This window comes from Phocoena phocoena, chromosome 5 (assembly GCF_963924675.1).
Source record: "Phocoena phocoena chromosome 5, mPhoPho1.1, whole genome shotgun sequence".
NCBI classification, from domain to species: domain Eukaryota; kingdom Metazoa; phylum Chordata; class Mammalia; order Artiodactyla; family Phocoenidae; genus Phocoena; species Phocoena phocoena.
Window position 1 is genome coordinate 68,149,109 of NC_089223.1, and position 515,417 is coordinate 68,664,525.

The following is a 515,417-nucleotide window of genomic DNA, read 5'->3' on the forward strand; positions in this document are numbered from 1 at the left end:
TTGGAATGGGAAAAGTGCATGAAGGAAGTGTGAGAGCTAGTAAGAGAAGGTGCATTCGAGATAAAACAAATGAGTCATTCCAAAGAGGTGAAGTGTTTGTGTTGTGTGTGATTCATTGGGGGAAGAACTATTTTATAATGGCCAGCTCTATGATGTTTTATGAGGTCACCAGGAGTTAAGTTGGCAGGAGGAAGAAAGGTTATTAGAATTATTGTTTCAACTCTTTTGTTTAATTCATTGAATCATTTAAGAGAGTTTCAAATAACAAGCAATCCATGATGAAATGAATATCCCATAGCTGTATGTGGGAGCAAGTTCCTAATCTTGTCATCTTGTTTTATTTTTAGGTATATTTGTTTCAGTTACATCTTTCGTGTATGAGGTAAGACTAGAAAAAGATTGCTCTAAATAGCGCTAGTGTACTTCCTAACCATAAAATGTATTTTCTTTCTTTCTGTTTTTTTTTTTTTGGCTACACCACGTGGCTTGTGGGATCTTAGTTCCCCAACCAGGGATCGAACCCGGGCCCTCAGCAGTGAAAGCACAGAGTCTTCACCACTGGACCACCAGGGAATTTCCAAGAAAATGTATTTTCAACTTTTAAAAGAAAACATGCAAATTTATGACAGTAAACTAATTATTGTAAAATAAAGCTTAACTCTGCTATTTGTCTTTTAAAAATTATGGTAATAGTCACTTATCAAGTGTTTACCATGCTTTAGGAAGTGTAATAAATTCTTCATATTACTATATCTCATTTTAATCCTCTGAACAGATCTGCAAGATATTATCATGTCCATTCCATGGCGACTGAAACTGAGGCCCAGGAGGTTCACTACCATGCTCCAAGTCCCAGAGCTAGGGAACGATGGGGCTGGGTTCAAACCTGGCCTGTGACTCCAAAACCTCTTCATATAAACCTAGCATGGTGTCACAGAAACCACTCCACTGAAAGGTAGGTGGCCATAGTTGGTGTAAGAGAGGCAGAGGTAAAGTGAACATTGAGTTTAAGAACAAAAGGGTTGGGCTTCCCTGGTGGCACAGTGGTTGACGAGTCCGCCTGCTGACGCAAGGGACACAGGTTCGTGCCCTGGTCTGGGAGGATCCCACGTGCCACGGAGCTGCTGGGCCCGTGAGCCGTGGCCGCTGAGTCTGCGCGTCTGGAGCCTGTGCTCCGCAACGGGAGAGGCCACAACAGTGAAAGGCCCGCGTACCGCAGAAAAAAAGAACAAAAGGGCCTTTCATTTTAGATAACAAGTATAATTTTCTGAAAGCCCTTACTTCCAGGAAGTAATATCTAACTCTGTATATTAAGGAGGTCCACAGAGGGTCTGAGTACTTTCATGAATGATAGATACCAATTAGGTGATTAAGGAGCATTTAAAATATTTCAAGGAGAAAAGTTCTTAGATGTGAAGGACATAATATGAAAGGTAATAATAAAAACTATCAGTTTTGAGCACTTATGTGCAAGTAATGTGCTAAAAGGTTTACAGGTGTGACCAACTTATAAATGAGAAATTGAATCAGTGGGTGAGAAACAACAGTGTTTCTCATGTATAGTGCTCTTTGCTGTTGCTGTTACAGACATGTTGCTAAAATGGGTGGCTTGACCTGATTTTTCATGTTCTTAGCTTCCAGATCACTAAGGCAGTGTGGTGCCCTGTGGTTAGATAGGCCTTGGTTTAGGGTTGCTGGATAAAAAACCAGAACACCCAGTTAGATTTGAATTTCAAACGAACGTCAAATAATTTTTTAGTATAAGCTTGTCTTGTGCAATATTTGGGACACACTTATATTGTATTTTTATTTGCTAAATCTGGCAACCCTATCTGGGTGTGAACCACAGCTAACTGACGCTATACTAGCCACTGTGACCTTCAGTAAATGACTTCATGTCCCACCCTTCATTTCCTCCTCTATAAAATGAAATAGATACTGTATTACGGTTTTGGGGTTTAAATCGTTTATTTAGCATTGAGCAAAATTAAATTCCTTCCTGTCTTGAGAATTTCTCTTTGTCTGTCTATTCATCACTTATTTTCCTTTACACCTGTGATTTTAACATTTATCACCATTTTGTGCTTTTTGAAATATTTACAAGTAATTTCATAGAGGTGGGTTTAAGGTCCAGCAATATTACTCAGAGCAAGTGGCTTATTTACCTAAGCAGATTATGTAACTCTGCTTAAAGAGGAGCATAATATAATGAGACTGACACAATAACATTTTAGCATAAAGGTAAATTGTGACACAAGTGGCCACATTGGTTAGTTTGGAGGAAGTTTACAATGAGTTGATTTATCAAAAAAACACACACTAGCAGCTTAAAGGGTTGTGTTTAACTACAACATTGCAAAAAACTAAGTCAAAATGGTGTATTTGGTAAAATATTGATTGATGAGTGAAAAATTGAAAGAAGTCAACAAATTACAAGTGAATTACACTTATTTAACTTTATAAAGTCAAACAGGTTAACACAGATTTCTGGAAATTATATTGGCAATACAAATTTAAAGTAATAAGAATGATAATACACTTTAACCTAGTAATCTCATTTCTAAGAAAATAGTAAATAATCACAGGTGTACATAACAATTTAAGAATAAGAACATTGGGGCTCCCTTGGTGGCGCAGCGGTTGAGAATCTGTCTGCTAATGCAGGGGACACGGGTTTGAGCCCTGGTCTGGGAGGATCCCACATGCCGCGGAGCAACTATGCCCGTGAGCCACAACTACTGAGCCTGCGCGTCTGGAGCCTGTGCTCCGCAATAAGAGAGGCTGCAATAGTGAGAGGCCCATGCACCGCGATGAAGAGTGGCCCCCGCTTGCCGCAACTAGAGAAAGCCCTCGCACAGAAACGAAAACCCAACACAGCCAAAAATTAAATAAATAAATAAATATTTAAAAAAAAAAAAAAAAAAGAATAAGAACATTCATTTTGAAATGAACCAGAGGAAATATCCAATGACAAGAAAATCAATCAATAAATCATGGAATAATGGAATATGATAGAATATTATGCAGTCTTAAAAAGGATGCTTTAGATTGATATTTAGTAATATAAAAATGATAAATGAAATCAGAATTACTTTATTTAAAAATTATATGGGTACAGTTATATTTATACATGTATAAACCAAAATGTTAATATTGATTATCTCAGAATGGTAAGAATATATGTTTTATTTTCTTCCTTTCTGTATTGTCCAAATTTTATGAAGCATGCTTTATTTTATAACTAGAAATAAAATATTATTTTTAAAATTCTGGAACCAAAAGCCAATTTTCTGAAATTACTCAGTACTCTGCTAATTTTCTTTGCCAGGAGTCTTGGGTATCTCCTCTTTTAAGAGCTTACTAGCCCCACTGGAATCTGAAGCCGTTTAACTGAGGCAGTAAACGTTACTGGGTTGTTCGGTGGCTAATAAATCAGAAAAAAAAGTTTTGTGAGTATATACACTGTCAAATATTTCATTAAAAATTCGGAGGGAAATTTACTTTTAGGTCATTAGAATAACATTTAGACACGGACTGGCATATCTTAATGTTTTTTGCACATCTAAAGTGTGACTTATTCTTTCAGGGAAGCTCAGACTCATCCTATTTTATTTCTGACCAGATATGTTTCAGACATGCAGTTCTTCCACAAAACACACAATAAACAGACCAATGAATAAATAAGTGCACCCTATTTATATTTCAGTAGTTTTTATTGTGATGGCACTGTATTTAAAAATTTAGCCACACTTTGTAAAAACCTAGATAATTCTTTCCAGATTGTAACGCTGGGTGAATTGAAAATATAACTTCAATAAAATTCATCAGTCAACATTACCTTTGGTTAAGTTTATTTGCAAATTTTCTAAGAGGTGTAGTTCTGAGAAAACCCCTTTTATCCCTAACTCTCATACATATTAATAAGCTTGGGCTGTAGCCAAGGATAACGGTGATTTGCTGTTATTTTCATCTGTATATAAATCCGCAAATCCAATACTGACTCATGAAAATCCTCCTTTGTCACTGCCACAGAACTGTTTCTTTCCTTGGGAATGATTAAGAAAACTAGCCATTTGTACATCTTTAAAGAAAGGAAAAAGATCAGCATATTTATTATTTTAAAAAATTAGGACCTCGATTTTGACAATGTTCAGATTTACACTATATCCCTGTTTGTTTAGGATACACCACTGACTTGCATTTCTAGAAGACACAGATATATTGCTTAAGCAACCAAAGGTAAGAACTCAGTGGTAATTACAATTGTATTTTCACATATGTTTATACCTCTGTTTTGATCTGTTTTATCAGCATTTGCTTTGTTTTTCATGTTACATGCTTTCTAGTTACAACTGATGGTTGTATTTTTATTGATTTCTCTGTATTTTTGACAGATAAATGAATATTCTACTAAATACAGTTTTAGTTAAAGATGCTATTTTAGTTAAAAATAACAATAAATAAGGCCTGGCAATATGGTTCTGCTAATCTGAATATCACAACATAGTAAATACTACCTTTCTGCAAGTTTCAAGTTCATTTTTTGAAAGCTGAAGTATAGTTGATTTACAATGTTTTGTTGATTTACATATGTGTGTGTGTGTGTGTGTGTGTGTGTGTGTGTGTGTATATATATATGTATTCTTGTTCAGATTCTTTTCCATTATGGGCTATTACAAGATATTGAATATAGTTCCATGTACTATACAGTAGGTCCTTGTTGTTTATCTTCACGTTCATTTTTAGAAGTCAAAACAATACCTTTGGCAGATGTGTTTTTCCCCAAAGGAAGTATCATATACTAGGTTTTCTTTCTCTTTAAAATATTTGAAGGTAGAACACTGTCAAATTCATATAAATCTTCACAAAAATTTAACTCCTGAAAATATGAGCTCCAAGCCATTGGAGACACTTAAGAACTTCTCAAGTGTTAGGTACTTTATAAGCATTATTATAACAACCTGCACACCCCCTTTTAGAGATAAGTGGTCTAAGGAGGTTTAATGGCTCCCTCAAGGCAACATATTCGTATTATGTGATGGAGCGAGAATTTAGATCACCTTGCCTTCCTTTATTTCCCCATGATAAGCATGTATATTTTAATTAGATTTTTAAAAACATCAATTACTTGACAGTTTTATTTTTATACATTCAAAAACTACTCTTTATCATTTTTGTTGTAATCCTGTTGGCAGGATTACAGGATTTTAAATATTTGTGATTTCCTTCTATATCAGAGGGTTAGACATTTTTTTTTTTTTTTTTTTTTTTTCCCTTAATATTTTATTGCCAGAGATGTTCTCTTACTACATATTTACTTCTTTTTTTTTTTTTTTTTTTTTTTTTAACATCTTTATTGGGGTATAATTGCTTTACAATGGTGTGTTAGTTTCTGATTTATAACAAAGTGAATCAGCTATACATATACATGTGCTCCCATGTGTCTTCCCTCCTGCATCTCCCTCCCTCCCACTCTCCCCCTCCCACCCCTCCAGGCTGTCCCAAAGCCCCGAGCTAATATCCCTGTGCCTTGCGGTGCTTCCCCCCAGCTATCCACCCCACCACGTTTGTTAGTGTGTATATGTCCATGACTCTCTCTCGCCCTGTCAAAACTCACCCTTCCCCCTCCCCATATCCCCAAGTCCGCTCTCCAGTAGGTCTGCGCCTCCATTCCTGTCTTATCCCTAGGTTCTTCATGACATTTTTTCCCCTCAAATTCCATATATATGTGTTAGCATACGGTATCTGTCTTTGTCTTTCTGACTTACTTCACTCTGTATGACAGACTCTAGGTCTATCCATCTCATTACAAATATCTCAATTTCATTTCTTTTTAAGGCTGAGTAATATTCCATTGTGTATATGTGCCACATCTTCTTTATCCATTCGTCCGATGATGGGCGCTTAGGTTCTTTCCATCTCCGGGCTATTGTAAATAGAGCTGCAATGAACATTTTGGTACATGACTCCTTTTGAATTTTGGTTTTCTCAGGGTATATGCCCAGTAGTGGGATTGCTGGGTCATATGGTAATTCTATTTGTAGTTTTTTAAGGAACCTCCATACTGTTCTCCATAGTGGCTGAACCAATTCACAGGGTTAGACATTATTAAATCAAACTTTTAGAATGTTCCTACTGATAAAGACATATCTTATAATTGGCTTTTCACTATTTGACCTTTTCTGTTTATATATCCCTGAATCAATTTGTTCTACTATATTCATCCTTCCACTTAGCATTCTTTCTATAAACGTTATTCACTCATGTCTTTGTTAGACAAAGCAGGCAGACAAAAGAGAATGAGGGGTGGTGGTAAAGCATCAAGGTGTTAACTGTCAATAAAAAACCTAATAGTTGTTGACTGCACTTTATAGCCCATAGAGAATGCACCCTCTTTACTCTACTCTTGGAGAATTTATAAATATTGATCACAAAAATAATCTCAATAAGGCAAAAAAGTATACAGGCTACGTTCTCTGGTCACAGTCAAATAAAGTTAGAAATTAAAAAGTAAAGTTTAAATTAAGGACCCGACCCCTTAGAAATAAAAAAAAAAAAAATGGTGGGGGGAGAAATATCAAATAACTCTTTAGCTGAAAATAATAGCAAAACAGCTATTGCAAGTCCTTCTCTTTTTCATGGAGGTAATTTTTTAAGCTATGAAGTTTAATAGTGCTGAAAACTTAAAAGTTTGGATGAAATAGATTATTTTCTGCATAAACAGATGTCTAAGTTTAAATTAAAAATTAAATCGATTAAAAATTATGGACATTTTAAAAGGGGGTCCAAAAACTACCTCCAAAAAGCCACTGTAGGGCTTCCCTGGTGGCGCAGTGGTTGAGAGTCCGCCTGCCGATGCAGGGGACACGGGTTCGTGCCCCGATCCGGGAAGATCCCACATGCCGCGGAGCGGCTGGGCCCGTGAGCCATGGCCGCTGAGCCTGCGCGTCCGGAGCCTGTGCTCCGCAACGGGAGAGGCCACAACAGTGAGAGGCCCGCGTACCGCAAAAAAAAAAAAAAAAAAAAAAAAAGCCACTGTACCTTAAATATATTTTACTCGTTAATTTATTCAACAAAGATTTTATTTAGTACCTACTCTGTGCCGGTGATTGTCTTGGACAGAAACTTTGTTTCCTACTGTGTCCCCATCAATAGGTCAAAGGGATAAATCCATATAATGCCAAAGGCTTTCACCTAAGGTAAGAGTGTGTGGGAATTAGGCTGTCGTATTTTAAGTTTTGGCTATGGCGCTAATAAACAGCTGGTACATTCCTACATTCCCTTAAAGGAAAAACAGCATGTACCTTCCCATCAGCAGACAACCACCGTGCCAAGATCTTGAACTATGGTAATATAGAGATACTCTATAGTGTGGAACAAGTGCTTATAATTACACCTAACAGTTCTCAAATGTTACAAATGCTCTGAAGTACGAATCAACTTAACTTTAACGATTTATTTAGCTTTAGCTGATGAAAGGTAACTGGTGAAGTTTAACATATATTCTTGATAAAATAGCAAATTAGTAATAAAAGAAAACTTCCTTAACACAATAAAGAAAATTTAATCTGAAATCAGTGGGCAAAATAGGAGAAATTCTAGAGACTGAAACAAGCGAAGGGTATAATATCTATTATTTAACAGCGTTCTGTAACTTCTACTCAACACAATGAAATAAGAAAAAGAAACAAGATATACAATTTGAAGAGATAAAATTATCATTACCTTGTGGATATATTATTGTTTACCTAGAAAATGCAAAAGGATCAATTTAAAACTATTAAAACTAAAGTTCAATAAGGTGATAGGCTACAAAATAAATATATAAATTAATAGCTCTCCTATAAATTAATAGCAACTAGTTAGACAATATAATAAAAAGATCTTATTTTTAAATACATTGAATACATTTAACTAGAAATGTACATAGCTTATTTAATGAAATTTATAAAGACTTACAAAGTCTACTTACAAAGTAGACTTTAAAAGCCATCAGTAAATGAGGAGACGTCACTTGTCAGATGATTAAATATTTTAATATACTAAGTATGTTGATTCTCCCCAAATTAATCCATAAATCTAATGAAATCTCTTTTTAAAACACATTGTTTTCTTGGGAACTTGATAAACTTATGCTAAAGGCAACTGGGACTAATAAATGTACACATTGTACTGTTGTAGCAATAGCAACTTAAATGTGATCATTAAAATCATGATGGAGTGTAGATGTTTATTTTTTGAGAGTAGTGTTTGTGCAATAAAATAAAAAAATAAAGCAAAACATTTTTGGATGTCTCTTATGAGCCAGGCATTATGTAAGGGGCTGGAAACATAAAAATCAGAGCTCATTGGTTCCTGCTCTCAAGTCTGGTGGGAAAGACACTGATAATTGGATCATGATAAAATAGTGGGTCAGTGCACTCATGATAAGTGCTCCATATTATGTGAGTGCTGAGGGGAAGCCACAAGCACCCAGGCATCCTAATCCCAGCCATTGGAAATATTTGCTTTTTTCTTCATCTCTTACCTTCCTCACATGCTGTTTCTTCTGCTAAGAATGCTCATTTCCCCTACTACCTTAGCAAAGGTAGTACTCATCCTTCAAAACCCAGTTACATATTCCCTGCTTTGGAAAGCTTTTCATGAATCTTCCAACTCCACAGAATTGGGCTTTGAACACATAAAATTGTCATATTGAATTTTTATTACTTACAGTGTTCTCTTGTTAACTTCTTTAGGGCTGGAATTCTGTCTTAGCATTCCATCCTTCCTCTTTTCTTTCTTGCCTTCACACTGCAGCAAGCTACATGACACATAGCACATGCTCAACAAGTACTGAGAAGCAAAAATATTATTTTTTTTAATGGAGAATACAATTTATTCTACTTTTTACTTCAAAGTCACAGAAATGACATCCATATAATTATAACAGCTACTCTACATTTTCAAGTTCTCAATCCAAACATATAGGTTAGGACAGGTCACTTTATTGCTGGCAGCATTCATGGAAGGGCCAGTTTCCTCATCAAAAGACAAAATAGGGCTTCCCTGGTGGCGCAGTGGTTGAGAGTCTGCCTGCCCATGCAGGGGACATGGGTTCGTGCCCTGGTCCGGGAAGATCCCACATGCCGTGGAGCGGCTGGGCCCGTGAGCCATGGCCGCTGAGCCTGCACGTTCGGAGCCTGTGCTCTGCAAAGGGAGAGGCCACAACAGTGAGAGGCCCGCGTACTGCAAAAAAAAACCAAAAAAGGCAAAATAAAGTTGATTGGGAGCCAGGCAGTGCCATACTCACACATCATCAGAATTATGGAAGTAAAGGAGCAGTCCTTTTTTTTTCCTTTTTAGAGTAGCAAAGGAATAATATAAGATAGCCTGACTTGTGAGCAGCCCCACATAAGGGTGCATAAAAATATTAATTAAGTAAAGATTGGATTCTGTTATCTTCAAATTGTTTCAAGTAAAAATATCAACACTTTTAACATGTTCTTTTGGGCATAAGATATAGATTTGTAAGAAAAGCAGGGAAAAAATTATCCTAACTTTCAAATACTCATTGTGACTGACAAAATTTCTGTGTTATTAGAGTCCAGGGGACTTCCAGTGCTGGGTTCTAAGTATTTATTTGTCTTTTTATATGTTTACTCACCTTTACTGTTTCCATCAAAAGTTTGTATTTGCTTTGTCCCAGGGGATATAAAGAGAAAAAGAAAGTTCTCTGCCCTTAGGAAGCTTAGAGAAAAATTGGGAAAGTGGGACATTCATATGCAAACATAGATGTATGTACAAGGAAGTAAATGCTTATGGCTAATGGAATGATTTCAGATATGGTCAGTACATATAATGGATGGTAAAATCACAATAGATTTTGTGGAAGATGGAACCCCAAGTTAGACTTTCCCAAAAGACTTCTTATCAGCATGCATTTCCTGAGAAATTCCATTATGGAACAAATATTTGAGTGAGGTACCCTAACATAAAAGGCAAGGAAACCTTCAGGTAATCAGAATTTATTAATTTTTATGGTCAATTTTTAGAATTCAGAATACTTCTGATTCAGTGAGGAAAGTGGGAAGGATAATGCATTGAGGCTTCCACCCATTGCGGAAAGTCTTCATTCTTACCCTTGATTAGTATAACATATTGATTCTAGAGAAAACTTTCTTCGATGATGTAGGGTCTTGCAATGCCCCAGGGTTATAATATATATGATTTTATTGTTATAATCAATACTTTAAATTTATTTGAAAATTTTTCCTAGTTCTGGTCACTAGGAATGGAGTAGCAATTTTTGCTCTTATGATGCTTACTTTTTCTGGCATTTAAATCACTCTGTTCTATCACCGTGTTTTCTTGTGAAATGTTTTGGCTAAAGAAAGGAGTCTGGAACATATATTTGGTTATTCGATGGTTTTGTTAATCGCCTTTTGATGAACTGAGATTTTGCTTAATGATGGCTGCTTTGTAAATTTTCTGTAGATTGTAAAGGTGATGATAATGGCTATGATAATAATGACCTCCTTAGTGAAATTGTTCTTTCTGAGAAAGTGTTGTGTTTTCTCTGTAAGTTGATAACAATTGGCTTAAGAGCCCAGACCCATCCTTGTGTTTGCTATGGGCACACATAGCAACAGTATTGTGTCAGTTCTATTTTAGTCTTCATGAGAATTACAGTTTGCTTATGATCGTCTAACGATAATAATTAAATAGTTGCTTTGACAGATTTGACTTCTCAAAGTGATAGTTCAAGGAGGGAGGGGTTAAAGGAAGCTGATTTAAAGCATGTTAGCTCTCTTTGTCTCCATAAGAAAGTTGACGGTTGTCTCTCTCTCTCTGAGCTTGGAGGTTGTATAACAACATCATCAACTTGCATCTGTATAAATCTTCACAGCCTTCAATATTGCTTTGTGTATAGTTTTCATTAGCTCCCCATAGAGAATCATTATAGTAGGCAGGGCAGGTATTAGCATCTCCACCTTACGGAAGAGGAAACTGAAGATCTCTGTCAAGGTCTCGCTGGCATTTTGCTGAAGAGCTGGGGCCAGAACCTAAGTGTCTGCCAAACAGGAGATGGTTATTTTCAGGCACTGGCCGCCTCTCGGTTGCAGAGCCAGCAAAGCCTGTTCTGGATGGTTACACAGCTCTGGGAGCATTGTTAAATAGTAAGAAATAACCTTAGCTCTGCCGTTGGATACTGAGATTGGGCAAGGACTGGAAAACTTTATTTTAAAGCAAAAATGCAGACATTAATTATTTTTGCTACTAAACAAAATCCCATTTCAAATACTACCTTTTCTTTCTCATTAAAAAATAAATTAGGAGGGGGCTTCCCTGGTGGCGCAGTGGTTGAGAGTCCGCCTGCCGGTGCAGGGGACACGGGTTCGTGCCCCGGTCTGGGAAGATCCCACATGCCGCGGAGCGGCTGGGCCCGTGAGCCATGGCCACTGAGCCTGCACGTCCGGAGCCTGTGCTCCGCAAAGGGAGAGGCCACAACAGTGAGAGGCCTGCATACTGAAAATAAATAAATAAATAAATAAATAAATAAATAAATAAATTAGGAGAAAATACAGAAGAATACAAAGAAGAATGCAAAAATGATGATTCCCATCACTAAAAACTTACCGTTGAACATTAAAGTGTGTATCCTTTCCATGCACAGATGCACAATTTTTAATAAAACAATATGATGCTATAAATAGTGCTCAACAATCTGCTTTTTCTGCTTAACAGTATATTACAAAGATTTCTAGGAGTAGTTAAATAATGTTCTTTTGAAGAAAAATCACAAAATTTTTCCTTTTATTATAAAATTAATTTGTGTTCATTGTATAAAATTCAAACAATACAGAGATCCAGCCTCCAGAGGTAACTGTTATTTACAGTTTACTGCATATCGTTCTGCACTTTTTTACGAGGCCTGAATTTTACTGGTTGCGTCGGCCGATTAGAGTACCTTCTTTAAAAAAGCTTTGCACTAATGGAGAAGAGAGCATCATTTATCTTAAAAAAAGTACCTATTTACCTATTAGTGTCAATATAACAAATAATGTATAAATACCAAGTATACCATTTATCCAATCTTTTGGGACGTTCACAAAGAATTCTACTCCAGAAAGCACCAATACACAGGAATCCTCATACATGTCGAATCATCTTTGGTTATCTTCAAATAATTAAGTGGTGTGGGTGCTCTGAGCTGTGTAATACACAACTGTCTTTGTTTAAAGATGATGCTTTAAAGTCTGTGAACTCTGCCAGCCTTGCCAACTGGATTCCTCAGTTCAGTTATCAGTTTTATCCAGAAGTAGTTCACTGCTTGGGTGACATAATAAAGTCCATTATGAGTCACAACATAGTTGTGATTATAATTAAATGAGAATATAGAAGTTAGATTGCTTTGTATGCCGTACACTGGTAAACAAATATTTGTTGCTAAATGATTTAAGGGATTTACATGTTAGTAAAGTGCATGAATGGCATTAGTAGATCGCAGAATCTTATGCTTAATTCAGAAAGGTAGAATTAAATTGCAATTAATAGAGGGCCAGGGGTACATATTCCCTTAGAGGTAATAATAATGCCTGACACATAGCAGGCATTAATTATGTGTTGAATGGATGAAAGAACTGAACTGAAAAAAAAAATGGACCAAGAATATGCACTTCTTTTTTAAAAATTAATTAATTAATTAATTAATTTTTGGCTGTGTTGGGTCTTCATTGCTGCACATGGGCTTTCTCTAGTAGCGGTGAGCGGGGGCTACTCTTCATTGCGGTGCACAGGCTTCTCATTGTCGTGGCTTCTCTTGTTGCCAAGCATGGGCTATAGGTGCGCAGGCTTCAGTAGCTGTGGCACGTAGACTCAGTAGTTGTGGCTCGCGGACTCTATAGCTCAAGCTCAGTAGTTGTGGCGCACGGGCTTAGTTGCTCCGCGGCATGTGGGATCTTCCCCGGCCAGGGATTGAACCCGTGTCCCCTGCAATGGCAGGTGGATTCTTAACCACTGCGCCACCAGGGAAGCCTGAGAATATAAACCTCTAATTCACAAAGAAGAAATCCAAATAACTAATAAACACATGAGAGTTTGTCCAACTTCGTTAGTAAATGCAAATCAAAAGCCATAGTGCAAAGAAATTTGTCTCATCAAACTGGGGCAAAAACCCCTAAAATCTGACAATATTAAGGGTCGGTCAAGGTGTGGGGGAAATAATATACCTGTATAGAGCTCACAGAATGTAAAATGATACACAGCCTTGGGCAGCAATTTGGCTGGCTCTGAAACTGAAACTAGAACTAGCAGTTCCACTTCTGGTTGTAGACATAAGGACCACTCTTGTACAAGTGTCTAAGGAGACATGCAAAGGATTTTTATTGCAGCACTGCTCATAATAGCAAAAAAAAAACTGGAAAGAACCAATCTTTCATTAATAGAAAGAGGAAGGACGAATAGAAAAAAGGAACAAAATATGATACATATATGTTACAATGTTAACAAACAATATTATAAAATGAAATGGCTCTATGTATATTAGCATAGATCATTTTCAAAACATAATTTTGAGTGGAAAAGCAAGTTGCAGAATTATACACAGGGGAAGATACTGCTTTACACACTTAAACAGCATGTCCCAAGCTATGCATTGGTTATGGATGCTTATGTAAGTATGTAAAAGGGTGGAATGGGCTGGAAGGATACACATCAAATTTACAGTAGTGGTTGCTTCTGGGTAGAGGGTAGAGGGAAGACAAGGTTGGAACTGGGAAGTGGCAGCTTGATAAAAGGGCTTTAACTTTAGGTATAAAGTTTTATTGTTTTTCACATGCCATCAAAGGTGGGGAAGCAAATTTGACAAAAGACAAAAGTTAACGTATATTCCTGGTGGTAGAAGTATAGATAATATAATTTTTGTACTGTTTTGCATTTTGAAATGGGGGTCACTGTACATATCCACTAAGTCATTAATTTATATCATACAATATTCAGAAAATACAGTATACCCCTTTCTATGCTTAGTGCCCAGTCTCATCCATGTTTTGCCTTCTTCAGAGGCAGGAAATCACTGTTACCACTATCTTCTTGCATCTTTTTCTCTCTCTGCACACACAAACACACATGAATATATATATATATATTTTTTCCTATGTATGGTAATATACTGTATCTTTAAGAACTTTTAATACCTGTTCATCTAGAAGTATTTTTTTATTTTTAATGCCTATATAGTATTTCATCCTGTCTTTTTGGAAGGAATAAATGTGGAGGAAGAAAGTGAGAGGGAGGGAGGAAGGGAGATCGGGCCTCCGTTGCAGAAGAAAGGGTAATAAATTCAGTAGACAATGGGGAAATCTTGAAGGTTCTAGAACAAGAATATGATAGTATATCCTCCTTAAGAAGATTAATTTGGGAGTACTTTGCAGGATAAATTGGAGGGTGGGTGAGGCTGGGGATGAATAAATCAGGTAACAGACTTAGTCAAAGATAAGAGGTAACAAGCACCTAATAAACCTTAGTGATAATTAAATGAAAAAGTGGGAGTGTAGGCGGAGCAATTGCAAAATAAGGTATATTAAGACTCTATGACAGAGTGACTGGGTGGGAAGGAAGGAGTTAAAGATAATGAGCTCCAAGTTTTCAGTGAATTAAGTACATGAAAGAACAATGATTCTACAACCAGAAATGGCCAAGTCAGGAAGAAGAGCTGGTTTGACAGGGAGAGAATTGAAAGTCCATTTTCGGACACACTGGACACAGGGCTCTGAAGTGGCTGCTTCAGAAAGTAAATGAAAGGAGCTTGGCTAATAGGAGGTATTCAAAATGTTTGCAGTGAATTAATGAATGAAATACAGTATAGGAGCCAAGGAAGGGAGTCAGGGCTGCTTCTGTGAAATTGGGAGATACCTGCATCGAAGTGAAGGTAGAACTTTATGGAAGAAAATGGGTGAAAGTACGATCCTGTTTGTTTCTCAGCAGTGCAGGATGTTGAATGTGGGACTGTGCATATTACTAATTTCTGTGTAATATGTGGTCCTACTACTATAAATGGAGGGACACAGCGGAAAAAATTGCTGGGGCACTCTGGCGCTTTGGCAGTCTGGAACTTATTACTGATTGGTGAAAAAGTGAGATCCATATCCATGCCACCTTTCTAGTGGCTGCAGGATCATCAGATTCAAGTGTCCTTACAGTCCTGACTCGCTGCACCAGGGTTTTATGGGTTGGGAGAAAGTGATAAACAGAGGAAGTGGGGAAGGAGACTTTAAAAAAGAGGTTGGAGTAGAAGCAAATCAGAGATGATTTGGATTCGTTTCCTCATCATTTCCATCCCTGCTCCCTTTGACCTGCACTAATTCATTTACTCATTCATTCTTTCCACAAACATAATTGGGTACTTGCTAGGTTCAATGCACTGTTCTTAAAGCTAAGGATATATATGAATGAAACACAAAACAAAAAGTAACCCTTCTCTTAAAGTGGTCAGTCTAGTGAAATTACAGGAAAATCCTTTCTGGTATTTTTCCTAAGGCTAATAGTGGATTCAGAATTTCTACACAGTAAGGGCTTAGGGCAGCCATCTGGTGGGCACTAGGAACTTATTGTAAAGCTATATTTATTTACCAAATCAACTTGTTTTTTTTTTTTTTTTTTTAAGTGTATTATTTGGTGGTGGCTTGGGCTCCTCAAGGATGTCACTGGAAGTTAAAACCCCCAAGGCCACCCTTTTGTTTAAGTCAATGTTTTAAGACATGCTTTTTGAGTTTATATCACTGCATTGTAAATAATTAACTGAATCCAAAAAGCACACTTCTGTGGAGTGTGAAGCCTGCACTGATAGGAATGAAGCAGGGACAAACAAGTGTCACTTGGGGCCATTGGTGACTGAGTTCCTGTGTCATGCCTGTTCTGAGCAGTGCAGGAAAGAGCTTGACCTTTGCAACCTGTTTGTGCATACCAGCGTGGTCACATGACCCTGGGCAAATCCTTTACCCTCTCTGAGCTTCATATCTTCCCCTGTGAAATGGAGAAGATAAAGCCATGCTGCAGATTCTTACGTGAATTAAATCTGCTAACCTGATGTAATGCCTGACCTGGAGCAGGCTCTCCATAGACATTTCTTACCTTTGTCTCTTTGTTTCTGTGGTCTCCAAGTGAGTAACAGAGGCTGAAAGAGGAGAATGGGCAACACATAGAAGTTCTTTCTCACTTGCCTGTTCTCATCCTGCCTAAATCTGTCATACCCAGGTGGGAAGGACTCACGTACACTTCCCAGAGGCGTTCTCCCCGAAGCAATCAGAAATATTTCACTTCAAGTCTGAAGAACTGTTTAGAATTTGGACAGATTCGGATGATGCACAGACTAGGCACACCTGATCCACTTAGAAAGAAGCTGACATTTTCCGACCTCTCAACTGCCTTTTCTAAATCCTTCACTACACGCTTTTCTTTTCCCACTCTCTTCCCACTGGAGCTGGTCTTGGGCATCTGCTGACCTGCCAATTGCTGCTCCACATTCATCAAATAATATGGCACCTACCATTCAGACGTCCCTTTCCTACTGAGTCTCACTGTCATTCGGGGCAGCCTCCACAGCTATGAAATGTGATGCATCCGAGACATCTGAGTCCCTAGCTTCACAAATTCTTTTCTTCCCTTTGCTTCAGCCTCTCCACCGTGGCCACCTGAGTCCTTGAATCCAAGGTGCTTCACCTCCACAACGGTAACCTCTAGTACAGCATCTTATTTCCTGAACACAGCTTCCTCTGTTTCCAGCTCTTACTCTCTGTCTCACTAAACCTGTTCTTCAACCTTACTGAGATATTTGTGCCCTTGATCTTCAACTTCCTAATAAATCCTTCCTTCCTATCATCCTGTCCCTCCTTCAGCTTAAGGTCTGTGTTTTTTTATTTAGATGAGTCTCTCCTTACCTCCTCTGTCCCCTTTGTCCCTCCACCCCAACTGCTGACCCCAATCTCAGATCATTCCAGGTATCTGCCTTTGAGGCTTTTTCCTACCTGAACTACTAGGCATGGTGAGAGATCACAGCACCGTGTGCACTGTTGCATCAGTTGGGACCCAGGGATACCTGTAATCCTTCCACAGTTTCCTACCCCAGCTCTTTTCTGTTGCCTCACGCAATTGGAAAACTGGACAAGGCCCCACTTGGAATCCTCCAGGGACTCCTCATCCTTGTTAAGGTAACAGAGCATCCAATGCAGGTAGTGAATCAACCCCTGCCTTCCTCTCCACCTCTTTTCTTGTCATTTACTCACTGAGCCATATTCTCCATGACTCAATCTGCTGTGGTTTCCTGAAGGCACCCTGCTCTCTCACATGTTTGTTTTCCTGTACTTGCGACTGCTTCTGCCTAGAATGTCACTCCACGTTGTGGTATGCTGGACAGGTACCTGCCCTTTGTCCAAGATCTCTCTAGCCTGGCCTTTTCAGGAAGCTTTATCTCAAGCTCACTGCAGAGGATTTAGTACATCTCCCCTTGGGACCCACAGCACCCCTGGCCTGCCATCTCTGTGTGCTGGATAGCAGCTGTTTGACCCTCCAGATCCCCTTTCACCCTGTATTGGCTTAAAACGACAGAGATTTATTGTCTCCATTCTAGAAGCCGGAAGTACCACATCAAGAAACTGGTGAGGCCATGCTCCCTCCGAAGGCACGAGGGAAGAATCTGTTCCACATCTCTCTTCTAGCTTCTGGTAGCCGCAGGTATTCCTTGGTTTGTGGATGCATCACTCGAGTCCTCCATCCCCACATAGTGTTTTCTTTGTGTATCCGCACAGTCTTCCCTCTGTGTCCAAATTTCCCTTTTTTCAGCTATCAAAATTTTCTCATAACACTATTAAAATAATAATTTTAATATTTCACTAATTTTGAAACAAAGAAAAAATAATCTTCGAAATTGAAGAGGTGACTGACAATTATCAACACTTATTTTAGTTCTTTTATGGGTCCCAAACCTTTTATTCAGTGTGGCACTCTTGTCTTGTTCCCCAGTATTAGTTGTGAGCTCTTTAGGGCCATAATCATATTTGGGCTTCTTTCTGACAGCACCTGGCAGAGAACTTTGTACATAGTATTTATTTCTTGAATTGGACACAGACATTCATTTCTTGGAATGTATATGTTTCATTTAAATTTCATTGTCTAATTCATTGCTAACATACAGAAATAAAATGAACTTTTTTACATTGACTTTTTGTCATGTGACCTTGCTAAGTTCACTTATTTGTTCTAATATTTTTCTATAGATTTTTTAGTGTTGTTTACATATACTATCATTTCATCTGAAAATATAATTTCACTTTTTTCCAATATAGACCCTCATTCATTCTTCCTTCCTTCCCTCCTTCCCTACGTGTCCTTCCTCTCCCCCTCCCCGCTTCCTCCTGCCTTGAAGCCTTTCTTGACCATTATTTTATCTTTCCCACTACTATATTCAGAAATACAGATATGACTGGGGTCGTGCACCAAGGGCCAATAGCATAGAGTAATGTTTCTTTAGGTGTGATACAGGAACTGAAATAGAATTACTTAACGGTGTTTGATAAAACTGTAGATTCCTGGGGCCCATGTCGTTCCTCATTCATACTCTGAGAGCAGGGCCCTGGAATCTGCATTTTAAACAAGCTTCACAGGTATCATTCATACTAAATTTAGAAAACCTCTGCGTCATAATTAATTATGTTTGTATGTGTGGGTTTGTGTGTGTGTGGGTACACAGCATATCTTTCTGCTATTTGATATGGAAAAGATAAAAACTAAGGCTCAGCAAGGTTAAAACGCTCACTTGAATTCATTCAACAAATAAGTGGCAGAGGCAGGTTTTGAACCCAAGTCAGAGCCTGACTGCTTCCTGGGCATTCATAGTTTATGTTCCAAGTTAATTTTGCCTGAATTGTTCATAAGATTTTCCCAATCATTTGCTTTGCTTTAGCTTTGTGAAGTTTTTTTTACAGCCTCACATAAGGGAGAAAGTTTTATGATTCATTTAAAAATGAAATCTGAAACTTACTTTCTAAAAGCAGTTGTTTCCTTTTGATTTGCAAATTTTTATTCAAAGATTCATGTTTGAAAACCAGCAAAGCAATGAATTCTCTAAAAGAAGAATTTTTTGGTTCTTTTCAGATGTCTTGTTAACAATCCTGTGAGACCAAAAGAGTTGAAAAGTATATGAAAAGAATCAACAATTACTATTAAAAATCCTTTCTCAAACTACAAATTTTACCTTTAATACATGAAAAAAATTTTAATGCAAAAATTAAATATTAGCAGCTAGGATTCAATACATATGAAAAGAACTTACCATAATCAGGAAGAGTTTATTCCATAACTATTAAAATAATTTATTAAAGTAGCTCGCCATGTTAATAGGGAAAATTAAAAGGAAAAAAGGATTATTTCTATAAAAGGAAGAGAGCCTTAACAAAGATCAACATTTATTCCAATTTCTAATTTTTAAAAATTGGTAAAATGTGAATAAATGGAGATTTCTCTAACATGAATCAAACATCTCTCTTAAGCTAACAGTCAGCAATATGCTTAAGAGTGAAACTCTAAAACATTGTCATAAAGCCAAGAACCATACTAGGTATCTCTTAAGACAGTTGTCCAGTTGTTAAGACTCTGTGCTTCCATTGCAGGGGGCACGGTTTTGATCCCTGGTTAGGGAACTAGGATCCTGCATGCTGCGTGGGCAAAAAAAAAAAAAAAAAAAAGATTGTTACTTGTTCTGTTCTGGAATTTTTAGTCAAAGTAACTAGACATCAAAGCTAAATACCTCATGAAAAAGAGGAAAGAATAATTTGTGTAAGTACTATGATTGCATTACTGAAAACAGAAATTATGTAAGAAAAACTATTAGAAATAATTTTTGTAAAGCTCAGTTAAGTTGGCTGGTTTCAAGCTAAATAAATAAATAAAATATTTTTATGATATAGCAAAAGCAATGAGTTAAAATATATCAAGGGAAAACTATCTTAACTATCTTAATAGAAACAAAAATACAAAACATCTAGAAATTAATAAAAATGTAGGATTGATATGTAGAAACTTTTTCAAAAACATAGAGGAAAATAATTTCCCAACTTATTTTATAATTTTAATGCAAACTCCATCAAAATCTTTACGGGTGACAAGGCAAATTTAGAATGATGACATTTCAAACCAGTAGGGAAAAGATGGACTATTGGTTATTGATTTAGTGCTATTTATACTATTGACTAGTCATTTAGAAAATATAAAGTTGAATCCCTACCTCACACCTTACACCAAAACAAATTTGATAGATTAAAATCTAAATGTGAAAAAGGAAACCATAAAAGCAGTGGAGAAAATGTGTTGATAAATAATTATACGGTCTGGTGTGGAATTTTGAGTATCTTTATTTTTCTATTTATATTTTCTGTTTTCTTTCTTCCTAGAGTGAATATGTATTAAAAAGTGATTGTGTGATATAAAAAAAAGTTTTTTCCTATGTAGAGCACTTAGGCCAACAAGAAATTATGGGACAAGGGAAGTGATTCTTTTTTTCTTCAGGTCCAAGCAAAGCCCAGGTTTGGTTCATTCTGACATATTGGATAATATTAGTTGTCCTTGTTTAATCTTTTTTACTCAAGTAGTTTTTTCTATGTTGTGATGGATGAAATAATCATATATTCTCCTTTTCCTAATCATAAGGCACGGGGTCTCCCAGAAGGAGTGGTGATTGATGACAATAGGAAGCCAGCATGCTATCAATATAACCAGAATATCCATGCTGTTGCTGAAAAGGAGTCAATGAAACAATTCTCTTCTTAAAGTGGTTGTTTCTTTAAAAGTTACTTTAATTACATTTTAAAATATGTGCACACTTTTATTAACAGACATTACAAAAATTCTCTGTTTACTATTTATTGACTACTGGCTGCTAGTTGTTTTCATTAGTTGTATGACTACTAGGGTGAAATAAAGAGCATTATTTATGGCTATCCTCACTGGAAGATGTAATGTTTTAAAAAATGAAGTGTGCTTTTTACATTTTCCCACATCAAATGATTTTTTTCTTTTTCTTTTTTTGGTTTTTGCTTTTCTATTTTATTCATAACAAAGGCAAGCTTCCCTCCAAAACCCAGAGATCGGTGGTAGAAAAATAACAAAGGAAAAATCCCCAATCCGTATAATAAAAACCTGGGAGTGCAGGTTAGGGGGTGTGTGTTGTGGAGGAGGGGAGGGATGGATGGATAACCAGCCACAGAGGATCAGGTGGAGGTTTGGTACCTGCTGAAGTTGTCCAGGACCCGTCATCCTCTCAGCACGTTGGCCTTCTGTGGGTCTTCGTCAGCAGGACCATAGCAAGTGACATTCAGTACAAGAGCTGGTGTTCTTGGAGCCCATGAACAGATACTGGGGTTTTGTTTTGTCGACTGGAAAAAACGCACAACTTAAAAGTTGAGAATTATATTTTATTCGGGGACATTACTGAGGACTATAGTCCAGGAAGGCAACCTCTCAGATAACTCTGAGGGACTGATCCAAAGAGGTAAGGGAGGAACAAGAATATATAGGAGTTTTTACTGGGAAAAAAGAAAAATCATGTAGTCGAACATCAAAAGATTACTGCTAATCACAAAAAGACTTCTCAAGTTAATGATTTTAGTGCTTTTCTATGTATGGGAAGAGTCAAGAGTCTGGGCTCATTGAAATTATTCCTTTGATATGCATCTTAACTATCAAGGGCCAGTATCCTGTTTTCTCCATCCTGAATTCCCCCAAGGGCGCACCTACCCTGGCGTCTGCAGTGGCTGATGGCTGGATAGTGGACAACATTCATCTGTTGTTTACTGGAATGGTAGACAACATTCTTTGTTTACTGAAACAGCAGCATTTTAAAAAATCCACAGTGTCCTTTTGTTTTTCTGCTGACACCTAGCACTTTATTAGTGGGGAGCCTTGGTCTGGGAGAGGGGAGGCTGGGATGGATACCTAGCACCCATCTAGGCCCATTTTCCTGGACATCAGGTGTTATCTCCATGCAAGTTTGGAGGAAACACCCTTAGAGATGAAATCCCCAGAGGACAGCACTGTGACTGCCAAGCAGCAGGGGTTGGAGGAGCATCCTGGGCACAGCTGGGCCCTTGGGATGACAGGGCTTCAACGCTGGGCTCCGTGTCCATGGTTAGAAAGCAGTGGCTGTACCTGTGCACAGGCACATTGTTGGGGCCCACCAGGAACTTCTCCAAGTTCCAGGCCATGTCACTGCAGCACACTGAAGACCAGGTGAAGTACTTGGGGTCAGTCATGAGTGCAGGGATGTTGTCATTGGACGCCGGCAGAGCCTCAGGAAAGAAGGCAAGCGCGAGTGTGCCCACGTGCCATTCATGTTACCTGAAGCTGGGCTGGAACCTGCTGCCAGGACAGATTTGGAGTTCAGGATCACTTTGTTCTTGGCGTTTTCCTGATGCCTGAAGTGGTTGCCCGGGAAGCTTAGCACTATGTGTATCAGAATAATTTAGGGGGACTTGTTGAAATGTGGATCAGTTGTATCTTTATTCACTCCGAAATTTGAATACCACTTGAGACCCTTTTTTTTTTCCGAATGCCTGTAGAAATTCACAGTTGATTACACCCATTTTGGTATTTTATTTTACTGCTTTTCATTGTTACTTAATTGTTAGATGTGCCTGTGAGGTCCCTATAGTTTTGTTCCACACCTACATTGCCTAAATATTTCAAAGCTGGAGTAAATACAAATTAAAAAAAAAAAAAAAAGAGTTCTACACCTCTGAATTTTAAAAAATACACAAAACCCTTGAATTTAAAAAAATACACAAAAACTTGACTAGTGATCATTAAGTGCTTGGATCATGACTGTATTCTATTAAAAAATAATTCGTACATATAACTGGAAATAAGATTGTTATTTCAGCCTTAGAAGAATGATAGAGCGAAACTTTTGATTACATATGTAAATATATAAAGAGTCTTCCTACTAACAAGACTTTTTTTCTCCCCAGCTATTAAGCTAACCATGAAGAAAATTATCATCAATACACGGCGCTCTTTTGTAAACATTCCCAATGTGATTGTACCAGATATTGAAAAGGAAATAAGAAGGATGGAAAATGGAGCATGCAGGTAAAGGCATGCTTTTTTCTATGTTTTTTTTTTTGTTTTTTTTTTTCTGGCTGTGTTGGATCTTTCTCTAGTGCAGGCTTTCTCTAGTTGCAGCGAGCGGGGGCTACTCTTCGTTGTGGTGCACGGGCTTTTTCACTGTGGTGGCTTCTCTTTGTGTGGAGCACAGGCTCTAGGTGCGCGGGCTTCAGTAGTTGTGGCACACAGGCTCAGTAGTTGTGGCACACAGGCTTAGTTGCTCTGCGGCATGTGGGATCTTCCTGGACCAGGGATCGAACCTGTGCCCCCTTCATTGGCAGGTGGATTCTTAACCACTGCACTACCAGGGACGTCCCTATGTATTTTTAATACTAGCCAAAGTTCTTCAATTTAAATAAGCTTAATTTCAGTTTAACTTTTAATTTGAAACCTTGAACTTTGTACTTTATTTAATTTAGTGAATTTATTTATTCTTTAGGGCAGCCTTACTTATCTAACAAATGAACATAGATATTATTGTGGTGATTCTTTAGATGCACCTTTGCCAAATATTTCCTTAGCCACTGGCAAGACCTTTCCTCATGGGACATTTCACAACTAAAGGGATAACATTACCATAGAGAAATGTGAAAAAATACAAAGTGTGAAATGCTAACGTGTTTTAAAAGTATAATTTAAAGTGGTCACCCTATAAATGAATAGAATTTGTATAAATGTGGTTGAATTTACTTTTAGTGGAAGGCAATGTTATTACAGGTTCAGAAAACTGTATAACATGACCTGAAGTACAGATATCATACTTTCGATTTGATAAATATTAACTAATCAATGCCTCAAACAATACAAATATGGAAGACCTAGAAAGTAGTTTCTTAATTACACGTATTTTACTGGATTGTGCATATACTCTGTCTAATTCTGTGTATTCTGAACAGTTCTCATCTCACTCTTATTAAAAACTATTGTCTGTGTTCGTTTGAGAGAGAAAGAGATGAGAAATGAGACCTGTCCCCCCACAAGGGTTTAAGACACTGATCTAATTAATCTCTGCCTCCTATTGAACCATAGCTCCTTTTCTGATGATGACGACAGTGCCTCTATATTTGAAGAATCAGAGAGTGAAAACACTCATGCAAGGGATTCCTTTAGAAGCAGTAGAGATGGAAGGGGACAGCCATCACAGAGGTGAGCAGTATGAGCTATCCCTCCACGTCAGTTTTTAAACTATTATTTAGATGAAAGAAAGCTGTTCTACTCTTCCCCTCAGTGGGCTTGGCCAACACTCCCTCTACCCAGCTACTCTGCAGGATCTCGGGAGTAAATTGCTACTTCTGCTCCTTACCCTCTTCTTCTCTTGGGAAACTGCCGCTGCCTGATGATAATTTGTGTCCATGGGGCTCCAAGCCATGAACACTCTTGCTGATCATTTTCCCTGAGACCCGTGTCTGTCCCTTAGGAAACCTCATGCCTAAGTCCTCTCTGATTTCCTCCTTCTTTCTGATCCTTCTTCCAAGCAATTATATGAGAGAGGGTTTAGCTGTCATTCTCTAAAATGCTCTCTCCCATTCAATCCTACTTTCAGGGAAGCAGAGCACTAGGGTGAGTAACGAGACGAGAAAAGCTAAAAAATCCTTAGGGAAAAAAGCACTTGTAGAAACTTCAAACGTGTGACCCTGAGAGTGCGGAAGGAGTGCGGTATTGGTGTGGATCAGGGGTTCCCATCCTGTCAAACATATTTACTTCTACTTTGTTTTTTTCCCTCTTTTTTTTCCCCCCTCCTGTTTCTTTTCTCACTGACCACCTTCAGCTTTCATACTGTTTTCATTTGTCTTGTCTTCCCTTCCTATCTTCCCGGACGATCTAAGTCTTAATCGCTTCCTGGGAGTTAGTAACATCCAAACTGGCTTACTCAGGGTGTGGAGGATGGTAATGTGATGCATTGTGAGCATTGATTAATAAACATTTATTAATTACTTTGGTTCATGGCCCTGGTATTCAGCAACTCATGCTTCATGGAGACTCTATATTTTCCAAAATTATCTAGGCACTGGTTAGTAATGGGTAGAACCTGAAAAGCATTTGTTCTTTAAGACTTTTTATTTACTGTGGACATTACACACATGGTGACTATTATGATTTCACTGTGCTTTTTCATTTCCCAGGGAGCAGTACTTGCCTGGAGCCATTGCACTTTTCAATGTTAACAACAGCAGCAATAAAGAGCAGTAAGTACATTGACAATAGTAAACCAAACCTTTGTTTTTAAAGAAAGACAGTAAAAAGGTAGAAATACATCTGAATGTGTTATACTGCAGATATTTATTAGGCAAACTCTATCTAATCCAATGGAAAAGTTTTTCCATTATTTTGTCCTTTGGTTATTTCCTCCTGAAAAATGTAGCTACTCATGTTACAGGTAATACGTATGTACATATGTATGTATTTGAATACGCGTAGAAAAACCATGTCTATAGCATATATGAAATTGCCCCACCATGTGGTTAGGGTTAGGGTGGCTGACAAAATAAATAAAACATCATTAATCCTTCCCATTCTGAGCCAATGTGTCTTAGGTCAAGTTTCCCAGGAGACAGTCTCTGAGAAGGAGCTTTGTATACAGAGCTTTATTGGGAGTGCTCTCAGAAATGATACCTAGAAGGGAGTTAGGGGAGTAGGATTGGGTAGAGGGAGAAGTTGAACTTCAGAGAACAGAGCTGATGTGCCATGTGATGCTATGGGGAGCTCTGGAGAAGGGATGGCCCTTCAGAGTTCTTCCATAGTTAGGCAATAGGACTGGGCTTTGTGCCCATGCACGGTCATTGTATGAGGACTAGGAAGGGGTGCATAATTTTGAGCATGGTGACTTCCTTCGGCCAAGGCCAGCCAAGGGAGAGGGAAACTATGAGCTGGCAGCAACCCAAACTGGATAGTGGCACTGGTCTAAGCCCTGAGGCAAAAAAGCAAATTAGTATCCATAATATATATTGATGCAAGTCAAGATTATTTGATGCCCTTTCCATGGTGTAATTAACTTGCCCTCAAGTGACTGATTGCTTTCCTCAAGTAATGGTGCTCTTTTAGAGTCATAACATTAGTCTTTGTACCTGGAAGACTGGACATTCAGCAATAGCAGCAGTTAGATCGCCTGGGTGAACGGGACCTCATGGGTTGGGCCCATGTATAGTCTCCATCTCTGCCACAGTGGTGGCTCCATTCACATCCACCTTGTGCCAGCACCGGGGATGCCAGTGACAGAGGCTGTCTTTGTCAGCAGACTGATTTATTCTGTCTACTTGGTGGTTCTTTTCTTTTCCATGGCACCTGCTATTTGATGGGCATTAATATGGGATACAAAGGTTTTAAAACCTTGTGCTCATGCCCATAAAGTCCATTCAGTCTGCCTATTCTCCAGAATTATTTTTCCCGATCTTGCAATATTTTTTCATCAGGTCCCTGACCAACCACCCAATGCATTGTGACTGCCCATGAATCCTTGTATATTTTTTTTTAAAAAAAATAATAAATTTATTTATTTATTTTTGGCTGCCGTTGGGTCTTCGTTGCTGCTTGCGGGCTTTCTCTAGTTGCAGAGAGCGGGAGCTACTCTTTGTTGCAGTGCACGGTCTTCTCATTGTGGTGGCTTCTCTCGTGGCAGAGCACGGGATCTAGGCACGCGGGCTTCAGTAGTTGCGGCTTGCAGGCTCTAGAGCGCAGGCTCAGTAGCCGTGGCTCGTGGGCTTAGTTGCTCCGCGGCATGTGGGATCTTCCCAGACCAGGGCTCGAACCCGTGTCCCCTGAATGGGCAGGTGGATTCTTAACCACTGTGCCACCAGGGAAGTCCGTCTTGTATATTCTTAATTTGGGTCATTGCCTTTTCCCCACAAAGTAGATGATTGTACACTGCTTAAAGCTGTGCCATTGGTAAGATTAACTTCACTATCTTTTAAGGCCACCTCTAGGTAAGGCTGTATTGTAGGCAACAGCTCATTTTGGCTTGCATCCAGATGCTAAGCTGACCCACCCACAGATCATGCTCCATCAGTTGTTCCTATAAGCCCAATATATGGCCATGGGTCGGGGGGGAGGAATAGCCTTGATGCAGCAGTGATAGATGACATGGGGCGAGGGTGCCGAGCCACCTGCTCAGTCCCAAGTACATCACTTTATCATGTGATAGGTTGCAATACATCCTTATGACCTGTTAGTTCTGGCAGGATCCAGCTCATGGTCAGCAGTCATTTTCTGTCCCATGGTTAGATAATCCTCTTTCAGGACCCAATTAACATAATGTCATTGATATAGATATAGTGGACAAATGTGATACTCTGAGGAATGTCCAGATGGTCCAGGTCCCTCTAGATTATGTCATGACAGTGGGAGGGAGAGTTAACATAGCCCTGGAAAATAGTGTAAATACATACTGTTTTCCATCCCATGTGAATATGAACTGTTTCTGACCCTCTTCCCCGATAGTGGTTCAAAATAACACATTCACCATGATTGACCCAGAACCTTAGGAATATGGTACTGATTGGGTGAGTGTATTGTTTTTCACATCTGCCACAGTGACTACAATTGGAACTACTATTTGGTTGATTTTGCAGTAGTCTGCTGCCATCCACCAGGATCCATTTGGTTTTTTTGGGGTTTTTGGGTTTTTTTTTTTTGCGGTACGTGGGCCTCTCACTGTTGTGGCCTCTACCGTTGCGGAGCACAGGCTCCGGATGCACAGGCTCAGCGGCCATGGCTCACGGGCACAGCCGCTCCGCGGCATGTGGGATCTTCCCGGACCGGGGCACGAACCCGTGTCCCCTGCATCGGCAGGCGGACTCTCAACCACTGCGCCACCAGGGAAGCCCTCCATTTGGCTTTAATAGGGGCCAGACATTGAATTAAACGGGGGTGTGATGGAGAAGCACCACCCCTGCATGCATTAGGTCTTTAAGGATTGCATTTCCTTTCCTGTCCAGGTTGCAATATTGCTTTTTGCCAGCAGGCAGGAGGCAGCTTTAGGGCTTCCACTTGGTCCTCCCCACTATGTTAGCTCTTATTCCACAAGCCAAGGAACTAGTGGAGATGAGGAGATGATTGTCATTCTGCCAATGACCAAATAAATGCATTCCATGTTTACATGGAGGAACTGGACAAATGACCACAAGGGGGCATCCTTAGACCCAGTGGAGGCCCCACAAATTACTACCAAACCACCATATGTCCCTCGCTTTAATGGGGGTGGGGCATGATGATGCTTTAGTCCCTGGATCTCAATATCAACTTGGGTCCTGTGCGAAAATGGCCTTTAATGTATCTAGGTATTCTTTTTTACCCCCAGTGTACAGTTACTTAAGTAAATGATCATTGGTTTTCTTTGGAGGAAAGACTGGGGAAATCATTACTGAATATACTTGTCATGGTGTTGCAGAGTCCTTCTTCATGGGAACTGGGCTTCTCCTCTGACTGGTGGTTTCATTTCTGAGAGCTAGGTCAGGTTTAGAAACTATTCAAGTGGTGGTGACTTTTTTTGGGGGTACGTTGCCCTTAACCTCCTGAGCGTCCATTCCCAATTTGTTTTTTATTATAAATGTAAAACAGTACCCTAACAAGTCAACAAGGTGCCCATCTATCTAGGAATACGGTATTCTGTTAACCTCTGCCGTAGCACTCTGTGGGTTAAGACCCTGGCTACTATGCTCACCTTACTGATAATTAAAATGATCAGACCTGTTTCTCTTCTGATGGGGAAGCACTGCCACTGGTCTCTGTGATTTCTAGATCCTGTCATCCCTATTGCTCTCAGGGAAGTCTAGTTCTGTACCCAGTTCAGCATCTCTCACTATCAGCCCTGGTCTACAGAGGACAGCACCAGTGAGCTTCTCAGTAATGCTGGTGCCCCTCTCACCAGCACATTCCCTGTCATTTTTATATCCTCTGAGCCCTCTTAGGGAACATAATCAGTTGGTGGGCTATTTTTCTTACTTAGTGTATCCATTTTAGCCTACCACTTCTCTGAATCTTTCTGATACCTTCCTCCACCATGTGCCATGGTATTTTATAATTTATATTTCACTTAGTTTGAGCTGTCACGTTTTCTGAGCTTCTAAGCGCCATCCAAGAAGTGTGCCAGCACCATCTCCCAGGGCCTATGTTAGGGTGTTAAATCTTGTATCATAGGAATGTACTCCCATAGCAAAAAACTCCACCGTATCTAACTTTATGTTCTGTTTCTATTTGTACATGACAACCTTAGGTGCCAAGCCCCATCTCCTTGTCAATTTTATCTCCTATTTCTCCTTAGTAGCAGCTTTCCACTTAGGCTGGGCCATTCCTACCCAGACTAAGTTCATTTGTATATCTGCACCTGAAAACCTCCCTCCCTTTAACATCCTTTCTCTTCTTAACCTCTCCAACTCTTACCCATACTCTGAGGCCTAGGTTTAGACCTACTTCCGTTTAACAGCCTTCTCTGACTATTCCAGTGGTAACGAGATGCCTGATCACTCATGTCTGAATAATACATTTTCCCAAGATATCTGAGCCAACAATGACAGCCTGCTATGACCTTAGCTCTGTCTGACTCCAGAATCCATTCTTCTGCTGATAGAGAAAGCCAACTGCAGAAAGAGCCCGCTAATCCCATATTCCCCACTCAAGAAGAAATTGTAACTCAAGAAGTAACTCTGTTACCACAGAGCTTTTTGTCTGCTCATAAAACATTGCTTCAGTCAGGATTACCCCTCTAAAGAAAATTGATGGCATTTTCTTGAAATTCTCAAAACTCTTATTCAAGTATAAATACAAGTGACATCAAGAAGCTTAAATTATAAGTACCCATTTTTTGGATATACATTGAGACTTTGAAAGTACGCTTTTGGGGACTCTTGTTTCTTAAATTTCCCTCCCTGGGTTTATGCCTTTATCCACCTCCATTTTCTCCAATTTTCCACATGCACTAATTCCCAGGAATTTTATTTGTTTATTGTCGGGGTGCATGTCTATTTCTTGTTGAACCCGCCATTAGGAGATCAGATTTCTGGTCTCTGAGCACAGGGGCAGGTCTTTGAACACAAAGCTCAGAATTCTTGCCCAGTGGAGAGGAAGGTAAACAAGAATGGAGGTGAGAATGTAATTTGATTATGTGATATATTGGTTTTTTTCTATAGAGAACCAAAAGAAAAAAAGAAAAAGAAAAAAGAAAAGAAGAGGTAAGTAAGACTTTGGCATGAATAGCCCCACATTTTTCTATCCATAACATTTTTGTATTTTACCAACTACATCTCTCACTTCTTCAGCAAGCCAGATGATAAAAATAAAAATAAAAAGGACCCAGAAAAGGAAAAGAAGAAAGAAAAGGACAAAGACAAGAAAAAGAAAGAGGAGGAAGGCAAAGACAAGAAAGAAGAGTAAGTATTTTTACTGGCATTGAAATTAGGAAGAAATTTGTGATGGGTTTAGGATGCAGAGATAATTTCCCACAAGTTTATAGTAAAGAGGCCCGGTGTAAAGACTAAATAAATTGTTATCAAATGTGAATTTAATTTTTTTCAAATTTCCTTAAAATTAGCAATGGTAGCCTTAGTTTTCTCATCAAGAATTTTCGGCGTCATGGTTAATTTCCTTCCTTAAGCACTGGTGAAGATAAACTTACCACTGGGACAGATTTAGGATCCAAAGAAAATTGCATTTCTAGGATCTTACCATCAATATTTTTGGCCGAAATAAAAAATTAATAATTTCATTAACATTTTTGAGTCATAAATACTGTATGGCAAATAATCCAAAGTAAAGTAGTCTCATTGCAAAAGCCATGCCTAATTTTGAGAGCAGTATGAATGCTGTCAAAACATTAGCTATTTGAAAGAAACTTTTTAAAACATTTGAGAGTTAGAGTTTCACAAGGATAAGGCTGAGTGATATTTTCAGAGCTATCTTTTTGCTTTTTATTAAAGAAAATATTGTCTTCTAAACGTAAAGAAAACTCTTTACTTATTTGTGCCTGTTAGAAATGTGTTGATGTTGTATAAAAGAAAAAATCCTTAAAAATATAAATTTGATACCAGAAAGTTTTAAAAAATGTCCATTTGATCATATAGTTCCTTCCTTCTTTCTTTTGCCCTCTATTGCCTCTCAATTCCTCATACACACTTAAGAACAAGCACTTTTTATTAGATTGTGTTATATTCTTCTCTCCATACAGATGAGAAAGAAGCCATGAGTTCCCCCTCACAATGTGGTCCCCAGTTGTTTTGTTACCTGGTAGGGAGAGTGGGAAAATCATCACTGTCTCACCAACCATTGCCTACCCAAGGGGTCTGTGGGATATCCAGAGTTCGGCATGATCTATGCCATTGTTCTCTCTCAGTAGCCGGAGTGACAGAAGTGTCTGCAGCATCACAGTAAAACAGGGGCTTTAATAAAAGTCTAAAGTATGGTTTAATGTAAGACTAGTAATTTAACTATCTATCCACCCCTCCCTAACCAGTTTCTTATGACTAATGCACTTATGCCAAGCTAGTCTTCCCACTGTGGAGTGAGCTTCTTCAGCTTATTTCTAATTCATCAGTTGTGGGTGATGGGCATAACCATATTTGATTTTTATTTGAAATAAAATTTTTATTTGAAATAAAAAGATTCTTGTTTCTTGGTAACCTTCCCCTTTATTTCCAATTGCTGCTAGGGAGAAGAAGGAAGTCATGGTTATTGATCCCTCAGGAAGCACATATTACAACTGGCTGTTTTGCATCACCTTACCTGTCATGTACAACTGGACCATGATTATTGCAAGGTGTCTGTATATTTTTGTGGATCTCAAACCACTTCTAGTTTCCAAGTTAACTGACTTAACAGTTTGGCCTAGAGCTCTTTAGGATGTACCTCCTTTCTCCACCACAGGTTGTGAAGAGAGGTTACATCATTCTCAATGTGTTTTCCTAAGAGCAAGAGTAGCTGCTTTGGTTCCTAATATCCTTGGAAATCCAGTACTGGGATGGGGTGGGGTGGGGATACTTTTAAACTTTTGATTGCTCTATCATTTAATTAGAACTTTGGGAGAAACTTTATTTTCTTTGGCCTGCAAGAAAACAATTTTGCCAAGACTGGAAAAAGATCAAGGATCTAGGTTTTATAGAGCAAGATGTGTTTCCCAAGGGATATCTATGGTTCCTTGTCTTGTAGACAGTAAACATCTCAGCCATCCAGGACAAAGCATGATTTCCCAAGGCATTTTGGGTACAAATAGTCAACATGAACCTGGCTATCAATGTGTATCACCCAAAAATACTTTGACGTTAGCTTGAAGTCATTTATTCTCATTTGATGTTTTCACAAAGCTGACTAGCATAATGGAAAGGATGTTGAAATTCAGAAGTGTGAGAAAACTAAATCCAATCCTCAGATTTGGGAATAGATTTGGGAAAGCCATGGTTGATTAAATGGACTCCAAGGACCCCTCCTCGCCTTAGTGTGTTATACTTCTCATCGTGATAAAAATTATACAAAGAGGACTTTTACTTAAATTGGTCCCATTTCATTTTATTTATACAAGTTTTTCTTTTACAGAGCATGTTTTGATGAACTTCAGTCTGATTACCTAGAATATTGGATCATTCTTGATTACTTATCAGATATAGTCTATCTTCTCGATATGTTTGTACGAACAAGGACAGGTAAATATGTTCAGTTTTGGATGTTTTGCAATTTCATGCTTTTATCTCTATGTATAACTTGAAATTTCTTTTTTTTGTGTGTTACGCGGGCCTCTCACTGTTGTGGCCTCTCCCGTTGCGGAGCACAGGCTCCAGACGCACAGGCTCAGAGGCCATGGCTCACAGGCCCAGCCGCTCCGCAGCATGTGGGATCTTCCCGGACCGGGGCACGAACCCGTGTCCCCTGCATCGGCAGGTGGACTCTCAACCACTGCGCCACCAGGAAGCCCAACTTGAAAATTCTTAATTCAAGTATTCTTCAAAAAAAAAAAAAGACTCACAAAAATTTTTTTTAGAGGAAAAAGCACTCTTGAAAGCAAGAGTACCATATACCCACCCACAGGCTTAGGCCACTCCAGCTGATTCAGAAGGATGTTACTAGGCAACCTTCTGGATGTGGATTGATGGCTTTCCTCCATTTTTCTGTTCACTGGGTTTATACCAGGAGAGAGGAATAGAGAGAACAGAAATATTCTGCCAGTTCTGTGGGGAAAGGGTAATTGCTACCTAACAGAGATACCTTGAAGAGGCATGGGGAAAAATGTCATTGTACTCAGCAGAGCTGTACTAGAAATTTTATAAGAAACAGGATGTACATCCTTAATTCAACTTTGTGGTCCATGGTAAGGCATTATTGACCAATAATCTGGGCAGGATCTGATAGCTTCCGACTTTAAGTACTCTTGTTAAGTAGGTATAAGCTCATTTTCTATACTACCACATGCAAAGGTAACCTGTGTATGCAGAGTATTGCTTTTAAGAATCATTATGTAAAATAAAGACATTCTCTAATATCAGTGCACTGGAACAATGCTTCAGTTCAGTTCTATGCACAGCTCTGGTAACCAGGATAGGAAGAGAAACAAATTTTTCCCTAGTGAAATATATCGCGGTACTGAAATTCTGGGTTTAACGCACAAGGTGCATGGTAGCAGCTTAGTAGAAAGGAAAATCCCAGATGTCTAAGGAAGCCTGGGAGGGGCAAGAAAGAGAAGTGAAAGCCTGAAAGTGAAGCCTCAAAGGACATATGCTTCACATTGAAGGGGCAAGGCAAGAATATGCACAATAGTCAAACAGCAAGGAGGTACCCAAGCTTCAAGGGTGGGTCTGGGATTCTGACAAAAGAGTGGCATGAGGAATTAAGCACAGTGCTAGAAAAAGAAAACTTTCCAAGAACACTGTTCATAAAAGGCATAGCTTTACCTGGACAAGATGCTGAATCTAGAGAGGTCTGTATATATACCTTGTATATATACATTGCATATAATCTCTCATTTCTGTGCTTACAAAGTTTTACTTTTTATTTCTGCAAAAGAACATTTTCCACAGCCATATGTTGATCAGTACTCATATCTTATTACATTGCTAAAAGCATATTTATTGGAATGAACTCTTGTTTTGAACTCAATGAAGTTTGTTGAGAGTCACTTTAGAAAAATTTACAGTGGCATGAAAAGGAAAAAACATTACTTTTTTTTTTTTTTCTATTTTAGGTTACCTAGAACAAGGACTACTGGTGAAGGAAGAGCTTAAACTCATAGAGAAATATAAATCAAACTTTCAGTTTAAACTTGATGTTGTATCAGTGATACCAACTGATCTGCTGTATTTTAATCTGGGCTGGAACTATCCAGAAATTAGACTAAACAGACTGTTAAGGATCTCTCGAATGTTTGAGTTCTTCCAGAGAACAGAAACAAGGACAAACTACCCAAACATCTTCAGGATTTCTAACCTTGTTATGTATATTGTCATTATCATCCATTGGAATGCGTGCGTGTACTTCTCTATTTCCAAAGCTGTTGGATTTGGAAATGATACATGGGTCTATCCTGATGTTAATGATCCTGAATTTGGCCGTTTGGCTAGAAAATATGTATACAGTCTTTACTGGTCTACACTGACTTTGACCACCATTGGTGAAACACCACCTCCTGTGAGGGATTCTGAGTACATCTTTGTGGTGGCTGATTTCCTAATTGGAGTGTTAATTTTTGCCACCATTGTTGGTAACATAGGTTCTATGATTTCCAACATGAATGCAGCCAGAGCAGAATTTCAAGCAAGAATTGATGCGATCAAGCAATACATGCATTTTCGAAATGTAAGCAAAGATATGGAAAAGAGAGTTATTAAATGGTTTGACTATCTGTGGACCAACAAAAAAACAGTGGATGAGAAAGAAGTCTTGAAGTATCTACCTGATAAACTAAGAGCGGAGATTGCCATCAACGTTCACTTAGACACGTTAAAAAAGGTGCGCATTTTTGCCGACTGTGAAGCTGGTCTGTTGGTGGAGTTGGTCTTGAAGTTACAGCCCCAAGTCTACAGTCCTGGAGATTACATTTGCAAGAAAGGGGATATTGGACGAGAGATGTACATCATCAAGGAAGGCAAACTCGCCGTGGTGGCAGATGATGGAATCACTCAGTTTGTAGTATTGAGCGATGGCAGCTACTTTGGTGAGATCAGCATCCTTAACATTAAAGGCAGCAAAGCTGGCAATCGAAGAACGGCCAACATTAAAAGTATTGGCTACTCAGATCTGTTCTGTCTCTCAAAAGATGACCTCATGGAAGCTCTAACTGAGTACCCAGATGCCAAATGTATGCTAGAAGAGAAAGGGAAGCAAATCTTGATGAAAGATGGGCTACTGGACATAAACATTGCAAATGCTGGAAGTGATCCTAAAGATCTCGAAGAGAAGGTCACTCGAATGGAGGGGTCAGTAGACCTCCTGCAAACAAAATTTGCCCGGATCCTGGCTGAGTATGAGTCAATGCAGCAGAAACTGAAGCAAAGACTAACCAAGGTTGAGCAATTTCTGAAACCACTTATTGACACAGAATTTTCAGCTATTGAAGGATCTGGAGCTGAAAGCGGGCCCACAGACTCTACACAGGACTGAAAAGCTGGTTATTCATAAGGACATGCCTCAGGATCCTTTTGGTGATGTGATGATGGCACCTGTAAGTTGAAAGAAGAGAATGATTCAGCTGGGAATTTTTCCTTAAGGAAAATATGCTTTGCTGCAGGGCACAAGGCCGTACACTCACTTGTGAGGTACTGTGGCTAAAGAATCATCACACTTAGAATTTTTCACAATGGATAACGTGCAAAGATATAAACCAATTAACTTATCAGTATTTATATCTTCTGATTTTTTCACATATGCTTCTTTTATGTAACACTCTTTATAAAAGTGAACAAGTATCCCTCACTTTCAGGCAATTTATATTGTTAAGGAGCAACTGGGAATTACCTGTACATCATGTTCAGGATACCATTTAAAAAGAATTAGAATGCAATAAAGTAAAATAAAACCTAAAGCTGTAGTGGATATTATTTATTTGATAATTTAGTAGAGAGTTTAGGATATTTTAGAGCTTCTGGGACATTTTAGGGACCTTAATCATTTTACTCTAGGGCTTGGGAAGAATGGTTGAGAAAAACTTCTTACTGATAAAAGCATGACAAATTTTATATATATATATATATATATATATATATATATATATATACATATATATATGAAATTGAAAATCATAAGTTGTTATAGGAATCTTTTATAATAAAATTTTTTAAATTATCTGATTATTAAGGCCTGACAGCAGTGGCTACTATCTTCTTTCTCTGACTGACCAGCAATAAGAAAAAGAGATAAAGGTAATACTCTTGCTTGGTGATGAACAAAGGAAATTGTTGTTAGAAAAGGAGACCTGAAAGTTCTATGGTCCAGCATGGGCATCATGGGAGCTTCTTAGAAATTCAGAATCTCAGGCCCTACCCCAGACCTGCTGTATCAGAATCTGAATTTTAGCAAACCCCTAGGTAATTCATATATTAAAGCTTGAGAAGCACTTAGCTAGAGAACCAGGAAGGAGTTAATGGGAGGATGGTTCTAGAAAAGAAAAGGGAACTATATGACAAGTGTGTGCTCATGGAAGACATTGCTAATCAATTATACAACTTTACTGCTAAGCCCAGATGTGGCTCAATAAATTCTTAACACAGATCACTGGAATTGATATCAGATTTCTATACGTGCCTATAATAATATGACTAAATGTGGCTTCTTGTTAATTTGACATTTCAGATATCTATGTGGACCTCAATCGGTGCATGCCAATGGTAGAATTTATCCTACTCTACCAGTAGAATATTTATTTATTTACTTATCTATTTTTATTTTTTGTGGTACGCGGGCCTCTCACCACCGCGGCCTCTCCCGTTGCGGAGCACAGGCTCCGGACGCGCAGGCTCAGCGGCCATGGCTCATGGTACCAGCCGCTCCACGGCATGTGGGATCCTCCCGGACCGGGGCACGAACCCGTGTGCCCTGCATCGGCAGGCAGACTCTCAACCACTGCGCCACCAGGGAAGCCGTAGAATATTTATTGAATTATACATTGTCTTTGCAGCCTTACGTTTCCCTTCTACATTTTATCTGTCTCTTTTATATCGGCAGGCAAGTACTTCACTACAGAGGAAGTGGCTAGTCCTGGAGTGGGTGGATCGTAAGTAATATATAATATGGTTTCTGCCTGAAACAAGTGCTCCTTTTCCTCTCTTTTCTTTCTTATTCTTATTCCTTCTCCTCCATCTGCATTTTATTCTTGTCTTTGTGTTCTTTCTTGCCTGTTATAAAAACCTCTAGACACTGTAAAAAGCCTGGTTGGCTCTTCATAGCGGGCGGATTCAGTAAGATAGGAGTGAGTGAGGGTTACACACCTGGCTCACGGCTGGCTCCCAAAGTAGAAGCGGCCCCAGTCACAGCATCCAGGTGGGGGGGATTTTGAATCTGACCTGGGCTAGAGATATATCCAAGAGTTCTGATTTGATGACCTCTGATCCAAAGCTCTGTGAACTTACATCAGATAGGTAGCAGATTCTTGGTTCAAAGGCTTGGGCTAAGGAGGGTTTAGCCAATTCCTTTTTCATGACTGTTCGAGGTAGAGGCTATGACAGGTGGTGGTGAAGGCTCCAGTTTTAGACACCTGAAGTGCAAAGCAGAGGTTCACAACTGGGCTTTGGCTTCATGAGGAGATTAAAAAAAAAAAAAAAGACAGGGAACATGCGGCTTTGGTGAGACTGATGGTAAGTGTGCTGACCTGGGTACACGTGGATGTCAAAGCAGGAGCTCACCTTTTAGCAATCCAGAGACCATCTGTTTTCCAGGCTGATCCCACACTCCAGTTTGCTGTCTGGAGCTAGCATCTTAACATGTTAAGACTAAGACAAGCTTGACATAAGGATAAGTGAGGGCTGGCTGAAGTTTGAAGATCTTTAGTAACTGTATCTGAGAGGAAATGAGAGAGAGAATTCTGGGACTTGTAGATGGCACATCAGAGGGAGAGCAGAAACCCCATGACCTAGTCTTGCCAGTATGTCTGATAAGTACTGTATCTCCCTCCCCAACTCTGTTATCAAAATAAGGTAATATTCTCATAGGAAGAGATCACTTCAAAGTTTTGCACATATTTAAAAAAGAAACCAAAATTTCTAACTTGACATATGATGTAAATAAGCTTCTTACCATTAGGAGGCAATGTTGGCCTATAATTATAACCTTCAGAGCCTGAAGCAGTATATTTTTTTCCCCATAGAAATTATAGGTGGTAAAATCAGAGCTCTTTGGTAATAGTAGGCAATTCTTTTCTAACGTGGATATTTCCACAAGATTTTAATATAGGATATATACTAGTCTAAAATGAAAACATGATCAAATAAAGTATAAAATACAAATTTAATGGGTAAAATAACAAGATAAATGGAAGCTTTTCAGTGTTATTTTCAGGAAGTTCATCTAGGCACTAATAATAATGCCATTACAAGAAGCTTTTACTAATGTATAAGATATATATTAGAGGTAAGCAAAAAGGGGAAAAAAGGAGGAAGCAGCATTTATATTGAACTTCAGTTTATATTTTTATTTTTTAAAAAGTCCGTTGCTTTAAAATGTTTGAAAACTACAGATCTGCTTTAAAAGTGTTGGAAGTATGCCTGGCTTGGATGCTGTCAGTTTAGGAGATATTCTTCCTTATGAGTACTGCAATTGTAGTATTGGATATCCTAGTTTACAGACTGTTCAGAATATAAAGTACCAAACAAGAGGCTTATAGACTCAGAAGAAATTGTTTGCTATTTGCTGGACTAGTTTATCTCTAGATGAAGGGAGAAAGTGGGAAATTCAAGGAAAGGGAATCAGAGAACGTAGAAAATGTACAAAGACTCTATAGGGATCAACTAGTTCACCCCTCCTCGTTTCACAAATACAGAAATGATGATCAGGGAACACTAAAATTGATGAGGATGTAGTAATAGGAATTTTGAGTGAGAGTGGGAATTTTTACCATATGTTGGAAAGGAATATGCTAATATCTGCTAGAGCCCAAAGTTGGATTAACCTAAAACCCAGCAATTTCATTTTTCGGTATGTATAGTCACTACAAAAATTGGCCACATTCTTCAACAGTGAGACATGTTGAAGAATGTTTATAATAGTAAAAAATTGTAAACAACTTAAATGTTCATCAAATGGAGACTAGACATATAAATTGGAAGAAATCTAGAAAACGTTTGAACAGTAACAAAATAACACTTACGTAGTTTAGTCTGTGCCAGGCTCTGTCCCCAGTACTTTACAGATGTCAATTCGTTTAATCCTCATGACAACATATAAGGTAAGTCCATTATGTTTCCTGTTTAACAGATGAGGAAATGGAGGCACAGAGAGTTTAATTAGCCTGAGGCACACAGGAAGGAAGGGGCACAACTACTATTTGAATCCAGGCAGTGAGGCTCCAGGGTGCCTGCTCTTAACACTTTCATTTGTGCAGACTCTTGTATGTACACATAATATCATCTATACAAAACTTACAAACATACAGCACAATACTAAGTAGTGCTTATGGACCTGCACCTATGACGTAACAGTTTAATAACAAGCATGGGAATGAGAGTAGAAATCAGAAAAGTGGTTACTTCTGTGTTGGATGGATTGAATGGGATGGGAGGGAGAGTGAGAAATTCATAGGACTTCATCTGTCTGTGCTGTTTTATATCTTTCAAAATAATCTGAAGGAGATAATTCCAAATGTTAAGATTTGACAAATCTATGTACAAATATGTATATATATTCTCTCTTTAATTTTGGTTATATTTGAACTATTTCACATGAAGAAAAAAAGAGGAGTTAAGTATAAATTCACACAGCTAGTTTAGTGGCAAAGCCTGGACTTTTGACCCTTGGTTCAGTGGTTACTTCGCTATGAGGTTGTACTTGATTGCTTTCTACACAGACCAAGTTGAGTGCTTTATGGGGCTCTACTTGGCGATAACATGCTTGTTATCTGTATGTTTCCACTTTCGGTCAGAGTGCATATTAAGTAACTTTGAGACAATACTTTCTAGAATTACATTTCATGTCTGGCTCTTGGTTTCCTGATGAGTTAGAGGTGAAAGAATGCATTTTTCACAAATGCATTCCTTTGAGATTCTGAAAAGAGCAATTTACCACAAAATTATTCACCAGCCTGACAATGTTGGCCCTTAAAAAGAATTGATGTTGGATTTCTTATCAGATTTCCAATTTCTCCTCTTTTCACTTAGGTGCCTTTTTGTTCCATCTGGGCTGAGCTTCAGCCATTTGGACTTGGTCCAAGAAGCTACTTGAGTTAGTTCTTCACAGAGCACGGAGCCTGCTTCCTGGGTTTGTCACAAAGATCCATGATGCTGAGAAGCACAGGTATCCTGGTGGCACCAAAGTCCATGGTGTTCTCTGATATCCCCCAGTGGCCTCATTGCTCACTCTTGGCAGAAAGAGTGACAGAATAACCACCCAAGGCACTCGAAGGATCAACATTTGTCTACCATTATCAGGGGGGCTCCAGGATAGGAATGTAATTTTTTTCCACTCATTTTTGAGTGTAAGAGGTCACTCTCCCTAGTTCCTTAGTTTGCTAAAACTACCGATAATTAATAGATATGCATTACGGGTATTTCCATTACTCCATTCAGATATAATTTCAAAATGCCCAAAGAGCACAAAATATATAAAATTACCAAAGAAGCATACTACAGTAAAGTAACATGAAATTTACCTTGATTATATTCCTTTTATTTTCATGTCTAAAACAATTGGGCATTTGAAATTCATTGGTTAAAAAGTGACAAGACTCTTCAGTGGTAGAAAAATGAGAGTTGTTTTCTAATGAACTGAAATAATGGATGTCTTTTTTTTTTTAAAGAAATTCTTTATTTAGATTTTAGTGCTAAATCTTTTAATATAAACCTCTTGATTTAACACCACTGACCTAGTCTCGTTTCAATTTTTTACCTTGAGATAGGTAGCCTGCTCTGTTGGCCTGAACACCAAACCAGAAAGCCAGTGCTTTTTTGCAGCTCAGAGAGTGTGGCCAAAAATAAATCTCACACACACACACACACACACACACACACAGAGAGAGAGAGAGAGAGAGAGAGAGAGAGAGAGAGAGAGAAATACATAATATACATTAACCATATTTCAAACACTTATTTGCAATCAAATATAGTATGCCATGGATACCGGCAATGCGGATTGAGAATTTGCTCCCTGAACCCAATTAAAATCACTCTTTTTAAATTATGTGAGCCTCTCAAACAGGAATCCATAACTGAATAATCTATTTGAGCTGTAAATAGATTTGTGAACAAAAGGAAATCAGTAAATATCACTTATTTAAACTTTAAAAAAGTTATAACAATGATTAGCATTATTATCTTTTGAGTTGTATGTGAGACTTGGAACAGATATCTTACAATAAACGGTGAGGATAAATAGATTCTCTGGGTATTAACTCTGATGGGACTGGTCACATTTAATATGTTTAATTAAACAAAATCTTAAAACCAGTGGATGAGCTTCAGTAGGGTTAAGTTCTACTGGAGTACATTTGGGGTAAAATAATTAAAATTATAATTTAAAAATGATTGGCTCTAAGCAATCAAATGCAATAAAGGCTTACATAAGGTCTTTTGCAGCTAGTAATGTTCCCAGTGGGGAATTATAAAAAGATCAAAAAAGCCTGGATTTAATTAGGAAGTTTTAAGAAGAAACATATTCTTGCCTTTGTAGAAAATCATGGGGCATCTGAACTTAGAAAATGGTATGCACTTCTGTTTAGTGAACTGAATATATTTTATCAGAGGTGGATGGGGTCTAGAGAATGACCAAAGGGGAGTTAAGAGTTGCCACATGTGAATGAATGGTCCAGAGGTGGGGGGAGCAGATTATGGGACTCCAGTCCAGAAAGACAAAGGCTGAGAGAAATATGCTTAAACAAACAAAGAAATCTAGATGATTATTAAGAGAATGGAAAGACTTCCCATTACCTAATTCACCATGTTTTCTGATACCACCCCCCACTTCCCCTTTGGTAACCATAAGCTTGTTTCTGTCTGTGAGTCTTTCTGTTTGGCAAATAAGTTCACTTGTATCGTATTTTAGATTCCACATATAAGTGATATGGTATTTTTCTTTGTCTTCCTGATTTACTTCACTTAGTATGATAATCTTAGGCCCAGCCATGCTGCTACAAATGGCATTATTTCATTCTTTCCTTATGACTGAGTAATATTCCATTGTATATATATACCATAGCTTCTTTATCCATTCATCTGTTGATGGACATTTAGGTTGCTTCTTAGCTAATGTAAATAGTGCTGCTAAGAACATTGGGGTGCATGTATCTTTTCAAATTAAGAGTTTTCTCTGGATATATGCCCAGGAGTGGGATTGCTAGTTCCCATGGTAACTCTATTTTTAGTTAGGTTTTTTGTTTGTTTGTTTGGTTGGGTTTTTTTGCGGTACGCGGGCCTCTCACTGTTGCGGCCTCTCCGGTTGTGGAGCACAGGCTCCGGACGCGCAGGCTCAGCGGTCGTGGCTCACGGGCCCAGCCGCTCTGCGGCACGTGTGATCTTCCCGGACCGGGGCACGAACCCGTGTCCCCTGCATCGGCAGGAGGACTCTCAACCACTGCGCCACCAGGGAAGCCCTCAGTCACTTTTCTGACTGAACTTCCATCTCTTTTTGTTCCCCTTCTCACTGAATCTTTAAACGCTGAGGTGTCCCACGAAATTCACACCCTAAGTGAACTCATATATCCTCTGGCACTTTATAACATCTGTATGCTGAAGGCTCCCAAATCTCCAGCCTCTGCTCTAAACTCCAGACTTGCATATCCAACTAGAGACCTGATGTCTCTTTGGCGAATGTGATATAATAAGAAATATATATTTTGGTATTTGTCCCTGGCTGCTGGGCTGAACTCCTAAAACCCTTGTAGTTTCCTAAGTGATATGAGCTTTGGGAGCATCTTTTGTTATACTTGGTTTTTGTCACAGACTCCTGAAACAGCTCTGGAGTGAAAAACTTGAAAGGAGTATCTTTTGTTATGCAAACCATGCCTGGGTTCATGTTAATGAGCTGACTTTTGGAAAGTTCCTAAGGGTGAGGGGCTGGTTTCCAGGGGAATCAACTGTGAGATTAGAGAGTTGGAACTTTCAGCCCTACCCCCTGACTTTCTGGGAAGGGAAAAATGGGCTGAAGGTTGAATTAATCACTAATTCCAATGATTTAATCAACGGGTCTATGTAATGAAGCCTCAACAAAAAAACCCTAAGCCAAGGGGTTCAGAGAGCTTCCAGGTTAGTGAACACATTGAGGTACTGGGAGGGTGGTGCTCCCAGAGAAGGCACGGAAGCTCTGTGCCTCTTCCCACATACCTTGTCCTATATATCTCTTCCACTAGGCTGTTCCTGAATTGTATCATTTATAGTAAATCAGTAATAGTAAGTAAAGTGTGTCCCTGGATTCTGTAAGCCATTCTGGCAAATTATTGAACATGAGGAGGGGGTAATGGGGACCTGTGGTTTATAGCTGGTTGGTCAGAAGTACAAGTGGCAACAGTAGGACTTGTGACTGCCATGTGAAGTGAGGAGGGCAGTCTTGTGGAACTGAGCACTTAACCTGTGGGGTCTGCACTCTCCAGGCAGCTAGTGTCAGAACTGGGTTAAGTGTAGGACACTCAGTTGATATCCACAGAGAATTGAATGATCATTTTGTGTGGAAAAACCCACACATCTGGTGTCAGAAGTGTTGTTGTACGTAGAGAGAAACAGGAGAGTTGACTTCTAGTGAAGACTTGATGTACGCTAAGCAGAATTCACGACTTGTTTCTCAAATCTGTTCCTGCTCTAATATTCCCTATTTCAGAAAAGGGCACTGCCATTGACTCCGTTCCTCAGGTGAAAAACTTCGAGTCGTCTTTTCTCGACTCTGAATTTCACACCTGCTATCTAATTTGCCAGTGAATGTTGTCAGCTCAACCTTCAAAATATATCCTGAATCTGGCTATAAGTCACCACATCCAATGCTCATTCAAACCACCATCTTTCACCTGGACTGCGACACACCATGTTAACTGATCTCTAATGCCACTGTTGCTCCCTTTTCCCCAGTAGTCCATTTCCACAGAGCTACCACTGTGATTTTTTTTTTTTTTTGCGGTACGCGGGCCTCTCACTGTTGTGGCCTCTCCTGTTGCGGAGCACAGGCTCCGGACGCACAGGCTCAGCGGCCATGGCTCACGGGCCCAGCTGCTCCGTGGCATGTGGGATCTTCCCGGACAGGGGCACGAACCAGTGTCTCCTGCATCGGCAGGCGGACTCTCAACCACTGCGCCACCAGGGAAGCCCAACCACTCTGATCTTTTAAAAGCAACGTCAGATCATGTCACTTCCTTGCCTCAGCTTGCTTACAATTGAATCCCAAATCCTCACCATAGCCCTATATTAAATGACCCCTGATTACCTCTCTGATTTGGTTTCCTACTGCTCCTCTGCCTCCTCGATCTCATTCAGTTGGCCTCCTTGCTTGTCCTTAAACATGCCAAGTATGCTCCCTTTTCTGGGTCCTTGTAGTTTCCTTTTCCTCTTCCTGGGAAGCTCACCAGTATCCAATGGATGTTGGACATTTATTCAGGTCTCTGCTCAGATGTCACCTTGTTTACCCAATCTAGCTTGAAACCCTCTTTGCCTTATCTCCCTGCACAGATCACTATTTGATATTATATCTTAATTTGTTTACTTGTTTGTCATCTGTCTCCTCCACTCAAATGTAAGTTCCATGTGGACAGGTAATTTATTTCATTTATTGCTCTATTTCCAGTATGTAGAAAATGTCTGGAGCATAAAAGGTACTTTATACATGTCTGTTGAGTGAAGTAGTAAGTGCATTTTCCAACCAATCCTGAGGAGATCAAACTCAGAGTTCAAATTAAGGTGATTGAAAGATGATGATTAATGTGATAATTTGCACATCTGAGTTTGTAAACTGAGAGTCATATCAACTACGATTTAATTCTATGCAACCATTCTCTCACAAGGCCCTTCCCAGCTCAAATTTTCCTATTATTTCTACATTAGTTTTCCTGAAAAATCTTCCTTTTATACTGTCATCTTCCTTCTCTTGAACCTTATAGTGGCTACTTACTGTCAACATTGAAACCAAAATTTTTTACTTCTGTTTTCAAGGTGCTCTCCAGCCCTATTTGTCACCTTTGCCTGGGGATTCAATAGAATTTTCTCCTTCCTGGTTCAAACATGTGCCATGTTTATTTTCACTTCTGAACCTTGACTCATGCTGTCCCTACCACGTGGAGTGCTTCTTTCCATCCCATCCACATCTTACCCTGCCCTTAATAGTTTTCTCAGTTCTCAGCATCTCAGTGAGCCTTTTCATTCCTATCCTGGTTCTTTATTTTTAGTGAACCCTTCCCATCTCTGAGTACAAATATGCAATGCCTGACAGTATTGGATAACTGCCAGACTCAATTATTGATTGATGGAAAGATTATTTAGCTGAATATTTGAAAATAGTTTACATTAAATATGAATAAATGTTTGGTTGATTTTTGTCTCTGACGGTTTTCCTAGGAAAAGTAAGTGATAGCCCAGTTGAAAAAATTATTATTTTATTTTCATGAAATTGACATTATACAATACTATTTTTATCACTCAATTCTGAGTATTAATAAGTAAAGCAAAAAAGAATCAGCCCTCTAAAGTTACTTGCATTTAACCTAGAAAAATCAACCCGCTTATTTAATTTTTCTAATTCTCTTCTGCCCCACATATGGCAGAACATCTTTCTTATTTTAGCTGGTATATTTTGCACTTTATGTTGTATCCTTTATTTCCTTCTTAACACTTTTTCCGTTTATTTCCTTCTTAACATTTTTTTCTTTTCCTTCTTTTTTTTTACTGTCAGTTTGATTGGGTCACATCCAGTATGTCAAGTAAAACTGATATAAAATGTATACGGTGCTTGTATCAGTCTGGGTCCAATCAAGAATAGGAACCACACAGTGGGTTAAGTTTAATATAAAGAATTATCGAGTCCTGATAAAAGAATGACTAGAAGGAAACTGTGTATGGTATTCTAGGGCTCAGGGAGAATACCCAAAGAAGGACAAACTTAGAAGGGTCCCCCTCCCCAAGGCTGGTTCAGATATTATTGGAGAAGGTGTAATTCAGCCCACCGGATAGCAGAGAAGCTTGCTGGTTTGTCCTGGCCACAGCTGTTCTGCAGTCTCCTCTGGAGTGCAGGTGATCAGGAACCAGTGGGGGTGAGTTTGCAGAGGGAATGGGAGCCAAGGCACAGGTGTGCTGTATCTGGGTCTGCACTGGGAGGGTGGCAGGTATTGGGAGGGGGGTGTCAGCTGCAAAGTGAGCAGTGACTCAGGGTACCAGTGTGAGCAGAAGAGCCTGGGGTCAGTTTCCATGTTGAGAGGGCTGCTCGGAAGTTTATCTCCAGGCCAGGCAAAGGCTGCAAGGTTGCTGACTCCACTGTACAGCAGCAGGAAATAACAGGAGATCGTCTTCCCTCCTCCAATGCCTCTCCAGTACTCTCTGCTGAGAAAACTTAACATTGTGCTCTCTGTGGAGATGTTTAAAGGAGTTCTGTCCTCTGTCCCAGAGCATATATCGAAGGGTGACTTGGAGTTGAGGGGCAATATATTGATAACTGGCACCATGTTTACCTAAGTATAGATGTATCTGTCAAAGGTAAATGTTTTTAGGGAGCCATGTATGGATACACTGGCAAAAAGAATCCATATCAGGAAGACATGTCAGACTCTATGTCCATCCACATTTCTATAAATGACCCAATTTTGTTCCTTTTTTATGGCTGAGTAATATTCCATTGTATATATGTACCACATCTTCTTTATCCATTCATCTATCATTGGACATTTAGGTTGTTTCCGTAAATAGTGCTACAATAAATATTGGGGTACTTGTGTCCTTTTGAATTATGGTTTTCTCAGGGTATATGCCCAGTAGTGGGATTGCTGGGTCGTATGGTAGTTCTATTTTTAGCTTTTTAAGGAACCTCCATACTGTTCTCCATAGTGGCTGTATCAATTTACATTCCCACCAACAGTGCAAGAGGGTTCCCTTTTCTCCATATCCTCTCCAGCATTTATTGTTTGTAGATTTTTTGATGATGGTCATTCTGACCAGTGTGAGGTGTAAGGCAGGAATAGGGACGTAGATATAGAGAATGGACATGTGGACACGGCTGGGGGGAAAGGGAGGGTGGGACAAACTGGGAGATCAGGTTTGACATAAATACACTACCATGTGTAAAATAGATAGCTAGTGGGAACCTGCTGTATAACACAGGGAGCTCAGCTTGGTGCTCAGTGATGACCTAGATGGGCAGGTGCAAGGGGAGAAGGGAGGTCCAAGAGGGAGGGGATATAGGTATATATATAGCTGATTCACTTCATTGTACAACAGAAACTAACACAATATTGTAAAGCAATTTTACTCCAATAAAAAAAAAAAAGGAAGACATGTCAGTAATGGACGAATAAATACAATTAAACCACAGTTATTTAAATCACTGGACAATAAAGGTATTCAGATGTCTTATTTTTTCTATGTTTTGTTTCATAATTCTTTTTTTTTTTAACATCTTTATTGGGGTATAATCGCTTTACAATGGTGTGTTAGTTTCTGCTTTATAACAAAGTGAATCAGTTATACATATACATATGTTCCTATATCTCTTCCCTCTTGCGTCTCCCTCCCTCCCACCCTCCCTATCCCACCCCTCCAGGCGGTCACAAAGCACCGAGCCGATATCCCTGTGCCATGCGGCTGCTTCCCACTAGCTATCTACCTTACGTTTGTTAGTGTGTGTATGTCCATGACTCTCTCTCGCCCTGTCACAGCTCACCCTTCCCCCTCCCCATATCCTCAAGTCCGTTCTCCAGTAGGTCTGTGTCTTTATTCCTGTCTTACCCTTAGGTTCTTCATGATATTTTTTTTTCTTTTTAAATTCCATATATATGCGTTAGCATACGGTATTTGTCTTTTTCTTTCTGACTTACTTCACTCTGTATGACAGACTCTAGGTCTATCCACCTCATTACAAATAGCTCAATTTCGTTTCTTTTTATGGCTGAGTAATATTCCATTGTATATATGTGCCACATCTCCTTTATCCATTCATCCGATGATGGGCACTTAGGTTGTTTCCATCTCCGGGCTATTGTAAATAGAGCTGCAATGAACATTTTGGTACATGACTCTTTTTGAATTTTGGTTTTCTCAGGGTATATGCCCAGTAGTGGGATTGCTGGGTCATATGGTAGTTCTATTTGTAGTTTTTTAAGGAACCTCTATACTGTTCTCCATAGTGGCTGAACCAATTCACATTCCCACCAGCAGTGCAAGAATGTTCCCTTTTCTCCACACCCTCTCCAGCATTTATTGTTTCTAGATTTTTTGATGATGGCCATTCTGACTGGTGTGAGATGATATCTCATTGTAGTTTTGATTTGCATTTCTCTAATGATTAATGATGTTGAGCATTCTTTCATGTGTTTGTTGGCAGTCTGTATATCTTCTTTGGAGAAATGTCTATTTAGGTCTTCTGCCCATTTTTGGATGGGGTTGTTTGTTTTTTTGTTATTGAGCTGCATGAGCTGCTTGTAAAGTTTGGAGATTAATCCTTTGTCAGTTGCTTCATTTGCAAATATTTTCTCCCATTCTGAGGGTTGTCTTTTGGTCTTGTTTATGGTTTCCTTTGCTGTGCAAAAGCTTTGAGGTTTCATTAGGTCCCTTTTGTTTATTTTTGTTTTTATTTCCATTACTCTAGGAGGTGGGTCAGAAAGGATCTTGCTGTGATTTATGTCATAGAGTGTTCTGCCTATGTTTTCCTCTAAGAGTTTGGTAGTTTCTGGCCTTACATTTAGGTCTTTAATCCATTTTGAGCTTATTTTTGTGTATGGTGTTAGGGAGTGATCTAATCTCATACTTTTAAATGTATCTGTCCAATTTTCCCAGCACCACTTATTGAACAGGCTGTCCTTTCTCCACTGTACATTCCTGCCTCCTTTATCAAAGATAAGGTGTCCATATGTGCGTGGGTTTATCTCTGGGCTTTCTATCCTGTTCCACTGATCTATCTTTCTGTCTTTGTGCCAGTACCATACTGTCTTGATTACTGTTGCTTTGTAGTATAGTCTGAAGTCAGGGAGCCTGATTCCTCCAGCTCCTTTTTTCGTTCTCAAGATTGCTTTGGCTATTCAGGGTCTTTTGTGTTTCCATACAAATTGTGAAATTTTTTGTTCTAGTTCTGTGAAAAATGCCAGTGGTAGTTTGATAGGGATTGCACTGAATCTATAGATTGCTTTGGGTAGTAGAGTCATTTTCACAATGTTGATTCTTCCAATCCAAGAACATGGTATATCTCTCCATCTATTTGTATTATCTTTAACTTCATAATTCTTTTAAAAAATTGATGTGGGGCTTCCCTGGTGGCACAGTGGTTGACAGTCTGCCTGCCAATGCAGGGGACATGGGTTTGTGCCCCGGTCCAGGAAGATCCCACATGACGCAGAGCAGCTGGGCCCGTGAGCCATGGCCACTTGAGCCTGCACGTCTGGAGCCTGTGCTCCACAACGGGAGAGGCCACGACAGTGAGAGGCCCACGTACCGCAGGAAAAAAAAAAAAAAAAATTGATGTGTATCATTCATACAGTAAATTGCACAAATCATAAATGTATAATTTTTTTGAGTTTTTACATGTGTACACATAAGTGAAACTACTACCTAGATCAAGATAGAATTTTCCACCACTCAGGAGGATACCTTATTGCTCTTCCCAGTTAAAATCCTCCCACCCCTACCAGAAATAGGCACTAATCTGGCTTCTTTTAATTGTTCAGGAACTTCATGAAATTGGATTCACAAGTAGGTATAATAAGTCCCCTACATATGAACAACTTCCTTCCTGAAACCACGTTCAAAGTCCAATTTATTCATAAGCCCAGCAAAGTTAACCTAGGTACCCAACTAACACAGTCCGCTATACAGTACTGTACTGTAATAGGTTTATAATACTTTTCACAAAAATAATACATAAAAAAATACAAAAAATAAAACATTTTAAATCTTACAGTACAGTACCTTGAAAAGTACAGTAGTGCAGTACAACAGCTGGCATACAGGGGGTGACATTGAGTGAACAGGTAAGAAGAGTTACTGACTGGAGGAGGGAGAAGAGGTGGGAGATGGTAGAGCTGAAGGATCATCAGCAATAAGAGACGGAGGGCAAGCTGCAATTTCACTCACGCCTGACGTTGATGGCACAGGTTCTGGTCCCTTGCTGAATTCATTCTATTTACCCTCTTGAAAAAATGATCCAGTGATGTCTGGGTAGTAGCTCTTTTTTTCTCTTCATAGATGACACGGGATTGCATTCTGAAGGGTTGCTGCAACCTTCGTGTACTGTTCTATGTTCTTGTCCTGTGCCTCAAAAACTAAGTGCCTCCTCAAATAAAGAAAATCCCCTTGCCATTTCCTGTGTTGTGAATCTCTTTGGTTCTTCAGTTACTTCTTCTTCTTGTCTCTCTTCGTCCTTTCTCTGGGCCTCCAATTCCTGGCGCTTCTTAGCAGTACAAGCTACATCATCACTGCTTTTACTCTTGCTTCTGGACATTCTGGGCTTGAAATAAAGATACCGTACCACTGTACTCTATACAGTACTGTATAGTAAAGTACACAAAAGCACAACCACTTGTAAACAATGCACACATGTGACAGTGTACACCAGACATGTGAACTAACTTATGTGATCGGACATGCGAACAGACATTTGCATCTTTGAAAGCTTGCAACTTGAAGGTTCATAAGTAGGGGACCTACTGTACTCTGTTGCGTCTGGCCTCTTTTGTTCAACATGATATCTTTTGAGATTCACCCATCTTGCTACACGTATCAGTATTTTTTTTTTTTGGCATAGCATTCCGTTATATGCATATACCACAATTTATTTTTAAATTCTCCTGTTGATAGACATGAGGGTTATTCCTAGTTTTTGGCTATTATGACTAAAGCTGCTATAAACATGAGTTTTTGTGGAGCTATGCACTCATGTCTTTCAGTATATATTCAGAAGTGGAACTGCTTGGTCCCATGCTTTAGTAGTAAGTCCTGTTTAGCTTTAATAGATACTACTGAACATTTTTCGAAAGTGTTTGAACCAATTTCCACTCCCATCAGTATGAGAGTTCCAGTTGCCAACAGTTGTCCAGTCTTTTGTTTTTAGCTATTCTTGAGGGTAGTATTTTTAAGAATTAAGATTAATTAGAACTATACAATTATATTTCTCAATGTTTATAATCTTAATTATATATTTACCAGCTTCATATGTTCCTCATGTTCCCTTTTGGCAAACAGAAAGAACCCTTGTTTTCCTCAAATGTTATCTGAAGTTTCAAAGTGAAAATTACAGAAATGGTAGCTTTTGAAATGTATTCTCAATTTACATATGCTTCCCCATTATGATATACATCAGCTCTCCACTACTAAACTTTACTATAATACTATAATAAATGTTTGCTCATTCAGAGAGCACATAACATTCTTTTTGATGCCACAGTAATTATTATGATTATCAATTATCATTGTATAATATGGCAGGGGAAAAACTGATTATGTGAGTCTTTTTGCCTGATTAGGTCCTCTAAAAGTAACTGGAATTTCTAGGTAAACATTAAATACCTTCTTACAGTAATAATATAGTATGGCGTTTTTAAGAGCATAGTCCAAGATTCACACAGCTCAGTTGCAATCCTGGCTCTGCTAGGATGCTGAATAAGAAAGTTTTCTGTGTCTGTTTCCTAACTTAAAAAATGGAATCGGTAATAATACCTGGCTATAACAAGGACAAGTTACTTAACCTGGCTGTGCTTCAGTGTTCTCAGCTGTAAAATGGGGATAACAGGATTATTGTGAGTACCACATTGTTCATTGTTAATATACATATATATATGTAAAACGCTTTGAATGGTGCCTGGAACTTAATAAATGCTATATAAATATTAGGTACTTATTTTATTTATTTTTTTTTGCGGTATGCGGGCCTCTCACTGTTGTGGCCTCTCCCGTTGCGGAGCACAGGCTCCAGACGCGCAGACTCCGCAGCATGTGGGATCTTCCTGGACCGGGGCACGAACCCGCGTCCCCTGCATCGGCAGGCGGACTCTCAACCACTGCGCCACCAGGGAAGCACAGTACTTATTATTAATGTAGGGGAATTAATTAGGTTGAAGGGTTGTAAAGGACCGTGTAGTCCCAAACAGCGATCAGTGTATTTCTCAATCCCAGATACAGCCCCGAATTTTTGAACTCTCTCCCACTTCCTCCTCTCCCTTTCTTATTGAAAACAGCGAAGTCAGAAGAATCAGGACCAGACCTGGCTCTCGACTACTTTCCTTAATAAAGGCTACTTTAGAGAGCTGTCGTGACGGTGAAAATCGGCCTGCTTCAGGAAAAGTATATTGTTAACTATAAAGGACTATGATAATGCCGTTAGATTTATCCTCTACATTGCTTTTGCAATTCAGAAGTGCACTTTCTCCACTCCAGCCACTTTTCCGCAACACTCCCTCAGCTTTCCCTCCCTCTTCCCCGACCCCGAAGCGTCTTCTTCTTTATAAGTGCCTCTTCCTTTCTGTGAGAAGAGTTCCCTGCCACCAGAAAGCCCGAAGGCGAGGCTAAAGATGGCGGGCAGTCAATTACGACCCCTGAGATAGCCTCCCGATACCGAGCTGGGTTTAGGGGTAGTCGCACCGGAAAAGCGGCATCCTCTAGGTTTTGAACACCTCCGCTCCACCTTGCGCCCTCTCTGTGCGCCCACCCCGTCCGAGCCCCAAAGCACGCCGGGAATTGTAGTTTCCGAAGGCCCGCTTCAGTTAGCGCATGCGTTCCGAGGCCTTGCCCACAGACACGGTCCCGGATGAGGAAGCGGCTAGTGATGCCACGCGTTCTGCGAGCGGTTGGCGGGGTCTTCTGGGAACTGTAGTCGTTGAAAGCGGGCGCCGTCAGTAAGGGGACGTAGCTTTCTTTCCTCCGGCTTCGCTACTGCAGTTGGTTCCTGGCGGCAGCCGCCGGGTCAGTCTGCAGTTCTCCCGTCACGGCGCTCCACCTGAGTCCGAGGAGGCCCTTTCCTCCTCCCCGGTTCTTCTTCTTCGGCGCTGGATGCTCCTTCACTCGCGGTCCATTTCTCTGCCTAGTCCTCTCCCTCTTCGATCCATCTGCAAAGCCCGGGCTCAGCGGGGACTCGTCCTCTGGGAGAGACAGGGCCGCGACCTTTTCAAACCCAGTCCCCACCCCGCGGAGGCCGTCCTCATTCCGCCTCTCACACCGGCTTCCCCCGCTGTCCTTTTTCCCCGCCTTGGTACCACCGTGCTCACGCTCCTTCCACTCTTTTTTTTTTTTTCCTCTGCAGGGATGGAAGCTTCCTGGCGCCAGGTGGCCAGCGGCCGAGGCCGAGCCCGAGGACGGGCCACTGCGGCCCCCTCCTCAGGAAATGGAGTCCATCTTCGCGGCGCCGGGGGAGGGCGAGAGAAGGGGTCGGTGGGCGCTGCTGGCCTTGGCCCCATTCCCAGTGGAGCTGCAACCCCTGCGGCTGCAGGTAGCTCAGCCCGGCGCAGCCCCGCGGGATCTGAAGCGCTGCAGACTTCCTTGGCCAGTGGTGAGAATGGCTCCCGTCCTCGGGCTCACCTGGATGCCTACCTACTAAAGCACTTGCTAGTCAGAACTGCCTTCGCACCCATTTCTTTCCTTCTCCTTCGGGAGTTTATTATTGGCCTCACTTCTCAAACCTTTCAGGCAGCTACTCATTCTAGGCCGATTCCCATCACACCTCTTTCATCCTTACTTTAATTGATATTAGTCAGTGTTACTTCTCTGTCCAGTGTTCTTCCCTTCACTCTTTTTTGCCTACTGAATCCCCCCAGTTGCAGACAGTGGCCCGGGGGGGCTGATTTAGCCTATAGTTTGTTTTGGTTAACACAATGCATTAAATCTGAATTGGTTGCCAGCAGTTTTTTGGTTTTTCTTTTTAAAATCTCATAAAAATCTGGTTAACAATTTTTCTTGTAAGATAAGGTATTGTGGCATTGGTACTTTTGTGCGTGGCAACAGTTGGCTGGACTGAGGCGCAGAAATCTTATTTAGATTGGGTTTAGGCTTTCCACTTGACATTGTGTTTCCTACTTCTGGGGCCAGTTGTCATTTTCCATTTTTATTTGATTGCCTTAGTTTAGTAACTTTAATATCTATGTTCTGTAAACACTTGAGCTTGTGGTACTTTTTTCAACTGCGGTTCCTAGTTACAAATTTCATGTCCTTTCTGGGATGTATCTGGTGTGGCCTTCTCCAGCTTTCAATAATCCTTCATCCAAGGCAGTGTTTTAGTGGAGCCTGGGAGCACACACGCAATTCTAAGTTGTCCATACTAATGAAAGAATTCAGGGGGCTAAGAGAATAATCCCTAAAATCATTTTATTGTTGTATTTGGAATGTATTTTTCAAAATATTTTTTGCGGGGAGGAGCAAATTGAGCTCCTGAATGTCTCCTAAGCTAATTTTAAAGATAAGTGGTATTCTCTTGGTTACTGAGTTTATGATAGTGGTGGTGGTGAGGTGTGCGAGAGGGAGAACTGTGAACAGTTTTGGTAAGCTTTTGTGAATTTTGTGGATAGTAGAAAAGCAAGCATCCTTTAACTGGATAATTGAGATTTGACCGTAAGAAATAATATACGGTAAGGTTGCTTTGTCAGCTTTCTTTGAGATGATCTTATGTAGGTCCATTGATCAGGTTATGAATGTTTTTATTATATCTGTCTAATTCAGCGTTTTAAAAAATGTCTTTTAATTGCTCATTTCTCATAATGACATTTATCATCTTATTGTACATAACGTTTTGAGTCATATATCTTATAGCAATTACTTTTCTCCAAGTACTCAAAGATTCCTATGTGGGCACTGTACATTTTCCTCCAGTTTTACATGAAACACTGAGTAGTCCCCAGCCAAGCTGGCTGCAGTAAGAGAAGGAAAACATTTCACGAGGAAAATAAAAGATAAAACATCATTAAGTACAAATACACCACCTAAACTAAGAAAGTTTGTATTAGTAGTGGCTCATCGGTTTCAAGCGTAAAGTGGCACTAATATGGGCACTAATGAATTAAGATCAGTTCAGTATGTTGTGGCTCCTTTCTTGAGCTATGGTTGCTGTCCGGAAGAGTTTATTAACACTTAATGCTTGCAGAGAATTTTCATGGTCCTTGCTCTTGAGGAGTTTGAAGTCTCATTGGGAAAGTGCTGTGAAGTAATCTAATTCTTTTTGTGTTATTATTTAAGCAAGTAACAAGTAAGAAGTACAGACAGTGCTAAACAGAATAGCAGAAGAACTAATCCAAAACTTACTTAACATTTCTTTTTGGAACGAAGTTGTTGTAAGAAGCATATTTTCCATGTTAGCAATATTTTGTGTGGGATTAATGTTAAATAAATACGTTTTGTGACCACATCTTAATAAGGACACAAAGTCCTTGAGCTTTCTAAGAAGCAGATTGTAAACATAGTGGGTAGACAGTGAATACTGTTTGTGCAAGGTCTTTGGTGGGCCAAGACAGGCTGGGTTATAGTGTGCAAGAGGATGGTTTGAGAAAGCGCCTGCCTCTGCTGATTCTGATGTGCTCCCAGTGGGTATGTTTCCCATGTTTTAAAAATCACTGTGTACCATTCAATTTTTAAACATCTCACTTTAATTTTGTTAATATCCTGTTTTGAGGTTGATCACCAGTTTTTTGATACTTTATCATAGCTTTATAATTTTAAAAATTGATTTGTTAGTCATTCGAGAACAATTAGTTGGCATTTAGCAGAATATTTAACAAAAGTGAAAGTTTGTATTGTGGTATTCTCTTTACTCGTGTGACAAGAAATTTGAAAATACTTTTTTCATGGATGATAGTGAAATAGAATGCGCCAAAGGTGACTTTAAAATCTGTATTTTAATAATGTATTGGTATATCATGCCTTGCTTTTTGAGAGATTGTTTTGCAGAAATGAAACTCATTTTTTTTTTCTTTTAAGCAGAGCTGATGTCTCAAAAGAAATTTGAGGAAATCAAGAAGGCTAATCAAGCTGCAGCCAAAAAACTTGTTGAAGAACACCTTAACTCTTCATCTGAGGAAGAAGGAGATGAGGATTTTGAAGGAAAAAGAGGAAAAATAGTTGCTAATACATTTATAACTTACACTACTCAGACAGGTACTGTATTATGATCTTTTCAATTTTGACATTTTTACATCAATGAAAATACATTCCTGACTTTTTCTGACACCTTTACTCTATGTGGAATAGGTTTTGCATCTTAAGAATGAGCATTTTTGTGTTGTAGAGTTGAATTTTTGTACCTTTTACTATTTGAGTTATACGTTGTATAACGCTAATCTTTCTATAAAGCAAATAGGATGGCAGTGTCTCTTACAGCCTTAGAAGTTCTCTTTTGTGTTTAATTGGCATTTCATTAGAATGCTGGGAGGGGGATGCCAAAGGTCCCTGTGCAATGAGTGGGGTCAGGTTGTTCCTAAGGATGATTTGATTGCACTTGAGGACTTTGAATACTCCTTTAAATCTATCCTTCATTATTCTCTTTGTCATCATGTTGAATGTATCTTGAAGTCAGTTTCATTTCTTGACTTAATTCCTTTATTTTATATCTTACAACTTCTGATTTTTATATGTAAAAAAAAATCTAAGTCTTCTCAGGTCTGAAGTGTTTAATCACATTATATGTTGTATATATCTGGGTTACTCTCAAAGCCACATTTGTTTGTGAGAGAGACGGCCAAAGTGATGTCGCTGTGAAGACTTGGGACTAAGTGTAGAAGTAGATTATTTTAAATGTAAGTCTCTTACACATTCCACATTTTATGCTTACGGTCATTATTAGAAACATTCTTGCATGCATTATCCGTATTAGTTGCCTGAGCATATTGATGGCATCATGAGCATAGGTACACATCATCCAAAAGGTTTCCAAGGAATTTACCATATCTGCTAAGGAATTAAGATTAGGAAGCTTGACTAAGAAGTCTGGTTGAGCCAGGGAAAAATTGATAAAGAGGAACCTTAAGGTTAGGAGGTTTCTTGCTTTTAGAACTTAATAGAAAGTCACCTCAAGTATCCTGCTTCAAGAAGACCTCACTGAAGCCACTCTAGATACAGATTTTATTTTTAAATAGGAAATTCAGTGATATAACTCAGTATTTCTGCCTAGTGTTTAGAAAACGTTTATCATTTGTAAGTTTTATTAATTTTTTGAAAAATTTATTTATTTATTATTGGCTGTGTTGGGTCTTCGTTGCTGCGTGCGGGCTTTCTCTGGTTGCAGTGAGCGGGGGCTACTCTTGTTGCGGTGCGCGGGCTTCTCATTGCGGTGGCTTCTCTTGTTGCAGAGCACGGGCCCTAGGTGCGAGGGCTTCAATAATTGTGGCACGTGGACTTCAGTAGTTGTGGCTCGCGGGCTCTAGAGCGCAGGCTCAGTAGTTGTGGCGCACGGGCTTAGTTGCTCTGCGGCATGTGGGATCTTCGTGTACCAGGGCTCGAACCCTCGTCCCCTGCATTGGCAGGCAGATTCTTAACCACTGCACCACCTGGGAAGTCCCACTTTTATTCATTTTAACGTGGCTTTCATCTTAAAGTGTTAAGGCAATTTTTCTTATACTGTATTATGTCAAATCCATAAATATTTTGATTTTCGTTCCTTTGTGTTCTGTACTTTGCCTCTACCAAAGTAAGGAAATCTGATCACTTAACTTTAGAATGATAAATGCCAGGGTCATGAGATGGTTCCCATCTCACATTAGTGAATTGAATACCAAAACTTTACCAGAGAAGTTCATTCTTTCTGTCTGAGCACAGCCTTTATACTTTTGCGATCTCTTAGATTTCAAACTTGAATGGTCAGCTTCCTGATGGGTATCGCTGTCTTGCTGGCCTATGGAAACACAAACATACGTTGAAAGATAACTTATTTCTTCTCTTGTTCTCTTTATCTCTATTAATACTACAATTTTCCCAGTCACCTACCTAAGCCAGAAATCTGGGAGCAGGGTTGGCATATACACGCATGAGTGTGTTTTATTCGCTACTACTCCTCCCCTCTGCCCGTCAGACAGCTCGTCTAACACAGCACTCTTTCCTTCTGAACATCGACTTTTCAAAGCAACACAATCTAATCGTCACCAAGTCCTGCTGAGTTTTACTTTCTAGATTTCTTAAATTCATCCCACCACTCCCCACATGCTATCGTCACCTTAATTCAGGCCCCTACAGCTGTTTAATGTGTGGATTAAATCCACATAATAACTCTGTGAGGTAGATATTACTATTACTATTGTTAGTATTTTAAAGATGAGAAAACTGGGACAGACGCATTAAATTGCTCGAGGTCATTTTTTGCTTTATCTGCTGTTAACTGCCTCTTAACTTCAGGTACTTCATGTTTCCAGTCTTGGCCTCCCTCACACTCATTTTTCTTCAGTTGCCAGAGTGATCTTTTTATGCATGACTTCAAATGCCATGCTATCCGTCGTGACATCTTGGGCAGTATACTTTATTGTTGCAGCCAAATTTTAACACATTTTTCAAAGAAATCTTACATAAATTTTATAAGATTAGACTTTATTTTATTAAAGCCTGTTCATCTTGTTTTCATATTCTATTTTACATGTTAGCTGTTAAATTAGATGAAATTTTAAAATGTTATACATTTGTTAGAGCCAGCTGTGTCAGAAAGCAAAATAAGTACACAGAATATGATTATTAAGTCTGCCTTTAAGAATCTCTTCAAACTTCGATATTTGTTTAAAATAAAGCAATTGTCTTTAATAAGTTTATAATATTTTATAGTTGGGGAGTAATTTTATGTATATTTTGTATAATATAAATTATACTTGCATTTATATTATGGTAGAGCAAGTTTTTGTGAGTGTTGTGTTTACTTGGATGATCTTAGAAAGTAAAGAATTATCTAAGTGTCCTATTTATTTAATTTTTCTTTTTGGTAACTTAAATTTTGGTTTGTACCATTTTATTGCCATGGGAAGTTCTGTACTTACGATAGTTTATGCTATTAGTGTACTTTTCTTGGAGACTCAGTTAACCTCTATTGAACAATCTTTTTTGTACTAAAGGCCTGTAGGTTTATTTCTCTTACACTGAAGTGACTCAGATTATTGTCCTTTTGTTGTTGTGTGTGCTTTTGGGTAGCTTTTCTGCCTTTCATCGTGCTGTTATTTCTTGGACCTTCCTGTATTCAACCCTTGCTGTGGCATAGCATAGTCATCAAGAGGGCTCATTTTGGAGTCGTACTGAAGTTACTTAAGTGTTCTGTGCCTCAGTTTTCTCATCTGTAAAATGAAAGTAAAAATAGCTTATTTAATCTTACTGAAATATGAATAGTACAGTGCCTAGCAAGTAAATGCTTAATAGTTGCTTAAAGGAAATACAGTCTAGTAATTTTTATCTAAGAAGTCATGCTTTCTTTTTTAGCAGAAATAGCATAATTTAATGAAACAAGGTTATTATACTGTATTGATCTCAGGATCTTTTCATTCAACAGATTTTTACTAAGAAATTGCTATGCGTCAGACACACACACACACATAGACTTTTACACACCTACACATTCATACGCATATGCTTATATTTAGGCTCAATGGCTTTGCTGAGGTTTGACTTTGCAGTTCCTTTCACTTTGCTTTTTGATATGCTTTCCCTTGTTACTTGACATCTTGCTGCTGTTGCCTGTGACTCTGCCCCCGCCAGATTTGTTAAGGACTGTAACAGCAGGTATACTCTGAGAGAAGGTCAAGGTAACTGTTTTTGAATCAAGTACATAAGATGTAATGCATGGACTTTGTGACCTCTTGGCAGTTCACTGGTTGCTTTTTTCTTAAACTTCTCATTTTTTCAGCTATATTTTGAGCAATTGGTATTACTAGACAGTTCTCACATAATGTGGTGCTGTTAGTAAGTTTGTGTTATTTTCAGATGTTGCTTAACCTGAAGTTTTCAATTTTTAAATTTCAAGATGGAGATGTTCGTGAGTTAGAGCGAACAAAACAGTATGTAAATGAAGCTTTTCAAGCAGGGGCTATGACATGCTTAATTTGTATTGCTTCAGTGAAGAGAAACCAAGCAGTAAGTTTTTCTCCTTATCTAAATTATTGTTATCTCCCCCAAATATCTTATTTTGCATTTATAATTTGTAACCATTTATTATTCTTTTTGCTTATTTTTGTTTAAGAATACTTCATTTGAGAATTCTCTTTATGAATTGATACTCAATTTTGGGGAATCTTTAATTAAAAGAAAAATAGCTCTAAATGAGCAATCAATATTTTTAGCACTATTAAAATAAATGAAGCAAATATTTTCAGTGTCAATGCATATGTCAATTTTTTTTTTTTTAAACATCTTTATTGGGGTATAATTGCTTTACAATGGTGTGTTAGTTTCTGTTTTATAACAAAGTGAATCAGCTATACATATACATATGTTCCCATATGTCTTCCCTCTTGCGTCTCCCTCCCTCCCACTCTCCCCATCCCACCCCTCCAGGCTGTCACAAAGCACCGAGCTAATATCCCTGTGCCTTGCGGCTGCTTCCCCCAGCTATCTACCTTACTACGTTTGTTAGTGTGTATATGTCCATGACTCTCTCTCGCCCTGTCAAAACTCACCCTTCCCCCTCCCCATATCCTCAAGTCTGTTCTCCAGTAGGTCTGCGTCTTTATTCCTGTCTTACCCCTAGGTTCTTCATGACATTTTTTTCCCTTAAATTCCATATATATGTGTTAGCATACGGTATTTGTCTTTTTCTTTCTGACTTACTTAACTCTGTATGACAGACTCTAGGTCTATCCATCTCATTACAAATAGCTCAATTTCATTTCTTTTTAAGGCTGAGTAATATTCCATTGTGTATATGTGCCACATCTTCTTTATCCATTCATCCAATGATGGGCGCTTAGGTTGTTTCCATCTCTGGGCTATTGTAAATAGAGCTGCAATGAACATTTTGGTACATGACTCTTTTTGAATTTTGGTTTTCTCAGGGTATATGCCCAGTAGTGGGATTGCTGGGTCATGCATATGTCAATTTGATAAAGCATTTTTAGTATCAGTACTTTAGAGATTCCCATAAATACTGAAATATTAAGTAAACTATATTTCATTACTTTCAGCAGGTTTAAAATAACATAGATATGCTCCCTGCATTCAAGGAAGTAAAACCTAGCAATGACAATTACAGTTTATTAGTGAACTTCTCTTGTGTGGAAAGTGGCTAGGGTTAATGGGGACAGATGGATTCAGAGAAAACTCATGTACGTAGAGACGCTATGGCCTAATGGTGAAGTTATGTATATATACATTTAAAGGGCATTAATAAAGCAATTAAGGGCATGTGATGACTGAATATGATAGACTCACCATTTAGACCTCAGCTTAATCCACTGCTATTATAGCAGCGTTGCCTAGAGAAAGAAAGACAGGTCAGATGTGAAATGGATTGGTCGTGTAGAGTGAATAAGGAATTTAAAATATATTGGGAAGGATAGTGTAGCAGACGCAGGTGCCTTTGGTGCCCTGAGTCACATCTGGTTGTCTTACTCTGATTTCAGCTGCAGTGGAGGAATAGGCTCTCTGCATGCGGATGCAGTTTCACTGTAAACACTTGCTATGTGTGTGAATTTTTTTTTTCCAACCTCAGTGCTTTCTCCTTGAGAACTGACTCAGCCAGGAAATGGGTGTAGTGCAGAGCAGAGTTAATGTCCGTTGGGGCAGCATTCCACCATAGGGAGCTGGGGGATGACTGCCCTAGCCTCCTGTTTGTTAGTGGTTGGGGCTGGGGGTGTCCTAGGCATGTTTTACATGGTTTTTCAGAGCATCCCTAGCAGGACTGAACTTTGGCCCTTAGCGATAGTCAGCTCAGCAATATACAGTTTATTGGTATTTCCTCTTCCCTATCTTGGCCTTTTACTTATGCATCCCAGTTCTTTTCTTAGGCACTGCTTTGGGGGGAACTCAGTCTAAGAAGTTGGCTTTTTTTCAGTACTCCTGCCGGCTTATGCAATATATTCCATGTCTGATTTTATTGAACAGCTGCAAAGTGTTATGATGAAAAGTGAACTGATTTTTGTCAGTTATAGCAAAGTATTGGCTGGTTAAAAAAAATTAATTTCTGTTATTCCTTAAGCTGTTAAATTTTGTATATGTGTGTTTGTTGTGTGTGTGTGTGTGTGTGTATATATATATACACACACTGAAGTTTTTTGCTCACCTAATTTTTAGAATTTAGCATGAAGTGCTAGACTAATAGGTTTTATATAACTGTAGGGCAACATAGAGATTGTATGTACATATTTGTGTTTAAGGATTTTTTTGTGGTGTTATTTATAATTGGAAAAATCTTAAATTTCCAACAACCTGAACTTGGTTAAATTATGGTAAACAAGTCAACATGGTATCTACTGTACAGCTATAAATATATTGTATGAACCTACTTGATAAGAGTAAATGCTTATACTGTGTTAAAAGAAAAGGCTATAAAGTTTTATATCAGTACAGTATGACCTCATTTTTTAAAAGTATGAAATATATACAAAAAAATTGGAGACTGCAGAACGTTAGCAGTAGTTGTTTCTAGCTGAATGAATCAGCATGATTAATACTATTTTTCTTTAAAGTGTTCTACGTGTACATTAGTTTTTATAAAGAACATTTCTTCTGTTATGCCGGAAGGAAAGTTTTTTCCTTAATCCTTATGTAGCTCTTGAAATAGTTTAGTGTGGTGCTTATTTTAAAGTATTGTGGAATTATCAAAGAAAAATCTTTGCATACTTGTTAATTTCTGATACCTTTGTCTTAGGTTTGGAGTTGTTCAGGATGTTTCTGTATATTTCACATGCCCTGTATCCAGAAGTGGGCTAAAGACAGCCAGTTTCTGGTATCTTCTCCTTTGACGGATGATGATTTTGGAAAGAGAGATTATCCCTGGCCTTGGTAACTTTTTCTAATTTAGTTGGAATGTTTAGTTGTAAAATAAATGAAAATTGTAGCTCCTCAGTTGCTTTATTGGCAGTTTCAGTATCCATGCTTGGCCTTCAATTAGTCATTTGGTTTGTGAAGATATGAGACCTGCTAATGGCTCCCCCCGCCACCCCAGTTTATATAACTACTAGTTCCTTTTGCTAACTAATAAATAATTCAGACTCTGTTTTTCTCCTGCAAAACAACTCCTTAGTAATCCTTTTTAAAGAACTTTCATTTCTTTAGAACTAAAATCCATCAAAATTCTGGTACTTCTCTCTGGAGCTCCTTTTAGTATGTATTGGTATCACATTGTACAAGACTGTCCTCTAACATTTTGATCAATGGCTTCCAATTTTATCCTCAAAATCTCTCAAAACTGCAGGTGTAAAGCAATAGCCTCACATTCCTTCAGGACCACTATAATTTGCCTTCTCTGTTTCTTCATACAGAAAACAACACACTTAAGTAAATTGGTATCACTTTAAAGTCACGGTCTGTATCCTTAGCTGGGTTGTAAGTCACTTTCCTTCCTTCCAGCTTGAACTAATGATCCAAACTTTTACCATAATTTAGAAGATTTGCTAGGTAAAAAGAGTTAAATATTTTAAAATGCAGAAACGTCTTTTTATAAAGAAAACATCAAAAATTTCTCTATTCTTCTCTTTCATGTGACTCTCTTCTCAAGTTTCAATTTTCCAAAGACAGAAAGCCAGACTAGTGACGGAATTTTCTTTTACTATAAGTTACTACTAAAACATAACTTTTTTCTCTAATAATCTATATTAAACTTTTACATATACAAAATTACTTTTCCACTCCCACCTCCCATTTTCTTTAGCCTCTTCAATTTCTTTTCCTCTCTCAGTATGAATAATGTCTAAAATTTGTCTGAGCATTTACTCTGTATATTAACAGACATGGAAGGATCTTAATCAGCTCCCCACAGGAAACTTGGAATATGCTTCATATTATATTATTAAGAAACAAGAAGAGAATTTTAATTAATTCCAATTAATTTCATCTATTTAAAAAGATAACCATGGGTAGGCAGAGTTTCCCAAACTGTGTTTTCATTTTTTCTCTCTTCCTTTCTTTTTAATTTTAATGAAAACAAACAAATAAACAAGAAACTGCAGGTGTATATTATCCAATCTTATTAAATTTTCTATATTTATTATGTTAGTTTGGCTTCTAGGACTAAAACTGCTTTATTTTAATCTTGATAGGTAAAAATCTGCTTTAGCAGAGAATGTGCAACAGTATTTCAACTTTTCTTTGACCTAGGTACATTTGAAATATATATATTTTGTATTAGATGTTGAGAAGTACGAAATTCTTTGTTTATTTTCACACATTTTTCCCCGTAATTCTAGATTTTAAGTCATGTTTCTTGCTGCTGTATTACCTACCTATAACCGATGTCTCTATTCTTCTTGCTATTACTAATACATTTTGCTTATTTGTAGACCACCCAACCAAACTTTTAAAACATTGAACTTTATAAAATTGGAATGAATATCTGAAGAATAAAGTTCAGGTTGTTAGTAGAAAGCTAATGTTGCTTCCTTTTGTAGCTGTATTTTAGATATGTGTTGTTTAATATGGTAGCAACTATCCACACATGGTTATTTAAATTCTTAAAAATTATGAAATGGAAAATTGTTTCTTCCTCAGTTGTACGCAATAGCCACATTTCAAGTGCTCACTAGCCATGTGTGGCTAATGGCCACTGTGTTAGACATGACAGGTATAGAACACTTCCATCATCTCAGGAAATTACTGGACAGAGCTCTCCTAGATGGTTGAAATTGATTTTAGTAAAATCTTGTTTCTTTCTCATATAAAGATGGAGCAGAGGTTACATTAACATAAAACTGATTGTGTATACTCTGTTATTAAGTATATTTATATTTCTGCCTCATGTCACTTTTATAATTGAAATTAACTTAAGTAATTTCATTCTTTGTAGTCCAAAATGTAGGTTTGAATACAAACGATCTGACACACCTAGTAGGTACTATTGCTATTGTGGCAAAGTGGAAGATCCACCTTTAGATCCGTGGCTTGTGCCTCATTCATGCGGCCAAGTATGTGAGAGAGATTTTAAACCTCCTTGTGGCCATAAGTGTTTACTCCTCTGCCATCCAGGTGAGTTATATATTATATTTCTAATTGTGAGTGGTTATTTCTTCTCATGTTGAAGTAAAAAAAATTGTGAGAGTTGAACTCAGAACTTAAGTTTACATAAGAAAATATTGGAAGGGATTGCCTTTTAAAGTATCAGTATGGAAAGCTTTAGAAATTACTGATAGGTGTAGGAACTGAAAATTTTTACTTTTAACTTCTGATTTTTTTTTTCCCCCTTTCATTGGATTCTAGGTCCATGCCCTCCTTGTCCTAAGATGGTCACAACTACTTGTTATTGTAAGAAAGCAAAACCTATCCCTCGTCGGTGCAGTGCTAAGGAATGGTCCTGTCACCTGCCATGTGGACGGAAATTGCTTTGTGGACAACATAAATGTGAAAATCCTTGTCATGCAGGTAAAAGGTCATACCTGTTAGGTGTTCTGGCCTTAAGCAGAAGTCAAAGCAGTCTCTGTTGCTTTTATAATGTTCTAGGCTAATTTATCATTTTGATTTTAGGAAGTTGCCCACCCTGTCCAAGAGTTAGTAGGCAAAAGTGTGTCTGTGGCAAACAAGTAGCTGAAAGAAGTTGTGCAAGTCCACTGTGGCACTGTGATCAAGTAAGTGTATATGCATTTTGAGGAGTGGGTGTTAAAGTATACAGAAGCATAAACAATTAGAAATGCTAATGAGGTTTAGTTGGATAAAAGGAGAGGAAGAATAGCAACTCAGATGAATTATATTCATGTTTTAGGAAACTTTTTCAATTTAATATCATTTTAATTACCAGGGGAAATTTTTTTTCAAATTAACAGCTATTTGTTGAATTTTGGATTTAGTACGTATGTACTCTTTCCTCTTTTCCCTCTTCTTGAGTTAATCCAGTTGGCAGTAGTATTGATTCTGTAGATTGTCTTAGAATTGGCATGGTTTTAGTACCATTTGGAAATCTTTGGTGGATGACCATGTGAAACTGCATGTTCTTTTTCCTTTATTACATTTTAAAAATATACTCTCTGGCGCATAAGAAATGTGTATGTATATGCTTATGCATATATACATATAATACTTATGTAAGATATAAAGCATAATAATTTGAGGAATCTAAAGAAGTTGCTTATTTGTGACTGAGAAATGATTATGTCATGTACAAAGTCTTTTGTTAACTTTTAAGTCGTTAGTGCTTATTGCATTTTATTTTAGGTATGTGGGAAAACACTGCCATGTGGTAATCATACGTGTGAGCAAGTTTGCCATGTAGGTGCTTGTGGAGAATGTCCTCGATCTGGGAAAAGGTTCTGTCCCTGTCAGAAGTCAAGTAAGACTTTTTAAAAAACCTTTAATGGGATTATAATTATTTATCATGCTAATTAGAGTACTTTCCTAATTAAATTAGATTTCTCTGGGAGCTCATAATGTAGTTTCAATAATAATACAAATTTGATATTAGATTTCTGTACATTTGGATGAGAGGACAATATAGCATAGTGGATTAAGAACTCAGATTTTGGGCCCAAACTTCCTGAGCCTCTGAAATAGGGGGCTTGTCAATCTCAGACCAACCGCTTTTCAGTCCATCAAAGCACATTGAAGGTGTACCTTTGGTTTCCATCTGTACCCCCTCCCAACTCCCCGGTTCTTTCAACCAGTGAGGAAAAGTCATTTGGGGAAGTAAATGTCAGTAAATTGCTCTGCATGCTGATAAAGAAAGAAACAAACAAACAGACAAAAAAACCCAGAAAGAAACTGAAGTAGAGTGAAAATAATAGGCTGTTTTTCGAGATTCATTATTTTCGATTATCCAAGGGTCACCATTCTGAACAGTGTGCGGACACATGTAAATCTGTTTAAATAAGATTATGATGAATGTAAGTGTTCCAAGATACGTTCCTTTTAGTTCCTCTCCCCTTCTCCCTTTTTTTCCGTCCATGAATAAATCTCTGCTAAAATTTGAAAAAAAAAAATGACTAGGCATATGTGGGTTCAAATCTCACCTTCATGAACTGCAGTTTTCTCAAGTTAAATGGGGACAATAATAGTACCTTCTTCATAAGATACTTGTGAGAATTAAGTGATAAAATGCACGTAAAGTATTTAGTATAGTGGCCAGCACATAAAGGAAACCTAATAATTATAAGCTATTGTTATTGTTGGGTATTAGATTATAGGTGAATTTAGTTTGGGCTACTTTGAGATAAAGGCCTAGAAGGGTTACAGTTCAACTTCACTTTCTTGACTCAGCACCAGTACCAGCGCACATATTTATAAGATTATTGCAAACACTTGTTATAATATGTTTATGTTAAAGGTCAGTTTCATAGTTTTTAAGTCTAGATCTATTTTTTTCTTCCATCCTATGAGGTTGTTTAGAGCAAATTTTTTTTATTGTTCTATATATTGTAGAATTCTTCATAGTGGTTTACATGGGCTTACTCATTTCTTCAGAAAAGTATTTCTGAAGTAGTTAGCTCATAGAAATATGCTTCTTGGGGCTTCCCTGGTGGCGTGGTGGTTGAGAGTCCGCCTGCTGTTGCAGGGGACACGGGTTAATGCCTTGGGCCGGGAGGATCCCACGTGTTGCTGAGCGGCTGGGCACGTGAGCCATGGCCGCCGAGCCTGTGCATCCGGAGCCTGTGCTCCGCAATGGGAGAGGCCACAGCACTGAGAGGCCCGCGTACCTCAAAGAAAGGAAAAAAAAAAAAAAAAATATATATATATATATGCTTCTTGAGAATGGTAACTTGTCATGTATCAAATTCTTTTTAAAAGGCATAAGCTTTACAAATATAGGGGTTATTTTCTTTAAAGTTAACTTTCCAATAAATATGTAGATGCAAAAGTTCATAGTCTGAAAGACCTGTCATTCTCTAGGAATCCAGAAGTACATGGCACGTTATTAGTACTTTATAATAATGTATGTTATTTTTAATATTGATTTTTTTTGTTTGCTTCTAGAGTTTTCTTTGCCTTGTACAGAAGATGTACCAACTTGTGGAGACAGTTGTGACAAAGTACTTGAATGTGGAATCCACAGATGTTCACAGCGTTGTCACCGAGGTCCTTGTGAAACATGTAGACAAGTTAGTCATGTCCTATAATGATTACTTTTAACAGCTATCTGTCATAATATGTCAAGTGGGATTGTTTTGTAATTGTTTTCATAAACATCTGTGTCATGATCTAATATTTATGATGAAGTAGGAGAGTATGCCAGCAATTAAATCTGAAATTACCTTTTTTTTGTTTTGCTTGGTAAAAGTTTGAATGTTGTCATTTTTATAGACTAGTGTGGGGTTGTTTATCCTCAGAAGATATTCAAAGCAGTGATGAATTAGGCCTAGGGATGATAGGGGAAAAAAATGCCTAGATGTCATTCTGGTTTTGACATACTACTAGATAATCCAGTTTTCTTGTTTTCCTGAAACTAGATGTGTAGATGTTATTGTGTAACTAGATATAAGGGATTTTAACATGTGATGTTGTTTTACTATTTAACATCAAATTTTTACTAAATTTAATAATGGAAATTCTGTGAAGCCTTTTTGGAACAAACAAATGTCTTAGGAAATTCTCCTTTATTTTTTAAAAAGTCTTTCATACAAAACACTTTTAAAATTTTCTCTTTCATTTTTTAGTAATTATAGAGATTACAGTGTAAAAATCATGTCAACGAAAGTCAATTTTAATAGCATTTATTTGATTCTTCCAGGAAGTGGAGAAGCATTGTCGTTGTGGAAAGCATACTAAACGAATGCCGTGTCATAAACCGTATCTTTGTGAAACTAAGTGTGTTAAGTTGCGGGACTGTCAGAAGCATCAGTGTAGGAGAAAGGTAATAAGCTTTGAAAACTGATTTTAAAATTCTCTTAAAATTTGGGCCCATGATAAGTGCCATCTTGACTTGTTCCTCAAATACTTAGGCATATTCTTTGCTTTCCATATGAAATATTAATAAATATTCTACATTATTGTTTGTATTAGTGGGAAATCTTACAAGATTGTTAAATAACAAGGGTCTCTTTTTGTCCTATGCATAATTCCTTCTACTTGGTTCTTTGGCTGTTTCTGTTCCCTGACTTTATTATTATTATTTTTTAAAAATAAATTTATTTATTGGCTGCATTGGGTCTTCGTTGCTGCGCGTGGGCTCTCTCTAGTTGCGGCGACTGGGGGCTACTCTTTGTCGCAGTGTGTGGGCTTCTCATTGCAGCAGAGCACAGGCTCTAGGCACACGGGCTGCAGTAGTTGTGGCACGTGGGCTCAGTAGTTGTGGCTCACGGGCTCTAGAGCACAGGCTCAGTAGTTGTGGCACGCAGGCTTAGTTGCTCCGCGGCATGTGGGATCTTCCCAGACCAGGGCTTGAAACTGTGTTGCCTGCATTGGCAGGTGGATTCTTAACCACTGCACCACCAGGGAAGTCCCTGTTCCCTGACTTTAAAACATCATAGCAGTGTTAGTGGTAGTTTGTTTGGCATGTTAGAGGCTTAACTTCTGCTGTTCAGATCTTATTTATAGAATCTTGGTTCAGTATAAGGTCAACTGGAAAATTTTATTGAGTCTGTAGATTTGAAGTTTTTTTGAGTCCCTTTTATTATGAATTATCCCTCTATCTCTGGTAAGATACTTTGTTCTTAAATCTATTAAATATAGTGATTTCAACTTTGTTTTGCTTAGTGTTCATACAGTATATATTTTCCATTCTTTTACTTTGAACTTACTCAAATCTTTATATTTGAAGTGGATTTCTTATAGACAGCAATTAGATAATTGTTTTATTTAGATAATTATTTTATTTTAAATCTTTATCATTTAATTTGGGTGTAGATCATTTACATTTATTGTGATCTTTAATAAAATGGTTGGATTTAAGTCTGTAATTTTGCTATTTATTTTCTATTTTTTCATCTGTTCTTTTCCCTCTTTTTGTGTCTTCTGTTTGAGTGTTGTCTTTCAATAATTCCATTTTACCTCCTTTATTCGATTCTTACACATTTTATACCCATATATTTTATAAACCTCAAATGTGTTGTTTTTATTTTTGCTTTAACAGGTATCTTTTAAAGAGTGTGAAAAAGTAAATAGTCTTTTATATTTATCATCAAACTCATGATTTTTGGTGCTTTTCATCCTTTTATATAGATTCAGGTTTCTATCTGATTTCATTTTCTTTTGTCTGAAGGACTTCCTTTAACATTTCTTGTAGTGCTCGTCATGAATGCTTGCAACTTTTGTGAACTGTCTTTAGCCTTTGTTTGTGAAAAATATTTTTACTGTAGAATTTTAGTTTGACAATTTTTTTCCCATTCTTTAAACACATTGCTCCACTATCTCTGTTATCTTGGTTCCTCTGTATGTAATGTATCTTTTTTCTTTGGCTATTTTTAAAGATTTTTCTCTTTATCATTAGTTTTCAGTAATTTATTTGTGATGTTCCTTTGTATAGCTTTCTTCATGTTTCTTTAGTACAACTTTTGTTGAGCTTCTTGTATGTCTTTATAGTTTTCATCATATTTGTGAAATTTTCAATCTTTATTTCTTCAAATATTTCCCCCACCCATTGCCTACTGAGACTCCAGTGACAGGTATGTCATGCTGCTTGAAGTCCCATAGGTCACTGATGCTACATTTATTATTTAGTCCTTTTAATTTTCACATTTAATGTTATATTGTTTGTCTTCAAGTTCTCTAATTTTCTTCTGCATTGTCTAATCCCATTGTTTATCCCATCCTGTGTTTCTTCGTCTCAGACAGTATTTTTTCATCTCTGAGACTTGGAGTTGTGACTTTTTCTATATCTTCCATGTCTGTCCTTTTCATGCTCATGCTCTCTTCTGTCTTCTTGAATATAAGTGAATAGGTTATACTTCAAATGCCTATTTTAATGTCCTTGTCTACCAATTCTGTCATCTATCATTTCTGGGTCTATTTTTGTTGATTGAGTTTTCTTTTCCTTTTGGGTTATTCTTTACTGCTAGGTGACTTTTGATTGGTTTCCAGACATTATAAACTTCATGCTTTGTGCTACCACTTCTCCACAAATTCTAACCACACTTGCCTCTCTGAACTATGAATTTTGTCTCCTTAACTTGGTAAGACCACTGGATTCTGCTTGTGATCTTTTTCCTTGTGTCCAGGTCTAAGCTTGTGCTATCATAGGACTCACCTTGTTTGTTTCTGTTCTCATAGGGGTTTCTGTCCTGTGCTGCCTAGTTGTCTAATGTCTAAAAACTGCTGTTTCAAATATTTTGTCTGATTTTCTAGCTGTTTAAGGCAGGAGAGTAAATCTGGTCATTATTACTCATCATGGTGAGAAACAAACATCTAAAGGCTTATTCATGTTGTGGACCACATAACCTTCTTTTTTCCCACTGCCACTGGGAAAGTGATAGGCACATAGTATTACTTGGTAAATATTTGCTTAATTGAATGAACTATTTTAACTTTTAATTGCTTTTCAATAATGTGTACTTTGTTTTGAGCTATTTTTATATACTGAAACTTGTTCTGAAGTAGGTTAAAAACCTGTTTCTTTAAGAAAATTGTAGTCTGTATTTCCTTTCCAAAGTTTGTCAAGGAGTTAGAATGGTAAGATGGAACTTTAAGTAGTTGCCTTGTGTTCATGAATGAAAATTGGGACAGGTCATAGACAGCTATATTTCTCACAGATTGGAAATCAGGGAGTAACAAAACAGCACTAGAAGCAATTAGCCTATCTCTCCTTCTTTCCTTTAGTTAGTCTCTGACTCTTTGGTTTGAAAATAACTGCCAAACTAATCTATATATTGAATGGGTTTTATTGTAATTAAATTTTAAAAATAGCCAGATTGTTTGCCTGAATTGACTATAGGGTTTGACCAGATCCATTCCTGTGGTTAGTGTTGTCAATTTCTGTGTAGATAAGTAGAAGAGAAACTATCTTATGGAACTATTTTAAGTCATAGAATAATTAACTAAAGGGCAAGAAAATTTAGCTTGACTTCACTAAATTAGGTCATTGTCTACTTAAACTTATAAGTTCTTAGTACAACGTATTCTACACAAGAATGTTGATATTCTTGAATACTTTTATTCTCATAGTGAAAAGAACTATCTTTTGATTTCCCTAAGTTCTGTGAATAACTAGTAATGACATTCATATTACGTACGGTTTTCAAATTACCTGTTCTTTATGTATTGCTTTCCCTTCAGTGTTGCCCTGGAAACTGTCCACCTTGTGATCAAAACTGTGGACGGACTTTAGGATGTAGAAACCATAAGTGTCCATCTGTCTGCCATAGAGGTAAAATTTAACAACAGCTGTAATTTTATGTTTATATTTACATAGTGCTTTCTCGTTGATAGAGAGCTTTCACATTTATTATCTTACTCTTAGCAATCTTGAGAAGTTAGAGCAGTTGCCACTATCTTTATTTTATGGATGAGGAAATTTAAGCTGAAGAGGATTCAGTGATTTACTTAGGGAAATACCTAGTAAGGCATTATAGCCAAGATTTGAACCCACACCTTTTGAATATAAACTTCTGTTCTTTCAATAATACCATGTTGTTTCCTTACTTCTACCCAACCTTCCCCACATAGTTTTTAAGTTAATTAATAGGTTTTTCAGTAGTATTTTGAATTTTAGACATTGATATGAAATTAAATCTAGTAAAGGATTGTATATATTCTGTCCAGTGGTTCTCAAAATTTTTGGTCTCAAGGACCTTTTACACTCTTTTTGGGCCCAAAGACCTTTAGTTAATGTGGATTTTATCTACTGATATTTATTGTATTTGAAATTAAATTAAAATATAATAATATTTATTATTTTATTGAAAAATAGTACCATAGTACCCATTACATCTTAATACAGTAACTTTTTTGTGAAAAATAGCTACTTTCTAAAAAAAGTTTAGTGAGAAGAATGATACTGTTTTACATTTTTGCAAATGTCTTTAATGTCTAGCTTAATAGAAGATAGCTGGATTCACATATCTGCTTCTGCATTCAATCTCTTGTGATAATCCCTTGTCATATAGCTTCTGGAAAATTCTAATCTATGTACATAAATTCTTGCAGACCACCTGAAAGGGTCTCAGGGGTGCCTAAGTTGTTAGAGATTGAAAACTGAGTTAACTTCACTCATTTGGAGTATGTTGGTATGAAATGGAATCTACTGAAAGATAGTATAAGGTAGTGGAAAGAGCATGGGTTTAAATTAAGAGGTCCTGAGTCAAAAGTGAACGTAGTACTGGGTTGGCCAAAAAGTTTGTTTGGGTGTTTCCATATCTGTGGAAAAACCTGAACAAATTTGGCCAACACAATAACAGCTTTGTGACCTGGGAAAAACTACTGTACTGTTTTTTGTTGTCTTCCTTTGGGATTAGGTGGATACTAGATATCTCCCTTAATGTCTTAATCCTTTTAGGAATCTTGGAAGGTATTAGTGTTGTTTTGTAAAAGGAGGAAGCAGGCAAAGAGACTGTTGGCCCAAGGTCATAGAACTAGTTGCAGGGTCAGGATGTGAACCCAAAGTTTAATAATATTTCAGTTATACCATATTGCCTCCCCATTAGGAAAAATGGCAGATATATTAACCCCATAGGCATTTCCCTGTGGATGTTATCTGATTTGTCAGTGTCTTTATTTTTATTTATTTATTTTTTTAACATCTTTATTGGAGTATAATTGCTTTACAATGGTGTGTTAGTTTCTGCTGTATAACAAAGTGAATCAGCCATACATATACATATATTCCCATTTCTCCTCCCTCCTTCATCTCCCTCCCACCCTCCCTATCCCACCGCTCTAGGTGGACACAAAGTACTAAGCTGATCTCCCTGTGCCATGCAGCTGCTTCCCACTAGCTATCTATTTTACATTTGGTAGTGTATATATGTCCATGCCACTCTCTCACTTTGTCTGAGCTTCCCCTTCCCCTTCCTTGTGTCCTCAAGTTCATTCTCTATGTCTGCATCTTTATTCCTGTCCTGCCCCTAAGTTCTTCAGAACCATTTTTTTTTAGATTCCATATATATGTGTTAGCATACAGTATTTGTTTTTCTCTTTCTTACTTCACTCTGTATGGCAGTCTCTAAGTCCATCCACCTCACTGCAAATAGCTCAACTTTGTTTCTTTTTATGGCTGAGTAATATTCCATTGTATATATGTGCCACATCTTCTTTATCCATTCATCTGTCGATGGACACTTAGGTTGCTTCCATGTCCTGGCTCTTGTAAATAGTGCTGCAATGAACATTGTGGTACATGACTCTTTGAATTATGGTTTTCTCAGGGTATATGCCCAGTAGTGGGATTTCTGGGTCGTATGGTAGTTCTATTTTTAGTTTTTTAAGGAACCTCCATACTGTTCTCCATAGCGGCTGTATCAGTTTACATTCCTACCCACAGTTCCCACCCAAGAAGTTTCCCTTTTCTCCACACCCTCTCCAGCATTTATTGTTTGTAGATTTTTTGATGATGGCCGTTCTGACTGGTGTGAGGTGATACCTCATTGTGGTTTTAATTTGCATTTCTCTAATAATTAGTGATGTTGAGCATCCTTTCATTTGTTTGTTGTCAATCTGTATATCTTCTTTGGAGAAATGTCTATTTAGGCCATATGTGCCAGAGCCACAGCCAGCATTGTTCTCAGTGGTGAAAAGCTGAAACCATTTCCACTAAGATCAGGAAGAAGACAAGGTTGCCCACTCTCACCACTATTATTCAACATAGTTTTGGAAGTTTTAGCCACAGCAATCAGAGAAGAAAAAGAAATAAAATGAATCCAAATCGGAAAAGAAGAAGTAAAACTGACTGTTTGCAGATGACATACTATACATAAAGAATCCTAAAGATGCTACCAGAAAACTACCAGAGCTAATCAATGAATTTGGTAAAGTAGCAGGATACAAAATTAATGCACAGAAATCTCTTGCATTCATATACACTAATGATGAAAAATCTGAAAGAGAAATTAAGGAAACACTCCCATTTACCACTGCAATAAAAAGAAGAAAATACCTAGGAAGAAATCTACCTAGGGAGACAAAAGACCTGTATGCAGAAAACTATAAGACACTGATGAAAGAAATTAATGATACAAATGCAGAGATATACCATGTTCTTGGATTGGAAGAATCAACATTGTGAAAATGACTATACTACCCAAAGCAATCTACAGATTCAGTGCAATCCCTGTCAAACTTTCAATGGCATTTTTCACAGAAGTAGAACAAAAAATTTCACAATTTGTATGGGAACACAAAAGACCCCAAATAGCCAAAGCAATCTTGAGAAAGAAAAACGGAGCTGGAGGAATCAGGTTCCCTGACTACCGACTATATTACAGAGCTACAGTAATCAAGACAGTATGGTACTGGAACAAAAAGAGAAATATAGAGAATTGGAACAGGATAGAAAGCCCCAGGGATAAACCCACGCACATATGGTCACCTTATTTTTGATCAAGGAAGCAAGAATATACAGTGGAGAAAAGACAGCCTCTTCAATAAGTGGTGCTGGGAAAACTGGACAGCTACATGTAAAAAAATGAAATTAGAACACTCCCTAATACCATACACAAAAATTAACTCAAAATGGATTAAAGACTTAAATGTAAGGCCAGACACTATAGAACTCTTAGAGGAAAACATAGGCAGAACACTATGACATAAATCACAGCAAGATCCTTTTTGACCCACCTCCTAGAGAAATAGAAATAAACCAAAAGTAAACAGGACCTAATGACACTTAAAAGCTTTTGCACAGCAAAGGAAACCATAAACAAGACGAAAAGACAAACCTCAGAATGGGAGAAAATACTTGCAAATGAAGCAACTGACAAAGGATTAATCTCCAAAATATACAAGCAACTCAATATCAAAGAAACAAACAACCCAATCCAAAAATGTCAGTGTCTTTATTTATTTATTTTTGCGGGACTCGGGCCTCTCACCGCCGTGGCCTCTGCCATTGCGGAGCACAGGCTCCGGACGCGCAGGCTCAGCGGCCATGGCTCACGGGCCCAGCCGCTCCGCGGCATGTGGGTTCATCCCGGACCGGGGCACGAACCCGTGTCCCCTGCATTGGCAGGTGGACTCTCAACCACTGCGCCACCAGGGAAGCCCAAATGTCTTTAAATTGTAAAGTTTAGAACTGGTTTTTTGGTTCTCATGTAAAAAGATTTTATTTCCTTTTGTAGTCATAATATATCACTGACCCATTAAATTTGAATTTCATTAACATTCTAAAGTTAGTCATTCATTCAATAAGTATTTTTGAGTGTCTACTAAGTACCAGGCACTGGAATTACGAGTGAACAATTTTGACAACGTACCTGCTTTTATGGAGCTTACTTTTTAATTCTCCCTCAATTAGAATACAAGTAAATAATCACATTAATATAGAATATCAGATAGTGACAAGTATAGAAAGAAAATTAGAGTAAAATTGTGATAGTTGGGATGGTATATACTGTTTTATATAGTGTGGTCAGAGTAGGACTCTGAAAGAATGACATGTGTGGGGAATCCTGAGAGAAGTAGGGATCAAGCCCTGGGGAAATGGGGATGGGGTAGTTTGATTACAGAGGCCTTGAGACAGGAACATTTGAAGGAGGACTGAAGTGGTTGCTCAGGGGGACACATGTCAGGAGACGAGGTCAGAGAGATGGTGCAATAAATGATTGCTGGGGAAAGGAGAATATGTATAGGGCCTTGGAGACCACTGTTAAAACATAGCCTTCACTTTAAGTTGCAAACCTGACTAGTTGTATGACCATTAAAGAAATTGGATCAGTAGTTTAGAATTTTCTCACCAAGAAAACACCGGGCCTAGGTGATTTTTACACATGATTTTTAACAAATGAACTTTTAAAGTATGTATAAGTTTAATCTCTTTGTGAACTATTTGATAGTGTATGTAAAAAAGTAATGTGTTCCAGCTCATTATATCATCTTTCAAGGAAAGTAAGGGAAAATTACAGGCCAGTCTTAACTGATGAACATGTTTGTAAAATATTAAAGTTTTTGCCACTCAAATCCAGCTATCTGGTACTACAGTATTAGCTATCCAAAACCTTAATGTATCATAACCAAGTTGGGTTTATTGCAGTAATGTATGGTTGGTTTAAGATTAGTAAATCTAATAACATGTTTCCATCACATTAACAGATTAAAGGAGAAATGAGATCATTTTAGTAAATGTCTGAAAAACAGTTGATAAAATTCAGCATCCATATATGATGAAAACTTAACTAGAAATGGAAGAGAGCATCCTTAACCTGATATAGAGTATCTGCAAAAAGGGCAGAGCACACATCATTCTTAGTGGAGAAATGTTGAAAGCATATCCCCCTCTTGTATTATTTTGAAGCAAATCCCATAAATACTTCAATATGCATCTCTGAAAGATGGATTCTTAAGCTGAAAATAGTTAATGTTTCTTAATATCAGCAAATATCTGGTGTTCACATATCTTTTTGTCTCATAAATGCCTTCATTTTTTACTTCAGTTTGTATGACTGAGAAACCTTAATAAGATTGACATTGTAGTTGGTTGATGTCTCTAAAGTCTATGAATCTGTAATTTCCCTCTTTTTCTATAATTTTCCATCTTTTTATATATTTTCCTTTGTCACTTGTTTAAGAAACTAGGTTGTTTTATTTAGTTTCACAGAGTCTGGATTTTGCAGATTGCATCTCCGCGGTACTATTTGACATTTTCCTCTGTATTTTCTATAAACTGTTAGTGGGGCTAGAGGTTTGATCAGATCCAGGTTCAATTATTATTAATTAGTTTTTGGCAGAATGTTTATTTTTTAGAAAAGAAACTTAGTAGCCCCTAAAAAAAATTTACCTTAATGGAAAGTGTGTGAAGATACCGTTGTGCAACTCTTACCATTTGTTTAATACTCAGTTACATAAGATACATAGAATCATTATTTTATGTCATTTTCCATTATTCTAGATACCTTCATAATCAAGTTGTACTGTAACTCATAGGGAGAGGGTGTTACGTGCATGTTTGCGCTGTGAATATATGAAAGCTTGACTTATAGTTCTTTAAAGCTTAAGGCCTTCTATGGTTATGGTTCTAGAATTACTGGACTTTTGACGCACTAGTCACTGTATTTATACTCTGTATGCTCCTTTTTCATTTAAAAAATATTATCACTGAAGTTACATGAATTTATGTCATGTTGTACAGGTGTCTGTAATGAGTTCATTAGGAAAACTGTTCAGGGAAATTATCCCTTATTCTCAAGATTTAATTTTAAAAAAGGAAAAGTGATGCTGTAGTTTAGGGCGGCAAAAAGGTTATGTTTGATAAGTTTCTCTTTGATTGCTGAAGGTGAATGAAAATTATCATTGTTAAGTATGGAAATTAATATAATGTGCTGAGTAAGAACTGACATAAATGTCACTATTAATTTTTTTTAAAATGTGACATCAAATTTTCTTTTGGAAAGACCAAAATAAAGTTTGATCATGTGAGTCAGGATAACTTGGCTTGCATTACCATCAAGATAATACTTTACTGGATTATAGTTATCAAAACACTGAAGTATAAATTTGATAATTTGTATAATACACGTGTGTTTTTTCCCTGTGGTGCTTTTTACTTTATTTCTTTTTCTGTGATCATTATTTGAATCAAAATTCTTAACCTCTTTTGTTTTAGGGAACTGTTTTGAACTAATAGAGGCTTTTAACCAGACTATTTTTCATCATTAATCTGCTTTTTATCAGGTTAATTGCTATTCAGTATTTTGCTTGGACCTGACACCTAGGCAGCAATTTCTTGAGATACTTACTTCCTAGTTGAAGACTCTTTATTCCTTTCTCTTTTTTTTTGGCGGTACGCGGGCCTCTCACTGTTGTGGCCTCTCCTGTTGCGGAGCACAGGCTCCGGACGCGCAGGCTCAGCGGCCATGGCTCACGGGCCCAGCCGCTCCACGGCATGTGGGATCTTCCCGGACTGGGGCACGAACCCGTGTCCCCTGCATCGGCAGGCGGACTCTCGACCACTGCGCCACCAGGGAAGCCCTTCCTTTCTTACTATTTCATTTCTAATGGGGTAGCCTATTCGGAAAACTAGAGTGGGAAGAAAGCCCTTAGGATGATGTCAAAGCCTTGGAGAGAACTTTATAGCTTGTTTAAAAGATTTCTTTTCAATTGGTCTTTGTGTATTTCTACCCATAACAAAAGAAGGTAAAAAGCTGAAACCCTAAAAATGTTTCCTTTTGAAATGTTGAGAAGAGAAGTATTTGGAATTATAGCCTAAAATGAGATTTTAGAGTCTTTCGCAAAGCATGAGTAATGGAAAATTGACTGTACTTGTTAATAACCTTATGAGAGAAGTCACTCTTATTGGAGAATTTATTTAAAAATAATGTACTTGAGTAGATGTATGTATGAAACTAAGCCAGAAAGATTATTGCTAAATTAGATTTTCCAAAGACTTAGCTCCATTTTGCTGGTGTAGTTTTGAATGAGTAATGTGTTAAATTTGTTATTTAGAACAGAACTTTTAGAAAATTTTAAAGAAAATTCTAAAGCTTTTTATTGAAGTACTGGTGTAGATATAGAAAAGTATACAAATTGCAGGTGTACAGCTTGATGATGTTTCATAAACTGAACATAACCATATAACCAGAACTCAGATTATTAAACAGATCATTACCAGCATTTCCCAAACTTTTTGTGTCCTTTGTAATCATCATCCTGATTTTGAACAGCATAGATTAGTTTTTCCTGTTTATTTTATATAAATGGAATCATATACTGTATATTGATGGTGTCTGATTTCTTTTGCTCAATGTTATATGTGTGAGGTTCATTCATTTATTCTCATCCTAGAGTATCCCATTGTGTGAATATACTAAACTTATTGATTCTACTATTGATGGGAATTTGGGTAGTTAAGGAAATTTCTCTTTAAGTTTCAGACCTTTTTTTCAGGTAGCTGTTATCCCTGCCCAGAAACTGTAGATGTGAAGTGCAATTGTGGTAATACAAAGGTGACAGTACCCTGTGGCCGAGAACGTACCACAAGACCCCCCAAGTGCAAAGAGCAGTGCAGGTTAGTACAAAGCTCTGAACAGACTTATATCTGGTGTCTTACAGATTTAAATTCATACCGATTTTTCATTTTGTTAGTATTTTCAATTTTGCTTTAATGTTCTAAAATATTAATATTCACAGTATGCTCATTCTGTATGGAATTAGAAGGTATATAAATAGATAATTGCACTTTAGATATAATCGTTCAATGATCAAAAGTAATTTTAAAAATTGTACTTTATGATTTAGTCGACCACCAACTTGCCATCATACAAGTCAAGAAAAACATCGCTGTCACTTTGGCTCTTGTCCTCCATGTCATCAACCTTGCCGAAAGGTTTTGGAGAAATGTGGTCACTTGTGTCCTGCTCCATGTCATGATCAAGCATTAATAAAGCAAACTGGCAGGGTAAGGGAACAGTACTATTAAGACATAATGCATTGCTGTGGGTCATATTTTCTTAATTTTACTTAGTCATTTCAACAAGCAATGATGAAGTACTTATTGGGTGTTAAACACTGTGATAGGAGCTGGGGTATAAGGTAAATGATACTTGGTTTTTGTCTTAAGAAATTCACAATATAGAAAAGGAGAAATCAATAAAATGTTTGCAAGTACAGTGTGATGGTCATGTTATAATCATCATACAGATGAGTTTGTCAGTCTTCCTTCATATACTATAGTTTAGGGTTATAAATATCTCCTGGTTTCCTCAAAGATTCATTCACATATTCAGTGAATATTTATTGAATTCTTACTGTGTGTTAAGCATTCTTCTAGGTGCTGGGGAGACAACAGTGAACAAAATAATGGAGATTAAATTCTATTGGTGGAATTTGGATTTTACAATTCTGTGTTTTATTCTTTTGGCTTATGAGAAGTGAAGGAGTCTATACTGCCTTTGTTCTGTCATTTAAAAACTGGAATCTGGCTCAATTTTTAATATAAGCGTGTTAGCGGAGAACAATCTGATAGAATTTAAGGATGGAATAAAATATCTCAATAAGCACAATTTGTTGAGTACTTGAAAAAATTTCAGCCGGCTTGAGCAGAGGATTCGTGGAACTGTTTTTTCTTAGATCCTTAAATCGGCCATATGATTTAACCCCTCTGACTTAAAAATTGTTATTTATTTTACTTGTAGCACCAGCCTTCAGGCCCTTGGGAACAGCCGTCTGAACCAGCGTTTATTCAGACTGCATTGCCTTGTCCTCCGTGTCAAGTGCCTATTCCTATGTAAGTATTAGAATTTTAGCTTTTAAAAAAAATCTTTTGACATAGTTCAAAGTGTATCTTGAGAAACTTCTCCCCTTTTTCTTTCTTCAGTTCATCATTATTTCAGGCCTAGCCTATAAAGTAGTCTCTCTTTCTGTTTCATTCTTTTCCAAATATATTTTGCATACTGCTTAAAACGCTCCTCTAGATGTCTTTTTGAGTCATTTTCCCCAGCTAGAGTTTGATGGGTCAGTATAGCTATTCCTACTCTTTTTGTTACTGTTTGCATGGATAAATGGACAAATTCTTAGAAACACACAAACTACTGAAACTGAATCAAGAAGAAGTAGAAAATCTGAATATACCTAGTAAAAAGACTGAATTAGTAACCAAAAACTTACCACAAAAATAACCTCAGGACCAGTGACTTCACTAGTGAATTCTACCAAACATTTAAAGAATTAACACCAATGCTTCACTAAGCAGGCACATTTCCTGACTTATTCAGTGAGGCTACTATTTCCATGATAATAAACCAGAAAAAGACATCACAGGAAAACTGCAGACCAATATCCCTTTTGAATATAGATGCAAAAATTCTTAACCAGATACTAGCAAACTGAATCCAGCAACATGTAAAAAGATTTATACATCATGACCAAGTTGGGTATATCCCAGAAATATGAAGTTGAATCAACATCAATCATTCATTCATCAATCATTGATTCAAATCAATCACTGTTAATACTTTATCAATAGAATAAAGGACAGCTGATAGATGCAGAAAAACATTTGACAAAATCTGACATGCTTTCTTGAACACTCAACGATCTTGGGATAAAAGAGAACTTCCTCAACCTGATGAAGAGCATCTATGAAAACCCACAGTTAACATCATCACACTTAATGGTGCAAGATTTAAAGCTTTCCCCCTTAAGATCAGGAACAAGACTAGGATGTCTGTTCTGCCACTTCTATTCAATACTATATTAGAGGTGCTAGCTAGAGCAATTAGACTAGAAAATGAAGAAGTAAAACTATTTGTATTTTCAGATGACATGATCATGTATATAGAAAATCCTAAGGAATCTTCACAAAAGTTATTAGAGATATTAAATAAGTTCAGTAAGTTTATAGGAAACATGATGAATATACAAAAGTCAATTTTATTTCTATACACTAACAGTGAACAATCTGAAAATTGAACTAAGGAAACAGTTCCATTTGCAATAACATTAAGAAGAACAAACATTTTGTTTATTTAACAAATTTAATAAAAGAAATCCAAGACTTGTACACTGAGAGCTAGAAAACATTGTTGTAAGAAATTAAAGAAGACCAAAGACTGTAATACTGGCATTCAGATAGACATAAAGATCAAGGGAATAGAACTGACAGTCCAGAAATAAATCCATACACTTATGGTCAATTAATTTTTGACAAGACTGTCAGAATAATTAAATGGGGGAAAGGATGCTTTTCTCAACAAATGGTATTGGTACAACTGGATATTCACATGGAAAAAAATGAACTCAGACCCCTACCTCACAACATATATAAATAGTAACTCAAAATTGATCAGAGGCCTAAAAGTAAGAACTAAAACTATTAAACTCTTAGGAGAAAACATAGGTGTAAATCTTTGTGTCCTTGGATTAGGCATTGGTTGTTAGATATGACACCTAAAGCATAAGCAACAAGAGAAAAGATAAATAAATTGCACTTTATGAAAATTAAGTCAGAGGACATTATCAAGAAATTGTGCTTTAAGGACACTATCAAAAAATTGAAAAGATAACCCACAGAATGGTAGAAAATGTTTGTAAATCATATATCTTGTATATTATCCATAATATATAAAGAATTCTTAGACTGAGAGACCAAAAGACAATCCAATTTAAAAATGGTCAAAGGCTTAGAATAGATATTTCTCCAGAGAAGATCTACAAATGGCTAGTAAACATGTGAAAGGATGCTCAATATCATTAATTAGAAAAATGTAAATTAAAGCCACCAAGAGATACCATTTTACATCCACTAGGAAGGCTAAAATAAAAAAGACATATGATGTATTGGTGAAGATATGGAGAAGTTGGAACCATTATACATTGCTGTTGGGAATGTAAAGTGGTGTAGCTACTTTGGAAAACAGTTTGGTAGTTTCTCAGGAGACTAAACATAGAGTTACTGTATGACCCAGCAGTTTTACTCTTAGGACTATGCCCAAGAGAACTGAAAATATAGATTCATAAAAACTTGTACATGAATGTCCATAGCAACATTATTATTAATAGCCTAAAAAGTGAAAACAATTTTTTTATCAACTGATGAATGGATAAACAAAATGTGGTATAGCCATACAATGGAATATTATTCAGCTATAAAAATCCATGAATTACCGATACATTTACATATTACGTGGATGAACCTTGAAAACATTATTCTAAATGAAAGAAGCCAGACACAAAAGTCCACATGCTGTTTGATTCCATTTATATGAACTGTCCAGAGTAGGCAAATCCACAGAGACAGAAGGTAGAGTAGTGGTTGCAGGGGCTGAGGATAGGAGACTATGGGGAGTGACTTCTAATAGTTTCAGGGTTTCTCTTTGGGTTATGAAAATATTCTAGAATTAAGTAGTGGCGGTGGTTACACAACCTCATGAATATACTAAACTCCTCTGAATTGTACTCTTTAGAAGTATACATTTTATGGTATGTGAATTTCATCTCAGTTTTAAAAAGGAGAAAAACGTATATGAAGATCCTTCTAATTCTGATACGATTTTTCAGTGACATGTCTAACAAAATTATTATTGTAAAGGATATATTAAAAAATATTACTTGTCACATGAACTATCCAGTTAATATAATTTCATATTAGAGTACAGTGTTCCTGTTTTCTTGCCCTCTTGTTTTAAAAATAACATTACATTTAATAATAATTTTGGCCATGTGATAAAAGAATTCTGAACATGTGCATATAACACATATAATATGTGCTGTATCATTTAGGGTGCCTTTTGTTTCAAGTAACAAAAACCCTAAATAAAAAGCGACATTGTAACATTTATGCCTTGCACAGTTAGACTGGAGGTAGAACTGCTGCTTCATGGTTGGTTAATCTGGTTGATTCAGTGATTTATCGTCAAGAGCCTGGATTCTGTCTTTACATTTTATCCTCAGTGTGTCCTTTTTGCTCTCAGGCTACTTGCCCTTCTGATAAACTTCCCATCCAGTTAGTGAGGTTTCCAAAGGGAGAAATGGACACTGTTTAAGCCTTCAACCATCATTTTCTTCTTTATTTAAAGACTGAGGAAACCTTTCCCAGAAGCCCCATAGTAAAACTCTTTTCACATTTCACTGGCCAGAATAGGATCACAAGACAATTGCTAAACCAGTCCCTTTAAAGGGAAATGAAATATTTGTTTTGTTTCTTTAAATAGACTGTTTTTTTTAGGTGACTTTTTTAGGTTTGCAGGAAAATTTCACAGAAAATACAAAGAGTTCCCATATGGTCCTGCCACACACACGCAGTTTCCCTTAATATCTTATATTAGTGTGGAATTGTACTCTTTAAAAGTAAAAACTTTATGGTATGTGAATTTTATCTCAGTTTAAAAACCAAAAACATATGTATAAAGATCCTTCTAACTCTGATATAATGATTTTTCAGTGGCATGTATAACAAAATTATTATTATGAAGTATATGTTGAAAAATATTATTTGTCACATGAACTGTCCAGGTAATACAATTTCTTTCTTAGAGTAGAATTTTTTTACAGTTGAGGAACTGATATTGATACATTATTATTAACGAAAGTCTATAGTTTACCTTGGTAAAGGTTTACTTTTTCAGTTGTACGGTCCATGAGTTTTGATAAATGCATAATCTCATGTATCCACCATTACAGTACCATACAGAATAGTTTCACTGCCCTAAGAACCTCCTGTTCATCCCTCACCTCCCCAGCCCTCAAGCCTCTAGAAACTGTTGGTCTTTTTACTCTCTCTATAGTTCTGTCTTTTTCAAAATGTCCTATAGTTGGAATCCCACAGTATATAGCCTTTTTAGCATATTGCACTTGATAATATGCATTTAGGTTTCCTCCATGTCTTTTTACAGCTTGATAGCTCATTTCTTTTTATTGCTGAGTAATATTCTATTGTATGTATATACCACAGTTTGTTTATTCATTCACCTATTGAAGGGCAGTTTAGTTGTTTCCAAGTTTTAGCAGTTATGAAGAAAGCTGCTGTGAACGTTCATGTTCACAGAACATATGTCCATGTTATTGTGTGGACATATATTTTCAACTCATTTGGGTAAATATTTAGGAGTGCTATTGCTGGATCATACGGTAAGCCTATGTTTACCTATATAAGACACTGCCAGACTAACACGGTGGCTGTACCATTTTGCATTATCACCAGCAATGAATGAGAGTTCCTGTTTCTCTACATCTTTGCCAGCAACTGCTGTTGTCAGTGTTTTGGATTTTAGCCATTCTAATAGGTGTGCAGTGGTATCTCATTTTAATTGGCAGTTCTTTAATGGCATATGATGTTGAGCATCTTTTCATATGCTTATTTGCCATTTGTATATCCTCTTTGGTGAGGTGTCTGTTCTCTGCTCAAATCTTGCCCATTATTTAATTGGCTGTTTAATTTCTTATTATTGAGTTTTTAAGAGTTCTTTTATAGTTTGGATACAAGTTCTTTACCAGATACGTGTTTTCCAAATATTTTCTCCCAGTCTGTGGCTTGTGTTAATGAAAACCAGTTTTTATTTAAGTGTTTTTGGCAGAGCAGATGTTTTTGGTTTAATGAAATCCAACTTAACCATTTTTCTTTCATGGATTGTGTTGTATTTAAAAAGTCATCGCCAAACTCGAGGTCACCTAGATTTTCTCCTATGTTTTATAGTCTTGCATTTCACATTTAGGTCTGTGACCCATTTTGAATTAACTGCTGTGAAATGTATAAAGTCTATTTGTATTTTTTTCCATGTGGATGTTCCTTTGTTCCAGCACCAACCGTTTGTTGAAAAGACTACCCTTTCTCCATTTGATCGCCTTTCTCCTTTGTCAGAGATCAATCGGCTATGTTTGTGTGGGTCTATTTCTGGGCTCTCTGTTTTGTTCCATTGATCTATTTGTCTATTCTTTCACCAGTACTGTACTGTCTTGATCACTGTAGCTTTATAGTAAGGCCTGAAGTTGGGTAGTGTTAGTCCTCTGCCTTTGTTCTTCAGTACTGTGTTGGCTATCCTGGGTTTTTTGTCTTTCTATATAGACCTTAGAATCAGTTTGTTGATATCCACAAAATAACTTCCTGGGATTTTGATTGGAATTGTGTTCAATCTAGATGAAGTTGGGAAGACGTGACATTTTAACAGCATTGCACCTTTCTATAGATGAACATGAAATATCTCTCCATGTATTTAGATCTTTCATCAGTGTTTTGTAGTTTTCTTCATATAAATCTTGTATCTATTTTGTTAGATTTATATCTAAGTATTTCATTTTTGTGTGTGCTAGTATAAATGGTGGTGTGTTTTTAATTTCAAATTCCAGTCGTTCATTGCTGGTATATAGGAAAACAATTGGCTTTTGTATATTAACTTTGTATCCTGCAACCTATGTGCTTATTTTTTATTCTTAACAAAAAAACTAGTAGAGTTAGCATCTTTGCTTTAAAAATATTCTTTTGAAGACTGTATAATGTTTCATTTCATTTTATTTTTGTCTTTCAGGGAATGTCTTGGGAAGCATGAGGTGAGTTACAGGCACAAACTTTAAGTAAAGCTTGTAATCTATGTACCTCTTCTATATGATGGTTGTTAGAAATAACAAAGTCAATGTATTGTCTTTTTAGTGCTCTAAAGAGTACAAGAGTTTGTCTACTAATTTTAAAAATACACAGTGCTTTTATTTGAGAATTAGCCTATGTATATGCATTCACTGCAGAATCATTACATTGAATTTCCCTTTTAGGAATAGAATGTTTTGCTCCTTGGCATTCATTCTTTGGATTTTTTTGGATAGGTTACTTTGATTTTGATAATAACAATTATTAATGAAAATGTATTAGATGAAACTTGTTCTCAAATGATAACAGAGTCATTTTTGAAACATGCTTCCAATAGGTTGTGTGTGCATGTCTGTGTTGCTGATTTTCCTTTTTTTCTTAAATTTTAAGGTGAGCCCACTACCATGCCACACTGTAGGACCCTACTCTTGTAGGAGAGTTTGTGGACGAACCTTAGATTGTCAGAATCATACATGTATGAAAGAGTGCCACAAAGTAACTGAAATTGATTCCTGCACTGACAAAAACAAGGTAATGTCCTTGAGTTGAATGTGTACATGCTTACAGTATGCTTGAAACATTTTTTTCAGTAATTTTGCCATAAATATTTTCCATTTTGCTATAACTTCTCTTTCCTTTTTCTTGCCCTCATCCCTTCTCCTTCCTTGCCTTTCCTCAGACAACCAACTTTAACAACTTGGTGTATATCTCTCTGTATCTTTGTGCTAGTTCATAAGAATATGCCTTTTAATTTGGTACTGTTTACATGCTATACCTGGGTTAATACATAAGGTTTGATTTTATGATAAAAGTACAGAAATTGTGTCTCTTTTTAGATAGTAAGTAGCAGTATCACCTCTACTGCTATCCATTTATATCTCTAAGTTTAGTGTGGAGCATTTGCTGTCAGCTGTTTTTTAAACCGAATACATGGGGTAGATGTTCACAGTTTTAATAAATTCTCAATCTTTTGTTGGAAGTAAATACCATCACAGATACAGGATATGTATAAGTTATGTGAAATTTACTGAAAGCATTTTACAAGCATATGAGAAATCAACCATTCAAAGATGTCTAAAAATTGCCATTTCACAAGGAAAAACAAATGTAGCTAATCAAATTTTAATTAATACTAAATTTTATTTTTAAAATAATGTTTTTTCCTAGGTTTCCATTCTATAGGGAATCATAATAATATTAGCAAGTGTGCTTAATGAGGAATAAGCCAAAGATTTTAAGCTTAATTTTATTATTAAGTAACATTACATTTACAGGTGTTTAAATTATTATTATGAATTGTGTTATTGAAAATTTCACTTGCAATATTAGATATTTTGGTCTTTGATTTGGTAATTGTAATGCATGACAACATAAATGTCTATAGTATCATTCTTCCTCATGTGCAGATATATATGTAAATCGTATTGCTTATAATTTCTTCACTGAGTCATGCCTTGATCCTCAATAAAAATATTCTCATGATAAAATGAAAAAGATATTGGAATTATAAAATCAAACTAACATAATGATTCAAAACCACTTTAACTAGTTAGAGAATAGCTACTGTATGGCTTTCTTCCATTAGACTTCCAGAATATCAGATGAATCAGAAAAAACTCATTTTAAGAAGTGATATGACATGTTTGGGGAATTACCTTGGTTTATCCCAACATGGCTTCCTAGGCATCAGTGCCTGTGGTGAAATATGGGTTATAAGTTATGTGCAATTCTTCTCAATTTAGCTACAAATCCACCCTATCTCCCACTCAGGGAAGGCTACTGCAGTGTAAGTGAGTGGAAATTATATTATTTTGGGGGATAACTTTGCAATCATTCTAATTTATGTATTAAAGGTTAAATAATTCAGAAACTTTAAAAATTAATTCCTTACTGTAACATCTCAATTGAGACCCACTGGAGAAAGGCTCTTAATAGGTCTCTCTTGACCCAAGTGCCCTTGGAATTTTTAATGCAGTTTCTACCTTGAGGTATAGCACAGAGCCTATAACACAGCAGGTATTCAATAAGTGTTTATTGAATTAACTGAAATCAAAGCTCTTTTGCTTCTTACCTCTGTTCTAGTCTCTTTCCTTCCCTTGCCTTACCCTCAGATCTCAGTTCAGTCAATGCCATTCTTATGTGGGATGGCTCTGATTGATACCATTAACAGCAAATATAACCCTAATTCATTGGCTGTAGTGAGTGGGAATGTGGTTAACTGGGGAAAGGTGTGAAGGTGATGGCAATCGCAATGGTGTGTATTTCGCAAGCAAACATGGGCTGAAATACTTTTTGACTGATTGCAAGAAGAATGAGGATATTTTCTCTTTGAGGAAAGTCTGTCATCAAAAACAAATAAAAAAGAAAACATATGTATACGTACATAATCACACATGCATAGATATACACATGCATTTCTTCTATATTATGTATGCTACAGACCCTTGCCACACAGAGTGTTGTCTGCAGACCAGTGGCATTGGCATCACCTGGAATCTTGTTAAAAATGCAAAATCTCAGGCCCCGCCTCAGCATTTTAACAAGATTCCCAAGTGACTTTTTAAAAATTGGTTATGAAAGAGAGATAATTAATTTTCTTTTTTATATTAATTAATTAATTTTATTTTGGCTGCACTGGGTCTTTGTTGCTGTGCGCAGGCTTTCTCTAGTTGTGGCGAGCGGGGTCTACTCTTCGCTGTGGTGTGCAGGCTTCTCACTGTGGTGGCTTCTCTTGTTGTGGAGCATGGGCTGTAGGTGCACGGGCTTCAGTAGTTGTGGCGCACGGGTTTAGTTTCTCCGCGGCATGTGGGATCTTCCCGGACCAGGGCTTGAACCCACGTCCCCTGCATTGGCAGGCGGATTCTTAACCAGTGCGCAACCAGGGAAGCCTGTGTGTTGCTTTTTTAGTTAGGTGATGATCATGCTTCTTGGGTGGAAAATGTTTTTACTCTGTTTTTTTTTTTTCTGCCGCTGACTAAGAAGTAATTTATATTTTAATAGGGATGCTTCATGTAATCACAAGTCCATTTTAAAGGTGAGGTAGTTTGATCAAATGAGGTTTGTAGACATCAAAATCTTTGTGAATAATGGTCCTATTGATGATCTTGCTATTATTCATTTTGAATATTTTTAAAAGAGTGAAAGCATGGCACCATTTTATTAACTGTATTTCTAAGAGCTACAGAAGTACTTTCTTTTAATGGGATATATAAATTTTATAACTTTAACATATATAGAAATGTTAGACTTCTGTATTTAGATGACTTATTTCCTTGGTACTTATCAGGCTGGCCCAGAATGCCTTCAATGTGAAGAAGGGTGCTCTAAATCACGGCCGCCAGGTTGTCCTCATCCGTGTGTTTTGCCATGTCACCCTGGAGAGTGTCCTCCCTGTGTTCAGATGCTTAGAGTAAAATGTCACTGCAAGATCACAAGTCTTTATGTGGAATGTAGGTAAGTGGACTGAAGAAATATTCTTGTTTTACTAAAATCATTTTAACTGGTATATTTTCATAATTCAGAACCCTTTATAGAATACTTCAAGGAATATTTTTCAGTATGGTCCTTAGGGGCTGGTCCTTAGACCTAGATTTTCCAGTAGAGATCTGGAAGAAAGAAGTGTAGACTATTTCATCTTCTAGATACTTTACCTTGATTTCAACCAGGACAGTTCTGCTTTTTTCCACTTGGGGATTCTGTATAAGATTTTGTTAGAAAAAAAATTTGCTTTAAAAAAGTACAGGAGAAGCACTCCTATAGCAGATTTTTCAGATAACAGTGTCAGCCAGAGTTTTGTTGGATCAAAAGTTGACTTGCAGATAGTTACTTAGGCACAGTTTTTAAATCATAGATTTAAAAGGTAGCTTTTGTTTATTACAAATGTTGCTGTTGTAGCATTTATCATACTAGGATATGACCTCTATATTTTCCTTACTTAAAAATGAAATTTTTTCCTTGTGGATTATGCAGAGGGAGAAAAAAATTACATTTTTTTCTGTTTATCATGATCAAATATGTAATTAACCTAACTTGTTGAGCTCCATTTCACTTAAGTCTATAAAGTGGGTTTTTTGTAAGTATATTTTACTCAGAATTAAATTTTTTTATATACATAAATTTTTAAAATTTATTTATTCTTGGCTGCGTTGGGTCTTTGTTGCTGCGCATGGGTTTTCTCTAGTTGCAGCGAGTGGGGGCTGCTCTTCATTGCCGTGCATGGGCTTCTCACTGCAGTGGCTGCTCTTGTTGCGGAGCACAGTCTCTAGGAGCATAGGCTTCAGTAGTTGGCTTGTGGACTCTAGAGCACAGGCTCAGTAGTTGTGGTGCACAGGCTTAGTTGCTCCACAGCATGTGGGATCTTCCCGGACCAGGGCTTGAACCCGCGTCCCCTGCACTGGCAGGCAGATTCTTAACAACTGTGCCACCAGGGAAGCCCTTAGATTAAATTTGAGAATATGAGTTTATGTCTGATTTTTTGAGCATAAATACTTGCAGAAAAATGCCTGTTAATATTATCTTAAATTTGTTTTTGTCTCTTATACTCTGGACTCATGCTTTAAATTGGAAAGTCAAATTTTATTCTTTTTAAATATTAAAATTATTTTGTTGAAATTTTAAAAAATTATAATTTTTACTTTCATAAGTTTTGTAGGGAGAGTTAAGAGGACAATTTTGCTTTATTACTAGGTGAGGACTGATGAGAAGAGGTAGTTTTCTTTTCTTTTGTTTGTTTTGTTTTCTTTTGTTTGGCCGTGCCCCTCCGCATGAGGGATCTTTGTTGCCTGACCAAGAATTGAACCTGTGTCCCCTGCAGTGGAAGCACGGGAGTCTTAACCATTGGTACACAAGGGAAGTCCCAAGAAGTTGTTTTCTTTGGTCTTTCAGGATCCTAAATTTCCCTCTCTTGCTTCTTTTTCCCTTTGTCGTGTCATCTCCAAAGGGCACCTTCCCTTTTTACTGTCTTGTTCCGCAGAGTGTTGCCTTTCCAATATTGGCTCCTTGATTCTTGTGCAGTTTTTAAAGTCTCTTCTCTTTAGTTGGTGCTCTGATCCACCAAGACTTTTTCAGTATTTTTACATTTATGGTGGACTTTGTCTTTCTTGTGTGATGTTAGCTCAGTGCCCCTCTTCTCTTTTCTGCTCAGTTTTTCCAGAACTCTACCAAGCTCTCTGAAAAGACTTGCTATATGGGAGCTTGAGAAATAGCTCTGCTAGGAATTGGTGTTTATTTTTCTACTTACAGGTAATTTGAAGTTTGTAGAAATTTCTGTCTTCTGGCTTTGCTGAGGTCATAGGATTTGAGTGATTTTGTTTGTTATTAATGAACTGAATGATTTTGGGGGGAAATGTGTGGATATATTTGGACTGAGGTGGTTTCCATTACCATAGCTATCCAGAGTTGCTTCTTCTGTTTCTTGAATGCATGTTTAAAGTATATGTTTTTATATAGAATTCTTCAGTCTTAGTATTTGTCCCAATAATTTCATTTACTTTCAGTTCAGTGAATAATTTCATAAGTCATCTTTTCCTTTTGATCCTTTTTTGCTTCATGTAATTTCTTCTATAGAAATTAGATATAAAAGATGCAGGCCTTGAAAAGCTTATTCCTAATGATAGAGTAACAGGAACAAAGTGATATTAGCTCTTAAGAGGTAAGCACCTTACCTGTAAGAATGAAAATATACAACTTTAATAGAGCCAGAGTAAAAACTTTGTTATTATTACGTGCAACTTTGCCGGGAAAATTGCATGTGGTATCTTAGAGTACATTTATAGCCAATTTGAAACAAATACTTAAGATAATAGTTTTGACATTAGTGAGGCTAAACTTATGGTATATTTTGGCAATTATGTCTAGTGAAGGGAACAGGAAAAGAAAATAAAGGAAAGGAGAAGGGAGGTAATGGGGAAGAGTAAAGTGAGACACAGGTGATGGGGATTTTTAGAATGTCACTGTTTACTGACTCATGCAGTGTCTACTATTGAGCTGTTAGGAATTATTATTCATTGGTGTTTGTGACTTTTTCTGAATTACACACTGAAAACATATAAAAGCACAGATTGATCTAAAATGATCTGAATCAATTTCTAACATTAATAGATGGCTTAATCCAAAATCAACTGAAAAAAGTTTTTCTAATAAGCTTACTGCACTTCCCACTGAATAGCCTAAACTCCTCAATTTGAAGTAACATTTTTTTCCCTGTTCTTTAGAAGTAAATCTGAGTGAGCATTTTCTCTCGGTCAATTTTTTAATAAATTTATTTATTTATTTGTTTGTTTACTTATTTATTTATGGCTGAGTTGGGTCTTTGTTACTGCATGCGGGCTTTGTCTAGTTGTGGTGAGCGGGGGCTACTCTTCGTTGCGGTGGCTCCTCTTGATGCGGAGCACAGGCTCTAGGTGCGGGACCTTCAGTAGTTGTGGCACGTGGGCTCAGTAGTTGTAGCTCGCAAGCTCTAGAGCGCAGGCTCAGTAGTTGTGGCGCACAGGCTTAGTTGCTCTGCGGCATGTGGGATCTTCGTGGACCAGGGCTTGAACCCTTGTCCCCTGCATTGGCACGCAGATTCTTAACCACTGTGCCACCAGGGAAGCCCTCAGTCAATTTTTAAGTAACATATTGAACCATTAGTTTGAAATCTTTTATGTAGAAGCTTTACAAAGAATTATAATTATGAATAATGATTGATCTACAGGGAGAGATAACTAGCAGGAACTGTTAAAGAAAGGTCAGGTGTAGATATTTTGTGTGTGTTTTGTACTTCCTTTTTGCAGCAGTTGCCATTTTTGGCATTTGATTTGTTGGTGGAAGATACAGGGCTAGAAGGTTTGAATTATCAAAACAGTTAAGTAAATTGAGGATGTTACAGATGAGATACAATTAAAATATTTCTTTAAAAAATGAAGTAAATAAGTAAGATAATTTTATGGATATGTTTGAAATTGAGTTATTTTTTAGAAAAACCATACTATAAAATGGACTTTTGTTTGAATGTCATCAAAACTTCCTCTCATCTTTTTAGAAAAATAACCACAGCTGATGTAAATGAAAAGAACCTCCTTAGTTGTTGCAAAAATCAGTGTCCTAAAGAGGTAAGATTTAATAGAATCTTTTACGTTGTATTTCTTAGGCATTGTTTCTCTTTTATTGTTTGGTCATCCTATTCCAGGTCTTTTCTGGACCCCTAGAAATGCGGGTACAGAAAGGGAAATGTGATTGATGTCTGTAGAAACGTATGGTTAGGGTAGAAGCACATCTCTTTATGACATTTGGGGATATTAGGACCAGGAATGACTCTGAAGATTTTTTTAAGCAGTTTTAAAGATAGCTTATGTACTTTACACAATAAATATTGACCTAATGTTTACCCACCTTAAAATATAAGTAGATCAAGAACCGTGTGGCTCATGGGCAGTTGGACAGTAAATCCACAGCAGAAAAAAACAGATAATGTGCGTGTGTGTGTGTGTGTGTGTGTGTGTGTAAACATTAAAGCTCATTATTATCTTGAATTAATATAAAGCATTCATATATAAAGTTTTGCTTTTAGAGATTCTGGTGCTTGTATATGCGTTGTATTTAAACTAATTTATTGAAAGTGGTTCAGAGTAAAAAGGTAAAAACTCACTGGTTGGTGATTTAGCCCAGCAATGATTTGAGATACGAAAAGTAGTCTATCTCTGCTTGGCCAACTTAACAGTTAGGCTGTACCTTTTTTGCTGTTGTCGGGGGTAGGGAAGTGATGGCTATTTCATTTGGGTGGACATTTATAAAGGAAATCTTTTGACTTATAGATGTACTAATAGCACCTCTTTTATTTTAATTATTTGTCTTTATATACTTATCTAAGTATTTCTCATCCTATTTAGAATCGGAAGAGATGACAATGAAGTCTTAAATACAGTATTGTCTCTTTGATTAAATAAAAAGAGAAATCAATTCATGATATGCCTTTTTGTTTACAGTATTTCCTTTTAACTAAAACTTTGGACACTTTTTATGGATTACGGTTTTTAACAACTTGGAAATTGCACCTGTGATTTTTAAAAGTTATGTAAGATTACAAAAAGGGAGACATTTCAAGCAATAAATGATTATTTTAATAATCCTGTCTTTGTTATATGAGTGAAACTAGAGGCATGGGATATTTCAAGTTTAATTTTCTGAATTCTTCAAATTCTAAGTTTTCCCTTGTTAAAATAAATTTTCTTCTGTCCAGATTAAAATTCCAGGTAATAAGTAGTTGAGAATGTTTTATTTTTAACCTGACACAGTAACTTGGTATGAGGTTGCAGTTAGAAATAAAATTGAATTCAGGGGTTGCTAATTTGCAATTTAGCATTGCCTTGGCCATGATTCATTTGTGATCCTGTTACGCCATTTGGTGGGACTGGAGATGAGTGGGCAGTATTTATTTAAAAAATTTTTTCTCATGCTCATCATTTTTGGGATCTAGGCCATTCTGGAGCCCCTGGTATTGCTAGTGTCTCCTTGGACTTTCTTGAAAAATGTATTCTTAGGTTGGGAACAATCCAAATGGCTGTTATGGTTTAGAACAGTCTAGGGGTGGACAGGTGAGTATTACTGTGGTTAATAGAGCTCATTCTAGTTTTTGTTCTCTTGACATTGATAAGACTACAGCAGTGTTTTTCAAACTCTAGTGTGCATGAGAATCACTTCAAGGGCTTGTTAAAAAGCTTAATGGGCCCCACCCCAGGGTTTCTGATTTTGTGGGCCTGGAGTGGAGGCCCAGGAATTTGCATTTCTAATATGCTGTTATATAAGGGTGATACTATTGGTCTGGCACCACACTTTGAGAACCAGTAGGCTATGGTATCAACTCATACTCTGGATCAGCCAAGAACTTTGTCTTTTTGAATCTGCCATAGATATCTTAGACTCGGAGTTACGGTATGGGATTATGACAAATTCTGATCCATTGATAAATTCCTGTTTGCTTTCTCCTCCCCTTTCCATACTGTAGATTTCTTGTGGGCAGGAACTGTGTCATGTTTGTCTTTATATCCAGTCTCTGGTTCCCTGGTTGTACATATTAGGTAGTTGGTAAATGTATATTGAGTGTGAGTGTAAGTGTGAACTGTGGGAATGGCATAGGCATGTCCTTCCAGCTCCACCACTTCTTTGATATACACTCTATGTGTCTCTTTGACTGTTCAATTAGGTTTGAATTAAACTAAAAGGAAATGTAAAGATATTAAGAACTGCACCTTTATTTAAATTGTGCCCCACATATACAATTCTACTTTTAAAAATTATTTCTGAATTTGGTTTTATCACTCCTATGCAAGCTTTTCTATTTTTTACTTGGGCAAATTGTTTAATGTCTCTGTATCTCAGATTGCTCATGTGTAAAATGGGGGCAGTAGTAACACTCACTTTAGAGTGCTGAATATTAAGTGAGTTAATAACATGTAAAGGTCTTAGTGTATGGTAAGTGCTATAGATCTGCTGGCTGTGGTGATTATGGTTTGGGTATTTATCCACAAATAATATTGATTTTCAAGCTTTCCTTAATTATTTTTAAAGAGCGCTTTTTAAATTTTTAAATTATTGGGATTAAAATGAAACATTTTGAACTAGACCGTGTTGCTTATTGGTAAGCCATTTGGTATGACTTAACCAAAGCACTAGCAGAATGATACTAAGGGCTGAGTAGAGTAGAAGAAAACCATCTCACTGTGAGTGGAAGGGGTAGGATATCTCATCTTTAAATGAATATCAAGGTTGAATGTTTTAGAAAAACCTCTGTTTTTTGTTGTGAAATCTATAATGAAGATACAGTCACTATATATTATACATTCTAATCAACTTTCTTTGGTACTACTTTTCTGCTCTTTCAGAATATAACCTGGCTTTTGAGATAATACATACTTGCACATCTAACAGGGAAATGGTCATGTGATTTGATTTTTTAAAATAATGAAATTATTACATACTCAACAGTACATAATACATATATGTACAGTTTAACAAATGGTTAAAAAGTGAACACCATGTAACTCCACCTACGTCAAAAAATTTAGCATTGCTGCATCTCAGAAGTCTACCAAAGTTTCTTTCTTAGTGTAGTTCCCACCCTCTATTCTATGTTACCACCATTTGCCTTTTATAATAATTATTTCCTTGCTTTAATTTATAATTTTTACTGTAAATTAAAGTTTTTACTGTGGGTATATCTGGAAGCAATATTGATTGCATAATTTTATATTTAAAGTTCAAAAGTATGAACTTTTGTGACTTGCTTTGTTTGCTCTACATTGTGCTTGTCATTTTTATTACGTGTGGCTGTAGTCCATTTACTCCATTGTGAATCTACTGTAGTTTATTTATTTTACTGTAGGTAGATAGGTAGAGTTATACTGCTATGAATGTTCATGTTTGTACATTCTGGTATTATGTGTATAGATTTCTCTTTGTAGTGCACCTGGTTGGCCATAGGGAATGTGTAATTTCAACTTAAAGTCATACTGAGTTCCAAAATAATTATATGTAACCAGTAAATTTTCCAATTTACCGTCAGGATTTTATAGCTCCTTTTGTTTCATATCCTTACCAATACTTGGTATTGTCAAAATTTAAAAATGTTTGCCAGTCTTATGGCATCTCATGATTTTAGTTTACATTTCCATGATTACTCATGAGTTTGAATACCTTTTCAGGACTAATGGCATTACTTTGCCTTTACAAGGGAAGGTGGATGTGTCACAGTGCTCCACGTATAGAACCAGGGACCCAAGTTAGCAGGGCAGCTCTGCTCTCTTTGAGTCATGGGCCCCACTGTTGCTCTAGATATCCTCATTTCCAGCACATTGGGAGGGAAGAACATGGATGTGTGCTCTTGAGAAGCTTTAAGGCGCAAAAGCACTTACGCTTACATTCCGTTGGCCAGAAATTAGTCACGTGGCTCTAGCCTCAAGAGTGATGTAAGATGTGCTGTTAGAGTGGAACCAGGGAGAATATTGAGCATTTCTGGGAATTAAGGTAATTTATATCCAAAAGAAAAAAGTTGAAAAATCAGCCAATTATCCAGGATTTATTGACCCTATTGGAATGGACTTTTTCTTAAAATAGTTGCTGGGGAAAGGGGAGGTAGAGTATGACTAAAATATAAATATATAATTGTTTTATTTTGGTTTTATTTTAGCTTCCTTGTGGTCATAGATGCAAAGAAATGTGCCATCCTGGTGAATGTCCCTTTAATTGCAACCAAAAGGTGAAACTTAGATGTCCTTGTAAAAGAATTAAAAAGGTATATATTTTAAGTTATTGAAAATTCTTTTCTGTGTACATTTTTGTTGGTTTTGTTGTTTTGTGGGGGTTTTTTTGGCAGGGAGGGGGAGTCTGTATTTTGGTAGTTCTTTGACTTTATTTTTTTGACTTAATTTTAAGGTCTTATTTCTTAGAATCTTTTTATTATTGGCATATCTATTTCTGCAAATGTTTATTTTAAAAATCAGCTTTGTTTGACAATTTAGTTTTCTGCAGTTTAATAGTAAAAGAGGATTATTTTATATTGGAACTGAGTTCAGTGCCCTTTTTTGGATAGAATCAGTGTGTTCTAGATTTGAGGTCTTTGCACAAGATGCACAATGTGAGTAATAAGTAAGTTTCATGATTTAAGAAATGGTCTGGAATTAACCTTTGTTGCTCTTATTTATGACATTTTTTTACCGTCAGTATTATGTTGTGAACGTGTTGCCTTAAAAAGACCTCACATACATGTAGCCTTATAAAATTATACAATAACATTCAAATTTGGAGAGAGTTAATTTTAAGATAAAATACTGGTAATGAAGGCGTAAAAGGGCAAAAGCTAATGATTGGAAAGCTCAGTGGAAGCAAACTACATACCATTTAGCAAAACTTAGGATTGAAGAATCTCACTGAACTCTTAAAGGTCAGTTCTTTTCCTTCACTTTCATGTTGACACTGTTGACTCCTTTGAAGATTTCTTCTTTCTTGACTTCTGATTTTCTCTTTCTCAGTTATAGTTGTAAGGTCTTTTTTTGCCTTCATATTCTTATGGTTGTTCCCTAAAGCTACTCTCCTTTCTGTTTCAGTTCACTCATTTATTCATCCATTCAGCAAATATTTATTGAAAATGTATAGCTTTTATTGAGGACCTTTACTTTTCATTTACTTTTATAGCTCCTACTATATAATTTCGTGGATTCAGGTAACTTCTGAATTTAAATTTATAGGCCTGAGCTTTTCTGGAGTTGGATCCCTAAGTGTTAGATATTTAAATGGACCACCTTTATATGAAAATCAGTACTCAGTCAAATCACTTTTAGTCTGAAATGTTTCTCAAGTTTTCTCTGAAATCTCATCTTACTGTCCGAGTGCAGTTTGCCACCCATTAGAACTCTAGCAGCAGATTATGCTTGGACTTTGAAAACAGCTTCATAACAGATTTCCTTGCCTCTAATTGTAATACTTCCAATCTAAGTTCGTCGTGGTTCTTCATCACTTGGGAAAAAATATGCACTTTACAAGGAAGGTGTACGTATGTAGAGACTTGGCATAAAGGGGGATCTATGATATTACCTTTGCCTTCCTGTCCAGTCTCATCCCCTGGCAGTCATCTCTGTGAATCCATTACTTAAGTGCCCTAACACATCTGCTATGTCCCCTTTAATCTGTGGCCATATATTTGTTTTTTTCCTTTACTGCTCTGCTTTCTAGAATCCTGTTAATACTCAGGGCAACCATTTCCTTGTTTAGGAAGGTTTTTATTCCTCTGCCTCCTTTGGGAAGACTTAGGTGCTCCTTCCTCTTGGCTTTCTTTGTACTTTGTGCTAGGTTCATGACTAAGCGCTTTGTGATTCCAGGGACATGTGTAACCTTGTTTCCTCATCTGTAAAATAGTTTATACATAGGCTTATTGAAAGGAATGAAAGAGATAATGCTTATATAGCATTTAGCACAGTGACTGCTATATTTAATAGTAGCAGCTATTATTAGTTCAGCATTTACCATATTAATTTTTTCCTTGTTGTATCCCCTGTCCCTAATACAGTGCTTTTCATGTAACAGGTACTCTATAAGTACCTTTTGAATGAGAAAAGATATGATGATCCTTCTTCCAGGCTGATAGACTTCATGTCCACAAACATGCAGTATTTATTTGTGTCTCTAATGTTTGTCCATATTATTTTTCCTTTGCCTGGCCTGTCCTTGGATAACAAGACTGTGTTTATCACCAACCTCAGCCAAAATTCTGTGCTATAAAGTGCTTCATTAAAGTATATGTACTTTGCTCAGGATTTGGTGATCTCATTTCCTAACCCTGGTAGATATGAACTAAAAAACTAGTGTCTGAGGGTGTGGTGGGAAAGGAGCAACTGGTACAAATAGGTACACTTAGAGCAAAAGTGACATCTGGCAGCAAAAAATATGGAACGAATAAAAGGCAGATAAAAGATCTCCAAAAGCAAAGTCTAAGACTGTTTAAAATAAGGACCACTTATTTTATTACAGAATAGTACACAAATTGATCGTAGTATTGATGTCACCTCATCAATAAAAGAGTAGATTTGTTTTTTATTATTCCATTAAGGAGACAGTGAAGTACAGATATAAGCTTTAGAATGATTTTCATCTAAACATTTTTTAAAAAGATAAAATGGTTGAGAGAAAATTTTTTAGCTCTCCAGAAAACTGTAGAACTGCACTGAGTGGGTAGCCACCAGCCACATATGGCTATTTAAATTAGAATTTTAATGAATCAGCATTAAATAATATATGACATTCAGTTCCTCGATTTCAGTAGCCATGCTTTGAGTGCTCAGGCACCATGTGTGGTAAGTGCTACCGTTGTGAGTAGTGCACGTTTAGAACATTTCCATCATTTCAGAAAGCTGTGTTGGATGGCACTACTCTAGTACCTCCCTGGAAGCTTTAGAAGAATAACAAGAAAAGATAAAGAAAAATGAAGAATAAAAATGAAATTGAAGCTAAGTTGGTAGTGGTGTTTAATAAATGATTATTAAATGGATGGTTTTAATTTTATGGTATTCACTTTTTTTGCAGTTAAGAGATAGAGAATAATCACTGTTTGAACTAAGACATTTAATGCATGCAACCATGTCATTATTAAATATTAACACGACTTAAATAGTATGCGTAATCCTAAGCTGCTAGAGGAATTCGGCTTTTTTATGGCATACAGTTACAACTTCGAGGGAAAACCTTTTAAAATCAAATTTTTAAAAACTTTATTTGTAGGAATTGCAGTGCAACAAAGTACGTGAAAATCAGATTTCCATAGAATGTGACATAACATGCAAGGAAATGAAGCGGAAAGCATCTGAGGTAATGTCAGGTTAAATGTCATTTTTAATGTGTTAGCAGCCTTTCCCTACTTATTTTGTGCATTAATTTATGTGCTTATTATGAACAACTCGAAATCTCATCCTTTTATGTTTTTGTGATAAAAGCCTAGTTTGTTAGCCTATTCTGAACCCTCAGGTGTGCTTTTTATGGTCTGGTGTGTACTAGATTTTTCCATCCTCTGTACCAGTTAGTGTATGTGCTCTGGAACATAGTTATTCATCTTAATGTTAGTGTAAGCCTCCTGAAAATTATGTTAAAATAACACAAAAATAAGCTTTTGGGATTCTTTGCTGTTTGGGTTACTTCTAGCATCACTGTTTCTGTCCATCAACCCAATCAAGGAGTAGGCTCTTGGTTTTGTTTGAAGCTAAGGATTCCCTTCCAGAGAGGGCATTTTAGGAAAATGGTCAATTTCAACTCTAGGCAAAGAGTGGTATTCAATAATTTATTATAGAGTCTTAGTATGGTAACTTAAGAGAAAAAATCCAGTTTTAAAGTATTTCAGTTTACAGTGTTGTAACTCTTTGAACTGTGATCTAATATCTCTTATAGTTGTTAAGCTGAAATGTTTATATAAGGTATAACAACCTACCTCCCCTTACCCCCTATCTGTTAGATAGTACCTTGGTAACACTTCTCGGTATATAACATTTACGTTTCTTTAAATAATTTTCAATTTAAAGCTCCCAGAAGTTGTTATGGGTTAGTGGAGCCTGGGAGGAAAGATGTTAAAATTCTATGTAAAATTTGATGATTACAATGTTAATTTACTTTTAAATGTCCATAAACAGATAAAAGAAGCAGAAGCCAAAGCTGCTCTTGAAGAGGAAAAACGAAGACAACAGGTAACTGAACAAAAAATACCCAAACTTCTGTCTCTTTGCATCATCGTTAGTTTTTATGCAAATACAAGATATGTGGAAACATACAGATTAGAATCTGGTGAGCTCAGTTCTGGACTGAAAATACAGTTCCTGTAAAACAAAAATTAGCCATTCACTTACTTCAGTCCAGGTATACTGAACCTCTGAAGAAGCACGGGACCTTGTATGTTCACAGATATTTTGTGTATTCCCAATTTACTTGCTTGCCAGTTTCGTCCATTCTCAAGAGATAACTCCTCTTTTGGTTGAGGGGTGAGGGTCAGGGCATGGCAGCATCCATTTTAAGTCATCCTCTGCAGTGCATGTCTTCGCTCACCTAAAATTATTTGAGTTCTGTTTTACTGAGTTATAGGTTATCTGTGACAAATAAGTGCTGTTTACTAACCAATACATTTGTTTTAATAATACATCCCCTTATTTACCGATTAGATTCTTGAATGCAGGATTTTTATCTGTTCTTTATTACCTAGATAACAAGTACATTCCTGATATCCCCTGTTTGCTCAAATACTGTATTTATTGATCATACACTCCAAAGAGTGTCTTAACTTTGTAATAGTGACATGTAATTTTTTGTCAGTTTGTATTTTGAGTTGCTTTATACTTATCAAGCAGTATATATTGTATGCAAACTGTTGCCTTTATGAATGAAGAAATTGAAATTTGCATGACTTGAGAGAGGGCATTAAAAACAACTCATGTAGCAAGGGTGGGATAAAATGACCTCTGGTGTTTTATGGTTCTATAAAGTTGGTTTGCCTAATACCAAAAAATAAGTTATCAGAGCTAATACAGTAAAACATGGATCGACTAAAATCCTGGGAGATTAAATTATTAAGAATAGTTTAGGGTGTCCCTTCCTCCCCTTTTCATAAACAGTTGTGGATAGAAATCTTAAACATATTCTCTATTTACTCACCTTTTAAACAGAGTGTATAGAAAATAATTTAAACCAAGCTTGATGACTGTGAGTCATCATTAAAGCATTAGTTATTTTACTGTGTCAGTAGTTCTCAAGTTTGACTGCTTTTAGTATATTTTGACCTTGTGCTGTATATCAACAACTACTTGAGAATATTCTGACATTTTGGTTCTTTGAAGAATGCCACTTTATATTAAGTATATGTTAAGTCTTCTTCCAGTGTGGTTTATGAGCAAAGTCATGGATATGTTAACTGAAATTTCTATTTCCTTTTAAATACACATTTACAGAATCTTGCATGAATATTACATATATATTTTAGTTAATAAGTATCCGGTTTTAGTTAATAACAATGCACTATAGTGTATCGTGTTATATTATCATTCATTAAAGTTTAATAAGTAAGTTCTTAACAGTAGACTGAAAATCTATACTTTATAATGAGTGTCATCTAGTTATCCTTTTTTTTCTTTTTTTTTTTTTTTTGCGGTACGCGGGCCTCTCACTGTCGTGGCCTCTCCCGTTGTGGAGCACAGGCTCTGGACGCGCAGGCTCAGCGGCCACGGCCCACGGGCCCAGCCGCTCTGCGGCACGTGGGATCCTCTCAGACCGGGTCACGAACCCGCGTCCCCTGCATTGGCAGGCGGACTCTCAACCACTGCGCCACTAGGGAAGCCCGAGTTATCCTTTTTTAGAACGAGTTTTTTCTATAGTTCTACTTTCTAAAAGAGTCATTTTGATTTAAAGCATGAAGCATTTTTCCCCTGAAGAATTTTTACTCTGTGTTTTGAAATGTATTTGACAGAGAGGAATCAATTTCCGGCAGCTTTTTTCTCTTCACTCACTTGAATTTCTTTCATACAAGCCAGTAATGTTTATTATACCAGCATTGTATAAAACTAGAATTATAGGTATCTTTATTCTAATGGGTCATCTGTTAGCACTTACTAGAAGCTGTATATTATAGAGCCCCATTAATTATAGGTTAATGGTGTTGATGTATAAAACTAATGTCTATATTTTAAATCAGATGTTTCTGTATTTAGTATCAAAGACAGGCCTTCAATCTGAAACAATCTCTTTCACTACTCCCTAGTTCCCTTTCTGCTTACCTAAGTTCTGAATTTGTTGAATACAATCAGTAGTGGAGAGATGTTGTTTTAAAAAATCAGATCAATATGTTTATTATATACCATTACTATTAAAACATTTCCCAAATTTATTTTTATCTAAGTGGAAAATTTTAAATCAATGTGTGTATTGAATTTAATAAAAATGATACTGTTTTGATTTAGGCCGAACTGGAGGCTTTTGAAAACAGACTGAAGGGTCGTCGGAAGAAGAACAGGAAGAGAGATGAAGTGGCAGTTGAGCTAACGCTGTGGCAAAAATATAAATATTATCTCTTTCCAGTGTGTGCAGTTGTGGTTTTAGTGTTTGCATGGTACATAGCCCATGGTGTGGATTAAAAAATGTTTGATCTCTTAATATACCTCAGATTAGATTTCGATAAGTTGTTAAATTTGGAATATTAGAAAGTGAATGTTGTAGAACATAATATATATTCACATTCATCTCTCTATTCCAGCGGTTGTTAGAAGGACAGAATGTTAATCTTTATCTTAATTAGCATACTAGAAGTGGCAATAGTAAAAGCATGACTGAAATTGTAAAATATTTCATAAGGCATAGCCAGTGGCAGGGTAACATGTTAGTTGTTCATTGTGCTTCCTTCTATTAACATAACTGTTTCATTTACTATTTAGAGCCATCTTTTTTTTCTTTGGGCAAAATTAAGATGAAACTGAGCCGTATGTGTAGTAAGAGGAATATTTCACAATGTTTTGGTTACTTACTAAAAGGTACTTTTCCTGGTCATGTAACTTTGTACTTTTTAAAATATATATATCCTCTAAAAGACCTCATAAATTATAACATGAAGCTATATAATTAGACTTCAGAAATTGGTTTATTAGTGAGGAATTTTTATCAGTTATTGAAGTAAAATTTTAGGTAGTATGTCACTCAGAGGAAAATATAATTGTTTTCAAAAAATGCCAGGCTAGATTCCTCACATGTGGCTATGTCTTATATAAGAAGCTTTTAACTGAAGTTGACATGTTTTGTAAAACTTGTATGTGTTTTTTTAAAGTAATAATACAAAGTAATAATAAAAGAAAAGTTAATATTTATGAGCAATATATGCTGAGCACAGGCTTACGAGCTTTATGTACTTTATTCTCATTTCTTCTTACCACAATCATATAAGTAGATTTTTTTTCAGCTGGAAATAATAAGTTCTTATGAAAACAAGCTGATAGAGAAATATCAGTAAGCCAAGTCTGTTTGAATTGTAAGTCATTTTAAATGGTTTTGCTATTTAATTTTTGTATAATTAATGTTTTCATTAAAATTTTTCATACCAAATTTTTAATCTAGAATATTTACTATTTAAAATATTCAGGAACCTATAATTTTATCAAGGTATAAAACTCTAATGCTTGATGTAAAACATAGTAATTGATAGGTACTAAAAAGTGGTAAAAGTACAAAGAAGGATTTTAAAATTTTGCTTTCTTTAACTCAGTTTCTTTAATGTTATGTTCCTTAATCAAGTATTAGCTGGTATCTAAAGTGGAAGGGCAGTCATTCCTTTCTTTATGGTATTTTTGTTTTAATTTTAGATTTCTTTTTTACCTTTCCCAATGTTAGCGTTACTGGGTTGGTGTTTCAGAAGCTCTAAACTAGAGCTGTTAACACTCAAGTCATTACCTTACTGTACTCTAAAATGAATGTTAGATGTCCATGTGGTAAGCTCTTTTCATGTATTTCAAAATCTTGGCCTAATAAACAAACCTGAAGCCTAGTTCATGCCTCTTTGTTGGGCTTGTGTTCTTGCTAAGTTTTCTTTCTGATTTGTGTGGAAGAATCTAGTGAGCGGAAGAGGGAGATTGAGTGAATAATAAATGAAGCAGTTTGCTGTTTCTCATTTGCTTGGCTAGTAGCTCAGAGCTTAATTAATTAACCCAAAGTTGCCCAACTATTCATTCATTTATTCAATCAACATACGCCTTTACTGCGTGCCAGGAACCTTCTAGGTACTGGAGATAATGGTGATCCTCTCAGGGACCTGTTAAGGAGTGGAAGAGAGTGGGCAGGAAATAGATACACAATAAAATGGACGTGATTTCATGTATGATAAGTGATGTTAAAAAATGAGAGAAATGTTACAGAAAGTGATGAAAGAGGGGGCTGAAAAGGCACTGGCTAGTTTAGATTGGGAAAGTCTCTCTGAGATGGGGACATTTGAAGATCTGAGGGAAAAGTCTGTGAGGGAGAGAAATCAGCGAGTACGAAGTCACTAAGTTGGGAGATGCTTGGCAGAGCTGAGGAACAGACAGAAGGGCTGGTGTGGCTGGAGCTGAGTGAGTGACGGGGAGAGAGCGCCCAGGGCCAGTTCACAGTGTGCTTGATATACCATGCTGTGGAATGGGGGTTTATTTCTAGCTGCAGTGGGCAGCACTGGAAGGTTTTAAGTGGGGAATAGTTGTTGGCCATCGTTCTTTTAAGATAACTGTCTTCTGGCTGCTGTGTGGAGAGAAGACTCTAAGGAATCAAAGGTAAAAGCAGGGAGGGAGATGAGCGGGAGGCAGCCCAGGGTGGAGGTGCTGGTGGTGCTTCGACTCAGTGATTCGGGCCTGTAGTTCCCTCGGTTCCCCACTGCCCTGAAGGAGTGGCCTGAGGACGCTGCGGAAACTGCTGCACAATGAGTGGAGTGGGGAGGAAATAAATAATTTCTTTAAGGTCAAAATGAAATGAAATTTTGTTTAAATACTTAACATTAATTTGTTCTGAGGGAAATAAAGCGGTACATGTTGACCTTTTTGCTTCAGTCTAAGCCAATTAGAGAAGGAATGGAAGAGTTACCAAATAGCCACTCACAATGACATAGACAAAAATGTGAATGTGATGGCCTTATTTTCCTATTTACTGTGTATCATAAAAGTTTATTAGCTTACTGTTTGAAATTTGTGGAATATTTATATTGAAATCTTTTAGTATTTTTCAGTTTAAACACTTTTAGGGATTGACCAACACCTAAGTGCTTGTATTTCAATTAATTTCATTATTCAAGTCTAAATTAAAATCAAATAATTTCAAATAAATTGGTGTAATCTTTGCTGAAATTGCCAAAGGAACTTTACTGAAGCAAAACATTAAAAATGTTTGCTTTTTGCAAAGAAGTCTGATGCTTGAACTTCACGGCTATGAATGTTAAAATTTTTAAAAAGAGATAAGTATTTGTGTTAGTGTTTATAGATGACCTATAAAAAATTTGGGCTCTTTGTGTTATTTCAGATGACCCAGGGGACTCCTCCGGCGGCTAGGTTTGTCCATCCCTGGGTACTGGGAAGTGAGACAGAAGTCTGAGCTCTGGAGCTAGAGCTGATGTAAGGTAGCTGTATCTCTTTGGTCTGTGGAAGCTGCCTCTTTATTCAGTGACAGTGATTAGACTACTGTCTAAGCCTTAGACCTTAGGGTCTACCTCTGAGGTTAGCCAGCTTCATAGAAGGAGGGAAAAGCAGAGTACTGGTTACTATGTCCTAGAAGAGATGACAATTTGGCAGGAGTGAGTGGAGCTGGGAACCCCTCTGCTTTCCAGAAACTCTTACGGGTGTCCTTTCTGGGAAACCCTTTTCATGTGTTTCAGAATCTTGGTCTGTTGAGCAAGTTTAGGCCTGTTGTTTGCTGATCTGCTCTTCTTGCTAAGTTTTATTTGCAGTTAACGCAAGGGCATGTATTTCAGTGGTGCTGTGAAGAGTTACCCATATACAGCCTAAAATTCCACAATCCAGATTCATTCGGGTTAAAACGCCTCTAGGGAGACATTCCCTAATTACCACCCTCATCTGGTGTTCTCTATCTTCATACAATATTTTTTCCTCATAGCGCTACATAGGACCTATCACTGTATTCTATATTTGTTTATTGTCTGTCTCCTTCACTAGAAGGAAAGCTCCGTGAGGGCGGTGCAGTTTTGTTTACTGCTGTAACTCCAGAGTGGGGAACCATGCTGAGCCACATAGAGCAGATGCTGGTATTAGTTTCCATGGGCTGCCGTGACAAATTATCACAAAGAAAGTGGCTTGAAGCAACAGAAATTTATTCTGTCACAGTTCAGGAGGCCAGATGTCCAAAATCATAATGTCAGCAGGGTTGGTTCCTTCTGGAGACTCAGAGAAGGAGACCGTTCCATGCCTCTCTCTTAGCTTCTGGTTTTGGGCGTCAGTCCTTGGCGTTTCTTGGTTCATAGATACGTCACTCCAGTGTTGCCTCCATTTCCACTTGGCTGCCTTCTCCGTGTCTGTGTGTGTCCTTTTCTGTCTCTGAGGAGAACACACTCTGTAGTTAAGGCCCACCCTACTCCAGTATAATCTCATTTTACCTAATTGCACCTGCAAAGACCCTCTTTCCAAATAAGGAAAGTTACATATTTAGTTTCGGTTGGACATTAATTTTGGGGAGGGACACAATTCAACCCACTGCAGTGCTCAATAACTATTTGATGGATGAATGAGTGAATTCACAGTGTCATTCTAGGCCGTAAACTTTTGGGGCATTTTCCATTACCGTCTTAATAATTGTACAGGAGGTAGGGGTTAAGAGGTCAGTCTAGTTCCAGATTGCTTGGGCTCCAATTCTGGTTCTGCCCTTTTCTAGTTGTGAGATTTAACTTTTGTAAGACGTACTTTCCTCCTCATCTGTAAAATAGAAACCAGGAGAAATAATAGTGTTCAGTAAGTGTTAGCTATTATTATGTGTCTACAACTATTTTAAAGCACTTTTTATATTTACTTAACCCCCATGACAACCTATGCAGCGGAGCTGTTATTATTCTCATTTTACAACAGAGGAAACTAGGTTTGTTTCAAGAATTAAAAACTGAGAAAGTATACACGTCACTTTGTGAAGTGCCTGGCACAGAGTGCTTAGAAATTCTTAGCTATAATAATACAGATAAATGTGACTTAACATCATAACTCCTCTTACAAATTGATTCACAGGTCAAAAAAACAAGTTGTAAACTGAGCACCTTGGTTTTTGCTCACGTGGTCATTGTCATTGAGGGGGTACTATCCCTAGGAACACTAGGCTGGATGTGGGCAGTCAAATGACAGCCCTGGAGGTGAGGGGGAGCTAGCACTAGGTGTGTGAGGGTGCTAGAAATAAAATTCCTTTGAAACTTTTTATGGGCCGGTTCTTATTACTTCTCCCAGTGACTAGTATATTAGAGTAAGAGATTGATGACCCAGAAATATTATATACAGCAAACAGAATGTCTGCACGGCCTACTTTTATCATATACAGAATGTTTCAGTGTGCTGGAATATATTACTTCAGATGTGGGCATGTTGTTTTCCCTTCTTAGTTTAAGTAAACTCTCCTTCCCTGCAATAGGTAATTGTCCAATTCGCCTGTTTCTTGCTCTATTCTTTAATATATATATATATATTTTTTTTTTTTATTTTAAAGGCTTTGCGTCTTTAGATCTCAGCTAAAAACATCACATCCTGACTCCCTGAAATATAGTCCTATATTACTTGTAAGTATGTTTCCATAGTTTACATATTTGGGTTTGTTTAATGTATTTATTTATCTTTAAGTTATTTATTTATTTAGTCTGCACCGGGTCTTTGTTGCGGCATGGGGACTTCTTAGTTACAGCATGCATGTGGGATCTAGTTCCCTGACTAGGGTTTGAACCCAGGTCCCCTGCATTGGGATTGAGGAGTCTTACCCACTGGACCACCAGGGAAGTCCCAGTTTAATGTATTCATTATGCCAGGAAGTTCTGTGAGGGCAGAAACTCAATTTTGTTCATCTGGCAGCTAATAAATCCTAGATGAGTGTTAAGCCGTGGGATAGCATATCTATTTTAGCCACTGCTTTCCTCTTCATATCCTGGGGATGCTGGCTGCTTCTCTAAGATATCTCTTTCTTTTTCTCAAATTGCCATTATTTGTAGTACTAAGCACTGAAATTGGTCTGTACATGAAATGTGACTAAAGGTTAATCTGTAAAATCACCCTTTCCAGAAGTATACTCACTACCTTTAAGTTAATTTTCCCATAAATCTCATTAAGGTTTATGTTCTTTCTTTTAAACCATCTAATTAGTTAGATATATGTTTGAAATACTGGACAATAAAAATTTCAAAAGGCCATAAATGTTTCTTTTTGTAAAATGAAATGTAAGAAACTAGATGATGGTTGTCACTTTAAGTTGAAAAGCAAATGTGGCAAATTTTTTAAAAAGGAATAATTCAAATAGGTCATTGAAGATTACTGTGAGCCCTCTGCATATTCAAATTAGTTCACATATGTTATGAGATTTCTAACATTTGTTATGATTCCTTACATTATAGAAGTCTGTTACAAAGAATATAATAAAAATACCTGTTTGCCCTCATGCAAAGACTACCTCAAATATTTACTCTGATGCCATTGGTGCCTAGAACTGGTTGGGTTTTCTTGCTAAAAGGAAGTTTAAAGAATGCTGTTTCACCAGTGCAATCAGCTTTAGCTCTCTGAAGAACAGTACTGTATAGTAGTGAAAGAGAAGACTTATTTACCCTACCTATCTCAAATTCACTGATTTAGCTACTTAAATTTCACAGTTCCTTTAACACCTCCACTAGAGGGCAGAAAGTGGAAGAGAAAGGAGGTGAATAGCAATTCATACTTGGCGTCAGAATGCCTGTAGAAACCTTGAGGATTGAATCCAACCCTTGTTTTACAGACTGAATTAACTGGCCCAGAAAGACTAGGGGATTTGCTCAAGGTAGAGTTGGCAGACAAATCGCCTAGGCTTTTGATTTTCAGACTGGTGTCCCTGTGGTGATGACAATGACGTGTGATGAGGCAGTATCTTAGAAGAACACAGTCCTGAAATTACATCTCTGCGGAATTCCAGCTCAGCACTTGCTAGCTGTGTAAACTTAAAACTTAGGCTGGTTACTTCAACTCCCTATTTCAACTGTTGTACTATGCACTTACAATATTTTCTTTCTCACTTCATTTCAGAAACAAAATACCGATTTCCCCCCCCCAATTTTACAAGTTATACACCCCTCCCCCAGCTATAATATTCAAGGAACAAGTGCCTGATACATATTTTGTTGACTATGCATAGCCTCTGCCAGGATAATGGAGATGGATTTATTCAATAACCTCGAGTGATTTTTTAAAATTTTCCTTAGATCTTGACTAAAGTTGGATTAAAAAATATGTATTTCTAAGAGAAACTCAAGCGTAGTCGTTTTCTGCCAAACATACAACAACTTGGGCTTCAAATGGTAGTCTCTACCATTGTAAATACCTGCAGTGCCTCCTTCACGCTGCCTGAGGAAGAGGGGCTGCTGGTGAGTGACAGAAAGGCACAGAGCTGTTGGCCCCTAGGATTCAGCCTGTGATTGCTCTCCGCAGGAAATCGCTGCTAGGTTTATGGAAGCAGGCTCAGGTTCCCTCCCGGGTTCCTGCAGCCTCAGCGAAGTCTCAGGCACTCTTGCAAAGCAGTTCCTTCCCTAAACAGAGAAGCTAGTTTCCATTTGCCTAAAGCAAATAATGCTGGCCCTAGAAACCTAAACCTTTGTTGAGATAAAAATCTTGCCCTTTAATTGCCAGTGCCTGCAGTTATTCTGATTTTTTACTTGGCTACGCTCTGGCCAAAAGAGTATGGTCTAGGATGTGATGAGATTTGGGAGAGCCGACAAGTTACTCCTTTGCTCCCAGTTACTCGGTCTCCCACAGCCCAAACGCTCAGGTCTTGTCCTCTTCGTGCTGCCGTCGCGGGGCGTAAGTTTGGGGGTGGGCATGGGTGGCGGGACCCGCAGTCCGCTTGGCTTCCCCTCTGCCCCTGAAGAATAACTTATTTGAATGCAAAGAGGTGGGGTTGTAGAGGATCTGTCATTAAGGGTTCTTATGGGTGGGACCCAGAGACGGTAGTGAAGGGAGGTGGGATCTGTCGAGCAGACAAAATGTGGAGCCCCTGTCCCTTGAAGTTCAACTTGTCTCTTCCTGAGCGAGAGGCAAGGCATCCGTAGTGCCTCTCCCAGGAGCACGCAGAGGAGAGAAAAGTGACCAGGATAAGAGCGGACGGAGGAAAAAGCGAGACATGTTTTCCACGAAACAGTCCCCCGCCCGCGCTCCGGAAGAGCGCTACCGCCCGGCCGGGGCCCCGGAGCAGGTAAGATACACCCAATCGCGCTTTGCCGCCGAACAGGTCGCATGACCTCTCGGTCCGGATGAATTTAGGGTCAATCCCTCCCGTCCCGCCCCCTCCTCCCCTCGGGTGCCACCTTCTTGCCCTGCCGTCGGTGAGCTTCGGCTGTCGCAGCGCCACGCTAAGCGCCCTGTAACCAGTCCTCGGGCGCACGGCCCTCCATCCCGGTCGCCCAGCGTCCGGGACCCTCCCAGGGTCATGGGTAGTGTTTCCTTTAACGCTCGGGTCGGGTCGGTCCGGAGACCACGCTCTCCTTGCCAGGGGCGCCCTCCACGCATCAAGTGGACTCGGCGGCGCCAGTGCGCCTGAGGAGGCTGCTGAAGGAGCCGTCGGAACCAGCCCCTCGGGGGTCCGCGGCTTCTTTTCTGCGCCGACGCCCGGCACCTGGAAGGACCGCGCAGCCTCGCTTGCCCCAGACGTAAGCCTCCCTTCCCGGTCGCGCGCGCCTGGGTCTTCATCCCTCCTATGAGCCCGGACTCGCGTCCGGTTCCCCTGCAACCAGCGGTGTCTGTTATCCCTGGACCATCTGAGCGCTGCCCCTTGCAGGGTGCTGGGAACTCCTGAGTACCCTGCGCGCAAACTTCGTCTGCGGCGAGTACCCGCCCGGGCACACCGGGCGCCGGCCGCCATGGGGGGGCGGGGCTGGGGTAGGGGCTGCGGGTTCGAGCTACTCCGGGTTTGGCGGGCTCCGATCCTGTTCTGAGAAGGGACGACGTTGCCCCTGGTTCGAGAGAGGAAAGGTAGGGAAGAGCACCACGGCAGCTCCTCACTGGCCTGAGCCCCCAGGAACCGGGTCTCTTTTGAGCGCTGCCTTCCTTCTTCGGTGTCAGGAGGGTCCCAGAATCCATTCGCTGCGGCGTGGTCCCAGCTGCGCGGAGCCGGGGATCAGGGACCGCTCTCGGGGCAGGCACGCAGGGCTGCGCTTGTGGGAGGAAGGTGGTGTTGGGTCGGATCCTGCCGGGATTCTTCCCCAGCTCTCGTGGCGAGCTCGCCCCTCCGGGTGCCACCCGCTCGGGGCCGGTGGATGGCGGTGTAGGCGCTTTTTGCTCTGCCTGTCATTCCCGGGACCGAGCCCTGCGCGCTCAGAGCTGCGAGCTCATCAGGGAAGCGTCCCGGCTGGGCGTTCCCAGGGAAGCTGTCCCGGCAATTCGTAAAGTAGAGCTCTCCTTCCGCGGGAGACTTATGAGAAAAATGCACTACAAAGACGAGCTCACTCTTCAATAAGACCGCGACGACTTCTCTGTGTCCATCTGTAGTTTGTAGTCTCTCCTCGCCCCCCCACCCCATTGGTAAAGTATTCAATAATTTACTGATGGAATCAAAACTCTGCAAAGGAATGCCGACTGCTACCAGAAAGGGAGCGAAGTCAGGACTTACTGGTGATCATTTTCCAAAGACACACATTTTGGCTGAAGGTGTTGAAATTAAAGATGTCACAACACATTAATTTTGGAAATAACCATTATAAAATCAGTTTTTGTCACAGCACAACATTCACCAGCTTGTTTGTATTATTTGGTGTCAGTAGTTTTGTTGTGCGGAAATTAGGCTAGAAATCAGTCCCTCGAACCAGGTTCCTGCGGCTTGAGAGGTTAGACTAGCTGTCTGCAGAGACATGTGTGATTGCTGGGCTGAGCAGTCAGGCTTTCCATAGACTTCTTCCCAGGACACCGAGAGTCACACTGGGATGAACTATTTTCACAGTTAGTTGGGTATGGGATGACATAAATCTCAAAACCTGGAAATGCTGTAAAGCTTTATTTTGGGGAAAGGACTCTTCCCAGACCGTTCCTTGCAGGATAGGTGTATAGTACAGTGGTGAAAGACTCAGCTAAACCTTCCAGGAGGTTAAAGAGACAAATAAGAATTGCTTTATTAATCTCATCAAGTATATTTCTGGGCATAGTGAAACTTTTTTAAAAAGATGCAAAATTAGTCCCATTAGAAACCTTCTTCACAACGCTCCAGAAATCTTACTAATAAGAGAACAGCAGGCATCAGTGCCTCCACCACCAACCAGGTGTGATTGTGGTCTGAGTTTGTCTATGGCTGGGGGGAATGGGAGCTCCCTGAGGACCAGAAAACCTGGGTTATAGAATTTTTGCTGAATGTGTCCAAGGAAGAAGGGTTTATTTAACGTGCCACTTTGGCCTTAGTAAGTTAGTCAACAAGCATGCATTCATGCATCCTGTCCTTACCTGATTAAGTGGAGAATGGGGCTGGTTGTCTAGAGGATATTGATTTGTACGGAATACTTGATCCACACTAAGAACTCAGGTAACTCTCAGACTTAACCTGTTCTGCAGAATCTACTCAGACACACATATGTGTACACACACACATGCAGACACACACACTTTTGTGTTTCAGACTGTTCAGAGAGGGTGGATTGAATGGAAAACATCACAAGAGTGAAAGGTGCTATAAATGGAGTGCCTTGGTGGCTAGAGTACGTATTTCGGTGTCAAAGCCAAATTCAAATCTCTGGCTCTAGCCATTAAAAGCTGCAAGGCCCTGGGCAAGTCAAAAAATCTTGCTGAACCTTGATTTCCTCTTCCAGCTGATGGGGATAATACCGCTGAATATCTATAAGGGCCTGGTGAGCATTAAGGAAATAAATATGTCCTAGAAAAACTCTACGTAACAGTTATACATTCTGTGAAGGCTCCCTTACCTGTTTTTATTTGTGGAGCTGGTCCCATCTCACATTTATGAGTCTCTCAGGTTTGTCTCCACAGCCAGCCTTCTGTGATTCTACAGCTGTTCTCTCCAATAGAGTAGCTACTGGCCACATGTGGTTATTTAATTAATGCGGTTACTTAAATTAATCAAAATTAAATTAAAAATTCAGTTTTTCAGTCTCACTAGCCACATTTCAAGTGCTCAATAATCACATGTGACCAGTGGTTACTGTATTAGACAGTGTGGACAGAACATCTCCTTCACCGAGGAATGTTCTCTTAGCTCTAGAGCTTTCTTTTGCTTGAGTGATAATTCTTTTGTGTGTGTGTGTCTTTATTTTTATTATTTTTTTACATCTTTATTGGAGTATAATTGCTTTACAATGGTGTGTTAGTTTCTGCTTTATAACAAAGTGAATCAGTTATACATATACATATGTTCCCATATCTCTTCCCTCTTGCGTCTCCCTCCCTCCCACCCTCCCTATCCCACCCCTCCAGGCGGTCACAAAGCACCGAGCTGATCTCCCTGTGCTATGCGGCTGCTTCCCACTAGCTATCTACCTTACGTTTGGTAGTGTATATACCAAATACCTGTATAGACAGGGCCTCTCTCTCGCCCTGTCACAGCTCACCCTTCCCCCTCCCCATATCCTCAAGTCCATTCTCTAGTAGGTCTGTGTCTTTATTCCTGTCTTACCCCTATGTTCTTCAGACATTTTTTCCCCTGAAATTCCATATATATGTGTTAGCATACGGTATTTGTCTTTCTCTTTCTGACTTACTTCACTCTGTATGACAGACTCTAGGTCTATCCACCTCATTACAAATAGCTCAATTTGCTTGAGTGATAGTTTAATGAGACTCTTGGATGATAAAAGTTTTCCTGCCCAGCACTCCCTTTGCTTCTTTTTCTCTTAAGAGTGGTTTTGCATAGCTGAATCACTGCCAGGGCATTTGTTGAATGGTAAATGACTATTTATGATTTACATAATTTATATAATCACATAATAATTTTTATATTTAACATTTATTATAAATCAGCCAACAAGTGTGTGTATTAGTCACAAAATCCTTAGAAATTCTACCCTTAGCCTTGATGATTTTTGCTAATGAATTGTTCTTTTCCCTTCACAGTGAGCTTTATGGCTGATGGTTTTCCTGGTTTTAGAACAGAAACTCTGATATAATAGAGTGAGGCTCTTCTCTCCCCTACGTACCTTTACGTGTTGTACCATTTTCCCCAAGAATGACAGTACAGATCTACTTTGACTTACAACGGGGTTATGTCCCAATAACCCTTCATAAGTTGAAAATATCATCATAAGTTGAAATGCATTTAATATACTTCACCTACCAAACATCACAGCTTAGCCTAGCCTACTTTAAATATGCTCAGGAAACTTACATTAACCTACAATTAGGCAAAACCATCTAACACAAAGCCTGTTTTATAATAAAGTGTTGAATATCTCAGGTAATTTACTGAATCAGTAAATTTCAGTAATTTACTGAAAGTGAAAAACGGAATGGTCATCTGGGTACAGGACAGTTGTTAGTGCATCAGTTGTTCGCCGTCATGATCGATTGCCTGACTGGGAGCTGCGGCTCGCTACCCCTCCCAGCATCACAAGAGAGTAGCTTACCATATGCCACTAGCCCAGGGAAACATCAAAATCCAAAATTTAAAGCACGGTTTCTACTGAATGCGTATCGCTTTCACACCACCATAAAGCAGAAAAACCGTAAGTCAAGGACTGTCTGTACTAGAATCTTAGGTTCAATGTTTGGATCAGAATCCTCTGAGAATGGTTAATTTATTCAAATTGAAAACGAATACTCCACCTCATGCCATAGGACCCCTTACTGAACTTATCACCATTTGACAGACTATGTATTTTACTTCTTTATTTTGATTATTTTCTGTCTCCTCCTACTCTGAGATATAAGCTTCATGGGGGCAGAGATTTTTCTTTGCTTTTGTTCATTGCTAGAAGAGTGCCTGGGACAGAATTCGTGCAAATTAACTATTTGTGAATGAATGACTATACAGAAATGTATTTGAAGGTAGCTAAAATAGAGAGATGCTGTATTAGTTTCCTGGGGCTGCTGTAACAAGTTACCACAAACCTGGTGACTTAAAAACGCTGAAAATTTATTTGCTAACACTTCTGGAGGCTACAAGTCCAAAATCAAGATGTCTGCAGGGCTATGTCCCTTGAAGGCTCTAGGAAAGGATCCTTCCTCCCCTCTTCCTAGCTACTGGTGATTGCTGGCACTCTTTGGCATTTGGCTTGTAGCTGCATCCCTCTAATCTCTGCCTCTATAGTCACATGGCCTTCTTCCCTGTGTCTCTGTCCTCCCCTTTTATTCTAAGGGCACCAGTCTTGTTGGATTAAGGCTCACCCTAATCCAGTATGATGTCACCGTAACTAATTCCAAAGGCAAAGACCCTATTTCCAGCTAAGGTCCCATTCTGTGGTTCTGGTGGACATGAATTTTTGAGGGACACTGTTCAAGCCAGTACAGATGCATAGACAGGTAATCCTTCCCCTGCCTGGAGTTTATTCTGTTTCTGGGACTTTGCTAAATCTGATTTAGGGCATAGTCTATAATATTTATTATTCTTATAGGCAGACAATCACCGTGCAGGTTGGGAGATTATATGTGCTTTCCATGTGGGTGTGTAGTACATGGGTTGGCTCACTTTTGGGTTACTGAGTCAGCTGCCCTTTCCTGAGCCCGTCACTGTCCCCAGCCCTGTCTCCCATCTCTCCTTCTTTCTCTTTGCTCAGAAAGAGCCGCTGTTGTCCTGGAGCACCAGTGTGTCTGTCTGCCGCATCCCTGGGGGTTCTGCAGCGGTGTTTGCTTGGCTCTGAGCTCTGCTGAAGGATACCCGTAAATTATGTTTTCCTCTCAGCCTGCTGGCGGTTGCCCCCATCAGCTCACCTTACAACAGCTGTTTGAATATTCTCCTGCCGTACATTTCCCTGGGTCCAAACCATCAGAGCTGGTGGTGACAGGTGTAGTGTCAATGCTTGATAGGGCTAGCTGGGGATCCAGGGTGGTCCTGTAGGTGATCCATCTGGCCATCCAGTATCAGTGCTGAAACCTGCAAGCATCTCAAGAGGACATCTGTGGAGAAGGGCCGGTCGGTCAACAGGCCGGCTTAGGAGTAGGTCAGGAAATACAGCGGAGGGTTGTGAAGATCATTTTGGCGCCACGAGTTTGAGCTTAGCCCAGGTCCCCTTTGAGCTTCTGGGCTGAACATTTAAAGAGTACCTTTTGTTTCCAGTATTTGGGAGAGTTGTAAAGAAAAGTCCTTGTGCAGTTATGAAAGTAAACGATGTCAGTCTCTCCAAAGCCAAGAAGGTCATTCTGCTAAAGTGTCACAGCAGCATCTTAAAGGTTGATAGCACCAGGAAATTTTAATCTTGGGCTCCATGAACCCCATGAGTACTGAGCAATCTCTATGAACAGTTCAATGTGAATTTTTCTGGCTAGGGCAACATAACACCCCGAGAGGTTAAGAGCTACGTGCTAGAACAAAATAACATCAACTTACAAGAATTCAACTACGTAGCCTGGACAAAAAGAGGAGTAGATTTATCCATTCATTCAACACACATTTATGTGCCAGGCACAGTACCGGGCACTTGGGATTCACAAATGAACAAAATAGAGATTCGTGCGCATGTGAAGCTTAGCTTCTAATTAAGCAGTAAACACTAAATCAGGAGCGTGGGGAAGAGAGGACTCTTTAAGTAGCATGAGTCACTTTGCCTGTTGTTCTGCTCAGTGCCCTGGAGTGAGAGCAGGGGATAAAAGAAGGGGATCTGCTGTTAATTTCAGAACTCTGTTGCCTTTTATATGTATCCAGCTTGCGGTCTTACGTGTGGTCCTGTGTTTAAAGATCTGTGCCTTTTTGTCCTCTAACCTCAAGCCAATTAATCTGGTACTCAACTGTGGAGCCTGTTCCATCTCTGGAAAAACTGACTGTGTGGGGTTGATTGACAGAAGTTATATTGGTCTCCAATGTGGCATTTTCCTAAGGATTTTCAAGGATTATTTTGACTGTACATGACTTTCAGCTTTGAGTGCCTGTTTCAGAGTCTCAGCCTGCAAGCAAGGTGCCTCTTCTCTGCAGCGTGGTTTGGAAATCGAAGCTGTGTGATTTTACTTAATACTTGTCTGTGATCCTTTAAAGCAATTTTGTCCAAGTTGAAAACGATCAGAAAAGGGAGCTCCAGTCTTTACCTGATACTAAGTTGCTGGGAGACTTTATAGAAAGAAGTCAGTTAACCTGTTTGATCCTGGTTTCCTCACGCGTAAAATGAGGTTGTTAGACTAGACACTGTCCAAGGGCCTTTCTAGATCTAAAGGCTGAGATTTTCATGTTGCAGGGAAAATGAGCAGCACATCGTACCCTTTTCCTTTTTACTTCCCTCCTCCCTTTCCGACAGTCGGGAAGTGCTGCTGGGTAAGGGGCATCCTAGCTGACCTTGACATCTGCTTCCCTCTTTGTGGGGCTTTGCCAGTTCTTCTCACAGCAACCTCTGCCAAAGTGCGACATGGCCTGTTCCACTCCAAGGAAGACTGAGCAGAGGAAATCTGCTCACCAGAGGCCAGGTTTGTCTGGGGATATCTTCTCTGGCTCTAAGTCAGATCTGAGCCTTTCACCTAGGCATGCAGCTTGTGGGTGGTGGAAAGGGTGGGGAGAGACAGTCATTTGTGTTGGGGGCCTTCCAACAGATGGTCCACATCAAGCTGGGGGCCAGGCACGCCTCTATGTTGGCTGTGGGTTTGTCATAAATAGCTTTTGCTATCTTGAGGTATGTTCCCTTTATGCCCACTTTCGTAAGAGTTTTTATCACGAACGGCTGTTGAATTTTGTCACATGCTTTTTCTGTGTCTATTGAGACGATCCTGTGGTTTTTGTCTTTTCTTTTGTTGCTGAGGTGTATCACATTGATTCGTGTATGTTGAACCATCCTTGTGACCCTGCGATGAATTCAGCTTGATTGTGGTGTATGATCTTTTTTATGTGTTGTTGGATTCACTTTGCTAATATTTTGTTGAGAATTTTTGTATCTATATTCATCAAAGATATTGGCATGTAATTTTCTCTTTCGGTGGTGTCTTTGTCTGGTTTCAGTAGCAGGTATGCCTCTAGCTGAGGAGTTCGACACAGGATAAAGTCCTCTTCCTTAAATAGCTAGGTAAGACACACACCCCTCTGCGTTCACAGTTAATAAATAATCACAAAAATGTGTTCAGATTGGCAAAGGAACAAAATTTTCAGGTGAAGAGGGAGAATTCTGGGATCTCTGAAGTTTAGGAAGATTAGATATAAAATAATTCAGGAAGTAGAGTGAGCTTGATTAAATCACTAACCCCAAGCCAAGATAAGCTCAAGGTAGCCCTGGGCACTGTGGCACACAAACGTGGCTTGAGTTCTTATCCATCACTTATTAGATGGGTGCCACTCCAGCAGGTAAATTTCCCTTAGGCTCAGTTTCTTTCTCTGAAGAATGGGACCAATATTCCTCTCACAGGATTGTGATTGAGGATTCAGCAAAATTATGCTTTAAGAAAGTGCTTTGTAAGAATACGAGCTGCTAGGTGATTATTATTTTTTTTGGTTACTGTTATCTAGTGGAGAATTTAGTTGTGTATGTCCCTATATAACATCCCTCTTGATTTGAAATCTCAATTCTGTGCAGTCAGTTGCTCTCCCTAGAGAAGGTTGAAAGAAGACATATTGCTTTCAATGTCTAGGCTCCCTTATAACTATGAGTAAGACACAAATAAAACTATTGAAATTTAATATCACCCTGCTTCCTTTGTGGTCTATAGCAGCGCTGTCCAATAGAAATGTAATGTCGGCCACGTGGGTAATTTTAAATTGTCTACGTTTGAAAAAGCAAAAAGAACAGATTAATTTAATTTTAATATGTCTTATTTAACTCACTATATCCAAGATTTTGCAATTCTAACATGGAATCAATATAAAAATTATGAATGAAATACATTACCTATGTTTTTCATACTAAGTCTTCAAATTTCAATACTCTTACAGCACATCTCAATTCAGATGAATCACATTTCAGGTGCTCCATAATCACATGTGGCCAGTGTCTCTGCCGTATTAGATAGTACAGGGCCACAGGGAGTGTGGTAAGTTGGATAATGGACCCACAAATATATCCATATCCTAATCCTCAGGACCTGTGAATGGCACCTTATAAGGCAAAAGGGGTTTTGCAGCTGTGATTAGATTGTGTGCTAAGATTTTGAGATGGGGAGATTGTCCTGGATTATCTGGGAGGAACTGTTGGGACGACAGTGTCCTTATTAGAGGGAGGCAGGAGGGTCAGTCAGAGGAGAAGGCAATGAGAGGATGGATGTAGAGACTAGAGAGATGTGCTTTGAAGATGCAGGAAGGGCCAGCAGCCAAGGAATATAGACAGGCAGCCACTAACAGCTGAAAAAGGCAAGGAAACAGATCCTCTCCTCAAAGAGGTCAGAAGGAGGCAACCCTGATGACACCTTGACTTTAGGTGGAACTGATTTCAGACGTCTGACCTCCAGAAATGTAACAGAAATAAATTTGTGTTGTTGGAGGCCACGGGTCACATTTGTTACAGCAGCCATAGGAAGCTAATTCATTAGGAATACTCTAATGTTAGTTCCCAGACTCTTTGGAGGAGACGTTCCCCTGGCTACATCATCTTAGACAATTTCAGTTGGCTTCCCTGCAGCCTGCCCGGTGTACCCATTTCTAGGGTTGCTGTGTGGGACTGCCATCCGCCCCGAGCACTGGGGGCTGTTTCTTACTCTGACTCAGTTGCAATCTTTGATAGCAAAACTCAGCTGGGAGAGAAAGGGTAAGGTACACAGGAGAAAAACAAAAGTTTACCAAGAATTATTGGCTCTCTTTACTATCTGCTCAATGTTGTCAATCTAAAAATGTGCTGAAAATAATGTCTATTAATTTAAAACGATGTACTGCCGTGTGGGTTTGATAGGGATAAAGTTTTGTTCTTGTACCTTTATCTAGGGAAGTTTGTGACAGTGTGATTAGGCCAGTAATCCTCCAGGTTTAGCATGCCTGAGAATCACCTGCAGGGCCTGATGCAACACAGATGGCCGGGTCCCACTGCCAGAGTTTCTCACTTAGTAGATGGGGCCCCAAACTTGCATTTCTAAGGAGTTTCAGGTGATGCCAATGCAGCAGGCAGGCAGGTGGGCAGGTGAGCAGATAGGTATTGGGAGAGACCCTGCGAATACGTGGCGTGAAGGCGGGACTTCCGGGCCTCGCCTCCACGGGGAGGGTGTAGCCCCATTGCTAAGAAGACGCCCGGCCGGCTTTCCTCACCCTACCAGAGCACACACAGAATCTTCTTCCAAGGTAAGCTCCGCAGTCGTTGCTAAGAAAATGCAGAGTCGCCCCAGTCCCCTTGCTTAGCTCTGTTTTGTGTCTCCCACCCTGCGGTCTAAAGTAGATGGCACTCCCGAGATATCCAAGTCTCGGCTAAAAATATCTCCTTTGCCACAGGCCAGTTGACTTCTCAGATTTCCCAGCTGAAGAGAATCCCCCTCGCCCCCGGACCTAGGGTTGCCCTGTGGAAAGTCTATAAGCAGAAAATACCAGGTTAAAAAAAGCTCTGGGGAGGCCCCTGAAAGCTCTCACACCCAGCTGCCTACTTGGGGTGGCCAATTGTGGCCACGGGGGCAGAGGTGGGAGACTCACGCCGGGAACGGCGGTGTTTGTCCGGTTTCATTCTGTAGAAGAGTTCTGCCAAACTTTAGAGACCAGCTCCCTTGCTCCCCCTGGTCTTTATGGTTTTTTAATGTAAATTCTAGACTTGGTAACTCTAGTCCTAAACCTGGCCTATCCTGATTTTTATTCTGCCTTTTTCTGAATAACATTACAGCTGAGCTCCCCAACCTTCCCGAAATTAAAGCAGAGATGAGCCTTTCTGAAGGTGTCCTTGGTGACATCTTGGAAGGAGCTGGACTGGTATATGCGCCCAGTTCCGAGGTCTGGGTTCCTGGGGACAACTCCAGCTTGCCTAATAACTCCCTGCCCATGGCACAAACAGTGTTTTTTGTTTGATTTGTTTTCTTTTTCTTTTTAATTGAAGTACAGTTGATTTACAATGTTGTATTAGTTTCAGGTGTACAGCAATGTGATTCAGTTTTACATACATACATATATATTTTTTCAGATTCTTTTCCCTTATAGGTTATTACAAAATATTGAGTATAGTTCCCTGTGCTATACAGTAGGTCCTTGTTGGTTATCTGTTTTATATATAGTAGTGTGTATATGTTAATCACAAACTCCTAATTATCCCTCCCCACTCCTTTGGTAACCATGTTTGTTTTCTATGTTTGTGAGTCTATTTCTATGTTGTAAATAAGTTCATTTGTATCATTTTTTAGATTCCAAATACGATATCATATGATATTTGTTTTCCTCTGTCTGGCTTACTTCACTCAAGTATGATGATATCAAGGTCCATCCATGTTGTTGCAAATGGCATTATTTCATTCTTTTTATGGCTGAGTAATATTCCATTGTATATATGTACCGTATATTCTTTATCCATTCATCTGTCAGTGGGCATTTAGGCTGCTTCCATGTCTTGGCTATTGTGAATAGTGCTGCAATGACATTGAACACCAACAGTTTTGTTTGTAGTGTTTTAACTTTACCTCTGTCAGCTGAATGTCAATGAGAGGAACAAAAATGCTCTCTGGATAAGAAATATATACTCCTAACTAGCAGTATTCTCCAATCATTCTGTGTCAGAAATTCCTACAAGCTGACGACTCTCTCCCCTGCTTCCTTAAAGAAAGCTTTCCCGACAGGTGAGACATATCTTCTCTCCAGAAAAATTATTTATTCTCCCTATGGGAAGTAAACAAAACCCGTAGGATAACTTTTAATTTTTTAAAATAATTAAAACAAACTTTTAATTTATTATTTTTTTAATTTGTAAAAGTGTTTCTTTTTTCCTTTTAAAATGTTTGTTGTTTCTCCACTCACATTTCTCCAAGACCCAGGGAAAATATAACAAATTAACTTGGCCTTTTCCCCTTAATAGGCCTTGTTTCCCCAAGACAAAGGGAAAATGCAACAAATTATCCAACTTGGCCTTTTCTGCATGCTCTGTTGTGAGGCGGGGAAATAGGTCAACTCTGATGGGAAGTAATGAGTACAGAGCTTCTGCGATGGTCTGGCTGCCTTAGCATAAAACATTAAACACACACGACACACATCCTCACAAGCTACTGACTTTAAAGTAGTTGAGGGCTTCCCTGGTGCCGCAGTGGTTGAGAGTCCGCCTGCCGATGCAGGGGACACGGGTTCGTGCCCCGCTCTGGGAAGATCCCACATGCCGTGGAGCGGCTGGGCCCGTGAGCCGTGGCCGCTGAGCCTGCGCGTCCAGAGCCTGTGCTCCGCAACGGGAAAGGCCACAATAGCGAGAGGCCCGCGTACCGCAAAAAAAAAAAAAAAAAAAAAAAAGTAGCTGAGAAGGCTGCAAGAGCTAGATCTTGTCATTTTATTCCTCTTTTATATGTGTTAAAAGTGAGAAAAGAGTGAAAAAAGAATAACATTGATTGCTTTCTATAGACCTCAAACCTTTGCGTGGATTCTCCTTTTCCTCCCCCTTTGCTGAGCAACTGAGCCCGGAATCTGGTCGGGGAGCAGAGCAAGGTGCCTCCGAGGTGCCCTGACGGGTAGTGCAGTGGCTTAGAACCCAAATGTTGAGGACAGCATCGCCGTGGAGGGGTGGCCTGTGGGACGTATAGGAGCCCAGGTTGGATGAAGAGGGTGGGAGGGAGTTCGGCTTAAGGTGGAGGGTCAGAGCTGAGCAGGATGAGGAAGGCGTGGACACGGGGCAGCCAGCGGGGAATGTTGGAGCACTGGGCAGGGTGAGCGCGGCACCTCCGCAGGTGATGTGGTCGGGATAGTGGGAGAGTCCTTACAGACTGGGAGACTGATCAAATAAGCTGAGAACAAGCCAGGTTTTCTGTTGTTGGAAAAAGGAGTTAAAATATAGAAAGGCAGAAAACTAGATTTATAACCCTAATGGGATTGGAATTAGAGACGCGGGTATAAATGTATATGTTTCAACATAAAGGTAGATGTAGAAATAAATATAGATGTGAGCGTCTATATGTATGTGTGTGCACACCTGAGGGCACATGCTGTATAAATACATTTTCCCCTCCAGCTCTGTCTGCTGAGTGAGGCTAGGAACAGCCGCAAGCTAAGAGCCATGAGCACGCCCTGTGAGTTCCAACGGGCCTCCAGATCTTGGTTTCAGATACCATTTTCTGCAAAAAGAAACCAGGCTCCTTGGAGAAATGGCTAATTCCAAGGGCGAGACAAGGAAAGTACAAGATGAGTCCAAAACATCTTGTTCCAGAAAGCAAGAAAGTGCTCAAAGAAGGATGTGGGCAAGTTCAAAGGACACAGAAGCCAGCTTGAATTGGCTCCCACTGGCCAAATGGAGGGCAGTTTGAGCATCAAAGATGGGCCCGTGAGCCATGGCCACTGAGCCTGCACGTCCAGAGCCTGTGCTCCGCAACGGGAGAGGCCACAACAGTGAGAGGCCCGCATACCGCAAAAATAAATAAAATAATATAGAAAATAATAATGATAGTACACGTAATAAAGTATTGAATAAAATAGGAAACCAAGAGCCCAGGCATATGTCAATAAAAGATAAACTGAAAGTTTGAAGGGCTGGGATATTTATATTATTTCAATATTCCACTACAAAATACTTACTGATTACATGGGAGGTGTGGCATACACCATGTGGCAACCATGTGGTTGATGGGATTATCATCAGTAAAGGGACAAATTGATAGGGTGCAATGAGAAGCGTGTAGTATCACTTTTGTGATATTTCTGCTAAAGATGTAATTTAATCCTAAACTACTACTAAGGAACATTCTACACAATAACTGGCCTGTAATTTACAAAAGTGTCAAAGTCATGGAAGTGGAAGAAGACTGAAGGAGACTAAAGAGACATGACAATTAGGTGTAATACGTGATTCTAAGTTAGACCTTTTTGGTTTAAGGGGTATTATTGGGACTTGGCAAGACTGGAATGGGTTCTGAGATTCAGATGGTAGCAGTGTATCAATGGAATTTCCTCTGGTTATGTAGGAGAATGTCCTTGCTTGTAGGAGTAACATATCCTAGAGGGATAGGGCAACCAGTTAGCAACTTAGTGTCAAATGGTTCAGAAAAAAAGCTCTTTGTATTTACTGTGCTTCCAACTTTTCTGTAAATATGTGATTGCTTCAAATTTTTAGAAAAGGGAAAAACAGTAAATGATAATTTCAGGAGATTTTTTTTTAATGTTTTTGTATCTACACTAACAAAGTTTATTTGTAATAGCCGATCTTTTGGCAACCTTTTTTTTTTGAAAGCAGTAAACAATTAGTATACTGTTAATACACAATTTATTCTTATACTTCCAAGAGGAGAATTCTCTAACTTCTACCATTGAAAGCAGGATTATTTATAACCATGTAATTCACAACTGTGATTCTTCATTGCATTTTCTTTGGAAGGGATAAAAGGCAGTACATCAAGATTAGGCACTTTATTAAACATTTAATGACATCTTTCCATTAGTTTAGCCTTTTTAAATTTCAAACCAGAGGTTTGCCTTTTCATAGGCAAATTAGATATATCCATAATATTGTACATATTTTAAAACATTTATCATTTATATGTTTGCTTTCGTTTCAAAGTGCAGACAACTTTAGCACTGGAAAGAAAGTCAAGAGAATTGACTGATGTTATTCTTTGTGAAATACTGCATTGTGATTTTTAAAATGCTTTATTAGTTGGGAATACTAACTGTGGAAAGATGTCAAAACAAAATTAAAAAAATATGATGGATGGACCAATGAGATCTGTACTCTCAAAGCCTTTTTTTTCATCATCTTCCTGCAATTTTAGGAAATGTTAAGTAATTCTTAATCTTTGGGACTCTCGTCATGACTATGAAACTTCTAGCACAGTTTATAATGTATGTATTAACATATTAAAAACATTGGGAACCATCAGTGGAAAGAAGCTGGGAAGGTAAATTATTATGGCTGAAATCATAATTCTAGTAATTCAGTTTTGAGTGCCTATATGTAAACATTCATTAACATCTCTTGTCATTGAAATATTTTCAATATTAGACTGCTCCCTCTTGTAGTTAAGTTGAGCATGTTGAGTTTTTTTTTTTCCTGAGGTATAATTGATGTACAATATTATATAGGTTACAAGTGTACCATATAGTGATTCACGATTTTAAAGTTTATACTCCACTTATAGTTATTGCAATATTTGCTATGTTCCCTGTGTTGTACAGTATATCCTTGTAGCTTGTTTTATACATAATAGTTTGTACCTCTTAATTCCCTACCCCTATACTGCCCCTTCTCTCTTCCCTCTCCCCACTGTTAACCACTAATTTGTGCTCCATATCTGTAAGTTTGCTTCTTTTTTGTTATATTCACTAGTTTGGTGTACCTTTTAGATTCCACATATAAGTGATAACATACGACGTTTGTCTTTCTCTCTGACTCATTTCACTTAGCATAACACCCTCCAGTTCCATCCATGTTGTTGCAAATGGCATTATTTCATTCTGTTTTATGGCTGAGTAGTATTCCATTGTATATATGTACCACAGTTCCAGTTTTAATTTTGGAGAAACCTTCATACTGTTCTCCACAGTGGCTGCACCAGTTTACATTCCCATCAATAGTGTAGGAGGGTCCTCTTTTCTCCACATCCTTGCCAACATTTGTTACTTTTGATGATAGCCATTCTGACAGGCGTGAGATGATATCTCATTGTGGTTTTGATTTGCATTTCCCCGATGATCAACGATGTGGAGCATCTTTTCATGTGCCTCTTGGCCATCTGCATGTCCTCTTTGGAAATTTGTCTATTCAGGTCTTCTCATTTTTTAATCGGGTTGTTTGTTTTTTTGATGTTGAGCTATATGAGCTGTTTATATATTTTGGATAGTAACCCCTTATCGGTCATGTCATTTGCAAAGAACATGTTAAGTTTTAACAAAAAAAGGCAGAAGTGGGTTTTGGATGTTCATTTTTTGCATTACCCCCAATTCTTTACCTGGTGCTTACTCTATATAGCACTCATCGCGATTGGAACTGAGTGAACGTTTGTATAGCTATTTAGTTGGTTTCTTCTCTGGTAAATTGTGTGTTCCATGAGGATGGGAACTATTTACTTGCCCATTTCTCTACCTTCACCTCTTAGCACAACTTGGCAGATCACCTTCTCATGTGTTGTTAATTTTTTTTTATTGTGAGCTCATTTGGGGGGTGGGGAAGGGTTATATGGATATGCAAAGTGGTTTTGGTTTGCTTCTCACGGGCACCTAGTGGAATCACCAGTCTGGGATTTATTTTTATATTAGTTTCACAGCTTGAGAATTCTACACCTTGACTATAGTGTAAATTGGGTGCCCAGGCCTGCTCATGAGACAGGCTTGGAATTTTTTATTTTTCATAAGAGCTTTTAATTTTTTTCACTTTTACAGATGCATTTCTTAGTCCTTTCCTTGGGCTATTTAAGAGGAACATTTTCTAATCCCCCTGTCACTGAGAATGTGATCCTCTGAGCACCCTGGCTTGATTCAAGGCTCTCAGCTCCAACTCTCAGCCTACAGCTTTTCTCAGGTTCCTTCCTTGGCATTGAAACCCAAGACCCACGGTAACTGGGCCTATTTTGGGGTCCAGTAACCCATTCCTCCCCTCACCCCCAATTGCCAGGACTCTCAGTGTCAATTTTCACACTTCCAGCTCTGGATTTCAGCTTCCCTGCCTTTTCCTGCCCCTAAAGATTTCTCTCTCTCTTGTGAATGCAGCTATATAGTTAAATTGACCTAAACAATAGTTGAAGAAACCACATGTGGTTAGATTTGGAAAAGAGAACATGTCAGGAGGGGAGGGAAGTGACACTTGCTAGGATCCCACACTCCTGGCTCCACTTTTGTACTTTGTAGATACCCAGAAAGCATCCTAAGCGAGAGAGACTACCTTCCTGGCCTTGGGGTGGTAATGGCAGTTGCAATCTCCTGGACTGTGTATAAAATTATTGGGAGGTATTCTATATTTAATAGGACTCTATTGGTTATAAGTTATAGAAAACTTAGAACAGGCTAAACCAAAGGGGGTGGGGTTATCTTAGGTTTTCTTCCTGTCTCACAGATGCTAAGGGCAGGAAAGCAGGCCAGAATGATGAATTAGAGGCTGGTGGGATCTGATGAAAGAGAACATGCTCAACTGTGGGTATTCAGTGTCCACAGATAACATACAATGTGCTTCTGGATCAGGACCTTGTGAAACCCTTCACTGGGTAAGGTTGATGGAATCATTTCTCCTCTCCTACCATCTTTCACATTTTTTGAGGACTCTGATTCCCTCCTCGTCCCTCCCTCGCTAGGAATGGTTGTTTCCTCATACTAGAGTCTATATTACTAATTATAAAGATATTTTCTTTTCTAGGCTGTTTCTGTCTCTGTTTGTTCCCTCCTCCTCTAGGGACACCTTGCTGAGTTTGAAAGGCTTCAACCCATTTCTGAGTTTGGTTATTTTCCATTTGGATTCCATGCAGGTCCAGTACTCCTTGCTGAGCTTTGCTTTCAGTCCCTCTTTGCATTCTGGCCATCAATTTTTTTCTAACTGACTCATGTAATCTTCCTCTGCAAGGGCTCCCATAGCCAGAAATATGAAATCAGTGGATCCTGGGTCTACCAAAACCTTCTATGTTCAAATAACCTGTCTACCCTTATCCTCCTGAGTTGGTTAATTTCTATCTAAAAGGTATTCTTCTATCAGGTCTTCATCTAACCTAGGCTTGGATTCAACCTGTTATCGACTGCCCAGCTCCCTTTTAACATAGTTCATCTTTTCCAGATCTTACCCTGTCCAGTATATCTAGATTTTCAATAGCTGCTTAATATAGCTGTCAAGTCTTGAAGGCATGGTTCCCTAATTATTCATGTAATGAACTGTCAGTCTATCTGCAGCTTTAAGACGCTTTCAGTAATTTCACTGGTTCTTGCCCCCTTGGGCGCAGTCAATTCATTCTTTGAGAGCTTGCCCTTCCTCCTCTGTTTGGTTTCTTTGGGTTCCCCCCATACATTATCATCTAGTAACTGCCAAGAACATCTCCCCTTTCTAGTGGTCTAAAAGTATTAGACCTGGGTATGACTCTTCGCCTTTCTATATCTGTCTAGACCTTCAGAGTCACATTTTCTCCTTACTATCTGCTCAGCCTATCAGCTCAAAGCTCAGCCTTTCTCTTAAGGAACTCTGCCTCTTTCTTCAGATTCATCAATTAGTTGGTCTGAAGGTAAGACATGTGTTTTTCAAACCATTCCACATCGCCTTTGACATCCTGAGTTAAACCACTTCTGTAAAGACAGAACATTCAATTGCACAGGCCTTTTGAATTGCTTTTTTAGCTTTGCATTTGCAGAAGTTTTGTTGAGTTGTGTTCTTACTTCACCCCAAGAAGATGGAGTGCACAAAGGTAAAGGCTTGCATTCTTTTTTGTTTGTTTTGTAGCAAAACCAACCACCTTTCTCTGACCGAATCCATGAATTAGGTCTCTAAAATCTACAACCAGCATCAGAGGTTATTTAATTAACAAATTTAGAGGGAATTGGGACCATGTGATGGAGGACCACCAACACCTGTGAACAAGCCCCATGCATCTGAGGTGTTGGTACCTCCACTTGCTGATTTCTTTCCGTCGGCCTGAGTGCAACTTATAACAACATAATAGGGCATGGAATTTGGGGCAGCCTTTCTTCAATACCTTTTCTAAGACGGCACAAATAATCAAAACTAGTTCACATCTACTCCTGGAGAGCTCATGGATCTCAGCTGTTTTGTAGTTTCCAGGCAGCCCATTTTGTTCTGCTCACCTCCAGGAACTACAAAAGTTTGGTACCTCAGCCTTACCTGAATCACTGGGCCAAGCAACACATGTGTAGTTTGGGGCAGAGGCCACAGAGATTGCCCAAAGTCAAAAATCTACATGGGCCACGCTTGGTACAGGTCCACAAAAGCTTAAAGCCCCGTGTCCTGCCTGCCCAGGAAATAATCACTCCATGTATATATTTTTCTCCCCGAATACCACTCCTTACCCTTCCTCAAGATTCCTGGTTCAATGTAGTAGGTGTTAGGTTTTGAAAGACCTAATAAATTATGCCTCTTTGATGTTGATTGATTGATATCGATGTTAAAACTCCGGGTTCTTTTACGTGCCAGGTAGGGTGACAGTCACAATTAAAAGACATAGTTTTTAAAAAAATTTATTTTCTTGAAGTATAGTTGATTTACAGTGTTGCGTTAATTTCAACAAAGTGATTCAGTTATACACATGTATACATTCTTTCTTTCCCATTATGGTTTATCCCAGGATATTGATATAGTTCCCTGTGCTACAGAGTAAGACCTTGTTGTTTATTCTATATGTAATAGTTTGCCAAACTCCCACCCATCCATCCCCCACCCCCTCCCCCTTAGCAACCACAAGTCTCTTCTTTATGTGTGTGGGTCTGTTTCTGTTTCCTTGATAAGTTCATTTGCGCCATATTTTAGGTTCCCTATATAAGTGATATCATATCGTATTTGTCTTTCTCTTTTTGACTCACTTCACTTGGTATGATAATATCTAGATCCATCCATGTTGCTGCAAATGGCAGTATTTCATTCTTTTTTACTGCTGAGTAGTATTCCATTATCTATATGTACCACATCTTCTTTATCCATTCATCTGACATTTAGGTTGTTTCTATGTCTTGGCTATTGTGAATAGTGCTGCTATGAACATAGGGGTGCGTGTATCTTTTTGAATTATAGTTTTTAAAAGACGTAATGTTTGATCTCAAAAAACGTACCATCTTTTTGTGAAGAAAAGGCATACACTCTTAGTCTTCACTTAAAGACCTAATGTAAGTTCATACCTATAGAACATAGGAATAGTTTGCTGACTTAGGAATGGGTCTTGCATCCAGAGCTTAGAGATGACGGCGCAGTCTGTGTTCAGTAGATGGTTGCTGAATGGCCCGGGTGCTTCTCAGCAAGAAAAGGTCCTACCCTCAGGGACATGTGGAAATAACAGAGGACCTATTGTTGGTTAGAGTGCCTGGGCATGGGGACAGTTACTGCTGGCCTTAGGTGTAGCAAAGGTCCTGCAGTATGTGACAGGGTCCTGTCAGTGAAAAACTGTCCTGCTCCAAACGTCAGTGACAGTGCTTCCCCTTGGCCTCCCTCCACCTTCAACCAACATACACATACTTTGAGACCCATGGGAATGAATGCACAAGAAATACTGTTGTTTTATCTTGGGACAAAAGTCAAAATTTGTGTTTCATTTGGAATGTAACAACGTGGATTGAGCATGCCCTGGTTCCCTCTGCCCCGTGGTTGACTTGTAGTCCTTTCTGCATACCTGTGTTACTGTCCTGTCACAGGGTCTTGAAGTTACCCATGAGGTTGTATATGGTGGAAGTAAGCTGTTAACTCCCAGTGGGCAAGGACTGTCTTTCTCATCTCTCTATCCCTATAGCCCAGCTGTGCACAGAATAGGTGCTCAGTAAGCATGAGTGGAATAAACCAAATTACTGAGATTCCTAACATGCAACATAGACATGTTTTGTAATGGAAACCTCAACACAGACTGTCCCTGTATTTTCCAACTAGAATATTCATTAAATACAGCAAAACGTGTGATGAATGTTAAGTTTGGAATCTATCCTTTTGCTCCAGGTATTTGGAAAGAAATTGCTGCTCCGTCTAACACATAAAATCCTTACTTGTACCTTTTTTTTTTTTTTTTTTTTTTTACTGCAGGATTCCTTTCAGCAGGTAGGTTCAGTAGGTTAACTGTTTTCAACATCTGTTTATGTTTTACTTTGCATTGAAATGCCTGAAGTGAATTGTTGTAGAGCATAAAATCCATTTTGTCTTGTATGCATTCCCTGATTGTTTTCAGCTGTAGAAAGTCAGTATTTCAGTCCTCTACTCTGCCAATCTGTTTCAATTTTTAAAAGTCACAACATTTCCATCATTACTGGATCAGTGAGTCAATTAGGTCTCTGATGTGCGCAAATCCAACAGCTTCCTTAGTACTACATGAAAAATAGGTTTAGCTTCCTTTGGAAATCTGTGGGCCTCCTCTGGATTATGCTACAGCTTCCTTAGAAACGAGGCGACTTATAATCAGGATGTGAAATTCAAAACATTTTAATGAGTAAATGTTAAATATTTAATTTCCTGGGGGATGGAGAACCCAACCCTTCTTTTTTTCCCCCTGTAGTCTCCATTGTTTCCCAAAAGACATACTGAAAAGAAGGACCTTTAAGACTCTCCAATATATGCAGAAAGAGTTCTGTTATTGTATCTGCTTAGAAGGAATCTTTGATTGCTTCAAGATTTGTGTCTGCTGTAAAATGATAACATTGACATATTTGAGATTGGGGGCAAAGTCATCTCAGAAAAGGACATAGGGTCTTATTTGTCTACCTTGTCTAGGTGGGGAGTTGCCTGCTGTTTCTTTCCAAGATCATCTTCAGTAACTGTCACAGGAATGTGACCCTCCCACCTGGCTCTGAAGAAAATGGGGTTTACCTTAAAAGGTTCTCCTGTTGCCTTTAAAGATGTCGCCTCATTTGAACAAAGATTATAACTTTCCTCCAGGGAGACTGAATTGAGCAAATTCCACGCTGTGTGCTCAAGAGAGACAGCGACTCTTACAACTTTCTGAAGTTGAAAGAAGCATTGTTATGATCATATTTTTCTTACTTCTGCTTGGCCAATTTCATTTTATCGTTGGAATATTTGTGGTTGGAGCAAGGCGTTTATTTTTTATCCCTTATTTGCAGATATGAAGATACGGTCAGGACCGGGTGATAACTTTATAAGGTCCCCTGGATTTTCAGTAGTGCAGACAATATTGTAGAAACTGCTTCTGAAACATTCCAGTCTTTTCTCTCATGTTTCAGACTGCGACTAAACAATACTACCCTCAAAACCAACGCCGAATTGATATGCTGCCTGGATATTGGACTATTATTACCAGGTCTTCTTGACAGGAAAAATATTTTGTCGGTATTTAGTCTCTGTATTGAACAACAATTCTGGGATATGTGAATAGGAATCTTGAGGGAGGACTGTCTGATGCTGTTGTTATTATGTTAATTTTCAAAGGAGAAAATGTGGGCAGGATTGGCTTGCAGAGACGTTTTCTGCTGTGAATTGAGTAATTTCATTTTGAAAGAGTGCATGAGTTATTTGGACTTTGTATGCTTCAATTAAATGCCGGAAAATGGGATGAAAGGACGTACTGAAAACGAGATGCTTGTTCTTCTATGCCTCTTGGGACATTAAAAACAAACATCACAACAAAAGACATTTGGGATTGGCATAATTTACTGATGGATGATTTTGGAGGCATTTTGCTTCTTGGTAGAGTGGGAGCTAGTATGAGCGAGAACTGACAGATGCCTGGTTTGAGAAGTAGCTAAATCACTGATCTCTTACTCAGTAAATCTACTCTCAATCCATGTAAGGAATGGTTTCACAGTTTATTGAGAACAGAGAGGAAAGCATCTAACAATGGCAGGTTTTCCCCTTCTTAAATAAGGGGGTAACATTAGCTCGTTTTTCCTCAGCGGACAGAGAGAGGAGGGGGGTTGGAGAAGCTCCATCTCTAATACTGAAACAGCGATTCAGATCACATTTTGGACTGATGGTTGTGTGTTGTTTGCAGGACAATGTTCCAAGCTGATTACCTATCAGCCAGTAGAGTCTCAGTGTCTGCCTTTCTTCTGGAATGTACGGATATTAATACATGACAGTGTAACGTCTCCGCAGAGCTTACAGGGAGCTTCGGTGTGCTGTTCAGGCCACACCAGCTGGAGTGACCTTGTCCTTAAGGCAGGCTGTTGCATTGTAGAAACGGCAAAGTGCGAGGGCATTTGCAGTTCACTGCCTTCCTGCCTAAAGAGCTAGGGTGCTCAGTGAGCCTCAAGCCAATACATAATGTTGATTTTGGATGGATCTTTCTTAATTGTTTTTAACACTGTAAGCAAATCTTTTGTGGTACGACAGATGGTCACTGAATTTTGCCATCATTTTGCATACAATCCCATCCATTAAAATATGCACTCTTGGGCTTCCCTGGTGGCGCATTGGTTGAGTCCGCCTACCGATGCAGGGGACACGGGTTCGTGCCCCGGTCCGGGAGGATCCCACATGCTGCGGAGCGGCTGGTCCCATGAGCCATGGCCGCTGAGCCTGCGCGTCCGGAGCCTGTGCTCCGCAATGGGAGAGGCCGCAACAATGAGAGGCCCGCGTACCGCAAAAAAAAAAAAAAAAAAAAAGCACTCTCATTAAGAATATTTTGGTATTTTGACTTGATCATATCATAAACTTCAAAGCAATAAATAGAATTTTACTAACACATGGATTTGGACAACCTTTGGGTAGTAGTAATATTTGTGCACCTGAGGGTCACAGACTTAAGTGTTACCTAACCATCCTGTATTACCCAAGTCTACATAATCTCATAATTGTATTTAAGAATATAATCATTTTGGTATTTCAGAAAATCGATAGTATAGCGTCACATTATAAAGGTAGGATTACCCTTCACGTTTCGAAATACTCTGTTGATCAGAACCAGTTTATATACTACTTAAAGTCTGCCTGATCTTTGGTTGTAATTTAAACCTATCCTATTTGAAATAAAAATATCAATATATCTCTTATGACTGATGCTGTACCTTAAAAGTAGTAAGCTGATGTTAATCTCTTTGTCGATGGTATCATTAGGTGAGTATTGTAACTTACAGAGCTCCTGTAGGCCAAAATGGCATATGTGTACCAAAACTGGTCAAGGAATAGGAGTTTTTTTTGTTGTTGTTAACTAGATTTTTGATATTATTAAATAAAAACTTGGACCTCCTTTCTATTTCAGTCTTTACTGTTGAAGATGAATTTTCTTACACTGTCTTACAGTGTACTAAGCAAATCTTTGAAAACTGATGATTAGGGCCAATATTTGCATGTCATTCTCAGGGCAAAATTTTCTAAGCTATAGAAGTTGTCGAAGAGTCCACATTTTCTGGAATTCCATTTCATTCTCTGGCAATATTTTATAAATTCTTGATAATTTGCTTATTTTCTTATCATTTTCCACGTCTCTGAAAGATAGAGTAGAAAACTTCTGTAATTAAAGATTCCAGGTAATTAAGGTTTTATTAGATAATTAGGTGAAAGTTTTTAAGGTAATGTTGAAAAGTGAGCTCTAGAAAGTAATTAATAAAAACCACAGAGAGGCCATTTCTAAGACGTAGCTCCCATTGTCGAGCTACAGTGAGTTGTCATCCTCCATTAGGCCATGTCTGACTTGGAAGGAGGATCAAAAGCCCCACAATGACTATGCTATGAGATCTGGTCTTTCATAGGTTTGGGGTCATCCGGGGTCAGCCCTGCATGGCTCAGTGGGGGAAAGCTTAGTCTATCTTTGTAGACAGAGATGGAGAAGAGATGGTGTGTTTCAGGAAGCTCTGAAAGCTATGGTCTAGAATTCAAGCCAAATTAAAAACCATGGGATCTCTAGTCACCTGCTGAGTTTCAGAAAAGGGAATCGCTTTAGATAATGCCTTTTTTCTTCATTAACTTGAATTATTTTAATTAAATTACTCACAAAGAGCCTCAAATTCCTCTTCTGTAAATGGCTATGGTAATAGCAACCACTTAGTAGAGCTGTTGTGAGCATTTCCATATATAATGCATTTAGAGGAGTGCCTGGCTCATGGGAAGTGCTCAACGGGTGTTTGGCCATATTGGTATTGTTACTATTATTATTATGACTGCAATAATTATTCACACATGGAGAAGCATTCAATTCCTTGTATTTCTAAGACTCTTCTGACGATGGGAGGGCAGATTAGAAGTTTATTCATTATTTTAATATTTTTCTGGAGTGCCTACTACAAGCCAGGCCCTTTTCAAATACTGGGGTTACAATGAGAAGCAAAACCCAACATGGTCCCTGACCTCATGGAGCCTACAGCCTAGCAGGAATAACCAACATAATCTAATGATCATACAAATACATGTAAATCATAACTGGGATAAAGGGCCGAGAGACCGAACTAGTCATGGGTCATGAGTTGATGTTTAAGGGTGAATCCTGAGTGACTCCGGCAGGTGGGGGCTGGGCGGAGGCCCTTCCAGGAAGAGAGTGATTATGGGGCACTGGGAAGAGCCAGGTAGCCGGTGTGGAGAGAGGAGGGTGGGCATGAGTGGTGTACAATGAGCCTGGTATAGATGGGGCACACCTAGAGGGTCTCCAGATCCTGCTACTCAAAGTATGGTCCTCACACCACCAGCGTCAGCATCCGCTGGGAGCTGGTAAGGAATGCAGAATCTCAAGCCCCATCCCACACCTATTGGATCAGATTCTCCCCACATGATTCACGTGCACATTGAAATTTGAGAAGCATTGTCTTCAACACCATGTTAGGGAAGTTGGTCTTTGTCTCTCAAGTCTCTGGAAGGTTTTAAGCGGGGAGGTGACACATCCCAATGAGCATCTTGAAAAGATCACTTGGGCTACAGTGTGGAGTTTGAAAGGGGACAAGTGAGGATATGGGGAAACCAGTTAGGAGATTGTTGAAGTAGGTGGAGAATGTGGGGTCTCTAAGGGGACTGGGAAGCGATTGCCCATGTTTCCACCAACTTTACTTTGTATTGTTTACTTCCTATTAATCCCTGTTTGAAAACATTTTGGCTATCACACTAGTGATTTGTACTTGCAAATTGCTAATTTGTAATTTATGAAGCTGTAAATTTTTATTCTGAACTTATCCTGATTGACGACATATAAAAGGCACCGAGCTTCTTATTAACAGGAGATCATCCACTGTGGCTGCAGTGAGTAAACAAACTTGATGGTTACATTACTGAGCATGAAAAGCCTAGATGTATGTATGGTGTTTAAAGAGAACTTTTAATAGTTTTTTCCCTCCCTTCCATCAAAAGTAAGTATATCAAAAACCTATAACTTTCCTTGGGAAATTTTACTGGCCTTTAGTTGTGAGTTATTTATTTAATTGAGACAATATACATCTATTCTGATCCTACTGTATACCAGGAACTAAAATAAAAAGGGATAAAAATAATGGTCTGGGCTATTTGTTGAATGAATTAAACATGGATCTTTACATCCTGAGATTATAGTGTAGTAATTTTAGTGTGTACATAATGACCATGATCCAAAGTAGAGAGTGATAAATGCCATAGTCCAGTTAAAATGCTTCAGCTGCAAGTGATAGAATATTCAGATTGAAAGTGATATAACAAGAAATAATTCTTTTCCCCTATAAATGTTGCCTGAAAGTAAGCAGTTTAGGGCTGATGGGGCAACTTCACAAATCCATCAGGGATCCTGGTTCGTTCTTTCTTGCTACTCAGCCATCCTCTGCCTACAGCTTTCATCTCTGGGTCCAAGATAGTTGCTTGGTCATCAGCTATTATATCTATATTCCAGCCAGCAGGGAGGAGGGACAATACTCCAGTCTTGGAGAATATTTCCTGGAAGTCATATTTACCATTTCCAAGTTCATCCCATGGTCAAGAACGTGGTCACATGGCCTCACACATCTCCAAAAGAGACTGGGAAATGCTGTCTTAATTCTAAGTGCTGTCTTTATTCTAAAATTTAGGGTTCTGTTTCGAAGATCAAAGGAAAGAATAGGTGCTGGGAGTCTGCCTCAGAGAGATTACTTCTGTCTGGGTAGTCAAGGAAGGCTTCCTGAATGAGAAGAAATATGAGTTACTTCTTTAAGGATTTGGATTTAAGCAGATGGATGTGGAAGAAATAGATAGTCTAGAACCATGATTTCCAAACTCTGTGCTGAAGTACCCCAAGACACTGCAGTGACTCACAGAGGCTGCTGGTTATTTTCAAGTTTTGAGGGAAATCTAGTGATACTTGACATCTGTTGGTTACCGAATGAAATACTAGCTTGAGGTAGTTCACAGTTTCAACATTAGATTGTGCTATATTCCTTTTGATGTCATCCTATCTTCATAAAGCTGGGTTCTTGGTGGTTGCCGTGTAGAAAGTCATACCAGGCAAAAATCCACGTGGAACAGGCAAGGAGTGGTGGTGGTTTCTAGTCTGATTCTGAGGTTCGAGGTGTTGTGCAGTGCCCAACAGATGCACATACCCCATTAGTGTGAGTAATTGTGGTTATTTAAGAATGACATGAAAATATTGGATTGGCCAAAAAGTTTGTTCTGGTTTTTCCTTAAGATGTTATGGAAAAACCAGAATGAACTTTTTGACCAACCCAATATTTAAAACTTTTAACTTATGTGTAGTATTTTTTCAAATGGCTACTAAGTTTTAGGATATAAGTACTTATAGAATTGTTGGACCAGTCGACCAGGCTAATAAATAAACGGAACTGTTAGGCATTTCTTTTGGCCTAGGACCACTGAAAAAATTACCTAGACACTGATGGTGCTGTGAACCCAGAATGTCTGGGGACCTCTGATCTATGGGGTTAATATAGTTTCATGTTCTTAACATAGGTAGTGTTGAAAAAATTTTTCTGTAATAAAATTCATGACAATTTTCTTTCTGAAACACAACATTTTCTAACTGACTTCAAAGTTCATAATAGGAAATTTGAGCATGGAGTTGTACTAATAGTTCCAGTAAAAACTGATGTTATTAATTTTTAGTATATTTTCCCTGAGAGGAAATATTTTTACTATTTTACCAAATACATTTTCTCCTCCAAGTATTTTTAGCAAATTCAAGAATAGACTCTGTAAGGCATGTGTCATTAAAAAAAAAGGAGTTATTTACATAGTTATGTACAGAGAAATTTTTGTTTAGGTGATTGAATTCATTTCTTTATTCACAGATATTAATCCATTCCTGATGGTGTTCTAGGTGCTGGGCATACACTGATGAGAAAAGGGTAATATTTGCACACATATAGAGAGATACAACTGAATTAGTATTACTTATGCTATGATTATGTTTTTACAGAAGCAGGAATAAATTTGTACTTTCTAGCTTTATAATCTCATGAGTGTTTGTTCTTATAGTTTATAATGCATGTTGCAGTCCTATTTCAGTTTGAATATCCCTAAAACTCATGCTTTCCTTTCTTCTTCTAATGTAATATATTAAAAGTCTGGATAATTTTTTTGATTTTGAAGATTAATTTTATTTTTGACCCTTTTTGGAGTAACCATGTATTGGGTTAACAGCAATAATTAGGCAGTTTTATCTGTCAGTTTGCCACCTGTACAATTATATCAGGCTTCATTAAGGGCCCTAGTAAGAGATAACATGATAAATTCTTAGGAGAATTTATAATTTGATTTGGTTATCATATTACATTTGTAGAATTTAAAATATCCATGCATGCAGGTATACAGTGATACTCTCTATCAGGTGCTGACAAACTTTTTCTGGAAAGGGTCAGATAGTAAATATTTTAGGCCTTGTGGGCCACATGGCTCTGTTGCAATTACTCAGTGCTGTTGCTGTAGCAGGAGAGCAGCTATGACAATATCTATATGAATGAACAGGGCTGTCTGCCAATAAAACTTTAGGGATAAAAACAGGCAGTGGCTGGGTTTGGCCCATGGGCTGTAGTTTGCTGACCCCCGCTCTCTATATTTAAAATGCACAATTTATCATGCAGACAGGTCCACCTGATTGATTGGAAAATAGTTCTTACATAACCCAGCAATCAGAGCGAGAGCAATGTGTATAGTTCCCAGTCACTTACCCCACTTGGAATGAGGGGAGCTGTGGAGGGCGACAAGGCTGTTGTCCCTAAGAAGGTACTTGGTTCCTTCTGGGCTGAACATCTGCTTTGTCCTAACCTGGTTGTTAGCAGCTCTTTTCATCTCTAATATCCCCAGTCAGATATTTCTGGTTCATTGGCTCTTTGGTGAGTCCTGGCCCCGGCCCTGGGAGGGAATCTTCCATCTGAGGGATCCATGGGCAGGTATCTCCTTGTTCACAAGCAGTTTCTGTCATTTGCAGTTGTGGAAGTATTCCCAAGAATGTACCAAGTGTTAATGAAGTAAAAAGCTGCAGGAAGGTAGGACAGGATAAAGACAAATGTACCTGAAATATTAGCTATGGTCTTCTTGACCTTTGAAATCCTCATAAAATGGACTTGAAACCCACTATACCCCTGTGGCTGTCCAAAGCCCTCCCCAAGTCTCTGCCAATCCACTGGGTACATGGTTCTCATAATCAGCTCTGGTTCCAGACTCTGAATCTCCTGAATGAGTTCAGTTTGGGGATCATTTTTCATGTTTCCTTTTTCTGTAATTCCATGATACACAGCCTCTTTCTCACTCTGGCTATAGTGTGGAGAACAAATCAGGGAGTGCAGGAATAGATGGAGGTAAACCAGACAGGGGGAGGCATTTGCAGGATTCCAGGTGAGACGTGATGACCGTTGTTAGTCGGATGTAGAATCTATGAGGCTGGAGAGTTTTGCTTTGCAGAGGGTTGTATCCAGGTGTCCAAACAGTGCCTGGCACACAGTGGGTGCTCAATTATCTCTTCCAGAGATAGGGAACCATGGGAGATTAATAGATGTGGGGATGGAGATTATTTATTTGGCCAGACATGTGGGGTTTGAGGTACTTTTGCAGCATCCACTGGGGAGATGTCAAATGGCCAGTTGGATACAAAGGTCTGGAGTGCAGAGGAAAACTCTGTGATGCTATTTAAAGATGTAAGTCAATTTGTGCTATTTGTGTGGGTGGCATTGCCTGGAGAAAGCAGATGGGAGAAAAAAGTTTATAGAAAGAGAAGGAGTGACCAGTGAGGGAGCAGAAAGAGAAGGCAAAGGAGGAAAGTGCTTGAAGAAGATGGGAGTGGCTAACTGAGAATTTGATCTGTCAAATGATACTGAGATGTCATTACAAGGATGATTGAAAAATATCATTTCAGTAGAGCAACATGGAGGTCAGTGGTGACCGTAGCAAAGGCTCTTTTGGTGCAGTGACAGAAGTGGATGCCAAACTGTAGTGGTCACAAGAGTAGGCAGTAAGTGAGGAAACTTGGACAATAAATATTCAGAACTGTGAGATCATTTTGGATGAGAAAGAAGGAGAGAGATAGGACTGTGCCTGAAGTGGGATATAGGCTTGAGAAGGGATTTAAAAAATAACCAGGAGAGACCTTAACGTAGTAAAACGCTGACGGCAGTGCTGCAGGAGATAGAGGGAGGGGAGGAGAGGGGGAGAGGGGGAAAGAGAGGTAAATCGAGATCGGATATATGATTCAATGGAGAATTAAGATGGCAGATTCCTGAGAAGAGAGGAGGAGATGAAGTCTGTAGCAAATGTGGAAGGATTAGTCTTGAATAGGAAGAGTCTTAAATAGTATCTCTACAGGAGAGAAGGGTCTATAAATGAGCAGGTGTGTGTGCTGAAATTTAGGTAGGTGAGGCAATTCCCATTTGATGGTTTTTATTCTCTCTGTAGGGTGGGAATAGGGGTGGATCCTCTTCTGAAAGTGAGGGCAGAAGAGCGGGAAAAGATAGTTTGAGGAGAATAGAAAAGACTTTAAATTAACAATCAAGTAGTCCTGTTGCGTGACTTTTTACAGCCACATTCAACTGTCCAAGTGTAGATACAGAGAGAGAAGATTGTTGGATTCATCTCATGTTGGCTTTTACAAGATAGGTGAGAAGAAAATCCAGAGGGGTAAGGGGGTTCAGGGCATCAGCAAGAGTATCAATGAAATAATGGTCCAAAGATTTTTAAAAAGATATATAGAGAAATGAAGAAAGGAGAGAGTTGATCAAGTGGGAGAAGATAGAGGGATCAATGGACAGTAGGTCCTGAAAGACTCAGAATGGCTGTCATGATAAATGGATAAAGAAGATGTGATACACACACACACACACACACACACACACACACACACACACACACAATGGAATATTACTCAGCCATAAAAAAGAATGAAATAATGCCATTTGCAGCAACATGGATGGACCTAGAGATTATCATACTAAGTGAAGTCAGACAAAGACAAATAGCATATGATATTGCTCATATGTGGAATCTAAAAAAATGATACAGATGAACTTATCTACGAAACAGAAATAGACTCACAGACATAGAAAACAAACGTATGATTACTAAAAGGGAAGGGAGAGAGAGATAAATTAGGAGTTTGGGATTACACACTACTATATACACACTACTATATATAAAATAGATAACCAACAAGGAGCTACCGTATAGCACTGGGAACTCTACTCAATATTCTGTGATAGCCTATAATGGAAAAGAATCTGAAAAAGAATATATATGTGTATATATATGTGTGTGTGTATAACTGAGTCACTGTGCTGTACATCTGAACCTAATACAACATTGTAAATCAACTGTATATTTAAAAACGAGAGAGAGAATGGCTGTTGTGAAAAAAAGTTGAATCACTAAGCCAGGAGGCAAGCACAATAAAGAATGTAAAAGAGACAGATGAGAAGGTCTCCCAATGGAACCAATGACTCAAGGTGATGTCCCAGTCAGGTAGATTGTATCCATATATGTTACATAAGCCAACACGACACCTTTACAAATCAATGTAGTTCTTAAGACACAAGAAATGAGTTTTCACCAACAGGATTAGTAAAACATGAGAACTACATATTTGAAATATGTGCAGGTCAACAAGATGCATTGCTCCCTGCCTGCACCACGGAATGCTTGTGCCTGTGCTTAGCTTACGGTTTCAAGTATGTGGAGGGTAGATTCTGGAAGAGGGTACCTTCTGGAGAGAGGTTTGTTGAGTCCACTGAAATGAAGCTTAGGAATTGTCCTAGCAGTTTATCTCATCTGGCATTATTCACCCAAGAGTAAAGTCTGAGAGTTGCATTATATTCAGAGGAACCTCAAAGGGCCTCTGAATAATGCAGCATTTATAGCAATAGTCTTAAGTGGCCATGAGTGCAAGAGAAAAGTTACGCACTTGAGGAGAGTGCTGAGATTTCTTCTAAGTATTTCTTAGTTCTGAATTTCTTGTAAGTATTTCTTCCTCTTCTCCCCTTCATAAAAGGAATCAATTTCCTAGTTACTGGAGAAAGCATTTGCACTAACCATGAATATGGTTTCTGGAGGTCAAATACTTGTTGATATACTTATATAAGATATTAAAATGAGCCTCTAGCACTTTCCCTACTGATTCTTCTCTTATGAATGCTAAATGAGATGTATTTGGACACAGGATTCCACATAGCACTGAGGCCGTTGTGCATTTGCCACCCAAGAAGATTATCCCTATAATTCTCCTGTGACCACCCACCCTAACCAAGAAAGCTTTTCCATTGTTGTGGAAGCCAAAGAAAGTTCATAACTCTTTACCTCTCTGGATGTATTTTACCACTCTTTTAAGCTGTAACAGGGCTTTTCAGGGATACTTTTCTCAGAATCATGGCTAGTTTAAGTGCTGGTTCCCTACAAAGTCTTAACTGATCCTCCAGCAAGAAATCATATTCCTATCTTTTGAATTCCTATAAATCTCATGGCGCTTATCATTTGCTACCTCGAAATGTAGTTATTTACATACATATCTTATCTCTCCTACAAGACTGTGAGCTTTGGAGGGGCAGTTGGTCTTAAATCGTTATTATATCCATCACTATGCTTATTATAATTAGTAGGTGTTCAATAACTACTTGTTGAGTAAATAAGTCAGTTCTACTACTGTTTCTGTTGAGCTGTAGTTCCACACTGGCTTTTTTAATTTATTTTTTTAAACTTTTTTTAGGGCTGTGTTTGATCTTGAAAGACCTCTTGGTTCCTGAACTACATCTGGGGCTCTGTTGGACTCCACACGGGTTCTGTGTGGTTTGTCCTGGGTCGCCATTAGACCTGTCGTCTGGTCTATGGCCCTTACTTCCTTATCTATGTGTGGCCTTCAATTTATTTATTTTATTTACTTTTGGCTGCATTGGGTCCTCGTGGCTGCACGCAGGCTTTCTCGAGTTGTGGTGAGCAGGGCCCACTCTTCATTGCGGCCCATGGGCTTCAGTAGTTGTGGCACTCGGGCTCAGTAGTTGTGGCTCACTGGCTTAGTTGCTCCACGGCACATGGGATCTTCCCAGGCCAGGGCTCGAACCTGTGTCTCCTGCATTGGTAGGAGGATTCTTTACCACTGCTCCACCAGGGAAGCCCCACACTGGCTTTTTACAGGTAAATGTTATATCCAAGCCTCAAAGGGTACCACCCACCCAATGCTGGAGTTATAATCAATGTGCTATAGCAGATCTTATATTATATTGTGTCAATGTGTTACATCACATTGGGTGAAATCTGAAACTGACCCTCATATACAGAAGGCAAGGAGAGACTGAAGAAAGAGGCAGATGACTCCAGATTGGTAGATGGCAGTTTTAATAAGCAAGGGAACTTACATGCAAGGTTTGTCTTGGACAGCTGCAAGGTGATTAGATCTCCATGCCTGCCAGAATCTTAAGAGTTTATATAGAAGACATAACGGGATGCAGTCATGTATACTATCCAGATGGTCTCAACAGCGCATTGCTCTCTCAAGGCTGTGTCCTTGAAAATGGCTTTGGCTGTGGGAACAGTGGGCGTAACGTACGTTCTAAGGACAGAAGAGGGGGTGAGGAGCCTCTGATTGCCTGAGTCCAGCTCATGGTTCAACTGGTAGGTCAGTCCTTTCCATGACCTCCTCCTGCCACTTAATTGTAAACTAACTCTGAATCAACTCACGTTGGCTGGTCGATTAAACCAGGTTCAAAGGGAATGGGTCAGTAAAGACATTAATCTAGGAAATCAAGCCATTCTTAAGCTAACAGCATACGTTCTTTCAAATAATATCTCCCACAGAGAATTCTTAAAATTACAGAGAGTGTCATCACATCCGTGTATGTAGTGAATACTGCTTGCAATATGTGTTAGTGAACCAGAACTCATTTTGATGTAGGAGGAATAAAGCAGAAATGGAGAATCACATATGCTTTGCAATTCAGAAGAACTCATCAAGGTTGCTTTTTTATCCATGGGAAATTATCAGGTACTGGTTATATACCAGAAAAGATCAAATGCAGGATCATCGGTTAGGACAACTTCTTGATTTTGATAAAGCTCTTTCTCAAAGGTCATTCAATTTAAAAAATTAGATTTTTCTTACAGAGGAAGAACCAACAAAACTCGGTAATGAGTAGCATGGGGGGATGATGGAAATGTCCGGAGTCTCGAGGTTATAGGAATAATGGAGTTTGTTTTAGCACAAATATGGAAGTCAGGAGAACTAGTTTGAAGGTAATGGATAAAGAAGGAGATTAGTTTGGTTTTGGACATGTTGAAAAGAGTTGATGCTATGTACTAGGCATCAGAAATATATGATTTAACTTGAAAGGAAGTTCAGGACTCAAGAGATTCAAGAGCTGGGTACACCAAGGTTGTAGTTCAAGCTCTGAAACTGTCAGAGAGGGAAAGGCAAGGAGAGTCAGAAGTCCAAGAGAGAACCATGAGAAACATCTTCATTAATGGGATCAGAAGAGTTGCTCATAGTGACTCAAATCGCTTTTAATTCCATCTCTGTTGAAAAAATTACTCCCCTAAGCCAGTTGCAATAAATGAATTTCCAGACATTGTTTCTGGCAAGATATTGAGCTAAGCAAAATTTAAAGAATTGGAAGACAAGAACTTTATCTCGTTGAACCATCTCCATTGCATCTCATCATTCTCTCACAAATTGATGGGCTGCAGGGGCAGTGTGGACAGTGGAGGGCATCCTGTCAGTGGCCAACAGAACAGGCTCTTTCTCACTGTTCAACTTGCCACTAAATACATGGTCAGTAATATTCAATCTTGCTGAATTATTAATGGTTAAAAACTTATTTGATCTAGATTCATGCAGATTTGGGTTAGGACTAATGAGCAAAACAAGAATGAAGTCTGGATAATGCCCTGTCCACAACTACTCACCAGTATTTTATCACTGTATTAGGCACTCTTTGCTTAGAGTTCTAGGTCAAGGTGAGTTCTTGCCATGGTAAGAACAGCCCTTTGGAATAAAACCAAATTAGCAGATACATTTAAAAAAAAAATCAAGATGGAATATCGTTATAAGTTCATATACTCCTGAAAAACATTTCAGAAATAGATGATTTGCTCTTCCCTGAGTGTGATTTGTAGTTATTGGTTCATTTATTAGCGTGATTTGGTGACTAACCTCATTTCAGGCCCTAAAATACACGGAGGAAAATCTCTTAGGAATGCTGCTTCTTTAACTGGATAGCTGTACTCTAAAATGTCATACCACATACTGAGTTGCTTTGTAATATTAAAACCATGTTTCATTTTCCTCTCCTACTTTAGGTCTTGGGAGCAGATGATGATACCATGGGTGATGGTTGCTCTCAGAAGCTGGCGACTGTGAATATTCTTCGTTTCCTATTGTTGGTCCTGATTCCATGTATCTGTGCTCTCATTGTCCTGCTGGTGATCCTGCTGTCCTTTGTTGGTAAGTGATGCCATTATTAAAGATAAATGAAGTTAAAATTAAAATTAGCATGATTTATAAGAGCTCTTTTTTTTTTTTTTTTTTTTTTGTGGTACGCGGGCCTCTCACTGTTGCGGCCTCTCCCGTTGTGGAGCACAGGCTCCGGACGCGCAGGCTCAGCGGCCATGGCTCACGCGCCCAGCCGCTCTGCAGCATATGGGACCGGGACACGAACCCGTGTCCCCTGCACCGGCAGGCGGACTCTCAACCACTGCGCCACCAGGGAAGCCCAAGAGCTGTTTCTGCTGCTCTGGGTGGTGGTTTACCATTGGAGGATCTTTCCCAGTGGGGAGAAATCTGATTGTATTTGCATTTTCAAAAGACAAAAGACCTGGATACACTATAGGGGACTGGAGGCATAAAGAAATGAAGGCAGGGAGACAGGTTGGCGAATGGCGATTGTCTAAGTAAAAGATGATAAGGGCTTAGATTAAAGCATTTGGTGCACTAAAATCAACAGAAATCAAGACAGATTGGATTTTGGCATGAGGGAGAAAGAGAAATCAAGGTTGACTCTCCGATTTCTAGCTTGGGCAACCAGGTTGATTTTGGTGCCACCTGTTAACGTAGGAAGTAAAGGCGGAGGAGAGGGATGCAGGTAGATGGAGGGCAGGCTGGAAGTTCAGTTAGGACGTGTTAAGTTGGAGATACTTGTGGAACAACTAAATACAGTGGAATCATAGTTTAAGTGCATTTATGGTGAGCAAATTCAGCAGTGCAAGCTGGGCCAAGAAATGGAGGATTGTAAGAGTCCAACACCTTACCTTCCTAAGGGAATTTCAAGGGAAATGGTGAGTCTGTGTGATTTCTGGCTTCTGCGCTGACTTTAGAATTTAACTCCCACCCCACTGTTTCTAGTCTGAAGCTGGAACTATCCAGAAGGGAAGCTGAGAAGGGAGCCTGAGTGCAGTTATGAATGTAGGAGTCTCAGTGGAAGCAGCGGGAGTAGATGAGTTGTTAGGAGAAAGGGCACTGATTAAAAGCTGGGGGCATAGGGCTTCCCTGGTGGCGCAGTGGTTGAGAGTCCACCTGCCGGTGCAGGGGACACAGGTTCGTGCCCCGGTCTGGGAAGATCCCACATGCCGCGGAGCGGCTGGGCCCGTGAGCCATGGCCGCTGAGCCTGCGCGTCCGGAGGCTGTGCTCCGCAACGGGAGAGGCCACAACAGTGAGAGGCCCAAAAATCTTGGGGCATAGCCCTGGAGGATGCTGGTGTTTAGGGGAGACAAGGAAAGAGAAAGCATCAAGAGATACTGGAAGTGTTGTTGGAGAAAAAGGAAAGGAACCGGGAAATGCTGGGTTCCACAGAAGCTAAAGGCAGAGAGATGGTCAGAGGTCACAGGGTGACAAGTAAGAAGAGGACAGAAAATGCCTCGGCCCAGGAAGTCTGCAGGTTTTCTATTGGGGTTTTAATCGTCCTGCTCCACGTGGTGCCAGCTCTGGCCTGCTCTCGGGCTAAAGGCAGGACAAAACCCTGAAACTAGCCTCTGCCTCTCTGTTCTTCCAGGACTCCCCTCCCCTCCAGACTTGGCCTGCTTTTGTTTCCTTTCCAGTACCGTCGGGTCGTTGCTTTTTTGTGTTTTGTCCAGAGTTTATAGTTGTTATGTCTGGGAGGGTCTGTCTGGTAGACGCTCCCTCAGTCATACCCCTGTCTTTTTTTTTTTTTTTTTTTTTTTTTTTTTTTTTTGCGGTATGCGGGCCTCTCACTGTTGTGGCCTCTCCCGTTGCGGAGCACAGGCTCCGGACGCGCAGGCTCAGCGGCCATGGCTCACGGGTCCAGCCGCTCCACGGCCTGTGGGATCTTCCCGGGGGCACAAACCCCTGTCCCCTGCATCGGCAGGCAGACTCTCAACCACTGCGCCACCAGGGAAGTCCCCCTGTCATTTTTAACAGTCTCATTCTCAGAACACTGTGTGGAATGGCTCACACACTGTGAAGAATATTTCCTTTCAATCTCAGGGTGGAATGCTAATATAAGTTTAAAACCCATTTTTAAGTGCTTCAGAGCTTAGAGGCCTCTGAGAAGAGGCAGGGTGCTATTAAAACAGTGTTTTAATTGGGTTTATTTGTTTGTTTATATATTAAATTTAAACATTTTTATCACTTTATTGAAATTTAATTTACATACCATACAATTTACCCATTTAAAATGTGTAATTCAATAATTTTTAATATGTTCACAGGTAAGTTCAACCATCACCACAGTCAATTTTGGAACATTTTCATTACCTCAAGAAGAAACTCTATTCCCTTTTAGCTATCTGTCACCCTCCCATCTTTCTGTCTCCCCTGTGCTCCAGCCCTAAGCAACCACTAATGTACTTTGTGTCTCTATAGATTCCCCTATTCTGGACATTTCATATGACCATATGTGGTTTTTGTGACTGGCTTCTTTCACTCCACATAATATTTTCAAGGTTCATCCATGTTTTAGTATCTATCAGTACTTCATTCCTTATGGCGAAATATTACTCCGTTGTATGGATTTACCACGTTAAAAAAATCCATTTATCAATTGATGGACATTTTAGTTGTTTCCATCTTTCGGCTATTATGAATAATGTTGCCCTGAACCTTCATGTTCAAGTTTTTGTGCGGACATATGTTTTCAATTATCTTGGGCTTATACCTAGGGGTAGATTTTTCTTGTATCACTTATATGAGATTAGGAAGTGAACCAATTTGCAACCATTTCTTAGTGCTATTTTGGCTTATATGTAGGTAACCTTTAGAAAGTGGGTGTTTTCCAGACAGTCTTCAAAAGCATTCTTTTCATAGGCTCTGCACCAGATGATTTGATATAGATATATTAAGTAATATCTGCCCAAATAAACATTTCCTGTTTTATAACTGAGATGTTTGTTGTTTTAATGAGCGATAAAATCATTTTATACCTTTGTTTAAAAAACCTCATTAGATTCTGCTTGCTTTTAAGAATGTTCTGTTTGGTTTGCGCTTAAAATCCGTGCTCTTTCAAAGTTTTGTAGTTATTTCTGGGTCTGTAAGGGTTGCTAAGGGATGCTGGAATGCCAAATAACAGGAGCTCTAGCTTCAAAAGGCAAAGAGATAATAGTGAGAAGTTTATTGATTAGGAAGAGATAATAAAACCTTATGCTAATAAACACAGATGCACTACGCGTTTCTAATTTTGTCTCTTTGGGCTTCTGGCATGCGTAAAGCCAAGATGGCAGAGATTTCTGAAGATAAGAGAGTTGGACTTTCTGAATAATTATTTCAGCAGCAGGCTATAGAAAAGAGCAATAGCAAATCGTTTCTCTCCTCAACCCCTTAAACTGAAGCTGGAGCTACAAAGGTTTCGCTTAGTTTAATTTAGTTTAGTTTGGACTCTAAAATGAAGATTCAGGTATTTGAAGGAAATTGAAGAGAAAAATGAAGAGTAAGAAAGGTACAATATTATACCTGGGTTTTTATTTTTCAGTTATAGTCTAATACTGAAGGGCCATGTGACCTGGAAGAAAGAATTTATAACAACGCTAGGAGGTCTGGGTTTAGCATCTTACTCTTCCATTTACTAGATGGGTGACTTTTGGTCACATGTTTTACCTTCTCTGTAAGGTGGGGAATATAATGCTTATTCATTTCAGAGAATTGTTATGGAAGTAAAATGAAATAATATCTGTGAAAGTGTTTTTATTTATTTAGTTTAAAAAATTGTTTTATTTTCTATTGGAGTATAGTTGATTAATAACATGTTAGTTTCAGGTGCATAGCAGAGTAATTCAGTTATACATATACATTCTATTCTTTTTCAAATTCTTTTTCCATTTAAGTTAATACGAGTATTGAGCAGAATTCCCTGTGCTATACATAGGTCCTTGTTGGTTATCTTTTTTTATTTTTATTTTTTTTTGGCTATGCCGCGTGGCACGTGGGATCTTAGTTTCCCGACCACGGATCGAACCCGCACTCCCTGCAGTGGAAACGTGAAGTCTTATCCACTGGACCACCAGGGAAGTCCTGTTGGTTATCCATTTTAAATATAGCAGTGTGTACATGTCAATCCCAAACTTCCAATCTATCCCTTCCCCCCGGTAACCATAAGTTTGTTCTCTAAGTCTGTGAGTCTGTTTCTGCTTTGTAAATAAGTTCTTTTGTATCATTTTTTTTAGATTCTGCATATAATGGTATCATATTGTGAAAGTGTTTTTATAGGTGACAACATTCATTATGAGAGTAAAAAATTGGTTTTTGCTTATGAATATTATTACTAATATTAGATAACTTGTTAATAAATAGTTCTCTTACACTCAAAAATTAACCAAAAATGTCCTTATCTCATTTTAACTCTATCTGTAAGAACTAAAATCTGTGAACTATGACCCATCATCATAGTAATCCCATAATTTATAACCCCATAACCCTACAACCAAGCCATTGCCATAGTATAGTTTAATTGCTAGTAAAGTAGCTAGGAAGAAGTAAAGTTGACCGACTGTTGGATTTGCAGTGTGATGCCAAGTTTCACTTGACTGTTAGGCTCAGGCCTGAGAGCCACTTTCAGAGACTCACTCCTCTCTTATAAGAGCTAAACTAGCAGTTTAGTTCTTCCATCACATGTTGTGCTTCCATCACAGGACTGCAAGAGTCAGCTAGTACCATGGAATACTTGATCAGAGCTTGGACTGATATCTGCCTTAAATTATTTATAAATAATATAGAAACATTATATATGCAACACTTAAAGTAAAATTATGTTGACATGTTGAGCAACATTGAACAGACATAAAATAGTAGATATAATTTGATACTGTTTATTCCTTTATTGAATGCCTGTGAAATTTGAGGCAGTATCCTATGGGACTTGGGCACAGCCCTGAATCAGCATATCCTCATGGGCTTCCTAGTTCAGTGAAGGAGGGACACCTAAAAATGACCACACAGTTGATTAGTTACCACAGAGGTAACTCCTATGCAGGAAGAGAGTTTCTTTGAGACAAGGTCTGACAGGGTCTGAACGTGGTCTGGGAAGCCTTCCCTGAGGGGGTGGTGCTTTAACCATGACCTTCACCATGAGGATTTTGGAGTGGGGGAGTGGCGTGATTGATCTGGTTGGGGATGTTAAAAGGGTTTTTTGACACCTGTCTAGAGAAAGGGTTGAAGTGGGTAGAGAATGTGGCAGGGGAAAAAATAGAAAGTTATTTCAAGCATCTTATAAATGTGCTTTGGAGTATGGTCTGCACTGATTTTTTTTTTTTTTTTTTTTTTTTAAGCAGAAGTCTTCTTAGAAGCCCATATGATTTAAATTTATTTATTTATTTATTTCTGGCTGTGCTGGGTCTTCGTTTCTGTGCGAGGGCTTTCTCTAGTTGCGGTGAGCGGGGGCCACTCTTCATCGCGGTGCGCGGGCCTCTCACTCTTGCGGCCTCTCTTGTTGTGGAGCACAGGCTCCAGACGTCTGCACTGATTTTTGCAAACTATTATTCATCTCAGTTTGATTTCATCAAAGGTGTCGTCCCCCCACATCTCATTAGAATGTTCTTAACTATTTTTCCCCCAGCTGTTGAAGACTTGGTTTCAAAGTCTCGTCCACTCATCCACATCTAAAATAAATTTTGTTTTAGCCTTAAGCTTAAGAATGGCCTAAGGTTACTATTCCTAGTTTTCTTAATTCTATGTAAAGTCTATGTGGGACCTATTAATTTTTTATTTTTGTCACGCATTGAAGAAGAAAGAAATTATAGTGGTGGGGAGTATGGGAAATATGGTAAAATAGTTTGTTTTTCTTGAACTCAAGAGAAATATTCCTCTATAAAAGTGACTTTCCTCTTCAAAAATGCTAGATGAGCTGGAGATCATTGAACTTAAATATAGTTTTTCTCTTACCGAATTTCTTAGCAGCTTGTGGCTTTTACAAGAATTTGGAATGATAAGGATCTTAACTTCCTAACTTATAGTGTTGTGTTTTGAATATCATTTTAAAATGGAAAACTTCCCAGATCCTGATTTCTTTTCACCAAAACCTTAAGATTTTCCATGCTCTTTTAGGACCTGACTCCACGTTCCTTATTTAATTCTCCAAATTCCTTTAATAATGCTGGTCTTCTGAGCAGATGCAAGAACATAGAGTTCTCAAACCTGAAAATATTTTTTCGTTAATTCCTTAGGCCTGAGGTTATGCATTATGTCTAAAGTTTTGGAAAGGGCAGTCTAAAGCCTTGCACTCAAAGTGTAGTCCGTGGATGCAGCATCAGCATCGCTTGGGAGTTTGTGTGAAATGCAGAATCTGGAATCTTGGGCCCCACTCCAGACCTGCCAAATTTGCCTTCTAATGAGATCCCCAGGTGATTTCTAGGCTTCATCCAGTCCTTAACCCACTGCAATCTGACCTTTTCCTCTTCCTCTTCTTTTCCTACTACTAAGTCTGTTCTGAGGCCCCCAGTGTCCTTTTTTTGAATGTGCAGAATTTGGAACCGATGTGTGTTTGAACAAGAGTTTGAAACGGAGAGCCTGTGCTTTCTCTCTGTGTTTGTTTCCATCTGGTCACAATGAGCATGCCCGTTTCTGGTGCCAACAATGCTTTCTTCCATTCAGATGGGACGCCCAGATATCATCTTGGTCAGTCTTGACTACTCCCTTCTTCTCGAAATGCTCTTCTGCTTTGCCTGGATATTATCATTTCTAATTTTCCTTCTATTTCTGGCGGCTCTTTCTCTGTCTCCTTAAGCTCATCTTTCTCTACCTATCCAGTAAATTTGGGGGCGTCTGTCCTAAGCTCTCTTCTCACTTTGCACCCATACGTCTCTGGACAATATCATCTTCTCCCATGACTTCCTTCATCATTCATGCATTCAACAAGTACTTATTGAGACCTTCACTGGTGCCAAGCATTCTGCTGGGTGCTTGAGATGCAGGCATGCATAATATACCTTCCGACCTTCGAGGAGGCAGACAGGAAAACAGACAATTTCACTTGAGTGTGTATGTGGTATATGCAGAGTGTGCTCTGGGAACACAAAGAAGATGCACATTTGTGGGGAAGTCTGGCAAGGCCTTCTGGAGGAAGTGTTTAGATTGCCCGGGATTTAGACTTTTTTCACCTTGAATGTTTCATAGCATTTTTTACTCAATGTATTTATAATAATTACAGTAACAAAAGGAAGCTTCTACAACTTTTATTTTTCATTCTCTATTATCTATTGTATCAGTCAGGGCAGGCTATGCTATGCTGTGTAACACAAATAATTCTAATATATTAGTGGCTTAACAACAACGAAGGTCAGTTTCTCATTTGCAACATGTGCTCTGCAAGATGGCAGGGGGGGCTATGCTTATTCAGGTCATTAAAGGACTAAATTGATGGACCAGCCATCATCTTGAACCTTTGTGGTTATTGTGCCAGAAAGAAAGAAAGAGAGCCCTGGAGTAACTTCTATACTTTTTTTATACTTTTAAAAAAGTATATAATGCAGCATCACTAATTATAATCACAATGCCGTACATTAGATCCCCAGAACTTACTCATCTTATAATTGGAAGTTCGTACCCTTTGACCAACATCAAAGATATCAAGAGACAGAATGAGGCAAAGGAATGTAACCCCAGCATGTGCCCTAGTAGAATGGGAGAGAATTGAAAATATTTGATGAATAACACTAAGGCAACCACCCCATCTTGGTAAATATCTTCATTTACCCAGTAATTCAAACCGGAAACCTTGAAGGGACCTCTGACTCTTTCCATTATGTTCTTACAATTTTGCCTCTGAAAGCTCTCTCCCAAATGTTCCCTTTGTTCTCACTGCTTTTGCCTTGACTCAGTCCTTCTTTTCTCACTTGGGCTCTTGCAATAGCCTTCTAACTGTCTGCTAGACTTAGCCCCTTTCAAGCATCACCCTGTTGCCAGAGTGATTATTATAACATTCTACCCCATTTAAGACTCTGCAAAATTTCTCTATCACAACAAGATCAATTCCAAACCTATGACAGGAATACCCTTCCCAGTCTGGTTTCTACTTCCTTTCAAACCTTTTCTCTTGCCAGTCCCCTGTGTGCCAGCCATGTTTAACTACCTGCTAGTCAGCCTTTGCATATTTTCCCCTTTGCTCTATCTAGAAAGTTCTCTGTTCCCTATTACTACAACTCCCTCTTCCCCACAAATTTTCTAGGCTCAAACCTAGAAAATCCCTACTCATCTTTTAAGATTCACATGGAGGATCTTCTTCCCTAAGAAACCTTTCCTGACTTTCTCATATGGAATGACAACTTCTTCTCTAATTATTGTCACCGGATTGTCCTATGCATATCATTCTCAAAGCATTTGTATCATGGTCTGTAGTTTTAGGCTACATGCCTGTCTCCGCCAACTTATCTATAAACCTCTCGATGATAAGAAACTCTTACTAAATTTTGTAATTTACTTTCAGCAGAGAGTAAAATACATAGTTCCTGGCACATAGAAAATGCAAAGTAAATGTTACCACATGGCTAGAGATATAAAGATAAGGAATTAATTTCAAACTCATATCATAGGAAAATAAATTTTTTTAACATGCAGATGATGGTTGATTTTTTTTAACTTGTATACCTTGTCCAAAATGAGAAGGGTGTGTCGGTGTGTGTGTATGGGTATGTGTCATGTCCCAACTCAGTTCTTGGGTAAAGTTAAATAACTTCCGTAAGCTTTGGTTTCCTTCCCTCTGAAACTTCATAAAGAAGAGTTAATTATAGCATCTGTTTCATGGGATTGTTGGAAGGCTAACTCAATAAATGCCCATAGTGAGGATACTTAGTAAGGTGCCTGTGTTAGTTTCCTATTGCTGCTATAACAACTTGGTAGCTTAAAATAACACAAATATAGTACCTTAGAGTTATGGAGGTCAGAAGTCCAAAATTGGTCTCACTGGGCTAAAATTAAGGTGTCGGTAGTACTGTATTCCTTCTGGAGGCTCTAGGGGCCAGTCTGTTTTCTGCCTTTTCCAGCTTCTAGAGGCTTCCTGCGTTCCTTGGCTTGTGGCCCCTTGCCATCTTCAAAATGAGCAATGGCCCATTGTGTGAGTCTTTCTCACACTGCATAGCTCTGACACACACCCTCTCACCTCCCTCTTCTGCTTGCAAGGATTCCATGGCTACCGTGGGCTCACCTGAATAATCCAGGATAATTTCCCCATCTCAGATTCCCCATCTCAGATTCCCTAACTTACATCTGCAACATCCCTTTTGCCATGTAAGGTATGTAAAGTAACCTATTCACAGGTTCTGGGACTCGGGATGTGGACATCTCTGGGGGGAGCATTATTTTGCTGCCACAGTGCTCAATCCACTCATTGTAGATGATCAGTAATACTTGACTATTATTGTTGCAAATGCAGACTGTTTCTTAAACATTGTTAAATAGAGCTGTGTTATAGCTGAAACACTTTTGAGCCATACAGCCTTGATGTAATGTGGCCTTCTATTAATAACTTAGCATGAAAGAGTCACAGTTGTTTTACTCCAAAAGTGGGTTAAGTGATTCACTTTTGAAAATTACCTTAGCTGTTTTATTATGCTGGGATGCACTTAGAGTAAAAGGAAATTGGCATTTATTTAAAAGTACTTTAGGACTTCCCTGGTGGCGCAGTGGTTAAGAATCTGCCTGCCGATGCAGAGGATACGGGTTCGAGCCCTGGTCCTGGAAGATCCCACATGCTGCGGAACAAATAAGTCTGTGTACCACAACTACTGAGCCTGCGCTCTAGAGCCCGTGCTCCGCAACAAGAGAAGCCCCCGCAGTGAGAAGCCTGCGCGTTGAAACAAAGAGTAGCCTCCCGCTCACCGCAACTAGAGAAAGCCCATGCGCAGCAACGAAGACCCAGTGCAGCCGAAAATAAAAATAAAATATAAAAGTACCTTAGTAGCCCTAAGGAAGACAATTTTACTTTCATTACTATTACTGTGTAGTAATGACTAACAGTTATTGAGAACTTACTGTATGCCAGGAACTGTTCCAAGTGTTTATGTATGTATTGACTAATTTGATCCTAATGGCTGGCCCAATAAGGGGAGGTACTTTGATTTTCCTTATTTTATGGCAGTTGAGAGTTTGCCCAAAGTTTCAGGGCTAGTAAGTAGTGATGGGATTTAAACCCAGGTGGTCAGGCTGTAGAATCTGTACTTTTAACCACAGCACTGTTAAAATAGGAATGTGGAAAAGGATGGGGCAACACTGAAAGAATGAACACTCTACTTTGGGCTGATATCTCTCAGCATTTTTGTAGCTCATCGTGATGTAGCTTAACAGTATTTAGTCTTACTGAATTCTGTCTTTTGTGCTTTTAAAAAATGCATAATAGAGGACCAACTGTGAGTTGAGAGTAGGTTAGTTTCCAGAGATGCTTGAAAACAAATGGTCTAGTCAGTTTAGGCTTTTAAAGACAGGTCCTTTAGGCTTGTCGTCTTTGTCTTTCTCTCAAAAATATAGCTGAGGGACATTAGCTGCAGCAACTACCGTATATCATGTGTTATCTTTCTATTCTGCCAACTTGCTTTGATATGGAGAGTTTAAGAGCAAGGAAGCTGCTTTTTTTTTTTAAGGAAGTTGTTTTTCAAGGCAGTGTTTCCTGAAAAAGTTGGTGTTTAAAGAATATTTCAGAGTAAACAGATATTATTAGCACTTTCACCCCTATGGTTAGGTGAAAAAGTTAAAGGAAAGATTATTAATAAGGCTAGTCATTACAAACAAAATGTTAAGAACAACTGTTGAAATATTTCATACGATAAGGAACTCCCTTTAAGTGAATTACACAGGGATATAACTGAGGAGTTGGCATTTGCTCAAAGTGTGTTGATAGAGCTGGATGCTGACTTATAGGGTCAGTGTGATAAGTAAATTGATTTTATGGGTCTTATACATTCATTATAGCCATGTTAGTGGAAATAACACGTTATGTGCAAAATCTCTATGCCAAAATTAGCAAAGAAGAGAGCAACTAATAAGTGAAAAATAAAATTATATCTAATTAGTAAATTTTTCTGTATGAATAAAATACACATTATATAGAGAACAAATCTATCACATACATTTATCTTGATCTAGGATCAATTCTAAATCATTTTGAAAATCATAAACAATTAAATGAAGTCTTTCATTTCACCTACTGCATTTAATATTTATTCATAATTGCACAGTTTGGGGAGTGTGTTACCTGCACCACATGGTCATGATTTAGCTTTTACACTCCACCGTTTTACTTAGAATCCTGTTGACCTTAGTTAGCTAGAAAACAGCTGCTTTTCTATTTTGATTTGTAGTTAATGTTTTCCAAGTGTCAAGCACATGGAGAGAAATTTTTTCTGTAGACTAATATTAAACATTTTATTTATATTTCTTTTTTTTTTTTAATGGTCCATGGGCTGCTGGGAAAAGTGAGAGCCAAGTAGAGCATTCACTGTAAATGCTTTTAGGGAAAAAAAAGTCTCCCTTGGGTATTTCTATAATGGATCAATATCACATTCATTTATTTTCGTGGCATACTCAACCAGAGTGCTATATTCTGGAAACACTCTGTTGTCTATTTTGACTGAGTTAAAAATACATGATCTCTTTCAAAGTTTCCAGATTTTCTGCCTGAAGCTAAAGCTAGGGGATTCCCAATAGTCTTAGGTTGGACTCTTTATTTTGTCCATGAATAAATACCTTGAGGAAGTGACCAGTTGATAATCTTAGTATAATGCCTGTTTCTTATAATCAAATTTATAGTTTCTGGTCGAAGATGAAGATAATATAGTTTCTTCTTTTAGTTTTGCTGGAATTGGAGTTTTACTTTTTTGTGGGGGGGTGGTTTCTACGAGTGTTGGGAAATATTTGAGCCCTATTATTTTTATTATCTGTTGTGTGTAGTTCACTGAAATTTAGTGCCAAGTGTGGAGAAATAGAAGGCCGCAGGTAAGCTAGCACTGTTGTCCTTTGTGGCAGGTAGAAAGATAGGGAGAGCTTGTGTCCTGGGTACTGAGGAGCCTAAAATGATGTGTGAAATTGAGACACTGAGAAAGCAGGAAGGAAACACTGTAAGATTTGCCACATTTTATTTGTGGTGAGTCCCAGGTGAGGGCACTAGGAAACCTGGATGGGAGACTCAATTTCTAAACCTTTAGCTCTTGAGAAGCAGTAGCCACCTCACAGGGTTATGTGATCTACGACAGAAGAGAAACTACTGGTTGTCTCGAGAAGTGGGTGGTCTTGCTGGCCATCATTTTCTCTTTGCGTTTGCCTGGGAAAGCAGCTCTAGAGTTTCCCTAATACGTTTTTTAAAATAAATATTTCTAGACAATTCTCTAGCAGTCCAGTGGTTAGGACTCCACACCCTTACTGCAGGGGGCACGGGTTTGATCCCTGGTTGGGGAACTAAGATCCTGCAAGCCATGCAGTGCAGCCAAAAATAATAAATAAAAATAAAATAAGGGGCTTCCCTGGTGGCGCAGTGGTTGAGAATACGCCTGCCAATGCAGGGGACACGGGTTCGAGCCCTGGTCCGGGAAGATCCCACATGTCACGGAGCAGCTGGGCCCGTGAGCCACAACTACTGAGCCTGCGCATCTGGAGCCTGTGCTCCGCAACAAGAGCGGCTGAGATAGTGAGAGGCCCACGCACCACGATGAAGAGTGGACCCCGCTTGCCGCAATTAGAGAAAGCCCTCGTACAGAAACGAAGACCCAACTCAGCCAAAAATAAATAAATAAATATATTAATTTTTTTAAAAAGTAAAATTAAAATAAAATAAAGTAAAATAAATACTTCTAGTAATGTTTTAAAATATCTTTTTTTGGTCTTTCAGGAACATTAAAAAAAGCCTATTTTAAATCAAACGGGAGTGAACCTTTGGTCACTGATGGTGAAGTCCACGTGTATGATGTTATTCTTCCAAGTACAACTCATAACGAGAGCACCGGGACATCTACTGCCAATCCCACCCAACACATTCCAGCCTGGACTATGGATGCTTCTCTCCCAGGGGACCTAAATCACAGGAGCACAAGTAAGTCTGAAGGTACTAAGTAGCTGGGCCCTTTAATGTCTGTGGAACCCACAGGTAGATTTTTAAGTGTGGCAACTGATGCTCTTAATCACAATCACTTGTCACACAGGAAAAGCTCTGCTCCCTTATCTAGCAAGCATAGCCAAGTGCTCTGTTCCTAAACATGAAATGCCCTCAGCTCAGCCATCCAGATAGGGACTGGAGTAAGAAATAAAAAGGTACCAATGCCATTCAGTGTTTCTGAGACATAAAAATTTATGCTGCTTGCCCCAGTATGACAGTGTCGATTTTATGGTGGTTCTGTTTTTTAAGTTTTAAGTTACTTATTTTGAGATTGTTAAGTTAATAAGTAAACTAAGTTACTTATTTTGTTATTGGTGCCTTGTGGCAGGTGTCCTAATTCTGTGGTTCTTCGAGGTAATTTCGCTGTAAGCATCTTTGCCTTAGAGATCTTTGCTGTAAGCATTTCTGCCTCATAATTAATTGGTTGTAAGGCAATTTTACCATGAAAGATATAAAATGAAAAATGAAAGAGGGACATTTAAAAAGACATAATGAAATGTGAGAAATGAATAACAATTAAAAAGACATTGCTAAATACAAAATTTTTGAATATGTTTGAAATGTGTGTAGATTCATGGTGACACTGCACAAATAACTGATTTTATTTTGTGAGTTGTACCTTGTCTTCCAAGTCTTCTGTTTATAGTATTTTTATACACTTTTTTTTTGGCTTGTTGATTTGTCTCCTCGTTCAGCATTGCGCTTTTTCTTTTTTGCTAAAATTTGTTCCTTTGTTAAGAGAGGTATCAGTTTCCAAATACTAGGATGCATATTTGTAACTGAGTTCTGTGTTGCACTGTGAAAGCCTTCTCCACTGGTGTTTGTTCCTCGCATACTGTCACACGTCCATTGATAGACTTTCCAAAGTTCTATGGGAAATGTAGGTTCAACTCTGCGCCTCTGAGGCCCTCAGCCTCTTTCTCCTCCAGTGCAGTGTTTCAAGATAAGAAACCAACACAAAGCAAATCGTCTTCTGTCAGCTCAATAAAGCCATCAATAACGTCTCTAAGTGGAAGAAATGATAACACATTTCAACCCGTTGAAACCAAACTGTCAACCAGGTAGTTTACCTTTCATTGCAGAATTGCCTTACAGTCAATTAGTTATGTGGTGAAAATGTTTGCAATGAGATGCTTACAGTGAGAAGTGAGAAGACCAGGCACGCAGTTCTATAATCAAATGCCAAGGGATTTGACAGGAGCTATCCCTTCATTTGCTTTCGAGGTGTCTGTGTGTTCTCTCTCATTTCCTGGTTTTATTGGCCGGGCAATTTATTTTACTTGTTGGTGACTGACAGATAATCACACCTTGAGGAAAATGGCATGGCCAAAACTTCTATTTGAGGACAAATGGAGGTATTTGTCAGTCATTCCAGAAAAAGTGCTTGCAGAGAGAGAGAGAAGACAGAAAGTGTGGAGATGGGTCCAGTTAGATGGCAACAGATGATATGCTCTGGAATGTGACTCTATCCCTCAATACCCCTCCAATTTTTTTTAGTAAAGTTACTAACCTTCCAGAATGCTAGTGGGAGTGGATTAGTGTGGAAAGTTACCTAGTCAGTACTGATAAATCATAATCAGAGCACAGTCACTGTTAAGAGCTTTCTCTGCAGTTGTCTTGAGTCTTACTTTCTACTTCCTAAAACAAGGTTATGCGATTGAAAATTACCCAAAACCCATTCATCCCTGATCACTTTCTTGTTTGTTGCTCCCTCCTTCCTGAAAACCTCCAAAGGGAAATCACATCTTAGGTCTAGGACAGAATATTTATTTTCATTCTGAGCCAGGAAGGGAAGGATTAAGCTGACTCTTAAACTATCATAGTATGTTTGCCAGTATCTGAAGAAACGCAGGATTATTCTATCTCTCTAGCCCCAAAGAGTCAGAATGTTTGGCTTCCAGTTGTTTCATGGAGCACTGATAGATATTAACTGTTTCTTATGCTTAAGAGTTCACCAGCGATTTATACGGATTCATATTCATTACCTGACGGTAATACTACAAACCCAAATTATGCTAAGTAAAATTTGTTTTCCTCAAGGGTTTAATTTTGAAGTTTTTAATATTTCAGTCATGTCTTAAACACTTCATTCTTTTTTTTTTTTTTTTTACATCTTTATTGGAGTATAATTGCTTTACAATGGTGTGTTAGTTTCTGCTTTATAACAAGCACTTCATTATTCTTAGGGCAGTGTTTTTCAACAAAAGGGCAGAAGTAATTTAAGCAAAAACTCAGTCCAGTTAATGTGGTTGCAATTACAGCAATTGTTATTTTCTTTTACAAGGTGGATTTGTCTCTATTTTGAAAGTTCTGTCATTTGTTAAGATTCAAATAGAGGTGACAAACACATACCCTGAAGAGTAAAGAAACATATGGTCCTTGCTGCTCAGTTTGGAAGTTTGATGGGAGTCTGTTTGACTCATTTTCTCTTCCTATGGGTGGAACATTGCTTGAGAATATGAACGTAATTTGACATGTAAAGGAAACCCAGGTGAAATTAGAATGATTAAATGTAGAAAGGTCAAAACCTTTGAAAATGTGTCATTCTGTCTTGTTAATGTACTTGACAGTTAGCGTTGGGCTTTACCGTCTCACCACATAGACCCTCAATAGACTGTCTATAATAACTAAAATTATTTATTGTTAGGGATTTGATAGTTTTTCATACACTTCAGTAATACTGCTAGTCTGTGAGTATAGAGCTTTCGATAGTTTTCAGGGCAAGTTTGAATATTTTCTTTGTGGTCCTTATTATTATTTTTTTAATTTTATTGAAGTATAGTTGATTTACAGTGCAGTGTTAATTTCTTCTGTACGGCAAAGTGATTCAGTTATACATACATATATATTCTTTTTCATATTCTTTTCCATTATGGTTTATCACAGGATATTGAATATAGTTCCCTGTGCTACACAGTAAGACCTTGTTGTTTATCTCTCTGTGGCCCTTATAATTAGCTGACAAGGTATGCAGGACAGGTATACAGGCCATTTTTCAAGGTATGAAATTGAGGCTTAGGGAAATTAAGTTGATGTATCCGGTGTCACTTATTTACTAATTGGTAGCCATGGAATTGGGATTCAGGTCTTGGGACTCCTAGACCAGCGTTCTTTCAAGTATTTCATGCTTCCTTATTTAATTTCATTGCTTTCTTTTCAGTAGCAGGAGCATTTCTGAGCAAATTTTAAGCTCCAGGAGAGTCATGTATTTTGTTTACTGCTTTATAGCCAGTGCTCAACAAAATATTTGTTGAATGAATAAATAAATGAACTACAGTCATTTCAAAAATTTAATATCTGACCTCTTCTTATTGGTGATGCCAAATCACACTTCTCACTTGGTATTTATTTAACCAATTTTACTTAAAGTATAATTTAATGCTTATTTCTCTACTAACACCTAGCAGAGAATTTACTTTTATTCCTTTTTTAAAAAAATATTATTCTCTAATTAAAGTGTCATTCTAAATTTCTGGCATATGTAAAAGCTTTTTGAGTCCACTCTAGTCCAAAAATACAGTGGCGAGACATTCTGTCCTTCTCAATATCCTGGGTAGAAAACGAAGGGGAGAACTCCTGGCAAAAAGTACCAGGAAATAGCCTTTCCTTAAGACACTTCCTTTTGGGGGTCCTTAATATCATGCCAAAGCAAAGAATACTGCAGTTTGTAAAGTTTTAGCCAGATGCCTCCTAGGTTACACTGTGTGGCAGAGCTTTGTAAATGTGAAATAGGCTTTATGTGACATCCGTTACATCTGGAGTTTCATTAGTTACATTTTGAAAACCAGTTGTAATATGGAAAGGAAAAAGGCCCATAGTTAGCTTTCATGCTGTATCTCAGCAAGGGATTTTCCTAGGTTGCATTCTGTGTTTAGATTTTTATTTTCATCTTTTCTTCTTATATATTTTATAAATATTTAAGCATAAATTGAATTTTAAGGAGAGGGAAAAACTCTTTGACCAACCAAGAGCTTTTGGGTTAAAAATAATATGGCACAAAATAAGATAGCCTAGAAACTCTAATCAGGAATTAAAGTGACATGAGAGTGGGCTAATGTGCTGAAAGCGGAAAGTGTTTTGTTCTCTCATTGTGCTCTTTGATGACCAGCTCCTAAATCTTCTATATCAGATGAAAACACATCACACCTCTCATTCACTTACAGAAAGCTTTTTGAGGTATAATCCACGTACCATTAAATTTGACCTCTAATACATACAATTCAGTATTTTTAAAATGTATTCACAGAGTTGTCAACTATCACCACTATCTAATTTTAGAACATTTTCATCACTGCAAAAAGAAATGCTGTATCCATTATTCCTCATTTCCCCTCTCCCTCAGCCTGTGTCCAAAACTAATCTACTTTCAGTCTCTGTAGATTTGCCTATTCTGAACATTTCATATAAAGGGCATCATACAATAAATGTGTGGCTTTTGTGACTGGCTTTTCATATTTTTCTTGGATATAGGCACAGCCCTGGCCTTCTAGTATCCCAGGGAATATGTCAGAGCTTTCCAAAGGCCTCTTCAGACATCTCATTCCCTAGTTCTTCCTTTTAAGTGTTTTGGTCAGCCTCTTATTTACAACAGGTATCCTTGCCTCAGGTAGCTGTGATGTTAAACAATTGCCACAGATTGTTTTCCACACGTACCCTGGGGATAGAACTTTTTGCAAAGAGAAAGCTCTGAGTCAGATCAAGTAAAGACAAGTACTGAGAATGGATCCTTTCCGGGGAGCTTCTAGACAAGTTGAATGGTGATAATTCTCTGCGGGTGGCTTTTTGGGGAGCTTCAGACCCATTCTTCCCCCTAGGTTGCTGGTTTTTATAGATACCATGGTTGCAAGCTCATTGGTTTTCAAGGCTCCTGTAGAACTGAGGAGAGGGTGATGGGAATATGGCAAGTTAAAAATGTTACAAAGCGGGACTTCCCTGGTGGTGGCGCAGTGGTTAAGAATCTGCCTGCCAATGCAGGGGACACGGGTTCTATCCCTGGTCCAGGAAGATTCCACATGCTGTGGAGCAGCTAAGCCCCGTGCACCACAACTACTGAGCCTTCACTCTAGAGCCCACGAGCCACAGCTGCTGAGCCCACGAGCCTAGAGCCTGTGCTCCGCAACAAGAGAAGCCACAGCAATGAGAAGCTCGTGCACTGCAACGAAAAGTAGTCCCCGCTCACCACGACTAGAGAAAGCCCGCGCACAGCAACGAAGACCCAACACAGCCAAAATAAAACCCAGAAATGAAAACAAAAACCGCTACAAAGCTCATAGTTCTCACTGTGATTCAGCCATTTTTCTTGAACAAATGTTCCTCTGCTGCAAGCCTTTGGTTAAATTCCAAAGTTCTGAAAAATCTGATTTTGATATTTTTTTCCCAGTGTTTTTACTATTTCTATGGAGGAACAGATCTTTGGAGGGTCTTACCGTGCCATTCTGGAAGTATTTCCTACCCCTCAATCAGTTTTACCTTCCTTATCTACTCTACTGCTTCTTTTTCATTTCCTCCAACATTGGGAATTGGTTTTTCTTCTTTCTGTAATGAATAAATATGATCATATTATATATATTATTTTAAAACGGAAGACTTTATCTCCTTTTTTTGCATAAATCACTTCAATTCTTCTTCCTTTTGCATCATATTACCTTATTTCTGCCCACAGTTAACCCATCTTAGCAATCTGGTGTGTATGATTTTACAGTTTTCTCCATGCTCATAAATCATATATAAACATATATACACAAACTTGTATACAGAATGACATACACATAGAGGTGTTTTTGTCGTTTTTGTTTTTCAAAAAATGAGATCACATTTATTACGTACAGTTTTCTACATAATGTTTTTCTCACTCAAGAATACTTCATGTAAGTATCTCTAAGACAGTGATTTAGCTCTAATTCATTATTACAGTGATTAAATAGCATTCCATACTCTCATTATACCATAATTTAGTTCAACAATTTCTAACAATTCTTCACCTTGTATTTATTTTTTTTTCCTCAATGAACTATACAGTCCCTGAAGATAAACTGACTTGGATTGACAGTGAAACTGTCTAAATAGCAGTGATTTATTAGCACTGATAACTGTACCAAAATGCCCTGAACACATACTCCGAACTTGCTGCATGTAGAAAGCTTGTATACCAATCAGAAACCTTAAGATTATTCTTTCTTCCTAGTTTTCTGCTTTTAACACAGTATTTCTATTAGCTTGTAAGTGAGTTCTGCGAGAATACGAAGCTAAGAGGATCAGAGCAAGTCCTGAAATTTTACTTGGGTTACTATTCATCAGGAAACTATCCAAGGATGGAATATGGGGAGAGGGGCTCTCATTAGACATCTGAAATCAGATAAAGTCCCTTCTCCTTTTTCCCTGACATTTTCTAATCCTGTCCAGAGTGGAATCCTGGATGTCTTAATTATATTCTTCGTAAGTCAGTTATGCTGTTCTCAGATTCATGTGCCCGCCTCTCTGCATTACTGACTACAGATTATTGTGTGGTTTGGAGGGGGAATCTGTGCTTATATGTGTGAATGACATCATTCCTCTGTTGTTTTTTGGACAGTATTTCTTCATCTGGGGGCTGAGGGACCTCAGATTTTTTCTGGGAGACCCAAGAATTCTTTATAAGAACTTCTTAAATGTATGCTTTCATTTCAATGGTAATAAAAAATAATGCACACCTACTCTTGATAACCTGGATAACCATCTTATAACAAGTACTGAGATAAAATTTTGGTGACTGTATTTGTGTTTCTATTTTTGATAAAGTTGCTGCTAAGCTGTATTTCTTAGACATTTGCTAGCCATCGAGAAAGGAACAGAGGCAGATTTGGTAGTCTTCTCAATTGCAGAACTAAAGTATGTACTGGCATGTTGTACAAAGGATGCCTTTGTGGCAGTTAAAATAGAGAAAAACAGATTTACTCAGCGGGGATACATGGTAGCATAAGCTTCCTAAATACAGGAGAACTTGTGCTTCAGGAGTTAGCACCATATTCATGGTGTCTTAGCAGAACACTGTTAATATTAATTCATTAATGTAGTTAATTTAAATCTTATTAGTTTTGTAGTTTCATTTATGTTTAATTTACACATATTGATTTCATTGTATGTTAGACCTATAGGTATAAAGGGGTTTATGTTTAATTTTATGTATACCTGCATAATTTCTTCCTGTGAAAAAGCCTGTACGATTGATTCTTCAACTTGTGAAATACTGCTTTAGGGTACCTGAGTTCTAGCTGTTTTTGTCACATCCTCAGGAAAAACAGTGATGCTCTATAGCAGAGCTTCTTAGCTTTTTTGTGCCAAGTACTGCTTTGACAAACTGGTAAAGCTTATAGATGCCTTCTCAGAATAACGTTTTGGTGCTTAAAACACATTGCACAGAATCAAAAAGGCAATTTTATTAAAATCTAGTTATCAAAATATTGGAAGTATAAATTCATGATATAGTAATACATGTATTTATTTATTAACGTATTTAATAATGATATCAGCCTATGTCAATACCTGTAATTTTATAATATGGATGAGCATACATAATATTTTGAAATGTCTGTAATAACTCTGTTGATAGGAAAATAGCTATGATTTCTAAATAGTTTTTCTGATTGTTGCCTACATTGATAAGCATTTAAGTATGCTAAATTTCAACTGGAGGTTAATGGAAATAGAGATGCTATTTTTCTCCCATCCAATCCAATTTCTTCATAGACAGCAATTTTTAAAAAATTTTTTTTAATTTTTGCTGTACACGGGCCTCTCACTGTTGTGGTGTCTCCCGTTGCGGAGCACAGGCTCCGGACGCGCAGGCTCAGCGGCCATGGCTCACGGGCCCAGCCGCTCTGCGGCATGTGGGATTTTCCCAGACGGGGGCACGAACCCACGTCCCCTGCATCGGCAGGCGGACTCTCAACCGCTGCGCCACCAGGGAAGCCCAGCAATTTTCTTTTAATTGAAGTATAGTTGATTTACAATATTGTGTTAGTTTCAGGTATACAGCAAAGTGATTTAGTTATATATACATATATATATGCATATATATATTATTTTTAATTCTTTTCCACTATAATTTATTATAAGATATTGAATATAGTTCCTTGTGCTATACAGTAAATTCTTGTTGTTTATCTATTTTATATATGGTAGTGTGCATCTGTTAATCCTATACTCCCAATTTATCCCCCCACCTCTTCTCCGTTGGTAACCATAAGCTTCTTTTCTATGTCTGTGAGTCTGGTTTGTAATTAAGTTCATTTGTACTTTTTTTTAGATTCCAGATATAAGTGATATCATATACTGTTGTCTTTCTCTGACTTACTTCACTTAGTATGATAATCTCTAGGTCCATCCATGTTGCTGCAAATGACATTATTTCATTTTTTTCATGTCTGAGTAATATTCCATTGTATGTATATGTATATACATATATACTTATATATATGTATATATACACACATATATATACACCGCATCTTCTTTATTCACTCATCTGTAAATGGACACTTAGGTTGCTTCCATATCTTGGCTATTGTAGATAATGTTGCTATGAACATTGGGGTGCATATATCTTTTTGAATTAGAGCATTCATCTTTTCTGGATATATGCCCAGGAGTGGGATTGACAGCAAAAATTTTATGTATAAGCCCATGGAGGTCTTTGGATTATAATTAAGGACACAGGCTTTAGAGGAACCGGGTGGTTTTTTTTTTTTTTCTTTTGTTTTCTTTTTGGTAACTGGGAGAGTCTGAGGACTGCCTAAACTACTTCATTAGGAATTTGCTACTCCAAAATTTACTGTAGTCATGACCCTGGACACCACCCCTTATGTGCTCTGCTGGCCACCAGTGTTAGACTCCAAGGTTCAAGTATAGTTGGTTGCCCTCTCTATATGCTAAATCATATTTTTTCGGCTTAAAGAACAGTTATGAGATTCAGACGTGGGCTCTGGCTAATATCAATATCTAAGCAAGAACAAGTGAAGCATTTAAATGATTGTTGCCTGTTTATCTGGTTGGCATGGTAGCATTCTAATAAAGATCTGCATAATTCTTGGGAGAGGGAGAAAGGAAATTTGAATGTAGGTATGGAGTCTCTCCTTTTTTCTCCCCACTCTCCTTTTCTTCTTCTTCTTCATTGCATCTGTAGATGACTCTGTCCCTGGGATGTATTGGGTTCCTCCCAGAGAGAGCGAACTCCATCATTTGCAGAGCTAGGCTTTTGAAAGGGATAATGGAGCAGTACCTGGTTTGCTCTCCTTTAGCTTCAGTCCCATTCCTCCCATTGCAGAGATTTTTGGGCAAGACTTCCAGACCCCTTCTCCAAAGTGAATCCTGCAGTACCCCCCAGGTGACATCTTCCCCCAAAGGTAATGTGCCTATAATACATTATTATAGCAAACAAGAGTCAGAGTTAAATTGTCACATCAAAAAGGCTTTTGGCTCAAAATTTTCTTCTCCAGATTCATTATCACAGATTCCTCTTGAGGAAAAACAGCCCCATACACTTGATCCATGTACAGAAAAAAAAAGAAAAAAAAAAGGTAGCAGATAACAGCATTGCAGAAACAGTCCTGATCAAATTCAAGGACAAAAATGATCTTTTTTAAAACAAATTATTTTATTTTTATTTTTGGCTGCATTGGGTCTTTGTTGCTGTGCGCAGGCTTTTCTCTAGTTGTGGTGAGCAGGGGCCACTCTTCGTTGCAGTGCGCAGGCTCCTCATTTGGTGGCCTCTCTTGTTGCGGAGCACGGGCTCTAGGAGTGCGGGCTTCAGTAGTTGTGGCTCACGGGCCCTAGAGCGCAGGCTCAGTAGTTATGGCGCATGGGCTTAGCTGCTCCGCAGCATGTGGGATCTTCCTGGACCAGGGCTCGAACCCTGTCCTCTGCATTGGCAGGTGGATTCTTAACCACTGCCCCACCAGGGAAGCTCCTAAAATGATCTTTTAAAAGCCAGATTCTCACATAAAAGTTTTTTTAAAATGTGTAATTTACTTTACTCTGTGGTTCTGAAAGAAAACCGGCACTGTATATATTCTTTTGCCTGAATCTTTCAATTTGCTATCTCAGGCTTTTGGTCTTTGTACAATTTTGTGCTGAGAGCAAGAAACCCGTCAGTGGGAAACTGTTTGCTGTTACTTGTGTCTTTGAAGAATATGCCTTTTCACTTACTTGTAGTTGGAATGAGTATGGTAATGACTTTTCCAAGCCAAAAGTTTTGCAACAGTTCACATTTGATGCAAACTATTCCTTGTCTCTTAGTGTTAACTTATTTTATTCTTCTTTTTTGCTGCTCTACATCATTAACCTAATACCTACATGTGGTGTTTGAATTGATTAGATTCACAGTACTTGTTTATGATTATATTAATTGGTGTAAACTCACTCTGACATGTATGTACCCTTCCAAGTTTTGTGAGACATCTCAGTTTCTGAGAGGCTAGGTTAATATTCTAAGAAGCACCATTCGCTCCTAAGCAGCTACTTATTGGGTGCCAAGCTCTGGGGTTTGGCTCTGTAGACTATAATGGTGGGTCAGTTAGAAGGCCTGTCCTCAAGTAGTCAGTTGTCTAGTAACTGCCTTGAGACCTGAAATTGTTATTTATAACTTGAGAAATTCTGTAAGAGAGGTTCAGAGCCCGAAGGAAACATGATTCATTTCAATTCTTAATTCTTTAAAAGACAAGATTGCTAATTCATACTATTTCTAGTCTATAATAAATACATCATTTTTCTAAACATCATCAAGTTTTATTTACAGTTATAAAAGTTTTATTTTAAAGGTCTGTCTTAGAGTTTCCATTTTTAATCAGATTATAGTTTAATTCTTAGATTTAAAAACTTATTCATAATATAATTGTCTTAGATAAGTTGAGCAGAGCCTTTTGTTTTCAATTTTATGGGAAGGGCCACCATGCTTTTATAGGTACTAATGAGAATTTTATCACCTCAGGAAGTGGGAGTTCTGGAATTCTACAATTCCCTCCTTGAAATTACTTTCCAATTCTTCCATTGTTTATTAAGTAATCAAAGGCAGAGAGTTTGTTTCTGCTGTGGTTCTGTGTTTACAGATGTGCACTGGACAAAGGCCTTTAGGATATACATTTCAGGAGACTGATTTATGATGATCTGATGGCTATTAAGCCACAGTAACTATGTTACCATATTATGTGTCCTTGAAAGTCAACAAAAAATAATATGGGAGGGTTGCCTTGGGAGAGAAATGAAAACCTTAAATCAAGAGTCTTTGCTTATTCTAGGGTTTGGGGGTTGGCCAAGTGGTCATTTTCCAGCCAATCACGAGAGGCAGTAAGGCAGGTAATATGTGGGGACACATCTGGCACCATCAGTGTTCAAGTAGGGCCCCGTCACCCCTTCCTTCTTTCCTATTTCTCCCTTTTGGAATGGGAATGTCTCTCCTATGCCTGTCCCCCATTTTGTTTTAGAATCACATAATTTGTCTTGTTTCACAGGTTCACAGCTGAAGGGGAATTTTGCCTCAGGATGAACCATACCTTGAGTCTCAGCCATATATGGTTTAGATGACATTTAGATGAGACTTTAGACTTTGATGCTGAAATGATTTAAGACTTTCTGAGCTGTTGGGATGGAGTGAATATATTTTACATGTGAGAAGGACAATGAATTTTGGGGGCCAGGGTTAGAATATTATCAATTGAATGTTTGTATCCCTCCAATATTCATATGTTGAAGCCCTGGCCCTTAATATACTGTCGTCCATTTTTATATCTTCTCTGGAAAAATGTTTATTCAAATCCTCTGCCTATTTTAAAATTGGATTATTTAGGGTTTTTTGCTGCTGAGTTGTGTGAGTTCCTTATATATTTTGACTATTAACGCCTTATCAGATACATGATTTCAGATGTGTTCTCCTATTCCATAAGTTGTCTTTTCAAGCTTTTTAGTTTGATATAGTTCCACTTGTTTGTTTAGCTGTTGTTGCCTATACTTTTGGCATCTTATTCAAAAAATCTTTGCTGAGATCAGTGTCAAGGAGCTTTTTTCCTATGTTTTCTTCTAGGGGTTTTATGGTTTCAGGTCTTCCATTTAAATCTTTAATCAATTTCAAGCTTCCATTAAGTAGACTTATTATTATATTGGGGTTGTTATTTTGAAGCTATTGTTTGCACATTATAGGAAAAAGCAAATAAGTATTTATATTCATCTTTTCAGGAACCAACATTTTCAACATAAGAGAAAAAAGGTACAAATATAAAAACATAAATTAAAACCCTATAATCTTAATTTTGAATTGGTAATATCGGTATAAACTCAGTATTTTTTCCTCCTTTAAAAATACATACCAGTTTGTCTCTGTTCACCAAAAAACCCTGGAAGAAGTGACAACCCATGAGCAGGGAACACATTTGATGCCCAGTTCTTGAAGAATTCTATTAAACTTATTAACTTAAATAGTTTATATCTTGATGTCTGTCATTCTGAGGTCATAATGAAATATGGTTGCCCTTCTCATATGCAGACTCAGTTATTCCTTCATTTCAGGAAAACAAATTTATAGCATCTTTCAAGATTTTTCTCTTCCACTTTTGGGTTCTTGGGTTCAGAGGAACACTTTTTTGTTAACTTGCTGTCTTCCTTATACATATATCTTCTTAATTGTGCTCATAATGATTATCCTAAGTTTCTTTAATTTTTATTTCTAAATATTTTTACTGTTAATATTTTTAGTGTTATAGCCTCATTTTCTTTTATTCCAATGTTTTTTTCTTTTGTCTTTGAGTTCTTGTTTGGTTAAACTCGTTTTCTTGTTGCTTTCTTATAATATATAAAATTTTTAAAGGTTTGTGTTTTGTTTCTGGGTTATGATTTCTTTCCTATGGGTTGTTTGTTTTTTTTTTAAACATCTTTATTGGAGTATCATTGCTGTACAATGGTGTGTTAGTTTCTGCTTTATAACAAAGTGAATCAGCTATACATATATCCCCATATCTCCTCCCTCTTGCATCTCCCTCCCGCCCTCCCTATCCCACCCCTCTAGGTGGTCACAAAGCACCAAGCTGATCTCCCTGTGCTATGCGGCTGCTTCCCACTAGCTATCTATTTTACATTTGGTAGTATTTATAAGCCCATGCCACTCTTTCCAATGGGTTTTTAATCAGTCTTTTGTTCTTCTTCCCCCCTTCCTCTTAATCCATCATATGTTGGAAAAATGTACAACCATTAAAAATGATGTTGTGGAAGAATGCATACTGATATGTAGAAATATTCAAGACCTATTAGTGAATGAATAAGCAGGCTACTAAATAATATGTACATCGAATATGTACAGTGCATTGTAATGTTAAATATATTCATGTTATGTTAAGTATATGTGATATATGGTATGAAAGAAAAAAAGCCTAGTGAAATAAGTCAAATTTATTGTGTGCCAAGTATTGTACTATATACCTTACATGAACACCTCATTAAGTAGATCCTGTTAATACCCCCATGTTACAGTAAAGAAATTAATGTTGAGAGAGTTTAAATATCATCTGTAAAGGCAGTGAGTAAGGAAGCTGGAAGTTGTGTTTAGGTCGTTTGACTTCAGTAATGATATATATCCAAATGTTTACAGTGGTTATTTCTGAGTCATAGTACTATAGGTAACTTTTTATATTCTTCTTTGCACTACTGTGTATTTCCCACATCTTTCGCCTTTCACAAGCACCTATGGCCTTGTAATAATATAAATAGCTATTAAAGATTCTAAACAGTACTATGTACAGACTGAATAATGATATCACCATTATAATTGTTTTAACATAAATTTCCACTTCTGCTTACCTCATTTCACAACTAAATTACATAGGCAGTTTTGCATACCTTATAATAATATAAAATCTTAATTACAGTTTACATAGGATATGTAGGCGAGAAATATAGTTTAAAATTCTGAAATCAGAATAATTCAATAATACAATTTAACTTAAATTATATCATTTTCTCTCTTATTTCCTTTGTGCATCCAAGATGTCGGGTTTCTTTCTTTCTTTTTTCAAATTTCAAAATTTGGAGGATACTCTTATTTTTCTCTATGTTTTTGAGGAAGTGAGGCAGTAAGCCCTAGGTTTCTGGTTTCTATAAGAATAAATAGATACTGTAGCCAGAGGTTCTCAACATCCAAAATTTTGAGGCAATTTAATGAAGTGTTTAAACAAAGAAGGCTGTTAAACTTTTTCAAATATTACGAAAGATTTCAAGTATAAATAATATAATAATCACCATAATTTCTTGCATCCTGCTTCTTCCTTCTGGGTTAAATTCTCTCCTTAATTAAATATACTCCTTGGAAGTTCTTTCAGTGGAGGCTATTCCAGTTTTTATTTGTCTAAAATTATCCTTATTTCACCCTCAATACTATTGTTTAACTAGGTACAGAATTCTAGACTGATAGTCTTTTTTCACTCATCCACTTAAAGCATTTATTTCACATTTTTCTGTACTCATGATGCTATCAGAAATTTTAATGCAAATTTAATTTTTGTTTCCTTGTAGACAACTTGGATTTTGTCTTTGGATGCTTTAAAAATTATTATTTCTTGCCTTTCTGGTTTCATGTAAGGGATATATTGTAGATTTCATTTTTTTAATTGAAGTATAGTTAATTTATAACATGTTAGTTTCAGGTGTACAGCAGAGTGATTCAGTTCTCTCTCTCTCTCTCTCTCTCTCTCTCTCTCTCTCTCTATATATATATATATATATATATATATATACACACACACATATGATATTTACTCTTTTTCACATTCTTTTCCATTATAGGTTATTATAAGATATTAAATATAGTTCCCTGTGCTATACAGTAGTCCTTGTTGTTTAACTGTTTTATATATAGTAGTGTGTATATGTTAATCTCAAACTCTTAATTTATCTCTTTCCCTCCCACCCCTGCTATCCCCTTTGGTAGCCATAAGTTTTCTATGTCTGTGAGTCTATTTCTGTTTTGTAAATAAGTTCATTTATATCAATTTTTAAAGATTCTACATAGAAGTGATATATGATGTTTGGATTTCTCTGTCTGACTTACTTCACTTAATATGATAATCTCTAGGTCCATCTATGTTGCTGCAAATGGCATTATTTCATCCTTTTCAGTGGCTGAGTAATAGTCCATTGTATATATGTATACCACATCTTCTTGTACCGTTCATCTTTTGGTAAACACTTAGGTTGTGTCCACGTCTTGGCTATTGTAAATGGTGCTGCTATGAACATTGGGGTGCATGTACCTTTTTGAATTAGAGTTTTCTCTGGATATATGCCCAGGAGTGGGATTGCTGGATCATACGGCAACTCTATTTTTAGTTTTTAAAGGAACATCCATACTGTTCTCCGTAGTGGCTATACCAATTTACATTCTCACCAACGGTATAGGAGGGTTCCCCTTTCTCCACACTCTCTCCAGCATTTATTCTTGTAGATATCTTTTTATATATCTTGTTTAGAAGGTGTGCTTCTTGAACCTGAGGATTCAGATCTTTCTTCAGTTTGGGAGAGTTCTCAGCTATTAATCCTATGAATATATCCCCACTCCTGATTTTCTATTCTCTCTTTCTGGATCTCTAATTACTCTTATGTTGGACATTCTCATCCATCCTCTATAAATCTCTGTGCTGAATTCTGGTGTATTTTCTCAGATTTATTTTTTAATTCTCTAGTTCTCTCTTCAGCAGTATCTAATATTCTGTTTTAATCTATTCACTGAGTTTTAAATTATAATGTTCAGCTTTGTGCAGTGGCAGTATCATAGCCAATGAGGTTTATCCAAGGCATGATTATTGCTAATTAAATTATAATGTTCTTACATATTTTTCATTTTTAGAGGTTCTATTTGGTTTCTTTTTGAATCTTCTAGTTCTTTATTTATAGTGTGACATTTTTTTCAAATGGTTTTAATTACTACCTTTTTGTCTTTAGTTATTTTATTCATACTTATTTTTATAGCCCCTGTCAGATTGTTCAATTGTCTGAAGTTCTCAGACTTCAATTATTGCTGCTGGTTGTGACTAATGATTATTATTATTCCTTCCCCTAGTGAATTGTTTTCTGTTTATTTTATGACTTTAGATTATAAACTCTTTTGGATTCAGGGCATGTCACTTAGGACAATTTTGTGTTTGGTTTGACCAGTCACCCCAAGGTATCACTGTCCCAGGGCCAATTTTTATGTTAACTTTTGGCTTGGGGGATTCTTGGATCACATTTGTAGTTGTAAATTCAAACCCATGGGAGCACCAGAGCTGTAGTAAGAAGCGCCCAAAGAAAGATTTTTGTCAAATCAGAGTCTAGGCAGAGTCAGACAAGCTCCCTCATCATATGGCTGAGCTAGTGGAGTTCCTGCTTTTTTTGTGTGTGTGTGGGGCCTCGGTTCCTATTTGTACTTCCTATGGATTCAAAGCCTCATCTCTTCGTTGAGACTGATGACTTCCTCCAAGACAGGGCCATTACAATATCTGCTCGTGAAATGTTCACCCATGTGCTCTTCATTCCTGTGATGTCATCTCACATACTCACTGCTCTTGTTTTCAGTTCACTGTTGCATTTCTGCAATCTTGAGATTTCCTTTTCTTTACGGAGAGTTCAGCTGTTTACGTAAAAACATTTGTTTTATTTTACCAAAAATTTGTGGAGGTTTATAATGGGTGGGCTTTCAGATTACTTACTTAACAATATTTCAGAATCTTTTCTTTAAAAAAAATCATTTTACACAGAAACTTTTAATCACACACAAAAGTAGAGAGACTAGTACAGTGAATGCCCATGTGCCCTCTTTCACCTTATCAACGTATTATCAGTTTTCTCAGGATCTTTTATAAGGTGTTTTTTTTCTAGTGCCATTTGTAGTACAGTTTAAACTTGCTCCCATAATTGAGAGTTTGGCTGCTCTCTGTATGGTTTGCACAAAGGAATTTTGATATTAACTAGTTTGTAATTAAAATACTGTACTTCATGGTTTTAGGAAAATCACCTAGAGAAAGCAAAGTCTTTATAGACCAATATGTTAAACCCTATATTAAATATTTAATTCATTATTATTAAAATTCATAATAAAAAATTTCTCAATTATAGGAAAAAATTATAGTGTCTCCAGAAACAGAATTGATTCAACATTGCCCCCTTGTGTCAGGTATTTCTTGCCTTCCATTTCACCTTTCAGATCTCCACCTCCCTAGGTTCACATTATATCTGCCCCATTTGAATCTGGGAAAGCCTTACTCATTTTGACTCTGCTTCTTTGCTGTTCCAACTCTGTACATTCATTTCCATGTTTAAGCTTCCTATGTTTCTCTTTTTTGGCTTTTTTGGCCAGAGCCCTCTATTCCAGTTATTTTCATTTCCATCCTAACATGAAAAAGGCAGGGAGTGGAGGTGTTTCACAATTTATATTTTTCAAGGCCAGGTTTCACGCACAGTCCTATTTTTTATCATCTGACAAATGTATTGATATTATCTACTATAGTTGGTAACACTTCGGAAGAAACTAGTCCAAAATTTCTTGTTAATATCTTCTTGATAAAGAAGAAAATCTTTAATGCCCAACAAATGTCTTCAGCTTTAATCTGACCAAATTCCCCTAATCGATCCATAGTGAAGATATAATATAGTCATTAATGTTTTTTTTGAGAAACTCTTTATGTATCAAGGACTCAAAATGACCGACTTGTGATGGATTAGCCTTGCTCTGTACACTATAATTTAGAAGCAGGTATAAGGCAGCAAATATTTCAGCACAATAGTTGGAACACTGGCACTAGACCATGATTTCCGTCCTTGCTAACCTTGGGAGAGAAGCGGCTCCTTAGAAGGGCAGAGCATGGGCCCCTCACCAGTCGCGAGTGTGGGCAGTTTCCCTGGAGAAATGTGTGACTCTGCAAGTTGGAGGTGAAATGCAGTGTGCAGACACATCTGGTTTCCCAGGAAGAGGCACTCCTTTTGTGCAATGCTTGAATGTGTGGACAAAGCCAGGGTTGCTTGTGTGTTTGGTTATCTCTGCCTCTGACATGTTCAAGTCATATACAAAAACAGAAGTCCTCAGAATCAGAGGCCCCAACACTTGTAAACTGATCACCTTTAATTCTTACCGAAAGTTATAGAGAGGTCCTGGGCCTGCTGCTCAAATGTCCCTATGTGGAGGGCTGTAGAGGTTCCTGGAGGGAGGACTCTTCTCTGATGATCAGCCAGCTTCCTAAGCATGCCAACCTGTGCCATTGCACAGAGCCCTGAGCATAGACGGACTCCATACTCTGTTTAATGTTATGCTGTCACCTTGTTGAAATTATTAGCAATAATATAAATATAAATGTTATGAATGATATAAATAAAATAATATAAAAATAATTTTTTACCAAGGGACCCCTCATTTTCATTTTATCCGGGGTATGCTTAAGTTATGCAGCCTGTTCTACTCCTGGGTTTTTACTGTGATGGGGCCAACTTCATTCTCCTATCTGCCCTTGAACTAAGCACAGTGCCAGGCAATGCCATGAGCTGATTGTCATTGGCCAGTCAGGACCCACACCTGGAGCTGGGGGTAGGGAAGGGCCTCCCAAACTTCATGGCTGCTATTTAGTTAAGGATGGGGAGGTAATGCTGAGGATATAACTAATAAGAACCATTCCACTCCTCCCTCCCTTTTTTTTGTTGAGTGGTTGCTCATGTTTTGCTTTCTAATATTACATTGCCTTGTCATAAGATAAAAGGTATATTTATTAAAAAGAAATAATATGTCACATGCATTCCAAAAGATAGTACTAGAAATTTATTGTAAACATTTCCTTTTGAGGGAATTCCCTGGCGGTCCAGTGGTTAGGACTCTGCACTTCCACTGCAGGGGGCACGGGTTCTATCCCTGGTTGGGGAACTAAGATCCCACATGCCATGGGTGTGGCCAAAAAAATTTTTCCTTTTGAGTGTGTAGAACACACCCTCCTTTACGATCTTATACCCTGTAAAATCTTCCTTTGTAAATTCAGAGAATAAAAAGGTAAATATCAGCTCAACTTGAGGCTGACTTGTTACAGATTTTAATTTTAGTGTATTCTGGGTTAAAAAGTGTTATCTGAGTGAGCATTTTATAAATCTGTTACGAATCACAATACCTAGCTGGTAGAATACAGACCTTAGTATGCAGGTTCGCCCTGTCATTTATTCTTCTGTTACTTAAGTTTTGACTGTTACTAAACCTGAAATGTGATTCCCAATAAAACTACACAGGGCTGGGAAATCCACTGAAATCTCATTATGTTTTTGAACAGCGACGTTTAAAACTACCCACAAGTGAGGTAATGATTTTTACAATGAACTCTGACATCAATGAACATCGTGTACCGCTGAGTAATTTCTTATACTCTCATCATTATAGAATTTATTTGTACCATTCTTGGTATTAAAAAACAAATAATTTTCATATGTATTAAAGTACAGTTTGGCTAAATAAATAAAATAAATTGTATTAAAGTACAATTTGGCTAAATAAAAATAAAATGTGGTCTAATTTCAAGTTCTTATTTTTTAATTTCACAGCACCAAGCCCAGTGCCTTTATTTAATAGAGACTTAAATATTTTCTCAATGAAGAACTAATGTTTTTAAACAATGAGTGTTTTAAAAAATAATACCCAGCATTATTTTATTTTACAAGTAAGCCAAACCAATTGATGAAACCTTGAATTTTGATCCTATATATATAGGAAGAGCGCAGAATGAAAGCTTAATGTCTCTGTCTCAGTTTTCCTACTTACATAACATAGATACAAATCTCTCTCCCATCTAGTTCACGGTTTCGGTGAATCACAAATGAGATAATAATAATAGCAAACACTTTTATAGTTTATCATATGTGCTAATGATAGGCATTTGTAAATACCATTTAATCCTGACACTAACCCCATAACACAGATATTTTTATCTTCATTTTACAGATGAGGAAACTGATAAACAGAGAATTTCAGTAACTTGTCAAAGGCCACATAAATAGAGACAAATAAAAGAGAATTTGAATCAGACTGTGGAACCATCATACTGAGTATGGGAAAGGTGTTTTACAAACTTGAAAGCACCATATAAATTTGAATTATTTTTATTGTTCAATCATTCATAATTGTAAGATAGATAATTATATGGGGACACAATCTAGTTCTTTTAAAATTAATGAAAAATGACTGGTAGATGGAGATGTGACAGCTGAAATGTTACATCTTACTTAGTTCTATGGAATGTGAATAATCTCCAATAAAATATAGGCCTCTCACTGTGTCAAAGCATTGAATTTGTTGAATGAATGAGTTCCATCAAGTTATGAGCATTTAGCTACCATTTAAACATCTTAGAATCAGGTAGTATGGATGTGTGTATGAATGACAGGAGAGAATGAGATACATACACACACACACACACACACACACACACACACACACACACACACACACACACACAGACTGTGAAAGCTTGAAGATTGGCAAAAGACTTCACCAAGAGGCTTGAGGTTGCATTAAAAATGTTAGGTCTGGAATAAATGTAATTGTGTAGAGAACATTAAACCCTAAACCTCATGTTTCTCCTGGCAAGAGTAGCTAGTTCTTACTTAAGTCTGATAATTTACACAGCGTTATCCTTGGTACTCAACGTTTTTGTGCGAGTGTAAGTTAGCAAGACAATGGCTTACCTATGCCTTGATTATGTCTATAAAGACTTTTTACAAATGTCACAGATGACTCATTAAGAAAGTGTGCCTTTTGTCTCTTTGATTTTCTCTTATGAGAAACAAAATAGTTAATATGTTCTGATTCACAGATGTTTAGAGTTAGTTAAAAAGCCAGGATCTTCATAGAGAGGGTCTGTCTGTAACTTTCTGTACCTTCTTATCCTACTGTAACCCCCTTGCGGATCTTCCAATGTACACGATATCCTTTTAAATTGGTTTGTCCCAGAAATCCTTCTCGCAAAATGTTACTTTTCGTGTGAGTTACCTAGACTAGAGAATGACCTTCATTATTTCACTCTGCTGACGTAGTCCTGACCTGGGTGGACTCCATAATACAGCCAGGAATAGACACTACGCATTCCCAATCCAATTCGTCCCTCAGTGAGGACGGGTAACCTGTTTTTAATAGCAGATTCATTGTTTTCTTTGAGAAGGTTTAGTGCTTACTAATCATGGAGAAGCAGCTCTATTGCTTGAATTCAAAGAGATTCATCTAAATATTTTACAATGAATGAAGTAAGTTTACGATGTTTAAAATTAATGGTATCTTGACAGAATGATACAGTAGACAGGAACAGATTATGGGATCAGCATGACTTGATTTTAATTTCAACTCTACAACTTTTTTTTTTTTTTTTTTGTGGCGATATGCAGGCCTCTCACTGTTGTGGCCTCTCCTGTTGCGGAGCACAGGCTCCGGACGCACAGGCTCAGCGGCCATGGCTCACGGGCCCAGCCGCTCTGGGGCATGTGGGATCTTCCCGGACCGGGGCACGAACCTGTGTCCCCTGCATCGGCGGGCAGACTCTCATCTCAACCACTGCGCCACCAGGGAAGCCCTCAACTCTACAACTTAACATCTATGTAACCTTGAATACTTTCTCACCCTCATTGAATCGGTCTCAATATCAGTAAAATGTGAAAGAAACCCAGCTTTCTCATAGGCTTGTGGGAGGGTTAGATAAAATGCTCTATATAAAATACTTAGCAAACATTCAGCCTAGAAAGTACTCAAGGATTTTTTTCATCTATTTCCTTAGCTTTAAATTGTTTTATTTTACTATAAAACAGTAAGTGGAAATGAAATTTAAGATGTGTTTTTTATTAAGAGAGAACTTGAACAGATACTAATGGTTTATTTAGGCTTTTACTGCAAAGTAAGCTTATCTCATCCTATCTCTCTCTGAATCGTATATTTTTTCTTGCTGGAGACACCAATGCTGTTGAAATATCAGTTGAACATCAGCAGTATGAGGGCTTTGATAAGCTTTTTATCTCTGTTGACAAATTTGATCCTCACAACCTCTCATTCACATCATTATTGCTACTTTGCAGATTAGGAGGTTTTAAGACGTTAAGTAATTTCCCCAAGGTCACACAGCCTGGTGGGTGGGGAGGCTCAAGGTAGATTTTGGCTTCTGTGTCTCAGTCTTGGAGTAGCTGGCTTTTACTTAACTCTGATAGCTTACAGTGTTTGAGCCTAGTCTTGGCAGCTATAGCCATCATTTTTACCCACACTTTCCTCAGAGCTCTTTGCAGCTCTGGCATAAAGGTGCTCATCAATTCATCTTTCTCCAGCCTTTACAGATTGTAAGCACAACTTCCTTTTTTTTCTCTACTATGGTGAGGTCTCATGCTAGAAGAATTGAATATGCCTAAGGATAATGGGACACTTGCCTTTTACAGGATCGAAGGGTAATTCCTGCTCTTTTACTTTCAACTACTGCACTATAGTCCAGAGTGGAGTCCAAGAGAGGAATCAGTCTGGTGGAGGGAACAGTATGGGATGGTTCCCTATGCTGTGGTGAGTTCTAGGGAACAGATTGTTAAAAACATTTGTAGCAATATTAGCCATCAACATTAGTGCCCTAGGGTCTCATAGATACTGGCTTTTTTCATGTCTAATTCCATCTTGTTCAATAAGAAATCTTGTAGTGAAGACATTGTTCCATTTAATCTCATTCATTCAGTGAATAACTATTGGGTGTATACCCTTTGGTATCCATTGGTTTCTAGTCACAAGACAAAGTGTCTACTTGGATGTGGAAGGATACTGAGAATAAACACATAAATAAACAAGATCTTAACAGGCAGTCCTATTGTTATAATGAAAACAAATTAGGATCATGTTATAGTGAGGCCCAGGAGTACTTTGAATGGGATGCTTATGGGAACTTTTGCTGTCCCCCGAGAAGGCGGGTTCTCTGAAGCAGGCCTTTCCTGTGGCTTCTTACCCCCGCAGGGCAGCTGAGCTGCTATGATTAATCCAGTGGAGGGAAGGCACTTGCTTCCCTTTGATGTTCTTATTTGATGGCTTTGAATCTGTAGTAAATATGACATGATGACAACTTAAATATTATAATAGGAACAATGAAGACAGGATCCAACAAGCAAAATGCTTGCGCATGAATATGAATTATTGGAAATCAAAAGACTGGCATCTGAGTTTTATAATACATATTTGTGCTGCTTGAATATTTGATTCTGGTACATTTCTTTCTTTCTTTTTTTTTTTTTTTTTTTTTGCGGTACGCGGGCCTCTCACTGCTGTGGCCTCTCCCGCTGCGGAGCACAGGCTCTGGACGCGCAGGCTCAGCAGCCATGGCTCACGGGCCCAGCCGCTCCGCGGCACGTGGGATCCTCCCGGACCAGGGCATTGGCAGGCAGACCCTCAACCACTGCGCCACCAGGGAAGCCCTGGTACATTTCTTAAGGAAGGAGTTCACTTTCAAAACTAATAGTCCTTTGTCCTGTCCTAGTAAGAATAGATTTATTGTGATATTAGTCTCTCCTTAAATAGGCACATCTGCTTCTTTGTTTCTTGCTGAGCAATAGGACTATGACTATGTATATCAATGCCAGACAATATTTATTTGTGTTTGTTTTTTGTCTCCCCTGACTAGACTTTAAGCTCCATAAGGGCAGGGACTTTGTTTTGCATCATGTCACTTGCTCTGCACCTAGAGCAGTGCCTGACACAGAGTAGGAGCGCAATAAGTATTTGTTGAATGAGTAGTAAAAAAGACCCCACCTGCCTCCATGGATCTCATGGGGCCCCACTGAGGGTGGTAGAAATTCAGGGGAGGGGCTTCCCTGGTGGCACAGTAGTTAAGAATCAGCCTGCCAATGCAGGAGACACGGGTTCGAGCCCTGGTCCAGGAAGATCCCACATGCCGCGGAGCAACTAAGCCCATGAGCCACAACTACTGAGCCTGCGCTCTAGAGCCTATGAACCGCAACTACTGAGCCCGTGTGCCACAACTACTGAGCCTGCGCTCTAGAGCCCATGAACTACAACTAGTGAGCCCGTGTGCCACAACTGCTGAAGCCCGTGTGCCTAGAGCCCGTGCTCCTCAACAAGAGAAGCCACTGCAGTGAGAAGCCCGTGCACTGCAACAAAGAGTAGCCCCCGCTCGCTGCAACTAGAGAAAGCCCACGCACAGCAGTGAAGACCCAACACAGCCAAAATAAATAAATAAATTTAAAAATAAATAAGTAAAAATAAAATGAGCAGTACTGTGTCACAATAACTTTAACAAAAAAAAGAAAAATTCAGGGGAGACGATGTCTTCAACTATAATGTTTAGATTATGGACACAGCTGTTGATGGAAAGAGACTTGGATTTGGGTTAGGATGACTTGAGTTGAATTTCAGCTTTGACATTATTAGCTGTGTGAATCTTTAACTTTTTTAACTTAAAAATTTTTTTATTGAAGTATAGTTGATTTACAATGTTGTGTTAGTTTCAGATGTACAACAAAGTGATTCAGTTATATATGTGTGTGTGTTTTATATATATATTTTTTTCAGGTTCTTTTCCATTACAGATTATTACAAGATATTGAATATAGTTCCCTGTGCCATACAGTAGGTCCTTATTGTTTATCTATTTTATATATAATAGTGTATATATGTTAATCCCAAATGCCTAATTTGTCCCTCCCCACCTTTTCCCCTTTCATAACCATAAGTCTTTTTTTCCTGTGTCTGTGAGTCTATTTCTGTTTTGTAAATAAGTTCATTTGTATCAATTTTTTTTTAGATTCCACATGTAAGTGATATCATATATTTATTTTCCTATGTCTGGCTTACTTCACTTATCATGATAATCTCTAGGTCCATCCATGTTGCTGCAAATGGCATTATTTCATTCTTTTTTTATGGCTGAGTAACTTTCCATTGTATCTATACCACATCCTCTTTATCTATGCCTCTGTTGATGGATATTTAGGTTTAGCTGTGTGCATCTTGTGGGAAATTACTTAACCTTGTTTCCTCAGCTGTGAAACTGAGTAACTTGTGAGGAGGGCACATGAGCCAATGTATGTGGAAGGGCCAAGAGCAATGCCAGGAGTGTTACAGTTTCACAGTAAACATTGAGGACAAAAATATTCAGATAAAAGTGGGAGATATAACCATAAAAGGCTGGGATTTAAACTGTAGAGGTGGGAATAAAAGATATCATCTGGGAAAACAACAACAAAATTTGACAGACCGGATGGCAGAAATGAAAAGGAAAACGTGTGAAAAGGGCCAACCCTGCCATGACTTTCTTCCCAAGCCACTGAAAAGGGCTGTGTACAGAGAACTCTCCTTTACAACCCCATCGAATTCTCAGGATGTGGAAGTAAGACAAATGTAGAAGCCTCCACAAGGAAATCCTGTGAAGCAAATTCACGAGTTAAAATAAGTCAGTTTAGCTAAGTTAGGGCAAACCAACCATGCTCTGTTAAAATATTGCCTCCTGTTATAGTGGAATCTTTACCAGTAGTCCTTCAATTAAGTATGAAATCATACATAGGAAGTCAGAAAGGTTACCAAGTTTTCCTGTTAGGTTATTAGACAAAAGATAGCAAAGTACTTTAGAAAGTTGATATTTCATGATTTTTAATTTAAGAAGATTTTTCCTGTCTAATAACACTATTATTTGTTATAATCATTATGGTTTAGATACTATTTTGCTTTTATTTAAAAATGATTTTTATTTGATTTTAATGGATTTTTAAAAGAACCCATTGTTGAAATAAATTCTGTGTAAGTCAGAAGTTTCTTAATTTTACATTAAAAAAAAGCATATAAGAAACTAATTTCTAACTCCACATTACCTAATTCCAGAAGTAGACAACACAGAATTTATCATAATTTCCAAATGAACATAAGGAAAGCTCTTAAAACAGACCCATCTTTCCTTCCTAATTACTGCATCTAGAAGTATTAGCAATGTGATATGAGTAGATATAGCCCCAGTTTGATCTAGAAACTACTGAGTCAGATTAAGAAAACAAAACAAAAAATCAAAAACTCATCTTCTCAAATGCAAGCAACATTTTATTTTTCATGTTTAATTTTTTTTCTGAAATTGGGACCTATCTTGTAATCAGTGCATACTCTGAAAATTTGTTATTAAATCGTGCCTTATTAGTAGTGCTGTTTTAGAATTTAAGAGCTAATTAGAATAAATATTTCTGCTTCACCAGAAATCCGTTGAATCAGGAAGCAATTTTGCTCTTCAGATCTGTTTCTAACTTCTCCTCCCCAAGTTCCCCAATTTAAAGTAACTATTATTTAAAAGACACATTATGATGTCTATAGGAACGCTATGGTTAATTACATCTATTGTATTTTTTATACATTCTTATGTAGCAACCCTGACTTCCAATTTCTATTAGACTCAGTAGTAAATTCTCAGGGAAGAAAAACAAACGTTCCACCCTTTTCTTTACCCTATGAAAACCAAATTAGAGGGAGCAGCAACAAATGATTCCATTTCCAAACGTGCCCTTCCCTTTCCCCTCAGAGAAATGACTCTGCCTGGTGCCCAGCATGTAGCTGACTTATGAAAACTCATTTGCCCCTCGTGAGAATGTGCACGAATACAAAACTAGAGTTACATGTTTCAAAGACAATGGAACATTCTGGGAAAAAAGAATATTTGACACATAGGTTGAGACAGTAGCAATGATAGGAAATGTACACAGTTACTTGAATATAAAAGGCCTGAAATCAAGAGTCTTAAAGAGTAATTCCCTTTTATATTTGTTGGCTGTTAGCAAATTCTCAGCTAAGTTTGTTGAACCTTTCTGCCCAGATTCAAGTTTTTTGATCATTCTGTGTTACATGCAATTATGATTCTGTCTTTGTAGTAATTTTTCTCAACCACTCGTTAAGTACCCTGTTTTTTTTTTTAACATCTTTATTGGAGTATAATTGCTTTACAATGTTGTTAGTTTCTGCTGTATAACAAAGTGAATCAGCTATATGTATACATATGTCCCTATATCCCCTCCCTCTTGCGTCTCCCTCCCACCCTCCCTATCCCACCCCTCTAGGTGGACACAAAGCACCAACCTGATCTCCCTGTGCTATGCGGCCGCTTCCCACTAGCTGTCTATTTTAAGTTTGGTAGTGTATATATGTCAATGCTTCTCTCTCAGTTTTTAACCCTTCTGCCAGTCCAGACCTTAGATATCTTTCAACCAGCAAATCAAGTTCTTCCTCTTCATTAAATCTTCCCTGATCGTTCACTCTACATTGAATTCTTGCTCTTTTGAATTCCTTTAGCATTTGCTCTGCTACTGACAGCTGCGGTATAGTGGGAAGAATGTTGTCCTAAGAGGTGGAGGACACATGTATCAGTCCTGCTTCTATTACTGACTGGGTGTCCGTCTACAAATCACTTTTTAAAAAAATTAATTAATTAATCTTTGGCTGCACAGGCTTTCTCTAGTGGCTGCGAGCGGGTACACCACAGCTACTCTTCACTGTGGTGCGCGGGCTTATTGTGGTGGCTTCTCTTGTTGCAGAGCACGGGCTCTAGGCACACAGTCTTCAGTAGTTGCAGTGTGTGGGCTCAATAGTTGTGGCTCTCAGGCTCTAGAGCACAGGCTCAGTAGTTGTCGTGCACGGGCTTAGTTGATCTGCGGCATGTGGTATCCTCCTGGACCAGGGATTGAACCCGTGTCCCCTGCATTGGCAGGTGGATTCTTAACCACTGTGCCACCAGGGAAGTCCCTGCAAATCACTTTTTGTCTGTCTCCCTGGCTACCTATTTGTCTACCCATCCCGTCCATCCATCCATCACCTTTCTATCTACCTACATACCTATGAGAGCCTTAGTTTCTTCATTTATAATGAGAGATTATAATCCTAATAAGAGTGGTTTGGAAAACTTTAGAAAACCATTTTATAAATATAAGACATTATTATTTTTGTCCATGCCAATTGTTTTGAGACATATTTTAAGGTTTCAGACTATTATTTTATCATTTTCTCTTTTCCCAAGGGAATTTGCTATTAGGAAATCTCTTGTGCAACTCACACTGCCATGAACATAGTATAGCCACCAAAATATGATTTTCCTCATTATCATGTATTTTTCAAATGCTCTCTCGGTGTTGTGTTTTCTTTGCCTCGGTGGGGTAAATGAGCCTTTTGGTCATCTCACCAAATATGGTTTATAATCAAGTGTATAAACCCCAAAGCTGATGACCCCTAAAGAAAATAATGCAATGTAAAATGAATGATAATGTGATCAGAATACATGGTATATTATCTATGAATTTAAATACAGACTATGTGATATATCACTATATGCTTTTTAGCCTCTTCCTTTCATGGGCCATTAGGAATTAACTTCTTAAAGAACTGTTTTTAACATCATAACCCCCTTTGCATTAGCTTAAGGTGGCTCCAAATGGAAATTTCTCAGAAAGCATAGGTTTGAAGATCTGGAATTTCCACATAATAGCTGTGCACTCCTGGGCAGATGTCTTAGGGTTTCTGATATTGAATTTCCTCATGTGTAATATATTTATGATATCACTTTACTGGGTTGTGAAAATGAGATAATTCTGAACTAGGAGATCTGAGTACCTGTTGTGGTGCCTGGCACAAGCTTGATTTGTAATAAATGTTTTCTTGATACTGAATTCTTCGTGAATGATTTCATATTTTTGTTGGAGATAAATTTACTCTTAGCTCCTCTAAGCAAGCTTTTCTGTTTATAGCACAATACATATAACTGTGTCATTTTGAAGTCCACTCTATACCTTCTTCCAGCCTCTAATGCTTCTCAAACTGAAATGCATTTTAACTTCCCTCCTAAAAGATTTGAGTGTCGTACTTGTGAAACTTGCCCGAAACTCCCCACCTCGGCCCTCATGCAAAGCTGAATTCATGTTTATGTCTATCTGTGTTCTATATACAGATTTTAATCTGGATTTTTCTTCTTCTCTGATTCTTCTATTTCCCATTTTGTATTATGAGTTTGATGAGGTCCAAAAAAATGTCGTGCCCTTAAGTTTTTGGCCAACCATGCAAATTTATGGCATGAAGGAGAAGGAAAGGCCATGGAGGTGGTAATGCTCGGGAGAGCCAGCTTGGAATAAAATGAGGCCAGAGTCTCTGAGCTGACCCTAAACATGGGCAGGATTGGAAATCCTTGAATAATCATGTATTTTTAAAAACAGGATCATGGTATACAAATTGTTTTGTGATTTGCAATTTTTATTTATTATAAGCCTCATTCTAGGTGATTAATAGTCTTCTAAAGCATCTTTAATGTAGCTGAGCATTCTGTTGTTTGTTCCATAATATTTTAAACCAGTTCCCTTTGTTGAATGTTTAGGTGATTGCTATCTTTTAAAAAGTATAAACTGTGCAGAGATGAAGATCCCTGTAGATAAATCCATGTGCACAACCATGATTAATTCCTTATACATTTTTAGAAATATTACAGTGTCAAAGGCTATGCATGTTTAAAATATTTTTTTGATACATATTGCCCTGCCCAGCTGTGATCCAGAATAGTGATTGCCCATTGACTATGTGTGAGAGTGTATTTTTCCACACATTTTCCCAGCACACAGATGCTATCCCTTTATGAGTATTGGCAGCTTGATTTCATGACCACACACACATACACACACACACACACACACTTTTTTCTTGCTTTTTAAAAAATTTATTTTTATACAATTTTTAAAGGTTATACTCCATTTATAGTTACTATAAAATATTGGTTATATTCCCCGTATTATACAATACAGACGTGGTGTATATATATATATATACACCACATCTTTATTCATTCATCTGTTGATGGACACTTAGGTTGCTTCCATATCTTGGCAATTATAAATAATGCTGCTATGTATGTATGTGCCTTACTGTATATCTATAATCATTCTGACTTACAGAATATATTTTATTGTACGAGCACATTAGTCTGTCATATCAAATGAGTTTATAAACATATAATTCTGATGTGTCTTTTCCTAAACATAATTGTCTTGCCTTCTCAGGTGCCTGCATGAATATCACTCACAGCCAGTGTCAGATGCTGCCCTACCACACCACGCTGACACCTCTCCTCTCTATTGTCAAAAACATGGAAATGGAGAAGTTCCTCAAGTTCTTCATGTACCTCCATCGCCTTGGTTGCTATCAACATATCATGCTTTTTGGCTGCAGCCTTGCCTTCCCCGAGTGCATCGGTGATGGTGATGACAGGTATTTTGGAATGAAAAGCATTCAGTGATAAGAGTCAGTGGTAGCAGAAGTGTCTGAGAAGAACAAAATCATCCCGAGCTACCCCCTTCTGTTTTGGTTGTTGTTAAAGGAAAAAAAAAATCCCACACCAGTTTTAATCCTTTTGAAGTAGACATTTTTGGGAAATCTGGGATAATTTTATTTATGGGAAGAAATCATTCAGGCTATTAGATGGAGGCTATCAGCTGGGGTAGTCAGTAGCTGTTTCGCTGAGGGTCTGGTAGAAGACAGCACACTCCAAGGGCGATGGAAAAGATGTTTTTGAAGAGACGATTTATGGTGGTGTGGGCAGGGTTAAGAGAACAAGTAAGGATGAGAGGCACCAGGGTCTCATGATAATGCGATGCAGTTCCACTACTCAGGACTTGAAAGAGGCAAAGAGCAGGCAGACCTGGAAAAAGCTGTAGTTGTGGGCAGGGGGTCTCCCGACAAGCCAAGTTCTGTGACTCGAGACAGAGGGACACAGCCACTGCCAGCCCTTCAGTCCTGCAGGGAGAGAGAAGAAGGAATAGATGCCCTGACCTCACTCTCCTCTTGCCCTCTCCTCTGCCAGGGCCTCCTACTGACTGAACTCACCCACAACAATTGGGCAAGGGTGAGCAATTGATATGAGTGCAGTAGATGAGATCCAAAATCTCATCCCAATATCATCAGTTCAGAAGTCCCAAATCTCATCTAAATCAGGTATGGGTGAGATGCTGGGTGATTCTTACGGTCCACACTGGAGCCCAGAGCAGGGTGAGGAGGGTGAAGGGTAGATGCAGAGCGACAGAGACTGTCCAGCACAATATCGAATAGGATTAGAAAGAATTTTCTTTTTTGGGAGGGTGGGGGAGAACATGTGAGTCGGTGTACTTGTGTATGTGTCTTGTAAGCTCATTTCTTTTTTTTTTTAAATTGAGGTATAATTGACATGTAACATTATATTAGTCTCAGGTGTACAACCTAAAGATACAATGTATGTGTATATTGTGAAGTGATCACTACAATAGGTCTAGTTAACATCCATCACCACACAGTTACAAATTTTTTTTCTTGTGATGAGAACTTTTGAGATCTGCTCTCTTAACTTTCAAATATACAATATGGTATTTTTTTTTTTTTTTTTTTTTTGCCGTACATGGGCCTCTGACTGCTGTGGCCTCTCCCGTTGCAGAGCACAGGCTCCGGACGCGCAGGCTCAGCGGCCATGGCTCACGGGCCCAGCCGCCCCACGGCATGTGGGATCTTCCCAGACCGGGGCACCAACCCGTGTCCCCTGCATCGGCAGGCGGACTCCCAACCACTGCGCCACCAGGGAAGCCCAACAATATGGTATTATTAACCATAGTCACCATGCTGTACATTACATCTCCATGACTTATTTATTTTATAACTAGAAGTTTGTACCTTTGAACACATTCCCACCTTTTTGAAATAATACAATGTCAATATTATATTATATTGAAATAATGTAATTTCAATATTATATTATATTGAAGTAATAATTTTCAGTGAGAGTAAATCAATAAAAGTATGTTATGGAATATCTGAATTAGTAAGTATACAGTTTTTTAAAATTTCAAAGCACTGTTAAGTACATAATCATATATAACATCAATTATTTTCTGAATTAAAATGTTAGAAAGTTTTCAGAGTAGTAATGAGAAAATGAATTGCATTTTTAAGTGCAGATAGGTTCCATGTTATTTGTACTAATTTAATGTACAAAGAAAGTTTTGAATAGACAAAGGTTTTTATTATTATTTTTAACATCTTTATTGGAGTATAATTGCTTTACAATGGTGTGTTCGTTTCTGCTTTATAACAAAGTGAATCAGTTATACATATACATATGTTCCCATATCTCTTCCCTCCTGCCTCTCCCTCCCTCCCACCCTCGCTATCCCACCCCTCCAGGTGGTCACAAAGCACCGAGCTGATCTCCCTGTGCTACGCGGCTGCTTCCCACTAGCTATCTATTTTACGTTTGGTAGTGTATATATGTCCATGGCACTCTCTCACTTTGTCCCAGCTTACCCTTCGCCCTCCCCGTATCCTCATGTCCATTCTCTAGTAGGTCTGCATCTTTATTCCCGTCTTGCCCCTAGGTTCTTCATGACCATTTTTTTTTTTTTTTAGATTCCATATATATGTGTTAGCATACAGTATTTGTTTTTCTCTTTCTGACTTACTTCACTATCATCTCACACTGGTCAGAATGGCCATCATCAAAAACTCTACAAACAATAAATGCTGGAGAGGGTGTGGAGAAAAGGGAACACTCTTGCACTGTTGGTGGGAATGTAAATTGATACAGCCACTATGGAGAACAGTATGGAGGTTCCTTAAAAAACTAAAAATAGAACTGCCATATGACCCAGCAATCCCACTACTGGGCATATACCCTGAGAAAACCATAATTCAAAAAGAGTCATCTACCACAATGTTCATTGCAGCTGTATTTACAATAGCCAGGACATGGAAACAACCTAAGTGTCCATCATCAGATGAATGGATAAAGAAGATGTGGCACATATATAAAATGGACTATTACTCAGCCATAAAAAGAAACGAAATTGAGTTATTTGTAGTGTGGTGGATGGACCTAGAGAAAGTTTTTATTATTTTAACTGGAAAAAACCTACATTGCTGTAAAATAAAAACTGAGTAGAAAAGAAACAATAGATTCTGAATTATAGAAGTAAGTATAGAAGCACTATTAACAGACACCACATTCAGGAAAATGTTTCCCCTGAAAGAATCATTTGCAGAGGGTACTTTCATGGTAAAGAGAGAAACTCTGTTAGATCTTTCCAAAGAGTCAGACTATGGCATGGTAGTAGAGAGGCCCTTTATGTTCCTAGAACAGTGGCATTATAGCGTGGTGATTGTCTTAATTTTCTAGGGCGGCCATAACAAGTTACTACAAGCTGGGTGGCTTAAACAGAAATTTATTCTCTCACAGTTCTAGAAGCTAGAAGTCCAAAGTCTGGTGGGGACTGTGCCAGGGGTCCCGGGGAGAGGCTCACTTCCTTTCTTTGCCAGTTTCCTCCCAGTGGTTTCAATCACTCTTGACTTGTGGCCACATCACTCCAGTCTCTGCCTCGATCTTCACATGGCCTTCTTGTCTGTGTGCGTCTGCTCTTGTGAGGACACTTGTCAGTGGATTTAGGGCCCATCCAGATAACCCAAGATGATCTCATCATCGCAAGGTCTTTAACTTAATTACAGCCACAAAGACCATTTTTCCAAATAAGGTCACATTCACAGGTTCCCGAGGTTAGGACATGGACATGTCTTTTGGGGGTCGCCATTCAATACACAGGCTCTGGAGCTGCGTGTCTCAGCCCACTCATCTGTAAAATGGAGATAATCATTGTGCTTTACAAAGTTCACGTGAGAATTAAATGACAGTGCAGGGGTTTTTATGAAGAGCTCAGTAAATGTCAGCAATAGCTATCAGTGAATTGGAAAGGAGGGGCAATACTAATGACATTGAGAGCACAGAGTATTTCTAACATATGCTAAATATTGAAGGATTCTGGAAAAAATGTAGGATACTACGTGGATTAAAAGAAAATTAGGTAGAATACTTAAGGCTGCTGGAGTTGGATTCCATTTCTCCCTAATTTCAAACAATTTCACTTACATCTCTTTGCTTTAATTTCTCTATGGACTCAGGAGTGTGTATATATACTTATATAAATTTATATACTTATATAAAAGAGTTTCTCTCTTTAACATGAAAGTTCTCTCTTTACCATGAAATTTATATATACTGATATAAATGTCATATAAGACAATGAAAGAGAGTGCATTCAGCCTCCAGGGGACTCTTAACTCATTTTGATCATCCTTTTTCTGATAATTCAATCTCTACTCTCAGCTAAATCAGTTGTAAAATTCTAGTTAAGCTGCCCAGAGTCTTCAGGGTACTTTTAGGTAAAAATTGTTTTTCTCCTGACCTGGTTCATCCTGAGAAATGCTCTCATAGGAGAGTTTTCCATTTTCTGTTATAGTGGGTAATAATTTATAGTCAATTTTCAGGTATCCTTCAGGGACTTGTCCTACATTTTATTACATTCATTATTATATTTAATTTTATGATTGTACTTTCAGACCAGTGCTTCCTGCTTTCATTTAGCATGTACATGAGACCTGCAAGCTAAATTTAATAAGTAAAATAAGTTCAGAAAGGTAAAATGTATTGTAGAAAATAATTCTTATATTTTTATATATCAAACATTTTTTCTTGTATTTCACTATTTTGGATTATTTGTTTTACTCATTTTCTCTACTACTCTACTATTCGAATAATAGAGAATTGCTTATATTCCATCCTAGAGAAAATAGGTACTTAATAACATTTAGACTTTAATTTAAAAAGATAGAGTGGGATGTATAAGTAGTATGGTTTTTAACCTGTCCCTTTGAGACCTCAACTGTACTCAACTATATTATATAACAATGAACCTTAACAGTTTAATTAAACAGTTTCATTAAGTGTTTCATTTATTAAAAAATAAGTGTGTGTATCATGGACTATAATACAGGATAATTAAAGGATATCTTATAATATAGGATAATCCATAACTATATTGATTCAATGAAATATATCTCAAAATATAGAGATTTGACTGATAAACAATTCAGGTAGCCCTAAAAATATGTGGGTTAGAAGGAATAGCTTAAAAATATCAGCATGTAGGTAGAGAGAGATGAACAATTCCTAGGCCAGGAGAATAACAGATGTTTCTGGATGACTTTTTTTTTTTTTTTTGCGGTACGTGGGCCTCTCACTGTTGTGGTCTCTCCCGTTGCGGAGCACAGGCTTCGGACGCGCAGGCTCAGCGGCCATGGCTCACGGGCCCAGCCGCTCTGCGGCATGTGGGATCTTCCCAGACCGGGGCACGAACCCGTGTTCCCTGTATTGGCAGGCGGACTCTCAACCACTGCGCCACCAGGGAAGCCCCTGGATGACTTTTTGATACACTTAAAATCTCTGTGTTTGGAAGGGGAAGCAAACATTGCAGCCATATGCTTTTGATATGTAGCTATCACCTTTTCCCTCTGGGTTGACATAATAGGTCTATGAATTTATCAAAGCTGAAGCGGGGTTAGCTGGCCTGAGAGGTCCCGCCTTGGCTTTGCTTCTGGAAGACACCCAGGAGAGATTGCTGATCATCATCACCCTACTCACATCCTCTAATACTTTGCAGAGAAACTTTGCTCGTGAAATAAATCATTAACATTTAAAAATGGATGTGTTTTCTATTGGTTTTTTTCCTCTGGAGTGTTGATTTGCCCCTAGGTGCTTAGCAGATATTCTTAACATCTGTAGACATGAAATAAAAAATTCTTATCTAGTGCTTGCTTTGGGAGCATGTATACTAAATTGGAACAATACAGTGAAGATTAGCGTCATCCCAATGCAAGGGTGACATGCAGATTTGTGAAGTGTTCCATATTTTTTGATTTTTGACTAAGATAAGTCATATTAAAGCATTTAGCACAATACCTGGATCATCACGTCCTGATCAAAGTTTAGCTGATACATCTATTTTGGGTCAATATTTCTCATGCAGGACCTAATTGAACTTGTCCAAAAAAAAGATGAGATATGTCAGGTTCTGCTATCCACTTTTTAGTCAAGAAAATAGATAAATTATCTGAAAAACATTCTTTATCTAGCTAAATGACTAGAGATTAAAGATTATATCTCAAACCTGGGATCTACCGGACAGTTTTCTGTCATGTACTCAATCCCTATAGGATTGTGGAAGAGGTTGAGTGAGGTTCTTCAAATGAACTTCTTCAAAAGCACTATACTTTTCCCCAAATAAATATGTTCACTGGAGACTAGAGAAATTAATCTGGTAAATGCAGAGAATGCACTTGAAAATTTGGGGGGCAGATGAAACCTGATTCAAACCACAGCTCTGCCAATTGCCAATTATAAGACCTTGGGCACTTCAGTTGGCCTTCCTGACCTTCAGTTTCCTCATCTGTTTAATGAAAGTGATAATACCCACTTCATAGTGGGTTTGTTTGTGTGTATTAAACAGAATGATTTATACAGTGCTCATATATGCTCTGCACTCTCTAGCACACAGTAACTTCTCCATAAGTAGTATTGTTACAAACAATAAGTAAATTATTATTAAATATAAATAGTACTGTTATTGATATGGTAGTCAAAGATGGTGTGTGAGTTTCTGGGAGAGTATAAACTTCATCACCTCTTTCAGAGATGCAAGATTTACATATTTTTCTCATTCTTTTCATCTTCTAATCTATTTTCCACTTAGCTGTCAACATTATGATTTAAAAACACAGTTAGCACTGCCGTACGTTATTACATAAAAGTTGTTAAAGAGTAGATCCTAAGAATTCTCATCACAAGGAAAAATATTTTTTTCTATTTCTTTAATTTTGTATCTGTATGAGATGATGGATATTTGCTAAATCTATTGTGGTCATCATTAGCTGTACATCCTAAACTTACACAGTGCTGTATGTCAGTTATGTCTAAATAAAACTGAAAGGGAAAAAAAATAAAAGCACAAATTAGATGATGTCATTCCCCTGCCTCTACCCATTCAAGGGCTTTCTCTTAGACTTAGATTGTAAGCTGAACTTTTTGCCATGGCTTTTGAAGCCTTCCTTGCTTCTCTGGTGTCATCAACCCTGCCACAGCTGCACTGACCTTTCTCAAAAATGCCCACCTTTCCCCAGCTTCCTTTTCACATGCTGCTCCATTTGCCAGGATGGATCTATCCCCTTGATCTGTGCCCTCTGTTCAAAAGACATCTCTGTGGAGAAATCTTCTCTGATCACCCTCGGTAGTTCTGTTATCTTACACTGCAGCAAGGCTGTGTCCCTTTGTGCTTGTCTGTCTTACTTTATAAGCACCACAGTGGCAGAGAACTTACTGACTTTGCACACTGTTGTATACCCAGTGTTCAGAGCAGTGCCCAACACATAGTAGGTGCTCAATAAATATTTGTTGGAATAAATGGATCAATAAATAAACTCTTCCATTAGGGAACTCCCCTAAATGTCTAGGTAAATGGGAGTTCAAAATCTATTGATATTGGTTGTGCATTGCTTTGTATAATTGATATGTTCCTGAAAACTCATGCATAAATCAAATTCTACATGTGTGTTAAATAATTACAACTTTAAATTGAGTTGGATGGTATTCCCAGAGATGATTTAACTTCCTTCTGAGTGAGCATCAGTTGGCAGAACAACCAGCTAAAGTACATTAACTTGTTCTTGTTCATTTCTGTCAAAATCCTGGATCTAATAGAGGAGGAAACACTAGATTGTTCTTGAGGATTGGCTTGGTGGATCAGTGCTTTCTTTTTAATACAGACTCATATACATCAGTTAAAAAGACTTTAGGTCAACTCTAGTTGAAAATCTTAGATGTAAGGTTCATGTACAGAACAGAAACAAAACAGTGATAAACACGTTTAAAGAAAAATGACCAGGATAGTGGTTCAGAATCTGTTCATGTGAAGAATAGTTGGGGGACCTGGAGATGTGAGGCCCTGAGGGTGCACAATGGCCACCCTCCAATCTCCTGGGCCACGACTGGAAGAGGGAGCACACTTTTTCTCTATGCTTCCATAGGGCAAAGATGGAACCAGGAACTGAAAGTCATAGAGAAGTAGATTCTAACTTAACTAAAGTGAGAACTTTATGGATACTAAAGTTGTATATATATGGAAATGTTGTCTCAGGAAATGGTGAGTTGTTATCACTAGAGATTTTTAAACTGACTGGTGAGAACTTAGTGGAGAAACTGTGACAAGGAGTCCAGCATCTTATGGTCAATTAGTTTCCCATAGGTTAAGGGGCAGGTTCACTCATGGCCCATGGCCCTGATTAAAGGAGCTCTAAAAACTTATGAAAAAAGAAAATTAAATCTACCATAACTTTTCTCAGGGACACTTTTATATTTGCTTTGGGAATAATAGAGAATCTAGTTGGGGGCCTTGGGGAGGGTTGTGTTGACACACCCATGGATCCAGTAGCAGCAAGGAGTCATCTAACTGCCTTCAGAAACTATGGGCCCAGTTATCTGCAGGACTTCTGTCTTGCCCAGCGGGGCTTGCAAATTGGGACCCTGCCAGCCAAAGCCCTCTTTTTCTCTGTTGCAGCTGTCAGGTTCTCACCTAAATAAATGTTAAACAAATATTTACAGTGTGTCACCTTGGGGAAATGTCAGCTTATCTGCTGGGAACACCTGTGTGCCTTGGCTTTTGCTCAGAGTTGAAAGGTTCATGGTAGAAAATAGAATTTTTGACTCAAATAGAATTTTTGACTCTAGGTATTAAGATCAGCTTACTTTCAGCATGAATTCTGTGTTTTGCTCCTAAAATCAAGATTGGAATTCTGCTGTGTTGCTATCTTCTATTCACCTTGTGTTCACCTTTTAAGCTTTTGGTTTTGCTAAAATCCTGTTAGGTAAATAAAGGTTCTAGGCATACTTTTGTTTCAGCCACTCGAGAGGAAGAAAAAGAATGTTGACAGAAACAAGAGGTATTTAAAATTCCTTTTTCTGGGAGGCACAGTTTGTTCATTTCTTATCAAGGTCCTAGGCTTCCTTTTTAGAAGCAGCAGAGTTGCCTAGAAAAATGACCCCATACTCTAGTTACCATTATTCAAAGTTAGAGTAAAATTTGCCTGTCATTTCAAATATACAGATGATACGGTTTTCCTGTTCTAACTCCAACTTATTACTAAAGATGGCCAGATTACTGAGATGGCCTCCAGGTAAACAATCAGGATGGCATCAAAGTTGATACAGGGGACTTCCCTGGTGGCGCAGTGGTTGAGAGTCTGCCTGCCGATGCAGGGGACACGGGTTCATGCCCTGGTCTGGGAAGATCCCACATGCTGCGGAGCGGCTGGGCCCGTGAGCCATGGCCGCTGAGCCTGCGCGTCCGGAGCCTGTGCTCCACAAAGGGAGAGGCCACAACAGTGAGAGGCCCGGGTACTGCCAAAAAAAAAAAAAAAAAAAGTTGATACAGGAATGATTTTTTCAAAAATATTTGCTATACCAGAATTACAAAACCTCTTCCCCACCATCCAGTTTATTTTCAATATTTCTACTACTGCACACCATTATATTACTATACCACTTTTGAGTTGAATTTTACTGATAATCTTTTAGTAAAAAGTATCAAATTTTTCTGCTTATAAAATTTACTGTATTCTTTTTTTATTAACATCTTTATTGGAGTATAATTGCTTTACAATGGTGTGTTAGTTTCTGCTTTATAACAAAGTGAATCAGCTATACATATACATATATCCCCATATCTCCTTGTGTCTCCCTCCCACCCTCCCTATCCCACCCCTCTAGGTGGTCACAAAGCACCGAGCTGATCTCCCTGTGCTATGAGGCTGCTTCCCACTAGCTATCTATTTTACATTTGGTAGTGTATGTATGTCCATACTACTCTCTCACTGTGTCCCAGCTTCCCTTTCCCCGTGTCCTCAAGTCCATTCTCTATGTCTGCATCTTTATTCTTGTCCTGGCCCTAGGTTCTTCAGAACCTTTTTCCTTTTAGATTCCATATATATGTGTTAGCACATGGTATTTGTTTTTGTCTTTCTGATTTACTTCACTCTGTATGACAGACTCTAGGTCCATCCACCTCACTACAAATAACTCAGTTTCGTTTCTTTTTATGGCTGAGTAATATTCCATTGTATGTATGTGGCACATCTTCTTTATCCAGTCATCTGTCAATGGACACTTAGGTTGCTTCCATGTCCTGGCTATTGTAAATAGAGCTGCAATGAACATTGTGGTACATAACTCTTTGAATTATGGTTTTCTCAGGGTATATGCCCAGTAGTGGGATTGCTGGGTCATATGGTAGTTCTATTTTTAGTTTTTTAAGGAACTTCCATTCTGTTCTCCATAGTGGCTGTATCAATTTACATTCCCACCAACAGTGCAAGAGGGTTCCCTTTTCTCCACACCCTCTCCAGCATTTATTGTTTGTAGATGCTTTGATGATGGCCATTCTGACTGGTGTGAGGTGATACCTCACTGTAGTTTTGATTTGCATTTCTCTAATGATTAGTGATGTTGAGCATCCTTTCATGTGTTTGTTGGCAATCTGTATATCTTCTTTGGAGAAATGTCCATTTAGGTTTCTGCCCATTTTTGGATTGCATTGTTTGTTTTTTTGATATTGAGCTGCATGAGCTGCTTGTAAATTTTGGAGATTAATCCTTTCTCAATTGCTTCATTTGCAAATATTTTCTCCCATTCTGAGGGTTGTCTTTTGGTCTTGTTTATGGTTTCCTTTGTTGTGCAAAACCTTTTAAGTTTCATTAGGTCCCATTTGTTTATTTTTTTTTAATTTCCATTTCTCTAGGAGGTGGGTCAAAAAGGATCTTGCTGTTATCAAAAAAATCTAGAAACAATAAATGCTAGAGAGGATGTGGAGAAAAGGGAACACTCTTGCACTGTTGGTGGGAATGTAAATTGATACAGCCACTATGGAGAACAGTATGGAGGTTCCTTAAAAAACTGAAAATAGAACTACCATATGATCCAGCAATCCCACTCCTGGGCATATACCCTGAGAAAACCATAATTCAAAAAGAGTCATGTACCAAAATGTTCATTGCAGCTCTATTTACAATAGCCAGGACATGGAAGCAACCTAAGTGTCCATCAGCAGATGAATGGATAAAGAAGATGTGGCACATATATACAATGGAATATTACTCAGCCATAAAAGAAATGAAATTGAATTATTTCTAGTGAGGTGGATGGACCTAGAGTCTGTCATACAGAGTGAAGTAAGTCCGAAAAAGTAAAAACAAATACTGTACGCTAACACTAACACATATATATGGAATCTAAGCAAAAAAAAAGGTCATGAAGAACCTGGGGCAAGACGGGAATAAAGACACAGACCTACTAGAGAATGGACTTGAGGATATGGGGAGGGGGAAGGGTAAGCTGGGAGAAAGTGAGAGAGTGGCATGGACATATATACACTACCAAACGTAAAATAGATAGCTAGTGGGAAGCAGCCTCATAGCACAGGGAGATCAGCTCGGTGCTTTGTGACCACCTAGAGGGGTGGGATAGGGAGGGTCGGAGGGAGGGAGATGCAAGAGGGAAGAGATATGGGAACATATGTATATGTATAACCGATTCACTTTGTTATAAAGCAGAAACTAACAGACCATTGTAAAGCAATTATACTCCAATAAAGATGTTAAAAAAAAAAAGGATTGCTTTGGCTATTTGGGGTCTTTTGTGTTTGCATACAAATTGTGCACTTTTTTTTGTTCTAGTTCTGTGAAAAATGCCTTTGGTAGTTTGATAGGGATTGCATTGAATCTGTAGATTGCTTTGGGTAGTAGTCATTTTCACAATGTTGATTCTTTTAATCCAAAAACATGGTATATCTCTCCATCTGTTTGTATCATCTTTAATTTCTTTCATCGGTGTCTTACAGTTTTCTGCATACAGGTCTTTTGTCCCCTTACGGAGGTTTATTCCTAGGTATTTTATGCTTTTTGTTGCAATGCTAAATGGGAGTGTTTCCTTAATTTCTCTTTCAGATTTTTCATCATTAGTGTATAGGAATGCCAGAGATTTCTGTGCATTAATTTTGTATCCTGCTACTTTACCTAATTCATTGATTAGCTCTTGTAGTTTTCTGGTAGCATCTTTAGGATTCTCTATGTATAGTATCATGTCATCTGCAAAGAGTGACAGCTTTACTACTTCTTTTCTGATTTGGATTCCTTTTATTTATTTCTCTTCTCTGATTGCTGTGGCTAGAACTTCCAAAACTATGTTGAATGGTAGTAGTGAGAGTGAGCAACCTTGTCTTGTTCCTTATCTTAGTGGAAATGGTTTCAGTTTTCCACCATTGAGAATGACGTTGGCTGTGGGTTTGTCATATATGGCCTTTATTATGTTGAGGTCGGTTCCCTCTATGCCTACTTTCTGGAGGGGTTTTATCATAAATGGGTGTTGAATTTTGTCAAAAACTTTTTCTGCGTCTATTGAGGTGATCATATGGTTTTTCTCCTTTAATTTGTTAATATGTTGTATCATATTGATTGATCTGTGTATACTGAAGAATCCTTGCATTCCTGGAATAAACCCCACTTGATCATGGTGTATGATCCTTTTAATGTGCTGTTGGATTCTGTTTGCTAGTCTTTTGTTGAGGATTTTTGCATCTGTGTTCATCATTGATATTGGCCTGTAGTTTTCAGAAAGCTTACTGTATTTTTAAAGACATTATTTTATAAGATAGCATGTGCCACTCTCCTATGGAAATGCAACCCTGAAATAATCTTAAAAGCCAACTGAAAAATATGACTTGATTTAAAACAATTTTTTGAAGAATTTGTCAATTATATAAAGTCTGCATAAGGTTATTTTATTATTTTTTTCTAAATGAAGAATTATTACATCCTGCTAATTTATGTGTTAAAGATTTTGTCTGTGTCCCAAGAACTCTAATTGTGTCACATTTGAGAATAATGGAAACATTACAGGATTAATATTTTTTCATGTCTATATTTTTTAAGAATTTATATAGATCAGTAGTCAAAGCAAAAAGAGGCTTTGTTGCTTATACCAACTATATATTCGGAAAGTCATCTGCCACTTACTTCCCTGATTTTATCTGCTAACGTGTAATCAGCAGTCTTTTGGGCTACACCTGTGCTGACTACCTGGCTGTTTAAGTGAGCAGTTGTATCACAGTTCCCTTTTCAGTCTCAGGCAACATGGGTGATTTTTAATTTTTTTTAATTTTTAATTAAAAAAATTTTTTTTTAACATGGGTGATCTAGTCACATAAAATGATAAGTAAGATTTCATTTATGTGCCAGAATGGCTCCAAGTGTGGGTAATACACAGTCAGATAACTGACATTCCTTTTATTTTACAAAGACGTAAAGCTGGAGAGTCAGGCCACAGGAGCTCAAATTTCCTGAAAACGCCTTGTCAAATCACTGACAGTGTCTCAAGCACACATATTTCATCATGCTCAGTGGAGTTTGTTTACTTTTCTCCTCAATAATTCATGGGTATTAGCTGGATGTGACTAGAATTTATATTTAATGCTAGTAATTCAGTGCATTCAAAGATCCATATTTAAGGCATCATTTCATGATGTGCAAAAAATCAAAACAGCTGCAAAAAATAATTGAACAATTGAAAATTTTCCTGTGATTTTTAATCCTGTATTCCATGAGCCCTGGTAAGTATGCCAAGTATTAATGAGAATCAGGATCATGTTGGATAGAAGGGTATGGAATTTTATATTCTCTTTCAGGGGTGGTTGTGTGGTTTTACGTTATTCACACACATCTTAATTCTAGCTGTGTTTATTTGTTGTTATTTCCTCAAATTTCTCTATTTTAAGGGTGACATCTTACTGTTGGCATATAAGCGAGACACTTAATCTGTAGGGTGTTCATCCATAGCGGTTTTGCCGAGATTTTGCCTTTATGTGGGAATTATTTCAAGATTCAACAGTGTAGAATTTGCTGACCTGATAGGGAGGAGATCATGTGAACAGGGATGGAGCGAGCTCTTGTACAAACCATTAAGTTGGGAGTTAGGTAGTGACAGTTCTGCTCCCAACTTTGCTTCTGACAGCTTTGTTCCAAGCAGGCCACCGAATTATCCTCTGCATGTGATTCTTTTATTTCTCAAACAAATATTTATGGAGTGCCTACTGTATACACTCAGGATAGGACAGCAAACAAAATAGACAAGAATCCTTTACTTCATGAACCATATATTATATTGGAGGGAGATAGGCAATAAGGAAACAGATTTTTAAATTTTTAATAATAATAATAGTATATCAGATAGTGATAAGTGCAATGGAAAAATTCCAAAAAGAATTGAAGAGCTTTGGGAGAGTATGGGTATGGTGGCAAGGCATGCAGTTTTAAGCAAAAATGTTGTTCAGGAAAATCTCACTGAGAAGATTACATTTGATCCACGAACATATGGGAATCCAGGAAGTGAGAGAGACCCGGACATACCGAGTGTCTTATGATATCTGCAGGAAGTGAGAAAGGGGGCATGATGGAATCAGTCCTGCAAGCAGATACTGTTGGCAAGGATGTGAGTGTTGGGGGGTAGACATATGGTGGCGTGGAGGGTCTTGCTAGGCATGTAGCTTGGGAGCTCCCTTTCAGCTTCTGACATCAGTTTATTCGGCAAAGGTGTTAGGAAAGTTATCACTGTATTCCTTTAGCAAACATTTATTGGCACCTACGATGTACCAGGTGCATTGTCTGATGCTAGGGATGCTTTGGTGAATAAAACACAGTTCTGCCTTCAAGGGACTCAGCATAATAGGGGACAAGACATGAAAACAATTACACTGCTGTCCAATGTGATCAGTTTAAAAGGTATGGGGGGAAACGCAGAGAAGGAGGGACTCTTTCCATTTGGCAACATTAAGAAGGCTGTTCCCAGCAAAGAAGTAACAGCTGAATTTGATTTTGGAGGATATATAGAAATTTGCCATGTGGGCAAGGTGGAGAAAGCAGACAGCCTAAATCTGTCGTATATTAGGGGAACTACAACTAGTTTAATTTTATGAGAACATAAAATGGGGAGAGAAGAAATGGATTTGAGGGACTTTGAGGAAGTAAAATTAACAGTACTTAGTAATTAATTGCATATGAATGGTGAGGGTGAGGGTGAAACAAATGTTTTTAGGCTTGCAGACTTGGGTAGATGGTATTACTACCAAGAAGGAGGGCTGGTGGTAGTGGGAGATAGGGGGTTAATATTGACATAATGTCTTCATCTGGTCCAAGAAGTGTATGACCGTAATTTTCCTTCCAGTGGAGGTAAAAACAGCTTTCCTTCTAGAGGAGATGACATGATTTATACTTTCATCCAGTGGTATGCTGGTAAACTGGCTCCCTGAAAAACAAAACAAAACTATGATTTGTAGCATTTGCTGATTTCTGCGGTGTAAACACTCATACCAGATGTCAAGCTAATAATAGTTGAACAGTCTCCTCCCACAGCACTGCGTTTTGTCCCCTGACAAGTATTTGTTGAGCTCTCGTTGGTGTGAGGCATGCAGTCATGTGCTGGCTCTTTCTTCTTTACTTCTCCTTATCCACTTCCCACCCTCCTCCAGCCCACTCTTCCCCACAGGTTGGTTTCAACAGTGGCTACTTTCTAGCTTCCTGTGGGGCTCAGCCAATGGGAGCCACCAACAGGACATCAGAGTGTGGGGAAGAGAGGCAAGTTGGGTCATGATCCCCTAGTTTCTTCTTTTACCAGGTTACACAGTTTGGAGTTGCCTGAATCCCACTGTGGGAGGGCCTGGCTCCTATCAGGCAGCCTTCTGCATACAGCTCTTTCTGAGTCCCAAGAACTGCTCCTTCTCTTGTCCCTTGAATCTGGGATGCTAACGGCAACCTGTCCCCGCATGCTGCACTACCCCTGGTTGGTTTTTCTAAACCTTGCCAGTACCTTCATAAGTGACCTTTTCATTAAATACTCTGCAGTAATCCTACTTCAGTGAGTCATTTCTTTCCTGCTGGAACCATGGCTATTACAAATGAAGATGATGAAAAACTCTAGTTTTAAAGAGTTTCAGACCAGTGTGACCAAAAAATAACTGGACTTCTCCCATGATTTCTCTTCTGGTGTGAGACAATGACACCTGTAAGTGTTCACTAGCACAGCTTTCTGTCCCCGTGTCTAATGAAGCTGGGAACCAAGGTAATCTCTTCCCTACTCCTCTCGTACCCCAACTAAGCCATACCTCTTGTGAGGTCTCTTGAGACCACCAGAGAGTGCAGACATAGGAAGCTGATGCTGTTGGCCCATCACAGAGAAAACAAGTCATCTGTTGTTTTTTGTGTTTTCCAGCAGTGGTGATGAATTCGTGCTCCTGTATGATTTGTGGATTTATGCTCCTGTGTTATCTGTGACTCCTGTTTGTGAGAAGAGGTCAGCTAGGTGAGACAATTCCGGAGCACTGGGCTGGCGTCATAGCATCTGGCTATGAGATCTTTTTAAGTTTCAATTTCCTTGCATGTAAAAGGAGGAAACAGTAGTACATTATCTTGCAAGACCCTTCCATTGTTAACATTCTCTTCACGACTGAGGTCCGCAGCTCTGGGTGTTCCCATTGACTATGACTTTGTGAGCACTGTTCAGGGAACAGCTTGGCCTGACAAAGACAAATTTACGACTTTCTTTAAAACAAAAGATTATGTAAGTCTCATCAATAAATAATACATCTAACTCAGTAACATGCCTCTTACCAAGTGATAGATCAAAGAAAAGTGTATTAGTTACCTATTGCTACGTAACAAATTTCCACAGATGTGGCAGCTTAAAACAGCACCCAACTATTATCTCCGTTTCTGTGGATCTGGAACCTGGCAGTGTCTTATCTGGGTCCTCTGCTTCAGGATCTGTCATATGGGTGCATTCATGGTGTTGGCCAGGTCTCGGGTCTTATCTGAAGGCTTGCCTAGGAAAGGATCCACTTCCAGGCTCATGTGATTGTTGGAAGAATTTCAGTTCCTTAAGGGTGGAGGGCCTCAGTTCCCAGCTGGCTGTTGGCCAGAGGCCAGGTTCAAGTCCTTGCCATGTAGACCTATCCAACATGGCAACTTGCTTCGTGAGAACTGGTAAGGGACAGCATCTGCTAGTGAGGGAGGAGTCACAGTCTTATGTACCCTAATGATGGAAGTGACATCCCATTACCTTCTGTTGGTTGTAAGCAAGTCACTAGGCCAACTCACACTCAAGGGCATGAATAGCAGGAGGTGGGGTCATTGGGGGCCATCTTAAAGCCTGCCTGTCACAAAAATTCTTCCCCCCACCCCGCCCCATGGAAGAAGAGTTTTAAATCCTGAGCTTCTCTGATATACTTAAAGGTTAGTTTGTCAGAAATAAAAAGTGACAACTAAATGCAGTGTGGGATCCTAAATGGAGATCTTGGAGATGTTTGAATAGGGTCCTTACTTTAGTACCAGCGTTAATTTCCTGGTTCAGATAATTACACTGTAGTTACGTAAGATGTTTGCTTTGGGGGAGCCTGGATAAAGGCTATATGGAAACTTTCTGTATTGTTTTTATAACTTTTCTGTAAGTCTCTAAAAGTAGTTTAAAGTAAAAAGTTAGATAAAATTAGCTACAGGGATCTATTGCACAACATGGGAAATATAGCAAATATTTTATAATAACTATAAATGGAGTATAACCTTTAAAATTGTGAATCACTATATTGTACACCTGTAACTTACATAAGATTATACATCAACTGTACTTCAATAAAAAAAAGTAAAAAGTTAGAAAAAAGTGATATATAAAACGTAAAAATCCATTAGCTATTATATAAGACTGCTGTGTGGCTGTAGCTTATTCAATGATTTTAACTTTATGTCTTTATCAGAACCCGTTTTGCTGATAAAAATCTATAAATTTGTGGGGGAGGGGAATGGGCAGATGTTGGTCAAGGGTACAATAAAGAAAAAAATCTAATTTTTTGTAAATAAATATAGAAATTTTAGTAGATAAATTTGCTTAAAATTGTATATGTAAAAATGTAAAATAGCTAGCTAGTGGGAAGCAGCCGCATAGCACGCAGAGATCAGCTTGGTGCTCTGTGACCACCTAGAGGGGTGGGATAGGGAGGGTGGGAGGGAGACGCAAGAGAGAGGAGATACGGGGATGTATGTATACGTATAGCTGATTCACTTTGTTATACAGCAGAAACTAACACACCATTGTAAAGCAATTATACTCCAATAAAGATGTGAAAAAAAATAATTTTAAAATAAACATCTTTGTCTACAAAAAAAAATTATATAGGTAAAATCTACAATTTTTTTGTAGATAAATAATTTGAGTAGCCTTCCTAGTGAAAATCCCCAAAAACCTCACTATTCCTGTATAATAGAATTCTTTATATTTGTTCCTATGTATTTGTTTCAACACATAATTACAGAGGTGAGGAAAGAATTTTCGGCTTAAGCTTGAGTTGAAATGTTGTAGGGACTTTTGCACGACCCCAAATGCACTTCACACATCACTTAAAGTAACCATCTTTCCTAAAATAGTAGCCTGGTAGCCCAGTCTGGCCCCTCCACTGTGCTCAGCACTGTTTTCAAGATGTCAGTCTGCTTGTTGCTTGGATATCAGCACTTATATTTCAAAATAGTGTGGTCTGTCTCACGGCACCGTTCCACGTGATGAAAAGCAAAATGCTTCAGTCCCTCGTAGGCACTTGAATTTCATGCAAAGCAAGAACAAAATGGCTCTTCATTCTGCTCAGTGTTTGAAAGGGCTGCTGGTTATTAATACTCTATCACTATTTCACATGTCTTCATCCAGCAGTTTAAAGCCTCTGGGTCTTGGTTGGTTACACCTCTTTAAGAGAGCTATTTGGAAACACTCTAGACATTTTTCTTAGGCCCTATTTTTAGAATGGAAAGCCTAATGGTATTTTAATGTCTCTCTATATTCCCAGAACAAGTCTCGAGAAAAAAAATGTTACCTTTTGAAATTTAGCAAAGCTGGTGGGATTATCACCACTCCTCTGAGAAGCATTGCGTTAAGGAATGAATTTTGATTTACAGATCCAGCAAGCAATCTTCTAATGATGCCAGAAACCTCTGGGGGGGTTAAGTGTCCATCTATCATTTTGTACTACTCTGTGTTATCTTCCTCTCTTTTCTTTGAAAGTCTCATTGTGATCAGCTCACTTGGGGAACGTAATTTTGATTGTAGGGAGGGAAGAAAAGGTTGAGGAGCAAGTAATGCTCTTGTGGAGGTGGCTGACCAGGTGGGGTGCTGGAGTGGCGTTGGACAGGATGGTGTCAGTACGCAGGTCAGGGACTAGGTGGCAAGGAAGAATGCTGAAGCCAAGCCTAGCTTATTTTGGAGCTTTGCTGTGGGCTGTCTCACGCCTGGAAAAGAAAGAGAAATGCCTTCACCCTTTCCTAGTGTTCCTTAGCCCCTTAGGCAAATACTGACTCATTGAAGGTTAACTAGGAGTTTGTAGAGTGAAGGGAGAACCCAACCACTGTGTCTATGGTTGGCCCACGGGAAAGTACATATCAAGTTTCGAACTAACCTTGAGCTATGCTTTTGGAGCATACATTCCTAAAGTAAGGACTCACATGTAAAAGAGTAGTTAATAGTCCTTGAATCAGTCTGCCTGGGTTCAAATGCTGGCTGTGATACTGACTACCTCAGGGATCTTGGACAAGTCTCTTATATTTCCTGTGCTTCAGTTGCCTTTTGCGTGTATTAGGGATGATAGTAATGGTATCTATGGTACAGTACAGTACTATAGGGCTGTAGTGAGAAAGAAATGAGTTAATGCACGTGTAGTAGCACTTAGAGCCTAGCGAAGTATAAGTATTTGCATAGGAATTCTGTGTTCTCCACATTCCTCCACCACGTTCCCCAGTTCCATTTGAGAAAATATAGTCTCTAATGTCTTTGGAATAAGATCTAGGAAAGGAAATCTTTTAAAACAATGTTATTTAAGCGATACTTTGCATCCTATGAGTATCTAATATATTTCCTGAATGGCAGTCAGGTGTCCTCTTTACACTGAAACACTTGCCTGGACTAATTCATATTTTATGTTCTAAAGCGAATTCTTTCAAATGCAAAACATCTTTCTACATCTTCACTAACAAATTTAGCTACATATTAATGTGGTCATGTGAATATCAGGATTCTAAAAGATACCCAGTTTTAAGGCGAGTTTCTGAGAAAGTCAAGTGTTCCTATCTGAATGTAACTGTTGAGTACCCTGAAAATAACAAGATCTCACTCTCAAGATTCTTTCACAGACTCAATCACTTCTATTTTAACTTAGTGACTGGCGCATCCCATTATGTTTCTGTGATCTATAGAAATTTGAATGGGGAATTATAATTACGCTTTAAAGTTCTTAAAGCCTAATTATTAGATCCTTATATGAGAATAGATGATATGCAACAGTAGATAAAGCGTGGATTGAAAGTTAACACATCTGGATTCTCTTCCCGCTTCTTCCATTAGGAAGCTATGTGTGTCTCAGAATCTCCCTGAACTTATCTTAAATGGAGGATTTGAATGAGGTGTTGTTTAAGGTTTCTTACAGATCTGATACTGTATGATTCTGCAATAGCTTATTGACCCTACATTTGTGAAGTGTGTGCTTTGCTTTGACTGACATGTATATTTTCTTTCCCAGTTTTCTTAAAATCATTTGAGATGCCTTTGCTAGATGACCAGCCAGGGTGAGAGATGCAGTCTATAGCTGCAAAGTAGAAAAAGCCATCTGGGTCTGAAAGAGAACAAGTCCGTGGCCTTGACATTGCAGCATCCCTGTCCCCAGACCCAGAGCCACAGATCCAGGAGTGTTTGATTGAATGTCAGATGAATAAAGACAAACTCCAGGGTATCATTACTTTACTGTTAATGGGCAGTTGTTTGTGTTTTTCAATTTTGCAGAAGATAACATAGAAATGAAAAGATAAATAACTGTACAAGTTTTCAGAGTTGCCATTTGTTTGTATAATATTTTCTTTTCCAGAGAGGCAGTGGAGGCTAAGGAACAGCTTTCTCTCTGGCTGCCTCTCAGAGGTACTTTGAATTTCTCAAAGGGATGATAAAGAAATGAGATTAACCTATTTTGTGACCTACTTCTGCCTTTCCATTTTGGGGGCATTCATTTCCATGTTAATTTACTCCTTTTGATAGTAAGTAGAGCTCTGTCTTGGTTGACAGGTTTACTTTAGCATAAGAAATCCCCCCCCAAAAAAAGTCATTTGGGATAAATGCTTCCACAAGAGACAGATGATGTGTTATGGAACTAGCTTATTCCCTCTAGAATCATGACAGTAGGGTAGCTGAAATCCTTGTTCTAGTGTTGAAGGTAGAAGTTCAAGTTGTTGACGGTAGTAAATATAAATTAAGATAATATCGCAGCACTGGTGGCCAACTTTTCTTTAGCTTAATTATTATTTTGAGAAATAGTCTGTAAAAACATTAATGTTCACCTTTCTCTTTTCTTCTAGTCATGGACTCCTGCCCTGTAGGTCCTTCTGTGAGTCTGCAAAAGAGGGCTGTGAATCAGTCCTGGGGATGGTGAATGCCTCCTGGCCCGAATTCCTCAAATGCTCCCAGTTTAGAAACCAAAGTGAAAACACCAATGTCAGCAGGATTTGCTTCTCACCACAGCAGGAGAAAGAAAAGCAATGTAGGTGTCTGCGTTTTGTTGCATTTTTAAAAGTTTTTTATTGAAGTATACCGTCCATGAAAGGAAATAATGTGTACAGTACAACAAATTTTAACAAAGTGACCAGACCCATGTAACCAGGACCCAGATCAAGAAATAGAATATTAACGGCATCCCAGAAACACAAGCCCCCTCCCAGTGACCTGATCCTCCCAAAAGAGACATCTACGCAGACTTCTATCAGCTTAGGTAATTCTGCCAACTTCTGAACTTGATGTCGACGGAATCGTACAGTATGCATGCCTTTTGTGTTGAACTTCATTTGCTCAACTTTATGTTTGAGAGGTTCACTGTATGTTCATCTTCTTGTGGTTCATTCATTCTCATTTTTATGGTATTCTAATATATTTTCCATCACAGTATATTTTTCTGTTCTACTGTTGATAGACATTTGAGTTGTTTCCAGCTACTGTGAATGGTGATGCTGTGACTATTCTTGTACATGTCTTTGATGGAACATGGTTATGTATTTGTTCAGCAAAAAAGTTTTTTAAAGTGGTTGTTTCAATTTATACTTCTCCCAGCTGCAGGTGAAAGTTGCAGTTGCTTCAGATCCTCCCCAACACTTGGTATTGTCAGTCTTTTTCATTTTAGCAATTCTGATGATAGTATGGTGGTATCTCTTTGCGTTTTAAGTTGAATTTTCCTAATGAATTGGATTGAATTTTCAAAATGTTTTGGTTACTTAAATATCCTTTTCTGTGACGTGCCTGTCAAAATATTTTGCCCATATTTGATTGGGTAGTCTGTCTTTTTATTCTCGACTTGTGGTTCTTTAGGCATTCTGGATATAAGTCATCTGTTGGATATATGTACTGTCTGTGTGGCTTGCCTTTCCTTTCTTTTATTATGTCTGTTATGGAATAGAAGGTTTTAATTTAAATGGGTCTACATTATCAAGATTTTCTGATCCTCAGTTTTCTAGACTCTCCTGGTACAGTATGTAAGAACCTCTTTCTAAATTATGAGGAAGGCCCTTTGGCTTTCACACGTGAGTTACAGTTGCCTGGAGCTTTGAGTTATCTTTTTCTAGGAAATTAAGCTTAGCTGAAAGCCATCCAAGTCACTGTCCTTATAGTTACTTCTCAAACACTTGGTAAATTACCCCATTCAGTGCATTCCTTTCCGTAGGTGGACTGTTCCAATTCACCTCTGTTAAGGGTTTTAGCAATCGGACCACCCCCTTATACCAGGGCCTATCTCTACCTTCCATCAATGATGGCAACTTCGCTGCCATCCCAGCAGTGAGTAATCCAGATCAATAACCCCATCGTATCCCCTGCTTTCTTGGACCACTTCTGCAGCTGTCACAAGCTGGGTCTTCCAGAAGCAGCCACTGAGATGGGGTTTGTTGTACAGGGTATTTATTAAGTATCAGCACTTGTAAAGGAGGGAGAGAAAGCAGGATTGGGTAGAGGTAGAAGTTGAAATGTGATCCAGGCACACTGAAGCTTGGCTAAATCCACGGGGAGCTCTGGGGCACATAGGACCTGAGGGAGTTGTTCCCCGTTGGGTCCAGACAGCCAGGTCTTTATATCCCCACAATCAGCCACTGGTTGTGGTCCTTCCTGGAAAGGGCGTGCCCTTAGGTGAGGCAGCTCTCTGCAGTTGAGGCTAAACTTGAAGGATCTAAAGGCTGTGGGCTGACAGCAGTGGGCAACAGGGTAGGCACGTAGAGTGGGAACAGACCACCTTGATCTGTCAGAGACTGAGCTGGTTTTGCTTGTTGTTTATAAGGAGTGTTGGTAAGGCTCCGTCTTCCTCTGGTTTGTTTCCATTCTGAGGGTGCACTTCTCCAGTGAGCCTTACTGAGAAACCAAGGTGTTTACTGCATTCTGCCTCTCCTTGGCAGTCCCTAGTTGTAATGTTTTTCTTCTCAGAATAAGATTGCTGGATTTCCACTTGGCTTTGCAGAGGTTTTCTACCCTTTAGTTTCTTGCTCTTTACCGCAAATGCCTTGAGGGGAAATCCTTCCATGTGATAGGCCCACTTCTCTGTGTCTCCGTCCCCACTACGTCCTTGGCCCGTTAATACCCTGCTCCCCTGGCAGCACTAAAACTCTGATTTTTGTCTCTCCACCCCCATGGGATTGCCGAAAGCTCTACTGGCTTCTCTCCCTCTTTGAGGTGGCCCGGTGTCCAGGTTCTCAGTTTCCAGCACCATGCCAAGAATTGGCAAGATCCAAGGGGAAAAAGCATCCATAGAATGTAGACTGTTTGTTCTACACTTGTCTTCTCTCTGGGATCTCAGCCACTTACCTCCTGATGGTCGCATCAGTTATCAGAGGCCTTTGAACAGATGTTTCTTGTGCTTTATCTGGCTTTTCTAGTTTTACTTGATGGGGGTTTGCACTGACTTATCACAGGTTACTACCTCCTAGCCAAAAGTAGAAGTTTGTTTAATTTCTTGTTCACACACTGTTTAGTGGAGGTCTGCTGCTAAATTACGATTCCCTCCGAAAGATTGTATATAGCGCTAAGCCACCAGAAGGATGAGTGAGTGTATCTGAAAGAGAAGCCCCTTGATTCTTTTCTTTTTCAGCTACATTTGCCCCTGTTTTGACAAGAACACTTTATTAGTGCTCATTTGGAAAATGTTGCCTGTTGATACAGGATTTAAGAATCCAATGAGAAAATTTGAAAATAAAAAACGTCATCAGTATTCCTTAACACGATGGTCCAAAAGTATCGGTTCTTAAAGATCAAAGTAACATCAGTATTCTTTAATAGCTCCAGATGAAATGCCACCTCACATAGGTTCCCCAGATACCAGAAGATAGTACAGATCTTCTGATCTTGGAAAAGATTGATGACTTTGGAAGAGATCTTGGAAGATGGATGAAACGTTTACATTAAAAAACTTATGTTTTAAGAGAACAGAAATTTCCTAAGTACACTCCTCTGAGATGTTCTATTTGTCAGTCTTTTTTTATAATTCTTGATTAATTCCCGTGTAGAATTAATTCTCTGAAAATGGGTCTGATAATTGGTGTTTGATGCAATATTTTCCTAGAATTTGAAATAATTTTTCTGTCTCATGCTTGATGGATACATGTGATGCTAACCATCATAGATGTATTCATAGGTCACGTGCTAGGGAGAAAGCTACTGTTAGCTGTGATCTTTGTGTAAGCATAAGTATATAATTTCTAGGGACTTCCCTGGTAGTCCAGTGGTTAAGACTCTGCGCTTCCACTGCAGGGGGCACGGGTTCGATCCCTGGTCGGGGAACTAAGGTTCTACATGCCACACAGCACAGCCAAAAAAAAAAAAAAAAAAAGTATATATATATATATATTTATGATATCATCTTAATCATATATGGGTTTATGCTGTAGGGCCAGTTATGAATATAACTAATGAAGTCCTTTTCTCATTTTTTCATTTGTTCAGTAAATATTCATTGAGTACCTACTCAGTTCTGAGCATTATTCCAGGTAATCTGAAAAAATTAATCACAGTGACCATAATATTGGTTTACATCCATCTAGTGTGGTGGTTCTCAACCAGAGATGATTTTGCAGCCTCCACCTGGGAACATTTGGCAATGTCTATAAACATTTTGGTTGTCACAACTCTGGGGACAGAAAGAGTTGCTACTGGCATTTAGCAGGTAGAGACCCCTGCAATGCGCAGGGCAGCTTCCCACAGCAAAAATCTATTTGGTCCCAAATGTCAATAGTGCTGCTTTTGAGAAAACCTGGTTTGGGCTTGATGCTTTGCAAGGTACTTTCTAGTAGTAGTAGTAGTAATAATAGTAATACCTATCATGCTTCCTACCTTTAAGGAGTGTTAAACCTAATCTGGTATACCTATATGTGAGAAACAATGTGAAAAGAACATTAGTGACTCCATCTAAACATGCTGTCAGATAGAAACTATAGAGAAACACAGGTTAAATGTCAATGGAGCAGAAGTAGAGTCAATCACATAAAGGAGTTCTGGATGTGTGAAAGAGGAAGGGTCCCACTTGGCACGGAGGAAGCGGAGAGGTGTTCTGGGGTAGGCATTCAGCACTGTGAACCTGTGTTGGGTGACGGGTGCCAACTTAGCCCGTGAAACAAATGATGATTAAAAGTTGGCTCCCATCTTAGTCTTTTCCTTCCAGCTTGTCAAATCATTTGCCCCAAGAAAACAGTAACCCCCTTTTACATTATGGACCCCATTCTCCTTTCCAAAGTGCTTTCACAGCTGTTAGCTCACTTTGCTTCCAGAGTAAATCTCTGAGGTATGATCATCTTCATTTTATAAATTAGGAAACTGAGGTTCAGGAAGATAATTCCAAAGTTGTTTTAAATCAGTCCCCCTGGCTCTGTCTTCATCCTGGGACCATCCTGGGATTCAATTCTTAATCCTTGAATGCTACCCTCTGCTACAGCCCCCTTCTCACAAGAGTTTTCAAAATGTCTTTTCAGACTGAGTCAAGCCAAAACTCACAACTTTGTAACAGCTGCTTTTCCCAGCTCACAGCTCTGTAAATTCAATTCATCTTCTCATAGCATCTTTTAAATCAGTCATAACTCCAAAGATATTTTGTTTTCATACAGAAGGATACCCACTCGTCTTATCCTTTCTATCTTATATTGATGCCAGCTCCTGTAAAGTAAATAATGTGCTAACGTGATAGTGCTGTGGGAACTATTCTTCAGAGGTTTTTAAAATAAACATTTGTACAGGTTTCCATAGTTGAGTTGTGAGAAGTCAGAGAGCTAAAAGTCAAGGTCCATCAGTCATTCTGAGCTTTCTGACTAATCCTTTACCTTGTCTGAAATCGTATATGGAAAGTAGTTATGAAATAGCGTTTCTGTGGGTCTAAAGAGATCTCTGCTGCCATGAAAGAAACTTCAGCTGTTCATTCTTTCATTTTCCTCTTCCTTTTCCTAGTATCTTATTTGCTTTCCTAGCTTTGGTTGCTGAGAGCAACCACTTCAATGCATTAGCAGCAAAATTGTAGCCTCAAGATCTCGGTAAAATATATACTCTGAATTTCTCCTATTGAATTGTGAATTCACTCGGGAAAATTATTCAGTACTGTTTCTTTGAGGTACTTAGTATCAATATTTTGCCAGAGATAGATCATTATAGATGGCAAGGTGGAGTTACTAAACTCTAGCCATGCACTTTTCATTCCAATGAACAGTCAAATATAATGAGGTTTTCCTAGAACTTCAAATTTCCCAACATGTATAATTTTAAATTATTTAAAATTTAAATTATAAAAACATTTTCTTTCTTCCATACGTAGATGCTTCTTTTAAGGGCACCAAACTTAGATCTGAAGACTTGTTTTTCAAGCCCTGGCTATTTTATTTAATAACTGTGTGGTCTTCAGCAAGTTTCTTAAACCCTTTTTGCTTCTCTTTCCTCAGTTTTACAATAGGAATAATAATACCTGGGGGCAGGGGTAGAACAGTTTTATGGGGGTAAATGAGATAATGTATTTGAAAGAATTTTGGAAGCCATGATACATTATGCAAATGTAAGTGCTTCCATCCAACAAACATTTAGAAGCATGTTCTATGGACCACATAGTTCACCAGGAACTGAAAAGGGAAGATGGCATGCATACGTTTAAAGTGCTCATAGGTCAGTGGAGAGATAGACAGATAAGCACAGAGGCAGAGCCTGAGACAAGGATTTGAGCACAAATCTTACATTTGGGAAAGGCACGGAAGAGTAGAGGAGTAGGATGGTGGTTCAGGGAAAGGATGGTGGCCACTAAAGGTAAAGTGAATCCAGCTACCATTGTGGGTAACTGGAGCTTAATTTCACAGGCAAATATGGGAAATAGTGCATAACATATGACTCAGAACTACCCCACTGGAGGGGTGAGGTAGCTGGGGGATGCCCTTCCTTCCTTTAGCCTTTGAAACTGATAGGATCTACTATAGCCCATAAATACCATGTTCTATAGGAGCAGAGACATGGGATTGTGCAGGAGGAAATACAAAACTTGGCTGTGCCCTGCAGTGGAAGGCTTTCATCCTTGATGATTTCTCCTTCATCTATAGCACTCTCTTTTCTTTTGGTTTCTAAAACACTGCTCTGTTTTGGTCAGCTTTCTACTACTCTGGCCACACTCTAGTCTATCCTTTTCTTCTACTGACCCCTTAAATATTGGTATTCCACAGGTTTCTAGTCTCAACCCTCTTTCCTCCACATACTATACATTTTCTCTGGGAAACCTCATACTTGATTGTGGCCATGTAAGTACTGATGACTCTTTTTTTTTTTTTTTTTTTAGTACTGATGACTCTTAAATCTGTATTTCATCCCCAATTTTATTCCACTTCCCCGAGCTTCTGACTCATATTCCGAAGTCCTTGCTCCAAACTCTCAAGCAAAGCTACTATTTTCAGGTCTCCACGGATTGTCATGAATGTTACTGAATTCCATGGGAAGTTCTCGGTTTTCCCCTGACTGTACATCCGGCAGCATTTGCCAATTTAATCACTCCCTCCTCCCAAGATAAACTCTCTAGGCCTCCAGGTAGGTCTTCCTTCTACTTTGGCCACTTACTTTCAGCCTCGTTTGATGTTTCCTCCTCGTATCTCTCTAAAAGGTGGTGTGTCCCAGGGCTCAGTCCTTGGATCTCTCCTCTTTTTGGTGACCTAATTTAGGCTCATGACTTGAGATACCACCAGGCACTGACATCTACCAACGTGCGTCTCAAGCCTGCACAGCCTCTGAACTCTGGACTTGCATACACACGTATGCTTGTGGTACACACACGCACACACGCCACCTTCTAGTTATTTCCACTTGAGTGTCTACAAGGTTGTCAAGCATAACAGGTACTACCCTGGTATTGCCCCACAGCTGCTGCTCTCCCAGCCCTCCCCACCTTAGTAAATAACTTCATTCTTCCGGTTGCTCCAGCCAAAGACCTTGGGTTGTCCTTTACTCTTCTTTTTCTCTTCCATACCATATCTGATCTGTCAGAAATCTTACCGTCTCTACTGTCAAAACATACACATAATCCAGCCAGTGCTCACCACCTCCACAGCCACTACCTGGCTCAAGTCACCTCAACTCCTGCCTGGATTATCCTTCCAGCTCCTTATTAGCAACCTTGCTGCATCCCTATGCCCCGGCAGGCTATTCTCCATAGAGAAGCAAAAGGGATCTTTTAAATGTTCACATCTCTCCTCTCCAAGTTTTCCCATCTCCCTCAGTATAAAAGCCATCATCCTTACAACCTTCAGGGCCCTCAATCAGTATCATTGCATCACACGACTCCAGGGGAGCATCAGTCACACAGAATTCAAGGTAAACAACCTCCTGGAGTTGTACAACTGCCCTACATTATCTGGCCCCCATCACCTCTCAGACCTCTCTCTGATAACTTGCCTTTTAGCTCTTAAGGCTCCTGCTACTCTGCCTGCTTTGCTCTTCCCCGGGAGATACCCTCTCAGTTCTCTTAAGCACCTGTCTGTTGGGCTGTAACATAGGGCATGTTAGGGACAGTGGCCAAAGATGAGGGAAGGAAGAGAAACTAGGTGAGTCACGGTTATCATTATTGTTGTGGTTATTTGGGCGGTGATAGAGCTGAAGACTTGGAAGAATTCTTAATAAACTGCATGATCAACTTGTCTGGTACTTGAATTTCATTTGGCTGTGAATTGACACTTGAAGGTTTTAAAAATCATTTAATGTCCCTAATAACTTTTTCCATCTGTGAACCATGAGAAATGCTCATCTTGTGGATTTCCAGTGTTTTTCCGTGAGAGCCACAGCCTTGTTTTCACTTCGCTCTGCCACATGCCTAGCGTAAAGAAGCAGTGCCAAATAAAACAGATTTCTTGTTGAGCCTAAATACTACCTGTTCTCTTTGGGCTCAGTAGTTTCTTGTTTATAGATCATTTGAGATTAGGTTTCTATTTTCTGCCAGATACTGCTTTCGTTGTGGTGGCACAGTGGGTCCTAAAACTGAAATATAGGGCTTCCCTGGTGACGCAGTGGTTGAGAGTCCGCCTGCTGATGCAGGGGACACGGGTTCGTGCCCCAGTCCGGGAAGATTCCACATGCCGTGGAGCAGCAGGGCCCGTGAGTCATGGCCGCTGAGGCTGCACGTCCAGAGCCTGCACGTCTGGAGCCTGTGCTCCACAACGGGAGAGGCCACAACAGTGAGAGGCCACTTTACCGCAAAAAAAAAAAAAAAAAACCTGAAATATAGAGGTGGCCTTTCCTCACCTGCATTCATTCATTCTTACTCTCTTTTCAAGTTAGCTGCATGGCTTAGAGGTTGAGAACTCAGAAACCCAACATCACAGGTTGATCCCTGTGCATCTTACAGAATATTATTTCTTTCAGCGGCTGGAGACCAAGGACATTCACGTTTTGTTCAGTATTGTGCCTTGCAATCGGAAATTTACATTGGTGGTCTTACTGATTACAATAAAATGCAGGAATTTTTAGCAACAAAGCAAAAGTCTGATTTTTTCAATTTATGTAACTATAAACTCAGAGCTCTAGGCCTATTTTGGTCAAAAAGCAGTCTGACCACTCCAACAAGAATGCCAATAATTCACATCCTGAACAATTCAAAACAGCATCTATTTTAATTCTGTATTCAACTTTACATCCCCATGGTGGTCAAGTTAATCATAGCAAATACATCTTTGTAGAACCAGGTAGTTGGTTTTTTGTTTGTTTTTTTATTATTATTAATTTATTTTTGCTGTGTTGGGTCTTCATTTCTGTGTGAGGACTTTCTCTAGTTGTGGCAAGCGGGGGCCACTCTTTATCGCGGTGCGCGGTCCTCTCACTATCGCGGCCTCTGTTGTTGCGGAGCACAGGCTCCAGGCACTCAGGCTCAGTAGTTGTGGCTTATGGGCCTAGTTGCTCCACGGCATGTGGGATCCTCCCAGACCGGGGCCTGAACCCGTGTCCCCTGCATTAGCAGGCAGATTCTCAACCACTGCGCCACCAGGGAAGCCCCATGTTTTTGTTTTTGTTTTTTAAGAAAACTGCCTTTATTCTATTAGTAGTTGGAAAAATTAACTGGTACAAAAAAAGAGTTTAGTCAGCTGGAGAGGAGAGGGAAACCGAGGGCGACCCAGGTCTAGTGAGCCCTCTGGGAGGGAACCTGGATACAGTAAGAAAGAGCACTGTGAACTAGAGCCAGACCCTGCCGTACAGGTGAGACAGGTTATGCCACCTTCTGAAGTGTCTAAGTGCCTCAGGCATAAAACCAAACTCCTATTTACTTAGCCCAGCTCTGGGCAAGGGGGTACTGGAATAAGTGGGGCCGAAAAGGGGTGACGTGACCATTTTTTAATCAGAGAAACTGACAAAACAGGAATTTAAAAAATGAATTTTCCATCTGACTTTATTTTCAAATATGCTTTCGTTTTAAAAAAACAAAAAACAATACACTTCCTGTGGGGATGACAAATATCAGTATTCGGAAATTCAGTTGTACAAAACATACCACATCTAGTCTGGTGTAGATATATTTATTTTTGGTAACATACATTAAGCGGCACTAAATACACTGGTTGGGTTTTTTTTCACATAATAAAAATATTACCTTAGTTCTGCTTCCTATTTGTCTCCAAAAAATTCCCAAGATTGGATACTACCTATGTCCTTTTGGTGGGCATAACTCCTTAAGCTTAATCAGTTTTTCTTGAGATTGAGCTACAGTGATGTGGCAATTTCCTGGTAATTCAGATATCCTAGCGTTTGAACTCTACACTCTGCCACCCACTGAAACTAATGCGTGATTCAGAATTATCACATCAAAGTCTGAATCTCTTCTGAAATTGCGACTTCATTATGCCAAATAGCATCATAATCTTCATAACTTAAATTCCATTGAGCTCAGCAATTGGGAAGTAATTGCGATCTCCATTTTCATCTGCTCAATCCATATGTTTATTTTGTGTCTGAACCCCTGTGCACATTTAAACCAAATAAGCAAAATTCTTATTGAGGAAGCAGTGTAACCTAGTATTTAGAGGTATGGTCTTCCAAATATTTTTGCTTGTGTAACCCTAAAAGGATTTTGAAAAGTTATATACCCCTCGCACAATGTTATCAATAAGTTAATATCTTTCAAAATTTAAATAATGAATGTAAATAGTTGACCAAGAACACGACCTAAAGACTATTATAATAATCGACATTTTATTTTATTTTTTAACATCTTTATTGGCATATAGTTGCTTTACAATGTTGTGTTAGTTTCTGCTGTCGTATAACAGAGTGAATCAGCTATATGTATATATATATATCCCCATATACCCTCCCTCTTGCATCTCCCTCCCACCCTCTCTATCCCACCCTTCTAGGTGGTCACAAAGCACCGAGCTGATCTGCCCATGTGATGCAGCTGCTTCCCACTAGCTATCTATTTCACATTTGGTAGTGTATATATGTCAGTGCCACTCTCTCACTTCGTCCCAGCTTACCCTTCCCCCTCCCCATGTCCTCAAGTCCATTCTCTACATCTGCGTCTTTATTCCTGTCCTGCCCCTAGGTTCATCAGACCATTATTTTTTTAGATTCCATATATATGTGTTAGAATACGGTATTTGTTTTTCTCTTTCTGAGTTACTTCACTCTGTATGACAGTCTCTAGGTCCATCCTCCTCACTACAAATAACTCAATTTCGTTCCTTTTTATGGCTGAGTAATATTCCATTGTATATATGTGCCACATCTTCTTTATCCATTAATCTGGCGATGGACACTTAAGTTGTTTCTATGTCCTGGCTATTTTAAATAGTGCTGCAATGAACATTGGGATACATGAATCTTTTTGAATTATGGTTTTCTCAGGGTATATGCCCAATAGTGGGATTGCTGGGTCATATGGTAGTTCTGTTTTTAGTTTTTTAAGGAACTTCCATTCTGTTCTCCATAGTGGCTGTATCAATTTACATTCCCACCAACAGTGCAAGAGGGTTCCCTTTTCTCCACACCCTCTCCAGCATTTACTGTTTGTAGATTTTTTTGATGGCCATTCTGACTGGCATGAGGTGATACCTCATTGTAGTTTTGATTTGCATTTCTCTAACGATTAATGATGTTGAGTACCCTTTCATGTGTTTGTTGGCAATCTGTATATCTTCTTTGGAGAAATGTCTAGTAAGGTCTTCTGCCCATTTTTGGATGGGATTGTTTGTTTTTTTGATATTGAGTTGCATGAGCTGCTTATATATTTTGGAGATTAATCCTTTGTCAGTTGTTTCATTTGCAAATATTTTGTCCCATTCTGAGGGTTGTCCTTTCGTCTTGTTTATGGTTTCCTTTGCTGTGCAAAAGGCTTTAAGTTTCACTAGGTCCCATTTGTTTATTTTTGGCTTTATTTCCATTTCTCTAGGAGGTGGGTCAAAAAGGATCTTGCTGTGATTTTTGTGATACAGTGTTCTGCCTATGCTTTCCTCTAAGAGTTTTATAGTGTCTGGCTTTACATTTAGGTCTTTAATACATTTTGAGTTTATTTTTGTGTATGGTGTAAGGAAGTGTTCTAATTTCATTCTTTCACATGTAGCTGTCCAGTTTTCCCAGCACCACTTATTGAAGAGGCTGTCTTTTCTCCATTGTAAATTATTGCCTCCTTTATCAAAAATAAGGTGACCATATGTGCATGGGTTTATCCCTGGGCTTTCTATCCTGTTCGATTGATCTCTATTTTGTTTTTGTGCCAGTACCATACTGTCTTGATTACTGTAGCTTTGTAGTATAGTCTGAATTCAGGGAGCCTGATTCCTCCAGCTCCGTTTTTCGTTCTCAAGATTGCTTTGGCTATTCGGGGTCTTTTGTGTGTCCATACAAATTGTGAAATTTTTGTTCTAGTTGTGTGAAAAATGCCATTGGTAGTTTGATAGTTATTTCATTGAAGCTGTAGATTGCTTTGGGTAGTTCAGTCATTTTCACAATGTTGATTCTTCCAATCCAAGAACACAGTATAAGTCTCCATCTGTTTGTATCATCTTTAATTTCTTTCATCAGTGTCTTATAGTTTTCTGCATGCAGGTCTTTTGTCTCCTTAGGTGGGTTTATTCCTAGGTATTTTATTCTTTTTGTTGTAGTGGTAAATGGGAGTGTGTCCTTAACTTCTCTTTCAGATTTTTCATCATTAGTGTATAAGAATGCAAGAGATTTCTGTGCATTAATTTTGTATCCTGCTACTTTATCAGATTCATTGATTAGCTCTGGTAGTTTTCTGGTAGCATCTTTAGGATTCTCTATGTATAGTGTCATGTCATCTGCAAAGAGTGACAGCTTTACTTCTCTTATGACTTCAATTCCTTTTGTTTCTTTCTCTTCTCTGATTGCTGTGGGTAGAACTTCCAAAACTATGTTGAATAATAGTTGTAAGAGTGGGCAACCTTATCTTGTTCCTGGTCTTAGTGGAAATAGTTTCAGTTTTTCACCATTGAGAACGAGGTTGGCTGTGGGTTTGTCATATATGGCCTTTATTATGTTGAGGTAAGTTCCCTCTATGCCTACTTCCTGGAGAGTTTTTATCATAAATGGGTGTTGAATTTTGTAGAAAGCTTTTTCTGCATCTATTGAGATGATCATATGGTTTTTCTCCTTCGATTTGTCAATATGGTGTATCACATGGATTGATTTGCGTGTATTGTAGAATCCTTGCATCCCTGGGATAAACCCCACTTGATAATGGTGTATGATCCTTTTACTGTGCTGTTGAATTCTGTTTGCTAGTATTTTGTTGAGGATTTTTGCATCTATGTTCAACAGTGATATTGGTCTGTAATTTTCTTTTTTTGTAGTATCTTTGCCTGGTTTTGGTATCAGGGTGATGGTGGCCTCATAGAATGAGTTTGGGAGTGTTCCTCCCTCTGCTATATTTTGGAAGAGTTTGAGAAGGATAGGTGTTAGCTCGTCTCTAAATGTTTGATAGAATTCACCTGTGAAGCCATCCGGTACTGGGCTTTTGTTTGTTGGAAGACTTTTAATCACAGTTTCAGTTTCATTACTTGTGATTGGTCTGTTTATATTTTCCATTTCCTCCTGGTTCAGTCTTGGAATGTTGTGCTTTTCTAAGAATTTGTCCATTTCTTCCAGGTTGTCCATTTACTTGGCATATAGTTGCTCTCACTAATCCCTCATGATTCTTTGTATTTCTCCAGTGTCAGTCCTTACTTCTTTTTCATTTTTAATGCTGGTGATTTGAGTTTTCTCCCTTTTTTTCTTGATGAGTCTGGCTAGTGATTTATCATTTTGTTTATCTTCTCAAAGAACCAACTTTTAGTTTTATTGATCTTTGCTGTCATTTCCTTCATTAGTTTTTCATTTAGTTCTGATCTGATATTTATGATTTCTTTCCTTCTGCTGATTTTGGTTTTTTTTTTTGTACTTTAATTGCTTTAGGTGTACGGTTAGGTTGTTTGTTTGAGATGTTTCTTGTTTCTTGAGGGAGGATTGTATTGCCATGAACTTCCCTGTTAAAACTGCTTTTGCTGCATCCCATACGTTTTGGGTCATCGTGTTTTCATTTTCATTTGTTTCTGGATTTTTTTTGATTTCCTCTTTGATTTCTTCAGTGATCTCTTGGTTATTTAGTAGTGTATTGTTTAGCCTCCATGTGTTTGTATTTTTTACAGTTTTTTTTCCTGTAATTGTTACCTAGTCTTATAGTGTTGTGGTCAGAAAAGATACTAGATACGATTTCAGTTTTCTTAAATTTACCAAGGCTTGATTTGTGACCCAGGATATGATCTATCCTGGAGAATATTCCATGAGCACTTGAGAAGAAAGTGTATTCTGTTGTTTTTGGATGGAATGTCCTATGAATATCAATTAAGTCCATCTGTTTAATGTGTCATTTAAAGCTTGTGTTTCCTTGTTTATTTTCATTTTGGATGATCTGTCCATTGGCAAAAGTGGGGTGTTAAAGTCACCTACTATTATTGTGTTACTGTTGATTTCCCCTTTTACTGCTGTTAGCATTTGCCTTATGTATTGAGGTGCTCCTATGTTGCGTGCATAAATATTTACAACTGTTATATCTTCTTGGATTGATCCCTTGATCATATGTAGTGTCCTTCTTTATCTCTTGTAATAGTCTTTATTTTAAAGTCTATTTTGTCTGATATGAGAATTGCTACTCCAGCTTTCTTTTGATTTCCATTTGTGTGGAATATCTTTTTCCATCCCCTCACTTTCAGTCTGTATGTGTCCCTAGGTATGAAGTGGGTCTCTGGTAGACAGCATATGTACAGGTCTTGTTTTTGTATCCATTCAGCCAGTCTGTGTCTTTTGGTTGGAGCATTTAATCCATTTACATTTAAGGTAATGATCGATATGTATGTTCCTCTTACCATTTTCTAAATTGTTTTGGGTGTGTTGTTGTAGGTCTTTTCCTTCTCTTGTGTTTCCTGCCTGGAGAAGTTCCTTTAGCATTTGTTGTATAGCTGGTTTGGTGGTGCTGAATTCTTTTAGCTTTTGCTTGTCTGTAAAAGTTTTAATTTCTCTGTCAAATCTGAATGAGATCCTTGCTGCACGAGTAATCTTGGTTGTAGCTTTTTCCCTTTCATCACTTTAAATATGTCCTGCCACTCCCTTCTGGCTTGCAGAGTTTCTGCTGAAAGATCAGCCGATATCCTTATGGGGATTCCCTTGTATGTTATTTGTTGTTTTTCCCTTGCTGCTTTTGTGTTTAATTTTTGATAGTTTGATTAATATGTGTCTTGGCCTGTTTCTCCTTGGATTTATCCTGTATGGGACTCTCTGTGCTTCCTGCACTTGATTGACTATTTCCTTTCCCATAGTAGTGAAGTTTTCAATTATAATATCTTCTGATATTTTCTCAGACCCTTTCTTTTTCTTTTCTTCTTCTGGCATCCCTATAATTCGAATGTTGGTGCATTTAATGTTCTTCCAGAGGTCTCTGAGACTGTCCTCATTTCTTTTCATTCTTTTTCTGTATTCTGCTCTGCAGCAGTTATTTCCACTATTTTAGCTTCCAGGTCACTTATCCATTCTTCTGCCTCAGTTATTCTGCTATTGATTCCTTCTAGAGAATTTTTAATTTCATATATTGTGTTGTTCATCATTGTTTGTTTGCTCTTTAGTTCTTCTAGATCCTCGTTAAATGTTTCTTGTATTTTCTCCATTCTATTTCCAAGATTTTGCATCATCTTTACTATCATTACTCTGAATTCTTTTTTGGGTAGACTGCCTATTTCCTCTTTGTTTGGTCTGGTGGGTTTTTACCTTGCTCCTTCTTCTGCTGTGTATTTTTCTGTCTTCTCATTTTGCTTAACTTACTGTGTTTGGGGTCTCCTTTTCACATGCTGCGGGTTCATAGTTCCTGTTGTTTTTGGTATCTACCCTCAGTGGGTAAGGTTGCTTCAGTGGGTTGTGTAGGCTTCCTAGTGGAAGGGAATGGTGCCTGTGTTCTGATGGATGAGGCTGGATCTTGTCTTTTTGGTGGGCAGTACTATGTCTGGCAGTGTGTTTTGGGGTATCTGTGACCTTATTATGATTTTAGGCAGCCTCTCTGCTAATGGTGGGGTTGTGATCCTGTCTTCCTTGTTGTTTGGCATAGGGTGTCCAGCACTGTAGCTTGCTGGTCATTTAGTTGATCTGGGTCTTAGTGTTAAGGTGGAGATCTCTGGGACAGCTTTCGCCATTTGATATTACATGGGGCTGGGAGGTCTCTGGTGGTCCAATATCCTGAACTCGGCTCTCCCACCTAAGAGGCTCAGGCCTGACACCCAGCCGGAGCACCAAGACCCTGTCAGCCACACAGCTCAGAAGAAAAGGGAGAAAAGAAAAGAAAGAAAGAAAAAATAAAATAAAGTTATTAAAATTAAAAACATTAAAAATAAAAAAGTAAAAAAGAAAGAAAGTAGAGAGCAACCAAACCAATAAACAAATCCACCAATGATAACAAGTGCTAAAAACTATATTAAAAAAAAAAAACACAAAAAAACCGGATAGACAGAACCCTAGGACAAATGGTAAAAGCAAAGCTATACAGGCAAAATCACACAAAGGAGCATACACATACACACTCACAAAAAGAGAAAAAGGAAAAGTATATACATATACATATATATATATATATATATATATATATATATATATATATGAAAAGGAAGAGAGCAACCAAATCAATAAACAAATCTACCAGTTATAATAAGCTCTAAATACTAAATAAACTAAGATAAACATAAAACCGGAGAGAAATTAGATGCAGAAAGCAAACCCGAACTCTACAGTTGCCCCCAAAGTCCACCGCCGCAATTTTGGGATGATTCATTGTCTATTCACAGATGCAGAGTACATCAAGTTGATTGTGGAGATTTAATCTGCTGCTTCTGAGGCTGCTGGGAGAAATATCCCTTTCTCTTCTTTGTTCACACAGCTCCTGGGGTTCAGCTTTGGACTTGGTCCTGCCTCTGTGTGTAGGTCACCTGAGGGCATCTCTTCCCCATCCAGACAGGAGGGAGTTAAAGGAGCAGCTGATTAGGGGGCTCTGGCACACTCAGGCCATGGGGAGGGAGGGTACGGAATTTGGGGCGAGCCTGCAGGGCAGAGGCCGCGTGACGTTGCAACAGCCTGAGGCGTGCCATGTGTTCTCCCGGGGATGTTGTCCCTGGATCTCGGGACCCTGGCAGTGGTGGGCTGCACAGGCTTCTGGGAAGGGAGGTGTGGATAGTGACCTGTGCTTGCACACAGGCTTCTTGGTGGCTGCAGTAGCAGCCATAGCATTTCATGCCCATCTCTGGTGTCCATGCTGATAGCCGTGGCTTGCACCTGTCTCTGGAGCTCATTTAGGCGGTGCTCTGAATCCCCTCTCCTCCTTCACCCCGAAACAATGGTCTCTTGCCTCTTAGGCAGCTCCAGACTTTTTCCCGGACTCCCTCCCGGCTAGCTGTGGCGCACTAGCCCCCTTCAGGTTGTGTTCATGCATCCAACCCTAGTCTTCTCCCTGGGATCTGACTTCTGAATCCCGAGCCTCAGCCCCAGACCCCGACCCCACCTGCCCTGGTGGGTGAGCAGACAAGCCTCTCAGGCTGGTGAGTGCTGGTCAGCACCTATCTTCCGTGCGGGAATCTCTCCGCTTTGCCCTCCGCACCCCTGTTGCTGTGCTCTCCTCCACGGCTCCAAAGCTTCCCCGCTCTGCCACCCCCAGTCTCCGCCTGCGAAGGGGCTTCCTAGTGTGTGGAAACTTCTCCTTCACAGCTCCCTCCCAGAGGTGCACGTCCCATCCCTATTCTTTTGTCTCTGTTTTTTCTTTTTTTCTTTTGCCCTACCCAGGTATGTGGGGAGTTTCTAGCCTTTTGGGAGGTCTGAGGTCTTCTGTCAGCATTCAGTAGGTGTTCTGTAGGAGTTGTTCCAAATGTAGATGTATTTCTGATGTATTTGTGGGGAGGAAGGTCATGCCCACGTCTTACTCCTCCACTGTCTTGAAGTTCCCCCTCTTTTTTTCCCTCTCTTCTTCTTTGTGCTTCCTCTAGTTTCACTTGCTGACAGGATGCTGCTCACAGAGGCCTTGCACCTGGCTGGCCCTTCAGACCAGAGTTCCTCCAGCAAAATGGCTACTCCAGACATCTCAGCTCCATGGCCCGGCCAATTGACATTTTAAAATGAAGCTGTTATGTTACTCTTTTAAATGTGTCCAGTGGACTTTAAATACCGTAGTGACTTGGCATCACAGCCATTCAAAATTTACAAGCCCTTGTTTTAACACTGGACAGATATTATATAGTTCTTCTTTTTCCCTGAACTCTTATTTCTATTTCCTTTCTCTCACAGAAATTCATTCTGGTGTGTTCTCTTTTTAATGCTTATAATGATTTTTTTAATCACCCTAGAACAAAACAAAGTATAAAAATGGAAATTACTACTTATAAAAAACTTCCCTCACTCATGAGACTGAATGTTAGCATTTTTGATTAATTTTACCATAGTTATGACTTAAGTCTATTATGTGTTTATAAATAATTACTAAATTTAAATGTGACATTTGTTGGAAATTCATCTCTTGATGTGTTAATAGGATGATTTCTTTTACAACTTGTTTGTGTAGAATTGAACAGGGTCTGGTATCAGTTCCATTCCTTTTTTTTTTTTTTTTGTCTTCTAGATTGTAGTGCCTTGAAAACTTATTCACATAATTAAGTACATGGGAATAAAAGGAGTTTGCCATAATAATGGTCTTCAATTATTTGAACAACTTTCCAGTTTAATGGTCAAAAGTCATATAGTAATAATGTATCATTAAAATTATTTTTAATGATTAGATGACAACTTGATTAGATTCTCCTTCCATTTTTGAAAGCACAGAGTTGGAAAACGCCTTACTTGCACATGAATTTATTATCCAGTCATTAGAGTCTTCACAGTCTCAATTTTTGAGAATTTTACCAAATTTATCAAATGTCTATTTATTACTTTTTCACTTAGAGTTACTTTGTTTACCCCTATATACTGAGAAAGATTTGGGAAACTAAAATATTGTTAATTTCAATTAATTTTTGCTAATACAGTAATTTTGATGAAAAGCTTTTCATACTATCATATGTTTTACATATATGCATCAAAGCTTTGAAGCTGTTAATTTGGTTCATTCAGTTTATATAGAATTTACCTAATTGGTAAAGTCAGTCTTTAATGTCAAACTAATTGGGCAAATTAGAGTGACTTTCTGACAGAAATAGCTGATTTTATTTTTTAGTTTATATTAGTGTGTTAATATATGTTCCTGTGATAAGAATCTTACTTTTTTTTTAACTTCTTAATTTATACAGAAAGTTCACTTTTTTCTTATGAGTTTTAACGCATGCATAGATTCATGTAACCACCAACACAATCAGGATACAGAATAGTTCTATTACCCAAAATATGTACTCATGTTGTCCTTTGTGGTCAAACCCACATTTCTACCCCAAACCCCTGGAAACCAGTGTCCCCAGACCTTCAGTCATGCTTTTCCAGGATGTCATATAAATAGAAGCATGTTATCTTTTCAGACTAGCTTCTTTTACTTATTGTGATACTTTTAAGACTCATTCATGTTGTTACGTGTATCCGCTATTAGTAGCATTCTTTTTACTATTACTATTTAATTTCAATGTATGATTATTCATTCACTTATTGAAAGATATTCATTTTTAACCCCCCTTGCTTTTTCTCTCCATTTATTAGGTCTTCCTTGATTCTCTTTTAAACATTTTCATTATATAGATCTTGCACATATTTTGTTGGATACTTTTAGAGCTATTGTAAAAGATATTGTTTTTAGAATATTGGTTTCCTATTGTTCATTGCTTTTTATGGTAGACAGAATTATAAGGTAGTCTCCAATACCCTGTGTACTCACTACACTTGTATAGTCTCCCTACCTTTGAATATGGGTATGAACTGTGAATATGATGGGATAGTCACTTCTATGATTAGGTTATATGTCACAGTTGACTTTAAGAAAGGTAGAGTATCCATGGTAGAGCTGACATAATCAGGTGGGCCCTTAAACTCTATTCTTGGTTATCTGAGAGTTTTTATCATGAAAGACGTTGAATTTTATCAAATGCTTTTTCTGAGTTTATTATTTTGATCATGGGGTTTTTCTTTAGTTTGTTAACAAGGTGATTACATTATTATTTTTTGGATGTTGAAATAGCTTTGCTTCCCAGGATAAACCCCACTTCGTTTATTATGTTGTGTCTAGGTATTATTTTCCTTGAGTTTATTCTCTTTGGGCCTTCTGAGCTCCTGAAGCCTAAATTTACATCTTTCACTAGACTTAGGAAGTTTTAGTAATTTATTTTTCAGTTTTCTGTACAAATGTTTCTCTTTTGCTTCTTGGATTTTAATGACATCAGTGTTAGATCTTTTTATAGTACCCAACAGGTCCCTGAATTTATGTTCATTGTTTTTTTCAATCTTTCTTCTCTCTCATTAAGGTTGGATAATTTCTGTTAATCTATATTCAAGTTCACTGACTCTTCCACTGTCATCTGCATTCTGCCATTCTGTGGCTCTTAAAAAAACTTATTGTATTTTTTAGGTCTAAAATTTCTACTTGATTCTTGTAGCTTCTACTTCTTTACTGAGAATTTCTGTCCTTCCACTCTTTTCAAACCAGTTACTTCATGGAGCATGTGTATTATAGCTGCTTTAAAGGCTTTGTCAAGTAATTCCAACATCTGCATCATCTCAGGGTTGGTGTTTATATTTTCACTTGGGGGTACTGAGAATGTCCTGCTTTTTAGTTTGTCAACTAATTTTGGATTACAAACTCGGCATTTTGAATATACAGTATTATGAGATTCTGGGCTCTGTTAAAATTCTCTGGAGAATGTTGATTTTTGTTTGTGTTTTTTTGTTTCATAGTCAGTTGACCCATTTGGATTTAGGTAATAATTCCCATTATAACTTCTATGGGCTTCTGTTCCAATGTCAGTTTAGTTTTCAAAGATTTTGTAGTACTGTTTTGATCCTTCCCACGTGTGTGCCTCCCATGGACCAGTCTGGTACCTGGGCCATGGCCTACATTGTAGTTTACTTCTCAAAGCCTTTGGAATTATATTTCAGTTCATTTTCATGGATGCATTCCTGGGCCATATGCTCAGGACGTCATACACAGCTCCATCAGATCTTCTCCTCAAACTTCCTTCTCTTTGTGATCTCCCTGAAACTCCCTGGCTCCCAGGGACCCTTACTCCTGGTCCTTCATCCAAAAAGGCTGTAGTTTCAGTATCCTTGTACTGTCACAACCACCTCTGGGGCCTGCTGCCCTCCCTGTTGCAGGCGTACAGCTTTAGGACTGGTGTTCCTGGTAAAAGTAAGGTTCTTGTCTCATCACAGAAAGAATTCAGAAACGAGACAGGAAGATCAATTTATTTAAGCAAGAATACACTCTCAGAGGGAGAGAGGGCAGACAGGTGAGTAGCTACACTGGGTTTCTTTGGCAAGACGGTTATGAAGGGCACACAAATGAAGGGGCGGAATATTCATTGGGGAAAGAGGGGTTTGGGGTCGTATTCCTTGATTTTGATCCCAGCTCCACCTTCCCAAGGGGAGGAGGGATTTTTGTCCTTATTTAGCTTTTATTGGAAGGGTCATGGCATTGGTGCATGATGGGTACTTCTTATCTGCAAGGCTAATTTTATTGTAATGAGAGCATAATGAGCAACAGGTTATGTTAGGATGCAGGAGACTCCTGCCTTGCCCCACCTTTCTTTGTCTGCCTCCAGGACACTTCTCACCGCAAAATGTGTCGTTTTCTGACAGTCTGGAGGTTCCTGCTTTTCTGTGTCCTCCCATGGATCCCTGCTGTTTACAAGATGCAAGGTTTCCTGCCACCTGGTCTGTGCCCGCCTTTCTCTGCTCATATCTAGCTACCTGCCTGCTGTAACACTGGGAACTCCCTCCACAGGAGGGTCAAGAGGGAAGACACCTCTGGAGACTTCCACCCCTCTGTTTGGCAGGGCCTCTTCGTCCCATTTCTCTGACCAGTGAGAGAGTTTCTCTTGGTCATGCCTGCTGCATAGTTCCGTAATTTTGCTGCCCTGGTTCTGTGTTGTGATATATGGGTGAAAAAAGAAAAACACTAGAAAACTCATTTCCTTATTAGTCTTTTTTATTAATTGAAGTCTAATTGACATATAACGTTATATTAGTTTCAAGTATACAATGTGATGATTTGATATTTGTATTAGTCTATTTTAAGTCTTGATTTCCCTTCTCAATCTGCCTGCTGTTCCTTTGTTTTTAGATACCATAGATAGTTGCTTTATGTGTTTTGTTCACAATTCTCAGTTATAATCAGAGGGGGAGATGAGGTGGAATATTCTTATTCCATTTTAACTGGAGCTAGAAACGTAGAATCTCACTTTTTACTCTTAATTTTTTTTTTTTTTTTTGCGGTACGCGGGCCTCTCACTGCTGTGGCCTCTCCCGTTGCGGAGCACAGGCTCCGGACGCGCAGGCCCAGCGGCCATGGCTCACAGGCCCAGCCGCTCCATGGCATGTGGGATCTTCCCGGACGGGGGCACGAACCCGCGTCCCCTGCATCGGCAGGCGGACTCTCAACCACTGCGCCACCAGGGAAGCCCTTTACTTTTAATTTTAAGATACATATTTAGGTAGGCAGACAGACACAAAATTCAGTGCCTCGACACAAGTTTGCTGCCTGAAGGAAATGAGCCACCCTTGCCTTCAATGTTTCTTCTCTTTGATCTTTTAACTTTGCCCTTCAAGGGGTTTTCCCTTAGGAACAATATATTCTCTGACTGTTGGGGGCTGAGGATGCAAGATAGCTAAACGGAAGGTATTTTGAATTATCTGTCTGTTTGGAACTCCAGATGTTTCACACTTTAGAATTATATACCAGAGCGAGTTTGGAATGGATAAGAGACATGGTTTTTGTTTTTGTTTTTGTTTTTCCCATCAATTGAAAAAAAGGACATCGTGAAAGGGGAGGTAGGAAAGGAAAACTGATGACTTCATCCTTGCATGTGACCTCAAGTAAGGTTAACTATGGAAAAGAGGGAAATTAGGATATGGAAATTGATTCCCTTAAAGCTCTGCCTGTATGTACCCTTGGAAAGTTTTTGCTTACCCTTGAGAAGAACATCCCACCCTAAGAGGGTGGCTATTGTAGAATCATACAGACCTGGCTATTATCCTGGTTCTACTTCATTAGTGATCATCTAATGTTGAAAACAGACACATATATCATAAAAATGAATCACAAGGGACAGAAATGCATATGCATGTATCCAAGTGATTGCATTAGTATATGTGATAAGTGTCAAGCGCAGAAAAGTGCTGAGTAATTGTGAAGATGGAATAGTTAGAGGCTGGTGGGGCTAGTCTTGGGAAGTGGGATTTCAATAGAGATTTGTAGAAGGGAAAATCAATTACTTTTTTTTTTTTTTTTTTTTTTTGCGGTATGCGGGCCTCTCACTGCTGTGGCCTCTCCCGTTGCAGAGCACAGGCTCCGGACGTGCAGGCTCAGCGGCCATGGCTCACGGGCCCAGCCGCTCGGCGGCACGTGCGATCCTCCCGGACCGGGGCACGAACCCACGTCCCCTGCATCGGCAGGCGGACTCTCAACCACTGCGCCACCAGGGAAGCCCAATCAATTACTTTTAAGTTAAGCTACTCTTGGGTGAATATGGTTAAGGCAGTTACAGAATTAAACAAGAAAAAAAAAAAAAATCCCAGAAGATGTGGTGGTCAGACTTTCCAATCCAAATAATAGAGACTTAATAATAGTGTTTAATAAGAATAGTTATAACAATAATGATATATAACACTTGCTGAGCATTTATTATATACAAAGCACTGTGCTATGCATCTTAGAGACGTTTTCTTCTTTATCCCTCACAGCAGCACTGTGAAGCTCATAGTTATTCTTCCTGTTAACAGCCTGCATGTTTGTGCCCCCCTCCCCCTGCCCTAATTCAAATCTTTTTTTTTTTTTCGGTACGCGGGCCTCTCACTGCTGTGGCCTCTCGTGTTGCGGAGCACTGGCTCCGGACACGCAGGCTCAGCGGCCATGGCTCACGGGCCGAGCCGCTCCGCGGCATGTGGGATCTTCCGGGACCGGGGCACGAACCCGCGTCCCCTGCATCGGCAGGCGGACTCTCAACCACTGCGCCACCAGGGAAGCCCCGGGGAGCCCCCCAATTCAAATCTTCAAAGTAACTCCCAATGGAATGGTGTTAGGAGGTGGGGACTTTGGGAGGTAATGAGGTTTAGATGAGGTTGTGAGGGTGGATCCCGCGATGGGATTAGCATCTTTTTTTTTAAAGAAAAGGAAAAAAGAAACAAATATTATTTATTAGTGCTTAGAGAAATGTAGCAAACCCTAAAGAGAAGCAAGAGTGTCCTTTTAAGAAAAGAGCCCAGGGCTTCCCTGGTGGCGCAGTGGTTGAGAGTCTGCCTGCCGATGCAGGGGACGTGGGTTCATGCCCCGGTCCGGGAAGTTCCTATGTGCCGTGGAGCAGCTGGGCCCGTGAGCCATGGCCGCTGGGGCTGCGCGTCCGGAGCTTGTGCTCCACAGCGGGAGAGGCCCCAACAGTGAGAGGCCCGCATACCGCAAAAAAAAAAAAAAAAAAGAGCCCAGACCTTGCTCTCTCTGTGCGCATACACCAAGGAAGGCCAGGGTCAGGTGCCAACCTCACCCTGCTGGCACCCTGATCTTGGGCTTCCAGAACCATGAGAAATAAATATTTGTTGCTTAAGCAACCCAGTCTGCGGGATTGCTGTGGCAGTGTGAACTGGCCGAGACACTACCCATTTTGTAGATGAGAGAGCTGATGCTTAGAGAGGTTAAATAACTGTCTCAGGATTATAGAGGCAGGACTCTGCAAAGCTGTGATTTGAACCTGTTTGAATGTAGGCCTGTTAAGAGTTCAAGGACCTAGGACGGCCCTGTTATAAAACATAGCGCACCCATTTTAAGAGGAGAAAAGAGCATTTCTACGTGCATTTAACTTAATAGCATTCAAAATGAGCACAAAATGGTGATGCTGTGTGCAGAGCCTACTTATTTAAAAATCATTCCTTGCAGGCACTTAGAGTAGATTAAAGATTAGACCTATATAGCGTTAGGCCCACAAATGAAGGAAAAGGTTTATTTTATTTAAAAAGTGCATATTGTGTCGGGACATGTAAATGTACATGTATATGTATAAAGCGCACAATTGCATATATAAAGCAATTACTGTTCCTTAACCTTATAATTTGTGATTAGATATGCAGTGGTTACCTGCACGTGCCCCATCAGCTTCTCTCTCTTCTTTTCTTCATGGCAATGTTCCTATTTTTTTTTTCGCGATTGGCGTTTCAGATAAATCTCAACACAGGACAAAAAGTGGCTGTTTAGTTTAGAACTGCTGATATTGACCTGGTAAGGAGGAGTTCAGTGTTTTGCTCTCAGTCTCCTTGGATAAGATGTCAGGAATGTATAGCTTAATTTAGGCAAAGACTCTGTACTGAAAATAAGTCTGCCTGCCGGCAGTCTTCTAATTAAAGAAAACATATAGTGTTCAGATCTGCCTGGTATAGATAAAAATAAATGAGCCTCGAAATATTTTTATTTCATGAAGTCTTTTATTCCGCCAGTCAAATACAGGGGCAGACATGAAGGTATGGGCCTTTATTTCTGTTATTTATAGCACATTTTTGCTGTTTTTTATGAAGCAAAGCCTTGCAAGGTGAATTGACTGGGGATTTGATATGAAGTAAGATGCAAGGCCACATACTTCTTAGCAAGAAAACAACACCTGTACTTTAGGACCCTAGTTCACTAAAATCAACTCAATGCAATGGACAGAAAGTTCTAGATGAAATGTAAGGCTGATGGCTCAAAAATCTTGAGAGTCCTTCACAAGTTACTTCTGTCCACTAAATAGCATATAGAAGGTCTGAAAGAGTTCATGTTTTCTGAAATCGCTTCATACATCCAGCCAGTGGTCCCATAGGACCTGGCTTTTTACTCCATACAATAATCTGAAATATTATTCTTTGGGGTTGCTAAGCTGTTTCCAATTTTCCCGATTTGTATTTCAGAAGACTCCCTGCTAAGTATAACTTTTGAAAAGAGTATTTTTTACAGATTTTTATAGGATAAAATCTGAAGTCTGGAAAGCTTCTTGCGTAACTGTGAAACTCAACAGCCAGGAGATTAACATTTGAACGTTGTAACAAAACAAATACTATTTGTTTATTCTGATAGAAAACCAATAGTTTTATATGATTTAATAGCCTCGTTTAGAAGAACAAATTACTAGAGAAATTTAAGAAAAGGGGAATTATTTTTATGTTCATCTTGTTTTCTGGGACCTCAGCTTGAAGACATGCATTCATGCTTGTTTTCAGCAGTTATGGAGCTGCAATTATGCGCCATTCATGCATCAGCAAAGGGGCATGGAGCACCTAGTATGTGCTGGGATTGTTTCTGGTGCTGGGGAGGATTGTTTCTGGTGCTGGGGATTCAGGAGTGAACACGACTGACAAAGTCCCTGTTCCGAAGGACTCACACATTAGAGATTTGGTGACCCGCTGGGGAGAGGAAAAGACAGAAAGAATGATAACAAGCAAGTGTTTGGTTGGGAAGAGGTGGTGTTTGTACCACTTGTCAAAGTAGAGGCTACAGGGAAGAGACTAGTTTGGGAGAAAGAACCATTTGGACTTGTGAATTCCCTTGTTATGTCATTCATTGGGTGTAGGTACCAGGAGAGAGGGTTTGAGCTGGGGGAACAAAGAGCTTGGGAGTTACTAGTGTATATGTTGGGCTGAAATCAAAGAAGGTGAATGAGCTTATGGAGGATGAACATGAAGTACAAGGGAAGGACACAAAAGGAAAGGGGACAAACTTCAGGACATTTAAAGGACAAATTGCAAAAGCAGTTTTGATGACATCTGCCCTCCTCTGAGGCCCACAAGAGTTGTGAGAAATGGCTCAACTCACCTCTCATTTTATTTTATTTTATTTTTGACCTCTTTCGCCTTTTAACTATAATACGGGCTAAGGAATGCTAAATCTTCTACTTTAGTTCTTCTCTTTCCTTGCTCTTGTCTTTTCCCTAGTTGATTAGGAAGCAGGTTGGTGCCCTACTAGCTTCAAGAGAATTGGAATGGAGTCCCACTGGGACTCTGGAAAATTCTTTATAAAAAACATGATTCATTGTATTCTATAGCAAGGTAGAAAATGTGTGTAAATAAACATTGGTTTTAAAAATAGATCTTATTGGCTTATGGCTCAGGTTACAGTGACAACTGTCGTCTGTTAAAAACAAGAGTCTTGCAGTAATAATAATAGCAATAGCAACAACAACAATCATAATAGCTAACTTCTTGCGTGTCTGCTGGGTGCCGGGTACCGTGTTAAGTGCTTTATATCACTGTCTCATTTAATTTCCTCCGCAACGTACTGGGTATATACTATTATCTTACAGACAAGGACACTGAAGCTCATCATTTCAGGATATTTCCTGACAAAATAACCTTGACACTGAGTATGTTTTTGAATGAGAGGATGAATGAAGGTGCTTTTAGCAACGAAGAAAGTAACTTAAGGGCACAGAATTAATCCAGCCTTTTGCATTGCAACTGGGAGTCTCGTTAGGATTATTATTATGAACAACAAGACATGCAAGCTGACAGCGACGTTTATTGCAGAAAAGGGAATGGACTTGCAGAAGCTAAGTCTAATGAGCTAGTGATCCGTGTCACTAATATTTTGTGCCCATTTTGGCTTTTGGTGCCAAGTCAGATGCCCTAAGGCCGTTCTGCCTGGCTGAACTCTGGTCTGTTTTTATTCCTACTTGGAATACTGTGCTCATTTGCAGCCAGGTTCCCTCTCCCCTGTCCTGTGTCTGTGTCTGTTCCTCCTCGGCTCGTTGCCGGTTTATCACTCTCATGGTGTGATATGGGGCTGTCTGTGCCTTTGTTCTTCTCCTATCTAGAACTAAGCCTTCCCAGTTTCTTCCGGTCCTGGCATGGTCCCCCAAAAGATATCAACTGAAATTCCTACAACCAGCAGTCATAAAATGTAATAGGATGTCTCTCTTTTCCTATATTTAAATGTGATGCAAAGGCTTTGTTTTTTATTCTGTGTCATGCCTCATATAATAGGTCTAATAGATTGAACATGAATGACTGAAATACTCGAGAAATCTGTAATTGGGGTCCTGGTCCCAGTCTCTTTTGTACAGAGCACGTGACATCAGATTTCAAAATAAAAACAAGGAAACAAAAGCAGCTGGTCATCTAACAAGTTTAGTTTTTAGGTTTCATCTGAAGGGAAGAAATAGGTTGTGGAAAGTGATCTGAGCCTGCTTGGAAGTGTGAGAGAGTATGGATGAAGATTGGGGGCCAGTGAATGAAAGGACGGAATGAAGGGATTTCTTGGCTGGAAGAATACAGACTGGTTAGAGAGGAAATGAAAGCTGGGAAAACTGGAGGGGGCCTTTGAAGTCGAGAATGAGGAGTCTGCCCTTGATAAGGAGAACAACAGTGAGGCCACTGGTGGGGTGGGGTGACCTGGTCAAAGCTGTGGGTGAGAAAATACATTTTTACCAGCTGGTAAAATTGAATATGTATCGGTTTTGCATGCCTGAGTCCTCGATTAGAGCCATTGTTGTTGCTGTGAAAAACCTTGAAGGACGTTACAATGGAAAATAAATGAGAAAGATCCTTGGTTCTGGGATTTCTGAGTTTCGACACAAAATGTTACTTTTCCTTTAAGCAAGCTAAACGTAACTTTTCTTCTAGGGGCGGGCATCTTTTTGGTCTTGCCAATTTATTTTTTTTGAAAATTTGCTTTAGCTGTGGTGTTGGTAGTATTATTTCTACAGGAATTTTGTTTATTGCATCAGTTACAGCTAATAGGTATTTCCCTACTGTGCATTGTAGAGAATATATTCTCTATTTTTTCCAACACATTATGCTTTCAGTTATTTTATCTTTAACAAGTGTGAAAGTGGCCCATTTACTTTTTAGTAATATTTGTAAAGCATCAATATTTTTGTGTGATAATTGAAGCCGTCTTTTTTTTAAACTGATGCACAGAAATAAGATACTGAAGCTTTTCTCATAGCTATATTTAGCTATAAATTATTACTGCATTGCAAGTGAACATATGAATAGAAAAAGGACTATACATATACATTCATATATATATACAATACATATATATGAAAAACACTATTCTCTGTGATTTAACTTTGCTTTGGATTGTGATCCTTTATATATGTTAAACATTTTCCTTGCTAGATAAAGAAAAAGGTATAGGAAGTGACACTGGATTACCATACTCAGGCAACGGCTCTAACTGTGTTTCTGACAGAGAGCAAAGGTGTCTAAATACTTTTTGGCTAGCGTCATCCTGTTGACTCAGATCCTTTTGAGTTGCAGAAGTTGGATACCTAAAACGTTCGTATTTACAAGTCAATCTCTTGTTTATTGGTATAGCTTTGTTTTATGCCTTTCTTCTTCCAAAATCGTGCAGTGAAACCAAAGTCTAGGTGTGTGAAAGCTCAAGGTCAAACCAAATATTGGAGGATCACAGTTGTTTGCACTAAGCACTGAGTACTGTGAATGAGTCATTGTGTAAACTGAACAGATGTTGGGAGCAAGTTGGCACAGTGTAATGAACCTCATTCTCGCCGTATATCATTGGGTTACCCTTTGGTGCCTCCAAGGGGAGATGTGCTTTTTAAACAACCAATTTACTAGTAGGGAACAACATAAATATTAGGGAAAATACAGTACTACATTTAGTTCAGTTGAGTATATGTCAAATGACAACTTGAATAACTCCCTTAAAATTCAGATGTTGAAAAGTCTTCTACTTCTTTCCTTTCTCTTCAGGGAGGATACCTTAAGCCAAACAGATGTAGAGTTCAGACTACACTCAAAGGCTCCCTAGAGGAAGCTTGAACAATATTCCTTTGCAAACCTATCCTAATCTGTCCTACTTCTTAGGAACAGGAAATTTGTCCCTGCCTTTTTATATTGCAGCACTTTTTGCATTAGCCCTTAATGCAGAAGAAAAGGTGTTTGGGCACCTTCTTCCATGAGATCTCTCTCTACGTGTCTCAAGAATATTGTGAAAATTGTGATCATGGAACCAGGATTACCAGGTGGTCCTCACACAAGGCCAAATACACTTTAGGTGTGTTCTTGTTTCTGGTAGATTATTCCTCTTTCCATAATCATACTCTTTGATTCTGATATCAAGGATGTTCCCTTGGTGAGATGGTGATGTGTTTTCAGTTTGTGGCAATCAGTAGATTTTGATGGCAATATTTATTTGTTTCTGCAGGTTAGAGTACTTTGCTTTTTCTCCTAGTATTTTGTGTTTTAGTTATTCTAACTGAAATAAATTATATTATTTAATGTTTACTACTACTATTTTAGTTCTCTTCACAGATCTTATTTAGCCAAGATCATTTAAAATTCCCATTCTTTGAGAGTCCTCCTGTCTTCTTAGAGTTTCTTTCGTGCATTATCTCAATTACTACTAAAGAATATAATGATCTTAAGGCCAGAATTGATCCTTATCAGACATCATCTTACAACATTAGTCACGGGGACTTCCCTGGTGGTCCAGTGGCTAAGACTCCAAGCTTCCACCGCTGGGGGCACAGATTCGATCCCTAGTTGGGGAACTAAGATCCTGCATGCCGTGTGGCATAGCCAAAAAATAAAATAAAATGAACTATTAGTCACAATAGCAAAATATATGTGTGTGTATATATACATATACACACATATGTGTATAAAATCAATCTTCTGAGTTCTCTTATTGTCTTCCAGTTTTTTACTGTATTGACTATAGATTTGTTGATTTGAAATTATACCCATCATTTTCCTTTATCTAAAGGGTCTGTCAACTTGTTCCAGATCAGGATCAGCAAACTGCAGCCCATGAGCCAGATACAGCCTGCAGCCTATTTTGTAAATAAAGTTTTATTGAAACGCATCCATGCCCTTTCATCTGTATATTATCTATGACTGCTTTTGCTCTACAATGGCATAAACAACTGCAGCAGAGACTGTATGCATTGCAAAGCCTAAACAATTTACTATCTGGCCCCTTATAGAAAAAGTTTGCCAACTTCTGTTCTAGATTAATTCATATTTGCTTTAGAGCCTTGGATTAGACATTAGAAAACCTGGGTTCCAGTCCTGCCCTTTACATTCTAATTAGCTCTATGACCTTGGCCAAGTCAAGTTTCCTCATCTTTAGAATGGAGAGGCAGGACTGTAGGTTTGCCAGTCTCTTCCAGCTTTAAAATTCCAGAAACTTAATTAACTCTATTTTACCTGAAATAATTTAAAGTTGATTCTTTTCTTACAGATTGAATTTTGGGTTTCTCATAATCCCTCTTGAGCATATTAGGCACACATCCAAATTTCCGTACATGTTCAATGATTTTAAAATAATAATCTAGCTTGCCTATATGAGCTCTATATGTGCCAGGTATGGAGTCAGGCACTTTATCTTTTTTAGTCTTCAGAATACCTCTCCGTGGTGGGTATGAGTGTTCATGCTGCTGATTAGAGGCAGAGCTGGGACTGGAACCCAGTTCTAATGGTAGAGCTCCATGCTCTTTCCACTGCAGCAATATTACCTCTTTTCCTGTGCTGCCTCTAATTTTAATTCAGTTATTTGAATATATGGTAGCACCTTACTTATCCAGAGGTTGCCACCTAAATTAATCAGAACACAACCAATGATTGAAAAGTAAAAATACAAAAAAGATGAACAATGACATAGCTGTTCACTCTGCCATTAAAAATATTTCCCATGATCCTCTTTCATAGCATGTTCATTTTTACTTTGAAAACAAATCTAAAAACTGGCTTTTGTTTGTTTGTTTCCCAGATCTATAATTAATGGCAAACAAATTGGAAACGGAGGTGGATAGAACTACTGGTGCAGGTATCTCTACACCAGTAGAGATGGTGACCACTGAGCCTGTATATAATGGGGAAGGATGATACATTCCAAGGGGCAAGAGCCTAAAGCAGGCAGCACTCTTAGGCAGCTTAGCAGAGGGACAAATACTACCCCCCTCTCCCGCTCCGAGGAACTTTCCTCTGGCACTGAGAAATTTTTGCCGCTCATTGTAAAGACCTTGGGGCGACAAAGAAATGTTAAAAATTAGCACTCTCCATTTCAGAAGGTGGAGAACAAGTGTTCTATTTCACTGAGCTTTAATAAAATTATGAAAGATGTTAGGAATCTTAAAGAGATACGCTTTATCTATTTGAAGTTTTCTCTATGTGGAATATTTCCTTCCTTAAAAATGCTGAACAAATGAAATACTGCCCAGTCCAGATTAAGAAATCTTTCTGCGGGTATTCACCTATTTTGCCTCCTTTTTCTGGTCTTTGTTATTGTCTTATTCATTGTTCACTCTCTGAAAACCGTGCTCTAGAGATAAGTAATTAAAAGTCTACCTTTGCAGTTTCATGTATTACCAGTTTTTCTCCACACCTAATTAAGGCTCAGGATTTTCCATTATCTCTTTCTATTCCCTATAGCTTTCAAGGTTTTATTGTTTCCCTTTAATTTAAAAAAAGTTTTTTCAAAGTAGAAGCCCGTTTTCTTCTTGAGTTTTAAAAAGCCAGCTTGCCCTGATCCATTGTGTATTATCGATTGTAAAGTTAAATCTTGCAGAAGGTAAACTTATTTATTCTAATTCCAGGCTCTTGTAGGGTTGAGAGGAGTGGATTTGGTGGCTTTCATGTTTCTCTCTTGAACTCACTTCTTGGTTTTGTCTTTCTTTTTTTTAATTTAAATTTAAATTTAATTTTTTTTAAATTGAAGTATAGCTTATTTACAGTGTTGCATTAGTTTCAGGTGTACAGCACAGTGGTTCAGTTATATATTTTATGTATATATATATTTTTTTCTTTTTCAGATTCTTTTCCCCTATAGGTTATTATAAAATTGAGTATAGTTCCCTGTGCTATACAGTAGGTCCTTGTTGGTTATCTATTTTATATATAGTAGTGTGTATACGTTAACCCCAAACTCCTAATTTATCCCTCCCCCCCTTTCCCCTTTGGTAATCATAAGTTTGTTTTCTATGTCTGTGGGTCTATTTCTGTTTTGTATGTAAGTTCATTTGTATCATTTTTTTTGATTCCACATGTAAGTGATGTCATATGATATTTGCCTTTCTCTGAGTTACTTCACTTAGTATGATAATCTGTAAGTCCATCCCTGTTGCTGTAAATGGCATTGTTTCATTCTTTTTTATGGCTGAGTAATATTCCAAAAAATATGGAAGACTTCACGAATTTGCATGTCAGCCTTGTGCAGGGGCCATGCTAATCTTCTCTGTATCATTCCGATTTTAGTATATGTGCTGCCGAAGCAAGCGTTTGGTTTCTTCTTTCTGATGCAGAGACATTTCCTTCTATGTTGATTCTCTAACCCATCACTTCTAATGGTCTATTTTGGGGAATGTTTTAACAGGTCACACATTTTTTGAGGTAATATTTTATGCAGTTTATTTCTGGAAAAACCTACTAGAACTACTTTTGGAATCTAAGAGCGTTGGGAATGTTTTAACTGATTTATCCCTCATACCTCAGGGGGGATGTCAGAGGAGAGAGGGTTGTTGCCCACTGACGCCACGGGCCTGAGGCACAATATGTCCTTAAAGTACTTCCTTCTTCGTTTGGCTGCCTATATTATGATGTCACTTTAATAGTGTCAGTGATAACAAAGAAATTAAATGTATCAAAAGCTCGCTTGGTGTCAGATACTGTGCCTAATGGTTTGCATGTATTATGTCAAATCTTTGCTACAATTCTGTAAGGTAGGTGCAGAATTACAGGCATCCTTCAGTGAATGACTGGGCTGTATTTCAAAGATATATTTGCAAATTAGTTATTTCAAACATGACAGATATTTTCTCATAGAAGCAGTGTTGTGAGTACATCTCTAGGCTGTTACTGACGCCTATTAGATTCATAGTTGATATGTGTAAATCAATGTCTCTGTCCAAAGGTACATCCACAGTCCTCAGAGGGGTGTGGTGGACCCAGCTTCTTCCTCGGGTCCTAACTTTCATACCTTTTTATTCTCAGATCTTCCTTATGGACAGATGAATAATGGGAATGAAACCTCTCCAGATTCAAACTATTCATATTAGTTACAGAATAATTAACCTGCTGTAATAGAAGAGATCCTGAAAGACAGTGGCTTAAAGAAAATAACATTTAATTTCTCTGTTAAGCGATAGATCCAAGACGAATTTTCCAGTTTGCCAAGTCAGGCTTGCCCTATGAAGTCATCTAAAGATGTGGGTTCCATCCATTTTTTGCTTCACCAATCCCTAGACCAGGTTCCTTGTCTAAGTGATTGAAGATGGCTGAGCCCTGTATCTGTGCTCCAGCTTGTGGGAGGGCAAACAGAGGAAGTACATGGCAGCAAGTCCCTTTTAAAGCAGGCCAAGTAGAAGAAGAATCTGCTTATATTCTATTGTGGAGAACTTAGTGATATGGGACTGGGAAATGTAGTCTTTAGCTCGGCAATCTTGCGTCCACCTTAAACTCCATTACTATGAAAGAGATGGAGAGCACGTTAGGATGGACAGCTAGCAGTTCCTGCCGTATCACAGTGGTGGTTCCCATGTCTAGACAGTGACTCCAACAGGATGGAATTTGGTGAATATGGCAGAAGAGATGTGGGCAGAGGAAGAATACAGTGACCTAGTGGGATGCTGGAACCCCTGCTCCTGTAACTTCTCAGAAGGACTTGTCACAGGTTTTCATCCCCATCTCACCCTCCCTGCCTTTCTGTTTGCTTTGAAAGGCAGAGGCAGGGCCGGTTTTCTGGGCTGGCGATCCGTGCTGTGGCCCAGGGCCCTGTGCTTAGAAGGCTTCCAGGCTTGGTTTAATGCTTTGCTGTCACCATCTTGAAATTAATAGCTTTATCTTTATACTTGTGTAAGTGAGGTTTGATGGGACAGTGGAGCATGTACGTGAGCGGTGGGGATGTGTTAGTGGGTAGGGTGTGCACACTTGGGTACCTACCAAATGGCTTGATGGTCAGGCGGTGTGGGTGCTGAGCGATTGGTCTGGTGGCCCAAAGCATGTGCCTGAGGACTGTCTGGGAATCCACAGGGCCCCAAGGTGGCCGGGCCAGGACCTGGGCCCAGATTGATGGCCGTGATGGTGCCACAACAGGAGAAGCAACAACAGAAGCAGGTTTTGAGGGTGGCAGTGGTGGGCTTGGCCCTGGGGAAAAAGAGGGACTCCACATGGGGACTTGTGGGAGGCCAGCTTGGTCGATTGTCCCTGGGGCCTGTCCCTGTGGCTTCTGCACAAATATTAACTCTCCACCTGAACCATGAGACAGACAGTGCTTGGGCAACAGACTTTGTTAGTAAATTATTATACAATAAAAGCACATGCATGAACATTGCAATAAAGCATTTATCAAGGAGTTATTAGAATTCTTCAAAGATTTTAGAATCCTTGGGAAACATTGCAAAACAAATATCCACAGGTTTGGAAATAGAAGTTACAGTTAACCATTGTCAATGGAGAAAAACCACTATTTTTATGTGCACCACTTATTAATGAGGTGCAGTATCTTTGGGTGCAACACTTATTAACAAGGAAGATAACATAAAATGAAAATTTTCCTTAAAATTGGTGATACAGCTATAGAATATATAAACAGACATTTTGAATTGTACACAAATTTTGAAGCCACATTTGAGTTCTGGTGTGATCTCCACGATTTATAGGAAATATCAGAAGAAACATTAACATGCCATTGTATAAGTTTATATTTAAAATTAAATTCAGACTTAGAACTAATTCATATGAAGAGTTAAACCTTTTCATTAATTTCTCCATGACAATCATCAGCTCTAGATATACTAAAATTTGTATTTTGAAATAATTTGTCAGAAATATATCCCAGTGCTGTCAAGCCTATAAAATAGCCTTAAAGCAACAAGAAAAGTTGCATCAGAAAAAAGATCCTTGTCAAAATTAAAAGTTAACAAAAATTGTTTGCAATCTTGCCTTTTTGTCAAGCTACTGACACCATCTTCCATTATATAGATTGAAAATAATGTTGCTAAAAGTATACATTTTTTTTTTTTTTTTTTTTTTTTTGCGGTACGCGGGCCTCTCACTGTTGTGGCCTCTCCCATTGTGGAGCACAGGCTCCGGATGCACAGGCTCAGCGGCCATGGCTCACGGGCCTAGCCACTCCGTGGCATGTGGGATCTTCCCGGACCGGGGCACGAACCCGTGTCCCCTGCATCGGCAGGCGGACTCTCAACCACTGCGCCACGTGGGAAGCCCCAAAAGTATACATTTTGATGAATTAGTAAATGAATTTGCAGAATGATGAGCCAGAAAAATCACATTAATAATGTAGTTTTTCTTAAATTATGACACAAAGTATTATTTTTTATTCAGTTTATGTTTATGTTCCTCATATATCACTATGACTGCTATTATGTTTTATAAGTGATAAAATAAGGGAAAATATGATTATATTTTAGTATTTTTTTATTGAAGTATAGTTGATTTACAATGTTGTATTAATTTCTGCTGTACAGCAAAGTAACTCAGTTATACACATATATATACATATTCCTTTTCATATTCTTTTCCATTGTTTTTTTTTAATTGGGGCAAAGTTGACAAACCATAAATACACACGTTTTAAATCATATTTTAAAATATGTATATATATACTTATTTAAATCATACAATTTAATACAGTTGACATAGGTATATATACACCTGTGAAATCATTACCACAGTCAAGACAGTACACATGTCCATTACCCCAGAAGTTCTCTTTCATTTTTTTGAATTCTTGAATTTTATTTACTTTTTTATACAGCAGGTCCTTATTAGTCATCAGTTTTATACACATCAGTGTATACATGTCAATCCCAATCTCCCAATTCATCCCACCACCACCACCACCCCACCCCCCACGGCTTTCCCCCCTTGGTGTCCATATGTTTGTTCTCTACATCTGTGTCTCAATTTTTGCCCTGCAAACCAGTTCATCTGTACCATTTTTCTAGGTTCCACATATATGTGTTAATATACAATATTTGTTTTTCTCTTTCTGCTTTCTGACTTACTTCATTCTGTATGACGGTCTCTAGATCCATCCACGTATCAACAAATGACCCAATTTCATTCCTTTTTATGGCTGAGTAATATTCCCTTGTATATATGTACCACATGTTCTTTATCCATTCTTCTATCGATGGGCATTTAGGTTGCTTCCATGACCTGGCTATTGTAAATAGTGCTGCAATGAACATGGGGGTGCATGTGTCTTTTTGAATTATGGTTTTCTATGGGTATATGCCCAGTAGTGGGATTGCTGGATCATATGGTAATTCTATTTTTAGTTTTTAAGGAACCTCCATACTGTTCTCCATAGTGGCTGTATCAGTTTACATTCCCACCAACAGTGCAAGAGGGTTCCCTTTTCTCCATACCCTCTCCAGCATTTGATGTTTGTAGATTTTCTGATGATGCCCATTCTAACTGGTGTGAGGTGATACCTCATTGTAGTTTTGATTTGCATTTCTCTAATAACTAGTGATGTTGAGCAGCTTTTCATGTGCTTCTTGGCCAGCTGTATGTCTTCTTTGGGGAAATGCCTATTTAGATCTTCTGCCCCTTTTTGGATTGGGTTGTTTGTTTTTTTGATATTGAGCTGCATGAGCTGTTTATATATTTTGGAGATTAATCCTTTGTCCATTGATTCGTTTGCAACTATTTTCTCCCATTCTGAGGGTTGCCTTTTCATCTAGTTTCATCTCGTTTATTGTTTCCTTTGCTGTGCAAAAGCTTTGAAGTTTCATTAGGTCCAGTTTGTTTATTTTTGTTTTTAACTCCCATTACTTTAGGAGGTGGATCAAAAAAGATCTTGCTGTGATTTATGTCTTCCTATGTTTTCCTCTAAGCATTTTATAGTGTCCGGTCTTATGTTTAGGTCTCTAATCTATTTTGAGATTATTTATTTATTTATTTTTTGCGGTACGCGGGCCTGTCACTGTTGTGGCCTCTCCCGTTGCGGAGCACAGGCTCCGGACGCGCAGGCTCAGCAGCCATGGCTCATGGGCCCAGCTGCTCTGCGGCATGTGGGATCCTCCCGGACTGGGGCACGAACCCATGTCCCCTGCATCGGCAGGCAAACTCTCAACCACTGCGCCACCAGGGAAGCCCTTGAGTTTATTTTTGTGTATGGTGTTAAGGAGTGTTCTAATTTCATTCTTTTACATGTAGCTGTCCAGTTTTCCAGCACCACTTATTGAAGAGACTGTCTTTTCTCCATTGTATATCCTTGCCTCCTTTGTCAGGTTAGTTGACCATAGGTGCATGGGCTACCTCGGGGCTTTCTCTCCTGTTCCACTGATCTATATTTCTGTTTTTGTGCCAGTACCATATTGTCTTGATTACTGTAGCTTTGTAGTATAGTCTGAAGTCAGAGAGTCTGATTCCTCCAGCTCCATTTTTTTACCTCAAGACTGCTTTGGCTATTCGGGGTCTTTTGTGTCCTCATACAAATTTTACGATTTTTTGTTCTAGTTCTATAAAAATTGCCATTGGTAATTTGATAGGGATTGCACTGAATCTGTAGGTTGCTTTGGGTAGTACAGTCATTTTCACAATATTGATTCTTCCAATCCAAGAACATGGTATATCTCTCCGTTTATATCATCTTTAATTTCTTTCATTAGTGTCTTATAGTTTTCTGCATACAGGTCTTTTGTCTCCTTAGGTAGGTTTATTCCTAGGTATTTTATTTTTTTTGTTGCAGTGGTAAATGGGAGTGTTTCCTTAATTTCTCTTTCAGATTTTTCGTCATTAGTGTATAGGAATGCAAGAGATTTTTGTGCATTAATTTTTTATCCTACAACTTCACCAAATTCATTGATTAGCTCTAGTAGTTTTCTGGTGGCATCTTTAGGATTCTCTATGTATAGTATCATATCATCTGCAAACAGTGACAGTTTTACTTCTTCTTTTCCAACTTGTATTCCTTTTTTTTCTTTTTCTTCTCTGATTCCAGTGGCTAGGACTTCCAAAACTATGTTGAATAATAGTGGTGAGAGTGGACATCCTTGTCTTGTTCCTGATCTTAGAGGAAAGGCTTTCAGTTTTTCACCACTGAGAATGATGTTTGCTGTGGGTTTGTCATATCTGGCCTTTATTATGTTGAGGTAGGTCCCCACTGTGCCCACTTTCTGGAGAGATTTTATCATAAATGGGTGTTGAATTTTGTCAGAAGCTTTTTCTGCATCTATTGAGATGATCATATGGTTTTTCTCCTTCAGTTTGTTAATATGTTGTATCACATTGATTGATTTGCGTGTATTGAAGAATCCTTGCATCCCTGGGATAAATCCCACTTGATCATGGTGTATGATCCTTTTAATGTGTTGTTGGATTCTGTTTGCTAGTATTTTGTTGAGGATTTTTGCATCTATATTCAACAGTGATATTGGTCTGTAATTTTCTTTTTTTGTAGTACTTTGCCTGGTTTTGGTATCAGGGTGATGGTGGCCTCATAGAATGAGTTTGGGAGTGTTCCTTCCTCTGCAATTTTTTGGAAGAGTTTGAGAAGGATGGGTGTTAACTCTTCTCTAAATGTTTGATAGAATTCACCTGTGAAGCCATCTGGTCCTGGACTTTTGTTTGTTGGAAGATTTTTAATCATAGTTTCAATTTAATTACTTGTGATTGGTGTGCTCATATTTTCTATTTCTTCCTGGTTCAGTCTTAGAAGGTTATACCTTTCTAAGAATTTGTCCATTTTATTGGCATAGAGCTGCTTATAGTAGTCTCTTAGAATGCTTTGTATTTCTGCATTGTCTGTTGTAACTTCTCCTTTTTCATTTCTAATTTTATTGATTTGAGTCCTCTGCCTCTTTTTCCTGATGAGTCTGGCTAATGGTTTATCAATTTTGTTTATCTTCTCAATGAACCATCTTTTAGTTTTATTGATCTTTGTTATTATTTTCTTGGTTTCTATTTCATTTATTTCTGCTCTGATCTTTATGATTTCTTTCCTTCTATTAACTTTGGGTTTTGTTTTTTCTTCTTTTGTTAGATTGTTTGAGATTTTTCTTGTTTCTCGAGGTAGGCTTGTATAGCTATAAACTTTGCTCTTAGAACTGCTTTTGCTACATCCCATAGGTTTTGGATTGTCGTGTTTTCATTGTCATTTATCTCTAGGTATTTTTTGATTTCCTCTTTGATTTCTTCAGTGATCTCTTGGTTATTTAGTAACGTATTGTTTAGCCTCCATGTGTTTGTATTTTTTACATTTTTTTCCCCTGTAATTGATTTCTAATCTCATAGTGTTGTGGTCAGAAAAGATGCTTGATGTGATTTCAGTTTTCTTAAGTTTACTGAGGCTTGATTTCTGACCCAAGATGTGATCTATCCTGGAGAATGTTCCACGCACACTTGAGAAGAAAGTGTAATCTACTGTTTTTGGATGGAATGTCCTATAAATATCAGTTAAATCTATATGGTCTATTGAGTCACTTAAAGCTTCTGTTTCCTTATTTGTTTTCATTTTGGATGATCTGTCCATTATTGTAAGTGAGGTGTTAAAGTCCCCCACTATTATTGTGTTACTGTCGATTTCCTCTTTTATAGCTGTCAGCCGTTGCCTTATGTATTGAGGTGCTTCTATGTTGGGTGCATATATATTTTTAATTGTTATATCTTCTTCTGGGATTGATCCCTGAGCGTTATGTAGTGTCCTTCCTTGTCTCTTGTAACATTCTTTATCTTAAAGTCTATTTTATCTGATATGAGTATTGCTACTCCACCTTTTTTTTTGATTTCCATTTGCATGGAGTATTTTTTTCCATCCCCTCACTTTCAGTCTGTATGTGTCCCTATGTCTGAAGTGGGTCTCTTGTAGACAGCATATATATGGGTCTTGTTTTTGTATCCATTCAGCAAGTCTGTGTCTCTTGGTTGGAGCATTTAATCCATTCACTTTGAAGGTAATTATTGATATGTGTGTTCCTATGATCATTTTCTTAATTGTTTTGGATTTGTTTTTGTAGGTCCTTTTCTTCTCTTGTGTTTCCCACTTAGAGAAGTTCCTTTAGCATTTGTTGTAGAGCTGGTTTGGTGGTGCTGAATTCTCTTAGCTTTTGCTTGTGTGTAAAGCTTTTGATTTCTCCATCGAATCTGAATGAGATCCTTTCTGGGTAGAGTAGTCCTGGTTGTAGGTTCTTCCCTTTCATCACTTTAAGTATATTATGCCACTCCCTTCTGGCTTGTAGAGTTTCTGCTGAGAAATCAGCTGTTAACCTTATGGGAGTTCCCTTGTATATTATTTGTCATTTTTCCCTTGCTGCTTTCAATAATTTTTCTTTGTTTTTAATTTTGTCAATTTGATTACTGTCTGTCTCGGCGTGTTTCTCCTTGGGTTTATCCTGTATGGGACTCTCTGCGCTTCCTGGACTTGGGTGGCTATTTCCTTTCCCATGTTAAGGAAGTTTTCAACTATAATCTCTTCAAATGTTTTCTCGGGTCCTTTCTCTCTCTCTTCTCCTTCTGGGACCCCTATAATGCGAATGTTGTTGCGTTTAATGTTGTCCCAGAGGTCTCTTAGGCTGTCTTCATTTCCTTTCATTCTTTTTTCTTTATTCTCTTCTGCAGCAGTGATTTCCATCATTCTGTCTTCCAGGTCACTTATCCATTCTTCTGCCACGTTATTCTGCTAATGATTCCTTCTAGTGTAGTTTTCATTTCAGTTATTGTATTGTTCATTTCTGTTTGTTCTTTAATTCTTCTAGGTCTTTGTTAAATATTTCTTGCATCTCCTCGATTTTTACCTCCATTCTTTTACTGAGGTCCTGGATCATCTTCACTATCATTATTCTGAATTCTTTTTCTGGAAGGTTGCCTATCTCTACTTCATTTAGTTGTTTTCCTGGGGTTTTATCTTGTTCCTTCATCTGGTACATAGCCCTCTGCCTTTTCATCTTGTCTGTCTTTCTGTGAATGTGGGTTTTATTCTACAGGCTGCAGGATTGTAGTTCTTCTTGCTTCTGCTGTCTGCCCTCTGGTGGATGAGGCTATCTAGGAGGTTTGTGCAAGTTTCCTGATGGGAGGGACTGTATATTAGTTTTTTTTGTTTTTGTTTTTGTTTTGCGGTACACGGGCCTCTCTCTGTTGTGGCCTCTCCCGCTGCGGAGCACCGGCTCCGGAGGCGCAGACTCAGCGGCCATGGCTCACGGGCCCAGCTGCTCTGTGGCACGTGGGATCTTCCCGGACTGGGACACAAACCCGTGTCCCCTGCGTTGGCAGGTGGACTCTCAACCACTGCACCACCAGGGAAGCCCTGTATAATAGTATTTTTAAAGCACTTTTTTTCCCCTGCAAGGAGGTCCGCATCTTCATTTTCCACTGAGCCCTGTGAATTATGTAGGTGGTCCTGGCTGGGGGACTAGTCTGTCTGCTCAGCTTTCTGCAGCTACCTCTTGGCTGCCTTTTCTATGCCTGCTACAGATAGCATGAAGTCCCATAGCTTCTTTGCCCTCACCCATGTAGCTCTTTTGAGTTTTTAGAGGGGATTTCAGTTACTAATGATGAATGAGAAAGAGAGGGAAGTCAAGGCCGGGCTTCTCGTCAGGCCTCTGTCTTCTTCGGTTTCTTCACTCAGCTCTTGCCTCTTGCGAAAGTCAGAAGCACATGTGGTTGATATCTGCAAAAGCACAGGTGGTTCTTGGTTGCACCAAGGCCCGATATCAGATTCATTTACCTTTAAGAGTACCATTCCTGAGTCTTTTGAACACTCTTATTACAGGTGTTGAATCAAACAGCAGTTTTCCCCTAGTGATCTTACATGGCCCAAGATCCCTGCCACCCTGGGCTCCTCCTGCAATAGAATTGACTGAATCAACCTGGAACCAAGAATAATGACTAGAGAGAGATGCCAGGTCATGGCATCTCTGACACAGGGAATGGGAAGAAGAGGGCAATTGTCTTTTGGGAGAGAGGGCACACTTTCCTGAGCCAGTCATTTGCAGGTGGCTGTATGTAAGAGGCTAGGAAAAAATTCATAAGATATCAAGGCATCTGTGGTTAGCAGAATAGTGGCCCCCCAAAGATGTCCCTGTCCTATACCCTGGAAGCTGTGAATATATTAATTTGCATGGCATTGGGGAATTACAGTTGAAGATGGAAATAGGGGTGCTACTCATCTGATCTGAAAATAAGGAGAGCCTCCTGGATTATCTGAATGGCCCAATGTAATCACAAGAGTCCTTAACAGTGGAAGAGGGAAGCAGAAGAGGAGAGTCAGAGAAAGAGATGTGGACGCCCATGCAGGATTAGAGAGATGCTACGTTGATGGCTTTCAACATGAAGGAGGGGGGCCATGAGCCAAGGAAGGGGAGGCCCAGCCGCTAAAAGCTGGAAAAGGCAAGGAAACAGATTCTCCCCCAGAGCCTCCATAAGGAGCACGCGCTTGTGAGCATCTTTATTCTAGCCCAGAGAGGACCGTGTCAGACTTCTGACCTGCAAACTTGTGAGAGAATAAACTTCTGTTTTAAGCCACCCAGTCTGGGACAGTTTTTTACAACAGCAATAGCAAACTAATACAGAACCCCTGAGTGTTTTATATTAAATGCACGGGCTCTGGAATCACACTGCTCAGGTTTTATTAAGTAGCTCTGCTACTTATTAGCCAAGTTACGTGGGAAGGTTATCAACTTTTCCAAGCCTTGGTCTCATCCTCTGGTACATGAGGTGTCACCTCATGGCTGTGTTCTTAGGTATAAATGAAGGTAAAGCCTTTAAGACATTGCCTGATAAATAGAAAGCAGTTGATAAGTATTAACTTAAAGTCTTGGATATCCGATCCTGGCTGGAATTTTTAGCAAGAGAGGACATCGCTCCTCTCTGATTCCCGTGGAGTTCACTGTCACCCCTTCTGTGGCCCCTGCTGCTCCTATGTTGACCCTCTGTCCTCTGGGGCCTTTTTTACCCAGGTGTGTCTTTGCTGGGGTCCCACTCTTTAGAGTCTACCTTTTCCTAAGTTTGTATACTAATTTTTCAATATTTTTTAAAAGATAAATAAAAAAGATATATATATACATAAAGTGCTGTCTCCGGAGGTATTAATCACTGATAACGACTTGTCTCTTTTAGTCTCTGTAAGGCCCTATGATTATGATTACTGCCATGTCCAGCACTGTCTACGGACAGCCTCCAGGATTCTTGGTTGGTTGAGTAAATGAGGAATCCCCAGGAACTGCCTTTTAATTGAGGACTTTTGGCTTAAATTCAATGAGTAAAATCCAAAATGAGGAATTTCAGCTGGGAAATATCTTAGGCAGGGAGCTCTCCCAGGAGCCCTTCGAATCAAGTCCAATTTCACAAAGTATTTGGCCTCCTTTTCTGTCTACTTGTAAACGGCCCTGGAAGGGTTGTCACAAAGTTTTCTTAGGAGGATAGTTTCAGAGAAAAACTGGCAGTTTTCTTCAAAGCTCTTAGAGCAGAGAAGTTTGGAGCTTATGATGCTAACATTTCAGAAGACCTTTTCTACAGCGGGGGAGAGTTTCATCTCAATGTGGGCACCATGGTGAGACTTTCCAACAGGCATTTGTAATGAGATTATCTTGTAATAAGATCACTTGCTGAAAAATCATTTCCATTCCACAAAAATCACATTAGGTACAAATAACAATTCTAAAGATGTATATAAAGCCACTTGAAATCAAACTAACAACTGGATTTCTGCAATTATTGGTTGCTATGAGAATGGAAAAAGTCAATTCTGAAATAAATGCACCAAGTACCGTGAGTGTTCCGTAATGCATTTGTCTGTGAGAATTCGTATTTGTGTGTCTGTATTTGAAGTGCAAAATGATTTCATGTGATTTTATTTTAACATGATTAGTGAAAAATGCATAAAATACAATTGTTTTCAAATACTGTCACACATCTGGACACTAGTCACAGTTACAGCATGGGCTCTGTGCTTTGCTTCATGATGTGGTATCCCTTTGGTGGTCGGTGTTCAGAAAGGCACTGGCGTGAAAGTAGCCATCCAATTTCTTCCCTTTGGCATTTCGCTGAAACTTAAACCTGGCAAGCATCTCAAGAGTTCTTTTATTCTATTCCATTAAATACAGATCAGGCTGTGTATTTCATATTTTGGTCATTTCAGCAATGTAAGAGGCTTTCTTACTTTAACAAAAATCTATCAGTCAGTCAATCTGTAGCCTTTCCCCTACGGCCATGGCAGAATCAGTTTTGACTATTAGGAAACCTGACTTGATTTACCTGTCTCTGTGGCCTATTTTTGGTGTGTCTTGGCCAGAATATGTGTCTTAATTTTGGCCATGATATTTTCCATCTGCTCTAGAAAGGTTCTGGGTTGAATGCAAAGTTTATTTAGCCCATGCTCTATGTCCATCATATATCCTATGGCTGTAGCAGGAAACAAAACAGACAAAATCTCTGCCCTCCTATAGTTTCTTTTCGACGACACATATAGATATGGTTTATAAAGACATAAACCATAAAGACTGATACAGTTGACCTCACGTATATGTAAAATTTTCTATAGCTGCAGAGACTATTAACTTAAAAGACAAGTAAGTGATGGCCTGGAGAAAAATAATTGAAACACATGGAGTTTCAGTAAATCAATAAGGAAGAAAACCAATAGAAAAATATGCCAAAGATATGAGGAGGCATCAATTGGGAAAGACTTTTTATTTCTCTGTAGTAATAATTGGCAGAAGTGCAATTTCATGATTTCAGATTTACCCAGTTACAGACACAAGCAAAGGATGCCCTTTAGAAAAGAGAAGCCTCCCAGCTGGAATTCCCTGTGAATTGCCACAGCCTGTCAGGTGGTGAGGGTCTCAAGCTGAGTTCTCTCCTGTGGCAGTGCACAGGGTCTGTGTGCTGCGTATGGCTGCCATCTTGTGCTCCTGCTTGGAAACTGCATGTTACTTATCCTTTTGGCAAGTGGAAGAAAATGGACCTTTACCCAAGGGCATCACCCCCATGCTGAGCTCAGTCCCCCGACCCATGCACCGCTGACTGACCCTCATGTTATAAAGTTTCCCAGGATTAACTTAAGCACAGAAGGTTGATCAGTAGAGTAGTTTTAGATGAGACTACATCACAGCTCAAATTGCAGTATTGAGAGTTTATAGTGACAGGCACATGGTTTTTGACTTCCCCTTATCTGCAGCAATGTCTCTCCTCCTTTCAGGGGTAAAGTAAACCTTTCCCTGCTTGAGTCAGGGCTGACCTTGTTGCCAGATTACTTGCCATTCATTTCTAGTTCCTGTATGTCTTTCCTGAAATTCCGGCCTCTATTAACCTATCTTCTCTTACTGCCTTGGCTCATTTGGCGCCCCCCCACCCCGCCCCGATTGGATCACGTATCTTGTATACAGGGGACATTATTCCTGTTTACAGGTACGAAGGAACATGTGAATCCTGTGAAGAATTTGGAGAAAAATTTAGTATTTTTCCCCCTCCCTCTGAGCCCTTGGGTACTGTGTACCCAGTCTTCTAGTCTTGGTAAGTTGGCAGCTATGACTCTGGAATGCAAGTTAATTAAATTGCGCTTATATTTAGTTTTAGGCAAGGCTGATTTTTCCATGTCAGGTTTAGTCTGTGTGGCTTTGTTATACATAATACTGGTAACCAGGGATACTAGGAGAGATTTTATGTAGCTGTGTGGTGGAGGGCACACAGAGTAGAAAAGTGGAGGAAGCATGGGAGAGAGAATTCAGGGACCTCTCTGTTCCACCAGCATGCAAATCATTTAACAGGACACAAACGATTCAACAGTAAAAGTCAACTTGCCTGGAGCAATTGACTTCCTTTTTTGTCTATGAGCCAAAGAAAGGTTAGGAATTCTTTCCCTGGACGTTGTTATATTGATTCCCATGTGTGTTGATCTGTTCAGACTATGTTCTATTCCAGTTGTCTTGGTTGTTACGAAGAATCCAGTTGCCCTCACTTCCAGGTCTAAGTGGGCAGTGCTATATCTACAAGGTTGGAGAATAGGATGCTCTAGTTATTTGCAGGATAACGCTTTAAGCAAAAGGCATTTTTAAGCACTTTGTGATGGCCATCTTTCAGAAGTGAATTATACACTTACCAGTCTTAGTAAACAGGACATAGTGGGCTTTATGTCATTCGGTGCCAGGTACTTTACATCCATTACTGATTAATATATACTCAAAGACAATTCCAAAGCAGGTGGAATTCAGATAAGGAAACTGAAGCCCCAAAAGGTTAAATAACTTGCTCAAAGCGGCACAGATACCTTAAGTTAAATCCAAGTCTGTACTTTTTCTACAAAACGACTTTTATTTTGTTATCTCAGGGTCATCATTGTGAATAATTGCCTTTCTTGTCTGTAGACCCAGTCAATATCAGTATGGATATTAAGATGAGTGTTTATGAATTAATTTTCTCGCCATTTTCTTTTAATCATAATAGCATTTAGAATTGAAGTGACTTGATTATTTGGGAGTGGTTTAAGCTTGAAGGGTTAGGTAGCTGGAAGTATCTAGGTTTTCCCGACTCTGCCTTGACTCAAGCAATGGAACGTGTGCTGTCTCCATGGCCTACTGCATGGGGGCAAGTGAATGGGGTTTGTTGTGATCAGTTAAGACGATGGAAAGTAGAGGGGGTCTTGGGCAGAGCTCCAATCTGGGGCTTCAGAATCTTGGCATCCAGCTACTGGCAATCTGATCTGGAAGATAGGTGAGATCCTACAGTATCCTGAAGATCAGTGCATTTTTAGGAATGGTAATGCATTGGAATATTTTGTTATAGTAATTAACAATAGGGAGTAAGTGGGAAAGTGATGTAGTACAGTCTTCATGGGATTGGAAGTGAATTTTTAGACATTAGCGTAGAACTGTAATCTTGTTACCAACCAGGCTTTCCTTAATCAATAGAAATTGATAAGAGGCCAGATAAGAAATGCAGGCAAGTCTTTACTGGGGCTCCTGTAACAGGTTCCCTTGCTCGCTCCCTGAGGTGGGGATTGGGGCAGATCAGTGGGTGACCAGAGCGGGGGCTTAGGTGGTCTGCCCACCCCTTTGGTGGTGCTGTGTGCAGGGAGCATGCTCTGTACCCTGCTTTTGCTCTCAACACCCAGTTTTTGCTCCCAGCTCTTCAGAAGTGGCAGCTGGGTTTGTGGTCTTTTTCTATCCAGTTGTCCATAATTTGCCCCAATTGAGTATGCATGCGGCTATTTTTAGTCCCTTATAGTTTCTTTGTATTTTGTTGCTGGAGGAGACATTTGTCCAGGTGCCAGCACTGCACCAAAGGGTCCCAGGACCCAGCCTGTCTCAATCTGTCCTTGAAAGGTATTTTTTCAAAGTTCTTTTCACAGTAAATTCTAAATACATATGTTTACTCTATTTTTGGGTCTCAGGCTACACAGTATTGCAAAGTCATAGACAATTAGTTCTAGCTTTTAGATTATCAATACATAAAATAGACAAAAATAAAAGAAACTGTGATTAAAAATAAATCTGGTTTGAGTTGAAAATGAAATTCACAAACTGTTAACTTGTATAATGACATCAGTCCAATTTGTGTAGCCCAACAAATAAGAAAAATACCATGGAATCGCTCTTCAAATCTGATTATTTTTCTTTGTTCATCTTTCTTCTAAGTCTTTCCATAGACGTCTTGACCGAGTTATACATTTAATAAAGATCTAAAGAAATGTTAACATGTATAACTTTTTAGATACTACCATATGCATGCAAGAGACTGTTATTTTCTTTCCAAATCATATATATCACTTTATTTCTCATAGGTTTGTACGCATGCATTAACTGTTTTATAGAAAACATTCAACAGCTGTCTGAAATCTGCCAAAGGTTGTGTGTATAATATACCATCATTATCATTTTATGATTCATAATGAATAATCACAAAATATCATTCAAGACAGCCTCATGTTTGCAGAAAATCTCAGAAGTATTTTAAGTACCACTAAGTGAGAATTACTTTGTTTATGAAATAAAGGTTTTATTTCCTAAAGCAAGTTCAGAAAGTAGCACTCCTCCCTCCCCCGCAAAAAAAAAAAACCCTGAATTTAGAAATCTCTGCCTGCCTGATAATAATCCCTGACAAGAGGCTCAACTATAAACATGTAGTTTCTTTTTTTTAAAAAAAGAATTGGCATCTTTTTTTTTTTTTAATTTATTTTTGGCTGCGTTGGGTCTCTATTGCTACGCGTGGGCTTTCTCTAGTTGCAGAGACGGGCTACTCTTCATTGCGGTATGCAGGCTTCCCATTGTGGCGGCTTCACTTGTTGCAGAGCACGGGCTCCAGGCGCGCGGGCTTCAGTAGTTGTGGCTCGCAAGCTCTAGAGCGCAGGCTCAGTAGTTGTGGCGCATGGGCTTAGTTGCTCCGCAGCATGTGGGATCTTCCCGGACCAGGGCTCGAACCCGTGTCCCCTGCATCGGGAGGCAGAGTCTTAACCACTGTGCCACCGGGGAAGCCCTAAATATGTAGTTTCTAACTTGCTTATGTTCTTTAGAAACTTGAAGTTACGTTATTGCACTTATTTGCAGGAAATGATAAATGACAGAGTCCTGGTGTATCTTACCAATGACTTTTGACAAAATTGGTTCAGAATCCTATTTAAGTCTTTTAGACACTAAAACTTGAGGTAGTAAACTAGTATATTCTTTTAATTAGACAATCCCTATTTGGAAGTTGTTTTTCTTATTTTTAAAAATTTCCTTCTCTCTCTCTCTCTCTCTCTCTCTCTCTCTCTCTCTCTCTCTCTCGGCTATTGAATGAATAAAGATTCCTTTTAAAAACGTTTATTTAGACTTCTGCTTGGCGGTCTATTTCTGCCAGTCCCTGATCATAAAGCTTGACTTCCTGCTTTTTACTCTGCTCTTTCTGTACTTTCTCCCCTGTCTAATTAGATTTAAAATCTACTGGGCAAGTTTTATCTAACTCTGTTTTATACTGTGATTTTACTTGAGATGTTGAATGATGACATGAACTGCTTTCTAAACTCTATTTCCGTTCCTCTCCTATCAGAGTGCCACCAGTGACAAATCTATTCTTGTTTCCTGCTAATGATTTTTGGATAATTTTACAATGATTGATTTTTCTATAGAATGATAGGTCTTCCTTCATGCTGTCAGACAGGCAGTAAGTATACTTAGCTCTTATTTTCAGAAATTTAAGCTGAAGGCCAGCTTGCAATGTTTCCATTGAATCAAAGCACGGCTTTATTTCACAGCGGAAAAAAATGAGTCTAGGAGTACCTTAGTCTTAAGGATATTTAATTGGGGAAGTTGTTTTGAACTTGCTTTGAACACTGGTTTGACAGAGATCGTTCCTCACTAAGAAAAGCATATTATATAATAGGCACTGAGGGACTTGGAACTACAGAGTTGGACTGTAGTGAGGGGACCGGTTTTACCTTGTCTTCACAGCACGACGGTCACCCCAGATCATAAAAGAGGAAATCATGTGGCACTTCTATTTTTAGAATATCTAAATTAAGAGCTCTTTAAGTGCATTTATGCAACAGGGATTACTGACCGCCTACCATATACTACCTTGGTAAAAAGATGTTGAAAGTTGCTGATAGAGTCATTTGCATTCTCTGCAATGAATGAAAAATCTGTGTAATAGAGCAATTTATTAAGGAAACATAAAGGATGTGTGGTGTCATCTGTGCATTCTCAGAAAAGGGGGACCAGCCTTGAGGAGAAAATGACTGAGCAGAGATTATGTGATCACCCAGAGTGGAGTGGCATGGGGGAGGGTTAGAGGTGGACACAGAGGATGGAGGAGGCATCCCCCAAGGCTTGGAAGGGGACTGGGCTTTGGCATGTCCCTTACGTAGCAGGGACTGGTTACTACTTGCTTGGGGGAAGAGGCAGGGTCTCAGAGAGGCATGGCCGCGTGGGGCAGTCGGGAAAGCTGATGTTGGGGACCGTGGCCCTATCACGACCCTGCTGTGGTACAGATGTGATGGAGCGTTCTGTCTACCATAAACCCCGAGGGCTTAGAATCGTGAGTCCCTCACCCCACCCATTCTCTGAAGAATTGAAAGCTAAGCCCCTTCTGCAGTTGTTCCCTTGGATCCTTGTACCTCCCTAAGGAGGGAGAGGCCCCTCCCAAAAAAAAAACATTCCTGAAGAATATTTCTTTTCACCTTTTTGAGTGGGGATTAATTGAATTAATTTGATTAAGTGAATTAACTTGATTTAGAAAAACAAGGTGATGTGGCATTTCTTACCTCATAGTATTAAACCCACGCCCACTGCGTTTTCACACAGGGCTGTCCTCAGTTCATTGTGGCTCCAGGTCTCGCCTCATGCTTATTTCTCGTTTCAGACCTTTCCTAAACTCCTCCCTGCTATGCCCACCCCTCTTAGGAAGTTACTCCTCTGGCGTCCCATTCTTTCAAGTCTAAATATAATGAAAATCTAAACATTCTATAATTAAATTCAGAGCTAAGTATTCATTGCCAAGAAAATGAATTAAAAGCTCTGTCAGACTTGAACTGAACACTTAAAATCTTAAGGGTGAAGGCGTTTTCAAACTTGTTTTTGGTAGCAGAGACCCATTTTCAAAGGAGATTGTACACGGACTCAAATATATAAAGCAGGTGATGGTAGAGCTCTCTGGTTGAAGTGGAGTAAGGGACTCAAGACTCCCCCTTAACCTATGATGTGGCCCCAAAGTCCCTTTCCTTGGTATCCTAGAGTTCATCTAAAAACCACCATTTTACCCCAAGGAATGGGTAACGTGGGTGTAGGTGTTGGGAAAATGTTAGACACATCATCATAGGTCAGTGGGGAAGATTATTTTAGGTAGAAGGGTCTTTGATACTCATTGCCCTAACATATGAGCAGATGCCACTGAGAAGCCAGACTTGTCTGGGGGTTGGAGTGAGTATCCTGCTATAACAGAGAGTGATTATCGTATTTCACCAGCAGTTTACTCCTCTGGCAATTAAAATAATAAAATTGTAAGATATTTATTGCCTTTGAACATGTAGGACCAAGAAATAAGAGTGATCACGTGGTCCTGCTGGGCACCTTCTATTCTCAGTCTTCATTTATTCATTTAACAAATATTTAATTCCACGCCAGACTCAGGACAGGACACAACAGGGAGAAAATCTGATAAAGTTCCTTCTCTTAAGGAGCGTACGTTCTAGGAGGGAGAGGGTATAAGCAAACAAATACTTATCTTCTGCTAATATAAATTATGTGAGTCGTAAAGTAACAGGGGTTTGTTTGTTCATGTTCTGATGGTACTATTAGAAGGGACTAGCCTGGGTGCCCCTCGCCCCCCATGTGTAACAGAGGTCTACCAGGCGAAGAAGAGGAAGAAGAGAAGGAGAAGGATTTCTCACCTTAGAAGACAGGTAACTTCTGAGGAAGTCACACTGTAGTGATGGGATTAAAGGGACAGGCAGGTATAAGACAGGCTTCATTTTTAGATTATAACTATATACCTGACACTGATGATCCTCCATCCCCGAGCTCCTGTATCTTCAAAAGTGGTCATCATTTATTTGATCTGAGCCAACCTATAGGCAGAATTTAATACCACTCCATGCTCCCTCCAAAGAATGTACTCACACAAAGCATTAAAACCTGCATTTCTTTTTGCCCCACTTCCCTTGCAATCTACTGCCCCACTTATCTATTCTCTTCTGCAGCAAAGCATTTGTCCTTCCATTCGGAGCTACTTCCTCTCTTCTCATTCTCTCTTAAACATACTCCATCAGACTTTTGTCCTCACTGCTGCATTGAAACTGCTCTTATCCTCATCCCCATTTCTCAGTTTCATCTTACCTGACTCAGCAGCGGCTTCTGGCATAGCTGATCACTTCCTCCCCTTCGATACATTTTCCTTTCCTTGGCTTCCAGGATAACATACTCACCTGCTGGGTTTCCTTCTACCCCCGGGGCCACTCCTCAGCCTCTTTGCTGGCTTCTCCTCTTCCTTGTAGCTGTTACGCAGGAGGTTTAATAGTTCAGCCCTTATCCATCTTCTCTGCACCATCTCACTGAGTCTTACTCTTCACTAGCCATTCCGTTCATGATCTCATCCAGGCACACTGGCTTTAAATCGATTTGCTGATGGCGCATACATTTATATTTGTAGTCCTGTCCTCTTTCCTGGACTTTGAACTTATGTACCCAGTTGTCTCCTCAGCATTTCCAGCTGGGCGTCTCTTGTATATGTCAGACCCAGTGTGTCCAGATGATAACTCCTGATTCTTTCCCCTTGGTCTTTCTCTTCCAGTAGCCTTCCTCATCTCAGCGGATGGCAGTTTTTGTAATCTGGCTGGAAACTTGAAGCCATCATTGGCTCTTGCCTTTCACGACTTTCATCTAATGGGCCAGGAAACCCTCCTGCCCCTACTCTCAAAATACATCCAGTATCCAATTGTGTCTCAGCCCCTCCCCTGCTACCACCTCCAAGCTGCCATCATCTCCAATAGGCTCCTAACTGTTATTCCCTACTGTGTCCCTTGCCTCTCTGGAGTATTTTCAACACAACAGGCAGAGATCCTTGAAAACATAAGTCAGATCATGCTACTCTTTACTCAAACCTTGTAATGACTCTTTTTTTTTTTTTTTTTTTTTTGTCTAAGCTACAGAGTCCTTACAGAGCCCTCTGTGGTTGGGCCCTCTCTTCCTCTCTGCCTCATCCCTTAGCTTCTCTACCCTTTTACTCTCTCTGCTTTAGCCACATGGGTCTCCTTGGTGTTCCTGATACCTGCCAGCCGTGTTCCTGCCTGAGGGTCTTTGCTTCTGGGCTGAAATCTTCCCCTGAGGTTTGGTTAACTCCCTCCATCTTTGAAGTTGTTGTTCAAATGCCAACGTTCAATGAGACCTGCCCTGGCGCCCTAATTAATCTGGGGACCTGTACTACCCCATCCCCACATCTCCTATCTCTCTTAGTCTGTTGTACTCTGTTTTGTCTTTATAGCACTTATTACCTTCTGACCTAATATATAATAATTTTCATCTTATTATATCAATTGTTATTGTTTGTCTCCGTAGACTATAATGTCTGCAAAGCTAGGGATCTATTCTGTATTCAAGCTCTTAGAAGAGTGCCAAATTGATTAAATAAATGAGTGAGAATATTAGAAAGCAACATAATCTTTGCTGATTCCCTATGGTAGATGGAGGAAGTGATTACACCTCCCATCAACAACTTGAAATGTCTCTTTAGATATTTCTGTTTTCCAAAGAGTCTTCTCTGTACAGCCCCTCAGGGAGACTCAACCAAGTTTTTAATTTCTCTCTCTCCCAAGACAGTGCCCAACAGCACAGTTTCCTCTCTCTCTCCAGGGGGATCTCATTCTTTTCATACAGAGCTTTTTGATATCCATCCATACCTACTCCAGACATCTTAATGTTCAGCAAAAAGAAGGGCCATCGAGTACATATGACTTAGAAGGCAGAGTAAAGACCAAGTTTAATTATTGACCGTCTACTTGGATTTCCTTTCTCCTCTCACCTCTTATCTTTCACCCCAATCTTCTTATCAACCTATTATGGGGAGATACAACACTCTTCCCAAGAAGTATTCTTGCATCAGCTGCTATAAGATTACACTCATTCTTTTTCATATGGTCAAATAACTTTGTAAAAGGTAAGAGCAATAGTGATTTATAGTAACTTAATTTCGAGCAGCATGTGGAATGAAGGGCTGACAAGCTCTCAGTATGGGTGCAGGGGACAAAGCTGTGTGCCAGGTCGGCTTTCTCTTCAGAGATAGAGTTGAACTTGAGCTTTAGACTTTAAACAAGGACTCAAAGTCACGATGAGTGTGAGGATACTATGCAGTCAGAGACTGGTGAGTAATTTCTGAAAAAGACTCTAAAAGTTAACCAGCAGAGTAATGAGAGAATTTGCCAGTATAAATGCTGCCCATAATACACAGACAGAGAGAACTGATAGGGCTGGAAGCAGTTGCAAAAAATCTAAAGTTTGTTTCAGGCTATGGATGTTATTTCAGCAGACTGTTTTTGGAAACAAGACTGAAAAGAGCTGATCATCCGCAGGGGTGTATACTCTTCAGAATCCATGGAATTCAGAAGTCCAGGTGATTCATACTTGTCCTCATCATTTGGACATGTAAACCAGTATCTTAGGCAATAAGTCTTTGTATACTGCTGTCATTGTGTTAATATTAATTAATTGTCACATGTATAAATGTAAGTAACTTTGGTGGTGAAGCATCTTTAGTTAGTAAAAGTATCTTTATCAGATGATGATCGGTAGAATACATGCCACGTGAAGGTGGGGAAGTAGTTTTGTTTTCTTTACTGCTGTATCTGTAATTACTGCTACAGTAATGCCCAGCACATAATAGATAGTAAATATTCATTCAATTAATGAAAGAATCTTGTAAAGTCATTGCCATTGACTTAAAGTCCAATATATACCTCTTAGTGTTATAGATGATGTTAGTGGAAATGGTGTCAAGACTGTATAGCATGACTTCACCTCAGGGAATCTCCCTTCGTCATCTTAAGGGTTCAGTCTAAAGGCTATTGGAAGATGATTGTTATAAGACAGTGAATTATGGTTGAAAAATCTCTCCAGAAACTTGTTAAGAGCTCTCTCAGTGTGTTCTCCAAAAACCGAGAGCTCACAAAAATGTCATCTCATCTGGTCCAGTTCACCTGAGGACAGAAGTTTATCTTTTGTTTAGAGAGAAAAATAAAGGCAAGTTTGAACTTTTACCTGAACCTGGTACCCTGGAACTCAGCGCCCATCACCTGGCTGTGTACTAGAAATGGGGAGTGGGTATGGTGTGGAGGATTAGGCCCGGAGCCAGGACCTCACGATTCTGGGGTGGTTTTCACCTTTTCCTAACTCCATGGCTTTGGGTAGATGCTGTCTTAACCACATGATCCTCTAGTTCCTCTATTTGTAAACTATCACTTACCCCAAGGAAGTTGTGATAGAATTCTTACCTGTGTACTTTATGGGGCTCTTTGGAAATTGTAAATGAGATATGTCTGAAATGCTTTGCTAGTTGAACAGTTTTTCACAAATCAAAGCGGAGATTCTGAATACAGGTTAGGAAGAAATCAAACAGAAAGAGAATGTACAAAGCTATCCTGATTGTACAAAAATAGTATCGATTAATGAAACTATGAATGTCCAAAGAACTTGCAAAAAAAGAATACGAAGAAAGAAACAATTTTCAATGTCCTAAAACCATGGGCAGCCGCATCTCCAACCGAGAAACCACATAAAAGAAGTCAGTTTCTGATGAATCAGCAAAGACACAGGTTATCGATAATCAAAACAATGCAAGCAATGCCATATTTTAAATTTGATCCAGGTTTGATATAACCATACACAAGAGTGGCTTTATTGGAGTAAAATATATAGGTTCTTAAACATGAAACCTAGATGTTAGGAGCTATTTAATGTTGAGCTTTCAGCTACATTTCCCAAGGACTCATCAGAGCCATAATGTAGGGAATGCAATAATTCTTCTGAGGCATTGCAGCTGCTGAAATGCAGACAGATGGAATTTCTGCACTCTCTACTATAATGCAGAAACAATCTCACGATAGGATAAACACTTATTCCTTGAAAATTTTCCCTTAACCCTAGAGAGAGGTTATTGTAGAGACTGACCGGTAAAATCTTTAATGTTTTGGTTTTTCATTTTATATCTGGTTTCCTGTATACCCTTTAGGAGTCTCTGTAGCTACAGGAGTACAGTCCTGCGCTGAATCCAAGACTATACAAAACATAAGCGTGTTTCATGTCTTGGCAGTTGAAATCCATAGATGCCATTTGTATTGATACAGAAATCATGGGATATAATGGAAAACCAGACTTTCATTGTTGATATTGCGAAGCTTACACATGAATTAGCAGCAGAAGAAACATACCAAATTGACTAGTACTTAATGTTCAGCAAATTGAAACTGATTCCTTGATAGTGTTGGAAAATAATCCATCAATTGCATTTTTTCTTTTGCCTCGTGGCAATATATTGTGCTCCATTGAGATGGAGGTGACTTTTTCCCATTAATTAAGAATCTCCTCAGTGCCAGCCACTCGGCTGGGGAACACAGGACATATGAGTGGCATGGACCTTACTGCCTGGAATGTTCAGTCTGAACTTTTCTGCATTTCAGCTTCTGAGTTAAATGTTCCGTATTTCCTGGTTCCCTTTAGTTAGACAACAAAGTTCATCTCATCAAGGAACATGGTTCAGGGTGGGTGGTGACAGTGACCAGGCAGGAGACCACAAGGCTGATCCCACTAACTTTTGTGGCAGGGAGACAGAGAGTTACAGAAACAAGTTTGGGGAGGGTTATATTTATTTACCGTTACTCTGAATTGGGAACTCATGAAAAAAGTTAGTTGTTTTCTTTTTCTGATTATAAAAGTAAGACATGATCGTTATAAGAACATTTGTAAAATACAGAGTAAAATACAATGAAGAAAATAAAAATTACTTTCAATCCTAATACCAGGGATAATCATAGTAACCTTAGATATACTTCTTTCTAGGCCAGATTGTATTATGCTTTTTCAGAACCAAACGCTGTTTTTAAATTTTTTTATTTTTTAAACTTAAAAAATTATTTATTTATTTATCTTTGGCTGCGCTGGGTCTTTGTTGCTATGCGCGGGCTTTCTCTAGTTGAGTTGAGTGGGGACTACTCTTCGTTGAGGTGCGCAGGCTTCTCACTGCCGAGGCTTCTCTTGTTGCGGAGCACAGGCTCTAGGTGCGTGCGCTTCAGTAGTTGTGGCATGGGGCTCAGTAGTTGTGGTGCACGGGCTTAGTTGCTCTGCGGCATGTGGGATCTTCCCGGACCAGGGATCGAACCTGCGTCACCTGTATTGGCAGGCAGATTCTTAACCATTGCTCCACCAGGGAAGTCCCCCAAATGGTGTTTTTACACTTAAATTATCTTGAACTTTGGCCCAGGACATTACTTTTTACAATATAGTTTTCAATGGCTGTAACAGTATTCCTTATTATGGAGCTATCAAAATTTATTTAACCAGTCTCCTGTTATTGCATAGTTGTTATTTCATAGTTTCCTTGTGATAAACCATGATGGTATGAATATCCTTAAATATTAAATTTTGCACTTATTCATAATCATTTCCTTTGTATGAAGACCAGAAATAAGATTTCTGGGTCAAAGGTTTACACATTTAAAAAGCATTTGATGCATATTACCACATATTGAAGGGTATTTTAAAACGCATTTTGTTGAATTGACATCCTTTCATTAATGGTTTCCCTTAGAAAAATCTTTCTAGCTTCTTCTCTTACATTCTGTGTCTGATGTAATTTTGAAACAATTGAATATTTGTTGAATTTTGAGACGAAAAAGAACACCGTAATACTTAAAGCAAAGAATACTAAAATGCAGCCGTGTTAAGGAAAAGAATGAAAATATTATTAGCTAATGTTGTTTCACATTCCTTATGCCAAAATAGACCCTGACATTTTTAACTGGTATTTTTATTAAGACAAGTAAATAAATATATTTCAAATACAAGGCATGGGGTCTCTAAGCCTGTGTTCAAGCGTGTATCAACTATTCGTAACTGTAGCTTTCTCTGCAGGACATTGAGTAGCACTGTAGAAGGAGAGGGTTTGTTTTTTTTTTTAATGTTTGTTCAATAAATAATATTTCACTTTGAAATAATTTTCTGTTATTAAGAAAAATACTCCCATCTGGTATTTTTTTTCCCCACATAAGTTGTGCAGTTGATGAGGTTGCTCTCTTGTGCTGTGAAAGCCCACTGGTGAATTTCCTTTTGCTTTTCTCAGGCAAACACCCTTTGTAGTCTTTCCAGGTAATTTTACAATTAATGTTCTAGAAGGCCAGAGAAAAATTGGTGATAATGAAACTGAGGGAATTGGGAAGCACCTCTGTTGAATAGCAAGGAAAGGTTTTCTTTCTGTCCTTTATTTCTCCTAATTTTAAAAGGGGAAAAAAAACACACCTCTTATTTATTTTGACATTGTTTTTCTGCCCTTTTTTTCAGTGATCTGCGGAGGGGGCGAGAGCTTTCTGTGTGCCAGTGGCATCTGTGTCCCCAGGAAACTGCTGTGTAATGGCTACAACGACTGTGGCGACTGGAGTGACGAGGCTCATTGCAGTATGTGACAGGCTGTGTGGGGTTTGTCTGGGGGGACAGGGATTCCATTCAGGGGCCTGGAAACCAGCGCCATTCCATTGTCCAGTACTGACAACCACCCGGCACTTGGGTGGACTTCTTTTAGTTTGCTTTTCTTAAGTGAGCAAATGTGTTTATCTTCCCTCACTCCATGTGACAGCTGCATGTTTGCACACCTTCCAAAGGCCTGATTTCATTAGGAATTCGACAGCTAGATGTGCTTTGGAACACATCAGGGACTGAAGTGTTTTTGCTTAAAGTATCTTAAAATTGGGGAAATGCTTTCTGTTTATTTTGTTTGGGTGAGGGTTTTTGTTTTTGTTTTTAAAGCTTTGAGTATTAAGGTCAACTTTTTTAAAAAAAGGATATTTTTAATAGGAAAATTTTTTACCCTCATGATTTTTAACAGTTGTGACACAGAAGATACAAAATCTTTTGTTGGTTTATGCTTCCTCTAAATCTGGAGAGAGTGACGGCAAGAACTGTTTTGAATCCATGGATTGGTAGATTCAGCCTTAAACATCCTCAGTTTACTTACCATTGATTTGATCAGTCATTTTGACTAAAATGGTGGTTTATCCAATATTGTATTTGTCTGTTTGGGCTGCTTTACAAAATACCACAGGCTGGGTGCCTTAAACAGCAGAAATGTATTTTCTCACAGTTTGGAGGCTGGAAAGCCCAAGATGAAGGTCCAACAGTGTCAGTTTCTGGTGAGAATTCTGTTCCTGGCTTGCAGGCAGCTGCCATCTGCCTGTGTGTTCACATAACCTCTTTGGAGAGGTGAAGGGAGAGGGGAGGAGAGAGAGCTCTGCTGTCTCTTCCTCTTCTTACAAGGGTATGAGCCCTATTCAGTTAAGGTCCCACCCTTATGACCTTTATCACCTCCTCACAGGCCCTGTCTCCAAATACAGTCATGTTGGGGTTTAGGGCTTCAACATACAAATTTTGGGCAGACACAGACATTCAGTCCATATCAGATTTATATTCAGTTCTCAAATTGATTTGCAATTATGCAACAGATTAAAAGGAAAACTTAGCCTCAAGAATACATTGCAGGATCTGTGTCCAAAACAGGACCATATACAATGGTGTTCAAATTGCTTTCGAATGGTTCTATGACCAGCAATAGTTACTGTGGGAAAAGCTGTGTTTTATTCCCTGTAGGGGTTACCAAGGCTTTATAAGGGCTCATCTTAGTTGCTCACCTGAGTTGAAAGATTCGTCTGGTGTGTTTGCCAGGAGGACCAACTCTTCACCATATGAAGGGTTAGGATGCTTATTTACCATAACTTTTGAAAGACAGTATATTATGATAATATTTAGGGTCAGTGTTTCCCAAACTGGTGTCCCATAGTACCTGAGTCTTGAAAAATGCTTGGGAAAAAAATAAGTTTGAGAAATGCTGTCTATCAGATCCACTTCTTAGAGATCTACAATACATATTCGTTCATTAAAGGTTCGGATAAATCCCACAGTTTTAAAAAAAAAACATTAATTTTATCTTGGTATTTCCTGAAAATTATTTGTTCATATATACCCTCACCTTTAATTAATTTATTTATTCGTGCATTTATTTATTTTGCATAATATCTAGCATCCTGTAGAATTTCAGTTAAGCCACCATATATTTTGGAAATGTTTTCACTAAGATATTTGTATTTATAATTTGGAATTCTCTCTTCAGAAAAACCTATGGCATGTGATTGTACATGAAAAACATTTTTTTTGGATGTCTACTTACATTAGGGAGTATTGCTGTGGACTTGAGAACAAATATTGTGTAAAGCACCTACAGTAGGGATTTTAAGTGGTTCAGTAGAATTATATACAGTAATGGGAGTTACAGTGGAATCTCTTGTTTATCTCCCACTTATGGCCCATGTTATGTCATATGCAAATTCTGCATGTGCCTCTATCCCCACTGCTGGGCTAACACTGGCTTCATCATTATGTTCCTCCACTACATTGAACATTGCACTTTACACAGTAAGAGATTTCTGCTGCATTTGTCGAAACTGAATTTCAAGGAGTAAATTTTCCTAGTCAGTGGCTGAACAAAGAAGGCAGTATTATTATTATGCAAGGTATTCAGCAATATCCTAGGAGTGCAAGAGTTTATTAAGACATGGGCCTTCTTCATAACCACACTTCAAAAACCATTTGGCCTAGTTTGTTGAGGAAATACATCCCTTCAGAATACTTGTCTATGAAAATGCTTAGTTGGACATTGAGAGCTTTGCATGCAGTTGTTCCTGACCTTACAAGGACATCTGCCTCCGAGCTTTAACATTCAGTGCTTGTGGCATTTCAGCATGCATGTTTATAGAAGGTGCCACCCTCCTGTTGTCACCACCCTGCAGTGAAGGAATAGTGTTAAGTCTGAATTAGGGCGTGGATACAAATCAGAGCTGGAATGCAACCCACAGATACTCCTGCGGGGAGAAGGAAATTTTGCTGGGCTTCCCACGTTCTGAGGGTCCTGGCGGGTACAGGAGGAGGATTGCCTTCCAAGGAAGGAAGGGTAGGGATTTGCTATTTGTGAGTTCCCTAATCAACTGTACTAGAAGCATTTACCTACATGATTTGATTGAATTTTCAGCGAACGAAGTATTCTTCCTTTTTGTTCAGATGCAGAGCCGAGGCTCACGGCCATGAATGAATTTGCCAGTGGCTCAAAGTGCTAGATTTGAACCCACTCCTGAATGGGTCCAAATCTAACTGTTTTCTCTAAACTGTGCTGCCTCTGACTCGCCCATGTCCATAAAAGTGCAGATTTGGTGAATGATTGTACTCCGATCATTCATAAGACAGGAAAATGTCTAGTTTGGTTGCTCTATTATGCTGAGGGAGATAACTGTCTTTTACAGGGGCTCTCCAGGTATCTGGGCCTGCTTACTGACCCTCCCCTGGCAACTCATTTTGCCATGTTTATCAGTCTCTTCCTGATCAGTAAAATGGACCGATTTCTAACCACCTAGAGCAATTTTAGTGGTATAGTGAAAAGATTTTTGAAGATGAAGGGTTTTCTTTTTTTTTTTTTTTTTTAAATTTCTAGCTCCGTGGCTCGAGTCAGGCTACTTCTCCAGGTTTTCCTTGTCATCAAGGCTGGCAGCACAGTTGCATCTCCAGGAAGCCCCACCTGCGGGGATTCGAATTCCATTGGTCTGGAGGGGGTGCCCAGGCAGCAGTACCTTTGTAAAACTCCCCCAGTGATTATCCTGTGCAGCCGGGTTTGAAACCACTGCCCTAGAGGGTGTCTGGTGTCTCTTTTGCTGCTAACATTCTATGATCTTTTTTTTTTTTTTTGCGGTACGCGGGCCTCTCACTGCTGTGGCCTCTCCCGTTGCAGAGCACAGGCTCTAGACGCGCAGGCTCAGCGGCCATGGCTCACGGGCCCAGCCGCTCCGCGGCATGTGGGATCTTCCCAGACCGGGGCACGAACCCGCGTCCCCTGCATCGGCAGGCGGACTCTCAACTACTGCGCCACCAGGGAAGCCCTCTACGATCTTTTGATTCTATAACCAGCTCTAGGACAGTGTCTGCTACAGAGCAGGTGCTTAGCAAATAAATGAGAAAGCCTCCAGGGAAATGGTTGTCACAGGGAAAATAGTTGCCACAAGGTCCCCATACTTGGTGCCGCATAAACCTCTGTCAAATACTTTTGGAAGTCATTTGCTCTGAATTTGGGGTCACATTGGTTGATTTATTTTTGAGGACTGTGGTGAACTAATTATACTGAGTTAACTAATTATCCTAGTTAGTATAATTAGTTATACTAATTATGACACAGTATAGTGATTAATATTATAAGGTCTTGAGTCAGGCTGCCTGTCTTCCTATCTTCTTCTTTATCATTTCCGGCCTCTGTGGACAGAGAAAGTTACTCAGTCTCTCTGGGCCTCAGTGTCCTCATCGGTAATATGGAGACAATAAGTAATAGTAACTACCTCTAGAATTGTTGGGCAGAATAATGAATCACTGGATGTCAAGCACAGAGACCAGTGTCTGGCATGCAGTAACTCTCAAAGGGCATTAGGATTTATGGTTGTGATTGTGGCTGTGATCTTATTCTCCATGCCCTCCCTCCTCCCAACACTGCTCCCACCCCTGCCCCGCCAAAGGTCACGTGATACATTGTAGAGGAGACAAATACTACAATATGCACAACGGTTTTCAAAGCAGCACCACATGAAGCTATGTAGAAAGGAGGCCACCCAAACAGCACAAAATAAAAACTGATATTCCAAATAATGTTTCCGAGTCATCAGAAATGACTGTACCGGGCTTCCCTGGTGGTGCAGTGGTTGGGAGTCCGCCTGCCGATGCAGGGGATGCGGGTTCCTGCCCCGGTCCGGAGGGATCCCGCGTGCCGCGGAGCGGCTGGGACCGTGAGCCATGTGCTCCGCAGCGGGAGGGGCCACAACAGTGAGAGGCCCGCGTACCGCAAAAAAAAAAAAAAAAAAACAGAAAAACTGTACCTACCATAGTTTCTTTACTAAGACGGGGTGCAAGTAAATACTAGAAAGATTTCCACCACATTAATAAAAATAAAAGTTTACCACTCTATGCCAATGGAGGAAGCTTCAGATGTGTGGAAGGTTCACTTCTGTTTAGTGACAGTCTGATTATGGGGAATCAATCAAATTATTGAATAATCTTGAATTCCCACTATGTGTGAAGCATGTTCTAGATACCTAGTAAATGTAGAGACTGTTAAGACATGGTTTCTTGCTTCATGACACTTTTAATCTAATCAGGGAAAAGGCATCTAAAAATAGAGATCATTAAATATAGTGTTTTAGCACAATATAATAGATGTCACCAAGCAAAAGAAGATTGTGTTAAAAAAAAAAAAAGGCCCTGTGAGTAGAGAAGAGTGCAGATCACTGGTTGCCAGCTTGGTGTGGAGAGACCTGACGGAAAAGACGGGATTAGAACTGGCCCGAGTTCTGAGGTGAACTTGGACTGAGGTGATGTTTGGATATTCCAGGACAGTAGCTCTCAACTGGGGGCAGTATTACTCCTGGGGGGTGTTTTGCAATGTATGGAGACCTGTTTGATTGTCACCACTGCGGAGGTCGGAGGGGATGCTACTGGCATTTAGTGGGCAGTGGCTGGGAGTGTTGATGAATATCACACGAGGCACAGGATAGCTCCCCGCAACAAAGAGTCCCCCAGCCCCAAATGTCAGCAGTACTGCAGTTGAGAAATCCTCCTTTGGAGCCAGAAGTCAATAGGTGAAAAAAACCCAGGAGGTCAAGAAGCCCGGGTCACTGTAATAGTCTGGGCAACCGTGGGCAAACTGGTTAACCTCTTTGGTCATCTCAAAACGAGGGCGTCTCGGGATGGAAACTGAGCATCCATATTTGAATCCTGAGTTGAGCCAGCATGATTATGTTTATAGACTCATAGAGACTGAGCCAATTGAATGAGGCTCGTGATAAAAGGCTTTCTATTCCTTAGCTCTCCCCTTTCATTTAATGACAATTTTGAGGGGTAAACGTTAGTCATTGTGATGCCAGACTGAAATAGATATTAACAAGAACTTCAGAAGTAACATTTTGTATCAAGCTCTCTTTCAGAAGAAAGGATCTGTATCTAGAAAAACACCTACCTTAGGTTACGCAAAATTATGCTTGTATTGAATGAGAAAATCACAGCAAGCAGCTTTTGCAGGTTTTGATCATTGGCCCCAAATTACACTGACGACATCTCTTTTCAGTTCAAATAAACATTTATTCCAGTAAAAGGAGGCACTGTGATCTGTGCTATTTGCTATGTATTTCTGGGTGTGCAGTGCCTTTGGTTAAGGCTTTGTGTGTTTACTAATTACACAGACCTTAGGGAGGCAACAAGTTGTTTTCCAAATGCAGCTAGTTTTGTAGCTAACCTTTGAAAATGGCATCTAACCAAGAAAGTCATAACAGTGGAAAGTTGCATCTGCACCTGTGTGAATAATGAGGAATTTTAAAAAAATGTTTGAATCATTTTCACTTATGAAATAAGTTAATAAGTGAGCGTTAATTTACAAAATATGTCCGATGAGGTGCTTTAGTGTGAATTACCGGGGATCCCAGAATAGGCCACACAGAGGGGCCATGTTGGAAATTTTTAGTGTGTTCTCAGGTTAATCAGATTCTGAAAGGAATATTTGATTTCCCAGTCCTATCATCAAAAAAATGAAGTGTACTGCTTAAAAAAATTAATTCGTATGGTTTAGAATCTGTCACCCCTCCACCCTGTCTCCTCCTTCAGGTAATGTAAGTACTTCTGCACTGATGGTCAAGGTGAGGACCCTGGTACTGCTGATTCTAGCATGCCGATTCAAAACTTCTCACAGAGATGAAAATAAAAATCAAAAAGATCTTTTAAAACTTCCTGAGGAAATGTATATATCTTGATGCACAAATTCCCCAACCCTGGGATCTCTTTTTAGTCCTTATATTTTCCCTTATGATGGTTATCCCAGGGGAAATGAAAAGTTAAAAGTACTTATAAAGTTCTGTATGTGTATAAGTGTGAGCATATGTATATGCACGTGTGTGTTTGTGTATGTACACGTACACACACACTCTTAATGATGGCGCTGAACAGATGATCGCTAAGGCCCATTCCATTTCTAAAATGATGTCATTCTAAGAGTATTTAAGTAACTTTTTTTTAGAAGAATGCTCTTTGAAAGAGAAGTTGATGAATCATGTCAGTAACAAGTATAATATTTTGATGTGGCTAACAGTTTCACTGATCAATGCCCAAGACTTTTTAAAATAAATTTATTTCTTTATTTATTTTTGGCTGCGTTGGGTCTTCATTGCTGCTCACAGGCTTTCTCTGGTTGCAGCGAGCAGGCACTACTCTTTGTTGCAGTGAGCGGGCTTCTCATTGCGGTGGCTTCTCTTGTTGCGGAGCACGGGCTCTAGGCATGTGGGCTTCAGTAGTTGTGGCATGTGGGCTCAGTAGTTGGGGCTTGCGGGCTCTAGAGCGCAGGCTCAGTAGTTGTGGCACACGGGCTTAGTTTCTCCGCGACATGTGGGATCTTCCCGGACCAGGGATCCTACCCATGTCCCCTGCATTGGCAGGCGGATTCTTAACCACTGTGCCACCAGGGAAGTCCCTTTGCCCAAGACTTCTGATAATAAATTGTTATAGAGTTTGGGATGTTTATAGTAAAGAGGCAGCCATCACCAGTTGTATGAGATGCAGGCATCTGCTTGAGGAGGAACAATTAGCTGTAATTCAGGAGGCTGAACTGTTGACCATTAGATTCTTGGTCTTTCTCAGCCAAACAGACTGATCCTCACATGTGCCTCCATTTCTTACCTCTTTCCTTTGTTCTTGCTATTCCCTCTATTTGAAACCTGCTGAAGTTTTCATTCCATCCACTCTACCAAAATCCTCCTCATCTTCTGTGATCCCGCTCCAGCCTTACGAATCTGTTTTTGAACTTCATTCACTTTAAATAAGGGAAAAAATAATACATTTAAGAAATCTAGTTTCTATTACATGCAGGCTTTACATGTATTTTAAACATTTTTAACAGCTTTATTGAGGTATAATTTACATACTGTAAAATTAACCCATTGATTTTTAGTAAATTTATAGCATTGTGCAACCATCACCACAATCTACTTCTAGAACTCTTTCATCTCTCCCCACACTTTCCTTCTACCTATTTGTAGTCAGTCCCCACTCCCACATCTCCAGCCGTAGATAACCACTGCTCTGACATCTGTCTCTGTAAGTTTGCCTTTTCCAAGAACTTCATAAATGGGTTGCATAATACGTAGTCTTTGTATCTGGTTTCTTTCACTTAGCATAATGTTTCTGAGCTTCATCTATGCTGTCACATGTATCAGTAGTTTGATACTTTTAATTGGTGAATAGTATCCCATTGTAAGAATATACTACATTTTGCTTATCCATTTACCAGTCGTTGAGCATTTAGATTGTTTCCAGTCTTTGGCTACTATGGATAATGCTGCTGTAGACATTCACATACAAGTCTTTGTGTGGATATATGTTTCACTTCTCTTGGGTAGCTTTCTAAGTGTGGAATTCATGAATCATGTGATAAGGTTAGAGTTAAGTTTATAAGAAGCAGCCAAACTGCTTTCCAAAGTGGCATTATTATTATTTTACATCCCCACCAACTATAATGAGAGTTTCAGTTTCTTAAAATCCTTGCCAATACTTGGCATTATCTGTCTTATCTATTATAACTATTTTAGGGGATATGTAATAGTATCTTATTGTGGTTTACTTGCATTTCCTTAATGATTATATTGGGCACCTTTTCATGTGCTTATCAGCCATTCATATGTCTTTATGAAGACTTTCTATTCAAGATTTTTGCCTCTTTGTAATTGGATTGTTTGTCTTATTATTGAGTGTAAGACGTCTATATATATTCTGGATATAAGTCCTTTATCAGATAATGTGCTTTGAAAATATTTTTTTTCAGTATGTGGCTTGTCTTTTCATTTTTAAATAGTATCTTTGGAAGCACAAATATGTTTAATTTTAATGGATAACCATTATTTTTTTCTTTTAGCCTTGTGTTTTGTTGTTATATTGAAGAATTCTTTGCCCTCCCCAAGGTCATGAAGATTTTTTTCCTGTGTTTTTTCCTAGAAGCTTCATAATTTTAGCTCTTACATTGAAGTCTATAATCCATTTTGAGATCATTTTTATGTATGGTTTGAGGTGAAGGTCAGAGTTCATTTTTGTGTATTTGAAATCCAATTGTCCCAACACCATTTGTTGAAGAGTATTCTTTTCCCATTTAATTGTCTTGGAAACTTACAGACATTAATTTATTATTTATACCTTCCCCTAAACTCTATTAAGTAATTGCTCTTATCCTAACTTCAAAAGTAAGTTTACAGACTTATAAATTTTAACTAATACGCTCAAATTCCCACAGCTAAGAGATGATAGAACCAGGATAGGAGTTCTGTTTTACCCAAGAGCAAGACCTATCTTCTTATTAAAATTTCCTTGCATGATGTTTATTCCAACATTAAACTATAAGCTTCCTGAGGTTTTATATCACTTATTCTTATCTTGGCACCATAATCTAGGACAGTACTGTTTATTTGAGGGTCATGCTGTGAAACATTCAATTGACTTAAGTGATGTGAAAGTAAGTAATGACTCTGTAATCTAAATGACTTTTTCTCTTTGTTATATTTATGCTTACCATGGGCAAAACTAGACTTTCATTTTAAAGGAAACGTTCTTTAAGAAATAACTACTCACCCTCTATTAAGTGTTCATTCTGTATGAACATGAACTTCATTAGGAACCATGGTGAGTTGAGAATGTCTTTTCTCATATTTGACTCTAAAGGAGCTTTCAGGTGTCATAAAGTGGAGCTCAGATAAATACTGTCAGGAAGTGATAAAAGCATTGCCTTGGGAGCCAGAGGGTCCTAGTCGTGGTTCTTCAGGAACTTGTTATGTGACCTTGAGCAAATCATTAGATCTCTCTGCACCACAGTCTCCTCACCTGTAAAAGAATAGATGTGGACCAGGTTACATTATGATTTCCCTCCCATGATATGCTTTCGTTATATAAACTGCTACTGTAACATCCTGTTCTGCTCTAATGAGCCATCGGTGTCTTCTCTTATTTTCAGATTGCAGCGAGAGTCTGTTTCACTGTCACACGGGCAAGTGCCTTAATTATAGCCTGTTATGTGATGGATATGATGACTGTGGGGATCTGAGTGATGAGCAAAACTGTGGTAAGTAGCACCATTTCCCTGAAGGTTTTCATTTAAAATTGCAGACATTTATAATCAAGAACTTGTAGCTCATTGTTTGTTAACGTGATTAGTGGGTGAAATTACAAAATGATTGGTTTCTTACTTTTCCGAAAGAGGAAGTTTTTTAAATTATTAGTCTCAGTCATGTCTCATGTGTAAATGTAAGATTTCTTACAAAAAGTCATACTAAGGAAATGCTAGAGATGTGGAGTAGAAATGGGAGTTAACTTTTTTTTTGCTTTTTGAAAATGTTTGATTTCTTCTCTGGTTGGAGCCAGTGGCTCGTGTTTAGATTCTGAACTCTTGAGCAAAACGTTGCAGACAGATATATTTTCTGTTCCTGGTCCCCTTATTATGTATAACCGAGACCCCTCCCTTATTTGATTGCCACACACTACGGGGGCAACTTCTGCAGTGGGGATATCGAAGGTTAGAAGGGTGCATCTGTTTTATGTACAGAAGCTGATCTTAACTTTTAAAGAAGGAACCTACCTCCTAGGTGCACGTTTGTACCTATAAACAGCATCTTCCCAATTCCTCACCCTCCCAGCTCCTGGTAACCAGCAGTCTACACTCTGTTTGAACAAAATCACATTTTTTTAGATTCCACATGTTAGTGATATCACACAGTATTTGTCTTTCTTTTTCTGGCTTATCTTATTTAGCATAAACTTATACAACACTCTATGTCAACTATATCTCAATTAAAAAAACAAGAATGACCCTACCTTTAAAAGAGCCAAGTTCAATTCTGAATGTCCTCTCATGAATTAAAACCAGCAAAATTCTTCTTGCTTATTTACCTTTCTGAATTTGTGATTAGCTTTTGAATTTTTTTTTTAGGTAGTATATTATTGAGTGACAGAAGAACTTTCTAATAGGAGCAGAAGGGCAAGCTGAGATGAGGCAGGACACTGGGAAAATGATGTGAAATGATTATTCAGCATTAGAAAATATCAAAAGAAATGCTGGGGGAGAATCAGGAGTGGGTCAGGGGAATGCCTCGGAGGAGTGGTGAATGTCCCAAATGGCCCCATGCTGGGAAACTCAGTAGTTTCTAGAAGCACCTGTGTAGCCGCCTCTCACTGCATCCATAAGAATGTTGGAAAATGTACGTATGCGCAAAACATCCCACGGGTCACTAGATAGATATGGATTATCTTCTGGGATTGAGTAGTCTTGGGACACAAAGAATGAGACTCCATTGTAATTGTATACATCATAAAATGTAGTTTGTGGCCTTAGAGATTATCTACTCCAACTCCTCCTTTTACCAATAAGATAACTGGAGAAAAGACAGTAAAAATGAGGGAGGGGGGAATTGAGTGTAGCTTGGTAGTTCAGTAGGCCAGTGGAGAGGACCAGTGTATAGTTGGCATGTGAAAGACAGTGGTCTTACCAACCCAACCTAGTTCCTCTGAAGGTAGTAGGATATCACGAGGTTTGTGCTCTTAGGATGACTTTGTTTCTACCTAATGGTAATAATCACGATGTCCTCTTAGACCATTCTCTGTCCCGGCTGCCCATCTTTAGCAGGCTGAGCATGTGCTGGCTCCTCTGGTTCCCACCCAGTGGCCTCTCCCATTGCAGAGCACAGGCTCCGGACGCACAGGCTCAGCAGCCATGGCTCACGGGCCCAGCCGCTCCGCGGCACGTGGGATCCTCCCAGACCGGGGCACAAACACGTGTCCCCTGCATTGGCAGGCGGACTCCCAACCACTGCGCCACCAGGGAGGGCCCATGTCATTCTTCTTTTCTCTGCACCATTTCGTCCATCTTCTTCACTTAATTGCTCCCCTATATCCTTCAAGACCCGTGGTCCCTCCACAGGTCTGTTAAAGACAGTGGTGCTGTTAATGGAAATCCATGATAGTTCCTCATTATGGAATCTGTTATTCACGAATCTACATACATCTTTTAAAGGGTTGTTTATATTAAGGTTATTCCATGTCTCATATCAAAGAATCCTATAGGTTCTGCCCTCTGTGAGAGGAAACATCACTTAGTTCTCCTTTTTTCCCCAGGAATATATAGTTTGGGACAGAGGTTAAATCCAGGATAAAAAGAATCATTAAAAAAACCCAACTATTTTGCATTTCTTACCCAGCAGTTCTTTCAAGTATGAGTTATATATTTAGACAGTTCAATAAAAAACCTTAGCTTAACATCAGGCAAGATGACAGGAGGAGATACCTGCCTCCGCAGATTACCACAGAGAGGTAAGTTGCAATTCCTAGAAACATGACAGAGTTGTCACGAATCATCAAATCAGCTATCTACGTTGTGAAACCCAAATCACAGTTCTGTTTATTTGAGCCAAATCACAAAATTTTCATAAGGAAAGAAAACAGTGACTAAACACAACAAAACGCAGAACAAGCTATGGGTCCTAGAAAAGCTGGAAGCTTGTTATTCATCTGAAAAGCAGTCAGGTCTTACCCCGTAGTGATGGTGGCCGGGGGGCCACATGGTTGCCCGGGAGGTGCCAGACCCAGAGTAGAAAGGTTATTGACGGTATTGGAATAATTGGAACAGACTCTCTAATACTGGAACTTGTTCTACTGGAACAAGCCACACAGTTCTAAGTGTTTGTCATGCTGGTTCTCTCCATCCTCCTGAGTTTTTCTTTCCTCCAGACTGCAACCCCACAGAGGAGCATCGCTGTGGAGATGGACGCTGCATTGCCATAGAGTGGGTGTGTGACGGTGACCATGACTGTGGGGATAAGTCTGACGAGGTCAATTGCTGTGAGTGCCCTGAGGGCTTTCATTTTGCTTATTTTTCTACTTCTGCCTGTTTAGTCAAATACACTCAAGGTTCACTATCTAAACAGATTCTTGCACTTTGGTCCTAGCCTATACAGATAATAATTGAGTGGTGTGATGACAATAACAGCATAGTGTAATGGACTTCCGCCTCTCTTTCTCCAAAACTCCAAGCCTGATTCGGCTGCTCTGGCCAAGCGGGTGGCAGTTTTCTTTCTCATTGTCCACAAATATCCTTTCTGGGTCTGCGACTTTGTCAAAGGGAATGTTCTTCCCAGAGACTGGGGCACTTTTCTTCTGCAAACAATATATGAGCAGTTAAGTGGGAGCCTCCAGAGGTGCTCTCAGGTACCACGTGTGGGAGAACCAGGGGAGAACTGGCAAAGATAAGAGAGCCTTCAGTGTTCATAGAGTTACACAGAGTGTGCAATAATATTGTAACTTTAGAGCCTGTCTTATTTCTGGGTGAGTATATCCGGAGAAAACTCTAACTCAAAAAGACACATGCACCCCAATGTTCATTGCAGTACTGTTTACAGTAGCCAGGACATGGCAGCAACCTTAATGTGCCTCGACAGATGAATGGATAAAGAAGATGTGGCACATATATACAACGGAATATTGCTCAGCCATAAAAAAGAATAAAATAATGCCATTTGCAGCAACATGGATGGACCTAGAGATGATCATACTAAGTGAAGTAAGCTAGACAGAGAAAGGCAAATATCATATATCATATGTGGAATCTAAAAAAATGATGCTAATGAACTAATTTACAAAACAGAAACAGACTCACAGACATAGAAAACAAACATGATTACCAAAGGGGAAAAGTGGGTGGGTGAGGGATAAATTAGGAGGTTGGGATTAACATATACACACGGCTACATATAAGATAGATAACCAACAAGGTCCTACTGTATAGCACAGGGAACTATACTCAATATTTTGTACTAATCTATAAGGGAAAAAATCTGAAAAGGAATAGATACATATATATATATAACTGAATCACTGTGCTGTACACCTGAAACTAACACGATATTGTAAATCAACTATCCTTCAATTAAAAAAAAAAAAGGTCTTCAGGTAGCTATTACACTACCTGCCTAATAAAATCAAATATGGCTGATCACATTTTATTCCCTAGAAACTACAGTATACTCAGTAGGGGATAAAAAAATGATTGAATAGCAGCAGCTCTTTGTTAAAAGAGAGTAATATTGATCTGAAAGAGTTAATATGGTGCATTTTATGCATGTTCAAACTAATTAAGCTCTTTATTCCATCTTTTGCTATCTAATAAAAGCAGGAACAGCTGATACATATGAGATTGACTATTTAATTTGCCTATAATTTGAGACAAAATTATAAATGTCGGTTGCATGGTTTTTATTTTGACATAAGAAAAATCACATAAATTAATTAGGAAATGCAATGCCCAGCTTTCTTCTTTCCTGAACTTGTTTGAACTGGAATAGTACCTGAGTCCTTGCTTAGTGGACATAGTGGAACAGAGTGGTCTGTATTTTGATGGATCTTGGAAAAGCAAGGACTTGGTGCTCATGTATGTATTTATGTATGTGTGTGTGTATGTATGTGTGTATGTAGACCATAAGTTGGTGAAGGCCGAGGTCATATGATACATGGGTTTCTAACGCTCTAAAAGACAATAGGGATAAAATCAAGACAACCTTCAGAAATTGGAAGGTTAATGGCCACTAGACCATCCCTTTTAAATGTCAGACATCGTAAGCAAGTTTTGAAATAAAGTGTTTATTTTGGGGTAGGTACTATGCAAGCCTTTCACATATACCACTTCATTAGTGCATTAGGTCAGGTTGGTGCAGAGTGAAATGTAGGGGCTTGGGTTAGAAAAGCTTGCCTTCACATTCTGGCCGTACCTTTTAACAGCCTTGAGACTTCGAGGCAAACACTAAACTCTCTAAGCTTCAGTTTCCTTCTTCTAAACAAGGTCGATAATATCCATTTGCAAATTTGTTCTGAGGATTTGAGATTAGACACCTAATACTCCTAGCACAGTTATCACCACATAGTAAGCCTTTAATAAATTGTAGCTTTTATATTAGTAGTATAACTACTACCATCATTAATCCTGTTTCTCACCATGCAATGATCAAGAAAAAATTTTTAGTGAGTGCTATTTAATAAGGGAAGAGAAATTCCTGAAAGGAAACTTTCCATTCCGAAGATACTTGGAATGAACAAAATGAATGATATATTCATTCATTTTTGCAGAACATTCAGAAATTTAGAACACTTCATTCTTGGTGATGCCAGATAAATGGGGATCACTGATGTGATCTATAGACCGAAAGAAGTAGAGATAATTAAAATGCATGTTATTTTGGCATTTCCTAGCATGTCACAGCCAGGGTCTGGTGGAATGCAGAAGTGGCCAGTGTATCCCCAGCACTTTCCAGTGTGATGGAGACGAGGACTGTAAGGACGGAAGTGATGAGGAGAGTTGCACCAATGGTAAGTGTGTGCTCCAGCCCCGGAAACAGTCCTGACCGGTGGGCCTTTCCTTGGGAGCACAGCAAAAAGTTGGAAGTCACCTACAGCTTAAAGGATCCCCATATAAATAATGCCAGATTGCTTAATGCACTGGTCCTCACAGCTCTGGTCAGCCAGAAACCCTTGCTTATGGTAAATGTGACTCTCATGCAACTTACACTGAAAAATCATCCCTAAGGGTGAAGAGTAGAGGTTAAACACTTAAACAGCATGGGTAGATTCAGTTAGATGTTTTATGGGGAAACACCACAATAAAGAGAAAAATGTAGCGTATAGTATTCAATTCAATTAGATTTCAATTAGAAATAACTGGCTTCTGAAATTAAATGTAATGGCTTCCTAAAATAACCATGTACAGAGAAGCAGTTTAATGCCTCACATCTTAACTGGGGTATAATTGCTTTACAATGGTGTGTTAGTTTCTGCTTTATAACAAAGTGAATCAGCTATACATATATCCCCATATGCCCTCCTTCTTGCGTCTCGCTCCCACCCTCCCTATCCCACCCCTCTACGTGGTCACAAAGCACCGAGCTGATCTCCCCATGCTATGTGGCTGCTTCCCACTAGCTATCTATTTTTACATATGATAGTGTATATATGTCCATGCCACTCTCTCACTTCGTCCCAGCTTACCCTTCCCCCTCCCTGTGGCCTCAGGTCCTTTCTCTACATCTGCGTCTTTATTCCTGTCCTGACCCTAGGTTCTTCAGAACTATTTTTTTTTAATTCCATATATATGTGTTACCATATGGTATTTGTTTTTCTCTTTCTGACTTACTTCACTCTGTATGACAGTCTCTAGGTCCATCCACCTCACTACAAATAACTCAATTTCATTCCTTTTTATGGCTGAGTAATATTCCATTGTGTATATGTGCCACATCTTCTTTATCCATTCATCTGTCCATGGACACTTAGGTTGCCTCCATGTCCTGGCTGTTGTAAATAGTGCTGCAATGAACATTGTGGTAGATGACTCTTTTTGAATTACGGTTTTCTCAGGGTATATGCCCAGTAGTGGGATTGCTGGGTCATATGGTAGTTCTATTTTTAGTTTTTTAAGGAACCTCCATACTGTTCTCCATAGTGGCTGTACCAATTCACATTCCCACCAGCAGTGCAGGAGTGTTCCCTTTTCTCCACACCCTCTCCAGCATTTATTGTTTCTAGATTTTTTGATGATGGCCATTCTGACTGGTGTGAGCTGATACCTCATTGTAGTTTTGATTTGCATTTCTCTAATGATTAGTGATGTTGAGCATCCTTTCATGTGTTTGTTGGCAATCTGCATATCTTCTTTGGAGAAATGTCTGTTTACATCTTTTGCCCATTTTTGGATTGGGTTGTTTGTTTTTTTGATATTGAGCTGCTTGTAAATTTTTGAGGTTAATCCTTTGTCAGTTGCTTCATTTGCAAATATTTTCTCCCATTCTGAGGGTTGTCTTTTCATCTTGTTTATGTTTTCCTTCCAAGCAATATACTTAAATACACTTTAAAAGGAGTCTGATATTATCTGTGAAACCCCCAAAGAAAAAGTAAATCAAATAAGTTGGTTTTTTTAAGTGTGTCTATTTCTGCCAGAAAAGAAAGCTCTACACTGATTGTTTTAAGTCCCAGTTTGTGTAGAAGCATCTCTCAGTACAGGGTTGGTAATATCCTTTGGCTTAAAAATCACTACATTTGCTTATAATTGACCTTACCTCTTACCAACATAGCCTAGTTGTTAAGAATGTGGATGTTGCCGCCCAGCTGCCTGGGTTCAAACCCCAGCTCTGCCACCTACTCCCTGGTTGACTTTAGTCCAGTAACTTAACCCTGTTACATTTCAGTTTCTGTAATCTCAGAATAATGATAACTACTTCATAGAGATGGCACATGGTGAGCACTCAATAAATGTAAGTTCTTATCACATGGCTGCTATGTGAAAGCAAGTCTTAGGCTGTGTTTATTCCAAATCAGCTAATGAGATTGGTCACCAATAACTAAATTAACTTTTTCATAGTGAATATTGATCATTAGGATGGCTTTAATGAAAACGCATTTCAGACCTAAAGGGAGAGCCTTTTAATCACAGATTTAGTCCATAAAAAACTAGATAACGAGTGCTTCATTTTACCAGTTTTTTTTTTTTTTTTTTTTGCGGTACACGGGCCTCTCACTGCTGTGGCCTCTCCCATTGTGGAGCACAGGCTCCGGACACGCAGGCTCAGCGGCCGTGGCTCACAGGCCCGGCCACTCCGTGGCATGTGGGATCTTCCCGGACGGGGGCACAAACCCGTATCCCCTGCATCGGCAGGCGGACTCTCAACCACTGCACCACCAGGGAAGCCCCATTTTACCAGTTTTAAAATTCAGAAGGAATTCCCTTTCTAGCCATGAGTTATTGTGTGCATGTCAGCCAAGCAACTCCCTTTTGATCAAATAGTTCTTTCTGTCTACATAATTCAATGCTGTTTGAAATAATTTTGGATTTTTTTACTATGCAGTGGCAGGATATGAAAATACTTCCTTACATGTGTGAGATGTTAGAAAGTCACATGATGAAATGGATCACAAAGTAAAATTGTAGCATCTTTATCCACTCTAATGAATTCAATATAATAAAAGTATATTGTGGTGCTGGGAATTTAGTGGCAAGCAAAGCGGCTGATGCGGCTAGCAGGCTCCTGGGGGAGACAAGCCGATACAAATAATTGTGCTGGTCCTTGTCTAACTGGGGAGTGACATAGGCCAGGAGGGAAATTCAAGGTGCTAGGATGCCACGTATTGGATGCATGTCCTGGTAAAGGGCCTCTGGGAAGCTTCCCTGAGATGGAGCTGTAGGAGCCACAGTCTGAAGAATGAGTGGAATTAACAAAGGAGAGTGGGGCTGGAGAAAGAATTTTAGACACAGGGAACCGCTTGGCCAAAGGCACGGAGGTGGCAGGAAGGAGCAAGGTAGTTTAGAGTAGTGGGAGAAGGCCACTGCGTTCGGCGAGCTGAGAGTGAAGGGGAGCGAGTTACAACCGTCAGCAGTGATCGAAGGCTGGTTCTGCTCAACCAGGCTGGGAGGGGGTCTGGGACTGCTTCTGCCAGGACTCGGGGCCCTATTCAAGATTTAGGCCATTACAACCCTCAGCCTCACTCTCAACCTTCCTGTTTAGTCTCCCTTAACCTCCAGTGACTCCAGCCTGTGTACTTTTTACTCCAAGCCTTTGCATATCCTGCTGTCTGCTTGGGAAACCCATCCTTCCCTCTTATCCCACCTTACCCCATCGGCCTGAAAAACTCCTTTGAGAAGATTTACTCTTACTGTCGTAGTTTGCGTTTACTGCTTTTTGCTTCAGTGGAGCAATGATCACATGGCATTGTAAGATTGCGTTCATGATGATATCCCTAATTAGGGTGGAAATTATCAGGGTTTTCTGTCTTTTAATGCTCAGTGCCTAGCTGGTCACATAAGTTGTCACATAGTGGGCGCTTAATACTGGCTGAAATAATGAATGCATGCTGTCTTAATAAAATTTCTTCAAGAGACTAAATTCATGGAACTTATCCTGGCTTACCTTGCAAAAAAAGTTTGACCTGCTAACATTAAAAAAAAGAAAAGGAGTGATATCTATTTTATGCAAGGCTGTGATATATAGTGTTGTTCATTAATGGTACTGGAAGGGAGAAAGAGTCCAGAATACGAAATATTATATTTAGAATTATAGATAAGATTATAGATAAGTCTTAGAATTATAGATAAGAAAGTCCAGTATAATAAATATTGTCTTAGAATTACAGATAAGAATGATTGTATGTATACCCATACTGTTATTTATATTTAAAACTGCCTTGCAAGATTTTCAAGGTTCCACATGACGTGTCTGAGTAATTGACTATAATGGGGGTGAGCTAGAAAGAGAACAAGCAGTAATTTATTACCTTATCCATTTAATCTACAAATGACCAGGAAATCAATGGGAAAAGCAGTTTCCTCTCCACATACCTTAAGGAAAAGCCATTAGGTTGATGTTACTGTTGTCATCCATTTGGGAACAAGAAACCCAATTCTCAGATCATTGCAGCTAGGCCAGTGCTACTTTCCAAGGACACAGAAAATATGGATAACAGCTGCTTAAGACTTATGCCATGATAAAGTATCCTTACCGTATTGATGTTGATGCCTTATTTATTATTAAGGAAAGCATTTTCCTTAGAGGAAAGACTAGAGTTGGGATCAAATGAGTCTTAAAAATATTGGCTCTTCCCTCAAATCACTTGAATTTTATTTTGTCATCAACTCCATGCACCCATGTAAATATAAGATGCTCTCTTTTCCATTAAAAGCAGCGACAGATGATTTTTGAAGGATGGGTTGCCTCTTACTTCTTTATTCCTACAGAATCTCAACATGTGTTCAAAATTTTTGGAGAAGTTGGAAGGAAATTAAAGTTGTGTCCTTCCTCGGTTCTGGATCCTTCAGATCCTAGTGCATGGAATTTATAGTTGCTGATGAAAGTAAATGTGCTTTTACCCCGCCTGTAGGTCAGACTCCGTGTCAAGAAGGAGATCAAAGATGCCTCTACAGTTCCTGCCTTGATTCATGTGGTGGTAGCTCTCTTTGTGATCCCAGCAACAGTCTGAATAATTGTAGTAAGTACAGTTGCTGCTGACAAATTCAATTACCACGTCAGGCTATGTATTCAGTTTTATCCTTTTGCATTGACATTAAAATGCTGAAGTGTGGAATCCCTCCAAAATATGTATATATATATTTCTCTCTTTTTTTTAAAGGTTGCATGTGGTAGCAGAAAAGAAGCAAAATGGTCTTAATTAACTTAAATCATAAACAAATGTGTCGTCATGAATGGGCTATAAATCCATTGCTTAATATCATTGCCGTGACTTTCCACTCAACGTCAGCTCCTATATATTATTTTCTTGGCTGCCTCTGCAGGAAAATGCTATCTTTCTTCCTTTTTAAAGCCCAACTTCAAAAATGGAAACTTTATCCAAGAAGTAAATATGAAGTTCGTTTAAATAGCCACATAAAACTTTGGCGGTCTGTTCTTGTAATAAAATGTATTCTCACCCTTCCAGGAACTTTGCTGACCTGTAATGACCTCGCTACAAATGGTGTAGACAGGTGGCTGTATCCAAACTGGCTTCAGGAGGAGGAATGATTAGGGGAAGATTGAATGGGCAGGGGTAGCAGGAGGACTCTCTCGGGAAATTTTAGGTGAATTGGAAAGCCCCCAAAGACTGATTTCTAGTAATGGCTTGCTTACTTCTGGGCTCTGCTTTCACATTCTACTCCCTTCTTTCACTTTTTAGAATTAATTTTTGGCTTCCCTGTCAGCTTGGGCTTGAGATTTAGAAGCAGGTCTGTCAGCTTTCAGTTGACAAGAAGGTATGACTTCTTAGCACAGATCCCAGCAGTGAAGGCCCCTGGAGGCTGGGAGGTTGAAAGGCTGAAGGGTTTGGGTCCCTGGATTTGCTGAAGTTTTCAGATCCTAATTCTACTCTGTGACCTTTCTGGGTCAATGTAGAGCTTATGGGTGGCAGGTAGCCCATACTCCTTAGGGGATATCGAGGGGTGAAAACAGTGGGCTGGATAGGAGTGTGAGGGCCACAGCCAATTAATAACCCAGACTAACAAGATTTTTTGTTTAATTTCACAAGCACTTAATAACTGTTTGGCCGAAAGCACAATACCCAGCCCTCCTCCATTTCCCATAGGAGAGAACAGTGCAAATAGAGATCAGTCTGACTGCTAAGACACACTACCATTTTATCCACTCTAAAATATTAAATGTATGTCTATGTATGTGTATATATGTATATACATATGATTTGACTTTGCTCATCTCCCAGTCTGCCCTGGAACTCTTTCAGAATCATTTTTTTTTTACTTCACCTTGAACTTGGGCTGTAGCATTTTGGACAGTGACAGTATTGTCTCAGACACATGTATTTTATTAAAGTTTTGGGGGTTGTCTGACATGTAATGGCACTTACTGTTACATTAAAAAATGGTGAGAGAGCAATGTTAGCCTGTGTCAAATTTAGGCAGGGAGTAACCAAGTATATGTTATCCTATTTTCTCTATACTTGAAATATTTCAAGATTAAAAATAAGTTATCACCTGTCCAAAAAAAAAGGAACTTGTAGGAAGGGCACTAGATAACTCAGCTGGTATGTATGTTGACTTAAAAAAAATGCACAACGTGAGAGTTGCGAGTTAAGTTTTATTGGGCAAAATGAGGACTGCAGGCCGGGAGACAGCATTTCAGATAACTCTGAAAAAACAGGTAGTCAGGAATGTCAAAAGATTATTATTAATCAAAGAATACCAGATATCTCAAGTTGAGGAATTCAGCGCTCTTCTATGTAGGGAAGATGCAAGAGTCTTGACTCCCTGAAATAATTCCTTTGATATGCACCTCAGCTCTCCCGGCCAGTATCCAGTGTTTTCACATCCCGAGTTTCCTCAGGGCTCACCGCAGGGAGTGGCTGCAGTCTGATGGCTGCTAGATGGCAGGTATTCTTTTCAGCCCTGAGTTTCCTCAGGGCTCATCAGCTCACGTTGGAGGGCTACAATCATTGGTGACTGTGACATCCTTCGTTTATTGATATGGCAGGAAATATTCCATTTATCATGTATATTCAACCAGTATTTCTAGCGTGTCTGTGATGTCCCAGGCACTGGGATGGGCACTGGGCACTTTGATGGCAATGAAGGGAAACGTGATTCCAGCCTTCCTGGAGCTAACTTTTCAACAGCGGGATCATATGGCCACCTTCCCATTCATATATACAACTTTGGTTTTCTTCTTTTTTTCTTTGCGGTACGCGGGCCTCTCACTGTTGTGGCCTCTCCCGTTGTGGAGCACAGGCTCCGGACGCGCAGGCTCAGCGGCCATGGCTCACGGGCCCAGCCGCTCCGCGGCATGTGGGATCTTCCCGGACCGGGGCACGAACCCGTGTCCCCTGCATCGGCAGGCGGACTCTCAACCACTGCGCCACCAGGGAAGCCCTGGTTTTCTTTTTCTGTTCTTCAAATACACTCAAACCATTTCCCTAGCGTCTCACCATCTCATCAGCTTCCTCTTTCATCACAGATGTTCTTGCCGTGTTCCCTCCATATATATTCAGCAAACATTGGAACACCCCCTCTTCCGAGTATCAGGCATTGGGCTTGTCCTTGGTCTCCATTCCTTCCATGTTATTAAAAATAAGTGTTGGAGAAAAAAGTACACGAGTGAACATTTAGAACTAAAGGTTGATGGAGTACTGTGGGAAACTTGGGGGGGTCCCTGAAGCATGACAGTCATACCTGGCTTCATACAGCCATGGCGATCATGGGCGCGAGGAGAGACCCATGCCCAGGAGCTGCTGTCTCTGCTAGGCACCTAAGCCGTGTATATGCCTAACTTCCAGCTGAGAGTAAAGACGTTATTCCTTCTCTTTCAAGGAGCTTCAGGATGGTGTGTGTCTACTTGGTTCTCTGTAAATACGGACGAGTATCATCTCCTCTCAGAAAACTCTTCGTGCACTTGAAAATGTGATTAATTGTTTAAAGATCTTTGACACTGTCAGAGACTACTGTTATTTAGATTCTGGAGCACGACTGAGCAGCGCTCTCTTTCTCTGGCTCCCTGCCAGTGGGGGATATGAGTTTGGAGAGCGTGGACATTCTTTCCGGTGGAGTCAGCCTCTCACTGGAGTTGCTGGGAGGCTAGTCCTTAAAGATAATGGTTCTTGCCACCCCATAAAATATTATAATAACGTTCCAATGGTCCCTGAAGATATACTGGGTGGGACCCTGGCATCAGTATTTTTAAAATTCCCCAGGTGACCCCAGTGCGCAGCAAAAGTTGAGAATTATCGCTTCGTGGCCTGACGAGGCTGCTGGGATTAGTGACATCCTGAAATTGGGTGTGAAAAAAAGTCTTCGTGGTTTGCTTTTTTTTTTTTTTTTTTTTTTTTTTTTTTTTTTTTGCGGTACGCGGGCCTCTCACCGTTGTGGCCTCTCCTGTTGCAGAGCACAGGTTCTGGACGCGCAGGCTCAGTGGCCATGGCTCATGGGCCCAGCCGCTCCGCGGCATGTGGGATCTTCCCGGACCGGGGCACGAACCCGTGTCCCCTGCATCGGCAGGAGGACTCTCAACCACTGCGCCACCAGGGAAGCCCTGGTTTTCGTATTTTTCAGTGGATAAGATCCATGGTTTATCTCAGATTAGCAGAAGTGCCTACAATTAAAAAAAGCCTAAAGAACACATCTCAGATGATATTGTGTATGGAGAGGCTTAAAAGTATCACAGTATCACCACATCCACTCCAGCCCAGAATCTTTAACATGTTTGCACCCTGCTGGGAGGCAAAATACGGACATGTCCTTGCCTTGGCAGGTAGGATCAGGAATGTTGTTTCCCATCAGTCTGGTGTGGAGGGACTAATCCATCACCTGTACCTTGTAGAGTGCAATCCAGACATCTGGGGGAACCTGGCGGAGAGAGCAGCTCCTGGGCATGTGTCTCTCCCCACCTCCCTGCGCCCATGATCGCCATGGCTGTATGAAGCCTGGTGTGACTGTCATGCCTCAGGGACCCTCCCAGGTTTCCCATAGTGTTCCATCAACCTTTAGTTCTACATGTTTACTTGTGTACATTTTTCTTCCAACACTTATTTTTAATAACAGAGAAGGAATGGGAACGAGTGACTAGCCCAGTGCCTGACACTCAGAAGAGGGGGTGTTCAAATGTTTGCTGAATTATATGGAGGGAACCTGGCAAGAACACCTGTGATGAAAGAGGAAGCTGATGAGACAGTGAGACGCTAGGGAAACTGTCTGAGTGTATTTGAAGAACAGAAAAGGAAAACCAAAGTCGTATATATGAGTGGGAAGATGGCAGTATGATTCCCCCCCACTGAAAAGTTATATCCAGGAAGAAATGAACAGCTTTGTTCTTCAAATAGTTTCCCAGTGGTCTGTCAATTTCCTGCCCTCTCCTTGCAGTCTCTAGGTGGAAGGAACAGATAGTATAGGGGTGTAGTCAAAAAGCCATATGCTGTAATGATTAAGGACTTCAGTTCTCAGGATCAAATAGTAGATGAGAGGAACAACCTCTTTCTAAAAGCATTCCCAGCTAGTAAGTGGAAGATAAATGATTGAATTCGAATATTACCATTTGGTAACCAGGTGAATTAACAGCGCAAGGCACTGCGCATGGACATAGAGCTGTAGACGTCACAAAAAGAAATCAGACGGATGTGTCTTCTGATGAAAGAACACCGCAGCACCTAGAGTCTTGCCAAAGGGATGAAGCCTAATGAGGCCCCTGGCTTCAGCTGCCAGTGTTCAGGAGACAAGGAGGATAGGGAAACATGTTTAGCCTCCCCACGAGTGTGCAATCAGCAAAATCCAAACTCTGGCACACTCTACAGGTCAAGTCCCCGGATTCTTCAATACTTAAACATTAAAGAAAAATAAAGAGATGGAGGGGAGGGGGAACATAGATAGTATAAGAGACTTCAATTTGGTTTTCAAAAATGGGTAGCCAAACTGTAGTGTGTAGGATGTGGTGCACACTTATGTAATGAAGCTATGAAGAAGAGAAAGGAAGTGATGACTCTGAAACTCAGCGTTTACTTTGTGGGGGAGGGAGAAGGTCGACATAAGACAGGGGATATGGAAGGGTACGTGGGATGTCTGGCAGAGTTCAGTTGCTTGACCTGGGTAGTAGGTGTAAGGGTGTTCACCTTATAATAGCTCTTCAAATTCTAAAAACTAAGTAATAATAAAGAGAGCTTTAAAGTTTTGACGCAAAGATGAATCTCGGATATATATGCCAAGGGATGTTGGAAATGACATTTTCTCATGTAAACGACCATCAATCTAATACATGATTTCCATTGGCTTCAGGTATTGCATCATGATGAAGATGTCACATCGTTTAGTTAACAGTCCTTTCTTTAGGTTGAATTTATCAAATATTGTTTCAGACTTTGAAAGGTGGGCTATCATTGAGACTCCATCAGGATCTTTTTTTCTACAGATATTTATTAAACCTCATCTGTCCTCAGAATGCCGTGCCAGGCACTGCCTCAAGCTCACACTGAATTATACAGCCCTGCAACAGCTAAACGTCCTCACATGTTTGTGACGTGATCGCCCTCTAGTGGCTAATGTCAGTCAGGCTTGTCAGTGAGTCTACTGCTTAAGATATAAAAGTCTATGGATACCATAAATCATAGAATTTGAGGTTGCCAGATAGTTGAGAGTTTCTCTTAGCACTTTGTGAAGAACGCCTTTATGAAGGAAGCAAAACAACCTCACCGCATTCAGTAAAGATCTCAGAATAATATATGATCATAACTTAATCCTTTCATCTCCCTTGACTCTGAGACACTTAAAGCCTATATCTTATCCTAAATCAAAATCGATACATCCCACATATCAAAAGAGAGAAAAGTTATGCATGTGATATGCCTATTAATCATCTCAAGGAAACAAACTCATAAAAAGTTAAAACTTCATAGGGTAGTTGAGGAAGAAGAGAGAAAGAAAAGACATCTACAGGGAAAAAGAGACTGCATCAAAATATGTGTGAATGATCCCATTTTTGTAAAATTTTAAGTTTATTAAAGAAATTAAGAAAAATATAGAGTGTGAGCTGCCTCTACTGATTTGTAAGATGGTCGTGACAGGTAATCAAGCAACAAAAGCAAGCTGAAGAGGAAACCCATCTTTTGGCATTGAGGGAAGTTAAGAGAGAGGGAGGTGGGGAGATGAGCTTTTCCTATATGTGTCTTTGTATTGTTTTCATTGTTATAAGGAATATGCATTTTTTGTGTATAATCTGAACTCAAAACATTTCAGTGTTTCTCCTCTTTCACAAATCAAAGAAGTGGTAAGCTGAACCAACCCCATAGCTCCTCTGTCTCTTTTTCTTTTCTCCACCCTGTGGGCATCCTCAGGATTATGCCAGCTTTAGAGTGTTACTTCTTCCTCAATAAACTGGGAGTCTTACGTACTTGGTCCGTGAGATTTTTCAGTCTGGCCAGTATCAGGCTCCTTCCTTATCAGCATAATCTCCGCAAAGCCCTCAGACTCTTTACATTACGAAATAGTCCCAGAGCTGTTTTAATATTTCACTGCAGTCCTTATTGCTAATCTGTTTGCCTGCATACCATTTCCTAGTCAAATAATTAAATTTAATTTGAATAATTACTCTTAATAAGGCATGAAATCTCTGGTGGACCTGAGCTGATTCTACCAAGACACTCCCTTGATTTCCTCTCTCCTCTGGGAATGAAGCACATCCACCGCAGACAGGGAGGGGACAGAGAGCCTTTCCACCGCATTCCACCAAACCTGCCCAAACCCCGCTTATCCTGGGAAGGCTTCCCAAGCTGCTCCTATCCACCCTGTCTCTCCGGGCTCTAGCCTTTTGTTCAGTCCCACTAGCCTAGCCTGTTCATGTTACACCGCAGCTACCTGCATGTGTCTTTCTTCCTCTGGAGACTTAGAGTGCTTCAATGCCAGGGACTCTATTTTGCATTATTTTTACATTTTAAAGTGCCTAGGATAGTTTCTGATGCCTCCCCGCTCCTTTCCTTCCTTAATTCTCACACTGTGCTTGGTGAAGACTTTGAGATCAAGAAATAAGTTCTCCAGGGAACTATATTCAATGTCTTGTAATAAACTATACTGGAAAAGAATCTGAAAAACAATTAATTTTATATATATACGTGTGTGTGTTTATGAATCGCTTTGCTGTACACCAGAAACTAACACAACATTGTAAATCAACTCTACTTCAATTAAAAAAAAGAAATGAGGTCTCATTTCACAAAACTCTCAAATCGTATGGGGAAGGCAAGTAAGTAAAGAGTAGAGCAGAGGGTAATGAGTGCATGGCATGCACACCCTGGAGATGCTCTGGAGCTCAGTGGAGACTCCTACTAGGAGTGGAAGGGGAAGAGTGGTTGGCCAGAAAGCCTTCCTGGAAAAGGGGTTTGTGCTGAGTGCTGCGGAACAAGGAGAAATTAGCTTAGAGGGGAGGATGGGGAAGGATGATTCCAATCAGCAGTTGCCCTATGTACCTGGCAGCTAGAACCATGATTGCATCTGAGGGGTGATTACAAGTGTGTGAAGGAAAGAAGGGGATAAAAGCTAACAGGGCCCACAAAGGACGCATGCAATTCTTAAAATGTCTGGTGTCGCCAAGGAAATATTGCTGGCGAGGTAGTCATGGGTGACGAGGCTGGAAAGTTAGGCTGTGATTTGGAGTGTGAAATAGCCTTGGATGCCAAGCTAAAGGGTTAGGGGTTATCTCATTGGCAATGGATAGCTAATGGATCTCAGCCTCCTCTTGCCCTGAAATTGTATAGCCTTATACACTGATCAACAATAAAACGTATAGAAAAAAGTCATCTAATTGCCTATTTAGCCAAATTCATTGATTTTTTAAAATGGCTGTGAAGGTGGCAAGGAATACACTAGTTTAGAAGTAATGGATAAATCAGAAGACAAATTAAAGTGAGTAAAAGGAATCAGATAAGTGGAGCCGAGGGAAAAAATGAGAAAGACTCTAAAACATGCATTCTGGACAGTGTGCTAGCAGCTCCATATACAGAAATGAATCTTGGTTTGTCAAGACACTTCATTGACCACACTATTTACCTTTTGATGGCGATCTCATATACTACTTACATCTAGTCTTAGCTACTTCCAAGAAAGAGTGTACGATAGACTTTTAAAAATAAATTTATTTATTTATCTATTTATTTATTTTGCGGTACGCGGGCCTCTCACTGCTGTGGCCTCTCCCGTTGCGGAGCACAGGCTCCGGACACGCAGGTTCAGTGGCCATGGCTCACGGGCCCAGCCGCTCCGCGGCATGTGGGATCTTCCCGGACCGGGGCACGAACCCGTGTCCCCTGCATCGGCAGGCGGACTCTCAACCACTGCGCCACCAGGGAAGCCCTAGACTTTAATTTTGTAAGTTTTTAAGAAATTGTTTTCCATGTGAAATTTAAAAATATAATGTGTATCTGTATGTGTGTTTTTTTGTTAGGTCAGTGTGAACCAATTACGTTGGAACTCTGCATGAATTTGCCCTACAACCATACAAATTTTCCAAATTACCTCGGCCACAGGACTCAAAAGGAAGCATCCATCAGCTGGGAGTCTTCTCTTTTCCCTGCACTTGTTCAAACCAACTGTTACAAATACCTCATGTTCTTTGCTTGCACCATCTTGGTACCAAAGTGTGACAAGAATACAAGCCAGCGTATCCCTCCTTGCAGGTAATACATTGGGGTCTCCCCCAGGCATCCTCATTTTCCCTCAAGGAGAACCAAGGGAATGAAGACATAGTTTGAGTTTAGACAAAGTACATACTTTGCCAACAAGTCCTGTATTTAACAAATTACCTATTTAAAAAGTAAAGAAGTAGGAATTCTAAAATGAATATCTGAGTAAGGATTCATCAGTAAAATACCAAACCAGAGAGATATGAACTGCCTTTTATAATAATTCATGGACTTTAATCAAATGAAATCACAAGTGTTTCATTTTGTTGGATCAGGAAGCGGTTTTTAAAATGTGAGTCAGCGGTAAGGGTGTGTCTACCTGTTTCTCTGGCAGTGTTGATGTATTTTAAATGCTGCCTTCTGATAGCATCAAAAGTTAGGAGACATTACACAAAGAGTGGGCTGAAGGAGTCATCACACCAAACTCACAGGATGGACGGGGGATGGACGCTGCTGTTTTTTTACCTGGTTAGATGAAATACAGGACGGTATTTCAAGAGTGTGGCTTGAACTTAGGATATGAGTGATGCCCTACGGGTTAAGATTATTACTCTGGTGTCCACCTCCTGATTCAAATCCTGGCTCTTCTGTAGCTGCTTATAGCCCGAGACAGGTTCCTCAGTCTCTCCCAGCCTCAGTTTCTTTACCTGTAAGATCAGGATAGTGGTGGTGGTTGGGTTGGGTTGTTGTGAGATTAGATGAATGTACATAAATGTAAAGTGGTGCCCATTGATTGTAAGCCCAGAATAAACAAAGCTCTGATGTCAGGACAGGAGCGCAACTAACTGCTTTGTGGCAGTTTGGTCCCTCTTCTATGCTGTGTGTTCAGGGTCATAGCCAGAGAATGTGCACCTACAAGGTGGCTGTCACAGAGGTGAGGGCTGCTTTTCTCAGGGCTGTTTTCCATCAAGGGGTGAATACACAGATGTGCCTGCCTAAGTATGAGTGGTAACTATGGAAACCATATGTTGGGATCAGAAGTCAGAGCTTTAAGAAAAAGCAAGAATATCAATACAGTGGACAGATGGGAAAACAGTAAATTATATGCCAAATATCAAATGGATGACAAGGTAGGGCCATCTATAGAGTTGGGACAGGATGCAATAAAATTTAAAAATGATTTGGGGGAACTAAACAAATTATACAAATAGAGTGAAATTTAATGTTGGCTGTGCAAACATAATTCTGAACATTTCTATTAAATGCCTTTTAAAGTATCACTAATAAAACGTCTGCCAGTTTTATGTTAACAAGTTATTTATAAATCTTATTCTACTTTTCCTAAGCAAGGCTGATGATAGTGAATAATTACTTTCAGTAGTACTTAACAAATTCTTGTATTTGACTTTCTTTTCATATGTGTATAAGAATTTCCCTATTGCAGTGTTCTCTGGAACAAATTTATATCCACATATGATTGATAATTTTAGGACTTAGGTTTCATATTAAAATGCCTAAGATAAGACTGATCCTGAAATACTATTCAATAAACATTTTTGAATAAGTGTTTAGAATAAACATTTTGAATAAAGTGTTGAACTTCTAGACACTTGAGTTTTGTTTCTTAGGTTTACACATACACGTACATCTTTCACTTTCAGTGGCTATCAAAGTGAGTTTTACATTCCGATATTTGTAAGAAAAATTTTTGGATTATGACAAGAATAATATACTGATATGCTCATGGGGTAACACATAATTCCTTTTGCCAAGCTTGGTTATTGATCTTAAAATTCAGTTTTTAAGCTATGAGTTGGAAAATATCTAACATTCTTGAGCCCTTAAAATGTGCTGAATACTTCAGTGTAGTTATCATCCTCAAAATAACCTTTTAGGACTACTATCTCTATGGCTGAGCACTGCACAGATTATTATAAGAACAGGTGTGCCAGGGAGTTGTAGTGCCACATATTATATTTCCATTTTATAGGAAAAAAAAAAAGTGGTAGAGTCAGGCACTACCTGACTTCCATCTAAATTAGGTATCGTTTGGTTAATTTAAAATAGCAGCAATTGAGTTATATACATTTTTATATTAATCTGCAACAAAACTATTCAGTCCAACAGAGAGTTATTAAACACCGTTGAGCTTCCCATTTTTGCAAACCTAATATGGGAATGCCATGGCTTTGTCTTTGCCCCAAATTCCTAGGCTAAACCAGCATCAAGTTATGCTCTATCTTAACTTAAATCTAGACAGACTTAAATCTAGACAGAGCCTTTTCTGAAACGTCTCCATTCAATTGCTAACCGTTCCTTACCTGTTGAAATTAACTTAGTGGTTTAAAGTTTGAAACTTTTAAGAAATGAGAATGTATTTAAAGGGAAATAAAAAATTTGCCTAGGAACGAACTTTCATTATGTCTACTTAAAAAAAAAAATCCGTAACTAATTTCTTGGTAATATATTGAGGCAAACTGTTTTTTTCTTTCCCCATAGGAGGTAAAGCCATCTTCTTTGAGACATGCTGATACCTCAATTTTAAAATATTCTGGTACAAATGAGATAATACACATAAAAGCACCTAGTACAACGCTTAGTATGTCTTTTCTTTAACAAAGACCAACAAACTTCATTTTTTACCAACTTGAGCTCAATACAGATGGGTTTGGTGTAAGCTGAAGTAATAATGCCTTAGGTAAACCAGGTTGGCACAGGAAATGGCTCACATCCCAGGGCACCACAGGGGGCTGAGGCTGAGGATGTTGTATAGATTCCATGACCTTTGGTGGCAGACTGTCCAAGTGATTTTGGGGGCTTCCCTGCTTAAAACAAAAAACACTGGAGTGTGTCTGCCTGAAAGACAGAAGAGAAAATGAGAAAGGCAAACTGGAGGAGGGAATCCGTGTTCTGGGAACATCTCTATTTCCATTTCTGCAATGAAGTTTCTTTTGGTGAAAGTATGTTTCTGGAATGTATCCCCCTTGTAGCGATATTACTCAGTTTGGTTTCCCAAATATCTATTGTGTATATGTGCATTCATATATATACATTGGTATGCACACACACTGCATACACACACCACATATACACGCCAGCCCATAGCCATACAGAATTAAAACCCTACATAGAGGCCTAGCATCAGGTGTAGCTGTTTCCGCTTGTAATATTTTGTCTTTCTCGCTCTTTTAGAGCTCTGTGTGAGCATTCCAAAGAACGCTGTGAGTCTGTTCTTGGGATTGTGGGCCTACAATGGCCAGAAGACACAGATTGCAATCAATTTCCAGAGGAAAATTCAGACAGTCAAACCTGTCTAATGCCTGATGACGATGTGGAAGGTTAATTTTTAAATTAATTACAATGGGGTATCTAACATGGATGAATATATCAGCTACTTTGAGAAGTTTCTCTGTTGTTATTGTTTGTATTTAGTTACCAGTAGAAAGGCTGCATAGGTGGTGAATCTATAAACTTGATTACATTGAAGAATTTGATACCCATCTGTTAGACATTGTCTTCATTTAAAAAATAAATTGCAGAGATGACTTTAATACTCTAGGTATTTATTTTAAACACACTTAACTCACAGAGTCCATTATATATGGATGCTGCTTTTATACTAGGGCCCCTGTAGGTAATGGTGAAGATCATGCCTTGGTTCCTTCAAGTGCAAAGCATTCAGGGACCGTGGCAATGTAGGATAATCAAGTAGAGAAATGGGATCAAGGACCTGCCCACTAGGTGGAAAGATTAGGATGGGAAACAATATGACACATTAAAGGTAAGCCAGCTGGGTAGTTAGACGCATTGACTTCATAGGACATTTCAGGCTCCAGCAATTGTTAGGCTGTCCATTCGGAAAGAGAGTTCATTGCTGGAAAGCATAAAGACACAAAACAGCTGATCTGAAGAGGTGATGTCAAGGATGAAGGGGAAAGATGCTGATAGGCAGACAGAAGAAAGCCAAGTAAACTTGGACCGTTTCAGCTTTGTGAAGGACCATCCTTATGTTCAGTGATAACTTCTCCACAACATCCCACATGTAAATGGATAAATTAGCTGATGGTTCTGGGTTTTCTGTCTGCTGTCTGTTGACAGTAATATGGCCCACTGCTTTTAACAGAATGCTCACCTAGTCACTTCAAGTGCACCTCAAGACGGTGTGTTCTGGCTTCCAGAAGATGTGATGGCCAGGCTGACTGTGATGATGATAGTGATGAAGAGAACTGTGGTATGTATGTGAGACAGCACTTTTCTTGAATGTTCACTAATAACTCGTTAGGATAAGGGACTGTGTTAAAATATGTCCATTGTTTACTGACAGTTGTAAGTAGTGACTAGGATCGAATGCTAAGGCATTTACCTCTTAAATTATCAAATGGCAAAACATGCATTATAAGTGTTTTTCCTGTTAATTCCATTGATTTCCCCTAAATTACACGTCTGCTTATAACCTTGATGACATATGTGCAAACTCTTAGTAAAAGAGGAAGCTCTTCACAAATGTAAGAGATTATTTTTATTGAGAGATTCTAAAGCAGTTGTCATCTGTTTTAAGGTCAGAATAATAGTGTCCTTGCCTATGATTCCCATATTCTTAAATAGGCATCTAGACACACAAAGACAGAGTGCAGGCTCTAACATTCAAATTTAATTGGGATTTATCTTCATGCCCTCTCTGATTTTTGTCTCTGTCAGCAAAGGATAAAACTCTTCCTGACATTTCTGCCTTTGAACTCCAAAATCACCAATGGAAAGGCCAGAAATGCCAGTGGCAATTTAAGTGGAGCTAATTCCCATTTTATTTCCCTGCAAACCTTTGTACTTGTAACCTCAAAGTGTGTCAGGGAATAGAAAACAGACAGTGCTCTTTACTGAGCAATATTTTAGAGTAAAGCAAAATGATTGAAGGGCTACCCCAGAGAATAGTTTGGTTATGATTATTTAGCTTGTTCTGCTTAAAAAACCTGACACTTTTTGCCACTGAAAGCACATGAGGCAATGCATCTTTTGAAATCATTTTATTCTTTTGGCCTTTGAGGGATGAAATATTGCCTTGCTTCCCAAAATGAGTTTTCCATAGTAGACATTGCCCTTCTGGTCCAGACAAAATGTCACAAGCAATCAACTGAAATCCTATCAGCTACTATAAATATGGATAAGTGCATCTTCTAGAAAATTAGAACTGTCAGAATGATGGTAATTTTGTTAGGGAGGAACATACAGTGTTTTGAGAAGCTACTGTTGTTTGCTTTGTTTGTGGTCTGTATGTAAAGAAATAAATCAAAACTCATTGAATATCCCTTATATAAATGATTTATTAAGAATCTATTGGGGGCTTCCCTGGTGGCGCAGTGGTTGAGAGTCCGCCTGCCGATGCAGGGGACGCGGGTTCGTGCCCCGGTCCGGGAGGATCCCACATGCCGCGGAGCGGCTGGGCCCGTGAGCCATGGCCGCTGAGCCTGCGCATCCGGAGCCTGTGCTCCGCAACGGGAGAGGCCACAGCGGTGAGAGGCGCGCATACCTCAAAAAAAAAAAATCTATTGGATTTTTTTCACTACACTATGGCTTTGATGGGTTATGGTATTCTGAGATGCAAGTTAAAATAGATTATCTTAGATTGTCCAAAGAGGTTACATGATACTTCCTTGGGTGGCTAGACCGAAATTTGCAGTAGGGGACTAAATATTTGAGAAATGTAAAAATTTAGTCTCAAAAAGAGTCTTATGAAGATTAAATGGTCTGAGTTCTAGAGTATATTCTGTAAAAAAGAAATTTAAAGCACTATAGGGTACAAGTGATCCTAAAATGTCAGGTTTCTAGTTAAGTAATGAGTTTTTGTCAGTACTTTAATCTCACAATTAACGGCTCATGAGAACTATCGAATAAATTGTCTAATCTCTATAAAACACTCAAAAGACTGACGATGTTATTGAGAGTTCTGGTTAAGGAAAGTTAAAAGTCAGTAATAAATGAATGCATTTGGAGCATTAATTGCCCCAACAGTATTAATCTATGAGAGAATTCTCATTAAGTTTTCCAAAGCAACTGGGCCGCATGCACGCGTTTGAATGGGCACGTCCCATGCTCTGGGAGAACACAGCAGTTAAAATCAAATGAAGAAGTCCCGCAGTAGAGGAAGGCCCAATGGAGGACTACTGGGAAATCCTCGGATTCCCATTTTGCCTACTTGCGCAGTTTGTCCCTCTGTTTCCATGGGCGTGGATAGGCATACCATCTGGTAATACAAACACCAGCTCCAGCAAAGCTGGGTTTCACTCCAAGCTTCCTGTCTTTCTGATTTATTCCGTCCATTGTGGAGTGGAATGCACTTAAATGCTTGGGCTTTCCTGAATACTATGACTATTAACTATTCACTTTCACACATCTGCAGCTTCTCCAAAATTTTAACAACATTATTGGGTTTTCCCTTCAAAACAGTACTTCTTTAATTTAATTATAAAATAATTGATGTGTTGGAAATTTACGCTGTTTCTCTGACACTTCTGCAGCAGGAAAACACGGAGGTCAAAGCACACCATTTGTAAATACACTTTTAAAATACATGCGTTAAACATTTGGCAGTAAGTAGTGTTGGTTTTTGGCAGTTCTATAACCTTGTTGGACAATCAACAGTTAGTTCTTATCCACATTAACTGTCTGCAGAGTTTTGAAAGTGGCGAGAGGTGGATAGGTAACCAACGTACAGAGCTTGTTTGGTGAATCTTCATCTTCATTATGTTTTCTGGGCAACTGCACATGGATATGGTATGGGACGTTCCTTATTCCGTTGGCCCAGACAGATTTGTTGAGCCTGGTGTCAATGCATACATCTGGAAATCTCATCTCCTTCATGGCAAATATCTGGATTTCTTTGAGTGCCCTAGGGGTGCGCTTCTTGAAAGCCACTGCATGGATTCACTTGTGAACGTCGACAGTGTTTTCTCTGGTCACCACCTCATTGATGGTGGACCAGCCCTTCTTCTTCTCGCTTCCCTTCTTTGTGGGAGCCATCCAGCTGGGCTGGGAGTAATGTTGTTCTGAAGTGTCTCCTGCTCTTGTGGTAAATTTTTGTTGTTGAAGTTGTACTGATTGTATAATTGTTAGTGTAAACAACAGTCGGAAGTATTGTCATTATTAGAAATGTTTTCAGCAAGTGTTTGGAAGAATTATGTAAATATGAACATATCATTCCAGAATTGCTTCATGGGAGAGAAGTCTAAAAGATAGGAGTGATTTACAGAGTCAGTACTGCGTCAGTACAGAAGCACTTCCTTGTCTTAAAGTGATAGTTTGTCATTAATTGAACATCTACTATGTAGATGAAGCTGGCTGTAGATCTAGCAACTGGATGAAAGAAGCTTATTTTCAATCTGACATTTACCAAGCATTGATATCTAATCAATGGAGAAAAAGGTGCAGATCTGGGCAGAGAAATGAACAAGAAGGGCATAAAGGAAAGGCGAGCTAAAGAAAATAACAATGAGATTATATTTCTGAGCTTTGCCTTCATGCTATAGATCTGAGTTTGTGAGATTGAAGTTAGCTTTTGCTAGGCCTATGTCCACAATTGGATGAGCTATACCAGCAGGAACAAGGTGGTACCTGAGCTATGATGGGAGCAGCGAGTCTTCTCAATGGGTCAGTTAAATGAGAATATAGCTCAGTTTTTTTATATCTGCTGGAGAAATAAAATGCTTCATTACATGAATATAACATCACAATTACTAATTGATCACTCTTCTACATAAAAGGGTATACAACATACAGAGAAAGGTAGACAATACAAATGCGAGTGTCCTTAAGGACCTTTCTGTTTATCTTCAAATAATTAAAAACCATTTCATCATCTACCTTCGATCTCCTCTGGGGTGATAGATAAAATGCAGTAAAATCTTTCTTTATAACCTGAACCTCTTCTTGGAGTCAGAACCCCTTTAGGCTGTGTTTAAAGCCTCTGGCTCTGATATTTATAGGTTTTACAGCTTGATTTTATAAGTTTTCCAAAAGACTTTTTTTCCCTAACTGTTTGGACTCCTTAATAGTATTTGTGTATTTCTCACAGAGAAGGACTTTACTGTGTTTTTCTTTTAAATACTCCAGAGAGCCAGTCTCTTTGTCCCTTTGCTTGTGGAAGAGACCGATTTCCTGCTCTGTGACTAGAAGTCAGAGTGAGGGTCATTGTGTTCATCTCATGTCGCATACCCACAAATGTACTTTCAGAAGGAGTCTTAGGATTGACCTCTGATCACATTTAATCCTTCATGCTAAGGAAGAGACATTCTCCTTCTCTTTAGATATTTTGCTACTTGGCTAACTCTTTGCTATCTGATTTGGTGTCTTGGGCAGGCAGCCTGGAATGGTAGAGTGCTCTCTGTAGACCTAGACTTGGATTTAAATCCAGACTCAGCACTTAGAGGCTGTGTGACTTTTGGCCAGTCACTTAACTTCTCTGGGCCTCAGTTTTCTCACCTGTAACATTTAGAGAAGCACGCTTTATCCCGCACAGTTTGGAATGCTTATAACATGCCTTACTCAGTTCTCAGAGGGCAATAACCAAGAGCCCACCTGCCACAGTGCTAGGAAATCCAGGAGGCAAGTCCCCTTACAGGTCACCTCAGGGATCTCCCTTGAGGGAAGGAGTCCTGTCTAGCTTGGTATTATCTCTGACAGACCAAGGTCTTATTTATGGCAGAGGAGGGCAGACTGGCATGTCAGTCCAAAGCACAGGCTGGGCAGAGTCCCTGATTTATATAGTGAATGTGGGCATCTGGGTGGAGCCTCGTCCTTGAGGTAGTGCTTGTTTTGGTGGTGGATGTCCCCATCTCCAGGATTACGGTCCCTGAGGGTGGCTCCCACCCTGCAATTTAAAGCCCTTTCAAAATCTTCATCCTGCCTCTTCACAGGGTACTGAGACAGCACGTCTTGAAGAGGATGACATGAAGATGGTGCCCCAAAAAGGGGTGTGACTAAGGAATTGGGAGGTCCACTGGGGCTTTCTGGTCAAAGATGGGAGCTCTGTGACTTGTGCTGTCATTGCTGCCCCTGACGGTTAGGCCCAGAGTTCGGGGAGGGAGACAGCTCCTTTGTTCGGGCTGCTACCACAGATGCTGCGGCTGTTCTTTGAGATCTGGGCTCCATGGCCCAGGGTCACGGGCTCTGGAGGGGCCGTCACACCTGCCAGGCCTGAACCTCACTACTCAGCTCCCTTGATTTGCTCTGAGGTCACATCCACAGCCACTGGGGCAGCTGCTGGCCGAAGACGAGCAGCTCTACCCTGACAACACTTTATTTGATGTAGCTCAAGTTAGCAGCCCTGATGAGTGGACCCACTTACTCTGTACTGGCATCACTGAAAGCTTCTTAGAGTTCAAGAGGCATCTGCTTTAAGGTGCTTTGCCTTCTTCACCTATAATGACAACTGTTTTGATAGAGAAAAAAGGTGCCCCAGTTCAGGTGGGATCTGCCTCTGACAGGGAAGCCCGCTTCGCAGAGATTTTGTGAAACTGAGAGAGAAAGTGAAGAACCCAGCAGAACGTTTAGCACACTTAGGGTTGACGAACCATTATGCTTTGCCCAGTACTGAGGGGGGTTTCTTGGAAGCAGGGATGTTTAGTGCTCAAACAGGCAAACTGGGATGAGTTGGTCACTTTAGCAATACACGGTGGCCTCTGTGAGTGGGCGTAGCCATTATGTCTGTACGGGGGGAGGTGGCGGTTATTCTGACATCAACAATTATTTGGTTTCATGACCTACAGCTGCATTAAATATCTCATCCTATCCATACCTAGTTTTAATTTTTAATGGAGTCATACCCTTTTCCTTTTAAAGCATACCTTTAAAGCATAATTACGCCAAAAATGCCACTTTAAAGAGAGAATGATTTTTTCACAAAATCATAATTGTATCTTCCATGTGCCTCATGTCTTGACCTTTTCATCCTACTTCATTTATGTTCATCATAACTCCACAAAGGAGGCATTAGGCCACACAAACTTTTATTAGAAAAGAGAAGATACAGAAGGGAAATTACTGCCTATAGAGTACTCATTTTGTCTTTATAGCAACCCTTTGTAGCAGGTGTTATTATTACTGTTTAGAGCTATGGAAACTGAGGTTCAGAGAAATTAAGGAACTTATCCAAGGTCATACAGCTAATGAGATTTGGAGCTAAGGTTCAAATCCAGATGTCTGACTCTAAGCTTTGTTTCCTTTGCTCTTACCTCTAATGCATACTGAGGACAGCAACTAAAGGCTTGCACCTGCTTCCCTACTGGATCTTTCTCTGTAAGGCTGGATTTGGAGCAATCTGTTTATTTTCTCTAAATCTCAGTTTCTTTACTAAGAAAATGGTGATTGTAATTCTGACATTATGGTATTATTGTAAGAATTAAAACTAATATCTAGAAGGTGGATTTATAGTGGATAATAAATGTTATCTCTTATTATTACCATCTGTGAGCATACAGGTCTTATGTCCCAGTAGATCGACTTTTGTGATCTTTTATCATTTCATTCCAAGTGTCCACATTCTTCTCTGTACTCTTAGGAATGTACCTTGTGAACAGTCAGAAAGACTCATGCTGTTTTCTCTCACCATCTACTAGCAAGTGATGTGGTTTGTGATGAGTCTCCTTGCCAGAACATTCCAGATGATGTATTCTTGTTTTTGTTTTTGTTTTTTTTGTTTTTTGTTTTTTTTTGCGGTACACGGGCCTCTCACTGTTGTGGCCTCTCCCGTTGCGGAGCACAGGCTCCAGACGCTCAGGCTCAATGGCCATGGCTCACGGGCCCAGCTGCTCAGCGGCATGTGGGATCTTCCCGGACCGGGGCACGAACCCATGTCCCCTGCATCAGCAGGCGGACTCTCAACCACTGCGCTACCAGGGATGCCCCAGATGATGTATTCTTGGTTAGCTGAAAACTCCAGATTATATTCCCATGAGTTCCTAGAATGGATGTCCCTGGGCCTAAAACCATTCTAGATGGTCAGCTAGTGAAGGCCTCTCACTATTTCCTACAGTTTTGCAGTCACATACTCTACTGCTGTCCTATATTTTTGAATGGTGAAAGACTTTAAATCTAATTTTATCCCATAGTAAAAATTTCTCTTCTGGGGACTTATTTTGATAACTTTTCAATGAGAATTTTTTGTAAGGCAGATTATTTTCTCATACGGGACTCCAAGAAACCTAAGTCAGTCATCTATGACATTTCTCTGAATGATTTGTACCAGATCAAATGAGAAGTAGCATCTCTAAAGAAACCCATTAGGGCTTCCCTGGTGGTGCAGCGGTTGAGAGTCCGCCTGCTGATGCAGGGGATGCGGGTTCGTGCCCCGGTCTGGGAAGATCCCACATGCCGCTGAGCGGCTGGGCCCGTGAGCCATGGCCGCTGAGCCTGCGCGTCCAGAGCCTGTGCTCCGCAACGGGAGAGGCCACAACAGTGAGAGGCCCGCGTACCGCAAAAAAAAAAAAAAAAAAAAAGAAACCCCTTATTTCATCACTGCTTGGCATTTCATTCACCTTACACTAAATTACCTTTCCCTGGGAATGAGAGACTTTTCGTTCCTTACGTGAAATGAAGTTCCATTTAAGATTCACGTGTATCGAGGTCCTGCTGAGGGCTAGCTGCTGTTCTAGGCAGGGGGGTTCAGGATGCTCAAAGGTGAATACATGTGGTCTCTTCCTTCTCGCCCCTCACAGCCTGGTGAGGGTCATGGATCCAACCGGCGTGACAAGAACACATCAGACCCTTGGCATGTTCTAGCGGACGTATAAATGCGCTGTCTGTGAAGCAAATGACATTTATTAAGTTCATTGTAAGAGCTTGTTATTGTATAGGCAAATTACAGTTCAAGCTTATAGTCCTGGTCTTAGGCAAATTATGTTCTTTTCTCAGGTTAACTGATAAAGTTCCTAACATGAGATTTCTGGCTGCGTGACTGAAGTAATGGCTCTTGAGCTAGTTTTGCAGATATTTGGCATATGGGAGGAGCCTCTTCTGCTAAACACACAGACGGCCTCGCCATTTGTTGATTGAAATTACATTTTAAGATAATATGCATTTAGATCGCTAGGTTTTGGCATATTTGCCTTAAAGCGTTAACTCATCATTTTATAGATGTGTCTTATATGTTGGCAAATTGGCTTAGAAAGCAAAAGGAACAGCTAAAGATGAACGTTAAAGTACAGTTGCTTTTTCTTTTTTTTTTTTTCCGATTTCCCATATGTCACTTTTGATCTTCTCCTGGGAGAGCTGTACTATTTATAATGCAGTTTGGAGATTACCAAGCATTTCTGCTTTCAAAATTACATTTTCCACGGTATACAGGAGTCAAAACTCGTTAAGGAAAAGGAAATCATACCTTTATATTGTAACTTTTTTACATTGCTTGATCAAAGTTGTTATTTTCACCTTCACATCTATTGCAAATAATCTTTCCTTCTGTCTCCAGGATGTAAAGAGAGAGATCTTTGGGAATGTCCATCTAACAAGCAATGTCTGAAGCACACAGTCGTCTGTGATGGGTTCCCAGACTGCCCTGATCACATGGATGAAAAGAATTGCTGTAAGTGCTTACCGTGAATTTGTGAATGTGACGTTTTATTTTAAACACTAATTACCTCTCATTTTGAATGTAAGTGAGAAATTTGGAAATATGTATCAAAAGCTTTTTGTATTTTCAGACCTTTTGATTAAAACTCCACTTGTAAAAATATATGCCAAGAATACAATCAAACGTGTAAAATGTATGCATAATGATATTAGTCTAGCATGATTTATAACACGGAAAAAAATTAAACCACCCCAAGTATCCAAAAATAGGGGGAACATAAAATACAGCCATAAAATGAAATAATATGCAAACATTAAAAATTAAATTAGAAGGATAATTTCTCGTGGGTTCATTACATATCATTAGATGAATAAAACAAAGCATAAAGAATTATGTGTACTATTGTCCTGAGTTTTGAACGTACATATAACCACATAGAAAAAGATCAGAAGGGCATAATAGAAAGTTTACAATTGTAATCCCTGAATGGTGGAATTATTAAGTTTCTGTGCTTTTCTGTCTTTTCTACATATTCTGAATGAATGGCCAGTAGTTTTAGAATCAGAAAAAAAATCTCCTAAGATGCATTACCTACTAGTAACAGAAAGCCCAACTCAAACAGACTTAAGCAATGAAGAAGCAATTATTCTTTTATTATCCTGTGTTTTGCATATGCCTTATATTATCATATTAAAAATCAAGTGTAGGGCCAGATACAGGAGCTCAGCACCTCTTCTGGGATTCTTTACATTTGCTCAACCTCTAGCTGCCTCCTACCAGAGTCCAAAGATGGCTGCCAAGAGCACCTGGGGTGCCATGCTTCCCTGGTCATAGCCGCTAGGAAGGAGAGAGAACCTCACCCTCATCTCTGGAATATCACTTAGGGCTTCACTCAGATTGGCCAACTTTGAGCTGGGTCCCAGCTAGCAGTCAGCTATTGTTGTGTGGATTCCAAAAAACACCACCTAAACAGCTGAACTGCAAAAAGAAGCATCTTTAGGGAGAACCAATTAGAAAAAGATGCTGTTTCTTCAGGCTAGGACACGTGGCCTGGACAGTGGGGTTTGGGCAGGAACTTCCTTGGAAAGCACAACCTACAAAACCACAGGCCAAGACCCTGATCTCGGATCCCATCTTTACTCCTAGACTAATAACTGTAGTCAGAGAAAAAAAAATTGTAGTCAGAAAAATGCCATGTCTTGCTTAAAGGAATCAAGATCTTGCCATGGAGCAGGGGCTGGTGTGCGGGCCTGAATAAATTCATGTTCCCTTAAAAAAGGAGGACACAGGGGTTGGGGAAGTGGGGTGGGATGAACTGGGAGGTTGGGATTGACATAGATACACTACCATGTGTAAAATAGATAGCTAGCGGGAACCCGCTGTAGAGCACAGGGAGATCAGCTCGGTGCTCTGTGGTGACCTGGATGGGCATGGGAGGGAGGTCCAAGAGGAAGGGGATATGTGTATACATATAGCTGATTCACTCCGTTGTACAGCAGAAACTAACACAACATTGTGAAGCAGCTATACCCCAATAAAAAATAAATACATTTTCTAAAAGGGAGGAAGAAAAGTAATAGATGCTAGGTAGGCAATCAAGGAGTTTTGCCATAGTTTTTAAAAACCCTAGAGAGAATTAGTGTGTGACTCTGAGAGTCATTTAATACTAGAGATTAAAAAGGAATAAAATTACCCATAAATGTGGACAGAGCTGGTTTTCATCCTAGGGTGACTTCATTCAGTCCACTCATGCCCAGTGCTCTGTTCCTGCCACTTCAGATTTTAGCCCTATGTTCTAATCTTTGGTATTTCTGCTGCTCTGGGTACCACTTCTTCAACCCAGTAGTTAGAACTAGAGAATCTCATCACTTGGAGACAGTAGTTCTGTTTAAATCCTTGCTGTTTGTATGGATGGACCTCTCAGAAATGAGATTTTATCAGTTCTGCTCTTCGATCTTGACACCTGTTTGGAGGTGTGGGTGACCACATCTTGTCTTCCTTAGTTGCTCCTGCTGGCAAACCATGATGTGCCTGTTAGTGATAATCACATTCATTCCTAAAATGTTTGTCTCCTCACTTCTTGTTCCCTTGCCAGCATTTTGCCAAGATGATGAGCTAGAATGTGCAAACCACGAGTGTGTGTCACGTGACCGGTGGTGTGACGGCGAAGCCGACTGCATAGACAGTTCCGACGAGTGGGACTGTGGTGAGCTGATTGTTTCTGTCATCTGCTCTATGCTGTAATGCCTGGCAGCCATTTAAGCTAAATGAATCCTAACTGGTTTCACAGATCTTACGAAGTTCATCTATTCTGGTTTACTATTATAAAAGCTGCCAGTGGTGATTTGTACATGTTATTTCCAACTCACGGAACACTTCCCCACAAGTTACTTCTCTGTTTGAAATGTCTATCTTATATGTAAAAATATTTGGGTTCACATTGTTTTGATGATATAACTTTTCATTTGAATATAATTTTTTAAAAACTCTTTATTATCACCCATTATAAATTATCAATAGTCAGTCATTCTTGTATCATTGACACCTCCTGGAAGAGGATACTGAAGTGGTCTTCCATCTTCCCTGGATTCTCGCTCCAGATCCAGATGAGACTTCTATCTACTCCCTTACATGGACAGGACTTAAAGGCATCTCTCACCAGTATCCCAATGTTGCAGTTTATCATCTTGAGTTTGGTTCATTCTATCGTCCCACACTCATCCCTGTTTCCATTCCCTTGGCCCTTATTTCAGTCCTTTGCATCATCTGGCCAAATCACGGTTATGATGTATATTGTCATTAATTGTGCAGTGTTTCCATGAACAATCTATGGTGTATGAAGTACAGAGGATGCTCTTTGATAAAAGAGGAATTAGTGCATATGCCAAATTAATCCGAAATTAACACATCCCTCTCACACACTTGCATTCTCACAAGCTTTCTTGAAAGGAAACGATTTGAATGAAGTTACAACTGGCTCCTTCTAATTATGCAAGTGCTTGGGTAAACTCATGGGAATGGGGCCTGCCTGTGGCCGTCTTGTAACTCATAATGAATAGTTAAGAACTGCCTGTCTCTTTCACCAGAGCCTCTAGTTCTTGGAGGGCAGAGAACACATCTAATTCATTTTTCCATCCCCCGCCACACGGCAATCAGTGATTGGCACAGGGTAAGAACTCACCAAATGGTTCTTAGCTAAAAGAAATAAAAATGAATGTCTGCAAGTAAAGCAAAAGCATGTTATCATTCGGTGTCATGAGAAGAAATGTTTTAAATTAGGGTTCCCCCCACTTTTTTCCCCTCAGTGACCCTCTCTGCAAATGTGAACTCCTCGTCATTCCTGACCGCTCACAGATCTGCCATGGAACACCACGTGTGTGCGGATGGCTGGCAGGAGACGTTGAGTCAGCTGGCCTGCAAGCAGATGGGTTTAGGGTAAGGTCAGTAGTTTGTAGCCCTGATGAATTTCTCAGAGGGCTTCACGGAACTTGGCAATAATATCTTCCTTATGAATGCAGAGTGAGTTAGTGCTCTCAAACCTAGCCCTCCAAAGCATGGGAAATGGATCAGGTGAGAGAACTGTATTTGATTACAGGCACCTGCTCTCAAGAGTGCGGGTTTCTGAAAACCTACTTTGATAAAGCCTCTAAAAGTAAATGAAGTCATTGTATTTTAAGGACTTGTGAAATGAAATGCTTTTGTTACTTAAAAAAGCATTAAGATGGTTTCCTCTGAGGAAACTGGATGGGAAAATCTTGCGATCCCCGCCCCCAAGAGGTTATTGAAAATTCCTTTTTAAGCAACAAAAATCTTTTTAATAAGTTGAGAAATAGAACTTGAAGTTGCTGGTATTTCAATTTACCCTGTGTAATGTAGGAAATGTAAATTAAGAAAGAGTTCACCATTTTTGCTTCTTAGAATGAAAAGCCACTCACTCTGGCTTTGATACAAACACACTGAAATCAATACTTTTAAAGTTGGATTCTCGGTGCAGGGTTTTCTTTTCTAGTTCTATTGGGGTTGGAAAACAATAATTGAAAGGTCTTAGAATATATATGTGAGTGTGTTTATACATATAAACATATAAACACACACATATTTTTTTTCTTTACCTATGATGGATGTGAGATTTGGGGGAAATATAGAAATGATGGAAATAAAAGATAAAGGATTTATAAAATTCTAGAATAAAAAATTGAGTAAATGTCACTTCCCAGGATTCCACAGAGCAAACTTGAAGTAATTTTACAGTAATGAGCCATCCAATTATGGGAGAGCAACTGGCAGCCCATTTTTGCTATCCCAGTTTGAAGAATTACGTAAATACCGGCATCTTTAGCCCATTTTTCCCATGTAAAGTCCCACATCTTTGGAAAATTGAGTAACTGATGACATAAGAAGAGAGTTTTAAACTTTGCCAGAGTGGAAAAATTATATTTGCCAAGATCGATTAAATTATACTTTATTTTCACCACATCCTTATTGTGTTTAAATGAAAGGGGATATGACTGTGATCAGAGATAGATTAAGAGCTTTTTGAAGGAGCTTTGCTTTCCTCTCACCAGACACAAGGTTATTTCTTTTTCTGTTTTTTGCATCTCACTTTATTTCTTTTTATTTATTATATATTTTTAACATCTTTATTGGAGTATAATTGCTCTACAATGGTGTGTTAATTTCTGCTTTATAACAAAGTGAATCAGTTATACATATACATATGTCCCCATATCTCTTCCCTCTTGCATCTCCCTCCCTCCCACCCTCCCTATCCCACCCCTCTAGGTGGTCACAAAGCACCGAGCTGATCTCTCTGTGCTACGCGGCTGCTTCCCACTAGCTATCTATTTTACATTTGGTAGTGTATATATGTCCATGCCACTCTCTCACTTCGTCCCAGCTTACCCTTCCACCTCCCTGTGTCCCCCTCCTCAAGTCCATTCTCTACGTCTGCATCTTTATTCCTGTCCTGCCCCTAGGTTCTTCAGAACCATTTTTTTTTTTAGATTCCATATATATATGTTAATATACGGTATTTGTGTTTCTCTTTCTGACTTACTTCACTCTGTATGACAGACTCTAGGTCCTTCCACCTCACTACAAGTAACTCAATTTCGTTTCTTTTTATGGCTGAGTAATATTCCATTGTATATATGTGCCACATCTTCTTTATCCATTCATCTGTCGATGGACACTTAGGTTGCTTCCATGTCCTGGCTATTGTAAATAGAGCTGCAGTGAACATTGTGGAATGTGACTCTTTTTGAATTATGGTTTTCTCAGGGTATATGCCCAGTAGTGGGATTGCTGGGTCAAATTCTAGTTCTATTTTTAGTTTTTTAAGGAACCTCCATACTGTTCTCCATAGTGGCTGTATCAATTTACATTCCCAACAAGGTTATTTCTTAATAAGAAAACTTGATTATGTAATGACAGATAACTTCACTGAGAGTTCTGAAGGAGCGTCGGAACTACAAAGATTTTATAACCAGAAAATTCTTTTGACAAAAGCCACCTTGTTCTGTTGAAAATGGAATGGATCATGTTTAAAATATTCTACTTTATATTTCTGCTAATTTTTTGAATATTGGACTTAAATTTTTTATTGTGGTAAAATGCATGACATAAAACTCACCATTTTAACCATTTTAAAGTGTACAATTCAGTGGCATTTAGTATATTCATAATGCTATGCAACCATCACCATTATCTGATTTAGTTCACTAAGTATAATGTTTTCATGCATCCATGTATCAGTACTTTATTTCTGCTTATGGCTGAATAATATCCCATTGTGTGGATACACCATATTTTTAAATCTATTCATCCATTGATGAATTCCTCCACTTTAGTGGTCTCTACCTTTGGCTACTGTGTGCATATTGGATTTTGAAAAAAATCTCTTTGCTCCATTTCCTTAACATACTGGGAAAATGTCATTGCAATATCTTAGGCATTTAAAATCTAAGATAGATGTTTAGATTTTTTAAAGATAACTTTATTTCATAGGAGGGCTAGGAAAATTTGAGAGAGCAGTGTGGTTGGAAAACCGTAACTGTTATTTGACCTGAGTTAATGGGTAAGAAGTGATTCACCTTCTAAGTAAATGAGAACAAAAGGTAACCTTCGTGTTTTTGTACTCCTGGCTTGCCTGCACGTTTACTCTTCAGTTTACGTGGGTGGCTCATGAATTGACAGAGATCTGGACAACCAGGCTAGGGCAGGAACACAGAAAATGGGCGAGACGAGGCCAAATTCCTGCTGTGGCAATGGGATGCTTAGGAAGCTGCTGTCACCACTGTCCCTGGAGACCAGTTGCTGTGTTGCAGACTCACAGTTCTGCCGCTGGTGCTTCAAATTAACTCTAAGTAACCCTGCACCTTTTGAGTCATTTCTTCCACATTCAAAGTCCCTAATAGGAGGGTCTCTTTGGCCACGGCTAGACATTGACCTACACTCCAGCTGCCAGAGGGAGGGGAGAGGGATGAGTTGTCCTCTTTTAGCTTCTGGAGTGGAGTGTCCACTCCATGGGCCTCCCTTGATACTGTCAAACATACTCTGCATCCAAAACTTGAAGTTTAAAAAACAACCCCAACTAATTCTATTCAGTGTCTTTCTCCTTGTTTTTTGAGCATCAGCTTGTGGGTCTTATACAGGAGTAGGCACTGTGTGGAGGATGCACAGGTGAATAACATCATCAAAGAGCTTATAATGTGGTGGGGAAGACATACTATCTTGATACTATAATATAAATTCATTAAATCATTCATTCATTCATTCAGTAAACATTTAAGAGAAAAGCACTGTCACATAGTATCCAAAACGAACATACCTTAACTCCAAATAGATCACTCAGCTACTTCAAGGGGTATATTTTGTAGCTAGTTTGTTTAAAATGCAGATCTACACCAAATTACGTGTTTTGCAGGGATTCTACTGAGATGCTTTCATGATAGAAGCAGTTGATTAAAAACACCTGCACTTAGAGTTTTTCAGACCTAAATCATGCTTTCCATGTCTAACAGCAGAAGTGCTAGGCTATCAACTAAGTGCTTGTCCAAATGAGAGGATTCAGAGTTCTTTTCTGAATCTGAAAACACTTTACCCCCATCTGCAGGTATCTCTAGAGTTCACCCCAGCTGGAAATATGATGACTATTTGATTAGACAAGGGTATAAATCAAGCCCCTAAATTCTCATGACAGTATATTGACTTTGCTACCTGCGTGTCCAGTATCAGAAACATATGGGCATTTATTTAATCAACAGTACAAATCAGAATTTAGACTGCCCTCTAATACTTGCCAAATGTTCAGTTGAGACATCTGGTATCTGAGGAAGTTGGTCTAAGGGAATGTGATTCTCTGTGTCTCTTGGCCTCATAAGCTTACCTCTATAAAAGTTAGATCATCTGGAAATAGGCTGTACTATTTTGGCAAAAATTCCTTTGTAGAGTTAGTCGCAATTTTATTTGATGCCCTAATCTTTTAGAGTTTGTCAACAGAAGAAACATCCTTCCAAAGAATGTTTCTGTGTCTTGGGCAAAACCGCAAAGACGGTATCTATTATATTACCTAATAGCCCCTGATATAAGGATTTACACTGTAATTTTTCCTAACATGTACTCCCAGGACAAAGCTTCTAACTTCACATTTCATTTGTCGTGTAAGAACTATTTAATCCAGGATGGTTTCCTTATTGATTGACTTCCATGATGCTCGGAGACACATTCAGTCCTCTGTAGTAGTCAGTCTAGCCCAGGTTGCTGGTCCTGTACATGGAAACCATGGAAAGGAAGTTCAAAACCTTGTAGTTGTTTTATTAAAAATTAAGATATAATTCAGATACCATAAAACTCACTGTTGAAAAGTGTACAATTCAGTTGTTTTTAGTATGGTCACAAAATAGTTGTAATCATCATCACTGTCTAATTCCAGAACATTTTCATCACTCAAAAAAGAAACTCCATGCTCATTAGCAGTCACTCTCCATTTCTCCTTCCCTTCAGCCCTTAAAATGTACTAATCTACTTTCTGTCTCTATAGATTTGCCTATTGTGCACATTTCACGTATAGAATCATGCAAAATATTTTTTGTCTGACTTCTTTCACTTAGCAAAATGCTTTTAAGGTTCATCCATGTTGCACTGTGTATCAGTACACCGTTCCTGTTTATGGCTGAATAATATTCTCTTGTGTAGATAGAGCCACAATTTGATTATCCATTCATCATTTGATGGCCATTTTGGTTGTTTCCACTTTTGAGCTCTTATGCATAATGCTGCTATGAACATTCATGTACAAGTTTTTGTGTGAGCATATGTTTTCATTTCTCTTGGGTGTATACTTAAGACTAGAATTACCGGGTCGAGTGGTAACTCTATGGTTAAATTTTTGAATGACTGCCAAACTGTTTTCCAAAGAGGCCACACCACTTTATACTCTACCAGCAATGCATGAGAGTTCCAGTTTCTCCATCTCCTCACCAACACTTGTTCTTGTTCATATTTTTGATGGTCTGCATTCAATGTATTCAAAAATGATATTGTTCGTTTTTTGATCTGGGTGACCGAGAGAGGGAATATATAGAGAGGAGATAAGGAGATCAAGGACTGAGCCCTAACGTTAAGGGGATCAGAGAAGAGAAGCAGCAAGCCAAAGGAGATGAAAAAGAACAACTAGTGCAGTAGGAGTGTGTGGTATCCTGAAAGACAATTGAAGAAAGCACATAAAGGAAGAAGTGAGGGTCAGTTCTATCAAATGCTGCTGAGAAGTAAAATGAGGACTGAAAATGACTATTGGTTTCAGCAACGTGCATGTCATTGATGTGAGCAGTTTCAGTAGAGTGAGGGGGCAAACACCTAAGAGATAGTAGGAAGAGAGAAAAGACAGTAAGTGTAGAACTCTTTGGGGAAATTTTGCCAAAAAGAGAAGCAAAGAAGGATGAGCAGTGACTGGTGAAGGAAATAGGGTTAGGAGATCTTTGGTCCCTCCGTTTCCCTAACAGCTCTCACTATCCCATGACTGAATTTCTAATAGAGCCCTACCGGCTGTAATACAAACATCATGTTCGATTGCTATAGACTGAGTGTTCATGTCCCCCCCAAATTCATATGTGAAATCCTAACCCCCAGTGTGAAGGTATGAAGCAGCAGGGCCTTCAAGAGGTGATTGGGACGTGAGAATGGAGCCCTCAAGAATGGGATTAGTAACTTATACAAGAGACTGCACTGAGTTTCCTCTTACCTTTCATCATGTGATGACATAGCAAGAAGATGGCTGTCTGTGACTGAGGAAATGGGCCTTCACCAGACACCAAATCTACTATTACCTTGACCTTGGACTTCCAGCCTCTGGAACTATAGGAGATAAATCCCTGTTGTTTATAAGCCACCCAGTCTATGGCAATTTGTTATAGAGGCCTGAATGGACTAAGGCAGAAATAAATCATTTTCTGTCAAAGGTCTTTTTTCATTTGACACTTTTTTTTAACCAAATAAGTTTTCCAACTGGCAGACCCGCCGTAAACTAGCTCATCTTTCTTCAACTTCATATCCTTGTATGTGCTCCTCTGCTCTTTCTGTACTGTCTGGTCTTTTATCTGTGCTCTGTAGACACATTCCTTCCTGCTTCTGCCTCTGTGTCCATAGATGCATTGTTTTTACATTCCCTATCCAAATTCTCCAGGGCCTCACTCAAGGCTCATGACTTCTGCGAAGACTTTCTCATCTCCTTGACCTCTTTTGCCCCTGAATTTCCTGTGGTACTTAAAAATCAGTACTACACGGTATCCCTCTTAATTCTACAGCTGTATATCATTTGTATATATTTTTCGATTCTTCATTTATTTCCCAGAATAGGTTACAGAGAATAATAATGGCCAACCTTGGGCTTCCCTGGTGGCGCAGTGGTTGAGAGTCCGCGTGCCGATGCAGGGGACGCGGGTTTGTGCCCCGGTCCGGGAGGATCCCACATGCCGCAGAGCGGCTGGACCCGTGAGCCATGGCCACTGAGCCTGCACGTCCGGAGCCTGTGCTCCGCAACGGGAGAGGCCACAACAGTGAGAGGCCCGCGTACTGCAAAAAAAAATAATAATAAAAAAATAATAATGGCCAACCTTAATTATGTGCCAGGCTGTTCTGAGTACTTGATAAGTATTATCTCAGTTTATCCACATTGTAATCCTATAAGACAAGTAGTATTGTTATTTCTATTTTATGTATGAGGAAACTGAGGATTAGAGAGGCCAAGGAACTTTGCTAAGTTGCAGAAAAATACAGAGCTAGGATGTAAGTCCAAGCAAGTGGAAGAGATCTCTTGGGTACTAGGAGTAGATCCCCTATGGCACCCAGTTCTTCAGTAAAAATGCCATGACTGATGTGGCCAACCAGCTTCTTAAACGTAAACCTCATTTAGTATTGCTTTATGTAGGTGTTTTGTGGTAGATCTTAACATCACCTTGTGATCTTACTGTAGGATTTTTAAGTGGATAGCAGTGAGGAGGTGGTGGTGGTGGAAATTCATCATGCAGGACCATGATCTAAGTGTTTTTCACTTTCTTTTTTTTTTGCGGTACGCAGGCCTCTCACTGTTGTGGCCTCTCCCGTTGCGGAGCACAGGCTCCGGACGCTCACGCTCAGCGGCCATGGCTCACGGGCCCAGCCGCTCCGCGGCATGTGGGATCCTCCCGGACCGGGGCACGAACCTGTGTCCCCTGCATCGGCAGGCGGACTCTCAAGCACTGTGCCACCAGGGAAGCCCTGTTTTTCACTTTTTGAAAAGTCATATAGTAATAAGTACATGCTTGTCGTATTCTAAGTAGACGTCAGCTGAGGCAAATCCACGAAGTGTTGTTTTCTTTCACATGCAGCTTCGTAGCTTCTCTGGCAGACATGTGGTTTGGGCATGGGAAATTAATTTCTTAACACATTCCCAAGAAGCTGCTAGCTAAATGAGTGCCTGGATGAGAAGAAAATCATAAAGTCCAATGTGTGAGTGTAGAATTCTCTGGAACATGCTGTTCGGAGCTAAGGAAGAAGAAGAAGTTTCCTGAAAATGTGCTACATCCTAAAGGAAGAGGAAATATTTTTTAAGGCCTTCCATGAGACCACTAGGTATGAGGCTTTCATAAGCGAGAGCAAGGTGAGTCTACCAGTTATCCTAAGAGCATTTCCACGTGATCACCATCAGCAAGCTCTGCCAAGAATTCGGATTATTTGTTAGCAAACTGAATCTCAAACTGTGTCAGTTGGGTTAATGAATAACTTATGAAAGTAAATGGAAACTTCTCAGTGGTGTAGGGAAATTCACCGTTATTAACTGGAATAAAACTATGCTAGATCCTGGATTAAGCACATTTTTTTTACTCTCTTACATTCCATTTTGTGATAAAAATGTTCACCATTAAAAAATAGATTCACATCAGGATTTATAAAATCAAAGATGGTTGCCATGAATTCTCCAGAATTGTCAAAACATGCCTTTCCACCAAAAATATCAGGGCTAATTGTGAGCAAGAAGGTCTTGGAATGGGGAAGAATCAATCTCCGTAAAGTCTTTGGGGGCATCAGATTCTCTGGTCATCATAGTGCATTGCCATTGGCAGGAATATGAATGGGTCCTAGGTAAGTAAGAACATGATTTACAATTTGAGAATCCACCAGAAATTAACCAGAAAGACCTGTGTTATTTCTGTTAGAAGTCCTTATATGGCAGCATCCCCCTTTTGGAACTACACCAGAGTCTCCTGGTGATGACTTAACTTCTTCATGTTTTCTTTGAAACCTACTGCAATTTGGCTTGCTTTTTACCCCCAAGACAGGACTGATAGTAATGATATTATCTAAATGCCAACTCCACTGGTCTTTTCATTTTATTTTTACAGTTTGGAATCAAAATCCAATTCCTTACTCTGGCTTACAAAGCATAATCTGGCCCCTGCCTCACTCTCTGACCCCATCTCCTAGCACTCTCCACTTGTCCGCTAAATGTTACACACGTTGACCTTATTGCTGATATTCCAGTGCTGCAAACTCATTCGCATCTTGGGAGCTTTGGCTTCACAGTTCCTCTTGTTTGGAAGGCTGATCTCTAGACCTTAACAGGATCACCTCCATCTCATCATTCGTGTCTCTAAGCTCGTATATCAACTATTTACAAAGGTCTTCCTTGACAACCCTAGTTGGAGCAGCTTCCACACTCACCAAGGTACTCTCTATTTGCTTACTTTGTCTTCTTCAAAGCATTTATTGGTATCAGAAATTATTTTTTCACGTTTGGGATTTGTTCCTCTCACTAAAACTCCTTTAGGGAGGGACTCCATCTGATATAACACCAGTGTGTTGTCTCCATTTCCATTCCAGCTTATTAACCTTATTAATCATCAGTTTTAACCCTTGTGCATCTGACTGTGTCATTTGTTTAAATTCTGCCAGGGTGATATTCCTTTGGCAATGAGTAAACTGAGTTCACTGAGCACTCACTGATTAACCCATTGTGTCATTCATGAACATAAGTCTAATATCTACCCAATCTTGTACTCTTCCTACATCTTCCAGAAGCTAACAAAACAACATGTAGATCTTGACTCTGAGGCATAGTAATCTTTTGAACTAAAAAATTTCAAATAAAGTCACTTGTAGCAGACATTTATTGTGTTGCCTCTCTGCCTCCCTCCTTTTCCTTTGGGACCTGCATCCCTTCATTTTGGGACTTGCTTCACTTCCCATTCTATCCTTGGGATCCCAAAGGGGGATGCCATCTTTGTACATGACCCACTTTTCTTGGCCTCAGTGATTGGTAGAGGGGTAGGTAATACCTCACCCAAGCTGGACTAATCAAAGGACCTCACTCCTGGGCTACAGCGACTGGTTTTGTGATACCTAAAGTTTTTCAATAAGATTTGTTTTAAGTGGACTGGGGAGAGAAGACGTCTTTCCTTTTTGGTCACAAAGATGAAGGATTTGAGTTTAGAGCTGCAGACAGCCTGTCCCCTAGCTTGTGGAAAAGTCACTTGGAGGTCATTAAAGCCACCCTCCCACCTCGTCCTCCTCCCTCCCACTGAAGGAAGTGGAGATGAGAGATGGAGAGTCGTGAAGGTGCTTGGTCCCCAGGCACCAGCCATCCTGAAGACCATCCACATCCCTTTAGTGATTGATTACATTTCTACTTTTTGATATTCATATATTCGGGCACTATTTTAGGTACTAAAATGCTGATTTTTGTTGTTGGTGGTGGTGTAATACTGTTAACTGAATATTTTTTAAAGCCCTGAAGTTTGAATTATTTTATTTTGTAATGTACCCAGAGAGTCATATTCTGCCTTAAAAGTTTGAATTGAATAAAGGTGCACTTTCTCTATGCCTATAATATCAAGATGAAGAAGAAAAGAGCAATTGACGAAGCAAAGCTTCTATTAGAAAACTAAATTCTACCTTGGTTCCAAGACTTCCTGAACTAGTGGAATAAAAAGTAGCATATTGCAATTGAAACTGGTAATCTTTAGTTTTACACTGATGAACTAAAAGAAGGTAAAGACAAACAGGAAACATTTTCTAAACTAAATAAGTTTCTTTCAAGACAATGTTGTTTCTGTCTCTTAAAAATTAAAAAAAAAACATGTCCCCAAAGTTTTCCTCCAAGTTATCAAAAAAGAAAAGGGATCTTTTTTTGAAGATAAAATAGCCAGAAGGAAATACTTGGACTACTGTAGATCCTGAAAGAGGTGTATACTTACTGCTCAAAAATATACTTACAACCTAACACCATTTATTTAGTTTGTTTTACAATATAAGATTGAAATCTTGTAAATGGTCAAATGACATTTTAATTTTATGATTGATTTTTTTATATCTTCAATGAAATGTTTATTTTAAATAGTGCTTTACTAGTTTTATTTTCTAATTTATATGAGAATGAGAATATATATTTAATAGCTATAGTTTTCAATTTATTGTATGTTAGAAATGGATTATGTCATTGATTTTTTTATGAAATATGAAGTCTATAATTTAATTTTATAATCTATAGCTTCTCTTTTCTTTGAGATAGTTTTTGTCACTTGTACCTATAAATCATGGCCTAATACAGTTATTATACTCTACCTTTGAGGTAGATAAATGGATAAAATTATATTTTCAGTTAAGATTACAATAAAAAATATTTTTAAATACTTATTTTACTGGAAAAATAAGCTCAGACTTTATGCTGTTCTCTGAAACATTTCTATTGATGGGAGTTTTGCTGTATAAAGTACAAGCTGAGCTATCTAACCAGATGAGCGATTCTATGGTCATGTTCACTTGTGTTTGTTTGCAACCTATCATGCCTTTCTGTCAATATTTCTAGGTCTTCCTTCTACCTGGCAAAATCATTTAACTAGCTTTTAATATCAACATGTCTAAACTATAGGAACCAGACAGAGACAATAACATGACAGGGTTTAAGAGAAGATTTTTGAAATCAGATACGAAATGTTTCACAGAAAGGTTCCAGGTTCTGAGGAGGATATTTGGAATTGGAAATAATTTATCCACTACACAAGGCATTTGTATTTCAAGACTAACCATCGGTACTGAGGTTGAGGACTCATGACTTTCCCGAGCAGTAGATGCCATAGAATAGACCTGGTCCTTCCACTGGAACGTGTGGCATGTCTAGGTAAGTCCTGCACTACTGTCTTGCTGACAAAAGTAAAGAAGCCCTTTGCTTTGTGGGATTTGTGCTGCCTTTCATTTTTTAGGTAAGCAGCCCCTACGTAATTATACTACAAGCATGGAATGCCTCGTCACTCAACACCAAGTGACCTGAGAGTGAGATAAGAGTAAGCCAAGTTGTCTAGAGATCTGATGGTTCACCTAAGCCTTAAAATATAGACTTCCTTTCAAAATATCAGGATGTTTCAGAATTCTAGATATGTTCTGTTTTCTCATTTCAGTGGGTATGGGGGAATTATACATTTTTTATATGTGTCTTACGGCCACACATTTCAGGAAGCAGATTTGAGTGAAATTCTCTTGCTTCTTTGTGCAGTACTGCTTTTAGACCCGGAGCAGAGGGGCCTTGCCCTGGACCCCAGAACTCAACCAGCGGTGACTTTGCCCCGAGGGGACTTTAGGAAATGTCTGGAGACCTTTTTGATTGTCAGTCCGGGAGTGGTGTGGTGATACTAGTATTTTGTGTGTGGGAGCCAGGGGTGATGCTGAACATCCCGCAGTGCCCAGGACAGCCCCGCATAGCAAATAATTACCTGGCATAAAATGTCAGTAGTGCCAAAGGTGAGAAACCCTGACTTAGAGGGACCACTCTGGGCTTTCTTCTTAGCTGTGCCTCACCTCATGGGGCAAAGAGTCTGCCCACCAGAGGTATGCCCACCTGGAGCCCGGTGAACTGTTTTCAAAGTGTGGTCCCAGACCACAGCATCTGTATCACCTGGCATCTTGTTAGATAGGCAAACTGGGGGCCCCATCTCAGACTTATCAAACCTGGAAATCTGGGTATGGGGCCAACAATCTTTGTTGTAACTGGTCCTCCAGTTGATTCTAATGAATGCTAAAGTTTGAAAACCACTGTTCCAAGGAGTCCAAGAATTCTGTATTTGAACCTAAAAGGTATGTTGATCAAGATGGGAAGATAGAATATGTTTTCTTTAACAGCTTGTTAACTTGATTTATAATATCTAAATATGTAGACATATAGTATATGGGCCTCCATTTATACTCTCGCTCTAGGCCCCTCAAATGTTTGGGATGGGTCTATGTCTTAGTTTTCTCGCACTGTCAAAAGAGGGCATTGGAGTAGTTTGTTGCTTATATTTCCTTCTCTGTATATGATTTCATAGCTGCTCTAGAAGCCTTTGGGTCTGACTGCATTCCCTGCTCAGACTCCCTTAGGATACAGAGACTTTGATACTTCATCACCAGCAAGATGCTTTTTTGCTCTTTTGCTCTCTACCCAACAGGATTTGTCTCTTGATATAGTATGGAAAAAGATAAGTCAAATGCATCACCAACTGTTAAACAAACTTTGAGCAGTTAAGTTCCAGATATGTTTTAATAGCATGACTTACATTATGTACGTAGTTACAAAAATTAAAAAGTATAGACAAACCTACTCTTGATAAGTTTGTAAATTGACATTACTCTTTGAAGGGGAAATTCATAAAAAATTTACATTTTGATTCAATAATTTTATTTCTAGGAATTTATCCTCAAGTCACATGTGTGCATGTAAGCAAAGGTGAATGGTCAAGAGTATTAACGGCTGCTTTTTCGTTATAGCCAGAAATTGGAAACAGCCTCAGTAGTGGATTGGTAAAGTAAATGTACATCCATATAATGGGACACTTTGCAGCTATGGAAAGAACGTGGTGTGTGCCCTTAATAGAGGAGGGTTGCACAGCGCTCATAGTGTTAGAAGTGGTGCTCTGATGTCAGACCAAAGGGACTCAATACCAGAGCTGTGTGACCTCGGGAAAACTACTTATTCTCGCTTTGCCTCAATTTTTTCATCTCCAAAATGGGGAATAACAATAGAGCATACTTCACAAAGTTGTTGAGAGGATTAAATAACATAAAACAAATTACTAATCTCTTAGTGCTTGCCCTACAGAAAACAGTTATTAGTTAATAATAGTAATATCATTGTTATTATTATTATCTAGCTATTATTATGCAAAAGCTTCCAAGATAAATCATTAAACGAAAACATCATCACCACCACCCAGAACAATGTGTATAGACTAAAAAAAAAGAGGGGTGTATGTACAAGGACTACAGAAAAAGCTTGGCAGGAATACTCAAATGCTATTTACAGTGATGGTTTTTATACATCTTGGATGGGAAGGATATTTTTTCATTTATAATGTTTGGGTTTTTTCCATGGATAAGTATTACTCTCATGATTTTAAAAATTATTTAAAGAAAAAAATCAAAGTTGAAATCACACAGATGCTCAGATTCTGTATAATGGCAGAAGTTGACATATGGATTCACTGATATCTTTTTAATGGGCCATAAGATGACATTTCTAGGGCTGAAAGATTTATTTTTGTGCATGAGAAGCATGCTAGGGTTTAAGAATTTCATGGGAAACTAACTTTTGTAATGATTCTCCCTTCTTGTTGATGATGAATTTCTTAGATTTTCCGCTTGGTGTAACTGAGAGATTCAGGCTAAATTGCCTTTCTTGTTGGAGGTTAATGAATGAAATGCAAAAACATCCCTTGAGGTGACTGAAGGGACCTCGGGAGTTGAAAGACTGAAGCATCCTTTGCAATGATTTTCCTATCTAGCATCAGTGCAAATCCCGTGCTGACTTGTCCCCATGCAAGTCCCTGTTGCCCTGTAAATATCTGCCTAAAGAATGATTTCATGAAATAACAAATCTGAAGCTGATCTTCCTTTGGCTTTTTGCGAGTAAAATGCCTGGATTTAGGAGGCCACAGATTGTTCTACTGCAGAAAGGAATTCTCAGGATGCAGATATCAAGAGAAACACCACGAGTGGTGTGTGTGGCCTCTGATTTTTGTATTTTCCATCCCACTGTGCCTCTGCATACAGCACTTCTGGGATTAAAGCCAGAGCCTCATTTTGGTGAAGGAAAGAATTCTCATTTTGCAGTAGGTTTTGTGACATCTTCAAATATAAAACAGTTCATTCAAGTATCTAAATAAATTAAAGCTTGTGCAATGCTTCTTAAAGCGTGGGCAGGGTTTATGCCATTTGTTTCTAAATCAAATGATTAGAATTCATCCATGATTAAGGACTCTGTTTTGTTTTTAATCTTTGGTTCTTATTCTATCCTCAAGTCTTCTCTTTAGGGGGTTTTATTCTTTTTAAAATAACTGGATTTGGGGAGGTTTTTGTTTCTTTTATTTTCTATTCTGTAATGACAGTAGTTTTAAAATAATCGATGACCAGGGGAAGTGATCATTTTTCTTTCAATGCCACTGAATCTAACTTTTCTTCCCTTCCTGTGCCCCCCCTTTTTTTTTTTTTTTTTTTTTTTTTTTGCGGTACGCGGGCCTCTCACCGTTGTGGTCTCTCCCGTTGCGGAGCAACAGGCTCCGGACGCGCAGGCTCAGCGGCCATGGCTCACGGGCCCAGCCGCTCCGCGGCATGTGGGATCCTCCCACACCGGGGCACGAACCCGTGTCCCCTGCATCGGCAGGCGGACTCTCAACCACTGCGCCACCAGGGAAGCCCCTGTGCCCCCCCTTTTTACAAAAAAATTGGCATTCCGTTATCAAAGAAAGAAAGTCACTAAGCTCACAGACTTGATGCTACTACAACTTCAGGATTTCCAGGTTCATTTGAATCCTTAGCACTGCTTGCCATTCTTTTGAAGTTACCTTTGATGTGTTTCTCCAAATACTTCCACCAGGGAACAATTTCATATACACGTCACTTTCCTAACCATCATGCAACCCTGCCACCAGCCCCCCACCTTCATTCGAGGAGCCCCCCTCGTACTTGAAAAGAAAAGACTATCGGATTCTCTGATTTGAATTCTCTTGATGAATTCTCTTGAATTCTCTCCCCATCTCCAAATCCAACTAAGTACCTGCTTCCTTCTCTCCTACTTCCAGATTCAGAAGGAGCCCTCGTTCCTCCTATCTAAAATGAATTCCTCTACCTCTGCTACCCTTAATAGCATCAGGTGATAAAAATCCAAAAGATTTTCTTCAAATATGAATTGCCTAAGTAAACCAATTATTTCATGAGGAATAGGATATTTTACACAAAAACGCAAAGACTTTTGAAACCTAAGGTTTTAAATCTTGGGTACATCTCGGGTACAAGCATATTTATTTGATGATTGAATGAGACATTGATAGGAAAGTACTGGTAGAGTTTGAGTGAGAATATGGGTAAACAGCAAAATGATGTTGTCTAACTCCTGTCTCTACTTTCTAGAGACCTTCCTAATTTTTAGTGCATGAAGATTCTGCAGTATGTTGAAAAAATTCCACTTACAGTTTTATACTGTCTGAACAGACACTAAATGGCCATTGATTCTCTTTACTTATTATTTATTTTAAGGTATTGCTTTATTGCAGGAATACACTGGGCAAGAAAAGTGAAGGAAAAAATACTCCAGGCAGATAAATTTTATTTTACTTTTGATCCCTGCCTAAAGCTGCTCTTGTTTTTTAGGTATTGGAACTTCTACATCGTATATGTTAGAATTCCGACACCTCACAAAGTTCAAATACATGTCAGCAGAGAGAATGACTAAAATAGCTGTAACAGTGTGGACGTTTGTTGCTTCGGGATACTTTTAGTAACTTCCCCTCTTGCTGATGACATTACATGCCAAACTTCTTCCAATACTAATCCCCCTCTTGAAATATTGGTTGATAATTTAATGCTTCTTTTTATAAGAGTAAGTGCTAAATAATGATATCGCCTGGTCAAAGATCATTGTACTCTGAATATTTATCTGGTATTTGCCCTTCTATCAGAGAACCATCTGTGACCAAAGTGATACAGGAACAGGAGCGAGACCAGCAGTGGCTGACATTGCACTCCGACTGGGAAAGCCTTAATGGGACCACTTTGCATGAACTACTGGTAAAAGGGTAAGACACCCGTCACTAGAGCTGTGTAGAGTGGATTATGGAGCAAGCATCCATCATCAGGGCCCTTCTTCTGTTTCTAATTTAAGATAATCCACACTTGTCACATCAAAAAAGAGCTTCCATAGAATAGCTATGGGCCTTTATAGTTCAACATCATTTGGCTTTTTTTCTTCTTTGTAGACATAGATCTTTTTCTCTTGGCTAATTACATTTTTCTTTAATGATGATTGCAGAAACTATCATGGTTAAGGAGGAGGAACTTGGGTTCTAATCTTGGAGTTTTTTTCACATCCTATTAAAAATAAATTCTTAATATCTACACTTTCTACAGATGTTACATGGGACTAGTTAACAGAAGAAATTGAAATAATGGCAACTGATAAAACTTGGAGAGCCTGAGGAAAAAACAGACACAAAATAAAATTATAATCAAGTAACCTTGAAAATACACTTCTGAAAAATTTCCCCTAAAAAATCATGGCAACATTGCCTCCCTCATCTTGGGTAGGGGTGCAGGAGAAAGGTAAATTGAGGGAATTAACACTCATTTAGTGCTTGTTACATTATAGGGACATAGCTATAGAGTATTTAAATAACTTGCTCAAAATTCACAGCTCACAGATGATAAGTGATAGTCCCTGAACTCAAACCAAGTTTATCTGACCCCAAAGCTTTTAATAAATGTTAGAGAAATCAGTACATAAGAATTCTAAAGAATAAAACTAAAGGTGGGCCATTTCTCTTTAGAATGTCTTGACATTTTCCCCATAGACCAAACTTGCAACCAAATTTCTGAATAGTTGTCAACTGAAGCACTTCCTCCAGTGACCTGAGTCTTTCAACAGTGATTTGTTTCCCCAAACCGGGACTGCCAGAAAATCCCTTTCAGGTCAGATAGATAGATAGATAGATAAACTCATTCTAAGTTGGGAGTTGGTGGACCTGTTCTAGTCCTGGCTTGCTAACTAGATGTGTGATCCTATAAACCGCAATTTCCTTTAAAATAAGAGTTGAGACACATAGTCCTTGGTCTTTTCCTATTCCTAAAAGCTATGACTTTAAGATCTAACAAACAACAACTAATTATTTGTATCTCTTCTATGCCGGGTTCATTGTTAAGCTCTGCGGGGATGTAGAAGTGGATGAGGGGGCCAAGGACCATGGTCTCAGGAAACATACATTGTAGAGGTGGACAGAGAGACTCTAAGCTAGTAATAAAATGAATTTCAGATATTTGGAAGTGTTACAAACAAACTAAGGATAACGAAATAGAGAGTGAGGAGAAGATACGACTTCAGGTTGTGAGAAGGCAAAATGCAAATGTGCTTTTTCTGTATTATATAATTTATTGTATACATATATCCCCATGCAAATTTAGCAAGAAATGAAAATACAGTAGATCTTCAAAAAGGAATGTGGAAATGACATAGGGTTGTTTTTCTTTCTTCTGACATATCTAGGATTCTAAGCATGTCATAGTATTTTTGACAGTCCCAACATGTTTTTTTTTCTTTTAAATTTGCATTGTGAATAAATGCTTGGAAGAGACTTTGTGGTTAAAACTTAGTGTACCCTAAGCTGAATTCTCTTGTGATGCTTAAACCATGTTCTTGCCTTCAAAGCTAAACTCTAATTTTTAGAAAGTTCTTCCTTTCCTGAATGCACTCTTTCTATAAGTTCTCCCTACTGATTCTGATCCTGCCATCTAGAGTTACATGGGATGAATTTAATCCCCTTCTTCCTGTCAGCTAATCATAGATACACAGTTTAACATTGAAAGTCTCAGTAACATAGAAAACAAATATATGGTTACCAAAGGGGAAACGGATGGAGGGAGGGACAAATTAGGAGTATGGGATTAACAGATACAGACTAGTATACATAAAACAGATAAGCAATAAAGATTTACTGTATAGTATGGGAAATTATATTCAATATCTTATAATAGCCTATAATGGAATATAATCAGAAAAAAACTGAATCACTATGTGTATACCTGAAACTAACACAATATTGTAAATCAACTATATTTCAACTTAAAAAAAAAGATAATAAAAAAAGTCTCAAGATTCTTTTCTAGTCTAAATATTCAGTTCCTTTCTCTGTTCTCTAACTTTCTGAAGCAATATTTTTTTTCTCTCAAGCTATTTCTCAGCTTCTTTTGGACATACATGTCCTCTCCATAAGCATAAAAGTCTGATGTGCTCCCTCCTCACCATACATTCTGGGAAGCCGACTAATGCCTTTCCTTTTCCTCTCCCTACTTTGAAAATCATTGAGTCAGTATTATGGGTGGTGCCACCAGCCAAGATGATGTGGGAAACTTTGCTAACAATAGTTTCTCTTCCCACAAATGTGAAAGTATATAATGATATTAAATACACTTTAAAAAAGTACATCCTTCATATACCTCCACCTCTAAGGTGATATCTGACCACAGCCCTGCCTTGAGAATTCCTGACTTCAGTATAAGCTATGTCTTGCCTTTCACTGGTAAAGTGTTTGAAGTGAACGATAAATATGTAACTAAATATTATGCCGTTTTATGTTTCCAAATCTAGGCAGTCCTGCCACAGCAGAAGTAAGATTTCTCTTCTATGTACTAAACAAGGTGAGCGAATTAGTGGTGTTACAATGGGATATGAACTTAATTTAACTGGATTGGCTCAAGGGAAAAAATGATCACTTGTACGTGACAGCAAAGATGCAAGCATCTAGCTGGTTTTGGTAGTGAGTCACGTACTGTTTCCTGCTCCTTGGTAGACTGTGGGCGCCGCCCTGCTGCCCGAATGAACAAGAGGATCCTTGGGGGTCGGACGAGTCGCCCAGGAAGGTGGCCCTGGCAGTGTTCCCTGCAGAGTGAACCCAGTGGTCACATTTGTGGCTGTGTCCTCATTGCCAAGAAGTGGGTTCTGACAGTCGCCCACTGCTTCGAGGGGTAAGCTACACCTTTTCTTTTGCTTTGCCTGATCATTTTGTCACTTGGGTATTTTTTTTTAACATTTTTATTGGAGTATAATCGCTCTACAATGGTGTGTTAGTTTCTGCTTTATAACAAAGTGAATCAGTTATACATATACATATGTTCCCATATCTCTTCCCTCTTGTGTCTCCCTCCCTCCCACCCTCCCTATCCCACCCCTCTAGGTGGTCACAAAGCGCCGAGCTGATCTCCCTGTGCTATGTGGCTGCTTCCCACTAGCTATCTGTTTTACGTTTGGTAGTGTATATATGTCCATGCCACTCTCTCACTTTGTCCCAGCTTACCCTTCGCCCTCCCCGTATCCTCAAGTCCATTCTCTAGTAGGTCTGTGTCTTTATTCCCGTCTTGCCCCTATGTTCTTCATGACCTTTCTTTTTTTCTTAGATTCTATATATATGTGTTGGAATACGGTATTTGTTTTTCTCTTTCTGACTTACTTCACTCTGTATGACAGACTGTAGGTCCATCCACCTCACTACAAATCACTCAATTTCATTTCTTTTATGGCTGAGTAATATTCCTTTGTATCTATGTGCCACATCTTCTTTATCCATTCATCTGTTGATGGACACTTAGGTTGCTTCCATGTCCTGGCTACTGTAAATAGTGCTGCAATGAACATTTTGGTACATGACTGTTTTTGAATTATGGTTTTCTCAGCGTATGTGCCCATATGCCATTCTGTAACTCAGTGCAAAATCCACAGTTGATCTCCTTCCCAGGTCCTTATCTGCTTAGATTTTTCTACCCTTGGTGTTATCATCCTGTATAGGTGCTGCTCATTTATTGGCAACAGATGTATATTGCTTATGATTTATGTCCTAAGGAGGGAGGAAGAGGAAGAAGTTTAGAAGATTGACTCTCTAGCCAGCTTTAGTCTCTTTTCTAGCCCTCTTAGATACATCAAATGCATAGGAAGTTAAACAGAGCCGGCTTACGTAGATACTACAGTGAGGTTAGGATGCTGGAGGAATTGGTGAGGAGTTTGGGAAGTAGAGTGAACAGTATAATATGTGTGTTAGTCAGGGCTGTCCAGAGAAACAGACCAATGAGAGAGAGAGAAAGAGTTTTCCAGGAATTGGCAAACATTCCTGGAGGCTTGGTGAGTCTACAGTCTGATGGGGTGGCAGGCAGGCTGGAGACTCAGGGAAGAGCTGCAGTTCAAGTCCAAAGGGAGCATGCTGGCAGAACTCCTTCTTGCTCTGGGGAGATCAGTCTTTGCTCTGTGAAAGTCTACAACTGATTGGGTAAGGCCCACCCACATTATGGAGGGTAACCTGCTTTACTAATAGTCCACCATTTTGAATGCTAATCTCTTCCCAAAAAACACCTTCACAGAAACATCCAGAAAAATGTTTGGCCAAATATTGGGACAGCCACTTGGCACATAAAATTAATCATCACAGGGCTTCCCTGGTGGCGCAGTGGTTAGGGGTCCGCCTGCCGATGCAGGGGACGCGGGTTCGTGCCCCGGTCCGGGGGGATCCCGCGTGCCGCGGAGCGGCTGGGCCCGTGGGCCATGGCCGCTGGGCCTGGGCGTCCGGGGCCTGTGCTCCGCAGCGGGGGAGGCCACGACAGTGAGAGGCCCGCATACCGCAAAAAAAAAAAAAAAAAAAATTAATCATCACAAAATACCTAAAGGGAGCAGAAAAATAAGACCAAGGAGAAACCTACCCCAAGTTGACAAACATCACTACAGAAGGTCCTCATCTCTTTCGACTGTTGTTGTATAATTTAGGAGCAAAAAAAAAAAAGACTCCTAACCAAACAATAACAAAATAACAACAAACAACAACCATTTTTCATGCCCATGGAAGATTCTGGAGATTAGACATCTAGACAGGAAATAGCTTGTAGTTTGTCTCTGCTCAGCAACGTCTGGGGACTCTGCTGGAAGGTACTAAGGTTCTAGGGGCTGGCACCACCTGAAGTCTGGCAGTGGATGCTGCCTGTTGGCAGGGGCATTTGTTTTTCTCCAAGTGAGACTCACAGCTTGGTAGCTAGCATCCCCCAAAGTGAGAGTCCCAAAAAGGGAGCCAGGAGGAAGCCTTTTTTGATCCGGCCTCCAGAGACACACAACATTACTTACACTGTGGAGTTGGTCAGAGCTGTCACAGCCCCACCCAGATTCAAAGGGAAGAAACATAGAACTCTTCTCTCAGCGAGAGGAGTGGCAGAGTATTTGAAGACATGTTTGAAAAACCACCATACTTCCCATTTTCTTCTTTTTATGTTTAATAATTTTACTTTATTTAAAAGTAATAATAAATAATAGCAAAAATTTAACACAAATAACTCACAGTTCTAGCACCTCATTAAATTGATTATTTTCATTTTACCAGGTTAATTTGTAGAAAAAAATGCAATTTCATTTTTTTGCCTCTTTGTCTATTATTATTTTCTCTCAGCTTTGCCACTTACTGTGTCAATTTATGAACTTCTCTGGGCCAAGTCTCTTCATATATGAAATGAGGGAAATAACAGTCCCCACCTCACAGGGTTGGTGCAGGCATCAAGTGAGATAGCCTATGTAAAACCTTAAGAACCATGCCTGATACCAATCAGTAAGACATCAATAAAGGTAAAATTTTTCTTTTTAAAATATTATTACTAAAAACATGTATTCAGGGACTTCCCTGGTGGCACAGTGGTTAAGAATCCGCCTGCCAATGCAGGGGACACGGGTTCGAGCCCTGGTCCGGGAAGATCCCACATGCAGTGGAGCAACTAAGTCCATGCGCCAGAACTACTGAGCCTGTGCTCTAGAGCCCACGAGCCACAGCTACTGAAGCCCGTGTGCCTAGAGCCCGTGCTCCACAACAAGAGAAGCCACCGCAATGAGAAGCCCACGCACTACAATGAGAGTAGCCCCCACTCACTGCAACTAGAGAACGCCTGCGCACAGCAACAAAGGCCCAGCGCAGCCAAAAATAAATAAAAGAACAGCAACAACAAAAAAAACATGCATTCTGACTTTTCCCTTAGCATTACGGCATGAATATTTTTTCATTTTGCGAGCTCAATTTTTATCTCCTTCCATACTCTCTCTCCTTTACTTTCTCATCGTCCTCGAGGATCACCTAGTGATTGTTCCTCCACAGCTATAAACACATATTTTTCACAGGGTGTCATTTATTTTTACAATTTGAAATCACACGCTATACTTTTGTTTGTAAGTTGCTTTTCTCATGTAGCAGTATATAATGGACATCCCCTCCAAATCAATTGATGTAGCTCTAGCTCATTCTTTTTCAAAGCTAAATGATATTCCATCACAGAGATTCACCATACTTTTTTTTATTATTCCCCAGTTGATGGACATTCACATTAGTTCCAGTTTGCTATCACTTTAACAACACTGCAATACGTCTTCTTATGCAAAGCTATTCACCTATTGGTACTCTTGTTTCTACAGAATAGAGTCCCAGAATGTATATTCATCTCCATATGGGAGTTAAAGAAATGAATATATGTTTCCTTTCTTGGAATGCTAACCTAGTGAGGAGACAGACATTTAAACAAGTAATTAGAATAAGAGAAGTGATTATAAAATGGAAATATGTATATCTAGCTATTTGATTGCTCTTTTGGGGGAAATATAATGTAAAAAATCAAACCAGAACCTCCTCTTGAGAACTTTTAATGTGTAAGAATGACCCCAAATGATTGGAAGAGTCTGTGTAGTACGTCAGGAAATACATTGCAATGTTATTGCTTTGGAAGGGGCCAGATGTTTCCAGATGTCTTTTCCAGTTCTGATTTATAACTCCATGATAAGCAGAAGATTGTACTAGCAGGAGTACATTTATCAAAAGACGATTACCTAAATGAATCCAACAGCTCTTTAAGGGAATAACACCCTTTATATGCTAATTCATCCAGTTCATGCACCACTTTTGTCATTTCCAAATGTGGTATCCAAGTTTTGTCTTTCACTGACAGATCTGTGAAGTTAAGGAGAAACCTTGCAATAGAGAAGAAATGTGTTTATAATTAAGGAAATGGATATTCTATCAAAGGCCCTGGTAAAATTTCATGGAACATTAGACTTCACAGAACTGTCAAGTGGGGCCTAGCCTATCCATAAGAAGTTAGAAATTGCCCAACTTCAAACACGTCTTTGCTTGAGTGTGTGCTAATAACTTTGGTCCTATTTTACAATCTTTCCAGCGGCCCTGAAAACTTTTGAGAACCTCTAATGTAAGCCTTACTCTCTGTAGGATCCATCAGTTGCTGCAATTAATGGGATTTACTTCATATCCTGATTCCATACTTTGGCAAGGGCCAGTGTGACCCATCTGTAGTTCTTTTCAAGCCTGTCTCTTTTAATTATATTCGTGGGAAAAAAAGGACATGTCTTGCTCCTGCATGGAGAGGTATTTAAAAATCCCAAAGGAAAATTAAAGACGTGAGGTACTAAGTTGATCAGATGAAGTCCCAGATGCCATGGTAACAATTCAACTTCCACAGCTCTAAGGAAGAAAGACCTTGAGTTTCAGGGGTAATTTAACAAGCAATTTCCCTGCCTTCTTTCACCTCCAAGAGACTTAAGGATGAACTTCCTAGGTTGGCACACAACTAGTGATTAGCAGAAGTGTCTGATTCCTCTCCAGGAAATTTGCATGAAAAACTATCCTTTTACTATATGATCACAACCCTTAACCCTGCCAGGTCACCCATGTCTTGATTTCTACCACACCAGCTCTTCACTCCAACAAGACTTGTGTTTGCTTGTCTGCGCATCTCCTCCTATTGTCTCAGCCCATCTGTCTCCTCCTCATCTGGTTTCTTTCCCCAGGTAACCTAGTGCACTGGGATCATCACTTCAGTCCTCTCACCAGGACCTTCAACTTCTTCACCCCTAGATCTTTCTGCCATACACACCACGCAGACCTCCAACTAAGAGTCAATGTGAAGAGCACGTTTCCATATTCATGCTCTTCCGAACTGAGGAGAACATTACCCAAGGATGCAGATTAGTGTCATGCCTGACTTTCAGCATCCATTGGACCCTTAATATTACTCAATAACTTTTTCACCTATTTCTGGACAGCTCCTTCTCATTCTCCACGGAAAAAACCCATTGACTTACCACCTGTACTGATCTAACAGTCTTTTAATACAGTCAGGAAAAGAAGTGAGAGGTTTGGTCTGACGTTTTATTACTGAGCCCATGTTGTGTTCTCATGGTTACTTCTTTATCTTCTAGGTGCATATAAACCATGCCATTCATTTGCAATGTTTTCTTTCCGTTCTGTCGACTTGAGAGATTTGATCCATTCCCATCAAGTACTAATGTCCACTAAAATAGGAATTCTCCATTTTGAATCCATACCTCCCCTGGGGTGCTTTTTTCCAGCATCACCGGTGAGTGAGCAATTGTGGTGACCCTGACCTGACTCCATGCTCCCCACTGCCCTGCCCCCTAAGGAGGCATTCTCTGCATCCTCACTGCTCCAGTGGAAAAATGTCTGGGTCTAGGATGTAGCCAGCAGTTGGCCTAAACGTTAGGCCAATTCCCATAGTTTTGGGGGCTCAAAGAAACTGGGAGTTCTTCCCCTTCTAATCTTTGTAGTTACTTACTTCTTTCTTCTTGTCCTGCAACTATCCACGTACTCTGCACCTACGCCTGAATGGCTGGTCATCGCTGGCGAATATCACACCCCAGACTGCTAACTGAGCTCATGTCAAATGTATGATCATGGATCTCAAATGAGCATCTAACAATATGGCACCCATCCAGTATATGTTCACAGTAAAGCCACTTTTCCATCCTCAACTATTTGACATCTTCTCCTGTCTCCCCAAATCTCCTTCACCCTTCTCTGGTCTCACCTCATTCTTTATGAAGAAAATAGACATCATTATATGTTTTGCCTTGTCTCACCCCTAATTCCAACAAGTTACCTGTATCTGTGGCCACGTTCCCTCCTTTCCCTTGAGTTATGGTGGAGGATGTGTCCTTGCTCCTTTTTAAGGACAATCACATTTCCATTCATCTTTCAAAGACTTTATTTTAGATGCATTTATTTTTTTTAACATCTTTATTGGAGTATAATTGCTTTACAATGGTGTGTTAGTTTCTGCTTTATAACAAAGTGAATCAGTTATACATATACATATGTTCCCATATCTCTTCCCTCTTGCATCTCCCTCCCTCTCACCCTCCCTATCCCACCCCTCTAGGTGGTCACAGAGCACCGAGCTGATCTCCCTGTGCTATGCGGCTGCTTCCCACTAGCTATCTATTTTACGTTTGGTAGTGTATATATGTCCATGTCACTTTGTCACAGCTTACTCTTCTCCCTCCCCATATCCTCAAGTCCATTCTCTAGTAGGTCTGTGTCTTTATTCCGTCAAAGACTTTATTTTAAAATCATCATTTCTATTTTTCGTCAATTTCTCTCTTTTTGCTGGATCGTTCCCTTCAGCAAACATGCCTTAGTGTCACCAGCTTAAACCCCCTTCTCTTGACTTCACATCCCTCTTCAATTCTTGGCCCATTTTGGCTAGTACTCACAGTAAAACTCCTAAAAGAGTTTCCTACAGTCACTGTCTCCACTTTTACACTTCCTGTATTCCCCTCAGGTCACTCCAGTTGGGTTGTCATCAAGGCCACTACAGAAATGACACTTACCAAAGTCTTTAGTGACTTCCATCTTGCCAAATCCAATGGTGGATTTTCAGTTTCTAACTCACTGGAACCCTCCCTAGTATCTGATTACTACATCCTTCTTAAAATACTTCCTTCACTTTTCTTTTAAAATAACAAAAAAAATTCTTATGTCACTGACCTTCCCTTCTCTTTCTTTTTTTGCAGCTTCTCCTCTTTTAGGCCACTAAATGTTTTAGTTCTCCAGGTGTGTTGTGGACTGAACAGTTGTGTCCCCCTAATTTCCACATGTTGAAAATCTAACCCCTAATAAGGTGCTATTAGGAGGTGGGGCCCTTGAGAGGTGATTAGGTCATGAGGGTGAAACCCATGTTGGGATGAGCGTCCGTATAAGAAGAGAAAGAAAGCTTACCCTCTCTCCCTCTGCCATGTAACAATACAACAATAAGACCACCATCTGTAAATGAGGAAGGGGATCTTCACCAGACCCTGACCACGCTAGTGCCCTAATCTTTGACTTTGAGCCTCAACAACTATGAGAAATAACTGTTGTTTAAGCCACTCAGTCTATGATAGTTTGTTATAGCAGCCCATGATCAGATAACGACCTAATTCTTGGCTTTCTTATCTGTCTACAATCATCTAATCACATGGTTTCAAATGCTTGTCTATATTTGAACAAATATGAATATCAAATATTGATATGAATATCGAATATGAATATCAAATATTTATTCATAACTTCCAAATTTATATCTCTAGCACAGCCCAGATTTTCTCCCAACCCACCAACCTCAAACATATTTAAATGCTTAGATGAAGTGTCCATTTGAATGTGTAATAAACATTCTACTTTACATGGCCAGAACAAAACTTGATTCCTCTTCTCTCCCACTGAGCAAATAATTGTATGCTTCACAAACTTTCCCCATCTCAGTAAGAGGCATCATTCATTATCCATTGGTTTGCTAATGCACCAAACCTGGGAGTCATCCTTAATTCCTCCCACTTTTACTCTAGCAGTAAGTTCTGTAGGATCTTCTTTCAAAACATAGCTCGGGGCTTCCCTGGTGGCGCAGTGGTTGAGAGTCCGCCTGCCGATGCAGGGGACACGGGTTCGTGCCCCGGTCCGGGAAGATCCCACATGCCGCAGAGTAGCTGGGCCGCTGAGCCTGCGCATCTGGAGCCTGTGCCCCGCAACGGGAGAGGCCACAACAGTGAGAGGCCTGCATACCGCAAAAAAAAAAAAAAAAAAATATATATATATATATAGCTTGAACCCAACTGCCTGTCATCCTCTTTATGCTATAATCCTAATCCAGACCACCATCATATCAGGTCTGGATTATTGTATTAGCTTCCTAGGGCAGCCATAACAAGGTACCACAAATTGGGTGGCTTCAACAAGCCAAGAAGTTTATTGTCTTACAGTTCTGGAGGCTAGAAGTCTAAGGTCAAGGTATTGGGATGGTTGGTTCCTTGTGAAGGCTGTGAGAGAGAATGCCTCTCGCTTGGATTCTGGTGTTTTGCTGGCAATCTTGAGCATTCTTGGCCTATAGAAGCCTAATTCTGATCTTTGTCTTCATCTTCACCCTTTGTGTGCATGGCTGTCTCCAAGTTTCCCCTTTTCATGAGGATACCCAGTCATATTGGATTAGGGCTCACCATACTGGCCTCAGTTTACGTTGATTACCTCTGTAAAGACCTTATCTCCAAATAAGATCTTGTTCTGATATATTGGGGATTAGGATTTCAATATATGAATTTTACAGGGGGACACAATCAATCCATAACAACTTTTAAAACAGTTTCCTGTTTTTTTTTTTAGACTACTCTCTTGTTCACTTATTGTCTATTCGACACACAGTGAGACAGTGATCTTTCTAAAATGTAAATCATACCATGTCACCACCTGTTTTAAAACTGTACAACAGCTTCTCATTGTAACAAGAATAAGATTTCTCATCATAGCCTTTAAATATCTAGTCCTACCTCTTTGCATCTCCCCCTATTCTCTCATCACTCATTGGGCTCCAAACATGTAGCCTTTCTGTCCCTGAAATCCCCCAATCTCATTCCTGCCTTAGGACCTTTCTACTTGCTGCTTCTGCAGTTTGGAACCCACCTATGGAGTCACAAAATTGCCTCCTTCCCCTCATTCAAGTCTCAATTTAAGTGTCACTTTGTCAAAGGCCTGCCCTAACCATCCTAGCTAAAATGACCCCCCCATCAGTCATCTCTCTATCACATTATCCTACTTTTTTCCCTCCTAATTACCAGAGATAATCTTATTTGTTTATATATATATTTGGCTGGCCCAGTAGGATGAAAGCTCTGTGAGGGTGTGAACTCTGTCTGTCTTCCTCGCCTCTGTATTTTCAATTCTTTCAGCAAGGAATATAGCAACCAATCAAATATTTGTTAACTGACTAACCAGCCCCTTCTCGGTGTTAGTGATGATATCTGTAGTTCTTTTAGTAGTTAGGACTATAATTTCTCTGGAACTAGAAATGCTAACTCCTCTGCAGAAGGTCCGTGATCTTATACTGACCCCTCCCATATCTTAGACCAGACATCAACTCAACATTTCAATGTATTAAGCACTTATAAGTTTTATCACATGGAGGATGAGTCTTTTGGATGTTGCCTGGAGACCATTCTCCTTGAATGGAGATATTAGAAGTAAAGGAAAGTTCAAATAGTTCAGCTTTGTCTTAGTTGACTGCTATATTAAATTATTTGCCCCAGATAGAAATCCTCGTCTTGTTCTTCCCACACATAATTTTGCTGAGAAGCCATTTTTATTTTTCCTGCTTTTTTTTCTATTGACTGATTGATTGATTGAAGTATAGGGATTTCCCTGGTGGTCCAGTTGTTACCGGGGGTCTGGGTTCGATCCCTGGTCAGGGAACTAAGATCCTGCAAGCCACACAGCATGGCCACAGAAAAAAAATTTTTATTGAAGTACAGTTGATTTACAGGGTTGTGTTAGTTTCAGGTATACAGCAAAATGATTCGGTTATATATATAGATATAGATTTTCAGATTCTTTTCCATTATAGGTTATTACAAAATAATAAGTTTAGTTCCCTGTGCTATACAGTGGGTCCTTGTTGGTTATCTTTTTATATATAGTAGTGTGTATATGTTAATCCCAAACTCCTAATTTATTCCTTCCCCCCTTTCCCCTTTCATAACCATAAGTTTGTTTTCTATGTCTGTGAGTCTATTTCTGTTTTGTATATAAGTTCATTTGTATCATTTTTTTAAGATTCCGTATATAAGTGATATCATATATTTGTCTTTCTCTGTCTGACTTTACTTAGTATGATAAGTAAAGTCCTGCCCTAAGTCTTGGTCCATCCATGTTGCTGCAAGTGGCATTATTTCATTCTTTTTTATGGCTGAGTAATATTCCATTGTGTGTGTGTGTGTGTGTGTGTGTGTGTGTGTGTGTGTGTGTGTGTGTGTATACCACATCTTCTTTATCCATTCATCTGTCAATGGACATTTAGGTTGCTTCCATGTCTTGGCTATTGTAAATAGTGCTGCAATGAACATTGGGGTGCATGTATCTTTTCAAATTATGGTTTTCTCTGGATATATGTCCAGGAGTGAGACTACAGGATCATATGGTAGCTCTATTTTTAGTTTCTTAAGGAACCTCCATATTGCTCTCTGTAGTGGCTGTACCAATTTACATTCCCACCAACAGTGTAGGAGGGTTCTATGACTAAGACTTTTTGACAATTGCTACAGTTTCTTGCCACTATTCTGTGATAAACTTTACAGTTTGAAAGCTCTGAGATTCTTATGTTGTAACATTAACTTTTTGGATGATTCTTCATTTTCTTACTGCAGTCATTTGTGATGGTAAATCAGAATTTGGAACTCAAACTCTCCCATCTCTGTTTAGCTGTACTTGTTTTAAGAGTGTCTGGACACATTGTCCTATCTTTTTTCTAAAACATTCTTAAATCTGATTCTCTAAGCTCTAGAATGTGTATCTGACTATCCCCTTCTCTAGCTTTTTTGGACTCTGGGATAATAGAATGGCTCACTTTCTGTAATTTCATTACTGGCGGCTAGTTCCCCATCATATCTGGGGGATACATTCAGGAAAGAGAAGGTATCTTCCTTCTGTCTGCCATCCTATCACTCACCAGTCAGTCTCCACTCATCCTGCATGCTTTGCCCTCTGTGGCCAGTACCTGATTCTTGTGTTGATACCTATGGACCCTTCTCTTTGTTTCAGAGAAATTTAGTATAAAGGTTGTGGTGTAGGGGTTTAAAGGACTAGCTTTCTAGCCTGCTACCATCACTTAGTATCTCTGTGATTTTAGACGAGTCACTCATCTGCTCTGAGTCACTGCTTTCTCTTCTCTAAAATGGAATAAGCATTCCTATTTATACCTCATAATTGGTGAGAAGATGATTGAATTGATATGTAGAAATACTTGGAAACTATAGAGATTTTATACTAAAAGAAGAATCCAGCTCTGATCTCTTTTGCTTGTTAGATACATTTAAAAACTTTAGCCAGCAGTTCAAACTGTGTATACGTTACATAAAATCCAGAACTTTGGCTTCCCTGAAACAATCAGAAGGTCAGTTCACACTGGATATTCCAATATGACAGCCATCAGCAGGAGCTGAGAGGCAGATGGCCCTCGAGATGGGCAAGTCTTTTGGTCTGACACCCACTACTTACTGACTTATACTCGTCCCCTTTATGCATTTATGTTATGGTCATCCCATTCTAGAATCTAGTCACTGCATGTATTAGAGAGAGTTCTTTAAACATACCAAGGGCAGATGCAATATTAAAAGTAAGGGGTTCCTAAGATTTGTAGAACAGAAATGATGCTTTTGTGTGATATTTCCTTACTTAGTGCAGATATGGTAAATTTCAAATTACTTCCAAGTCACCACATGGCTGTGCCATTTCTGGAGTAAGTCTTATAAAATAGTGATTTCTATCACAGGGGTTAAGTATAAATATTAATTTTATTTTCTGAACAAAAGATCAATAGTAAATATAAGTTATTCAAAGTAAAATCAGAAAGGGTGAAAAAAGGGAAATTTTTGTGCTCTTAAGAAAAGATAAAGATAGAAGAAAATCTCTAAACCTGGCCAGCTGAATTAAGTGAAAATGTGGCAAATTTATGTCTAAACTAGAGCTGAGTGTGGCAAATTACAAACTGAAACTGGTTATTGTGTCCAGAGACATTGTGCCTTCAATTCTGTATAAACTTCCCTGGATGTCATAATGCATCTGAGGTGTATAAGTAGCTGTGTTTTCTCTCTAGAGTGATAATTGAAGAATTAGAAGTTGAAATCATATTATCTCAACATTATCTATAATGTATATTCATCATTAAAACAGGAGCATAAACATGAAGCAAATTAAATAAGAATTTCTGGTAATGAAATACTATGTAGAGCAAGAATGAAAGGAGAAAAAGGTCTCTTAACATCTTCCTCAGCCACTTTTATTGTTACTGGTGGATTTTCACCTGGCTTCACCTTGCCTGCTTCCTCACTCTCAGAGCGTGAGGATCTTGGCACAATCTTCTTTAAGGATGCACCAGTTCTCCTTGCTGTTGCTTTGAAGTCTGACAGCACTGAGAAAAAAATCCCCTTGATGCTGAAGATTTTCAGCAGCTATACGTGGCTTTTTATCTTTGTAGTCCAATTTACTCTTCACTAAAATGGCCACATGAACATAGCTTGTTCCTATGTGTTCCTCTACTGGGTACTTTTTACTGAAACTAGATGCATGTGGCCTTCATGTAGCCCTAAGTGTTCTTTCCTCTTTTTGCTTCCACCCAGAGGGGGGTGACTTATTCTTTCTAGAACATGCCTTATATACCAATATACCATTTATACACATCTCCCTCACTTCATGTACCCCTTTTGAACAACAGGTTATTGTTTTTCCTGGTTTTTGCCAGACTTGGGAAAAAACATTTAATGAGACTTTATTTTCCCCCTTATACTCATAACAAAAAAGAAAATAGAACCGTTTCCTTACTGAATAAATATAAAAGTATGTGAATTTCCTGTATTTTTTTTTTTTTTTGCTTTTCGTGGATATTAATGCCATAAGGACAGTAGCTTGTGTCACAACAGGCTACTGAATACAAGTTAATAACATTTAGCAGTTTTATTGATCCTTATGTTTTACTGTTAGAATTAGATTAATCCCAATATAGTAATTAAGTCCGAAAAGTTTACACTATTTCATTTTGCATACTGTTTGTCATACTGCTTGTGATTTAAGCAGATAGATGAGTACTTTTTTTGAAACCAAAATTTAGTAGCTCTGATTGGAAGCAAGAGCTAGTAAATAGGTAGACACATATGAAATCAATAATTGTTTGATTTCAAATATCTTAAACAATAGAATCTCAAGTGAGTATTGAATTTCTCAGACGGTTATGCACTTACTCCTCTAGACTGAAAAATGGAACAGGGAGAGGGAAGGAGGGAGGGAAGGAAGGAAGGAAGGAAGTGAGGGAGGAAGAGAGGGAGGAAAGGATGGAGGGAAAGAACAAGGAAGGGAGGGAGGAAGGGAGGAAGGATGGGAGGGAGGGAAGGAAAAAAGGGAGGAAGGGAGGGAGGGAAAGAAGGAAGGAAGGAAGGGAGAGAAGAAAGACAGAAAGAAAGGAAGGAAGAAAGAAAGAGAAAGAAAGGCATGTTCTTTGAGTGATGGCTTTATTTAATGAAAAATAGTCTTCTGTAACCTTATCCTGTAATGTTCATGAGACAGCACTTCCTGAATTTTATTATAATTGTTTCTTTAAGTGTCCATCTTCACTCAATTCTAAAGTTTGTATAGGCAGGGATCATGTCTTTCTTGATTATTATTGAAATCCCCAGTTCTATATCTATATCTATAGATATATTTCTATATAGATATATTTCTCTATACATAGATGTTATATATATATATTTTTTCAAATAGTGACATCAATTTTTTTTATTGAGGCATATTTGATGTACAATATTACATAAGTTTCAAGTGTACAACATAGTGATTCACAATTTTTAAAGGTTATACTCCATTTATAGTTATTATAAAATATTGACTATACAACAAGAACCTACTGTATAGTACAGGGTATTATATTCACTATCTTGTAATAACCTATAATGGAAAAGAAATATGAAAAAGAATAGATATATAATATATATATGAATCACTTTGCTGTACACGTGAATCATTGTAAATCAACTATACTTCAGTAAAAAAATTGACTGTATCCCCGTGTTGTACAATATATCCTTGTAGCTTATTTATTTTATACAATTTGTGTCTCTTAACCCCCCTCCTATCTTGCCCCTCCCCCCCTTCCCTCTCCCCTCTGGTAACCACTAGTTTGTTTTCTGTATCTGTGAGTCTGTTTCTTTTCTGTTATATTCACTAGTTTATTTTTTATATTCCACACATAAATGATATCATATAGTATTTGTCTTTCTCTGTCTGACTTATTTCACTTGGCATAATATCCTCCAAGTCCATCCGTGCGGCTGCAAGTGAAAACATCTCATTCTTTTTTACGGCTGAGTAGTATTCCGTCATATATATATATACACCACATCTTTATCCATTCGTCTGCTGATGGACACTTAGGTTGCTTCCATATGACATCAATTTTGATAGACCTAAAATTATTTTTTTTTACAATGGAAAAAGGATGGAATGTGTGGACTATATAGAGGACTCTTTTAGTAGAATCTAGTCTAAGAATCCAACGATGCTAAAAACATGTTGAATGTTGGCCTTGCATACTTCTTCCTAACCCTCCTAAAATCTCAGTGTTTTGAATTTTTTCTATGCATGAGAAAATGGTGAAAAACAATGTGCCAAGGAAAAAAAGAGGGTGGGTGGGTTTTTGTCAGGGACTCCCTAGGGAGCTCTTAAAAATACTAATTCCCAGACCCCAGCCCAACTTTCAGTTGATATGGGATGATGCCCAGAAAATCAGTATTTGAAAGCTCCCCAGATGATTCAGTATTCAGCCTGGGTTGAAAAACAACTGGTCTAGCTGGTCAAATCAGGTTAGTTGGGAAGCTTGCAAATGAGGGCAGTGATGGTATGGCTGACATGTCACCACAGTATAAGGGAATATCTACAATAAAAGCTCCACATTCCAACACTGGTCAACTAAATGCCCACACCTTTGGTCCTGGCCCACTATGGAGGAAGAGAAACTGAGAATGTAGGAGGAGGTGGAGGCCATGATGATGAATAGACCTTGCTTAGGTGGTTGGAGTTGGCCACTAATAAATGTTTTTTTTTTTTTTTTTAAATGTTGAGCCTTCTTTTAATTTATTTTTATTTTTGGCTGTGTTGGGTCTTCATTTCTGTGCAAGGGCTTTCTCTAGTTGTGGCAAGCGGGGACCCCTCTTCATCGCGGTGCGCGGGCCTCTCACTGTCGTGGCCTCTCTTGTTGCGGAGCACAGGCTCCAGATGCGTAGGCTCAGTAGTTGTGGCTCACAGGCCTAGTTGCTCCACGGCATGTGGGATCTTCCCAGACCAGGGTTTGAACCCGTGTCCCCTGCATTAGCAGGCAGATTCTCAACCACTGCGCCACCAGGGAAGCCCTAATACATGTTTTGAAACGTCATCTGTTGAACTATCATTAAACAAGTACATGTTAAGAACCCAATGTATGCTAGGTACCAGGTCTTGGGAATACCAGCCAAGTCCCTGCCTTCACAGAACTTACAGTCTGGGGACCAGACACAGAACAGACAAAGAAGTATATCATCATTGGTATCAATGAGCGCTGTGAGACAAAAATTAAAGCTGGGTCGAGAGTAGAGAGTGATGGGGTAAAGGCTAGACTGGGCAGTCATGGAGGACAGCTTTGAGGTGGTGATGTTTGAGCTGGGACCTGGGTAAAGAGAAGGAATCAGTGTGGGAGCCACGTGAGAGCTGAGAGAATAGAAAGGGAAGAGTCCTGAGTTGTGGATGTCCTTGGTATGTCCAAAAAGAGAAAGTCCCTGGGGTTCGAATGGAGCAGGTCATGTGGGACCTCGAAGGCCATGGATAGGAGTCTACAGTTTGTCTTGAGTGTGATTCAAAGTCCTTGGAGAATTATGAGCAGAAAATGAATTTGATCTAATTTTATTTTTAAAAAGATCACTCTGTGACAGCGAGGAGAATGGGTCACAGGGGCGAAGAGTAGAAGAAGGGCCACCATTTGGGAGATGAGAGTAGCTCATCATGTTTGGGAGATTAGGATTGTAGTGGTGGCAGAGGGAGAAACAACAAGATTCAGGATATATTTGAAAGCAGAGTAGTGAAGACTTGCTAATGCAATCATTGTTGCGTATAAGAGAGATGATTCAACTGCATAACTGGTGGCTATAAATATTAAATAACTGTACAGTGAATTCTGAATGCTAACAACATTGCCACATACACAGTTAGCACTCATAAATCTTAGCCAGTATCAAACATCCAAGCAAATATGTGAGTGGATAATTGGGTGTACAAGTCTGCAGCTCAAGGGAGAGGATGGAGCTGGAGATATATGTTTGGGAGGTACAAGGCTATGGGTGGCTTTTAAAGCCATTGGACTAGGTGAAATCTAGGGGGTGAGTGTAGAATGAGAAGACTGAAGGCAGCGGCCTGGGGCACTTCAATATAGACACTGAGAGCAGAGGAGGAGCATCCAGCAGAGAAGACAGAGATGGGAGGAAATTCTGGAACTTGGAGAGTGCTGGAAGTCCAGTGGAAAAGTGTTTTAAGGTGGAATTGACTAGACTATTGCTGACAAGTTTTCAAAAACAATGAAGTCTAAGACTGCCCATTAGAAGTTGTGGGTGGCCTTTTTAAGCCCCTAGCTTGAAATTGTCAGAAGCCTTCCCTGAAAACTTGACATTTCTGAAGCCCTGGCTCCTTCTTGGAGGGATCTCTTAGCCTCAGCTTTTCATTCTCTTTCATTTTTTTCTCGTCTCTTTTCTCTTCACATCTTTTCGTCATCTTTCCCACTCAATGAAGAAAGTATTAACTACGCTGCCTGCCTTTCAAAGCGAACAAGTGTTATTTTCCAGAATAGCCCCATTCAGGAAGCATGGGCTTTGCTTTCCACAACAGTGCAATATTTGCAAATTGCTCAGGGGTTATATAAATGCTTCTTATATGAATACGTGGGAGATGGGCATGGAAAGAGCCATTATTTACATGAGTAAATATTTTAAAAATAAAGTGTAAATTTTAAAAGATAAATCTGAGTTTAAGATGCCAGTAGCTCTTGAATTATTATTTTAGGAGAGAGAATGCTGCCGTTTGGAAAGTGGTGTTTGGCGTCAATAATCTAGACCACCCATCAACGTTCATGCAGATGCGCCTCGTGAAAACCATCATCCTGCATCCTCGCTACAGTCGAGCAGTGGTAGACTATGACATCAGCATAGTGGAGCTAAACGAGGACATCAATGAAACGAGCTACGTCCGGCCCGTCTGCTTACCCAGCCCGGAGCAGTCATTAGAACCTGATACTTACTGCTATATCACAGGCTGGGGACACATGGGCAACAAAAGTAAGTCAGGATCCTCAGGAGCACTTGCCTTTCAGCTTGTAACTGGAAAACAATGGGGTACTTCCTGGCCTTTGGCAATCATTTCCCATTTTCACTTATAAAAGTAGAGCCACAAACACTTAGCATTATGTGTCACTCTCCCTTCCATGCAAATCATAGATGTCAATGCACTTAAACCTGCCAAGCCCAGATACAACCATAGAAATCCTTCTCCACATCTCAGTCTTTCTCCAGGGAGCCGCTCCTGATGTTTTAGAGCTGGCACGCAAGACGAGACCTATCAGTCATCCTCCCTTGCGTTGTTTCTATTGGTGATTTGCACTCACTTCAGGCAGTCACTCGGAGCCTCTGTCTAGCAGTTAGGTAGTTCTGCTTCTGCAGTCAAGCTGGACGGTCCCACTTCCAACTCTTTGTTATGATTTAGTCCTATCAACATCGGTAACACAACCTGTAAGTCTTTCTAGAAGGAAAACTGGTTAGCTATTTGCCTGTTCAAATTAGTTTAAATAGTTTGGGTTCTTAGATGATTAATAAAACATACAGAAATTTAAAAATTAGTACTGCTGACTCTCAGCCACCCATAAAGGACTCTCTCATTTTGCTTGACTTATTAAAAGTTTAGAATAAGAACTTAATCGATGAGATATTTTCTTTAATGGTAGGCACTGACCATGGCAACTATATCAGGTGTAGTACTGCAGCTCTCAGGGATGATGATATATGTCTGTGTCCTGTCTTAGCAACTGCCAATTTGAAGGACGATTGTTTTTCTTGAAATTTAGTCAAGTTTTGAGCTAAGTTGAGTTTCTTTTCTACACGGTGAACTGAGAATAAAAAGAAAAAAGTAAATAGACAGTAGTAAGTCAATGACTTCTGAAAAGCTAACATGTAAGAAATATGAAGGCAATGTCAGACATATGATGTCACCATGCCTGCTAATCTTGGTTTTTAAAAGCTATAATTAGTTTTGTGATATATGAGAGCAGAATCTATATTGCCTCTACTTGTATTGTTCCCAATATCCACATTAAACTCAGAGTAATCGTGTGACATGTGGCACACACCACGTATATAATGTAGGAAGAGCAAGGGTATGAGTTCATTGAAAAGGTCTGATTGACACTGACCACACCGCTTTCTAGCTTACTATAAAATGGAAAAAATAATAGCAACTGTCTAACTCACAGGATTATTGTAAAGATTGAAGAAAACAGGCCCAGAGAAAGCTGAGTGCAGGAGCCTGGCCCACTGTGGGGTACCCAGTAAACCTTAGCGATGGTTCTTTTTACCATTCTTTCGACAACTCGGGGAACTTCCACTGTCTGCATTGCATTGATTTTTCCAAACGTATTGGAAAACCTATTCTTTCTTCCATTAAGGTACCTTGTACATGTACACTGCTTCACCATCACTATCTAAAAGGAGAACAGTGTGTATGTTTTGTAGAATGGCTGAACAATGAGAGATTCTTGCTGCTGGCTTTGAGAAATACATTGTTATTCTGTGAGAACTTTGGAGCAAGATGAAATTCACATGTTCTCTCTGCTGACACTAAGGGATGGCTTTTCCCTTTGACATCTCTCTGATGCATCCTCTAGGATGAAAGGTTCCGACCTCAAATGATGGCTACTGTAGCACATGATGAGACACACTGTTCAAACCCAGGACAGGGCAACCCTTCCTCTGTTAGTCTGAACAGGCAGTCTGAACTTTTAGCAGAGCAGGGCTCACATGTTGAGCTGTCACAGAGCTGGCAGCCTCCCACCTGGAGCAGAGCTCTGGCTTGATTATTTTCCTTTTCATTGTAGTAGCTATTGTTTACGTTGCTACACATAATAAGAGAGGGAAAGCATGAGCCAGGTTACTTAACCAGTCTGTGCCTCAATTTTCTCATTAACAAAATGAAGGGGTTTGATTAAATGATTGCTATCAGCACTTATAATTGGAAAATTCTGATTTCAAATGAGCTTCATCTTTGAAATGACATTTTAAGAGCATGGTTTTCTTGATATAAAAATGTTATTTCATATTTGGCTAGCCTCATTTTTGAGTCATTTTACCCTCATATATTTTATTTCTTCTTCTTTTTAAAAAATCCAGTGCCTTTTAAGCTGCAAGAGGGAGAAGTCCGCATCATTTCTCTGGAGCAGTGTCAGTCCTACTTTGACACTAAGACCATCACCACCCGGATGATCTGTGCCGGCTATGAGTCTGGCACAGTTGACTCGTGCATGGTAAGTTGCTTTCTGGTTACCAAGGAGATTCGGTTCAGCAGTAGGTTCAATGGGTCCATATAAGCCCATTAGTATTCACGTGTGGCCCTTTGAGAACATTTTCTGAAAATAATTTATTACCAAATGTTTAATTATTCACAGGGTGTTTTCCTTTATTCAGGACCCAAGCAACGCCCTGAGTAACCTCCACGCCCCCCACTCAGGTTGCCTTCTGCTTTCTCACCTCCTGCATGGGGTCAGCACCCTGGGCCAGCAACAGGAGGAGAAGCAATTGTTCTGGTCCATCTCCTTGGACCATTTTAGTGGCCGGGACAAGCAAGTTTCTGAGAGCAGCTAGTGGTAACCAGAGCTCCAGCCAGGTTGCCTCAGGAAGCAGGGGACAGACACCAAGGGCATATTCAACCATCGGGGTGATGGCACTGAAGCACATACAACACTCCAATCTCCAGGGTGTGCGATAGACCCACCTCCGTCTCAGGAGTTGATCACACTGGCATTGTCTGGGGCTGCACGTGATTGCCAGCACGTCTTCAAATATCTATCACCGAACACAACCTTTAGACTCAGGATTTCTGGTCACAACAGTTCATAGAGTATGCTAAACTGAGCAATGCAGGAAAGCTTTTTTTGTATTTTTGAATTTTATTTCTTTTTTATACAGCAGGTTCTTATTAGTCATCCCTTTTATACACATCATGTATAAAACATGACACATCATGTCAATCCCAATCTCCCAATTCATCCCACCACCACCACCACCCCACCCCGCAGGGAAGCATTTTTACTTAATAAACACTCATTGCATATTATACTGGACTGGCTCCCAGGGGAGGATGGGAAGGGAGAACACTTAAAGAAGCTTGTGACAGAGCGGGGAAGGCAGTTATCGCACTACAGTGCTATGAAGCGTCTTTGTTATTTCACTGCTTTGGAGTAGATCAAATTGCCCCCAAGTTTTAGAATTGAAGAAGAGATGCAACAATACTATTGTCCCGACCCAACATAATAAAATGACATTTCTGATTGTCCATTTCGGAATAGAAATGGCCTGGTGGTGACTTAGACAGTTGTCATGGGAAAGAGGGAGGCAGGCTCCCTTGAAGTTTCAATGAGTCACCTTCCCTTCTGTCCTCTGGCCCCAAGTCATCCAGCTGAGGTGGGCAGTGATAGAGGAACCCCTGCCTTCCGTGCAAGAGGCCTAGGTTTGATAGACCAAAGCCAAAAAAAAAGTGACTAGGAGGCAGCATGGTGTCAGGGCTAGGACACATGATTTGCAGCCTGAAAGGTCTGGGTTGGCTCCCATCTCTGGCAGTGAGAACAATGTGACCTGAAGGAGTTATTTAACCTCTGTAGAATATTTTCTCCCAAGTGAGATGGGGCTGATTCTGTCTGATTTGCAGAGTATCTTTGGGATTAACTGGGTTAATGTCCCAATATTTTAACATATGTGTATATGACGTCTGGCATATGCCCTCAATGAGTATCAACAATGTGAATGTTAACATCTACCAGTTAGTGCTTACTGTGTTCCAGGATCTCTTCTAAATACTTTCTAATAACTCACTTAATTCTCACAATCATCTCTTGTGGCAGTATCTGTGTTTTTCCTATTTTACAGATCAAGAAAACAAGGGACCAGAGAGGTTAAGTAATTTACCCCATATCACCCAGCATTAAGGTGGTAGAATGAAGATATGAATGTAGGCAGCCTGGCTTCAGAATTCAAGTGCTTGGTCACTACACTATCCTAGAAGCAATGATTAATGTGAATACATTTCTCCCTGTTGCCGACATGATCTGGACGTCTACCAAAAAGTAGTTCCTCTTCATCTCTTGGTAACTGCTAAAGGGAGGGGATAGAAGGTGATTCTTTGAAAGAGAAATGAAGGTCCAACACAGCCACAGACATAGGCATGTTTATATCGTAATGTCTAATAGTAAACAGGTCCTGCCAACTTCTTTAGTGGTGGGAATTCCACACTGTGGATATCTTACATGCATACCAGGTGCTGTCTAACACAACCCCAGGTAGAAAACAAAACACAAAACAAACAAAAGCTACTTTTTACCAAGTCTGGAGCAAGATTATGCACCAGAACCTCTCATTACCTTCCTTAATTGCATCAACAGGTCACACTGGAAGCCATGGGTCCTTTGTTAAGGTCTAGAAATCATGGAACTCAGTATTGAAACCAAACAAACTTTGGCCTAAAGCCCAATATTATGAAGAAGAAAAGAGGACCAAAAACCAGACAAATCGTACCTTTAGCTGTATCCCCCTTTTGTTTTGAATTGATGCTTCTCCACCTCTTGTCTTCCAACTAACAAATGTCCATCTGCCTCATTAAGCCTAGCTCAAAACCCACTCTTATGGGGACCCTGTGTTCCCCTCCGGCTGGAAGTAATCACTTATTCCTTTGAAGTCTCCTTTATTTATAGCCCTTAGATTTTGCTTTCATGTAAAGTTTTTCTCATTACCCAAGTGGAGTTTTGGCCCCTTGGGGACAAAAGTAGCTCTTGTGTAGACTGTAGCACAGAATCTTGCAAAAATTAGATGCTAAATAATTATGTGGCTAAGTTTCTGATCTGGAAGTGTAGAGATGCTGACCTGTAAATATTCCCATTTTAATCACTCTCTGGCATAATAAGTAGCTCAACCTAAATAAGTCAGTATCTTAGTATTTCTTTTATATAAGAGGAGATGAAAAAATTGTGGAATATGTCTAATAAAATGGTTTCCAGTAAATTTTGCTTAAAAATCTGGCTTTCAGACAGAACAGTTTAGCCTCTTGCAAAATCTATGCTTATTAGTTAGGTTTACAGCATTGGTAAATTATGAATGCAATGTTCACCACTTCTAGGAAGGGGCATGATATATTCAAAGTCCTGAAAGGGAAAAACCTTCAACCTAGGATACTCTATCCAGCAAGATCATCATTTAGAATAGAATGAGAGATAAAGAATTTCTCAGACAAGAAAAAACAAAGAATAGAGCAACGCTAAACCTACCCTAAATGAAATATTGAAGGGTCTTCTCTAAATATTGAAGGGTCTTCTTCTTTCTCTAGAAAAGAAGCAAGAACCTATTGGAAACAAAAAATCATAATAGGAGAAGCAAATATGTAAAAGGATTGAAGATCACTTAAATAAGCCACTACATAGATTAAAAAGCAAGCAAAAAAAATTTTTTTGTAAAAGCAATTATAACTACAATTAACAGCAAAAGAATAAGTATGAAGATGTAAAATAGAACATCAAAAATCCCAAAATGTGGGAGAGTGGAGTATAAAAATGTAGATCTTTTAGAATGTGTTTGAATTTGTATGACTAGCAGTTTAAAGATATAATAATGGGTCAACATACTTGAAATCCATAGTAATCACAAATCAAAACACACAATAGGTTCACAAAAACCAGAAAGAAAGGAACTCAAGCATACTACAAAAGAAAATAATCAAACCACAAAAGGAAAAACAAAAAGAAGAAATGAACAAGGAAGAACTACAAAAACAACTGGAAAACAAGGTTTAAAATGGCAATAAGTACATACCTATCGATAATTATGTTTTAATTTTTATTTTATATTGGTGTATAGTTGATTTACCATGTTGTGTTAGTTTCAGGTATACAGCAAAGTGGTTCAGTTATACATATTCATATATCCATTCTTTTTCAGATTCTTTTCCCATATAGGTTATTACAGAATATTGAGTCAAGTTCCCTGTGCTATACAGTAGGTCCTTGTTGATGATCTGTTTTATATATAGTAGTGTGTATATGTTAATCTCAACCTCCTAATTTATCCACCCCCCACCCCGACCTTTCCTCTTTGGTAACCATAAGTTTGTTTTCTAAGTCTATGGGTCTATTTCTGTTTTGTAAATAAGTTCATTTGTATCATCTTTTTAGATTCCAAATATAGGTGATATCATATGATATTTGTCTTTCTCTGACTTACTTCACTTAGTATGATAATCTCCTGGTCCATCCATGTTGCTGCAAATGACATTATTTCACTCTTTTTAATGGATGAGTAATATTCCACCATATATATGTAGCACGTCTTCTTTATCCATTCCTCTGCTGAGGGGCATATAGGTTGCTTCCATGTCTTGGCTATTGTAAATAGTGCAGCAATGAACATTGGGGTGCATGTATCTTTTCAAATTATGGTTTTCTCTGGACATTTGCCCAGAAATGGGATTGCTGGATCATATGGTAGCTCTATTTTCAGTTTTTCAAGGAACCTCCATACTGTTCTCCATAGTGGTTGTACCAATTTATCTTCCCACCAACAGTGTAAGAGGGTTCCCTTTCCTCCACACCCTCTCTAGCATTTATTGTTTATAGACTTTTTGATGATAGCCATTCTGGCCAGTGTGTAATGATACCTTATTGTAGTTTTGATTGGTATTTCTCTAATAATTAGTAATAATGAGCATCTTTTCATGTGCTTTTTGGCCATCTGTATGTATTCTTTGGAGAAATGTCTATCTAGATCTTCTGCCCATTTTTTGATTGGGGTGTTTGTTTTTTTGATATTGAGCCACATGAGCTGTTTGTATATTTTGGAGATTAATCCTTGTTGGTCGCATCATTTGCAAATATTTTTACCCATTCTGTAGGTTGTCTTTTTGTTTTGTTGATGGTTTCCTTTGCTGTGCAAAAGCTTTTAAGTTTAATTAGGTCTCATTTGTTTGTTTTTATATTCATTATTCTAGGAGGTAGATCCAAAAACATATTGCTGCGATTTATGTCAGTGTTCTGCCTATGTTTTCCTCTAAGAGTTTTATAGTATCTGGTCTTACATTTAGATCTTTAATCCATTTTGAGTTTGTTTTTGTGTGTGGTGTTAGAGAATATTCTAATTTCATTATTTTACATGTAGCAGTCCAGTCTTCCCAGCACCACTTATTGAAGAGACTGTCTTTTCTCCATTGTATACTCTTGCTTCCTTTGTCATATACTAATTGACCATAGGTGTGTGGGTTTATTTCTGTGCTTTCTATACTGTTCCATTGATCTATAAGCCTGTCGTTGTGCCAGTACCATACTGTTTTAATTACTGTAGTTTTATAGTATATTCTGAAGTGAGGAAGCCTAATTCCTCCAGCTCTGTTTTTCTTTCTCAAGATTGCTTTGGCTATATGGGGCCTTTTATGTTTCCATACAAATTTTAAGATTTTTTGTTCTAATTCTGTGAAAAATGCCATTGGTAATTTGATAGGGATTGCACTGAATCTATAGATTGCCTTGGGTAGTCTAGTCATTTTGACAGCGTTGATTCTTCCAGGCCAAGAACATAGTGTATCTTTCCATCTGTTTGTGTCATCTTCAATTTCTTTCATCATCATCTTATAATTTTCTGAATAGAGGTCTTTGGTCTCCTTAGGTAAGTTTATTCTGAGGTATTTTATTCTTTTCAATGCAATGGGAAATGGGATTTTTCCATAATTTCTCTTTCTGATCTTTTGTTGATAATGCATAGAAGTTCAACAGATTTCTGTGTATTAATTTTGTATCCTGAAACTTTACTGAATTCATTGATGAGCTCTAGTGGTTTTCTGGTAGCATCTTTAGAATTTTCTATGTATAGTTATTATGGCATCTGCAAACAGTGACGGTTTTACTTTTTCTTTTCCTATTTGGATTCCTTTCATTTCTTTTTCTTCTCTGATTGCCATTGCTAGGACTTCCAAAACTATGTTGAGTAAACATGGCAAGAGTAGACATCCTTGTCTTGTTCCTGATCTTAGATGACATACTTTCAGCATCTCACTGATGAGTATGATGTTAGCTGTGGGCTTGTCATATATGGCCTTTATTATGTTGAGTTATGGTCCCTCTCTGCCCACTTTCTGGGGAGCTTTTTTTTTTATCATAAATGGGTGTTGAATTTTGTCAAAAGATTTTTCTGCACATATTGAGATGATCATATGGTTTTTATTCTTCAATTTGTTATTGTGGTATATCACACAGATTGATTTGTGGATATTGAGAAATCCTTGCATTCCTGGGATAATTCCCACTTGATCACAGTGTATGATCCTTTTAATGTATTGTTGGATTTGGTCTGCTAGTATTCTGGTTGAGTATTTTGGGGTCTATGTTCAGTGATATTGGCCTGTAAGTTCCTTTTATTTATTTATTTTTTGTGGTATCTTTGTCTGGTTTTGGTGTCAGGGTGATGGTGGCCTCATAGAATGAATTTGGGAGTGTTCCTTCCTCTGCAGTTTTTTGGAATAGTTTCAGAAGGATAGGTGTTAGCTCTTCTCTAAACGTTTGATAGAATTTGCCTGTGAAGCCATCTGGTCCTGGGCTTTTGTTTGTTGGGAGTTTTTTCATCACAGTTTCAATATCAGTACTTGTGATTGGTCTATTCATATTTTCTACTTCTTCCTGGTTCAGTCGTGGAGGATTGTACCTTTCTAAGAATTTGTCCATTTCTTCTAGGCTGTCCATTTTATTGGCATAGTTGCTTGTAGTAGTCTCTTAGGATGCTTTGTATTTCTGTGGTGTCTGGTGTAACTTCTTTTTCATTTATAATTTTGATTTAAGCCCCATACCTTTTTTTCTTGATGAGTCTAGCTAAATATCAATTTTATCTTTTCAAAGAACCAGCTTTTAGTTTCATTGATCTTTTCTGTTGTTTTCTTCATCTCTTTATTTCTGTTCTAATCTTTATGATTTCTTTCCTTTTATTAACTTTGGGTTGTGTTTGTTTTCTCTTTCTCTAGTTGCTTTAGGTGTAAGGTTAGGTTGCTTATTTGAAATTTTTCTTGTTTCCTGAGGTAAGATTGTATTGCTATAAACTTCCCTCTTAGAACTGCTTTTGCTGTATCCCAAAGGTTTTGGATCATTGTGTTTTCATTTTCATTTGTCTCTAGGTATTTTTTGATTTCCTCTTTGATTCCTTCGGTGGTCCATTGGTTGTTTAGTAACATATTGTTTAGCCTCTACGTGTTTGTTTTTTTTACAGTTTTTTTTCTTGTAGTTAATATCTAATCTCATAGTGTTGTGGTCATAAAAGATGCTTGATATAATTTCAATTTTCTAAAATTTACCTAGGTTTGCTTTGTGGCCCAGCACATGATCTATCCTGGAGAATGTTCCAAGTGCACTTGAGAAGAAAGTGTATTCAACTGCTTTCAGATGGAATGCTCTCTAAATGTCAATTAAATCCACCTGGTCTAATGTGTCATTTAAGGCCTGTGTTTCCTTACGAATTTTCTGTCCGGATGATCTGTCCATTGATGTAAGTGAGGTGTTAAAGTCCCCACTATTATTGTGTTACTGTTCATTTCTCCTTTTACAGCTGTTAGCAGTTGCCTTATGTATTGAGGTGCTCCTATGTTGGGGGCATATATATTTACAATTGTTATATCTTCTTCTTGGATTGATCCCTTGATCATTCTGTAGTGTCCTTTTGTCTCTTGTAACAGTCTTTAAAGTCTATTTTGTCTGATATGAGTATTGCTACTCCAGCTTTCTTTTGATTTCCATTTGCATGGACTAGCTTTTTCCATCCCCTCACTTTCATTCTGTATCTACCCCTAGATCTGAAGTGGGTCTCTTGTCAACAGCATATATTCAGGTCTTATTTTTGTATACATTCAGCCAGTCTGTGTCTTTTGGTTGGAGCATTTAATCCATTTAAGGTAATTATTGATATGTGTATTCTTCTTGCCGTTTTCTTAATTGTTTATGATTTGTTTCTGTAGGTCATTTTCTCTTCCCTTCCTCTTTTGTTCTCTTCTCTTGTGATTTGATGACTATCTTTAGAGTTGTATTTGGATTGCTTTTTCTTTTTTGTGTGTGTATGTATTGTAGATTTTTGGTTTGTGGTTACCATGAGGTTTTTAAAAACTTTTTTTATTTTATATTGGAGTATAGTTGATTTACAATGTTTTCAGTTTCAAGTGTGGGGCAAAGTGATTCAGTCAATCTAATCTTTTTCAAATTATTTTCCCATTTAGGTCACTACAGAATATTGAGTAGAGTTCCTTGTGCTATACAGTAGGTTCTCATTAGTTATCTATTTTAAATAGTGTGTATGTTAATCCCAAACTTCCAATTTATCCCTCCCCCACAACATTTCCCCTTTAGTAACCAAAAGTTTCTTTTCTTAGTTTGTGAGTCTATTTCTGTTTTGTAAATAAGTTCATTTGTATCATTCTTCTACGATTCCGCATATAAGTGATGTCATATGATATTTGTCTTTCTCTGACTTACTTCACTTAGTATGATAATCTCAGGGTCCATCCATGTTGCTGCCAATGGCATTATTTCGTTCTTTTTAATGGCTGAGTAACATTCTATTGTATGGATATACCACATCTACTTTATGTATTAATCTGTTGATGGACATGTAGGTTGCTTCCATGTTTTGACTATTGTAAACATTGCTGCAATGAACATTATGCTGAATGTTGCTGCAATGAACATTATGCTGAATGTATCCTTTTGAATCAACCATGAGATTTTGATATAGCAGTCTATATGTATAAAAGATTGATTTAAGTTGCTGGTTTCTTAATTTCATATGCATTTCCAATATCCTACATTTGTATTCTCCTCTTCTCATGATTACTGGTTTTGATATACCTACAGGGAGATGATTTCCTACCTTTACTGTATGTTTGCCTTTACTGGTGAGCTTTCCCATTCATAATTTTCTTGTTTCTAATGATGGCCTTTTCTTTTCTGCCTAGAGAAGTTCCTTTAGCAGTTTGTTGGCATTTTGTTGCAAAGCTGGTTTGGTGGTGCTGAATTCTCTTTCTCTTAGCTTTTGCTTGTCTGTAGAGGTTTTGATTACTCCATTGAATCTGAACAGGAGCCTTGCTGGGTAGAGTGTTCTTGGTTGTTTGTTGGTTTTTCCCTGTCATCACTTGAAATATATTATGCCAATCCCTTCTGGCTTGCAGTTTCTGCTGAAAAATCAGCTGATAACTATATGAAGATTTCCTTGTATGTTACTTGTTGCTTTCCCCTTGTTGCTTTTAATATTTTCTCTTTGTCTTTAGTTTTTGAAAATTTATTATGTGTCTTGGCATGTTCCTCCTTGGGTTTATCCTGTGTGGGCCTCTCTGTGCTTCCTGGACTTCAGTCCATGTTTCCCTTCCCATGTTAGGGAAGTTTTCGGCTATTTCTTCAAATATTTTCTCAGGCCCTCTCCCTCTCTCCTGGGACCCCTATGATGCAAAAGTTGGTGCATTTAATGTTGTCTCTTAGACTGTCCTTATTTCATTTTTTTCCTTTCTTCTGTTCTGCAGCAATGATTTCCACCAATCTGTCTTCCAGCTCACTTATTTGTTCTTCTGCCTCATTTATTCTATTGATTCCTTCTAGTGTATTTTTCATTTCAATTTTTGTATTGTTCATCTGTTCTTTAAATCTCTGTTAATTATTTCTTGTATCTTCTCAGGCTGTGCCTCCATTATTTTTCCAAGATCTTGGATCACCTTTACTATCATTTCTCTGAATACTTTTTGAGGCAGATTGCCTATCTATCTCCACTTCACTTGTTCTTCTGGGGTTTTATTTTCTTGTTCCTTCGTCTGGAACATATTTCTCTGCAATCTTGTCTAACTTTCTGTGTTTGTGGCCTTCATTTCTCATGCTGCAGGTTTGTAGTTCCTCTTGCTTCTGGTGTCTACCCCCTGGTGGGTGAGGTTGGTCCAGGGGCTTGTGCAGGCTTCCTGGTGGGAGGGCCTGGTGCCTGCACACTGGTGGATGGAGCTGGTTCTTGTCCCTCTGGTGGGCAGGGCTGTTTCAAGAGGTGTGTTTACAGGCAGCTGTGCATTCAGGATGACTTTAGGCAGCCTGTAAGTGGGGCTGTGTTGGTTGTTTATCCTGAGGCATCCCAACACTGGACCTTGCAGGCTGTTGAGGGGGGCAGGTTTCAGTGCCAAAATGTTGACCTCCAGGAGAGCTCATGCCAATGAGTACTCCCTGGGGCCTCTGCCACCAGTGTCCTTGCCCCCAGTGAGCCAAAGCCGACCCCCACCTCCCCAGGAGACCCTCCAAGATACACAGGTAGGTCTGGCCCAGGCTCTTATTGAGTCACTTCTTTGCCCTGGATCCCAGTGCACGTGAAACCTTGTGTGTGCCCTCCAAGAGTGGAGTCTCTTTTTTCCCCAGTCCTGTGGAGCTCCTGCGCTTTGAAGGCCTTCTCATGCGCTGCTGGCCTTCAAAGTCAAATGATCTGGGCTCTCCTCCTCCTGATTCCAGATCCCCAGGCTGGAGAGCCTGATGTGGGGCTCAGAACTCACTCCTGTGGGAGAACCTCTGTGATATAATAATTATTTCCCAGTTTTTGGGTCACCCACCCAGTGCATATAGGATTTGATTTTTACTGCAAATGTGCCCCTCCTACCATCTTGTTGCGGCTTCTTCTTTGTCTTTGGATGTAGAATATCTTGTTTGCTAGGTTCCAGTCTTTTCTATTGATGGTTGTTCAGTGGTTGTGATTTTGGTGTTTTTGTGAGAGGAGGTGAGCTCAATTTCTTCTACTCCACCATCTTGTCTCCTCCCATGTCAATTATTACCTTAAATGTCAATGGAGTAAATGATCCAATCAAAATACAGAATGATACACTGAATAAAAAACATGAACCTACAATATGCTGCCTAAAAATGTCTCACTTTAGGGTGAAAGACAAACACAGACTGAAAGTGAGGGGATAGAAAAAATATTTCATGAAAATGGAAATAATAAGAAAGCCGGGGTAGAAATACTTATATCAGACAAAATAGACTTTAAAACAAAGGCCATAAAGAAAGATGAAGTGTATCATATGATAAAGGGATCAATACTAAAAGAGGCTATTATACTGATTAACATATATGCACCCAATACAGGAGCACCTAAATATGTAAAAGAAATACTAATAGACATAAAGGGAGAAACTGACTGGAATACAATAATAGTAGGAGATTTTAACACCCCAGTGACATCAATGGACAGATCATCCAGACAGAAAACCAGTAAGGCAACAGTGGTCCTAAATGATACAACAGACCAGTTGTACTTGTTTTCAAGCACACATGGAACATTCTCCAGGATAGACCACATACTAGGTCACAAAACAAGCCTCAACAAATTTAGAAATCATTTCAAGCATTTTTCCTGACCACAATGGTATGAAACTACCAGAGAAAGAAAAACAGGAAAAGAGTGAATACATAGAGACTAAACGACATGCCACTAAAAAAACCAATGGATTAATGATGAAATCAAATAAGAAATCGGAAAATGAGAACAAAACCTTACAAAATCTATGGGATGCAGCAAAAGCAGCTCTAATAGGGAAGTTCATAGCAATAAGGCCTTCCTCAAGAGATAAGAAAAATCTCAAACAACCTAACCTACTAGCTAAATAAATTAGAATAATAAGAACAAAAACAAACTCACAGCAGAAGGAAGGAAATAATAAAGATTATAGAAGAAATAAAATAGAGATTAAAAAAACAATAGAAAAGATCAATAAAATCAAGACCAGGTTTTTTGAAAAGATAAACTCAACAAACTTCTAGCCAGGCCCACCAAGAAGAAAACAGAGGATCCAAATAAACAAAATAAGAAATGAAAGAGGAGAAATAACAACTAATAACACAGAAATACAAAAAAAAAATACTATGAAAAGTTATATGCCAACTAATTGGACAATCTAAAAGAAATGGACAAGTTTCTAGACACATACAGCTCACCAAAACAGAATCAAGAAAAAACAGATAATTTAAACAGACTGAGCACTGTAAGTGAAATAGAATCTGTAAAAGAAAACAAAACAAAACTCCCTGCAAACGAAAGTCCAGGACCTGATGGCTTCACTGGGGAATTCTACCAAACATACAAAGAAAAACTTATACCTATCCTTCTCAAATTATGCCAAAAAATTGAAAAGGAGGGAAAACTCCCAGAGTCACTCCATGAAGCCACCATCACCCTGATACCAAAATCAGACAAAGACACTACAAAAAAAGAAAATTACAGGTCAATATATTTGATGAATATAGATGAAAAATGTATCAATGTAATGTGCCAGATTAACAAAAGGAAAGACAAAGCACACGATCATCTCAATAGATGCAGAGAAAACATTTGAAAAAATTCAACATCTATTCATGATAAAAATTCTCACCAAAGTGGGTACAGAGGGAACATATCTCAACATAATAAAAGCCATTTGTGACAAACCTACAGCCAACATAATAATGCTGAAAAGCTGAAAACCTTCCTGCTAAACTCAGGAACAAGACAAGGGTGCCCACTCTCACCACTTCTATTCAAAACAGTATTGGAAGTCCTAGCCACAGCAATCATACAGGAAAAAGAAATAAAAAGTATCCAAGTTGGAGGGAAAGAGAGAAAACTGTCACTATTTACAGATGACATGATACTCTATATAGAGAATCCTAAAGTCTCCACACAAAAACTATTAGAACTAATAAATGAATTCAGCAAGGTAGCAGAATACAAGATTAATATACAGAAATCTGTTGCATTTCTTTACACTGAAATATCAGAAAGAAAATTTAAAAATCCTTTTTAAAATCACATAAAAAATACCCAGGAATGAATTTAACCAATGAAGTAAAAGACCTTTATACTAAAAACTATAAAACATTGTAAAGGCAACTGAAGATGATTCAAGGAAATGGAAAGATATCCCATGCTCTTGGATTGGAAGAATTAGTATTATTGAACTGGCCATACTACCCAAAGCAATCTACAGATTTAATGCAATCCCTGTCAAAATACCATGACATTTTTTTTTACATAACTAGAACAAGTAAACCTAAAATTTACGTGGAACCACAAAAGACCCAGAATTGCCAAAGCAATCCTGAGGAAAAAGAACAAAGCTTGGAGGCATAACCCTTCCAGACTTCAGACTATACTACAAAGTTACAGTAATCAAAATAGCTTGATATTGGCACAAAGACAGACATATGGATCAATGGAACAGGACAGAGAGGCCAGAAATAAACCCAAACACTTATGGTCAATTAATCTATGACAAAGGAGGCAAGAATACAATGCAGAAAAGACAATCTCTTCAAAACATGGTGTTGGGAAAGCTGGACAGCTACATGTAAATCATACCTTATAGAAAAATAAATTCAAAGTGGTTTAAAGAACTAAATGTAAGACATACCATAAAACTTGTAGAAGATTACATAGGCAAAACATTCTCTGCCATAAATTGTAGCAAGATTTTCTTAGATCAGTCTCCCAAGGCAAAAGAAATAAAAGCAAAAATAAACAAATGGGACCTAATCAAACCTAAAGCTTTTGCACATCAAAGGAAACCATCAACAAAACAAAAAGACAACATACAGAATGGGAGGAAATATTTGCAAATGATGTGACTGACAAGGGGTTAATATCCAAAATATACAAACAGCTCATACAATTCAATATGGAAAAAACAACCCAATGGGCAGAAAACCTAAATAGACATTTCTCCAAAAACGACATATAGATGGTCAACAGGCACGTGAGAAGGTGCTTAACACCACTAATTATTAGGGAAATACAAATCAAAACCATAACGAGGTATCACCTCACACTGGTCGGACTGGCTATCATCAAAAAGTCTGCAAATAATAAATGCTGGAGAGGGTGTGGAGAAAAGAGAACCAACCCTTCTACACTGTTGGTGGGAATGTAAATTGGTGTAGCCAGTATAGAAAAGAATACAGAGCGTCCTTAAGAAACTAAAAATATAGTTACCATAGGATCCAGCAATCCCTCTCCTGGGCATAATATCTGGTAAAGATGAAAACCCTAATTTGAAAAGATATATGCACCCCATTGTTCATAGCAGCACTATTTACAATAAGACATAGAAACAACCCAAGTGCCCACCAACACCTGATTGGCTTAAGAAGATGTGGTACAATGGAATATTACTCAGCCAAAAAAAGAAAGAAAGAATTCCATTTGCAGCAACATGGATGGACCTAGAGAATAGTATACTTAGTGAAGTCCAAGAAAAACAAATATATGATATCACTTACATGTGAAATCTAAAAAATAATACAAATGGATCTACATATAAAATAGAAACAGACTCACAGACATGGTAAACAAACTTATAGTTACCAAAGGGGAAAGGGAGGGGGGAAGGGATAAATTAGGAGTATGGCACTAACAAACTACAATACATAAAGTAGATAAGCAACAAGGATTTACTGTATAGTGCAAGGAACTATATTCAATATCTTGTATTAACCTATAATGGAAAATAATCTGAAGAAATATGTAACTGAATCACTTTGCTGTACACCTGAAACTAACACAATATTCTAAGTCAACTAAACTTCAATTAAAAAAAACCAGATCACCACTTCTACAAAAGCATACAGCACAATCATAAAGTCAATTTTGTTTTAATAGCAGCTGTGTTCAGTAGCATTTCTAAGAAACAAGATAACCTAGTAGTTATAAAGTTGGAGTCATGTACCAGACTGCCTGGGTTTAACTCGCTCTGCTAATGAACAAGTTATAAAACTGTGCTTCATTTTATCATCTCCAAAGTAGATATGTTATAATTATTATATATTTAAATAATTATATAAGGAATAACATGTAAATTATTATTATTATTAACCTGTAGGGATTTCATGAGGATTAAATGAATACAGGGAAAGTGTTTAGCAGAGCATCAATAAACATGATTTCTACTATTCCCCGACATAACAAAGTAGGAGGATAGATGTACTTACAAGTTTGAAATTCTTGCAGGGCAAGGAGTATTTGTAAATTTCTGTCATGAGTCCACATACTTACTTATTTTCTAGGGTATCAATCCTTCTCTTTTGAGGCCATGCGGAATACATCTCTCATTCTCATCTTTTCAGATGTAGCAGACATTAGCACTTTTAAAGCCATAGTGTTTTTCTGTTAATTATATGTGGACGAAAAAACAGTAAAACTCACCTGCAACACCTAAACTTAAATATCAAGAAAGAAAACCACTGCTATGCATGTGAAATAAAATGTAGGTTATAAATAATGTTTTACTATAATTAATTCTTATGTGGTATTTTCTGTTTAAGCATGCTAATTTTTTTCTATTAAATACAGTAAATGGTCTTACTTAATGCATTCATTCACATAGCAAGAATCTTGAAAGTAATGAATTATTTTAGAGTATTTTTCTAGCACTTTTTGTGGGAAAACTATCCTTGAATGTTCCATTTTGGGTATGTTCTACATTTATAAAATGGATCAAAATTAAAGAATGAAATCAATTATGAGAGACTCAGTTCTGATACGCTAAATTTAAAAGTTTGATATTTTCATTAAGTGCAGGAAATGACAAAAAGTCCTCTGATTTCCTGGAAAAAAAGAATATAGTCCTTTCACAAGTCATTTCTATTCTTTTAAAGATCAAGATTTAAAATGTTCATTTGAAAGTTCTGTTTATGTAGTGGAAAGCTCTCAGGTTGACAATGAGAGCTTTGTTGAAATTTTTCAGGATATTGGTTAAACTGGGTTTGGCTTTATTTTACCCTCAGGATAGCATGGACACCGTGAGGTCTCTGACATACCAGTGACTAACGTCCATTGCTCTTCATTACAGGGTGACAGTGGTGGGCCTCTGGTCTGTGAGAGGCCTGGAGGACAGTGGACATTATTTGGCTTAACTTCATGGGGCTCTGTCTGCTTTTCCAAAGTCCTGGGACCTGGAGTTTATAGCAACGTGACATACTTTGTCAAATGGATTGAAAGACAAATATACATCCACGCCTTTTTCCTAAACTAATTCCAAAGATGATCAGAGACTTTTACCAGCGACACTCAGAGCAAATAGCCTTCTCGATAGTGGAAGACTTCCTGCAGAGAGCCGTGTGGAAGCACTTTCATGGACAGTAACGCTCCACAGTGCACTGCAAATGTTCACGTTTGTCTTGGTCTAATTTTATGCAGCTTTTTTGTTTTTTAATTCTATTTTTCTTTTGCATCAAGTTGAATGAAAATCTTTTAAAACCCAGAGCAAAACAGAGTTTGTTCTTTTGCCGGGCAGGCCTAACCTTAACTATAACATGAAATGATCAACTCTGGAAACAGAAGAGTGTAACAGGTTAGAGAAAGTTCCCTTTTGTCCAGTCACAAAAAGGACGTTGAGATCCAGGCTGACTAATCTTTGCCAGCTTTTGTTTCTCAAGCACAAGAGCATAATAGCAAATTACAATATTAACATCAGAGACTTGCTTTTGATTTATTAAAAGCCAAGATAATTTACATGCTTAAGTTATTTACTATTACTCTTCTAAAGTTTGCATAATGCTGAGAACTTATGAAAGACAGAGCATCCATTTAGGTAGCTGAAATAGCAAATCACATTGAGCACAAAGCTCTTTTGACATCAATATTAGCACTTGGCATGCTTGGACTGCCCATTCTGAAGTTAAATCAAGATCGTAATTTTACAGAAAGTCTCCAAAGAACCTTCCTAGAGCTGGGGTTTGTTCACTGTGTATCACTTAGCCAATTGAGATTTCGACAACTAGGAAAATACCTGTGGGAAATATTTCATTCTGCCTATGTGACAATGAAGTTGAGATTAAACTTTGCTATAGGAGGATTTGCTTTAGAGTAGAGAGATGCAATCTTTTCAAAAGAAAATTGCACCCCACCCCTAATTAAGTACTTTCCAGTTTTCTTGTGTTTGTCCATACCAATAAAGTCACAGAAATGTATCTGAAAGCACAGTAAAACTTTGCACGGAGAAAAACATTTTGTAATTGTCCTTGAAAGACGTTTAATTTCTGGTGTTGCCATTTCTTCCCACTGGTAATTAAAACAAAAATTTAAAGATGCTTTTAAGCACTAGGCCACTTTACACACATCAATTTTGAAGTAATTAGTGGTTACAGTATTTTTTCCCTGCAAAAAACTTCAAAACACAAATCTTCACATGCACCTACTTAAATTAGCCAGGCATCCATTTTGCAACATCCAAATGCCTTTTGAACAAGTAGGATTCCCTCCACCAGCAACCTGGGCTGCCTCAGCATTCCCCAGAGACTACCTGCAATTTTATACGTGTCTTTTTTGTACTCTTTTCTATATGTGTGCGTAGGTGACATTCGAAAAGTTGTCTTGACACTTTCCACATTATTCATCTCTTGTTCTGTAGTTTATATAAACCTATTGAGAATGTAAAATCCGGCAACCGAATTGTGGTCGCAACTGTATGAAAGTTTAAGAACATATGTCAGTTTTGTTATACTTATAGGTACGTAATGTAACGACATACGCTCAACTTATGTTCAGTGAAATATACATATTGTACTTACTTTAAGTAACCCTTAATACAAATAAAATGGTATAATCTTTTCTTTTTATGGATATAAAACATGGAGCAAGCCCCAGAAAACGGTGCCTCCCACCATTATAGTTGGCACCCAGTTTCCCACCAATCAAAATTTTCTTGTCTTATATCTCACTCCCCCAGGAACATACTCTTTTATTTTAGATGGAAGATGGCTCTTTGATTAGTCCGAAATGAGAGGTTGCTAGCAGTCTCCAATAACCCATTGAGGGTCCAAGGAAAACTTCAGCCCTGATAAGAAGGCAAGGATCTTTCATGTCTAGAGCACATTTTGGGAATCTGATCCAATTCTTTTATAAATCTTTATGGGTAAAATTGTATCTCACATGTATACTGTTAATTTTTTTTTTTTGGCTACTAGGAGCACATTTGGGCTCCCCCAAATTTGGTGAAATACACTGAATACCGAAATGCAACAGACCACATCAGTTTGGGTAACTGTGTAAAAGAGTTATTGTAGATAAGACCCTTTAAAGGCTTCATACAGATCCCAAATCTCTTTTGCCTGAGGGCCAGAAATGTTTCAGAATCCAGAATTTTAAAAAATTTAAAAAGCATAATATTACAACGTTTAGCACCCAGTATAAAATCTACTAATATTTTCATAGCAAAATATATGAATTACATTAAATAAATAAATAGCCTTACATCTGTTTAACACATTGAATTTGTGCCTAATTTATGAAAACTTTTTCAGTTTTCAGAGTTCTTGAGACTGGAATTGTGGATAAGAGATTGTAGACCCATAACATGAAGACTCAAGACTTTCCTCTACTCATGTGTACAGATACTTTACATCCTGGCGACTGACCTTTTCTCTTAGTCTTTTGGACTCAGTCTTTTTATCCTTAGATTCTAATCTTTTATTTGCAAGTGAATATATCTCTTAATTTTTATTTATCGGAAGATGATGATCTCAAAGAATGAATGCCAGCTGCTATGAGGATCACTGACTTTTCCATGTAAGAAAAGGTCAAAACAGTATTCTGGTAAAAGGTGTGCTTTGGGATTTTCCTTCTAAGCTCTGGTACCAATTAGTGTTGGATTTGGTGAGTATCTATAGGAGCAATGACAGCTTTTTGTATATGTTATTTATTAAACAGTTTATTTTTTAAAAATCTTAAGAAAGAAAGCTACCTCCATTAGCCATATGGGATTTTGAATATTCTAGAAATCAGTCTGTATAAAAGACCACTTGCAATAACATCAGACGGCTACAAAAAATGTCAGACCAGGACAGTAGGCAGCAGGTAGAAGATTAAGCCCTGAGCATAATACTTGAATAGTCATTAAGAAGAGCTTCATATAGACATGGAACATTAGCATGGAAATTTCATGAAGGAAATTCTGGGTGGCTGACAATTTTCAGATGGACAGATATAGACTTTTAAAAGAACTCAACAAGAATATATAATCTTAAAATAATACCTGACAGTTTTGGTAGAAACTAGTTTCTTTGTTCCAACTAAAACCAGCATACATGATTTGCAACAGCAATTAACTTTATATAGACATTCTTGTCCTAAAATGTATTAAAAAACAAATCTAAGAACCTCATGGAATCCTCCTGAGAACCACCTGTATTAGTGTCAGTTCCATAATATCTCATTTTTAGAGGTTGCAAAAGCAGAAAAGTTGTAGGGTATTGTAAAGACTATAAACCCTCAAATGATCTCCCTAAGACTGTTCTGAAATTGATTGTCTCATTTTGATTAGGCTATTGTCAGTTTTAGAATATGGGAAATTGACAAAGGGCCCCTAGACTCAGCTGATTTTGTATTCCTCACCTATGGCCTCTGTTTCCCAATTGAAAACATCTGCACAGAGGTATACCTCATAAAAAGTCTTCTGTTGACAGGAAGCAGAGAGAAGAACACATCTCCATGGAACTCTGGCATCCCTGCTGCCCCTTACCAGTGAAGCCTTCCACCTCAGGAGAACACTGAAATGAGCAGATAGTAAAATAAATATATGTCTCAAATGAATTCCCTTGAAAATATTTGCATGTCTAGAACAATTAAAATGCTTTTACAAAATCCAAAAAGTTTCCTAAAAGCATTTGATTCTGAATTAAATATTTCACTTCTCTAAACTCTGTTCAGGTCAAACTCTAACCTCCTTTACAAATGTCTACAAACATACAGTAAAGGTCATCACATTGGCTTTTCCAAGCCCAGTAAAATGTTCTTGTCCCTTAAGGAAAAATCCAAGTCATGCTGGTTTGGTAGAGGAACCTCCTTCAAAGGCCCTCTTCCAAACTTGAAGGACTACTTGCAACTCCAAGGAGGGTATTCTGCTCTTTTTAATCCTTTGAGGGTCCAGCCATCCCTGAGGCCTTATTTTCAGAGTAGTCTGAGTCTAAAGCAGTTTCACATACAGATAAATTCCCTTGCTCAACAGCACAAGAAGTTGCCGACATCACTGCAAAGACAGCAGAAGGGTCAGAAATGGGTATTCTCTCTGACTTAACAGTGGAGCGGTCAGAATACTTAGATGTCAACTGATCCATCCTTCCAGCCCCTTTTCACTTCTTGAGAGCTTCAGTCCTGTCCTCTGCAGGCAGTCTGTCAAAGTGTTTCGCCCTCAGAATTGGAGATGGGAACAGGGATCCCTGAAGAACTCTGTATATAAACCTAGGTTACAAAAAGCATCACAGAATTACATTCACCTCAAATGCATTATGGGACACAAAAAGTACTCACCAATTAGAAAAAGTAGAAGGGTCTGATGACCCTTCTTGAGGTAAAGGGGGAGAATAAGTGAATTATAAAATGGAAAATATAACAATATTAAATTAGTATTTGTGAAACGCTGAGAAGATAGTGAGCTCCTGATTGTCAAATAAATAAAAAATAAAAACTGTAAAAGTAGAGATACCAATAGTGCTACAGCCTTAATGTTAAGTTAAATGAGATAATACATATAAAGCAGGCCAAGCATTGGCACACAGTAAGTGAGTATTTTTTTAAATGCTAGCTATTAGTTTCCTATGGCTATTGCAGCAAATTACCACAAACTTGTCCCTTTCAGTCCAAGCTGACAGTATTTATGCTGCTATAGCATTCACAAAAACCTTGTGAGTCTCCAATGTATGTTATGGGTATTTACACCATTAGATAAGAGGGTCCTCCACAGATCTTTCCTGTATATCCCATCTCCTTCCTTGGTGACTGCTGAGATGGCTAAGAGGATCCATGAGTCACATACCTAATCTCTTCAGCACTAGCAAAGGCTGTCTGGCCACACTCTGAGCCTTCTCTCCAGAGCATACTCCCAACAGCCAATCTCCTAATTTTAGCAAATTTGAAATCTGGATAGGCTGAGAATTTTCTAAATCTAGTTCCTTTGGGCTTAATAGTACTTCCCTCAGTCTCTTTTCTCTCACATTTTTCTGTAAGCAGCAAGAAGAAACCAGACCAAACCTTCAAAAGTTTGCTTAGAAAACTCCTCAGCTAAACATCCAAGTTCATCACTTACAAATTCTGCTTTCCACGTAACAGTAGAACACAATTCAGCTAAGTTTTTTGCCACTATATTGCAAAGATCCCCTTTCCTCCAATTTCCAATAACATGTTTCTCCTTTCCTTCTGAGACCTCACCAGCAGTGCCTTTAATGTTCATATTTCTAGCAACATTCTATTTATGATCATTTACGTGTTTTCCAAGATGATATGGCTCTCTCTGCCCATGCTTCCTCCTTGCTTCTGAATTTTCACCAGCAGACACTGTAATGTCCATACTTCTATTGACATTCTGTTTAAGGGAGTCTAGTATGTTTCTATTATGTGCCTCAAAATTCTTCCAGGCTCTGCCGGTTATCTAATTTCAAAGTCTATTTCACACTTTTAGGTATTTGTTACAGCAGCACCCATCTTTCTGATACCAAAGTCTGTATTAGTTTCCTATAGCTGCTGTAACAAATTACCATAAATGTGCTGGCTTAGAATAACAAAACCTTATTCTCTCACAGTTCTGAAGGCCAAGAATTCTGAAATCAGTTTCACTGAAACAAAATCAAGGTGTTGGAAAGGCCATGCTCCCCCTGGAGGCTCTAGGGGAGAACTCATTCCTTGCTCCTTCTGGCTTGTGGTGGCTGCAGGCATTCCTTGGCTTGTGACCAAGAGATCTCTGCTACCATGGTCAAAGTGCTTTCTACTTTTCTGTCAGTGTCAAATCTCACCCTGCCTCTCTCTGATAAAGACACTTGTGGGGGCATTTTGGGCCCAGCCAGATAATCTCCCCATCTCAAGATCCTTAATCACATCTGCAAATTCCTTTTTTCGCTAAATAAATAAAACATTCACCAGGTTCCAGGGATTAGGACACAGATGTATTTTAGGGGTCAGTTTTTTCGGCTCACCACAACAATATTAGATAAAATTGTACCATTAATGCTCTTGAAGAAAAATTTCAGGCTATAACTTAATTGTTTCTTCATAAATTCTAAAAGTTGATCTTGTCAGTTTTTAATCTGAAAGCTGGTAATAACAGTGAACCCTACAGAACCATCTCAGTTTACCAGTGATATTAAGTATACAACTGTAACCACCACAGAATGACTCAGGTGGGTTTTTCTTATGTATTTCTAGAATGGATGTCTTTCAGCAACTAAGGATTTGTGCCCATTGTGCCTTATGATTGTGTTACAGACTGGGGTTGGCAAACTTTTGTCCAATGGACCAGACAGTAAAATCTCAGGTTTTGTGAGCCAAATAGTCTCTGTTGGAACTGTTCAACTCTGCTGTTGTAGTGCAAAAGCAGCCATAGCCAATATTTAAATTAGTGAGTATGTCTATGTTCCAATAAAACTTTACAAAAACAGGCAGTGGGTCAGATTTGGCCTGTGAGCCAATTTGTCAACCCTGTTAGAGAATAATATTGAATCACCATTTGACGTTCATATCGTGTTTAAAAAGGTAGAACAGCTATTTGCTATAGTGTTTTCAGCTAAACAGATAGATTTTATAAAACTATAAAGGGGAAGAACTCTAAAGAGTTCAAGAAATCTATAGATTAGAAACCCATGCATACTTCTTAGCCATTTCCATCCCATACGATATGAGAAATCAAGTTAAACTAAAACGGGAAAGAAACTGAAGTCAGAGAAGGGAGGTAAGTTTTCAGTGTTTATAGATCGTAGCAGAGATACGTGTCCCTCAGTACCCATTCTTCCTTTTAGAAGCCCCCAGATTTTAGCCACTCAGAGTCTACACACCCAGGTTCTAGTTAATGGGATATGACCAATGATGTGTACCACATCTGGGTCATGACAATACAAAAAAGAATAAAAAAGAAGAAAGATGGAAAGCTGCATGCCTTCCATCTTCTCTTTCTCCCTCCTGCAGGCGGAGATGCAGGGATGCAGGGACCCAGGGCCTGGATGTGCTGGTGGTGAGTCATCTTTACTCACGCAGATGAGGGCAACGCCCTTGGGAGACGGCAGAAGAAAAAGAGGAAAGGAAAGGATCTAGGTCCTCGAATACCTTTGTGAAGCAAAGTTGCCCTATCCCTGTGGACTATCAACCAGACTAGGATTTTCCTTGAGAGAGAAATAAATTTTTTCATTTGCTTAAGCCACTTCTGTTCCCTGGCAAAGGAGTTAAAACCAATACTTTAACTAGTACAGACTGACTCTTTTCCACTACTAAACAGGATGGTCTACTGTCTATTCTTAGCAGTCGCTTGATGAATTCTAAGCCTGTGACTTCACTTACTCTCTTGATGATAAAATAAACACCATACCTGGGCAGAAGAGCAACACAGGTTGTGAGAACACAAACTAAGTAGAACACTGGATCCAGCATGTGCTCCTGCATAATCCAATAGGGGTTGGATGGTGGGTTGCAAGTTACACACATGGCTCCAAAAACCAAGGCAAAGAAAAAATAAGACAAGATGCTCCCAACGATGACCAGCATGTGGATCCACGTCTGCAAGATAAGAAAAGCAGAGGAGATGAACACGCTCTGATAACTGCAGCCTGGCAAAATCTGCTGTTGAAGAGACATCACATTCCAAGCAGTGGGTGAATGCTGTAACAAACCTTAGTGAACAAAACACAAAATATTGAAGCGAGAAGGCAAGAGCACCCTTTGTGAATCGCTCATACCAGTGTTTAAGTTCTATAAAACTATGTCAAATACCAAAAAGTAACTCTGGTGCCTAGTTTACTTTGTATTGTCCATGCACCATGAGGTGTTAGGATTTTCTCCTTATTTTTCCATATAGTCACTTACTGGTCTACTTCTTCTGTAAGATAATAGCTTAATCCAGTGAACCTCAAACTTTATCCATTTAAGTAGGTGGTAGACATTACTGTTGCTCACCAATCTTCTCATTCTCTTCCTCTAATAAGCACTTGGGAGGATTGCATTTCCCCACCCCCTTGAAATTAAGCATGGCCACATGTCTTGCTTTGACTGATGAAACGTGAATGGAAGGGATGTGCAAAACTTTCTGGTTAGAAGCATGGAAGAGCTGGTGTGCAATTCTCCATACTGTCTCCTTTCCTTCCACGTTTGACCAAGAAGTTCTTCTTGGGGATAATTCCAGGTGCTACAGCTACGAGACACAGCTTGGGTCACTGAGCCACCTCTCAGAGGATAATTTCTCTAGAGCTGTCTGGAACCTTAGTAACTTTACATGAGCAAGAAATTAATCTCTGTATATCACACTATAACCTATCCACCTTCATATCTACATAGAGCTTGCATTATTATTTTTTTAAATTTTTCTGTAAACCGGCTATCTAATTAAGTAAGTTTATTTACAAAGAAAAGCAGATCACTACCTTAAATGTAATATCAGCGTTACCTGTCATAACAGTGATGAGTCTGGGGTCTGATCTGTCTTTGTTACAAAGGGAAATTAGCAACAGTTATCGCGAGAAAAAGTAACAGCTCCAAACAGAATTCTTCTTTGACATAATCTGAAGTATGAGAGAATCACCTTCATGTTGTACAGTAGTCAGTGTTATTTAGTGCAGTGTACAGTCCCACCTAAACTCACTGTGTATACCATGGTGGTATGTATTACTCTTTTGGGGGAAGACTGCTTTTGTTAATCATTTTCATTCTCTAGGGCTACAATTCTCAAACAAGACCCAATATTCTCCATTTTCCTCTTAACCTTGCAAAGTATTTCTCCAGGGTAGATAGCTTCACAGGAGTCACAAAGGCTGCTCATGTTTTATAAAGAGACACAAAATGCTCAGAAAATGTTGGCCCAATTTTTTTTTTCCTCAAATGCTCTTGCTTCCCACTGAGCCCTGAATTTTTTTTTCCTTTAAGAAGCACTTTTGGCAAGTGAGATGTAACCTGATGGAGTTGACTCGTTTAAATAAATGGATGCAGTGAAAGTCAAGGGACGCTGGGTAAAAACGGACAGGGAGGTGGGAGAGGTAGCAAAGGGATGGTGCGCAAAAGTGTGAAGGAACCCAATTCATATTCTCAGAATGACTGACTCTTACTGACAACAGAGCTTCAGAGGCCATGAGCTTTAGCCTTCCCTGGTGTGAGAAACAATTCTTTAATGATGCATCCTTTATAGAGTAGTCACTGTTCTCGGCACCTAGCTTTCACTCCCCTTCTCTTAGTGAAGACACCCAGTGCTATGCACAGTCTTGGTAAAATATTCCTCCTCTCGCCAAAGCCTATGGCTGGAGCTAAGGAAACAGAATTCTATCACCAGGGACTGAACCTGGAGCACAATGAATGAGGCAAGAGCAGAGAGAAAATGACTGGGGCCAATTCAGACCAGAGTACCAGCCTGGTAAGCCTGTCCATTGGTTTCTGTTCCCTGATCTCTGGAGCCACTCTGGATCCTCGGGATGTTTTTCTGTTTGTTTGTTTTACCGTGATTTTCAATGTATTTTGAATAACTTTTCCATTTGCTCAGGTTAGTCAAAATAGATCGCTGCTGCTCATAACCGCTGAACCCAAACTGACGCTTGACATGTTAGAGCCTCTGGAACACTAACCAGTGTCAGAACTTCAGACACTTCCTTAGGCGGTAGCAAAAGTACCTACATAATTGCTTAAAAATGAAATCCAATAGATATTCAAACAACCCCAAATATTTTAGTTCTAGAATTCTCTTTACTCTTCCCATCTCGTATTTGCAGATATTAACCTTTTACAACACTTTAGGCTTGTAAGGTCTGGTTATAGCAGGTTATAAGCAAAGCAGGTGATGTCAAAAATATTCAGCCCTACTTAAGTTATAAATAATCTCAATCTATAACTTTGTATAACATTTAAAACTATAACCTCATTCAGGGCTTCCCTGGTGGCACAGTGGTTGAGAGTCCACCTGCCGATGCAGGGGACACGGGTTCGTGCCCCGGTCCAGGAAGATCCCACATGCCGCGGAGCGGCTGGGCCCGTGAGCCATGGCCAATGAGCCTGCGCGTCCGGAACCTGTGCTCCGCAACGGGAGAGGCCGCAACGGTGAGAGGCCCGCGTACCGCAAAAAAACAAAACCAAAAAAACCCTATAACCTCATTCAGCTATTTCCTGTTTGAAATGCATCACCACCAACATGTTACATATACCCCAAACACTGGTTAGTCATTTAATCACTCATTCATTCATTCAAATATTTTTTGAGCACAAACTGTGTGCCAGTCTTGTCCTAGACACTGGTATACAGTGGTGAACAAAATAAACATGAACCCTGTCCTCAAAGAGATTATAGTCTAATGTAGAAGAGAAACACAAATAGTATAATCACGTAATTAAATGAAGAATTATAAGTTATTATTAGGACTATGAATAAAAACAAGAGGATGGTGTGAAAAAATGGATGGTTAGGGAAGGGCTCTTGAGAGAAGCAGCACTTTTTGCTGAAACCTAAAATAACATTTGACCTGGGTAGAGTACAGGGATCTGAAAGTGGACTAGGAATGCTCCCATCAGAAGATATGGTCTGTGCTAAGGCAGTTTACTTGCCAGACATGGGTGGGATGTTCTTCACTTGCAGAAAAAGGTTTAAAGTAAAGCTCTCTTTATCTGAATCCTTCATTTTAGCTTTGCTGTAGAGATACCCTGCAATCATTTTGCGCAGGCTCAGCAGCCATGGCTCACGGGCCCAGCCGCTCCGCGGCATGTGTGATCTTCCCGGACCGGGGCACGAACCCGTGTCCCCTGCACTGGCAGGCGGACTCCCAACCACTGTGCCACCCGGGAAGCCTCCATGCAATCATTTTCATGAAAAGACTTAACTTTATCATTAAGCTGGCAACTAAGTTCAAAAAGACCTAGTTGTAAATGAAATGAATGGTAAAAATTCTAGAGGGAGAAAAATTTTTTTTTTGTATTATGAGAAAAGCATCCAATCATCCCTTACAAAAGTCAGTATACCAGGATTACGGCATTACACCTGTTTTCCTTTTAGTTGAAAGGCAACAGCTTGGTCTTGAAGGATGCTGTCCGTAGAAGTGTAATTGTTTCTCCAGCCTGACTCACCTCCACTAACCATCCACACCGTGGATACCACCAAGGGGACCAGGCACGTGTTCTCCACTCTCCCTGGCTGCACATTAACCTCAGCATAACGGCACTCAACGATCCACAAGAGTGGTCGTGGATCACCCTTACTCCTTGGAGTCATTACTCTTCTTATGACCACTTGTCTTGTAGGCATGAAGACAATTCCCCCAATGAGTTTCAGGCCACTTCAGAGGCAGGAAAACTACTCACCAAACTCTTGCTTTCAATGACCAGATGGAGGAGAATGATGAACAGAGCAGCTGTGTTCAGGGGGTTTCCAAATGTAAAGATGTCAATGTCTGAGCCCTGGTAGGTCTACAAAGAGAGAATAAAAGTTGGTGATCTTGGAGAGTTGTGTACCCTCAGTGGCACAGTATCATCAGTTTCATCACTCTATTCCACGACCCAAGTGAGGACTGAGTCCCTTTCTTCAGTGTTCCCGATAACTGATCATTTAGGATTAACTTGAACATTTTTAGAAAAAGAGACTGACTCTCTCCCAGACAGGCCATCTAAATTTTGAACTTTTTGGTTGGAATTCCTCTTTATTCTCAATCATAATTCATTTTCCCTGATCCTTTTACTTATACTTCCAACTCTTTGAGGTATAGAGAAAGATCAAATATGTTCCACTTAACAGAGCTGAAAATCTTTGAAGCAGGTACTATGGCTAACCTGAGTTTATACCTCGGTTAAGTAAGCATCCACCCCTCTCATACGCATACGTCTTCAAAGTCCTTAAAGGATTCCGCAAATGACACAATTTTCTGATCTTTTACGATTCTAGTCATTCTCTTCTAAATACACTTCAGGTTGCCTTATCTATATACCTCTTGAAATGCAGTATACCTAGAATATTCTAAGCTGGGTAAATTCAAGTAATTGTATTTGAATAAAAAATGAAAATTGTTAACTTAGAGACTATTACCTTTTCCCTTTTTATTACTGAACTTTTGTTAACCATCCATGATCATATTAGTGTTTTCTTCCAGGGAGGGGTGTGCGTGAATGGGCGACTACATCGCGCTGCTTTGTGTTTGGCCTAAATTTTTAAATTCATTTACATTCTCTGCTTGGTTACATTTCTTCCATTCTTTACCTGTGTAACAATTTTTTTTTTCTTTAGTTTTGGGGAGCTTACTTAAATGTAATACTCTGAATGTCATCCTGGTAGAACTAGCCCAGCACTCACTAATAACAGCTTTCATATTCTGACTTGGCCTCTCTGATTCTGACTCATTTAATTCTAAGCCAGGCTTTCAACTTTAAAGTCACTGATGAAAACTAGCAAGCAGTACAGGGCTAAAAAAGAGACGCAAGAGGGCTTCCCTGGTGGCGCGGTGGTTGAGAGTCCGCCTGCCGATGCAGGGGACACGGGTTCGTGCCCCGGTCTGGGAGGGTCCCGCGTGCCGCGGAGCGGCTGGGCCCGTGAGCCATGGCCGCTGGGCCTGGGCGTCCGGAGCCTGTCCTCCGCAACGGGAGAGGCCACGACAGTGAGAGGCCCGCGTACCGCACAAAAAAAAAAAAAAAAAAAAAAAAAAGAGACGCAAGAGGACTCAGCTAAGCACTTCTCTCCAAATTTAACCCATTACCTAACATATTCGGGAGGAGTGTTATAATTTAGTCAGTAAATAATCAACTTGATTATATGAGCAAACTACCCTAATATACCCATTCTATATGCTGATACTGGTGACAGAGTACAAAGAAGTACCATTGATTAACAACAAATCCTTTGAGTGAACAAGGACTTACATAGTAAGGCACGAAGAAGCAGACCAGGCTTTGATAAAAGGCATCCAACAAGGTGATCCAGAAGGTGAGTGGTAAGTGTGCCTGAAAGTGAAACAGATATTGGGGAGGGAGTAAGATTAGTAACAGTCAAGCAATATCAAGCAACAACACAAGCCAGTACTTGTTTTTGCTTCTCGGAGAGAAAACTCTATTCCTTCATTCTCTCGTTCACAAGACGGGCGGGATTTGTAAGTAGTAGTGGAAGAATGAGGGGGTGATGATTGAATGAGATGAGTTCACGGGGGAAAAAAAACCCTGAAGGAACTCTTCTTCAACTCGTATTGCTTTTATCATTGGATCAATCTTAAATCTACCTCAAATAAGGATAGTAGTACTAATTTTCCGTTTCCCATTGATCAGAAAACACTGTTTCAAAAACTTCTCCGATCCATCCACCTTTATTTCCATTACTCCCTTCATTCCAATTCACCATCTACTCTCTATGAATGAGGGGAGAGCCATCTAACTGGCCTCTTTGCTTCCTCTCTTAGCCCTAATCCAATCTTCCCACAGCAGCCAGATGGTTTTGAAAAATGTAAATCAGGTCATGCCATCTCCCTAATTAATCAAAGTGACCCCCCTCCTATTCCTCCAATGACTTCCACTGCATTTCCCATACAATCTAAGTTGCTTCCCATAGTCTAGGAGGTCCTGCATGGTCTGCTCATGGAAGCCCCTGCTCTCCAGGGCCACTCACCCGTTCTTACTGTCATTCACCATCCTCCCAACACACAGACTTCACCCTATTTCTCAAATATGCCAATCCCTTCTTTCCTCAGGGCTTCACCTGTGCTGTCATCTCTGCCAGAAATTCTTCCTGGACCTCCCACACGACCAGTTCCTCACTATTCATATCCCAGCTCAAATATCACTTCCTCATAGAGGCACAGACCCCAGACCAGTCTAAAAGTCATGCCCACTTAATCATTTACTACCATGGCATCCTTAGAAGTCTCTCATCACCATCAGAAATAATCTTACTTGTTTACCTAATGATTTTATGTTTCTCTCAACAGAATGCAAGCTTCATAAAGTGGGACCTGGGCTCTCTTATTCAAGTCATTAAAACAGTGCCCGGTACATAGCAGGTACTCAAATATTTGTTGCATTAATAAACTATTCTTATATAACTTCTCATGTGCTAAACTGCTTCCTACCAAAAGCTTGTAGAAACAGAGAAAGATCAAGTAGAGATACCAGTCAAGTGACTGAAAACAGGTTTTCAAATAAAAGATAATTCTGATCAAACAGTAATGTGTGTGCAAAAGGATTCTGAGGCTCCATTCAGACCCAGCAGGAAGGATGGAGTGCTACGGTGTATTAGTGATGTCTGCCATGAACAAAAGTGACAACACATGTATCATATCCCTGAGCTAGTCTTCCCTTTTCTTAACGTGTTTATAGTCTTATTTCCTTTCAAATGCAAAAAGAAACTGAAATTTTCTTGAAAATGTGTAATTGTCTCCTAAAGCTTTATGAATATACAACATCTCCATATAAATTCTTCTGTCCTTCAAGAGATTACACTTAGAAGTTCTACATCTTTTTTTTTTCTTTTTTATCTCTTTGTCCTCTGTAAAATCAATGAAGATTCATTTCCAGTCTACTTTTCCCTGTAGCTTCTTTTACAATTTTGTCATGGGAAATGATGGAATCTTCTACCTGCCTTTCTTCATCCAAGTGTCCATAAACTCTAAGCAGAAGCACAATCAAATGGTGGAAGAAAATGTGGCAAAGTCAAAGGGACAACCAAAATGTCACTGGACAAGAGAGAACAATTTCAGGATAAGTTAAAATATAGCTTCATGCTTCTGGGGGAACAGAGGTTGCTCAAAAAACCTAGAGCCAAAAGGTTAACAAGCACACTTTCTCCACAGTAATGTGAGCAAGGGGAATTAGGGGTAGAGAAGGGTCATGGATAAATGAAGGGCTGAAGGGAGTAACTCATGGGATCTCCTGGAAACTGAGAGGGAAAATCTGGACATGAAGTCAAAGCCAGGAAAGAAGGCTGTGTGGGTGATGAGAGAGGGGTAATAGACGATTGCTTCTTGAAAGGGACGTTTCTGGCTGCAGCCTTCCAGACTCATCTCCTTTCAAGGAGAGAGATGCTATAACCCAGGGAAGTATATTTCATGACACCAAAGACAGGAAATGGCCCAAGCATAAAACAGAACTTGTTTGGAGGCCAAGTTCAAAGGAAGGACAACTCTTCCGGAAGGTAACCTCAATGAAATTAATTACCCTTTATCAACAGCCACATGCTGGGACTCTGCCTGCTTTACCACGTATTATAAAACTGGCCAGCTTAACAGAACAACGTGTGCAAAGGCTTGACAGCAGCGTTCAACAACAGGAAACAATGACCTCAACTCTTCCAAGGGTCAAGACCAATTACAGTCTTCAGGCTGAACAAATGGGCTTTTAAAACACCAAGCTATGAAAACGTTAAAGGTCTGCTCTTACCCCTCTTTCCCCAATGGACTTGGAATTTAACTTAGACCTAGGGTACAGGACAATCTTCATTAATATCAACCACATATTCCTGCACCCCTGGCCTTGAGCTTTAAGTCAGATTGGACTTTTTAAGGAAAACCTCATGTGGTTCTTTGATCTGAATGGGTTGGATGATATTAAAAGATTGTAAGGATTTCTTCCTCCCTGGAAGTTGACTTCTCCTCCATGCTGCTCCATGAGCCTAAGGACATTAAATTACCCTCCAGTCTCAAAAGGCAGTTCAACCCATAATAAAATTGGATTGATGAAAATAAATGCATCTTTTTTTTTTTTTTTTTTTTTGCAGTACGCGGGCATCTCACTGTTGTGGCCTCTCCCGTTGCGGAGCACAGGCTCAGCGACCATGGCTCACAGGTCCAGCTGCTCTGTGGCATGTGGGATCTTCCCGGACCGGGGCACGAACCCGTGTCCCCTGCATCGGCAGGTGGACTCTCCACCACTGCGCCACCAGGGAAGCCCAATGCATCATTTTAAATTCAGGATTTCCTCGAATTTTTGGTTAAGTCTGGAGTTGGGGGTGGGGTAAAAATAACAATCTTGAGAGCGCAATCTTACTTAATCCTCACACCATCTCCATAAAGTAAAGAAACCGGAGTACAGGCAAGTTAAATACCTTACCAAGGTCACATACCACTGAACCAGAATTCAAACTCAGGCTAAACATCACCCATCATTTCTAACATGTGCTGCTCTGGGTCAGTGTCTTCACAACAGTGAGGCCAGTAAAGTCCGACCCATGGATTTCTCATGATGGGTCTCATTTTTGTCTCTCCAGTCCTTTTACAGGAAACCCTCCTTCCCAATCCTGTCCACAGGGTTCAGCTCTGTCCTCAGGAATGATCTATGGCCCAGGCCTAGTCAATGAGAAAATGATCTTTCTAGCCACAATGATAAGCACAGGCAAAGGCATGGGACTCAAGCTGGGCCAAGGAGTTGTAACCAGCACATTGACAGTTGCTTTTAAGACTAATGCTGTTTGTCTACCATTACTCCTGGATTTTGCAGCTATGAGAGCCAATATATTTCCATTTTTCATTAAGCCAATTTGAGCTGGCTTTCTGTCACTTGCAACGGAAAGAGTCCTGACTAACAGAGTCCTTTTCTCAAGGCTAGAATATCTGACCAGATTGACCCCTCAGCTTTGTCCGCTTATACGTGTCTACAGGTTGCTGGTCCACCTCAGTCTCTGTGATCCTGGCAATGTCCTTAGGAGAGCACTTTGGATTTCTGGCCATTAAACAGCGAAGGGGTGGGGGTGTGGGGTGCACCCATGGACCAAAGATAGCATCAGTGTTCTTTCTGCAGCACGGCAGGGGGTCGGGAACCGGGGTTTACCTGTACCACCCATGAGCTTGGTGACCCAGGCAGATTACTTAAAGTACCGCCCTGTGCCTGACTTTCCTCATCTAGTGTGGATAACGATAGCACGTACCCTGCAGGATCATTTTGAGAAGTAGATTTATGTAAGTTAAGGACTTATAACAGTGCCTGGCATGTAAGAGGCATTACATAAATGTTCGCAAGACCATCTCAATGCTGGTTATTAATTTTGTAAAAGACAAATTAGAAAAAAAAAGCTTTTAAGACAGCTAGCCCAATTAATCGGCAACTACAGTACTATAGATAAGAGGAAATGAGACATAAGGGACATATCAGAGGTGGATGGACAGGACTGAGTTAAGGGGAGGTGCGACATGCGTTTAGGGAGAGGGAACCCTTAAGTTCACAGCACTATTCTGTGCGACAGCAGAACCTGAAGAAGTTAAGTTTGGCTTTAGAACCAGACTAATAAGGGTTCCCATCCTAGCTCTGCCATTTTTTAGCTGTGAGGTTTTTGGAAAAATTATTCAGCCCCCCTGAAGTTCAGATTCTTTCTCTTAGAATGGGAACAATACCAAGTCCTCTCTCAAAGTGCTTTGTGAAGATAAATGGGACTGGGGACATTTAGTACTGTGCACAAAAGGCAGCACCGTGGGGTCTAGTAAATATTAGATATTATTAGTTGTAAGGTCTGAGGACTGGATTTCTGCTTATAAATACCTAAGATCTTTCACAGTTTTATTTGTGTTCATCTCAGAAGCGACTGACTTCATAGCTGCTGTGTTAGTAGAGATCTTTGGAAACAAACAGATGATTCAAATAGTTTTCAATACCCGACAACACTGGAGCTGAGCAGCTTTGACAGCAGCTACGTATCGGTCTCTGTGCGTTTCTGCCATACACCCACCTCTGTCTTCTGGCCGTTCCTATAAAGCTCAGGCAGTCGCATGAGGGTCTCTGCAGACACATCTTTCTCCAGGACACCGTAAATGACGGGAGGGGCGGATGTGAAAAGGAGGTTGAAGAAGATCAAGGCCCAGTAGTCAGTCATGGATGTTCCTGAAAACCCACAAAAGAACTGGTACCAGAAAAGGAGGTTCACATAGGCCTAGGGACACAAAGAGGAACATTTGCGTCTTAGAGTCAGCAACGCGTGCTAGGACCGCACACGCCACACGCTGCTGTTCTGAGCGGTGTGATCTCAGCCCCTCCTTTCCTCACTCACAGAATGGAAGATCACAACTTACCTTGCAGCTTTTTTTGGTAAATTAAAACACACACACACAGACCACTTACTATGTGGTGCTGGCACTGTTCTAAGAGCTTTAAAGAGAATACATTTAATTTTAGTAACAACTTGGGAATTACTGTTGTTCCCATTTTACAGATGAGGAAAGTAAGGCACAGAGAGGCTAAGGAACTTGCCCAAAGTTACCTGGCTAACACGTGGCAGAGTCAGTATTCAAATGCAGATGTTCTAGCTCCAGATGAAGAGAATCTAGCCCTGTGCCTGGTATGTGGCAGCCATACAACAAGTGTTCATTCTCTTGCTTTCTGGGTTCACAATTATTTTTTCCTGGTGAAATGTGATGGTGTCGGTTGAGTGGCCAACCATCCCAGTTTGCTTGGGACTGAGGAATTTCCCAGGACATGGTACTCTTACTATAAAAACTAGGACAGTCCCAGGAAAACCAGGACAGGTGGTCATGCTAGAGGCCAGGCACATACATAGCTTCTTATTTTGTCTCACACAGAGTAAGTCCATGATAGCAAAAGCTCTGTGCCCTGAAGCAAGGCAGGCCACAGGAAAGGTCACTGGGCTTAGAATTAGGGGGTCTTGTTTCAAGTCCTAGGGAAACTTCCTATTGACTATATGACTTTAGGTCATTTTAATAACCTCTATGAATTTTGGTTTCTATGTCTGGAAAATGAGAATTATACGACATCAGGTCTTAGTATCAAGATCCAGTTAGCAACTGCTCGTGACCTGAAAAATGCCTTTTTATCGATTTTAATTAATTGATTAAGATATTATTGTTGGCACCATAGATACACTGAAACACCTCAGGATGGGGACCACAATCCTTAGAATAGAGTTTCTTAGTCTAGGGTCCATGGATATGCATTATGCCTCACTCCTGAAAATGTACAGGTTTTAGGTATATGCGGTTTGGGGCACTATTCTGGGGAATGAATCCATAGTCCTTATCACTATCTCAAAAATTGCCCAAGATGCAAGAACCGTAGCCTCAGAAAGCTAAGCTATTCGAATGGCTTCTGATACTAGCCCTGTTCTCCATAGTTTACAAACCATTTGTTGTTTGGCTAGGCAAGAAAGAGGCAGAAACAAGTCAGGAGGATTTCAGTGTGAACGGCCATCAAGGTTTACAGAGCAGAACGGCCCCAGGGTCCTTGCTCCCTGGTGATGCTCTCTCTACTAATAAACACCCCCTTCTCTCCAACTGCATGTGGTATCTTTTTTTTTTTTTCCATGAGACAAAATTTTAAATACTTAACAACAGTTGGACATTTGTTTTATCATAATGTCCTAGTCTCTTTCTAATATTAGTTAGAAATATGCAGTTAAAAGGAAGGGGGAGAGGATGCAGTGGACTGCATCATAATAGAAGAGAAGGTAGAAAAATGCAAAGGTATTTTAAAAACCTGGGAGATGGGCTCCCCTCTAAAAGTCATTGACCACTAAGTCCTAGAATTTTAAGTTACAAATCACAGCTTTCCCCAGAATCACACTGACAGAGATATTATACATTTCAAATATTTTCATACAGTATCAACGCTTTCTTAAACTTTGATTGAATGTGCTAATTCCAATTAGGAAAGTACTGAAAGCTTCCTGAGAAGTTCATCTTGCTATAGGAAAAAAAAATGCTCCTGCTGACTGACCGACAGACAGACAGACACACATGCACGCACCGATCTAAATTACATATTTGGGATATCCTAAAAATGACCCATTAAAGTCATCTTTTTCCTAAAGATGGCATTTCAACAGAGTGATGTAAATTTCTGTTTACTACTAACTTGCTACATACGCACTTTAAAGACCAAGAATAAATGTGGTCTGAAAATCATGACATATTTACATAATCACCCCACCTAGAAGGGATTTAGGTGAAGCAATCTAAGGTCCACATGGGTTTATGAAAGAGAAAACTGAAATTTAAATGGTTTGCTGAAGATTCGAAGCCAGGAATCCTACTACTCAACTTCTGCCCTTCTATGAATTACATAGTCAAAATTTAAGTCCCTTGACCATCCAATAGCTACCAAGCACAAACACATTTCACAGGCTTGCCAAAGAATTCTTCCTCTGGGAGTGCTAGCCAGCTACAGCCTAAAGCACTATACTGGGTTTTCGTCTGTATCTGTGTCTTCAATATACCACATGGGACATCCGTCTGGGGACAGCATATATACATATATAGTTTTTATATCTCCTGTAAAATTGAAGAAAACCTTTTCATTCTCTACTGACAGAAAGCATTAAACATTTCATAATTCTGCTTGTCACAACCTTTTTATGGAAGGTCAAAAACTGGATTCTAAACGAATCAGACAGGGCTTAATTGAATTTAAATGCATAGGGAATAGAAAATGCTAGCAGATGGACAAGCCTAGCAATCTGCTCTCAGCAGCTGAAACACAGCACATTCCCAGATTATTCCTGGTAAGACAGCAGAAGTGCTCCTGGCTGCTTCCCAAACATCAACAAGCAAAGTGAGCTTAGCATCGGGCCCTTCCTCTTCACCCCTTACACAAGCTGGAGTGGAAGGGAGAAGGGAGGGGGGCGAATTTTCTGGAGCTACATACCACGTTCTTGTAGAAAAAATAGAGAATCATGTTGGAAAGTCGGGTATAACACCAGTGCCCGTGGACAAGGAGTAGCTTGCTGAGATGTTTAAACTGGGAAATGGCAAAGTCACTGGCCATCACAGCCTGCAGAGGCAACGGGGAGAGAACGTCACCCTGAGCAATGGAACATATTAGAACAGATGCGGCATGGCAGCCTAACCGCCAGCAGGCTCAGACTGGTCAAATATGTGGTTTAAACCTAAGACCGGAAAAAAAAAAAACCAAAACACCTTTAAACAAACAAAAACCCATGAATACAGAGCCTTAACGGGTTACCTGGAGTCACCACTCAGTTTTCCAACGTGGTCCAATGAAACAAAACTGCTCTCTGGTCACCATTCATGATGTAATTTCAGCAAGTGTACTTTCCCTAGAGAGCAGCTCCCTCACCAAGAACTCTGCGCATTACAGCATGCATTTGCTTCTCCTCCGTGAGGAGAATATTAAAAGTATATAGTCATGACTTCATGTGACTCTGTATAATGTAGCAGGCAAAGGACGTATTTGAATTTCTCATCTTTTATAGAGATGTTGTAATTTATCGTTCTCGGGAAACCCTAAGCCTCACATCCCACTTTCCTTTGACAGCACTTGCTCCATACATGACAAGCAGTCTTTTGGACAAGGTTCTATCTGAATTTTGTGCCTAAAACACTAGTCAACACACGTGTGCGCACACGAAAGTAGGACAATCCCACTTCCCTCATTCTCTCCTGTCTTCTCTCCCCCTCTCCCTCTCTCTTTAGGATTTTTAGATATTTCATTCAAATCCTTAGTAGCTCTCATCGGTGTTAAAAGTCATACAGCTATTGCAGTGCTAAAAATATATATCCTTATGACTTAGGTAAGTTATATATTTTTAAACTGAACAAGTGGGCCACAGAGCTAAAATTACCCAGGGAAATCACCATAATACTCACCCAGTAAATAATCAGTGAATGAATGGCTAAATGTCCTGCCACCCACTCCTGAGCTAGCCGCAGACAGCCTCACTCTACCACAGAGATCTGACCATGGAGAATGCTGCCTTTGGATGGGCAGGTCAAGTTCGTGGTGTTTGGGTGCACAACATCCTCTCACCTGCATGCCTTCTTGACCTGAGATCCCAATCCCAACGTCTGCCACTTGTATCATGCTAACATCATTGGCACCGTCACCTTTGTGAAACAGAAGGAAAGGTGAGAAACATATGAGGAGCAAAGAAAAACTGCCAACTGTGCAAATCAACAGTGGCCACTCAAACAAACAAACAAATCCTTCAAAGCTTATCCCATGTCTCCAAGTTGCCTGGAAGCTAGCCAAGCACAGATGCAATGTGGCATCCCACCGCCATCAGGAAGAATTCCATACTCCACACTACCTTAAAGTCCTTCATGCTACAGCCCCTACCTGGACTGACCTCCCCTTTCTCTATGTGTCACTCGTTCTACTTTCAATTTTCCAGATACACCCTACTCCTTCCAGCCCTGCACGTGCAGTTTCTCTATTCTTATCACACTGTCCTCATCACCCCTGCCCCACCTTGCTAGATTTCAAGGGCTCTTGTGCTCCGCTTAGATAATCACCTCCTCCGGGAAGTCCTTCTCATGTTCCTTTTAGAGTCAATGCCCCTTCCTTAGGCTCCAAGCACCACCCTACGAATCTCTATCATATCTAGCATGGTATTAAGCTTGCTATAGATTTCTTTGTCTTCCCAACACATTGGAAGCTTCTTTAGAGGAGGTATTACATTCCTGCTGGTAATGAACATCTGTTGTTCCCAACTGCCCAGCAACCTTAACTTGTTTTCTGGTAATAGTATCCTGATTTTCCTTGGGAACTCTGAGTCCATGAGTCTCTGAGCCCAAACCACCAGATTTGGGATGGGCAACTGACTCAGGCCTGGACAATTACCATTGCCTGTTCCCTGGCCTCAGTGGTTGGTTCAGAGATGGGCACATGATTCAGCTGAATTGATAGAATTGACATGTCCAGGGCTCTAGCCTCAGGAACAGATGGATCCAGGGGCTTGAACAATTCACTCATTTATATGCTCATTCAATAAGATAGTTGAACAAAATTTCACCCTAATCCTGATACTTTATTCCAGCAACTTGAGAAGAGGTGCTATCTTTTCTCTCAGGTTGCTAATAGGATAAGATATAAAGGTGGGAATTTTCAGTAGCTGTACCAACACCCTGAGGGGAGATGCTACCTGAGACTGAAAATAATCCAGGTGGAAACAGAGACTATAAGAGATGGCTGAGTTCCTCTTGCTAATGTCTGAACTTTGGAGTGTCTCAGAGCTTAATCTCACCCTGTTCCTCTTCTCCAGTTACACTCATTTTTTTGGTAATCTCCTTGATAATACTACCGGGGCTTTAAATATCACCACTAGACTTACAATTCCCGAATTTATGTCTCTAGCCAATTCCTCATTGCTAAATTCCAGACTTTATCTCCAGCTGCCTACTTGACATCACTGTTTAGACATCTGATGGATTTCTCAAACTTAACATGTATAAAACCCAACTCCTGCTTCCCCGACTCCATCTCAGTAAATGGCAGCTCCGTCCCTCTGTTCTCGAGACAAAACCTTGACGTCCCCCTTGACCCCTTCTATTATATAACATATCCAATCCGTCAGCAGATATCAGCAGCTCTTTCTTCAAACCATGTCCATTATCTTACCACATCCCACCACCTCCTCTGCTCCTACCTGCGCTCGAGCCACAATCATCTTTTCCCTGAGTTATTTCAATAGCTGCCCAACTGGTCTCCTTCCTTATGTCCTTACAACCCAGTGGCTCCTCTCAACACAGCAGCCAATGTGATCCTTTTCAACTTAAGGCAGCTCACGTCCCTCCTCTGCTCAAATTCCTCCTGTGGCTCTCCGTCTCTTCAGATAAAAGCCAAAATTCCTAATGGCCTCCAAGACTCTACAGGACCTGGTCGCCTGCCACCTCTCTGTCCTTCACTAACCTGCAGAAAACTCCTCCCTTTGCTCAACCTACTTTGGGTTTGAACACACCAAGCATGGTCCATTGTCTTCTCTGCCAGGAATGTTTCCCCCCACCCAGATCTCCTACGGCTCCCTTATCATTTCCTTCAAGTCCTTGCTTACACACAACTTCATCAGTAAGACTGTCTCTGAAAAACCTATTTAAAATAGAAGTCCCTTCTGCCTCCCCCAATGCTCTGCATCACCTGACTTTGCTTTATTTTTTTCAATAGCATTGGTCACTATCTGATATCTTATATTTCTATACCTTTTTTTTTACTGCATTACCCTCCTCCTATACGTAAGTTCCTTAAGGAAAGGTACTTTGTCAGTTTTGTACACTCTTGTGTCTCCACTGCCTAGAAAAATGCCTGGTACATAGAAGGCACTCAATAAATAGCGGTTGAATGAATAAACAAATGAACTGTTCATATTCTTGAATTTAACTTTCTCGAAGGCAGAACTCATGAATTTCTCAGGTCTCCGATTCAGTACATTACCCTCCTTAACCCAGATGATTTGGGGATCTGACATGTACCACAGAGTCCTATTATATTGTTCTCCATGTCACATCTCTACCACCTGGTTCATAAGAGGAGGCCAAATAGGTGATGGAGGGGAAAGGGGAGGGAGTGAGGGGACGGAGGAGAAAGAAGGGAGGAAAGGGGAGGGAAAGTGGGGGAGGAAAAGGACAGACCGAGAGAAGGGCAAACGTGGACAGAAGAAAGGACAGACAGAAGGATCAGCCTCTGGTGTGACATGAAAGTGAGAAGTGCAGGGCTGGGTTCCACTTCCACTCACCGATGGCCAAAGTCATCACCCGGAGATGGCTTCGAACCAGTTTTACCACTTCACTCTTCTGCAGGGGCGTGGCTCGGCAGCAGACCACAGCATGGCAGCGAGCAGCCAGCTCCAGGAACCGCCTCTGCAGACTCTCCTGCAGGGCAAACTCCAGGGTCCTCCCGTTGATAATGAGTCCAGCTCGCAGCCCTGAGTCCGGGGGCGCGGGAGGCTGGTGTAAAGCCTCACTTGATGCTTGCTCTGGAGAAGCTGGATTTTTCTTCTGGAGTTCTTTCAAGATGGTGTCCATCAGCATCTCACAGGCATTCTTGAAACGAGAGGCAAAGACAGTTAGCCTTGGGGCTCCCCTGCTGGCCACATCCAGCTATATTTATCATTGCTATTCTTTAACATTTGCTTCATCAAGTCAACCCCAGGGAGTGAATAATCGGTTACTTTCCAAGACCTCACAGCTCTTCCACAGAGACTTCTGTGTGTGTATAGGGACAGGATAAAAGGATGGGGTGCATCTCACTTCCAACTGTACAACTAAGAAGTAGTTTTAGAATTTCTTTATTTGTGCAATTTACCTTCTCAAACCATGAATCTCAAGAGCCCTTCGGTCTCATTCTCTCATTTACTACCTGCTTGACTTTAAGCAAATTAATATAACCTCTGAGCCTCAACTTTCTCATGAGAAAAATTCAAACGTCTACATTATAATTCATTGTGAGGAATAAGTGAAATAATATTGGGTTAGCCAAAAAGTTCGTTCGGGTTTTGCATGTCTTGGAAAAACCCAAACGAACTTTTGAGCCAACCCAATACATGCACAGCTCCTAGTGTAAAGCATGACACAGCAGAATTTAAAACAGTATTAGTTATTTTTCTCTTTTTTTTGTTGTTGTCTTTTTGCGGTACGCGGGCCTCTCTCTGTTGTGGCCTCTCCCGTTGCGGAGCACAGGCTCTGGACGTGCAGGCTCAGCGGCCATGGCTCACAGACCCAGCCGATCCGCGGCATGTGGGATCTTCCCGGACCGGGGCACGAACCCACGTCCCCTGCATCGGCAGGCGGACTCTCAACCACTGCGCCACCAGGGAAGCCCTATTTTTCTCTTCTTTGATTCAACACATTCACTCACTTACTATTTATTGAGAAGCTACTGTGTATTTGAAAAAATTCTAGGTGCTGGGGATACATCAATGAACCAGAAATCCCCACCCTCACCGAGTTAACATTCTGGTCGATGTTCTTAGTGGCCTTATCCCATTTGGTGTGCATACATCCCTCCACTCTCCTCATCCCACGCTTGTTAGGAAGCTCTTTGAAGACAGACAGCGCTTTTAATTTACTTTTGAAGTCTTCCTAATGCCTAAAAGAGGGCCACGTTAAGCACCCAATAAATATTCATTAGATGAATTCTACTCAAGAACATGAACAATAAACTTATACAGAAATTATGGTGTCAAATGACCACTAAGGACAGAGGCAAACAAAATCCTGGAACGGTGCATTTAAGTTTATACACTAAGCCTGAAGTAGTTTATTCACGAAAGAGCCCCTCACACTCAGAGGCCATTTACTCTTATTTCAAATGCTACTTTATCAAGCATTTCTCAACCCAAAGCAAAATAAGATGGGAGGTAGGTATGAATATGTAGGCACACAGACACAACAAATACTTAACAACCACATAAACTATAAACAAGAGATTCAACTTCAAAATGGAGCTGCCTGGCAACCTTTACCACGAGAATAAATCTGATCCCAAAAGCCCCCATGGAAAAGTATACAAAGATGAATCAAAGATGCTCAGCATAGGCTCAGTATAGAATAGTAAAAATATATTTTTAAAAACCTTCCAAACTTTGGTTAAATTAAAATGGTATATTTAGAAGGTAACATACCCTGCAGTCACTGAAAATCAAGACCTCTATTAACATGACATGATGGTTAAGATATCTGTTAAGTGAAAAAATATAGCCATAATACTATACAACCGTATAAATACAGTCTGTATAGCATTCATACGCTCATACTACAGAGTGCAGTCTGACTGGATGCCCTTCAAGATATGAATGTCAATTACCTGGTTTTACGACTGTAGATTGATTCTAGATATTTTTATTCTCTTATTTGAGTACAAAAATGTGTAGTTGTATAAATTAACTATATTTTCATTATAGAAAAAATATACATACACACATATAGACAATCTTCATTATTTGCAGATTCCGTATTTGCAAATTCACCTACTTGCTAAAATTTACCTGTAATCCTACGATAAAGGTGCTTTCTTGGTCACGTGTGGACACGCGCAGAGTGACCGAAGATTTGGGGCATGCAACACACACCTTTCCAGCTGAAGCTGAGTGAGGTGATGACTTAGGTCAGCTCCCACACTGTAAACAAGTGCCCTTTTCACTCTCTGTCTGGTGACACATTTTTTGCAGTTTTGTGCTTTTTGACGGTGATTTCACTGTTTAAAAATGGCCCTAACTGTAGCCCTTTCATGCTGTCTAGTGTTCCTATGTACAGGAACGCTGTGATGTGCCTTATGTAGAAAACGTGTGTTAGACAAACTCCGTTCAAGCCTGAGTTATATCCTGTTAGAGACAAACTTCGTTCAAGCCTGAGTTATATGCTGTTGGTCATGGGTTCAATGTTAATGAATCAACTATATATGTATAAAATTACATATATATAATATGTATAAAATTATATATATGATTATATATAATATATACAAAATTATATATGTAATATATATGATTATATACATAATATATATGATTATATCTCTATATATATATAAAATAAGGTGTCTTTAAAAAGAAACATACATGAAAACAAAGTTATGTATTGATTGGTTGATGAAAGTGTTCTGACCAGAGACTCACGGGAACCTAATCCTTTATTTCCCATAGGGGCAATGGTTCAGTTTTTACTACTTCAGTATTTCAGCAACTTTATAGAACTTAACTCCATGAATAACGTATTTACACAGATAAACAGATATAAGTTATGTAATATGTAACATAATACCAAAAGCATGCTTGACAAGTAATCAGCTGTGGTGCTTAGGTGATTCACAACCTTTTGGAGTCTCAGGCTATAGGATGGGGATCATTGTATCTGCTCTACTAGTTATAATGGTCAAATGAGATCATGTATGAAAAAGGCTTTCACAGATTCTAAGAAACATGAATACGAAGAGTTACTATCTCGGAAGAAAATTTGAAATGAAATGAAAATAAAACTGAAAAAGTTAAATGATGAATCCTGAAAGGGAGTAAATAATCCAGGATATGAGTCTATTAAAAAAAGAATCGAAATTTATGAGAACAGAAATTATGTAAGGTTTGTAAGTGGCTACACATTTACCATAACCTAATTTGCAAATTTAGGAACCAAAGTTGATGGAAACCTGTAAAGTTGAGGTACTACACTATAGATATGATTGGACAATCCATCGGTTGCCAGGTGGCCCACTTAAAATGTCACAGGAGCAATGTCCCTCGCTAAATGACAAATTGGGCTCATGACTTTCAATTCCATTTTTAACTCTTAGCATCTGAGGCGTGGAGAGTGGGAAAAAGAGAAAATAATACAGCGACTGAGCCCCTACTATGTGCTTGGGATTTTATATGCATCGACTTGAGTCATTATAGAACTCAATTAAATTATGTTCACCCACTGTGTTCCGTTTAGTTATCTGAAAAATTGAGGTGAAATACCTACTGATAGCAAAAAAATCTTTTGTATTTAGAACAGTCCACAGTGGATATTCTATAAAGACTTGAGTTGGTAGTTTTAAATACCTTTAACCATAAATTGTATATTTATAAATAAATTTCATAATACTAATGATTGTACTGCTCACAAAAACTGGCATAGTCAAAACTGAACACAAATGATTTATTACTTTTACTTTTAAAAGTTCATTGAACCCCTTTCATCTGCCAGGCACCACATTAAACAGTTTATATTTTCCCATTTAATGCCCACAACATCCCTGTGAAACAGACATTACTCTCACATTACAGGTAAGAAAATGACTCAGGAGGGTACCTCGCCAAGGTCACATACCTGGTCACTGGCAGGCTAAGCATTTGAATCCGGGTCTTACCAGACTTAGGGCACTTCCATTTTAGTGACTAAAATGACCAAGCATTTTCTTGTGCTCACTCCCCAGCTGAAACTGGGATCTGCCTGGTGGCTATGCTTGTGGGTCCCCTGGGCCACTGTCAACTGCCAAGGAGAACTCACTCCGTGTTGAATAAGGAAAATTCTCTTTCCTCAGAATGTACCATCTAGTTGGGTATTGACTGGGGCCTGACCATAAAAACATGGCTAACCAAACGTGGCAGCCTGTGACCAAGACCCAAGATGTGATCCAGGTGAGAAGCTCCAGAGGATTTCTGAGGCAGGTTGCTATGACAGAATGGATGTGACTGATAAAAATATGACAACTGAGGAAGGAAGAAGGTTTTCCAAGCAAATTAAACAGTACGCACAAATCTTAGTATCACTATAACTAGGAATCGTCTGAAAAAAATAAAATAAAATGCCTGTTTAATTGATTAGAACATTTGTATTAGAGATTAGTGGCAGGGGAGGAGGGAAGAAGGGGTATTAGAAAAATAGGCTGAGTCCATATCTCTTAAATTCCTTCTCCTCAAAAAAAAAAGGAGAAAAAAAATACAAAAACCCTTTTTTCCCTGCCCTTAAACAGTTCTTCCAACTTTTGATATTCTCAGGTGCACTAGCTAAGATTAACCACTAGAGGGCAGGATTATCCTCTGAGCCTAATTTTAGAATTACCAGGAAAATACTTATTCACCTGACTCCAACCGAAATCATTACTTCTCCTCACCTTGAAAGGGGGGTAGATTTCTGTCCCAGAGCTTGACATATTTTGTCATCATGGTCTAAATCTTGTCAAATCAGTGATAATTCAATATGGGGGGCGGGGGAGAGGCAAATAAAAAGGAAATTTTCTTTCAGGGTCTTTATTCGGCAATGATTCCTTTGAATCATGATATTTTCCAAGCCTTTAGAAGAACTAAACAAGCTAGGTTGCTGGATAGAAGCACTAGTTATCAAGGAGCTAATGGTTATTGGTTTTTCTTTCTCCTTATACCCAGCACATCACAAGTATTCCGTTGGCTTTGAAAACACAAAAAGACTGGCTTGATGTCAGTAAACATACTTTACTCTCAGTATTGAGGATGAAAAGCTTGTCCTCTGGCTCCAGTAGTTTGCACGCATAAGCAATATTGACAGCTGTCTCCTGTTTGTCTCCTGTCAGCATCCAGATCTTGATTCCGGCTTTGTGAAGGGCTTCTATAGACTCGGGGACCCCCTCCTGCAGACGGTCTTCAATGCCAGTAGCACCTAAAAAATAACCAAAATGCAACAGGGCTTTTAAGAAACACAAAAGCCAGCTGAAGCTCATCTAAACTATAATTGAACCCTATCTGTTAGCCGACCCAATCCTGAACCACACAAAAGGTTCTAGTAGCTTCAAGGGGTCCAAATGAAGCGTGAAGACTCAGACCAAAATCATATACAAAGTAATATTTTGGGAAGAAAGCCTTCGCAATCAATGAATGAGTTTATCAAATTTACTTTCTCTTCTTTTGGCTAGCTTGCTTCTCTGTAAATTGAGGGGGTTTCATTCAATTACTTATATATCCTTACTCTTCAATTTTATGATTCCATGATACTCCCGAGGGTAAGGGGAGGCTTTTAAAGACTGTTCTGGTCAGTAACACGTATTATCTATTTTTAATGCTCTTTCATATTATAAGTCCATAATCCCCTTTTCTGTAACAATTGAGGCTATGTTTTAGAATTCAGAAGTTTTGCAGATTTTTAAAAGGTAAGAGGATATATGTATCATATTTTATAGTATCTGGTAATCAAGCGTATTAGTATTTTTTAGCAAAACTTACAAATTACAACATTCACACTAATTAGGATAATAAAGACTTTAAATTGTCTTATCGAATCAGGCCTGATTTTGCTGCTAAATGAGTTTTGGCACTAAACTCACAAAGCAGTTTTGAGTTTGGAACTGCAGATGAGGAAATGTGAATCTGTACCACTCACACTGTCACGGAGAAATGACTCAGGAGGAAGATCATTACTTTACTGGCTAGAGACCAAGTTAGATCATTGTTTTTTCTCTGAAGCAGAGGAACAGAGCTCAGAGACCGGTGTTTTGGTGTGTTAGTACTCTAAGGCTGTGTTCCTCAACCTTGGCTGCCTCTTAGAACTACTTGGGGAGCTTTGAAAAATTCAATATGGCCACACCACACATCAGACCAATTGAAACAGAATCCCTGAGCAGGCATCGGTATTTTTTAAAGTGCTCCAGGTGATTTTAAGATGCAGCTCTATCTGAGACAAGAGGTGTCAGGTGTGCAACTTTTAGTTGAAACCAGGAAGTAAGAGAAGAGAGACAAGTTTCATTAGCCCGGTTGCAGGCACAGATAAAGAATAGGGGCCCTGGAGTGAGGTAGATCTGAGCTCCTCCCCAGCTCTGCCAGCCACTAGCACGTGACTCTGAACAAGTCATTAAACTGCTCTGTGCTCCAAGTTTCTTCTAAATAAAATAGAGATTTGTTGTGCAGATTCAAAAAGACAACACATATTAAATACCTTATCCAATGGCTGGCAAGAAACTTTAGCTTTCCTCTCTTGAGCCAGGGTATTTAATTGGCTTTGTATTCTACGTTAAAGCACTGAATTTTTAAATGATCTTAAGGATGACTAGCCTGCCACAAATGAAGTCTAAGTTCACTGCAGTGGAAAATGGACTGGAAAAGATTGGAAGCAGGGTAGAAGTCAAACTGGACAGGGTGGGCAGAACCACATGTATCTATTAGATCAAAGTGAAAAAAAGCCACTGGTGAATAACTAATTTACAGACATCAAGTGTTTTTGAAAATTCCCCCTTCAGACAATACCTACCAAGTAAAGTTAGTTTGTTCTCCAACCTCATGGCAGATTCACGTAGTAATTCTTCCCTGTTGTCAATGCTGGTTTCAGCTAAAAAATGATGTCTCAGCCACTCTGCATATTCAGTGTCACTCATGACCTATGAGGGGGAAAAAAAGCTAGGAGGCAGGCCATGTGACGAGCCTATGGTATTTCCTTCTCTGGGTTCACTCAGGCCAGGTCCAAATCCTCACACTACCCAGTCACAAACTTCCCGAGCTCTGTGATCAGACTAGTGTAACACTGAGGACGGATAGACCCTGTAGCTCAGGATCTCTGGGAAATTCTAGGCACCATATAAGATGAAAGTAGGTTAATCAGTTAAACCAGGGAGTATGCAGTTGGGAGAAAGGAGCCACTTGAAAGTTAAATTCAGGGTTATTCTAATGGTGCAGTTGAAAAAGTGGTGTCCAGTACTCAATTTCAGGTGTTATATAGCTAGCAGCACCTTTGATTTCTTTTGATGGTTGGTTTATAGGGTGAGTTATCTGTAAAGGTTAAAAGAAAAAGGAGGCCAAATGGGTGAAGCACGGAAGTTCTCTTCCAAACAAAAAATTAAGTGGAATTCCTGGAGAAGGAACCAATGATACATTTTCCCTTGTCTTCAGGTTGCTGTAATGGGAGAAATCTACTTTCAGTTCTTATAAAGCAGCATGCAGTAGAGGGGGTGAGGCAATTTCTCTATCTACTCATTCTTGCCCACAAGGTAGTTTGATTTGGGAGAATCTGACATCTATTGGGCTACATTTTTATCAGGGCAGGATCATTCCACTGACGCAGAAGGTCTGTTTTGATCTTGAATTCTTCTTGCAACTGTGTATGAGGCAGGCTTTTGATTCTCCATGCAGCTGGTTGACTAAGTGCCTCAGAGTCTACACCAGATCCCACTTTCCCTAAGGCAGTTCCCGAGAACTAGAATTTGGAGAAGAAATGAGAGATGCCTACATTGGCCTCAGGTCCTAGCTATAGTCTCCAATTCGGTTCTCCCAGGAGCTCTATTGTTTGGGTACTACTGGACAGCCATTAAAGCATTGATACTTTGATCTACATGTATCTCTCAATCTTCTCTACCAGCCAGAGCCCAGAAGGAAGGAGAGAAAATTGATACTTTGGCTTCTAACACAGCAAAAATTAACTGTAGAGCTCAGAGCCAGGGAGGGAAAAGACAACAGAACGGGTAGGAGGTAGTTATGCAGAAGAGGGGGAGAGGTGGCAAGAGTAGCCTCCTTGGTTCTTCTCCAATATTTCCCCTATGTGGGCTGATCTGATTGTTCTCTGTTTCTTTTCCTTCAATGTTCATCATAGCTCTGTTATATCTTGACAACAGACTCCCTTCCCTCCCCCATAAGCACATCCTTCTCTTGCACTAGCCCTTACCAGACTCTCCTTCTCCACCCTAAGTAGACTTCCGCACCTTCTCCTGCCGCTGCTCTACTCTGAAACAATGAGTTAGCTGAGTCTGTACTGAAGGAAGAAACACTATCTAGGTATGCAGCTGGGGATGTGGTTGTGCCCACGGCTGTAGGGATGGGGCTGGGGACGTCTTGGCTTATCAATGAGGGAGGGTAATATAAGGGTGTAAGGCCTTGCATATAGCCTCATTACAGCTGAGCAGCTTGACTTGGTCAATAACTAAGCCAGACCCCACTGGCCGAGTGGCACAAAAAACTTGACCAATTCACTCTTAAAAGGCTTCGTATCTCTGTTTGTCCCATGCCCCCAGGGGTGGTTCTGGTAGTAACACCCCTCAAATCACTTCTTGGAGCTCTGTCTTCTTATTACTTAAATTTTTATCTAGAAAGGATACACTATGTCCCAGGATTATTCTCAATAGAGAATGATAAAAACTGAGATAATATTTAGGAAATTTACCTGGATTTACAGATAAAGACTTATGAGCCCACCAGGAAAAAATATCAAGAACTTATAAGTGGAAAATTAAGGCCAGTCTCCAGCCTCATTCTTTTCAAAGCACATTTAATGCTGTAAGATAGAGGAATGATATTTGCAAGGTACTCAGAGAAAGAGAGTAGGATCCAGGGATGTTTATTCCCAGTCATACTGCATACTCCATACAAAAGCACTCGGGTATATTGAAACATGGGAGAACTCAGACAATATAACTTTCAGGCATCTTTCTGGCAAAATACTTTGAGAACAAACTACAACCAACCAATATATAAGGAATAAAGAAGCGATATGAAAATAGAGCCCAGTGGCCCAAAAACTTTTCCCGATGCTTGGATCAGGGTTTAATAAGCGCTCGTTTTCGTTAAATGATAGTGGAGCTAGGAAGGAAGGAAGCCAGCCTATGGGCACACGGAGCAGCCTTACCCTCTTTGCTACACACAGAGTGCGCAGGCCCCGCTTGGTGTAGGCATCCAGGTGCTGCTGGGTTTTCTCCCTTAACATCGTCTGTTGTTTTTCCAGACCTGGTCCATCTAAAATAATTAACACACGTGTTCCCACCAGTTTGCCCAATGACATATTTTTTTTAAAACAATGGTAACTTAACCCACAACAAACAAAAGGTCTTGGAGTTCTGAATCCCAAATGTGCATTTATAAAAAGGACCCCTCAGAATAAATCTTTCCCTTGTCTCTTTTTCCCTGGGGAGAGAAAAGTACCAAGAACTTAATACAAACACCATCCCCACACCATCGATAACGACTGTCACAATGATTATAAGGATGGTGGCTGTCATTTACTGAGCATTTACCATTTTCTAGTCTCTGGTCAGAGGCGCGGCTTATACTGCATATAGTATATCATTAAACCTCTCAGGAACCTATAAAGGAGGTACCATAATCCCCACCTATTGAAGGCAAAGGACAGTTAGGTAACTTGATCAAGACATGGCTACTGTCAGAATCCAGATTTGAACCCTGTCCATGTAACCCCAAAACTTCGGTGCTTTCTCACCAGATCCTAGGCAGCTTCCCCTTCACTTCACCAAGGGTGACGGATCCCTACAGATCTGCTTGTTTGCCTTTATAAATCCCTTGAGAGTGGCCCTTCAATCTCCAAGCCCTTCCTATCACTTCCCTCTCAGTCCTGTATGAACCCACCTGGGGAAGCCACTGAAAGCAACTCCATGATCACAGAATCAGCGCCTTTTGTATACACCACGACTTGGTTGGAAATGGGGTGCCGGACCACAACGGACATTCTTTTTCTTACTGAGTCGAAGGGCAGGATGTGTAGGACTTGAAATGTTAATGGTCCCAAAGCAGCAAAGTCCACCATGACCTGCTCTGGGGTCCGGGACTGCAGAGTGCACTGGTAAGCCCGGGCGGCATATACTAAGGCCGCTTCATCCGGGCTCTCAGCCTCATAACACAGGCTGCAGGCCAAGGGCTGTCCAGGGAGGGATTCCACCTTGCCATTTGTGACATCCACATTGCTGTCTTGCTTCTCAGTTTCTATGGGACAAGCTGAGTTACCAGAGCCCTGGGGACTCTTGCTTGTCTGGGAGATCTCTTCCTCCACAGGTGAAGCTGGTTTCATTCGACTAAAGAGAGATAGTCTGCTCACAAAGGCATTTGGGACCCCAGAGGATGGCTCTTTCCCACTGGCAAGAGATGGTGAATTTGATCTTCGGACAGACAGTCTCTGGAAGAGGCTTTTAATCTCTTCCAAAGACTTAATGGGCATTGCATGCAGAGAAGAGAGTCCAATCTAGGAAAGATAATATGGGAAGGTCTCGATAATACAGTCAAAGGCAGCTGACAACAACTGTGAGGTCAAACTGGGGGAAAAAAGGAGATATGAAGAGTTACCCACTCCCTCACATAGCAGCCTGCTTCATACTTACAACTGCCGCAGGAAACGTTAATAAAAATAAAAATAGCCATGATGAAAAAGATGCACTAATGTTGATGGCATTGTGAATTTCAAAACCACTTAGGAAGAAAACTGATAGCAAAAGACATAAAATGCTACGTTGCTAGCAGTGGACATACATATAGCAAATTCCCTAATGAAATAACTTAAACTATAAAAAATTAATAATCTTTATTATATGCATCCTAGCAATAACAATTTAAAAATTACAAGCAAGTATTTAATAATAGCAAATTAGAAACATCTTAAAATGTTACATAACATTTAAAGGTCAAGTTTATAAAGATTACAGGGCACTACTGAAAAAGCTAAAAAAAAATAGTATTAAAAAACAGTATAAAAACAAATGTATCATAATACACAGTTAAAACACTGGAAGAAAGTAAATCGAAAGATTAACAAAATGTACTTTTTTTCTTTTATTTTCCAGGTTCTAAAAAAGGTTGTTAATATGACCTTTTAAGCAAAGTAGGCCAATAAACAAAGTAGCTCACAGAAGAATTATCGGCATCATAATAGGAATTCAAATTTCTATTTTTATAGAACTTTTTCTTGTTCATAGCCTCATTTCTTCTAGATCTTAACTCTTATCAGTGATTAAATTTAGAATTTAATAACTAATTGGGATGACCAATTAATTGAATGCTAAAATTTTCTCATTTAGAAATGCCCAAGGCATTAAAGAATTTTCTCCTAATAAGTATTAATTTTATGATAGTTTGAGGGACTCATGCTGGTCAATTTTCAAACTTACTGGCAACTCAAAAATGAAAAGTGAAACGCAACCACAGATGACGTTTCTGTACTCCACATGAATTCTGATTAACTCTTTATTCATTGCCTTTCTGTCACTACCTTAAAATATGAGGCTTAGGCTCTTACATGCCTAGAGATTCAGGCTACAGAATATTATATTCTTTGAGGATAAGGCAACTATATTTCTTAAACAGAAAACACCAAAAGATGTCTATATTGGAAACAGATGTATATGAAAAAGTGTTACATGGGGAGAAAAACAGAACATCCAGTGAGTTATCCTCTAACTATGTAAGTTTTCAAAGAGCAAATTTCTAGTTGAAATCTTATAAAAATACAGTTTCTGATCAAATGAAAGCTTAATGGGAAGTAAAACATTTTTATGTTAAAACTGACCACCTCTGAAGTCGCCAAGAGAAAATGATCTAACAGAAAATTAAAATTTAACTGGGTTGTGCTACAAATTGAATTTTAAATAGATGTATGCAAAAGGGGAGAGAGTTATATTCAAGGAAGAGAGCACAGCAAGCGGTAAATCACCAGTCTCTAAAACAAGTTTTTCTTCTTAATTGAAAATGAATTTTCCATGGATGCTAAGCTACAAAGAGACTTTAAAAATCCAGCTTGTGTGGGAACTGCAGAGCCTTGGTATATTATAGATGTATTGGATTTTAGAGCGATTGAGTTTACATTACCCAACTGGTACATGAAAAGGGACATTATCATTAAACATGATAATGAATCTAATACTTTATGTTTTGCTTGATGCAGTGCATATGTTGGAGGTTTTAGAAGTTCCACAGAAAGCTTCAAATTTGGTAAGCAAACTAAAGCAAAATGAACAGGGTCACATTTTCCAAGAACTGTTCTCATCAGCTATCCTCCTAGAGGCAAAATAGTATAGTAGCTCTGAGCCACACTTCCTGGGTTCAATCCTATGTCTCCCACAAACTGGTCCTGTGACCCTGGGCAAGTTACTTAAGCTCACCTGTAAAATGGGGAACAGTAGAGTAACAGCACCTAACTCATGGGGCTGTTGGGAGGATTAAACATATTAGTACCAGTAAATCACTTAGAACATCATAAGTTCAGAGTACAGATTAAGTAATGTATAAATATTACCTGCTACTATTGTTAATTACGATCCACATAATAAGACGACATAACAAGTACACTTAAACCCAAAATTCTCTTCTGGAAGGGGACCCTTGTTTGCATGAGAGACTTACCTTTTGCCGTGGTTGGTTAGGAGCAGAAACCACTACTGTGTTACAAATTGCCAAAGCAATAAAGAAGTCGATGATGTACAGAGTCTCCAGTGGTGGATCTGGGATAGTCTCATCCAGTGGGGTAAAAAGCTGAGGTGTAATCTGACTAAACTTGTCCAAAAGCCTGGTGTCTGGTACCACATCTGTTTCCTGAAGATCCAAAAAGACAAAGCGTTGTTACAATAAGTACCTAAAAAAACGAGTTTTAAATCTGCGTGAGCTTTTCTAAACAGAATCTGTGAAGCATGAGACAGTAAACTTTATTCTTCTAAAAAAGATTTAATGGACATGGTGTCATGGGAGGTGAGAATAGGGAAATAAAAGAGAAAAAAATTAAATGGAAAATTCAGAATGCATAATATGAATGGAGACTACCTTGACTATTAACTCAAAGTGAGCAAGAGAGGAACAATGCCTTTCACCAAAAACTAGCTGAGTTTTCTTATTTTGAAATACACAGGGCAGAGCTATATTTTATTGTGTCTAGGATTCTACTTTGGGCATATATTCATCCCACAGCAACTGATGAATATCAATTCTTCTAAAAGTGAGGGCGTTATTCATACTATGTTATTTTAACAAAATATCTTACAGCTCAAATCACTACTATTGTTAAAACCAACCCTCCGAAATAAAATTACTATAAGCACGCTAACAGAATTCATCAGTATTTCCTGGTAACATGCTACAAGACACTAATATCCAAGGGTCCCTCTAAGAGATTTCTGATCATCAAATATTTTTGGCAACTGTGCCCTATGCCCCTCTCTTTTGTACAATTCCTTTTACAAATTGGCTTTAAGAAGTTTGCTTACTGGGGAAAAATACTTCATTTTGTTAAACACGGTACTTCTCATTCTTATTTAGAAGTACTAGTTTTAATGAAAGAATGTTGTACTAGAAATCTGTAGTATGCAGTCAACTGCTTTACAAATTTTTCAGATGAGTCAAAAAAGGGGCCCTCTCCTCTGAATCAGGTTTTCACAAAAGTGCCACTGTATTCTAGAGGAGTCCTGACTGCAGAAAAGCCAGGAGAGGTGACGGAGAGAACAGAGTAAAATATGGAGATGTGTGATATTAGATTCAGAGTGACCGTGGCTTGCATTTTACGCTTAGGAGTTTGGTGAGATTTAGCACAGCCTCAATAAGAAAAGAGCACAGGCTGGGAATCACATGGGTTTGGGTTCAGGTCCTAGACCCACTGCATACCCTCTAGGGGCCTAAGGCTGCTTACTTAACCCTCTGAGCTTCATTTTCCCTCTCCTGAATAATGGTAAAAAGTACACCTATCTCACAGGGTGGCTGTATAAAGTAAATGAGAGAATGAGTGACATGAGACCAGCACAACAGAAACCCAAATAATTTAATGCTCCTTCTCCTTCTCAAACGATACACTCACCTTCAGGCAGGTTGCCAGGCTAACAATGGGTTTCAAAGGTCCCAGTTTTCTGCTGTCACAAGGCATTCTTAAATTTCTATCTAAAAACAGCATCTCTTGCTCCGTGATATTTGACTTAGCAAAATTTGAACCCTGTTGCAGTTTGATGGAGTTCGTAAGCACTTGTAATCTGATGGCCGTTCATTAACGAGTTGGCCACATTTCCTCCCGAGTCTCACACATAGTAACACTGAGCCAGTGCCTGTGCTGGGCCCTCAGTGACTCAGAGAACCATCCTTTCCTTGAGGACCCCCTTGCCAAAGTCAGCAGAAGAGAGTGGCAACATCTGAGGCTTCTTTCTCACTCGATACTCAGGAACCTTGTTGCATAGGATTAATGAAGGTCTATGATGATACTGTTATCTAGTGAGTGTGACAGACGCCATGGGTTGGAGCAATATTTCCAGAGGCACCCTTCTCAGAATGTTTATGCGAATTAAGCAAAACCCCAAAGAGTTCCATACTGAAATAAACTTAAGAAATGTTTAAACAGTGCTTTATTGTAGCACTTCTCAGAGCGTTTAATGGGTACCAGGAATCTCCAAGAAGAGGCTAGTATGTGCGGGTCTCCCTAATTTTATTTTTTAGGGACGTTTGTTCTTTGGAACATGATTAGGATTGAGTTACGGACCTTAGAAGCAAACAGTGATTTCATTGTGCCAATGATCTCCGCATTGACTAATAACTGGCTTCAGAACATAAGGACTCTACTGCATTTTGAAGTTACTCTAAGGCTAATGAAGATTTGTAACTTCCGTCTTTGTGACAAAGACATAAGTCAATCTAATAAGTCATTTGGGGAATTTAAGAACCTGTGCTGTGATCATGAGAATAAAAGAGATCCTGGAGCTGACCAAAGCTGGGGCTCTGGTCAGCAAAACTGTGTTTATAAAAAGTAATGTCAAAATAAATGTGAGAAACTCCGGACCATACAAGACCCTAGAAGCATCATAAAATAATATAAAGAAGAGCCCAGAAGATTTAAGGAAAGATACATGTCAAAATGAAACTGCAGGAACAGAATGTTCTTCCACTTTAGTTGCTGTCTCTAAAATAAGTTAATCCCTAGTGACTAAGATATTTAGTTGCTGAATTGAGGAGAAAGTATAGTGTTATCACATGCAATTCTTATCTGTAAGATTATATCACAGGTGTTTTTACCTAAGATCCAAATTTTCCTCATGGAGACCTTCTATTACAAAATTGACTTTTGCTCTTTTTTTTCTATGATGGATAGATCCTACCTTCTCTGAACTCTGATTACTCCAAGAACCAGGCCCAAACCATCCAGCTTTAAATGATTCCATGCATATGTACTCTCCCCACAGGGTGTGTAAGTTCCTCTAAAGGAAGGACCATATCTTATACATTTCTGTACATTTTTTTAAATTGAAGAACAGTTTATTTACAATGTTTCAGATGTACAGCAAAGTGATTCAGTTGTATCTATATCTATTCTTTTCCAAATTCTTTTCCATTATAGGTTATTATAAGATATTGAATATAGTTCCCTGTGCTATACAGTAAATCCTTGTTGCTTATATATTTTATGTATAGTAGTTTGTATCTGTTAATCCCATACTCCTAATTTAACTTTCTCCCCTTTCTTCTTCCATAACCATAAGTTTGTTTTCTGTGTCTGTGACTCTATTTTTGTTTTGTAAATAAATTCATTTGTATCATTTTTTTAGATTCCACATATAAGTGATATCACGTGATATTTCTCTTTCTTTGAGTTACTTCACTTAGTATGATAATCTCTATGTCCATCCACATTGCTGCAAATGGCACTATTTCATTCTTTTTTATGACTGAACATTTCTTGTAGATTTTTGGATCCCTAACTCAATAACTGGTACTTGGATAAGCCATAAAATGTTATTGCTGTACATTACTATCAGACACTTGCTGGTTTTATATTCCATAAAGAAGGGGGTGGAGAAACAGATTGAAAAGATGTTACTCCTTAGAAAGCAAATACATAAACCCCTCCCACTTGACCTCAAACAGACATTTTTTTAATGCAGAGAAAATGGGTACTCCTAATTAGGGAATACAGAACACAGTGTGGACAGCTTCCCATAATTGAACTAAGCCTTATCTATTTCATGGTGGGAGTCCAACATCTTTGTCCTCATTTTAGATAACATCTGGCTACTTGAAATTTTAGATTTACCCCCATGATTCATATTATGCTTTCCTACCAGCTTGCAGATTTCACATTCACCTTTCTTTCTTCCTCTCTCCCTCCCTTCCCCCCCCTCCTTTCTTTCTTTTTTCACCCTATATAAATCCAAATTAAACAAGCAAATGTTGGCCAAGACTTCTCTTTGCCATCTCATAGTGTCTGCCAAAGCTTTTGGGTAGCCTTACTCTATACTGAATGTTAAGTTTGTTTTAAAATTGAGTGATTAGGATGCATTTTAATTGTTTATGCGAAATCTAAAATGTCCACGGTTTAATAATGGACAAAGATACTCCACGTGGGAGATCGTTGACCAAGCTCTAATACTGTGCCCTACTCCCCACCTAGCTCCACCTGTACCTGAGGGTTTTATTTCATTTCCCACTGCCACCCTCACTTTAAATATAGACACAAATGCCTTCTCCTTCTGATTCCTAAATACCACAGACCTGAAGAAAAAAGACAAAGGCCAATAACTGCACATGGACAGCTCCTCCTCCACACGACGTCCTCCCCAGTTCTGTGGTTCTGAGCCTTTGCACATGCTACACACTGTCTGCCCCAAGTGCTTTTCCTTCCTTTTCTACTGTGTAACCCCCTACTCATTAGTCTAATCATAAGTTACATTTTATCGCTTTTTTGCAGCCTTTCTGGATATCTTCTCACCCTTGTAGAGTTGATCATTCCCTTCTTTGTGCCCTCACTATACTCTGAATTAACTACCATTACTGCATCTTTAATACAGGGTTATCTTTATTTACTTATATGTCTGCTTCCTCTACCTAGAACAAAGCTGAAGGCTGGGGGCATGTTTTATTCATTTATATCCCTGGTCTAGTATTATGCCATTGTCTTCCATTAGTCCATTAATTAATTCACTCCTTTTATAAACATTTATTGTTGATCTATGGTGTCAGGCACTCCTCAAAGAAAGAGGGGTGCACAGAAGAGATGGGATCCCGGGTATGTGGAACTCACATTCTAGGTAGGGGAAGCACTAACCTCTAAACATATAAGTAAATTGCTTCTAGATTGAGACAAGAGTGGGAGGGATGGAATGTACTTTGGATTGCGTGGTAGCTAAGATTTACTGAGGAGGTGACATCTGAGCTGAGACCTCAGTGAAAAACAAAGAAGGAAACAGACATATAAAGATCTAAGAGGATAACACTCCAGGTAGAATGAATAGCATGCTTGCTGAATGAAAACTTCTAGAGGATTAAAGAAGCATAAAAACACTGACTTAGAAAGTTAAGGTTTCTATTTCTAAAATAGGTCACATGAACCCGGGACTCACGGTCCTCAATGACATTCTAACTCCCAAGGCCGGCGTACCTTGGCCAGCACCCTGACCTCAGATCCTCACTCTCTGACTCTCACCTTACCTCCCCCATGAAGGGCGCCATCTTCCAACCTTCCACTTCTGGACATCACAGCTCTCAGTGTGCTCTCAAGCTGGTGTTCTCAACCTGGGCTCCATGGATGGACTTTTAGAATCATATGCACAGTTTTTACGGATGCTAATTTTTCAGGTCAAAGGATCTATAGCTTTCTCAAAATAATCGTTAGTCTCCAAGAAGGATAGAATCGGCTTGTCTAGAATAAGAGTGAGAGATGGTCTCATAATTCAAGGAAGACCTCTTTATTCTATATGTAAGGGTGTAGTATTGAAAACACAAAACAGAACAGCAATCCCAGAGCATCTATATAATCAGCATGACACACGGCATTGAAGTACAGGGCAAGTGAAAACATGAACTGAATGGGAAGACTGAGCCTGTTGAGCAGTTTCATATAACCACCTTCACGATACCTTATTGAGAGTGGACATGCGAGGCACTGACCTCAGATGCCGGGGATTCAAGATGATTTAAGTCCTTGCTCTCAAGGAGCAAGGTCTATGTCAGAGGCAGAAATAAGGCCAATGTCATGAGGACTAAGGGGCTGAAGGGCAGGAGGGACTGTGTAAACAGAACTTAGAAGCTGAGAAAAGACAGTCTGAGAAATCTTCAGGAGAAATGATATTTAAAGAAGGAAGTATTTCATCAGATCTGGTAGACAGAGGTAGGCAGTGAGGGGAGAATAAGTTTTAGATGGGAAATGGTACAAAAACCATAATGACTTTAACCTAGGAGACAGTCCTTTGTTCCAGGAAGAGAGGCTGAATCAGGAAACCGCGAGGGAGACCATGGCACAGTCCCACCGGGTTGCTAATACCCTTGACTTCCAACCAAACATGAGTCACTATGTGGTTAAATTCAGGTGGGTGGGAAATAAAAGATCAGCAGGGCTTCCCTGGTGGCGCAGTGGTTGAGAGTCCGCCTGCCGATGCAGGGGACACGGCTTCGTGCCCCGGTCCGGGAAGATCCCACATGCCGCGGAGCAGCTAGGCCCGTGAGCCATGGCCGCTGAGCCTGCGCGTCCGGAGCCTGTGCTCCGCGACGGGAGAGGACACAGCAGTGAGAGGCCCGCGTACCGCAAAAACAAAAAAAAAAAAACAAAAAAAAAAGATCAGCAGAGGAATGGGCAAAATTGATAAAATAAGAAGAAAACAGATACCTATTTCTGATACAGCCTGAAAATCAGTACAGAGAAGAGGTGGTGTGCATTCTCCCCCAACCCTTTTTTTTTCAGAAATTGGAGAAAAATTAAGTCCAGATGTTTGGAATAGCTCGACATATGGCAATGATAGAATGTAACAGGTATGATATCCTTAGAGCCACAGAAATGCACAGGATGAATTGCAGTGAAATGATCTTCCTAGTTGCTGAAATTGTACATTTGGTGGAACTTTGAAAAGAGCCAGATTCCCCTCAAGGCCTTTCCAGGACGAATGAGAGCCCTGGGGTCTATTCAGATCATATCTCTACTATGAAATTCTATATAAATTCAATGGAGAAACACAAAGTTTCCCCAAAGCTGTTTCTTTCTTGTTATGTAACTTATTTCAGAGGTCACCAACTGCTTACCAGTCTCATAGCTGGGGAATCTTCATCTTGGTTAACACAAGGGTTAATGAAATGTGGAAGGCAGTTGAAATTTTATAGAATTTTAAGCATAGCAAAACTTTTGATTTCTAATTCTTTCACACGAGTATTTTTCCTCTTTCCCATCTTCCACATGGTCCTTCTTCTATGTTTTCCCCTCAGGACTCAAGAACACACCCTGTTGAGCTCTGATATAGAAATATTAGAAAATGACCTTCTCAGGACTAGGAATGGGGAAGAGAGCACAGATTTGGTGGATCTGGGGGAAGACTGCAAAGCGATAAAAAGGCCTTGGAGGATACCAAAAGGCTTTTGAATTTCCCTATCAGTTAGACATACTTACCTGTCTATAGATACCTCTGTGGTAGTTTTGCTGGTTCTGAAAGTGAGCCATGATCCTTAAACCAAGGCTACTTTCTCCGGGCTATCAACCCTGACCAGAAACATTATGTTTTTTTCTGAAATGATATACTATCTCTCAACACTGAATTATCTCCAAAATTAGGACATTGTGAGTGTGTGGCAGTCACACGGAGCTGCACTTATGCAGTCTCCTCTCAGGTAGAAAAGACAACAGCGTTTGGCTCTATTATAATTACAAGGATATTCTTTCATTATTAACCGTGGACAGACAAGATTCACGTCATGCATTCACACTTACAATGGGGCTACTGAAAGCAGCCTGTCTGGAATGAGGGACTTCACTGGCTCCACCTCCTAGAGCAAAACAGCTCCCAGTAAGATGATTTGAGGATATACTTCCTAAAGGTCCACTGCGAACCATCCTGCAGCTGGGGGCCCTTGGTTTCGCCATATTGCTGAGGGAGCCACTGGGAGTGTCATCAGAATCGTCATCTTCAGAGGCAGCTTCCTGATAGGACTCTAGCCTCTTGGCTGAGGGATAAAAATCACACTGGGTCATTCCCTGAGAGGAAACTCTCGCAGGCTGAGTATGTCAGGCACTTACTTCAACAGCTATTTCACACCATCTCCTCCCATTTTAAACCTGGCCTCCAAACTCCTCCAATACTGAGTGAATGGACTTACATCATTGAGAAAGGTAGAATCAATCAGAGAGGAACTCCCTTCTCTCCCCATTGTCAAATCTACCAACCTATCTGCATCTGTACCCAAACTCTCTGCCCTCCCTCATACTACTACGGATGAAGTTTCAAACGCCAAACCCTTCACTGTGAACTGCATGCCCTTCTCAAGCGCTTCACTCTTAACAACTCTCCCCCTCTTTTACTTTCACAGTCTCTCAACTAGTCTCATGGCTTTCTGTATCTCTCCACGGACACTGCTCTTGTCAAGGTTGTCCATGAGCTAGCTCCATGTTACCAAACCCAGTGACTGCATCTATTCATATCTTTTTTGAATTCTTAGCAATATCCAATGTCCTCTCCTTTCAAATGTCTCTTTCGGTTTCTCTTGATACCACGTGTACTGTTTTTCCTCCTGCTTCAGTGCGGCTACTTCTTAGTTTCTCCTGCTGTCTCCTCTTCTCCTCAGTCCTCAGATACTGGATGGCTGCAGGAGCTCCTTCCCTTCACTACCTATATACTCTTTCTTGGTGATGTCATCTGGTCCCCCCCACCTTTGAAATATCATCTCTGTGCACAAGACCCCCAAACCTATTCCTTCAACTCTAACCTCTAATTAGAATTTAGACTCAGACATCCAACTCTCTACTTGACATTTCCAGTTGGATGTCCATGAGGCTCTTCCAGCAGATATCTGCATGGCTCACCCCCTTACAACTTCAAGGAGACTTGGAGGTATCCCTTTGTCAATGAAGCCTTCCCAGATCTAACCACACTGTTTGTTACATATCCTACCCTAGCACTTAGCACCATCTACACATCATATACCTTATTTTTAATTTTTTGAATCATCCATTAGAATATAAACTCCAAAAGGGCAAGGAATTTTGTCTTTTGTTAATCTTATATTCCTAAAGCCCAGAGAAGGGGGTGATAGATACACAATAAATAAACAATGGACATCTTAAATTTGGTATATGGTAAATGTAGACCGCTTCCTCTCTTCCTCCAAATCACCACCCCCGCCTCAATTACTCTTTCTCTGGTCTTTCTCATCTTTGTAAATGGTACCTAAATATCTACCTAGCTGTTAACACCAGAAATTGAAGATTCTCCTTGATTTTTGTTCCCTACGCCGCCCCCCACTCCCACACTCAGAGCATCACCAATAGCTGTCTATTATTCATCCAAAATATATCCCAAATATCTAAACTTCTCTTCACCTCCATTACCGTAATCCAAGCCACCATCATTAAAACAGTAGCTAGAGTGATCTTCTAAAACATAAAGCAGATCAGACCACTCCCTGCACAAAACTTTCCAGTGGTTCCACAGTTCACTTAGAATAAAGTCTGACCTTCTTATCCTGGTGTACCTAACTCAAAATGATCCAGCCTAAGCTGACCTTTCTTTTTTTTGTGTGGTACGCGGGCCTCTCACTGCTGTGGCCTCTCCCGTTGCGGAGCACAGGACCGGGGCACGAACCCGTGTCCCCTGCATCGGCAGGCGGACTCTCAACCACTGCGCCACCAGGGAAGCTCCTGACCTAACTTTCTAACTTTCTTGCCGCTCCTTCTTCTGCACTAAATCCAGCCTCACTGGCCTTTCTTTCTTTACTTTGAATATTGCCAAGCTCCTTTCAGTCTGAGGACCCCTATACTAGCTGCTCCCTCTGACCGGAAGGCTTTTACCCCTGAATTCAAAGATCATGTCATTCAGATCTAGGCTCTGATATCCCCCTTAGAGAAGCCTTGCTCAACCATCCAAAGTAGCCTTCTGCTCATTCTATATTATATCCCCCATTATAATTTTCTGCATAGCACTTTTCACTAATATATTTTTTTTAAAAATTTATTTGTGACAATTTTCTCTGATATAAGTTCTATGAGAGGAGGGGCCTTGTCTGTCTTGTTATATGTGCTTGTTTGGATTGCTAGTTGCCTGTATTCAGGCTAAGTCTAGCTACTGAATAAAGTATAGCTTTTGGCAAGTTAATTTATAAAATAAAGAACATTTGCATATCCTATTTAATAGTTTTTGTCTATACTTTTTAAGGACAAGGAAAGGCTAAGATTCTGTGTTCTAGAACTAACTCTTCCAAAGACTGAGTGGCTTTTCAGCAAATCACTTGCTTTTTCTAGGCCTCTGTTTTCTTATTAGAAGAATGAATAATCTGGACTCAATGACTTCAAGATCCTTTCCAGTTCTGCAGTTCGGTAAGTTTCATTATATTCTCTGCCTAAAAAGTACAGACTATTTCCCTGTATGACATTTCAGCTTCAAAAACAGATACACTTATTGTGTCCCAGACATTCTGAAGTTCTCCATTCTTACCTGTGCCTTTGCTCAGGACGTCCATTCTCTTCCTTTCTACTTACATCAATCTCGCACATCTTTAAAGGCTTGGTTCAAATGCCAGTTCCTCACTGAAGACCTCTGTAACTGTACTGGCTCTCATCCATACCACTCATTGGTACCACTGTATAATTTCCATGTACTACTGAATGCTACTATGTGTCAGGCATTTGTCTCATTTAATCACTATAACAACTCTCGGAGGTAGATATTATTAATACCTTCATTTCAGAAATAAAGAAATCAAAACTAAGTAATTTTCCCCATCTCACAAAAGTGATACAGATCAGTCTTATAGCCAGTTATATTAAAATCTACAGCCAGCACTGAGTCTTCATGCTATAGTTTCTAAATGTAGCCCAAAAAGTTAATATGTATTATTCCTTATTATTTCACATGGTCAATATCCCCTGCTCGATTTCAATGAGTACATGTTTTGTAGTTTAAATAATGAGTAATGAGTAAATGAATGAGTAATGAATAATGAGTAAATATATGAATAGACATATGAATAATATCCTTAGCATCAAGGGAAAGTTGCAGGGTAGGGAGTTAACATTTACTGAATATCTCCTTTTCATCAAGAACCTTGCTAGGTCCTTTAATTTTTTTTTTAACTTTTTATTATTGTTATTTTTTCCCTTCCTTTTTCACACTTCCTCTAGCTTACTTTTTTTTGTTTGTTTTGTTTTTTGATTTTTTTTTTTTGCGGTACGTGGGCCTCTCACTGCTGTGGCCTCTCCCATTGCGGAGCACAGGCTCCAGATGCGCAGGCTCAGTGGCCATGGCTCACGGGCCCAGCCGCTCCGCAGCATGTGGGATCTTCCCAGACCGGGGCACGAACCCATGTCCCCTGCATCGGCAGGCGGGCTCTCAACCACTGCGCCACCAGGGAAGCCCCCTCTAGCTTACTTTGATAATCCTTGGCCACCTGTCCAGGACCATTGCCTTTGATTGTGTGGGCTGTGCTAGGTTCTTTATATAAACAACTATATATATAACTGTATCTCTATATGTTTTGTTTTTATCTTTAAAATAATGCTATTGTACATACTAGAAACTATCGCTGTTCCACTTGGCAGTAAAACAGTAAACAGTTTCGGTGGGTAGAGTTAGAATTTGAATTTGGGTTTTCGTGATTCCAGAGTCAGTACAAGTATCCATTGTGTTATATGTCCTTAGCAGTTACTGGTACACAAGCGGTTAGCTCAGTGATTCTCAGCAAGGGGTGAATTTGTCCCCTAGCGAACATTTGGCAATGCTTGTACACAATTCGGTTGTTACGTCTTGGGGAGAAGTGCTACTGGCATGTGGGCAAAGGCCAAGGATGCTTCTAAACGTCTTAAACAGGTCCCCATAAGAGTCATCCGGCCCACAATGTCAATAGTGCTGTGTTGTTCAATCCTTGAGCAGCTAAAGAAATTTACTGATGATGTGATAGCATTTTAAGAATAATTAATTAGAATGCTACACAACATATATAAACGTGAAGGCTATACGTTAGGAATTTCCCATAGCCATCATTAGGGAACCAGTCATCGTGCAACTGTGTAATTAGTATAAGGCCAGATGGCTGAGCTGTTACTGTAGGACAAACTTGCTCAATAAGTAGAACTGCAAGAGAGAAATTTTAAAAGACCTGGAGTAACTCAATCTTTAATAATTTTGTGGAAAGCTATGAGAAATAAATCCGTAAAGTTACAATGTGATTCAGAAAACATAGCTACTAAGACCCATACTTTTAGATTCTGAAAAATTTTTTAAAAATTGGGTATGAGGTTTATTATTATACTGATAAACAAAATCTATCCAAATGATCAAGACTTACTATGTCTCGTAAAGTAGATTCTAGTTAGTTCCATGAATGCCTCAAAGTGGCAAAAGAATTCTTGCTTTCCAGCTCGTAAGAGAAAATATACAAAGTCTGTAATCTTTCCTTTGTCTCAAGGTAGGTACTACATTAGGTACTACGTTGACTACTTTATTTCTCTCTTATTTAATCTTTCTCTTCTCTTCCAATTCCCCTCTTCAAATATCCAGTTAACCTGCTCACAGCCTGTAATTTACAATTTTTTGATATCTGGAAGAAGTGAGCATGAGACTATGGAACAAAACATTTACCACACGTTTCAATGTGCTCTCCAAAGGGCCAAACACAAGGGTGAACGGCACAGGACACTCAGATTAACTTCTTTCAACTATATCATCCGCGTATCCTCAATCAAACATTTTGCTATGAACTAATCCCCCAAATATTTCCAGCATTCCAACTTTCACCTGCTTGTAAACAGCACATTCAGCTGAGTTTCTTTCAACTGTATCATCCACATACCCTTGACACAAAATCTTTCATCCTAAACTAATTCCTCACATTTCCAGCATTCCAGGAATTTGCCCAGTATCTCCAAGCCCCAAACCTTGATCAGTGCAAAACCACCTCCAAAACTGATTGCCTGAAAATCAAAACAATATGGAAAGAGAACACTGACCTTAATCGCACAGCACTTAAAAAGATATTATGTTTCCGCGCCCGTCTCCCACATTGGACCATGAGTTCCTCAACACACAAGCCTATTTCTTATTTTGACAATAATAATTGTGACAATACTAGCAGCTAATACTTACAAAGAATTTATTCTGTGCCATGCTCTAAGTGCCTTTTCATGATTTATCTTCTCTTATCTCTTAACCACCCCATGAAGTAGATCTATTACTGATCCTTTTTATTGTGGCCCAGAGAAATTATATAAATTGCCCAGGGTCACACAGCTTGCAGGCAGTGGAGATGGGAATCAGCCTCAGGAGGCTTGATCCCCAAATCCTTGTTCTTGGAAACTACTAAATGATGCCACCATGTACATCAGATTCACAAACTGCATCATAAAAGCACTGTGTAGACACACCCAAATTGAGGGACATTCTACAAAACCCCTAAACAATGCCCCTCAGAACTCTTAAGGTCATCCAAAAAAAGGAATGGCTAAGAAACTGTCAAATCTAGAGGCACCGAAATGATGACTAAGTGTTACGTGATTTCCTGGATGGGATCCTGGGACAGAAAAAGACCTTTGGTAAAAACTAAGGAAATCCCAATAAAATATGGATTTTGGTTAATAATGAAGTATCAATATGGGTTCATTACTTATGACAAACGTATCTTAAGACTAATGTAAGATGTTAAGACAAGGGAAACTGGGCAAGGGAGCATACTGGAACTTTCAATAATATCTTTATAACTTTCTGTAAACCTAAAACCATTCTCAACTAAAAAGTTTATTATTAAAAAACTTTCAGTAATCTTTTAAAGGAGTTTAAAAACTGTTTAACACACATATAAATCACGTGGGGATATTGTTAACTGAAGATTTTAATTGAAGCTTTAAATAGGGGCTTGAGACTCTGCATTTCTAATACACACCTGGGTGTTGATGATGCTTAGTCCATGGACCAAATTTATAAGTTACAAGGTTTTAAAACAAACAATGGTGTCATCAGATGTGTTTAGTTCAACGGCATAAGGGTAAGGGGTTATTTCCCAGCAGCAACATTTTAAATGGAAATATCTCCTAGTCAATTCTTTTGCCAAAAAATCCTGAAAGCTTAACTAAGTTTCATTTCAGTGAAAATAACGTCTCAGGGTTAAATTGTGGGGAAAACTAGCCCCTATCATTACTAACACCAGCATTTAGAGAAAGAGAGAGACAGACAGACAGAGACAGAGAGAGAGAGCACGTGCTTGTGTGTTTGTGTACATATACTTGTTTTAAAACCATTACTGACAAGAGACCAGGAGCTCTGGATGTATCTGTGGTAGAGAAGTGTTCAGAGGCAAAGTCAGCACCTCATAGAGGTGGTGTATGTAACACCCCATGGCTCACAAACAGTTATCTCATCAATTACAGTTCAGCCCGGATGGCATTTAATTCTCAGTCACTCAGTATCTTCCCTGCACGAGGGGCCACAGAGAGAAGTACTCACTGGGCAGGACCGTGTATATACAGGGACAGGTGTGGGAGAGGGCTGGTACTAGCACTCTTAGATGCTACAAATACAAAATTTAAAACCCAACAAATATAAAAAATAATGCAGTGCTTCCCGCCATGTATTTTGTGAAACATTACTTCTGTAAGATACTTCTCAAAAACAGGGATCTATAATCAGATAATCTTGGAAAATAATAATCTCACAAATGGACAGAGGGGTTTACCTACAGCGATGTTCACTGCAGCATTGTTTGCCACAGCAGATGACTGCTGACAACCTAAACTAATGGTTGGTTAGTTACATAAATTTTGGCAATCATTACAGTACAATATGGCATAACCATTAGAAAAATAAGGAGAGAATAGAAAGGCGATCATGATGAAGTCTTAAGAAAAATGGTTATACAAGTCAAAGCACACTGTAATGCTATTTTGTTTAAAAAACATATATATTAATGTTTACAGGAAAAAGACTCAAAAGAAATGTGCTAAAATGTTAATAGAGGTCCAATCAGTTTGGTGGGAGTTTTGCTTTTTTTTTAAATTGGGGTATAGTTGCTTCACAATGTTCTGTTAGTTTCTACTGTACAGAGAAGTGGAGCTCTCTCTGCTATACAGCAGGTTCTTATTAGTTATCTATTTTACACATATTAGTGTATACATGTCAATCCCAATCTTCCAATTCATCACACTGCCACCCCTACCCCCCGCTTTCCCTCCTTGGTGTCCACACATTTGTTCTCTTCATCTGTGTCTCTATTTCTGCCTTGCAAACTGGTTCATCTGTACCATTTTTCTAGATTCCACATATATGTGTTAATATACGATATTTGTTTTCCTCTTTCTGACTTACTTCACTCTGTATGACAGTCTCTAGGTCCATCCACGTCTCTACAAACGACCCAATTTCGTTCCTTTTCATGGCTGAGTAATATTCCATTGCATATATCTACCACATCTTCTTTATCCATTCGTCTGTCAATGGACATTTAGGTTGCTTCCATGTCCTGGCTATTTGCTACTCCAGCTTTCTTTTGATTTCCATTTGAATGGAATATCTTTTTCCATCCCCTCACTTTCAGTCTGTATGTGTCCCTAGGTCTGAAGTGGGTCTCTTGTAGACAGTATATATACGGGTCTCGTTTTTGTATCCATTCAGCCAGCCTGTCTTTTGGTTGGATCATTTAATCCATCCACATTTAAGGTAATTATTGATATGTATGTTCCTATTACCATTTTCTTAATTGTTTTGTGTTTGCTTTTGTACGTCCTTTCCTTCTCTTGTGTTTCCCACTTAGAGAAGTTCTTTTAGCATTTGTTTTAGAGCTGTTTTTTTGGTGTTGAATTCTCTTAGCTTTGCTTGTTTGTAAAGCTTTTGATTTCTCTGTCAAATCTGAGTGAGATCCTTGCTGGATCTACCCAGCAAGGGTAGCATCGTTGTAGGTTCTTCCCTTTCATCACTTTAAATATACTGTTCCACTTCCTTCTGGCTTACAGGGTTTCTGCTAAGAAATCAGTCGTTAACCTTATGGGAGTTCCCTTGTATGTTGTCATTTTTCCCTTGCTGCTTTTTAATAATTTTTGCCTTTAATTTTTGTCAATCTGATTACTGTGTGTCTTGGCGTGTTTCTCCTTTGGTTTATCCTGCCTGGGACTCTCTGCGCTTCCTGGACTTGGGTGGCTATTTCCTTTCCCATGTTAGGGAAGTTTTTGACTATATTCTCTTCAAATATTTTCTCTGGTCCTTTCTCTCTCTCTTCTCCTTCTGGGACCCCTATAATGTGAATGTTGGTGAATTTAATGTTGTCCCAGAGGTCTCTTAGGCTGTCTTCATTTCTTTTCATTCTTTTTTCTTCTGTTCCACGGCAGAGATTTCCACCATTCTGTCCTCCAGGTCACTTATCCGTTCTTCTGCCTCAGTTATTCTGCTACTGATTCCTTCTAGTGTATTTTTCATTTCAGTCATTGTGTTGTTCATCTCGTTTGTTCTTTAATTCTTCTAGGTCTTTGTTAAACATTTCTTGCATCTTCTCGATCTTTGCCTCCATTCTTTTTCCAAGGTCCTGGATCATCTTCACTATCATTATTCTGAATTCTTTTCCTGGAAGGTTGCCTATCTCCACTTCATTTAGTTGTTTTCCTGGGGTTTTATCTTGTTCCTTCATCTGGGACATAGTCCTCTGCCTTTTCATTTTGTCTATCTTTCTGTGAATGTGGTTTTCTTTCCGCAGGCTACAGGACTGTAGTTCTTCTTGCTTCTGCTCTGGTGGGAGTTACTGATGGCTTTAAAATTTTCCTTTTTTGGCTTATATGAAATTTTCTAAAAATATTGCTTTTGTAATAAAAATGCAATAAAAAATATGGAACAATGCAGAATATCATATCCAGTATGATTAGCTATTTTTCACATTGTATAGTGATTATATGATACTCAATGTTTTATCCTTCATACACACAAGTAACAACAAAAGCTGGCTTAAAATATATTTACCTAAGAGGAAATATAGTTTATTTTTTAAATTTTGGGCAGGTGGATGTCTAAGTTGAACACTACTGGCAGAAATCATAATATCTGTAGTCTTAATAATAGATATAATAATTGATAAGACTGATTTCATAAAAATATAAAACTTCTCACAAGAAGTGACACCCTAAGCAAAGTTAAGAGGCTGTGGTAGACAGAATTCTAAGATGGCCCCCAAGATTCCTGCCCCACCCCCGTGTACACACCCTGTAGGATAGCATCTCACTTCTATGATTAAATTATGTTACCTGACAAAGGTCAGAGGATTTGGCAGATATAATCAAGTGTCTAGCCAGTTGAATCTGAGTTAATATAAAAGAAGCCTATCCTAGGTAGCTTGACCTCATCAGGTAAAAAGAGGTGCCACAACTTACCTGAAGTCAGAGACTCAAAGCTAGAGGTTTGGCTGGTAGCCTTGAAGAAGTGAACTGCCATGCTGTGGAGAGGCCACATGGCAAAGGGATGGTAGGCCACCTCTATGAGCTAAGAATGGCTCTAAGCTGACAGCCAGCAAGGAAGCAGGGGCCTTAGTCCTACAATCTCAAGACACTGACAACTCTAAAACCAGGAAACCAAAATGAGGACCCTGGGTCGCAGATAAGATCATAGCTCCAGCCAAAACCTGTATTTCAGCCAGGTGAGAGACTCAGAGAGGACGTAGCTACGTGCACCCAGACTCCTGACCCACACAAGCTGTGAGACAGTATGTTTGTGTTATTTAAAGCCATCAAATTTGTAGTAATTTGTTATGTGGCAATAGAAAACTAATACAGTGATAAATGATGAACCAAGAAAGTATTAATATTTGCCACCTACAGAAGAAAAGGATAATATCAAGGTTGATACTCAAATTATTTAACTGGTTCAATACAAGTGCACAAATGAAAATAGACATGGGCCACAGACAACCTAGACTGGGGTATACAAGCTGAACATCAGCCCTGCCTTAATAGATAAAACCCTCCTACAGATTACTAAGAATAAGAAAAACTCATTTGTTAAATAGGAAGACATGATCACTCTACCAAGGATATTCAAATGGCCAGAAACATATAAAAAGTTAAACAGTTAAACATCTCATTACTAATCAAAGAAAAATTAAGACAATGAAGTACTAACTATGACTACAAAACTCACAAATTAAAAAGAATAAGTTCATCCCATTATGGCTGGGTGTGAAAAATAGGTGTTATTTTTCTGGGTTGTGAGAACATAAATTAGCACAATATTTTATAGATAAATTTTGTAGGATCTATAAAAGTTTTATATGTGCAAACCTCTGGATCCAGTTGCTAGACATGTATCTTATAAAAATAATTGCACCAATATGTATGTAGAGAAATGCATATTGCATGATGAATTTTATTTTGTATATAATTTTTAATCTTGTCTGTCTCTTGCCTTAAACGCTAAGCTACATGAGATCAGGGACTCATGCCACATATTAGGAGCTCACAAAATATCTGCTGAATGAATAAGGAATGTTAATTGCAAGTACTGTTATAAAAGCAAACTAAGTTTGACCACATATAATGCAATACCATGTACTTAACGTTAAGTCATGAACTGACTTGGAAAAAGGTCCACGAGATAATGAGGAATAAAAAAAGCAAACTGCAAAGCATTATTACGACATATAATAACTTATAAAAGGGGAAATGTGCAAATATATATTTTCACATATACAGGAATATGCATAAAGAAATGGATGGTTATATATTCACCAAATGATTGATGGTGGTTAACTTCTAGGTTAATTTGTTTTGGACATTTCTCATAATTACTTTCATAGGAGTACACTTACTCTTATAAATAACAAAATTAACGAAGATCAATTCTTTAAAGGAAACTTACAATGTATATATTTACTTCCTTAGCCTCAGAAGTTCAGTTCATCTTATTTCTTCTTAAACTAGGTATTCTCAGCCAACGACCAATGAATACCTATGGGCTGAATGATGGGGTCTGGGGAAACTGTTGTCCCTTTGGAATTATTTTCAAAATATTTTTCAGGGAGATGGTCCATAGTTTCATTAGATTCTCAAAAATATCTATAATGCAATATCATTGTCACCAAATCCAACCCCCAACCTTCTACGACTACTGGTAATTTACTTTCCTTTTAGAGAAACCATGGCAAAAAAAAAAAGGAAAGAAAAGAAACCATGGAAGTAGAATCTTTGACTTTGACCAACTAACTCCTGACCTACTAACTTCTGACCTAACTTTTAAAGGGACAACAATGAAACAATGCGCATTTAGAGGAGTTAAGTACTCAATGATTAAGTATAGCACTTCTGTGCCAGAACTACCAAGTCATTAAGTGGGTGCAAAAATGACCAATCTTAAGGCTGGTTTTCATAGAAACCCAACACTCACCATTTTCTTCATGGCAGTAATCAAAGCCTGCCACACTACATCTTCGAAAAACCATCTTATTCTCAGTCAGGGTTCCTGTTTTATCAGAAAAGAGGTACTGAATCTGTCCAAGATCCTCTGTGATGTTCAGGGCTCGGCACTGAACAGTAGAATCCATTTTCTCATTGTAGAAATCCACATCACTTTGAATAAAATATATTTGTCCAAGCTTCACAATTTCAATGGAAACATAGAGAGAAATGGGAATCAAAACCTAAGAAGAGCAAAACAATTTTAAAAATGTTAAAGGTGGAAAAGAAGGGATGAAAAACCATATAGTGCTGGATAAGTAGCAAAGATCTTAATATTCTGTGATGAGTACAATAGATATTACCTGTAACAAAATGATCATGGTCCAAAACATATAGAATCCTCCCAACACTGGTGATATGACATGTCCATCAGGCTCAGGGATGTTAAAAAAGGGTATGTTTTCATATCTGCTCAACCAGATTCCATGACCTTTCAAAAAATGTACAGACATCAAAAGGATGCTATGTATATATTATAGAAATATAGAACTTTATTCCTAAAGAAAGAGAGATAAGAATATTGGTTTTGGTTGAACACCAACCGTTTAAGAAACAAATTCAAATTCAAACGGTACACATTTTCCTGTCTCTGTCTCTCTCACTCCTTACATCTCTTCCCACGTCACTTTAGCACTGTGGCCATGTGTAACTGGATATAATCAATATTAATGCTTTTCAGGTTAGAGAATGAGGGAGATAAAGATGTGAAGAAAGCAATTATTGGCAAATAAAACCTCCCTTACAAAAGTCAAACTTTTTCATAAATTTCATTTAGAAAATACTTTTAAATAAATATCTTGCTGAAAAGATGTCAGCAAATAATCAAATTCTACCTACCCAATGCACCAGTTAAACACATTATAACCAACAGCAGGACACAGCAGAGGACATCTGTATTTGCTCTTCTTTCTAAGTTGCTGCGTTTATACCTTGGTCCGCTGTTGTTCAGCATTGCTTTGGTTTCATGGCCTACATGGGTAACACAGTATGTGAGAAAATGTGCAAACTAAAGCCAGGTAACAAATATCATATTTTTATATCTCGCTGGCAGACAATTTAATGAAAAGTAGCTATGCAATATACTTTGTTAATTTAGCTTCTTTTTGTGATCTCTTTAGAAAAACAGAGACCAATGATTAAGGTTATCAAGACAAAATTTCCTTTCTGCTTCTAGAGATTACATTTTGAGTAAATGGAAAACGTTAACTTGCAGAAAAGCACAGAGGAGATGATGGTGAAAAGTCAGAAGCATAACCAACCTGCATAAACCACAATGCCCATGACAGCCTCTGTGTTTCTAATGGTGCATCCTCTAAGTAATAAATTCTCTTTACTGAGACCCACACGTTCTCTGTTGGAGTGTTCTCTATAAGAAAGATAGCATAGAAGTTTATTTCTAAACAGCAAAAATGGGCACGTAAAAATAAAAGTGATTTTTGAATATTCTTGATTACAGTATGAAGTTAGGCAGTTCACAGGAAAAGATTCAAATCTCTGATGCATTTGCTTTTGTTATTTCAGTTACCCACTTTGGCTGGGGGAAAAAAAACACAACAGGTTTCTAACACTGCTTTCTACCATTCATTGTCAACTTCCAGTATTGATGCTACAAAAATTAGAAAATATTCCAAATAAGGAAACTATTTCCTCTAGTAGAAACTGTATTTGGGGGTAACTTAATAGCTGATGAGGGAAAAGTTCTTGATGGAATTAGAAAATTACCATTTTTGACCCTGGTGAAATCAAGGATTACTCTTAGGCAATGATAGCCAGTGGCTAAAATCATTAGGTGGAAGGCTGGTGGGGAAGTTTATAATGAAAGGATAAGGCTGACAACACCAATCTTAACATAACTACCAACGGGACAAGGGGACATCACAGGCCTCCAGCCTCCAGAAGTTCGAGGACAGAAATTGCTCATCTCCCTCGGAACCTAATCAAGCCTCTAAGAGGGCAAATCAAACTGGGGTCTGTGGCATCAGGGGAACTGTGAAACCTTTGAAACTGTATGCAATGTTCCCCTGTGTGTGTCTATATACATTTGTCATTTTCTAGGGAGAGAATTTCTTTCATCAGATTCTGAAAGTGCCTCTGGACAGTTTTCAGGAAATAAGGCCAGAGAAACATGTTAACCACCAATGCAAGGATGCAGTCAGCCAAAGCTACCAAATCTGCAGTGGTAAGCTCCATGGGCAAAATGACCTGGTCTATTCAACAAATAAGTAGAATGAGGAGCGGGGAGCAAAAGGAGTGGTAGAGGGGACTCCACCCTCAGGAAGGACGCAATCAGCTCAATCTACAATGTGGTAAATTCTACAAGCTAAATGACCCCATTTCTTCGGAGGGGAAATTTAGAGACATATCAACCAAATGCAATGTGTAGACCTTTGTTTTGATCCTGGTTAGAATATATTGACTCTAAAATTTTTTTTGAGATAATTGGAGAAATTTGAACAAAGATTAGGTATTAGATGCTGTCAAGAAATTGTTCTGAATTTAGTTAAATGTGATAATGATGTTATGGGTATTTTTTTTTAAGTTTTTTTCGGCTGTATATTCATAGTGAAGTATTGACATTGAAATGATGTGATGTAGGTGCAGGGAAGGAAGTGGAAGGATATCTGAAACAAAGTTGGCAAGATTATGAAATAGTTAAAACTGGGTGAGGGCTCATGGGTGTTCATTACACTTTTCTTCCTAATTTTGCATGTTTGAAATCTTCTGTAAAACAGTTTTAAAATTATCAAAGTAATTACTTGATGAAATTACTATAGTGGCAAAAATACAGAGCAAACTCGTTGGAAAATTTTTAAAAATAAGCAAAATGCAACGTATTTCACCTATTTTGTGAAAATGCATTCTTAATTTCAGCATTAAAGTTAGTTTGTTTTTTAAGCAATACACTTCAGTCTGTAAGTCGTTTCTTCTTTATTAAGTATAGGAAGATTGTCATTGTATCTGCTACCCATGCTATCTGGATTACAAGGAAAAGAAAAGCTCTTCAAAAAAGGTTTCCTACCACAAAGGAGGAAAATAGATTTGTCATTTCACTCCTCTAATTTGTAAAATACCCTAAGAGGTGTGTGCTTACATTCCTTCATTTATATGGGTTTATGCACAAAGAGCAAACCATAGGGTCATGGTCAGAACTAGCAGTGTCCTTGGGTTTAACCTAATTCTGTTTTCTGGATTTACAGATGAGGAAGTTACATCCCAACATTCACATTTCTAGGTAGCATTCCCAGGCACGCATCCCAGTCTTGATTTGGTCCCTCATGAATATAGCAGTTGTTATCCCTAGAACCTTTACAGAACAGATACAATATACAAAAGAACCAGTTCCAAAGTTCCTTAGTGTATTAAGATTTTTTCCCCTGGGATCCTTATTTTTCACCATTACATCACTCTAGGTTACCATGATTACATCAAAACCCAACTTCTATCTTGATTGCACCTGCTCCAAACTCTAAACATGTCCTGCACTTGATGGGTATGTATTTGGCAATTATAGCATGGGACTTTCAGATTCCATGTGAGACACTGACTGTCCACATAGAGCTCTCATCCATTCAAGAGCCTATGTAATATCTACCATGCGCCCAGCACACCCACCCAGATGCTGAGGATAGAAAAACAAACGTACACAGTCTTGCCTCCTGTGGTCTAACAGGAAGTGACTGATATAGAAATATGTAAGTAATAAAAATATTATAGGTGTTATTATAGAAATCTGATATTCAGCATACAATGTGGGCACAAATAGGGAAGGAGGCAGTGCTACCTGAGAGTAAGAAGACCAGAGAAGCCATCATTCATACAGAGAGTGAGCTTGAACATCTCAATTTTTGTTGATTTTAGGAAATAGGCTACACAGCAGGAAAAGGATAAGGAGCTAGTTTAGCAGATAAAAACAATTTCACAAAGAATTACTGTATCGTCCTGGGCTGACTCTACTAAATATATAGGCTCTGAGTCAGATTCTATGCAGAGTTCTATATTCCAAACCACACAGTGATAGACTAAAGTTCCTATTCTTTCCTGTCTAGAAATGTGCCAGAAGCAAGACTGACCTTGTCAGGGGAGTCAGCGTTCCCAGTAAGAGGCTGTACAAACCTCAGCACCTGAGGTCCAGGTCAAAAAATGTCAGCCCTTAAATCTGACATTTACAAGAGGAAATTCTGTAAATAGTCAACAGCTGGAGAAAATAATACTAGAAAATGACTCATCCTAAGAGATGGCTTATGAGCACGTTTCTGATGACAGGAACATCTGCTAACGTCCCTTTATCATCTCGCCTCTTTATGATCTATTATATTGCTCACCTACCCTCCAAACACACTTAAACCACTTATGACTCCACAAATGCACTGTGGTCTCAGGCCCCTACACCATTACCTGTGTTGCTCCCTTAACCTGGAATGTCAGCCTTTCTTTGCATTCAGTTGCCTGCCTGGTATCTTCTCATTCGTGATTATTTAATTCTAGCATTACCTCTTTACCTGGACCAAGCCTATTCCCTTTTCCCATTGCATAGCTTCCTGTGCCTGCCCAAACACCTGTCTGTATCAGGTGCTACTTAAAGATGCTACCGCGATGTTCTAAACTTCCTTCCACGATGACTCTAACATTTTAAACAACCTGACTGAGGAATAACTAATAAAAATCATAATACATATACCGTACATATTTAAAGTGTAAAACTTGATGTTTTGACGTTTCCCCTGTGAAACCATCGCTACAATCAGGAAAATGAACATATCCATTATTCCCCAAAGTTTCCTTATGTCTTTCTGCAATCTTTCCTTCCTACCTTCCCCCTCCCAGGCACCCACTCATCTGCTTTCTATCACTATAAATTAGCTTTCTTTTTTGAGACTATATAAATCAAATCATATAGTATATATTCTCTCTTGTCTGGATTCTTTCACTCAACGTTATTTTGAGATGCATCCATGTTGTTCCATGTACCACTAGTGAATTCTTTTTGCTGCAGAATAGCATTTATTGTATGGATATACCATTTGTTTTACCTATTTACCTGTTGATGGACATTTGGGTTGTTTCTAATTGGGGCTATTACCAATAAAGCTGTTTTGAATGTCTGTGTACAGGTTAGTATATAGATAAATGTTTTCTCTTGGGTATATGGATATATGTTGGATAAATGTTTTCTCTTGGGTAACTTCTTAGGAGTGGAAAAACCAGATCACACGGTAGGTGTGAATTTAACTTTTTAGGAAGTTTCCAAACTATTTGCTAAAGTGGCTGTAGCCATTTCCACTCCTACCAGCAGTACATGAGAGTTCCAGTTTCTCTACATCCTTGTGAAAAGTTGGTATAGTCAGTTCTTTTAATTTAGCAGTTGTAGCTCTGTGGTTTTAATTTGCATCTTTTCACACAGATATTAGTCATCCATGTATCTTCTTTGATGGAGTATTCAATTTTTTCGATCATTTAAAAAACTGTATTGTTTACTTATTACTGAGTTTTGAGATGTCTTTCTCTATTCTGAATACAAGTCCTATATGAGAAACATGCATTGCAAATATTTTCTTCCAGTCTGTGACTTACGTTTTCATTTGCTTAGCAGTGTCATTTGAAGGTATGCTTTCATTTGCTTAGTAGTGTCATTTGAAGAGAATAAGTTTCTAATTTTGATGAAGTTCTTTTATTTAATTATTTTTGTCCTCTTATGGATTGTGCTTTTGGTGTTATATCTAAGAAATCTTTGGCTAATACAAGATACCAAAGATTTCCCATGTTTTCTTTCAGGAATTTTACAGTTTCACGTTTACATTTAAGTAAGTACAGGATCCAGTTTTAGTTAATCTTTTTAAGTGGCAAGAGGTCTAAGTTGAAGTGTTTTTTTAAAGTATAGATGTATAATTGTTGCAGCATCATTTGTTGAAACAACTAACCTTTCTCCACTAAACTGCCTTTGCATCTTTATCAAAATCCAGTTGCCCATTAATGCCTGGATCAATTTCTGGACTCTAACCTCTTCCACTGACCTATTGGTCTATATGCCAAAAACAAAATCTGGTGGTATTAGCCCTCCAAATCTGTTGTTTTTCAAAGTTGTTTTAGTTAAATGGTTCTTTCTATCTCCACACAAATTTTTAGAATAAACTTGCCAATTTCTTAAACAAAATAAAAAGTAAAACCTTGCTGGGGTTTCAATTGGGATTACACTGAATCTACAGATCAATTTGCGAAAAAAATTGATGTCCTAACAATATTGAGTCTTTCAACGCATGAACAACGTATGTCTCTCCATTTAGTTACATCTTTAGTTTAACCCAACAGTGTTCAGTGATTTTCAGTATGCAGGTCTTCCATATCTTTTGTCAGATTTATTCTTAAGTATTTCAATTTTTCTGATGCTATTATAAATTGATTTTTAAAGTTTCCGTATCTGATTGTTCATTGCTAGTGTATAGAAATACAATTAATTTTTGTATATTGATCTTGTTTCCTACAACATTGCTAAACTCAGTTATTAATTCTAGTAGCTTTTTTTGTAGATTTCATCAGGTTTTCTACAAAGACCATCATACCATCTATGAATAAAAGACAGTTTTACTTCTTTATTACTTGATGCTTTTATTTCATTTTCTTTACATTAGCTAGGCTCTCCAGTACAATCTTGAATAAAAGTGGTGAGAGACAATATCCATGTCTTGTTCCTGATCTTAGGGGAAAAATGCTTACTTAGTCTTTCACTATTAAGTCTGATCCTAGCTGTATGGTTTTTATAGATGCCTTTCATCAGGTTGAGAAAGTTCCCTTCTATTTCCAGTTTGCAAAAGCGGAAGTTACATTTTGTCAAATGCTTTTTCTATATCCATGAGATGGTCACCTGGTTTTTCTTTTTCACTTGTTAATTATCGTTTGTTAATATGGTGAATTACATTGTTTGATCTTCTAATGTTAAGCCAATCTTTCATTTCTGGTATGAGACCTACTGAGTCATCATGTATTAACCTTTTTATATATTGTTGGGTTTGATTTGCTATAATTTGTGTAAATTTTTTGCATCTATGTTCATAAGGGATATTAATCTTCCCTTACGTGTCTCTGTATTCTTTCGGTATCAGGGTAATGGTACCAAAAAATGACTTAGGAACTTTTTTCTTCTCTGCCATTTCCTCACAAGATCACCACTATGAAGTAGGTCTAACTAACTCCTCTTAAAAATAAGGAAGGATAAAAAAAGTAACTTGGCTCAAAAAATAAAGCACTTAAGTGGCACAAGCCAGCCTGAATCAGATAAGACCCTAAATTCTAGATGCCCCTGGAAAGGGATGTAGATGCCACAGGAAGCCTCCAGAATGAACACTGTTGTGGATTCCCATACTTTTTCTTAGATGTGTTTCAAAATCATTGGCTAACTTTACCAACTGAATTGTCCACCTACTCTAATTCTAATAGGATAGGAGGACACCATCAGCCTATCATGTCACTTAAGCTGCCCTGTCTGTCCAAACACTTCCTTCCCAATAACTAACATGTCTTGGGCTTAACATGGAGCTCATGTTAAGTCATTCACATACCACTGAAAGAGAGTCTAGGATTATTTTAAGAACAAGGTTTTTTTGTTTTAAAAATATACATAGGTAAATATCAAATAATTAAAATAAGCCAAATTTATAGGTGGCTTAACTTACAGCCTTTAGTGATTTAACTTGGTATAAGTACACAAAAGTTTTTTTGAGTTAAGCATAATTGTAACATACAATCCCACTCACACCCACAAAGGTAAGTCATGTATCACTCACAGGAAGCCTCGGAATCTGTTGAGGTCATTGTTTGGACTTTCACATTCTATCCTACTGGAGAATTTCTCAGGATCAACTTCAGAGTCCTAAAAAATATTTATTTATTTATTATTTATTTGTTTTTTAAAATCACCAAACAAAAATTCAAGGTTAAATCTTGAGATTTAAGTGTTTATCCTTTCACCAATTGTTAAGATAAAACAAAGGCATGCTTGTCACAAAATCTGTCACAAGTTGCCCAAATGAAGGAAAGTATAGGCATAATTATAAATGAATAAATGAGATCAGAATGGTCCCAGAGTATCAATAAATATCTTCAGGTGATGGGAATGTCTGAATCATGTACTGGAATCCATGCAGGACTCCCTGCAGGAGAGAGCTTCTCCTCCTACAGGGCATACTCTTTTATCTGGAAGACACTGAAAAGCTGAAAATACTTTTGTTGTTGTTCTTTAACCATATATGTAGCTTCTGAGATTACGTGTGTATTTATACATATATACACACATATATGTATACATAAGAGTACTCTGAGCACGTATGCATTTGATCTCAGTAAACTTTATTTAAAAAATGAAAATATGCTAAATATCAATATGTCACAAAATTCTCTAATAGATCAAATATCATCATTTTCATTTTAAGATAAAGAAACTGAGGCATAAAGTGGTTAAGTAACACAGTAATTAAATGGCAGAGCTGGGATTCATTCAAACTCGTGTTAATATAACTTCAAAGGTCTTGTTTACCTCACCACAGCATGGTGAAGGGTCAGAGCTCTGTGGCATGAAAAGTTACAAATTTCTTAAAAGGCCTTGGTATATAAGTAATTACAGATTTTAGGAACAATGACCGATTGATATCTCCAGCTTCAATCAGACATAACATATAAAACTCTAAGTTTAAGAAAAATAAGTTAGAAGTTGATTGTTTCTATTGCAAAAGAATTTTCCAAATTGCAAAATTTGTTGGGTTTCTTAAATTCAATTCCCAGAAATATATGATTGTCAGACTGAAACGTCTGAACTCCGAAGTCATTAAATCCTATTATCTATAAAACATAGCACACCTCTACTGATATCTGGAACTGGATTAAGCTCTCTAGAATTCCATTTTGTAAAGGTAAAAATGAGTTTAAAAAGTCTCTTTATCTGTACATGTGAAAATGAGCTCAGACATCTTCTGAAAAGAAAACGTTTATGTCACCAATGGAGAACACATCATTTACCTGCTCTGTGTATCCCCGAACCACCTGCCTCTGTTTTAAATTGCTCTCTCCATCAAGACTGGAAGTCTCAATGTGACAGATTCCATCTGGATCAGTGGAAAAGAGTAAAACCATATCTGCAGGAATAACCTCGTTACAGGAAAGGCGAATAAAGTCCCCAACAGTAACATCTTTCCAGCATCTGTCGACGTATTTTTTCTCTTTCCTAAAATAGAAAAAAAAAAAAAGTTTAAAAAGAATCTCAAGCCAAAAACACACATAATAGTTTTTTTTTTTAATTTTAGTATATAATTTAAAGTGTTAGGGTGAATTTTAATCTGTTAAATGCTAAAAGGGGAAGCCAGAGAATTGGTAAAACTTAAATTCCACAACTGGCTTCACCTGAAAATTTAGTTACTAAGCTGCCAAAACATCAATTCTCTTTTCCTGTGAGATTTTGAACCACTACACTATTTGGGTAGTTCTTGAATAAAATTAACATTGGATGGGTTTATTCATATATGAAGCAATTCCTGTGTGCTATCCTGTGGTCAGGAATCAAGGATCTAAAAGTACCCAAGACACATTATCTGCTCTCAAGAGAGCTTCCTATCTGGCCGATAGGATGGAGAAATTAAAGAAAACCCAAAAGAAATGAAATAAATACCCAGATACAACACTTTAAAAATCATTATACCACCAGATTAACACCCCTAATTATCATTTAATTGAAATACTGGTTAAAGTAGTCCTGCGTTGGCTGCAGTTGATCCCTAGAAAGGAGAATGCCAAATTTTAACTCTTTTCAAAAGTGTAGTTTTCCCAATCTATATATTCAATTCTTTTTAAAGGAAAGGCACATGAACTGAAGTTGATTTGCCATAAATGCCCTGATTTACGTTAAAGTTTTTGCCAAACTTCTCATGCCTTTTCATACCAATGGCATGAATTAAGTTCCACAAAGCACTGTCCTTAGAGAAGAATTAGGACATTTGAGGCACAGACTATTATATAACTAGTTAAGCAGCATTTCACACACAATACTGCCAACAAATGTTAGGAAGGTCTGTCTCATCCCCCATCACCTCCCAAATATCTGCAAAGAACTAGTATTTTGTCATAAAAATGCACTTATTTTATAAGTAAAGATTTATTTTTCTATTACATTTTTGGAGCTCAGTATTCAAATTCATTGTTGAAGAAGCCTGGGAGATAGTTATATTCTAAGCTATATGACCTATATATTAAAAATGAATGCATCATATTAAATAGAAATGCTACCTTAAGCCAATACTTGTATAACTTCTGCTATACAGAATTACATTGGTTATTTCAAGAAATACTTAGCTCAAAGGGCTACCTAAAAAGAACATTTTCAGGACATATTCTCCCAAAATATCTTATGCACCAGGTTGAATCCAACTAAAAGAATTCCTTATTTACCTAAAGAGTTTGTTAGTTTATCAAGAAAGGTAAATCAATGGTTTGTTTTAACAATTTTTTTCTAGTATACACCAGTTTACTCTTCCATGGTGGGAAGTAACAGAGAGAAGACAAAAAAGGTAGGCAGGAGTCATATATATATATATATATATATATTTTTTTTAACATCTTTATTGGAGTATAATTGCTTTACAATGGTGTGTTAGTTTCTGCTTTATAACAAAGTGAATCAGCTATATATATACATATATATATATATATATATATATATATATCCCCACATCTCCTCCCTCTTGCGTCTGCCTCCCACCCCCCTCCCTATCCCACCCCTCTAGGTGGTCACAAAGCACCGAGCTGGTCCCCCGGTGCTATGCAGCAGCTTCCCACTAGCTATTTTACATTTGGTAGTGCATATATGTCCATGCCACTCTCTCACTTCGTCCCAGCTTACCCTTCCCCCTCCCTGTGTCCTCAAGTCTATTCTCTGTGTCTTCATTCCTGTCCTGCCCCTAGGTTCTTCATAACATTTTTTTTTTTAGATTCCATATATATGTGTTAGCATACGGTATTTGTTTTTCTCTTTCTGACTTACTTCACTCTTTATGACAGATTCTAGGTCCATCCACCTCACTACAAATAACTCAATTGCGTTCCTTTTTATGGCTGAGTAATAGTCCATTGTATATATGTGCCACATCTACTTAATCCATTCATCTGTCAATGGACACTTAGGTTGCTTCCATGTCCTGGCTATTGTAAATAGAGCTGCAATGAACATTGTGGTACGTGGCTCTTTTTGAATTATGGTTTTCTCAGGGTATATGCCAAGTAGTGGGATTGCTGGGTTGTATGGTAGTTCTATTTGTAGTTTTTTAAGGAACCCAGGAGTCATATTTTGAAGGTTCAGTCTTACTGCCATTCCTAGGAGTAGGGATTTCATTCCATACAAAATGGATATGATTCTATTTCTACCTGCTAACTTCTGCTACAGAGTAACAGATGAATTGTTGGGTGGCAGGCTGGTTAGAAATAGGAATGGCAAGGAACCAATGGAAAGTTATTGAAATAATTCAGGAGAGGGATAAAGATGGTTAGAATTAAGGCAGCAAAAAGGATGGATGAAAGCAGATTAAGTCAAGACATATTTGGTTACTAGAGACAAGTATTCTGACTTATTACATGCCAAGTTATCAAGGGTGACACTATGGTATCTAACTTGTATGGTGAGTGGGGCCTTTCACCATGTCCCAGATTTTAGAAGCAACTGATTGCATCATGGTAAAGATAATAAAGTTGGTTTGGAAAGTTTTTATTTGAAGTGAGATATAAAATTGAAGAGGTCCAGCATTTTGATGGTTTTGATCAGAAGTTCATGAGTAGAAATATAAACTTGCAAGTCTTAGGTACATAAAGGGCAGCTGACACAAGGTAACGACCTAAGAGGAAATGTCGGAGAAATGAAAAAAGGAAATTTCAAAAAGGGAGCCATCATAGTAACAAAAGCCACAAAGGGGTCATGCCTGTGATATGTGGTTATTAGAATGTGTGCTATCAAGTTGATAGTATGAAACTGTTGATGCGGAGAGTGAAGACGAAAGTGAGACCGCCAGTGAATTAAGGCATAATTGGAAGTTGAAGAAGTAGAATATTTCATGAAGTTTAGCCCTGAAAGGAATAAAGGGTGAAAGCAGCCACTGCAAGGGAAGGTAAGGCAAAGCACAGTAAGGATGAAAGAACTGGGCATGCACGTAGCATGCAGGGAAGAAGCCCATGGAGAAGGCAAGGTAGAAGAGAGGACAGCGTTGGAGGGTGTTCTTTGAGGCTATGGAGAAGTAACAAGGAATGGAATTAAGAATGCAGATGAAAGAATTACTATTACAAGGCAGGGAATCACCTTTTCATGTAAAGTCAGAAGAAAGTAGGTGAAGACGTAGATGATGTAAGAAAGAACTGAAGTACCTAATTCATGCTTAATGACCTCTACTTTTTCTCTGAAGAAAGCTATAAGAAAATTTGCTGAGAATTTGTAAAAGTAGGGAGAGAAGACAGATTTGATATTAGGGTTAAGGATTTTATTTTTCTTTCAAACAGAAGAAATAGAATTCCTCTAAGGGACAAGTTTATTTACTCTACATTGGAACAAAATTCAAATGAGGTCAATTTTACAATTAACTTTTCCCCATTTGGAGTCCATACTAGGATATTTTTAAAGTAGCTAATTTTCCCAGTAGGTAGCTAGTTCAGGTCAATTAAACACATGCTGACCTTAATTTATGTGAGTTACCATGTCAGGTGCTAAAAATACAAAAGTGATTAAGATATGGTGATCTCCCTATGGAAGTTATGGTCAAAATTTGAAAAAGTGACACAAACAGCAATTTTATAAGAGGTATGCACAGGTTATTATGGGAGCAAACAGTTGGGACATTTAGCTCTGGAGGAGGTGAGCCTTGCAGGATGATCTAGAGTGAGTCAGGTGAAGAAAGGTGGGACAGTGTATCAGTCAGAGTGAGAGTGGAGGCACAATGCCATAGGGCATGGGAGAAGAGCAGGATGTTTGAAACTACAAGCTAAGTGACAAATGCTCATTGCCAATTTTAACTAGCTTTGAGAATTTTTAATTGTGGTAGACTCAACATGAGGTTATATTTCCTTCTCGGATATAGAATTAAAAGTAGTAAAAGAACTTTCTCCTTCTCCCACAGCCTAAATGTACAACTAGAATTTCTTGTATCTACTTGGTTACTTGTGCTTCTGCAATTACTCTCACTGGTCAGGATATAGCACTTATAATCCATTCTTCAGGCAAACTTCTAGACCCATTTTGCTTAAGAATTCAATGTCACACAGCTTTTATGTCAATACACAATCACTGGGGAAAGGTGGGAAGAATACACTGGACTATTAATAGTGATTCCACTGGGGTGGAGGTTGGAAGGAGAGAGGTGGAAAGACAGAAAACGTGGACTTCCACTACCTACTTTAACCAATTGAAAGAGAGGAAGAGTGGGATTATGAATGAGTTTTTCTTTTTGATGTTCTTTAGTATTTTTCCAATAAAACACTAAAAACAGTTTATAAAATGCAAATACTGAATAATCATTGGACACAAGATCAGCTAAGATTTACTGGATGCTTTATATTCATCAATTCATTTAATTTTTATAACAGTGTTATGTGGGTGGTACGATGAATGCACTATGCCCCACTCCCCCACCTCTTAGAAACGAGAAAAACTGACTTTGACAGGTTAAGTCACTAGCTCCAGGTCACACAGTTCCTAGTATTCCTGGGATTTGAAACAAGGCAGGTAGCTCCAGAGTCCATCTCTCAAATACTAGACTTTACTCCCAGCTATAGTAACTTACCAATGACCACCAAACAAAACATGGTTTAATTGTGTATCAGAAAGTGAATTTCAAGAACCACTGCTTTGGAAAATGTCACACATCGATAAGGTTAATATCTTAGAAGGCCACTGATATTTAGTCTCATTTCAAGAATCATAAAATTCTATGAATTTATGAGATAATTCTAAAATATTAACATTAGCTAGTATTTTTAAACTCCTAACACCAACAATATGGTGATTTTTAAAGATCAGAAAACAGTATAAGTTCCTGGAGGGCAGGCATTTTATCTGATTTTTGTTTAAACCTCTAAATCTCTCAGTGCCTACAACACAGTAAGCACTTAAATTTGCTGGATGATTAATAGTTTTATTTTCAGCACACTTCTATTATCCTTGAAGCAAACCTTAAAACCTTACAAATGGTTGCCATTTTAAAGGCAGGTTTTGGATAATAGTTCATTCTAATGTAATTGTGGTGTAATAGGGTTTAAATGTTTAATTTCTATTCTAGCATTTGTTACTTCCCTATGATACTTTCCCAAAGAAAATTAAGCACCTTGTGAAAGACCACGTATTATTACAAATAAGAACCAAATTATCTGCATAGAAATGTTAGTATGCTTCTTCCGGACGCTTGCAAGATTTAAAAGCTGCATACTTTCAACTTAATTTTACTGAGAATTAATTTGTCCTCTAAAGTAATTTCTTTGTATTTAATAGGAATTTAAGTTAGTACATTAACTTAAATCAACAAGACATGGTCTTAGAGCCCACGTTTATTTCTTTATATCCTTATAATTTGTTCCAAGAACAAGGGATGACAGGTTAGAATGTAAGCATTATTTCTTCTACACCAAACAAAAGCAAATTACATAGAATATAATAAAAAGACATAAAGAGCTACCCAATTCTATTATGAAATGCAATCATAAAGTGATATCTTGGACTAGACCTTAAACAACTGAAAAGAATATTGCATCTCATCTTTACGTTTATATGCAAATCATCTAAAACAGATCCAAACTATGTCTAAAGGGACCTGTGAGAAAAAAATTATACCAGGTTTCCCATTAGGGAATTTTAGAATTAATAAAATCATACAATGTTTGAACAAGTTCTCAAATATTAATTAAATGACTTGATCATGTGACAAACTCTAGCTTCCAGTCATTATTAACTTACAATAATCATAATAGCTAACCCTTACTTAGCACTTGAAAGGGTTAGGTACTATGCTTACTGTTTTATACTATTTTATTCATAATGAAGGGAACTGGAGTTTATAATAATATAACTGGAGTTACATAATTTGCCCAAGGCTACACAGCTACTAAGTGAAGGAATCAGGATTAGAACTTTTTAGAATAAGCTAAAAAAGCAAACACACAGCAACAACTCTAAACTAGCACTAAAAATCAGCAATTATTTATGTACAAGAATTTGTATTTAAAAATACATATAAGTATTCTTTCCATTTGCTAACTTTGGCATTAGCTGAGCAATCTTAAAATTGGTCAAAATATGGATTTTGTTCATCGTATAATCACTGTAAAATCCTATTTCCTACAGCTATTTTTTGAAGGCAGAGACTATATGAACATTTCACCTCTCTATCCCTGGCACATAATAAGCATTTAAATGTCATCAAATGATTCACAGCACTGTTTCAGTAAAGTGCTCTATGACTTTAAAATAAAAACCATGAACTATTTTTTCATTTTTTCTATACATCAATTTTTCTGGTTCCCTTTAGATTAGACATGAGTATAAGAAAAAAAAAAAGAACTAATTTTTCCTTATTTAAGTACAGTTCATATCATCTTACAAAAGAGAAAAAAGTTACTTTGTTTTCTATAATAGGCCTTTAAAATCAATTTGGGGAAAGCCACTGAAGAATTCTAATAATGGGGCTTCCCTGGTGGCACAGTGGTTGAGAGTCCACCTGCCGATGCAGGGGACACGGGTTCGTGCCCCGGTCCGGGAGGATCCCACATGCCACGGAGCGGCTGGGCCCGTGAGCCATGGCCGCTGAGCCTGCGTGTCGGGAGCCTGTGCTCCGCAACGGGAGAGGCCACAACAGTGAGAGGCTCACGTACCGCCAAAAAAAAAAAAAAAGAATTCTAATAATGAACAAAATTCAGAATCCTACAGGTTTTGGCTTAAATATCACTTCTTCAGAGGAGTCTTCCCTAACCATTGGCTCATGTAACACTGAAGACAAATGTCCACCATCAGGACAAGGCTTTGAATTACTGTCCTCCCAAAACAACAACAAAATTATGTCATCTGGCTGAACTCTTGGTCAGTCAAGTGAACTTAAATTTGTTCAGAATATACTTCTGTTTATTATAAAACTAAACTTCTAAACTTAGATATCATTTATTCTGACTTGGAAACTAGAATAGAACAGAATCTCTAGTCAGACAAATTTAGAATTAGTGTCTTATGAAAGTTGAGTCTGTATCAGAGCACTGAAATCAACCCAAGAAATATGCCAAATGCTCTGAGATCTCAGAATAGTGACAGCATCTGTCCAATGGAGCCTCTGAAGTCTTTCCAAAGGCTGAAACAGGTGCCTACCTTTGGGCTCAAAGCTCAGTCTTTTAGCTCTTCACATTTTCTCCCTTGAGGATTCACGTCAAACTCCTAACTCGTAAAGGGACTGAAGACTTTGAAATTTCTCTCTGTAGCTTTTCGTGCCCTATTTGCCCACTGGGCATTTCCACTTAGATGCCTGTCTTACTATCATTTACAGTTCACTCTACCTGAGATGAATTTAATGCTCCCTGTTTCTATCAGTGGTACTTTTATCCTCCAAAGCAGAAAAAAAAAAAATCACAAAAGTTCAACAAATTCCACTGGGTTCTTCTTCACTGTATCTCTTCTATGAATCCCCTACTGTACTTAGCATCTACTCCCAACAGTACCCTGGATTGATTAGTAGAGGCAGATCTATACAGAAGCCATTCCCATGACCTGAGAGGACCAATCCTCCTAAAGCACAACCTTTACCATGTTACTTCTTAACTCAAAAGATGCATTCTCTACCACTAAAGGAAAATATCTGTGATGGTTAATTTTATGAGTCAATTTCACTGGGCCACAGGATGCCCAGGTATTTGGTTCAACATTATGTCTAGGTGTGTCTGTGAGTGTTTCTGGAAGAGATCAGCGTTTGAATTGGTGAACTGAGTAAAGCAGATGGCCCTCCCCAGTGTGCGTGGGCATCATCCAATCCGTTGAGGGCCTGAATAGAACAAAAAGGTGAAGGAAGGTTGAATTCACTCTCCGCCTGCCTGACTGAGCTGGGACACTGATCCGCCCTTGACACTCCTGATTCTCAGGCCTTCAGTCTCAGACTGGAATCTACACCATCGCTCTCTGGCCTTCAAACTGCACTGTTGGCCTTCCTGGGACGCCAGCGTGCAGATGGAAGATAGTGGGACTCTTAGCCTCCACAATCCCATGAGCCAATTCCTTAGAATAAATCTTATTCCTATTGATTCTGTTTCTCTGGAGAACTCCTTTACTCAATGTCTAAACACTATCCTGGTCATTGGAGTGTCTCCAACAGTAGGCTTCAAATTCCCTCTCTAACTTTTAATTTCTGATTACTGCCCCTTTACTTGGTTACTCCCCTCAGGCCAAGTTAACACACTCACCATGCTCAGAATATTCCATAAGCTTTCCAAACTCTGAAATGAAAACAAGTAACACCAAACCCTTACTTGTAAAGCAGTTAACATATTCAGAATTTCACAAATCTATTCCTAATGATGACTTTTTAAGAAGTAGATACATTTCTCATGAAAGGGAACTCCAGAGAATTAACATTATAAACGCTGTAATTTATTTTCACAAAAGACACCCAAATAAGGACTTAAATATATTCCTTCTTGAAAAGGGAACCCTCCTACACTGTGGGTGGGAATGTAAATTGGTGCAGCCACTATGGAAAACAGTATGGAGGTTCCTTAAAAAACTAAAGATAGAGCTACCATATGATCCAGCAATCCTACTCCTAGGTGTATATCCAGAAAAAAAACATAATTTGAAAAGATACACGCAACCCGATGTTCATAGCAGCACTATTTACAATAGTCAAGACATGGAAGCAACCTTAAGTGTCCATCGACAGATGAATGGATAAAGAAAGTACACACACACACACACACACACAGGAATACTATTCAGTCATAAAAAAAGAATGAAATAATGCCATTTACAGCAACATGGATGCAACTAGAAATCATACTAAGCGAAGTAAGTCAGAAAGAGACAAATACTATATGATATCACTTATGTGTGGAATCTAAAATATGACACAAATGAACTTATCTAGCAAACAGACTCACAGACACAGAGAACAAACTTGTGGTTGCCAAGGGGGAGGGCAGTGGGGGAGGATGGATTGGGAGTTTGAGATAAGCAGATGCAAACTATTATATATAGAATGGATAGACAATAAGGTCCTACTGTATAGCACAGGGAACTATATTCAGTATCCTGTAATAAATCATCATGGAAAAGAATATAAAAAAGAATGTATATACATATAACTGAATCACTTTGCTGTACAGCAGAAATTAACGTTGTAAATCAACTATACTTCAGGAAAATAAATTTTAAAATATATTCCTCCTCTTTGATCTAGTAATTCCATTTCTAATTATAATGCTGAAATAATCATAGATCTTCAACACTTTTGTATAAGAATACTCACTGAAACATACATTCTCAGAATTATATAAATATGGGAAATGTTAAATTACCTTAGAGTCGTATTATAGACAATGCAGCTATTAAAAGTACTTTCTTGAAGGTTAAAGACATGGGAAATATTTATGGTGTAATATTAGGCTAAAAGAATTAGAATAAAATATATGTAGCAGAATCCCAATTTTGTAAACCGTCCCCCATGGGTTTACCCCTACCACGATATGCACGTGACTTGAAGGAATACATCCCAGCGTGATAAATAACTGTCTCCGGAGACTAGCATTTTAGCATTCATAAATGTAGTCATTCATAAACAGCAGAGTTCAAAACTCACCTTAACGGACTTTATTCTTGGCTTTCTATTTCATAAATACTGGTAATACAAGTCTCCAACAGAGCAAATGTGCTTCTGAAAAGACCTCCTATTACGAATAGGAGGTTGTTGTTGCTGCAGCAGGAAGGGTTTTATAGGCTGCTGGCTTTGTGCACAAAAAAGAACACACTTCTCCATTTCTCACAATTCCTTTCCTCTACAGGAAGCTCATCTTCTCTTTTTTCATATCCCATGTTGTTTTTCCATATTCGTTCATGTTTTTCATATCCCATCCTCTCTTAATCCCAAATTGTAACATCTAGGATTAAAAACTAACTGCTTGCTTTCCTTCTTATGGTTTGAAGTTTAATCCTTTCAGTTCCACTTATGCCTAAATTATCGAAGCTCTTGCTTTATCAACTCCCAGGGTGACAATGGCTTACACATTATTGTTTTCCTATGATGCCAGAATTTAATTCCCTGTGGGACTTGAATAAATATTTGTTGAAAACACGCCCCCCCCCCCCAAGTGTCCTAGTCACACCTAAGGGGGAAAAAGTAACATTCTGCATGTTTCTAAATGATGCCTGTGTATTCCCCAGCACAGCTCCTGTTACACTTACCTACTGTAAACTTTAGTTACTAAGTTGTTGATCTGTTTGTCAAGTTTGTATTTTCGGTAATCTTCCAAGCCATCTTTAATTGCAATAATTGTAAGGACAGCCACCAGAGGCAGCATCGTAATTTCCTTTTGAAAGGCTTCTACCAAAGGCACCCAGTTCAGGACAGCTAGAAACAGGAAATATAAATTGGCGACTCTGCAACCCAAACACACACAAGGAGGTATTAACATATCATGTAAAAGCCTGCAGCAAAAGAGGTGAAAGACCTGACTGTGTTTCCCTACAAGTTTCTATCGGCTGATTTTGGATGCTACAAAACAGAGAGAACTAGCAAAATCTAACAAATCTGAATGAACAATTTATTACCCCCCCAGACATCTGGCTTGAGCATACTTTAATAAATGTGAGATATTACATATATTATAGTAAGTATTGCAATGTGACAGTCTTGAGTTGTATAACACATAAATATAAAGCACAGTAGGAAGTACTATTTTCTTTTCAAAAGTTCAAAAAACTTAAGAGGAAATTCAGAGTTAATGTGTTGTAAAAACAAAAAAAACAACAAAAACCAACTCTCTAACTTCCAGAAGTTGATTTGATTGTCCAAACATAAGATTCAAACAAGGCTCAAAATACTGGGTCAGCCAAAAAGTTCCATAACATCTTGTGGGAAAACCCCAACAAACTTTTCTGGCCAGCCCAATAATTAGAAAAGCCCGAGGGTTTGCTTTTCGCTAAGATCAATGTTTCCTTTTCTGCTTTTATGCTACTCAGAACCGATTTTTTAAGGAGCTTCCTCTATTCCTCTATTTTACATATTCAAATATTTCCCCACTGGACCCTAAGGCAAATTCAGGCGGCCTCTTTCCTTAAAAGAAAGAAACAAAAACTCAATCTTGCATGGTTCCTTGAATTTTTGTTACATACTTTTCCCATAACCAAACTTCTCAGAATAATCTACACATACCCCTCCTTCCTCACCTCTAATTCCTTTTACCCTGAAATTTTTTTCTTAGCCCTTTTTGCTATTTCTGTGGCTTCAATGATTTCCATGTGAACTACATCCAAATCTATAGGGCTAGGCCCTGAACTCTGTTCAAATTCCAGGTTCTAATTCCATCAAGGACACTAGATTGCAAGCTCCCATAGACAGAAATACCCACAGCAGTTAAAGCCATTAATTCAATAAATTCACATCTGTACTTTAACCATATCCACTGTTCCATGAATGTATATGGAACGTATATAAAATGAAAAATGAGAATGAATGTATGTGAAATGAATAACAAATGCTGAGAATCTCTATAGTGATATTAGCATCTCAAACTCATCATCTACAAAAACAAAATAATCTTCTAGCTGAGCTTCTTTTTACTCCTGTCATTCCTTTTTCTGTTAAACCTCCTGGTCATCACATCTCAACTTGTTCACATCATCTTTTGACTCCTTTCACTTAATTCCCTACATCTAATCCATAGTATCTGTAATAGATTATCCTCCTTTTTATCCCCACATTGTTCTAAGTTCAGGTCTCCATTACAACTCTCCGGGATATATGCAGCATTTTCCTAGATGTTTTCTCCTGCCTTCAATTTGCCTCTAATTGCATTAGTCACAGAGGACTACTTCCCAGGCCTCCAGCAAATCTTCTATGCTACAGCCATTCTGCTTTTACTCATATTCCTTCCTCCATCTGAAATGTGCTTTGCAGACACCTCTGCCTTGAACATCTTAACCTTCATAATTAAGTTAACATGCCACTTCCCTTCTATAGCTCTGGCTAGTAGTATTATTTCTCTTTTTGAGGTTTCCATCCTAGTTGGTAGCACCTTATAACACTCATCCCATCCACTATGCCTTTTCATTGTATAAACATCTTGTTTCCCTTCCTAAATATAAAACTCTGTAAGGAAAGAAGCACCATTTAGCCTTGCATTCCCTTCAATACCTAACCTGATCGGAGAGCTTCCATAAATACATATTACTCTGAATTACGTCTTTGTTTCACCTAACCTTACAGCTTACATCTGAATTTGCTTCAGAGCTCTATTTTCTCCTATTATCAAGAAGAAAAAGCTAGAATTAAAATACACCACGGTTTAATGGAAAAAACACCAAAGCAAGAGTAAGACTCAAGGCTATAGTCCCTCGTCTGCTTTCGGCATCACACTGGCTAAACCACTGTGCCAAACTTAGTTTCCTAATCTGTAATATGAAGGTAACAATATTGTCTCTTGTCATGAGAAAGCATCTTATTAACTATAAAGTGTTATGTGAATGTAAGAGGTCATCGTTCCACAACAGACTACCAGAATTGTCAAAGATAACGTCACAAGCCTTAGGCTTAGGTAACAATGTTATGAAAATGAAAAATCTTATATATCAATTAGAATGACCAAGAACATTCTAAGATTATTTTCCCAAAAAATAAAAGTACCTGTGAAATTGTTCAAATAAATTTCTTGGCACAAAATTCAAAAGCGTGTACTTCGTTGTCCGTATTCTGTTATTCACGTAGGTTCCAGAAAACTTTTCGTACTCGTCCTTGAAGGGCTGGAGGTGGGGAACAACAACCCGGTGCTTTCCTGCCAGTCTGGGGGTCTGGGAGGACTTGCCCCTGAAGGCAAGGAAAGAGGAATAGCTGTATGGCCTCTCATGATCGTCCCTGTTTTCACTGCCAGTCGGCCGCTGCCAGTGATATCTGGCCCATTGAAGAGGCTCAGTCATGTCCAAATGCGGTGAGATCCAGGTTGTGTAGGTAATCTGGCAAAACAAACAAAGAAAAACCCACTAAAATACTTCTCATAAGCTTCTGGAAAGTCTTAAAGAATAGTAATAATAGTAAAATTAAATTTTTTTCTATATTAAATAAACGAATGACTCAATGGCTCAAGGTATCAACGTGAGAGTAAAGCGAGTCACTGGAACTCCGTTTTAACCAGATCTTTATGAAATAGAGCATACACCTTCTGCCTCATGGGCTGATCACCTAAGCAACAAGAGACAGCCCCTAAAAGGCTACTCCACAACTTGAGGCAAATAATTTGGGCTTACTACGTACAAGTCTCTTAACTTATCATCAGTTTTCTCATCCATGAAATGGGACTGCCACACGTCAAGAAATTGTTGTGAGGATTAAGGGAATAACATGTAAATCACCTAGCATAAACCCTGATATAGAGTAAGCAGTCAGTAAAACCCATTCTGTGCAGATAACAAAAATGGCCACAAATGCTTTCCATCCCTGTATGCACATCCTTTCACCCATCAAGTAGTGAAGTCTTTCTCTACCCATTGCAGCTACGCTTAGCCCATGTGCCTTGCTTTGGCTAATGAAACTCTAGTAAACCTGATACAAGCAGAGGCTTGAAAAGTGCTTGCTCACGAGACTTCCTTGACTCCATTTTTCCCACTACCACATGCCTGAGTCTAGGCCAGTCTCCTAGATGATGAGTACTCCTGACCCACTTAGCAACTATTGCTCCTGTCAACATATGAATGAGGCCACTGACTGCCAGCTGACTGCCAACACGTGAGTGTGCCCAGAGGACACAATCTAGCACCGAGATGAGCTGTCCCAACTGAGCACAACCCCAACTGCCAACCCACCAAACTGCGAGTCAGTAGAAGTTACACCACCATGTTTTGGGGGTGGTGTGATAGAAAACAAACCTAACTCCTATCTAATCTCTTCCTTATTTTCCTCATTTTCAAATACTTCTTATTTTCCAAGAAATTCAGCCCTGACTAGAACGTATGCCCATTAATTTAAAAAAGGGAAAAAAGAAAAGCTAATATTAAGAGCACACTCTACTCCAAACACTTTGCAAAGCATTTTACGTGCCTTATCGTATCTAGTATTTACATCAATCTTATGACAAAGTCATTATTTCCATTTTACGAAAGAGGAAACAGGCTTAGAGAAGTTTAGTGACATACTGAAATTCACGTGATTAATAAGTAGGTAAGGCTGACTCAAATCAAATCTTCCCAACTCAGCAGTCTGCTTTTAGCGGTTAATGTGCTTCGTTTAACTTTGTATCCAGAGTAGCTGGCACTTAGCAGATGCCCAAAGTTCATGCAGCAGGTTAGGAGCATTGAGCATGTCAGCAAGTGTGTGGAGGCAAGGTCTGGAGGCCTTACTTTCTATCCTTGCTTTATCAATGTCATTGCATTTAGTTGATCGTTTTAGGTTGGAGTGCACCTCTGGAGATTTTTAGTAAATCTGTGGGTGCGTCCTGATAATATGAATTGGTAACAAAACTCCCCAGATGAATCTGATTCAGGTGGTCCATGACCGCATTTGCAGAAAAACTAGGTTATGTGCTAGAAACTACACTGGCTAGGGACACAGAGATGATTAAGACCTGGATCCTCATCTCTAGGATCTCAGGGTCTAGGTGAGGCAATAGGTATGTAAATATATAAATGCAATCCCAAGTGCAAAATATTGTTCAAGGCACTGAAACAGTCTGGGCAAATTATTTAAGCTTGCTTCCTTCCTAAGCTTCATTTTAAGTTTATAACACGTCTGTTGATATTTTCTCTAAAGGGTTATACTAATCAGAAATTAATAGTTTCCCCCTAAGAACGTTAAAACTGTATCCAGCGTTCGTGGATCTGAAATCATAAATCATTACCTAGCAGCATTGAAAGATTTGGTCCTATTCTAGTAATTCTAGTGAATCACTATTTTTAATAATCCATTCTATCTAATACACTTGTTTACTCTATACTGGTCTTTAAGCAATTCCAGGGATTACAGTTATGTAGCATCACTTCATCACTGTATTTACAGAAAATAAGTTGAATCACAATCTCACAAGAAGTCATCAGATCTTTAAAATTTATATGATCTAAAGCAAACAAACAACAGGCAGAAAGTCACTTTTAATGGGAAGGATACACTGGCCTCCAAATGTGTGTATTTGTGCCTGGATCCACAATACATAGCGTCTACTGTTAGAGAAAATACCCATAAAGTTGGTTTTATCAGCTTTATACTAGTCATGGAAACAATACAAAAAAAGTTCTACCCCCATCAGTTTGCTGCCCTTTGGAGTTTGCTCTCTCAATGATCTGTCCAGAGAGCTAAATCAATGTAAACTGGTCAAAATAATCCTATCTTTTCAATATAATGTTTTAAAAATCTGTCTCTGAAGTAATTTGAAAAGCCTAGTTTTCACTTCGGTATAGTTGACCCTTGAACCATGTAGGGGTTAGGAGTGCCCACCTTCCTCAAAGTAGAAAATCTACCCATAACGCGTACTTGGCCATCCATTTCCACCGTTCCTTAGGCATCCGCAGATTCAACCAACTAGGATTTGGTAGTATTGTAATATTTACTACTGAAAACTACCCAAGTATAAGTGGATCCCTGAAATTCAAACCTGCATTGTTCAAGGGTCAACTGCATATAAAATTAGCTTCTTAACCTATAACTAGTAATGAGAGCTTGGAGTTATTAAAGTAGTTCATAACATATTCAGAAATCTCCCCAGAATAAGGATGTAAGATAGTGCTTTATCAATGAATCAATAAATAATGTAAAATACTTAACATAAGCACTAGGGGCTTTTCATGCATTTCCTCCCTTCAGGTGACCATTATGACAAACCTCACAGTTTTTAGAAGGTTGAAATTAGTACAATTTTATATTATTTCTGGAAACTTTAAAAGAGAAGTTTTCATTTGCAATTAAATTCTTATTAAGACAGAGGAGTGTATATCCCTCTAGGGTCCACAGTCTCACACAACAATCTAGATTCTACTTAGATTTTTTAAATGTTGGAATACAATTTCTTCAGAATTCAAACATAGAAATAATTAAACAAATACAGCATGTAGGGGGTGTTAACTTCAGGTAATTCATGGTGTATCACCTCTGGCCCGGGGATGGAGAGGGGTTTGCGGACCCCTGAGATAGAGAAGTTGTTAATGTTTTCAAGGGATTGAACAAAAAGGACCAAGTGTGGAGGTAATTAACATGTGGTAAAAATTCTTTCAAATTTCCAGCTTAGAATTTATACCATCTTAGATCGAGGAGGAACGACCAAGGATCAATAATATTTAGTCACTCTAGCTCAGTGCTTACAAAATTTGTTAACTGCCAGGCCAGTAAGAAATATATTCTATGATGCAACCTGGAACACAGACACACACATACACACATACAGCTAAAACAAAGTCGTACAAAACAATTCTTGCCCTTCCTACCTGCCATGCATGCATCTTCTATTCTACTCTATTCTCTTTCTCAGTCTCTTTTTTTTTTTTTTTTTTGCGGTACACGGGCCTCTCACTGTCGTGGCCTCTCCCATTGCGGAGCACAGGCTCTGGACACGCAGCCCCAGCGGCCATGGCTCACGGGCCCAGCCGCTCCGCGGCATGTGGGATCTTCCTGGACCAGGGCACGAACCCGTGTCCCCTGCATCAGCAGGTGGACTCTCAACCACTGCACTGCCAGGGAAGCCCAGTCTCTCTCATTTTAACACTGGTCAAGCTGCACTGAACTGGTTTCAAGGTTCACTAATGTGTTGCTCTACATACTTTGGAGAGACACTGATTGCATGTGGATCCACATGGGTTGAAAGCATACATGGAAGTGGACAGAGCCATTTTTAGCCCCTCTGAGAGTAGAGAGGCACTGAAAAACAGCAGTTGGACTAGAAGGCTCAGGGGAGGGCAACACTTTTCCCAGTAGCAAGAAGCCAGAAGTAGCCTCTTCATCCTTCCCCATCTACCCCAGCAAAGTTAAAAGTATACTGATACTTAGAGAAGGCTTCATTATTAACATTTCACATAAATATTCAGAAAAAATTCTTTAAGATATGAAAGGAAAGCGAATCACAGTAAATCATACCTCATCAAGAATCAGAAAGAATCATGACATTTTAAAGCTTAGACTTTAGAGATTATTTAATCTAGAAGTCACATACCAGTAGCCCTTAAGCAAAATTCTACCCAATGATGTATTTTGTATCACGGTGTTGCCAAACACATTGTTTTACATTTTTTTTAATATAGGACCAACATTTTTAAATGGAGACAAATTTATATAACATACTGATAATTAGCTTCTCTTAAAAAGAAAAAAATACAGAATATTGGGCACATATTTTCACATGGTAACAAATGGTGAAGCTTTTTCATCACGGCCCCTGACCCTAACCCTGCATTTTCTGGTTCACCTATTTTACTTGAGTGAATGAGCGGTCTGATCACCACTTTTTGACAAATCAAATTCCTCCTGCTCTACAGACCCAGGTTTGAATATCGGTTGCATCACTTAATAGCTCTGTGGCCTACGTAACTGACCTCCTAGCCTCAGCTTGCTAGTGAATAAGATGAGATGCTGTTAAGAGTCATGGGGCACACCGCAGATAAACAGTGTTCATTCTTTTCCCCACTCTTCTCCTTGCCTGTTTCTCAGCATAAATAAGTCAAGGTTGGAAACCCCGTAAATTGAGCTGAAGTCCGAACTTTCAACACATTGCTTGCAAATTAAAGTTGTCCAAGTCTAAGTAAATGTTCTATTTATCTGTTGCTACTTGAGAAGCGGCATTCAGTAGGATACAAATAGAAATCCAAACAATCACAGAAGACAGCAAGACATAAACTGACCTTCAGACCACCTGATCTCATCCTCAACGTTTGCTCTAAAATTCATTCTGTTTGTGAACAAACTGTATTCCCCTTGTGCGGTGTTTTCCAAGCTCACCACCCCCACCACCACCGACAAGAGTGCCCTGAGGGCCCTGTTAATCACAGTCCCCTAGGCACTTCCCCTGGAGATTCTGATTCAGAGGCTATAGAATGGGGCCCACGAATGTGGAATTTAACAAGTACCCGGGTGACTTATCAAGGAGGTTGCAAAGTATAACCTATACCCTGCAGCTGTGCAAATGCTGCCCTCTCTTTCTAGCAGGCTCGTCAGTCATATACCCACTCACCACACCAGCCTCTCTTCACCATCTAGACTGTTTTAGCTTTACCTTAGAGTAGGGGAGATGGAGAAGGATCCACACAGGATCAGGGCATTCCCTTCTCTGCTACCGTAACAGTCCTGAGCACGGCTCAGTCACTGCTCCTGCTACAGTGGGCTGCAGGTAGCTTCAATCTTCAAAGTCAGGGAACACAGCTAAGTCCTGTCCAGACTCCACAGAGTCTAATGCTTGGCCAAAGAGAGGATGATCAACAAATGAGCATCGATCATTGAATTTTATAGAAAAGTAATAGTATGGGAAATGGAAACAAAAACACCCTGTTTCCTCTTTCACGGCTCAGCCTGGCTTTTCCTTCCGCAAAAGGAAAAGATGAAAGTTTGAGGCAACAGAAGCCATCAATTTCAGCTCGTGACTGCATCATTGTACCTTTATTAATAGAAGGAATCTGCTCCTCCAGGCCTGAAAGACTTTTTCAGGAAATCATTCTTTCCTTCTAGATTTGTAAGACCAATAAGCGTCTATTAGTGATTAAGAGCATAGACTCAGGAGCCAGACATGGACATAAATTCCTGGGACCTACACTTGCCACCTAACCTTGATCAAAGGACTGTTGTGAGGATTAAGTGAGTTAATATATGTAAAGCCCTTAGAGCAGGGTGTGAACCAGAGTAAGTGCTAAGTAAACATTAACAACTGTGGTAATAATCTGAGAAATGTTCTCCCAACTACAGTATTTATTCAGAAGTATTAACTGAGAATTGGTATGCATAGTATTGATAGTAACGACTATACCCAGCTACTCAGTTATGTTTAATTTCTTCAAGGGTATGTAATTCACACTCAACCACATGGTCACACGCAACTTTGCTCTTCGTTGAACTGGAGAATCTGCCAGGCGACCAACTAGCTGAGCAGAGCAGTACTCTCTCAACTGCTCCCAGGGGTAAAGAGAGCAACCTTGTGGACAAAAGCTCCAATGAGCAACTTATTGTGAAGCATTTTTAGGATCTTTCAAGAACATCACTCGTAATTCTAAGATTTAACCCACTCCAGGAAGAGCTGACTTGTCATGATTTTCTGCTAATAAACCAGATGGTTTCATGCTTTATTTGACCTGATACTCTGCCACTGATTGGAACTCTGCCTTGAGAATTAACACAAAACACATATTTTTAAAATATACCAAGAAGTGCTTAAAGGTCAATTATCACTTGGAACAAGAAAGAATGTTTTAGACCTGGATATACTACTCCTGAATGAGCTTCTGTCCTTAAAGGGAGGGAGAAGACTATTTCATTCAAAAAAACAAAAAAAACTATAGTTTACACAGGTTTTATTAGTCTCCATTCCTAACTTTGTTTTTAGTTGGACAGCAAACTACTACTATGTGAAAATTTGGATTACAACAAACTTGCTGCTGGTTAGTGATGGAAAAATACCATTAAAGATTAACTACATGAAAAGGACTGCATGTTCCTAGGCTCAGCATGGCTACTTGAAGCCTAATATTATCCAGAAATGCAGTGTCCAAAGCCACCTGACTCTGGACACCTTGCTTTAAGTGACATTAACATTTTATCTGGAATTTAGAAGTTAATTAATATGACCACAGATCCTAAAGATCAAGATTCTTAATACGTGTTAACACTAGGAGAGAGGGACTGGATATGAGATTAACACAAACCAAAAGCTACGTACACCCAACTTGCAATACTATTTCATAGCAAGGCAACTATGTGGTAGAAAAAAAACATTTTATTGTAATAATCATTTATTACCATCATATAAATATCTGTACTAAAAATACATAAGTATAAACTTCTTTATAATTGCCACTTATGAATACCGTTGGGAAAGCTCAATAAAATTTAGCAAATTAATAAAACTCAAAAGAACGGCTGCTGGTGGTCTGGAAGGGTTGACAGCATCCTCAACTGACAGCCAGCAAGAAAAAAAGAGACCTAGGTCCTACAACCACAAGGAATTGAATTCTGCCAGCTACCTGGATAAAGTTGGAAGCGGATTCTTCCCCAGAGTTTTCAGAGGAGAACTCAGTCTGGATGACATCTTAATCTCAGCCTTTGAGAACCTGAGCAAAAAACCTAATCTCACTGTACCTGGACTTCTGACCTACAGAATTATACACTATACACTAAGCTGGAGTTGTTTTAAGCCACTAAATTTCTAATTATTTATAGAAAATTAACACAGAGGGTCCAAAAGTAGATCCTTGTATGAATAGGAAGGTAATATATGGCATAAGTCGAATTTCAACTCTGGAATAAATGGTCATCCATCTTGAAAACAAGAAAGCTAAATTCCTACTTTATACATTAAAAGTGAGCTTTTATTAAAATATTTTAATGACTTTTTAAAATTTAATAACTTAAAAACAAATCTCTAGATAGATTAGAAGCTTTTAAGTTTTTAAAAATTACAGTAAATTTACCAGAAGAAGATTTAGAATAATATTTTATTACTGTTAGCTGGGAAAACCTTTCCTAAGCAAGAGAGAAGTTAGTAAAGACAAATAATTTAACCATTCATTTATCTATCATCTATCGTATATAGTAAAAGTCATAAATAAAATCAAGAGACAAGTACAGCTCATAATGACTGGCAAACACTTAATATTCCTAGTATCCAAATTAGTTATACAAATTTATATGAAAAACCCAATAAAATAGGGCAAGGAATTTGAAAAAGCAATTCTCAGAAGAGGAAATCCAAAGGGCCAATAAATATGAAGAGACAGCCTAGTAGTCACCAGAGGGTTGCAAATTGAAGCTATCATAGAGATAAATGCTTTATCCATACAATCGATAAATATTAAAACGATTAATTATAGCCAGTGCTGGTGAGGATAGGGAGACTCAAACCCCCTGGCAATGGGAGTGTAAATTGCTGCAATCTTCCTCCTCCTATCACCCCACACCCCAAAATTGACAGTATCTCTCAAAATTTTAAATACATATAACAATTGACAAAGCAATTCCACTTTGGGGAGTCTTACCTATAAGTATATGTACAAGAATGTATGTCGTTGGGCTTCCCTGGTGGCGCAGTGGTTGAGAGTCCGCCTGCCGATGCAGGGGACACGGGTTCGTGCCCCGGTCCGGGAAGATCCCGCATGCCGCGGAGCGGCTGGGCCCGTGAGCCATGGCCGCTGAGCCTGCGCGTCCGGAGCCTGTGCTCCGCAGCAGGAGAGGCCACAACAGTGAGAGGCCCGCATACCGCCAAAAAAAAAAGAGTGTATGTTGTAGTTGGGGTTTTTTGGCAGTAACAATAACCTGGAAATATCATGAAAGTCAACTGGAGAACAACTGACTAAATCATAACATATCCACATTATAGGATATTATGCATATATTAAAAATAACCTTTCTCTAACCATTGACTTAGACTGATGACTATTATGTATTGAAGCAAAAAAAAAAAAAATGACAGAGAAATGTAAATGTAACAATCCAAAATTTGTAAAAACAAATGAGGAACAAACCAAAATGACCAACCTGGGTTCAAAGAATGGTGAGAAGGAGAACTTGGACACAGTTTAAATTTCACTTTGGTTTACTACCTAATCAGTAAACAGGATTTGCAAAGATCTGGGATACACACGAGTGGGTGTAGCTCCCATCACCTGCCTAGTTCCTCAGGAAGCTATGACTATTTAGTATCACTGTCCACTGTGGGAAATGAGGCGCCCGCCGGGTCACAAGATCCTGGAACACAAGCCCACTGCCTTTTCAAATTCTTAGGCTGTAAGAGGGTCACATTAGCACAGAAGGGTCTACTGATTAGCAACCAAGGACTATCTTCCTTCACCACAGATCCATAGGTCTAGGTTCCATTTCTTACTGCATTGTTGAATCTACAGTTGGCCTGGCCTTGGCTTACTTCACTTGATAACACAAACTGCCTGGATGTGTGTATGTTTATATACATTTGCAAGGACATGAATAAAAGTATAGAATAATTCACATGAGGCTGTAAAAATTGGTTATCTCAAGGAGGCAATAAAAAGGGAATAAATAGAAAGAGATTGTTAACTTTTCTTTCTTTGTTACATTGAAAATGTATTGATTTATAATGTTTTAAAATTAAAGTGTTTGAAGGAAGAAGTTGTAACTAATTGCTATGAAACAGTCTAATGCTGCCGTTAGCATTAGGTCTGCATGATGCTACATGATCCAATATTTCTTTCACTCGGAGAAGTTGATAAAAACATAAAGTTCTGAAATCTACAAGCTATCAATTTTAATCATAAAATCAATTAAGTTCAAAAGTAAATATAAACCAAGAATTGCTTAGAGAATAAATGCTAACACTTCTATAATGATTATTACTGCTTCTGAAATACATTTCACATATTTAAATCAAATTTCACAGCTTGGTGTAGAGTTTCATTTCCATTTTTCAGAGGAAGAAACAAAAGGTCAGGGAAGGTTTTAGAACTCAAGGCGCACATTTTTTTACTCCAAAAGCATGCCTTTCCAACTATACAGTCCTATTTATATATAAAATAAAAAATAATGAAATATAATCATTTTAAGGTAAATTATTTCTAACTAGGGTCTTATTTTTTCTAGATGATATTAAAAACAAGTCATTCAATAAGAGTGTACCTAAAATAACATACCATACTATGTTCCTTCTTGTACACAAATGTACTTGAAAGCAGACAGTTCTCAAAAATCCTGTTTCTCTTAATGAAAGTTTAATGGAAGCTTGTAGCAGGGCAGATCACCAAAGGTAAATACAGGATAGTGAATTCCCATGGTCCTAGCTAGTACTTTAAAATTTCCGAGGTCATCACCAGCCAACAAACAACTTGGAATATATACATGATCTCACTCATCTTACAAAGAAAAACATTCTTGTGCATAGTCATTTCAAGATGCTCTGCTTGTGGCTATCAAACTCCAGCATGCATCAGAATATCCTAAGCCACACCCTTGTGTCTCTGATTCAGCAGGTCTGGGGTGCGGCTCAAGAATCAACATGTTTAACAAGTTTCCAGGTAGTGCCAGTGTGCTGGGTCCTGGGACCCACTTGGAGAACAACTGCTTTATGTTAAATAACCTTATTTCAAAATGTAAAGTTGTAATTAAGAGTGACCAGATTATTAGATATCACTCCTAGTTTGGGGAAGCCCATCACCTTTCAGAGTGTAGACTAAGGTTATGTACCAATGACTTGACAGCTGATACAAGCAGACCCTCTCGTCTGAGATTAGAATTAACTAAAATAATGAAGGTCTAGTTTACATAAAAAATCCCCAGAGGTTGGTGACAAGCCTTCAGGATTGATTCTTTCTGCAGATTTAATACAATCTGTTTCAACCAACATTTCCAAAAACTTGGCAAGGTAGGACAATGGGTCCAGGTCCTGACAGATTATCCTCTCAACCAAGATGAGAAAACACTAACACAATATCAAAGTTCTCATATGCTCCAAACCTTGGAAGGAAGAGAAGTTACCTATCAGGGTCAATAAAAAATAGAGAAATTTTATAGCTATAGGTCTCTGAGAATAAGACAGGAACTGTTTTGCAATAGACTCAAGATATGAGAGTCTCCTTGACCTGTATGTCACAGGTAACCCTCCCTCTGAGCCCTGACAAAACTCGGGCTGGTTCCAAACTGAGTCATCTCTGACTTGTCCAACTCTCTCTATAAGTGGCTTATTACCTCAAGGAGACCAGTTCCTTATCTGACGGGTAATAACGATGGCAGCAAGATCATCTGATGTCTTTGTTGGTTTCTCTGTTGCATCATGTGTCAGGGTAACATGTTGGCTCCCTTAGTAATGACTGTCCTGCCATCTACAAAAGGAGAAAGTGTTTTTCTTCACCCCATGTAATCTTTGAAAACGAAGATAAATATGAACCATTGTAGATGTATCTAATACAGGCTTTGGTGATTACAAGGGTCAATTTATTTAGTGGAAAAAGTGTGGCTCTTGAATAACAAAGTTATATAATCCTCAGGGTTATTCATTAGGTGGAAGGAATCAGATTTGCCAAATAAAGTCATCTTGGAGTTCTGCATGCTATTTAATATTTCCTGTTAATTGAACTTCTTGAACTAACTCTCCAGTAGAAGTACATACTCTATATTTTAGAAATAAACAAAAGGCCAGGCTAGGGTAATACATCACCAAAAACATTGAACTAAAGTAATTACTTTTGATAATTGGTTATTATTATCATGAAAGGAAGTGCTATACAGGTATATAAGAAGCTAAGTCATAGTATCTTTCACTTTGACCACTAAGAAATCTTTGTGACAGTTTTGTCACTTTTAGGATGCTAAAGAAGAAAAAGTCAACTCTACTCAAACACATAACCGTTTTAGAATGGAGTGCTTAAACCAAGCTCACTCAGTCCCAATTCATTCAACAACCATGACCTGAAAAACAGACACTATGGCTGATAGTGGCAAGACAGAAACAAAAGATACTGTTCTACATCAGAGAAGCATCCTCTAACTCAGACTGAGGGAAAGAACCCTCTACAGCAAGGAGTGACAGGCTTCTATCAAATTAAAACTTTCAAATACAACATGTTTATTTTGAAAGAAGGCAGAAGTATAAAATATAACTGGGACATATAGATGCATTGTTTTATTCTGGAGAAAGTTGCCCACTCTTAGTGTTCCCAAACTTAAATATAAAGAGTTTCTTCAGTTCTCTCCTGTGAGAATAAAGTCTACACACACACACACACAAAATCTCCCAACTAGACACTGAAAGATTTGCCTCACTTCTTCAATATACCTCAGCTTTCTTGAAGGGACCACACATCTAAATGAGTTACCTTTCACTGATGCGTTGGCTCCAAATTGAATTAAGCTAGCAAAAACACAGAGAAAATGTTGCAATTATATGTGTGTATCTCTGTTATTGGGAACTAAAAAAAACTCACCTGTACTCATAATGAGGTCCCACTCTGCCTTAGTCTATTTTTTTTAATTTAATTTTATTTTTTTTTATACAGCAGGTTCTTATTGTCTTAGTCTATTCTTAATGCTGAAAAAAATCAAACATATATTAAAATGTTAATGATACTAATCATTAATACTATGTTTTGATATTGGTAATCCTAGATGCTCCTAAAATAATGTTATTGAAATGACAGAATAGCATGTTTTTGAGATTCAGTTATTCAACTCTAATAAAAGATTATTAACTCAATAAACCTAAGATCATAACAACATCTACCATTTATACATGCCAAGTTCTGTGCTCAGGACAAATATACATTAATTCTTACAACAAAGTACACATATTATTATCCCCACTTACATATGAGGAAATTGAGGCTCAGAGTGAGAAATTCACCCAAGTGACACAGCTTGGTAAGTGATTACCCAAGTCTAATCCAAATATCTCGGATGGAGTGAGAGTCTTTGCAGTCATTAGATGGCTCTGATACCAGGCAGAAACACTTGAGCAATAGGTTGGCAGAAGGCATAGAGCATCTGGCAACCTACCAAAGAATGTGAGGGTTGGGAGAAAGGATAGGAATAATATAAGGAAAAAAGAACTTAAGTCATTTAGAAGAAAAAAATACTAAGCTTACTTCATTTGAAAAACAGGGACTTCCCCGGTGGCGCAGTGGCTAAGAATTTGCCTTCTGATGCAAGGGACATAGGTTCGATCCCTTGTTAGGGAACTAGATCCCACATACATGCCACAACTAAGAGTTCACATGCCACAACTAAGGTGTCCGCCGGCTGCAACTAAGGAACCCACGAGCTGCAACTAAGGAGCAGGTGGGCTGCAACTAAGGAGCCCATGAGCCATAACTAAGGAGCCTGTGAGCCACAACTAAGGAGCCTGCTTGCCACAGCTAAGACCCGGTGCAACCAATACATAAATAAATTTTTTTTTTAAATGTGTACACTTTAAAAAGAAACCTAAGCTAACAAACTCAAATATTTGTGTTTAAGTTTAAAAATTAATTAGATATATTTAATAGAAAGTTCTTCCATATATTTGAAATATGATTCATTATATGAAAATAACATTTATTTAAACAAATGATTCATTTTTAACCTGATTTCAAAATTCTTTGACCCCACAGGGACCTCTAAGCAAATGACCACCCACCCTCTTCTCACTGCCTTTTATTCTTGCATGGCTGTACTTCCTTGCTGACAGTCTGAATTTTGTGGTCAACCGTGCTATCACTTCCTTGTACATTCTCTCAACCTCTTAGCTCCTCTTTCACTTCCTTCTTGGCAAAACCCTTACCCTAGCTATATTCAAATTGGTTAGCTCTAAATCTCTACACACTCTGTTCCAATATCTGCAAGTTGAAAGTGTCTGAGAGAAATACACAAGGTCCCTGATTAGTGTCAATTTTTGATGTTATGTTTTGCCCTCGTAATGGCAGCAACATTCTCAGAAAAATGCTAAGGAACTGGAAATAAGTAAGAACATGTGCAAAGATATGGTGACAAAGAAGTTTCCAGCATGTTTAGTGTCACTTTAAATTCTTGACCACGAACCACAAGTTGGCCAGACATGCTGACTGCAATCATACCGCGTTTCTAGTCTTCACTTTCCCACTTTCATAGCCAACTGTTTTAGACTTTCTCCTCTCTCCTCTAATTTTCCATAGCTCTCTCAACTTTCCTCCTGCTGATGACATGTCTCTATTTTACTGAGAAAACTAAAGCCATCAGAAGAGAATTTCTACAGATTCCCCCCCACATAACCACCTTCCAGCACAGAGCTCTTTCCTAAAAATTCCAGATGTGTACCTTTGACAGCCAACTAGGCAGCTCATCTCCATTCAGCTTCATCTCCAAATGGTAACATGTGCAAAACGGAGCTCCTGATACTCCCCCACCAAAACCTGCTTCCTCCACAGATCAGCCCTGTCAGTTGCTGCAGCTCCATCCTTCTACATCCTCAGCCCAGAGACCTTTGAGCCATCCTGGATCCTGTTCCTCACAACCCACATACAGTCAGTCAGTCAGCAAATTCGGTTGGCTCTCCCTTTAAAATATATCTGGGGCTTCCCTGGTGACGCAGTGGTTGAGAGTCTGCCTGCCGATGCAGGGGACATGGGTTCGTGCCCCGGTCCGGGAAGATCCCACATGCCACGGAACGGCTGGGCCCGTGAGCCATGGCCGCTGAGCCTGCATGTCCGGAGCCTGTGCTCCACAACGGGAGAGGCCACAACAGTGAGAGGCCTGCGTACCGCGGGGGAAAAAAAAAAATATATATATATATCTGGATCCTCACCACTTGGCATCACCTCCACCACTATCGCCCTAGTCTGACTCTACTACCTGTCCTATTAACACTTCATTTAGAACCCGACAATTTAAAACTTTTCCCACAATTTAAAACTCTCTAAAGGCTCCCATGTGAATTATAATAACAGCCGCCAATGCCACACATACCTGACTCCCCGTGTCCTCTCCAACCAATTCCTCCTCTCCTCCTTTATTCCACCCCCTACACAGCCTTGTCTCAGCAATCCCTATTCTCCTTCCCTTTCTTATTTTTCATAGAATTTTAAGTCACTTTCTAACAATCTGTAACTAGTTTTGCATTTTAGCTCTTGTTGTCTCCCCCCTCCATCAGAGTGGGAGTTTCTATCTCCTTTGTCCACTGATGTAACCTAGGCTTAGAACAGTATCAGATACAGAGCAGACTTCCAATACATATTCGTGGAATGGACATATGAATAAATGAATAAAATAATACCTCTCTTATATGCAGTAATGACCAGAATACCCTAACAACCACCAACTCTAGAAGTGATATAAGCTTAGTTATCTCATGATATCTTAGTTATTTCATATTACAGCTATTATACATGCTAAACTATAGTTTATATTAAGATCTACAGCATGTAACCCTAAAATGGCTGCTAACAAGACTGCAACAAAAGACATAAAAAAGGAAATAAAACAAGTAGAATCTATTTTTTAAAATAGATGATGTATTTGAATTTCATTGTTCTAAGAAGTTCTTCTGAATAACCTATTTTTACAGAAGGTTTAAGGTTTATCCCTTAAGTGTCAAAACAATTTCATCATGATAGAAATCATTATAAATGTGTTCTCAATTTTCCTACATTTTATACAGCACTTTAAATAAATTTTCTTCTGAGAATTCAGCACCAATGCTCAAAGCACCAATTATTGCAAAGTACTGTATAAAGTGATGCCTTCAGGGTCTTCAGAGGCATATCCATAGGTTTTCATCCAGCAGTTGAAGACCCCCATGTTTTGAATGCTCCCATCTGATTTCATAGGTTTGTATCTCCCTTGGCTGCCCAAATTATCTGCCTTTATCAAGACTGAACTTATACTTCCAACTATCTTAGAACAAACAAATTGAATTAACAACCTCAATGGTCTTCAGGGAGCAGAATGTAGAAACTTAGAAGGCTTATTTAGTGAAACCTACTCTCACTGTTCAGAGATCGCTTCTCCTTATGTTTGTTTAATAAATAGGTACCGAAAAGCTACCACATGTCAGCCAAGTACTGTTCCAGGCACTGCACACAAAACGATGAAATGTTCTGTGTAAACTCCGTAGTTCTTGTCCTCAAAGAGCACACAGTCCAGGAGAGGGATCAGGCATGAAGTTCATGAGATTCCCTCATTACCCGAAATACTTCAGAGATTAATCCCCATGAGACAAATTGTGACATGTTTATGGCCAGGTTTCACAGCAGCAAACACTAAGAGCATTAAACCATTAACCAATAGGTAAGTTCTGAAATGGAGCTAGACCAGATAAGTGCTCATTTTGAAAACTAGAGCCAAAGTATCTTTTTAAACTGGCAGAACACAAAATTTCCTAGTGTGCTATCTCATACTCATTTATATGAAAGAGGGCAACCTTTAGCTCTATGTGATAAGCTGTGTATTTGTGTGTGTGTGTGTAAAACATGATAAACACACTGTATTGTAATCTAAAGATATGCTTTACAAAATTATTCAAAAGAAAGGGGAATGAGCTATGATTGTTTCACATCTGCTCTATACGACATCTGGTTCACTGCTTTAACCAGTAACTGGACAATGCTCAGCACATGGCAAGGACTCAATGAATATTTTGAAATAAATTAACTAGTGTCCAGTCAGGTTCACGGTGGTATACTATGCATCCAGGGAATGAGTATTCTTCAAATAAGAAAAATCTCAAGAGGATAAAGGTCAAGCAATCAAAAAAGTGTGCAAAAAGTATTGTTGAATGATGGAGTGGGGTTCTTTGCTGGGATTCTACTTGGTTAATTCCATCCTGATCTTTGAAATCCAAGGTGACCTAAAGCCACTGACCTTTACCAGAGATGACAACTACATTTGTCCTCAGACTGTTGATGACTTAAGTTGTGTTAATCAGTGATGCTGGACTGGCTGCAATTCCTGCCTACCTTCAGGGACATTTGATAGTACCTAGACACATTTTTGGTTGTCACAGCTGAGGGGGCGAGGGCTAATGGAGAGAGGCCATGGATGCTATTATAACGCACAGGACAGCCCCCCAAAGCAAATAATACTTTGGCCCCAAATGCCAATAATGCCACTGTTGAAAATGCTGGTCTACAGCAAGCCACCACATTGGTTCAAGGGAGAGGTAAATAGCAGAGTGCAAAGAGGACTTTTTCAGTCAGTCATAAGCTCAAATACTGATTCTAACCGTTCAGCCCCAGTGAGACTTTGTATAACCCTCAGTTTCCCCATCAGGAAAATAAGGCTTTCTCTTTAAGTTTGTTGTAAGGAGTTAATATATGAAAGGTAAATGACACATAATAGACCAATATTATGAGTGCACTTACTAACTGCTTGATGCCAACATCTCAGCCAGGTAGGAAAAGTATTTTAAAGATAAGGTTAGTCAGCCCTGAACCAAGATAGTGGAGTAGAAGGATGTGCTCTCACTCCCTCTTGTGAGAACACCAGAATCACAACTAGCTGCTGGACAATCATCGACAGGAAGACACTGGAACTCACTAAAAAAGATACCCCACATCCAAAGCCAAAGGAGAAGCCACATTGAGACAGTAGGAGGGGCGCAATCACAGTAAAATCAAATCCCATAACTGCTGGGTGGGTGACTCACAGACTGGGGAACACTTATACCATAGAAGTCCACAAACTGGAGTGAAGGTTCTGAACCCCACGTCAGGCTTCCCAACCTGGGGGTCCAGCAACAAGAGGAGGAATTCCTAGAGAATCAGACTTTGAAGGCTAGTGGGATTTGACTGCAGGACTTTGACAGGGTTGGGGGAAACAGAGACTCCACTCTTGGAGGGCACACACAAAGTAGTGTGCATAGCGGGACCCAGGGGAAGGAGCAGTGAACCAAGGGGAGATCGAACCAGACCTACCTGCTAGTGTTGGAGGGTCTCCAGCAGAGGCGGGGGTGGCTGTGGCTCACCGTGGGGACAAGGACACTGGCAACAGAAGTTCTGGGAAGTACTCCTTGGCGTGAGCTCTCCCAGAGTCTGCCATTAGCCCCACAAAAGAGCCCAGGCAGTCTCCAGTGCTGCGTTGCCTCAGGCCAAACAACCAACAGGGAGGGAACGCAGCCCCATCTATCAGCAGTCAACTGGATTAAAGTTTTACTGAACTCTGCCCACCAGAGCAACACCCAGCTCTACCCACCACCAGTCCCTCCCATCGAGCCTCTTAGATAGCCTCATCCACCAAAGTGCAGACAGCAGAAGCAAGAAGAACTACAATCCTGAAGCCTGTGGAACAAAAACCACATTCACAAAAAGATAGACCAGGAAGAAAAGGCAGAGGGCTATGTACCAGATGAAGGAACAAGATAAAACCTCAGAAAAACAACTAAATGAAGTGGAGATAGGCAACCTTCCAGAAAAAGAATTCAGAATAATGATAGTGAAGATGATCCAGGACCTCGGAAAAAGAATGGAGGCAAAGACTGAGAAGATGCAAGATATATTTAACAAAGACCTAGAAGAATTAAAGAACAAACAAACAGAGGTGAACAATACAATAACTGAAATGAAAACTACACTAGAAGGAATCAACAGCAGAATGACTGAGGCAGGAGAACGGATAAGTGACCTGGAAGACAGAATGGTGGAATTCACTGCTGCAGAACAGAATAAAGAAAAAAGGATGAAAAGAAATGAAGACAGCTTAAGAGACCTCTGGGATCATGTTAAACGCAACAACATTTGCATTATAGGGGTCCCAGAAGGAGAAGAGAGAGAGAAACGACCAGAGAAAATATTTGAAGAGATTAGAGTCGAAAACTTCCCTAACATGGGAAAGGAAATAGCCACCTAAGTCCAGGAAGAACAGACAGTCCCATTCAGGATAAACCCAAGGAAAAACATGCCCAGACACATAGTAATCAAATTAGCAAAAATTAAAGACAAATTATTGTAGCAAGGGAAAAACGACAAATAACATACAAGGGAACTCCCATAAGGTTAACAGCTGATTTCTCAGCTGTTAGAAACTCTACAAGCCAGAAGGGAGTGGCATGATATACTTAAAGTGATGAAAGGGAAGAACCTACAACCAAGATTACTCTAACTGGCAAGGATCTCACTCAGATTTGATGGAGAAATCAAAAGCTCTACAGACAAACAAAAGCTAAGAAAATTCAGCACCACCAAACCAGCTCTACAACAAATGCTAAAGGAACTTTTCTCTAAGTGGGAAACACAAAAGAAAAGGACCTACAAAAACAAACCCCAAACAATTAAGAAAATAGTCATAGGAACATACATATCAATAATTACCTTAAACGTGAATGGATTAAATGCTCCAACCAAAGACATAGGCTTGCTGAATGGATACAAAAACAAGACCCATATATATGCTGTCTACAAGAGACCCACTTTAGACCTAGGGACACATACAGACTGAAAGTGAGGGGATGGAAGAAGATATTCCATGCAAATGGAAATCAAAAGAAGGCTGGAGTAACAATACTCATATCAGAAAAACCTCAAATAAACAATCTAACCTTACACCTAAAGGAACTAGAGAAAGAAGAACAAACAAAACCCAAAGTTAGCAGAAGGAAAGAAATCATAAAGATCAGAGCAGAAATAAATGAAATAGAAACAAAGAAAACAATAGCAAAGATCAATAAAACTAAAAGCTGGTTCTTTGAGAAGATAAAAAAAATTGATAAACCACTAGCCAGACTCATCAAGAGGGAGAGGACTCAAATCAATAAAATTAGAAATGAAAAAGGAGAAGTTACAACAGACACTGCAGAAATACAAAGCATCCTAAGAGATTACTATAAGCAACTCTATGCCAATAAAATGGACAACCTGAAGAAATGGACAAATTTTTAGAAAGGTATAACCTTCCAAGACTGAACCAGGAAGAAATAGAAAATATGAACAGACCAACCACAAGTAATGAAATTGAAACTGTGATTAAAAATCTTCCAACAAACAAAAGTCCAGGACCAGCTGGCTTCACAGGTGACTTCTATCAAACATTTACAGAAGAGCTAACACCCATCCTTCTCAAACTCTTCCAAAAAAATGCACATGAAGGAACACTCCCGAACTCATTCTATCAGGCCACCATCACCCTGATACCAAAACCAGAGAAAGATACTACAAAAAAAGAAAATTACAGACCAATATCACTGATGAATATAGATGCAAAAATCCTCAACAAAATACTAGCAAACAGAATCCAACAACACATTAAAAGGATCATACACCAAGATCAAGTGGGATTTATCCCAGGAATACAAGGATTCTTCAATATATGCAAATTAATCAATGTGAGACACCATTTTAACAAATTGAAGAATGAAAACCATATGATCGTCTCAATAGATGAAGAAAAAGCTTTTCACAAAATTCAACACCCATTTATGATAAAAATTCTCCAGAAAGTGGGCATAGAGGGAACCTACCTCAACATAATAAAGGCCATATAAAACAAACCCACAGCAAACATCATTCTCAATGGTGAAAAACTGAAAGCATTTCCTCTAAGATCAGGAACAAGACAAGGATGTCCACTCTCACCACTATTATTCAACATAGTTTTGGAAGTCCTAGCCACGGCAATCAGAGAAGAAAAAGAAATAAAAGGAATAAAAATTGGAAAAGAAGAAGTAAAACTGTCACTGTTTGCAGATGACATGATACTATACTAAAGATGTCAACAGAAAACTACTAGAGCTAATCAATGAATCTGGTAAAGTAGCAGGATACAAAATTAATGCGCATATATCTCTTGCATTCCTATACACTAATGATGAAAAATCTGAAAGATAAATTAAGGAAACACTCCCATTTACCATTGCAACAAAAAGAATAAAACACCTAGGAATAAACCTACCTAGGGAGACAAAAGACCTGTATGCAGAAAACTATAAGACACTGATGAAAAATTAAAGATGATACCAACAAATGGTAGAACCAACACTGTGAAAATGAATATACTACCCAAAGCAATCTACAGATTGAATAATGCAATCCCTATCAAATTACCAATGGCATATTTTACAGAACTAGAACAAAAAATCTTAAAATTTGTATGGAGACACAAAAGACCCCGAATAGCCAAAGCAGTGTTGAGGGAAAAAAACGGAGCTGGAGCAATAAGACTCCCTGACTTCAGATTATACTACAAAGCTACAGTAATCAAGACAATATGGTACTGGCACAAAAACAGAAACACAGATCAATGGAACAAGATAGAAAGCCCAGAGATAAACCCACACACCTATGGTCAACTAATCTATGACAAAGGAGGCAAGGATATACAATGGAGAAAAGACAGCCTCTTCAATAAGTGGTGCTGGGGAAACTGGACAGCTACATGTAAAAGAATGAAATTAGAACACTCCCTAACACCATACACAAAAATAAACTCAAAATGGGTTAAAGACCTAAATGTAAGGCCAGACACTACAGAACTTAGAGGAAAACATAGGAAGATCACTCTTTGACATAAATCACAGCAAGATCTTTTTTGACCCACCTCCTAGAGTAATGGAAATAAAAACAAAAATAAACAAATGGGACCTAATGAAACTTAAAAGATTTTGCAAAGCAAAGGAAACCATAAATAAGACAAAAAGACAACCCTCAGAATGGGAGAAAATATTTGCAAATGAAGCAACTGACAAAGGATTAATCTCCAAAATTTACAAGCAGCTCATGCAGCTCAATATTAAAAAAACAAACAACCCAATCCAAAAATGGGCAGAAGACCTAAATAGACTTTTCTCCAAAGAAGACATACAGATGGCCAAGAAGCACATGAAAAGCTGCTCAACATCACTAATTATTAGAGAAATGCAAATCAAAACTACACTGAGGTATCACCTCACACCAGTTAGACTAGGCATCATCAGAAAATCTACAAAGAACAAATGCTGGAGAGGGTGTGGAGGAAAGGGAACCTTTTCGCACTGTTGGTGGGAATGTAAATTGATACAGCCACTATGGATAACAGTATGGAGGTTCCTTAAAAAACTAAAAATAGAATTACCATATGATCCAGCAATCCCACTACTGGGCATATACCCACAGAAAACCATAATTCAAAAACACACACGCTCCCCAATGTTCACTGCAGCACTATTTACAATAGCCAGGTCTTGGAAGCAACTTAAATGCCCATTGACAGACAAATGGATAAAGAAGATGTGGTACATATATACAAGGGAATATTACTCAGCCATAAAAAGAAACGAAATTGGGTCATTTGTTGAGACATGGATGGATCTAGAGACTGCCATACAGAGTAAATTAGGTCAGAAAAAGAAAAACAAATATCGTATATTAACACATATATGTGTAACCTGGAAAAGTGGTACAGATGAACTGGTTTGTAGGGCAGAAATTCAGACACAGATGTAGAGAACAAACGTATGGACACCAAGGCAGGTAAGCGCGGGGGGGGGGTGCGGGGGGGGTGGTGGGATGAATTGGGAGATTGAGATTGACATGTATACACTAATGTGTATAAAACTGATGACTAATAAGAACCTGCTGTCTAAAAAAATATATAAATTCAAACAAACAAACAAAAAGATAAGGTTAGTAACTTAAATAGAACATTCAGAATTTTAAAGCTGGAAAAAAACTCAAGTATCCAACTAAATATTTTATAAACAAGGAAACTGAGACTCAGGACATTGACTTACCCAATACTACACATCAAATCAGTGGCAGCTCATTAAAAATAGACCAGCTTATTCTCTATGCTACCATTTTATTACTTACATACATATATAGGCTTTCATTAATTTCTAAATTATGTCATGATTTATGAATGCGTCATACATTAGTCAAATCAATTTGAGTACATTTTATGCCTGTTAAAATTTTATATTATAGTATCCTTAGACCTTAAAAGAACCAAGATTTATTCAGATTTATATCTATCTGAAAATTTTCTCAGCTAATTTTTAGGATCTGCCCTATTGTTTCAGTTTCATCCAAGAAGACCCATAATCACTCACAATGGCCTACTCTTTACAGTGATACTTCATAAAAGCAATACAAGGAATTATTCATTTCGGGGGTTTAAGTATTTACAAGAAGAGCATACTTGAGAAATGAGCATAAACAGAAACTGAAAAACTGCAAATAAATAGAAAAAAATCTATTTTCAACTTCACTAGTAACCAATCTAAGAAAAGCAGTTAGTAATTTTTTCCTTGAGTGTAGCAAGGAGTTTCTTTATTCATGGTGTTCAATGAAGCCAAGTTTTCGTATAGTGCTGGGGACGTCTAACCTGCTTTTAATTTTCTGGAGCCAAAAGGTAGTAAGTCTTAAAGACGTTCATGCTTTTTGGCCCTGAGTAGAGAGCTGATCGATTCAGCACTGGAATTCAGCACTAACCCAAATGTCCAGATAAAGGTAAATTGTTAAATCGTGGTATATCTAAATGGAAATATACTACAGCTATTAAAATGATGTTTAAATAAATTTGATAAGAAAATTTTTTACGTTTTTAAGGTGTTTGGTTTTTTGGGGTTTTTTTTTGTTTTTGGCCATCCCCTGCAGCTTGCAGAATCCCAGTTTCCTGACCAGGGATTGAACCTGGGCCCCTGGCAGTGAGAGTGCAGAGTGAAAACCACTGGACTACTGGGGAATTCCCTATAAGGTTTTAAACCATGATTTAGACCTGTATGTAAGTATGATCTCAAACAGAATATATGTGTGTGTTTCTATTTATATATATAAATTTGGAATTAAATATTTTTAAAAACTCTAACACTGGTTATTTTGAGGCAATATATTAGTAGATGATTTTAAAGTATCATTTGTAACTGTCTCTTTTTTATTTTTTTACCATGAAAATATGTATTTAGTTTATAATTAGAAGACAGATCTTTATTTAATCAAAAACTATTCCAAAACTCTAATCACACAAAACCTATCCAACTTCATTTAATCATGAAGCCTATGCTTATGGTGGAGAAAAGCATAGACAGAAGTTAATGTATTGCTTCTAAATGTAGGGAAAAGATGCAATCCTTTAAGTTTTTGTTTTAAGAACAGCCTTAAAAAGTGCAAAACCAGCATGCTGCCTCCAACACTGAAAAAGAACATTCACATCCAAGTCCACAAGCAGCATGTGTATGTACTACTAATAATTCTCCATATTATATCAGAGAAAACAAGAAGAACATAACTGAGTATATAAACTTCATTGTAAAGGCAATGTATATATGTGTCCTTGCCAAAAAGTTTTGAATGTAATTAAAAATGTTGCAAAGCCAACTAAAGCATTCAGGACTCTTTTGGACAAAAGACAATTACTAAAAATATCTAACAGATATGGCTGGTTAAGTTTTTAAGAGAGAGCTTACTTAAATGGCTACATGGTTTTAGGAGATTTTCTTCTTAATGAAATTTAGGTTTGAAACAGAATTTAAATGATATTCTGCAAAAGAAAGTTCAGATAATTGTTACAGTAAAATAGTTTATACTTATGTAGAGAATATATGTTTCTAGATATCAAAGTAATCTCAAAACCTCAGAAACAAGTCTGTTATGCTTCTCACGTATCTCCTTCACTGCTCTTTATTTTGGAAATTAAAGTCAGTGGGGGAAAAACACAGTTGTAGATAAGGTTTTAATTCCTACTTAAGAAACTATTTCAAGATTCTTTCTGCTGATTCCTAATATCTCCATGACATGACCAATCTACAATATTATGAAGTGACCATGTTCAACATCACATGGGCCTGATAGGGTAAAGAAAGCTGACAAACAAAATTTCCAGCAACAAATGAGAGAATCTGACCTGACTAAATCTAAAGTGCGTTAAAAGAATATAGCCTATGTTGAATACAGATGCAGTATGGAAACACTTTTATGCTGGGACTTTATATAGACTTAATTGATAACAATTTTAATGCTCACAGTAGGAAACAATATTATTCCCCACCTCTACAAAGACACTCAGGGAAAACTTGATTTCCTAGACACAAACTCTCTACTGAGAGTCATAAGGATTCACATCTGCTTCTTTTAACCATTCTCCAAAAATATACCCAAGATCAAAGGATGGGAAAAAACATTCCCCCTTTCTCCCCTTATGAAAAAACGTTAATTTTAATTATGTTTTGGGAAGGGAATTTGTTGCCAGGAAGTAAATAATAACATAAAACCAGCCAACACAAATCTTTAAGTACTGATATTAAACACTGTCTTTTTGGGCTGTTTTGTAAGTTTTCTGTCTTAAATTACTGGTTATTGAAGCCAGTTCAGTGGTATCACAGAGCTATTTGAAATGGTATACAGAAAAGTCAATGGAATCATCTTTCCCAGAGGCCTTTTAAAGTAGAACAGCCAGGTCTTCCCTGGTGGCGCAGTGGTTAAGAATCCACCTGCCAATGCAGGGGACGCGGGTTCAAGCCCCGGTTCAGGAATTTCCCACATGCCACAGGCAACTAAGCCCGTGAGCCACAACTACTGAGCCTGCGCTCTAGAGCCTGTGAGCCACAACTACTGAGTCCACGTGCCTAGAGGCCATGCCCTGCAATGAGAAGCCACCACAATGAGAAGCCCGCGCACCGCAACAGAGAGTAGCACCCCTGCTCACCACAACTAGAGAAAAGCCTGCGTGCGGCAACAAAGACCCAATGCAGCCAAAAAAAACACCAGTCACTAAAAAAAGTAAAATAAAATAAAGTAGACCAGCCAAAGCAATTTTGAGAAAAAAGAACAAAAGCAGGAGGCATCATGATCCTTGACTTCAGACTATAGTACAAAGCAGCAGCAATCAAAAGAGTACGGACTGGCCCAAAAACAGACACATAGATCAGTGGAACAGAATAAAGAGCCCAGAAATAGCCCCACACACATATGGTCAATTAATCTGTGACAAAGGAGGCAAGAATATACAACGTAGAAAAGACAGTCCCTTCAATAAGTGGTGCTGGGATAACTGGACAGCTACACGTAAAAGAATGAAATTAGAACATTTTCACACACCATATAAGAAATAAACTCAAGGGGCTTCCCTGGTGGCGCAGTGGTTGAGAGTCCGCCTGCCGATGCAGGGGACACGGGTTTGTGCCCCGGTCCGGGAAGATGCCACATGCCGCGGAGCGACTGGGCCCGTGAGCCACAGCCGATGAGCCTGCGCATCCGGAGCCTGTGCTCCGCAACGGGAGAGGCCACAGTAGTGAGAGGACCGTGTACCGCAAAAAAAATAAAAAATAAACTCAAAATGGATCAACGTCCTAAACGATATTTATTTGGATCCGTCTCCTAAGGCAAAGGAAACAAAAGCAAAAATAAACAAATGGGACCTAACTAAACTTAAAAGCTTTTGCACAGCAAAGGAAACCATCAACAAAATGAGAAGACAACACACTGAATGGGAGAAAATATTTACAAATGATATGACCGATAAGCAGTCAATATCTAAAATATATAAACAGCTCATACAGCTCAATACAAAGAAAAACCCCAATCCAATCAAATATGGGCAGAAGGCTTGAACAGACATTTTTCTGAAGAAGATGAGATTGCTAACAGGCATGTGAAAAGATACTCAACATCACTAATCAAAGAAATGCAACTTAAAACCACAATAAGGGGCTTCCCTGGTGGCGCAGTGGTTGAGAGTCCACCTGCCGATGCAGGGGACACGGGTTTGTGCCCCAGTCTGGGAGGATCCCACATGCCGCGGAGCGGCTGGGCCCGTGAGCCATAGCCACTGAGCCTGCGTGTCTGGAGCCTGTGCTCCACAACGGGAGAGGCCACAACAGTGAGAGGCCTCAACAGTGAGAGGCCTGAGTACCGCAAAAAAAAAAAAAAAAAAAAAACCACAATAAGGTATCACCTCACACCTGTTAGGATGGCTATCACCAAAAAGTCTACAAATAACAAATGTTGGCAAGGATGTGGAGAAAAAGCAACCCTAGTACACTGTTGATGGGAATGTAAATTCATGCAGCCACTATGGAAAACAGTATGGAGGTTCCTCAAAAAACCACCATATGATCCAGCAATTCCACTCCTGGGTATACATCTAAAGAAAATGAAAACACTAATTCAAAAAGATACATGCACCCCAATGTTCATAGCAGCATTGTTTATAATAGCCAAAATATGGAAGCAACCTAAGTGTCCATCAACAGATGAATTGATAAAGATGTGGTATATATATGAACACACACACACACACACACACACACACACACACACACACAATGGAATATTACTCAGCCATAAAAAATAGTGAAATTCTGTTATTTGCAACAACATGGATAGACCTACAGGGTATTAAGCTATTAGGTCAGGCAGAGGAAGACAAATTCTGTACGTTATCACTTATATGTGGAATCCAAGAAATAAAAAAGGAATGAATATAACAAAATAGAAAGAGACTCACAGATATAGAGAACAAATTAGTGGTTACCAGTGGGGAGAGGGAAGGGAAAGGGGCAAGATAGGGGTAGGGGATTAAGAAGTACAAATTACTATGTATAAAATAAATAAGCTACAATGATATACTGTACAGCACAGAGAATATAGCCAATATATTATAACAACATTAAATGGAAAGAAAATAGACCAGGCACTTGCCTGCCAAACAGTGAATATGGCCTGCTCTTCTAGGATCTTAAGCCTAAGCCTGTGTCCTCAGACTACCACAGGTCAGAGTCACCTGGAGAGCCTGTGAAAACACAGATTCCACCTGCTACACACACGCTCTCACCCCAATTTGATTCAATCAGTCTGCAGTGGGCCTGTGATTTTGCAGTTCTAATAAATTGGAGTGATGCTGATGCTCCTGGGGACCAGACTTTGACAACCATTGACCTAGGCAATTCAAATTTGCTCTAAAGAGACTTATTTTTTTGTACTTTTTTTTTTTTCTTTTTTTGGTACGCGGGCCTCTCACTGCTGGGGCCTCTCCCATCGCGGAGCACAGGCTCCGGACGCGCAGGCCCAGCGGCCATGGCTCACGGGCCCAGCCGCTCCGCAGCACGTGGCATCCTCCCCGACCGGGGCACGAACCCGCGTTCCCTGCATCGGCAGGCGGACTCACAACCACTGCGCCACCAGGGAAGCCCTGTATTTTTTAAAAAATTTATTTTTTACTGAAGTACAGTTGATTTACAATATTGTGTTTCAGGTGTACAGCAAAGTGATTTAATCATATATACATACACACAACCATTTTTAAAATTCTTTTCTATTATAGGTTATTACAAGATATTGCATATCGTTCCCTGCGTTATACAGTAAATTCTTGTTTATCTATTTTATATTAGTAGTGTGTATCTATTAATCCCATACTCCTAATTTATCCCTCCCCCCACTCCTTCCCCTTCGGTAGCTATAAGTTTGTTTTCTATGTCTGTGAGTCTGTTTTGATGGGACTTATTTTTAATTTCAAAGTATATTTTCTCCATGAAAAAGTATATCTTTTCCATTACTATTAAATATCATTTTAATGCAACTATTCATTTATATCCCAATGATGCCTATATTATTGTTTTAAAATAATAGTAAAACTACTTTTTTATACACAAAAAATAGAGCAATTATTTTCTGGATTAGTCACCACAGAAATTTGTAAAAAGCAAAAGAAAATAAAATGCTTAAAAGACTAAGGGATAAAAAAAGAAATTGGAAAGTGGAGTTATTTGTAGCTAAAATGGAAAGAATTTAGGCACTGAAAGATGGTATATACTCATAAAACTAAATAGACTACATCAAATGTTTTCCAAAGGCCTCTTGCAGATCATTAACCTGAGCTATGAAATATAAACCAAATAAACAAAAAGGCTAAAATATTTAAGTACGTGGCATTACTGGATAGATGATGAAGACAGGCATTATTTTAGTTGAACTATTAAATAATATTTCTGCATAATGAATGAGAGGTTTAATTAATTTCTAAAAACTATTTAAAGATTCAATTCTGGAAGCATTTGGGTCACTTAAAATATGATATAAATATTCCATAGAAAAGTATTATTTCACTGTGGATAAAAATTACTTCAGCACATTACCTAAAGTAACAAAAGCATAGATTATATATGTCAATTACTTAAATTGTCTCAACACGTATACACTTAACCCTTGAACAACATGGGTTTGAACTGTGTAGGTCAACTTATACTCTTTTTCTTCAATAAATACAGTACTACACCATCCATGGTTGGTTGAATCACGGAACGGAGGATATGAGGGCCAACTATGGGACCTGAGCATCTGTGGATTTTGGTATCCATGGTGGGTTCTGGAACCAACCCCCCACAGATAAGGAGGGATGACTGTATTTAAATTGTCACCAAGGCTTCCAAGTATTACTAAGTATAGTATACAAACAGCCACAAGAGACAGATGAAAGCTACAAATGATATTAAAAAGAAGTGGATAGGCCTTCCGTGGTGGCACAGTGGTTGAGAGTCCGCCTGCCGATGCAGGGGACGTGGGTTCGTGCCCCGGTGCGGGAAGATCCCACATGCCGCGGAGCGGCTAGGCCCGTGAGCCATGGCCACTGAGCCTGCGTGTCCGGAGCCTGTGCTCCACAACAGGAGAGGCCACAACAGTGAGAGGCCTGTGTACCAAGAAAAAAAAAAAAAAAAAAAGTGGATAGTGTTCACTGGAATTATAAATTGGATTCATAAGTGATCAGTTCCAATAATTACTAGATGCTCTCCACCCTCCAAAACATATCCATTTTGAATTAGGAGTGATATTATAATCAGCTGTTTTCAAAACAACAACAAATGCGTCTGCAGTCAGTAGAAAGAACACAAGCTCTAAAATGGTCAAATGATACTGATGCTCAGTCAGATTCACAGTCAGCCACCTACCACAAGCTCTTTGCCTTTCTGAGCCTCAGTTTCCACATCTGTAAAGTAGAAATAACGTCACATACCTCACAAAGTGTTGTAAGGAGGTTTATAAAATCAAAGTATCAGCACTGTGCCTAGCACACTGGAAGTGCTCAACAACTTCATTCTTTCAACTAATGCTTGTTGAGCTCCTACTATATGCCACACATTGTAACAGGTAACAGAGATAAATCAAGGAACAAAACAGAAAAAAACCTCTGCCTTCTAAAGGAGCTTACTTTCTAGTGTTCGTTTCCTTTACCTTGTCTTAGGCACAGTGTTTTTTCTTTGAGAATGAATAAACATGCCCAGAGCAGGTCAAAATACTCAATTCACAAAAAAAGATAACACTAGGGTAATCGTGTAGCACATACATTTAGGGAAATAGAACATCCTATGAGAATGCGTGACACGAGGTTGGAAGACAGAAAGGGAGAAGAAAGTAGGCTTCCCAAAAGAGAGAATTTTAAGTGAGTCTTGGGAAATGTTGAGAATCTGACAGAAGAGATTTGTAGATTTTAGAAAAGGAAATATTATGAATAAAGGCAAGGAGGCTAGAAACCCCTATAACCCAGTGTTAAGTAACACTGAGTAGTTCAACATGGCTGGAGATTCAAATACGAAGTAAGAAAGGATGGGAAATTAAGAAAGAAATCTAGTCATAATAAGTCTTTACCTACTAAGATGAAGAATTTATATTTAGATTAAAGGAAATGGGAAGTCAAAGATATTTGAGAAGGTGTGACATGATGTGGACATTTAAAGGATTTCTTTGCAAGAGGCATAAAAGACAGATTGGAATGGGGGAGAAAAGGCAGGGAGACTAGATTGGGAAAACCGAGTAACGTGCTTCAGAGCACAGTTTACCAGCAAGCTAACAAGGAGTGGAATTAGAGATTTCCAAAGGTATCTCTGAGTGCACCTCGATGACACAGCAACACCAAAAGCTGGAGAGGGCAACACTGCAACAACCTGGCATGAGCCATGCTCTCATTTTCCCCACTTGGCTCTATCCCTCCTGTACAGGTTATACTCCTGTCCTCTGCTTGTTTCCAATACTGCATTCTTAATACAACATACCTTATCCACACATTCCTATCATCACCCCACCCATCCTGACCATGACCCAAATCAAGCAGGCAAAACATGTGACAAATTGGGCAGTAAGGACCACCGGACCTCATCTTTTGCACTAGCCTGGCTCAAAATGAAATGTGATAATTTGGGAGAGGAAAGTCAGTTTAGGACTCACAGTAAGAATTACTTTTCAAAATTCCCTTGCCTTATCGAAAGCATTCCTTTTTTCTCTCAGTCCTTGGTTTATGAATCTTAAAAGTATAATAATGTTTCAGATTTAGGTATCAGGAATCTGATGGATGGTAGAGGCAGAAGATCCTGGGCTCACCTCCTCCCACAGACACACCAAAAGAACAACTCTCTCTGGGAATGACCTGAAGATTAGCAGAACAGCTCTTCTATAATTAAGGCTACTAAACAAACAAATGAACAAACCACACACACACTGAGACAGAGATGAGGGCAGAGGTGTGGTCTATTGAGGACCCACACCTCTGGTGGGCAACCCACAAGCAAAAGGGGATATTACAAACTCAGAGGTCCTCCCTAAGGAGTGAGGGGTTCAAGACCCACATTGGGCACCCCAACCTTGGGCACCAGCACCAGGAAGACGAGTCCCCTTAACTGGTTTTGAAAACCAGCAAGGCTATGACCAGGAGAGCTGTAGGAAACCAAGACTCTGCCCTTAAAGGGCACGTGCACACATTTACTCAATTTGGGTACCAGCCCAGAAGCAGTAGACTGAAAAATGCCTGGTGCTCTAGCCAGCCTGCCAAGACCACCCCAGCATGCCCACCCCACCCCACAGCTCACACCAGGCTCCAGCCACTGCCCCCACCACCCCCAAGGCAGCAGCCCCCAACTGCCTTGGGAGAAGCTCCAGCCTGCACTGGGCTCAGGTTCCAGCCCCTAGCCCCAAAGCAGTGGCACCCAGTGTGCCCCAGAGAAGCATCAGCTCATACCTGCTTCAGCTACAGCCCTTCCACCAAAGCCACCAGGCACACACAATTTGCACAGGGACACTCTTCCACAAAGACACAACTTCAAAACGAGGAGAGGTAACTGTTTTGCCTAATTCATAGAGACAAACACAAAGTCAAACAAAATGAGAAGACAGGATATATTCCAAGCCAAAGAACAAAACACATCATCCAGACAGAAAAATCAAGAAGGAAACACTGGCCTTAAACAACATATTAGACCAGATAAGCTTAATATATGCAGAACATTCCATCCAAACACAGAAAGATACACATTCAAGTGCACATAGAACCTTCTCCAGGATAGATCACATGCTAGATCATAAAACAAGTCTCAATAAATTTAAGAAAACTGAAATCATATCAAGCACCTTTTCTGACCACAAAGATATGCTAGAAATCAATTATAGGGAAAAAAATTGAAAAGATACAAACATCTGGAAATTAAACAACATGCTACTAAAAAAACCAATGGATCAATGAAGAAATCAAAGAGGAAATTTTAAAATACTTTGCATGAATGAAAATAGAAACACAACTTTCCAAAATCTATAAGACACAGCAAAAGCAGTTCTAAGAGGCAAGTTCACAGCAAGATAAGCCTACATCAAGAAACAAGAAAAATCTTAAACAACCTAACTTTACATCCAAAGGAATTAGCGAAAGAAGAATAAACAGAACTTAAAGTTAGTAGGAGGAAATAATAAAGATCAATGTGGAAAGAAATGAAGTAGAAACTAAAAAACAATACAAAAGCAAATGAAACTAAGAACTCGTTTTTTGAAAAAATAAAATTGATAAACCTTAAGCCAGACTCATGAAGAAGGAGAGGCCCAAATAAATAAAATGAAAAATGAAAGAAATTACAACTGATATCACAGAAATATAAGCAATAGTAAGAGAATACTATGAACAATTATAAACCAACAAATTGGATAACCTAGAAGAAATGGATAAATTCCTAAAAATATACAATCTTCCAAGACTGAATCAGGAAGAAAATCTGAATAGACCAATTACTAGTAATAAAATTAAATCAGTGATTTAAAAAAAATCCCAATAAACAAAAGTCCAAGATGAAATGGCTTCACAGAGGAATTCTACCACACATTTTAAAAAGAGGTAATATCTATCTCAAAATATTACAAAAAATTGAAGAGGAATGATTTCAAACTCATTCTGTGAAGCCACTATTTACCTGATACCAAAACCAGAAAAAGGCACTCCAAAGAAGATAACTACAGGCCAATATCCCTGACGAACATAGATGTAAAAATCCTCACAAAATATTAGCAAACTGAATCCAACAATACATTGAAAAGATTATACAGATCATACATCATAATCAAGTGAGATCTATTCCTGGGATGATTTGATCCACAAAATCAATGTGATATACCTACAATAACAAAATGAAGGATACAAATCACATGATCATCTCAATAGACACAGAAAAGTTGACAAAATTCAAAATCTGTTCATGATAAAAACTCTCAACAAAGTGAGTACAGAGGGAACATACCTCAACATAATAAAAGCCATTTATGAAAGACCCACAGCTAACATCATATTCAATAGTGAAAAGCTGTGAGCTTTTCTTCTACAATCAGGAACAAGACAAGTATGCCCACTCTCCCACTTTTATTCAACATAGTACTGGAAGTCCTAGGCTCAACAATCAGACAAGAAAAAGAAATAAAAGGCATCTAACTGGGAGAGAAGTAGTAAAACTGTCACTAATTGCAGATGACATGATACTATATACAGAAAATTCTAACTCCACCAAAAAAACTATTAGAATAAATGAATTGAGTAAAGTTGCAGGATAAAAAACTAATATACAGAAATCCACTGCATTTCTATACAGTAATAATGAACTGTCAATCCCATTTATAATCACATCAAAAAGAATAAAATACCTAGGACTAACGCTAACCAAGAAAGTGAAAACCTCTACTCTGAAAACTATAAGATGTTGATAAAAGAATTTGAAGTTTACACAAATAAATGGAAAGATATATTGTGTTCATGGATCAGCATAATTAATAGTTAAAATGTCCATACTACTCAAAGCAATCTACATATTCAATGTAATCTCTATCAATATATCCATGGCATTTTTTTCACAGAACTAGAATAATCCTGTAATTTGTATTAAGCTACAAAAGACCCTGACTAGCCAAAACAATCTTGAGAGAAAAGAACAAAGCTGCAGGCATTATGCTCCTTGAGTTCAGACTAAATACAAAGCTACAGTAATCAAGACAGTATGGTACTGGCACAAAAACAGATACAGATCAATGCAACAAAATAGAGAGCCCAGAAATAACCCCACACACATCTGGTCAATTAATCCATCACAAAGGAGGCATGAATATACAATGGGGAAAAGACAGCCTCTTCAATAAGTTGTGTTAGGAAACCTGGACAGCTACATATAAAAGAATGAAAATAGATGATTTTCTCACACCATATACAAAAATAAACTTGAAAAATGAATGAAAAAATTGAACGAAAGACCTGAACCAAAAAAACTCATAGAAAAAAACATAGGCAGTACCCTCCTTGACATCAGTCAGCAATATTTGTTTTAATGTGTATTTTATTTATTTCTTTTTTGGCTGCACCATGTGGTATGCAAGATCTTAGCTCTCCAACCAGGGAGTGAACCCCTGCCCCCTGCAGTGGGAGTGCAGAGTCTTAACCACTGGACTGCCAGGGATGTCCCATTAGCAGTATTGTTTTGGATATGTCTCCTCAGGCAAGAGCAGCAAAAGCAAAAATAAATATATGGGACCACATCAAATGAAAAAGCTATTGCACAGTAAAAGAAACCATCAACAAAAGGAAAAGACAACCTACTGAATGGGAAAAGATATTTCCCAGAATATCTCAGAAGAACTCATACAACTCAATGTCAAAAAAACCAACCTGACTAAAAATGGGCAGAGAATCTGAATAGGCATTTTTCAAAGAAGACATACAGATGATCAAGCATTTGAAAAGATGCTCAACATCACTATTATCAGAGAAATGCAAATCAAAACCACAATGAGATACTACCTCACACCTGTCAGAGAGGCTATCATCAAAAAGATAATAACAAGTACTAGTGAATATGTATAGAAAAGGGAACACTTGTGCACTGTTGATTGAAATATAAATTGGCACTGCTACTATGGAAAACAGTATGGAGTTTTCTCAAAAATTAAAACTAGAATTACCATATGATTTGGCAATTCCACTTCTGCGTCTTTATCCCCCCAAATTAAAACACTAATTCACAAAGATACATGCACCTCAATGGTCACTGAAGCATTATTTACAACAGCCAAGATATGAAAGCAACCTAAGTGTTCTTCAATAGATGAATAAAAAAAATGTGGTATATATGTACAATGGAAGATTACTCAGCCATAAAAAAAATAATGAAATCTTGTCACTTGTGACAACAGGGATGGACCTAGAGAGTATTATGCTTAGTAAAATAAGTCAGATAGAAAAAGACAAATACTGTATATTTTCACTTATATGTGAAATCTAATAAATCAACAAACAAATATAACAAAGCAGAAACAGACTCACAGATATAGAGAACAAACTAGTGGTTGCCAGAGAGGGGGAATGGATGAACCAGGTGAAGAGGATTAAGAGGTGCAAACTAAAATAAATGTCACAGGGATATAATGTACAGCACAGGGAATACAGTCAATGATATTGTAATAATTTTGTATGGTGCATAATATATAAAAATATTGAATCACTATTTTGTACACCTGAAACTAATATGGTATTGTAAGTCAACTATACTTCAATAAATTTTTTCTTAAAATGATTCAGGCATTTTTCTAACCTGGCAGTTAGACATGTTAATTTGTTGGCTGAAGGACATCACAGATTAGTAGAGAGAATCTTTGTCATGAAAGCATCTGAGAATACCTGTCTATGAAAGACTTTAGTGAAGAAGAAAGGATAATTAAGATTTTTACTAGAACCTTCTATATATTATTATAGTCTGTAAGGGGAATGCTTAAACATAGTGCTAAGTAATTATGAGTAATATAAACTGAAGAAAGACTTCACAATGTTTTTGGATAATTTAAAACTAATTTTCACCTTATAACCAAGATACTAAGACTTTTTTATTATTTATCCTACATAAAGAGTTGAAATTTTGTAAGTTCATTTTGTAATGGAAATGCAGCTGTACTCATCTTCTTCATTCAGAATGGCCTTAAATGGAATAAGTAAATTTTAGCAAAACAAATTAAGGAGTATTTAATTAAGGCTTATCAACACGAGACCCTTGCAGATGTGATCAACAGGAAATGAAAAGGAATAAAGCTCAAATCAGTCAAACACTGGTTATTTCAGAAAACAGCTGGGGGCGGAAGAGTGAATGTGACTAGAATAAGTTTTATCTTTTGATTTCCCTTATAATCCAAATATTCTCACCAGCAAATATAATTCAGAAACAATGAAACCTGACATGGAATTACACACAATGAGACTGTGGAGGCTTTGAGTAAAAGAGGGGAAAGATAATATTGTCTATGTGCTCTTCATTCTATGACAAATTGCTTCATTAGGATAGCAACTTTTTTCCCTGATAACTACAATATATTCACTGTAGAAATTGTAGAAACTAAAGATTAATACCATGAAAAAAAACCAGAAATCATCTATAATCCCACTACCCAATAAGTACTATTAACATTTGGTTTATTCTCCACAGTTTCTATGCATAGATTGGATTATTTTCAGAAGTAGGATATTATTTTGTAACTTACTTTCATTTTTTTCATGAACATTTTTCCATATCATTAGTCTTCCCAACAACCTCACACATTTTGATTTGCTTTCCATGTTTGTTAATTGTGATGTGTGAAAATAGAGTAACTTATTGCTATACTGTGTATTCTCTGATTAGCAGGTTAGTATACCCTCTCCCCTAAACCTTAGAAAAGTCTTTTTTTTTTCTTTGTGAATTGCCCACTTATGTCTATTTTTCTTTCGAGATCATTTTTATAGAGGTGTTCATCTAGCTCTCACTGCTTTTTATAATATCTTTTATAGGGCATACTGGCATTTATAGTATAGAGCTTACAATTTGTCTTTTAATTTTGGTTATATTTCTTGGCAATATTTTTCAAAATGGCATTTTTGTGATTATAAAAATAGTTGCTGTAGAGTATTTGAGAATATCAAGAAAAATAAAAAGCTATAACTCTACCACCTTAAAATCTATTTTTTCTATGTGCTATATTAGTGGATTTACCCGTTGATACAAACAGGAACTTGTATGCAAATGGAAAGCGACAGTCTTGTTCAGTGTTTGTTAATTTAGAACAATGCCTGATATATATATATATATATATATATATATAGTAAGAGCTTACTGAGTAAATAATATATTTATTTCAAAGTTGCATTTTACACATTCAAGATAACAGTATTAAATCCTGCTCTTTTCACTTAATACATTACAAGGACCTTTCTAAATCATGAAATTTTTTCAAAAATATTTAGGAAACTGAATTTTATCAAAGCAGATATATACCTTAATTTGTCTAAATATTTTTCTATTGGGGGCTTTATTTTGTTTCTAAGTTTTCCATATTACAGATAACACTAAGGAACATATTTATAAATCTTCATATGGAATTCAGATGATTTCTATAGGATATATTTCTAGACCTAGGATTGAGTCAAACTCTACAAACATTTGCAGGTTTTAATCCATATTCCCATAGTACTACCTCTAACAGTTGCGTGAATGTATCCTTCATTGAGCAGCATAAAAGATTCCATTAAGGCCACACTCATTTATGAAACTAGTCCCACTATAACTTCGTACTCTAACAGTGATACTAGTTTTGTGAAAAGTATTGTTTCTATGACTAAGATGGTTTTTGAAATGAAATAAATCCATCCACAGTAGTAATGTCCATCTAAATTATTTGAGGCAAGCTCAAACAAATGAGTTTATTTGGGAATAGCAGAGGAATTGAAATTCATGACACGTGAACTACAGCAAGCGACAGGTGAGTCCATTGAGGGTTCGGAATAGGCTGTGTTGATGGGCAGGGCATGTAAAGAGGGGAGAGTTCAATGAGAGTCTGTTAAAGTCAAAACAAATTGAGACCTGCTTTGAAAATTCCCTGAGCAGACAAAACCAGTCTAGTCATACAAGCAAAACTCAATTCAGCTCATTTTTTGAGACCAACCCGACCTGGATCATTTCTTTATTTCTTGCTCTGGAAACCATAAGAAAAAACTTTCCAAGACTGATATGAGGCAACCTCTGATTAATGTCCTAACATTTAAGAAAATTCCAATTTATCAATTTCTGTAAATCAGGCATTTATGGGAAATCGGTCTCTCAGTCTTTAAGTTTTGTTTTCCTAAAGGCACATGCAGGAGACTTTCCATTCTATCCATTTTAGATTGAAATTCTTTCACAGTAGGAAGGGGAAAATGTTTTAAGAGAATACACTCATAACAAACCTCTTCCAGGCGATAAGGAAAGCTGCTCAGCTGCTAATGCTTTGGGTTTTGAGAATCCCCAAATGATCTTGTTTGTAGCATTTTCTTTGCTTTTCCCTCATTAAAAAGACTACTTTCAACTAGATCAGAACAATAAGACCTGTAATGAAGGCTTGAATATGTGGACATTTTTACCCCTTAATTTTTAAATTCTAAGTACATTCATCTAACAGGTGAGTCATCTCTGTTCTATTACAAATTATAATCAAATCCTGAGCATTTCCTCCATTTTACTGATATCAAAATAAATGATATCCTATTCAAATTCTATTTAGTCACTAAGCAATTGTATTGAGTATTCAGTTCTTGCTATGCAAAGGTCAAACAGTCCTGACATCCTGTTTTAGACTGCTTAGATTCTCCATCTTTTTCATACAATTTAACACATGTTAAATTGGCAGTTACACTGTTACTTTTTAAAACTCTCTAAAACTTTTTGAATGTTGGAGAGTTGTTTTTCAACATATATGGTATGATCTCCTTTTGATAAAAACAAACTATCTCAATGTAGGTATGCATTTGTAAAGGGAATAGAAGAGTCCAGAAAGAGCAGACATTACCTTTTGGGGTAGATTGGAGTGAGGGCTTGCACCTGGACACTGAACGCGTTTACTGTTACAATGACCATGTATTACATATTGGCTCTAAACAAGTCACCAAATATCTTTTTATGATGGTACTCCTCACAGAAATGTGACCTAGCCTAATTTTAAAATAATTATCTTCTCTGGAGTCACTTTTCTGATACAGTAACATTGGCGGATGAGGAGCCCCCGATCCTTGTGGGTCATCTTTCAAGGTTGATTTAGAGTCAGAGGCTTGCTCTCAGACTATGGAATTGTTTTTCCTTGGAAAGAACTAACGTGAAAAGAAGAAGAATCTTTGGTCTTATTTAGATAACATTCTAAATACCCGAGTTAACACACCCCTATGATTAAGAGTAGTTTAAATACATCATTTCTGAAGGCACAGGAAGCCCGACCCTCCAGAATGGAGGTTTCACTCATTATTTTATAATGTAAGATAAAGGGTGCCCTAAACGACAATTAAGTTCTGCAAAGTTAGTGTTTGCGGGCAAGAACGCGGGCTTTTTGGTAGCGCTCCTGTAAAAACTATTTCTGACCAAGCTCCAACACAAACACCTTTTTCTTCCTAAGGGATCAACCCGTGGTTTATTTACTGGGTTAAAATTTCAACCCCCATTCTTTTCATTACCTTTGAGACAGAGCCCAAATTGCTTTAAACTGTTCGATTTCACAATGAGATGACAAAGGGTGTGTGTGCATAATTTATCTTTTCACAAAACCCAGCATTCAGAATAGATAAAATAATCCCTCTCCTGAAATCAAGAAACTGAAAACGGTGTAAGATTCTCTCTTTTTTTAAGTTCAACAAAAGCCCTAAACTCCAGTTTTGAGGCACTTCATCCAACCTGAACACAATTATTGGGGGAGGGAGAGGAGAGAGAGCTAGATAGAGTAAAGAAACAGAGAGGAAAAGAGCGCGGGTAGTGAAACGGAAAGCAGGGAAACGGTCCAAGAGGCTCGCTGGTTCACCCTTACCAGTTCCTCTCTGGGCACACATCACAGCATGATGATCACAAGTCCCAAGATGCAAGAGAAGAACCAAGCACAAATCCGGAGAGTGTAGGCGGGTTATGCTTCTATGCCAGCCATTTGACTCTGAAGGAAAAAAAAAAAAAATCACTTCTCAGACAACTCCCAAGCTCAGCTGCCGGAGCCGGAGCCCCGCCTGGGCAGAGCTGGCAACCCCTCCACACTCTGTTCCTTCCCGCGTCCCTTCTACCCCTGCTCGCCTGCCCGCCGGGATGCAGAGCGGCCGGAGCTCCCGAGAAAGGCCAATCGCTCGCCGCCCCACCTCTCATGACGTCAGGGGGTAGGGGGCGGGGCTGGCCGCCCGGGGGCTCCCCAGCTCCAGCCGATGAACAGAGATTCCTGTTTGCCTGTGGCAGTAGTCTCAGCAGACCAGGACCTGACTGCCCTTGGGGTTTGGTTCATGCTTGTGTCGCTGAAATTCTGTTCAACAGTTCACCCATTTACCTAGACTTGAAACGCTTGGCAGTTATTTTTTGAAGGGTAAAGGGGTCAAATCTAAACTTAATCTTGTTGTTGTATAACTAGAAAAGAAGTTGAGAAAAAGACCACAATTCTGATTTGGTCTTTTTTCTCACTCCTTGACCTTCTATTCCCTCCCTCACCCGATGTAATGTGGCTTTGTCCTGCCATGGTCTGCTAGGTTAAAACTCACAGCATTTAAAAAAATATTTCTCCTAAGTAAATTCCAACAATCCATCTGGTCTCTCAAAACTTCCGACCAAGTGCTGTGAGAAAGGGAAGGGCATGCAGAGAAGGCAGAACCAACTGTGGTAATAACCAAATAGTAATTAATCACTGGTTGCCAATTGTTCTCTCCCACAAAGATAAAGAAGGGGCAAATCTCTCCACAACTCTATTTTGTATCTCTATCTTCCATTTTCTCAAATGTTTCTTAAATATGTGGCAGAAGTGAAGAAAACTAAATGATCCTACGAACGTTTCACGAATAACAAAGAGCCCATCAGGACGGACGGATGGAGCTGGGAGACTTGCAAACTCTCCCAGGCCAGGCTGGAGAGGCCAAACAAGTTCCTGCAGCCACTGAGTAGATGCCGCTCCCAAACAAGGAGAAACAAGTCCTGGGTGTGACTTCCTGTGACAGCTAATTCAGGAAAGCTCCTTTTTCAGGCAAGGGCAAATCTCTATGGAGTTTAGTCAATTCTGGGAATAAACCTAGCCTAACAGAGCAGACTGTCATTTACGTGGTCTCTGAAACTCCTGGCCCTGGTAGCCCGTTTTGCAGTCATGTGACTCTCCCTTACATGATATAAAAGATGAAGCAATTTTCCCATCTGATAGCCGACCTTCTTGAGTCGACAAAATTTAAGATGGGCCTTCCATGGTTTCCCAAATCAGCACTGATGCTGTAATAATCTCAGTGGATGCATACCCGGACAATTCAGGCAGGGAGCTGTTTTTGCAGCTTACCTGAATTGCTTAAATCAGAGGTTCTAACAAGCCACACATCAGTCAACTGAGGAGCTTGATGCCAAGGCCCCACCCAAGCCAATTAAACCTGAATCTCTGGGGATGGAGTTCTGGCAATTTCTCTTTTTGGGGGTGGGGTGGTGGGTTGTTTGTTTAAAAGCTCTCCAAGTGATTCTAATCTGCAGCAAGGGTTTGAGAATTACTGGCTAAGATTTAAGTTGTCTTAGAGGAAAATCTACATTATATTTAAGTTTAAAAAATGCAGTAGCAGAATAATGTAAAACACTTTGTAATACAACTTATGCCTTATATATTTATATATTTGTACATTTAATATAAATGTAAAAATATGATGGTAAGATACACATCAAAATTGTTTACTCAGAAGAAAGGATGGAAGAGTGAGGGGAACGGAAGAGTGAGAGGACATTACTAGCTTTCCATTTGTTGCTGTATCATTTGACTGAACGAAAGAAGCATGTGTCCCATTTACGATTTAAATATATCTAATCAAGTTTTAAAAATTAATACTTATAAGTGAAATAGGTGAGGGAATTTAAGAGGTACAAACTTCCAGTTACAAAATAAATGAGTCACAGGGATGAAGTGTACAGCGTGGGGAATATAGTCAATAATGTAATATCTTTGTATGGTGAAGGTGGTCAAAAGATGCAATAACAAGATAACTAAGCTCTAGGGATGTAATGAACAACATGACTAATATAAGTAACACTGCTATATGTTATATACATGAAAGTTGTTAAGAGCTAATCCTACCAGTTTTCATCACAAGAAAAAAAAATTTTTTTCTTTTATTTTTCATCTATATGAGATGATGGATGTTCACTAAGCTTATTGTGGTGATCATTTCATGATGTGTATAAGTTAAATCATTACGCTGTAATGATTATACAGTGCTGTATGTCACTTGTATCTCAATAAAATTGGAAAACAATTAATACTTATGAATCTTTGCAAATAACCACTATTAAAGTGAGCTTCAGTTTGTTTTTGCAAATGTTTCTCTAGTATTTAACATTTCTCATAGGATTGTTTCCATTTTGTTTAAAAAAATCCATAAAATCTTTAATACGTTGGCTACCAAAACGTAAGTATTAATCCATATACCACTGCCAAACTTAAAATATTTATTTTCTTGTAATTTCAGAAATATTTTCAAATTTTATGTGCCTATCTCCTCATGAAGTTTTAGGGAAAAACTTAATATTCAAAGTATATAGTATAGATGTAAGGAAATTTCATCTTTTCTAGTTGGAAAATTTGTAATTAGTAGTATCTCAATATCAACAACTTCATAATTAATTGCCAGCAGGAAACATGGCATAGTGGTCAAGTGACTAGATTTAACCTGGCTTTAAATCTTAGCTCTGCAAATTTTAGATATATATTCTTGGGTACCATCTCTAAGCCCCACAGGTAAAATGACTCCAGTGATGTCTACCTCAGTGCTGTTAAAATTACATCAAGTCATATAGCTGAAGTGCTTATCACTGTGTAAAGCAAATAATAGGAGCTTAATAAGTGATAGTTATCAATTCACCGGCTTCTGCTTTCTCGTCTGTTAAACATACTCAAAGATTAGCATGGCAGCAGTGAACTAAGACTTTATCAGAAAACATTGTTTGTTTAGAAAACAGAAATCATGATTCTTCCTGTGCTATGATACTTCTTATCCAGATAGATGTGAAAGAGAAATATATTCATTCTTTCAGGCCACTACTTTAAAATGTAACACATAAAACTATGTGTTTTGTGTTTGCCTCCAAATATTTTACATGTAACAGTGTTCCTAAAGTGACACACAAGCTGATTTTTCATGATTCATAATCATCCACTTCTTTTTCTCTGTATTACTTATTAACAAAGTATGACTCAAGCACAGATAAGGATATTTCCCAGGATTGGCTTTCTAACTTTTGGCTCAAAAAAAAAAAAAAATTGAGAGTTCAGTGCCTCAAGCAATAACGGCTTATGCCTTGTAGATGAGCCCTGATTCTGGTAACATCATCACCAGATATTTTTTCTTTCCTTAATATTTACTGAGCACTAGTAAAACATTTCTGTTAGGCAATGTTCTAAGGCGTTTACATCTATTACCTCCTTAATCTTCATATCAGCCCTATGAGTTCAGCATTTATTTAGATATAAGAATCTGAGATACAGAGAGATAAAGTGACTTGCCCAAGACAGTAAAGCTAGTAAGTGAAAGACTGGAGAACCCATATTCTATTGTGGACTATTCAGTATAGCTTTCAATGAATTAGGAAGGTGCATATTAAATGATTTTGGGGGTGGGGGGAAGGTAAAACCATGCTATGGCTATAACTGCCTTGTTGAGAGTAGAAATTCTATCTTTTTTAGAAACAACAAGGATATATACATCATTATTACCAATTGTAAACTCAGGCCTTAATTTTATATGTGTGCATTTCTTAAAAAGAGGAATAACATTTGTGCATTTTCTTAAAAAGAGGAATTACATTTCCTTCCCTTTACATCAGCTGAATCACTTTCTTCCATATGAGAACAGGTTGGGTTTTAATCTTATAAAAAACCCTTGAAATGCAGTGATTGCACAGAATATCAAAAAGGGAATCTCCGTAACGGTAGAGATTCAAGCTGGTCCCAGCATTCTAGATATGTCCATTAACTCCTTCTGGATCCTGTTTGTAATGTGATGAAAAGTGCCTAATAGAACAGTAGCAGAATTCCTCACATGGATTGATGGCCCTTTAGTTTAAGAAAGATAATTCATCAGTCCCTGACTTAGGCAAAGGTAGTCTCCAGAGCTTTTGTCTGAATTTAGATGTTGTTGAGATAAAGAAGTATACATTTCTCTAGATATGATGCCTTTCCCCTACTGGCCAGAAAAGGCAGGAGTTTGAGGACTTTGGAAAGATGAGAGGATGGGCGATAACTCTACCTTGAGAGAAGATGGGATCTGGCCTCTAAGGAATGGCATACAACCTTGGGCCAGATGTGCAAGAAGGCCAATGACAAATTCCCTGAGCAGCTATGGCCAAGGGACTTTAAGAAAGTGATTACCCCTTTTCCTGCCACAAGTCCACCTTGTCAGTTCTCAACCCTGGGGAGACTCTACCCGCTGCTTTCTCCCTGTATATTTCTGGGTTGTGTTGCCAGAGAATGTTATGAAAATAAGCTAAACGGTTCCTCTGAAAACTTTAGTTACCTCAATGGAATCCACACGCTTGATGAATGATTTTTCTGTTTATCTTTAAATAATTCCTTATCACATTCTGAGCCAAGCCCTCCTCTTCTAACAAACATTTACTGAGCACCCGCCAAGCTCCAGGCACCAGTCTGAACCCAGCCTCACCACCTTCACTCACAACAGGCGATTATGCAACGTACTGAGATGGATCTCTATACTAAGAGGAAGGAGGAGGAGGAGGAAAAAGAAAAAAAAGAAGAGGGAGAGAAGGAAAGAAGTTTATGAAAAGAAGAAAAAAAAAAGAGAAACCCTTCTCTTAATCTTGCTATCTCTTCAGATCAAACTATGATTTTCTCTCTCTCCTTACCACATTATATGTTCATCACTGGAACATGTCTTAAAGACTTGCTAACTCCTTAAGTCCCTGTGGTCTGGTTTCTTTTTTCTCCCCTGAAACTTATCAAAGGTCACAATTCCAATGGTCAAATTCATTGTCTTTCTCACATTCTCCATTGTCACAACTAACGTTTGATAATGATTCCACATTATGTGGAACTCCTCCCTTGAGGAGTTTCTGGCTCTTTTCTTTAAAAAAAAAAAAAAAGGTTTGGGGGCTTCCCTGGTGGCGCAGTGGTTGAGAGTCTGCCTGCCGATGCAGGGGACACGGGTTCGTGCCCCGGTACGGGAAGATCCCACATCCCGCGGAGTGGCTGGGCCCGTGAGCCATGGCTGCTGAGCCTGTGCGTCCGGAGCCTGTGCTCTGCAACGGGAGAGGCCACAGCAGTGAGAGGCCCGCGTACCGCAAAAAAAGGTTTTATTTTTTTAATTTTAATTAAAAAGAAAAAAGTTTAAAGACTCTCATCTGGTTCATCTGCTTTTCTCTTTACCTTACATGTCAGTGATCTTTCTAAGGACTACCCTGGTAATCTCATTCATTTTCACGGGTTTAGTTTTGGTATCTAGGCTGAGGACTTCCAGACTTCTTTTGCCCTCTACTGACCTTTACCATGTGCATTTCCAGTTGTCAGCCAACCACTTCCTCCTGATGGCAATGTCATCTTGGTACCTCCAATGCTGTGTCCCCCCTTTCTACCCCTGCTGCTTTTATTTTTACTTCCCATTTCCCTATCAGGCTCTGAGGTGTCCACAGCTGGGGTTCAGTCATGCCGAAGCAGCTCTGGCAAACTAGTGGGACAGCACACCAGAAGCTGATTAGAATGAGACCCAGGAACCTCTTGGGACTTAATCATTCTAAAAGAAAACTCCAGGCCTATTTGAGTGGCCCAGCAGAAAAGAATCCTTGTAAGGGCTGGATGATTCTAAGTAGAACATGATGTTTTTCATTTAGAATCATCTTCTACCCTCTCCCTTTAAATACCACCACAGAACCTTAATACCAATTTGTAAAGTGCTAATAGAATAAAAGTGTTTATAATGGAGGTATGACTCAGGTGTTATGGGAGTGTAAAAGATAGGGAAATAGCAAAAGTTTTATATGTCATTGGAATGGGTCTTATGAGTAGGAATGCCCTCATGGAAAAATAAAGGTCTCTGGCAAAATACAAAACAACAAATAAGAGGAAAAACACAAAGACTTTGGTGTATATGCCACATTTGAGACTTTTTTTTTAGTTTTTACATGACCAGTGCATAGCAGAGAAGGAGAGAAAGAGGATTAGGACTCCACTGAGAAGGTTTCAAGATGAAGGAGTGTTGTGGTCAGACCTGTGCTGTAATAAACTGATCTAAAAGTGACGGGCAGGACAGACGCCGCAGTGTGAGAGAGATGAAATGAAGGCCTGAAACAAGGAAGTGGCCATGATGTGGAAAGTAAATGATGCATTCAAGAGTCTCTGCATGGTCATATCTTCCCTGTCATAAGAAAAATGAGTAGGAGCAGAGCCCCAGCCGACAATGGAGATTGTGTGGCCGGCAGGAATGATATTGCTCTGAGTAATGGGGTCAGAGCGTCTTGGGAAGAGCCCCAGCGTGGGCAGGCTCACTAGCAGAATCCTAGCTGTTGTTCCATCTGACAGATAATATATGACTTAAATAGTGATAAAGTGACATTATCATCAGGAGAAAAACATGGTTCGCAAGGATACATGCACCCCAGTGTTCATCACAGAGCGGTTTACAATAGCCAAGACGTGGAAGCAACCTAAACGTCCACCGACAGATGAATGCATAAAGATGTGGTACATATACGTACAGTGGGATATTACTCAACCATTAAAAAGAATGAAATAATGCCATCTGCAGCAACGTGGAGGGATGTGGAGATTATCATACTAAGTGAAGTAATCCAGAGAAAGACAAATATCATATATCATCACTTATATGCAGAATCTAAAAGAAATGATACAAATGAACTTATTTTACAAAACAGAAACAGACTCACAGACTTAGAGAATGAACTTATGGTTTGTTTTGGGGGGGGAGTGTGGGGGGAGGGATAGATTGGGAGTTTGGGATTGACACATGTACACTGCTATATTTAAAATAAATAACCAACAAGGACCTACAGTATAGCACAGGGTACTCTGCTCAATACTCTGTAATAACCTAAATGGGAAAAGAATTTGAAAATAGATGCTTGTGTATGTATAACTGAATCACTTTGCTGTACACCTGAAACAAGATTGTTAATCAATGATACTCCAATATAAAATAAAAATGAAAAAAATATAAAGCTTAAACAAACAAAAGGTGATATTATAATTACTTAGGTGCTTCATTAAGCCTAGTGAAAGTTTCCATGGTGAATGAGTGTATTTCCTACCATCTATTGGATAAAATACCAAATCTCTTCCTTGAGTGATTTTGCTCATCAAGTATCTCCATTACCGGGCTTCCCTGGTGGCGCAGTGGTTGAGAGTCCTCCTGCCGAGACAGGAAACACAGGTTCGTGTCCCGGACCGGGAAGATCCCACATGCCCCGGAGCGGCTGGGTCCGTGAGCCATGGCCGCTGAGCCTGCGCGTCCGGAGCCTGTGCTCCGCAATGGGAGAAGCCAGGACAGTGAGAGGCCCACGTACCGCAAAAAAAAAAGTATCTTCATTACCAAGAAATCACAACAGGAAGTCAATAGTACGGGGGTTGGGTGGGGCACACAGCAGACTTCAAAGGTACTGAGGATGTTCTATCGTTTCTTAAACTCAGTGGTGGTATATTAGTCAGGATTCTCCAGAGAAACAGAATCAATACGATGTATATAAGTAAATAAGAAAGATTGAAAGATTTTTAAGGAGTTAGCTCACATGACTTGGGGGGGCTGGTAAATCCAAAATCTACAAAGTAGGTCAGCAGGCTGGAGACGCAGGGAAGAGTGGATGGTGCAGTCTGAGTCCAAAGGCAGTCTGCCTCCGGAATTCTCTCACTCCTGAGGGAGGCCAGTCTTTTTCTATTAAGGCTTTCAGCTGATTGAATGAGGCCCACCCACATTATGGAGGTTAATTTGCTTTACTCAAAATCAGCTGATTTAAAGTTAATCTCATCTAAAAAATAACCTTGGCAGAAACACCTAGAATAACGTTTGACCAAATATCTAGGTACTGTGGCCTGGCCATGTTGACACATAAAATTAACCATCGCAGGTCGGTACGTGGGTCTTCCTTTTATTATGGCTTTTAAACTGTAAATATACATTACAAATTAAAACAAAGTCCATGTCTTCCTTTACCTTGGACGTTGAGGTTACAGTTTGGAATACAAGATCCCAAGATTGGCCAAGACAGTTGTGAAAGCCCCTGTGAGCAAAAAATAAGAAAATAGACTTTAAAGAAAAAGATATGCAAAACAAGGGTCTTGTGGAATGCAAGGGGACCAAATATTTAAACTACCAAAACAGAAGGGCAAGGTATCCTGGCTCACATTTTATCTCCAATTGATTCAAAAGGTTGTTAAAAAGCTCCCCATTGGAAGTTCAGGGCATCCGCTGAAGTATTAGTTGAAACCTGAAGGGAAGAATCTAAAAAGTATCCTAACAATTGCCTTCGTGGATCAGACAGGCAGAATTGAGAGGCAGAAAAGAAGGCTGGCTAGACCCCCAAGGGGCTTGCATCCTTGCTGTGCCTGAGACTGCTTTTGTTGGTACATGCTGGCATTGATGACTCCTCTGAAAATGGTTACTGCTTAAGTCCACCCAGGGTATAATGCTTAATGTTCAGACTAATTTGGACCATCTGTCATTGAGGAGACACATTTACTGAACCCACAGTGAGTGCAGAGCAAGACAAATATTTCTCTATCAAAATGATGTTTCTTAAAAATGGTGTGTTTATTGAATTTCCATCAGTCCAATTTTATTTCAAATGCTCTAGAGAAGTTCATTACTAAAGGAGCCTGGTAATGAATCCTATTACAATATCAGATTTTTAAATGTTTCTTTTCTTAAAAGAAGGCACTAATGATGTGCAGTGTGCTCTTCAGGCCTGCTAGGTTCTGAGCCATCCCACATGGTCCCTCCATAGGTTACTGTATTACTGTTTATATAAAATCCATTTGCTGTCATTGGCATAGGGCTTTTATAAGAATTCTTTAAAATATTGTGTGAGTGTACATTCCATTAAACCAGCTTTTATACATGCTAAGACAGAGTTCTGTTACCCTTTTATAGGCTCTCAATTTGCATTGTTTAATCTATACTAAAATCTCTTTGAATTTTAGAAAAATCTTTCTTTGCATAAAAATAGATTAGAATAAAATGAATTTAACAAAAATGAAGTTATGAAAGTGTCTGTTTTATCCATAAATTTTTAAAAACTTACTGTCTAGAGCATACACTACAATTACTTATCATTCTCACATTCCAACAAGTCAAGTGGATAACTCCGTTTTACCGTCAAAGCAAGTCAAGACGTGATTAGCCTTACTGAATTGTGTTCTAATGATGTTGATGTTATAGTTAGTCTGCTTGGGGCTGGACCACTGGTGATTTTAACTTCTGAGGGCCTCCGTTTTTTTCTTCTGTAAGAGGAAGATGAATCAGACGCCTTCTAATGTTAGTTTGGCTTCAACACTGTAATTACCTGACCAGGTTCTTGTTTCCTCTTGCTCTGCTCTATAATTTAGCCACAATGTTAACAGAAGGGCTACCTTATAAAAACTATCTGCTTCACTCTGGACCTGAATATTCCTCATAATACTCTACTAGAAATGTCTTTATTCCTGGCATCAAATTTTGATTTAAAAATTTACTAATTTTTGGATATAGACTGACATTGCCTTCTATTATCTGCCTTTTTGGTTTGTATAATTCCTTGCAACCAGATTGCTGTGTTCATCTGTTTCTGCCTGTGGATATTCAATCCATCTTCCAAATCCTACTTATTCCTTTACCAGAATGTCTCTGGTCAGCCAGATGGTACATTTCCCTTCTTCTGAACTCCTGGCTTAGATCTATCATGTAATCTTTGCTTTCATTTTTGTTTTCTTTTTGTAAATTTAAGTGATCTAGAAAAGTATAAGGATTAGAAAACAAATTTACACTCTCCTACTTTTCAGAAAGAATTACAGCTACCAATTTGGATTATGTGCTTTCAATCTCATTTCTTTTTATAGCTATCACTAAAGTCCCCTTAAACATTACTCCAAGTCTAATTTCCAGAACCTACATGTATATGTTGTGTAACCTTCCAGATCCTTAAACAGATACATATATAATATATGCTGCTACTTTTTTTTTTGTATTTTAACTAGTATACATGACAGTTATGTGGTATGTCAGCAAGTTCCACAGCAAGTTTTTTTCACTGAACATAGTTTTAAAATCTAGATCTATTCTCATTGATGTAGTAAATAAGTTCCTTTCTTTTAAGTGCATACAGCATTCTTTTATATGACTATACGTTATTTAATTTATAATTCCTCTATTGATGAAATGCTACAATATGGAACCCTCATTGTGATAATTGGTTCATTAAATAAATTTCAAAAACTCCCCTACTGCATTGTAATTCCTTGAGTTTCAAAAATATGTTAAAAATAATCTAATTTTCCCGGGAAGAAACACAAAAATAGAGTGTTTTTCTTAGTTAACTAAATTTAGTTTTAACTAAAATGAGAAAATACCTTTAAGTGCCAATGAAAAGAATAGTAAATTGGCAGAAAAAAAAGATACACCTGAAGACATAGAACTGAGTTTGGGGAATGCTGAGTTAAGCTGACTAAAGGTTAAAAACTGACACACTCAGGCAGAAAAGAGTGTGTATCTGTAATGGGAGCCATGAGGAAGGAGAAGCAGGAGGATAGAAGGTGGAAAAAAATTAGAACCTACAAAAAACAAAAACAAAGCTCCAGTGATTTGGGGATAAAACCAAAAGTAGTCTCCCCAACAAGTTGCAACACACACTGTTGGAACAAGTGCAAGGCAAACTTCCCTATGGCTTCCTCTTATTGTTAAACCAAGCTTGGAAATAATGTAATAAGAGAGTATGGGGACAGACACTACATTTGAATGGATCTCACGCAGTAAACCAATTAACCAGCTAGAATGACCTTTTCAGGCCAGTTGGTGATTGCAGCTATGGGTATTTTCCTGCGTAGCTGAAAGGTAGGGTGGAATGTAAACCTAAGAGTCCCTTCAGGAAGAAGAAGGTGATGATGGAAGAATTTCCTTTTTCATCTGCTGGATATCAACCATGCTATGGAGGGGAAAACTGCAAAACATTTTGTTTCCAAAAGTTCCCTAACTCCTTTTCCAACTTTTCTTTTTGGTTCTCCCAATTATCTAATACCCTCATGCTAAACTTTGCTGCTGAAAACTCTTTGTTGAGGCATTTTCATGGGCAATCTTTCTGGGCTTACTTCTCACTCTTCATGTTTCAAAATGATCTGTCTTTTGACCAAGACTGCCTTAAAGTTTCCCAGCTTGGCTAAATTTTAGAGAAGCTTCCTCCTGACTAAACCCCTGACTTCCACTTTCAGAGAACATTTTCTTTAGAAAACCTGTAACTATAATTACTTTCTCTCCCCTTTGAGATGTAAATCTTCAAAAAAAAAAAAAGGTCTCTGCCAGTTTTACAGTTTAGGAATATTTTTCTCAAGAGCTTGTGAGCCATCTCTCTGAGATGTAACATCAAAGGAGACAGCAACCCTATCTCTCAGCCTCTGTGGAAGGGTAGGAACCTAATTTTGGTGGGTGCCTTGCTCCAAGATGTAAAACTGCCTCTTGTCACAAACATACGAGAAAGTTTACAGCTCCTTTGGGTAAAGCCAGTTAGCGAATACGGATGTCGGATGTTGTGTGTTCTCACTCACATACTACCACTTAAAAATCCTCCTGCCCTTTGTTTCAGTGAGGGTGAGTTCTGTTCTCTCTCTCATTCTTATTGTGAGAGCCTTGAATAAAGTCTTGCTTGCCTGTTTGACAGTGTTCAGTGCAATTTTTGCTTTGACACTTGCAATTTTCTACCCAAGTTAAGTCTCCTATTTCATAATGGTTCTTCAAGTGAGATGTCAGGAAGAGAGTAATCAGACTTCAGTAATTTATACTATATGAATCCCAATGTTCTTTCTTGGGCCTGCTAGGGGCTTATATAGTTTTTAAACAGATATCTATTCATCCACCTGTGTTTCTTAGCTCTCTTTAGGTAAGGTAACAGCAAATTTAAATATTTCAGGCAATGGGGCAGAGCTATTTTGGTCAAGGAGGCAATTTTGGACTATCCTTTAAGGCTTTAACCTCATGGTTCTCTACTTCGGCTACACATTAGGAGAATCACATGGGGAGGTAAAAAAAAAATACTGCTGGGGGAACCGAGCAGTTCCCTGGCTAGAGATTCAGACTTAATTGGTCTGGGTGTGATCTGGTCATAGGGATTTCTCCACAGTTGATTCTAATTTGTAGTCAAGGTTCACTTGAATCACTGCCTAAGCTTTTCATAGTTTTTTTTGTTTTTTAATCACCTCTTCTCTTTCCGAATTCAACAAACACTTATGGGGAGTCTGCTTCATGCCAGACACTGTCTAGAATATGAAAATGAATGTGTCTTGGCCTCTGCTTTTCAAGGAGCTCTCAGAACAATGGAAGAAGCAGCCTGTAAACAAACAGCTGCAATGCAATGCTGTAAAGACTCTAATAGAAGTTCGTTAAAAAGAGTTATGGAAACACAGGTGAGGCAGTAATTAAAATTCTCTGGGGAAGAATTCACTAGGTCTACTAAATATGCATGGAGAGAGCTGAGGGTGGATGGAGAGAAGATTCTAGGCAAAGTAAACAATAGAATAAAACCAGAGGGATCAAAAAACCCCACCAGTACCTTATTTTACCCACCAAGAGATTCGGATATTATTGGTCTGGGGGGTGAGGTCTGGCTATTATTTTCTTTTGAAAGCTCGCTACAAACAGGCACAAAGAGAGATTTTTGGGGGGGTGGCATGGTAACGGTCTCAGGCTAAAATGTGGTGATGATTGAAGAACTGGATAAATTTAGTAAACCCCACCAAACTTTACTTTAAATGGCATGATTTTATGGTATGTAAATGACAAAGCTATTTAAAAAACAAAAGTATAGTATATTTAAAGTGAAAAATCAATCACTCAAACATTCTCTGGGGTGACTCTAATGAGCTATCTTGATTAAGAACCGCTGGCTAAAAATCTTAACAGCTCACAGATGTGGAGGCTTTCAGTACAGTGATTAAAAGAGGTGGCAACCCAGAAGAGGGAGGTCTTGCAGACACAGAACAGTCATCAGAAAGACTAATGGAGCACTTGATTTGCCATTCTAAGGCTGCAAATCCCTGAGGACAGAGTGTGGAATACAATGCGTTACTCTAACTTCCAAAATTGCAGTTCACTCAAGTATTTAACTTTAACAGAAGAATTTCAAGCTTTTAGTACACTGTATTCTTTACTGCTACACTGGAATAACTGTTCTCTTTATCATCCTTTTTAAATCAAAATGTCTGTTTCAAAGATCACTGTAACAGAGAACTCAGATGGCTTTAGCTACAAGGGTTTTTTTTGATAAAGAAAATGTTATAAGGAAGTGTTAAAAGCATTTCTTAATTACTTATAATGGTCAAAAAGAAAGACAAAGGCCTTCCATTTATTAAGTTCATTCACCAGAATGAAAAGACATTTATCCAGTTGACTTATAAGAAACGTTTCCTAGGGACTTCCCTGGTGGCTAGTGGTTAAGACGCTGAACTCCCTATACAGGGAGGCCAGGTTTGATCCCTGGTCAGGGATCTAGATCCCACTTGCATGCCACAACTAAGAGTTCACATGCCACAACTAAAACCCAGCACAACCAAATAAATAAATAAACAAATAAAAATAAGTTGTTAAGAAAAAAAGACATTTCCTAGGCAGCCAAATCTGAGTTTATACAGACAAAATAAAACCCAGTATCTTCCAAGTCTTTACAAATTAGCTATCCATAACTTGTTTCAATTTAATAGAACCAATGCCAATGTAACATTTCAACATTTCCTGTATGGTTATAGGATAGTAATTAAACTCATTGAAAGTTGAAGCCTCTTTGCTCTCAGCAATTTATGAACAGGAATAATTTTACATAGATTGCAAAGCAAATTACTAAGCACATCTATATTGCAATGTATCTAATTAAGGTGAACAAATTAGTCAACTTCAAGTTGTAGGATAACCTGAAAAGCAGGTTTGAACTGAGAAACAGATGTGGAAAACTACAATTTCTTTTCTTAACGGATGCCTTAAACTCTGAATAATGAGTTAATAGCTTTTCTGGATTTCTCAAACATTTGTCAGAAATTGTAATTACTGAAGCTAATGTTACTTCGTGGGTGAAAATAGGGAGCCCAGAATTTAGCGACAAAAGAAAGTTATCATTTGAAACTTACTAGTAAGACTTGACCCACAATGATGGGGGATAGAAATTCCCAGAGTAACCCTCTAGAACAGAATATTTCCAAGATATTGGTCAAGAGTGTATAAGAAGCAATTATAAGGGTATGGCATTTAACGAAAAGGAGACTCAAAGAGACAGGTTTTTCTTCAAAAGAGATTACACTAAGGAGAAGCAATTCCTATTGTGTAACATTCTGGTAAGCAAGTTCAGTTAGGGTGAGTCAATATCTTGAGTGAAATGACAAAATAGAGTCTGGGGACATAAAAAACTGAAGACTGGACCTTTTCTTGTAATAATTCTAAATTAGTATAGCCCAGAGTTTTACCTAAGCAGCCAACCAGCCAGTTTCACCCTCTTGATTTCTCTCAGATATAACTTCTAGAATCACAGATTTTAATCTAACCTGATTGTGGCAATAACACAAAAAGGGGTTGATTGAATTATTAACCTCTCAGCCCCTCCTCTTAATATGAACCTGAATCAATACTAATTTGAGGCAGGTACAAGATGTTAGCTGGAGCCTGGTTTAATATTTTACTTTAACAATAAGCTACCAAGCATGATTGTTCCACATGAAAATGTGAAAGAGAATGATTGGTAACAGTGTTGATATACCTCGTATTAGACATTCTCAGTTGTCTTTTGAACAGCATGATTGTGGTAGACATAAACTGTGTGTTTACCAAACTGTTTCTTTTCCTTCTTGGGAACACAGCTAAACTGTATTTTCCAGATTACCTTACAGTTAGTTGCTACCATGAAACTGGGTTCTGGCTGATGGAAACGGGTAGAAATGATGTTCCCCATTTCTAGATTTGGCACATTAAAATCTCCTTTATTATCTTTCACATGCTTTTTCCCCAGTGACTGAACAGACAGGACTCTGAGGTCTTGAAGACTAAAAGAGCCTCCTAACCACCTATACCTGTATTATTAAACTAACACACATATAAAGAAAAAATATTATGTTAAGCTACTAAAATTTTGGCGTTGTTTTGTTAGTCAACCTACTCTGACCAACGCAGAAATTGGTATGAGTGGGAGGTACTGTAACATAACCTAAAATATGTAGTTGATTTAGTGTATGGCGGCAGGCCAGAAAGCTGGGATTCATGTTATGCACTGCCTTTGACGATTTGGAAGGCAGAACCTACGCCAACTGAGACTGTAGTTCTAGGCAATGCGATTGGAAGACAGATTATTATCAGCGTATGTCGGTTGTTATTGCTTGCATTTAGCAAGACGTTGAAAGAAGGGGATGAGTTCAGGTAAGATTTGGCTAATTTTCAAGCCAAAATTAAAGGGACTAGATGGAATCATAATCTAGCATTTTAAATAAAATCATTTAAAACTAAAACTTTGAATAGAAAATTTAGAAAAACTAAAAGGGAATCAAAGTCACCTGTAATCCCCGAAATGAAAGATAACCATAACTCTAAGTGTGCAGAGAAAGGTTAATAAAACTCTGAACAAAGTTACCAACTGCTTTGAGAGATTCGCGAATATGCCTTCCACGTAATACCATACGGGTGTGTAACAAACGTTTCAACGTCGCAACGGGCAGAAAGTATTTTCCTCACTCATAGGGAAAGCGAGGCCTCCATCTCTGCGCAAGCGCACAAGGGCTCCAGCGTCTCCAGGCCCGCCCCGCCCACCCCGACCAGCTGGGTAGAGTCACGTGAGCGAGCCGCGGCTTCAAAGGAGACGCCAGGACTGGTCATGTGACCCAGCCTCGCTACTCGCCAGGATGGAGCCGGAAGAGGGGGTTCCCTTGTGGCGGCTGCAGAAGGTTCCTGCCGAGCTGGGCCTGCAGGTGAGGAGGGCGCTAGGGGCGGCTACGCGGGGCCGGGCTCCGAGAAGGCCTGGCGTGCGGGGCAGGCCCCACCTGGACGGCTTTGCGGGGCTCGCGCCTGCTTCCCAGGGGAAGGAGGAGGAACGGGTGTGATTTCGGGTGGCCCACCCCCTGCGTCTCCTGGAGAGTTGAGGAGGCCGAAGCTTGGGTCGCCACCTCTGCGACCCGGCCTCCAGGGGCCTCTCTGGGCGCTTTGCACGCAGACGCCCGCCGCGCCGCGCCCGCACCTGAGTGGGGACTGCCTGTTCTCTCCCGCAAGCGGCCGGGACCAAGTGACCCGGGCCGGGGGGTGGAGTCGCCACGTAGTCTTTGAAAACTTAAAATCTGTACGGGTTGGTTTGCAACGTCTCGTATACGATTCATTCAGTGCAAAGCTCCCCAACGCTCCCTATGTACCAGGCACAGTGCCTGGTGCTTGGGATGCTTTGGTGACCTAGAGAGGCATACCATACCCCCTTGAGGGCGACAGAATAAAAAAAAAAGATAAATGCTACCAAAACTGGGAGACTTACTTTAGATAGGTGGTCCAAGGTGGACCTTACCTCAGGAGGTGACATATACGTTGGCAACTCCAGTCTAAGAAGTAACCTGGTTTATGAGAGTCTGGAAAAAGCAGTCTTATTTGTTTGTTCAGACGATTTTTCATTGAAGTCTACTATGTGCTGCTGAATGCCCTGATGGGATAAGGTAAAATGGTGAACGAGGCAGCCTGTACCCTGGTAGACCTTGTCATCTAACAAGGAAACCAAACCGAGTCACCCAGTAGGGAGTTCGTGGGAGAGGTAGCAACCGAGATTTGAAGGGGCAAGGGAAGGTTTTCCAGAGCGGCTGCCTAGATTTCTAGCTTGGGTCCTGTAAGAGGAGTAGGAACCAGACTGGGCAGAGGGGAGAGAGAGAGTTTCAGGCCAGGGAATAGCAGGTGCAAAGGTAGAAGAAAGCCAGCCCCAGGGAAATTTCAGGACCTGCTCTAGTTTTAGAGGCTGGAGTTCAGAGTGGGAAGCAGAGCAGGGAGACTAAGTCTGGACAGGTGAGCGGGAGTCTCTGTATACCATGCTCCTGTGTTAAGTCTTAATACCAAAGGCCCTGGCAGTTTACAGTATTGTTTTTGGCAGCAGCAGACTTTTAGTTTGAAAGGTGAGAGAAATGTGGAGACGGTAAGTACATATAACGAAATTTTGACTGTGACCTGTGTGAAAGGAAGAAAACCCAATGGTTGCTGTAAGAGGAAAATCTGCCTGAGAAGTGTTTTTTCTCTCTTGAACTTTCAAGTGAAAAAACCCTTAGTGCCCCAGGTCTCCTGACCGTAAGGAAATTTGCCAACAGCTAAAAAAAAAAAGGCAATATATATGCAAAACTGAGTTTCAGCATGAGCTCTAGGAACTGTGGTCCTTTGCCCTCTGACTTCAGAGTGCTAACACTTTGTTTTGTAATTAATATGTTAACATGTTTACTCCCACCTTTTCTGTCCCCCGGCAATTGAGGCCTGATTGAGTCTTCCTTGAATACAACTGCTTAACTGGTCCTCTTGCCACTGGCCTCTTTTATTCGGAGCTCCTTCAGGGTAGATACCTTGTTTATATCCCCAGTTCTTGAGAGTTATGTCTGGCCCAAGGTGATTTCTTAATCAGTGTCTGCTGAAGGAAGGAATCAATTAATGTTTACTAAGCTTCGCTTTATCATTGGGCCTGACATCTGGATCCCAGGCTATGGTGGCCTGGCTTTCAGTGTCCATGATATGCAGCTTTTATAAGTCCCAAATCTCCGCCTTCCTTCCTTCTCTGTTCCATTTACAATGGGGATAGTGTGGGGAGATAGAGGGGAATAAATTTACTTATCCTACCAGGATCAAGAAAAACCATCTTAACTCTTTTCTCTGATTTTACAAATGAGGAAACTAAAATGTCAGTAGAGGGTTTGGGTAACTTACCCAAAGTTGTCAAACTATTGGAATAAGTGGCAAAGTGGAAGCAGATGCTCAGATCTGTTGACTTTGACTCTTGCATTAGCTTCCTGCTCCTGTCTTCATTCTACCGGCGTACTACAAAGATAAGGCCCATAACCTTTACTGCCAGGTATGTAGATGACTCCTGAATCTCTGGATCCAAAACTCTCTTCCCTGAGTGTCAGGCTACTGCTTAGATACACCACAGGTGTCTCAAATTCAGTATATCCTTGGCTGAGCTCCTCATTTTCTCCCTGACTTACTCCTTTTGTAGCTATAGCCTCATTTTTGGTTTGTGACACCGCCACTTTCTGAGTCATTCAACCTGAAATTCTGAGTATCATCCTTGGTCCTCCTTTTCACATCTTCTTTACCTCCCTGCTGCCTCCAATTTGAGTGTCCTCGACAGTAACACCCCCTCCTCCCCAATCTCTTGCTAGTAAATGGAAGATGGGAGCCTTTGGACTCACCTCTTTCCCTTTTCCCTCCTTATAGCTCCCGATCTTTTGGCAGATTTATAGAACCATAATGCAGATATGCGAATAGGTTGCTTCCCTATTGAACACACATTAAAGTTTTGGCTCTTTTGCACTGTATACAAGGCCTTTTGTGATTTGGCCTCCACCACCTCTCCAGCTTTGTATGCTGTCATCTCCCAAATTGTGCCATGTGGTTTTACACTTATTTGCATATGTAGCTGCTTGTGACTAGAAATGCCCTTCTCCTGTTTGGCCAACTACTCATCCTTTTAAGACATACTTTCCCCTCCTTCCTCTGTGCTGTTTTGTACCTTCTGTAAACTTGTATTATAACTCTTATCATCCTAAATTACATTTATTTATTGATATATTAGTTTTCTCTAATGGACTGAGGCTCTGATATGTAGGACCTTATCTTATTTATCCTCAGTTTCCTCATTTGTAAAATGGGGGTAATAGCAAGGCTTACTTCACAGGGTTACAGTGAAGATCAGCACAGTGTTTGGTACATAATTCGGGCTTTATAAATGGTAGCTGTTATAGTTATTTTTCTTTGTATTTACATTAACTTGTTTAATAACTGGAATGAAGTGCTCATTACATATTTGTGAATTAATTTAAAAAATATATTCCAAAAGGATAGCACTCTTATTTTTCAGTTTGAGTTCTGAGTTTTGTTTTAGCATGGGGGACAGTTTGGGATAAGGTGAAATATAGGTAGAGAATTTTGAATGAATTTCAAGTTGAAAATGTTGGTTAATTTATGATAAATAAAATTTCTGTTCACATAGTGCTTTAGCCAACATTTGGAAGTAGTGTCACCAGTTGCTCATCTCTGTTCCGATATGTGTGGTGTTTATAGAGGAGTTACTGCTTAAAATGGACTGGACTATGATCCAGGAGAAAAGAGTTGGAAGCCTTGCTGCTTAAATGCATTTCCAAGTTGTTTGGGTTCAAGTATGCTTCTTACAAGACACAAATATCCCTTGAGAAGGAAAACCGTATTTATTATTTGCCTAGAATAGTGCTGGTATAGTAGGTACTCAGTTAATATATGTTAAAGGCATGGAACGTAGTACCGTAGTAGTAGTAGTAATAGTGATGATGATGATAATAATAAGATGATGAAGGATAACAATGGCAAGCAGTGTTTAATGCCAGGAGTGTGCCAAGTGATCTGCATGTATTCTTCAGTCCATACAACATTATAGGGATAGATGATATCCTCGTTTTACACATGAGGAAACAGGCACAGAATGTTTAAATAACTTGGCAAAACTAGTATGTAGTGGAAATAGGATTCAGATGAGACAGTTTTGTTCCAAAATCCAGTCTTAATTACTTTGTTTAGTTATATATGTGTTAGGGTTTCCATTGCTGGCATTAAGGTAGGGTAGAGAGAAAGGAATGTAAAAAAGAAAGAAAGGCGCCGAGGGCTTTTTTTGGACCAAAAGAAATAAGTGTGGGTGTTGTGGAAAACGGAGAGAAGAGGTGTGTAGATCTACAGTTAAAAGACTTTGATCTAAGAGTCATACCTTGTTTTTTCGTTATTGGTATAAATCCGATGTCTAAGCAATCCCAAGGAGAAACTTGTACACTCACCATCTTCCTTTCAGGAACGTTGGAGAAACAACAGTGTGTCTATAAAATTATTTTAGCTTCTGAAGGTGGACAATTACAGAAAGTCTGTTTTTGTGTGTGTGGGTGTGTGAAGCTCTTTTTTTTTTTTTTTTTTTTTTTCGGTACGCGGGGCTCTCACTGTTGTGGCCTCTGCCGTTGCGGAGCACAGGCTCCGGACGCTCAGGCTCAGCGGCCATGGCTCATGGGCCCAGCCTCTCTGTGGCATGTGGGATCTTCCCGGACCGGGGCACGAACCCGTGTCCCCTGCATCGGCAGGCGGACTCCCAACCACTGCGCCACCAGGGAAGCCCTCTAACTTTTAATTAATAAAATAATGTTAAGGATAGTTGCTTTTCAACCTCAGCTGCTCCTGAAGGTAACATGAACTTCTCCCAACACCATTTATGTGCTACAAGGAAGATAAATCTGTTTTATAATTTTACTTATAATTACATTTATTTCTCTTTTTTCTTCTCTCTAGCTTCTTCATAAAATAATTGATGGCATTTGTGGCCGAACTTATCCTCTCTACCAGGATTATCACAGTGTTTGGGATTCAACAGAATGGGTGCATGTTCTAGAAGACATTACCAACTTTTTCAAAGCTGTAGTTGGTAAAAATTTATCTGATGAAGAGGTAACTTCATTTCAAATTTATATACCTTATGATAAATAATTTGTATTCAGATTTTTTTTTATTAAGTTGGTCTTCAGGGCACTATATAAAACAAGGGCCATCATTATTAAGTGTATAATAGATAATGATAAAAACCTCATAATTGTAAGTGGAAAATCTGTGGAAGTTCTGGATTTTTGTAGTTTTTGGTTGTTTGTATATTTTTAAATTGTGAAACATTTAAGTCATATAGAAGAAAACTGAAAGTTATATAACTGACACCTATATTCCCATTACCACAATTAAACAGTTGTTAAAATTTCGATTTATGTATTTCAGGTTTGTGTGTGTTTTAGAAACAAGGCATTACAGATACACATAAATATCACCCTCCCCCTGGAGATTACCACTTGTGAAGTTGTGTGTGTGTTTTGTATTCTATATTGTGTGAATATTTGCATCTTTTAGCAATATATACAATTATTTGAGCTGTTTAAATGTGTAACTTGTCAATGGTAATGTTTGTATCTATTTGTAATTTTTCTGCAACATTGCATTTTAGATTTACCAGTGTTCATAAATGTAGATCTGGTTTATGTATTTTAACCCCTTGTAGTATTTGATGATAGGAATTAGTAGGGCTTATTTTTCTATCCCCCTACTGATGAACAGCTGGGTCATTGCCTCTTTCATTATTATGAATAGTGCTGCTACAAACATTTCGTATGTGTCTTTTTGTACACACATGGACCAGCTTTTCTAGGATAGACATCTTGAAGTGAAATTGCAGGGTCATGGGGTATCCTTCCATTGAATTGCTTTTGTACCTTTGTCAAAAGTCATTTGGGCATGTTTGTGTAGGTTGCCCACTTGGGAAAAAAATGGAGTTATGTATGTTTGTCATTTTGATTTCGATGATATTCTGAATATGAGTTCTTGGATATATGTATTTTAAATATCTTTTATGTTACTTGCCTTTTCAGTCTCTTAATAGTATCTTTTGGTGAATAGAAGTTCTGAATTTTAATCAAGTCCAATTTGTCAGTATTTCTTTTGATGGTTAGTGATATTAATGCTATGTTTAAGAAATATTTGTGCCAGAGCCATGAAGATGTTTTTGGATGCTTTCTTGTAGAAGCTTGATTGTTTTAGCTTTTACATTTATGTCACTGATGCATTTTGAATTAATATTTGTGTATGGAGTAGGGGTCAAATTCAAATTTTTCCATATGATATCCACTTGACCTAGTACCATTTATTGAAATGACCATCCTTGCCCCATAAAATTGCTGTGCAGCCTTTCTCGGAAATCAGGTGACCATATATGTATGGTTCTCTATCTGGACTCTTTTTCCACTCCATTAGTCTGTTTGTCTATGTTTGCCCATACTACAATGTCTTAATTATTGTAGAATTAAAGCCATATTACATTAAGTTTTGATATTTGGTAGTAGAAGAGCTTCAACCTTGTGTTTCTTCAAGATTGCTTTGGTTACTCTAGATCCTTTGTATTTTCAGGTGCATTTTAAAATCAACTTGTCAGTTTTAACCAAAAAACCTGCTGGAATTTTGATGGGGAGTATTAGCTTGGGCTGCCACAACAAAATACCTTGGAGTGAGTAGCTTAAATAACAGGAATTAATTTCTTGCAGTTCTAGAGTCTAGGGAGTCCAAAGTCAAGGTGTGGCTGATTCTGGTCCCTGGTGAGGGCTTTTTTCCTTGCTGCAGATGATTGCCTTCTTGCTGTGTCCTCACATGGCTGTGGGGGTAGGGGTGGAGACAGAGAGCAAACTCTCTGGTGCTTCTTATAAGGGCACTAATCCCATCATGAGGGTCCCACCTGCATGACCTCATCCAAACCTGATTACATCTCCAAGGCCCCATTTCTCGATATCACCTTGAAGGTCAGAGTTGTTTTTTTTTTTTTTTTTTTTTTGCGGTATGTGGGCCTCTCACTGTTGTGGTCGCTCCCGTTGCGGAGCACAGGCTCCGGACGTGCGTGCTCAACGGCCATGGCTCACAGGCCCAGCCGCTCTGCGGCATGTGGGATCTTCCTGGACCAGGGCACGAACCCATGTCCCCTGCATCAGCAGGCAGAGTCTCAACCACTGTGCCACCAGGGAAGCCCGAAGGTCAGAGTTTTAACATGAATTTTTAGGGGACATTAAGTGCATAGCATGGGATTGCACTGAATCTCTAGACTGTTTTGGAGAGAATTGACATCTTAACAGTATTGAGCCTTCTGATCTATGAATATGGTATGACCTTCCATTTATTTAGATTAACTTCAGTTTCACTCTAATATTTTGTAGTTTTCAGTGTAGAGGTCTTGCAAATATTTTGTTGGATTTATTTCTAAGTAACTGATGTTTCTAATGTTCTTTAATTTTGCTCTCCAGTTGTGTATTGCTAGTATGTGCAAAGAGTGTTGATTTTTATATACTTTGTGTCCAACAGTCTTTCTAAATTTATTTATATATAATGGTTTATAAATTTTTTTGGATTTTTTTGTATGCAATCATTTTCTTTTTCAATTTTAATACCTTTTATTTTCCCTCTTATTGCACTGGCTAATACCTTCAGGACAGTTTTGGGGGAAAAAAAAAAGCAGTGCCTTGTTCCTGATCTTACAGAGAATGTATGTGTTCACTATTTCACAATTTAGTGTGTCAGCTGTATGATTTTATGGGTATCCGTGATTAGATTAAAGAAGCTTCCTACAATTCTTACTTTGCTGAGAATTTTTATCATTAATAGGTATTGAATTTTATCAAATGCTTTTTTCCTGAATTTATTTATTATTTTCACCTTTATTTTGTTAATGTGATGCCTTGCATTGATTTTTGAATGTTAAACTAACCTTACGTTGCCAAAATAAACTCAACTTGCTCATGATGTATTATCTTTTTTTAATGTAACTTTTGGTTTGATTTGCCAATTTTTTTTTTTTTTTTTTTTGCGGTACGCGGGCCTCTCACCACTGTGGCCTCTCCCGTTGTGGAGCACAGGCTCCGGACACGCAGGCCCAGCAGCCATGGCTCACGGGCCCAGCCGCTCCGCGTGATTTGCCAATATTTTGTTTAGGATTTTTTCATTTATATTTGAGTGATATTGGCCCATAATTTTTTTTCCTATAATTTTTTTTTCAGAATATAAAGTTTTATTCTGGTCTCATGGGATGAATTAGGAAGTTTGTTTTGTTTCCTTTTTCTCTGTAAGTGTTTATGCAAGATGTATTTCTTTTGTCACTTAGTACTGTGTTACCACGTTGCTTAATTTTCAGCAACATGTTTGGAATTTTTTTCAGTTATGATTTAATTACACAGTGGCTCAAAAATATAAATAGTATGGTTCCAGTCCTTGGAAATCTGTTGTGATTTGCGACATGGCTCAGCATATGGTTCATTTTCGGGGATGTCCCATATACATTTGAAGATAATATGTATTCTGCAATCGTAGGGTGTAGTGTTCTATGTGTAGTTAGGTTAAGCAGAAAATGTTTTTCAATGCTATATTTTTACTGATTTTTTTGTCTCTTTCTATCAGTTACTGAGAGGTTTGTTAACATCTCTAATTATGAAAGTTGATTTACCCATTTCTCTTTTTCTGCCAAGTTTTGGTGCTTTATATATTTTGAAGCGGTGTTATTACGTGCACACACATTTGTGATATGTATTTCTGTTGAACAACCCTTTTGCTATCCTGCTTTATTTCTCAAAGTCTGTTTTCTGATACATTAATATAGGTATACCAGCTTTAGTGGTTTCCAAGTGTATTCACTCTTTTTCTGCTTCACTGGTCAGCCCTCTTTACTTTCTGTTTTGCAGAAATTTGTTAAAACCTCTTGTTTATTGGTTATGCATCCTCATCTTACTGTTTCATGGTTATAGAAGTTTTTTTTTCATTTATTGACACTACTATTTTAAAGGGTATGTGAGAGTGTGACTGTTGTTTACATTTTAAACAGAAAGGCCCTAAAGATGCTCAGCATCACTAATTACTAGAGAAATGCAACTCAAAACTACCATGAGGTATCACCTCACACTGGTCAGAATGGCCATCATCAAAAAATCTACAAACAATAAATGGTGGAGAGGGTGTGGAGAAAAGGGAACCCTCATACACTGTTGGTAGGAATGTAAATTGATACAGCCACTTATGGAAAACAGTATGGAAGTTCCTTAAACTAAAAATAGAACTACCATATGACCAAACAATCCCACTACTGGGCATATACCCAGAGAAAACCATGATTCAAAAAAACACATGCACCCCAGTGTTCATAGCAGAACTATTTACAATAGCCAGGACATGGAAGCAACCTAAATGTCCATCAAAAGAGGAATGGGTAAAGAAGATGTGGTACATGTATACAGTGGAATATTACTCAGCCATAAAAGGAGTGAAATTAGGTCATCTGTAGAGATGTGGATGAACCTAGAGAGTGTCATACAGAGTGAAGTAAGTCAGAAATAGAAAAGCGAATATCGTATAATAACACATATATGTGGAATCTAGAAAAGTGGTATAGGTGGTCTTATTTGCAAAGCAGAAATAGAGACAGAGACGTAGAGAACAAATGTATGGATACCAAGGGGAGAAGGGGTGGGGTGGGAGGAATTAGGACACTGGGATTGACACATATACATTATCAATACTATGTATAAAATAGACAAATGATGGGAATATACTGTATAGCACAGGGAATTCTGCCTAATGCACTGCGGTAACCTAAATGGGAGGGAAGTCCAAAAGGGAGGGGATATCTCTATGTGTATGGCTGATTCATTTTGTTGTGTGGTGGATGCTAGCACAACATTGTAAAGCAGCCATACTCCAATAAAAATTAAAAAAATAAATAGGCCCTTTCACTTATTTTCTGACCATCTGTTTTTATTTTCATAGATATCTCATCAGTTGGATCAGTTGAATTCATCTCATCAAGAAGCTATCATGAAATGCTTAAAAAGTAGGAAAGATGAAATCAAGCAGGCTCTGTTGGAAGAGATAGTTGATATTTCCTCTTCACAGCTACAGGATTTTGATTGGCAGTTAAAGGTGGGAATATATTTATTTATGAGTATTTATGCTTTTTATTTCATTTTTTGAATAGATTTATTTTTTGTAATATATATCTAAAATTTCTGTACTTTTGAGAATACATTTTCCTAAAAATGTATCAAAGATAATTAAAATTACATCTTTTGTGTTAACTTGGGCATCAGTAAGTGCACTGCAGACATCTAAACCATGTATAATAAATTACAAGTATAATAAATTTAATTAAGTAAAGCTTTAAGTCATTAAAGGACTAAAAGTCATGTAGATGAAGGAATAGATATGTACTCTGTGGCTCTGGCGAATAGGACAAAGGCTAAAGTATATGATTTGTAATAAGATAGGTTTCAATTCAACCTAAGAAATAATAATTTAACCACTATACGTATCTGAAAATTATTATTTTTTTTTTTGCGGTACGCGGGCCTCTCACTGTTGTGGCCTCTCCCGTTGTGGAGCACAGGCTCCGGACGCGCAGGCTCCAGTGGCCATGGCTCACGGGCCCAGCCGCTCCGCGGCATGTGGGATCTTCCCGGACTGGGGCACGAACCTACGTCCCCTGCATTGGCAGGTGGACTCTCAACACTGTGCCACCAGGGAAGCCCTGAAAATTATTTTAACCTGTTTTTGAGTTAGCACACTTCTTCTCATAGCTGGTACTCAAACATAGGCTGGGAAACCACTTGTTGGAAATATTGAGGAAAATTATTGATGAGGCGGACAACCTGAAGGTGATGCTTTCTCAGATATTATGGGTCCTGTATTTTGGAGAGAGGATGGAGGAGCTACGTGAAGGTTTTGTTTGGTCCTGTAGTGTATGCACCACAAGGGAGATCCTTTGAGGTTGGTTGTCAGGGAGGGAGTCCTTTACTATTGCCCAAGTAAACTTTTGCAAGTGGTAGCACTCCAAAATGCAGTTATTGTGGGGTTACTGGCTCAGATTCCAGGAAAACTGAGTTTCTCTTTGCTATCTGCCAGTGAAGCTATGATGCTTGTTTCAAAAAGCTTTAGTATCGTAAACAGTTGGTTCTTCCATTTCCTCTAGACAGAAAGTAGAAGAGGTAAAAGTGTCATATGTTTTTGTTGAGTGGCTCTGATCAAAGATGGTAT

At 38.9% G+C, this 515,417-nt stretch overlaps 5 protein-coding genes, 2 non-coding genes and 2 pseudogenes across 7 annotated transcripts in view; 6 read left to right on the forward strand and 3 right to left on the reverse strand.

The window, feature by feature from the left end:
* Window positions 1–4,059: 4,059 nt before the first annotated feature.
* CNGA1 (cyclic nucleotide gated channel subunit alpha 1) lies at window positions 4,060–36,121 on the forward strand. The gene is made up of 9 exons (XM_065877620.1): window positions 4,060–4,239; window positions 22,998–23,118; window positions 24,163–24,279; window positions 25,257–25,319; window positions 30,255–30,296; window positions 30,384–30,494; window positions 31,769–31,876; window positions 32,650–32,756; window positions 34,289–36,121. Exons 2-9 carry the CDS (start codon window positions 23,012–23,014, stop codon window positions 35,701–35,703), a joined length of 2,070 nt encoding a protein of 689 aa, XP_065733692.1. The 5' UTR covers window positions 4,060–4,239; window positions 22,998–23,011; the 3' UTR covers window positions 35,704–36,121.
* A 17,115-nt stretch (window positions 36,122–53,236) lies between these two features.
* Window positions 53,237–105,873, forward strand: NFXL1 (nuclear transcription factor, X-box binding like 1). The gene is made up of 23 exons (XM_065877687.1): window positions 53,237–53,242; window positions 53,647–53,892; window positions 56,310–56,483; window positions 60,313–60,422; window positions 63,154–63,287; window positions 65,287–65,465; window positions 65,697–65,858; window positions 65,961–66,061; window positions 66,645–66,759; window positions 68,397–68,521; window positions 69,151–69,273; window positions 72,630–72,720; window positions 80,385–80,505; window positions 80,736–80,895; window positions 81,632–81,723; window positions 87,458–87,479; window positions 87,904–88,044; window positions 90,800–90,966; window positions 94,535–94,604; window positions 98,678–98,782; window positions 101,761–101,847; window positions 102,660–102,713; window positions 104,970–105,873. The coding sequence occupies exons 2-23, from the start codon at window positions 53,649–53,651 to the stop codon at window positions 105,141–105,143; spliced, it is 2,751 nt and encodes a 916-aa protein (XP_065733759.1). The 5' UTR covers window positions 53,237–53,242; window positions 53,647–53,648; the 3' UTR covers window positions 105,144–105,873.
* Window positions 105,874–148,144: 42,271 nt separating this feature from the next.
* On the forward strand, window positions 148,145–370,205 carry CORIN (corin, serine peptidase). Its single transcript, XM_065877801.1, has 21 exons — window positions 148,145–148,283; window positions 161,093–161,293; window positions 191,399–191,606; window positions 212,712–212,893; window positions 271,476–271,589; window positions 281,248–281,355; window positions 284,013–284,123; window positions 286,524–286,640; window positions 291,195–291,302; window positions 299,732–299,963; window positions 303,102–303,247; window positions 304,033–304,140; window positions 312,367–312,480; window positions 314,564–314,674; window positions 315,774–315,903; window positions 331,926–332,042; window positions 334,604–334,653; window positions 334,806–334,980; window positions 351,924–352,195; window positions 354,296–354,429; window positions 370,023–370,205. Exons 1-21 carry the CDS (start codon window positions 148,163–148,165, stop codon window positions 370,203–370,205), a joined length of 3,042 nt encoding a protein of 1,013 aa, XP_065733873.1. The 5' UTR covers window positions 148,145–148,162.
* On the forward strand, window positions 177,118–177,230 carry LOC136123985 (U4 spliceosomal RNA; annotated as a pseudogene).
* LOC136124016 (U6 spliceosomal RNA) lies at window positions 196,994–197,099 on the forward strand. The gene has a single exon (XR_010655963.1). It is a non-coding gene; the product is annotated as a U6 spliceosomal RNA (small nuclear RNA).
* Window positions 245,672–245,774, reverse strand: LOC136124001 (U6 spliceosomal RNA). The gene has a single exon (XR_010655950.1). It is a non-coding gene; the product is annotated as a U6 spliceosomal RNA (small nuclear RNA).
* Window positions 306,546–306,923, reverse strand: LOC136123642 (large ribosomal subunit protein eL31-like; annotated as a pseudogene).
* A 3,874-nt stretch (window positions 370,206–374,079) lies between the features above and the next one.
* Window positions 374,080–448,528, reverse strand: ATP10D (ATPase phospholipid transporting 10D (putative)). Its single transcript, XM_065877337.1, is given in 22 exon segments — window positions 374,080–374,410; window positions 377,520–377,707; window positions 381,476–381,580; window positions 383,021–383,101; window positions 387,801–388,001; window positions 390,725–390,850; window positions 391,847–391,923; window positions 394,548–394,854; window positions 399,740–399,924; window positions 401,506–401,632; window positions 403,867–403,973; window positions 404,601–405,210; window positions 407,361–407,549; window positions 414,670–414,902; window positions 426,293–426,545; window positions 426,666–426,793; window positions 427,201–427,332; window positions 427,623–427,729; window positions 434,142–434,227; window positions 435,370–435,574; window positions 445,799–445,993; window positions 448,239–448,528. Coding segments are annotated over 22 exon segments (4,263 nt in total).
* A 55,959-nt stretch (window positions 448,529–504,487) lies between these two features.
* The window catches only part of COMMD8 (COMM domain containing 8), a 13,423-nt gene continuing 2,493 nt past the window's right edge, over window positions 504,488–515,417 (forward strand). The window contains exons 1-3 of the mRNA XM_065878203.1: window positions 504,488–504,553; window positions 509,115–509,270; window positions 514,155–514,307. Of these exons, the coding sequence (XP_065734275.1) occupies window positions 504,488–504,553; window positions 509,115–509,270; window positions 514,155–514,307 (375 nt within the window). The remainder of the gene's footprint in view (window positions 504,554–509,114; window positions 509,271–514,154; window positions 514,308–515,417) is intronic.

What these genes read in the sequence shown, in the direction of transcription:
- CNGA1 (XM_065877620.1), top strand. Translation starts at nt 23,012, where the DNA reads ATGAAGAAAATTATCATCAATACACGGCGCTCTTTTGTAAACATTCCC. An exon ending in ATGGAAAATGGAGCATGCAG is followed by an intron (nt 23,119 to 24,162) that starts GTAAAGGCATGC and finishes ATTGAACCATAG; the next exon opens with CTCCTTTTCTGATGATGACG. An exon ending in AAGAAAAAAGAAAAGAAGAG is followed by an intron (nt 30,297 to 30,383) that starts GTAAGTAAGACT and finishes TCACTTCTTCAG; the next exon opens with CAAGCCAGATGATAAAAATA.
- NFXL1 (XM_065877687.1), top strand. Translation starts at nt 53,649, where the DNA reads ATGGAAGCTTCCTGGCGCCAGGTGGCCAGCGGCCGAGGCCGAGCCCGA. An exon ending in CTTGTAAAAGAATTAAAAAG is followed by an intron (nt 98,783 to 101,760) that starts GTATATATTTTA and finishes CTTTATTTGTAG; the next exon opens with GAATTGCAGTGCAACAAAGT. An exon ending in AGGAAAAACGAAGACAACAG is followed by an intron (nt 102,714 to 104,969) that starts GTAACTGAACAA and finishes GTTTTGATTTAG; the next exon opens with GCCGAACTGGAGGCTTTTGA.
- CORIN (XM_065877801.1), top strand. Translation starts at nt 148,163, where the DNA reads ATGGGTGATGGTTGCTCTCAGAAGCTGGCGACTGTGAATATTCTTCGT. An exon ending in CCTAAATCACAGGAGCACAA is followed by an intron (nt 161,294 to 191,398) that starts GTAAGTCTGAAG and finishes TTGCCTTCTCAG; the next exon opens with GTGCCTGCATGAATATCACT. An exon ending in CATGAACTACTGGTAAAAGG is followed by an intron (nt 332,043 to 334,603) that starts GTAAGACACCCG and finishes TTCCAAATCTAG; the next exon opens with GCAGTCCTGCCACAGCAGAA.